Raw genomic sequence first — 468,643 nt, 5'->3', positions numbered from 1 at the left:
TAGAGATGATTCAAACATATTATACGCATTTACACATCTATATGAACTTAAAATTTTATAAAAAAATAATAATTATACATTTTTTCCTGTCTAAAAATTCTATATATTTATATCTTTATTTTTTTTAATTTGCGTTATTTAATTCAATTTAATTTCAATCATATCATAAAAAATAAATAAACAAAAGCATATTCATTTATATATTTTTTTCTCTCTATACAATCATACACAATACTGTATCCCAAAATTGTATTATTAATTCCAGAATGGAGGGACTTATATTTTATTAGAAAGACCTATATATATATATATATTATACTTTTAATGAAAAAATAAAGTAGTAATTACAATTTTAAACAAAATTTAAAAGTATACACAATATATGGTAGTAGTCAGGAAATTCAAATGGCTACTCTTATAACTACCAAAATATATAGAATATAGTTATCGATACATTTATATATCCTCATTTAATTTGAAATTTTTTTACCCATATATTCAAAGTATATACATAATTTACTAAGCATTGGAATTTTGAATTTAAAGTTTATTCAGTGTGCAAATACCATTCGGTTCGATAAAAAATGGAACTTAAAAAAATGTATATGCACAATGCAAAAGTAAAACAAAAAAAACCAAAACAAAAATATTTCTAAACTAAATAATCAAATTAAATACAATAGCGCACACGCATATGAGCATTCAAAAAAACAAAAAAAAATACCAAATTTCTCGAATAGTTTTTATATACTACGAGTGTATGTATATATAACATATTTCACAATAATTTATTCTTAATTCCACATCGGATCATTTGCATCGATAACTTCGAAATCTTCGTTTTCTTCTTCAATTATACCATCATTATTTTCAACATTTTCAAATTCCATATTAGAGTTATGTGGTGTCTCTCCTCCATTTAATGTATTATAACCATATATTAAACCTCCAGCTGCTAAACCTACTAATCCAATTATACCTGCAGCCATTGAAATTTTCTCACCTGTACCAAAACCTTCACTACTATCACCTTCACTATTTTCACCATTATTCGATCCATCTAAAACGGGAGGTACACAAGCAGGAACATTACAAGCTTCTTTTTCTTCAATTCGTATATTTTGTTCTTCACAAGTTAAACCAATATTTCCATTGATATCTGAAGAGGCTGGTATTAACTCTAATGGTTCTTTTCTTTTCCTAATTCTGAATGAGTCCAACCCACATGTTTCTGAGCAGCTTCCCCATTCATCCCATTCATTACATAAAGCATCAACACAAGGAGTATTTCCTGTTGGGCAATCTTCTTCTCTAAAAAGAGAATAATCATTACAAGCTTGCGATGTGTCAGTTTTGGGATTCTTTAATAAGTCTAATTTTCTTGTAAGGATTCTTTTATTTGGGACATGACAGGTGTAGGCATCCTTGTCTGTTTTACAATCAACCCATGTTTCCCAATCATTACATTCTCCAGAATTACATATAGGTAAATTTAAACAAGGTTCAGTTTCTATTTTATTATAATTTTCTAAACATTCATCATCATTTCCTTCATTAAAGCCAACTATATTTGTAATAAAATGCCTTATTCTCATTCCAACATTACATGGTCTATCACATTCGGACCATTCTGTCCAACTACCACATGAATTATCAGGGCAACTAGATTCTTCATCATATTCAATTTTATCTTGATAAAAATCTTCACAATTATCATTTTTTCCACTATTGGGTCTAGGAATAGTTGATGAGCTTTCAGATCTATTTTTATATAAACGGGCTCTTTGAACTCTTTTTCTGGGCCCACATGGTGCTGACCATTCACTCCAATCGTCCCAATCAAAACATTCTTCATTTTCACATTTTGGAACTGAACATACCTCTGTTTCAATTTTCTCAAAATGCTCACAATAAGAATGCTCGTCTATACTTTCTGGAAAAATTGTAAATTTTCTTTCTCTAATAGAATATCCACATGTTTTTGAGCAAGCAGACCATTCGCTCCAATTACCAATATCTTCACATATCTCTGTAGAACCACAACTTTGAATATTGCATGGTTCTATTTCAGTTTTATTAAATGTTTGGCACATTTCATTGTCTGGTGATACATTTCTGGTTCTTATTCTTATACCATCTCCACAGGAAGTACTACATTGGCTCCATTCACCAAAATCACCACAAACATCATTGCATTCATCTTTTACAGGGCATGCTCTATACTCTATGGAACCTAAATCCATACAAGAATTTCCATATTCAGTGCCACTATAGCCTTCTTCCTTTATTGTATAATATGGTCGTTTTCTTTCTCTTTTGCTAATAGCTCTATCACATGATAATTGAGGGCATGCACTCCATTCTCCCCATTCAGAACATTCTGCATCTTCGGGGTATTTATTACAAATAAATTTATTATGTATTTCTACAGAAGATAATAAATTTTCCCAAGATACTTTAACTATATTTTCACATATAGAAGATGATATTTCGCAATCTCCAAGTATTTTATATTCCTTTTCGTCAATATTATCTATTGCATATACATATAAAGTTATTTTATTTAATTTCAAAAGTTCAATTTCCTTTCTCAATTCATTTAAATCGCTATTTGATTTACCTTCAACTAACATTATAATTAATTTTTTTTTATATGCAGGTGTCTTATTAAAAGTTTTTGTTCTTATATATTTTAAATTATCTGCCAAATTTATTATATTGGAATAGGACATTTGTAATTTGTCAATTTTTTTAAGAATTCTATTTTTTTTATAACTTAATTTTCTATATAAACTCCATTGTTCTTTGCCTCTGTTTGCTTTCATTTTTACTATCGTTACATGTGATCGATTTTTGGATAAATAGTTTTCCTTAACTGTATATACCATAAATGGTTTTACATAAGTTGTCCATTGTAAATTAGTAATTCCTCTAGATTGATCTAATGCTATAACTATATCCATAGCTTTTTTACATGAAGGATTGTTATCACATACATCATCATCACATTCTTCACACAACTCATCGGTACATTGAATACTTGGTGGTAAAGGGGAACCTCCTGATTCTCCACTACCATTGCCATTACCACTAACACTACTGTTATCACATATATTTTCTCCTATAAAATTTTCAATGCTATTATCATTAATGAAACTATTATATATAAGTACATTTGAACATGTATCATTATTTATATCACATCCTCCTGCAACGAATAAAATTTCCTTAGATAAATCCACTTTTCCTATTACTAAAAGTTTAACACCTTTATCTGTATAATTTTTTGATATATTCTCAAGTCTGCTTTTTTCATATGTATCATTATTACTATCTGTAAGTAACAAAGCAATCTTTGGAGCCTTTTCTCTATTGCCATTTCCAAATGTTTGATTTAATCCTATTTCTAGAGCTTCAGATATGTTTGTTTTATCCTCAGAAAAATAATTATCCATTTGGTCTAGTACTCTTAATAATCCTGTTCTATCATATGCTATGGCATCATCGAAATCTCTATTGATACTTTTTGTTCCTAAATATATAGAAATCGATACATGGACATTTTTTTTCCCAATATTAAACATGTTAATTATATTTTTAGCATATCTTATAAGCCCGCTTCTCTTTTTATAATCTTTGCTACTTGATGGAACGGCAACAAATGTTAAATCAAAATAATCCTCACATAAACATTCATCACCTAGGCATGTAGATTCGGGCTCTTCAATTTCTGGAGTCTCTGCATTACATATTTTGTCAGCCATTAATTTTGATATATCTTGAAGATTGTCCCATTCGGTCTTCGTAGCAAGTGGACAATTTCCATCTGTTTTGTGGCAACCCGCAAGTAATCGTAAGTTGGCCATAGTAGATGCGCCAACACCAACAACTAGCAATTTTACATTTTCTTGTTTATATAACAAACTTACATCTGACAATAATTTATCTCCTGGATTAGTGTTATTTCCATCAGTAAATAGCATTGTCACTTTAGGCACATCTGATCTACTAGCTTCATGGTGTGTATAATTTGCCAAACCGTAATTTAGAGCCTCTATTATATATGTATATCCTCCTGATTTATAAGACTCTTTTAAGCCTTTTATTTGTTTCATCAAATTTTCTTTGTCATAACTTTCTTTGTCAGAAAACTTAACAAAATCTCTATTAAATTGTGCAAATAACATGATTCCAACGTGAACCTTATTCTCAGATATTTCTAAGTTGTTAAGAAATTTTTCAGTAAACGGGTAAACTTGTTTTTCCCAATTATAAGCTCCTATACTTCCTGATTCATCTAATATTACTGTTAAATCATATATATCATGACAAAAACAATCATTTCCTATGCATGGTGGAGTAGGTGCTTCTGGTTCAGGTTTGTTACTTTCTGGTGGCAATATTGATCCTGTGTCACATATTTTATCAACAAATACCTTTGATAGAGCATCTAGAGTTCCCCATTCTGTTTTAATAACAAATGGGCATGGTAAATTTTGTGCACAACCTACTAATTGTTTTAGTTTATTTTCACTAGCCATAGAAACACCTATTACTAATAATTTTACTCTTTCTGTTCTATACAATGATCCTATATTATACATGTCAATATCGGATTCACTAGAGTCATTGCCATCAGTAAACAGCATTGTTATTTTAGGTGCATTAGTTCTACCTGAGCCTTTTGTGTAATTAGATAATGCATACTTTAAAGTTTTAACAATAAATGATTCATGTCCATTTCCATAATTTGTTTTTAAACTGTCTATTTTTTTTATAAGGGTATATTTATTGTATCGTGCTTCATCGGAAAATGGAACAAGATCCAAAGCGTAATGAGAAAAAAGTAAAACTCCTACATGTACTGAATCATAGTCTATATTTAAATTGTTTATAACATCTTTTGCAAATGGAATAACTTCCATAGTCCATCTAAATTCACCTATGCTTGATGATTCGTCTAAAATTAATGTAACATCATAAAAATCTTTACAATAACAATCCTCATCATTTTGGCAAGATGCAACGTTATCTGGATTTGTAACAACGGATGATCCAGGGGTCTCGGGTGGATTTGGAATTTCTCCTGATTCTATATCACATATCTTGTCTGTAATAATGGTTGTTATACCCGTTAGCTCATTCCATTTGCATTCTATAACTTGTGAGCAATTCTTACCATACTCACAATCTGCTAATGCGTATAAATCAATTGAAGATGCTTGACCAACTCCTACTAAAATTAGCCTTACTTGTTCATGTCTATATAATATTCCCATATTGCGTTCTTCTGCTAACGTTTTAGAAGTATCATTTCCATCAGTAAAAAGTATTGTTACTTTAGGGGCATTTTGCCTACTATTTGGATGTCTTGTGAAGTTTTTTAGAGAATAATCTAATGCATCCACTATATTGGTACGTGATCCATATCTATACTTTTTATTTAGCCCTTTAACTACACTTATCAAATCATTTTTTATATATCTTGTATCTTGACTATAATCAACATCAGTTATTACTTCTTTTGAAAAACGCATAATTCCTACATGTACTTTATCTTTACTTATATTTAAATTGTTTATAAGTTTTTCTGAAAAGGGAATAACATCTTTCTTCCATTTATATAGTGTAATGCTTACTGAATCATCTAAAATTAAAGTTAAATCATAATAATCTTTGCAAAAGCAATCATCCCCATTACATGGAATTGGTTGGGATGGTTCTGGGATTATATTGGACTCAGATTCTGTATCACATATTTTATTAGTTAATTTATTTGTTATGTTATTTATAGTTTCCCATTCTGCTTTCATAGCACTTGGACAACTTGAATGATTCTCACACCCAGCTATAACTTTTAATTTACTCTCTTCTGCAGCTGAAACACCCAGAACTAACAACTTTACATGTTTTTCTTGGTATTCGGAATACATCTTATGAAATTCAGACTTAGATGCATGTATATCATTGCCATCGGTGAATAGTATTGTTACCTTTGGTGCATCATCCCTTGCATTTTTGTTCATTGAATATTTTTTCAATGAATACTTTAAAGCTTCTAAGATATAGGTGTCTCCTCCTGCACGATAATCGTCATTTAGATCATTTACTTTTTTCAAAAGTTCAGTTTTTTTGTATCGTATATCATTATCAAAAGTAATATAATCTCTATTTCTCAAGGCGAATAATAAAATTCCCACGTGAATGTCATTTTCGCCTATTTTTAAACCCTTTACAATTTGTTCTGTAAATGGGACAACATACTCTACCCAATTTGATTTTCGGATACTTCCTGATTCATCTAAAATCAAAGTTAAATCGTAATAACTTTGACAAAAACACTCATCACCTGCACATGGTGACGATTGCCTTCTTGATATATTTTTTTGAAGAAACGAATCTCTTACAACTTTTCCTCCATTAAATTCATCTTGATTTCCTTTTGTGCTTGCTATAATAAAATGCACACATAGTACTAAATAAGACAATGCTAACACAAATTTTTTGTTCATTTGTGTTTTGCTTTGTATTTAAAATAGATTATATTTCTATTTTTATATAATTTTTTTGAAGGGCCTTACATTTAAATAAATAAACGAAAAAAATATATAGGTGGTAATAATATGTAAAATGCAATATAATTAAAGAATAAAAAAATATGAACAATAAGCGGTCTCAGATAGCAAAACAAATATATATATATATATATATATATATATATTTATTTATTTATTTATTTAAAGCTATATTGAAAGGTAATAATAAAAAATCTTAAACTTATGAAATATGGAAAAAGACATACAACAAATATATATGTTTAAAACGATATTTAAAAATAATAATAAAAAATCTTAAACTTATGAAATATGGAAAAAGACATACAACAAATATATATGTTTAAAACGATATTTAAAAATAATAATAAAAAATCTTAAACTTATGAAATATGGAAAAAGACATACAACAAATATATATGTTTAAAACGATATTTAAAAATAATAATAAAAAATCTTAAACTTATGAAATATGGAAAAAGACATACAACAAATATATATGTTTAAAACGATATTTAAAAATAATAATAAAAAATCTTAAACTTATGAAATATGGAAAAAGACATACAACAAATATATATGTTTAAAACGATATTTAAAAATAATAATAAAAAATCTTAAACTTATGAAATATGTAAAAAGACATACAAAAAATATATTATGTATTTAAAAAACTGATAAAACATAAATATATGGTTGTCATTATATATAGCAAATTTATAAATATGTAGAACAACGGAAATTTAAAGAATACAACAGTTTTATAAACTTTACACAATAAAATTAAATTAAATAAAAAATTTAATTAAAAATATATAAATAAAATACAAACAATAAATTATATATAGGGAAATAAATAAAATTAAATACATAATTTATATTATGGCTAATATAAGTTTTTTAGTTAAATAGTCAGGTAGCTAAATAGCTACATAACTATATAGCTAAAATTTTGTAAATTATTTCTTACGTATTCATAATTTTCATATCGTAAAATATAATTTCATAATATTATTTTCATTGCCAAGCTAAAATGAAAATTGTTTTTTGTATTAGTAAATGTTTTATGGTATACAGCTATTAAATCACGGCTAGCTACTTTATCCTTTACAAAAAAAAATATAAAATAATTTTATTTACATATAAAGCTTATTTTACATAGCAGATTAGCTAAATTATGAATATAAAATATTATTAGCTATTTAGCAGTTATTATTTTATTATTTTTTTTTTTAAGCTATAACAGTGAGTATTATAGTTATTTAATTTAAGGGAAATATAATTACTTTAAAAAAGTGTGTATGTTTTCAAATGTTATAAAAAAAAATATAGTTGAATTATGTCCTTAATATTAAGTACCAAATTAATAATATAATACACTAATATATTTGTCTTATATAATTCAATTGGAAATGTCCTAATGGCAACATTTTTAAATGTATTCTACATTGTCATTTTTATTTATGCGCAAATGTCACAATAATAGACAATAGTGTATAAAATAAATATTATTAATATTCTCCTTTCCTATTCATTTTGAGGAAGTGGTATATATATTTATAATGGAATGGTGAAATACATTAAATACTTTTTTTATTATAAGTATAACTTTCTGGATTATTTTCCTTGGTAAAACATTTTCGTATAAATTTAATAGCACACTAGCATAAACATATTTTTTGCCCAATGTGTCCCTTTTCTATATATTTCATTATATGAAAAAATTGTTTATGAAATAATAATTTTCAATAAACATAGTTTTTCCATAAACAGTAAAAAATCAAGTGTCTATACATATAACATTGATAACTTCCTTTGATGTGAGCATACTATACTAATGTAGAGATAATAGGTAATAATAAAACAGCTATTATTTATAATAAAAGCTGCACATTGTCATGTTTACGAGGAGGAGAAAAATATGGTGTTTGCTAGTCCAATTTAACGTATTTGGGCATTAAAAATAATAAATTCATTGAACATACAGTGTCTATAATTATTAAACCTATTCAAATTTAAGAAAAAATACACATATTTTCACATAAAAGTTTATAAAAATATAATATATATAATATTTGGAAGAGAAATGAGCAATATAATAATATTTTTCCTTAATTTGATATATACTCACATACTAAATATATTTATATGTAGTTATCATTCTTTATTTGAAATAGGAAATTAATTATATGATTAAACGTTATCATCTTTTTTGATAAATGTATTAAACAAATGAAATAACCTTTAAAAAAACAAGTTGTTTATTTGGGTCTTTATAATTAAATATAATATTTTTAATATAAAATATAAGCATTATCTCAATTTTTTAAGTAATCTTTTCCCCTTTAAATTAAATTAAAAAAAAAATACATACATGTTTTGAATGAATGTATTTATGAATTATTGGATACATTTTTTAGAGCTATATTTTGATATTTTTACATATATGCACTACGATATGAAAATGTAGGAAAAATGTAAATAACATTAATATATAGGACATTAATTCAATTGTATCATGTATATATTCAAAAATATATAGTATAAATAATTAAATCCTTTAAAAAAATATACATATTTATTGTATTTGCTATATATGTATTACACAGGGAAATGAATAAGTGTATATTTTGCTTTTATTTAAATTTAAAAATAAAAATATTCTTATTTGCATATTTATTACATTGTTGTTTCCATAATATTGACTTTTTCTATCAAATTTAGTTTTCATAGTACGATTATATTCATTATTACAAAATTTTATGTATATATTGATGGACCCCATTCCATATATAACTTTAGTGTATTAGGTTTTTATACATAAAAAAAAATACAAAGTATATCGCTGATACATGCTAATTTTTTCACGAAATATGCATACTATATATAAACAAGTGTTTACTTTATCTATAAATTAATGGATAACATAAACAAAGAAATTATTATTTTTTGTATATAAAATTAAAATTTATCGTACTTTCCATTTTTATTTCTCTATAAAATAATTCTTATATTTTGACAGTTTTTTTGCAATATTTTCCCCATAAAAAACATTATATATGTATTTTTTTTGCATTATAATTGGGTGATAATATATATATTCATCAGGGCATTAACTGAATTTTGTTATGCATGCCTTTATATTTACCCATAAAAAAATAATTTAAGCGCATAACAAATTGTAATGTTTTACCTTAATAGCATTAAAGTGATAATGTATAAACGAAAATCATCATAAATAATTTTTCACATTGAAAATTTTTATTTTAATTGATATAGAGGAAAAATTAAGATTGCCAAAATGTAAGAATTTGACAAATTTTTAATAGCAATTATTCAAGAAAAATATTTTATATTTATTCTACAGATTATATAATTTATTTATATATAGTAATGATATATGACTGTATGCATATTTTCAATTATATAGAGATTAACAAAACGAAAAAAAGGTACTAATTTATTTATATTTATGTGAGGTATATTATTTTTTGCCTTTATTGTTTCTTCCAAATACAAAAATATAAACCCTAATTAGCGAATATAATATAATATTTATATTATACCTATTAATATTTCCTAAAAATTGTGTAATATAAAAAAATAAAGAAAAATATAAGTTTAAATAAAATGAAGTACCTAACTTTTAATAAGAGTAGCAAAGATGCATTTGATTTAAATGAAAAAATTGAAGCAACGAAGATTGATTTATCAAATCCCTTATTGTTACAATATAATTGGGTAATATGGGAACAAGTTTCTGATAATAAAATTAAACAAAGTAATAATTATAAGGATTATACAAGACCATTAGCAAAATTTAATAGCGTTCAAAAATTTTGGCAATTATGGAATAGATTACCACAGCCAAGTGATTTACTTGCACAAAGAAGTATGACCAGATTCTCAGATGATGGAATATTTCGTATTGTGGATGCTCTTATGATTTTTAGAGATAATATTCAACCAATGTGGGAAGATCCAGCCAATGCTGGAGGGGGACATTTTGAATATAAGATATTACCAAAAGATTTTCCATATAGTCAAATAGATGAATTTTGGAATAATCTTGTTCTTGCAATTATTGGTTGTAGTTTAAAACATTATGACTTAATAACAGGAATTAGGTTAGTGGATAAATTAAGTACCACCCGCTATGGTTATATAAGAATAGAAATATGGTATACCACAATAACAGACGAAAATGTTAGAAATCATTTAAGAAAAGACCTTGAAGAACACATGTGTAATCGTATAGATGGTTCTCATGTTTATCCCCCAAGAGTTAAAAGTCTTAGTCACGTACATAAGTAAACTTGTTGATAATGGTATGGTAAATTGAAAAAGGTGGTACTTAAATTTATATATAGCGTACCCTTTAAACATATATTTAGGATATTTTTTTCAAAAATTTTAATACATGCTTAAATCACATCCAGAATACGAATTACCCTTAATTCATTTATAACCCATATTATTTGTTTCTATGGGTATTTATATTTTTTTTTTTAGATTAATATGATAATATATTTTTAATAAATAACAAGGTTTATTTATTGCTTTTTTTTATACTAAACTTAAATATTCATTTATAAGAAAATGATTTAATAAAGTCCACATACGTATATATATGTGTAATTACTCAAAAAATATTAGTACCTTTTTCGTTATTTCAAACTAAATGGGTATTCCTTTTTTTCATAATTTGCATATCATACATGCGTATTCTCATATATATATATATATGTGCGTATATGTTTTTCATTCCCTTTTTTTTAATAAACTGTTTATATTTAAAATTTAATTAAATTTGATATAGCGCATGCTAGTAATCGCTTTGCGGTTTTATCGCTAATTTAAAAAGTTTCAACCCAAAAAGTATGTATACATAAAATAAACAAAATGGTGGGTTTAAATCTCCCTTTAAGCCAAATACTACAATTTTATAATTTTTTCTACACTTTTTTATTCAAACTTAAGTTCACATTTCTTTATTACTCGTTTATATAACTAAATAATATATTATATATTTGCTAATGTTTTTTGTTATATTTTCTCAGTGTTCACCATTTTAAGGTAATATTCAAAAAATATAGAAGAGTCTAAAAAAAAATGTGTGTAATTATTAAAGGATTCTGCTAAAATGACAGATAAAATATGTTTGCATAATACATCACGACTATCACATAATACTTTTTCTTTAAAATAAAAACATGAACAGGAGTTTTTTAATACTATATATTTTTTGTTATTTCCTGAAACTATGAAAAAATTTATTCGTGTCTTTTTCTTTTTGAGTTTGCTTAAATTTTTTGTTGTTTTTTTTCTAATAATATTATAAGCTCCATCACTAAAACAAGAGTCAGTTTTTTTAGAATATCTTTCCCTATTTATTTTTACGGAATGTTGGTATGAATAATATTCTCTATTTTGGTATTTTCCTTTTATTAGTGTATACTTTTTTATTTTTGATTTTAAGCATAATCTTAAACTTTTTTCAGCATGTGATGGAAAAAGTGAGAGCAATTCATTTAGTAGCAATATATCTACGAACGAAATCGAATAAAAAAATAATTTTTTTTTATATATAATAATTGAAAGTATAGGTGTGTAAATATAAGCAGGAGAAATATATAACAAATTAAAAAAAATGGAAGAACGAAAAAAAATTACATTTATTTTTATCTTTGCAGGCTTTTAATGACAATATCATGGAGTTTACAATATTCGATCGAATATCCATGTTGTGCTTTTTAATTTTTGAAATTTTTTAACAAGTTTTATATTTTTACATAGTTTAAAATTGTAAAAAAAAAAAATAATTAAAAAATCAAATACGCTAGCTTACAAAATACATCATTATATATAATATGATACATATAGAGTTTCTTTTTTTAAATTTATTACCTATATTATTTTTTATCCTTAATTAAAGATACAAAATTATGCAAAGATATAAAAATAAACATTACAAAATAATAGAGTATATTGTGTGCACAATTAAGAATAATATTTTTTTCCTTTTTGATATTTTGGCGAATTAAAATGTGATACATTATAATGTTTAAAACGTGACATATATTATATTATGCAATAATTTGTAAGAACATATAATATAAGAAACATATATGAAGAAAGAAAGCAAAAAGAAAAACTATACATTTTATACTAAATAATAAAACACTTCGAAAATAATTATATAGATTAAATCAATTAAGTAGAAAAATAATACCAGCCCATTATTGTATGAATAGTACATACTATTATTTAGTCATAATCTTATTACATACGGAAGGAGTATATAAACATTCTAAGGTTTATAGTGGAAAAAATACTAAAAACATATATATTCACATAAACACAAATTCAAGTATATGTATACAATGTGTTGTATCTTGGATAATCGGCCCTATCGTTTATGCTGAATAAAAGGCTAAAGGATGTCATTATAAAATTTTATAAAAAATCTACAAATGTAAATAAAAATAAGCTGATAAATTTTGTATGATAAGGACAATAAATCAGTCAATAATTTTGTTTGTGTATAATTTTTAAAAATGTGTGCAACCTGCATAATAATATACATATATATTTTAAAACATATTTGAAAATAAAATTTTATATTTGATCCTTCATTTTTTAGAATAAATTTCCAATATAATATGAAAATACATATAGGAATATTTAAAATAATAAATATTTTTATAATAGCACCAAATATATATGATAATATATATGAAAAAATTGGTAAAATACATTTATATAAAATTTTTAAAACAATAATCATATATTTTAATAATCTTTTTGTAGATTTAAATGGACTTTCATATATATTATAGCATTTCCTAGTAACAACTGCATAGCTTTGGATATTTTTAGATAATGATAATAATATGAATACTATCAAAATTATAAATAGTTTATACACCTTTATGTTTATATTTATTTCAGACATAATAAATTTTATAAATATATTATTTTCTATTTCATAACTTGATAACTCTTTTTTTGTATTTATTAAAACATATTTTTTTATTAATCGAGACATACTATTTCTTAAATATATGTTTTCCTCTTCGTTTATTTCTTCATTATCTTTTAGTAAACAAACTGATAGACAATTACTATTTTCTTCCAAACTTTGCATTTCATCATCATAAAATTTGTTAGTTTCAAAGTTAGATTCACTATTTTCATTATCATATACATTTATCAAATTATTTTTATATTTATCCATTTTAATAATATCACTTTTATTATCAAATTTACAGTTAGATAAAATATTAGGCTGTGTGTAACTAGTACATTTTTCTAAAACCTCACTTTTCATATCTTTATTTATTTTTAAAGAATTACTTGTATAATTTTTTTTTATCATGATACATGTGTCTATTTGTTTAGTATCATTATCGTTTTTTATTTTATGTTTATTATTAAATTTGTCTAAATTAAGCATAATTGTATTTGCTTTTTTTTCTTGTTTTTCTTCTGCAATGTTATTAATATTATAATTATTTCCTTTGAAATATTTTGCTTTTATATAGGAACAACGATTATTTAGAATAAAATTGTTACCATACAAATTAGTGTCATATGTGATAGAAGAATTTGTATTATATGAACAATGTGTAAATTGGTTTGATTCCTTTGTCAATTTATTTTTATTTTTTATATTATTAAGAAAGTGTGTTGAATGTTTTTTTTGAGTATTACTATTATCAAATATATCCAATTCAGGTAAATAATTATATTTTGGGTTAATACATGTCTCCCCTATATTTATATTTTCTAGAGTATTAACATCGTTAATATTTTTAATTTTGTCATATTTTTCATTATAAGAATTTGGAGATTTTTTCACATTTTGGAAAATATAATAACTATCCATTTTTTCATAATTCTATTGTTTTGCCATTTAGTTTTTTTAAGTGAAAGCATGCGTTATTCTCAATATTTAATCACGGCATAACACTATTTTATCGAACCAAAAATGAAGTGAAAAATAAAATATAACAAAATTAAGATACTAAACCATAAAAATTGAAATTTATATTTTATTGACTTTTTAAAAGTAAAAAATAAAACACGGTATTAACTATTATTCTACGGACAATTAAAATTAGTAAAAAAAATCAAGATGCAAATATATACACAATGTAAATGTTTACGTCTTTTCGTTGAAATGTATTTTATAATGTTCATACTTTCTTTATTATTACATTTTTTACAAAAAAAATATATATGAAAATTAATTTTTATATTGAAAATTATACATTTTATTTTTATTTTAATTCTAAATATATAATGGAATTAGAAGATACTAACTATGCGATATGTATGTGTGGTATATATTTTTTCGGTAATATAAACATTCCATGAAATATAGTAATATGGTTGCGAAAAAAAAATAATAAGTGAAATTAAACAATATCCTCCTGAACCAAAACATAAAATTCTAAAAAAAATTGTAGCAATTATTATAAATAAAATTATAACAAAATTAACGATCACACATATATTGTTTACATATTTTTTATTTCTATCTTAAAGAAATATCAAACTTTGAGTAAATAAATTTTCAATAAACTATATGAAACATACATACATATATTTACATAGTTTTTTATATTTTTATTAAAATAAACCTTTTAAAAAATAAAACGTCAAATATATACAATAAGGGTAACGTCTCTTCTTTAAAAAATAAGACAACCCCACATATAATTAAAATATTGATATTTTTATTTCAAGAATATAATTTTTTTCAAAAATAATTGTCCATTCTTTTGTTTTATTTCAAACATGCATATAAAAGAACTAATATTCAAATAATTGTCTATATATTTTTTTATGATGTCCATTTCCCCTTAAATCACAAAAATATGTCTTATTTACTTAACTATTGAGAATATATCTTAAGAGTATGAAATGTAAAATTTTCATGGGAAAAGGGTAAGAAAAAATGCATATATATATATATATATATATATATTTATTTAAACGAATTTATATAATTTTTTTAATTTTCGATCCCTATTTTTAATTAATTTTATATATGTAAATTATTATACTTATTTTTTAGTATATAGTAGAGTATATATGTGGCTTATGGGGATAAGCCCACAAATATGTTCCCCATAATATGTTTAATGAGTCGAGTAAACAAAAATTGTTTTCAAATTATATGAGTTAAGCAAACATTCATATGTTTAAGTGTTAATTCGAAAAAAACTTAACAAAGTTTATAATATTCAAAAAATAAATACTAATAGCGAAAAATATGTTTAATTTTATTCATTCGAAAAAGCAAATAATTTTAATAAGTACAAAATATGCATTACATATAATTTTATAACAAATTTACCAAATACTGTTAGTAACCAAAAATATTAGTAAACATTCTCATATAACTTTTGAATTTTTTAAGTTCAATAATAAGCATGCATAATGATCATATAAATTTGGTAATAATTTAACTTTTTTTTCATTCTTTGTATTTTCAAATATATAATTAGTTTTAAAACACGTGTTCCCTTCTTTTTGTTTTGTGAAGTCTATATGTGTTTTTCTATTTCTGTTATTTAAATATTTTTCAATTATATTTATTGCATTTTTATTCCTTTCATTTATTTTTTCAAATTTACTATTTATATATATTTCACAATTTATTATTTTTTTGATATATCTTACATTTTTTATATCAAACTCTTCTTTTGTGGTTTTGTATGAACTTGGCAACATATTTTTTAAAGAAGTAAAGCTTTTTGTAAAATTATTACAATTAATCGTATTTTGTGTCATATTTTTTTTATCACTAATCAGTGTATCATTATTATTTTTTATATTATTTATTAATATGTCTTCCCCTTTATATTCAGAACTTGGATATTCATTTTCATCATTTTCCATATTATCATGTGTAATTCCTTTTTCATAATTTTCAACATTATCTATAACTTCTTTTTTGTCTTTGTTTTTTAATTTATTTATAAAATTATTATCTGGCTTTACTTCAATTTTATTATATAATTTTCTTTCATCATCTTTTATCATATCACTTTTTTGTTCACAAACTAACTTACAAGTATTAATGTTTCTTTTATTGATTAAATTATTTTCATTTAATTCGTTTTTATTGAGTATATATTTTTTTTTATTTATCTTATTGTTTGTATCTTTTAAATATTCCTCTCTTTCTAATTGTGTACATTTTCTTTCCAAAAATTCATCAGCATTGAAATTGTTAAAAAATATTTCCTGTTCATCTGTTTTGTTTTCTATATATTTTTTCCAATTTGTATTTTCATTTTTTATTTTATTATATATACAATCTACATTTGTTTTCAAATTTATGTTAACAATTTGATTGCTTTCATTACTTGTATATTCTCCATTTCCTTTTACACCCATTTCTATATATTTTTGTCTACTATTACTTGTATTTGTTGACTTTTTTTTATTTTTAGGGTGTTTTACAGTTTTTCCATTTTTATTTTGTAACGTATTTTCATTGAAGAGAGAAGTTATACTTCTTTTTAATTCATTATGATGGATTGTATTATCAATTATTTCTTTTTCAAGACAAAACTTTAATTTATAGTTTTTTTTTTTTATATTGTTTAAACCTATTAAAGTTGTTTTAATTTTTTCCTTTATCTCGTTAATTTCTCTATTTTGAATTATATTTTTATCAGAAAAGGTGTTATCTTTTACAAAATAGTTTTCTTTGCATTTTGACCGTTTAATTAAGGTTTCATAAAAGTTTATATTGTTACTAAGAAAATGAAAATTTTTATCTTTATTTTTTTTTACATGGTTTTTATTTATCCGATGATTATTAGTGCTCATTCTTCTTATTATGCTCAAATTTATATTTTTTTGATTAAACACATTTTTATTTATACTATCTTTTAAGTTATTTATTTCAAAAACTTCATTACTCTTTTTAAACAAACTAATTCTACTAATGTGTTTTTCATTTTTATTACTATTCATATCTACATTTATTGCGTTAGTAGAATTTCGAGCTTTTAAATTATTTCCATTTCCATAAATGTGTGTTACTTCAAGCTTATGCATGTTGCTAAATTCATTTTGGTTGTACGCATGTAATCCCTGCAAAAAATGAAAAATAGTGAATTCAAATTTCTATTTTCTGCATATGCATACATAGATAAAAATTATTAATAAAAAGTACCTGTTTATCCATAAGGGGGAGTGTTATATTGGCTTCCCTCATCATATCAATATTTCCATGATTGTTTGTACTATTACTCAAATATTTTTCATATTTATTGAAAATATAATTAATATTTTTTAAGCATAATTTTTTTTTTAAATATATTTCTTTCATAGCGTATCTAACTTTATTAGTTCTAATGTTATTTCTTTCAAGAAGCAACTTTAGACAATTTTTCAATTTTCTATTATTTTTTACAAAATTTAACTTCTTTTTTATTAACATTTTGTAGATATTTTTTTCTAAATAAATCATTGTATTTTTATTGTTGTTATCTTTCCCAATAATGAATTTGTCAAAACACTGAATATAGATATTTAATTTACCATTTATTACGATTTTATTTGTTATTAAAATACATTTCATAGTGTTGTTTTTATATTTTTTCGAAACGTATTTCAATAAGAAGTTTTTAATAAATTGTTTTTTTATAAATCCATTTTTCTCTATCTTTTTATGCAAAGTTTCATAAAATATATCATGCAATATTACAGTTTTCATATTTTTTTCGTTCTTTAATATTTGAGTTGTTTTGTTTTCATAATTATAGAAATCTTCTAATATTGAATATACGTTTAAATTCCCTTCACTGAGAGCTTTCTTTTTGCTTTTATATGAGCTTGATTTTTCATTATATCTTATATTTGTTATATCATTTAAATACTTCTTCAAACTATTGATATGCTTTAGTTTTTTTTCCATTGAAAGTGTATTTTTTAAATTTCTTTGTTTACTGAAATTTAATTCTTCAGCAGACATTTCTTTATCTTTTAAAAAATTAAATACTTCATTTTCTTCATGTGAATTTGAAATATCAGATGTTTCGATTTTGTTAATTAAATCGAGTTTTATATTCTTAAAGCTATCAAAGTTTAATGTATTTTTTAATAGATAATACATTATGGAATATAATGAACTTTACACTAAACGATATGTGCATACATATATCTACATGGAAGTTTTTTAGACACAACAAAATATTGGTATTGCATATATATATAATATTTTATAGTTATAACTTTGTGAAGTATTTAAATACCAAAAAGTATCCTTAAATGTTATTTTTCTTTAATTAACAAATAGTAAATGATTTTTTTCTAATAATTATTGTCAATTGTTTCTTTTATTATAATTTTGTACCTTTTAAATAATATACTATACCCCTAAAAAGTTATAAAGAAAAACAATTTCGAATATTACTAAAAAATATTTCAAATATTTTTATCATTGTATCATTTTTTATATTTTTTTAGTATTCAAAAAAATAAAAATGATAGTTAATCTTAAATATATTTGTCATAGCTATATTATTTAAATATTTTATTAATTTTTTTTAACAATATCAAAATACTCAAAAGGGTGCACTTCAAGTATTTTATTAAGAAAGTTGCAGAATAAATTTATTCAGTTATTACCTTTAACACATTTAAAAGAAAAAATATTTACACAAATAAATCATACCAAAATATATATTAAAAATATAATTTTCTTTTATATATTCAAGAAATGTAAATATAAATATGTATGTCAATCAGACTAAAAGATATACTAAAATATATTATGATATTTTACTAATTTATCATCTAATACGAAGCATACAAAAAATACATATATATATATATTTCATTTTAAATTATATAAATATGTAACTTTAAAAAACTCAATATATGACACTTGGTGGCAATATTAAATAAAAAAATTGTTTATAAATTTGGACAAAAAAGCGGAATCAGTTCTCAATATTATTAATTCAAAATGTATTTTCAGTACAACTTTATATAAATCTATTAAACGAATTTAATATAATAATAATTAGAATTATTACTATATTCAAGATATATAAATGAATACAATAATGTATAAATTGTGCAATTGTATATAAAGATAATACATATAAATTTATCATTAAACGTATGATCCAAAGCACTTTTTCCCTTATAACATATAGTATCAATATTATATACATATACTTAAATTTATAATTAAAATTACAATACAAATATAACAATGTCATAACATGCAGTCTACATTTTTTATATATAAAAGTTTATACTATTGTACTCGATAGTTACGCAATCAAATGATTTTTCATCATTTCATTGAATATATTTTTAATAATTCATTTAGTTTTATATAATTCTATAATTATATTTTACCATATATAACATCATTTTATCCATATACATATATTTTAATTATATTTTCCCTGGCATTGTATCTTTACTCATCTAGGAATCAAAACATTTATTTCAGAGTATGTATTAAATATTTAATATATATAATGTAAAAAGGATTGTTTAAAGTAACCAAAAACAATCAGTAACGTACTAGACATATTTTTGTTAAACTTATTTTATATGTGATGATAACATGAAGAATGATATATGTTCATTTTTAATTAATATTTACATTTGTATAATGATAGATGAAAAATACGGTTTCTATGAAATATTAAACATTTTATATAATATTACTTTTGTCAAAAAATCATGTTTTACACCTATATATAGAATTTTTCAAACCTTATATACAATAATTTTTTATTTAATTATAAAAAAATTATTCTTTGCACCCTTTAAAGATACACATTATTGACAAAAAATATATTTAAATTTTAGTTGTATTTATTCAACTATTATAATTTAGTTTTAACTAATAACAAATTTAATGACACTTTAGTGTATTAAACTTTAAATGAATATAAGCTTATACTTTGTCTATTTTATTTCAGGCATGTCATAGTTAGCTAATAATAGAAAGAGGAAATTATAAAATGGGTACTTCAAATGATAACTTATTGAACGTATTTTATTTAAAAAAAAATAACTTATTCACAAAAATAAAATATATTATTTATATTTATGAGAATGTTATAATTTCCTGAGATAAATTCCATTTACAGTTCATAATTCACATATTCCATTGTTAATAATGTTTTTTATATAATAAAAATTCTAAGAATAATAAAAGTAATTAAAGTTTTAGTATCATCAATAACTCAAAGAAAAATTAATACTATCCCATTAAAATTTTATTTGAAATGTTAAAAGATTATTTAGTTCCTGCTTTTTATAAAACCTATATATCATAAATTTCTTTAAAGCTACAATGCACATTTCTCATATTTATTAATTTGGACTTAATTTCTTTCATTTAAAATATATGGATTCAATAACATAAATAAAAAACATGTATACTTTAGAAACACTAAAGACGCTACAACGATAATTTTAATTATTCATTTTGCTTATATATTTACACATTATACATTTTGTTTTGTAAAAGCAAAAATAGTGTTTGTAATTTCATTCTATACAAATATATGAAAAATATAATATTTGATGAATTGTCTATATTAAAAATCGAGCAAATTATTACACAAGATATGCATATCTATAATTATCTCTACATGCTTGTTTTAAACTTGTAAAACGCTTTTATTTTTTTTGTTATGAAATTTTATTTATAATTTTACATATTTTCCTATATTAAGAAATTTAGATGAAAAACAATGATATTATTTGATAAATTCGTAAAGAAAACTATGGCAAACAAATTTCAATAATTGAAAACCAAAAACTGATATTAAAGATGTCTTTATATTACATATTGACTCTTAACATGTTTGCAAAAATATTAATCCATTATTTGAAGGGTTATAATTTGTCTTGTTTATGGAAAAAAAAATCGATGTTTTATAGTTTAGTGTCTTCTTTGTTATATTCACTGATTACAAATTCGCATAATAAAAATTATAACATTAAGATAATGAAAAAAATATCAATAGGTGTATAAGTTTACAGATATGATACACATTTATTATTATAGGAAATATAGATACATTTAATTTCTATTGCGGTAATGCTAATAATTTCACCACGGATTTTTAAATTCATTGTTTTTATAGTGTAATTAGGAATAAAAATAATATATCTTGAATAATACAATTATGTGTAACTAGTAAATCTTGTAATAATACAGTTAATAAAAATAACTATATTACCAAAATAGTATTGAATAGGGGAATAATTATAAAAGATGTAAAAAAACATAAAATGGCCATGAAAAATGCATTTTATTTATTACCCTTAATTATGTTTTTATTGTAGGACTTACATGAATATAGTTGCTCCTTTAATGCTATGAATTATATTTTATTCTTTTTCATTTTATATTTCACATGAAATTATTAGTTATACATTAGAATTATATACATAAATTATTAGTTGGTGCATTAAAAATTAAACTATGGGATATCACGAAATTGTCTTTTTGTAGGTTATTTGTTTTTTATGAATGTTTTAATTTAAAAGGAATGTAGATAATAAAATATGTTTTACCACAAAATAACAAAATGTATATAATAGTAATATAATTATTTAAAAAGCAAAAAATGTGTTCGTCTATTTCTCGAGTTATATTTCATGTGAATATGATGATTTTGCAAATTCATACTATAAATTTGATAATCTTAATGCTACATAAAATTATAATATACCAAAGATGGTTAATCATAAATTTAAAGAAATTGAAGTATAATAATTCTTTGGATTCGTTTTACATATAACCATACAATAAACTATTAAGTTTTTGTGGACTATTCTATAACCATCACGACAAATTGTATCATTACATATAAATAACATTCGTTAAATATTGTTTATAAGAATAATAAAATGGTCTGCACAATGAACATAAATGAAAGACAATTACGAAAAATTATATTGATTTTACTATTTTAAAGTTCAGTATCCTAATATGCTTCAAAATATTGTAATGTTAAATACCTTATATAAGCATTTAACACGAATGCATAATTATGGGCATTTGGAATGTTTTATAAACTAGCATATAAATTTTTGACGGAATGTTAAAATACCTATTTGGTATTTATGAATAACAATACATTGTAAAATAAAATTACTAACAAAATTTGGTGTGAAATTTAATACATATTGTAATATATATTCAAAAATGTAACATAAATTATATGGATTTGTTATTTGCCTTCATTAATATAATTTCTTCAGGAATATATAAGATAAAATTGCTCAAAATTCTTTAGTCATTAAATTAAAATATTATAACAAGTACATATATTTTTTCAGGAATTTTATTTAATCTTGATAAATTATTCAAATTATAATATATTTTATTATATATTAATAACGCAAATATAATTTCTAATAAAATTATTAATTATAAACAATATTTATAAAAAATAATATCATAAATATAATAAGTTAATTTAATATTATAAAATATAGTAATAATATTTATAAAAATTAATAATATTAATATAATAATTTCAATTTAATATTAATGTTAAATAAATATAATTGTAAATTAATATAATATTATATTAATAATAATTAATTAAAAATATTAAAATTAAATTATATATATAATAATTAATATATTATACATGATAAAATATAATTTAATTATTAATATTGTTTTTACATAAGTATTAAAATATAAATTTATTTTATTAAATATATTATATTATTATTTTAATTTTAGTCAATATATTAAAATATAATAAATAATATATAATTTATATAAATAATTAAATTATTAAATAATATAATAATTAATATTAATAAATAATATAATAATTAATATTAATAAAATATATAATAAATAATTAATTCAAGTTATTAATAAAAAATTATATATAAAATAAATAAATATTTAATAAATTAATAAAATTATATTATATAATAAATAATTAATTAATATTAATAAAATATATATTAAATAAATTAATAAATTTTATAGATATTATTTAAATTAATTAATATTTATAATTTAAATAATAAATCATTATAAATATTAAATAATAACATAATTTAATTAATATAAACAACTTAAATCCATTAATATATTATATTTTTTAATTTATTTATTATAATTAAATTATTATTTACCAATTAATTATTTAATTAATTTTATTTATATTAAATAACCTATTTTGGTTTTTTATATTATCATAATTAATATTTAATCATATATATTTTTAATTGTAATTAATATTTAATTGTCTATATTTGATTTAATTATATTACTTTTATTTTTAATTGTAATTAATATTTAATTATATATTATTTTTAATTGTAATTAATATTTAATTGTCTATATTTGATTTAATTATATTACTTTTATTTTTAATTGTAATTAATATTTAATTATATATTATTTTTAATTGTCTATATTTTATTTAATTATATTATTTTTATTTATTATTATAATTTTGTTTTATATTAATTTAAATAATATATTATTATTTTTAACTTATAATATTATTATATTTTTGCATATTTATATTAATATATAACTTATATGTTTTTTATCTATTTATAATATAAATTTTATATTATTTTTAATTTATTTTTATGAAATAAGTTTTATATCCCAAATTCCTGTTTTATTTTTTGAACACACATTTTTCTATTATAATATATATTATATATAACGAATGCAAAATATAGCGAGATACACGAATGTTATGACCTGGAAGCAGTTTATGGTTTTAGAAATTGATATACTCAGAAAATTAAGAAAACTATATAAAGGTTGTTTCTTTAACAAATTTTTATATATAGTATTTTGAATTATATGATGAAAATAATGATCATTCCGTGATATTAATTTTTATTGCTAATTTGCTTAATATTTATGAATTTAGGAATGTAAAACTTTGCATCAATATTTAATGATTTTTCACTTGTATGAAATGTTTCAGCGTCTAATGTAAGAAAACTAAATTTATAGGAATTATTATAACATCATTATTCTTTTATTTCAACTCTGAATTTTAAAAATATTTAATATTGTTTTAAATAAATAATTTAAAAATAACGATACATTTACTTCATGTTTAATAATATTTGTTTGTGGAATATACAAGTTATCCCTTTGTTTTTTGCCCTTAAATGATGAATATTATAATACAAAAAACAAATATTTAATGCATATCATATGTTTTAAAAATGTCTATCATAATTCATTGAACCCATATAGATGAACTTATAGTATTAATAATATAATTATAAAAATGAAAATAAAGGCATCTCTTTATATAATAATATGGTGTAAATATTCTTTCTATTTTTTTCGATTTCATGATTAAACTATTTGAATAATTTTTTAATATGATGATCGAACATTTAATCAAACTTTGTTATTCAACAATTTTTTATCATAATGCTTTTATATAACTGGTTTCATATTGTATTTATGTTTAATTCCAGCATATTGCATTTGGATTACATATTATTCATTGTTTGGTTTGCATCTTAATATTAATTTTTCATACAGACAATACAAAATAAATTAAAATTAACACCTATAAATGTATATATCTTTGGTTATGATCATTCCTTTTATGGAGTATTTTTAATTCTAACGTTTTAAATATAATCCTTACGATTATTTCATAAATTTCCTTTAGTAAATATATCTATAAAATAAGGGAATATAATATTACAAATTTTACATATTTTTTTAGAAAAATCTATATTTAACTTAAAGCTTGTCTAAAAAATGTAAATCATATTCATATGGAATATCATTCTTAAATATTAAAATAAGACATTGGAAAAAACTTTGTCATATTCCATAATCTTATTATAAACACCTATTATAAATGTAAACTCTCGTAAAAAATATTTGTAAATATACAAAATGAATGGTATAATGAAATTAAGAAAGCAAATTAATGTTCTATATTTTGAATGCTTATTTCCTATTGATAAAAAATTATATAGTAGTGTATACGGTAGATTATATCTAATTTTCTTTGAACAAGTTATTTTTAAGGCAATATATTTTTTGTAAATTAATCAAAATATTCAGAAAATTATTATTCAAGTAATATATATTTTTCGAATAGCCAATTTTAAATGTAAATTAAGTACATAGTTACTAAAACACATACAACTGTTATACAGAGACAAATATTTTAGAAACACCTAAATTTAAAAAACGAAATTGGACAATTTTACTTTCCCTGTGAAATTATTTTATGATTCGAAACGGAATGAAATTTTTGGATGAACTATCTAATTGCTAAAAATAAAAATTGGTAGAATTAATTTTAATTTAAAATATATTGTCTTTATCATTATGAATGTACATTTGTTTTACCAATGATATTTGATTCTACTTATTCTTTATTTTGATAGTAAATATATTTTCAAATATATATCCATGAAATATACATATAATTTTTAATATGAAAAATTAAGTTTATGGTATCTATTTCCCTAAATATATATTTAAAAATAGTAAAAACATTTACATAATGAACATAGGATACATTTGTTCATTTTTTGTGAGTTAATAAACAATGTTTTATTTTAAAAATAAGCATTTATTTTGTTATAAAAAACTTCTACATGTGAAATACCTTTTCATATATATATTTGTAAAAAAATGTTTCAATTGTAATAAAAAAAAATATAATTTATTTTATTAATTTACAGAAGTTTGTTTGCATCTGTTCGTTTCATTAAAATGGACAAAAATATAAAAACATTTTTAAAATATAAGTTGTTTATGCTGTAATGTAAAAATACAATATTATTTTAATGGAACCACAAAGATAGAAACACTTATTTGTGGCTAATTTAACAATTATTATATATATATATATATATGAAAATGCTTTATTAATGTTGTTATTTCCCATTGGCAAATAAGCTTTTATAATAACAAATTTGGAAAAGCATATATATTAACGTAACATAAAACTCATAGAACTTATCGGTTTTATTATTTAAATTCCAAATATTATAAAATTATGATCTTTAGTAAATATATATAAAAAAGATATCCACAACACAAAGCTGAGGTGCGAGGAAAAACGAACCATAAAAAAATAGCCTTTTAATTTTTTTTTATGCATGAACCATAATAAAAAATATGAATTTTAAATACAATTTTTTTAATAACTAATAAGTTTATGATCAACATATATCTATATATTACATTGTTTGCAACTATGCAATATTTAAAATTTGAAGAATATCCCAACATTTTTATGTTTTAGTAATTCCTAAGTTATATGTACATTTTTTTTAATATGAACCAAATAAAAATATCGTAAAAAATATGTTAATAAAAAAATACTATCACGAATATGTAACATGCATATTGTGGAAAAATACACAATAAGCATTTAGAACAAGTATTTGAATATTTATGCAACATTTGTTTATTTTACAATTATATACCTTTTTTAATATTTTTACAAAAATCCTTGAATAAAAATATAAAAAAAAATTTTGAAGGTAATAGATAACAATATTTATATATTATAAGCATATATACACTATTTACTACATTTATATTATGACTATCTGATATAACCCAATTTGTTCACTATAAAGCGATATAAAAGTATTGCAATCTTTATATAGTTAATTTTTTTATCACATATTATGAATTTTTAATATATTTGAAATAATAAATTTTTTGTACCAAAAGTATATGTAATTTTATTTGACTACATATTTTGTAAATGTCTATAAAGAATAAAAAATATAAGAAATTCATTAATGAATTTCTTTTTATGAGTAATGTATAAATAAATATATATATGTAAGCATAAATATAAATACATATAGAAAATAAAAATCATGAATTATTTGGAAGCAAATTTAAATGAAAACATTGAAATATCCACTGATGATAATGAAACTGAAATAAATGCAGAAATTTTGAGAAATAAACATATCAACGACAATATAATTAATGAAGCGAATTCAACTGTTGATGTTTCAAATAAAATTTATTCATTTGAACAAACGAATATTAAGCAAGAAATTCAAAATGAGTTTTCTGAATTAAGCGAAGGAAAAAACGAAAATAGTGTAGACATAAATTCAAATTCCATTTGTAATCATAGGGATATATTATATTCTCCAGAAAACTGTGAGGGAAAAAATTCACAAAATTTAGAAGAAAGCGAAGCTGAATTACTTCCTTTAAAAATGGAAATAGAAAGTAATAATAACATTTGCAATCCTATTTATGATGAAAATAATGGCAATACTGTTGACAGTATAAATGATCCATCTAATAATGATAAAAACTCAAATAATGCTATGGATTGTAGCTATGACCATGAGAATAATAATACTAAACTGAATGATGATGACATATATACAACATGTAATATATGTTTAGATGTAATGGAAAAAGCAATTTTGAATGACCATTTATATGCACATATGTTAGAATCTGGTAGAGAGCCAAATAAAGAACATTTTGAGCATAGAAGAAAAAATGTTATAAACCTCGATGCATTTGCACTAAAAGATAAAAAAAATAACAATAACTTTAGTATAAAAAAAAAAAATGACATTGAATCTGCATCAAAATGCATATTTAGTCATAACCAGGAGTATAATAATAATTCAGATGAATTATTAAATAATGATATTGATGAGAATAATAAATTATCTATTATTTATAATTATAATTCAAATATTGAAGAACTAAAGAAAAATATAAATAGATCATTGGGTCGTAATAAAGGAAGTACTAATCAAATTCTAGATTCATCAAACAATAATACAATTGCTAACGATAAAAATACAAGTTCAAGAGATATAAATGAAATAGAAAAAAAAGAAACAATTATGTTCATTGCACCCGGAAATGATACCATAATTGATAACTATTTATCTCTTATAAAAGAATCATTTTCTACTATTTTTTATAATCCAGATGAGCCATCAAGTATTAAAAGTAATATTATTGACAATAATTTATATCGTGGCATAAATAAAGACAATTATAAAAATATTGTTAATAGTATATATTCCATGATGAATTGTTTAAAGACAAGTATAAATAAGATTAAAAATATACCTGATATTTGTATTAATAATATAAACAATGATATAGGGAGATATGTGAATAAGGCAATGGATTGTATAATGAAAGATATAAATAATATAACAAAGAAAAATATCTCTAATATAAATACTAATGAAACTATTGATGCTGAAGTATTAAACAAAAAATTAAATAAAATATACAAAAAACTATATAATATATATAAAAAAATTAATTATGCATTACAAAATTGTCAAAATAATTTAACTAATATTAATAATTCTTCAAGGGAGATTAACCCTTCCCCTATTGCTTGTAATGATGACATTAATGGTACCAATAACAGAAGTAATAGAAGCGATATTATTAGTAATGATAATGAAAATAACATAAACATAAATAATGATAGAAATAGAGAAGATATATTTTCAAATGAAAATATAAATAGAAATTTTATAAATTCTTCAAATGTACATCATTTTAATCATTCTGCAAATTTTTATAATCATAATTCTTTTAACGAAAGAAGAAGGGTGAATGATGTGAATTATCTATACTCAAATTTAGTACACAAATATCCTTACATTTGTGAAAATCCATTATTTTCCCATTTTGATAATAATTCAAATAATATTTGGCCTATAAGAAGAGTAACAAACACCATTACACATAATATGCAATCAAATAGCATAAATACAAACACTATCAATAATATGAACATTCCAACCATAAATAATGTAAATAATGTGAACCGTGTAAATAATACTAGTAATATAGATAGAAACACTTGGGGAAATTTAGCTAATAATTACGAACCACTCGGTATTATAGATCCTCACATGAACAATAATATATTAATAGTAGAAAGAGCACATAATAGACACAATATTAATGGTTACACAAGTAATAATACTACTAATAGACCCAATAATAATAACATAAATGATATAGAGAATTATGTCAATGGTTATAACAATGATAGAAACATAAGAACTACCTTTAACAGAAACAATATAAATGTTAGCAGGACAACGCTTGTAAATAACATTGGAACTACCAACAGAAATAACAATACAACAAATTATGTATTTAATGGAAATAATAATGTTAGGGCAGTAAATTATGTAATCGGAAACTCAAATAACCATAACATATCAAACAACACAGATAGAATGCATCATAATTATTTAGGTAGAAATATTATAGTTGAACAAGTATTAACAATAAATCATGAAGATAATGGGAATATAAATACAAATTTAAGAGTAAACAATAATATTTTATACAATGAAAGAGTGCAACATGAAAATATAAATCAAAACGCATATCATTCTACAGTGCTTAAAGAGAAAATCGATTTTTTAGTTGTTCCTTTTGATACAAAAAAAAATAAGAACAATAACTTAAAATTGTGTTCCATATGTTATGAAAATTATAAACATAATGAACCCTTAATATTCTTGCCATGCACACATAATTATCATAAAGAATGTATAATTGAATGGATTAATAAAAAATTGACTTGTCCTATTTGCAAAATTAATCTAAAATCCTTTTAAAAATAAAATGCAGTTATATACTTGAAGTAAAATCTTTTGTAATAAATGCTTTTCACATTTTTAATATAAAATTTTGTATATAATTTTTTTTACAGTATTCGATTCTATATCATTATTATTTCATAAATATAACATATGTTATTTTATTTATTATATAGTTTCCCCATTGTTTTATATGCATTCACACTATATGTGTATTCTTTATAGAATTTTTTTAATTGTAAGAACTTCCTAAAAATTTAAAGTTTAATAGTTTTTAAAAAATATACAAATACGATAAAAAGCGCTGTATTCATAAATACAAATATATATATGCAAAAATATATAAAACAAATAATACATAGCAGGATTATGTAATACTAATAAAACAAATAATTTATAAAATTATTCGACATATTTAGTTCACCAAAAAAAACGATGAAAAAAGGGAACGGCTCGGATAAGTGGTTTACTTTAAAATTTTTATATTTTTATAATTTTGATTTATATTTTTGATTGGAAACGAGAGATGTATAATAACTATACATTTTAATTCTTACATAAAATTTATTTTTTCTTCATTACATCAAAAAAATGTATGGATATATGGATAATATACGTATCGTTTTGCTATTTAATATGAACAAATATATCTTAAACAACACACATTATATTTTGTTGGATATGCTTTGAGTAATTATGTTATAAAATGGACAATATAACCAAAAAAAGCACCAAAGGTGAAAATAATAGTGCATATCCATAAATACTACATATTATTTGTCCTTTTTTTTTTTTTTTTGTCTTTTTCCTTTTTATGTTTTATAAGTTTCTTGATATGATCATATTTACTTTTGCCTTTTTTACCAAGTTTTGATGAATTATTTATATGAATGCGCTCGCGTGTGTTCCTTTGAAATATGTCATTTTTTTGAGAAAATTTATCATCGTGCTTACTATATGACTTATTATAGTCATAATATCTTTGTTCATTTTTCAATTCTTGCATTTGATTATTGGTAAAAGGTAATTTTTTTTGTTTATTTAAAAACCATTCTTTTTCGTTATTCTTTATTTTATCAAAATCTGAAATAATTTTGGCATTACTATTCTTATCATAAATACAGTTCACTCCATTAAAATTTTGATCATTATAAATATAATGTCCTTTTTTAATTAAAAAATTTTCATGCATTTTATTTCTTTTGGTTATTTCTTTTTCTTCTTCTGCAAATAAGTTTATGTGTTCATTTTGCTCAGTTGTACTTTTTTTTTCATTATTATTCAAAATGTTATCTTTCAATTGAGTAATAGTATTTTCAAATTCGTATTTATTTTTTTCTCTCTGTTTTGCTTCCTCTTCTTTTATAAGTTTGTTTTCATCATAGTTTACTTTGTATTGTACATCTTTCCTATAAACATTCCATTTTTTTTGTGGAAGGATGTTTAATCCACCATGTCCCCCCATTATGTCTGTTGGTATAAAGAAAATGAAAATCAAAATAAATAATAAAAAGGTTTTATTCGCAATTTTTATGTTCCTTTCCCATGTTATTTTATAATAATATACTTAAATTATATCAACATTCATACTTCTCTAGTATTGTTTTTTTACTATCATTTTGTTTAACATATGATTGCATTTATATTAAAATATATTTGAGTTTTGTATAAATGGTAACAATTACGCCTTTTTTTATTTTTCTTCAATGGTCACATTTATCAAAAAAAACTTTCAAAACATGTTTTTGATAATATCCACTTTTCTTTCGTTTTTTTGCTATATTATATTTTTTTATTATTTTAAGTTTTTAAATAAAAATTATTTATTCGGAACAAAAAATTTAACTTCATTTCAAAGCATAAATATTTATCCATATATATGTATAAATATGTATTTATTGGCGCATATAATGTTCCCAATTTATTATAAATGCTTCATTTGTTTAATTTTAAAATGAACTTTATTCATGATGAAATTATTATTATTACTATATATATATATTAAATATATTTATTGATTATTTATCCTAGTTTTTATCAAAAGCGCAATTTATTGGGTTACTACATACTGTATAAAACTATATAATTTCAAATATAAACATAATATATTTTAATATAAGACATTTTAATATTTATACTCCTTTATATAATAATGTTTGATGAAATATATATAAAAACTTTAGCATAACAAAATTAACTCTTCCTTATTCGATATATATTTAACGAAACAAGGAAGTATCAGTTTATGTTCATATATTTTAGGTTTAAGATTTTCAAAAGTTTTAAAAAATTGCATACACACATTCAAATGCATATATAACATATAGGATTAAAGAAATTAACTTGATTAACTTTTTAAAACTATATTGTATATTCCTATATACACATTCATAATAATATTTTGTGATATAAAATTTTCTTTATTTTTATTGTAAAAAATTGTCTATATATATATTTAATTTATGTGGAAGAGTTACATATAATTTTAAATTAAGAGTTTATTTGGATGTAAACAAATGGGCCAAAAAACATTAAAAAAATAATCAAAGTAAAATAATAATATTATTAGGAATAAATAATAATACATTAATAAAAAATTTCATATATATCACTAAATACTAAAAGGTGAAAAAAAATATGTATACATAAATATGCTTATGACATATTTCAAAGTCAAAAAAAATTAATAAATTATAAAATAAAAGTAGTACATCGAATAAAATAAGTACTAGTATATGGTATTGCTCAAAAGCACAAAATAAAAAAATCATACACATGTAGGAATTTTAATCGTCCCATTCACCATTATTTGGTGAAATTGATCTAATTATTGAAAAATCATTATATCCACAATTTTGACACGCATAATAATCTCCCATTTTAAAACCATTTGGATTAACAAATTTACAAGTTCTGCATTTTATAATAAATTTTTTATCAACCTTTGCATTAAATCTTTTTCTTTTTTTTCCTTTATTTTTTGATTTGCTCCTATTATTTTTATTTCGAAAATTAACTTTTCTATATAGGTGTAAGGATTCGTGATTAGATGAAGAAGAGTTTGTTTCACTTCCCATTCCCTTTTTATCATCATCTTGAATTGTTTTATGTAAATGGTTATCACGCTCATATGAAAAACGCTTTTCTAAAATATTTCTCAGTTCATCAGCATCAATTCTACACGTTTTTAATTTTTTCAAATAGTGTTGAAAGGAATTTTTATTATTATAAAAATCATGGCATCTCTTATGTTGGATATTTTGGTTAAATTTTATATTCATACAATTATTATCGTTTAATTCTTCATTCCCAGAATAATGCTTAGGTAAATAGTTATTATTAACATTATTTTTTATATAATTAACATTAGAGTGACAGTTATTATTTATGTTATTGTTATCAATTATGTTAGTACCATTATTAATATAATTATAATTATAATTATTATTACTATTTATATTTGTTTTATCATCATATACAACACTGTTGTGTGGTTTTAATTTCACTACTTGGGGGTAGTTTTCTTCTATTATATTTATTTCGTCCTAAAAGTCATGAATGAAAAAAAAACATTATGTATAAAATATATCATGTGTATATTATAACAAAACATGTATATAATCAACATATATTACTACCTCATTTCCATATGAAAAATTTGAATTCATTTTAAGGTCTATTTATTGATGTCATTTAAAATACGTTTGAAATTGTATATTAATTGAAATATTAAATTATATGCATGTAAATATATTTTACAATACGTTTTAAAAACAAAAACTATATTAATTATTTACATAACCACGCGCATATAATGTTATTCAATTCACATAGGTACATATACATATGTATGATATGTTTTACCCTTAAACAAAAAGTAAAATATTTTTGTTATGCAAAAAAATATATAATCTAATTTGATTTCTAAATGGTATGAATTAATTATATAAAATATATGTTTTTCATTTTAAAAGATCAATCTAATATATTTACATTAAGACTTATTTAAAAGATATACAAAGATAAATACATGCTATATATAATTGTTAATTTAATTAAAATTTATTTAAGTTTAAAACATAAACATACAATTATTATATTAGGCATTTATTAAATATGAAATAGTAATATGAATAATTTTTTTAAAAGCATAAATTCATATTAAATAATTTCTTTTAATAAATACGTAGAATATATAAGTATATGTACTTGGTGCTGGAAATATAAAATTTATTTATCAAAAAAACTTATAAAAAAACGAAGCAAAATATTATAAATATATTGTATTTTTTTAACAATAAATAAATATGTACCCATACGAAAAACGAACAATATCACATTTACGTAATGCATGTAATAACAATATAGTAATGATGAATTTGTAACATTTATATTTATATTCATATTATATATTATAAAAATTTAAACACCAGAAAAAAGAAGGTTAAAAATGTAACTTTTTTTTTACTTTGAAAACAATATAATATATTTATATAAATCATATATTTGGGGTCTGGTTATGTCGCGATTCTTGAGTTGTATTTTATTTTAAGCTTATTAACACTGCTAACAAAAATTGTTTATGGACTTAAAAATTTTTTATTGTAATAAAAATCGTTGATCAAGTAAAAATTATAATTATATATATTATTATGTACAATAATTATTTTTTATAAAAATTATAGCATCCCTTCGTTCACGCCTCCTCTCTTTCCCTTTTGATTTTTTTTTTTTTTTTTCTCTCTCTCTCTCTCTCTCTATATATATATATATATATATTTATTTATTTAAAGAGGTGGAAAAAACAACATATTTACATATTTTTATTTTCGGGCACACATACCCATATTTCATTAACTATTTTCGCACATGCTAACATATAAAAAAAAATTAACATCACTGTCCCCTTTGTGTTAAGCATATTTTATTAAACACATATTAAGAGTTTTTTTAAATAAAGACAGAGAAGTAAACGTGAATTTATGTATAAAAAATAAAACAGTATAGAAAAAATAAATTCCCAAAGAGCTTATTGATAAAATAGTCTCATTTTCTTTATAAGACCTGAATCGAGATTTTTTTTATTTCATATATATAACAATTACAAACATATATATAATACCAAATGCATGGAAAATACATTATATCATCGCTTATAAACAAAAAATATTACACATGAAAAACATCTAAAAGGATGTGTGTGTGCATAAATATAGGAACATGTTAAAGTATACTTATTATTTGATTTTAGAAATTTGTCTTTTATTTTCATCGTTCGTTAGTATACCAAAAAAGCGTTTTATATGTATATAACTATATATTTTACTATTATGAACAAAATATATAATGATATTAATATTCTTTATACGCATATATGGAAATAGAGTTTATTATAAATCTTTCTGATGTTTTTTTTTAATTTATTTAAAGTTTTTCATATTGAATTATGTTTCCTCGTATCAATAGTAAAAAAGAAGTAAAACAATATTATTATATAAAATACCACATGTTAGCTATATGAAAATTACTAAACAAATATATTATTAGTAAACATATAAAATATAATTAGTTATAAACTATGTTTTTTCTGTTAGTATTTAAGGAAATAACTATGAATTAAAACATTTTTACATTATTTAATTATACTCGTCACCTTTGTTAATACATTTTAAAATTTGTATAATCATAATATGAAATACCAAAAACATTAAAATATTTTATAAACGATTTTATTTACCTTGCAATTAACTTGATATGATTATGAAAAAAAAATACATAAACATAATTTTATTGTTTATAGACGAAAAAAATATATCTGTATTTTATAATACTATTTTAATTTATATATATTAAAATGAGACTACTTAGAATAGTATGCACTGTGATAATATATTATAATTGTGTTTAAAATATTGTATTATTTTATAGTACCCCAAAAGGCAGGAAACATAATATAGTAAATATATATTATGCATATATAATAATTTTTACTTTTTTTTTGCATACTAAATTTATAAAAAAAAATAATAAAATAAATAAAACATAATGTTATATATTATTATATTTGAATAAAATGCAACACATGCTATTACTACTATTTTATTTTTATTAAATATAGTACTTTAAATTAATAGTTCGTAATATTATTACAATTAACCATTTTTTATAAAATAACGCGCAAATAGCCTTAACATGCTGCCTTAAGGAATATTTTATTCATTTTCTGTTTTTGTTTGTTTTTTTTCTCCATACCGAAAACTATATATTATTATTTATTTTATCATTATATTTTTTACGTTGTATCTGTTAGTTTGCATTAAAATTTATCGCTTCATAATTTTAATGATGCGAAATAGGAGCATCATAGCATTTATATGAACCCTTGATCATATATACATATGTATGAAAAACAATTATAAGTTTATGTAGATATACCTCATATTTGTGAAGATTTGTTTTTATATATACATAATATTTTTTCTATGTTTCTAAAGAGACATCTATATGCATATATTACACTTCTAAATATATGTATAAAAGTTATATTTTTATAAACATCATTACCATATATATATGGTTATATAGTTATATCTGACGTATACATAGGGAGAATTCTGCAAAACGTCCACTTCTTTTAAAATGTTTAAAGAAAAATTCCCTTTATTGCACTTTAAGATTATATAATAGTCAAAATAATATAATGACTAGGGGAGACGAAAAAAAATGGATTGAGCAGTTACGCATGAACCCACCAAAGTTGCTAGATGAAGATGATTTGAGATTTGTATGTCAAAAAGTTAAGGAAATTCTAATAGAAGAGAATAATGTTCAATCTATAAGTACACCAGTAATAATATGTGGAGATATACATGGACAATTTTTTGATTTATTAGAATTATTTGATGTTGGTGGAGATATTATGACTAATGACTATATTTTTTTAGGTGATTATGTAGATAGAGGTTATAATAGCGTAGAAACATTTGAATATTTATTATTATTAAAATTATTATTTCCTAAAAATATAACATTATTACGAGGTAATCATGAAAGTAGACAAATAACTACAGTTTATGGATTCTATGATGAATGTTTTAAAAAATATGGCAATGCAAATGCTTGGAAATATTGCACAGATATTTTTGATTATTTAACACTAGCAGCTCTTGTTGATAATCAAATATTTTGTGTCCATGGAGGTTTATCTCCAGAAATTAAATTAATAGATCAACTTCGATTAATAAATCGAGTTCAAGAAATACCTCATGAAGGTGCCTTTGGCGATATTATGTGGTCAGACCCAGATGAAGTAGAAGATTGGGTAGCCAATCCAAGAGGAGCTGGGTGGTTATTTGGGCCAAAAGTCACGAAAAAATTTAATTATATTAATAATCTTGAATTAATAGCTAGAGCTCATCAACTAGCCATGGAGGGGTATCGATATATGTTTGACGATTCTACAATTATTACTGTTTGGTCAGCTCCAAACTATTGTTATAGATGTGGAAACGTTGCAGCAATTATGAGAATTGATGAAAATATGAATAGGCAAATGCTAATATTTAAGGATACTCTCGATTCAAGAAATTCAGTGAAAAATAAAGCGACCATTCCGTATTTTTTATAGCATTTATTTTTTTACTTTTAATAGTGAAAAAACGTGCGGTTTGGGTAGCATTGAAGTTTATTTATAACAACCGAGTGCTATAATTTTAAAAAATATTTAAACAGTAATATAATCAAGTTTGTTTTACTACTCATTTATGTTTCTATATTTTATGATGCGAATTTTTTTTATCATATATATGTTTTTATTTTTATCATATTTTACTTATTCGTTATTTTTTATAGTGAATAGGTACCATTTCTTGTAATTAATTACTTCTCCTATACACTTTTTTTTTGAATTTTATGAGTTTCATCTTATGCTCTTTTAATTTATTATAATATCACACTATATCTTAGTGCTTTATTTAATTATAAATTTATTTTCCCATTTTTTTCATCATGCTCTACTTTTAAATTTCCTAGGTTTGATTCTTAAAAAACAAACACAATATAAATATATAACATATATTTATATATTTATTTAATTTTTTTGATATTATTAAACAGTATGCAACAATAAGTGTTATTCCTCATCATATGAGTTAGCACTCATGCACATGTGGGAGTGAATATTATTTAAAAAAGCATTCATTTTAAAATTTTTAATATGCATATTTATCTCTAAAAATTCAACGATGTATGGACATAATTAATGTGTATTTATATCGTTACTTTTTTTATAATAAAATTTACAACATTATTAGAGATTCTTTCTTTTTCCATTTTTTATTGAAATAATTTTTTTATCCAAGACAAAAAAATTAGAAGATTTATTGTTTTATCATTTTGTCAATATTTTTGCATGTATCCTTATTACTAGTTTGCCTCGCTACTACATTTTATTAATACTATATAAATAAATATGTATATTATTTTTTTTTAACGGGCATATGGCTATTAGTGTAAATAGGATAAATATAAAAATTTACTTCTTAAAAAATATATTTTTTTAATTATGAAAAATATATATTTTTCTAAAAATTGTTTACAATTATAATAATGAAACACAGTACACGATTCAAATGTGGGGGGTTAACACATTCTTTTTAAATGAAGTATAATAAAAAAGAAAAAGGACGAAATAAAAGTTGGAAAAATATCATAAAAAAAGAGACTAGTTAAAATAGAAGATGGTTGTATCCAAATTTTTATTTTTTTTAAGCTTAATTGCTAGTGTGGGGTACTATTATTATTGTGACGCTAAAGTTTGTGTAAATGATATTTCAAGTCAGCTGTTAAAAAATATTTCGTTTAAAAATACTATAAGAAATGATAGTAAGATCAAAGGGCAAAATATATGTTATAATTTTAGGAAGGAAAAGAAAAGCATTTTGAAAAAAAAAATAAAAAAAAAATATTCATTGAATTATTCTAAAGGATGTATACAAAAAAAAAAAAAGTATAATTTATATTTTTTAAATTCATCAAAATTTACTGATATAAAAGAAAACGTTAAAGCGTGGTTTAATTTGGACTATATAGAAAATCATTATGCTTATTCCTATATAAAATCCTTTGCTCGAATACCCCCTATTACAAAAATATATTTGATAAACACCTTTATATTAAGTGTTTTAATTCATTTAAACAAAAATGTTTATAAATATATTTTATATGATTTTGATAAAATTTTTAAAAACGGGGAAATATGGAGATTAGTAACACCCTATTTTTATATAGGAAATTTATATTTACAATATATTTTAATGTTTAATTATTTAAATATATATATGTCAGCAGTTGAAATAGCACATTATAAAAACCCAGAAGATTTTTTAATTTTTCTTACATATGGTTATATATCAAATATTTTGTTTACTATAATTGCCAGTATGTACAATGAAAATGTTATGGACTTGAAAAAATATATACACAAAATAATAAATTTAATTATTACTATTCCTTCTAATAATAATAAAGACGATAAAAAATTAGTACAAAAAGAAACTTATAATCATTTAGGTTATGTTTTTTCAACATATATATTATATTATTGGAGTCGAATAAACGAAGGTTCTTTAATTAATTGTTTTGATCTATTTTTCATTAAAGCAGAATATATCCCTTTTTTTTTTGTTATACAAAACATTTTATTATATAACGAGTTTTCTTTTTTCGAAGTTGCTTCCATATTATCAAGTTATACTTTTTTTACATATGAAAAATATTTAAAATCAAATTTTTTAAGGGATTTATTCAGAGGGTTCCTTAAATCCATTCGAGTCTACCCTATGTACAATATGTACAAAGAGGAGTATGAATAAGGATATAAAAGGGGGATATACAAGAATAGGCCAAATCGAAATTGATATGAGTAATAATTATATTGGAAGGGAAAGGAATTGATATATTTATTTATAAATCTGAACATATAGACATAATAACGAGGAATATACATATATATATACATATTTTGTTTAATATATTGGGTTTTAATAAACCATTTATTTAATACCATATTTTGTACTATTACAAGGGAATGAAATATATGGAAAGAAAAAAAAATGAAGGGTAAATGCATAGTCAAATATTTTAAAAGTATAATTGAAAAAAATACACACACTACAATATATTTTCAAGTAAAAAGACAGTTTATTAATGTACCTAAATTAAAAACATTACAATGTATGGAAATTGAAAATGTGAGAAAGCATGCAGAATTGTGTCAAAAAAAAAATATAAAAACAAAATATATTTGGGATAATATATTATACACACTTGTATTGAAATTGTGTAATAACGAAATAAAAAATTATGTAGATTTTATGATTATATTAAAATTATTAAGTAAATATATTTCTTTAGAAGAAAAGGTATTAAATTTTATATGCGAAAAATTAGAGCATGAAATGTATAAACTAGCAATAAGAGAATTAAGCTTACTTTTATTAATATTAAAAAAAAATAAATATGATAATGCTTATTTTATTAATTTAATTACTAAATCAATTTTAATGAGAATGAATAAAAATATGTCTTATAAAGACTTATCTTTAATAATTTATAGTTTGTCAAAAAATATACATATAACTGAAAAAGTATATACAAATGATATGTTTAATTTAACTATTTTAAAAATTTATAATGAATTTCAAAATATAAATTTCCATTCTTTGTCATTATTTTTTTATTCTTATAGTTTATATTTTTTGAACAATACTAATTATTTAAATTCGTTTTTTTATATTATTAAAAATTTTATAAAAATTATCAAAAAAAACATTTATCACTTTAATTCAACAGATTTGATGTTTACATATATATCAACATTACACATTTATAATTCATTCATTAAAACAAATATTTCTCCAAATTGTGATGATAATAATATTTCTTTTATTACCCCCTCAAAAAATATACAACTTTCGAGCTTTAATTTGTTATGTACTAATGTAAAGAAATTACAAAATAAATCAAATAGTGAGAAGGAAAACATCAACTTACAAACTTGTTATGAAGAAAATTCAATCATAAACATTAATAAGAATTCTATAATAAACTCAAAATGTGATTTATCAAATAATCAAATAACTTCAGCTAACTGTTTAGCTAATAAAGAGCTGAAGGAAAATAAATTGAGACAAACAAATTCGGAATTAGAATCAAACAAAATAGAACTAACAAATTACGAAAAAAATGGTGAAAAAAATAAACAAACTCTAGAAGATTTAATGAAAACTATACATACAGTAATTGTAGAAAAATTAAAAAGTTTCAAAATCGAGGAAGTTATAAATATTTTATTTGCGTCCTTAAATAGAAATTTTACGATTAATAAAAAATATTTCAATGTTTTTAAGAAACGAAGAATAAATATAAATGATTACATTAATGTTTACATAAAATCTGATTATAAAGAATTTGAAACAGTTCAAGAAAAATTTGCATCAAATAAAGAAGACAAAATATCGAGTATAGGAATACATAATAACTCAGCAAATGAAACATATGATGATAATTATATATTACGAATTGTTAATCCAAATTTAGATACTGATAATTTTACTAATATAATAATAGATGAAATAATTTATCGAAATGAATGCTTAAGTATAAAGCAAATAGTTTTATTACTTTATTTGTTAAGGAAATCAAATTTGATGTTTATAAGATTTGAAAAAATAATATTAAAACGATTAGTTTGTTTAGAAAAACAATTAAATAAAAATGAAGTTATGTTTATATATCAGCACCTCTTTTTAAGGACATGCTTATTTGATGAGTTAAAAAATTACCCTATAAAAATTTCTGAGCAAGCAGAAAATAATTTCTTAATTTATGTTGATAAAAATAACGAAAAGGAAGATGAATGGAAATATGAAAACAAAAAAAATGACAATGACAATGACAAAGAAAATGAAAAATGTCTTATTAATAGTGAGCAAAATACAGAACACAAGACTTATATGATTGATGATCCGCTTTATTTAGAAAAAAAAAAAAAACGAGACAAAATAAAAATATTCGTACATAATAATTACATTTCTAAATATCCTGCTTATGCTATATGTAATGATCATTACGAAAATTGCTTAAATGAAAAAAAAAATAATATGAAATATTTTATAGATTTTATAAAATTGAAAAAAGAAATAGAAAAAAATATAATTTCAAAGGAAATCGGATTAACACATAACCAAATGGAAAAATTGAAAAAAAATTCCAACAATAATGAAATTCAGGGAGGTAGACAAACTGATGAATCTCATAGTATCATAAATAGTCATTTCAGTACTAATGTTGAAAAAACATATGATAATATTTTATCTCCAAACAAAGCAAATATTCTTAATAATAGAGAAGAAACATATAAAGGAATTTTTTTTAATTTATATTTAGATATCTATAAAATAGTTAGTATAAAGTTATTACACAATTTAAAAAATGAAAAACTATCGAACTATGATATTATTGACATATTATGCATTTATGAAAAATTAAATGTACGAGATTATAGAATTATAAAATATATGTATAATTTAAAAAAGGATATTTTATATATGCCTAATAATTATATAATAAAAATTATGAACATAATTTTAAAGTTTAATTTATATAGTATATTAAAATATTTAAATATTAATCAAATAATCGAATTTATTAATTTTAACTCGATAAATGAATGTCTTGACTTTTTACTATTAACTGGTATGTTACAATTACGTAATGACATTTGCCCAAATTCAAAAAATAATGTATTATCCTTAAATGCTAAAAATATGATTTGTTACCTTTTAAAAAATATTAATCAAGTAAAAAATTTAAATAAAATTCAAAAAATTAACCTAACAAAAGTTTATAATTTTTTGCCTTTAAAATTTTATAAATTATTTAAAAATTATGGAAATATTCCAAGTATAAATAAAATATTGAATGAGGAAAAAGAAAATAGCAATTTTTTGTCAAATAATTTATTACACACATTATGTGGAAAAATTCCAGAAAATAACTTAAAAAGCATTGTCACTTTTAATGTAGATGATATAAACTTAAAATGTGTGGGTATTGAAACGTGTAATTACTATATAGAAGGTATGAAACATATTAAAACATTAAATTATCTTAAAAAATATAGCATTTCAAAAGATTATTTAAATACGTTTAGAGATATTAAAGATGAAATATATCAAGATCTTTTATTAATGTATAATACAAATTTAGAAATATATAAAAATATTAACATTTCAAATTTTATGTTTCCATTAGCTATTAATTTACTAACTATAAATAATAATGAGCAAATAAATAAGGACGGAAATCTAATCAAATTAAAAAAAAATGATCATCATAAATATATTAACGGTATTATTGAATTAAATAAAAAAAATTTTCTTATTATTGACATTTTATATAATTATAATTTTTATTATTCACTAAATAGTAATAAAGAAAGTCAACTAAAAAAAAATAATGTATACATATCTTACTATAGTAGTCATATAAATAAAAATAATAAAAGAATACTCAATTATAAGAAATATATTATGTATAAGTTGATCAAAAAAAGAGGATACAATTATATTTCTATTGATGCTAAAACTTATGTGAAAAATAAAAAAATAAATTTCGATAATAGTTTAAATAAAAATTATATAAACAATTTAATATTCGATTTAATGAAAAGACAAAAAAACAAAAATGTTTATTCTATGCAGAGAAATAAAAACTCTTTTAAAACTCATAAAATATTATCCTTTCATTTAAAAAATCAAATAAATAAAAAAATTAATTCGATAAAAAGGGTTCGTCAATTTTCACATCCATCATTTTATATGCAAAATAAAAGGAAAAAGATGAGAAAAAGAAAAACATATATGGAAGAAAAAACTAATATAATGAATATTGTTGACGAAATAGAACAAGCTAAGACAACAGGGAAGCTACCATCAAATCATTTGTATAAGCTAAGAAACATGTTCCAGTATGCGTAATTCGTTATGCTCTGATTATTTTATGTTATTTTACTTAATTTTATTTTAATTTTTTTTGGTTACAACATTGCTAATTTGCTACCTTTCTTTTTTGTGTATCTTTGTTTGCTCAAATTATAAAAAAATGTCTATTCTTAAAGTATGAAAAACAAAAAGCCCTTAAATCAAAATAGGGAATATTTTTGTTTATAATTATATGTAAAAAATGTGCATGATAATGAAAAAGGCTCTCCTTTTTTCTCTACATTATGAATTTTTTAATTTTGCAAAAATATTGTTTATATATGAAGTAAAGAAAATAAAAATATACATTATATCCATTTTAATAATATACAAACTCTTTTTAATATAATTTATTATGGAAATGACATGATATATTTTATAATTTTTTTTTTTTGTTAATACATTTTTAATAATATCATTTGAGTTGTTACTATTTATACTGTCTATATCATTATAATCATTTTCTAAATATAATATAGTTTTTAAAAGTTTTAAATTTGTTGAACTAATTATTTCCACGCCCCTTTCTTTATGCGTTTTCATTTTTTTAATTAGCAAATGAAAATTGTCTAAAAAGTTAATATATTGTTTCTTTAATTTCGTTGAGGATAAATATATATGTTTCTTATTTTTTATATAAACTTTGCTTATTATTTTTTTTTTTTTTATTAAATTATTTTTCATTTTTTCTATATTTAATATGTAATTTAAATTGTTATTTTGTTCTAAATTTTCTTTTTCTTGTTTCAGTTGTTTAAAATCTAAATTTGGAAGAATAGAATAAAAATATTTATCTAAGTAGACATACAAATTATTTTTTTGAAATTGTAGACAAATATCATTATTTCTATCTTCATTTATATTCTTACTTTCATTGAAAATATCATTGTTGTTTTTGTTTTTAGTAAACAATTTATAATTTTTGTAATTATGCTTTTGTTTTTTTCTCCCTCTATTTCGACGACAATAATATATGCATATACTTCTTTTCCTTTTTTTATTATCATTAATTTTATGCTTATAATTTACAATTTTGTTTTGGATAGATATATTCCATTTTTTACGTAAAATAAAATATATTTTTTCAGGGTTATACATAAATGATTTTAGTAGCGTGTGAGTATGATATTCATTGAATGTTGTACAATAAGTATCATTATATTCATTTTTTAATGATTTGGAATAATTTTTTTTTTCATAATATGCATTTATGTCTGCAATATGCTTTCTTAACTTTTTATATTCTTTTTTAATTTTTTTTTTTTTCATAATTTTCTTTTTTTTTATATATCCAAAATGTGTGTAATATTCATCTTTTTCAAGTACTCGTATAAACAAGTATCTAAATATATTGTCCCTCTTTTTTTTTTTTTCCTTTTTTATTTTCCTCTTAGTGTGTAAATTTGTTTGCAAGGAAATAAGCAAATTATACTTAGATTCAAACAATTCATGAAGTAAATCAATACAAAGGTTTTCTAGCATTTTATAATAAAAAAGGAAAATTATAATTATAATGAAAAGAGAAAAATTATTAATCTCATTTTTATTTCAATCTCTATACGTATTTATGCGCATCCTTTAAAATGTCACTAAACATGAAAAGAAAAATACACCTAAGCACATTTACAAAACGAAAAAAATAATTTTCGAAAAATATCATAAATTCCCTACACAACTTTCTGCATATAAGCAGAAAAATATACGAAATAGTAACACGTAATTTCACTATTAAACTTTATTTAAACTATTTAAACAATTTAAATATTATGCATTTTTTAAAAGTAAAAAAATATTTATCTCGGAAAAAAAATATTTTAGGGAATGAAATTAGTGCTTGAGGAAAAAAGCAACAATTGATTGCTGAAAATAACTTAAAATAAAAATTGTAAATACAATGAATTGCAAATTAGAAAAATATTGAGAATAATTTTCTTTTATTTTAGTTATATGTAACATAAAAATTTGCTAAGTACCAGCATGCATATTGTTATGATACACTTATTATATTATTTAGTGATTTTGTTAAATATATAGTTACATTTTATATAGAATAGTATATACTATAGTTTGTAAAACACTGAAAAAAATGATAGCTTACTCAGAATATCTTGACGAATATACAGCAGACTTAAACACATATTTACATAAAATAAAGCATTTAATTTATAACATTAAAAGTTTGAAAATAGAAAAAAAAAAATAAAAAAGTTTAATAAGAACATACCAATCTATAGTATATAACTAAATACATAAAACCATTTTTTATTTTTATTTTTTTAATATTTTAGATAAACAGGATTATAATAAAATTCGCGAATATATTACAGAGTCTGAAAAATGTGTATAAAAATAAAAATATATTAAAATTACACCGTTATATATTCCCATCTATTTTTTAATTTATTTTTTCATGTGCTGTTTTTATTCATATATAATTATTTCAATAAATTTATATATACATATAAATTATTGATGTACTAATTTATATTCTTCATTTTGATTTTTATATTTGATTTTTATATTTTCTGTTTTCATTTTTCTATTTTATATTTTTATATTTTCTACTTTCCTGTTTTACTATTACTACCGATTTAAACCAGATAAAACAAATCACCGTCGAAACGAATAGTTTACCAAAAGGATCTCATAAAATATTTGAAGAAGTATAAACCCAATTTTATTTTATTATATAAATAAAGATAAAAAAAACAATCATAATATAAAAAAGAAGAGAAAATATACAGTTTGATATCCATTTTATTATATTTTTTCCTCTATAGATTAATAAATATAATTCAGACCTAAAAAAATATAAAAATATTTTAGAAAAAATGGATCGTGACTATTATTCTGAAGTACTGAAAATCAAAAAAACGAAAAAAAATATATTCAAAATTTTATGAAAAACCCATTTATTAGTTATAATTAAATCAACCTTTATTTTAGTTACATTTTCATGCCTATTTTTATTTCCATTCTTTATGACACTTATTTTTATTCTATATATTTACTTAGATTAACGACAGAGAATATGACTTAGCAAAAAAATATATTGAGGGAACAAATTTCCTAGATGAATCTGAAAGGTATAAAAATATATATTAGATTGTATTTTATTAACTAAAATCAAATTTTTTTTTTATGCAACAATAACATATTTTGGTCTAATTTTATTCCGTTTTTCTTTTTTTTAGGAGAGCTCAAGATGTCGAAGATATGGGTTAAGATATTAATTCGTCATTTTTACAGCCTTCTCATATATATATATTCCCACTATGTTTTATACTATATATTTATCGCCTTTTTCAATTTTCTTATAGGATATACAATAATGAGTGAATTAACCTCTCAAAGGGCTACACTTTTAAAAACTAAACGACATGTAATGCATACATCCATCCATCTATCCATCCGCGAGTTTACATGTTTCTCATTTATTATGACATGAATATTTTTCATCCATAAAATCTTTAATGACGTACACACTATATATATATTAAAATTTTTTATTATTTTTTTTTTTAGGTTGATGAAACCAGACACGAACAAAGTAGAATAAAAAGAATAATGTTGAGTATATATAATAACAAGATAATATATAAATATTTATTGATAGTAATAATAATATTGTTGGCAATAGCAAATGTTGGTGTTATCATTTACAAGATAAGGCGTTGATTATTTTCACCCCCCTTAAAACATTGATTTGTTTTTTTTATTTTTATATAGTTTTTAATTATAAAGTTAGTAGTTTAATATGTTATAAATTAACACGTAGGATATCAACCTAACGAGTTATATATATTAATAAGTTAAAAAAAATGACAAAAGTCTAATAATTAAATATATTATGTACATGCTATTATTCATACCTGGCCATTTACACCTATTTGTATATATAGAAAAATTTATGCAAAAATTTAAGTATTAATTAATTTTTTTTGTGTGTATATTTATATAATTTTATTTATTCTCAAAACTATATCATTTCGCTATAAATATATTATGAGGTTATAAATCCTCATCTATCATACCCTTTTCAATTTCAGTATGTTTATCATTATTATTTTCATTATCGTCTATTTCAGCTTGTTCATATAATAATTCATCTTCACTATTTTCATCTTCATTCCCTTTTTCTGTTTTTTCGTTTTTCCTTTTTTGCTCCTCTTCTTTTAAAAACTCTAAAACACTATCATTATATCTTAAGAAAAAAAAATTATAATTTAAATTACATAGTTATCATTTTATGTATTATAATACAAATAAATGTATCGTTATATGGGGTATACAGATTTCACAGTTCACTCATTTTTTTTTTTTTTCATTTTTTAATTCTTACTTTTCTTTCATATCCCACCAAACTTGCAAATTGGGATTTTTCTCCTTAGATAATAATAATCTATTCCATATTTTTTTTTCCTTTTTTTTTAAGGTAATTACAACCTTTCCAACAGAGGCAAAATTATATTTTGTTTCCTTCGAATATTAATGATACAAAAAAATTAAATTAAATGCATATATAATAAAATATACTACACATGATTATATACAAATTTAGATACATTATATTATGATTATTCAGTTTTATTAAAAGCATACCGAATTAATTATATCATGAAGAAGGTCAATATCAACTACATATTTTTTTTTTACTGTATTTGGGTCGTTACTATAAGCCGAAAAAAAAAACTTATTTTTTTCAGAAATTATTTGTTCATCTTTCACTTTTAGAGCACCTATAAATAAAATGTAAACAAAAAAATGAAATAAAAAAAGGAATGTACAAATGGTTTGTCGAATTAAAAAAAAAAAAAAAAAAAAAAAACCTGGTGAACTCCATCTATGCGAAAATTTTATATTTAAAAAAATATATTCTGGTGATTGGGCCCATTGAAATGACGCATTTATCCTGTTAGAAATTAATAATATATATATATATATCAAGACATTAATGAAGAAATGTATACGACTTTTTATATTTCGTTCATTCTACTATAATTTATTTTTTAAATATTTAACGTGTCTATTTTTTTAATGGAATAAGATGCTGTCAAAAGTTTATCGAGTTTCTGTTTCATTTCATTCACTACTATTTTTATATCATTGCTAAAGTCGTTTCCTTTATAAAAAAAATATATTTCCACATTTATATTATTCATATAGTTACAATTTACGCATATATATATGTGCTATATACAACAATTCTTATGAAAATAATATCATACAATAGCTTTATCTATTAATTTATTCACTGTTTTTCGCTGGTATTTTGTCATATATTTTTTCATTTTCAAAAATATCAAACCTTGTTTTATTGATTCATTAATCAAATAGTTTGTGAGTTCAAACCAGGACTTTTCTATCCCGTCTATTATTTCTCTGATAAATAGGAAGAAATTGTAAACCATTAATCAGGAATGTATTAATAAATATTACATACATATATACACACACATATATGTATTCTATGGATAAGTTTTATTTTTAAGAAATTAAAATTTTCTTTACTCTTTAGTAACAATGTAGCCTTTATGAGACTCGAAAAAGGCAATTGCTAATTGCTCGTTTTGAAAGTTTAGTTTTGATAAGACATTTTTAAACAATAAAACATAAATAGCAAAAATACAAAAAAAAAACATTTTATAATTTAAAAAAAAAAAATAAAATAAATCTTTAATAATACAGTTAGTATGAAACTATAACGGAATGAAGTCAAATTATTTTGAAAAGAATATACATTTACTAGTAATTTAAAAAATTTAAGTAATTATCAGTGTTGTATCTATTTTTTATTTTTTTGCCTTTTTACGCGATTTAATCAACTGCGTAATATTATCATAGAATATAATCCTATATATTTTTTAACTATTTAATAATCATAAAACATAAAAAAATAAAATAAAAAGTTTAAATAAAAAGTTAAAATAAAAAATTAAAATATTTGTGATGAAAAAAAATATTGCTCATATATTTTTTTTCGCTTATTTACATAAAATATTCACTCTAAAAAAATAGAATTGTATGCATGATTTACCCCTCCAAATAAATAAGTGAAATAATATATCACCAAAAAAATTTACTTATAATATATATAATGTTGAATGCTTTATAACAATTTTATATCCAATAAAAGGAAAAATTAAAAAGGATGTTTGTAAAACATTCATATCTTTTATTAGTTAACATATTTTTTTGAATGTTTGGCTATTACCATTTTATAAATTTTATTATCATTAACAATGCTGTACAATGAAACCAATTTTTTTGTTAGTATATTAGTATTTCCAAATATATACATTCGAAATATATTTTTTGTTGTATCTTATTTTTCTATATAAATCCCCAAATATAATATTTTTCATTTTATTGCTTATTTTTATGTGTAAAAAAAATTACAAAATATCCCCTTAAATACACATATAATATACATATATATATATATTATATGTGTGTATGGATAAATGAATTTACTATGACACACACAAAATATGTTTATTTAGTTCGTTAAATAATAGTCATATTTATGGAAATAAGAATTGTTTGGTTCAGTTTTAAATATATAATTTTTTTTATAAGTACAAATTTTTAAGAGTAAATAAAATTTATGGGCAACATGAAGCCACGTATTTTCTTGTTTTTGCAAGTTTGTGGCAGAAAGGTTAAGAAAATGGCATAAAAAATAAGAAAAAAAAAAAAAATGAATAAACATAACACGCATGTAGAACTATGTCATTATGTGGGCAAATGTTGTAACAAAAAAAAGTTAAATAAATGATCACTGCAATGTGCTTTAAAGTAAATAGGATAAAAAATAATAATGCTAAGTTTTGTTTTTTCTGAAATGTATTATACATACATGAAATTTGAAATATAAAGAAAAAAAAAGTGAAGCAGAAAAGTATGACAGTGAAATATAGGAAGAATAATAAAATATCCTTATTTATATAAAAAAAAATTCATTCATTTTATATTTAATGGGAATATAATTTTGCCTTGTTTTCATTTTATCCATACTTTTTTTACCCCGCCACAAAAAAAAGGAAATAAAATAATTGGAAATAAGCATATAAAATTTTATATAAAATTGAAAGTTTGCATTCACATTTTTTTTATTTCTTATAGACAATTATAATGAAATAAAAAAAAAAAAAGTGAAATGGTCAGTATTACATGACAATATTTTGAAAGGGAAAAAAAAAATAAACGCGTAAATAATGCATGAAATATATGTCTAAGTTGATAATATTAAATTACACAGAGGGGATATAAATATAATAAAAGTTGTAGAAAACGTAAGCATAAATACCCCACATATGAGTTTGAAAAAAAAGGAAATGTATCATGTTATCAAATCCAAGGGAAATCGGTAAAAAATTATGGAGTATATTATATATGAACAAAAGGAAAAAAATAATATATGCTTTTTCTATCATAGGGTCTGGATACTATTTATATAAAACAGGATGTAACAATAATGAATTTGAAAGTATACGAAATAATAGTGATATAGAAAAATTGAAAATTTTGAATATTAACAATATATGCTCTCATGTGCCATTACTTATTTTGAATATATATGATAATTATATATATAAGAATAAGATATTAAAAAAAATATATTTTAAATATAAAAAAAAATTAAATAAAAAAAATTATAATGATATTAAAAATATATTAGACCAAAACGATACAAAAATAAATTATGATTTTATTTATAATGAAAAAAGTATATTCAACAAGTTATATATATATGAATTAATTTTAGAAAAAAGTATTAAATATGCGATACTTTCGCCTCAATTAAGTATACACATCCTTAAAGAGTTATCATCTTATTTTGTAAATTTAAATACGAAATTGTATAATGAAAAAGATTTTTCTATACACACAAAAATAGGAAAAAATAAACGGCAAAACATAATAAAATCTATATTTAATTGGTTTTCAAATTATAGACATTCAGACAACAATAAAATGATATATTATTCTGGTGAAGTTAATTCCAAAAATATTAAGAAAAATAAAAAAAAGTATAGAGAAACATATGAGGATATAATAAAAACTGGAAATGTCTATGAAAAATATAATATACATAAATTTGAAGATGCTTATAAAATGGAAGAAATTAGGAATAATGGGCATGATGTAGTTACATTAAATTTTTTATATTTAATTAATAAAATATATGACAACATCAATAGGGTTTGTTTAAACACAAATACAAATATTTATGTTCATTTTTATGTAATTAACATTTTAAAATATATATGTTATAAGCATTATAAAACCATACTCAAAAATCATGCTCATTTAGAAGATTTGATAAATGGGACCAAAAAAAAAAGTGTTTATGATTATATATATACATTTTTTTTTAAAAATAATACTACAAAAAATAACGACATAAAGGATAGTAACCAAAGCCTATTCGGTTTTGAATCAGAAAATTATTTAAGTAATTTAAAAAAACAAATAAATAATAAATTGACACATTTTACAAACAATGAAAGTTGTTTTATGAATGAACATACTTTGACTGGAAAGGGTGAACAAAAAGATGAAATAAAACAAGTTATTTCAAACAATTTTGAAAAAATTGTGTTAGAAAATCCAGAACATGCTAATGAAATTAAAATTATGAATGATTTATATCTAGTTTTATATTTAAGATTACTTTTTGAAAGTTCTATAAAAATTTTAAGTATTAAAAAAAATATATCTATATTGGAAAAAAAAAAAAAATTTGATAAGGATCATCAAATAATTTATATGAACCCAGCAGATTCAATAAATAATTTGAAAACCAACTTTTTGAAACGATTTCGAAAAAATGAAAATAAAAAAATCCAAAACATTTTTTTACGTCCATATAGTGAATTTGGAATTTGGGGATTAGCAAAAAAAAATCGAAAAAATAAAGAAATTCCAAATTATGAAGAAAATATTAAAAATAATGAAACAAAAAAATTAAAAAATAAAGATAATATGAGCACTTTTTTATATTATTTATTGCAATGCAAAAATATTTTTAGTTTAGATCATAAGGCAGACAATATCAAGAATAATGATCAGTCTATAAATAATATATATACAAATGTTCCTATTAATGATCAAAATAATAAAATTACTAAAAAAAAGATATCTATGATACCATCATTTTTATTTTTTTCATCACCATCATATACCAATTGTTTCATTTCATCAGAATTGAATGGAAAAGATAGCGAAAAAACTAGCGGCTTTTATTTAAGCTCATTTTTGAAAAATACAAAAATAATCCGTTTTTTTTCAGAAACTTTAACCAAGATTGAAATACAAAAAAAAAAAATTACAAATTATTTGGGAATAAAAATTTTCAAAGTTAAAAGAAATATAAATTATTATGTTTTTAATGTGGATCAAGTATTAATAAATAAATATTATAATTTAATTCATAAAAGGAATATAAATAAAATTAATGCACATTTAAATAAATCGAAAGAAAAATATGTAGACATAAAAAAGTTTAACGATATATATACATCCATGATTAAAAATCTGCATAATATATTTTCCTTTGTCTATTTAATAGATGAAAATCCCGATGTCTATAAAATCGTGAACTTATATAGTACAAACATTTTTTATGAATATAACTATTTAAATGAAAATCAAAATATTTTTTACACAAATTGTATTAAGAGATATTTATATTATTTTAATAATAATTTATTATACAAGTTTTGTTTTACTAATAATTCGATTGCATATGATAACAAAAAATCGGAAAAAAAAAATGGAAAAAAAAAGGAAAAAAAAAGAGGAGAAAATTTTGAACAAGCCTTTTTTTATTGCAAAAATGATATTAACCTATTACTCTTTTTATACACTCAACGTATAAAAAGATGCTTCTATATTTTTTCTTATATTTATAATAAATATAATTTAAAAAAAAATTATCATTTAAATTATATTTACTATAAGTTAAATTATTTAATTTTATCCCCTACTAAAAATTACCCGCTTTTTTTTATATTAAATTTCCCTTACCTTGCATATAATAATTTGTTTACTTGTTTTTCTTTTTTATATTTTTTATGTACTTATTCATATTTATTTTTATTCTTAGTTTATCAATATTACACTTTTTCTAATCTTCATTATTTTAGAATACTTTCTGATCAGGGTATATATATTTATCTTAACACATTATATAATAATTTTAGAGATGCATAAAGAAATTTTATCAACATCCATCATATGTCACTCTTATATATATACATATGGAATTATACAGTTTGTATATTTATTTTCTTCAAATTTGTTTGCTACATTGGGGACAGTTTTCTATGGGACTTGAGTTTATTTCCTCATCTGTCAAGAAGCAAGAAATTCAAAATATGGAAAAAAATTGAGATGTATGGAAATGTAGATTTATTTGACATGTTATGAGATATCATATAATATATAAGATAAAAAGTTGGGTTACTTGTATTAAAAATATGGTAATCACAATCTGGACATTTGAAATCGTAATATTTTTCTAAAATGAAAAAAATGGAAAATTTATGTGATTTTCGCATTATATGAAATATGACAACTCAAACAATTTTTGCAAAAAATTATACAAAAAAAATATGATATTTTATTTTCTATTTTTATGAAATAAAATAAAATATAAATGTTACTTTTCTTAAAAGCGATAGTGGGGTGGTGTTCATCTACCATTTTATCTTTTTCTATATTTACATTTTTTTTAAACATTGAATTATCTACATCTGGAGATACATCAATTTTGTATCCGTATTTTAACAAATCTAAAATGGTTTTTTCATTTTTATTTATTGGATACCTTTCATTAAGAATTTCATATTGATGCATATATTTCATATATTCTATTTTTTGTATATAATACAATAATTTAACTCTCATTCGTTCATAAAACATATCGTTAGTTATATTTAAAGCTTCATCACTTTGATTTAATTGTTTTAATCTGAAATTTGTTATTTCTTCTCGAAATTTATTTTGGTTATCCCCATATAAATTTCCTTCAAAATCTTCAATTATATGTTTATTTGATTTCATCATAGTTTTCATGTTTGCTTCGTTTTCTTCTCGAATACTATTGTCAAGATTTATCGCCTCTAAAAAATGTTTAAAATTAATATCTGCTTGCTCGACAAATGTATTTTTAAGATTTTCAACACTTGAATTATTATCTCTTTTGTACTTTTCAATATAATCATCAATATTCTTTTGCATAGCTATAGTATCTTCATCTTCTTCTGTTTCGTTTATATTATTATTTTGTTCATATTTATTTATGTTTTTTTTTTTGCTTTTATTAGCCATATATTCATTATCATTAAAATAAAATAAATCCTGATCTGATTCAATATGCTCAATTATTGAATCATTAAATGATTGTAGTTTTTCGTACGTTTTTTTTAATTCTTTTAAACAATCATGATTTTCTATATCTATATATTCGTCTACTTTTCCCTGATCCGGCATTATATATACTTCATCTTTTACTGTGCCCATATTATCATATTTTTTTGTTTTTTTTTCAAATATTTTTAATAAATATTTGTAATCATAATTAAAATATATATCATCTTCTTGGATATTTAGTTTTATTTTTTTCAAAGCATCTTCTAAGTTATATTTTATGTTTTCTATTTCACAAAAAATATTGTATCGTTCGATTTTCTTCCTCACAAGATCGTTTACACATTCGTCATAAATTTGAGCTAAAAAAAGAAAAAGAAGAAAAGAAAAAAAAATATATATTTATATATATATATGCACGCACACATATCTAGATATTACAACTATTATAATGACTAATTATAACCTTTTATATTTTGTAAGATTTCTAATACTTTATGTTTACTCTTAAAAAAGTCTACTATATGCATAATTGAAAATATCTGAAATAAAAAGAAAAAAGAACATACATATTGAAAGTTGTTAAAATGCAACACATTATTTATATGAATAGAAAGATGAGAAAAATATTTACTGCTATATCGTTTTCCAAAAGAAAAGAATAAAGGGATAAGAAACGCTCTGCTGATTTTACGTCTTTAATTTGTTTGCTTACTATATCTAATACTGAAGATATCTGAAATATAAGGAAAAAATAAAATAATGTGAATGAATTGTGTAAATAAACAACGAAAAAACAATCAAATTTATTGTTATGAATATAATATTACTGTATTTCTATCTATTTTAAAGTGCTTAATAAGATACGATATCGTGTTTATAGTTTTAAAGTTAATCTTTGAACGTATTGCATGCTGAAATATTTTTTCAATGTCATCTTTTTCCAATCTTATGTCTTTTGTAGTTTTTATAAGTTCCTTAACTTTAGTGAGTTCGTTAAGATTCATCAAAATATTTTCCCAGAACTTCTAAAAAAAGAAAGTAAAAAATAAAGAAAAATATAATACCACTATATTTCTAAAGTTGATAAAAAAACAATTTTCTTGTATTTTCTTCTCATAGAACACCAAAATTGTGTAGAATAACCAAAAAAATGTACATATATATATATATATATATATGCATAGCTACTACATATTTAACCTCATTTTTTCCATGCTGTATATATTTAAAAAAAAAGAGCCCATTTTTCAATTTATCAAAGAGAAGTAATTTTTGTCGAATTCCCCTAAAAGGTATTTTTACATATATATTTTTTTTAAATCGTATATCTTTACTCTTTACACGGGAAAAATGTGATATGCTTTTTGGTGGGTTGGTAATAAAAAATATATTCTTATTTATAAGACATATAACATTTAACGCATGAAATAAAATAATATATAATAGGAAAACACTATAACTTTTGAAAGGCATCTTAAAACTTAGCAAAATTCCAAATTTTACATAAAAAATAATATAATATGTTACTTCACATAAAAGTTATTTTCATTTCGCTGTTAATCACACAAAAAAAAACAAACACAAACAAATAAATAAAATGTTTTTAAAAGGGAAAAATTAAATTAAAAAGAAATAATAATAATGATAGGTATGGAACAAAATATTCCCTTTTTGTATTCTTGCAAGTATGGCATTTTTATTCAACATTATGAAGATGTGTGCTTTTTTCTTTTATTATAACTTTATTATATTTAATTTAAATAAACTCAAGTAAATATTTATATTGAAAAATTTAAACAACTTTCATGTATAATATAGTAAAAAAAATTAAGAACCTGTATTCTCATTACATTTTATTTTGTAACTTTTTTTTTGATATAATTCTATTGCTCATTTATTTAACCACCTTAACTATTTTTCTATTCTATAATTTTTATTATTATGTTATAACAATATTTTAAGCATTGTTTTATTATTACTTTTTTTTGTGTGCGATACTTTTTTATAATTGATAAATTCATCGAGCTATTAGAATGCTTTCGCTTTACCATCTTTTTTTTTTGTTTGTTTATTGTATTTGCTCAAAATACCTTTTTTCGATTAACAAATAATGAAAATTATTTTAACTATAGCAATATTTTATATTTGCTTATGCCACAGCTTTATAGAAAATAAAAAAATAGTTGTTTCCGTTTTTTCCTACCTCGTACATAATAAAAAAAACATAAAGCGTTTCCCTCGTAAACCAAGGAAACAAATATATGCCAAAAAAAATATTATTAAATATGATGAAGGTATTACATGTGATGCATACATATACATATAAAGAGAAAGGGAAAAAGAAAAATAACATATTTTTACAGAGATAGCAAACGATATGATTTTATTTACATGTCGTACCTTAGATATAATGATTCATTTTTTACTTTTTTTAAATCAGTTGTAACACAAAAAGACATTTCAAATATAAACACGCTTGTGTTGGCTTTATTAGAATACAAAGTATAACTTTAATTTTTTCTTTTAAAAATTATTTCAGTTTTGTGATTATTGTGTGTTTTTTTATGCACATATATTATAATATCCCCATGATACACATTTATTTCTCTTTATTATATTTCTATTCGGGGACAACCTGATAATTTTTATCTACCCAAGAAATTACATAACAATTTATTAGTTCCAGAGAAATATGTCTTAAAATCTGAGGATAATGAAAGTAATTTTTTTTTTTAAACTATAAAATATAATGAGCAATAAACATTTATATCCTTAATTTTATACAGATTTAAAAAATTTTAAACTTTGGGAAAAGCTGCAAAATGTTAAAAATGAAACAAATGACAAAAAGAAAAAATACATTTACCTCGTTTTAAAAAATATAGATTTTCCATTAAGCACGATATTTAGTAAGCCGTCTTTTTATTTTTTGGCTACTTGCTTATTTTTTTGGTTGCTTGTTTATTTTCCTCCCCTTTGGTTATAAATTTTCCATTTTTATACGTTGCTTAGATGAAGAAGAAATTAACAAATTTGAAGAGGATGACGCAGAGGTTACTACAATGTCTAAATTGTCATGTAGGATGCACAAAAAACTAAAGAACCATAAATTAAACCTATGAATATATCTCACTAAAAATAAACAAATAAATTAAAATATGATGTGTATTGCTTATTGATTTGTTGCCAACAATTTTGAATATAATGACGGTCATAACTTATTGGAAATATTTTTATTAGCTGATGAAAATCTACACTATGATTTTGATGAGAGACAAGAAGTTTGGAAAGAATTGTTTTCTCCATATATCAAAAAGGAAAAGGGTTATTTAAAATATGAATAATTTTTTAAATTAATTTTTACAAATACAAATATAATAAATAAATTTTTTAAATTTCATTTTATCAAATTTTTTATAGATATAAAAAGTGAAAACATTAAAGACTTTTTATCATCATATAAGTTTATACCGAAAATAAGTGAACAGGTAATAAATTGAGGCATGCTTCATGAATTACCCTTTATATAGACACACATATAATATTCAATTATAAACGATATAGATGTATTGCTCTATTTACATATATATCAAACAATCATTCAATTTATATATAATATTTAGGGTACACTGCCAAAATATTCCAATAAAAGTACAAGAAAAAAAGGGATTTTAAAATATATATTACAAAAATTGAAAAAAAATGATATATTTTGTTCTAAATATAATTATTATTATGACAATATTTATAATAATACAAACGATGGAGAAATACATGATTATTTTAAATATGTTATGAAATTTAAAAAGACATGTGAAAGTTACGATATATTTGTCAATGCAAAAAAACAATTTTTAACGGGTATACCACATTTAATCTTATTATTATTTATACACAACTTATTAAATATTATTATAAAATTTATATGCATTTATAGTATTGTCAAACTGGTTACACACAATATTTATGCGTCAATATAAGTTTCTATTTTTCCCCTTTTTGAAGAAAACCGAAAAGAAAAAAAGTTTTTTCTATATACTCGAAAGGAAACGGAAGGAGCTCATTCATATGATTTTGACAAATGGTATCGCATACATATTATATATACATATATTTTATATCCTTTTTAAACACTTTTTGTATATTTATTAATTTTTTTTTCGGAATTTTTTAGGGCTTTTTCCGATTTTGTGGAAGCTCTAATATTCTTTAATGTAAAACATAATTTAAAGAAAAATATAATAAATGAAATGAAACATTAATAATTGCTTCGATTTTCGTTTTTTCCTTATTGTTAGGATTTGTATCTCGATTTAAATAAGGAAAATTACGAAAAATATAAAAGCGATCCAGAAAATGAGAAACTTGATATTGTCGACTTCAACAAGATTAGTCCCGGTTTTGTCGTCCCGAGTTAGTTTATTTACGTGTCTACATATGTATATATCCATTCTCTACATAATACATGAATTGTTATATTACTTCATTAAATACATTACATATACATTAACAAATTTTTCACGAAATAAAGATGATTCTGCGTGGCCAAGCGAGTGGCATGACATGCCATTGGGTAAGAACAAAAGAAGAATACACTGATATACGCGAAAAGCGTATATCCAATACTTATATATATGCATACATAGATACATACCTTTTTTATGTGAACGTATCAAGGCAAGTACATAATGCAACTAAGAATGGGCGACATCGATGGAAAGTTTCATTTCATAAGAAGGGAGATTTTGGACTATTTATTGTTTGATTTTCAGTCAGAAGAATATAAAAATAAATATATCGATTTTACTTGGAGAAAACTTTATTTCGGACTAGCATGGTTAGTGTAATTATCAATTATTTGCGTGCCTTTTTAAAATTTAAACCTTCAAAAACGTGAAAAATGTATTATTCCCATATATAAATATACATATACGCATGCATGTAAACCCTTATTCTCATTTCTTAGGTTTATCCACACACGGGGACATCCAATAGTTATTACTCCTTTTGAAAAAATTCAATTCCAAACATTTTCAATGGACTTTTGCAAACCTGAAGAAATCCAAGTTTGAAAAAATACAAATATATTTATTTAAGATGTTCATTAAGAAGTGTATATATATAACACTCTCCTTGTGCATATAATTTTATATACCCCTTATAAAATAATGAATGTTTTATTTATCATTATTTAGGGTTTGTATTTGGGATTTTTGATTGTTCAGGCGCAAGCGCATGGAAAAATGTTTTGGTATGTCGAACATTGAAATAATAAATAAATACAAATAATAATACATATCAATATATACGCACGTGGCTAATTAATGCACCTCAATTTGTCTTTTTTTACAGGAATAATTATAGAGATAGATTTGACTTCATGAAGGGTAATAAATATATACATCCATTTATATTATGTCATTATTCAGATCCTTTTAAGTCTCATCCATATTCTCATATATATATTATTTCCTCCCTCCTATTAATATGATAATGCCTACATATATCAAATTATATTTTTTCATAGGCCTTGAAATAAATATTAGAAGTGCAGATGAATTAATTTTTTAAAGTCTTTTTTCTTTTTTTGTATATATATATATAATATATATATAATATATGCTTTAAACTAACGCACACATTTTCCCTTTGAATAAAAAAATATATAATTTTTTTTAACAAAAGTAATAAGTTTATACTTTTTAAAGTAAAAGCATTGTATGAGTAAAAAAAAAAAATAGGGGAACAACGAACCCATTTATTTAATTATTTATATTCATACCACCCTTTGTTTCTCTACATTTAATGTAAATATAACTTCTTTTTCTATATGAAATAATAAATCATAAGAAAAAGATGAAAAATATTCATATAATAACTAATAAGATAGTAGAGGAAAGGGTAAAAGAATATTGCAGAAAAATAGAGGAAAACAAATTAAAAAATGTGAAGGCTACCATACAAATTGATAGAAATAAAATAAGCATAAATAATAAAAAGAAGCTATATCTCGAAAAATTGAAAAATGATGAGATTGAAAGAAATAATAAGTAAATGTAGACTATTTTTGTGAAAAAACACATTTCTTGAGCTTTTATTTATAATGTTATTTTCTTCCATATGATATTTCTGTACTTTTATGTCTTAATATTTGCCCATCACTCTTTAAATCATTTATCCATTTATTTTTGTTATTTCCTTAACATTCTAGCATATTAAAGAAGAAGCTAGAGCACATTAACAAAAGAGAAAAAAAAGACGTGAACGTGCTGAAACAAGCACCCCTACAACATCTTTCTACAAATAAAAAAAATTTCTTGTTTGAAAATATAAAGAAAGCAAAAATAAAAGTAGAAAAAAAAAAAATAAATCATGTAAATGTTAATTCTACCTTGAACGAGAACACTATTATTAAAAATGTAAGTAATATTATGAACAAATAGGAAAAATATATATTAAAATAATGCGAAATTTAGGAAATAACAAATTGATTCATATTTGCATCTACTATCTTTTTCATTATTCATATCAATAATTTTGCATGTACACACAATAAAATTATAAGTAACTAAAAAACAGCATTTATATTCACGACTTTTTATTTCTGTAGCCTAAAAAAATTGTATACAAAGGTTACATAGATGATATAAAAAAATGTTATAAGTTCTATATAGGTAATAAAATATAAATAATAACAAATCTTAGAAATATAATAGTAATATAGTATTGTAATGATAGCTAAGTTGTAATAAAAATATTAATTGTTTATGCAAAAAGCGAAAATAAAAAATTGAAATATGTAGTCATCTGCGTATGTGTGCATGCATTCATTCGCTTACATAAAATTTGATGTATTCCCTATGTTTTGTATTTCATAATTAAGAGGTAAAAGTCGACGAAGAGGGGACCCTAAATATCCTCTCTTTAAATTTAAAAAGCAAGAAAGTAAAAAAATTAACCTATGAAAAGGAGAAGCACGGCGAAATGCTAAATGTATTATCCTATAATGAATAAAATAAATGATGAGAAAAATGCGATAAATCTGTAGCGATATAAATCCACTTGTTTTGTGTGCATAATTGTGTTTATTTTTTTTATCATAATAAAACAATTATAATGTATAACTGTTCATGTGATTTTTATCTTCATAACTATATTCTAAGTAATTTTGCATGTACGTTCATAATTTAAATGTGTGAATGACTGTTTTTTTTTTTTTTTCTCAGAGCATGGAGACCTACGAAGCAATGGTGAAAAAAATAATTGCAACTGAAGAAGAGCATACAGAACAAATACAAAAAAAAAATATATATAAAAAAAAATATATTTTTAAGGAAAGAGAAAGACCTACAGGAATAAAAAATCGAGTTCTGGTAGACAACATTGAAAAGACATGCGATTTTTATATAAAAAAATATTTTAATGATGATTTTGATGATATAAATTCACCAAAAGAAATAAATAACACCAATGATACTAATACAAACCATAATAATGGTGATATAATTTTAAAAAAAAAAAAAAACTCTTTTCTTTTAATGAAAAATGAATTATTGTACAAGTCGAGAATCAACGAAGCGCAAGCTAGGTTAATATTTCAAAAAATAAAAGAAAAACTTCAACACAATCCAAAAATAAATTTTGGATTAGTAATTGACGAAGGTAACCACTCTGTAAATCGTGAAAACTTATTATTATTACATTTTGTGTTTTGCTTAATTCATTTTTTTGAACACGATAGACCCCTAAATAGTAAAGCAACGAATATCTTCATATACTCATTATATTCGGCACATTTCACATATTTTCGTTCCTTTGGTATTTTTTTCTTCTTAGGAGATGATTCTATTTATAACGAAAAATCCCAAAAAATGAGTATACAAAAAAAATATAATAAAAGTAAAAAAGATTTAAAATTAAAAACGAATTCAAAACCCAAAAATATAAAACTAAATGATACCAAAAAAATTGGTTCGAATCAATCAAAAATCAATGATGTAGATAATACAGTACTACCGGAAAAAAAAACAGACCAACATTGTGATATCGATAATTTAAACAAAGTTTCAGAGGAAGAAGCAACGCTAAAAACAAATGATGTAGAACTGAAGAATGCTCAAGAAAATATACAATCTAATCCCAATGAGGAAGAAAGCTCTAATAAAACAGTTCCATATATTTCTAATGAGGAAATAAACTCGGATCATTTTGCTTCCCATACTAGTGAAGAAATACATTCTGACCATCTTGCTCCCCATACTAGTGAAGAAATAAATTCTGACCATCTTGCTCCCCATACTAGTGAAGAAATAAATTCTGACCATCTTGCTCCCCATACTAGTGAAGAAATAAATTCTAATGAAGAAAAAGAATCAGAAATGAATGATAAAATGGATATGCATAAAGGTAATGATGAATTGAAAAAGAAAACTGACGAACCTTCACACGATGAGCAAATAGATAGCGAAACTGCAAACAACCCCATTGATATAAATCCTGTTAAGGATATATAAAATGAATTCGGATATAATTAATGGAGATGAAAGTAACAAAAAATATAGTAAATAAAATTAATAGAAAAATAAAGTTTTAATGCCCTCGAATATGTGCTGGGTCGGATATATATAAAATACCAAATTTGTTATTTCATAATTGTAAAAATAAGTTTAAAGCATGTAAACACATATATACTGGCATTTTATATTACACAAAAAAATTTTTAAAAATGAAAAAATAAGCGATATAGCTATTACACAAATTGAATGGGGTTTATTCCCATTTTTTTATTTTATTTGATAATTTGATTTTTCTTGACATTTCTATTATCGCATGTAGTTTTAAAAACAAACTGAATGTTAACATATTTTAAATCAAATTGATCTTTTAATTTTTTTTTGAAAAAAGTCAAATAATTATTTGGTATATTTTTATAAAGGTTAGTAAAAATAAGAAAAGTAATTGGATTTTGTCTAATCTGCTTGATAAATTTAAAATTACATTTTTGCTTTTTTAGCCAAGGTATTGGAAATAATTTAGTAAATTGTATAAGAAATAAATTTAAAGTCGATGTAGATATAGTTATATTATTTCTTTTATTTATATATGTAATAAGTTTAAGCAACGCATTAACATGACTATCATTATTATTATTTAAAAATAATACTGGTATATCACTAAATGTATTTGTTATGCTTTTTAGAAATTCACTTCGTTTGTTTTCATAATCTGTAACAATTAAATCTATTTTACTAACTATAAATATTATATTTTTTTTTTCTTTTAATAAATAAAACAACATTTTTTTATCATCTTTATTTAGACATATGTTATTGTCTTTTGCTTCCTTAATATATATACATATATCAGATTTACGAATATTATTATATACTCTATTTTCTTCATCATAAAATAAGTCTTCATTTCTAAATTTATGTTGTTTTTTTAAACTACATGTATCTAAAATTGTTATTTTTTGATTTTTATATAATATGCTCATATCTTCATTTACATATTTTCTTTTTTTTCCAAATAATTCATATATATCATTTTCATTTATTATATTTTTTTTTAAAACAGTTTCAATAAGTGTTGTCTTTCCGCAATTTTTTTCCCCTAAAATACACACTTTTATTTCACTTTCTTTATTTTCAGATTTATATTCTGTTGAATTGGCCGTTTTAGATATACAACCTTTTGTTCCCTCTTCTTTCGGTATATCTGTTTCGTCATTTATATTTTTTTTATCAAAAAAATTATATGAACTACATTTTGAGGGATCGTCCTTTTCCAAATAATTCACACTATATCCTGGTTGGCATAATTGCCCCTCTTCTTCTATACAATCATTAGTTACATTATTGTCATCATGGAAAATTTTGTTTTTTTCGTTTTCTTGATTTATAGAAATATTAGTTTTGCTCAGATTTATCAGACTATACAGATTTATATCCTTATCTCTGTTAATAATTTTTCTGAGCAATTCCATTCTTTTATTTTTTAATTTTTTTAATATTTTTTTTTTTTCTTTTCCATATTCACTGTTTTCTTGGATCCATTTTTCTATGTTATGCGGATCAAGCCATTTTCCTTCGTCTTTCAAGGTATTAGTTTCATTTTCTTGATTTGATCGATCAGCATTACTACTATTATTATTGTAGTCGTTGTTAGTACTTTCTTCTTTTCGAGGCTCACACATTATGTTTGCATATTTTTTTTGCAAGTCATCTCGGCTTATTGTTTTTAATTCCTTGTTCAGAATTTTTTTACTAAAATAATCATTAAATAACTGGTCGTTGGATTTTTCTTTTTTTTTTAAATCAATAAATTTATAAAAATAGTTTTTTATTTCCCCATTTAGGGTTGGCCGAAATATTCTCAAACTATCGTCGATAAATTCATGCATTTCATATTCATAAGATTGCGACGGTTCTTCATAAAAATTTGTTTTTAAACTGGTTTGTTCATTTGTAGATACTTTATTTATAATCATAGAACTGTCTGTTTCTATTTTTGTTTGCCTGACTTTTTCTTTTATTATATCAATTAAATTTGCGTTTTTATTGTAACTATCCAAAGAATATGGAAAAAAAATAATATTTGTAAAATGCTCATACATATCAAGAAAATTATACTTTATTTTGTCAGAGTATATATAATCTAAATTGTTTTGAACAATTGTGAATATATTATCATGTTGTTTATATATTTCTTTTATTATATTATGTACAAATATATCTGCTTGCCTTATTTCTGAACCTTTAACTGGAAACAAAATTAAATTACTATTTATAATTGCATTAAAATAATTTTTTATTATATTATTATTTTCAAAATTTTTATCATAATTTTTAGATTTCCATATTTCGAATTTTTTTAGCATTTTTTCATTTATTCCCAAAGTATCAACAATTAAACATTTCTTATTTTCTATTGTAATTAAATTTTCATTATTTTGGATACAATAATTTTCAATATTATTTATAACAGATTTTTTATATGTCTCATTAAGTTTTTCAAGCAAACAATTATTTAGTGTAGATTTACCACTATTGCATGCTCCTACTATATTTATTTTATAATAAATTTTTCTGAACTGTATATTTTTATAATACACATTTTTTATCAATATTGTCCTGTTAATATATTTCATATTGATCTTTTTAACTTATTATTCATCAAATTAATTGAAAAAATAATAAGATTTTTTTTTTTTCCACAATTTCATACATATTATACTTATATACTAGGCTCATCAATATAGTTCGTTTTTTTACACAAAATTCATTTGTATTTATTATTTTTCATTATTTTTGGCAAACAAAAAACTATTGCTAATTTTTCGAATTCTACAAAATGTATTTATTTTGAAATACCTTTAAATAATTTGAAATGTTAAAAAAAATATTTTCTCCATAACTCAAAGGAGTTAATAATAAAGCGGATATTTCCCTTTATGTATTCCAAAAAAAAAAAAATTATTATGCGCATATATGTAATACTTTATATTTTCCTATAACCATGTAACGAAATTGGGATTTTCGATATATTCCGATAGAAATAACATCTTTTTATTTCCTTTTCTCTTTTTTTTTTCTTTCGATTTTATACAAATTTAATGGATAAAGAAAAAGTTGTAGTAAACTTTGAGAATCTCAAAAATATTTACAATTTATTTTTATACAAAATTAAAGAATCCGCTGATTTAACAAGCCAAGGAAAATGTGAAAAACATAAACAAAACGAAGAAGTAAGAAATGATGATGGAAGTATAAAATGGAGAAACAATGAACTTTATGATGAAAATAACAATGTAAATGAAAAAGCGAGTGAAAATTCACAAAAACACAATGATAATAAAATTGAGAATTCTTTATATGAAACAGAAGCAAAAAAAGAAACAACTTGTAATGAATGTATAGATAAGCATGAAGGAAATATAATTCTATTTAGTTATATTGGGAAAAAACTATTTTTGAACAATAACTTAATTGTAAACAAAAATGAAAATTTAAAAAATTACATTATAATAAAAAAGGAAAACAGCTTATGGATGATATTCGGCAATAAAAAGAATCTCTATGCAGTAATAATAATGTCAACAAATAAAAGAAAGGGTAATAAGAAAGATAAACAAAAAAAAAATGTCCAAAAAATTGATATAAAAAATAAATATTCATATATATATTCTATTTATACTTATTGCAAAATTCGATATAATAGTGATTTGAGATATTTTATACAAATTAACTTTTTAAAATTCACTTTTAAATTTCTAAAAATCTGCACTATAAATTTTAACGAACATTTGTTATTATTATTATTAAATTATACATATTTACAGAATGATGATATAAAAAATAAATTCAAATATTTTAACAACTCAAATGTTTTATATTTCATTGTGGTTAATATTTTTGAACGTAAAAATGATCAATCTTTAATTGATGGTGTAATAAATGTGTTAAAAAGAGGAAAGAAAAAATCTAGTATTTTTCACATAATAAAAAATAAACCATATTGTGATAATATCCAATTCCTTAACTCTAAAAAATTGTCTTCTCATAATAAATTATATACAACTTGTTATTTTAGTAATAATACTGAATCAAATTTATATGAACAAAGGAAAAGTCTATATAATGAAGAAAAAATAAAAAAAAATGACAATATTCCGCTAATTAGAAAAAGTAATGAATTTTTTCAAAATATATTGTCCATTTTTTCTTTGTTAAATAAAGAAAATAAACCTCTATTAAATTTTTATAATTTAGAAAACCATACAAGGATATTTATATATAATTGTGAAAAATTAAATAGAAATATTTTTATTCATTTTTTAAAAAGTTTTCAAAATTTTTATATTTATTTCATAAATTTAAATACATTATTTGGTTTATATTTCAGTGAAACAGAAAGAAATATTGTTAACATCTTTGAAAAATGCCATAAAGTTTTGAGACGCGTTTCAAAAAATGTTTGTTTGGTTATTGATGGTATTGATATAATGGCAAAGAATGATACGAAAAATATCAAAGGAAATATTAACTCACCAATAATTAATGAAGTTACTAAAAAATATGACGATGTTAATAAAAATCGTAACAATAGATTATTAGCCACTTTATTGTTATGCCTGGATAGTGTAGACAATGATACATCTAATAAGTACAAAGCAACTAACTATAATAACAAAAATAACTTCGAAACAAGTTCAGACGATATCAAAGTAAAGTCAAAAAAAAAACAAAAAGATTGTATAGAAAACAAGAAAAATAATATATCTATGGATAATGATCACGATGATCCTAACTTTTCTTTTTCCGAATTTAGTGATAATAATGATTGCTCAGATAATACAGAAAGGGAAAGAGAGAAAAAAAAAAAAGGGAAAAAAAAAAAAAAATTATCTGAACATATATATTTTGATATTAAAAAACTAGAAAAAATTTATAAAGAAAAATATGAAGAGCTAATAAAAAAAAAAAAAAATAATAATTTAAGTGTTATTGTTATAAGTGATATGGACTTAACGAATTTTGATACTTCTTTAACAAGAGCAGGAAGATTTTTTCATTACATAAATTATCGATCATTCTGCTAATGAAATCCATTATCATTTTTTATACAAACCAATAAATATGGATGGTATGTATACACCTTCCTATTATTCCATGGGAGCATATAGAAATAGTAGTTTTATGTATTATATGTTTTTCTGTTTGACATATATGGGTAATTTTTTAATATCAACTTATTTATTCATTTATTTATTTTGTTTTGTTTTATTTTGATTATTTTGTTTATTTTTTGGGGGAGTGAACGATTATACACATATGCAATATATCCCTATGCTTTGGGTAATTTTAATAAAATATTTTTTTAAATTCACTTACTTTTTTAAAGTTATTCTATATACATACATGATAACATTCTCTTTAATTTTTATAAAATTAAATGGCTTATTACATAAACTCCCAAAAAATGTGCATTCGTACATACATGTATATGGGCAAAATATAAGTAGCGACTTAGCAACACGATAGTATAAACAGTAAAATTATGAGAATTTTTTTTTTTTAATTTATGGAAAATCAAAGTGTTGGGAATATTTTCTCTGCTCCATGATTAGAAGAAAACATAGTTTAATGTAACACATGGATATTTGTTCAACTTTTTTTTATTCTTATATATATATATATATGTATAAACACACTTCTCCCTTGTTTTTTTCTGTTTTTGAAAAAGATGCCTTTTAATTTTATCTATATTTTGTTTATTATTTTTTTTTTATTACCTCCAAACATAGAAGGTAAAAAGGTTAAAATTTCAGTATATAAAGCCTATATTTTATATTCACAAAAAACGAAGAAATATCAAATATTAACCCCACGCAATATAGCTATTAAAAATATTAAGGAAATACAGAAAGTTAAATCGTGCATTTTTATTCACGATCAAATTCAGGTATTTATAACAACAAAATCATAAGGGCACATATGGCTAGCTAATAAAATACCTGAATGAAAAGCCATCTAAAATATTAATAGCGAAATAAATATTAATCTGTATATTTAACCCCCCACACATACATATGTATATATATAACATGTTGCTTTCTTTTTATGTAGGATATATCAAACATAATAAACGAAAATAAACTATTTTTGCTTAAATACCTAGTTATCCCTTCGTCTATTAAGTATTCAAATAAAAGAATATAGTAAAAAAACATTTTTGCTTATAAAAAATGCGAAACCTATGAATAGAATGTATGAATATATAATAACACGATTGCGGTATAAACATAAATGTCATCTTTATATTTTTTATAGACTTTTTTTAAAAAATTTGCAATTTTTGAGACTGCCATTACTACATTTCATAAGGTAAACAGAAAAATAAATCATAGAGTTTTCATTTATATGGATATAATTCATATAGTATATTTTGAAACATATTTTTGTATATTTCGAAGAAAATAAAATGGTAATATATTTTTTTTTTTTTTTTCAGAATATATAAATTTATAATATATATTCGATGCCTTCTTGAATGGCTTCCTCAAGTTAATCCACATTTAAGTCCTTTTGTTTATGTCTTTACATACACAAATAATTATGTCCAATTTTTTCATGTAAAATAAGAAAAATATGAAAATATAGAAAACATATCCGAGAAATATGTGTATTTCTTAATGAATGCACATAACTAATATCTTATATTTTATTTCTAGTTTCATATTGTTTTATTCATTTCAATCCGAATTATGTTTGTTCGTTTCTTATACAGAAATCTATTCCAAACGTTTTCGGAATTGATTTGAGCGGAATTTTTTCTTGGCTTTTTCTGGAGTTAATAGAAAGTTTTTTATCCTAAAATGAATATCTTCTTGTTAAAAATAAATAAATATACACATATATCCAAAAAAAATAAAATAAATAGTATATTACAGATATAAGTAAAAACTTCATGATGTTTTGAAAATTTTTAAGAAATAATGTTTCGATCTAATTCCCATTTTTTAATGGTAACAAACCTGCGGTTTTTAGAACTGCAAAAAATGTTACTAAATAGATTTCAGATTTTTAAAAATGAAGAAATAAGAATATTAAAAAAAGATAATATGAAAACAATTTTATATGAATGGGCAAAGTTTTTAACACGAGAAAATATAGAAACAAATATAACAAATATTCCTGAACAAGTATTAGAAAATAAAATTGTGACTAAAATTATAAATGATGACATTGATTGTAAATGGCTAGTTAATAAAATCAATGTTAAAAATCAAAGTGAAAACAATATTATAAAAAATGAAGAATTAAAAAAAATTGATAATCTTCATTTTGATGAATACCCACAGTTATTTTATTATGAATATCCCCAATTCCCATATAATTATTATGACAAAAAAAAAATGACAAATTTTTATTCACTTATAAAATTCCCATATAATGATATAATTAACATTTCGAGAAAAATAAAAAATGATAAGGGGGATGAGCAAAATGGTAAGGAAAATAAACAAAATGAAGATAAAGATAGCTTAAATTCTGATAACTATGGTTGTGATAATTATATTTATGCTCCCTCAGAAATGGAAACATCGAAAGAAAACTATCGTCAAAGCTAGTGGAAGTAGCTAAATCTACCTTTGTTAAAAAGATAAAATGTTATATATATTAAAAATTAAAAGATGAAAAGTTTAAGACGAAGAAATACGTATGCGCTCATGCACACATATGGCTTATTAAAAACACAAAAAACAAACTTAATTTATTTTGACATGTATATATGAAAAAAATTATAATTTTTTTTTCTTTTTATTTTTTGAAAAAAGTAGTCAATTGTCACTGTCGAAATTTATAAGACATGGATAATGAACAAAATAATAAACAAATAGAAGGACGGGACTATAAATAAAGCATTATAATTTTTTAACTCACACATATATATAGACTTGTAATTTATCGAGTATATTAAAAGGGGCTAAGAAGGTGCAGTAGTTGGTCTACTTTCTTCCCCTTTTTAAATCTTTATTTTGCATGAATTAGGCTCCCTCTTTTTTTTCTTTTTTTTTTGTGTTATAAAACGTTTTAAAAAATAACTTATATTTTCTAAAGTATAGCAATGATTTGTCAAGTATACTTTTTATTTTTTCCATTTTTGTATTATCCGATTCCTGATCTCTTTTAGCTTGTTTTATGAAATAGCTTACATATTTTAGTGCCCTAGAAAAAAAATATGGTAATAAAAAATGTTGGAACTTAGGCTACATATGTAGGAATGCATTCCATCAATTCCATGAAAAAAAAGGAAATACCATAGCATAATATTTTATCAAAGTTTTTATTTTCATTTTGTTTTATTATTTACCTATCATTATCTTTATTTTGTTCATAATAATATGATAAAGGAATAAGATTTCGAAGATCTCCTTTATTTAATCCCATTTTATGATAATATATCGATAAGTTTTGTTTGTTTTGTTCTTTATATATTTCTCCCATTTCATATAAAGTTTTGTAATTTCCTTGTTTATATAATAAATGTAACATTTGCATAACCTTTTCAGACTTAACATAGTTTTTAAAATTATTATTTTTATATATGTATATGAAGTTGCTTTGAGCTACTTCATATCCTTCATATGCAGCCAATGCATATGTATAGAAAGATTTTAAAAATTGTTTTTCGATATAATAATTCATACCTAAAAATGTGGGAAAAAATGTGTATATTAAAATAGAACAAGAGTTATTACAAATATTAACACATTAATCCAAATAAGTCAATATAAAAGTTGATAATACCTTGTCTTATTTCATGTGTCCATGAAGTACTTTCAGCAACGAATTTGTAAGAAAGGGCTGAATTCAAGCATGATTCTTTAACACCTTTTCCAATTTCATATAATTGTGCTTCTCTAAAATATCCCTGAACATATCCTAAATCTGCTGACTGTTCATATAATTTAAATACTATTTTATATATATTATCAGAAATATGTCTTTTTTTTACTGAAATATCAAGAATTATTTCTGCGAGAAAAAAAAGAGCTTCGGCATAATCATGGTTTGCTGCTTCGATTAAATACTTTAATGATAACTTTAAATTTCGATATTCTTCAATAAAATAATAAATATATCCCAAATAACATTTTGATTCAACATCTCCTACATTCGCTGCCTATTAAAAAAAAAAAAAAATACGAATAGACATTGGGAACGATATTACTAATCATGTGATATGCAAAAGAATAGAAAAGCTGAACTTGAACTTACTTTTGAAAAATTTTCAATACTTTTTTCTATATTTTTTTCAGTTCCATAACCATACAAATATATTATTCCTAATTCCTTTAAAGCTAATATATTATGTTTTTTTGATGCTTCATTTATATATTCAAAAGCTTGAGTGAAATTTTTTTCTTCTTTATATTTTTTTCCAAGGTCATACATTGCCATAACATCTCCACCTTTAATCTGTTCTTTTAAAAATTCTAAAATATCCTCTTCATTATTTTTTAAATTACTAATTTCATTATGAATATTTATATTATCTTTATTTAACAAATCGAGATCAGACAAAGGGATGTTAATATAATCTGAGTTCATTACATTTTCAGCTATTAATTTATAATAATTTTTAGATTTTTCACAATTTTTTTTTAAATGTATACCATATAAATATCTATACCCCATTGCTAAAATGGAAGGTGTGTAATTTAATAAACACCCTTTTATTTCATATTCGATTGATTTTTTAATAAAATGGCTTTTGGTTTCACTTCTTTTTGTTTGTTCCCCTTTATTTTCTTCTATGATTTCATTATTCAACTTTCTGTTAAATTCAAAAAAATATATAAAACTTAAAAAGTGGAAAGCCCCCGGATTTTTCATTTCACTAGACATTGTTAAATAATATAAACTTAATTTTATATTTCTTTTATATGAAAAAAAATAATTTTTATATCCAAAAAAATGTATTTTTCCTAATTCATAATATGATAAGGAAGTTATTTGATCTTTTTTTTTATCCATTATTAATTTTTCAAATATTTTTATACTTTTTTGTATATTTTTTTTCCGATTTTTTGATCCATCTTTTAGTTCCATAGCTAAATCAAATAATTTTTTTCTTTCATTTTCTTCTTCATTATTATTAGAATTATCATATTCTACATTATCGGTTTCTGTCCGATTTTCTTCTATTCCATTATTATTCTTATCAACATTGTATATATTATTGTTAATTTCTGTTTTATTTTCGAAAAACATTATTTCATGTTCATATTTATTTCCATTTTCCACATCCTTCTCAACACTCAAAGGTACTAGATTTTGAGAACCTTTATCATATTCATCAATTTCAAAAAATGTGGATACATAATTTAACGTATCTTTAAGAGTCAATTTTTCTGGTAAACTTATTTCATTCTTATTATAGTTGTTTGTATTATATTCTATGATTTTTAAATTGTTTTCTTTGGATAAAAATTTAGTATTATTTTTTATAACATTATTAAAACAGTAAATTTTATTTATAACATAAACAAAAAATATTATTATAATCCAAAAATTGCTTTTCATAATTTTGTTTTATTTTTACACAAAGAATAGAATATAGTAATGACCTTGTTATTCTTTTTTTTCGTTCTTTCCGTTTTCTTTGGTTATCATCATTTAGAGAATATAGATTGAATGTGACATTTGGAATGTTTAACAAATTTTAAAACTTTGTATTTTTTTTTTGTTCTTTTTTCATAAATGAAATGTGTTTTAAAATCCCACAATATTTTATGTGTTTCATGATTCAAAATTAAAACTATAAACCATTGCTTTGTAATTTTTTTTTATTATAGCCAAAAAAAAAAACTCAATTTTATTTCATTCTTTATATTCTCAAAAAATAAATATATACAAGCATATCATATAGCACAATATATTCATTAATAAGGACCTTTTTAAATTTATATGAAATAAAAAAAAAAAAAATTTATAAAAATAGTTGAATAATATGAAATGAAAAAAGTATTCTTTATTTCATATTTTTTAATTTTTTTTTTCCTGGAAAATTAATAATACTATTTAACATCACAATTTTATATACCTTTGTATCTCAAATCAGTACTTATCCATTTACACATATTAACGAAATTGGTAAACTGAACCTTTTTGCTAAGCTTATCAATAAATATATTTATTAGCTTTGTTCTTAAATTGTTTTTTTGAAAGGAATATTTTCCATCCAATTAAGAAAAGGGAAGTTCAATGGATTTAAAATGTGAAATAGAAAATGAAATAGAGGATAACAAACACAAAAATGAAAACCAAATACATTCTTATATTATAGAAAAAGAGAAGATAACTAAGAATACTCAATCTGAATGGAGTGGTAATAAATTTCAGGATACAATTGATGAAAATAAAAATAATAAAATAAATTCAAGTGAGCAAGAATTGGAAAATTATAAAGAATCCTCTAATATTGATAATACTTCAGAAAATAAACACAACATCATAGAATATTCTGATAACACTCAAACAAATTGCATACAACATCCAAATGATATACTGGATAGTATTCAAAATGATTATCCCTCAAATGAAGAAGCTCAAATAAACCAAAACAATAAAGAGGTGAATACTTCCGAAATTGAAAAGGGAGACAAATTTGAGGATGAGAGTTTTTTTAGCAACTTTTCAGATTTTCAAAAAGCCGAAGAAAAAAATGTGCAGAAAAAAAACACACTAATAGATATATACAATGAAATGAAAAATTACGAAGAAGACTTTTTAAGCGCTTTTGAAAAATTGTATAAAAAAAATATAGAAAATATATCTTTTATGGAAAAAGAAAAGGAAAACAAAGCAGAATCCGATATTGATCTTATATCTATAGATTCCATTTCCGCATTTTTAAATGATGAAAATGTTCATAATTTTAATCCTATACCCCTTGAGCATTATATTAGCCAAAACATAAATTATTTTGTTCAAGAACAAACGAGATTAAATAAAAAAATTAAATTAAACAAAAGTTATTTTAATAATAAAAATTATTACAACACCTTTCCTTCAAACCCTAAACAAAGAATATGTAATTCAATATATATATTTTTAGCTACGTATGTGTTATTCAATATATATAAAGTGCACCCATAGTGCTCTCTTCAATTCTTATGAATCAGATAAAATGTACAACATTCCTTGTGCATATCCATACATACACATGCATATTTATTCGTTTCTTTTTCTTTCTTAGTTAAGGAATATAAAAAAACAATATGGAAATAACAAATTTAAAAAATGAAAAACTATGTAGCATCTTTCCATACACACACATGATGATAAATCAGAGCAAATACTTAAATTTATAATATATACGCATATTTTATGAAGGTTCATAGAAGTTTTATATTGATATTTACATATGAGTAAATAAACAACTAGACAAACAAACAAATATCCATTTATGTCTCCTTCACAATTTTTTTTACAAGAAATTTCATATTTTATTATATGCACATGCCATTTTTTGTTCCTCAAGTACAACATATCCACTTTTGAGCCAATGCAAATTATATAGTTATGAAAATAGTTAATCATCGTTTCTATTTCTTCATAATATACACTATTTTTATTATTATATACAATTTTTTTTCGTATAATTTGTTTTTCACACACCAAGTTGTATATAGATTTGGTGCTTGTTTTTACCGTCTTTTTTTTAATCAGAATTATAATTTAATTATATAATCACATAAATGTTATGTAAATTATTTGTATTAAAAATATAAATATAGTACAGTACTTTTTTTTCAGTATACCAAATTAATAATATCTAAGAAATATAAAAACAAGTTCCATCACTATTTCTGTGCATACATGTCATTTTCTACTGTGCTAGCGATTTCATAGGTACTTTTTATTTTACTTTTTTAATGATATATTATCACCCCACGTTTGTTGAAATAACTAGAATTGGATCGTAATGGGGGCATATTTTCTCTTTTATAATTTGTGTACACTGATTTCCCTAAAGATTTTGACACATTTATATTGATTTGTGATTTTCCACTGCTCATGAGTTTTGGATTTCTCCCAGTTTTAAAATGTTCGATATTTTTTGCAATTTTCTCGGTTCGTATATTATTTTTTTTTTCTATTTCCTTATTTTTTTCATCACTATTTAAACCCATTTCCTTATTATTGGCTTGATTGGAGTTTTCGTCATTTTCAGTAGATGTTATTTTCTCATTGCTACAAAAAAATTAAATACGACAAAAACATATTTATGAGTTTATGTTATCATACAAAAGTTCACATGCCGGTATTTCTACATATAAACATGCATTATATACATATGTAGAAATACATATTAAAGCTTATGTAATTTTTTCATATTTTTCATAATTTTATGTCTTTTACTTTGCTATCGATCCATCCAATGCAACAATATTACCATCAGAATGAATATCATAAATTTCTGCAAACAAATTATCAAAAATAGTATCTTGTGATTCATTTTTTTTTTCTTTTTTTAGTTTATACAAATTTTCTTCAATTGTATGTTTTGGCATATCACTTGAACTAGTATTTGCACGCAAAATGCCAAAGAACGATGTATTCTTAGTTCGAATTATATTATTATCAACTATAATGTTGGGAATACTTCGAGATCTTCTACCCGAATGTTTTATTCCATTTACATCGTTATCTTTAAAATTTATTGTATTTATTTTGCGCACATTATTTTCAATCGCATTACTTATTAACACATTAACTGACGACGTTGCTGATTCTGATGATGTTGCTGATTCTGATGATGCTGCTGATTCTGATGATGTTGAAGATGTGCTAGTACTGGAAATCACAGAATTACTATCATTTATAACTTTACGATTTTTTAAAATTTGTTTATCATTTATTTCTTTTTTCTGATTTTTTTTTAATTCTTCAGTAATAGCGTTTTTTTTTTCATCTAATTTCTTTATTCTCGGTTTTGGTTGTTCTGTATACGCTTTTCTGTTTGAAGATTTGGGAATATGCGTACTATAGTTTTCATCATATTTCTATTCATAAATAATATAAAAAAAAAGAGAAATATTTTATATGGATAAAAAATATATTATTTACAATAGGAAAATATTTGATGCAAATCAATATCAATGGATATGCTAAATTAAAAAAACCTTTCTATGAAGGATACACATATTTCCTCCCATATTTACATAGAATACAGCATTGACAAAAAAAAATAATAAATAGTAGTTATTTTTTCGAATGTTCTGTTATATTTATTGTTTATGTCTGAACATGTATTTCTGTCTATAATATAAAATTACAAATATATTATATACATTATTTTGGATAAAAAACCTTTGACATTGTATCGCTTATTTATATTTTTTTAAATACAATTTATTTTATAGTATTTTTTATTTTTATCATTGGTTCGCATATATATAATATATTATGTACATGTTATACTTTATTTAGTTGTTAACTTATTTATTTTTTTTTATTTTATCATATTATTTATTTTTTTTTTATTCACATCTTGTCTAGCTAGCTAGCTAGCTTAAAGGGAACCCAAAATTATAATTTTCAATTTTGGCTGTGTAAATTCATTTAAATTTTATTAACATGCCAGAATTTTTGTATTCCTTCATAAATAGCTATATATAAAAAAGGTGAAAAAAGTGACACAAAAACTGTGCACATAACTATTAGAACAAAAATACAAACATGGTAACCAATGCATTACCTGTATAAATATACAATTAAATTTTTATAAAATTTGTAATTTATATTGTTTTTTTGGTATTTTAATATATTTTATTTATATAAATATATATTAAAAATTAATATAGTTTGTCTTTTATATTATCATTAATATTTTTTTTATTTCAAGAATTTGAAAATCACAACAATGCTAATAGTACTTTTTATAGAAATGAAAAAAAACAAATATATATATATATATAAATGAATGCACGTATATTGTAATGTATTTTAAAATGATTAAATGTGAAAGCCTTTTCTATGGGTGTAAAATATATGTATCTATACATTTTTTTTCTCATATGTTATGCATGTCTGTTCATTTTTGTATCTATGATACCCATATATATGGTGTGCGCATATATTTCTCGTGATTATTGTTATAAAAAAAAATATATTATATATATATGCATATATAGGGGTGATTTTTCATTTATGCAGTATCTTTTGCTCCTTTTCTGTCTAATATTTTTTTACGATTTTTGTCGATTTTTAGTTTTGTTAATATAACGTTACTTGGATGAATACCTATGAAAGTAGATTCACCATTAACTTTTTCTCTTGTAACTCTTTCAACATATATTTTAAATCTTTTTCTATTAATTTTCACAACTTTTCCTTCCCTTCCATGGTTATGCCCTCTGCATATGAGAACTTCGTCATCTTTTCTGATTGGCAATGTACGAATCTGCGTAAATACAAAATAATAAATGTGGATATACAAGTGCTGAATAATTCATATACTACAGAAATTTTATATATAATAAAAAAAAGTTTCTTACATTATATTTTAGTCTCAATTCTTTTGATAATTTAGATGACATAATTTTCCTTCTAAGACCTGCTGGTGCAGAAAAATGAGCTTTTCTCATTTTTCGTCGGGATGATGATATTTCTAAAAATTAAGAAATAAAAAAAAAGAAATTAATACGAATTGTTAACAATGCTGATATAATACGTGTTAGTTTTGGGAATGATATTAAATATGTTTGTTCCCAAGGTTATACATACATATATATATATATATATGCATATACATAGCATTCATAAATATATATGGTCATAAGGGATTAACTATTATAGTACATAATTCATATATATTTTCTTATTTGTTTACATATTTTATATTTCAAAATATATAATATTATACAAAAATATGTAACTATTCATTTGTATCTAATAATTATATAACTTACTTGTGTTAAGCTTCATTTTTAAAAGTATTTGGAAATTTTAATATAAAATCGTTTTATTAAAAAATTTGTTAAAAAAAAGTAATTAAAATTAGTTTGTTTCCTTTTTCTTATTTTTTTTTAATTTTATTATTTTTATTTTTTATATTTTTTTTTATATGCAACTTCCGATGTATATTATTTATTTGTTATTGTTATAAGATTGGAAATAAAACATAAAAAAATAATATAATAAGCCCTATGTATTTTGTACGTTGATTTATGTAATATAACACGATAAATTCTATATATTTATTTTGTTTTTAATTGTCCCATTATATATATAGCTATATATATATAATATCCACTTTTTACTTCAACAAGAAAATATTTTATTTTTTTTTTGCCTTATAATTTAAGCAGTAATTTTATTCTTAGTAATGCTGAAATATATGTATGTAAAATATAAGAAAAAATACATAGTATTTATTATATGGGTTTTTTTATTTATACTCTTTGAAAAAATTAATATTTAAGGGAAATATTATATTATAGATAGGCATATTATATTTTTTTTATTTATTTAAAGAATTAATGCACGACATTATAAAAACAGATTTCAGGAAAAAACAAAAGCCTTGTAAATTAATATATATATTATATATACATAGCAAAACATGCATAATAATACTATGGCGTTTAACTATTCACGTAAGGTCCTATAGCTCAGTTGGTTAGAGCGTACGGCTAATAACCGTAAGGTCGGCGGTTCGAGACCGCCTGGGACCAAAAATTATGTGCTAGATTATATAAATAAATTTTTTTTTAAAATTTTTTAGGAAATTAAAAAATTATTTAGTTTTATTGCAAAATTATAATTATATTTTTGTGCATAAAAAGAAATATAAAATATTATCAATATTGTAAAAATAATAAATCCTATAAATAAAACAATACCCCTTGGCCATATATAACAATACTTTTTTAGTGTAAAAAATTTGCTTTTATAATACGCTTTGTTAATTATTTATATATTCAAAGAGTTCAGAGTTTAGCGCCAAATTATATCTTAAAACCTATTTGAAAAAAATATTATTTTTCATAAATGTTATTCCCTATTTATTTGGAAAAGCTGTACCATACATAAAAAATAAAAATAAGAAATTACAGATAATTTACAAAATATTTTCCCTCACATTTTGCAATATATATTTTACCATATATAATATACTATATAAATTTAAAACCCTTAAATCAAATATTATATATATGTTTTGTTGTCATTTTGCAAAAGTACGAGCACCGAGGATCGAACTCGGGATCTTTCGCGTGTGAGGCGAACGTCATAGCCACTAGACCATGCTCGCTTAGACGAAAATTTTGTCATTTTTTTTAATAAAACGTATATCATTTTTTTCAAAAAAAATATATCATTTATATTTATAACTATTATTTTTCACTTTCTAAACTTACATATACGAATAATATATATTTTTAAAAAAATAAATTATATTGAATACTTATGTTTCTAAACAGAATTGAGCCATGTATTACACAAATTAATTAAAATATGTTATTAAAAAAAAATAAATATAGGTTAAAATGCATATATGTAATATATATACAAAAAATAAAATCACGTTGAACGAAAAAATTATTTAAAATAAATGAAATTATAAAAATTTATGAATGATTTCAAATGTCATTATATACATGTGCATACATAGTGCATATATAACGTATGGATATGTATGCATAAAGCAAAGTAACGGGGCAATTCGTTTTATTCGAATTCAGATACACCTAAAACACTTTATTTTTAAATAAAGATATCATATATATATATACATACATGCATACATACACACACTAATAAATGCTTTTTAAGTAGCATACTAAGGTGTTTCAAATTTATGTTTTCTTCATCGTGTAGATTCGTATTATTCTATAGTTTGTGACTCAGACTTTTGATAAACAATTGATTGCAATTCTTATTCTAAATTTCTCATTCGGGAATGTTTCTGAACTGTTTTAAATACAAACCAAAGGAATAATATTATATAACATAAAATAATTCAGCAATAACATTGTGATTCTCTGTATTCTACCTCTTTGGAATTCCAGTGTGTTTTTTTCTTAATATGTAATAAGTGAAATATAAATATGAGCATGTATGAAATAATAATAATTCCAACAGTTATTTTCCCATATACTTTTCTTTTACTATATTTGATAAGCTCATGTGATTTATATGACATAAAGAATGCAATAGATGCCCACATATTAACAATACCAATTAATATGGGGAAATTATCTTCTTTGAAAACTGTAGACATATACATGTACATATGATTAGCAAAAAAACTTTGATGAAAAAAATAAATAATTAGAGACATATACCCAACAATTACACTTGTTGTTTGATAATAAATGAGGGTTAATATAAAAACAATTATTCCTAATATTAAATTAAAACTTATAAAATTGTGAATACTAATTATATCTGCTACTATACCAAATATTAATGTAATAATAAAGCTAGAAGGTAATATATATGAATATATATCTAAGGTATTTCCAAATACGCTATTTTCATATATATCAAATAGTGAAAACATAAAAAAGCAATTACTAAATGTTAAAATAAAGAATTCTATTACAATAAATATATAACATGATGATATAACTTGCTTTTTAAATATGTCAAAATTTATATTTTTTAATTTGTTTTTTTTTTTAATTTCTTTATTAATAGATTCGGAAGGATGAATAGCAATTTTGGGTGTTTTTTCTTCATTTTTTACATTTTCTCCAATTTTTTCACTTTCTTTTTGAGTTAAAGATTTTCCATATGAAACTCCATTTAAGTGTTTATTTATGGGAGTTATATAATTTTCAATATTCATATTTATTACATTAAGAACTTGAGTATTTTCAATGTCATCACTTGGTGAGTTCAAGCTTTCATATCTCGAATCTGTGAATATAGATGTGTAATTTTTTTTTTTATAATGATCACTTAAGCTACTATTGTGTGATTCACTTCCCATATTTTCACTAAAATCGTTCCCACCAATACTGGCATCAAGGTTATCGTTAATTATAGTGCTACTTCCATTTATATTATGAATGTGATGCTTTCCTTTTTTTTTGCTATTTCTGCTAGCACATATCCCAATCATATCGGGCTTTAGGACGCTCGAATTAGAATTTGCAGCCATGACATCTGTTGCAGTTGAAATGACAATATTCGTTGCAGTAATGACATTAGGGGAAATAACCGTATTTGGGGTAATAACAGCATTATGGGAAATAAGAGCTTCTGAAGAAATAACTACATTGTGATTAATATCATCATGATTTGATATAACTATCGAGGTAACATCATCTTCATTTTCATTAATATTACTTTCATTGTTTTTAATAGTATTTTCATTATTAGTATTTTGGTTATAATTATTTTTATAATCCAACAAATTTGATATAAAAAATGATGGGGCTATACATATCAATACATACATGGATATGATAAGTATAACATTATTTTCGGAATCAAACTTATTTAGTGCTATAATTAAAACATTTCCAACAAATAAACTTAAAACAGCTAAAGATGACATAGCACTAATTAATATATAATTTTTATTTCTTAAAATATTTTTTAATGCACTTAATTTACTTTTTGATGCTTCTAATTTGGATTTTATCATATTATCGTCAATAGGATATCTTTCATTGATATAATAAATAATTGGCAAATAGGAATTGTCGGAACCAATACCAAAACATATAAAGGCTAAATTAAACAATATAGATATTCTTTTAAACGCTTTTTCAGTATGCGACCCCATCCAACTTAATATAGACAGCTTCGTATAATTGTCCATATAATATTTGGAATATGATAAAGATATACTTAATAACATCCATCCTATTATTAAAAAAATAAAAGCAATCTTTGATATATACCGTTTTTTTGATAATATATTTATTAATATGCCTCCTATAAAACCTGATATAAACTGAATAATTAATCCTGTGACTAACAAAAAATGAACATAATTTTCCTGATCTATACATAAAAAAAAGTCACCCTCAGAATTTTTATTTGTACAAAGCCATTCGAACGCTCGATATTTTTTAAATAAATTTGCTATAAATATGTAGTTTTGATATACAATGGCTGTTGTTGCAATACTATACATAAAAAGGATCACTATGAGTTTACTCTTAAGTTTGCACATTTTCGTATAAATTCCGTGGTTATATATATTACTTTATTTATCTTCCTTTTCTTTTATATTTCTGTACCTGTGCTTTTATCCTCCTATAATTCCCTTATAGCCTCAGACTTATTTTATTATTATTATTATTATTGTTATGTTTTGTACATATATATACATGCAATTTTCATATATTCACTAAACGTTATCCCTATCATGTTTCTGATTTCGTTTTATGCGTCACGAAATCACACAGTATATAATTACTAATATTTGAAGCATTTATAAATATGCATTTTTTATTGATTATTTTTACATTTTCTTCAATTTTTTATATTTCTACATATTCTTCATTTCTCCCGCCCATTAATTTGTTTACTTTAAGTTAATTGTTCAATTTGTTTCCTACCTAGATGGTTTTTGCTTTATATATTTTTATTTTTACTTTATTTTATTTTTTATATACTATTTAACAATTTTTACTATTTATTTAGTTATTAACTTAATGTTATTTTTTTTTCATAAATACCATTAAGAAAATTTATTTTTCTCTAAATATATTTTATATATGCATTAATTTAATATATATATATTTTTTAATTCGACTATTTTTTGTTCCTCTTTTCCATTTGCTATTTTATTGAATCGTTTCTTGTTATTATTGATATATTTTTTTACTATATTACTAATTTGGTTTACTAATATTTTATTATTAATTTTATTGTTATACTATTTTTATTTATTTATTTATTTATTTTTTCTTCTTTTTATTTTTCCTTTTTTGTAGTTACAATATTAACAAATTATTTAATTGTTTATTTAATTTATTTGATATAATAGTCACTTTATATATATATTATAAGCAAACAAATTATATATTATATTTTTCCATTTTATACTCTTTTTTGCATTAAATGCGAATTACACTTATAATTAATACTACTAATAATAATAGTAATATAATTTTTTTAATTTTATATTATTCTTTGATTTATTATAACACGTATGGAAATCTATAACATATAATTTCATATTATACGATGGTCAGTACTTATTAAAAATTATTGTGTGCACAAATGTAATACCATTCTTCTTACGCCATCTATTTTTATTTTATAATTAGTAATAAACATATTTTAAAAGAATTACAAATAAAGAAAACAACTAAAAGAAACATTAAATATAAATATATGTATATAATGTCTGCATACAATATATTTATTGTTTTTAATATTGCAAAATTTTCCCTAATAAGAATGAAGTTTTTTAATATTATAAGTTAAGAATCCCCCTCTCCCCAAAATGGGAAATGGAAATAGTTGCATATATGCATACATTCCAATTTCCAATAAAAAAATATTAATTTCTATATTTTTATATAAAGATTAATGTGTAACAAATAATAAAACAAACCATAAAATAGTTCATTACCTTTTACTAAATGGGTTTTAAAATATTAAACCGTTTGATATATAATCAAAAGGGTTACAAAAACTGGTTGCAAGCATGCACCAGCAAGGAATTAACTAATATGTACATATTTATTTATTTAGTTAGCTAGCTAAAGCAATATATACAATAATATATATGCACTATAAATAAATCTGGATAATTGATATTTATATTTATTTTCAATTTTTCATATCCATTTTCCCCTCACAATTTTCCTTGGTTACTTATTGTTTTGCTTGCCCTTGACCAAATAATATGTAATAATAATTTCTTATTTTTTTTATTATTAGGGGAATTATCTTTGTGGGTTCCTATATAAAATATTATATAAGTAAATATTACTACACAGCTATTATTATTCCCATTTTTATTATTTTTTTAGTAAATATCCTAAGTCATTACACATGGATACTAAGTTTTTTTATCCATATTTTGCTCGCAATAATATTTCATTAAAGTTTTTTTTTTGTTTTAGCTTGCTGATATTTGTAAAAACGTAAAAAGTTCTAAACAAACTTTCAATTTTACATTTTTGGCTAGTTCCATTGCGTTATTTCCATATTTTCTTTTTAATAATTTATACACTGTTCATAATTTTCTTCTTTTTTTCTCTTTAAAAAAAATTGGATTTTTTTTCGCTTTTTTTTATCTTTAAAAAATTGCACTTGTTTTCAGTCTTTAAATGTGCACACACATAATAATGCGCAATGTATAATAAATATTTTAAGGAATACGTATTAAATAAAAATATATGAGTTACATATGCGCATATATTTTACCATATTTACATAAATTCCCAAACAAGTTTATAAACAAATAAATATCACTTAAAATATTTAATATGCGTATAATACATATGTGCATATTTTACATTTTTAAGCTAAGCGAGAATACTGCTACATTTCATAAAAAATACAAATAAAAAAAAAAAAAATACATTTTATGAATCCTGAGAATACACATAACGAAAAAAAGAAATAAAAAATATATTCGAAATAATAATTATCGTATAAAGTATACTATATATATTATACACAAAAAAAATTTAATTAAATGTTTTTTTAAAACATAATATATTATAATTGCATATACTATTAAAATGCTCATATTTTATAGATTGCATGTTTAAGTAATTAACACATTATTAGTATGATCTAGAGATAAAAGAGGACTTTTTGTAGTAAAAAAATTATTGTTCAACTTAAAATTTATTAGCATATAAAAGGAACAAAGAAAAACAAAAATTCATATTAAGACAGTAATTATTATATGCCAGTTTTCTGCATATCCATATATCGACAGTGTTGATACAACGCGTGTGAATACTTTGTCGAATTTTTATAAAATTTTATAACATTTTTCAAAAAAAAAATTAATAAAGAATTGATAACAAAATATGAAAGATTGGCATACAGGTAAAATATGAAGAAAAATATAAGAACAAAATTGCATGCTTAGACATAAGTATTTTTGTGAATACACTTTATACAATATTATTATAAGTGAAAACATATGTTTTCTGTTGTTTTATATATAAATAATATCTTTAAATTAATATAAATAAAACGAAAATATTTATTACATTGCTTTTATTTTCATGAGTTAAATAAATATGCACACACATATATTTTATTTAAATATATGTGAATGGAACAATATATATACATTCACCCCCTTTGTGTTTTTTATTATTTGAGTTGCTTACATTGCGATATTATATCTTCTCTATACAAATTTTTTTATAAAATATGCTCGTATCATTTATTTTACTTATTCGTTTGTTTGCTTATTTTCAATTTTATATTTCCCCCTTTGTTTTCCTTCATTAAAGATGGTGATAATAATGCATGCCAAGAAAATGAACAAAATAATAATGATATAGATAATAAAAGAGATAATGATTATACTTCAATCGAAGTAAATAATGTATGTATTGATGAAAATCATAAAATCGGAGAAAATGAAATTAGCAAATATTCAAATAAAACTTATAAATTGGGAAATATCATTGGGAATGGTAGTTTTGGTGTTGTTTATGAAGCAACATGTATAGATACTTCTGAAAAAGTTGCAATAAAAAAAGTATTACAAGATCCTCAATATAAAAACCGTGAATTAATGATAATGAAAAATTTAAATCATTTAAATATCATATATCTAAAAGATTATTATTATACAGAAGCTATAAAAAAAAATGAAAAAAATGTATTTTTAAATGTAGTAATGGAATATATACCACAAACTGTACATAAATATATGAAATATTATTTGAGAAATAATCAATTTTTACCAATTTTTTTAGTAAAATTATATTCTTATCAATTATGTAGAGCATTAGGATATTTACATTCGAAATTAATTTGTCATAGGGATTTAAAACCTCAAAATTTATTAATTGATCCAAAAACACATACATTAAAACTGTGCGATTTTGGTAGCGCAAAAAGTTTAATATCTGGGCAAAGGAGCGTTTCCTATATTTGTTCTCGATTTTATAGAGCACCAGAATTAATGCTTGGATCAACAAATTATACTACACATATAGATTTATGGTCATTAGGTATTAGAAAAAAATGTGTATATATCTATATTAATTATATTCGATTATTATTTATCTACTCTTATATAATATACTCGTATTCATATTATTTGTGTATTATTTGTTTTTTATTTTTAAAGGCTGTATAATAGCAGAAATGGTTCTGGGATATCCAATATTTTCAGGGCAATCTAGTGTCGATCAATTGGTTCGAATTATACAAATTTTAGGTATTATTATACAAATCCAAAGAGTTAAATTTGAATACATAAATATATCTGTATGTAAATTAATGCAATAATATTATTTCCATTATTTTACTATGAAGGTACACCAACTGAAGATCAAATGAAAGTGATGAACCCGAATTATGCAGATGTAAAATTTCCGAACGTTAAACCTAAGGATTTAAAAAAAGTTATACTTTTCATAAAACCATATATGCACACAATTTGGAATTTTCAAATTTTATAGATTTCAATATATCATATATTCTTATATTTTTCTCCCGCCCCAAATTTGTAGGTATTTCCTAAAGGAACACCTAACAATGCTATCAATTTTGTGTCTCAATTTTTGAAATACGAGCCTTTAAAAAGACTAAATGCGATAGAGGTAAAAACCAAAATAGTGAACCAACGCAAAATGGGCAAATTTATATATATGAATAAAACATGATAATCCATTTTCCCTTTTCACGTTATACACTCGGTTTTAATATATTTTTTTAAGGCATTGGCAGATCCATTTTTTGACGAAATAAGGGATCCAAATGTTAAGTAATATTTTTTTTTTGAAAGCGTACTATATTATTTTTGGATACTTGAACATTTGCGCATATATTGGATATTTTCATGGGGATTATATAAATTTTTTTTTTTTTTAAGGTTGCCAAAATATGTTGAAAAATTACCTGAACTGTTCAATTTTTCCGTGGAGGAAATAAGAGAAATGTCTGACTTGTGCAGGAAGAAAGTATTACCAAAACAAAATTATGAAGAATGCCAAGAATTAAATTCCACCGAATTAAATAGTAAACATTCAAATGGGGGTAAAGAAATAAATATAGAAGATGGTATATCAAGTGTTAACTCTTGTTTTACTATTGAAAGATAACCAGAATAATTTTGTTAGAATATAGAAAAATTTTAATTGTGTTAAAAATGTTTAAGAATTAAATAAAACAATATAAATATATTTCAATTGTAATATTCTATATATATACATCCATAATATATTTATAAAAATGAATTGTTCAGAATAAAACTATGGTATACCATAATAATTTGGCACAATTTTTTTTATAATAATAAAATAGCAATATCGATATTATTTAGTTTACAAAATTTTAATCTTTATTTCAATTGTTTAACATCAATGTGCGTATTAAATGCACGTTAACAATTCAAAATTAAAAATATACACAAGGATATAGCTATTATATGTGTACGTGTTAGGTACTTAAATTTGTATATATAATTCTTGTGTTTGTGTATTTGTTATTATTTAGCGTGCTATATATATTTTCTATGCTTTATTTGATTTTTTTTATACATATAGAAAATATATTTCCTCATAAAATTTGCAAAAAATCAATCTATTCCCAAGCCAAATTTGCATTTAGGATTATCTTTGCATTATTTTGATTTTTTTACATTTTATTTATATATATTTTCTCCTTTTTATTTTTGAATGTTAACACTTTTTTTTTTTTTTTTTAATGTCTATTTTTTTTTATTTTATTAAATCCATTTTAAATAAATCAGTAAATGCATACATATACATGTATATGTGTACATGTATATATGCATGCTATTTTATTATAACAACTATTAGAATTCATACTATTATATTGAGTAAAAATTTATGTTATTTCTCTTTAATTTTATTAATTTCCATACAATTTGTTATTATTAAATATATCCTATAATTATAATAGTTGTGTTTTATTAAATTTTTTTTTAAGGTGGATATTGTTCATAGAAGTTTTTTAGTGATAATTTTCCCAGTATCGTTGTGATGTAAAGCAACGAAATGAATAGTGGGATAACACATAAGTATGAATGTATAATATGTGAAAAAGAAAAATATTTAATAGATGTAAAACGGAGGTGTGCATTGTTTATGTAAATTTGAATCGCACTATTGCACATGCATATATGCAGATCCATATATAAACATGAAAAATAAAATTTTAAACGATTTTCTCCAATTCTGTGGCATATCCAATAATATTATTTAAAATTTCTATAGAGGGAAGTTCCTGAGTATGCTCAATTTGATTTTTAAAATATATTTTATTATCTTTTATTTCCCATATAAGATTATCCTCTCCATGCGCAGTTTTTATTTCATTATATTCTGTAATAAATTGATAAAGTTCATTTTCATCTTTTAACTTCAACAATTCACATGTATATAATAGACTAATCGAATTTGAAGAAGAAAAAATACAATCAGCTAATTTATATTTTATAGTGTTATATAAACGATCCATAAATAATGAATATAAATATAATGGTATATCGTCTTTTTTTGTTAATATATAATGAAAATATCCATCCATAATATGTTGTTCTAATTCTAATACATATTTTATATATGGATCATTTTGATCATCTATTGGTATTATTTCTAATATCATATGGAAATCCCCAATTGAATTGGATGATAATAAATGTAATAAATATATTCCTAAAATAGCATTTTGTTTAGCACTTTTTTGTAATATATTTTTAAAATCAAAATAATAAATAAATAATTGAGCCATATATATAGTAAAAGATTTTATATCATTATCCATTACTGATATTATTACTCCTTTTTCTAATATTTCTCGTGTTATATATAATTCATTTATATTTTTTTTGCATATAGGAAGTAATGGATCTGTAGATGGCAAATGTATTAATACTTGTTTTAATTTTTTTAATAGTTCTTTATATTTGAATATGTCCCCTCCTTTTGGTTCTATATCTTCTGTATATTTAAGTAATGTGATTATATCATCATTTGCTTTTTTATTCAATTCTTGTTCGCTAATATTATGATAATTACATATTAATTCTTTCAAGAGTTTTATACTTTCTGCTAGTTCGTTTCCCATTTTATTTGTATATTTTATACTTGTATTTTTTTTTTACCTTGGTTTATTTTGATATTTCTTTTATATGGGGATAATGTGTGTTATTTAGTTTTCAGTTTGTGAAATTTAAAACTGCTTTCCCCTTATTAATGTTTGCTTTTTTTGATAACACTTGTATTTTTTCTTTTATTTTTTCTTGTATTTTTTCTTATATTTTTCTTGTATTTTTTCTTATATTTTTCTTTTATTTTTTCTTTTATTTTTCTTTTATTTTTCTTATATTTTTCTTTTATTTTTCTTATATTTTTCTTTTATTTTTCTTATATTTTTCTTATATTTTTCTTATATTTTTCTTATATTTTTCTTTTATATTTACTCGAAAATCCACGATAGCAAAATAATGAGTGCACGGGAACTCGCTACTAGAATATTCCCAGGATTTATCTTAAGTTTTTAACATGCTGAAAAATGCAATATATTTTAATTTCAATTAAAGTTTATAATGTGCAAAAATAAATAATATTTAAAAAAATAGGGAAATGATGAAAAGGGGGAAATATATTCCCTCCAAATTTTTGCAAATAACGTTTTTGAAATATATGTTTGTGTACTTTTTGTATAAAATGGAAAAGACGAAACAAGAAAAATATTTTCTACACATTATTACCTAGTATTATAATAAAAAAAAATTATACAATATTTTGTAATGTACAATATGGAAAATGTTTTAATATTTATATTTAAAAATTGTGAAATATAAATATTTCTGCCTTTATCCTTTATTATATTAGTTATTTTATTTTTTTTACAAAATAAAATATAAAGTTCATTTTCGATAATGTATGTTGTAATGAAATAATATTAAAAATAAAATATTTTGCTAATAATTTTTTATAAATATTAACTACATCCAGACAAAAGATTCTTAACATTATTTCTCTATATATAATTAAATATAAGCTTACATTTTAACTATTGTATATATACATATCGAAAAAAAGACTAAAATTTTTTTATTGAAAAATATAATTATATATATTATCTGTTTCCAACTTGAATAAAATGAAAAGTGAACAAATAAATTATTGTATTCCCAAAGAAGATGAAATAAATAGTTTTTTAGACAATGTCGATACAGTTACCTTAAAAATTAAAAATTTATTAGAAGGAAAAATAAGTTTAGAAGAAATTGAAAAAGAAGAAAATAGAATAAAACTTGAAAAAAGAGCTAAAGAAATAAAATTAGAAGAAAAAAAAGAAAAAGAAAAAGAAAATTTTATAATGGGGAAAAAAGGAGGAGGTGATAAAGATAATTATTTATATTTTTGTAAATCGTGTTTAATTGAATTTAATTATAAATTAAATTTTTGTAAAAGATGTAACAATGCTGTTATAAGTAAAGAGGAAAGGAAAAAAGAATTATTTGATAAAGTTGAAAATTACAAACTTTTAAAAAATAAAAGAAATGAAAGAAGAGGAATATGGAATAAATATTTAAATTCATGTAAAAATAAAAATAATAAACAAATTACAAATTATGAAAAATGGAATTATTATGAACCAAGTACTGACACATTTGATGAAGATGAAAAAGTATTATGTTTGCCAAAACATGATTCCAATTTTCAAATTTTAGAAAAAAAAATTGATGAGGATATTAAAAAAAGAAAAGAAAATAAACAAATAGCAAATCGTATAAAATTAAATGGAAATAAATATTTTAAAGAAAAAAAATATTCACAAGCTATTGAATGTTATAATAATGTAATTGATATATGTAAAGATTATTTAGAGGCTTATAATAATTTAGCTTTATGTTATATTAAGACATATAGATATGAACAAGCCATAGAAAATTGTAATCATATTATTGATTATTATAATGTGTTTAATTCAAGTTTTTCTATAAATAAAGATATTTTATTTAAAGCATATTTTAGAAAAGGTTTTTCATTTTACAAATTATTATTATTTGACAAAGCATTAAACAATTTTAATTTGGCAATCACATTTAATAATTCTGATATTGAAATATTGGAATTAATAAATAAATGTAAGCTTATAGTTCTTGATCAAACAAAATATATTAATATTAATTCAGATCCTGAATGTGTAATTAGTTTTGGTAATATTGAAGATATATTTATAAAACTCGAAAATGTAGATATAATAAAAAATTATGAATTATTTTTAAAAGAATTAAAGAATGTTAAACAAATTATAAAAAAAAATGAACTCGAGAGATTAAAGCTTTGTTCATATATATACAAAAAGAAAAATAATGAAAAATATGTTTTAACATATAAAACAAAAAATATTTATAGAGGAATTACTTTTTTATTATATATTTCTGAATGCCTTAATAAAATCATGATTTATATAAATCAACAATTTGGAATTAATATTTTATCCAAAAATTTGATATTATATGAAGAAAAGGGATCTAAAAGTATTGATATGAATAGAAATAATAACAAAACAATAAAATACATGTCTAAAAATTTAATAAAATGTTGTAGCAAATTAATTGATATAATAATGATTGTGTTAAATAATAATTATTATTATTCTGATTTTTGTATTGAATGTATAAAACCTATTTTAACTTTTTATTTTATAAGAAATAAATTTGATAAAGTAAAATGCACATATTTTTTACATTCTATTTCAAGAAATGTTAATGCAAGGAAATATTTTGATGAGCATATTTTTCAAATTAATGATATTGCATTGGAAAATTTTTTAATTCTTATAAATAATTATATAAAAAAAGAATTAGAAATATATGATGAAGCACGAATGAAACAGTACGAATATATAAGAAATAAAATAATTGAATCGGGGAAAATATTTAAATTTGATATTAACAAGGAATATATAATTAGCCCTCAAAATTGTAAAATCTTTAGAAAAAATGAAAAACTTGAAAAAAAAATAATAAATATGTGTAAAGAAAAATATGAAATTGTAAACTTATTTGGTATTCTATCAAATTTGACACTTATTCCTAATATATTAAATATTATAGAAAAAAAGTTTGTAAACTATATATTAAATATAACTATTTATATTATCGAATTATTTTATTATTCTGAAAAAAATATTAACATATATTATTTATCTTTTTTTATTAGTATATTACAAAATAAAAAAATTCGATTATTTTTTATTAACACAATTTTTGATGATATATTATATTTTATTTCAAATTTAGAAAATATAGATATTCTTAAAAGTATATTAACTATTATATTAAATCTAACAGTGGGATGGAATGAAGAACTTGCTATTTCTACAACTAGCCAAAATAAACATATTTTAAAAAAAAAAATAAGCCAAAATAGTTTCAAAAAAATTATTATTTTAATTAATTCAGATAATAAAGATATTAGAGATACAGCTTTTTTACTTTTGTCTCGATTTTATTTATATTCGTATTTTGGTCATATTTCAATAGAAGGGGTTTACACTAACAATAAAATAAATATATTAGAAGATGAAAAATTCCAATTAAGAGGGAAATTATTAAGAAATAAAATATTAAAAGAACATGAAATAGCATTAAAACTTGATGATAATACATTGTCTATTTTTATAAATAGAATATATTCTTTATTTAAAAATAAAATATATTTAGAAAAAGCTTGCATAAACTTTGTAAGCAATTTATCAAAATATACTAATTTTATAAATATTTGTTTATTAACAAAAAATAAAAATAATAATATAGTATATACTTATTTTTATAATATTTTAGAATATATTAATTATGTATATTCTGAAAATTGGAAAAATAATAAATATAATATGGAAAAAGATATGTCTATTATTTTTAATAGTACTCTTATTTTTTTCATACAATTATTAAAATATTTTTTTATTACAAATATGTCCAATAAATATGAAGATATTATCAAAATTATAAAAAATAATGTTCCATATATAGTTACCAAAATCGATAATGTAGAAAAAAAAATAAATAAAAACATTTCTATTTTTCTTTCCTATTGTTTTCTAACCCCCGAATTAAAATCAGAAATTATGAAAGCATACTGTAATGATACAAATCAAATATATCGTACCCTAATTGGTTAGAAAAACATAAAGTAACAAATTTGTTTGTAATTGTTTTTTTTTTCGATTTTATAAAAACAAATAAATAAAATTTAAAACAATAAAATGATATATATATCAATAAGAAAAACAAAAGTTGCTTATATTCATATTTTGAATGCAAATAAATTAAGGAAAGTTAGGAAGTGAACCACGACATGTTGGGCATTCCATCTTAATACACATCCATTGTTGTAAGCATTTTTCGTGAAAAATATGATAACATGGAGTAATGCAATATTTTGTATTATTTAATATAATATTATACATACAAATAACACATTCTTGTATTCCTGCTTCAAAATTAGGATCTAAATTTTGATAATAATTATGAACATGTGGAAGTAAACTTATATTAAACAAATATCTAGGGCCATACATTCTTTGAATATACATAAATATAAGCTGTAATAATATAAAAAAAATAAGAAGAAAACAAAAAGTATTATTTGATAAACCAGCAACTTTTGAAAATATGTCTAATTGAAATATATTATATGGATATATAAAAATATATATTGGTAAAAATAGTCTACATAATGATAATAAAAAAACAAAATTTAAACTAATTGATTTGTGTTGACCTTTCCATATATCTAAACATATTTGTGGAACCCAACAGAAATATATAAATAATATTAAATAAGGAAAATACGGAAAAATATAATAAAATATTGCAATTAATAATAAAACAAAACTATAATAGTATTTATATAAAACACTTAATTGTCTTTGCATATATTCCCAATTGTTATTTGCTGAATTATGGCTATTATTAATTTTCCAAATAATTAAAATATATCGTATTTCCATAAGTGTATATAATAAAAATTTTAATATAATCATAGCCATATAAGATGTTAATAATAATTTTGAAAATAAAACCTGATATAAAAGAAGTAATGCTTCAAAAATTTCTATATACGAGTTTAAACAAATTGATATAATTGATACTTTTGATGTATTTCTCATATTTTCACTATTTTTTATTTGTTTATAAAATAATCCAAGTTCAATTAAAGATTTTAAATTAAACATCAAAATAAAATTTCGAACTTTTTTTGAAAAATATACATTATCCTCATCATATCCTTTTAAAATCATTTCAATATTGCAATCGTTTGACAATAGTAATCCATGATAATTTGCTTCTTTATTTTGATTATATTCCAAATTAGAGAATTGTGATAAATAAGATTTGTCATTATCATTATTGTTATTATTATTGTTATTATTATTGTTATTATTATTGTTATTATTATTGTTATTATTATTGTTATTATTATTGTTGATGTTGTCGTTATAATCATCTGTTAAGCGTGGCGAAATCGCCTCCATATTCTTTTTATAATACTTTCGATATTTTTCATTAATATTATTATTAAAATAAGCTTGCTCATCTATTATATATTTCTTTAAAGAATAAAAATATGATTCTTCTATTTCTCGGACATATGCTAATTGATTTATTTTTGTGTTTTGTTTTATATTTGCAGTATAATTACATATACAATTATCATCTAACTCGTTTTTACAAAATGTAGATATATTATATCCATTTCCATTAAATATATAACTTTGGCTCCCATTTATATTTACACCCACCATTCCAATATATTCGAGTTTTTTATCATCTTTTTTATTTCTTCGTTCATAAGTTAAATAATAGTTTGATCCTATTTTCTCATTTCCCTCATTTTTCATTTCTTTAATATTAACATTAGTTGGATAAAAGTGAAGAAATAAAAAAGATTTTGTAATATTTTGAAGGGCCAATTTTAAAGTAACTATTTTCCCTTCAAAAATATTATCATTTTGTTTATTCTGAGGATTTAAATTATTACCCTCAACATTTTGAATTGAGTTTTTTTTTTTTTTAATTTTATAACTACCTTTAAAATCGAAACTTTGTATTACAGCATTTTCTAAAAAATTGTTAATTACATCATCATTTGTTAAATTATTTGAAACATTTCCATTTTCAGAATTGTAATTTATCTCATTATTATTATTTGGAGCCTTATTATCAACAGCTGCTATCATAATAATAAATAATGCCATAAAAAATATGAACATACATAAAATATTACAAAATTCAGAATCTTGATTTGTTTCGTTACTATATAAAAACACATCATTTGAATCTTCTCCATCTTCCCCTTCTATTCTTTCTACACTATTATCCATTTTGTTTTATTTGAAGTTTTTCATATATATCTTAAGATTTATATAGTTTGCATTTATAGTGTGGGGGTAGGTATCTTTGCAAAATCGTTTTCCTTTCTTTTTCAATATACTCTTTAGGTTCATTTACGCATTCTAGCATAAATATAAATATATATACAAATGTATATACTATATGTATGTTATGTGCTATTATTATTTAGTCATTCATACACACATATAAATTTTTATGAATTGAGCTGGGTATATTTTCATGTTTTGGAAAATTTATATTTTTTTAATTATATACTGGATAGGTGTATATGTGCTAATATTAATTAACATGACTTTTCTTGAAAAATATTTTAAGGTTTATTTTTATCGGAATGTTATATTTATTCTATAAGCTCTTTTAACATGTTTCGTTTCACACTCTAAGTTTTTTTTTGCTATACTTTCTTTTATTTGTTTATTTTCCACGCTTTTGTTCGTTTCAGTATATACAATTTATATTTTACATTTATTTTTTTTACATTTTTCTTGGAATATTTTTACAGTTTTTACCATTTACCCACCCAAAAATAATAAAATATAAATATTCACAAAATTATTTCCCTTAATTTACGAATCCAATAAATTTTAACTAATTGATTATTATAACTATGGATATTTATTCTTATATAAATATTTGTATATAATTGTGTTTTATTTTTTTTTTTAATTCGATAAAAAATATAATAGTAGTATGCGATTCTTATAATAATTGTGCTTAAAACGGAAGTGATAAATGGAAAATAAAACATGGAAAAATGAAAAGATGGCAAAAATGAAAATATAACAAAAATAAAAACATAACATTAGTTAAAAATATTATAGCTTTCTAAGCAGAGTTTTCTGCTTTTGTCTTTTTAAAGGGACGCCTAAAACTTTTTCCAGTTTTTTTAATTCGATATCTGACGGCGTTATTTTTCCTTTTTCAACAGCATATATGTATCCCCCTAAAACAGTATATATGTGTGTAAAATATGTGAAAATATATTTTGCAATTCCTAACAAAATTAAATAAAACGAATAGTCTAATTCAAACACAATCACTTTGTTTACCTTCGTCTTGTGAATTATTCATAATTTGTTGAGAATTTTGATCGGTTTTGGGTTTTCCTGTGTAGTAAAAATTTGTTCCCCAAAAATTTCGTCGTAGGCATTTGCTTAGTGTTGCAGCGCGCAACGATTTTGAATTTCTTCAAAAAAAAAAAAAAAGTCAAATATATCATATAATATTTGAAATTACAGTATATATAAAAAATAGTCTATAATGTTTCCCTATATATTTTTCCTCATATTTTGTCATTCTTAGTAGCAACAAATATATATATATGCAATATACTATATATATACATTATTTTTATTTTATATTTTTTATACCTTGAAAATTCAATAAATCGTCCTATATGTTGAAAATTAGAAAATTTAATTCCCTTATTTAATTTTACTTGCAATCTACTCCCTATCCTTAAATGATAATGCCCCCACCACAGTCTTGTGCTTCGATTATAAAATGATTTACCTTAAAGAAAAATTAATATCAATGTATAGTTGTATTCCTTTATCTATACATTCATACAAACAAATGAATATAAAATGATGGAAAAGTAGAGCCCCTGGGGGTACAACTCTCAAAATGGTAATATTAAAAATTTATTATTTTTTTTATTTCCATTTTAGTTATATATAAATATAACATTTTTCTAATTTATTACCCATTTTTACAAGCCCAAAGTTTTGGATTACACACAAATTTTTTTTTTTTTTTTATCATAAAATAGGAAAGTGAAAAATATGTATATTTAAAAATATATGAGAAAAACAGGTTAGTATATGATATAACGTTCGGAAAAAAAATAAAAAAATATACAAAATAAAACAATAAAAAATTCAATGTATATATATAAGTAAAGGGCATATTTTGCTATTCTTAATTGGCTTTACATTCCTTTAAAAAACAACAAATCCATACATTGATAAATATACACATGTAAAAATATATAATATAAAATACAACAACTGGTTAGCTATTTATTTTGTCCAAAGAATATAAAATAATTCATAAAATTATTTTTTTGTTTTAGTGAGGAAAATGTTATATTCGTTATATAATCTACATATACACGTTCTATGTATGCAGCTTTATTTTTGCCACCCCTTTTTTATTTCCTTTTTTCTTTTTTTATTTCTTTCTTTTTTCTTTTTTTTATTTTCCTTCTTTATTCTTTCCATTTTTTGGTGGTATTTATCATGAGGATAAACTTTCAAATTTCTCTGTGACCATGGAAAGGCGATTGACAAAATAAGGATACTGTTTTTTTTTTTTTTTTCAATTTCTTATAAAATATTTTTTTGAAAATTGACAACATTTCGATTTTATTGATATATAAAATAAAAAAAAATGTTAAAACATATATATTTAAGAATAATAAACGTAGAAAAATCGCTAAAAAAAATAAATATAAATAATAAGCTCGACTCAAATTTGAAACACAGTAAATCTAAGGATAACTTATATGAACAAATTTATAAAGAAAAAAAAAACAATTTTATTGAAAGAAATATTAATAATTATTATCACATTGAAAATGAAGATGCAGTTTTAGAGAAATGTAGTGAAACCTGTGGCAATTCTAATTTACACACATCTGTAAACATATCTAATAATAGAAATAATCAAATAGAAAATATTTTAAACATGGAAAATGTGAAAAGTATACAAAATAATAATAGGGGTAAATGTGAAGAAGAAGTTTTACTAACTGAATTGGATCAAAATGTGGATTTAAAAAAAAGAAATTGTACAGATATGAACAAGTTAAACAAACAAAATAAAATGGATGAACTAAATCTCATTTTAAATTATTCAAGTATACAAGTTATAAAAAGTTTAAATGTAAAACATGATTATATAAATTGTAAAGAATATTTTATGTCACTCTCTTTAATATGCAACCAGTTAGCAATATATAATTATAGAAATCCCAATTTTTGGAATATCTTAAGCATAAAGCTAATATATATATTAAAAATAAAAAATATATATAAAACTTTTTGTATAAGATGGCTAGCTTTAATTTTAAATTCTTTTGGTAGAGTGCATTTTTTAAACAAAGCATTTATGAAATCATCCGCAATTTATATCCAAAATTATAAAGTAGAAGATATGCATAGTTTTGATATATCACAAATAGTAAACTGCTATTCTAAGTTAAATTATATTGATTATAATTTATTTAAATATTTTGAAAAAATTATTTATAATAAAATTGATGAATTAAGCTATCAATCAATTAGTAACATATGCAATGCTTATTCAAAATTAAATCCAAATGATACTAAATTATACAACATATTAATTGATAAAATAAAAAAAAATATTGATAAATTTAATGAGCAAGAATTAGCCAATATATTAAATGCATATTCCAAATTAAATATAAAATATTTTGATTTGTTTAATAAATCACTAGAATATATATTTCATAGATTTTATAATTTTAAACCTATTGAAATTGCTATGATTACAAATGCCTATTCAAAATGTAACATAAATAACAAGACATTGATTTCTTATTTATTTTCTTATATGAAAAAACATTATAATTTATTTGAACCTCCAGAATTGGCTATAATAGCAAATGCGTGTGCAAACTGGAATATAAGAGAATATAAAATATTTGATATAATTAAAAAGGGAATTATAAAAAAAGAGCATATGCTAGAAAATGGAAATGTAGCAATGTTATTACATGCATACGGGAAATTATTAATACGAGATGAATATTTTATTTTAAATATAATTAAAAAAAAAAAACATGTAATAAGTTATTTAGACTCAAGAAATTTAACATTATTTTATGTGTCTATAATTAAATTAAACATTGATATTCCCATAGAAATATATAATAATTTAAAATTAAATATTTCCAAAAAATTACACACATTTACAGATTTAGCATTAGTATCCATATGCTACTCTTCAATGTTTTATATGTATTTTGATATCAAATTAATAAGTTCAATTTTGTTTTTATTAAATAAAAGGAAAGCAAGTAGTAGATCATTTGCTCATCAAATTCATGTCTCATTATTTGTATTACAATCTATATATGATTTTTACAAATTTTCATTCAAATTCATCATATGTTTGAATGCCCTTTTAACAAGGGCTTATCATTATATTAGTCAAAAAAATTATTATGACATTAACAAGTCAGCAATACAAAAAAGAATTTATCCATTTATTCCGAAAAAAAAAAATATTACCATTCAATCTGAGGTAGCTATTGGTCCATTTGTCGTTGATTTTTTATTGCTAAGCAAGGATTTTCATCAATACCAGATTGAAAAGTGTAGATCAATTAAGTAAACACCAATTGGTAACTTTTGGAAATAATATTAAATGGCAGAAAAATAAGGAGATAGCTAAATTTTTTTTTGTCTTAATCGCGGAATGTGTGCATTTTATTCCGTGCCTTTTGGCTAGCTCATTACTGTTTTCCCCAAATAATTTTAATAATGTTCATAATTTTTAATTGTTTTATTTTATTTTGACCTTTATATTTTACCTGCATTGCTCATTTTTTTGTGTTGCATTGCTGAGAAAAATAAGCAATTATTTTATCAATTTTATTATTTCTTTTAATCAATATATTTTTAATTCATTCGGCACAGCTTTACATTTTATTTAATGTGTGTGCATTTTTTTGTTTGTTTTATGTACTATATAAATGTCGAATTAATAAAAATTATTTTTTATTACTAAAAAAAACATCACTCCACAGGGTGCGTGTATGTACACTTGTTCATGTGGATAGAATAAAACTTATTTTGTTTCAACATTTTTGAAGATCAGAAAGTTATTATATTAGGTATATATATATATATATATATATATATATATATATGTACACTGATTTTTATTTGACTCTTTTTACTACAATAAACGGGGCAATATTACAGATACGCAAACAAATACAGCATTTCAAAAAACACACCCATAATAAAACAAATGAACAACAGCATATCCTAACTTCCATGAAAAAAAAAAAAAAATACACGAGTTAAGATGAAAGAGATTTAACAAACTCTTTAATTTGTTGTTTTTCAATTTCTTGATTTTTTATGTATTCCATAATAGTAAGGGGGTCATTGAGTAGTTGATTATTTTGTTTGTCAAATATTTTAATTTTTTTTTCATCTAATAATTTTTTAATTTGACTTTCATTTAATTTTGATAAATCAGGGGTATTGTCTTCATATGTCAAAGAAATGTCATCTGATAAAAAAGTGTGCAAAAGTTTATCAAAAAATTGACATTCATTTTTATATTTTTCTTCAATATTTTCAATTTCTTGAGTGTAGTTATTCAAAGGTATTTCTGTTTTATTTAAAAATTCCTCCTTTAAATTTGAAACATATTCAACATAAACTGGATATAATGAATCATCTTTATTATACCTCCTTAAAAATGAATCAGGAATATTTTCATTTGGTAGATTTAACCAATATGCACCTCTTTCTTGTAATATTTGTGTAAATATTTGTAATAGTCTATAGTAAGTATCATTTAATTTTATATTTTTATTTTGCAAATATGAATAAAAATTTGTCAATGCATCCAATGGTTTGTACATAATTTTTGTACTATTTTCATCACAATCTTTTGGTAAATAAAATAAACAATTTACATTATCATTATTGAGCTTATATAATTTCCCACCATTATGCATTTTTAAAGTATTATTTAATCCTTCTTTTGATTGAATAGGAATAAATGGATCACATAAAAATATATAATTAGACATTAGTCTCGATAATACTAAATTTTGATAATCTTTAAAATGGTTTAATAATTTCAAATGATATTCTTCTCCTTTATGTTCGTAATCTGATGGCTGTAATTCTAATGGTACCTCTCTTTTAGCTGTAGATAATTGATAATTTTTTCTTCGTTTTTGTGCTATATCTAAAAATTGGAATCTTAAATCTTCTATATGAGTTTTCCATTTCCACCTGAACAATTCAGGAAAAAACTTGTAACTTAAACCGGTTCGCAATAAAAAGTATAGCATATTTTCAAGAAAAACTCTTCTATTAATATCATAGTATTCCCAAGATGGTAAGTTAACCATATAATCATATAGAATAGGGGTATCACTTCTTTCATTAAATTTTGTCGTTTTTTTATGCCATTCATTTTTTTCGAAATTTTTGTTTTCTTCATCTTCAGGCTCTAAACTTTTATTATTCAAATTATATGTAGCATGTTTTTCAACAAAAGCTTGCCAATACTTATCACTTTCTATCCATTCATTATTATCTAAATTATTTACCGAAGGGTTATGAAAACTTATCCATAATGTTTTGGCCCCATCTATTAAAAGTTTAGCTGATGTTTCTTCTGCTTTTTTACAATTATTTAATGCTTCTTCAAATAATTTATCCTCTTCACTTTTTTTCGATGGCGATTCTTTTTTTTCTCCTTCTTCCATAGCTTCCAATGTGTTCATTTGATTATCGTAAAAGTTTTTCATACTGCATTTTGTCAAAAAGGAGAAAAATATTATGTGCAAAGTCAGAATTTATAATACACACATGTGCATACAATAGTTATTTGGTTCATTTTTTTTTATATACCATAAAAGCAATTCCTTATTGCTTATTTTTTCATTCCATTTATTCCAGTCTATTTTTTTAATTTCTGAATTTTCTTGACTATGTACTAAGCTTTCTATCTCAGATATTTTGCCATTTAACTCTCTCCAATGGGACATATCAATATCCTTTGTTATGTATGCACTAAGATTTTGCCATTTTTTTTTAAGAGAAACCAAGGTACTGAAATTTTGGCGTTTTCTGTGAACATTTAAAAAGGGGAAAGTATAAAGAAAAACGAGTGAAATAAAGAAGGACGTATATATCCACAAATAACTTTTCGTCGACAAATACACACAAGGATAATTACTTTATGTACATAATATACTTTATTTTTTGTAACATACTTGCTCAATATTTGAATACTTTTCATTTCTTTAAAAAAATTATCGTACTCATTAAAGTTCACACATATGTATATGTATATTTATTTATGTATATCTTTATCCACGCGAATAAACTTCTCGCCTTGTAACTATTTATTATATTTTTACACGATTTATAAAAAAATATTTACGTTACAGCTATTTCAAAAATGCTATAATCTTGTGGCATTTATTACTTTCTTAAAATAACACAAGAAGGAATATCATATCACAATTGTATTTCATTTTTCCAAAAGTATATGTATATTGCTACAATTATACACTTTTGAAATTTTCATAAAATTAAAATAGGAAAATAATACTCAATTTAATATGCTTAAAGAAAAATGCATATAATACACATTTATTTGTTTTTTGTGTATTTTTTTCTTTTCTCAAATTTGTACAAATTTTATTTGTATGAATTAAAAAAATTAAATAATATATACTCCTATTTATATGATCGTCATTCCATCCATTAGAGCATATATATTATGAAACGGCAAAAAAAAAAATACCATGCATTTCCTTCTTTTGTTTAAAATACTCATTAGTTATTTTCATTTTATTATAATAAAAACCAAGAATGTTATAAAAAAAAAATTAACAGGTTAAATCATGTAAAGGTCAAAGCAAATATAATTATCCATTTTAAGTTTTTACTTAATTTTATATTAAAAAAAAGGGGGATAACAAATTATGCATATGATAGTGTGGTTAGTAAATAACAGGAACAATAATTAGTTACAAAAAATTTGCTACAATAAATGGAATAAGTACATTTATAAAAAGCTATATAAATAAATAAAAAAAATAATAATACATATTAATAAATAATAAAACACAAAAACAAATCAGTTGCTATTACTAAAATCCATAACAATTATTATTAAACTGGAAAAAGGCACACCTTTCCCATTTTCATTTTCTCTTTTTTGTATAATTGTAGTATTTTCCATAATAGCAATTTCTTTAAAAATTGTGATTGCTTTTAACTACTCCAACGAGTTTATGGTCATTGTCAAATATTGTGTAATATTTTCTAATGAAAACATTGCCTATTAAATATTATAATTTTATTTTTATTGAAAAAAATTACAATGTTCAGATTTATTAAATGAGTATAAGGAACATTAAAGGATATGAATAATATGTCTAAAAAAAATAAAAAAAAAAACATTTAAAAAAAATTTATGGCTTACCAAAAATGAAAATAGGACCTCGGGGTGGTGGAATGTCAAGGGACATCAGTCCAATTACGCCTAAAAAAATTAGACAGTAAAAAATCGTATAAATAATATTCTTATTAATCACTAAAAAAATAAAGAAATAAAATTTTACATTGAGAAGAATTATCCTCCTGAAAAAAAGTGGAAATGACAAAATGTATATATATAAAAATAAATGTATTTTAAATAAAAAAAAAAATAGTAGAAAAAATAATATAACTATTGAAATATATTTCACGTTTTTATTTTTTTTTAATTAAATTGACATAAATAAGCTAGTAATATTCAATACATTTTTTTATATGCACATTACTTCACTATTTTCTTGCAAAATATAATCGTCTGGGGTAAAATCTAGTATAACTGTTTTCCCTTCGACATTTTTTAAAACAAATGAAATAATCGGTAAACTACTTATATTAGAACAATCCTTTTCTAAATTTATGTTTTCTATTAATGGCTGCATAAGGCTCGATGGCCCAGTTATCTAAAATCAAAAAAAAAAAAAAAAAACATAAATATATGCACATATGTATGCTTATTTATGAACTGTTCATAAAAATACAAAAATAAAATTAGCATTTGTAAACATTTTTTTAAATGAATAGAAAATGTACGAAAATGTATTCTTACCAAACTGGAACCGGTATCGACTGCTGCTCTGCATTTTTTATTTGAACATATTTCGAAATTTTTGTCTGGAAGCAATATCCCTAATAGATTTATTTCCCAAAAGTCTTTTTAAAAAAATAAAATAAAATATATATGTTAAAGCGTGGACAAAATCACTTTTCAATTTACGATCGAATGGATAATACGGTGACAATTTTATTTTTTTATTACACATTGATATAACGGGAAACCATTCGATTTTTTCTCCTTCTATAGCATATTTGCTATTAGCCCTTCCAAATGTAATTGCCCCTGATCTAATGAGAAGGAATACCATTAAAAATATATAAGATAAATAAAAAAAAAATTGTAATAATAAAAATATTTATAATATTATATAGGTATATGAATGGGGGAAATTTATTTGTGTACTTTTCCAACTCCTTTGGAACATAAAATGAAAAAATATTTTGTTGTAGAAGATTCTAAAGAATTAAGGGGGAAAGGGTAAACAAATAGATAAAATCAAAAAAGTATAAACAAAATGAAGATGATGTTTTTAATTGCTATTTTTATTTGATTGTTTTCTTGCCTGCTCTTTAATTGTTTCGATTAAGGACTTAGAATATTTGGTTTGGAAGCTATTATCCGCTTTTAAAATATTCGTAGTAATTTAAAAAAATATAAAAATAAATACTATAATAAAGGAAACAAATAGAAAATGTATTAAGACTAACGGTCAGAAAATCCTAATCCAACAATTCCGTCAAACGGTAAATCTGAGAAGGGGTGCATAGATTCTGTAAAAAAATAATATACATATGTTTTTATTTTTTTAACCTATTCATGCTATATAGTTGTAATATCAAATTACATATTAATATTATAGTATTTAAAATTAACCTTCGATTATTAATCCTATACATTGTTTATTAATTTTTCTAAAACAAAACAAATAATAGTATTATTGGGAATATAATTTTTTATGAATAAATTTATTTTAATATATAAAAATTTGTAATTATATTAGTTATTTTTTTTAAAGCTTATACAATCCCTTCATATACACATCATCGTATCCATGCTCGAGAACTTAAAAAAAATAATAATTTAATAAATTATGAAGATGTTACTTCTTAACTATTGTTAGCAATTATTAAATCATTGCAAATTTTTTTTTTTTTTTTTCTTACTGCTTTTTCCTGTTCCGTACTATAGTTTGTCGTAAGGAAATAACAATTAATTATACATAAACAAATTTAGACAATTATTAAGGTAAATAAATTAATATATATTCTAAAAATATTAATTTATTAATAGAAGAGAATTACTTGAACATATGTATAGATGGACTCCTTTTTATCTAATAAGAAACAAATTGACAAAAGACATTTAAAAATAGCTACATATACTAGCTATACTTAGAAGATTCTCTTTTATATTTAATTTTTTAAAAATATTTATCATATTCATATATGTATAGCCACCAAAGTACATGCTTTTTTATGTTCATTTCCAATCTGATTACTTTTCAAGTTGCTCATAAAAGTCCGTGATTTCTTGGCATCGAATTTATTGTGTAAAGTACATCCTCCTCTAAATGTTTAAAATAAAAATATAATTTAATAAAATAATACAAGAAAAATGTAAGTTAACGAATATGTAGAGCTAATAGTAATAACATATGGGTAAGGCACAAGTAGTTTGGGAACATTTTTTTTTTCATTATTTATCTTTTTTTCGTTCATTTTTTTTTTTTTTTTTAATCTAAAACTCACTTGACACATTTCGTTGAGGGAATTGCAAAGTTACTGGATCCTGTATCAAAGACAACCTTAAAACTTTGAGGAGGATTACCAATTTCAATGTCGCCAATAAATTGACTATTGTGAAAATTAATTAAGTCTTCGTGAACATATAGTAACGAATTTGGTATTTTACTTTCTATTATTGAATGGAAATTGTTGATATTTTGAATATATCCTTTTATATCATTTTTAAATCTATTATTTAATTTTATTTCATTGAAAAGGTATTTTTTATTTTCTTCCACCAATGAAGTGTTAAAATTTTTTTTTTTTTTGTCATTTTTTAAAACAGTGGATATTCTTATCGATGAAACATGGAATATTGTGATTATATCAAAAAATAATAAAAAGGATAAATATAAAAACAGATAAGACTTAATACAAAAATTTGTCATTTTTACTCTCCTTTTTTGGTTATATATAGACAATGTTGTTATGGATATCCAAATAGCTAGTTTTATTTATGCACAAATTATTTTTTTATCGAAAAAAAAAATTATAATATGTGTGCAAATACATATATGTTATTGCATGTTCATACGCATTCTATATTTTTAGTATACTCTTTTTATAAAATATTATTTTTCAAATGAAAATTCAATATTAAGCATAACTAATTAAGTATATGTATATGTGCATATACATATGTCATTGCTGACAAAGTTAATCAGGGTGTAAACTATTTACTAATAAAACAACAATATATAAAAATAAAATAAAATTGTCTAGATATTATAACCAAATATAATGATAGAATGTTGAACCATTATAAAAGAATGATAATTACATATAATACCATATAAAACAGATATTTAAAGAATATTGCACGTTTTTAAGGGAAAATTTTATAAGACCAAAAGAGAATAAATGAAAATGGGCATGTATATACACATATGCATATATATAATATATACTCGTGTGCAAGTACAAATTACATAAAAAAACACATATTTATACATAGATTTTAATAAAAATATTAAAAAAAATTGCATATTTAATCCCTAATTATATTTTAGCAAAATAACTAGTTCCTTTTCAACTTCCGCTAATTCATTTAAATTGATGTTCTAAAGAATGTATCCCAAAAAATAATAAAATTAAAAAAATAATTACGGCATAGTAATATATGTTTGTAAATTATGTTTTTATTATTATAATTTGGATAAAGTGATCAGAAATATTAAGAGAGGAAAACTATATATGTTTGTATACGCATTAATGTGTATATCCTCTCTTTTTTATTTAACTTTTATGTACTTACCAAATTGTTATATAATTGGGCTTCAAAAAATTTTTTAACAACTGAATGGTAATTAAAACATTTATTTATGTAACTTTTTAGCACTCCTTTTCTTGCAGTATTTTCAAAGGTCCTAGAAAACTCTTTGGTGAAATATATAAAATCGTGTGTCCACTTTTCTTCTTCCTTTAAAAATTTATCTTTTATTTTAATCCTTTCTTGTGGATTCACATCACTCAAAGATTGAATTAAATTATCTGTTTTCAAAGTATATCCCAAAAAATTTTATTAAATGATATAATACATATATGAAAATATATAAATATGACATAAAAGTAGAACATATATATTTTCACATATTCACCTGATATATGAGACAAATTCTCGTACAATTCTTTGCATTTTTCTGCAAAAATGATACGTTCTTGAGTTTCCTTCTTTAAGTTATCCTTATCTGAATTAAAGCTGGAAAAAAAAAAATCAACATTTATGTATTGCTTGTGCATGAAATATACAAATTATTATGGCGTCTTCATTTTTATAGCCATTCTAATATTTTTTATTTTTTTTTGTATTTTTGGCTAGTTACCTAAAGGATAAACCTTTAATAAAGTAAAAGAATAGAATAACAATAAAGGTTATCAATATAATAATTAAAGGCTTAAGAAAAATTGTGACAAATTTTAATTCATACATAACTATAAAATTTTTATAATTGTTTTCCTCATGTTGTGGAAATATATTTTGAATTTGTATTTGTATTGTATCCCTGTGTGAAATAAGATCTAGCCAATCTTTTGTTTTTCCATTTTTAACAGACATTTCCTTTAAATTATTATTATTTATGGATATGTTATTAGAATAAGGAGGTAGATAAATATTGATGTACATTTCTTTAATATAAAAGGATTTTATTGATGGTGAAATATCGACATTATAAGCATAATAATTTTGTTTATTTTTAATTTTAAACAAATTGGATGAATGATAATATGAATTACAAAAATGTGTTTTCCACCCCCCTAAAATTGGATATCTTGGTTTTAGATCAAATTTTATAATATTTTTTTTTTTGTGTGTATCATAAAATTCATCTGCTCTAATTAAATATATTTTTCCTAATTCATCAAAATAGTTATATTCAAAAATATTGTAATTTATTTTAGATTGCATAGAATATATAATACTGGAATAATTTTTATTAGCATATTTTGTTTGGTTGTTTTCCTCTATATTTTCTTCTGAAGTATATTTGTTTTCATAATCACTTAGCAAATATCTATCAAATTTATTTATTTTTGCAGAATTATTTTTTAAAATATATTCTTCCTTTTCATATATATAACCTAGTTGAGATATCTTTATATCTTTTACAACTTTTTCAAAATATCCTAAATTATAATCCGAAGTAAAATAAAATAAAACTTTATTTCCCAATGAAAAACAATTTTCGTTATTTAAATCATTATAATTTTCTGAATTTCTTATATCATTATTTTTTGTATGAACATATTTATTTGTGTCTATCTTTTCAAACCAGTTCATATAATTTACATCATCAAATTCTTTAAGTATACAATGTTCACACATATGTATTATTATTTTTTCTTCATTTTCTACATTATATGGTAATAAAATTTGTGAAGATATATAAAATAAAACATTTTGTTTTTCATTTAAATTAATATCAATTGGAAAAGGAAAATAAGGTTGCCCTAAAATATAAGATAATTTTACTGATATTTTTTCATTTTTTTTTAATTTTTTATTTAAATATATTTCAAATATTTTTACATTAAACAATTCTATATCATAATCATTGTTAAATTTATCAATATTTATTTTGTCTATATCAATTACATTTCTTAAAACTTTATAATGCAGTTCGTTATTTTTTTCGTCTTTTATTTGAATATTAGTGGCCTAAATAAAAATGAATGAATATGTGTGTATATGTTATAAAAAAAAAAAAATACACATATTGTTATTTTCATTTTTTTCAATGAAAATGTTTTATAAAAATATTTAAAGTTTTACACAAACCTGAAAAGCTTCATGATATGGTAATAGAAAGGTAATTTTGTCAACGGGTGGTGTGCTGTTATTTTTTATAGCACCTTTTACATTTATTTCAACATAATTGTTTTTTAAATATACATTTTTATTTATATATTCATAAATTACCGTATCAAAATTTGCAACATATTCTTCTTGTATTTTATTTTTATAAGTGTTAATATATTCTATATCAAAATCTATCAATTTTTTAAATAAATACAAATACAATTCCCCTCTAACCAAAAATCCTAATAAAAATTGTAGGATAATCAAATAAACAAATTTCATTATCCTTCGCCTTTAAACACATATACACAATGTTGTGTATATATGAATTTATTAGTATTATTGTTACTGTTTACTTATTTATTTAAATATTTATTACATTCTTTTTTTGCTTATTTTTTTTATAAATATATATAATATGGATATAATTAACGTGGATTTATGGGTATTGATAATGCAAAATGACAAGAGTTATCATAAAAAAAATGAAGAAAATGTGAAATTTCAAATATAACTTCTATACCCATAAGAAGAGGGGAATATATATAAAAATAACAATATTAATAAAAATAAAATGGAGAATTTTTTTTGTTCTTTAAAAAATATAGAAATTAAACTTTTTTGTATTTTTTATTATGCTATATTATTTTTATTGGGATATTTTTTTATTTATTTTTATTTTTCTCATTATTCTTTATCTCTGGTCTATATCATCAAATTGAAAGTGGCATTCTCGTGGTTTTGAAGAATATTAAATAGAACAGTATTTCACTAACCCTTTTTTGTTTTTTTTACCTTTTTTTACCTTTTTTTTACCTTTTTTTTTATTTTTTCGTAGTTATAGTTTATTTACATTTCTCGACGCCGACAACAGTGCGCAACATAAGTATGTAAAAATCTAATTGTGTACACTTTACTACGAATTAAATGAAAATATAAAACTTCCAACATGCGTGTAATTAAATGTGTGCATTTAATATGAATTGAATTCTACACGTTTTTTAACCAAAAATGGAAAAGAAATAATATTACAAAGGGAAGCTATATATATGTATTTTTTTTCATGGAATTTTACAAATTTAATCCCTTATTAATAGATAGTAAAAGGATAATATAAAAAAAAAAACTTGACACATTTTAAATACATTTATATTTGTTAGAAAGTAATATTTTTTTTCTTTTAAAAATTTTATATATGTTAAAATATAAAATGAAAAACAACAGTAAAAAATAAAAGAAAAAAAAAATATTATATAATAGTTAGCTAAAATAGTATAGTACCCCCATCATATTATATATACCGAAATATAGTGTTAATTATTTTGCTTACTCTTCCCACTAAATTGTATTTTTTTTATATATATATTTGATCTATCTTTCCTTATTTTTATCTTACTAAAAAAAAAGGAAGTATATATTTTTTTGTATACACAGATATTTTAAGAAAAAGAATTTCGAATTAAGAGGGGAAAAAATATGTACATACATAATATATATGTCTCATAACCCGAGGGCAATAACTAACTTCCTTTTTTTTATGTATACTTTATTATTGTAACTTTCTTTTAGTATTTTTGTATATAGAAAAATACAAGTTCGAATATACTTGTTTGAAAAAATTCAGAAATACAATATATATCTTCATATTTTTAATTCATAAAATATATAACAGAACTATAAAACTAAATGATTTAAATATTGAACGTCATTTTTTGGATATTTGAAAACTAGATATAGAATGAAAAATATATACACATTATATATTTATATATTTTTTATATATTCCCCTTATGATTTTATAGCACATACATTTAAAAAAAAAAAAAAAAAGTACATTTTGTTTACAAACTGATAATTATTATTGCAGTTTTGCAATTCATTTTCTATGGATACAATTATGTTTTTTTCAATTATACATATTTTATTTCTTACTATTAATTCATTCCCCTTTTTATTATACAGTATTATATTATATAGATATAACGAGAATATATTTAAATAAAAAAAAATGTAATTTTATTTCTTGCTTTTTTTTATTAGTAATTTTTATTTTTAAATTATAAAAATTGATCATAGTAATGCGCTTGAAAAAAAATTATTATAAAATTTAAAAAATATCAAAAAAATTACAAACGTATTTTTTATTCTATATCCATTTCAATATATTTTCTAAGCCTAAATATATTTTATAACCTTTGTTAAACATAAAACAAACACTATTTTATGTAAATAATAAAAATTCATCATATTTTATATAACCTATAATTAATATATATAAATATTATTATTTTGAAATATTGTTATTCAAAATGTCATCGCGCTTAATTGATAAAATTCGAAATATGGAAGTCCCAGAAAATGGAAATAGTTCCATAAATGTTATGTTAGGAGTTATTAATATTTTTTTTTTTGGATTTGGTATGATAGCTATAGGTATATTAAATAAGGATCCTGATGATTTAATAATTGGAATATTACAATTATTTGTCCCTTTAGTTGGTTGGATATGGTCAATTTTGTGGGGTATATTAATTATTATTAAAAATTCCAAATAAATAAGTAAATAAATCAATTTTTATTTATCTCTATCCTTTAAAATGAGATATATCGTTGAAGGGAGAAATATGCAAATATACAAAAATATGTAGATCTTATGTTAATTTATTTTCAAAAAAAATCACATTTAGTATATCCAGAAGCATATTCAAGAATCCCAATGTATAATTACTAGGCATTCCCTCCATACACAATAAAAAATAAATAAAATATATATCCCCACTACCATATCTTTAAAATTACCGAAATATTTTAATTAATATCCTTACATGTTGCATATGTTATTATATATATATATATAGTTGACTATTTTTGTAGAGTAATGATTTTATTTATAAATATTTCTTATGCATTATATTTATATATATCAATGCATATTGTGAATATTATTTTTTTACAAAATAGTTTTCGTGGATCAATTTTTGTTTCATTTTTCCCCGTTTTAATAATTGTATACATTTTGAATTATATTAATATTTCTTTTAATTTTATCATTATAATTAATATATATGGCCCTTTGTTATATTTTTTTTATGTAACTATTTACTCGGAAACCTATTGAATTAACAATTAAAACAAATATAGAATGCACATACCTTTAAAGTTGTACCACATCCTTTCAAAGTTTTTATTTTAATTCAGTTACGCATTTTTAGCATACAGAAACTAAAATAATAGTAATTACTATGTCTACATATAATCACAATTATATTTATTCCTATATAACCAAATATATATCCCTAATATTTATGTGTTATTTTTTTTAATTTCATATTTTTAAATAAACCCATAAAAGTTAACGTCCATATATGTATATATATATATATATATATATATATATGCGTGCATAAATAATCCTATGACACCATAAAAAACAATTTTCGTTAGTATGCAAAATATAAATTAAAAAAAAAAAAATACCAAAGTACAAACATATACCATTTGTGTCATTTTCGTTATTTAAGAAATAACATTATCTGTAGTCATTTCAATAATTTTTTTCTTTTTCTATTTTACTTTCAGTTAATATTTTATAACTCTATTATTGAATGCCTTATGTTTTACATTGCTAAGGTGAGTTTAGTATTTCAGACAAAACATATTTGGAATAATTTTTTGTACCTCTATGTTTGATATTATAAATATATTGGGAATGTAATTTTATGAATTTGTATTATTGCATATATAATTATTTTAGTTAAAAATAATTCATAAAAAATATGAAATATAATGCATTTTATTATCTAAAATATAGCTACTCCATTGTAATAACACTGTTTAGTATTTACTACACAATTTTCTTCATGTGTATTATAAGCATTTATTGTTGTATTATCATTGTTATTTATTTCATTACTATGATTTTCATAATTAAATGGATTATCTATAAACGAACCATTTTCATTTATGGGTACATCATTATTGATATTTATCAATTCATTTAAAACTTTAGAATAATTATCACCAATATCATCTATATACCTTCTTGGTATATCGTTTCCATTTATTATTCTAGGAATATTATCATGTATTCCATAAAAAGCAACTTGAAGTATTTCAGATCTATTTGGAATATCCACCGAATTCCCCATCGAATTTTCTAAATCTTCTCCTAAAGTTGATTCTGTATATACTTCATAATTTCCGACTTTTACATACTCACTGATATCCCCAGTCAAATATGTTTCATTTTCACCATGATTGCATTTATTTATAGTTTTATTGACATTTGTACTTTGGCTAATTCCAGTTACCAAGTTATCATTCCCTATAACCCCTGTTTGATCATTTGCTATTTGCGGAACATTTTCGTCTATACATCTCTCCTGATTATTTCGTCTTAAAACTAAATTATTTAATTCCTTTGCTATTTCTTCATTTGTTGATTCATTCCCCAATTCCTTTTCTGCTTCATCCCATTGGCTCATATTATGTATTTCAAAAAATTGTTCCCATTTATTTGGATATAAAGAAAAAATATTTCTTGTATTATTATTTTGGTAACCTTCGAAAATATTTTCTTTGGGATTATTTATAATTTTGATGTTTGTTTCCTCATTCAATTCTTTATCTGATTTTTTATAAGAAGAAGTTGCATTTTCGTTGTTCCATTGTTTGGGTTTTTCTTTCCTTTGCTCTGAATGATAAATATGCTCATGATCGTATTTTCTGCTATCCCCCGTATTTTCATAGTCTTCACCAACATAGTTAGGTTCATAATTCCTCATAAATATTTCTATATTTAAAGCGCCACTACTAATATTTTCCTTATTATTGTCATTGTTACAATCCTGGTTAATATCTGGAATTAGCTTACGCATATAATCTTTCTCATTAAAATTTTTTTTTACGATTTTTTGTTTTTCATTCATTTTAATAATTTGAGAATGCTCCGAAAAGTTGTTATCTACATGTTTAGTTTCTATACCTCCAAAAATATATCGATAAGGATTGATATTTTCTTTATCTACAGACTTTAGTGCACTTGTTATATTCATTTCGTTTAAAGTTGTTCTATTCCCATTCTTGTTTATACGCATTCCATTTTTATTTAAATTTTTGTCTAACTCCTTTATATCACTACAATGAGATCCAGAGTAATTTTTCTCATCTGTTTTCTCATTTTCTATTTTTCTTCTTTTTATTTCTTCCCCCTTTTCATTTTTAAATATTTGCTCAAAATGTGAATAATAATAACCAATGTCATCATTTTCATAAACCCCATTCAAATTTAAGAAATTATCTTCTCTTTTATTTCCTCCAATATTATCATCCATACATATTTTAGTATTTCTATTGCAATGCTTATTTGAGATAATATTTCCTTGTCGATTTTCTTTTTTTTGAATTTGATAGTTTCTATTTCTTTTATCCTTATTTTCTTCACTTGTTTCACCAATACTCACAATACAATTCCCATTATCATTCCTCAACATTTCTTTATCCTTAACACGTTTTCCCGTTTTTTCCGTTTTTGCCATTCGATAATCTACAATTCCATCATTTAAAACATTTTTTTTATTCATTTTTTTTATTTTGTTTTTTAAATTTTTATTTAAGTATTGAATACATAGTTTTCTTTCTTCTAGAGAGTTTAAACTTTTGTTGCATTTTTCTTCGATATATTTTTTATCATTTTCACAACCTGTTTGGATGTTTTTTCCATTTTTTCTTTTAAGAAATGGATAGATTTGTTTTCCTTTATTTTGGCTAGTTTGTCTTTCCTGCGGATATTTCTCGAATATTTTGCTCTTCAACTTTTTGCTTTCACCATTTTTTGAATTAGTATTTCCATTTTTTTTTTTTATTACACAATTAGATTCATTATTCTCTTTTTTTAGATATTTCCATTTTTCCAACTTGCTAATTCCATCATATTTTTGTGTCCCCTTTTTCGTTGTGTCTAAATTATATTTATTGTCCAATTTTTCATTTTCTAGATTAATAAATGTACTCATCATCGTATTTTTTTTAAGATCTTTATTATATTTTATTGATCCTTCATTAAGACTGTTTAGATATTTACTTAATGTAATATTTTCATCAAAATTGTATTTTTTTTCTGTTTTTTTCTCTGTTTTTTTTTCTCCCCCATTTGTATTTAAACAGTTTAACGCATTAACAAATGTTATATCATTATAAAGCGAACCTAATATATTCTTTAATTCATTTAGAGTGCTATTTTGACCAATTTTAATACTTTCCTTGTTATTATCCATGGAATGCCTAGTATTAGAAATGCATAAATTATCATCAACCACATTGTCTATTTCTTTCGTTGTCTCACATTTCATTAGCGCATTATTATTTTTGGTAACCCAACTTAATACATTTTTTTGGTTATTTATTTCTTTACTTTCGTTATTTGTGTTTTCTTTTGTTTCATCGATTTTCTTAAAACAATCGAAAAGAGTATTTTTTTTTTTTTTTTCAGTTTCATACTTATTTCCTATTTTATTATCATTATATAAAGATGTACTAAAAGCCTTAATCTTTTTATTATATTCATTTCCGCTTTTAATCATTGAATTATTTCCGTTAAATATCTTTGCATCATCTTTTCGCCTCTCTTCCTTTGGAAATACATTTTTAGAAAACATTTTGGATAAATTATCATCAATTTGCTTTTTCAAATTTCCCGATTTTCTGAGTTTTAAATTTTTTCTATAATCTTTATTCCAATATTTAGATGATGTATTTTTTTTTGGAATGCTATTTTTACACAAACTATTTTTTTGGTTATTTTTTTTAATCTTATTTACTAAAAGTCTATGATTATTTTTCATTTCATTGGAAGTCTCTGCATCTGTTTTAAATATTTCATTTCCTTGTTTTTTTATTTGTTTCGTTTCAAACTCCCCAGTTGCACATGTACCAGATACATTTGTTAATTTTATCTTTTTATCTTTATTCAAGTTTTTTTTATTTTTAAAGTTTCTAGTGTTTCTATAACTATCTTCTGTACTCTTGGAATTTTTTAATTCATGTGTTTTATTTGATTCAGTCTTTATATTTTGTTTATTTTTTAATATCTCTGCTTGTAAATCATTATTTACATTTTTATTTTTTCTAAGAATATTATAATATTTGCTATCTTTGTCATTGGATAATACCGTTCCTATAGTTTTTCTAAAACTCGGAATGAGAGGAGCAGTATTATTTTGGTTATAATTTTTCATATTTGGTTTTTTAGAATATCTACCCCCATTGTTTTTATATATTTCATTACGCCGATCTTTCTCCAATTTATCAATATATCTATTAGTTTTTTCTATATTTTCATATTTTTGATCAAATTCTACTAATATATGTCTTTTAAACTTTTGTATTTTGTTTTCTGTTACATTATTACCTTTAGTTTTATTTTTTCCCATGCCTTTTTTATTGGAATAACTTGGTGCATTCAAAATAGAACCCACATTGTTTTTATTTTTTTGCACATTTTCGCTATCTTTCTTATTTTGAGATTTTTTATCTTTTATTACGCCGTCTGTAACATCAATGTTTTGATTTGCCACTTTAGGTTGAATTTTATTATTGCCCAAAACATTTTTATTTTTCTTCATTTTATTATCAAATATATATTTGATCAGTTTCTTAATTTTACTTTTTTCCTTTCCACCATTCGTATTGATTTTCTTTATTTCAGATATCTTCGATGTGTTTTTTTTAGCCAAATCATTTTTTTTTTTTTTCTTGATTTCTTTTGAGTATATATTTTTGGTTTCTTTTATTTTTGTCATTCCTTTTTTTCCATTATCTTCACTATAAAATATATCACCAACATTCGCTACCCTTGTTCTTTCTATATTTATTTTAGATTTATATTCAGAGTCTACTAAATTGCTTACAACGATTCTTTGCTCAGGATCTTCATTCTTACTATTGCCAAAATATATCATTTCTCTGTTTTCTAATTTATCCATATATATGTTTGTTTCCTTTTTTAATAAAGTAGTACTTTTTTCTATATCTTTGTTTGGATTTATTAAAATAAAAAAACTACTGTCTAAATTGTTGATACTTTCATTTTCCAGATTATGTTCTTCCCATTTTATTTCTTTCTCTAATTCGTTTTCTAGTTTGCAATGTATTTGATCCATAAATTTGTGGGGATTATAATTTTCTATTTCCTCTTCTTCAACTTCTATATATTCCCTTTTTTCATTATCCCGTATTAATATATGATTAATACATTCCTCAGACATCCTTGTAATGCCGATTTTGTTCAGAAAATTTTTATTATTGTTTAACACTTTAATTTTTATGTTTTCTGAAGAATTATTTTTACTATCATTTGTTGAATTACATATTTCTTCTGTTTTAGAATTGCATATATTTTTTGATTTCATTTCATTTTTCCTAACATTTTCAACATTACTTAATGTATTTATATACCCACATTTTTGCTCATTATCATTTGAAATTATTTTGTGCATGCCATCATCTTTTAGTTCATTATTCATTAAGCTAATATCACATGAATTAAATACTACATTGCAAACTGGACTGTCTGTATATTTATTACTATTGTCTTCGCATTTCATTCCAATTTTCTCATTGACAATATCAGCATCATTATTTTTTCTGTGAACAGGATCATTTAATTCAATAAGTGGAAATATATTACCATCATAACAGTTTTTATCTTTCTCACAAAATACTGCATCTACTTTTTCTTCTTTAATTTTTTCATTTGCTTGTTCAGTAGAATAATTTTTCTCATAAAAGGAAGCCAAATTATTAACGTTTATATACTCCTCACTTTCGAATATTTTTTTTATGTATTTATATTCTTCATTGTTATAGTCGTCTGTTTCCAAAGTCTCGTTATTTTCTAATACATTTGTATGTGAAACACTTGGATTGCTATATATTTTTTCAACCACGCTATTTGAATTGCTTTCGATACATGAAAGTGTAACCCAATCAAAGTTTTGAGCGCTATTACCATCGAGAATATTGCTATTGAAGGGGCGTCGATTCCAACATCGATACTTACATACAATATTATGGATACTACATATATTACTACTTCTATTGTGAACACTAAGAATATTGCTAATACGGTTAAAACTATTGCCATTATCCCGTACTTTATTTTTGCTTTCTATGAAACTTTTAGATTTTTTCATTTCTATATTGTTATAACTATTTTCTGTAGCTGTCAAACTAGCATCACTTTTTTCATTATCCATTTTTTCAGAATATATATCATTACTTAATCCTATTATGTTATCATTGTTATTATTATCTTCGGTAATTATTTTATCCATGTATGATATATTATTACATTGTATGCCGTTTGGTTCTAAATGTTTCTGCCTACTACGTGAGATAATATTTTCGTCACACTTTAATAATCTGATTTCATTATCATTGCTTTGAATATTTAATTGTAGTGTTTTATCGTGGTTTTTTCTAATTGCCGTTATGATGTTTTCACTTGAGCTTTGATATTTTACTTCGGTTTCATTTGCTACAACTTCACTTTTTTTATTCATTGATTCTACTATTGGAGTGGTCAGTACATCTCCTTCGTTATTTTCATCTTTTGGGGAAATTTCCCTCGTAGCATTTCTATATTTAACTGATTTATTCCCATTAGGCAAATTAGTAATCGAAGTGATAATAGTATTACTACCTTCCTTTATTTTTTCTGAACAAATTCTACATTTTTCTTGGGGAAAATTATTTTTGTTTCGTTTTTTTTTAAGCTCTATTAATCTGTAAATATTTCTTATGTGACTATTTAATATCTTTATTTTTGATTTTTCACTAAGATTGCTGCATTTTTTTATTAATTCTTTCGATTTTGTTAAATTATTTTTTATATGTAGAAAATTTTTCTTTCCTATCTTAGCCTGATTATCGAAGATAATATATTTCTTACATAAATCAGTTTTTCTAGTACAAATATTCCCACTATCGTTTCGATTTATAGATATCCATCTGTTGTTTAAATTTTTTTCATTATTATTATACCTCTTATTAATGGAAGATACTTTGGTGTGAAAACTGTTTATAATCAGCTGGGCCTTTTCACAATTGCTCATATTATTTCTTATATTGTTTTCTTTCATTGTGGGTGCAGTAAAACTTGGGTTTGTTTTCATAACAAAATTTTTAGTATCATCAGATGATATATGAATATTTCTTGTATGGTGTGTAGGCATCAAATAAGTGTTATTGTTATTACTAGGATGAGGAGCGTTACCTTGAATCATAGGTATCACATTTCCAGGAAAAACGGATTTATTTCCATATACAAAAGAAGGAGAAATGCTAGGGTAGAAGGTGCAACAAGAGGTCAAAAGCGTATTATTGCATTTATTTTGGATCGGAGTTCTATAATCAGGTTTCATATAAACATGCTCATAAATAAAAAATTCCATGATTGAATTTTTATCTATTTTCACATTATTTTTTTTGGCATATTGATGTATTTCTATTGAAAACTTAAATATAGATTTCTTCCCATTTTGTTCCGATCTTGTATCATTATTCAAATATAAACTAACATTATGAACTGGGTACATATTGCGTTTAAACCACGTATGACTTAGAACCTGATTAATACTATATCTTGTTTGAAAGTTTGGATCTAAACAATGAAAAATTAAATCGACTGCATCATTAGATAAATGAATTCCATTTTTATCAGTTAATAATTCTCTATAGTTTTTATGTACTAGCATGTTCCAATATATATCCTTTTCTACAGACGATCTAAATAACTCCTGTTTTGTTAGACAAAAATATAATATATACCCTACACAAAATACATCAACTTTTGTTGGATCATATTTGCATTTTGCATGTATTTCAGGTGGCCTAAATATTTTTCCAAATGTTTTTGTATACTCTTCTAATATTACTTCATTTTTGTTATTAACATTAAAATGGAGGGCTTGCCCCGGATCATTCAAAACAGGATAAATAAGGCCATTTGTTTCATTTTCAAATAAAAGCACATTTTCTAATGATATGTCCCTTAATGCCATTTCTTTTGAATGCAAAAATTTTATAGCTAATAAAATTTGATAAAATAAATATCGCGATTCTTCTTCTGAAAATGCTTTATTCCTATTTTTCATAACTTCAAATAAATCACCATGCATAGCAAAAGGCATAACCATGTATATATATGCAGCATCATCAAAAATGCTATCACATATTAATATATTACTATGCCCACTCATACTATCTCTATAATAGTACTCAGACAATGGATCCTCTTGTATTCTCTCCTTAGCCATTTCTATAAGATGCTTTGATAATATTTTTATTGCTTTTTTTGTATTGATCAATTTCTTATTAACATCTTCAATTATCTCAGACAAATAAACAGTTCCATATATAGCTGACTGAAGTACCTTCAATAATTTATATTTGGATTGTTTATGTTGTATTATTTTCCCGGCCAGTCGTGATGCTTGTTTTGCGAACTACAATATGATAATGTTAAGAAGTGTGTGTGTGTGTATTATTAATATATAAGAAAAAAAATGCATATGCATAAAAACATATAATGGTTTGTATAAATAAAACACAATGTAGCACATTTTGTATGCATGTATCTTACATGTTTCACTTTCTCTTCGTTTGATAAACTTTCAAAAGTGTCTTCATTTTTTTCAGTAATCGGCTTATACTGATAAAATATTTTTTGTTTGTTTTTAGACATAATTCCAGACGGGTTAATATCAAAATATATGCAATAGTTCTTGTTTCTTTCGGGATCTGTATTTTTTACATTAATTTGCAACTTTAAGGAAACACATATATTTTGGGGGTCAATAATTTTGTTTGATCCTAATGAGCCTAAGTTGTTCCATAACTTGGCCATATATGACTGAGCCATTACTTTATTATTATCATGGTTGCATTTACTTTTATAAATTTCCTGAACATTCAACACCAATTCGTTATTTACATTTCTGCTAATATGGGTGTCTTTATTCGGTTCGGTTTTTAGAAGAGTATGCCCTCTTGTTTGTAGCTGCATGTTTGAGGGATTGCTGCTTTTTCGGTTTTTTTCGATACTACTCTTCTGCTTTATTATTATTAATAAGTTGTATTATTACTGTTCGGATGCTCCTATTTTCCTTTTACCAGCGGTGCAGTTTGCTATTATTATGATGTGATATTGTTCTATATTCTTATTATGTTGATTTTGTATTTTATAAATTTATAATTGCCTATATATATTTATTATTTTTTTGTATTAAAAAAAAATATTATTTAGAATAGACTTATTTTTATGTCAGTGTAATTTTGATTTAAAAATGTTTATAATGCACAAATGTCTAAAAAATATTAAATATGTAAACTAATAAAAATGTGAGCATAAAATTGTAAACATTTATAGAATACGCATAATTGTGTAGAACTAATTGCAAGTCCATGCAATTGGTTTGTTGTTTAATAAAACAATTTTATTTTTTTTGTTTAATATAATTAAATATATATATGTATTTATTATATTTATATATATAAGACTAGAATTTTATGTAGTATTATTCACATGAATAAATTACTTTATATTTTTTTAGAAAGTTACTTTTTAAATGACATTAAAATACATTATAAAATTAATAAATGTGAAAACAAAATTGGGGTGTAATTAAATGAGTCATAAGTGTGTAAAATTATGTATTATTAATTGTATCTTCATAAAAATAAGATTTAACAAAATTAAAAAATATAATGTTTTATAAGATAAAATGCATATGTATAACACTATGTGTATGCATATATACATGTATTATGTATGCATTTTTTTTTAAAAATATGTACTTTTTTATGTCAATATTTTAATACTCTTTATTTCCTAAAGAAGTATTTACATTAATAACAACACCATTAAATGAAAAATCATGGATAACAATATAGCTGTTTTTTTTTTTAAAAAGGTTGTACATAATTTTTTGGGTATCCTATATGTATTTATACCCACAAAAAAAAAGCTATAATATAATAATAATTTATTACTATATGTATTTTTTTTATTTATATATTATATAATTGTTTTCTTTCTATGTATTTTACGCTATCTATATATATTTTAAGGATATGCACATCCTACATCATTGCTATAATGCATAACATAGAAAAATAATTAAATAAAATTATAAAAAGATATGTATTTTCCGGTATTTATGTAGAATGAGTCTTTTTAATAATTGCGTATTTAGGTTTGCTTGATATTTATGTATTTATAATTATTTTATAATTTTAATTAGTTTATATTTAGTTATTAATTTAGTTTATAATATATTATATTACATTATTTTTTTATATTATTTATTTTTATATATATTTTTTTAATAAGTATGTCAAAAAATATTTTTTTACATAAGAATGTAGAGAAATATTTCAATGTATTTTAATAAATTTATTAAATAAAATAGCTATAAAAATAAAAAATACCGTTTATTTTTATATGTCCATTCATATTTAATATGATGTTTTATTTTTTTTTTATTGCTTTTTAATGTTTTTTTTACTTTTTTTTTTTGTTGAAATGAGTACACAAAATAATTCATACTCTATGACATTGTCTACAAAGGTGTACACTATAATATTTTTGTATGTATGAATATGCATACATATATATAGAGATATAGCTATTTAATTACATACTAATAATCGTGTGCATGTGTGCATATGCCTTTTATTTTTAAACCTATATTATATTAGTATGAAGTATTTTTTTTTTAATTTATTTCTAGCAAAAAACAAAAAAAAACAGTGGGTATATGAAAAAATACTTGGTAGTATTAAATATTTTTTTTAGCACGCTAGAAAATTCTATAGAAATATATTAACCTTGTTATTTTTTTTAATATTTTTATATAAAAATATAAAATTCTAAATATATGTTTTTCTTTTTTAATAATATAAAATTATACAAAAAATACTATACAACATAAATGCCAAGTAAATCATACTTTATATTATTGCATAAAATGAGTATCCAATATAGGCCTCCCCATTTTCATATATATTTTTATAGGATATTTTTTCGTTCCTTTATTAATAAATGTATAAAGGCGTATATCATAATGTTTATAATTCTGTGTTGAAGAAAAATAATAAAAAAAAATTTAACATCAAAAAAAATATATATGACATATATACTTCCAACAACAAATTCTTTAACATTTTGCGTACATATTAATATATATTATTAATTAAAATACTATAGCTAATTTGTTCGAAAATCACCATAAATAATGGTTAAATTGTTTTATGGGGATACTGGTAATACTTTTATAATTATAAATCTTTTTATGCTTAAGCCAGAAATACTGGTATGTGAGTTTACCATTCACTACGAAATAGGTTATATATTCCAATTTTAAAAAACAGCATCGTTAATAGGGAGGGATATATGCAGTATTTGTATGTGAACTTTTACCTAAAAATGTATATATACATTGGTATTTAAATGAGGTATAGGTTTATCAACTTTCCAATATAGCATACTTTATTTTAAAAGTACACAACAATATATATCGCATTTTTGTTATAATACACAATAAAAACTCCATTATTTTTTAATGCTTTTTTAAAGCATATATTATAAAATATAGTACTTTGTTTTTATTTGAATAGTATACATTTAACAAACATTAATTAAAATATTTTGTATAGGATTGTTTTATTTTTAATCGAAACGTAGATCATAACGAATAAATGGCATACACTATTCTGGTATTGGGGATTTCATTTATAAAAATGAGCATTTAAGATAACCGCGCACACAATATATATGTATATATACATATTTTGCGTGTACTAATAAATATTACAATATGCCTTTATTGATATAAACATATATATTATTTTTCCATACATTTATAAATCACATTCTTAACACATATTTTTATAAAAACCTGTACACTATTTTATTTTTTTGGTGTAATATTTTTTTGTATAATTAATAAAAACTCAAATAAGCGAATTAAAAAATATTTTATGATAAGGAAAGTAAAGAGAAAAGAAAGAAGACGGGAGGAATAAATGTTCTTAAAATGTGTAATGCAAAAAATTGTATAGAGTAAGGATATATACATTGGTGGAATTTTTTGGGAGAAAAAAACAGAGGTTTAATGTATTACATAAATACATGTATATAGCTTTAAATGTCTTATCTGTAATTAAGAAAATATTTATGTTTATATAATGGGTATAAATCCACGTTGTAGCTAAGGATGGGGATTTATGTTGTGTATAAATCTTTATCCTTATTTCACCTTGCTTTTTTATACGCTTCTTTAGTTACATATTTATTTTCCCTTCCCTATTTAATAACTTTATTCTATATTATAATTTATATATTTCATTTATACTTATCTCAATATTTATTAATTTTTTATAATTTTTTTTTTCCTTTTTTGCACAGCTTGTACATATAAAATGTGAGTAAAAATATTACATATGCATAATATAGAGAAATATATATATATTATATTGTGAATGAATTATATGAAAATATAATGTAGTTTCCTCTCTTTGCATATTTATTTTCAGTTAAAATATTGTGCGTAATTTATTTCTCCCTTATATATTATTTTTGGATAATTTAAAAAAAAAATAAATGGATATTATTATATATATATTTGATATGCATAAAGGAATACGTACTAAAAATATTATTATATATACGTATACTGGGATATTTCACAAGTACATATATTTATATATATATGCGTAGGGAGTAATGGCGTTAATTTAATTTCCCTATATATAATGCAAAATATTTTTAGTATATGAAATATGTGCTTTAATATTTTGTAAAAGTATGTAAATTGTTTATACACCAGTTTTATACTATTTATAATAAATTTAATGCAAATGATATAATCACACCATTCCACACGTGCATAATTTATTATTATCAACGTTATCCAAAGTTTTAATAAAATATAAAACTTATGTGGATAATAATATTGTATTTATAATATCATAAAAAATGAATATAATAAATAATAAAAGTAAAAGGTTATTATATATATATGTAAGAAAAAATTAATTAGCTGTATAGAAATATATGCTCTATAGATTCGTAAATCGCTATATACGTATGTAGGTACATATATATATGCATGTATTAGTTTACTTATTTTATTCATTATTTTAATTTTTTTGTTATAAGTTTATGAGCGCATGAAATGTAATGGCATGTTATATATATATGTACGTTATATACGTTTATTTGTTTACATGAATTACTTATATATTTTTGGTGTATGCAATAACATTGTATAAAAAAGAGTATATATTATACTTTCATGGCAATATATATTTACTATCTTAAATGTTACATCGACAAAAATATAATAGGAAATAAATACGTATAAAAAGTATATAATTTACATATTTACACATATATATATGTGTAAATATGTAAATATATATGCGTAGGTACTAGTATATATGAATTGCCCACTTGTGTATACACGTGGGCATACAGGAGACACATACATATTTATTGTATACTTTTAATAATTTTGTTGTTATTGACTTTTTTGCATGTGTGCACGTATTTCTGTTAGGACATAGGCATATGCTTATGTGCATATATATCATATTTTTCAATTTTTTTTTTTATAACGACCTGTTTTTGTATTTGTTATATGCTTCTTCATTTTATTTTCTTGCGAATTTGCTATTCCCCTTTTACTCTACACTCGAAATATATAACGTCATTCCGCACCCTCCTTTTTTTTTTATATTTTTTAATTAATCTCTTTTTAAAGCATGGGCAGTAATAGCATAGCTATATCACAGCAAATGTATTTTAGCACACATAATGCTTTACGGATAAATGAGGAAAATGATGTAATAAGTACTTTGTTTTATGAAATAAATGGGCACCGGCATATAAGCCTATTAATATTTCCTTTTTATGATGTACAGATGTTAAAAAGATTACTTATAAAAAAACTTGATTTACCAGATATAAAAGTAAATGATATATTAATATTTTATAAAGGAATTAAATTACCAAACTATAGAATAATAAGCACTTATTTAGATAATAGTAATAGAGTAGATAATGTAAAAAAAAAAAAAAAAAAAAAAGTAAATAAATTATATTGGGCTATAAAAGATCCTAACCCCAACGCATCTATAAGAGTGATAGATAATAAAAGTTATCCTCCATTTTTTGAAAATATTCTAAATGATATTAAATTAGCCTTTAAAAAAAATATAGCTCCAAAATTAACAATGGATGGAACAGGGGGAACATATTTATTATTTAACAGTAAAAAAAAAGTTTGTTCTGTTTTTAAGCCAGCAGATGAAGAAGCGTTTTCTCCATTTAATCCACGAGGCTATGAAGGAAAAATATACCAAGAGGGTTTTAGAGCAGGTGTTTTATCGGGTGAAGGGGCAAGTAGAGAAATAGCAGCTTATATACTTGATAATACATATAATAATTTTAGTAATGTTCCATGTACAATTATGGTAGAAGCTTGTAATCCTCATTTTAATAATAAAAGTAATCTTAAATATATATATAATGAAAATACTTTAAAATGGAAATGTGGTTCCTTACAAGAATTTATCGATTCAAGAGAGAGTGTTGGAAATTATGATCATAAACAATTTAGTATTAGAGATATTCATAAAATTGGTATTTTAGATATACGAGTAATGAATTTAGATCGAAATGATGGAAATATATTAGTATCCCCATTAAAAAGTTTAAAAGATTGTTGTAATCAATTTCTTTATCGGAATAATAAAAGTTTTAGCACTAATGATGAAGATATTCTCAAACGAATAATAACAATAGATCAAAAGCCGTCGAGGTAACATATAATTTAGAATGTTTTAGAGATATTTTTTCTTAATTTTAATTTCCAAACTTACAATTGTGTATTACATATACATTTTTTTAACATTTATTTATCTTTATTTATGTAGGTATAGTTTAATCCCAATTGATCATGGTTTAATAATGCCGCATATTATGGATGTTGCAGAAATTGATTTAGTATGGTTTGACTGGCCTCAAACAAAGGTAGATAAAGCATCATAAAAAAAAAACTTCTCTTTTTGTATCCGAAATGTGTTTATATGCATAGTGCACTAATATATGATCATTGATTTTTTTTTATAAAAATCAAATTGTAAAATTTTTTTCCATTTTATACTTTCTCATATAATATAAATATATTTGTTATTTATTACAGATTCCGTTTGACAATGAAGTACTTGAAGTAATTTTCGCATTCGATCCTGATAAAGATGCTGATAAAATAAGAAACAAATTATTAATCAGAGAAGATTGTATACGAACTATGCGAGTATGTACACGGTTACTTCAAATTGGAGCTTGGATGCATCTAAATTTACACGAAATTGCCAAAATAAGTACTAGAAAAAATATCGATGAAGAATCTATACTCGAACGTTTGGTTCGAGATTCAATAATCCAGGTACGCTCAGTTTGTTCCTTTCCATTTTCCAACTTTGTGGAATGTATATGTCATGGTTTTCTTTTTTCATTTCCCCCCACAGGCATATCAAATGATGGACTATACTTCTTTAATGAGTACAAACAGATTAGGATATATTCTCGATTTGGCTGAAATAAAAATAAATAAAAAAAAAAAAAACAATAAAAATAAAACAATGGAATTAATAGATAGTAACAAAACAAAAGATGATAATTCAAATGATATTAAAAAAAATAATATTCATCAAAAAGAAGAAAACTATGAAACAAATAATAATACCACTTATGCTAAAAGTAAATCGTTAGATATAAAAAAAATAGAAAATTCATTTACCATTGTTAGTTTTAAAGATATAAAGGAAAATAAATCTTCTTCTAGTTTTACACTAATAAATAATTGTACTAGTGAAAATGTAAACAATTCATATGAAGGAAAACTAGAATCATATAATACAAATATGAATGAGCAAAAGGAAGGAGAATGTAATAGCACATATAAAACATTGATACAACATCAAAGTGATAATAAAGAAAGTGATATTAAAGAAAGTAATAATAAAGAAAATTATAATAAAGAAAATTATAATAAAGAAAGTGATAGTAAAGAAAGTAATAATAAAGAAAGTTATAATAAAGAAAGTAATAATAAATTTTTATATACAAAAATTAACAATATATCAAATAAAGAAAAGATAGGAGGATACTATTCGTTGTCTAAAGATAACAGCATAGAAATACGAACTGATAACATAAATGATCAAAATAAAGAAAAAAATATATCTGAAACCAACTCTTTTAGCAATAAAAGTGAATATACATTTGTAACGGCAACTTCTAATTCAAAGAAAGACGATGACATTCATAAAACTTCTAATGATGCCGAACAAAACAGTGATGGAAGTAAAAATTTGGGAGGATCGAGTGAAAATTGTGTAGGAAATATGGATGAAGAAAATGGTGCTAAAGTTGAGAAAAAAGTGAAAAAAAAAAAAAAAAAAAAAAAAAAAATAAAAAGTGATGAAAAAATGGAAAATTATCAATCTGATAAAAAGGAAGAACCATTTAATATTAGTGATGGTAATGCAGAAAATGATAAAATTTCAAGTCATTCACAAAATAGGGACAAAAATGAAGGTGAGCAAATTTCGCTGCTAAGAAAAAACGAAAACAAACAGGAAATCGACCAAGATAATGTAAAGCAAAATCAACAAAACTTAAATTCTTACGAAGAGGATAAGGAGGAAGAAGAAGAAGAGGAAGAGGAGGAAGAAGAAGAAGAGGAAGAGGAGGAAGAAGATGACGAAAATTATGTACGTTTTAAAAAAACAACAGGCACAATGAAAAGAATAAGTGAAAATACAGGAACCGCTTATCGAAATATTGAAATGAATAAAATAAATTCAGTTTGGATGATTAAAGATAAAAATAATAAAACTATAAACGTTAAATGGGAAAATAAAATTTTTGAAAAACTTTTTTTTGAAACTTTTGAAAATTATGTAAAAAAATATATAAATGATTATCATCCAAATTGGAGAGAATATCCATATAACGGATCAAAAATTATCACTACAAAACATTCATACTTAAATAGTGTTAAATAATAATTTTATGATTATAGATAAAGAAAGATGTGTATATTCATTCAGGTTTTTTGTTATTTCCATATGTTGTGTGTTTTGCTCGTTATATATATCTATAGACATGTACGAATTTGTGTAACGCTGTTCATTTTGATCGACAAATCATTATAACCTAAATAATGTAAATTAAAAATATTCACAAATGTTTTCTTTATCAACCGTTATGTATCATTGTATATGTGTATATATACAGTTTATGCATATTTTTAATTTTGTCACATTTTTTCTTTTTCTTTTTTTTTTTTACGTGATAATACATGGTTAATATTTAAAAATAATTCGTGTTTTTTTTATCCTTAAATGAATAAAAGGAAATTAATTATTATGTTGCTAAACTTATGTATATTCATTTGTTTCATTTCTTTAACTTTTTTCTTATGTATTTATTTTATTTTTTTTTATGTTATTTTCCACATCCTTATTAGATGATAAAAATAAAATGTTATATTTCTATATAGTTAAACAAAACAAATAGCTTTTTAAAATGTGTATCATAATTATATGTACGTATATATATATATATATATATATATATACATAGCACTAATTCATTATTAAGATAAGAAATATGAGGGATAAAATATTAAGAATAAAAAAATTCACAATTATATATTTTTAAATTTAATTACCATGATCATAATTCAGGTACAAATATGATATCAAAATCTTTGCTGGTATACAACAAAGTTTGTTTTTGTTTTTGTTCTTGTTTTCGTTTTTCATCCTGATTATTATTTTTTGCTAAAGGGGTTTTACTAGAATAAAGGGATATATTCATATCGAAAAGGTTATGAAAAAATAGAATTTCTTGATAAAAATAATAATTTAATGGGAAATTATTATTTTTATCATTAAGTTTAATGTAAATATTAAAATTATTTTTTTCTGATAATTTTTTTTTTTTTAAGTTACAAAAATAATTAAACAATTTTATGAATATGTCAAAGTGCGTATTATTTATTATACTTTTTTTTAGTAAAAAATTTTCATTCTCAAAAAAATTATAGTTAGATGACAATGGATGGAAAATATTTTCATCTATTTGTTTGAGTTTTGAAATATTAATATTTTCTTTTCTGTAAATTTGAAGGTATAACACTTCAGTAATGTGTGGAATAAAAGGATATAAAATTTTAAGCAATCCATTAAAAATATGAATTAATAAAAAATTCCCAACTTCTTTCATATATTCGTTAGTAGAATTAAACAAATAATAGTTAATATAAAACTTTGAAAAATATATCATAATAAAATTATGAATTATGTTAATAGCTTGAAACGTATCATAATATTTTAATTTATTTATAGACATGTAAATTGCATTACAATATGAAGTGTGTATTCCTATATGACCTATTTTAGGAAATTTTAATTTCTCTAAAAAATCGTATATTTGGTCATTATTATTTAATTTAAATTTTATTTTTGTTTTGTTATATAAATTATATGAACAATTGATTTTTATAAAATTAGCTATATTCCATAATTTTCTAAGAAATTTTTCACTTTTATTTATATAATTTTCTGAAAAAATAACATCTTCTGTATCCTCTTTTTGCATAAAACAAAAGGATAATCGTATTGTATCAATATTTAAATTTTTTAAATATTTATCATAATGTTTTACATTTTCATCAGTTTTGCTTATTTTTTTTCCTACATTATCTTTTAATAATCCATGGAATTTTATCGTTTTTGCTAAATTATAATCGTTTTTTTCAAGGCTGCTTTTAAACTTCTTTGGTAAAACATCTTTTATATAATTATTTTTTATTAAATAATAAAATAAAACAAAACTTCTAACAATCCATAAATGTAATATGTCTTTACCTGTATATATTAAATCGACTAAATATTTTTTTTCCATTAATAATTTATAAATATCTATTTTGCTTTGTTCTAAGCAATGTATAAAATATAAAGCTGAAGATAACCAACTATCTAATACATCTTTTTGTTTTAATTTTTCAATTTTAATAGTTTTATTTTTAAAAATAGAAGAATTCATCATATTATTATAAGCCTCTTTTACATTATTTCCATATATATAGTATTCAAAATTTGAATCACAAACATTATCATCATCTAATTTATTATTAGTTATATTTTTTTTGTTGGAATCGTCATTACATTCATATTTATATATCGGGATTTTATGTCCATATGGAATTTGTCTATTTAATATCCATTCATTACTTGTTATATTTTCAAAAAAATATTTTCTATATTTTGTAGGAAATACTACAAACTTTTTGTTAAAATTGTTTTCACAAAATATCTTACTTAACTTTTTATAATTAATATACCAATGCTCTGAAAGTATTAATTTGCATTTATGCCCCTTATAATAGGCATATATGTTTGTTTCATTTTTGTCATTTTTTTCATTTTTGTCAAAACATTGAAAGTTTTCAACATCTTTAGTGTCGTGCCTTTCCAATGAAAAAACGGGAACAAATATATTTTTTTTTTGCTCTTTTTTTTTCTCATTTTTTTGATTAGAATCATCATTTGGACAGACATAATTCCTTTTGCAATATATCATTGGAACGAGCTTTTTATTTGATGATATATAAGCATATTTATTTTCAAATTTGTCTTTATTTATCGAATAAAATAGAACAGCACTTAAGTTATGAATATCATTTTCACTTTCTAATTCCAAATAGATAACATTTTCTTCGTTTAATATCAACTTTTGGTGATTTTCTAAATATTTTACAATATTTCGTGTTTTAGGAATTAAACAAATATTTTCCAATTGAACACCTATTCCATTATCTTTATTTATTCCGTTATTTATTTCAACGGGTTCAATATTTATGTCTTCTTTGTTAACTATATAAAGTTTTATCACATATTTTTTATTGTTGTGTTCCTTTGGATTTTCATAAAATTCTATATCTTGTCGTGAAATAATAGTTTTCAAATCACTGCAGTAATATACGGGATACATTTTATTTAAAATAAGTTTATTTTTATATAAAATATAAAATGTTTTGCTAACTATATGTTTCATATTTTCATCCATAGTATTATAAAATTCGTTTTCATCAACTATAATGTTTATACTTTGTAGCCGTCTTAGGATATCCTCTTTGATTTCATTTTGCCATTTTTTCATTTCTATTACATAATCCGACTTTTTTATATAATCAACACTTCTCCTTTTTATAAAAAACTTCCAAAACATTTCATGAGCACTAAGCCCTCCATGGTCTGCACCTGAAGCGAAGTGAAATCGTGAAAAAACAAAATCATGAAAAAAATAAAATCATGAAAAACAAAGGCGACGCTCCATATACTCAATCACATAAGATATAATTACCATATATAGGAATAGCATATTTTGAAAGTATATGCTTATTAAATAAAAGTATTATATCTTGATATATAAAATTATGATAATGACCTGCATGTAATTGCCCTGAAAGATTCGGAGGGGGGTAAACTAAAATAAATGAATTGGCATAATGGAAAGTATTAAATTTTTCTTGGTATTTTTTTTTTGCATATTTTTTATATAAATAAATAAAATTAACAACTTGATTATTATATATATTTTCAAAATGACTAATTTTATATATGTCTATAAAATAGTCTACATAATAATTAGAAGTTTCTATAATATATTTTTTTGTAATATCTTGAATTATTTCAAAATTTAAAAGTACACTATCTTTTTTAAAAAAATTATATTTTATAGACAAGTTATTTTTATATAAGTAATTTTTTTTTTTATATATAATTTCATGAATAATTTTTTTCAGACTATTATATTTATTTGGCGAAGTGTTAAAAAATAGTTCGATCTTTTTTCCATTTTGCACATTTAGAAGATATACTTTTTTTGATTTATTTTTTTTTTTGAGAAAATTGTTTGAATAATTTTTTATTTTCCTATTATTAATAAAAAAGGCATTTTCATTAAACGTGATTTTATGTCTTTTACTAAATTTGGTAATATTGTTTTTATTTTTTATACAAGTTTTTTTATTCTTTTTAATTTGATAGTCTATTAAATTATCCCTTTTTAATCTGAATGGTATATGCCTTTGATAAGTAATTTCAAAATTATTATTTTCTACAAACTCTTTTATGATGCTTCTTTTATTTTTTAATACCGATAAAACCACACTTAAAAGAAAGTACAATATGAAGGATACATATAGGAATATATTTCTCATATTTTTGTTAACCTCCAAAAAAAAAGCATCCTAAATCTTACTTTATGAAAAAAAATTCCAAATTATGTATATTTAAAAATATTTATTTGTACCATATAAGTTAAATATATATTTCCCCACAAATTTATATGTGTGGAAACAATTAGCATACTAAAAGAAATTAAATATTTCTAAATTTTGGTTAAAAGTTTGTATAAAAATATCACAACTATTTATAACGTATGAATAAGTTATAAACCTTGCCTATTTTCCATTGTCATTGACACACAAAATATAAATGGTCTTAATATTATGTTCATTCTAATTGCGTTTTTATTTCTAAATTTTATATATTTAAAGAATGCATTTTCTCTCAAAAGCTATTTGAAATACTACTTTTTTTACTATATACTCTAGTTCACTTTCTTTTCTGTTACTCTAATATGTATGTCATTATAAAAATACATCTTTCTTTTTCTAAAGAAAATTAATATAATATATTCAACTTAGAGAAATAATATTTTTATGTTTTCATTATTCTGATTTGTTCCTCGAATTGTACTTTTCTTTTATGGTGGCGCCTCCTCAATATCCTTTAGAATCCCCCCCAAAAAAAAATGATAATTTTTTTTTTTTTCCAGCTTACTACATTATACAACAAAGAAAATATAATACATAAAAAAAAGATGAAAAAAAAGATGTAAAAAGGATGTAAAAAAGATGAAAAAAAAAGATGAAAAAATTATGTATACAATATTTTTACGAATGTATTATTCCTCGATATACAAAATGTAAATTACACAAATAAAATAATGCACTAATATAATTTTTTGGGGCCATAATAAACTTACCTTCACATTTGATATTATATATACTTTTTTCTATACAAAAAAGGAATGTACATATATATATTTTTATGATAATACTTTTATTTATTCACTATTTCTAAAGGAAAAAAAAAGTATCCAAAATAGCAAAGGCTCGTCACATTAATAAAAGTTATTTTGGAATTTTACTGTTTAAATGATTATAAAAGGAAACAAATAATTTCCACAATCATAAAATAATTCTCTACATTTTTTGTTGGTAATCATAAGGCATACATATCTGTGAATGTAACTTATATACACAACAAATTTCTATAATTTTTTATATTACTACTATATTATTTGACCTTTTTTCAGAATAATGCTGAAATAAAGTGAGGCAAAATCAGAAATAAGCAAATGGTGGAGTTCTGTCAATAAGGTATATAAAAAACAAAATAAAAAAAAAAATAAATAAATAAATAAATAAATAATAAAATAAATATACCCAAGAAAAATAAAACGTAGGCAATATAATGAAAGGAGGTGGATTTTATAAAGGAACGAGTAGTGAACAGACTCCATTTTTTGTTGATAAGGAAAAGAAGTTGATTGAAAAATTATCGTGGCCGGATATTTATAACTATAAAATAAATATAAATAAAATCAATTTTGATATAGTAGAAAAATGGGTACAAAAAAGATTAATCGATTTATTAGGATTTGAAGATGATATATTATGTGACTATTGCATATCTCAACTTAAGGATGAACAAAACGGAAGAGGTATGTCTTTATGGCTATTATTGGGATGGTTTATCTTTTTATTTATTTTTAAGATTTATGTGCATATAATTTATAAACACATTTATATAATACATAAATGTTAATTACACAATTAATTTGTATATTTTTTTTTATACTAATTATTATGTAAAATGTGAATTATTTTTGGTTTCTATTTTTTAGATTATGAAGAGAATCGTTACCTGGATTCAAAGAAGTTGAAAATAAATATCACTGGGTTCATAGGTAAGAAATAAAATGATAACTTTAGAAAGCTAAGTATCAAAACAATGATGAAAAAATCCCAAAATTTATATATATATATATATTTTTTTTTTTTTAGGGAATAAAAAAAGCGACATATTTATTAGAGAATTGCTAGAATTATTAATAGAAAATGAAAAAAATGAAGAAAGAATTTTAAAATCTCAACTTGAAAATAAAAAAAGCGAAATGGAATCAGCTAAAAATGAAACTGTATCTATAACAAAAAATATAAAAACTTTAAAAAATATATATAATGGAAATGATGAAAATTGTGAGAATAAAAATCAAAATATATCTATAAATTTTATAAAAGATAAAATGAAACGAGAAAACAGATATAGAAAAAATGAACGTACTATTATATCATCTAACGAAAGTGATAATATATCATATAATAAAAAAAAAAAAAAAAAAGAAAAAAAAAAATCAATCTCACTGCAATCCGATTCTTCATCATTTAGTACTTATACAAATAAAAAAAATTATAAAAGACAATTAAATAAACACAATAATAAAGACTCTGATTCTGATACAGATTCTACTCCTATTTCATCATCTGAAAGTAAATCCTCTGAATATAAAAAAAAAAAAAAAAAACGAGAAAAATATTTAAAATATGAAAAAAGTGACAACGATGATCACAGAAGAGACCATGTAGTAAGGAAAAGAAAAGGCATAAGAGAAAATGAAAGGAAAAAGGATAGTGGAAGGCATAGAAACAGACACAGAACTAGAGATCGAATCAGATGTAGAAGTAGAAATAAACATAAAGGACTAATTAGGCACAGAAGTAGAGACATAAGTAGAGATAGAAGAAGAAGGAGATACCGTTCTAAATCTAGGGAAAGCAATAAATCGAGTGAGTCGTATTATAGTGAAGAAAATTATAGATCATCATCGAGTAACAGTGACAAAAGTGATGAAATAAAAAAAGAAAGAAAATTAGACAACCATTCAAATGATTCAAATAAATCTGACTCTGATGACAGTAGTAATAATTCATACCAACCTTCTGAATCATCATCAAATTGAAAAAATAAAATAATGAAAATACTTGAATAAAAATTATGATAACATATAAGATTTAGTTATATCCCTATTATATAAATAGGAAAGTTTTAAGATTTAATATCAAAGTTAAAAAAGACGAAATATATATTTAAAATAAATTTGTTTTTAATTTTTTAGTAACTATAATAATCATTTTTTTTATTCTCCTTTAGTTCAATCAAATTTTAAGTAACAAATAAATTAAAAGAAATGAAAATCATAATGGGAAAAAAGTTATAAATGCTTTAAAAAAACTAACGTTGCAACCATTTGAAAGCATAGACAATGAAGAAAAAAATGATAGAAAAAATATATGAAGAATGAAAAAATATATAAAAAAAGATAAAATATATAAATAATTTTTGCTTTAAAAATATGCTAAATTATTTTACAATACACATAGACAACTCGTAAGGTAAAATAAATGTTCTTTTTGAAAATCGGCAAAAATTTTAAATATCTAAATCCAAGTCCTCGAAAGTTAATAAGCTTAAAATATATTTGTTCATGTTTATACTTTTTGTTTAATTCTTTGATTTTTGATTCAATTGACAAAATAATATTTTTAGTTATCAAATATCTACAAATAATACACATCATATAGTGTATAAATGCAACCAAAAATATACAAGAAAATGTAAATGCCAATGATGAATATTTCTCATATCTGTATATTGGGAATAATACCATGAAACAAACAAGCATGATAGCATATGAAAATGCTGAAATAAAGAATGCTGAAATCCTTGAGAGTAAATAAAAAAACATACAGAATTATTTTATTTAGGTCATTTGTATAAAGTATAATAAGAATAGATAAATATAGGTAGATATATCTTAATAATTATACATATGTTTGTCTCCAAATAATGCAATAAATATAAATGATGAATGAAAAGTACTATAATATAAACATAAATAAAATTATATATAATAAACAAATTGAATAGTGTGTCACCATGGAATTTTGGATCGCATTAAAACGTTTAATTCGTGGATTTCTTTGTGCATATTTTCATGTGAATATAAATATCTAGAGTCATTTGTCCAAGAGTCAAATGCATATTCATATGTTGCTAAGGATACATGCATTGGAATATCTGTATATTCACAAACTGCCAGATCAACTTCAGGCTTTGCCAAATCAGAATTAAGCATTATACTTTAATAAAGAATGTATTTTTTTTTATTAATTCCAATTTTGTCTTTTTAGTTATTGTTTAATTTTTATCTATTTATGTTCCCAATATATATATAGCGTTACTACATTTATTTATTTTTATTTTTTTAAATAACAGTAATTTAAAAAATTAGTTATGCTACTCCTTTTTTCAAAACATATTTTTCATTATTACTTAATGTTCCATCTATATATATATTATACATTTAATTTAATTTACAGCTTTATTTATTTTCATTTATTTTTATTTATTTTATTTTTAACTTACACCCAATTATATATATTGCAAAAAATTATTAACAGTCATAAAATACCTGTTATTTTTATTAACGTTCAGAATTTTTAATAAAAAAAATAGCCAAGCTATATTCATCTGATTGGATTGTTCTGAAATATTATTTTATAACGGGTAATAAAAATGGGGGAACATATTAAAGCTTAAATATATATTCCAATTTTGGTGATGGTACAACAAAAATAAAGTTTTTTATCTGCTAAAATATTATTACATATTATCAAATTCATAAGTTACTAAAATAATGTATAAAAAAATATCACAAAAAAAACATATTTATATAAATAAACATATCAATGCATTAAATTATTCAAAAGACATAAAGACGAAAATTTACATAATGCTTTATTTTTTGCATTGCTCTATAAGCTAATTAAATAGGAAATTATTAAAATGATGGAAAATACAAAAAAAAATATAAAAATATACATAAATTAATCAAGCCTTTGATAAAAATTATGAATTGCTAAGCATCACGATTCATATGTGCAATTCATACAAAAGGAATAAATATAAGCATTATTATTATGATTATTAAAAACATGTTTTTTATGAATCGATCATGCATATTTAAATGAGTTTCTTTACCCCTTTATATATGTATTACCATAAAAAATAATATATTTATATAATACATCCTAAGGATTACATACTCTATATTACAAGTTTGCTTTTAAATAATTTCTTGTATGAGGAACTCTACTATATATTTGTGACGACATAGACTTTGATCGTTCGAGCATTTTTGCATAATTATCTCTAACACTTGTATTTTCACTTTTTATGCTATTAGAACTGTTCATATAATTTCTACTAGTATTGCTGTTCAAATCGTTTATGTCTAAGGCCCTAGAATATTTATTTGTATACGTGTTTATATTTGATTCAACTGATTTATGAATATTTCTCGAAAAGTTACTCATATTATCTGTATTTAATAATTTATTTGGTGTATGTATTATATTGGAATAGTTTCTTCTATCCAAATTATTATAAGTAAGATTTTTTTCATTTAAATAAACGTCTTTCATAAAGCTGTTTCGAGAAAAGTTATCTTTTGTTTTATCTGAGAATCTCTTATTTTCAAAATTATTAACTATATTAAAAGAATTGTCATGAGTATTATTATGTTTATTTATAGAGCTCAATATAAAACTACTACTGTTATTTGTATCCGTTGTAAAACATTTTTTTGGATCACCTGTACTATATTTGTTCAAAGATATTCCACTATTATAATCGTGCATATTTTTATTAATGAATTTATTTATATTTTGAGGATCAAAGGATTTTCTATTATTTAATACCTCTTTATTTGTAGCAGTTTGATTTAATAATATAGAACTCATACGTCTTGCAGTATAATCATTATGTGTAAATGAATTTTTTAAATGCTTATTAACAATTTCTTGCTCTGCTTTATCTAAATTATCTAATACATTATTTGCTATATTATTTTTAATGTTTTTGTTAAATATATTATTACTATTCTTATTTCCATTAAATTGGTTAGTACGCAAATCATAGTTTGTGTTATATCCAGGTAGTCCACTGTTTATATCTATTTTTAATTTATTGTTATTATTATCATAATTTATATCATCTTTTTTTAAAAATATTTTATTTTCATCATATTTATCATTCATATTACCATAACCTCGAGGCATGTTAGAATTTATTTTATTCATATCTACATCATAAAAATTGTTTCTATGAATATTGTCATTATTAGTTATATTTCCGATTACCGTATTCCTTTGGTTAGGTGCTTTTGGAAATCCTTCTTCAATTTTATCATAATGTGTTTTTCTTTTTAATAAATCAATTTTTGCTCTATCCTTAAATAAATAATTTCCATCTGATTCCAAATGACTGGCATTACTAAAATACTTTCTTGTATTATAATTTCCAGTGTTTTTATTTATATCATTATAAATACTCAGATCTTCATTAATATTACCTACACTATTACAGCATGTACTACTATTTGTTTCGTCTTTATTATAGTGAAGTAAATTATTATTACAATTTTTGTTATTTATATTACTAGTATTAATGTTAATACTATTTTTGTTGACACTTAAACCATCCTTGTTAAAATTTCTATAATTATCAAAAGGTTCTCCAGTAAATGAATTTCTATTTTTTATTTTATTGTCAGCTATTAAGCTCATAAAATTTTCATATTCATTATTATCTATTTGATGACGATTATTATTATGATCAACATTTGCATCCTTTAGAATATTTAAATGTGCCTCACCAGTATTCATATTATCATTTACATTTAAAAAATTATCAGTATTGTTATTATTATATAAATCGTTATTTAACATACCATCATTTCCTTCAGAATATGTATTTTGTTTTATACTATAAAACATATCATTATCATTTAAAAAATAATTTATTTTATCCGAATTTAACGGGTCTATTTCATCATAATGTGTGTTAACATCCTTTTTTAATTTTTCATCAGAAAATTGACATAAATCATGAACTTTTCTTTCATAATTTCGAATTCCATTATTTATTTCATTCATTAACTCTAAATTTGTATTCATAAAATTTCTTTTTTCATTTAAATTATATGTATGATCATTTATTATTAAGCCATTTTGAGTATATTCATAATATAGTTGCTCTGCTAGTTCTAAAATATAGTTTCTGTTTTGGTTTTCGTTAATTAATATTTGCTCTTCAACTTGTTTCAATTGTGACAATGCTAAAATTATATCATTTGTATCAATGTCTTTGTATATATCATCATTTAAATTTTTTATTTGGCTTCCCAAAAGAGCCATAATACTATAATTATTTTTCTTAGTACTTAGTTCATGGAAATCGATATTTTCATTTTGAAATTTATGATTATCAACTAATAAATATAAGATATTGTTAATTTTGTACTTTTCGTATATTTCCCCATTGTAATAATTTAGATTGAGGAATTTCATTTTCGCACGTTGTCAAAAATGTATTATCCCTATATGTATGTGCATTCATAAAATAATTGTATAAAAAAGCATATATAATAATGCAAAATGATGTATATTTTTAATTCACGCGAAAAAGATGAAAAATCCTGATAAAACTACTAAAAAGAAAATATCTAAAAGATTATATACAAATATAACGCACATAATATATACAGCATGTAAAAAACAGAAACAAATTTCCTTAATCTCAATAAAAGAAAATAGTTAAAGTGAAAAACAAATAAAATATAAATATAACTGTTTTTTAGGAAAATTGCATGCATATGCGCAAAGTATACAAATAAATAATAAATGTTACAATATATGGTATATGAATAATATATTTATATCACGAATTTATAAATGTGTTTAATACATTTTCAGCTTTCAAATAATTTTATTTTCCCCTTGTAATATTAAAGTGCATATAATTTATTACAATTTGAAATATTCCAATAGTAAGCTATACTTTTTGTTGCATTTCATTTTATCAGGTTGAAGAAAAAATATATAATATTTTTTGCAAGTGTATTTTTCTAATTATATGAGAATGCAAATGGTATGTAAATATAAATGAATAGAAGAACACATAAAAAAATGTAAAATATACATTAATCAAATTTAAATTTTAAAAAGAAAAAAACTATATTTTTTTATCAGAGGAAATCATATTAAAAGCATATTATTTTTTAAATCTCTTAATTATTATGAAAATACAAAAAATTGTTAATTTATGTTTTACACATAATATTTATAAAAAAAAAAATAAAACAGCTAGCTAAATGAATAAAAAAAAAAGATATATAAATAAACATATATATAGCCAATTAATAATTTAAAATTCTTTTTCCTTTTTTTACGTATAAAAATAAATCATATCCATAATAGTAAATATATATACACATGAAAATACACATTTAATATGCGAGTATTTTTGTATAAAAAAAATGTCCACATACATAATTTATAAAGGATTATTTCCAAATTATATTTTTTTGTTTTTATTCCACTATTTAAATGTTTTACTATAATATTTCTTCAGTTTTTTTTTATATTTTGTTTAGTTCATATTGCTCACATTCGTCATTTGATGAGTAATAGGTGCTGGGTAGTTGCACATATTTAGGGGAATCTTTTTTCTTAAAAAAATATTTGCTATACAACTTGCGCTTACTTTTATATGCTTTGTATACAAACAATAATAATAATATAACTGCATATAACAATATAGATACAATTAAAGGCCTTTTCCCATTTTCTCTATGTACTTTACTTATTTCTATGCTTTCCTCATTAAAAGTGAGCATAAGAAATGTTATTAAAAGAAAGACAACACTTGCTGTGTCAAACAAAATAACTATATTAAGAAACATGCTCATTTTATATATATGTTATGTAATAATGCAAAATTTTCGAAATACAATTAGATATGATTAATATATATAGGTGTGTATGATGTTTCGAGAAATATCAATGAATATATATATAACACAAAATATTTTGATCAGTTTATATTTGAAAAAAGCTTATCGATATGCTCATTAAAAGCTTCTGAACGTATTGGCATATCAATATCATAAAATGGATTCTTTAATATTATATCACTATATAATTCATATACCCTTTTTAAATATTTATTCAACTCAATGTTTAAGTCATCTTTGTGAACTGCAAATATTTTTATTCCTGTCAAAGTATCATAACATTGAATTTTAAAACCATTCCCTTCAATTGTTTCGATACCTTTTTTTTCTAATAATTTAAATATATTTTTTGTATTTAATGATGAATTCACATTTATCTTTTCAGAAATTGTTGAAATACCATGTAACATAGAAGCAAGTCTTATTTCTTCATTACTATTTAATTTTATTTCTTCGCTAAAATGCTGAAAAAGAAGTTTTATATGATATTACATTCTAATAAAAAAATATAAATGTAGTTATATTATATACTTATAACATTTTTCTCAGACATTTACTCAATGGAAATGCCACAATTTACCATACATAGACTTATATATATTTCTTATGTATAGTAACATATACAATATAAATACATACCTTTTGATAAACTAAAGTACCATGTTGGTTGTTAACATAAAGAGAATACATCTTAATTTTTATATTTCAACGATCTTTCTTTAATGGTGTAAAATTTTTTGAATCATACTTATAGAAATCCTCTTAGTCATATCTCCTTTCGTTCTTCACAATTTTGCTTGCCTTTTTCCAATCCTTATATATATATATATATATTTATATATTTATTTATTTTGGGGGGATGATTATTAATTGAATTTAATACTATTTATTAAAACATGATTAGAGGTTTTCTGCATTTACACTTATTTACTATTTTTTTTTTCGAAAACACATAACAAAAAGAAATAAAAAAAATAATAAATAATATATACAATAAAAAACAAAGTATATATGATTAACAATATTTGGAAAAATGAACAAAAAAAAACTTTACAAAATTAGAATAAAATAAATTGTTTTATCACATAAAGTATGAATTATAAAAGTAAATTAATATGTATAAAAATATTATGTATTAATATAATATTAATTTTGTGTAAAAGATGATGGAAACATTGTAATAAAAAAAAAGGTAAAACTATTTAAATAAATGTTTTTGTATTTATATAAAATTGTTTGAATAAATATTTTTACATTTTTTCATTTAATAATATGTTAGTGTATATTTAATAATAGGCAATAAAAAATATATTGGGGATTTCCCAATTCTTCTATAATTTTTTTTTTTTTTAACGTTCCCATATTTTTTCCACGATAAATAAGAAACTTGTTTTTTTTTATATGTTTGTTTGTTCGTTTTTTTTACTCAAATTAAATAAAAGAGATATAAAAAATAATTAATTAAATAAGTCATGTAATTATATTTTTATTGATAATATATATAATATACATTTTTAATTCTTTAAATGTATGATATATTATTTATTATATGAAAACCCTTTTTTATATGAACAATGTATATATAAGTTCTAAGAATTTCATAAGGCTTATAATATATTAATACAAACATATATATTTTTTTTAATAGTATACAAAAAAAAAAAATGAATATCAATAGTATAATAGAGGAAGTTCAAGCTATAAAGGTTTACCCGCATATGATGTTTAATGCATCCAAACTAAGTAAGTAGAAAATATATTCATTAAAAATTTATGTATGTTGTTTGAATTATTTTTAAAGTATATATTGGTGTGGAAAAAATGAAAGAAATATATTTCAGATGGCATAAGTAGAATAAATCGAGCATATACAATAATAATGTAAAAAAAGAGTGTTCATTTTTATACACTTCACAACTATTAAAAAAAATAAATACTTTTCTATCATAATATATATCATTTCCCTAATGCTGAACATATGGATTATCAAATATATGCACACATATATATATGAGAATATGAAATATCCAATAAAATGAATGACTTACCACAACCATATCATATGTTTTTTTTTCCTAAATTTTCTTTAAATTTTTATATTTTTCACATAATTTCTGTACAAACCTGCATACTCTAAATTGGTAATTTTTTCGATTTTTTTAGAAGTACTAAGCGATTACGTCGATATAGCCTTTGAAAATAATGAATATTTTGACAATGAAGTTATGCTAACATTATTAAGATTGTTTTGTTTATATCCACATTGCTACGACAAATCTGTAATTAAGAAAATATTGGTATGTGTTTTATATAATATAAATACCGTAGATATGAATATATATTTAAGCTTAATAAATCCAAACATATATGATGATAATATAAAGGGCATTGTATATTTGCATGACTTGATTAAAGAATGCCAATTTAAAAAATTATGGAATTGTATAAATAATAAAAGCGAAGAAAATAATAATTATGATTATTCCTTTTTACAAAATTATAACAATTTTACATGCAATATTAGAAAGTATATTTTAAATTCTATAACATTAAGTTTTGAAAAAATTTCCATAAAACAAATATCTGAATATTTAAATATGGAAAATGTGGAAGAAATTGAAAAGTTTTTAAACGAAAATAAATGGACTGTTAAAAAAATTAAAAATAAAGATGGAGAAGAACAAACTATTTGTATTAATGAAAATATAGAAAATATTCAAAATAGAAAAAATATAAGTACATATTTTAATGATGACAATTTAACATCATACATTAATAAGTTGAATAGTTAATGTGAGTACACTTTGTGCATATGTTATTAATTTTTTTTTCATTTATTTTATTTTGCACGAACAAGTCATGTTTTAATTGTTATTTTACATCCATTTTCATATATTCACGCCAATCGGTGTATATATTATATAATTCCCTTATACACCATGTTTCTTAGTTTTTAAAACATAGACTCTACATTTTAATTAAATAAGTTTTTATAAATATTTCATAGTTTGTTTATGCATATAATATATGCAGTAAACAGATCAACCAAATAGGAAGTACCTATTGGGCTAGTTTAAAAGAAAAAAAAAATTTAATATATGAGAATATAATAGGGATCATATATTCGAATTATAAATTATAGCCTAAATATGTATATACAACATTCTAAGTATATTTGTTTTTTTTCTTTTTTTAGATGATTAAAAGTTAAAAGCCAAGTCACGAACCTTTTTCCCTCCTATATATTATAGATTTTATGGTTTATGAAAAAATAATAATTAAAAAGCTGTGAATAAATCAAATAAATTACCCATTTTAATAACATAACCTTATATATAACAATGTGTGGACTAAATTATGTCCATAATTATATATTAAGAATAGACAAATTATAAATTCCCTTAAATTATTTATTTAAATACCATACATTTATTAGGGATATATTTTTTTAATTAATTTGCTTTCAAAAAAAAAAGTAATTTATTTTTTTTTTCATAAAATATGATTAATATTTAAAAAAAAAATATATATCTTGATTTTTTATAATTAAGTAGTCTTAAATAAAATTGCATTGATGATTTTATTTTTTTTAGTCTATCCATTTTGAACGCTTTAGAGATACAAACTTCAAATTACGATTTTTTTATTGTAACAAAAGTTCATAAAATTTTATTTATTTTCAAAAAAAAACACACACTTTAATTATATGCAAATATTTGGGATCATAAACTTAGCCTCTTATTTTCTATACTTCACGCCAACATATATTTAAAAAGACATATGTATATATTCTTTGGTTTGTGTTTATAATGCTCTATTTTCTTTCATATCCATCCCTTTTCTTTATGAGAATCAGCATTTATTTATCTATTAATTTTCGCCTTTTATTTTTTGAGCAATTCGAGCAAATGCAACTCGAATAGAGCTTATTTTTGTTTACAATTAAAAAAAAAAATTTGGTTGTTTGAAAAATTTGATCTTTCAAAACACAAAAAATAAATACACATGAATGTATAAAAAAAATTAATAAGTATATCAAATGAGCATGTACATGATGCATTGAACTATGCCTTAATTGGGCATAAAAAAAACAAAATAAATGCCAAACTATATAGGTGATATGATATTTTTTTCTAAAGTTCATTATTGAAATATTCATCTGGAGTGTCGGCATTTTGATTGTTATGCTTATTAGTCGAATTTGAAGTATTTTCGGCTCTCTCATTATATTGGTCTATTTGTTCCTTATATAATTTTCTACTATTTTCAATGTCTTTTATATATTCATCATAATCAAAATCATCTTCACTAAATAAATCATTTTCATCATCTTCTTCAGAATTTTCTGGAAAATAATCTTGAACAAGTTCTTCATTTTCATAATTTTGATTAGTTTTTATTTCAGTATTTTCTACAACGTAATTATTTACGTAATTAAATTTTTCTTTTCGAGTTCCATTTTTTTTATTATATTTAAATTGTATTATATTTTCAATTTCCTCTTTAAAAAATTTCGATAAATTAAACAGTTTTTTGTAAGATCCATTATATTCCATTTTGGCATAAATTTTTTTGTTAATTTTTGAAATATTATTATTTTTTTCATCTTTTGGTGAATTATAATAATTCTTAATATAAAAAAAGTAATGAAAAATATTATCAAATGTGTTTTTAAAATTTTGATCTAAATAATCTATATATGAATCAGTTTTACCTTCTATTTCATCTTTATTAAAATTTACTAAATATTGAAAATATGTTTTTTTTATTTCTTCTACCGTTTTATTTAAATTTAAATTATTATAAGTAATGGGAACTAATGTATTTAAATATTTTTTATTATAATTATCAGGATGATTTGGAAAAAAACCTTCAAAATTAATTGTTAAAATATTTAATTTATTTACCCATTTTCCTAAAATCATATCATATGATTGATCATTATTATTAAGACATACACAATTTTTACAGAAATATATTTTTTTTGCAAAACTATCATTTATTAATATACCAGCATCGGATGCTAAATAATCATAAGTTTCATTATTGTTGTAAAATGTATTATATGAATATCTTTTTCCTAAAAAAATAGGGACATTGTATTTGAAGCTACTTTTTACATCATTATTATTGTTATCTTTACAATACTTTGGACTATAATTATATTTTTTCAAGTTATGTATTACATCCAGAAAATTTTGTTTTATATACTGATAAAATAGTGGTGGATTTTTATTAAAATTTTTAAGAAATTTGGGCTCGTTTTTTTTTAAAAATTGAAAAGATTTTAGATATATATCATACATATGCTTTTTTATATGCATACATTTATTTGAAGCAACATTCATAACATCAACTAAATTTTTTATATTGACAAAAGTATTATCATTTCCAATAAATAAATATTTGGGTTTTTTCAAACTTTTTATATTATTTTTTTTTTTGTCTTTTTCTACATATTCTTCATAAAAATGAAAAATAATTCGTTTCATTTTTTCACACGAACTATTATTCGATATATCATATGTGTCATATTTCAAAGTGTTGAATAATTTACTTTCTATATCAGAGATATAAAAAATTTGAATGTCTATATTTTCATTATCAAATCCACTTTTTAAAAGATCTGTATTAATTACGCTTGTTTCTTTTTGATTTTTTAATGTTTTTGTAATTTTTAAATTGTTAAAAATTTGTTTATTATTTTGTTTATTATCAAAAGTGTTTTTAATATAATTTATTCGATATTCCATATTTATATTTGTTTTTATTCCAAAAACAACATCTTTATGTGTTAAGTTATGTTCACTATGTTCTAATATTTCATCATATCTTTTATTTATATCATTAAATTTTTGTTTATATTCATCTATATTATTAAAGGATATTTCTTCAGTTTCTTTTATATAATATTTTAATTTTTCATCATTTTCAATACTAATCATATTAAACTTATCAAATCCTATAAAAGTTTCATTTTGTGAACGCCCAGAATAAGTAACACAATTAGTTATTGGATATGCTAATTGAAAATAAGACATAATTAAATATTCATTATGTGTTTCCTCTTTTTCTTTTATACTTGATTTATCATAATCTTGAAACAATGCTTTTGTTAAATAGTATTTATAAACATCAAATTCTGTATTTTCTTTATTAATTATATATATATTTTGTTTTGTATCCAAACATGTATTTTCAAAATGAGTTAATTCAACATTAATATTATCATAAATAAATTTAGATATTTCATATATATAATCTTTGTGTATAATTTGTTCATTTTTTTTGTGTATATTAATATAATTTTCATATATATTTTTTAATAGCATTATATCTAGTATTATTCCACTATTAATTGAAGGAAATAAAATTTTTTTATTTTCATTAAGATTGTGAAAAGTAAAAGATTCGTTATCATTAAATCCATATCCAACAAACATACCTTTGTATTGATTATTATAATTATTGAGATTTCTGGAAATGTTATTTTTTTTAACAAATTTATCACTACTGTCTTTTTCTTGGCTTAAAAGAGCTGATATTATATTATCTTTATATATTTCATCCATATTATTTGAAATATTATTTATTTTTTTTTTTTTTTCTAAACTTTCATTTATTTCTTCATTATATTCTTGAAGAATAGCCTTAATGTCAATATCTCCATTTTGATATGTATTTTGATTATAAATATATTTGTTAAATTTTAATAATAAATATTCTAGATTTATAGGATGTAATCTAGTATGTGAAGTTGCTAAAATAACATATTTTATTTTATTTTCATCATTAGCTTGTTCATTTTCTTTACTAACTGTTTCATATGTTTCAATTAATAATTTGAAAATATTCGAATGATTTGATTTTTCGAGATTTAATAAAGTTTTATCTAATGTATATATATTATTATATATTTCTAAATCAAATAAAAGAGTGTGAAATAAATTTTCACTAAAATCTAAATCTATTATTGGCTCATTTAAAACTAAAAACTTGGTTTTTTTTCGTAAGTTTTGAAATATATTATCCTTTATTTTGTTATTACATTTTATTACTATATTTATTACTAAAAGAGGAAGTAACCAGGTTATTATTTTCATTCTGACAACAAATTTCGCTTTCGCTTTTTTGCATGAAATAAATCACTGTGTTATTTTTAAAACTTAATGTAAAACTACAATCTGTAAAAAAAAAGAAATCACATTTGGTTTATTTTATTATTCCAATAAACGTTTGTATGTGCAAACTTAGAGCTATATGCAGTTTTATATCTTTACGCTAATAAACGTTTTACAAATATGCTAAAAATAAAATTTAGTATATGTGTGTAAATATATCATTGTACTTTGTATATATTTTTTTAATATCAACAATTTTAATCTTATTAAAAAGGACAAAATAAAATACTCATGAAAAATGTTTGTGAAAGTGTGAAAATGCTTGTGGGTATTTCTTAGGCGCTACTTCATTAACTATTACGATCAATGTTTTCCATTTTTCTGTATATGTGTAAATACTAAAATATTATTGAAATTTATTTTTTAAAATATAAAACAAATTATACACGCAAAAAAAATGTGATTTTATTTTAGTAGCAGTGTATTCGGTTTTCATTTCTCCTTATTATTTTCCAATAAAAAAAATAAACAAATAAATAATCTAAATTATTTTGGGAATGTGTATTAAATTAAAATATGGAAAAAATATTATGCATAGATTTTCCATATGCTTATTTAGTTAATAATATAAATAAAATATTTCTCATCAAAAAAAAAAAAATTTAATATTTACAAACAGGTGTTCTTTCACACAGCTCATATATCTTGATTTCATATCGAACATAATATAAAAGTTAAAAAACTATTTTAAAAAATAATGAACGAATAAACATACGGGGAATGCCTTATTAAATGTTCAACATTTCTAAGCGATATAAAATATTCGTATATCCAAACCGCCAAGAAAGAGTTAACCAAATGCGTATACGGAAAATGTAAAAAATAAAAATAAATCAGCTAAGCACGTTTAGTATATATACATTCTCGGCGCCACCAGATATTGTTAACATATTATATCTTATATAATTTAAATCGTCAACTATTCCCTTTTTTCTCCCTATAAAAAAAAAAATATATGTATATACTAGTATAATACAAATGTTTATATTTTTTTAGAAAAAAATAAAAATGAAATACAACAAATAGTGAGGTGTGTAAAGATAGGGCATACCCTTTAGTGTCTGTATATCTTTGTATTTCTTAGCGGATGCTGAAAAATAGAAAGTGTTATTAACAGGTACAGGTTTTTTATCGCATGAATATGTATTAACTATTTGTGATGAATCTTCAATTGTATTTGTATAAATAATATCATCTAATTTTGTAAGTTTTTGAAATATTTTACTAGTAGAATTAAAATTAAATGCTTTAAGTAAATCGAGAAATGCTAATAACTTGGCTAGTACTAGACCTTCAATTTTATTTTTACTTTTTATAAATTTATGTAGACAATTAAAATAAAAAAACTTATCACGATAAAACATTTCTACATTTAAATTTTGAATAGATTGAGGAAAAGATTTTAAAACTTTTATATTTTCCATAACAAATGCTTTATTATTAGGAACAATGCTATTGCTAATATTATAATTATCGTTATTTTTTTGTTTTGTCATTTTATTTTTATCATTATATTTGTTTGGTATATAAATAAATTTTTTTTTTACAATATTTATCTTATCATGGTTGTTTAAAGTATTTCGCTGTGAAGTCAAATTTGAATTCATCGAAACTTCCCCAGTTTCGTCTTCATCTTTTGATGTTTCATATTCTTGAGGGAATATTTTGTTGATTAAATTTTCATTTATATACTTACATTCTTTTTCCAAGTTTAGTGATGAATTATTATTATTATATTTTTCTTTTAATTTTTTAAAATAGCCATTAAACATATTTCCATACTTGTTAATAAAATTTTTGTTTTCAAGTGATGCTACTAAATCGATATAGCAGAAATCTTCATTTTCTGTCGTCAATATTTTGTTGTATTTTTTAATTATATATTCATGAAATGAATTTAAATTTATATTATCTATATTTTTTTTTATCGATATCCAAAAATCTGGCGATTTTATTAAATCTTGAACACTATCATAATTGTCTATAATTTTAGTAACATTTTTTAGAGAACCAAGGTCTTCATTATCATCATCATTTGTTTTAGTGTCGAGATCCGTTTCAATTCCTTTATTATTTGGTGCATTAGTTTTTTTGGGTGCATTTTCAACATCAGGTAATACTATTAATATTACATTCTGCCCTGCAATATATCCCTTCCTGTTAAGTTCCCATGCTTGTTTTCTTTCGGAAAAACCGAGATGCTCACTTGCATCTGTAACGAGAATATCTCGACCTAAATTGTACATATTATTTTCACTATTATCATCATTTTTCCCTTTTTTTAAAACATATTTTTTATACATTCCGTTGGAAAAATACCCGTTTTTTAACTGAAACTCCTTGTTATTATTATCTATAAAATTTTTGATTTTTTCTAAATATTTTTTATAGTTATTTTGATTTTTTATTAACTCATTATACTGGTATATAATAATTGTACAAGGGCTTTCACAAATTATATCATCTATATCATTTATGCTATTTAGTGTATATATATTTTTATCTTTATAAGTTTTTTTCAAAACATTTTTTTGTTTGTCCCTAAAACATAAAGGCATATTATTTGATATCACTGGTTTAGCTAGCTGTAAGTTAATTATATTATTAAAAAATAAAAATGTATTAGTTAAGGGTATTGTTATTTTTCTAATATCACAATTATTAAAATTTCTAGCATCTAAATTTAGATAATCAAGTAACGCTAAAAGATGTAATAAATAGGAACTATGTGATACAACGACTATATTAAAAGACTTTTTATTTTTTTCGTTTGTTTTTGTACATGTTTCTTCATTGTTACATTTATCGTTTATATAATCATCGATTTCAGAATTTGGAGTTGAATTTTGTTTTTCTTCATTATTTTTCATATTGGATTGGTTACTATTTCCTTTGGGGCTCTTCGAATTTCCTATTTTCACATCCAAACTCATAGAATCATTTTCGCGTTCTATAGATGCAAAATAATTAATAGCTAGGGAATGTACAAACTTTAAAAACTGTAAGCAACGGAAATATACTTGACAAGATGATTCTCTAAATCTTTCTACACTCATTATATCTTCTTCACCAAAACACATTAATTCATATTCATCAAAATTATTATCACAAAATTTTTTAACTTCAGATGTTTTTGATCTTTGATCAGTAATATAACTACCCGATATTTCTCTTATTGGTTCATAAATAACTATATTTTTTTTAAAATTGAACAAATACTTCATTGTTTGTAAACATCTTCTTAGAGGCGACGATATTATAACAAAATTGTTGTTTCGTTCAAATACTCCTTTTTTATTTTCTTTTTTATTTTCTTTGCTACTTTCTTTTCTACTTTCTTTGCTATTTTCTTTACTAGTTTGCTGTTCTTTATCACATTTTTCAATATAATCATTGTATAGTTGAATTATTTCTTTATAATATATGTCATGCATTTTATTGCACCCACTTTTACCTGTACCGTTCAGGTGATAATTCCTTACATCCTCACACATTTTTATTCCCTCTTCAGTAGCTACACTATCCAAATAGATAGGTCGTTTGTATATCAAATCTCTTGGGGTATCTAAATCTTCAACATGTTGTTTATTATGTTGTGCTTCCATATGTCTTATAAGATAAATATTTATTTCATAATTTTGTTGGAGTATTTTATTTAAATATTTTCGATTTTTTTTTAAATAATAAGAAATCTTATAATATATATTATTTATTAATTCATTAATTTTAGTAGAATTATTTTCAGTACTTTTATTTTGTTTATTTGACATATTGTTGTCACTATTTATTTTTTCAAAGTGTGTGTTAGTGTTTAAATTATTTTTATTATATTTATCTTTATAATAGTGATAATATTTTTTTTCATTTCCATTTTTTGAATTATTGTTTTTAGAGTATCGATACTCTCCATAATTATCATAAGAATATTCATATTTATTCATTCTATTTTTTATTTTATAACTAACTTCATCATTAAAATAGTAGTTACCTTCTCTATAATATCCGTAGTTTGTTTTCCCGTTATAATATGAATAATCATATTTATCTGTTTTATTATTATTATTATTATTATTCTTGCTATTTATTCTAGAACCATAGCTATTTATGTTAAAATGTTGTGACCCATGTCGTTCATATGAATAGTTCCCTTTCATCATCATTTGTTATATATCAGTTAATGAATTAAAAAAACGAAAAAAATTATAGAAAAAAAAAACAAATTATGTAATTTTCTATTTTTATTCTACCACTTTTTATAGTACAATGTATCATCAATGTATACAAATGTTTTTATGTTTTTTTTTATTTCCTCTTAAAGGCTTATTTTGTTTTATATTTTTTTTTAAATAAAAAAAATATAAGAAAAACGAAAATTGGAAAACATATATTGATATGATTTTATCACTACTTAATAAAGATTAAATTTTTACATGTGACTCAAGATTGAAAAAAATAATCTACATATAAAATATATATTATTAAAAAATACATACTATATGAAAAAGTAAAATAATATTATCATACATAAATATGGAATATATTTTTATCAAATTTCTTAATTTTTTTATTTTATTTTGGCGAGTTATCATTATTTAATCTTATGTACAGTTCTGATTTATTCATTATACAAATTTGTAATTCTATATGTATATAAATATTTTGTGAAAAAATATAATGGTACACTTTTTATAATTTGTAGAAACAGCATAAAAAAATTGTGTAAAAAAATATGAATTATATATATTTCGTCCCCTATATTTTCATATGATACTGTATATTCAATATGAACTATATGCTATGGCAAAATAATATATTATGCGCGAAAAAAAGAAAAATGGAAAAAAAATATTTTTAAATATGTGACTATAAAAATTAAATAATTATACCGTATTTCTTTAATTATCAAATTAAATTATATTATAAAATTAAGAGAACAAGTTTATATATACTCTATAATGCGTTTAAAAAGTAGATTATTATCATGTCAGACTTGGGGTAATATATATATTACCTAATTAAATATATTTATATAAAGTATATAGAAATGTATATAATGATATACATACTTAGTATAAGCCATATTTATATGCACACAAAATAAGCTAAAATAATAAAAAGTTTTCACAAATTTTATGGATATACACTATATTATGTATTATAGGGAAAATAGGGAAAAAAGATCAAAATAAAAAAAAAAAAAAAAAATTGAACTTAAAAATGTTATTCATAAAATAACCACTGTGTTAAAATTTAGCATGCACACAAAATTAAAACATATGCCAACATTCAAATTTTTATAAATAATTATATCTTGTTTTGTTTGTCTACCCTACCTATACTTTCGTTATCATAATCATTATTTTATACGTTCGTTTTAAAACAGTATAAATAAAAATTATATAAGCAATTACCATTGCAAAGTCTTAAACATAAAATATAAGGAGATATTATGTAGGCATATGTGCCTATGATTTAATTTGATCTCATAATCGATAAGATACGAATTTTATTTCTTAATTTGTTCGAGTTGTGTAATCATATAAAAATGTAATAATTGAGACGGAAACAAAATTATTTTTAAAAATAAAAAATAAAAAACATAATATAGTTATAATAAAAAAAATGTATAAACATAAAAAAGTATCGATAAAAAAATATATGACAAAATAATTAATAAAAGAAAATAATAAATTTTAATTTTACAATAATTTACAAAAAATTATTCAGGAAAATCTTAAATTTTATTTAAAAAAAAATATATGTTAATTATTAAGCCTTAAAAAAGTAATAAGAAAAAATAAAGCTTGCCTATAATTATAATTTTGGTGAAATTAATTTTTACAACATTTTAAACACTTATAATATATGTCTTAATTTCGTTTAATTTATACTAATGAAATATTTGAAATTGCATACACATATATATACATATTTTATGTAATGAGAATTATTATTATTTATCCTCTTTTTGTATTGTGGTTCCAGTTGCTTCGTCTTTATTTGGTGAAGGGATGGAAATATTTTTTTGTGAATTATGGCGTAAAGGATGAGGTTTTGTATTAATTTTAGTTGGAGATTCATTTTTGATTTTAACTTTTTGGAGTTTTTCATTAATTTTATTATTTGAATTAGATTCGTTAGTGATATTTTTAATATATAATGATGTTCTTTTTTCTTTGACAAATTCTCTGTTTTGGTAAGAATCTTTAGGAATATGATTGTTACAATGTGTTATAAAACGAAATAAAGAAAAACAATTATCATAAAAATATACATTTACAAATTTATCCTCATATATTTCAACATTTATATGATATCCTTCTAAATATGCACACATTGGATGGAAATATTTGTCACAATAATTTTCGTTTTTTTTAGATTGGTCAAATAAATTATCTTTTTTAAAATTATTCATATCACAATTATTAGATATTATTTTATTTTCATTTTTCAACTCGTCTACACTTTTTGTTTTCTGATTTTTATTTTCCCCATTCCATGCACATTTTACAACAGCTCCTTTTTTGTTACATATAAAACATACTTTTTCATAGGATTTCAAATTATTTATATCCCAAAAATTCAAATTATAAACATTCAAACAAAAAACTTTTAATATAAAAAATAAAACACAAAAAACATGAACAAAATGTTTATTTGTTGTTTTTTTTAAAGCTCCACCATTTTTTTTGCAAATATAACAACAACTATCTTCAACACTTTTTATTATTTTTTCAAAAAGAGCAATATTATTATTTCCATTTGATAAGCTTTTATTTTTAACTTCAGAATTATTATTATTATTATTATTATTTGTATTATTAAATAAATTATTTATTTTATTATTAAAATAATTAAATTCCTGGATGCTTAATATATTAGTACCATAACATGTGTTATCGATATTACTATTATTTAATCCATATTTCGAATTGGTGTTTGAATTTTTTTTATTTTTTTTATTTTTTAAATTATTTGATTTATTTGCATTAAATTCGTTTTGATACATTTTTGTCAAATATTTACTAAATTTACATTTATCACATAAAAAATCCTCGACTTTTCCTTTATGATAAATACCATAGCAATATTTATGAACATGCACAGAACAATTTGCACATTTGTACATAATATTTATGTTACTATCTTCTTTGTAAAAACATACACTACACAATACATCACTTTTTTTATCACCCTCTTTTCCTGTTTTATTATCTTTACCATTTTCTGTTCTTTTATTATGATCACTCAATTTTTCTTTGTTTTCTATGGTTTCAGATATGACATTCTCATTTCCTTTAGAATCTGATATACTTGGAGTTGAAATATTTTTAGAATCACATTCTTGTGTACGTTGCTGTTCTATGTGTTGAAAATCAGAAACAGATTTTGTGCATGTTTTTTTTATTTCATTGTTTTGACAACTTTTTTGAGAAGTGATACTACTATTACTTACTTTGCCATTCTTATCAAATTCATTAATTTGGGAATTTTTAGCATCTAATTGACTTAAAAAAAATATTTCTTGCTTTATAAAACTTTCCTTCAAACTATGTATTAAATGATTCCAATTATTTACACATAGATATTTATAGAAAACAAGATTAACATACATAGGCATATCTGATATATTAAATTCATGATTTTCTTCTATTATTTTATTAACTAGTAATAATTTATTTTTTACTACTTCTTTATTTATATTATGATATAATTTTTTCATATTTTTCATATTATCATCAATTGTATAATTGAAATTTTCCAGGTTTTTATATTCCTCGATTATTTTTTTTGGTGAAATATTTATATCTTTTTCATTATTTGGACTTTTTTTAACTTCATTTAAAAAATATTTATTATTTTTTTTTACATTTTTAGATGGGGAATTATTTTTAAATTCTTCGTTACAGATTTTGAACTTACTAGTATATGAAAATGTCGTATTAAAATGTTGATAAATATTATTACCATATTTTTCTTGATTATTTTCATAATAATTAGTAACATTATATTGATGATCAGCGTCAAAACTATATGAAACTTTCGATTTAGAATAGAACCCATTAAAATTAGTATTTTTCAAATAATTATTATCTTTATCTTCTAAAATTGACTCCCATTTAATTTTGTTCATATATTTTTTTTCGTTATTACAAAAAGATAATATATTGTTTATATCTGAAAATAATTGTTTTTTTTCTAAAGAATTTATAAAACTTTTTATATTTTTATAAAAAAATTCAGTTTGTTTTTTATTTATAACATAATTTCTAAAGCAATTTAATGCATATTTATTTAAAAGATAATCCGTTATATTTTTCTTTTCAATTTGATCGATTTTTTCATCTTTATTTCCTGTCTTTTCAATAATGCTATTGTTTTGGTTGTTATTTTCAGATTTATTTATGATAAACGATTCAAGATTTTTTCCATTTTCAATTTGATCATTTCCTAAACTTTCATTATTGTCTTTAACTTCTTGTACTTTACTATTTTGGCAATTATCGAATAAAAAAAGTTTATAAATATCATAAGTACTAAACGAATTAATACACGATGCAGAAGAATCATTGTTTATATATCGTTTATTGTTGTTTCTTTTTATGTTAATAATATTATTGTTATCATTATTATTATTAGCAGCAGTAGTAGCATTTATTTCATATTCCAAATTAGTGTATTTATCAATAACTTGCTCAATTCGTCCATTTAAGTTAATATCATCTAATAAGTTCTTTGTATCCTCATTAATTAAATCTTTTATTTGTTTTTCTTTGCTAATATATTCTCCTGTTTTATTTGAATTTGTTTCTTCACTTTTATTTATTGAGTTATTTATTTTATTTGAAAATTTATCAACATCATCTGTATTTGTAATAGTAGTTACTTTTTCACCCACATTTATAATCAAGCTTTTTTTTTTTTTTTTTTTATTTTTATCTCTTTGTTTTGATATGCATTTTTTATTATTTTGTTTATCTTTAGAATTACTATTTATGTATTTTTTTTTTAAAATATCTATTTTTTTACCCCTCAAAATATTTTCAAAATTTTTATTTCCAAACAATTCCAATAAATTATCATAATTTCCTTGAACTAATTTTATAAAATTCATGTTTGGTATTAATATATCTTTTGAATTTTTTGTATACGAATCAATATTTTTAAGATTAAAATGGTTGGAAATATTATTTAAGCTAATAAGACAATTATAAGGATTAACATTTCTTTGTGGAATTCCTCGAAAATAGAAGGAACTATTATTTGGATCAAAAATATTGAAATAAAATTTGTTTGTAATTTGCTTAAATTTATAAGATAGCATATTATCATTTTTTTTAAAATCGTCATATTCTTCATTCTGTTTCAAAATAATATTAGAATTATCTAAATCAGTATTTACATATTTTTGAGCAGACAATAATTTATATGGGTTATTACATCCATCATATATTTTAACCCCTTTTTTCGAATAAAAAAATTTATGTTTTTTTAAAAATAAATAATCATAATATGTTAACTCAAAAACCCTAGACAATTTTAAGCCTTTATTTTTTGTAATATTAAAAAATTTAAAATTTGATAAAATATTTTGCAATAATTTTTTGTTTAACATTATTTCATTTATTCTATGACTATTAATTTCTTCATCATGAATATTATTACCCTTATTTTTATAATTGTTTAGATTATTTTTTGTTGAAATTGTTTTATTTATATTGGATTGCATATTGTTTATAGCCATATTTTTTGAATTAATTTTATTTGGGCTTAATTTATTAGAACTAGTAGTATTTAATTTAATTTCAATTTCCCCTCCGGTTTTATTTTCACATTTATCTTCTGTACTAGTATTATACAAAATATTTTTCACATCATTGTTTATATTATTGCTTACTGAAAAAATAGATTTTAAAATTTTGTATGCATCTTCTTTATATGTATTTTCATGAAGTGTTTCATACATTTCTTTAAAATAATAATCAATGTTATTAAATTCATTTTTTTTTTTTACATGTTTTTTTCTATTATCACTATCAGATTCATATATTAATAAATATATATTACTTCCATTATCAAATAAACAAAAAATTATATTAAAACTTTTATTAGCATAATATTGAGTTTCTTTATTTTGTTCACAATTTTGATTTTCATTATAACCCCCCCATTCTTCCTCTATATTGTTATTTGGATTTTTTTTTTTTTCTTTTTTTTTTTCTTTTTTATTTGAATTTCCTTTTGACAAACATAATGTTGCAATTTCCTTATCTTCTCCATTTCCACTATCTTTAATTTTATCCACATTTTCAACTACATTTCCATCATTTTCATGGATTTCTTCCTTATTTTCAATTATATCTACTTTTTTATTATTCAATTCTACATTTATTTCAGTCAAAACACCTTTGCTTTGAAAATTTAATTCCTCTGAATTTCCCAATAAATCGAGAGGGTTTTTTTTCCATGTCTTTTCATCTTTCTCTGTAAAAGAGCGTTTTAATGAATTTGGATTTTTTTTGAAAAATGCATGATTTGAATAAGATTTAAGCAATTCAACCACAGTTAAAATATTTTTCGAATCTACAATTTCGTTGTTATTTTGAAATAACTCACTAATATTATATATAGTTTTGAAATTCTCTATATCAGTAATATATTTGTTACCAAAAATAAAAAATGGCAATCTATAAAATAAATAAGAATATTTATTTATGTCTACTCTTTTTTTTAACTCAGTGCAAACCGGATAATTATTATTATTATTATTATTGGTATTTCCACTTTTTATATAAGTTTTATTATTATTAATTTTTATATTTATGTTTATATTTTTAAAAGAATTAATATTTGCGATTTTGCTATTTACTTTGGCATTTTTATTTTTTTCTTTCTTTATATTTTTTAGTTTACATTTTTTTTTCATTTTATCACTAATTTTTTGATAAATGTTTAATCCATTTTCTTGTCTTAAACAATATACACCTTCGCATACATTATTTTTTATTATAATTCGAGCTTCAATATTTTCAATTATTTTATTAATATATTTTATAAATAAAGATAAATTATTTTCATTACTTTTGTCACTTTTTTCTAAATTATTTTTACTATTTGAATTAATTAACTCAAGTTCATTACCCCCAAATATTTCTCCAATTAATGTAACTTCTTCACTTGTTGATGAATTCATATCTTTTATTTGCTCATTTACTGAATGGCATGCTGCTTCATTCCCTTTTGTTAAACCTTGGTTTTCCCCATCACTTTCTTTTGCTTCTGAACATACATCAGTACTATCACATTTTGTTTTTTGCTTTTTATTTTTAAGAGATATATTTTCTTCATTTAAATTGCTAATATTCATATTTTCCTTGGATGCGTTTTTTCCAACTTCATTTGCATTTTTAAAAATATTCCAACTACTTTCAACACTATCAATTCGTCTTTTGTTTTTCTTTTGATTTTTTTCGATTTTTTCGTTTTGTTCGTTTTTTTCACTATCCGTATTCAATGCTTCTTTTATCTTGGAATCTTTAAAAGATTCACATTTGTCAAAAATATGAGAAAATTTATCTGAAAAAAAAACAGACTTAATAAATTCTGTATAATAATAATAAAATATATTCTTTACATTATTATCAGTTTTATTATTATATGTATTTAATTTTATGTCCATAACTGTTTCGATATCTTCTTCATTATTATGATTGTTACACATAATAAGTTTTATATTTTTTAATTGAACATTATTATTATATACTATTTCAACATTTTTTATATATAATCCTAATGTATTTTTTTTTTCTTTTTTATTTTTTTTCGATTTATTTGTTACTTTATCATTGTATTTATATTGATTAAGATTATTTTTTTTTATTATTTCTTCAATTGCAATTTTTTTTTTTTTTTTTATTGTTATTTTACTATTTTCATTCATTTTAACTTTCTTTTCTTTTTTCATAACCATCATTGCCCCCATCAATTTTTTCAGATTTTTCAATTTTTTCATCTTTTTCAGTTTTTCTGATTTTTCTTTTGCTTTTTTCCTTTGTCTACTATAATACAAATGCTTCTTATATTTGTAAAACTTATAATAATATTTATGATTATTATCATTATCACTATATGAAATATATCCTAAGTTAATATTTTCCCAATTCTCTTTATTATTATATTTAAGTCCTGATTTGTGTAGATGCATTGATTTATCTATTTGATTATGTTCACAAAAATCAGAAGAATAATCTGCGGAATCGAAAGCAAAAATTGAGTGAATTTGTTTATTTTCTTTCTTTACATCTAATTGGGTTCTGATTTCTGTAGAATCACCAACTTTTACATCTAACATTTCTTGCTTCCCCCTTTCGTTAAAAACATTATTTTTGTTGCTTATGGGATCAATAGGTCTTTCTAATTTATTATGTGGTAAAGGGAATGGTAATGAATGAACAGAATGTGAAGAAAGATCTGAATCAATATCAGAAATATAATCATAACTAGATGTAATGTTAGATGTTGTATCATAAACAGAAGGAGAAAATGCTGAAGACGAATATGAGCAAATTGAAAATGAAGAAGATGAAGAAACAGATGGAATTGTCGATAAATTATTAGATGAAGAAATTGAACAGTAAGATTTTGATAATAATTGTGATAATGAATTTATTGACGATTTATCCGAAATTTCAGTTTTAGAAAAAAAAGCATTTGATGAAGAAGAATAAAATAATAAAGATGATGAACATGAAATATTATCAAAATTATCATTTTCAAAATTTTGATTATTTTTATTAATAATTTCAATCGGACTAACACGATCCATATTATTTATTATACTAGGATAAATAAAATCGAGGCCTTGATTTTCATAGTTTTGTATAAATGTTGTTACTCCACCTACTTCTGGTTTTTCTCGATTTATATATTTATTATAATCAATAATAGACAAATTATTTCTAATTATATTATTACTTTTTTTTATTTTATGACATAAATGTTTTGAATTATTGCCTTTTAAATTAAGGTCTTGTTTTTCTCGATTTTTTATATTTTGGGAAGAATATACCATCATTATATTTTTTCCTAAATATATTTTATCTGGATCATTTAAAATTTGTGATTGATTAATTTTTATAGATCCAATGTTTTTATCATTATTTAAAATTCCTTCATTTATTAGCATTATTTTATTATTTGAAGAAAACATATTTTCTATTTTATCAAAATGTCTATCATGTAATGATGGAATTCCTTTTATAGTTCCAGAATTATTTGGAATAAATATATTTCCAGTCTTTTTCATGTTTATTCCAATTAAATTATTATATATTTCATTATTTTTAATTATATTAACATTTGTATTATTATATGCTATAGGTATAGTTACCCCTTTTTGTTTTTTTAGAATATTTTCATCACCATTTTCTAAAATATGTAACTTCTCATCTTTTTGATTTTTTTTAAGTTTTATATCATATGTAAAATATTCATTTATTCCATTTTTGTTAATTATATTTTTTAATTTTGATGTATCTATATTATCATTTTTTTCCACTGTTTTATTTTCGATATTGTGATTTATTTTTCCATAATTATAATTGTTTGGGTTATCTATACATTTATTTGTGTTATTTCCATCTCCATTATTTTGAGTTACTTCTACTTTTTTTCTAATTTTTCTAACATGTTTATTATTACAATCAATATATTCGTTTTTTTTAGAATCATTTTTAACATCTACAGGTTCACCTTTATTTATTAAATTCGATTCATTGCGTCGTTTTTTTGTTTTTTTTTCACAAAGATATATATCTTGACTTTCTTTGTCTACATAATTAGTAGCTTCCAAAATCCCATTACTTTCATCGTTTTGAAGAATTTCAATATTTTTTTTTAATGAGTTACACATTCTTTTTTTGTTTCCTTTTTTTTCCCCTTTTTTTGTTTCAGATTTGTTAAGTTTTTTCATTATAGTAGTAAACACTTTGAGATCTCTCTTAAAATAATTCAATTGTTTTTTTTTTTTATAAGAATTGAAAAAATTTTTAAAATAACAATATATATGAAAATATTCAAAACATGAAGGATACATACATTTTGTTTTAATTCCTGCACTTTTTTTACAAAATATACAAATTTTAGAATTGTTAATTTTTATAGATTCAATTATTTTTTCTTTGATTATTTTTATTATATTTAAATTTAAAAAATCTCGTTTATATATAAGTTTTTCAATATCTTTAAACATGTTATTATATTCACTTTGTTTAACCATGTTATCATTAAATTCACTTTTTTTAAAGTTATTTATTATATTTAACACATCTTCACAAAAATAACTTCCATCGTTTATTATAGTACAATTATTTGTATCTATACAATACATAGAATCATTGTCTTTTTTAGATTCATTTTTATCAATTAATTCTTCTTCATATATTTCTTCGTAGTTCTCTCCAATTTCTGAATTTTTTATTTCTATTTTTTTATTATTAATAATGTAACTTCCTTGATTTAATTGACAATTCTCATTATTTTCATTTTCACTATTATAACTACAAGTTTCATTTGCACTTTCTGTAGAACTTTTATCAGTAGTTATAAATACATAATTATAAGATTCTTTTATTTGTTTTTCATTTTTTAAATTATAAATATTTTGAGATGATAAATTTTTAAGATGGACGATGTTATTATGTCTACATGATATTACATTCTCATTTTTTTCATGTTTCAACCTTAAATAAGGGATTGTATTATTATTCACACTTGTCTGATATATAAAGTTTTTCTTTAAAATAAAATTATAATAAATTATATTTTTAATTTGTTTAAGAGTTAAATTATAATAATATGGATTTAACAAGAAGTTAAATGAGTGGCTATGTATTAATATATTATATTTATTTAGTAATTGTTCTTTTATTTTTTTTATTATTATTTCATTTATTGTTTTTATTCTCCCATATAGATTGACAAAATAATCTTCATTATAATAATTAAAAAAAAAATATTCAAAATAAATTTCAGCAATTGAATTATTCTTTGTTATATTATTATAATATAAACAACATATATGGAACCATTTATTATTTTTTCCTTTTTTCATTATTACATCATTGTTTGATTTGTTACATATATCACATACAATATTCACTTTCCAATAATCATTAACTTTGTTATTATATTCACCACCCAATTCACTAATATTATCAGTTTTGCACTTATTAAATTCTTTAATTTCTTTCCGAATTTCACGACGTATTTTTCGTCTCATTTTATATTGAATATAATGGATATAATTACTCTTATTATTTTTATTTTGTTTTATTATTTTTTCAGGAAACATGTTAGAAATCATTTTTTGACTTTCTTTTAATCTTTTTATTATATCTTTATTATTTCGGATTATTGAGGAATGGTTTGTGGAAAATGAATTATTATAAATTCCAAAAAAATTTAAAATATTTCTATCAAATTGGGAATCAGAATAATATACATCACTATAGCAATCACTATCAATTCCCTCACAATTTTCTTTCTCATTATAGGTAATTCTATTTGACTTGTTACAAACTGAAGGGAATTCATCTTTTTTCTTATTTTTTTTTTTTAAAAAATAGCTTTCTTTTACTTTTATCATATATTTGTTTGAATCGCATAGTTCATGATCACTCAAATATTTAGTATATAATTTTTTATGTTTTTTTATTTGTGTTTTTTTATCTTCATCATTTTGAAAATTTAAATTATTTATTTTTCCAAAGAAATTAGCTACATATACATCATCATGTCCATTGTATAATTCATCATTTTCACTATTATCCGAATCATATATTATAGGATATGAAAAATTGTATTTTTTTTTATCCCCTAAAATGGATAGGTAATTGTTTCGATTTTTATTAGTATAATAATTAGTTTCTATACAAACATCACATAGAAATCTGTCTAAATTAAAATGATCACAAAATGTCTTATAACAATGTACATGAAAATATAAAGAACATCCTTTGCATTTTTCAAGATATTCTATATTATTATTATGAAAGCAAATAGTACAAAATTTGGGATTTTTGTTATTTAAAAAATAATTTTCTAATTTTATATATTTCTTATTAATAAATGAATGCTCTTTTTTCATATATTTTTTTTTTTTTGTATGCTCTTTTTTTAGTTTATTTGCTAGTTTACAACCATCAAACTGATTAATATATATTCCATATAAATTATTTTCATTATTATTGTTTATATTTTTATTATATTGCATATCTGAGCAATTTTTATGTTTTTGTTTAATTTCATCTTTCAAAAGTAGTGAGAAAAATTCATTTTCATTTAACTTTAGTGCATTATTATTTGGTGTAAATAATTTTTTATTTTCTTTATTGTCTTCATTATTAAAGCAAACATCGTTATCTCTTTTTCTGATTTCATCTTTACTGTAGTATTTCAATATATCTAAATAGCTTTTATTATGTATAGTGCCCATGACGTCATTATTATTTACTGTTTTTTTTTTAACTATAAATTAATATTAAATTGAGTGTAGACAAAGGTTATAACTACGCCTTATGTATTTACTCACAAAAACAAAATTAATTTAATAACAAACAACAAATATGTCGATACATACATATATATATATATATATATATATGTGTGTTGTATGCATATAATACTATATTTATTTAAAATTTATAAAAACACACCCTATATAGTTGCTAATCAGGGAAAGTTAGCTCTTTACACTATTTATTTCATATTTTGTTAATTTTACTATGAATATATAACGTCTTTATACCAATTATATATTTAATTCCTACATACATATAAATATATATATATGTATACTTCAAATATATATAACTTTATATATACCCCTTTAGCCCCTGACTTAATTTTTATATTTTTTTTTTAAATTGTTTAATATACGCATTTTTTATATTCTTAATATTAATCACAACATATAAATTAAGATATAAAAAAATATATAAAAGCACAAGTTTTTTTCTATATATTTTCAAATTAAAAAAAAAACGAATTTTTACAGTAAAATTAAAAAAAAAAAAATTATTAATTTTTTTTTTGCTGTCGTTCGTTATATGCTATATATATAATGCATTATCCCTTGGTCCCTCTATGGTTTTTCTTCGTTACATATAATAAAATAAATAAATAAATAAATACATATATATATATATAGAAAATGGAAAAAGGGAATAAAAAAAAATATAAAATTAATTAAAAATAACTATTGAATGGTTTTATCAACTATATACTGTTTTATTGTTTTATTATAATTATTATTATATATATTTTTTTTAATTAACAAAATGTACATACAAGTGATGGTATAAACTCTCATGGAATTGAAATAAAAAATAATTCATATTAAGTACATATATAATATTTTATTTTATTAATATATCATGTAAGATATAATCTTATTGTAATCTAAAGATCACAAATGCAATTTTATATGCATTAAATAAGGAATATATAATATACAAAAAAAAAAATTTTTTTTCAAGTTGTATTATTATATGACCTGGTTTAATTATTAATTTAGTCATTATTCTTTGGAAAATTTATTATTTTTAAAAATTAATGCAAACATGTTCTATAGTTCAAAAATATATTAATTAAATAAAATGATGTCATGTTTTTAATATTATAGAAATATTATTATACCTCTTAAAACTTGGGGGTAGGGTCTTTTATTTATTATATTTTTCTTATAAACAAATTTCCAATACATCGAAATCAAACCATAGATTTATTATCATATATTTTTATGTGTAAATATATATATTGTTTAAGGTGTATAATAATAATACAATAAATAGGTTTTATCTTATCCTTATTTGTTTTTTTGTTTTAATTTCATATATTAGTGACTCACTATTTTATTAAATTATATTTCTCACAGTTATCATTAAATTTCTTTTAACAAAATCGAAGCTATTCATTTACCCATGATAAATGTAATAACTTAAAAAAATCTATAAATGTAATAAATTTTAAAACTAAATAAAAACATATTAAATTATAAAAACGAAAAAATAAATAAGCCTCATTAAAACAAGAGTCTACAACACTATAGGTTTACAAAAAACCAATAAATAATCATATGTTCCTGTATATTATAATTCTTTAATCAATAGTTCCATTTAATACTTTAGTTTCATCATTTCGCAAAACTCATAAAAGTCGATCTGAATTAAAAAAGGGAACAAATAAAAAATGAGCGATAAAAATGAGCAGACAAAAAAAACGCTCTCTTAATTACATGCTACCATTATTATTACCTTTCCATCATTGTTCTTGTCAACTTCTTGAATCATTTTTTTAACTTGATTAACATCTTTTTGAGTTATGCTTCCTTTCTTGTTGCCATTATAAAGTATCTAAAAGGAATTAAAAAATAAATCATATATATATCATGCATTCAGGTCGATATCTTTCGTGCAAATTTGCAAGCATGGAAAATCATTGTCATGATGTAAAAAGAAAAATAAAATAACAAAAAGGTTACATGTGCTAATTCTGCTGTTGTAATTTCCCCATCATTGTCTACATCAAATACCCTAAAGGCGCAATATATCAGTTTCTATAAAAAAACATAAAATACGATAATAATATTTCAAATATATATGCAAAATTAAGTTTGTTAAAGCACAAAAAGATCCTACCTTTGATAAATGCTTTCTGTCTAATGCTGCCGCTAAAAATTCAGTATAATCTATTCTACCACTACCATCACTATCTATTTGATCAAGTAATACATCAAAATTTTGAGGAAGCTTCAATCCACTATTTTCCAAACCTTTTTTCAATTGATTTTTTGTTATATTTCCTTTTCCATCTTCATCTAAATATAAAAATACTGTCTTTAGTTGTTGCAAATCGTAGTCATTACTTTGTTGTGCTATTATTGTCATAGCTAATTTTTGAAGTTTTAATAATAAAGCATAATTCTTAAAATTTTCCAATACATGTATATCCATTTTGACATCTAAATTAAACGATCCTTTTTTTTTTTTAAACCATGGATGTTTTAAAGCTTCACTTGCATTTATTCTTTTCCCTGAGTCGATAGTGAGACATCGCTTAATTAAATCCTTAGCCTCTTCTGAGATATTATTCCACTCTTTTCCTTTAAAATTATATTTCCCCTTTTTCACCTAAAAGGAAACATTCATATGTATGTATATATATATGCATATTACGCATTTATTCATGGATAAAAACAAAGCACATAACAAACGAAACAAAATTGTGAAACATAATAAAATGGGCACTTTTTTTTAGTCGCCTCTCTTTTCTCTGTATATATGTTTACACTCACCATGCTCAATATCTCATGGTCACTTTCCCCATAAAAAGGGGGGTAACCACAAAGAATAATATAAAACAATACACCTGCTGACCATAAATCACATTTGTAATCATAACACCCCGTTAAAACTTGAGGGGCAACATAATAAGGAGTTCCAGCTTTTGTTTTCATCTCGTAATCAATGTCATTAAAATATGCAGCTAAACCAAAGTCGATGATTTTAATTAACGATTCTGTGGATTTGTCATAAAATAAAAAATTTTCAGGCTTTATATCTCTATGACATATGTTTCTAATGTGTAAATAATTTAGTACAGAAAATATTTGCTTCATTATAAAAGAGGCATACATTTCTACAAAAGAACCTTTTTTTATTATTTTATCAAATAATTCTCCTCCTGTACATAAGTCCATTATTAAATAGATTTGTTCTTCATCTTCAAATGTTTCTAGTAATTTTATGACATTAGGATGATCTAAATTTTTCATTATATCAATTTCTTGTCTAAATCTTGGTATATTTTTTAATTTTTTTTTTGATACAACTTTAACAGCTCTTTGGATTTTTAACAGTTTATCCGTTGCTTTATATACACAGCCATATGTCCCCTTTCCTAGTGGTTCTTCTGATAAATTATAAAAATCTTCTAAATTTCCAGTAAAGCTTAAAATAAATCCTCTTCTAGAAAACTTAAAATTGTCGCTTCTTTTCGATTTTAAAAGGATGTCTTTATGTTTTGTATTTTTATTAATATGGTTTTCGTAATGTTTGGGGTCTTTTGATTTTATATCCTTTAGTTCGTTATTCTTATTTGCTATTTTACTCCCTTCAAATTTATGCTGACTTTTTATCGATTTGTTGGAACTCTTTTTCTTTTTGATTCTTTCTATATATTTCTTTGGCTTGCTCTTTATATAAGCAGTAGATATGCTTAGGTTTCTTTCTACACATAATTGATTCATTTTTACGTATTAAACTATTTCCAAAATAAAAAATAAAAGTATATATTTAAAAAGGCAAGTGGACAAATTTAAAGAAGTAAATGAACAAATTTTAAAAAATAAATGAGTATATTTAAAAAATTAAATGAATATATATATTGATAACGAAATATAAATTTATCTTATATCTACATAAGGGGACGTAGATAACCACAAAAAAATACTATTAGCAAAATAAACAAATGCATAAAAGATTAAATCGTGCTCGAAATAATATATTTGAATGTATTTGACAAATTGAAAAAATTAATTGTTTTTGTCTATTTATGCATTTTCTTTAAAAAATAGACAACCTAAACAAATTAGTTCCCTAAGCTTATATATATATATGGATATACATAGTTATGCCTATATGTATGCACACAAGAAACGTATAATATGTACCTTCATATTATAAATAAATAGGTATCATATTTTACTGTAAAAAATTGTTATTTAAAAAATAAATCATTGGTAAATCACATAGTTGAAAAAAAGTATATTCAGCAAATTAGGTTACTTCCCCTATATAAATACCGAAAATTGCTGATTATTCCTTTTTGCTTTTTTAAGGAAATTTGAAAAAATAATAAAAAAAACAAGAAAAAACACGAACAAATTTAACATTAAAAAAATATAAATGGAAAAACTTAATTACTTTCAAAGTGCAAATGAAAAAAAATATAATACAAATAAAATAAAAAAGAGAAAACAACGCCTTTACATACAACTTTCAAGCGGTCAATCATTTAAATGTCTTAATAATATTTATAAAAAAAGTATATGTAAAATAATTTAACTAGTTATTAGTACAAAGAAAATAAATTAAAAATAATTCTTATTTAAAAATATTTTCTTGTGTAATGATATTTTAATATAGACAAACCATTTATATGTTTAAAGCTTAAAAATACTTAGCTTGAAATAAAAAAAAAAATAGCTAGAATAATTATAGCTAACTTTTTATTAAAAATTATAAAAAAAAAAAATAAACAAAAATATATTACTTGTTAATAAATTAGGAAGCATCATCAAAATGCCTAATGATATTTCAAGACATTTTATTCGATATAAACACTAGTAAATAAATAAATACTACAGATATTTTTACAAAATATCTATAAATATATTATATATAAAGAATGTATTTTCATCTCTTTTTAACCACAACCACAATTGTTTAATTTAAACGATTTTTTTAGCGAAAGAAATCTACAAAAAAAAAGATATAGCATGCATATTTTTTTAAAATAACTGTTATAGGCAAATATGGTGCTTAAATATAACCAAATAAAAGCTTGCTGTTGTGTGAATTAATTTTTTTTAAGAAAAATGGGAAAAGCACTTAAAAAAAATCCGACAAAACATTTGTTATAAAAAAGGGAGAAATATTCATATATGCAAATTATTAATTATTGATATTTTAAAAGTAATATGAATTAGAAAAATGTTTTACATTAAACATAATTCAAAAACATGTTCATAATATATTTATTTGATGGCTATTCATTCATATATATGAAATAATTTTATGATAATATTAGATATTTTTAAATAGCGTTTTATAAATTTCCAAATGTATTTATCTATAAAAGGTTAGCACATGCATATACACACATGTTTTGACAAAAAAAATAGAAAGGTATTTTCTTCAGATTTATTATTTTAAGTGTAATATATTTATAAATGTATGCCAATAAATGAGGAATTATTTACTCTTCAATTTACTTTGTATATAGGAATAACAAAATTAAATAAATATCTAAGTTTACTTGCTTTCAATTATTTGTACAGTAATATTTATGCTAATATTATCCAGAAATGCATATTTTAAGGGGTAGGCCCCAAAATTTGAAAATTTTATTTTTTTGCTTTTTATTTTTTGGTACACATCGTCATTTTCTCTAATAATTCCTCTGCGAAGAAGCTGCAAAGGGATGTGAAAAATAACACGCATTTATTATACACATATATATATATATTCATTCAATTATTTATTTTATAATTGAGGTAATGTTATTACATAATCTAATAAATTATCCTGGGTAACAAGAATATTTTCGTTTTTCTTAAACTCAAAAGGAACAATTAAGTCATTTAACTTCTTTTTATAGTCCCATATAAAACTCTTGGTTATATCATCTATATATCTAAGCGTGTTTTCATTTTTTTCTTTGTCCACTAATTCATTAATGGTGCTTCTATACCCTAGTTTTTGGGGTATAATATAATTAAAAGCATGGGATAATTTTACTTTTTTTATTTCGCCTATTAGTGTTTTAAAAATTGAGCAAGACAATACATATATGTGTATGTATATATAAGATCATACATTTAAATATATATATTTACGACAATTGTATGTGATTGTAATAATATGTATGAATACACAATCCTATGAATTATTTAAAAAAAATAATGTACACACACTTTAATATTTTTTTCAATAATAAACCTTTTGTTCCTATTTCATTATCACTGCTTACGGTAATATCAATGTACTTGGACGATTTTTTTTTTTTTTTTTTCACTGCATATAATGTAGAGTTTGATTTCACTATGTTATGTGTAACATATCCCACTGTGAGTTCTCTCAGATATAATAAGTATAAAAATATAATAAGTAAAAAATGACAATGCATTTTTCTTTTTATTAAGTATATTGTTTTTATTATATATAAACAAATTATGTTTTATCATCTTATAGTTACATCATTTTCCCCTGCCCACTTTTTTATTATTCTCAATTTTTTAACTTACTCCATCGCACCATAAAAAAAAAACTCTTGATAATATTTCCATGAACTTTGAAAAATGAAAAAAAAACAGAATGAAATAAAAATTATATAAAAATAAAAAAAATATTATATTGCTAATAATAAAAACAAATGCACGTGTGCAATAAACAAAAATGAAAAAGATTGTACATTTTTTATTAAATATTAGGTAAAAATAAAAAAAGAAACGTAATATTATATGTATTGCAAGAAAATATAATCCTATATACAAAAGATGAGAATAAATTAATTTTTTTTTGAAAAGTCCTTCTTTTCCCTTTAGTTTTGTTTCCAGTTTATAATTTGTATGTTTTTGTGAATGCGACGGTTTGATAATATATTATATAGATTTAGTGAAGTTATAAGCCTTAAATATGTGTTAATTAATTTGTACAAGTTAACACATACTTGTGATATATATGAGTCCTATGTTTGAGCATAGAATATTTTTAGTTTATAGCTTGCATATTCCAAAGATTATGTATCACGATTTAAAATGCCAATTTGAATAAATATAAGATTATGCAAAAAAACAAAATAGCAATTGCATAGTAGTTATATTGACAACTATATATTTTATTTTAAATATAAAAACAAGCCACCTATCTATGAAGTATATTTTTTTGTAATAAATTGAATAGAAGAGATGGGGTTGTGTAATGATGTGATTTTATTCAGGAAAGCCAATCCTATATTTTTCTAAATATGTGATGATGAAAAAATTAATAAGGCTTCAGGTTAGAAATTTGCAAAAAAAAAAAAAAAAAACATGATAAAGTTCTAGCTAACCATTTATGAATGAGAGTTTATATATTGGATAAATTGTGTATTTAAATTTAACATAAATAAATTCAATTTTTTTGTAGCTAACTAGAGGAATACACATCCTTAGTTCCAAATTACCAGACAAATTAAAAAAAATAAAAACATATATTAACAATTATGAAAACAGTGAAAATGAATTGATAAGGAAAAAAGATTATTTGTCATTGTTAAGAAATATATATTATTCAATTCCGTCTAGAATGAATGAAAGAGAAGTATGGGAAAATTTTTTAAATAAACTTAAAATAGAAAAGTGTTACTTAAGATTGAAATCGATTATTAAGAAAAATAGTATATCCTATGATTCTTTGATATGTAGGCAAATAATATTCCTATACTATATTGGTAAGTTATTGTGTATGGCTATCGTGTTTAATCACGTATATATTAGTGATATATTGTTTCTAACTTAACTTTTTAATTGCATACTTATTTTTCATTTTCTTTGCATTTCGAATAGGATTTGATGGTGAAGTGAAGATATTACTTGACAAAATAAATAACAAACTAATAAAATGTAATGAAAATAATTTTAAAGAATGTGATAAAATTATAAATGAAGATATGAATGATGTTATAAAAATGTTATATGTATTATATAATTATCAAAAAAATTCAGAAAGTTATAAGCCCATGTTTTTGTTATTTGATAAATATATATATTATAGTAAAAAATATCCTATTAATAATATTAAGTATTTATTTTATTTTCATTTATTTTATTTAAACATGAATAATTCATTAAATAAAGTTAACAAGTGTATAGAAATATATAGACATTTATTTGAAACAGAACAATTAATGCTTTTAATTCGATATGTTAATATTTATTTGAAACATTTATATCTGCATAATGCTATTAAACATAAAGATGATATAGACAAGAAAAACAATGTGGCCATAATTGATAAAAAAAAGTATGAAAATTCAGATTTTTCAAATCGAATACAAAACCGAAATTCGAGGAATAAGATAAGTTATAAATACGAGAATAATAAAGGATATGAACAAAACAACCACAATAATAATATTTTTCTAAATAATATGCCAAACAAAATAGAAAATGAAATGAATATGTTTATCAATAATATATTTAGAATAAATAAAAACGAAAAAGAATATTTTGTATTTACCAGTTTTGACGATATAGAGGTAATAAATAATGAGGATAATACCAATTCGATTGAGAATGATAAACAGATTAGTTCCTGTTCAGAAAATAAAGAAAATGGACAGGATAATGGATCAGTTTTTATGGCAAATAAAACTGTAAATACAAAAGTGAACGAAATAGAGAAATGTGTTAAAGAGGACGTAATAAATAATTGTGATGATGTGGGAGTTTTCAAAGATTTAGGAGAATGTGACAATAAAGGTATAGATGATATTTATAATAATGGAAGTGTAATTAATAAATATATAGATAATAAAAAGATTGAAAAAAAAAAAAAAATAATAAAAGTATCTAAAAGTGAATTAATGATATATAGTAATATTCATAATTTGTGTGTAAAAGAAATATTTAAAAATATTTTATTAAATAAAGAAAAAATAAATGTAGATATAATTTTTAATAATTTTATAAGTAATTTATTTAAGGATAAATATATATATTTATTAATGGAAGAATTAAAAAATAAAATAACATATATAGACGAAGAAAATTATTTAGCATATTTAAAGCAAGTTAAATTGTTAAAACTATATGATAATCCATTATTTGTTACTGTGTCAAATGTATTTTTTAAAAAATATTTATTTGAAAAAAAATATATAAATAATTTCCATTTTGCTGATAAAATAACATATTATACTGATTTATTTTGTCATAATTATTTTCTACAAAAATATATATTAAACATATATAAATTAAATTTTATCACATTTAATACTAAAATTTTAAAAAAAATATTAGCAAAATTATTCTTTTATTTACATCAAAATAAATCTTTAATAAATGGATTTGAACAACTTATAAAAACAATAATAATTAAAATAATTAACACCGGATCTTTAAATGATATAATTATGGTTTTGTTTACTTTAAGACAATATAATTTTTGTAAATCGAATAATATAAGACTAGAAAATCGAGATATTCAGTTAAATAGCCATGACTATGATGTTATATTAACTTCTATTTTTGATTTTAAAAAAAATGAAACTATGATTAACAACTCTAATGATAAGATGTCATATTTGAAGAATAGACAACTAATTTATCAAATAATTAAAGAGGACGTTTTCGATTTTTTACATTTTCAAATATCAAAAAATAACAATACAACTAACTTAGGTAATCAAATAAATCAAGAAAATTTCAAAAGTAATGATAATAATTATTCTCACTTTTTGGAAAATGAAAAAAACAATTTTTCAAGAAATATAAATAATTTATTTAACATGTTTCATTTGGAAGATTTCCAATTAAACTTGTTCAAACAAAATTATTTAAAAATTTTTGAATATTTAAGTTATAGAACAATTATAGAAAAACATGAAATAAATAAAATGAAATATTTTGACAAATACTATGATATAAATATTATTATCATGATTGTTAAACAATTGACAAAATTATTTTATGTATTCTTATGTAACATTTTTGATGCAATACAAAAAGGTAATAACAACTTACAGATGTTTGAATGTATAAACAATTTTTTTAACGATAATCTGTATTATTATAATTTGAGCGGTAAAAAAAATATGAACAACATGTTCTATAATAATACAATATCAAATAACGAATATAACGATAAAATGAAAAATAACTCTTTAAATTTTTCAAACATAAATAAAGTTGAAAATGTAGATAGCAAAGAATGTGAAAAGGGAATAGAAATTAATGAAATAGGAAATAGGAAATATTTCAATAACAAATATATGGAAATAAAAAAGAAAACAGATACAACTTTTGAACAAAATTCATTATTAGGGGATAACGAAACTGAAATAAATAAAAACTATAATTATTCAGAAGAATATAATGCACACTATATAAATTTATTTATTGTAAAAAAAGAAATCGATCCAATAGTGTTAAAAAAATACCAAGAAAAATATATGATTGAATATAATATGATAAAAAATTTTACTGAATTGTTACTTATGATTATTCTTGATAATTTTGTATATTTTGAAATAAAAAAATATTATTTTATAAATTTTTTTTTTTTAATATTTCAAAATAAATTTATTCCGATGTCTATATATCATTACCTTTTGTTTTATCGGATTTTTAAAAACTTATTTTATAATCAAATAAATAAAAAAGAAAGACGAGAATATATTTTTTCAGAAAATTATTTTAATAAAAACAAAAATTATATAATAAATACTTGTATTACTCAAATTAAAACTATAATATTGGACCAAATAAATAATCAGATTAATGATAATAATATTATGGCTAGTCACGATGCAAATCATAATATAGATATTCCGAATCCCATAGAAGAAAAATATCACAAAAATAATTTCAACAAATATAATAATAATGCAGGTGGTTTTGGGAAAAAAAAACAAATGCTCGACATTAAAAATATAATAAACTTAATTTTGTATTCATTTAATAGTGAAGATATAGTAGACATATTTAAAAGTTGCTTTTTATTTTCCTTTAACAATTATTTTAAACATAATAAGAAAAATATTTTCATTAAATTTGTGTGTGAAAACAATTCTCTTCAAATGGCTAGTTCGAACAAAGAAAATGATGCAACTATTGTTAGTTGTAATGATTTTTTTACCATTCGCAGTTATTTATATATGAACAACAACAAAAACAACAATAATAATAATAAAAAAATGGATGAAATTGCACATTTTAACAGTTGCAATAATACTGATATTTCTGATTATAACCCATATGTAAGCATCTCCAATTACTGTTATAGTAAATATAATATTATGAACATGTTTGAATTTTACTATATTAACATAATATATGAAAAATATATAAATACACACCGTTTTGATAATAAGAAGGATTACCATTGTTACCTGAATTTTTTAACAACAAAAAAATATTTTGAACCTCATGAGATTGTTAATTTATGTACTATGGTTGAAAAAGAAAATGGGAAAGAAACTGAACAAAATATACTAATTGATAATAATAGTGAACGACAAAATATAGAAATAATTATTACCAATATTAAGAATTCATTTAGCGCATATAATAATTTAGAATTTTTTATCAGCTATTTTTTTTTCCTTATGGTATTTTCTAAAAAAGACTATTTTAATGATATTTATAAAATTCTTAATGAAGTAAATAAAAGCATTTTATTAAATAATAATGTAGATCCATTTTGGTATTTTTTATTACTTCAGATTATTTATGTTTTTAAAATTAAGAATTTGTATATATTTGATTTAATTTTATCAAAATATAAAAATGTTTCTTATTTTTATAATTACCTAATAAGCAGTATTAAAAAAAAAAATAATCAAATAGAAAATAATAATTATATAGATGCTTCGCGCAATAATACTATTAAATATAACATTATTGAATATTTAAAAAAAAAAAATATTAATTTTTTAACAAATGTTGCATTAAAAGACAGTCCATTTATATTTGATATTTACATTCCTTCTAAAAGTATATTATTTATAAATAATGAAAAATGTTTATTCTGTGATATTTTTATGCAAAATTTACAAGAAAGTATGCTTAATCAAATTAACTCCAAAATTATGATCATTGATCAAAAAAGCTACAAATGGCTAGCTAGTATTTTATAAAAAAAAATTATTATTTTGTGTTCATAATTATATTTTTTGAAATTATTCTTTTAAACTTTTTTTAAAATTAAACTCACTTTTTTAGACCTTATTAAAATTACATATTTTTTTATCGAAACCAATACAACTACAATGATAGTGTAGTGTAATTTTTTTTATTGGAAAATATGCATTTGTATACAAATGTGTGAAGAACCATTCATAAATTATAAACATTAATAATATTATTAAAATATGAAAAAATGGAAATACTAAAAAATGTTTGCATAATATAAATGCAAAATAAAAAAAATATAATTACACTTAAAAAAAATTATTCTATGCTAAATTGAAAAAAGTAAAAATAAATTAAGAAAACAATTTTGATAAAATTCATATTGTATGTTTTTCATAAATATATTATATAGGGGATGAAAGCATTACGCACTATAAGGATATATATATGTGTGTATATATAGATTTCTTAATAATATGTAAGGGCAGTGATTATTGATATTTTTTTTAATTTATTTTTTCTTTACTGTTTAATATAATTATAATTTAATTGCAGTTCTTTCATTTTTTGTTTCCAAACGGGTAAAGACTTTTCATACAAATCAATATAATCGTCATAATTCATATTTGTTAAATCGATAGGAAATATATGCAATGCTGGATTATATATATTAGTTAAATTATATTTTGATTCTTCATATAATTTACGAAAAGTATTATAATTCATATTTAAATCATTATTTATTGGATATAATTTTATTTTATCTTTTTTATCTTCAATATTCGGAATGCCTATCATTAGGTTGGAACTTGTGTCAATTATTTTTGGAGCTTGAGGAATTTTATTAAAGTTTCTATATGAAAAAAAAAATATAATAAATAATTAAAGTGTAAAATTCAATATACATATATGTGTGCATTTAAGTATATGGATATAAAACTTTTATTAAATTACAGAAATGTGGGCATTCGTTCGAATTTGGCTTCAAAAATATCGCATAGTTTCATTCCAGCCATTTGTTCAATTTCCTGAAAAAAAATTAAATGCACACATATAATTTCATATATATATATATATATGTAAATAGCTTTACAATAATTACATTACATGGTCATATAATTTGTAGGAATATATAATAATAAGACATAAATTAATATTACCTGACCATCTCTGCCTACTTTAATTAACTTATTGTCATTAAGACTATTCTTTAAGTGTGTTACTTCATGAAAAAAAACATCTACTCTATGAAGTTGAAAAAGGAAGTATCAACAATATGTAGGATATATACAAATATTATTATTCACACATGTGGGTTTATCAATTCAGGTAATATTTGTTTACATTCTAATCCATTGAATATCAAAATTCTTGCCCCGAAATATTTTATCATCATAATAAAAATATACATTACTATTTTTCGATTCACCTGGTCTATTTAAAAAAATATATATATGTATATATAAATATATGAGGGAATGACATTATTATATGCATATTTATAGAAAAATAATACTGCACATTTAATAAACAATATAAATTTATGAAAAGATAGAAAATTAAATGGTAAAAAAAAAAATTATATTACTTTGATCTCATAATAGCATAACCACAAAATTTAGAACTCTCATTGACAGAAAATACTAAAATTACATAATCATTTTCCTGAATAAAAATAAATGGAAAATAAGTAAAATATATGACAATAACAATAAATAATATTTATTACTTCATTCTATAATAATTAGTGTGTAGCTTTTAATATACAAGTTAATATATGTAGAAATACATAAAGGAGTTACACCTTAACATAGAATATATATGTATACATATTTTTTTTATAATTTATGTTTTTTTTTTTTATGAATAATATACTATAAAGGCAGTGAGAAATTTATTTTCGTTTTTTGGTGTCGTTGCCCATATATTAAAATTTAGAGAAATTGAAATATTTTTGTCTGAGGAACTTTTTATAAGAAAAAACTTTGTTTTGGGGTTTTTGTCTGGGAAATAATAAAAAATAAAAAGAAAAAATATGGTTTACTTTGGTTATATATTATGAAAAAATAATTTCTTAAAATCGTGTTTTTGTTCGTTCATATAAATATATATGCATATTTTTTTTTATCGTTTTATTTTTTAGTAATTACATATACTCCTAGCGGATTGAAATTGAGGCATAGACGAATAATTGGCGCTTTGCATTATATAAAAGAAAATATAATTTTTCAAATAGAATAAATATTAATGATTTCTTAATGCAATTAAATTAATTACCATAAATAAAAATTTTAATTATATATATTTATAATAAAAAAAATATATTGTATAAATAATCTGATAATAATAGTAAAAAAAATTAAAAAAAAAAATATCCTAACAAAATGGCTAAGAACTTAATATTTAATTATGTACAGCACATAAAAAAAATATTTCAGAGTTACTTAGCGACCACTGAATAATTATTAGAATTTATACCATTTGTCAATAAAAAAAATATAAAATAATATATATATAACAATATTATAGGGAGAAAATAGAATGAAATGTATTATTTTTTTTAACATTTTACAAATTTCCCTCTTAAATTGTTAATATATGGAAAATTAATAGATTAAGAATGTGAAACTTAGGAGTAGCATACATAAAAAAAATATATACATGCATATACATTCATACATATATGCATTATTTATGAGAAAACAATGCATATGTATAGTGCTTGTATGGTACATGTTGAGGATAAACAAAATAGGAAGTTGGCATGAAGAAATTACGTTGTAAATTAAGGAAAAATAAATATTTCTCACTAGGGTTTATTATGTAATTCTATTCATATTTTAAGATTTTTTTTTTTATTTCATGTAATTATTAAAAAAAAAAAGAAAGATTAATTTCAGATTAAAATAGTGCCATTATGGTGTTACTCTTTTGAATGTTAATAAAATAAATTGTCTAATTGATGGTATAGAAAATAAAATTTTTTAATAATAATTTTTTTTTAAAGTGAAAATAAATATAAAATGTTTTTTATTATATAATATATTTTATTGTCTCATAACAGTTGGTATATATGCTCAATACAATGAACACACTAAAAAATTGTATATTGAAAAATAATATGACCTTAAAATAAATACACATAATATGGAGAAATATATTAATGATTATACAGAAAAACATTACAAAAAATGCTATGTAGAAAGGTATAATATTAATGGAAACAATATGAAAATGGAGCAAAATTCATTTGGAAATAAAATAAAGGATGAAAAACGATCTCCCATAAAGGCTACAATTGTGACAAAAAATAATAATTATAAAAATGTGAAACTGGCAAATGCCCCCTACATCAATGTTGGAAATAGACTCGTAAAAATTACATTTACTAGTCAGAAAAAAATGCAAAAAGATTTAGAAAAAAAGAGAATGATCCATATGATAATGAATAAAAAAAAAAAAAAAAAAAAAGAATTTGAAAGAAGAAAAAAAATAATTAATAATCTGAGTGAAATTTTAGCTAAGGAAAAGGAAATGGGGAATTCATATTTTTTACCAAAAAAGTTAAAGAGAAAAAAAAAAAAAAAAATCCAAAAATATATTATTTTAGAAAAGGAAATTAAAAACTGTATATATAACGAATTAATGGAAAACCGCCACGTTGAAAAAGAACAATGCCTGGATATAATTAAAAATAGAAACAAATGGAACATAAAATGCTCTACATATATATTTCAATATTTAAAATATGAAAATATATATTACATAGGAATTAAGAAAAGGAAAAAAATAACAAAATATTATGATAGTATAATATATAAATCTAATCATAAAGATTTACAAAAAATTAATATCATAAATAAAGGGGGGGCAAATCTTGAACAAAATGAGCAACTTTATAGTAAGCAACACTTAAATTTTGTAAAACAAAAAAAATTATCTAAAAATGTTTATTATAAGAATGGTAACATCATATTAAACACATTAAATTTAGATAATATCAAAAACTATGATACAACACATGTTATAGAAAATAGTTATGAAAATCAGGAATATGTTACAAAGAATTCCCCAAAAAAATTGAATATTCCCTTAAATCACGAAGAAAATGATATTAAAGCGAAAAATAGCGAGCATAATTTTCTGGAAAATGCAAATGATAATATTTTAGACAACTCAAAAGAAAGCGGCAATACAAACTTTCAAGGGGAAGGTAATGATTTGAATAAAAAAATAATAAAAGAAAATATATTGAAAAATGAAAAAATTTTAAAATTTATTCAAGTTAGTAAAATAGAAAAAAATACATACATTAATGATTATGTTGACCATAAAATAACAGAAGAATTAAATAATATGGTTAAGGATTTTTTGAAAAAAATTTCAAAATCACATGATAAATTATTATTATTAAAAAAAAAGCGAAGATATTATTTAGGAATGAAAGAATGTTATAAGCACATATGTATAAATGAACCAAAGTTAGTTTTAGTGGCACCAAATATTGAACCAACGCTAAATAACGTGTTTGATGATATGATAAATAAAATAGTTTGCAAATGTAAAGAAAAAAATATTCCCTTAGTTTTCGCTTTAAGTAAAAATGTATTAGGTAAATGTATAGGAAAATGCCGGCAATCAATTTTATGTATAATTGACAATGATTCTTATATAAAAGAATGCAATGATATAATTAATTTGGCAAATTCTCTTAAAATATATAAATAATACTATCCTCCCACATTTTTTTTTTGTAAATTTATATGAACATATTTTAATATTTACCTGACTTGTTAATATTATTTGTTATTATATGTACATTTGGTTCACTAGTATGTAATTAATTTTTTTTTAATTATTTTAATTTATTATATTTTTGTTTACATTTTAATATATTGAACAACTGTATATACAATGTTCCTATATTTGGAATATTAATATATGCTTTAGATATAAGCACATAATAATACAACGCCACTTTCGGTTATTTGAAATGAAAATGTGATAAAGAATAGGGAAATGCCTTTTCATTTTTTTGTTTTAAAGTATATTAAAGGTATATTCACCAATTCCATTTAATTAGTAAAGTTTTTGCAATATACATATAATATATATATATATGTGCAAAATATTAACATATATTCCGTGCATAAAATTTTCCGTATTAAATTTTTTTATTAAAATTTGAAAAAAAAGAAAAATCATAGAGCAACACACACATATATGCATGTAGCATTAACTGTATATATATATATATTTTACAGATAAAAAAGATGGATAAACTTAATCCCCACAATAATATCTATTTCTAAATACTCAACAATGTTATATAAAATATATATTTATGGTGTTTAACCAAATAAGGAAAATCCTAAATCATCTTCTTCTTCCTCTTCTTCTTCTTTTTCTTCTTTCTTTTCTTCTTTTTTAGAATCTCCAGTATCACCTGCTACTGGGGCAGCGGCAGCGGCAGCGGCACCCCCTCCAACATTTTGTAATTTCTTTAATCCTTCACTTATTAATTCATGATAGCTTTTTCCTTTTAAAGAATCTAACAAATTACCTAATACTTCTTCTTCAACTTCTGCATTTACTGCACTTAATACATTCTTAATTTCCTTTTTTCCTGGGTTTTCATTTCCTCCCAAAACGCACATAAGATAAGCTGCAACGTATTTCATAGCCATTTTTATTTACTATAAAAAAAATGAGGAAAACATATATGAAATAAATAAATACATACAACGGGATATATATATATACTCATATATAATATTCGTATATATGCCACAATATATAACTACTTAAAAAATGTGGATATTGTATAAACCAAACAAATATTATTTATAATGCAAACAACATAATATATATCAAAGAGGTAATATGAATAATTCACAGTACAGGGATATATTCAAACCATTTACTATGTATATTTTTAAAATATTCGTATAATATATACTTCATACATACATTCAAAATAAAAAAAACGAATATTAAAGAGGAAAAATAATTTTTTTCAAAAAAGTATTTTATATATACAGCGAATATAATGAATGTATAAAAGTATGTTTGTTAAGAGATGTAAATTTATTTCTTACATTTTAGTTGTTAGCCTTTTTAGATAATAAATTTGGAATTTAAATGAATTTACAATTTGTTTAATTTATTAAAAAAAATTGTGTTTTAAAATATGTTTTGAATAGTGAAAATAAATTCTAAGGTTGGAAAAAAATTATTTTTTCTCTATACATAAATAATTATATTATTTTATTATAAAAAATATAAAACACAATATTTTTATTTATTTTTAAAATAAAAAAAAAAAAATGAGAAATTTTGTTCGCAATATATTTTTTTTTTTAAGTATTGTATATAAAAATATGTGTTAATATATAATTTTGTGATATCTACGTTTTTTTATTATATATATATTATTTTGGTGCTGTTATTTATTGTATCATATAATATAATAATATCTATACAAGTATACTAAATTGCTTATTTATCTTTTTAAAAATATTGAGATTCCCCTTTTCCATTATATATTTATATGTATCTTAAGCCAACTTAAAAATAATAAGTCTTAGCGTTTTTCAACTATACGAGATAAACAAAATAAAACTTGTATTATTTTGTTATTTATATGCAAAAAATAATAATATGCGAAAGGGGCTATATTATTAAACTATAATATGCTACATAAATTTTGCAGTATTCAAAGTGCAGTCAAGGAAAATAAATAGTAAAATAAATTATTTTAATTACATATATGCATATATTTTTAATATGGTTAAGTATTAAAAAGTAAGCCTTAAAATATATTATATATAAACAATTTTTTCCTATAAAATTTTATATTGCCAAAGCATTGACTTTTTCCATTTTTATGATTTTTAAAAGGCCCATAAAAAAAAAAAAAAAAAATATAGTATAGTATACCATTTTTAATATTTATATTTTTAATTTTACTAGTTTAAGGTAACAAAAAAAACCCTTGTATAAAATAAATAAGGTTTTATTCAATTTTTATTTTTATAAAGTACTATATTACAATATTTATAAATCAATATAAAAAAGTAATACATGTGTATACAACATATATATATCCTCATTTTGCATAAGCCTTATATATATAATTAATGTGTTTTATTTTTATGTACTGTTAAGGAAGGAAACAGATTAATTCGTTTTATTTGTAAGTGTAATTGTATAAAATAAATAGTGGAAAATATTTGAATAAATGGCAAACTTATATATATAATATAATTGTGCATAATTATTCTTTTTATATGTCACAAATACAATATGGGCAACATAAATAATAATAATAATAAAATGGGGCTTTCAAAGAATGGATGACCATGCATATTTGCAGAAAATAACAAAATACATGTAAACTATTTTGTAGAGAGATAAAAAAAATAAATAATTTAAATTGAAAAATATTAAACATTTTTTAAAACAATAATAAAATTATTGTAGCTACGTATATTACTAATTTTCTACGCTTTCAAAAACTCCGGCATTGTTTCCACATAAGGAATAACTATTTATATGCACTGTTAATATATATATTAGTACTAGCTAGGTGCCCACAGGAAATCCACTAATAAAATAAATAGATAAAAATGCCCGCATATAAAAAAATAAAGACTGTTAAATTTTATTAAATTGTATGCTTTGTCTATAAACTACATCCCCGTATCACATATAATCGGATATGGTGATTTCAGTTAATTCCTTGTTTTTTTTTCCTAAATTATGTGTCGTGAATAATTATGGTGTTAATGTCAATCGTGTTAGGCGGCTTTTATATCTTCAATATTTTTTGAATGCTTGTGTACGTCTAAAACATATCTACCTGATTGGTCAGGATTTACTTTGAACTGTTCATCCCATTCAATTGCCTTGCTTGTAGAGCAAGCTATAGATGGACCTTCGGGTACAAATTCTTGAGCACATTGCTCAGGAAAACATTGATAAAATATACATCGATATAAATAAGCTTCTTTAGTTTTTGGTGTATTATATGGAAAAAGGAAAGGAGCTCTAGAAAATTGAGCATCTGATACTTTTTTTTCTGCATATTCTTTTAATCCATCAATCCAATTATAACCAACACCATCGGAAAATTGTTCCTTTTGTCTGTAAAGGATATGATCAGGTAAATAACCAGAAAAAGCTCTTCTTAAAATATCTTTTTCAATTCTATTATTTGAACACATTTTTTCTTTTGGATCTATATTCATAACTAAGTCTAAAAATTCTAAATCTAAAAAGGGTACACGTGCTTCTATACCAAAAGCCATAGTAGATTTATTTGCTCGTAAAACATCATAAATATGTAAATCATGTATTTTCCTTTGTAATTCTCTATGGAATTCTTCTGCATTTGGTGCCTTATGGAAATATAAATATCCCCCAAATATTTCATCCGATCCTTCCCCACTTAAAACCATTTTAATACAACTGCTTTTTATTAACCTTGAAAGAATATACATAGGTGTAGATGCACGGATAGTTGTTATATCATATGTTTCAATGTGGTATATAACATCATGTAATGTATCAATACCCTGGTCAACAGTAAAATGAAATTCTGTATGATCTGTGTTTAAAAAATCTGAAACTTCTTTAGCTGCTTTTAAATCAGGAGAATCTTTTAATCCAATAGAAAAGCTTTTTAAAGCATTTAAATTTTTATTATTTTTTCCAACACATGCTCCGTTAATATTATTAATAGTGCCAGTTTGTATTGATTTTAAATGTCTTGAAATTATAGATGCAATTATAGATGAATCTAAACCACCAGATAATAAAACTCCAAACGGTACATCACCCATTAATCTTTTAATTACTGCATTTTCTAAAGTAATACGTATTTTTTCTAAGTCAATTTTATTATTGGGTATAGGGCTATTCAATTTCCACCAGTTTGGATTATAATATCTAACAAATTCACCTTTTCCATTATTACACATGTAATAATGGCCAGGTGGAAATGCTACATATCTAACGCAGTATATCCTTAACGCTTTAAATTCAGATGCAAACCATATTGAACCATCTGCTGCATAACCTATATAAAGTGGGCATATTCCTATAGGATCTCTAAATGCAAAAAATGTATTATATTTTTTATCACTAATAACTCCCGCAAATATACCATCTAACATACAAGGCAATTTTTCTTTATATATTTTATATAAGTTTGGAATTATAGCACAATCTGATTTACTTTTTAATGCGTCTAAAATATCTTGTTTTACTAATTTTCTTAATTCTAAATGATTATATATTTCTCCATTAATAGTTAAACATATTTCTTTTTTATCATCATATAATGGTTGTTGTCCTGATAATACATCTACAATTGATAATCTTTCATGAGTTAATACATTTGTTGTTCCATCTCCATTTTCTTCGACAACTATACCATTCCAATCTGGCCCTCGATGTCGTAATCTGAGAATAAAATCAATGGATATATATATGTGTGTCAATGGGAATGTATATAAAAAAACAAATATATTTATGGATTGACAAAGGTATAACCACTGGCATTTTATATTATCTAAATATGTGAACCGAACTTATTTTCTGCACATTATACTTGTTACAGAGAAAATGCAATTTTATCCGAATATACCAGTGTGCTGATTTGAAGGGAATAGTAGGTACATTGGTATTACATCCCTTTGATATTTTTTTATATTATTTTAACCTTTTCAAAGAGTCAACATGTACTTAGCAATGAACTGACATAAGCCCAAGACTATAACCAGATAAGTGCGCCGACATATGTGTAGATAAATTCAGATAATTGAAAATCAATGCATAAACAATTGAATCTTATATCATATACACAAAAGGCAAACATATTAAAGTATATATTTTGTTAAGAATAATAAAATATAAGAATAAGCATTTTTAATATGATAGAATATACATACAAATAAATGTTCGAAAGAATAAAAATTATATAGCTAGCATTTATATATTTTTTGTGTTTATAGGAACTAAAATTTTGGCGAAATAAGATAAAAAAAAAAATCATAATTTGAGAAATATAAATTTTTCTCCCCTTTAAACAATGACAACTCATTTGCACACATTATCGAATAAGCATCATTTTTTCGTTACTATATTATGAATAGAATAAAGGTCCAGTGGTTATATCGGCACGAAATGTAAACACATATATATATATAGCACTTTCTTTTATAATTATTTAAAAAATATATATATTACATTTTTGATAATCTTAAGGCTTTCCTTCTTAATCGATTAGTTTCAATAGATGAATGAAAAATAGCTAAAATTCCACACATTATTTTATATGCGAATACGTATTTTTTTGCAGAATTTAATATAAAAATATTTTATATTTAAAGGGAATATGTTATTATTAAATTTAATATTATATATATTTCTTATTTTACAATTTTGTTGCAAAAACAATTGTTCCTTAAAAAAAAAAATATATATATTAGGATATTTTTAAATAACAAATTTAACTTAATATATGACGAAATAGCTATATCCACCTTTTATTTATTTTTATATTTTTTATTTATTTTTTATTTTATTTTATTTTATTTTATTTTTTATTTTATTTTATTTTATTTTTTATTTTTTTTTCTATATAGGAAAAATATAGGATACTATTTACAATCGCATTTTTTAATGTGCGCATAAAATATGATATACATGAAGTGGTGTTTCAAGGTCATAGTAGGAACTGAGTGAAATATGCGTTACTAGTTTTTTTCGTTATTTATAGTTTGTAAAAATAAATACTCCTCATATATGTATTAATAATATCGTTTTTTTATTTTGTATGTATTCCTATATTTTCACAAATTAACTGGTTGGCTTGACTTTGTTTTATGTTAATATAATTTTATGAAAATAAATTATATTTTGGCTAGATTTTTTTTTTAAATATACTTTATTTTATTGTGCAATTATTTTTTATCTCTTCATAATTATTTTTTATATTTTATTTTCATAATGTATTATTATTATTCATAAATATATTTTTATATTTTACTTTCATAATGTATTATATTTTTATAATAATTTTTTGTTTTACTTTTCATAATATGTTTTTTCCATAATTATTTATGAATTTCTGAGGGAAGGTACAATTTAGGAAAAATGTTGAACAGCAAAACTCTTAAATGACAATAATACAGATTTCCCTTATTATCGAAATTCGCATTTTTAAGCATTAAAATAAACATGATAAAAATATGCTTACTATATATATATGATGGATGATGACTTAGCAAAACTTTCTTAAAATATAAATATCTCTTTGTTAAGAATTATTTTAAAATGATGATAAACTTTACCCAGCTCATCTGAATAATTTGCTATGTAGATAACTTTACATGCATCACAATCTGATTAAAATAATTCACTAAACAATAAAATACGAAATTATATATATATATATATATATATTTTTTTTTTTTTTTTTCTTAATTTATATATTTTATGTACAAAAATTGTTTATGTATAAGTGACCGACCTATGTTGTCGGCATTTTATGTATTTTTCATAGAGTTCAAATAATATATTAAATTTGAAAATAATTAAAAAATGGTTATCATTCTTTTTATTAGTATGGAAAATGCTCCCACAAGTTTACTTTTTTACCAATGTTTTATATAGGCACATATATATACATAACACTTGCTTGGTATATGGTTTATAATATATATATATATATATAATACTATATTGGAGTATAAATATTATCACAGTTTCATTGAAGTAGAAAATATGATAGAATTTATTATTATAATTTTAAATTAGTGTTTAATGTGGGAAAATATGTAATAATTAATAGTAGGTATGTATACATATGCAAAACAGTTATTATGTATTACGTATGTAAGTAGTACCATGTTAAGTTAAAACAATTAAAAACATATAAACATAAAAGTTTGCGAAATATTCGAAATGGGTGGTATTATAATGAATTATAAAAAATGTGAAAATTTTAATTTTATCATGTATATGAATATATTCAAATTATGCCTTCTATTATTTTTTTAATTTGCTAACAAAAGACGTGAGACATAAAAAAGTAAAAATAAAAAATAAAATAAACAAATGAATAATTCTTAGCAAAACGAATTTATGCTATACTAATCGATATTATACCATTCATGATCCGTGAAGTATTTTTAATTATTTAGATAGCAGCTGTTAAAAAGCGCTAAAGTTAGCCCTCAACAGGCATATCATTTCGAATGGCATTAAAAAAAATACAATGATATTGTACTTGCATCATTGAATCTATGTTTGTAGTATAATAATTGTCTATCCATTGCTCATCTACAATAGTAAACCATTTTGAGATAATAAATTTGATTTCATCCCATGCTAGCTCAATAGACATTTCATTTGGCATTTCAGCATAATGAAATAATAATGGACCAATGTTTGACCATAATGAATTTGGTTTAAGTATATTTGCAAATGTTCGAATATAAATAAAAATATTTTTAGCTGTATCTAAAAAAAAACATGTTAATATTCCATCAAATTGCTCTTTTTCATCATAATATACTTCAACTAATTCACCAGCACACATTGAAAATTCAGAATTTAATACATCTTTATTATATGTATTAACATCTGGTAAATTAATAATTTTCAAATGATCATCTCTTTTTTTTCTATTTAATGTATTAATACAATATGGTTGAATATGTAATGATTCTTTTTGATTATAATAATTTAAAATAAAATTAGATGATAAAAGCATAAAATAGGAAAATTCATTCCCTTGGCTTTTATAACCTCTTTTTGCTACTTCATATGGTAATCTACCTAACCCTGATCCTGGGCATAATATTTTGGGTATATAATTATCTGTTATTGGAAGGTATTTTTCTAAACTTTTTAAAATAGGTTCATATGCACTTTTTCTTTCATCTATACCTTCAATAGACCAGTCACGAACAAATTGCCTTAACGTGCTTCTTACTTTACTCATATTTTGTATTAATGAATATTCATCAAGAGATGGAGAATACATATTTGTAATTCTTAATCCTGGTGATATATGTTCAGATTTTTCATTATTATCACATTCTTCTTTGTTAATAGAAATAGAAATATTTTCTGATTGATTCTTAAGATTTACATCATTACTATTCGTGGTTGCATTATTTTTTTCATCGTTTAATAAAGTATTATTTTCTGATAAATTTGTTTCCTTTTTATTTATTTTGCTAGTTTCGTTTTCTTCGTGATGCTCTATATGTTCAGTATTTATAGAAATCGAATTTTCATTATATTGCACATCCTGTTTTTTTGTAAGCTCATTATTATTTTGGCTATTATCATCTGATAATAATAATTCAGATTGATTATCAAATAATTTAAGCATATCACAATCTTTTTTTTTATTCATGATTTTAGATTTTATTTCATTTAATATTGTTAATGGATCATCTTTACATAAAAGTCTTGCATCTAAATTGTTATAATTGTATATCTTATCAATGTTAGCTTTTTCTTGTTCTGTTAAATTATCTATTATTGTATTTATTATAATTTCTTCTCTTGATTTTTTCCTTATGTTATTATCGTTGGCTTGTTTTTCTATGTTTATATGACCCATGTTAAATGCACCGTTTCCGGTATTGTTCAAATTACTATGATTACAACAAATATCATCATCTATATTATTTTCTTCACAATCTTTATGAAATGTATAGGATAATAAATTAAGTATAATAGGTGTTGAAATTTGTGGTAATAATATATTTAATATAAAATAATAATTATTCAAAACAGCTAGATACATTTTATATACTTTACAATAAATCGATTCTGATAATAAATTTTTTTCTTCTTCATTTAACATACATAAATTTCTATATATTCTTAACAATTCATAAAAACAATATTTTTTATAATATAAAAAAGAAAAACAAACATTACAAAAATGTTTTTCTTCTTCATCATTTAGCATATCAATATTATTATCATCATCATAACAGTCTTTATGAGAATTACAACAATTGTTATCATTACATTCATCACAATTATTTTCCTTTACATCATTGTAATTATTTATATCTCTTGAGCATTCTCCATTCTCATCATTTTGTCTATTATAATTTATCTCCATATTAGAATTACTATTTTGCTTATTTATATGATTGTTATATATGGTTGGATCATGTTTGTTCTCATTAATATAGCCATTATCCGTGCTATCATTATTTATATAAGCAGCGTCGTTTGGTTTACTTTTCTTATGTGCCTCATTTGCATTGGGCATTTTTTTTGCACTAATTTTGGCTATATTTTTTCAAATTATTCGTGGTGCATGGATACATATGTTTATCTATTAGTTATTTAATTTTATTAACTTAATTTTTTTTATTAACAATTTTTATATTTGGGTTTTTCTTATTTTTTACAAATATTGTTGTGATAATTTTCTGCTTTCTTTTCACAACTACAACTATGGAACTACTTTTACGATTTGTTTGAAATTAATTTGTAATATATTTTAATAACTTAACGTTTGACCTATATAACCAATTAGAATATTTTGTTAAAAAAAACAATTTTATAATCTATATAGTTTGTCACCACAATAAATAAATAAATAAATAAAAGTATTGCATACATTTGTAAATAATACGGAGAATAAAAGTGACATGCAAAATGAAATAAAATTAAATAACTAATTAGGAGGAAATAATATATATATAAATTTAATAATAAAATATATTAAAAAAAATTATATATCAAATATAAATGTAAAAATTTGCAGTACTTTTATACTAATATGGGGTTAGAATGCATAATTGAAAATAAATTATTATAAAACGGATAATTATATAGTAACAGTTCTATCCTTTACTCCTACTAAAAAGTTATGTACATTTTTTTTTTGAAAATATTTTAATTATATATCTTAGGGTTAATTTATTGTATGTTATATAATATTTTTTATTTTATATTTTCCACTTTTTTCCTTTGAACAGCACACATAATATGCCCCATAATAGTATGTATGTATATTAATAAAAGCGTACATATATTTATATATATAGGGTGAAAAAATAGAATATATTTAATCTTTTATTTTAGCACATAACCAATATTCTCTTTTCTCATACTTATTTTATGATTTTTTTATTTCCCTATTTGCTTATATTTTTCGTATTTTCTTTTAATCATATAAATATAATTTATTATCCAATTAGCAAATATGTCTGTTTAGGTAATAATTATTAAAATAAAGTTAAACGACAATATATTAGTACCTCTTTAAAAATGTTTGATGGTGTATATATAATGTAGGTATATAATAATATGGGCTCCTTTTTGCAATAATTTAAAAATAAGGTCATATATATATGCAAAGGATAACGATAAGAAATTTAATATTTTTCATTCATTTTTTTGGAGTAGCATAACGTTATTGGCTACTACATTTTACATTACTCGTTCAGTTTACACAATATTTTTGTAATGAATACAACCTGAATTGGGCTGTATTTCATATTTTATATGTGATAAAATATTCATCCGATTTAATAAATATAATACAGACAATAATTAAGGTGAAAATAAACACATGTGTTTATGCAATCTTTTACATTTAATTTGAATTATAAGAAAGGGAAACCCTTTAAATATAATCAGTCTCATATGTATAATACATATGTGTAACGCTTATGTAAATATTTTATGAGCTTATAATAAGTATTTCAATCCGGCCAACTCCTCCACTAATACAATTACCAGCCCTTTCTTAATTTATAAAAAACATATTCATAAATATATGTATCGCAATTATGCTTAATATTTCGATTTCTTTTCTCCATTCCATATTTTATTTTTTTCACGAATGCGTGATTTTCACTTAATAAACACATTGCTATACTTATATATATATTTTTATTTATTGTGTGTAAATGTCTAACAATAATATTTAAAAAAAAAATAAAAAAATAATTAAAAAAATATTGCTGTGCAGGTAAAAAAAAATATTTCCAGCTAATTTATTGAAAAAAAATGAATCATAATAAATAGGCGAAAAAACTTATGAATGCATAATAAAAAAAAATATAATTATAAATAATATATGAGATAACTTTACATTTTTTAATTAATAAAATTCATAAAAATCATATATATTTTTTAAATAATAAATATAAAAAGAGATCTAAGACAATGAATTGAAAAAAATTGTACAAAAAAATTAAAAATATTTTCTTTTATTCTACTTAATAAATGGCGCGCTAATAAAAAGTATATATGTATACATATGCACACATAATTTGTTCGCATATGCTTCATATGTATTTATGTGCATACACATGTATTTATATAATTTCATGTTTATACATTTGCATACATATTATAATTATGTACTATCTACACACATATTCATATATTTATAAATGTCCATGCTCATGAGCATATTCACGTATATATTAAGGGTCCAATGAGCCACAAACTCAATAAGCTTATACATTTCATTTTGTTTCATATATACTATCTCGATAAGATATAGCCCTCATATACCATCCGTTACGTGCATACTTATGGGAAGTATTATATATGCCACCCGTAAAATAAATGAATAAATAAATATATATGTATGTATATCACAAAATTGTATGTGTTTATTTGAAATGTCGCATTTGATCCCTTTATAAATCAAGGGGGATTTTCACATAAAAGTGTACTATATATATTATAAACATAAAACATAAAAGTGTGTATATATACGCTACCTATGCGCATATACTTACACATATGAGAGAGTATTCATATTCTTTGATAGCATAAAAAAACATATTGTATAAAGAATACAAATATGATTTCTCTCATATACAAAAGAAAAGACTTATATTTCGATTAACAAACGAATATTTTATGTTTTAAACTGTATAAATATGAATGAAAACATAAAAAGTCACAATTATTTGAAAGAAAAAAATATATTAAACAAAAATCCAAGCAATTTAGTCAATGCTGACATATTAAAATTTAATACAAATATAAAAAAAAATAACAATGTAGAAAGATTTTATCATGATAAAGTAAGTGATTCTAGTAACATGTATAATAAAAATGGACGCCACATTAATAAAAGTGTTGGAGCAGAAAAAAATGTATCAGGAAATAAAACAACTAATTTAGTAAATATTAAAAATAACAATCAACGATTCTTTTCAAAAAGTGAAAATGAAAAGTGCGTAATTCGGAATATAAATATGAGAGAGGATAATTATACTACTAACATTATTAAGGGTGAAGATAATGATATTATAAATAATAGGAAAAATGCTAATATAAGCAATAATGAACGTCTTTATTTGAAAAGTAGTGATGATAAATTAACAAAAAACATAAATACATCAAGATATGAATATGAAAATATATTAGGAGATAATAATAATAATAATAATGGGAACGGCATTCGTAATGATATTGAAAAAGACAATAACGGCAACAATAATGGATACTATTCTTATAATTGTAAAAATTTGAAAAAATCTAAAGAACCTAATAATAGTTTAGACTCCTTTTATAAAAGAAAAAGAGAAATGGAAGAAGAAACTTATGACAAAAAACGAATTAATAATTCTCTTAATAAAGATTATTATTATAACACTTATACAAAAACAGATATAAATGATTCACGTATGAATATAAAAGATATTAAAATTAAGGATATATCTGAAAATATTTCAAAAATTAAGAATTTGCAAAATGATATATTGAATGTGAAAAACACAGAAAAGGCAAGAAGCATGGTCCATAATATATCTGAATCTGAAAAAAAAATGTTTAACACTATAAATCATAGTAACAATAGTACAGAAATCCTTAGTCTTCATTCATTTAATACGAATGAAAGTTGTAATTATGATAAATATGTGAAAGACATATTTAATAAAAATTATGATTATAAAAAAATAAAAAATCCTGAAAACTCATATTTGGAAGCTGGTGAAAATATTATATCTCGTTCATGCACGATAGAGAAAGAACAGATAAATAACAGTGATGATTTTATTCGGCGTAATTTTATGTACGATAATAAATTTGAGACAAAAATAAATGAAACTAAAAGTAACAAATTTGAGAAAAATATGTTAACTGATATAAAAGGTAAAAATTCCAATGAATATATTTTAAAACACAAAAAAAATTACAATGAAGAAAAAGGAAACAATTTTTGTGACAATGAATTTAAACAAAATAAATATGATTTGATTTCTTATTCTTTTAATGAACAAGAAGAATCTATGAATGATTATATTAGCAATACTGATTTTGTTAAAAATAAGAATGAGGAATTAAATAAATTGATAGACATAAATAAAAATCATCAATCTCGCGAAGATAAAAGTGAAGAACAAAATGCTACATTTACTATTTTAAATAAAGAGGATAATATTAACATGGAAACTCAGGAATATAATATTAGTCATGAAGGTAGAAAATTATTATATAATAATGTGAAAAATGTAAATGAGATCGAATTTAATGATGATATTCTAAATGATTTTAGAATGGATATTTCTAAACCTATAGATACTAAAAATACAATTAACCTATCTCAGGAGGAGTCAAATATTATTTATAAGATTAATAATAGCAACGAAGATGCGAAAAAGGATTATTTGGAATATGATTTATCTTATAATAATTGTAAAAATCAAAACAATAGGTTAAAAAAAATTGACGCTTTGAACGATATTATGAATACATATAAGCATAAATTAGTAGATAACACAAATAATGTTTTGAATAAAGGTCAAAATAAAAGTGACGAAGATGATGAAAATTTACTAAATATGAAAGGAACTGAAAGTAAAAAAGATAATGTGTTAGACCATAAAAGCATAATAAATGAGACAAATTTGATAAGTATAACATCAAGTAAAAAAAATAATAATAGCAATGTTAGCAACGTTCGAAATGTTAATTCAGATGACATCAGTAGCACATCTAGCGAAAATAAAAAGAATTTAATAAAAAAATCCAAATATAATGAATCAGTAAGTAAAAGATTGTTTTCTACTCATACATTGTCTTCTAATAATAAGTGTGTGTCGAATGCTAACTATTTAAAAAATAACATAAAGACATCAATAAAGAATAGTTTCAAAGAAACATATAAAAAGAATAATTTGGATCGTCATAAAACGATCGGATTTAACAGAACCAATACAAACTTGGATAAAATAAATAGCAATATATCACGAAATAATGGAATAACAAAAAATAGTATTCAGAAATTTCCTAGTTCTAATATGCATACAAATCTAAGTAATATTCAATCCAAGAAAAAGACTATAGATAATACAGTAAATAACAATTATAAAAATAGTGCAATTGAAAATACAAATTTAGAAGAAAATAACGAAAAAATAAAAAAAAGGCAAAAAATAGAATGTAATAAAACATATAATAATTCATTCGTGGAAAGGATGAAAAAAAAAAATCCTAACGAGTATGTAGATGGGAATAAAAATGCATTTATTCAAAAAAAGTTTCAAATTTGTAACAATATAAATTTTGAAAAAAGTAAAACAAAAATGTTCTTATCCAATAATAAAAGTATTACTAATAATGGATATAATAAAAATGGATTATCTTCTGAATTAGCAGAGAAAAAAGAAATTCTGAAAAATTCCGATAAGCTTAGCATTGCTAAGAAATATGAGCATAGCGGACATGTGGAAGTAGGAACAAAACTTGAAAGAGGACTGGGAAAAGAAATTGAAATTGGATTACAAGGGGAAATTTCTATTAATAGTAAATTGGAAGAAAAGGTGGAGGTCCCATTATACAAGCGAAATAGTGGGGGGGAAGCTTTTCGTGAAAATGTGAGGGACACAAATGAATCAAATATAAATTATAATAGCAGAAGCAATAGTAATAAAGCAAAAGCAAACGCTTTAAATAGAGAAAGAGCAAATACTAACAAGGAAATTCGTACATTACCGTCAAGTAACAGTATTCCCAAAAGTGGAAAAAATACTTTACTCGTAAAAATACAAAATACTAATAATTATATGAGGTATGGATCTAAAGTTAAAGAAATAGAAGATAATAAGTTAAAGGTGAAAAGTTTGGCAAATAATAATAAAGGAATAGATAATAAATATGCGTCTAAATGGGGTAGTAATAAAACCAGTTCTTCCTCTAATATTACTAATAATATTGTGGGTAAAAAAAATAATATGCTTGTAAAAAAGGATGAAATAAATAAAAAAAAAAAAGAAATATTCAACCAAGTTGCCAAAATTAATACCAATATAAATCCTGGTGTAGAAAATAAACAGATTAGTTTGCAGACAAAAAAACAACATAATAAAATAATAAATAAGGATCAGAGTAGTACTAAAAATTCAAACAATTACAATAATAAAAAATGCACACCTAACAGTAACATCAATCAAAGTACCAATGATACACGAAAAATAAATGAAAATAATACCAATCGAAATTGTAATAAGAAAAAAAATAATAATAATAAAGATATTATAAGCAAAGAAATGGAAAAATATAAATATTTGATGAAAAAAAACAAAATAAAAAGTAATTCGATTCCTCCTGGAAATCAGAAAGAAATAGAAAAAAATGCAAATAAATATGAATGCCGAAACAATTATAGAAGTCGAGATGACTATGGTTGTAATAATAAGTATGGAAGATTATGTAAAAATAAGCAAATTAATTATGACAATATGCTATTTTTAAAAGGTAAAAAAGGGAAATGTGAAAGCGATAATGAATACCCTTACATTGTACAGGAGGTACAGAACCAGAGTTGCTACATTAACAATAATAATGATATAAAAAATGATGATGTTTTGGAATATTTGAAAGATAAGGATGAAAACACATCTAAAAATATTAATACAAGCAATTCCCTTAATAATGGCGAGGAACAAAAAGAGTTGTCTTATTTTGAGTGGCTAGCTAAAGAACAGGAGAAGAAAGAAAATGAAATGAACAGGAACCAAAAAATAAATAAACAAGACAAATTATATCACGAAAAAACAGAGAATGAAAGGGATGAAGATAGCGCTTTAAATAAAGGGGTATTAAATAAGCATAATGATGGTGCAAATTATGATAAGATGGAAGACAACGAACATGAAGAGGAGGATAGCGAAGACGATAAAGAAAATGATACTAATGTAATGCTACAACCATTACTTGCTTTTAATTTGAAACAAAATGAAAAATCTTATGAGCAAAACGATTTTATAGTTGATAAACATCCAATAGGAAATGGAAGAACAGGATTAGTATTTAAAGCTATCATAAGAAAAGAAAATTTGCAAGTTGCATTAAAAGTAATGGCAAAAGATACAATTTTATCACTAAAAATAGAAAGGCAAGTATTAAAGGAAATAATTATACAATCAAGTTTAAAACATATAAACATTTTAGATTTAATAGCTTATTTTGAAGATAAAACACGTTTATTTTTAGTATTAGAAATAGCAAATGGTGGATCTATAAGAAATAAAATGAAACTAAAACACGATACATTCAAAGAGGAACAAGTAGCATTATATGTATACCAAATAGCAGATGCGTTGTCTTATTTACATAATTTTAATATTATACATAGAGATTTAAAACCTGATAATATATTAATTCATTATTCTGATAGTGATGTATATAGTGATGAGAATGTTAGTAAAATATACAAATATGGTATTATTAAAATAGCTGATTTTGGTTTTTCTTGTCAATTAAAAAATAAAAGACAAAAAAGAAGCACCTTTTGTGGAACTGTAGATTATATGCCTCCAGAAATTATAAACCAAATACCATATGGTTGCAATGCTGATCTTTGGTGCTTAGGAATCGTAATTTTTGAACTTCTCGTTGGGTTCCCTCCTTTCACAGACAACTCACAGGTTTGAACACTACGAAAGTCATATCTTATATTTTTTTCGTTCACCCCAGTTAAATGGGGATCATTCTTTACCTGTCTACATACGTACCTTTCTTTTATCTCTTTTTTTTTAATGCAGGAAAGAATATTTGAGCAGATTAAGGAGTTTGATTTTCACTTTCCCAAAACCGTTTCGCAAATGGCACGTGAATTAATATTGAGGGTACGAAATGAAATATGTAATTGTCATGTGTTTCCATTTATGTTATTGTTTCTTTTTTTTATTTTTCCATTTTTGTTATTGTTTTATTTGCTAATTTGTTGGCGATTCCCCTTTAATAATTTAGCTTTGCAGCCGAAGCTCCGAAGAAAGAATTTCTGCCGAGGAAGTCAAGTCACACCCTTGGATAAAACAATTCTTATAATTAATATAGATACAAAAAAACATTAATTTTTTATTATCAAATTATTTTGTGGGCAAATATATATTAAATAAATGATCATCGATATATTTTTCAGTCACAGAAATAGATAAATCGATGTGGCAGAGAAGAATCTAATATTCTTTAGAAAGGGGAATATCGCTTTTAATTTTCGAAAAAATGTAAAATTGGAGATCCTATTTTTTTGTTTGCTATTAATTTTTCTTTTTTTTGTGTTTATGGATCTAAGTATATATATATTTTAGAAATAGTGGAAAATAGTTGTAGGAAGTTTAATGACAACTTGATATTTAATTTATTCTTTTTATATGCCATTTAAAAAAATTTTGATATCATTTTTATATTTGTTTCTTAAACTTTTTAAAAATATATTACTCATTTGATTTTATTTAATATGCAATTTTTTTTCGTGTACATACATGAATTATTTAGCACTTCCAACGTCCTATAGTATTCATATTTACATAATCGAACATTAGGTTAATTACTTTATTATTATTTTGCATTTTGTTTTTTTTTTTTTATTATTTTTTGTGAATTATACAATAATTAAGTTATAAATATATTTTTTATGTTAAAACGCATGTGTAACATTTTCCCCCTTACACATATATGTACATATGTATGCGTTTTTTTTTTTTTTTTTAAACTTTTAATATAAAATGAAAATATATTACTTATTTTTTTTATTAATTTTAATACAATTAAATTTGGTTAATAACCAAGATTTAAATCAACCAACCAATGATAATCCTTTAAATCGTGATTTTGAAAAAGACATGGAAGAATTGGATTTGTCCGGATTAGAAGATGATATTGAAAGTATTTTTTTAACGAAATATATAATGTATAATATTTTGTTAATTATTTTGTTAATTATTTTGTTAAATAAAATATCTATATGATCATACAAATAATAATTTTCATCCAACAGACATAGAAGAAATAGCTTATAAGGATAGTTATACTTATGTGACTCAGATTTATATTTATGTTCGAATTGATGGTGATTATGTGAGTATATTTAATCACTTTTATGGCTGTCTTTATGTCCATTTGGTTTATATTTTTGATGTGTATATATTCATGGGTTGTTTATTCCATCCCTATTATTTCTATTGTTATTATTATTGCCACATTTACAAACCCTCTTTTCAGAGCATATACAAAAGCCATTCTAATTTAATGAAACTTGGAGAAAAATACATGACACTTCTACAAAATGCAATGCTTAATGTTCAACTTAAAAAGAATGGAATTGGAGAGTTTATATGTTATTATCAAAAAAAAGGTAGTAATAATAAAATTTGCAATTACACATGTTTATAATTATGATACTTTCGTTGGCAATGGCAATTTAAGAGAATGCTATTCCTATCAATTTTGGGGTATTTTTTTCTGAACATATTTTATTATATTATTTTTGAACATTGAATAATTTGTAGATATTACGGAAAATCTAGCCACATATTTTTTAATTCAAAAGGAGATAGATTATATACAAATAGGATTTGAAAAGCGATTCCCAGGTAGGTTATTTAGTTTGCTTTTATTTAGCTTGCTTTTTTAATTTAGTTTTTTTAATAAATCCACTTTGATTTATATAATAAAAAAAATAAATTTTCAGAAGGAAGAATTTCCCCAATAGTAGACGCCGAAAAAAGAAAAACGAGTTCTGAAAATATAAAAGATGAATTGTAAAAATATGGAATTTTTTTTATCATAATATTAATTTAAAATATATTATTCAAAATAATAAAATTTTAAATATTTGCTAATATAAATTTGCAGATAGTTTAAAAGTTTAATTCATCATGTATTTTGTGTTTATATATTTATGGATGTATGTGAAGTTTATTTTTAGTAAATATTTTATTTGGAAAAAAAAAATAATTTTAATTAAAAAAAGGGATATAAACAAATGTGTTATTTCGGGGTTACATGAATAAACTCTTCTCTTAAAATATCAAAACTTTTTATTTAATTTATGTTAATTTTTATACGATCAATATTAGAGTCATTGAACTGAAACAAAACCGAATAAAATAATGAAATCATGTTATTATTGTTGTATATTATTGTTGTATATTATTGTTTATGTGCGTATGTGCTAGCATCATAGTGCCTATTTTTATTTAGTTTAAAATTATAAACTTATGAAAATCTCACCATAAATGCAGGTATTTGCAAGTATCCACATGAACAGCATATTCCAGTCCATGACCATTTTCCAAGTTTGGTATTGCACTAAAAAAAAAAAAAAAAAAAAAGCATTTATATATATTCTTATAAACTTTCTAATGTTTGAATAAAATCAAAAAGAAACATATTTTAATTTCTAAAATAAACAATTTTTCTGAATATATTACACTAGTGTTAGGACAGTATATAATGCCTTTCATTTTATTATCTGTCATTATCCATTCCTTTTTTTCTATAAAAATGCTTGTACAGGAATCTCCATACTTTAAAAAATAAATTAAAAATGATAAAACAGTTAGAATTGTCAGGACATACATTAAGTCGATAAGCCATATATATATATATATATAGAGAGAGAGAGAAATAGAGATAAATATTTTTATAACCTTCTTTTTTATTTGATGTTTAGTTGTATCATGGTCAATTATGTCGTTATTATTGAATAAGATGCGTCTGCAAAATCTAAATTAAATTGTGAATAAAATAAATAAATAAATAAATAAACAAATAAATAAACAAATAAATATGGATGAATATTTATATTTTAAAAATCAAATTTATAATTATCCATATAGACATTACACATATCGATTTAACTCACTTGCAACTGTATTTACAGGTAGGAGCTTTGTTGTTATTTAAATTACAAAATTTTAAATCTTCAAGAAATTTATTGTTTAACTTAATTTTTTTATATATATTGTGATATTCATTACATCCCTTAAAATAAAAAAAATATATATATATATATATATAATGTCTTATTGAAAATATTAATGTTTTTCGAAGGGAATAAAAAAATATGCACACACATAAATATGTAAATTTGAATATATGGATACAAGAAAATAAATTATGAATGTAAAAAAATGGTTTATATAAAATAAAATTATAAAACATGGTGAAGTAAATAAAATTTTTTATTTTTTTATTACATCAAGATTATAGTTCATTTTTTCATATAACAAAAGTTGTCGATAAAAATTATCGTTTGGATGAGCAAATGGGTATCGACTTTTAAGTATTGAAAAATTGTGGTTAATTCCTTTTTTATTTTTTCGGGAAACATATGATAATATTATAGAGGAGCATCGAGAAATTCCGGCCATACAATGAATTAAAATATTTTTATTTTCATTAATTGTGTTATCTATAAATTCATGTGCTTTTTCTATATGGTTTAATATATTTTCGTCATATGTGTCTAATATATTTAAATACATATGTTTCATTTTATATATATTATTATATGAAATGCTAAAATTTTTTCTCATAGTTTTATTCATTTCACAAACTGTTTGAGCATTTGCTATATTATGTGTGTAAATATTTTCATTCTCATTTTCATTGTATTCCGAATTATTGTTTAGTTCCTCTTCATGTGTTTTCAAATTAATTAATTCTTTTAAGTTTGATTCACTATTTTTGAAACAATAAATACCAACATCATTTTCTATTTCAATCATTGAATTTATGTAATCTTTAATTACATTATTTTCCAATTTTTCATTTAATATTTCTTGTGGAAAAATTATATTATCACAATGTTCAAATTCTTCATTTAATATAGTTTTAGGAATATTTATTGTTTTATCATTATTGTCAATTATATTATTTAAAGATAACATATTGCTATTAAATGAATTTGTGGAGTTTATTTCTTCTGGTACTTCTCCTTTACATTTTATCAATCTGTCTTTATAAAATAATAAGTTACTTTTATCATTTTCATGATGGTTACACCATTCAATTCCATTACATTCAAAGCATGTCAATACAGCTCCTATGTTAAGATTAATTAATTTGTATACATTATTTGCATCATATATATTACTTATAAATATTTTATCAAAAACTTTTACTATCATTTTTGTTATATATTTATATCCTTATTTTTATTGGTTTAAAGTTTTAAGTTTGTGTATGATATTATATTTTACCCTACCTTTTCTTTATAACTCTTTTTTCAGGATATATATTTTTGATAATTAAAAAAATGTTAAATGTTAAAAATATATTATACATATAACTAGGATTTATATGTTTCAATTTTAAACAAATATCCAAAGCCTCAATATTAACAAAAAACAAAACAAAAAAAACAAAAACGATTAAGAAGGGATCCTAATCAAATATATAATTAATAATTAAACTGATAAATTGTTATATATAATTATTATATCCTTTGTGTATTTTTCTGAATGTATAAAAGTAGTATAGGAAAATAGGAAAAACAAAATTCGTCTATATAGGAATATTTTTTACTATATATATGAATAATAATTTTTTTTTGATTTTAATAAATGTGGCATATATTGGAGAAAATTATAAAAATAAAATAGAATAAATTTATTGTGGGTTTTCAAACTTACATTATTTTTGAAATGTCTAAGCCATATGAATTACAAGTTTACATTTTTCTTTTAACAGATTAATCACATAAAATATAATAACTGATATAATATTAAATATATATTTATTCTACACCTTTACATATTTATTGGTTTATTATTATTATTGTACTTTTAAGAAAAAATCATAAATTTATATTTACATTTTTTTATTTAATTTTTTTTTTTAACACGCATTATCTCAAGGGCTTTACTAAAAATCGTTTAAATTTTGCCTATGCTATTAATTTGTTGTTATTTTTTCCACTTTTTTATGTTATTTATTTTTATTTTTTCATTTTAACATTATTATTACTATTATTTTCTTATGTAATATTTATTTTAACTTGTTATAGTTATATGGACTTTCATTAGTTATTATAATCATAATTAATTGTTATGCATTTCTTTTCTTCTAATTTAAAAAAAAAAAATTTTAAGGATAATAAATATGGCAATGCGGATATTTTATGTATCATGAGTTTTGTTTAACAATACAATATAAAAACAATTTTTCTCATTTTTCTTATTTTTCTTATTTTTCCCATTTTTCTTATTTTTCTCATTTTTCTTATTTTTCATTTGAACTAGTTCCCCTTTTGTAGTCCAATCATAAAAAGGGCTTAAATAAAAACCAGAGAAAAAGCTTTTAAAAAAAATATAAACAATTTTTTAAAATAAATTTTAACTATTACAGTATTAAATTATTCATTTATGTATTAGCAAAGAATAAAGTAACATATTCTTAAAACTATTCAAGATCATTGTTAAATCTAACTTTTTATTTTATAATTCTGATCATATCAGTTTATATAAGAATAAAGTAGATGAATAAGTCTGTGCAAGTACATATGTAAGTATACATATATATATATATAGTAGGAATTATTTGTAAAAGTGTGAAAAACGAACATGAAAAATTAGCAGAAAAACATATATATGAATAAGTTGTATGGAAGTGTGGAAAGATATGTGAAAATATACAGACTAGTATATATAAGATAAATAAAAGGAAAAATATTGACAAATAGTGGAAAATAAAATTTGTTATTTTCTTATTCCTTTAAATAGTGGTTATATAATGGGAACTAAAAAAAATGAACCAAATAAAAAGGATACAAAAAAAAAAAACATAAAATATGAAATAAATAATACTGTAAACGATATAAAATATGTTAGAGAAATTGATCCTTTGCTAAATGAAGATGATTCTGAAAATGTGTTTCTAAATAATAATAATATAAACATAAATACTTTAAAAAATGAAATAGTTAAGAATGAATTAGATAACAATAATAATATTGATGATGTGTCACTTGGATTGATAAAAGATAAATCTATAAAAAACCGTGAAAATGAATTTCAAAAAAAAAAATATGATTATATTTTATCGCCAGAAAGAGCAGATCCCTTTGAAGAAAAATCCCCATCTCCTGGGGAAAGAACATACACAGATATTATGCTTGATATTAATAAAAAAAATATAAAAAATAAAATTTTAAATAATAATAAAAAAGAAAATAATGCTGTAAGTACATCTGATATTCATAGTCATCAAGAAGAAAAGAAAAAAATGAAATTGGGAAATGAAAATGGAGATGGAATAAAAAGTAAATGGGATTTTATAAATGAAAATCAAGATATTGTTGATTTTGGAAATATGGCAACACCTGCTCCAAATAAATGGACTGAAACTCCTTTTATTCTAAATGATGGGAATATAAAAAATAAAAAAAAAAAAATGTCAAGATGGGACAAAACAGTGGAAAATAGTAGTAATAATAATATTGGAGATAGTAAAATAATTAATTCAGATATTAATAATCTTAAAACTCCAATTATATCAGGAAATAAATATAATGAAAATATGATAATAAATACACCAATTTTGGGAACTAATGTTATGACGCCCATAACACCATATTCAGGTTCTATACAAAATAATGATTATATAAAATTTAAAATAAAAAATGAAATGGATTTTAGAAATAGACCATTAACAGATGAAGATTTAGATAATTTGTTACCTTCAGAAGGATATGAAATAGTTAAACCCCCAGAAGAATATGAAACTATTAGAAAAAATAAATTAAAAATATTATTTAAAAATATGAAAGATACAACAACAACACCTTTAATTCAAGGGAATACAAATATAATTTTAAATTCAGGACAAAGTACATTGGATATTGTTGATAATACATTTATTGACGAGAATGGGAAAAGCACATTTATGAGTCATACACCTTTTTATAATTTACCAAATGCTGATAATACTTTAAAAGAAGAAGATGAAAAAATTTTGAGAGAACAAAATAAAATAATGGAAATCACAAATCCACAACTTTTAAATGAACTAAAATATATTGAAATAAAAAATGAAGATTATATTTATTTTAATAAATTATTTCAAAATTATAATGAAGATGATTTATCACAAGATGAAATAAAAGAAAGAAAAATTATGTTATTACTTTTAAAAATAAAAAATGGTACACCTTCAATTAGAAGAAATGCATTAAGAACAATAACAGATAAAGTAAAAGAATTAGGGCCTGAAAATTTGTTTAATTTAATATTACCTATGATGATGCAAAACACTTTAGAGGATCAAGAAAGACATCTGTTAGTTAAAGTTATAGATAGAATATTATTTAAATTAGATGATTTAGTTAGACCATATGTTCATAAAATTCTAGTTGTTATAGAACCTCTACTTATAGATGAAGATTATTATGCGAGAGTTGAGGGCCGAGAAATAATTAGTAATTTAGCAAAAGCTGCAGGTTTAGCAACTATGATAGGTATTATGAGACCCGATATTGACCATCCAGATGAATATGTAAGGAATACAACTGCCCGAGCATTTGCTGTTGTTGCATCTGCATTAGGTATCCCATCTTTAATATTATTTCTAAAAGCAGTTTGTCAATCCAAAAAAAGTTGGGAAGCAAGGCATACCGGTATAAAAATTGTGCAACAAATGGCAATATTAACAGGATGTGCAATATTACCACATTTAAAACAATTGGTAAATATTATTGCACATGGATTACATGATGAACATCAAAAAATTCGAACCATAACTGCATTAGCTTTAGCTGCTTTAGCAGAAGCAGCAACGCCATATGGTATTGAAGCATTTGATCCTGTTCTTCGACCATTATGGAAAGGAATTACAGAATATCGGGGAAAATGTTTAGCATCTTTTTTAAAAGCAATAGGACTTATTATACCATTAATGGATGGATATCATGCAAATTATTATACAAAAGAAGTTATGATTATATTAATAAATGAATTTAATTCTCCAGATGAAGAAATGAAAAAAATAGTTTTAAAATGTGTTAAACAATGTATTCAAACAGAAGGCATAGAAAAAGATTATATAAATCAAGAAATTGTAAATCCATTTTTTGAACAGTTTTGGATTATAAGAAATAGTAATGATAAAAAAAATTTTAATTTGATTGTTGATACAACAGTTGAAATTGCAAATAAAATTGGGGGAGCAGTTGTTATAGCCAAAATAGTAGATGATTTAAAAGATCCATCAGAATCTTATAGAAAAATGGTTATGCAAACAATACAAAATATAATTAACAATTTAGGAGTTGATGATATAGATCAAAAATTAGAAGAACAATTAATTGATGGAATTTTATATTCTTTTCAAGAACAAACATCAGACGATTATTATGTTTTATTAAATGCATTTGATGTTATTGTAAATAAATTAAAATTACGAATGAAGCCATACTTACCACAAATTGCTGGTATAATAAGATGGAGACTTAATACTCCATTACCAAAAGTAAGACAACAAAGTGCTGAACTTATAGCTCGCATTTCTAAACTAATTAAAATATGTGATGAACAACAAATGCTTGGTCATTTAGCTTTATATCTATATGAATATTTAGGAGAAGAATATCCAGAGGTTTTAGGAAATATTTTAAAAGCCTTAAAATCTATTGTAATAGTATTAGGAGTAAATAATATGACACCTCCAATTAAAGATTTGTTACCAAGAATTACACCAATTTTAAAAAATAGACATGAAAAAGTTCAAGAAAATGTTATCGATTTAATTGGAATTATTGCAGATAAAGGAGGGGATATGGTTTCCCCAAAAGAATGGGATAGAATATGCTTTGATTTAATAGAACTTTTAAAATCAAATAAAAAATTAATTAGAAGAGCTACAATACAAACATTTGGATATATAGCACGCACTATTGGGCCGTTTGAAGTCTTAACAGTATTATTAAATAATTTAAGAGTTCAAGAAAGGCAATTAAGAGTATGTACTACAGTTGCTATAGCAATTGTTGCTGATACTTGTTTACCATATTCTGTTTTAGCAGCCCTTATGAATGAATATAAAACACAAGATCTTAATGTACAAAATGGTGTGTTAAAGGCCTTATCTTTTATGTTTGAATATATTGGAGAAATCGCAAAAGATTATGTTTATTCTGTTGTATCATTGTTAGAACATGCATTAACAGATAGAGATTTAGTTCATAGACAAATAGCTACATGGGCATGTAAGCATTTAGCTTTAGGGTGTTTTGGACTTAACCGTGAAGATGCTTTGATACATTTGTTAAATCATGTTTGGCCAAATATTTTTGAAACATCGCCACATCTAATACAAGCTGTTATAGATTCTATAGATGGTTTTAGAGTTGCTCTTGGTCCAGCTATTATATTTCAATACTTAGTGCAAGGTATTTTTCACCCTTCAAAAAAAGTTAGAGAAATTTATTGGAAAATTTATAATAATGTTTATATTGGGCATCAGGATAGCCTTGTCCCGATATATCCTCCGTTTGAAACGATTGGAGATAGTAACTTTGCTCGGGATGAATTACGTTATGTTTTATAAGAAAATAGAAACCCTTCAAATTATGAGACTAGTTAAATAATTCAATGTCATTCATTTAATATCCATACTTTTTATAAATAAAAAATTGAAGTATTAAATATATTATGATCACTGTTGGGTATAAACAAATATTTTTGGTCATTTAAATGACTGTGCCTCGTATTCCAACCCTCACATTTTTTCTATACTATTCCTAAAGCTGTCACCATTATTATTTTTTCATTATTGTTTCATCATATTTATTATATATTTTTTTAGTATGCCCATGTCATAGAAACTATCCACACAGATTATGCAAACTGTAAAACTGCAAATTCATTTTTGTGTAGTCCATTTTTTGCGTGGTAAAACACAACCTCACCATGAATATATATCCATTTATTCTTATATGCATGTTTTATGCCATTTGATAATTTTTTACACATTTATCATTATAAACTAAAACCATAATTGAAATATGGTGAAATAAAAAAGTTGCATTTTTGACTTCACTATAATGCGAGCACACACAAGACATGTATATATGTATGAACAAAATGAAAAATTGTACTAATAATGAATTAAAAAAAATATATTTGGACTTTTTTATTTTCTCCTATTTTTCCTTTCTTCTCTACATGTTTAAAAAAGATAAATCTCTTATGTTTGTCATGGTTAGTCTTGAAATTCCACTCGATGAGCTTTAAGGTTTTGAAAATTTCCTCGGTATTGATTATTCCTATTTTTTGTTAAAGGGGATAAACATTTCTTTGGTGGATCATATCCTTCTATTTTTAAGGGAGGTATTTTTACCTAATTAATGAAAAAGTAATATATGTGAACAGCTTCATTTAAGAAGTTTTGGAGATATTTTTCTTTTTATAGAAAATAAAAATAATCACAAAAATATATCGAAGTTTCAATATCCCTATCAAATATAATTGATTCAATTATATTGAGGTGAATGTTTTTACTTGGCCTTTGTCCCAAATCAAGGTTCCCTTTTTTATTGCTTTTATATATTTTTTTCGAATTGGCAATCTATTATAAAATTGCTGTAATATTGATACAGAATTTATGTGGCTCTTAAATCGTTTGGAAATTAAAAAGTTGGAGCAATTACTAAGTAGTCCATTATATTTGTAAAGTTGAAGATTTAACATAATTGAAAAGGATAAGAAAAATGGATATAAAATGGGTGTAAATAGTTTATCAGTATAATATTTCTATAGCCAAATACAAAACAAGCCCTAATAATTTACAAAACAAACCCTATATGCTTTATAAAGCTCTTTTGGCACTAAGCTTTATATTATCAATTTCAATTATTTTGATTCAACTTTTTATTTTACATTTTAATTGATACATTCAAATTAATTTCCAAATGTTACCATAGTTTATTCATTTTGTGTGCTGAAAAGTGTCATAAGTCAAATACTTTTTTTATTATACTCTTATAACAAAAAAAAAAAAAAATAGCCATAGCAAGCATATAAATCAAATAGTTTTGACCATATAACATTTTATTATGCATATGCATATAGTGTGCTTAAAGAATAAAAATTTTTAATTAAATATTTTTTATGAATATTGATGGAATCTACCAAATGGTGTTATTTATTTTTTTCATTAGCTATTTAATTTGCTTTAAACTATTCGTTATTTTGCTTGTTATATTTTTCCTATAGAATTATATAATAGACTCATAAGTTTCATCTTTTTACATTCAAAACATTATGAACCAAATAAATAGGGAAAACTGGGTATTTAAAAGCCCCATTATTTGTTTCACCATATTTATTTTTAATTTTATACTCTTTTATTACCCCAGACTTTGTTATAAATAAAAAGTTTTGTATATACCTCTAATTATATCCTATCATTTTTTAATTTCATAAAATTTATATACACACACAAAAAAAATGATTATATAAGAAAAAGTAACTTCTTTTAGCGAGGAGGGGAATTTTCTTATTCCAAAAGAGATTTATTAAAATAGTTTTATTTTATTTACAAGCCATTACGGGTTTCCATTCTATTATAGCCATTTTTAAACATTTGAGCTCTTAGTTTTAATATATGTAATTTTTTCTCAAGTGTTGTAATTTTTTTGGTATTTAACATAGCCTCATTATATAATTGCGAATATGTTTCCACCAAATGACTTCTTATTCCGTCTTCGTTATTTAACTGAGGTTTTCTTAAATGCTGTTGAAATAAATAATTTTAGTTTTTTCGAGAATATGAAAAATGTATATATCAGCATAGAAATGCATTTACTGTAATACATTGCCATGGGCAAGGATTAACCCAAGCTGCGTGATGGTTTTATCTTTATTTTCATTTTCGGGATCTTACCGTTGGAACAAGGTTATGGATCCAAAAGCGACTATCAGGGTTTTCATATTTACGATTAAATCGCGAAATAATATTTTCAGTTTTAAAATTTGCATCTTCACACTTATTTTTTAAACTCAGTAATAACGCAGAAATTTGTCCATCATGGTCATATTTATCTCTACAATCATTTATCGAGTTACGGGTATATTTACAAGGGCTATTATTGTATGAATACATTTTTTGTGTATTGGAATTAATTTCGTTATAGTAATATTCAGGGTTTATATGTTGATAAGAAGAGGAATTGGGAGCACTAAGCTCATTGATGTGTTGGATAAATGATAACCTATTTACTGGTTTATATTTTTTTCTATTTATATAAGAATATTTAATATTGTTTGATGTATCTTGTTTTTTACCATACTTTAAAATATTTAATCGATCTTCTATATCATAATGATCTAACGAAAAAACATTTGAATAATATGACAGTAAACCAGTTTTTATATCATCTATATTAACTTTGATTTCTCCTATTTCTGGATTATGTACTTTTGGAATTGTTTCTAAATTTGGGTTGTTTTGTACTGAAATATTATTATTATTATTTGTCATAATTCCTTTATTTTCATATTTGTTTTTATGTATTACTACATTACCTTCATATTCTTTATTATTATGCAAAAGCTTATTTGTGTTTCCTATGATATGATTTTTATTACTTATATAATTATAATTAGCATCCTTACCCTCTTTTATATTAATATGCGTGTTGGGGAACTCTCTTGGAATGGAATATAATCTTTTTGATTCTGGTGGTAATACTTGAATAAAATTGTTTTCATCAACATTAATTAATTTTCTTTGCATGTCTTTAACTTTTTGAGAACTGTTTAATAAGTTTCTTAACATTTCATTTTTAAAAATCAAATCATTCTCATTTGTTAATTTATTTTCATAATTTCTTCCTGTTTTATTTAAATGCCCAAAATGGGCTTCAATATTATATAATGCTTCATAAGGGAAAGTTTCCTTATTTGTATTATTCATATATTTTGAATTATAAAATTCATGAGTTTCATTATCATATGTTTCATTTTCGAAAATCGTATCATCATTAATTTTTAATTGGTTCAAATCATTTATGTTAAAATTATGTAACTTCATGGGGGGGTTATTCTTTGTACCATCACGAGGATCATTAAATACCTGCTAAAATAGAAAATTACTGAAATGTATTCCTATTTACAATTATATAAAAAGGAACTGTGTAATGCGCTTGTATATATATATATATATATATATATATATATATATATATATACAAATGGATACAATATAGTATTACCTTCATGTTTTTATTAACGTGATTTAATACATTTGCCTATTAACAAGGAGAGGGGGTGCTTGATTACAACCGCGAATTTAAAAACTTACCATATAAATTTATGGAAAAAAATACTTGAAATAGATAAGAATATGAACAAACATTAATCGATATTACAAAATGGTGATATAACAACAAATAAACAAATGCGTATTTTTTTTTACAAAAAAATTATTATATATTTATACAATTCGATAAAGCATAAATGAAAATATAATTTGTAGCAAATAAATCATAAGTTCATTTTTTTTTAGTTATTGTCTTAAGACAACAAAATGCCAAAATTGTAAAATATTTTATTTAAAGCCCAATTGTAATATTATAATAACTTTTTGTAACTAATTTTTTTTTTTTAAAATGAAATTTATATTTTAATACATTAATATACATATTAGTACATTTTATTTGTTTCAAAATTTGTGTATATCAAATTATAAATTATGTGGTTGCAAATTTTGCAAAATCACGTAGCTCGTAGAAACGTTGTTTTAGGAAACGAATAAACAACATATATAAAATAAAAAAACTTGTATTATTTTAGCTATTTTTTTTCTATATTAATATGTACATTTAAATAAAATATTTTATTAACAAAAGAAAACTATGAAAATCTAATGAAATAATTATGAACAGGCAATGTGTAATTTGTATAGGAATAAATGCAACTGGGAAAATATATATGAACGCACACACGCAAAAAAAAAATTAACAAAATAAATGGTGAATAAATATGAACAATTCATAAAATTAATAAAATTAAATAAAATAATAAAGTGAAACAAATATATTTATATCTTAAAAATTCCATATTAATTATGTTTAATAAAAATTGAAAGAACCAAATAGAGAAAGAATTCATCTTTTCATAAAATTCGAAATAATTTGGAATATCGAAAATAATAATTGAAACAAGTCGGATCATGAAATTTATTTTTTTTAATTCCATAAAATTTTCTACAAAATATATGTAGACACACACAAAAGAAAAAAGAATAAAACATTATTTTTACATAAATAAATAGTATATTTTTATGTATATTAACCATATAATGTGAACAAGTTATATAATAAAAAAAATGTAAAACAATGGGTGATACTAAAAAAAATAAAATAAAATAAAAGTGAAAGCAAAATGAATATAATTTGGATGAAATATCGAATTATATAATTTATGAAATATTATAGAAAAACTCTTTTTTTTTTTACAAATACAGGTTACACTGTTTGTAGTAGCCATGAAGGATCATATATATGTTTATGTGTTCATTTGGTTGTTTAAATCAATGATTTTTATTTTTATATGTTTTTTAAAAAATTAAAGGTTTAGAATTATATAAAATGGTAATGGTTACGCATATGAATAATTATGCGCGTATATGATGTATATAAAAACAAAGTAAAATTTAAAAGGTAGATGCTACAAAATGAAAAAGTGAAAAAAAAAAAAACGATAAAATAATATGGAAAGATATAAAATAAATCGTGATTCAAATATACATACCAATGGATACACATGATTGTTATTTGATAACTAGAGTTATCAATCCATCCCCCTTTCTTACTTCTTCATTTATCTCATGTTATATATAAAATGGCACAAACATGCATAGTCATATAATTAAGGAATTGATCAACTCCACAACTTAACAGTTTTATCCATAGAACTTGATAATAAATATGATGTTCTACTACCAAAACAGGTTTGTGTAACTATGTCTGTATGTGATGAAAGCGTGGTGATTAAATTTGCTTGATTTTTTGTTTCGAAATTAAAAATTTGTATATCATTTCCTACTGAAAGGGATAGATATTTTCCCGAATAATCAAAAGTGATGTGTTTTGGAGTGTTCTCTAATTCGATAGTTTGGAAACTTGTAGCTTTTCTTAAATCCCACAATTTTAGTGTATTATCTTTAGAAATAGATGCTAAATAATATCCATTTTCACTAAATGAAATTGATTCTATCGATTTAGTATGACCTGTTAATGATGCTTTATATTCTTGACTTTTAATATCGTATATATAAATATTCGAATCTTCTGATCCTATACCAAGCATCATTCCATCAGGATGTATTGATAAATTTTTAAAAGGACTTGGACTACTTTTGCATGTTTTAATAGTTTTCCCTGTTTCCATATCATGAAGAATCCATATGCTATCGTTTGATGAACTTATAAAATAATTTTCAAGGGGATGTAATGATAAAGAATTAATTTTATCTTTATGTTTTGTGATAATATGTGATGTTACATATTCATTTGTATCGGGATCACCTTTCCATATTCGAATAGTTTTATCATTTGATCCAGAAATGCATATAGAGTTTGATGGATGTGAAATAATTGAATTAACCTTTTTTAAATGACCTTGTAATTTTGATATAATTTTATTATTATTTAATGAGACATAATAAATATTACCATCTTTTCCTCCCGAAAAAAAATTATGATTTTTATGATCATCATCATAATTATATTTTAATTTATTTATATCTATAGATAAACAAGTTACACCTGGTATTATAGATGAATGAATATTAAACTCATTAGTACTTGTAATTTTTTTCCATTCATTTGGTGAGTTAACATTTTCTACTTTTCTTTTTTTTCTATTCATTAATAATTCTTTTGCAATATTTTGCATTTCATTTAATAAGTCTTCACTTATTCCAATTTCTAAATCATCTAATATATCATTTCCATTTTTTAATTGTAAAATTTGGTTTCGTAAATTATTTATTTCTTCTTGACAATTATTTTTTTCTTTTAATAATTTTGCAATTACTCTAGTAGCTGCATCATATTGATATAAGCAATGGCTTAATTGATTTCGAACATCATTAACATGAGTTCTTAGACTGAACATTTCAGATATCATTGAATCCCATTCTGTTTGAAAAATTGATAATAGTCCTGGTATACTTGTGGCTGTAATAGGTCTAGGTTTTACAAACTTTTCAATTTTAATTGGATATAAATCTTCTAAAGTTAGTATTTCTCCGCTTACTGGACAAATCCCATAATTTTTAATATGTTTTTCAATCAATCGTTTTTCAAAAATATATCCAGTTTTACTTACTACAGGTTCATCGGGCGTTTGCCCGCTTATTGTACACAAAATTGACATATTATTATGATTAGAGGGAATAATATATTTTCCCTGCTACTTTGGTTTTGTTATATATATATATATATATATATATATATATATATATATATATTTTAAGCAATATCTTTCAACTAATTATAATTATTTTCCTTCCTAGCGTTTAATAATATATACAAATATATGTACATGTACATGCACATTTATATGTATATATTATAGGAATATACTGATCGCTACGAATTTGGATAATTTTGGGATGTTCCTTTTTTATATCATTTATACTGTTTATATGTTTTTTGGAAAATCAGTAAATTTGAGAGACTTTAAAAAATTAAGGTTAAAATGTTACTTCACTCGAATATAATATTGTATATAATAAAACAAAATAAACCGTGAGTATATACTTTTTTTTCTGGCTTTTAGGAATATATTATTTTTATTTATATCCAATTATAGCCAAAATTCAAATGGATAATGTAATATTCCCAAAATGTAGAAAAATGTATAGAAAAAAAAAAAAAATATATATATATATGTATACTAAATCTCACCATAAAAAATAATTAAATTTTGTAATTTCCACAATTATATATATTTTTTTTTTTTTAAATACTTCAAGGAATTATTATATGTATCTAAATATAGATCAATCGGGTTGATTATACATATTTATTCCTTCCATTCGTACATTATTAATTTGTTTATTTGAATGGAATGCATATAAAATATGCTCCAGTTTTATGACTATAACTATTGCCAGTTTGAAAATATACTTATAAAAAATGTTTAGGTATTTTTAAAGATATTGTGAAGATTTAAAAAATAAATGGAATAAAAAAATTATATAACAATAGTAGTAAAATAATAATAGTAGTAAAATAACAATACGATAAGCCTTTATATCATTCTAAGCACAAAAGTTGTAATTATAATCATGTTTTAATATAAGTCATATTATTAAAGAGTTAAAAAAAAAAAAATAACGAATGAACAAATAAGGAGTGTAAAAATATTATGGAAACTGATTCAATAATAGCTAGTTAGACGAATGATATGAATTATTTAAGAATCAATGATTTGAATAAAGAACTTAAGAAAAAAAAAAATTTTCAACATGCTTTTATATTGGGGAATAAATCGATTATATATATTTTCATATATACACACGAATAAGAAAACTTAATTCCACTATATGTTTTTATTTTTTCTTAGGATATCCCAATATCATTTCAATATTTCGTAAATAATTTTCCATCCATCCAGATTTACATCGTTCTAAAATGCCTCCTGAAAAAAAAAAAGTAAAATGTGAAAATGAAAATGGTTGAATTACTAAAAAAATAAAATATCTCTAATATATTCATTAATTTCTAACCTTCATTATATTTATTAGTTTGAGGAATATTTTCATGTTTCAATTTTAGTAATGTATGATTTTCTTTTATGGGTATAAATTCCACTGTTACTTGACTATAATCTAAATCATTCCAATCTTTAAATTTCCATTTTTTAATTATTTTATTTGGTTTGTCAATTTCGACAAATTCGCCATTTATGCTTCCAGAAAAAAGTGTAAACTTCCCTCCAACTGTTAGATCCTATAATGTATATCCAAACAATGTATCAAATATGTATATTATGTGTCAAAATAAATTATATAAAACAATCAAATAATGAAAAATTTGTTAATAAAATTATTATGAAATTTTATTTTTTTTTTCATTTTTTTTTTTCGATATCATATTTCGTATGTTATTACAACTTCAGCTAAAGAACCTCTAGATAGTCTTGTTAAAGTATATGCATCGGAAAATGCATTAAATAAGACTTCTGGGGGAACATAATATTCTTCTTGGATCTCAAAACTCATTCTTTTTCTTCTTATTATATTTTTAAATTAAAAATTTTCTGAAAAATAATAAAAACAAGTATTACATATTTGGAAAAAATGCACACGCCTCATACATACATGTAGAGATTTTACATTTTAAACATAATAAATGTATCTTGACTATTCTAATTTTATTGCATATGGTACGTATAAATATAACTAAATAAGAATCTAATATACTTACCTTTTAAACATTCAAAAATAAATAAGCTTAAAGGAAATGAAAAAAAAATAAAGCAAATTCGATAGTGACTTTGCAAATAGGGAAACAAAAATATATATACTTTTATATATAATACAAATTTTTATTTTGGCCCTAAATAATAATATTATTAATTTGGTGGATTTTAAAATATAGAAAAAAAAAATTCAGTTCAACAAAATATTTATTATATGTATGCATTATAGAGCTAGTAGAATATTTGCTTTGGAGAAAATTATCCGTTTTTTTTTTTTTTTTTTTTTTAAATAGTGTGATATGGAAAAAGAAATGTATTTGATGCAAGTAAAAATTGTTAAATAGGATATTCCTTTGAGTATATATTATTATTATTTAAAATGTAACATATATATGATTATTGATATAGGAAAAAGTAATAAAACATAAATGACCAAAAGTCACACTCTTAAATTACAAAATATGATTTCAATAAATTCATAAATGTGTATACATTTGTAGATTTTGTATGACAATATAATACATTATACAATTTTTAATAAAATAAGCTAATTAAACAATCCCTATATGAGGCATACCCAAAGTTAAAACATATATAGTGCTTATTCAAATTTGTTATAAATTTTTCAAGTTTAATTAAGGCATGGCATTAAAACTAAATAAATAGTTAGTTATATATAATTGTAGCTTATTACCCCTTTTTTATGTAACAATCGCAAACAATATTTTTCCTTTATTTTTATAAACATAATAAATAGCATACCAATTTTGTTCGAAAAGAAATAATATAAAAAATGAAAAAAACTAACCAATTAAAAAAGTACAATTTTTGAATTAATTCTTTCCATTTTAAGTTATATATTACTCCAAAAAATTCGTTTTTTTTTATAATTTCCTATATATTTGATAAAAAACAATGTTAAAAAGTATAACAAATAGAAATATACCCAATAAGCAGTCATCAATAATATATTTTTCCACTAAAACATACACAACATATGCTCATTTTATTTTTTTGTTCATGAAATATATTATTATATATATAGGTGGGGGGGGCTTAGTAAAAAATTTATTTGACAAATGTGAAAACAAAGATTATTTATTATTATTTTCAAAAGAAAAGTAAAAAAATATTTCAAAAAAGTATAAACATATAATATATTCCAAACAAATATAATAAATATGACCCTTCCCTTTCATACCACACCTTTAAATAAAAAAAGTATGCAAAATATTGATAAGTTAAAATTGTTTGCCTTTAAAAAGGCTACAAAAATTGCTCTCTGCTTTTTCAAGCATCGAGACGGGAATTGGAGTAGTTTTCAACTAGCAATAATCGCGTATCCGTTAGTCGTCATTTACAGCGATAATGCCCCTCCCGCAAGGATGCTTTTTATAAGATATGATTTTGAATATGTATTTTTTTCAATATGAAAAGTGTACTTATTTAAATTATGTATTTAATTAATTTGGTCATTGAAATAAGATTAAAATATGATTATTTTTATTTTGTCCCTTTTAATAAAATTTTTTTAAATTAAAATAACAATTAGATAAAAAAATAAAAAATAGTGTATTTATTCTCTTTTCATAATAATTAAAGTAATTAAAAAAATGTTCATTCATTTAAAATTTTTTATAAATTTTTTTATCAAATATACAAAATTAAATTTCACATGAATTGTTCAGTTTTTTTTGTATATTTATCTAAGTCAGATTAATCTATAAATAAAATTTTTTTTATATAATTTATTTACTATTATTTTCCAAAAGTAAAAAACACACGTTTTTATTATTTTAAGAATACAATATGAAACAGTTTTAACTATATATGAAAATTATTATGTTCATATATTCGCAAAGAAAAAAAATATGATCTATTTTTTTCCAGTTTGTCAAATTTAATTTTATGTTTTATTATTGGTATTAAGCAAAATACTGATAATGTGTATGTGTACACACACGTATGTATATATTTGTAGTTATTTACTGAATGCCAAATAAAATGCAATATATATACAATTTACGCTTTTTCTTTTATGTTTTACTATTTTTATTATAAATTTTAAACTAGCACAATATTATTTTTATAATAATAATCAAGACTACTATTTCTGTTTATATATGGGCAATCTTTAGGGGGCTATAAGTGATGAACAAAATAGCTAATATAATTTTTCTTATTTTTTATAATTATTTATAGTTATCGGTAATTAGTGTACCCGTTTAAATTATTTTAATGAATTGTGATTTTCTATAAATTATAATTTTTTTTGGTAATATTCATTATTTTCAAGGTTGCCATTTTTAGTCGCTTAAGAAATATAGAGAAAAAAAATCGTTGTAAAAATATGTATAACTTTATTTCTCATTATATATTTTAAAATTGGTTTAGCTAAAGGAAATTAATTTTTTTTTCTCTAAAAAATGTTTTATTATTTTGATTTTTTTAGAAAATTTATTACTAAAAAATACCTTTAATTATATAAAAGTGCGTTTAAAAGAAAAAAATAAAATAGTAATAAAAAGGTGTTTTAAGAAATTTTTATAGTGTTGTCGATCTTTTTTTTGGAAATAAAAATTATATTTAAAAAAGGGTTTAACTCCATTTAAAGATGCGTTAAAGTTTGTAATATATATATATATATATATATATACTACATAATATAAGTAATTTTTTTATTTTCTATTTTTAATTTCCTAATTTTTTCGTTATTTAGGTGTATTTTTTTATAAATCCTATGTAATATTTTACATGGATGCACACATATATATATAAAATGTTCCTTATTTGTTGTACCTATAAAAATATGTAAATTTTATGAACTTAGTATTTGTAACTACTTTGTTTTTATAACTAAACTATCTATTTAGTATTTTCTTTTTTAAAGGAATTAATTTGGTTTTTTAAATATAGTGTTATTATTATTTGGAGTGAATTATATTTATTTAATTTGGCTAATAACCTTTTACGTTTGCAAATTGTTCAAAATTTTAGTTAATTTTGCACCAATTTGAAAAAACCTAATACGCACCGTTATTATGTCCTGTTCATAATTTTTTTTGGTTATAATTGCTTTATTTTTTATATTATTCTTTTTTTTTCATTGTTTTTTTTTTTTTCATTTATGATATGGCTAATAATTTAGGTGCTATTTTATGTGGAGGGGAAAACTTGTTATGTGACTTCAGTCATATATTTAGTCGAACCTGTGGGAAAAGACACAATGCTTTATCTGAAAAAGATGGTTCAATAAAATGTGAAGGAAAGTTTTCAAAGGAACATAATATTGTTAAAAATAGTAAAGATGAAATAAATATATGTGGAAAAAATAATTATGATGTTTCAGGATGTTATAATACTTGTAATGATGAAAAAGAATACATATATGACGGACAACCAACTAAATTTAGTATAAACAATATATATTTAAATTTTAAAAATAATAAAACAGAAAATGAGAAAATTTTAAATGATGTTACAAAATTGGGCAATGAAATATGTGATGAAAAAATTAATTGTATCTGTATTAAAAGTGGGGCGCGTGAACAAAATAATTGTGGAGAAAATTATTATCCTGATAAAATGAATGAATATAATAATATATTAATTGACAGAAGAAATACAAATTTAATAGGAAATAATATAAAAATCGAAAAAAAAAGTTCAAGCCATTTATATACTGAAAACACTAAAAATGTTCCATTTTTACAAGACAATAATCCAGTTCAAGAAACATATAATTTTGGAAATGTGGATAATAGTATAGCACTCAATAATTCAAATTGTTCAAAAAATAATAATATAAAAAATGATGATAATGAAAGTAACAATATAATGGAACCGCAAACTCATAACAACGATAACTTCCCCAAAACAGACATTTCTTCCATAAATAATAATGAATCCTCTTATCCTTCCTCTGAATTTATGTCGGTTGTTAGTTGCGGAAAAGTAGACGAATAAGTGTTTGGCTATATCACACAGCTTGTGAAAAAAAAATAGCTAGTTTTATGATATGTGCATATATTTATGCATGTGTGTATATATAGTTAGGTATTATGTAAAATATTCGCTTCATTCGCTTGTTTGTGATTTTACATTTTTTTTAATTTAGAAAGAATATAAATTTGCATTTCCAGCCTAAACTAATTTATTAATATAAACTATTTTAAAGAAGAACACATTCCGTGAACATTTTTATTCTCATTATTATCATAATAATTTTTTTTTTTGGAATGTTAATTATTGATTGGAAACATAAACAAAAGGGAGTATTATGCTCTCAAAAGGTGTACCATATCATAATAATATATTATAACCTTTTTGTGGCATATAGTAAATACGCAAATATTGTGCAATCAAAATGTAGTGACTGTATGCTTAAATTATATTATTATTTTATTAATTCAATAAATTTTTCTCCCATTTTGTGTAATAAATTTTAGGATAAACCTTCATAAATAATGGCTATTTAATGAAAGCAAACAGCTTTATGTACACTTTTAATGATGTACTAATGTGTATTGTTTGTTTTGTTTTTTTTTTTTGGATTTTTTTGCACTTAACATTTTACATTTTCTAAATTTTTTTCCTATTATCGTTATTTTGCGGACATATATATATATATAGGGGTGTGGAACATAAATGAATATCATGGAGTATTAAAATTTGAGATAAATAATGAGAGTATATATGTAAGAATTTTCTTTAATTTTTTTTTTGCGACGATTTTAATTTCCAGGGTTTATATGGCTTTTAAATTATTAATCTACATAAATTAAAAGGTGTAAAATAATAATATACCATTATATATAAATTTATGTAAGTATTATATGATGTGAGTTATATATCTATTCGACATTTAAAAAAAAATAGTTATCCTTGGGGAACGGTAGGGGAATAGCACCACATTTTTTGCTGTGAAATTGTACTTAAAAAAAAATAATAAATAAATAAATAAATAAATAAACGATGATATTAGTACTATTATATATTATGGGATATTACAAAAATAGTAATAAAATAAAACATCAAATAAGAAAAATTAATGGAATACTTATTTAAAAATTTGTTTTCTTTTTTTTCATGATTTTATAATTTTTTTGGCGAAAACAATTTTTCTCAAATTTAAGTAGAAAAAAAAAAATTCAAACAAATTTTTATTTTATTTTCCTAATTCATAAAAAGAAAATTGGTTTTAAGAAAAAAGAAACAATTAAAGATAATAAAAGCTAGCAAACACGCTAATAAAACATAACATGTTTATGCATACAATTTGAACGTGGAAAGTTATAAAGTTAAATATTATAGTGTTATTTTACTCTTTTAAATATTACATAAATATCATAATATAAAATATTTTTCCAAAATGAGTCATTTAATGGTATGTGTTTGTATTAATAGGAACTAATTTATGTATTCACATTTATTGTAAATATGTTTTTCATCTTTTATTCCTTTAATATGTATATATATATAAATCCACATATTATTTGGATATATTATTTCTATGTTTTCCTTTTCATAGTCCCTTCCTATTGTACTCCTAAAAGATGGAACAGATAAAGCTCAGGGGAAAAGTCAAATAATTCGAAACATCAATGCTTGTCAGGTAATTGTCGATATAGTCAAAACAACATTAGGACCAAGAGGTATGGATAAACTTATTTACACAGAAAGAAATGTAACAATAACTAATGATGGAGCTACAGTTATGAATTTATTAAATATATCTCATCCGGCTGCATCTATATTAGTAGATATTGCAAAATCTCAAGATGATGAAGTTGGAGATGGTACGACATCTGTCGTTGTGGTTGCTGGGGAATTGTTAAATGAAGCTAAAGTACTATTAAATGATGGAATTGAACCAAATATGATAATTGATGGATTTAGAAATGCATGTAATGTATCTATAAACAAATTAAATGATTTAAGTTTAAGTTTTGTAAATAAAAGTGAAGAAGAAAAAAAAAATATATTATTAAAATGCGCACAAACAGCATTAAATTCTAAATTAATATCAAATCATAAAAGTTTTTTTGCAGAGTTAGTAGTTAGTGCTGCTTATCAATTAGGGGATAATTTAGATAAATCGAATATAGGTATTAAAAAAGTAACGGGTGGATCTTGCTTAGATACACAATTAATTTATGGTGTTGCATTTAAAAAAACATTTTCATATGCAGGTTTTGAACAACAACCTAAAAAATTTAATAATCCAAAAATATTATTATTAAATGTAGAATTAGAACTAAAAGCTGAAAAAGAAAATGCAGAAGTAAGAATTGATAACCCTAATGAATATAATTCAATAGTTCAAGCTGAATGGGATATTATTTTTCAAAAATTAAATTTAATAAAAAATAGTGGAGCAAATATAGTTTTATCTAGACTTCCCATAGGAGATATAGCTACACAATTTTTTGCTGATCATGATATTTTTTGTGCAGGTAGAGTTGAAGATGCAGATTTAAAAAGAACCGCAACTGCAACTGGAGCTGTTATTCAAACATCATTATTTAATCTAAATGAATCTATATTAGGAAATTGTGGTTTATTTGAAGAGGTACAAATAGGTAATGAAAGATATAATATATTCAAAGATTGTTTGAAAACAAAAGCTGTTACTATTATATTAAGAGGTGGTGCAAAACAATTTATAGAAGAAGTTGAACGATCTATAAATGATGCAATTATGATAGTTTTAAGATGTATAGGTAATTCTGAAATAGTACCTGGTGCTGGGTCTATTGAAATGCAACTATCAAAGCATTTAAGAATATATAGTAGATCGATTTGTAATAAAGAACAAATAGTTTTATATGCTTTTGCTAAAGCATTAGAATCCATTCCAAGATATTTATCTCACAATGCTGGTTATGATTCTACAGATATATTAAACAAATTAAGAAAAAAACATTCAGAAGAAACTAACGATATCTGGTATGGAGTTGATTGTTTAGAAGGAGATATTATTAATGCATATTCTAATTGTATTTATGAAGTTACTAAAATAAAAAGAAATGTAATTTACAGTGCTACTGAAGCTGCTTGTTTGATATTATCAATTGATGAAACTATACGAAATCCAAGTAGTATGGATAAACAACCAAGAAATCCATATGCCTAAAAAAAAAGGACATTTTTTCATAATTTTTTTTAGAAATTTGTGAACTTTAGAGATAAAAGATCAGACACAATAATTTACGACAACACATATGAAGTAACATAATAAAATTAAATTATTATTAAAAAATTATTCTTTTTTTTATTTCTTCTGAAATGCATAATTCAATAATATATGTTTTACAAACACACCCATCTTAAATTAATCATTTTCTTGTTTCATGAAATTCCATAAATTTTATGTTTCAAGCTATTTTTTTACTCATATAAAAAGCTGCTTTTATTTTTCTAAAAAAATAATTCATACTTACTAAATGTAGTCTAATTAAATTAAACTAATTTATTATATTCCATTTTTGATGAAAAGTGTGAAAAAAAAAGTTAATTTTTTATAGACACATTCAAAAATGCCCATAAATATAATTTCCTATTTTTGATTTATCAAATTCCATATATTCATTGTATGTGCGCATTTTTTCTAATTAAATTTATATTAGCATCAACATATGTGCATGTGGAAATTGTATACGGACTTTTTTTTAAAGATAATTACACAGCATATTGTGCTAAGTTCGACCAAAAAAATATACATATATATATAATATGTACAATTTGAAAAAGTCATATGTATAAAACTAATGGGACGTACCCGGAAACAAAAGTGTTTAATATATTGCATTTTAAAAAAATCCTATGATTTATCATTTTAGAGTGTCATAACAAATAATGTAATAAAAATAGTTTGAAACGTATTAGGTCAATTTCTCAAAAATATAACTCATATATGTGTATATTTAATTTATAGAAAATTTGGCATTGCTTATTTAAAAGAGTGAATGTTATTAATTATCTGAATTTAAGCTCCAACTTTTTTATTTCCTATTTGACTTAGAACCCGATTAATAAAAGTTTCTGTAACTTTATCGTTTGTTTCTTCTTTTATTATTCCATTCTTTACTTGTTTAAAATTATTAAGGAGCTTATTAGAATGATCAGAAATAGTATTATTTTTTTTTTTCACGAGAGGAGGGATTTTATGAATTTTATCAAATGAAGATATAAATTTTTTAGATAAATTTTCTCTTTTTTTTTCTCCATTTTTTATATTTTTGGCAACGTTTAGATTAATTTTAATACATGAAGGTAATATCGGTTTATCTTTAATTTTTGTATTATTTTGTAATTTATTCATATTTTCATTGTTTGATACACGTCCTTTTATTTTATCATCCTCTTCTTTTATATTTTCAACAAAATTCAAATTTTCTTCATATAATTTTTTATCGATATAAATACTTTTGTTGTTAGGCTTATTAATACTCTTTTTATCTTGTTCATGCAAATAATATTTTTTTTCATTTTTTGATTCTTCACCTTGATTATAGTTAGAAACGGTTTTTACTGTATTTGTTACTCTGTGTGTAATGCTAAACTGGCTTATGCTTGTTTTATCATTATTATTATCATTATTATTATCATTATTATTATCGCTATTGTTATCATTATTAGCTCGGGTGTTCGAAATCGCTTCATGAAGTAGAATTTCCTTGGTGTTTTCATTCTTTTCATCGCAATTTACATTTTCCAATTTATTTGTCTGTATAATATCAGCACTTTTATTATTATAAAACTTGTCTATTCCATTCATTTGTATATTATTTTGTTTATTATTTTCATCATTTATCGTATTATTTTTAGAATTTTCAACCTTAAATAATTTAGGAACTTTGCTGAAAGCCTCCTTTCCATTTATGCCGATATTATTGCAAGTGACATTCCGATTTTTGCTTTTAGTATCAATACTGTCATTTAATGTGTTGTCTTTTTTATTTATTTCTTGTGAACTATCCTTATTTATATTTATCTCGTTTGAATTATCATTTTTTTTACTAATCAAATCGATTTTCTCTTTTAAAGCATCATTTTTTGTGTTGTTTATTTTTTGTAAAAATTTATTTACATGCTCTTCATTTTGAATGGTATAATTATTTTTCTGATTATAATTTTTTATAAAATCAAAATTAGTTAGCATATTAGTAGAGTTTGATTTTTCCAGGAAATTATTTTTAATTTGGTTAATACTTTTTATGCTATAATAATTTATTGTCTCATGAGCTGATTCAATGGAATCTTGTTTATTTACACTTTCTTTAATATTACAATTTTTATAATTTATTTTGATATTTTTTTTTCCAATTATATTGTCACATAATAGTGAATTAATTGATAAACTATTCATAGTACTATTACTACACGAATTTGTTTCTAAATAATTATTCAAAAGATTTGATTCTATATTTAAAGGAAGATAATGATTTTCTTCACTTATTATATTTTTCTTTATAATATTTATATTAGTATCAGGACTTCTTTCCCCCCAAACATCTAAATTATCAACTACATTTTTTAAAACAGTTCCTTTATTATCTTTATTTTCTAATATTTGTGCATATATATTTTTAAGTTTAGAATCTACATCTGTATTCTCATCACCAACAATTCCATTTGAATTTTCATAATTTTGACATTCTTCATTTGAGAAAATATCATTTATTTCGTATTCATTTATCTTTTCAAACCTTGATACATCTTCCACATCTTTTTTTATCTTTAATCGTGTGCCAGATTCATTTAGTTTCCTTTCCTCTTCTGTATTTTGACTATATAAATCAATATTTTTGAAGTTATTCCCTGTTATTTGTAAAAATTTTAAATTTGGTTTATTTATATAATTCTCTATTTCAATATTCCCATTATCACTTTCCTCTATAGGATCAATATCATTTTTTTTTTTATAATTATCATTTTCATACGATTTAAAATCTATTGAATTTTTTAAAAAGTGCAAATAAGAGTGCTCATCAATACTTGCAGAAAAATGTTTATAAATAGTATTAATATTATTTTCATTATAATTAAAAAATGCATTATTCATATTTATTTTAGGATGAAAAGATGGAATAGGTGTACTATCTTTATTCTTATTTTTAATATCAATTATTATGTCTAATAATTTTTTAATTTCTGATTCGTTTTCATTTGTTAATAACCAATACCCAACTAAATCATTTTTGCCATTATATTCAGTTAATTCTATACCATGAGGATGATTTCTTTTTTCTAAAACAGTTATGTTGGTTATATCTGAATCTGTAAAATTTTTTACACATACATTGCTGAGGCATATAATTGATTCGATATCATTAGACATGTTATTTACTGTCTCATTCTTCCTCTTATCATTATCATACAAATTTGAGTGTATAGTATTTACAATCACATTTTCTTTTTCAGTATTCGAATTAATATGATTTCCCACTTTCGGTTTGTCTTTAAGATGTCTATTATCACTAGCTTGTTCATTCTGTATATTATTTGCATATGTATGAATACATAAATATATTGATCGAATTGAAACTGTTTTTAATTCCCATTTTTGATGTAATGTATCTTTTCTCATAAAATTTTTTTGATATGTTATATCCATATTCATATATAAATAAGTAAAAGGAATTATTTTGAAATATTTTTGTTTTCTAGTTGGTGTTGAAATATGTAAATCTTCTGATTCATTATTTGGTGGTTCTATTTTTTGCTTATCATACATTCTTTTTTGTAAAAAATTTTTAAATTGAGCTGGATATACTGGAATTTCAGTATTTAAATTAAACAAACGTTGAAACTCTGTTTTTATTTTTTGAGAAATTCCATTTATCCGATTTTTGGAATTTAATATTTCTAATTTATTTTTTTCAATTAATGAAAATATATTTTCTGATTTTAGTTGTGAATGAGGAATTTCTAATTGTTTTTCAATATCTATTAAATTATTTTTTGTAAAAAACAAACACTTAAATGAATCTAATTTATCAACATAATAATCTAAGGACAATCCTGGATTTCTATTACTTAACTTAACCATATGTTGTATTTCATTATTTTTTTTTTCTAAATAATTTTGATATTTCTTTCTTTCTTCATCTAATTTTTTTAAAAAGTTTGTGCTTTTATCTTGTAATATTTTTAAATGCTCATGAAAAGTTTTTTTTTTTTTTTCAAGACAATTATTTGTAATGGTAAAACCAGCTCTTATAGACCTTTTGTTATTTTTACAAGTTATTTTACCATATTTATAGATGTTTTTTAATGAAGGTATAGTATTTTTTAATACTAATGATTTTTTTGATAATATTTCTAATTTGTTATTTAATTCTTCTTTTATTTCATTTTTTGCATCAATTAGTGTATATATCTCATGATTTTCTCTAATTAATTTATATCCAGGTTTTAACCTTTCTATTTCATTTTTATTGCTATTTTCAAATTTGTTGCTTTTTTCATCTTTTTCATCTTCACATTTGTTTATTCGAACAATACCTTTTTCTTTGTATGTTTCATTATTATTTTTTGATTTGCAACTCATTACATTTTGACTAGTTTTTATATTGGAAAAATTTACAATTGATTTAGAGTCGTTTGAATTAGATTGCTCAATATAGTTATCATTTATTTCATGAATTAGATTATTTTCAGTTTTATGAATCTTTTTTCTTTTGTCTTCTATGATATCATTGTTATTTTTGTTCATATTTTGATCTAAACTTTTCAAAGATTCCAATGACTCTTCTAATTCTTCGCACTCTGATCTGATGTTTGCATGTATAGGATCACTTAACAAGCAATCCGTGCATAAAAGTGTATATTGACATGTTTTACATGCATATTTTATATATTCAGATACATGTATTTTACATTTTTCCCTAATTTTGATCGGTGTGCTATTTTCGAGTTCAACTAGCCATTTGTCTTTTTCTTTTAATATTATATCATTATATTTATAATTATTTTCATATAAGCCACTGTTACATACATTGACAATATGATTTGGACTATTTTTGTGTAACTTAATGTTACAAATAGCACATAAAAAATTATTACAAGTTTTACAAAATAATGTAGAAATGTTTAAAAAACAATTCATACATGTTCTAAATTCCCCTATGCATGGTGCTGTGTTATTAATATTAACATGTTTAAGATAATTATTTAAATTTGTGTTTCCTTTATTTGTATAATGAAGATCATACATATTTTCCATAATATTATAACTTTTGTTTATTTCTCCTTTTCTATAAGATTGAATCATATTTTTTTCATTATTTTTTAGTGCAAAATTAAAGCTTTTTTTGTTAAGAAAACAATTCATGTTTTCTTTTTCATTTAAATTTAAGGGTATTTCTTCATTGATATCATCATTATTTCTTTCATTTGCTTTATAGGGTAAACTTGTGTATATATGATTAACTAAATTTGCCGCATCATTTCGGCTATTATTAAAGTTGTTATCTTTTTCATATTTTAGTACATTACTTTTGTTTTCATTGGGAACGATAAACAGGGGTGCTTGAATAACAATTTTTTCATTCATTTTCTGATTTTTTTATTTTATTCACATTTCTTTTTTTTTATATTTAATACTTTTCATTTTTATGTGTTCGATATATGTATTGTGTGTATGCTTTATTATTTTGTTTTGTATTACTTATGCTATTGTATTATTTAATACTTTTATTTTTTAATATATATTTTTTTATTTAAAAAATTTGAAAATTGTGTTATTAAATTTTATATAACCTTAAATGTATGAAAATGAATATTTGATAATTATGTATTAGTTGTCTAATTTTAGAAAAAAAAGTATAATTGTATTTTTGTGCGCACACATATATACTACACTTTATTCGTGTATTCTCGGAATACTTATTAATATCATTATTCAAAATAAATATGTGCGTACATATATTTTCTTTGTATTTTATGAAATTTCACAATATTTTAACGCTTTAAGTTCTCATAGAAAAAAAATAAAAAACTAAACTATAAAAATTTATAAATATTATTGCAGGTGCATGTAAAAAATATATAATATAGTATATAAAATTATGTATGCGATAGAATATTTTAAAAAGCTAACCTTTTAGGGAAATAAAAAAAATATATATAATTAAAATTATGAATTGGTCATATTAAAATCGTAAACATTTGTGTATGCATATTTTTGAATATATTTATTACTATGATTTTTGTCTGTTTTCTATCTTGTCAAAAAAAAGAATAAAGGCAACACATTGCAATATGTTCATCTATAAGTATGCATAAAGAAGAAACAAGAAAAAAAAAATATAACATTTTGTGAGTATGCTATTATTTTTTATATTTTTTGCTTTCTTTTAATGAAATTGTTTTTCATGTTTAAAATAATCTTAAACATATAATAGATGATTTCACAACCCGTTTTCATTTAAAATATTAATAAAATTTTAGGGAAATTAAAAAATATCAAATACTTTAATAGGGTAAAATTAAGAAAGTACACATAATTGGGGAATATGCGTTACATACATTGTAATTACTATTGGGATAAATTATTTCGATTGCGTATGATAATGTAATATTTTATTTATTTGTGAGAAATTATATTAAATTAATTTTTGGGGTGTGCGATTTAAAAATTATTAAAATTCATTTTACTATTAGACACAAAATGGCGTGCAATACATATATATACAGCCATGTTTGACAAAAAAAATGTTACACTTAACTGTGTATAAAAATCGGAAAACAAAGAATTGTTGTTATTTTATGAGAAAGAGTAATAGATTTTTCGGAATGTTTTAATTTCCTAGATATAAGTTTTTTTTTTCTCACAAAGATATGTAAATGTGGATATACAATTATAGGAATATAGTTTATTCCCCTTCTTGAATATTGAAGGATATAATTTTATATTCCATATTTTTGATATTAATAGCTAATGCTTTAGGTGTGATACTAAAATCTGGTAGACAAACCAAAAAAGGAAGTTTTTTTTCATTTTCTAAGTATTGCATTTCTAATTTTGAGCAATTTCCATTTACAAAAATATGTGGATAAATATTATCATCTTTAATACAAAATGGATCATTATCTATATATGGGTAGCATCCTAATGTATCTGGTGAAGTGGGAGATAATATTCTGCTTTTTGCTATCATTTTAAGGGCATCTAATTTAGTAACTTTAGAATAAGAAATAATATTATTAACTGGCTCACCAGACATACAACATATATTTACATTATCAATTGAAAACATATATGGATTTGTAACACATTGAAAAGAATCATATTTTTTGGATTTTTTAAAAAACATATTTGGAAATGGTTGTTGAGGCAAAATAGCATCACTTGGGTCTTTTTCTCCTGGCATTAAATCAACATATACTGATGAGCATAAAGATGATAAAAATGTATCAATTACATTTATATCATTTACATCACTATTTATATTTCCAAGCGAATTACCAACTATAACTAATCTGATTAAATTTTGAGATATAAATTTATCCCCATGTAATCCTAATATAAAATTTCTTAATAATGATATATTATTTATATTTGTATTTTGTTCACTTATATATAATCCTGATACAAATAATATATATTTATCATCATTACTAATGCATTTGGGAATTTCTATTTTTGGTAAATATGAATATATTAATTCTTCTACATATAACGAACCATTGCTCATACCAACACCCTTTATAATTATAGTTAATCCTGTAACATAATTATCGCTATTTATATTTCCTTCTAATTTTAATCGTGCTGTTTCATCTTCTAAAAATAAAATATCTTGATATTGTGAATAATTTATTACTGTATCAAGATAGTCAAGTTCACTAATATATTCTTTTAAAATTGATGGCCTTAAATCCATTTTTTTAAAAATGGTACCAATACAATAACATTTTTCGTTAATCTTAATATCTTTCAAATATTGTAAAACTTTAACTTGCTCATTTTCACCTCCTTTACTTTTCTGCCCATTTTCGGGTTCTTTAACTTCCTGCTTTATAATCCCCTTTGAATCATCACTTATTCCTACATTTAACTTTTCTATCGTTTTCATTAATAATTTTCGCATTATATTTATTCGTATGTTATATATCGAACTAAATTGTTGTGTGTATGTTGGATTGGTTAATATAAAATTGTTCGAGTTATTTTCATAATTATAGTGTTTTTTTTTTATTTTTTTGTATAAAGGAAATTCACATTCATCTTCAGCTTCTCTTTCTTTCTTATTATTTATTTGAGTTATTATCTTATTAACATCGTTATCAGGTATTTGTGTTTCCATTTCTGGGAAAAGAGTGTAAACAAATTATAAATTGTTACATATATTTTTATCCAAAAATAACAAAGAAACAAATATATTATACACATTCAAATAAACGAAGATATCTATATTTCTTACTATATAGTTTGGTCTTCTTTTCTTGTATAGTGGTAGTTATGAATTTGAGTTTACAATGTGGATGTGAATTTATTTTTCAATTAATATATTAAAGCTAGGAATAAAATTATAGTAAAAATATTTATGTTTTATTAAAATATTAATAGATGTATACATGTCCATGTACATAATATATGACTGATTTTAAATATATAAGGGCTCACAAAAATGTAAAATTATTTATTACATATAAAAATAGCCACAAGTATCTTAAGATACTAATGTAGCAGTTTTATGAATATTTGCATAATTAGAGGAAAAATTATTTTTTAAATTTTGTTCTTATGTGTATTTTTATTTTATTAATACATATCTTTGTACCAATGTGGAATATTTAATTGTAACGATAAATGAAGTAACATGTGTTTACACTAATTTGTAAGTTGGTTTCAAAATACAAGAATGTACATATATAGTATGATATAATTGTATTTGATACATACTTGCTGGTTCAATAGAGCTTGAAAATCTACTATTTATTATAAAAATGTAAGTATAAATTGTTTTTTTTTAATGTGAAAATTATCCTTTTGTGAAAGGAATAAAATGCCAATGCTCTTTTTTCCTCTTTTTCTCTTTTCTCTTTTTTTTTATTCGCTAAAGTTTGATTAATATAAATAAAAAATAATAATATCCTTGATAGGAAAAAAAGATGTTACCTTTTCTCATATATTATAAACTTTTAATAAAAATTGTGAAATAATAATTTTATGAATCCTATCTTTTTCCGTTTGTTTGAAAATATAAAATTAGTAAGAATTAAAAAAAAAAAAAACAATATGAATGTTAAAAAAAAAGCTTTATGAGGAATAAAAAAAAAAAATAATTCCTACACCCTTTTTATGAATGCAGAAAATAGAGAAAAAAAAAGGTGTGTCCCTATATTTAAGGAAAAAATATGTTTATATATATTTTTAATTTTGTCTAAAATATATTAAACATTTTATTTTTGAGCAATTGCTAATTTATAGTGTATATAAATAGAGACATATGTATTAAATTTTATAACCTTTTCTCAATTCTATAATAAAAAATATTACTTTTTTTTTTAATATAAAAAAATGAAAATGTAACATATAACGGTTTGATGATTAATAATATAAAAAGTATATAAAGGGAATGCATCTGTACATATACACACGTATGTAGGCATGCATATATGCGAAATATATATTTTTTTCGAAATATATCTTAGTTTAAATGCTTTATTTTTTCTATAACATTATTTTTTTTTAATTGGGTATTTTCTCTTATCCAATGAATATAAGATTTTTTTCTTTCTTTTTCAATATCATGAAATTTTTTTAATTTATTGTAAAAGGATTTAAGAATTTTACAAACGTTTGTAAATTTGATTCTGTCTTTTTTTCTTAAGCTTTCATCACCTATATTTATATTATTGTTCTATGAAAAAACTATGAATACATAATTCGCTTTTATAAAATTAATGATAAATTTTAATTCATTTAACATATGCCCCCAATATATTTTTCTTCCTTTTCTCCTTTTTCTCCTTTTTCCTTTTCTGATTTGTTCATCTTAATTACTACACACTTTTAATTCCAAATAGAATGGAAGAAAAATTTAGTAATGAGTTTGTGGCCGATGTAGAAAACATAACCAAAATAAAAGAATATTTGAATCAAGGGGATATAGGATTTGAAAATGAAGATTTAAAAAAAGAGAGAGAAAAAATAAGGAGTAATGATGTATTCATAGAATGTGTAAAGAATATATGGATGAATATTTTGAATAAAAAATTAAACGATAAATTTAGTAAAATAGAATATTTTAAAGTTATGCTAAGAATATGTAAAGTTTTAATTCCACAATTTGAAATAAAACAAGTCATCAAAATTATAAACGATGAATGGAATAATGATTCAAAAGGGAAAAAATATTTAAACTTTGATTCTTTTTTTAATACTTTTTTTGAATTAGCTGATATATGGACTCCAACTATAAATGCTCATGATTATGCATTTTTTTTAAAGTCTTTATTTTATAGAATTACATTTATTCAAATTAAAAATAAAAATGGAGAAATTACAAAAAAAAAACCTGTTATTATAATTAATTTTAAAAGAAATATAGGTGTTGGAGATAATAAAAAGTTGTCTATATTTGATAACGCAGTAAATAAAACTACATCTAGTAGTGATCCTATTCAAACTGAATCAAAGGATAATAAATTTGAAAGTAATACAGTGAGTAATATCAAAACTCTAAAAAATATAATTAATGAATCAGAGCAAATAAAAACAAATACTATTCAAAATAATAATAATACACACGAATCTTTTGAAAGCTATAACGAAGATGAAAATGAAGAATCAGCTAAAAAATTATTTGAAATCTTGTTAAATAATAAAGAAAAAGATCCGAAAATTCAAAGAAGTATATTACTCCTTGATGTCAATGAAATTTGTCCTTTAGAGCCTCTAGGGGATAATATTGATGAAGATAATAATACATATATCCAAGGAATAAGTATACTGGATGAATTATCCTCTAAAATGCCAATTACAAGAAAAATATATCATGGTTAAAATAAAAAAAAAAAAAAACTCATATTTGCATGAGGAAAACATTCATTTTTGTGAACTTGTGCATGTGCGTTTCATTTCTATAGTTTCTAATACATTTAGTTTTTGAATCTCTTTTCTGTCTTTGCAGATTTTGAAAAAAATAAGCAAAACAGAGAAAGTATTTCGAAAGATAATAGTGGTGTAAAAAAATTTAATGAATTCCAAATAAAACAAAATCAATTACATTCCAGTAACGCTAAGGTAGAATATAAAAGAAACGTTTTTAGTTCAACTATTGAAAATAATAAATTTGATTCAAAAAAAGAAGTGGATAAAAACAGAAGAAAAACAGATGGGTCGATAATAAGCATGCTTTCAAAATTAAAATTTATTGGAGGCAAAAATAAAACACAAAATAAAATTGATCAAATTAACGAAGATAAAAAATCAAAAGGTAAATATAAAGATGAGCAATGTTATGATTCAAATGTGGTAACTACAACGGAAATTGGAAAACTATCAAACGAAGGCTCACTTCTTATTGACGGAATTAATTTGGACGAATTTACAAAAGAATGCAAGATAGAGGGTTCTAATAATTATGATACTGAAGAATTTGATGAAGACGTGCCAAGTAAAATTATTAATGAGTCAGATAAAATTATTAATGAGTCAGATAAAATTAGGAATGAGTCAGCGCAACTCTTATCGAAAACTGGTAAAAATGTTTCAACATATTTAGTGGATGACTTAGAAAGGCGCACAAACTTTAGTAATGACAAAAGTGAAATTGTAGAAAGCAAAAATAAAGATAAAAAAACAGAAATATGTTATTATAGAAAAGACGATCCAAAAAACACTGAAAAAGAAAAGGTTATGGAAAATTATTCGAGTTTAAGTGGAGTAGACATGGTGAAGACAACAAACATGGATAGATCTTTGGATGCGGAAGGAGAAATAAAAGAAAGTTATAAAAGTGAATTTGAGATAAACAATATAAATAAAGAAATAAATGAATTTAATCGGGAATATAAAAATAATAAGATAAATGGGAACAATAAGGAAAGCGAAGAAATTGATTATTTAGATGAGGAATACATAAATGTACTAAAAGAAAACTTGAAAGAAAAAGATTGTATAGAAATAAAAAATGATAATATAAATAATAATAACAATGCTATAGATAATGTTAAATTAGATGATAAAAAAATGAATCGGTTATCAAATGAAAATATTTCTAACGAACATGATGATATGCTTAAAACTAAAAATTATTTAGAAAATGAGAAAAGGATATTAGAAGAATTAGAAAAAAAAGAAAAACGGAAAAAAATGAAATTATCCAAAAATAATTATAATAGTTTAGATGGACTAATTAACGATAGTAAAATAAATTTAGAAGGAAATTATAGTACAAATGATGATTCATTAAATTTTATGAGTAATAAAACGAATGCAGATAATAAACAAAATGATAATTCGTTTGAAATTAAAAATATACATCTTTATAGCGAATTGAGAAAATCCTCTAAATCTGGAGTGAATGAAATAGCTATGAAAAGTATCAAAGATTCGATAATAAATTCTGACCTTGAACGAAACAAAGATGTGATAAGCAGTTCTGAAATGGATGGTTGCGATTCTAAAGACCACAGTAAATATGAGAGAAGAGCATCGAGTTATGATAAAGAAGAACAAAAGGAAAATGAGATTAAACAGGAAAATGAGGTTAAACAGGAAAATGAGGTTAAACAGGAAAATGAGGTTAAACAGGAAAATGAGATTAAACAGGAAAATGAGGTTAAACAGGAAAATGAGGTTAAACAGGAAAATGAGGTTAAACAGGAAAATGAGGTTAAACAGGAAAATGAGGTTAAACAGGAAAATGAGATTAAACAGGAAAATGAGGTTAAACAGGAAAATGAGGTTAAACAGGAAAATGAGATTAAACAGGAAAATGAGGTTAAACAGGAAAATGAGGTTAAACAGGAAAATGAGATTAAAAGGCAAAAGGAAATGCTATTAGAAACAGTCAGAAAAAGTATATCTAATAATTGCGAATCGTATAAGAAAGATTTAAATATGTTCTTAAATAAAATTGAGCACAACGAACTCATGAAAAATGAAAAAGATGAAGAAGAAGAAGAAGAAGAAGAAGAAGACGAAGAAGAAGAAAACGAAGAAATTGAATGGGAAGGCAACAAAGAAAATTATGACAATATAATAAGAAAATACATAACTACCAAAATCCAAAATGAAAAAAATGAATATGAAACAAAAAAATTAGAAAATAAAAAAAATGATATAATTCAAAATTTAGAAATAAAAAATGTGTATGGAAAAAAAGAAGAAAACAATAATAATATAAATCAAGAGTTTATTAAAATGAACGAAATATTAAATGATGTTATTATTAAAAGTGAAATAGGATTAATAGAAAAAGAAAATGAAAATTTATTATCAGCTCAGGCTGATCAAAAAAAAGTAAAAGAATTTCAAATTGAACTTAATAAAATTTCAAATGAACTTAATGAAGAATTTCAAGATTTATTAAAAAATGAAAAAGAAGTTAAAAAAATTATATTTCAAGATGATCAAACTGATGATACTTTGTTTAATCATGAAAAAGATGTAATAGCTAGTTCCGAAGATGTCTATAAAAAAGAAGAGCAAATAGAGGAGCAAACGAATTTAGATCCCCTTTTTAAATATAAAGAAAATAATATAATTAATGATGTGGAAAACAAATATAGTATAATTAATGATGTGGAAAACAAATATAGTATAATTAATGATGTGGAAAACAAATATAATATAATTAATGATGTGGAAAACGACAATAATATTTATCCCCTAAATCATATACAAAACAAGTCAGTGCATGAAGAAGCTCAAAATATTTCGAACAGTTATATCGACATTTCAAAGAAACCGTTGAATATTGAGAGTTATGATAAAGACATTTCATTTAATGATGATACAAATGAACTTAAGTCTGATCTAGAAAATAGAACCCGTTATTATAGTTTTAATTCCAATGGTGAGAGTGAGAAAGTTGTAAATTTAAATGAAGATTCTAAATCTTTTGAAAGAATGAAAAACGAAGGAAAAAAAAATGAAAAAAATGATGAAAAACCAAAGTTTGGAAAAAATATATATAAGGGATCAGAAATAAATGAAGAATCAAATGATCATATTATTAAGGAAAGAAAGAAAATTGATGAAAATATTTCAATTTATGAGAAAATGTCAAAAAAAGAAAAATTAATAGATGATAAAGAGTTCACAGGAGACAATATAGAATGCATAAAACTATATCATAAAACAAATGATGAAAGAAATAAATTAAAATATTTATTCATAGATAATATAAATAAGATGAGAAATTTTATAAAAATAAATAAAAGAAGTAAAAAAGAAAATTTTATAATCATATCTAATGGGTCCCCCAATATATATCGTTTAATAAAAAGACTAAAGGTTGAATTTATTGAACCATCAATAATATTAAATAAAAATATAAATACAGAAAAAGAATTTTTATCTCCTTTAGGCAAATTAATTAATTTAAATCTTGAAAATGGTAGATTTATTGATTTTAAAACAATAATGGATTTAACATTAGAATATATGAATACAATGATATCAAAGAATAATGGTTATGTTTTATATTTAAATAAAAATTTTATACATTTTACAGAATATTTGTTATTAAAATTAAAAAATTTATCTAATTTAAATTATATTAACTATATTAATTTTTTAAATATGAATTTTTTAAAAAATGTATCTAATCCTACCGAAATCAATATTAGTGATTTCTTGTTAGAAGATCATAATTTAATATTTCCAAATCCCTTTGAGGATTCCTTTCCAATTTTTTGTATATTCTTAAACACTCACAAAATATCAAGGTACGAGAAAAATATATATGGAAAAATATTAGTTTATTTTCCTTATTCTCTTTCATATTTATTTATATATGTCTATTATGTGTGATGTCTTTATTTGGGGATTTTTTTGTATGATGATTCCAATTTTTTGGGGGGTAATTATTGATTTATATTTCATCGATTCATCTTATTTTCTTTTTTAGATGCAATAATATAGAATCAGAACCCGCTGAAGAAGCATTTCAACGATTGTTAACAGCTTTTAAAAATAAAAATATCAATCCTCAAAATGTAGTAAACAAAGCTGGAAAAGAAAAGGAATTAAATGTTATAAATAAAGAAGGACAAAATGAAAACTCAAACGATGAAATAAAAGAAGAATCTATAAAAGATGAAAGTAGCAATGATGAATCTGACGATGCTTCAAAAAGTTGTGAAGAAAATGATGAGATGAGTGAAAAAGAAGAAGATAAACAGAGAGACGAAAATGAAAAAGACAATAAAAGTGATGAAGATAACGAACTTGAACATGAACAAAAAAAAAAAGAGATCAATGATGAAACTCGAGGTAAAAGCCAAAATAAAATTATAGTAAATTTCTCAGAGGATTTGGAACATATCGAATCGGATGGGTATTCAGATGTGGAGTATCTAAGCATAGATAGCATCGAGAAAAATTACTTGGAAAACGAACCGGCAAATGAAGTAAAAGAGATAGAAAAGGAAGAAGAATCTATGTCAGATGCAGAATCCCAAGAAAATAGTAAAGAAGAAACAGAATCCGAAGAAAGTAGCGAGGAAGAAGTGGAAACAGAATCAGAAGGAGATGATGAAACAGAGAGAAATAAGCAGAAAGAAAATAAAATTGGAAAGGATAGTAAAGTAAATAAATGTAAAAAAAAATATGTAAAAGCATGCGAATACATCAATATGATAAACACAAATAATATATGTGATAAATATTTTAATTTGGCAAACAACAGAATAAAATATATTTACAAATGTAATGATCCTATAAAATATTATATAAATTATTATAAAGATTTAAAAAAATATTCAGAATCAATAAAATTCGAGAAAGATATTTCAACTATTGTTTCTCAGAATAGTATGGAATTAAAATGTAACGATTTTCAAGTTAAAGAAACAGACGAAATGTATGAGAAAAGAAAAAGAGAATTAGAAAAAAAATTAAAGAAAACATTTGAAACTTTGAAGATTATACACATAGATGTAATAAAAAACAGATCAATTAATAAACTATTCTATATTAATATGATTAAAAATAATTTTTCTTATTTTTTTAAAAATAATTTTTTCCCTTATAAATATCAAAAGAGGAGAACCACATTAGAAGGAAATATAGAAAAAGAAAACGAAGAAACAGAAAAAAATAATAATATTTATGTTAAAAATAGAGAAATAAATGATAAAATAAAGGATGTATTAATAATAGAATTAAAAAGAAAAACAAATTTAACAGAATTAGAATCGAAAAATATGATTAAAAGTTGTATAGAAGGGAATAAGACAGTTGTAGATATATCTGAAAATATGAAAAATAATAAAAACAAAAATTATAAAGAAGAATATGAATATTATTATAGAAATTGGAATGAATTTTACAAACTATGCCCAGTTTCATATATTGATGAAAAGAAATTTATAAAAGGAAAAAAAGGATTTGAAGTGGTTTATAAGAATAAAATATATATTTTAGAAAGTTATGAAAAAATGATTGAATTTTTAAAATTCCCTCAATTTTATTCTAATAAAAAAATAAAAGAATCAATTAATTTTAATATCGTTATTTATTTTCCAAATATTTGGATAAAAAAAAAAATTTTGAATTTCTTAAATTCTTACGAAAAAATAATACATATAGATGTAGAAGAATATTTTAAAAATATATTCAAATCAAAAAATGAAATGAGCAAAGATAATTTAGATATATATTTGTTCGAGTTTAATGATTTATTAAAAGGAAAAACAATATCAGATATGCTTATAGTTAGATATGTTTGTATACAAATGAAAAAGACAAATAATTTTAACATGTATATAATTAGAAAAATTGTTGGAAATTTGAATTATCTAAAAAATGAAATTATAGAATTATTAGAGACAAAAAATGATTTAGATTTTTGTGAAGAAGAAAATATTTTGAATAAATATTCAGGGGATGAAAAAAATTGTGCATCTACTTTGAGCACTAATTCCAATGAATCAAACAAATATCTATGTGAGAGTTTTGAAAAAAAAAAAAAATTAAAAGAAATTTCTACTATTGCAATAAAAATAAGATATTTATACAATCTTCTAATAATTAAAAAAAATGAAAAAATGGATCTACATTTAAAAAATTTATTAGATCCTATTTTTAGCTCTGAAAATCTAGAATGTATAAATGAGGGGATAGATAAATTTAGTCTACATTTAATCAAAACTTTTGAAAAGGAAAAAAACACTCAAATGTGCAATTCAGCACAGTTAGATGTAAAAAGAGAATCTATGTCAAGTATGATAGATGCAGAAGGTTCTGATAATATTTTATACAAAGACGATAATCAAACAAATGAATGTTCAACAAATTTAAGAAGCAAAGAAATAATTTCTAATAATAATTTTATTATATCTGGATTACCATTAAATACGAATATTTATAAATATTTTAAAAAAATGGAAATAAATATAGATAACATTATAGGGTTTGATATAAAGCGAAAGAAAAAAAAAGATTTTAAATGTGGATTTGAAAGACAAGTAGTAAAACAAAAAATAAAAAAAGACAGGCCAATAAATAATCTGAACAATTATGATAACATGTATTTATATAATAGAAATTATATTAAAATGTTGAATGAAATAGAAACAAAAAATTTTAATCTGAATATTTTAAATTTAGAAGAAGAATATAATAGTGTTTATGAAAATCATAAATATAGATATCTTGATCAAATTCAAAAATTAGTAAATCCATATATCCATAACTATTTAAATTATAATAATGTATTAAAAAATGATAAATTAATTGATAAAATAAATAACTGTTATATAAATATGTATTGTCCATATATTTTAAAAAAATATAATTGGTTATATAAATCTAGAAATAATATAAAATTAATGTATAATAAGAAAATACACTTTTTATCCAATCCATATCATTCTTTACTCTTTATGAAAAATATTAATTTTTATTCTAATAACTTTAATACAGTACCACCATTAAGAATATTATTTTTATCTGATTATGAATCTATTTTTGAGAAAGAAATAAATTATATTTCGTATATATTTGGTCTGAATATTATAAATATAGAAAAAGAATTTTTAATAAATTTTACATATATATGCATATATATATTAAAATATATTTATTTATTTAAATTGTCTAAATTTAATAATAAAAAGAAACTCGATTTTAACATATTGCCAATTCATATTATACCATTTGAAAAATTTGAAGAAGAAATTTATTTAAATGATGAGGATATTCAATTTTTAGAAAACAACATTAGTTATTTTGACAAAGAAATATATAAAATTCAATTAGTAGATATAAAATATGACGAATATATATTCGATATATTGTTTGATCAAATAAAACCTTATAATGTTATTATAAACATTTTAAAAATTTTGACAACAAGATTAATATTACATGAAAAACTTGAAAACTGTCTTATCACATACTTATATGATAAGAAATCCGTTTTTAGTATCACTTCAGGGGAAAAAATGAAAAATATTTTGAAATTGATTTTAATGGATATCAGAAAAAATTCATGTGGATCTAAATTAGATGTAAAAAATGAAACTAGTGATAAGAAAAATATTCCCACATCAATAAATGTTGCATATAATAAAGAAAATGATAAAATGGGGGAAGAAGCGGATAAAATCAAACTTGATCAAATTGATAGAAATAAATTAAGTAAAGATTGTGAATATGTAAACAATCAAACAAATGAGATACATTTTTCTATGGAACGTTTTTATGCCATTACAAATGCTAGCGATGGCTTTTTATCCTCAGATATGAATAGTAGTGATTCAGAAGATAGTGATTCTACATACTATTCTGATGATCCATTTCCATACAAAAAAGATGTAATAAGCATAGAAAAAAGTGAAGAAATATTTTCCAAAAAAAATGAAAATAAGATTTTAAAAAGTAAATATAAATTTTTAGAGAATAGAATTTTAAATAATTTTGAAAAAGTTTTAAAATATTCTTATCGGGTTCCTGAATATGTAATATATTTGACATGTGATTATGGAAAAAACTATAAAAAGTTGAAAACCAAAATAAAACAGTATGATAAATTTTACCAGACAAAAGAAGAGGAGTGTAAAGAAGAGGAACATGGTAAACAAATTATAAATGAAAAGTTGAATGTAAAGAAAGAAAATAAAATAAATTTAGATAAAATAAAAAGAATTTGTAAAAAAAACAAAAAAATAGTTAAATATCTTGAAAGGAATACAAACATTTGGCAAATAGATATAGGAAAGGTTCATATAAAAAATGTTAGAATATCTATCGAAAATCGATTAAAAGACATGATTAAATATAGAAATAATTTATTTCATCAATTAAATATAAAAAGGGTTGATAAAACATGGGCAAATTTTTTAAAAAATAATAATTATATTAAGTTATCAAGCTTTTATTTTTACTCTCCTGTTAATATTGATAGTATTGTTAATTTAGACACAAATTATTTACTTATATATGACTCTTTTCTATTTTATTTTAGAACTGAAAATGAATTAAATACATTTTCAAAAAATCCAATTTATTATTTAAATCAAATAAAACCATCTCCACACTTTATTCTCCCATTTATATTTATATATACAAATATACATGTTAATGATATATATGAATATTTAAAAAAAAGTAATATTAAATGTAAAATAATTAATTTACAAAATTTGTTATCTTTTGGTTATGAAATAGAAAAATATAAAAATCAAATCGACCAAAACAACATAAGTGATGAAATGATAATCGAATTAATACAATTAAGAAGAAATCAATATGATGTTTTAACCCATGGATGTATATTATATAATATTCCATTTAATAATAAACAATTGGATAGTTTTTTTATAGGGAAAGAAATTCCACATTTAATATTTTTGATACAAAATAAAAAAGTGAAAAGAGATATTGAATTAAAAAAAAAAAAATCAAATAGTTGCATATGTAATGCTAATTATAATGAGTCGAACGAAGTGTGTACACATATATGTAATTGCATAAATATAGATAATATCAAATATGATGAATTTATAAATAATATTGAAGAAAAAATTCCTAAAAAATATAATAATGTTGTTTATATAGAATATAATAATATGTGGAAAATGAAATATGAAATAGAAAACGCAATCGAAGAAAAAATAAAAAGTTATCAAAGATATAATAGATATAAATACAATAAAAAAGTTGCTTATTTTAAGGGTTTTAATATATATGAAAAAGAAAATTATGAACAGGAAATAAAATTTAACAAATATTGTATAGTTACATATAAAAAAAAAAATATTTTGGAAAAATGCAACATATATAATAATTATACTGTCTATTATAATGGTAACTACTATTTGGTTAATGCTTATGAAGATGTTTTAGATTTTGAAAAAAATCCAGAAACTTATGTAGATATAGAAGAACCATCTAAAAAGTTTGAAAAAATTGTAAATTTAGAAGAAAATATCAAAATAGAGAATGAAGGATTTTGTCTGGTTAGCTTAAAAAATGAAAATAATTTTGTTAAGGGAAATAAAAATTATTGTATAAAATATGAAAATGCATATTATTTATTTGAAAATAAAGAAAAAATGGAAACATTTGTTAACAATTCTAAGGATTATTTATATAACCAAAATATGTTTGATATTATCATTGAAAAAATTAAATGCACAAATGACATTACTACTTTGGTTTATCTTAAAACATATTTGTATGACATTATATGTCATGGACTGTACGAATTAGGAAAGTATAGACCGCTATATCCTGGTTTAACTGGAAAATTGAGTGCAATACATTTTTTAGCTTTTTTTTTTTATAAAGAAAATAAACAATTTTCAACGTCTCTACGAAGAAAATATGAACAAAAATTTAAATCATTTTTAATGGAATGTGAAATACCAATCAATATACAAAAATTAAAAAAAAAATTTGAAAATAAATCAACTCTTAAAAACCAATCAATCAAAAAAGCAACTAAGGATTGGACAAAAAGAGACATAGAGAAATACGAAAATTATATAAATTTATATGATAAAATATTATTTTCCCAAAAAAAAAAAATAAATAATTAAAAAAATTTTGTGTAACTATTTCTCTAAAATTGTACATGTGAAAAAGGTACAATTTTTTTTAAAAGTGTAGTAGAAGACTTTGAAAATATCAAAGGAAATGGATTTAGTTTTTACAAAATTCCTTCTGATTTATTTTGAGTTTTTTTTGTTTGTTCAGGTTTAATTGCCAATTTTTTATACCCTTAAACAATTATTGCAACATTTTATAATAGCACAGAACGCACATAAAAAGTTACAATAAGTAAATTTTATTTTTGAATAAATAAAAAAAAAAACTCTATAAATACATGAACAATTATGAGTGTTGTTCATGCAAAATACGAGTTTTATCTTAAATATTCTGAATAATAGCTAGCTGATTTTTTTTTTTTCAAAATTTTACATATTTTCTCCTTTGGACATTCCATATTCGGAAAATGTTCCAAATCCTTTCATGTCAAACAATATAGTCTCATTTCTTTTAAAAGATGATATTTTTTCATTTTCAAAAAGTGTGTAAAACAAATTATTCTTAATTAAATATTTGTAAGCTTCTAAACCATATAATTCAATTATATTTCCTTTAAAAAATATTATATCATAAGATCCATCATTTTTTTGAAATGCCTTTAAACAATCATCAATTGGTTTTCCATAAGTTACAATATTATTTAATGCAACAATTTGATCTCCATGGTTAAAATTTTTTTTACTAGCTTTGCTTCCTTCAATTATATAAGACACATAACAGCCTCCTATTTCATCTGGATTTTTATTTAATACAATTCCTATGTTTTTTTTAATTATTATATTAGTATAATTGTTCATATTTGTTTTTAATAAATCTACATTTTTTAATGCTGATTGAGTTAAATTGGTTAATTCTTGAGTAATTTTTTCAAAATTTTCCCCTTTTTCATCTTTATAACCTAAATATATAGCTATATCATAAAAATTTTTAGCTTGCCAAAATTTTCGAAAACTTCTATATGCATCTCCCAGGCATTTCCAAGATAATTTATATTTCGGTTCATATTTAATTGACTTTAGAGCAAAATTAAAAGCACCTTGTAAATCATTTGTATAGTATGATAACATCGAAATGTTTGAACATAAATCTGACAAAAAATATCCATAATATTTACAAGGCAACATATTATAAGCTAATTTTAAATCACGTAATGTTATTTCATAATTTTGTGTGTACATTTTTTGTGTGCATTTTTCTATAAGTTTAAGAGATGATTCTATGCTAACTTGTAAATTTTTTTTTGATATATTTGAAATATTTCTTTCTTTTTTATATTCTTCTAATTCTTTTTTAAGTATATTTTTTAAATATTTTGCATTTCCATCTTTTTCATATTCATTTCTGTTTGCTTCTTTTTCATCCTCTTTCTCTTTAAATAATGTCTCGACTTTATCATTTAATATTTTTTTCAACTTATGGGAAAATTCAATTAATTCTGTAAGCGAATGTATATTTTTTTTAAAGGCATTATTTTTTAGTTCATATGAGACGCTAACTTTTTTTTCCTTATTATCTATATGTGATTGAACGTTTAGTTCGAAATATTTAATAAAAATACTATCCATGTTAGTATGCATAAGATAATATAATTTATCTTTTACTATTTCATTTTTTTCTTTATTTATTTCAGATGAATAAACATAGACATTTATGATTTCTTTTTGTATTTCATTTGTATTTATCATTTCTTCATTTTCTATCATTGCATTTGTGATTTCGTCAGCATTATTTATTTCTGTATCAATTTTATCACTATATTCCCCAGCTCTTTCTTTTATAGGTGCCCTATAATGCGGATGATTGAAAGTTGTTTTTCCAAAATTTTGTTTAGCATCTTCATCATCATTATCATAATCTAACAATTCGTTTTCATTAAGTTCGTCAAAAATATTTTCATCATTTTCTTCAATTTCTTCGTTATTTGGAATATAAGGATCTGGTGGAAATTTTTTTTTTTTTTTTTCTAAATGATCAAATGGATATAAATAACCTGATTCAAGGATTTCCTTTTCTTTCTTACTTTTATAAAAGTGTTTATTTGCATTTCTTTTTACATTGGTGTTGGGTAAAAAATATTTATACACAAAAGCTATTTTTGTTTTCTCGTCTTTTTCAAGCAGTGAAATAATACCTCTTTTTTTAATATGTTTTAGTTTTAAGGATTGATATAAATAAAAAAACACAAAACAAAGGGAAAACAAAGTTGCAAATTTACCCATTAAAAGGGTTCTTATATATACACAATATAAGTTTTTGTGAAATTTTGTTTATTTATTGTGGGTTTTATTTTATATACATAATTAATTATGGCAAATGTTTAAAAAAAAAAAAAATTAATTGCCTTGTCATTAGGAATTTACTTGGGTGTTTTAATTCCGATAATTTGCTCACGAAAAAAATTAATAAAAGTCAAATTAAAAATATCAAACATGCCAAAAATATCAAAAAAATGTTTAAAAATGCTAAAAAATATCATATTAACATATACATGGATCGGCATAGTATGAGGCCATTCCCTGTTCGTGGATATTTCTATGTTTATACATTTTTTTTACTTTTTTTATTTCATAAAAGTTTATCCTTTTATTTATTTATGGATACATATATATTATGTATATATTTTTTTTCCCATGCAACGTTTAATTGTGGATGGATAAAACTAAGGGGAGAAAATAGCAAACTTTAAATTTATGCATTATAAAATAGTGAAAAATGAGAAAATTGAAAATATGAAATATGATAATTATATTATATAGAAATTGATATATCCTTAGTGAACCTGTTTGAAAATAAATAAAATTTGATGATATTTCAAAAATGAGAACAGCAAAATAACTTTATTTCTATATTTTATAAAAATTATTCGAAAAATGAAAATTTTAATTTTCACCATAAAATATCTGTATGTTTTTTTTTGCACACATTAATTGTATTTCTATCCTAAATGAAATAAAACAGGCATACTATAAAAGGGGTTTTATTATTATTTTACTTGATTTAATTTTATTTTACATAATTTTGTTAATGTTTTATTTGAGCATGGATAAAATTAAAAGTGTGTGTTAAAGAATATGCATTTTCGAATAAGAGAAATAAATGACTGTATTTGTCCTATTTTTAAAATGACGAAATATCATGTAAATTTGAAAGTTAAACAAAAGTATGGAGAAAAAATATTATTTTATTATTTTGTATATTTGATAAAATTACACATTTAGACTTTTAACAAAAAAAAAATGCAGACTATATATCCTCTGATTTTCTATCTTTATAATAACAAAAAAAGAAAAAAATTTATATGAAATTAAAAAAACATCTTTGCCATATCTTTTATTCAATGAATGAATATTTTTTTTTGTATATTCTAACTATTCATGTAATTTTATTATGCAAAAAAAAAAAAAATACTCAATGCATATACCATGTATATGAATGGGAAAAATATAAAATACTAAGGATGGGAAATCCTTTAAAATATTTAAAATAAAATACAAAATATAAATTTTTCTTATTTTTTGTATTTTTCTTTTTTGTTATTTTAATGTTTCATAGGACATACATTTTATAAATAACTTTTATCATCGCATTTTCAAGGTTGCGCAGGTTTATTGCGCAAATATGTAATATCTAAGATAAAAAATTTTTAATTATAAAAAATAAAATATGTGTAAGGATATATAAAAAAATATATAATATTTCTCTTTTTAATGATATGAGAAAATGTATTTTTAGTTCTAATAAAGATTAATATATAAATATATGCATGCGTGTACATACAAAATATACATAAAATATGTGTATATATTTGATATGCACATCATAAGTGTGGGGCGTATATATAGTGGTTTTACCAATATATGATATAAATTTGTTTAAAAAAAGAAAAGAGAAAAATAAAAATAATAAATAACTGTATGTATGTATTTCTTTATTTTTTTTTTAAAGAATATGCAATCATTTGTAAAATATTTTTTTCGAAAAAAAAGAAATATTTTTGTTAGCATATAATATATAGTTGTGCTTAAAATATTTCAACTTTATATTGATTAATTTGTTTATTTTGTATATTTAACCTTTTCCATATATATATATATATGATGTATAAATATAAACACAAATATATATAAATACATATTACATATAAGCTTTTTTAAATCTATATCTTTAATTATGAATAATGACCAAGGCCCCGATTTTGTAAGCTCAAACAAAAATATGTGTGCAAAAAATAAAAAAGACGAATATTTATTTATATATTTAACATTACTATGTTCTAAAAATGTAGTTATTTGCTGTATCTTATAAATATTATTGTGTAGAAAAATCAAAATCGGTCAGAATGTTCATATACTTCATATTTGTGTACCTAGAACTTATTCATTTTTTTTTTTTTTTCAGAAACTCGATCAATCGGTTACTAGCAATGGATTGTTTACCGTTATAGAACGGAAACCTCTTTCATCATTGTAATTTATAAAAAAAAAAAAAAAAATTGACATGTGTTCACTTTTTCGAATGTATAATAAGGCATTATTCATTGATAAGTCGCCTAATACACATAAATACATTATCGAATTTGCTAATTTTGTAACATATTTTCTTTGTATTTTTAGAGAAAATAACGAAGGGTTTAATGGAAATAATTATGGCGATCCACTAAGCAATTCAATAGAGGGTTTATTAAAAAAGAAGGAAACAGAAAATACCCCATATAATGATAATATTTGTGAAATATACAGATTAAATAGTTCACAATTTTTAAACGATAATTGTGAAAATACAATTAGTAGAATAAGTTATGTAGATGATGATGTATCATCATTTTATGATTCTGAAAAAGAAAATGAACTTTATTTTGACAATGATATATCTACTCTAGGATCATGTTATTCTGCCGCTAGTCCATTAAAATCAAGAAATAAAAAAGGAAGGAGTAGTTATGTAATAAATACAAGACGAAGTAGTAGTTATGATAATACATATAACTCATATAAACAAAAAGATTCTAAAAATAATGATAATGAAGAAGATGAAAATAAAAATAACAAATATCGACGAAAAAAAGATAGAGATTACATTTTAAATTATTATAACAATGATAAAAAAGATGAAAAAAAAGAAAGATATACACATGATTACAAAGAAAATGATAAGACATTTAGTGGTGAATTAATAGATTCAAAAAATAGTAATGATGAAAAAGCGATTCGAATAAATAAAAATATATATAGAATAGTTAATTTAAATAAATCAGATAGTATTGATAAAGAAAATTTTATAAAAAAAATAACAAAAATAAGAAAAAGCATGATTAAAAATACGGGATATGATAATTACAAAATCGAATCAAAATATGATGATAATAAAATAAAACGAAGACAAAGTGGAAATTATAACAACCCTGATTTAAAAGATTTAAAAGATGTAGATGAAAATGATTGTATAAAAGGTTTGTCGAAAATTTATTTTAATGATGAGTCAGGAAATTACACAAATTATAATAGATTTAGTGAAGGTTATTATTTAAAAAAATATAAAAACATTTCTCGATACAATAGTGATAAACGAGTTGGATATAAAGAATATGATATAGATCGGGAACATTTTATTTATTCTAAGAATGATAAAAATTGTGAAAATCTTGAAAATGATTCGGATCATAATTATCATAATTCAAAATATAAAGATAGACATCCATTTTACAGTTATGTACACAATAACAGTGAAGAAGAAAATGGAGAAAACAACGGTTATACTAAATATAAATATCATGAATATAATAATCGAAATAATGATGAAATTCAAATTAACAGAAATTATGATATAAATGAAAATATACAATATGATAAAAATATTAACAGAAATATGTATGGAAAAAATGTATTACCACAGAAATATGAAAAATATGGACAATATGATAAACCTGAATATTATATAGGCGCCAAAATAAAACACTACAATCAAAATAATCCAAACATAAATGGAAATGATTGTAAGGATAATTATATGTATAGAGATGAAGATAACGAATACACTTATAATGATATAAATGGTAGAAATGAAAAATGTAGATATAAAAAAGGAAATCATATTGAATCTGGAGGTGAAGAATATGGAGAAAAAGAAAATATAAATTTATTTGAAAATAAAAAAATGTATTTTAATAGAAACAGTAAGGAATATCATTATATAAATGAAATAGAAAATGATTTGTATAGATATAGAGGTCATAAAGAATATGATGAATACAAAAATAATTATTATAAAAATTATTCTAATTATAATTCAAAAAAAATGTATAATAATATGGGGTACGAATATAATGAAAATGATGAAAATAAAAATATATATGAAAGGGCAACACGAGGAAACAGATTCGATTATGACCAAAACAATCATATTGAAAATAACATTTACAATCAACCATTTCGAGCAAGTTTAAAAAACAAGGAATATAATGATAACATATATAATAATAATTACAATTATCAAAATGAATTTTATTATAATAGTAGAAATTCAGAAATGGAACACGGAAATAATTTATATAAAGACCATATATATAATTATAGATATGATGAAAAAAATGTAAATGAAAATAAAAGAGGAGATAACAATGATGATAATATTTGTAGTGACATGGAAAAAGGATATAGATATTCAAGCGATAATAAAATGAAAGACGAAAAACAAGATGCATCATTTTTTAATAATTCCTATAATTTAAATGATAAGACACAACTAAATAATATAAATACAAACAACGAATCGGATGGAATACAAAATATGAATAATGAAAATCAACAAAACAACAACCCATCGAATAATATAAATCAACAAAATGGAGATGTTATTTCTACTATCCCATTACCAGCGGTTCCATTTCCAACTTCCCCTTTGTCAACTACCCCTTTACCAACTGTTCCCATGTCTATTCCAACTATCCCTACTTCTGGATCGGTGCCATTTGCTACCATTCCAGTATCGAGTGTAGTACCGAGTGTAGTACCAGGTGCAGTATCGAGTGCAGTACCAGGTGCAGTACCGAGTGTAGTACCAGGTGCAGTACCGAGTGTAGTACCAGGTGCAGTATCGAGTGCAGTACCAGGTGCAGTATCGAGTGCAGTACCAGGTGCAGTATCGAGTGTAGTACCAGGTGCAGTATCGAGTGTAGTACCAGGTGCAGTACCGGGTGTTGTGCCGAGTGTTGTACCGGGTGCAGTAGCGATGCAAGGAATTTCATTGTCTAGTCAATTGCCGATAAACACTGGCATTTCAATACCTGGACAAATTCCTATAAACACAACAGGATCAGTTGGTATTTCAACGGAGGTTCAAAGTGGAGACCAACAATCTCAACATAGTCAGGTAAATCCTGAACAGCCAGTAAAACGAAAAAGAGGACGTCCAAAATTAAAAAAAACACCAGATGAAGTACAACAAAATGAGAATCAAAACAATATAGCATCTTATCAAATTGGAAATATAAATAATGCAAACAACAATTTAATGAATGATATGAAACATCATATGTATGTAACAACTTGCAATAATAATAATACTACTACTAATAATAATAATTTAAACCCAGTTATAAATACAGGATATAATAATCATCTTGGGCATACAATAAATAATCATTTAAATATTCCTATAGAACAACAAATACAGCAAGCCGTTATAAATCAAACACATGGTCAATTATTAAATTATCAAATAAATAATTCTGCACATCCATTAAGTGGGCAGATATCAGAATCACTAGCTCATCAATTAAGTCAACCAATTGCTACATCATTAGTTCATCCATTAGTTTCACAAATAGAGCAACATGCAAACAACCAAATAAATAACAATATGAATCAACAAGTATCGCATCCCCTTGTGCAACCTCTTAACCACCCAATGAACATGAATGTAAATCAAAAATATAATCATCATATATATGGAAATAATAACATGAACAACCCAATGAATCAAGCCATGTATATGTTACCAAATATTGTAAATAATAATAATAATAATTTAAAAAATAATAATTTTAATCATAATTTTAATCAAAATAATAATTATAATATGAATGAGGATAAAATCGGACAAATGTACAACAACAGTTTTGATAATGAAAATGGAAATAATTTAGATCCTAATATGTATTATAGAAATTTAGAACAAATTAAACAAAATAATGATAATAATTTGTATGAAGAAGAAAGGGATGAAAATGAATTCACAAAAAATAATATAAAATATGCTCGATCGGCAGTTAGCGAATCTGACGATAAACATTCTGACAAAGAAAATAAAAAGATTCACAAAAGACGTGGAAGGCCAAGAAAATCAGATGTTGAATCTCAAGACGAATATAAAAATGGAAAAAATAATTTTGTTGATGAATATAATAATAAGAGTGACAGACATAATGATAATTCACAAACCGAATCCCGAGAAGAATCTGGATATTCAACTTTTGTTGATGAAAATAATAAAACTATTTCTTATCGTAAGTTAAAATGTGAAATAAGTTACTCCATCGAATGATATAAATTTATTTGAGAGTAGTGTTCTTGTATCTATTGCCCTATTATTATTTATTTATATATATATATATTTTATATTTATTTTATTTTTATTTTTTTATTTTATTTTATTTTATATTTTTTTTTTTTTATTTTATTATTTTTTTTTTTTTAAAGGTGTGGCTTATCATCCAGCAGATGCTGTTTGGGAAAAGATTTCTGGAGTCAAGGTAGAGTCATTCATTTGCATTTTATGTAATTAATTTATTTTATGGCATGTCTTTTGTTTTATATTTCTTATTTTATGGCATATCTTTTGTTTTATATTTCTTATTTCTTCGCAGTTCGGTCCAATGATATTAACATCGCAAAGCAGAACAACAAATGTTATTTTATCCAAAAAACGATCAATTGAATTGGGAAACATTTTGCATAATCTTATAGTAAGAGTTTCTTTAAAAAAAACAAAAAAATTGAATACAAAAATGGATAAATATTATTTTAAAGATCCAACATATTTTGATGAAAATTATATTATCCCTATATTTATTTGCTTAATAGTATGGATACATATATAAAGGTGATAACGTGAGGCTAACAATAGGAAAAGAATCAAAAAACGTTCAGAGTGGATCTTCCTTTTTTTTACCTAGTTATAATGATTGTAGTATTCACAATGATGATGAGTAAATCTTTCTTTTTCATTGCCAAAGACGGCAGTCCATTGTTTGCCATGTTTTACTTTTTATTTGTTTATTCATTTTATTTGTTTTATTTATTTTATTTGTTTTATTTATTTTATTTGTTTTATTTATTTTATTTGTTTTATTTATTTTATTTGTTTTATTTGTTTTATTTGTTTTATTTATTTTATTTGTTTTATTCATTTGTTACGATGTACTTTCCTCCTTTTTGCAGAATGGGATCCGCCAAAATATTTCTATGTTTTGTCTATTTAAATTAACACATTTTTAACTTAAAAGTTAAACATTTTTTTATGGTGAAAAATACCTCAATATGTAGGTATTTAATTATATTTTGCATTATACTTTTTTTTTTATAATTATTAATAAACAATGTGTGAAAAATTAAGAGTAGAAAGTCGCTTAAATAAAAAAAGAACATTTTTTATTTTAACAAAACATGTGTATGTATATTTAAAACAAATCAAGAAAAAAAGAAAAGGGAAAAGAAACGAACTGAAGAACAGATATGGATAGCTCGCTATGGCAAATCAGTTAGCACATATTTTTGAATTGAACAATAAGAATAGAAATGTGTTATATTAGTTCGAGATTTGAGTATAGTAAAACGAATGATATATCTATCTCTAATTTTATTAACAATTTTAATTTCTATGATAAAATCAAATTTATTATGTTTAGAACAAGAAAAAGGAATTTTAATTACATCACTTTTTTCGATATCTTTAATATTAGGATCTACATTGAAAATATTATTATCTCTTTTTATATCATTTCCTAATTCGTATTCTGAATATGTTTGATCTTCATTTTCAGAATAATTATCACTATAAAAATTGCTAAATTTTTCACTATAATGATCCTGATTATTGCTAATATATTTCTGTATTGTTGTTCCATAATGTTTAGCATTTCCAGATATATGACTAGTATTTTTATTGTATGGTTCGTTATCTATATTTATATTTTTATATATTTTTTCTTCATTATATGTTAATGTATTATTTATTTCTTGGAGTTCTTGTGTTTTGTTATCATAGATGTTAACACCCCTTGATGTATCAGAAATTTCATTTTGAACACAATCGAATATAAGTATTGATATTCCCAACAATTTTGAAATAATTTTGAATTCATGAATTAAATAAAAATAATAATTTTGGTTAGAAATGTTAAAATTTTTTATTATATTTGTAAAATTATATATACCTATACAGGTAATATTATTTAGACGATTATTATTTTCAGATTTATTTTTTGTGAAATAGTTTTTTTTTAATTGTAATAAAAAAGAAATAATTTCATTAAAATTTTGAATTCTCAATATATAAAAATTATTAAAAAAATCAGATTTTTGTTCTTGGGTTTTTTTTTCATGATTTATTTTTTCTGATAGAATGTTTTTAATTACAGTTACATCAAATATGTAACTAAAATAAATATAAACAACACTATGTGTAGACATGTTATTATTTTTGGAGGGGGATATAAAATTATATAATAAGTTTATTAAAATTATGTTATTCATTTTAGCGCTATTTCCATAAAAAAAATAGATTTGAGAATTTTCTATGCCATTGTGTAGTAACCTATTCAATGAAATACAATTAGTATTTATTGTTTTTCTTATTTTTAATTGTTTTTTCATAAAATTTGAGTATATTAAAAAATATTTCTCCAATTGGTTTTGCATACAATCATAATTTTTTTTTTTTTTTTCAATATCCTCTATTTTACTAATCCAACTTTCTGTGCAATTTTTTAAAATCGTATTATTGAATTTTTTTATATTGTCTTTAACATTTTTTTCACTATTTTTGTAATGGTAACTATTTGAAGAAGAATATGATGAAAATGATATTTCAGACATATCAGAAAAATTAGTTTCCGAATTATCTGATATATCCTTATTTTCACAATAATGTTCTACATCGCTAAATGAATAAAAATCGTTTGCAAATATTTTATTTTTTATTAAACTTTTGGATTTTTCATTTTCTTCTGTATTATTTATACCTAAATCATTTATGTGATATTTAAATATTTCATCTTGTATAAGTTCTATTTCCTACAAACAAAATATAGTATATACATATATATGTGCAAGAATATCCATGAATTGAATTAGTTCAAACATGCATGTATGTATATATAAATGCTGACCTCGAATTCTAAATCTTCTAAATAATATGTACTTATTTTTTCAACTAAAAAGGGGGAAATGTATACAAAATAAAGCCAATAAAATAATGTATATATAAACAATTTTAATTAAATAGCACAAATCTATACGTAATATTAATGCATGTATTTTCCTTATTGTCACATTTATTTATGTGAAAATTTAAAATATACCTGTGTTTAAATTATTTTCATATAGTTTTTTTTTTATTTTTTGAGGGATGTTTAAGTATTCTATGTCAGGCTTATCCATCTTGGTCATCCTTTAAAAACATTAGAATGGTTATTTTCATATTCATTTTTTTTTTTTGTATTTTTTTATATTAACTCATATCTTTGAGCCTTAAAATAACTAAGTAAAATGCATTTGCTTAAAAGTAATTTGAATTACACTATTTGGTCATTACATGTGTGGAATAAATATATACACCTTTTATTCTGCATATTTTTTATTATATTTATTTAATATTTATTTTTTTATTTAAATTTTACTATAAGTCTAATGGTATATCAATATAATAAATAATAGTAAGAAGTCATTCATTTCAATGCAATTCCAATAAGGATTTTACAAAAAATTATATTTATGCATTGTAATATATATGTATAAAACAAAACACGAATAGCTATATATACTTGTATATAAAAGAGAGCAATATATTCAAAGTAATAGTATATCCTTATCATAACGCATAATAAATACGTATTACTTTAACAAATGCACACATATTGTGATATATTAATATTTTTTTTTATAGTTGGCTGCATTTAATGCATTGTATTTTCCAGCCCCCAAAAAATGTTTATTTCATTTTATTATGTATATTTTTTTTTTTTTTTTTCAGCTAGCCAATTTTGTTAAATATGTAATATTTTTTGTTATATATATAACAAAATCGTATATCTTACATAATAACGTATAATACCTTTATTATTTTAGATCTGTATTGTCAATAATATTAAAAAAAAAAGAGAAAACAATATTTAAGAATGGCATAAAATTCGCATAATATTATAGTTAGCCCTTAATGCCATAGCCATCATGCTCTTAATTTTGTAAAAAAAAAAAAATATATATATTTCGTTAGATCAAAGTTGGAACATATATATTGCCTTATAAACAAATATGCATTACACATGTCTATGCATATATAAATACTATAAATATTACCCATAATACGAAACATAACAATTTGAAAGGTCAATATGGAATTGTCAATAGATGCGTTAAAAGAAAAGGTAACTTCAAAAAATATAATAATAAACAATAAAATAACAAAGTGTAATAACCAAATGGAAATATAAAGTTGAAGTTTTTATAAAGTACGCATAATTTTTGTGCGATATTATTTTTATTGCGTAATATATGTATATGAAAAATGAAAATGTCTATCTGTAAGTTGTTTAAACTATCTTAATTCACATTATTGCTTAACACTTTTTTAGTTTATGAGCATGAACAGCGATATTGAACTTATAGAAATGAAATTGAAAGATGAAATGTGTAAAATTTATGAAGATGAAATAAATCCACTTTTAATTTTAAACGATTTTGAAAATATAAAAAATGAAATAAATAAAATAAATAAAGAATTAGACATATTGTATGAACGTAAAAAAATGAGCATAAATTATATGCATAGGCAAATGCAAAATTATAATTTTTTGTTAAATCTAGAAAATGATTTAAATATTCCTTCAAAAAATTTTAACACTTATCATAATTCAGAAATTATACTTAATAACTTTTTTTATGATAATATTAAAAATTTTTTATTAAATGTTAATTATGATAAAATTAAAGAATTAATAGGTTTAGATTATCAACAAAAGTGTATAGATAATACAGGTGTTAATTTTAATGACGAATTAAATAATACTATGTCTAATGATATCTTAAACTCTAAAAATTTTGCAACTGATTCAGGAATTTTTAACAATAATGACACACAAAATACAAAATCAAAAGACATTGAAACAAAATTGCTAAACAATAGTACTTGTGGGGATGATAATAAAAATTCCAATGATAAGGAATGTATGTTTATTCCAATTGAAGATAGTACATTTCAAGCAGTTCCTTTATTAATTCGAAGAAGGGCCAAACTTGATGATATTAATTTAATATACAAAGCTTTATATGATATAGCTATGAAAAAAGGAAGGTTATATATTAAGAAAGAACTATACCATTCATTATTCGCTTATTTATTTACATATTTGTGTGGTATTTTGTTTTATTTCGTGCATACTACACACGAACGAGATAATAATTGGACATATATTGAGCTTATCATTTAAATATTCTAATTTGTTCACTTTTTAGCTGCCTTCCTGTGGAAAAATCAGAATTGACTCAAATGAACTTGCAAGTTTTTGGGCAAACAGGTTTTTACATCAATAAAAAAATCAAAAAGATATATTCATATATGCAACATACATATTTTGATGTGTTTATTAATAAATCGTAATTTTATGCTTTTTTTATTAATAAATCGTAATTTTATGCTTTTTTTATTAATAAATCGTAATTTTATGCTTTTTTTATTAACAAATCATAATTTTATGCTTTTTTTATTAACAAATCATAATTTTATGCTTTTTTTTATGTGTAGGAGAAGCAAAAATAGCTACATTGAGATATTTAAAAATTGTTGAAGTTATTAACAAGTAATAAAATATATGATGGAAAATATTTGCTTAAATTTGTTTGTTACATACTATTTGATTCGTATTATTTTCGCATTTTAATTTGGTATAGATACTAGCAATTCGTTGGTATAATAGTTTTTTTCTATCTATTACTAATGAGTGAAATTAGTATGCATTTTATCAAATTGGTTATATAAACTTGCTTATTTGTTTATTTTTTATTGAACTTAGAACTGGTTCTGTGAAGCTATTAAATTGCGCAGGGTTAAAGAAAAAGAAGAAAAGAAAAGTCTGCCAATTTAGGTAAAAATATACAGGAAAAATAATATTGAGCCATCATATATGGATAATCATATTATATATTAAAAGAATAATATATATGGAGGAATAAATTGACTGTTTTTGTAGAAATATATTAAAGTAAATAAACTCTTATCGCATAATATATCTAATATAATTTTGTGTTTTTTATTCTATATATGGCTTATTTTTGTTTTACTATTTTTTTTAATGTTTTTTATTTTTGATATATAAGTCATATATTTCATAGCATAGTTCATAGCATATGTAGTAAACGTTTTGTTTGTTTTCTTATTTCTAATTATCGGAAATAAAATATGAATTTTTAAAAATTGAAATAATATATTTGCAGCATGTTAAGCAAATAGAAGAATGTATATAAAAAAAATGGAAAACAAATGAATATATATATGTGTGCAAGTATATGAAATTTTTTTACAAATTGGCTCTTTTAAACAAGTATAACTTATTTTGAGGGAAAATTAAAGGGTTTTCTTTTTTATTTATATTTCTTATATGTCTTCATTTAAACTTATAGAAATGATATATTTAATATTGTTTATATTTTTGATCTTAATAAAAAATAATGCGATTGAAGCAAAACAGAATTTAAAGAAACCAAACATTTTAACGTTTATAAATTTTTCAAATACAAATTTATTAGAAAAACAAAAAAAACGAATAAAAGAAAAGTTTAATACTCAAAATAATAAATGGAATTTATTAACAAATGATGAAATATTAAATAAAAATATAGGTGTAAATGAAATAAATGATGTAAAAAATTTTTCAGGAAATTTAGATAAAACCAAAGTTAATATAAACAATGTTACAAAAATATATCAAGAGGAAAAAAGTAAGGTCAGACAAAATGTGATGGAAAAAATGGTGGAAAAAATATTAAAAAAAAAAAAATATAAAAAATTGGAAAAGTTATTATGTTGTAATAATAGTATTAAAGATATGAAAAAAAATATAAAATTATATTTTTTTAAAAAAAGAATAATATATTTAACAGATGAAATAAATAAAAAAACATCAGATGAGCTTATTAAACAATTGTTATATTTAGATAATATAAATCATAATGATATAAAAATATATATCAATTCCCCTGGCGGTTCAATAAATGAGGGATTAGCAATTTTAGATATTTTTAATTATATAAAATCAGATATACAAACAATATCATTTGGTTTAGTAGCCTCAATGGCTTCTGTAATTTTAGCGAGTGGGAAAAAAGGAAAAAGAAAATCATTTCCAAATTGTCGAATTATGATACATCAACCACTTGGGAATGCATATGGCCATCCTCATGATATTGAAATACAAACAAAAGAAATCCTTTATCTTAAAAAACTTTTATATTATTATTTATCAAAATTTACAAATAAAAATGAAGAAACAATTGAAAAACATTCAGACAGGGATTATTATATGAATGCATACGAAGCAAAAGAATATGGAATTGTTGATGAAGTTGTTGAAACTAAATTAACACATCCTTATTTTATTGGCCTAATCAAGAATTGATATTTTTTTTTAATTTAAACAAAATCTTAAATATGACATTTTTATAAATATTTGATTTAAACTATATATTTGAATATAAAATAATCTTGGGTTTTATGTTTTAACTACACATTTATATGTACATATATGTGAAGATATCTATTAAATTTTTTTTGTCTTTAATTTAAACTTGGACTTAAATTAATTTGTTCTTTTTGTTTAAAAATAATAAATTTTTTTAATATTTAAAATTATTTAATCATATTACAAAGTGACCACGATTTTATTTATATAAATGTATAGACAAAAATTATATTTATTTTTTTGCATAGAAATAAAAAAAAAAAAAATTTAATCTATAGTTTATATTTTTTAAGAAAACAATTTATTAAATTAATTTTTTGAGACAATATTTTTTTTTTTTTTAAATAATTTCACAGGATTATAAAAAAAAAAGTGGCATAAATAAAACTAAGCACACACTATATAGAGAATAAAAAATATTGCAAATTTTATTTAAATCAAGAAATATTAAGAATTTAAAAATATTAATTAATAATAAATTAGGAGTTAGAAATGAATGCTCCTTCATTATATATTTATACTGTTATTATTTTTATTTTCATATATAGGATGAATTAAAATAAGGGTGAATAATCATATAAATGTAAAAAAAAAAAAAAAATTTAAGACAAAATATAAAAATGTATATTAATTGGGCATATCATTCTGTAGGCAAACCGATGGCGGTTTGCTCGCCATTTTCAATTGTATAATTCGCAATACAATCATTGTTATTTTGGATAACTCCATTGTTGCTTCCATTGTCATTTTCGTGGTTTTGTATCGAAACAGTTTGATGGAAATATGTGTCTTCTCGTGCGTATATTATTTGATGTATATCATTTATGAGTATTGAATCATTGGTTGATTGATGGCATAATAATTCTAAAAATCTTAATTTATTATAATAAAATTTTTTTTCAAAAAGAATAATTTTTTTTTCACATTGTTCTTCTTGTAATTTATTTTGTAATAATATAATTTCTTGATTTTTATTTTCTAATATATTTTTTAATTTTTTATTTTGCTCAATTAAAGAAACATCTTTTAAATTTTCTGAAATACTATTTTTATTATAATAAGAAGATATGGAACTTTGAGAAGTTAATTTGTTAAGAGCGGACAATCTATTATTAGTCTTATTTGTATCATTTACAATTGTTGATAATTTTTTTTTTGGTAAATTTATGTCCTTAGAAATATGAGAATTATTATACTTAATGGTTGTATTTGTTAAATTATTATGCTTTTCATTTTTTTTTAAATCTTTTCGACTTAAACTTCTACTATGATAATTATGAGAATGAATATTATTGTTGATTTGGTTGTTCTTTGTATTAGTATTAGATTGAATATTTGTTGAACTCCTTGAATTTGGAATTAAATTTGTAGTATTGTTATTCTCCCAAGTAATAGGTATAATATCTGTATTTGTTTTTGAGTTATTTGGAATAGTTTTATCTTTTATAAGACTTATATCAACTTTTGCCCAATCTGGCATATAGTTATTTAAAACCTTATAATCTCCTCTTTCTCCTAATATAGATATTTTCCTTCGTTCCATAGCATCATAATTAGCTATTTGTTCATTATTATAATCAACAAGCCTTTCAAAAAATGCTTTAAACCATTGTAAAAATTCTAAGTTATCTTGATATTTTCCTTTTATAAGTTTATCTATATCCATATGTTTTTTTATTCCTAATTTATTAAAAACACTTTGTATTAGCTTATAATTTACTATACATTCATATTCCATTTTTGCATTCCATTTTGCTTTATGTAAAACGGACTTATTTGGAAATAATATGTCTAGTAATTGTATATAGATTGCTCCATTTGAGCACTGTTCAATTTTTGTAATATTTAATTTTAGAAAGCTATTTACCCATTCTATCAGCTCTTTTCGACTTACAACCAATCCAGAATCCATGTTTCCAAATGATAATGTTTCTTTCCCTTCATGCATAATTTATTTTTCTCTTTTCAACCTATGTTTTACAAGCTCATTTAACACTGCTTGTATCGTTTTATGCAATTATAAAGTTTGTTGTTATTTAGCTATTTATTTTATTATACTTTATTTTTTTCTACTTTATTGTATTATATTCTACTTTATTTTATTATATTATACTTTATTTTTTTCTACTTTATTTTATTATATTTTACTTTTTAGTGGACTATTTTATGCACATCGCCATTTCTGCCCACCTGCATGTATATACACAAATTGGCGGTGCTATTAAAAAATAGTTTTAAAATTTTTTTTGTGATTTTTTTTTTTAATATTTTCGCTACAATTATTTAGACAAAATAGTAAGTTTAGCTATTTTTTTATCAATTAAAAAAAAATGTACATAAAGAGATTAATCTAGTATGTATCTGCTTGCACATTTTATGTATAGACATACGAAAAGGATCTATGTGGGAATCTTTCTAAAATTGGATATTAGACAAAAAATTATAATTTTAAAATTGTCGAAATTAATGGATAAATAAAAATATGTTTGTGTTTGTCAAATAAAAAATGGGCAAATTAGCATTCCCATGAATTCCTATTAAAATATAAAACAAGGGCATACTTATGTGTCCTTTGAATAATATAAATATTTATGTGTTTTTTTTGCACTATTTGTATAATATGTGTGTATATATTTTTTTTCTTACATACAAAAAAACGCTTAAAAAAATATAAATAAAAAAATAAAATAGTGTTATAAAAGGAATATATAATGACTAGTTTGGAATATCATAATTATTAATATGAATAAAGAGAGAATAATAATGAAAAGATATATCATATGTAGATATATAAAATATAAGTTCTTTTTATTAAGTAATAATTTAAAGTTTTTAAATTAATTTTAATGTGCATTTAAAGGATTGCTTTTTTGTCTATTCGAATTTTAATATATTTTTTTTTCCCAGTATAATGTGTAATACTTTCCTTTAGGTATTAACATAATTTTATGTAAAATGTGTTTAGCATTTGTAGATTTTGAATTTATTTATATGCATGGAAAACAATAATATGAAATTGATGCATGGTAACCTTTCCTTAAAATACCGTATTCTTTTAAATTACATTCCATTTAGGAGTCATATAATTCAATAGAATAAATATATCTGTTCATAAAAATGTAAAAATAGTAGTAAAGGGTTTTTATGTATTGCCTGGTACATGATTAAGCATCATATATCATGAAGTAAAAATTTATACTTCGTTTCTCATACACCTTATATATATATGTATGGCAATTTTGTTATTTTTTTATGTATTATTTATATTTTTAAAGGATATGATTAAATTTCATTGTGAAAATATAATAATTTCTATGAACCATCTCCTAGGCACAAAATATGTGTGCATATAATAACTGAGTATAATTATTTGTGTATATTTTTACTTTGATAACGACTTAGTACATATACTGTAAAATATATAAATATAAATTTGTCTATATATAGAGAATATTTTATTTTTTTTATCAAACTTTTAATTATTTTTTGGTAAATAGGTATATATAACGTGAGAGAGTGACCTATGGTGTACTATAAGCTATCCGTTCATATTCAAAATAAATCGTATTTCTTTAATTTTAAAAAATATGTAATAATATGGAGTAAAAAATATGAAATAGTAAACGAGGGAATATCATTGATGTGCATATAATTTATGTATGTGTACATAATAAAGCCATAAAAAAAGTTAGCTCCACATTTTATTATTTCTTCGCAAAAAATTAACTTTTTATTTTTTATTTTTAAATATATATATATATATGTTATATACACGTGTAATAAGCTATAGTTGCAAGGATAAACTTGGATGTTTCGAAAAATGTAATACTTATATACATGTGATTGGGGGATAGAATATATTTATACAAATATATTGATTTATATAAATAATTATGTATAACTTTAATAAATTATAGAATAAATATTTTAAAATAAAATTTTTTTTTTTTATATCCAAAAATGAATAAAAAAAAGTTGTTTGAGTATAATATTTATGAACAAGTAATAAAAATTAATTTACAAAAAAAAAAATATTACATATATTTATGTATAATAAATATGTAGGTATTTTATTTATTTTATAGCAAATATTTATTTTACGCATGAATATTTTTGGTTTTCTCCCCCTATATCATATGGCTTATATTCGATACAAGTATAAGCACGATATTCTTTTGAAGGCTTAATTTACTATAGGTATATTGTTTATTATGTATTTATTTATTATTGGATTATATATTATTCCCTTTTATAGTAACTTATGTGGTATATATATATAATGAGTATATTTTAGCACTATAAAAAAAATATTACTTAATATTCTCTACATTTCATTGTTGAATTTGGGAAGTATCTTTAAGGGGCTTTATTATACTACAATATATTTTATTTATAAATGGAACATTGTATGCTTTTTATATAATACAAATTATTTTATAATAAATATAAGCATAATTCTTAAGCAAAAAAATTTAAGCATATAGGTGTGGTAAATATCAAATAAGGGGGAAAAATGGGATATATATATGCAGGTCGTAAATTATGGTGATGTATTTTAGTATTAATAAAATTAAAAAAAAAACTATATATACATATAATTTAATTTTGTATATATTTATTTTCTTTCAACTAACAAATTAGCATTATAATACAATTTTTTTGATTGTTTGTTTTTTCCCGTTTTTTAAAATTCATAGATATATAATTTAAAAAAAAAAAAAATATTATTTTGAATAAACATAACAAAATAATAAAATTTTAGATAAAGAAAATATCTTTAATAAATCTTCACAAAAAGAAGAAGATACCCAAATAAATCATTTTGTTCTTAAAAATTTTATGAAAAATATATATCAAAAAAAATAAAACGATGGCAGTAAGAAATCAAAAAAATTAAAATAAAACTAAATAAATAAAACAACGCATTTAATAGATATATAAATATGTATTGCATTTTCATTGTTATATATATATATATAAAATACATATAATTACTACATATTCCCCATTTAAAGTGTATATAATATATATACGCCGCTATTCACATATATATTTGAGGGGGATAAACATACAAGCCAACATAAAATGTTATGCTTGTGCTCATGAATATGTATATATATATATAAACATGTCGTGATTGTATCATTTCATAATATATATATTTTTTTTTTACAATTAACAGGATAGGTATGAAGAAAAGGGAGAAAATGAAATAGGAAATAACATGGCCGCCCTAAAGGCCAAAAGAGCTAAAAATGCTGCAGCAGTAAAAAAAAGAATCATGAAAAAATTGAAGGAAACAAAATTGGTAAGTTACATTATGCATATGTGTCGGTTCATTTATGTTGGATGGAGTGAACTTATTATCGTGTGGTATATATGTTAATAATAATACAATGATAATGATAAGAATAATGATAATATGCTATTTATTTAACTATTTTTTATAGATAAACAAAAAAAAACGCATTGAATTAAGAGCAAGGACGTTGAAGTACGAAAAGGAATACGAAGAAGAAAGGAGGAAAATAACAGAGTTGAAAAGAGAAGCTAGAAAAAATAATTGCTTTTATAGAGAAGCTGAAAAAAAAGTAGTTTTTGTAATAAGATTAAAGGGTGTTAATAAATTGCCACCAAAAGTGAAAAGTGTGTTTCGCTTATTAAGATTATTACAAGTACATAATGGAGTATTTGTTAAGGTCAATAAAGCTACAAAAGAAATGTTAAAAATAGTTGAACCATATGTCACATATGGATATCCATCTTTATCTACTATTAGAAACTTAATATATAAAAGAGGATATATAAAGGATGGAAAAGTACGAAGGTATTCTAGAAAAAAAATCCAAAATAATGAAGACATCTCAAAACACTTAGGTAAATATAATGTACATGGTATTGAAGATATGATCTATCAAATATATACATGTGGCTCTGTTTTTAAAAAAGTAAATAATTTCTTATGGGCATTCAAACTTAAGCCACCCAAAAAAGGATTCAAAGCAAAACGCCATGGATTTAATGAACCAAGGCCTGGAGATTGGGGAAACAGAGAAGAACATATTAACGAGTTGGTTAATCGAATGATTTAAATATATCCAATAAAAAAAACAAAAAAGTATATATATCCATATAAGCAATTATATATGCCCCAAGAAAAAACTTTTTATTTCGGAATAAAATTTTTTATCTTTTTTTTTAAATTAAAGATTACAACATCGTTTTAATTTTAATGCATTTATTTTTCTTATATTTTTCTGGAAATATTTTTATAATATGAATGATTTTGTTTCATATCCTTTGCATATATATATTAGTACATGTAATGGAAATGTTCATCATTTATATATTTTTTTTATTATTTATTGTGCTTGCGTACATTTAGTTCAAACTACAATTTTGAAAACTGTATGAAATATATTGATAAAAAAAAACAAAAAGCAAACCAAGGGATAGATATGCACATCAAAATATTATGAGTATATATATGAATTCATAGGGTACAACTTTGTGGGGGTTCGAAAACTCTAAGCCAAATGCGAAAACTTAAATGCGTAAAATTTTAATTATTTTATCGCATTTATAATATATATATATTTTTTTAACCATTTAATGTGTATACAAATTTGTTACTTAATTTTTTTAGTCACAATTTTTGCTTAGAGGAGGGATCTATTTTCTTATTTCCCATAAATTAAGAAGCGGGAAATGTAACATATATAATATTATATTATTATGTACCTTTATAGGTAATAAGCTATTTGTGCACTAATGGTATTATAGGTATGCAGTGTAGCAAGCATAAAAATTGTATTGCATATTATTCATACTTACAAAATTGTATATTATATGCATTTACAAAGTTATAATACATGTTATGTATAAAGATTTTTTGAGAATAATGTTGGTACAAACCGTTTCGTAAATTATTCCAAATTGTACGCAATACATTAAGGTTTAAATATTAAATTTATTTTAAAAAGGAATAACTTGGCAAATTTTACTAATATAATGATGTGGTATTTGCAATGCGTAGAAAAAAGTAGGTATAGAAAGCGTATAAGATGATATATATACATAATATTTAGTTTAAAAAATTATATTATTATTAAGCATTTTAATATGCTTTATGTATGCATATTTATTTATATTTTTTCTGGATAATTTTTTTTCTTTTGATATTATTAAATTAAAAAGGGATTAATAATTAAAGCCCATAATATATATTTTTTGTGCGTTTAAAAAAAAAATAAAAAAAAATACTTTAACAATTTTTTGTTAATTTACCAAATATATTTGTACATACTATAATATATTTTTATTTTGTATAATTCTTTATAATAATAAAATTATTTTACTTTTTTTTCTCAAATTATTAAACTTTTAAAAAAAAATATTTACTTATTTTATTAAAAAACAAATAAAAATGGCTGACGCAGAGAGTGTTGATAACAATGTAGTAATTGAAGAAAAAGCTGTTTTTGATAATGTAACAGCAATCCAAAAGGTAATATTAATAATTTATAAATATGAATGAAAAAAATGTATGTATATCTATGTTTATACAATGGGCAAATCTTGTTATTATTGGTTATAAAAATCTGAGCAAATTTTCATTACTTAGTTTGTGTTTTAAATTTTGATATATACATAATAATATATGCATATAAATAATTTTTGTTAAAATTTTCATAAAATAAAAAATTCACATACATATATATGTAGGTCATAAAAAATGCCTTAGTGCATGATGGATTAAAAATTGGAATAAGAGAAGTAATAAAGTCTATTGAATCTAAAGAAGCTAAAGTTTGTTTTTTATCAAATGTGTGCTCAGAACCTGCCTATAAAAAATTAGTTACTGCTTTATGTGCAGAAAAACAAATCCCACTATTTATGATCGATAATGATAGTAAGGACTTAGGACAATGGTCTGGATTATTTAAAGTAGATAAAGAAGGAAATGCTAGAAAAATTATTGGAGCAAGTTCTGTTGCAATTATTGATTTTGGTGAAGAATCTGCTGAAAGGGATTTTCTCATGTCCCAAAAACCAACAGCTACAGCTGCCTGAACAATTCATGCAAAATATGTATGTACATGCGCATTATCATTATTTTTGATATAAATATATTAATAATATGCATATTTTAAAAATGTATATTATACATACATTTTTTTTCTTATTTTATAATTTTCCTTATTTTGTTTTTTACAAAATATTCTGTATATAATTATTGCACTTTTGAAAAAAGACTTACGACATTTAAAATAGTATAACAAATAAAATTGATGATAAAAGTAAAAACTTATCATATTTATGTGGCCATATAAAGGAGGATAAACATATTGATATGTATACATATTAATCGGTATATTTTAGAAACTAAAAAAGAAAGGAATAAAATAAAATTATATATAGATATATACCAATTTGGAATACATAGCCTTGTTATATATATACCTATTTTGTTAATAATCAATCTGTGTATGTAAAAAAATTTACACAATTTTTTTTTATGTTTCTACAATGAATTGAATATATACGTTATTTTTTATTATGTATAAGGTGATTCATAAATAGGCATCTCTTTAAAATGTTCCAAAAATTATGAAATAAAAATAGCATAGAAAATCATTTGCACATAGCTATAAAACACACGTTTGTGAAGAAGAATAAAAAAAAAAAATTTGAAAAAAATATATATTAGTATGTTTATATATACATTGTTCATATGCAAATGTTGCACAGCATAAGTGATGGAAATGAAAAAAAAAAAAAAAAAAAGCCTTATGATCTTGGCTTTTCTTTCTTTTCTTTAAATAAAGCTAATAAAGATACTCTTGCTACTTTAACAACTTTGAACTTAACACCAGGCAAATCACCAACTGAGTGACCACTTCTACCAAAACCTGAAACTAAAACTTCATCATTTTCGTCAATAAAATTTAAACAACCGTCTCCAGGGACAAAAGCGGTAATTTTTTTACCATTTTTTATTAATTGTACTCTAACACATTTTCTGTATGCAGAGTTTGGCTATAAAAGGAAATAATAATTTATTAATTAATATAAATATTAAAAGAATATCAAATATTATAATATATTCATAGAATATTCATTGCGTATAATTGAAGTAGTACACATTTTCTTGATTAATTGAATAATAATTACATAATATCATACAATGTGTTGTTGAAGAACTAAATTATTTTTATGCATAAATAAATCATAAAAATTAACATATTTTTTATTTCTGCAATTTTTTTATCCATTTTTTGACTCACGAGCTATTTTGTATACTTAGCTTATGAAACACAAATGGAACTATTAAATTGTATTTTTATTCTAATCATTTTATTTTTTTATTTCAAATGAGCTAGCTAATTATGTGTTTTTTTTTTATGAAAAAAAGCTAGTTTGTACATATATATTTGTGCATAAATAGTTTATTTTACCTGTTTAGCTTCGATAGCAACTTTTTCAACAACAATTCCCTTAGCGTGAGAACTTCCTCTAAATGGATTAGACTTCCATCTAGTTCCTAAATGAGATTTTTTGTATCCCTTGTCTGCCCATCTTTGTGTTCTTCTCCTTATTCGGAGTTTTCGTGCTGACCTTAATCCACTAGGTTTTCCTGTTAACAAAAAAAAAAAAAATAATAACGATGGTAAATACAAACATGATAATATGAAGCTACAATTATGTACAGGGTAGGCGTTATAACATTATGTATATATTGAGGGAAGAACGAGTTGGAGTATTTTCCGTATAAAATAGAAGGGGGAAATATATAGGGACAATTTTTTTAAATAGTTATCATTTCACAATTCTCATTTTCATTGCATTTTTTATTGCTTTCCAATAATATATATATGATGCAAAGAAAACAGTTTGTTAGTTTTCTATGAATATGCATATATATATACAAATATATAGCTGAATAAAAAATAACGCTTAGCCCCTTAAAAATCATATATATATAAGATGTTTTTGTATTTAAATTTTACCTGATCCCATGTTGGTTTAATGATATTGTTAAATTTAAATTTATATATTATTAAATTTTCATAAAATATAATTTTAGTTTGTAAATACTTAAAACAAATATGTTTTTTGTATTTTTGTTCGTTGTAATTTTTATTATAAATAAAAAAAAAAAATCGTATATTTTTTTTCAAGAAATTTATATATCTATATATTATATATATGCATTTAAAAAAATATATTAATTTTGCATATATCTACAAATTTTGTTTTTTTATTGAGGTGGGAGCATACTATATAAAAAAATATATTAAAAAAATAATACGTTCAAAAATATATACAATGTTATATTATATAATATATTTTATACATATGTAGGATAAAAATTGCCAAACATTTGATATGTACTGAGAAATACGAGCTAAAGCCAAGGGTGTTACTAAGTGGTTATATATTATATACTATATACATATATTTTTTACTTTTAAAAAAATAAAGGGTAATAAATTTATGTTTATTATACTATGCAATAATTGTGAGTTGGGTGTTGGGTAGTAATGCGTATAAAAATTAATCATAACATATTAATGCGCACATGGATTTCATATTTATTATTTTATTATTATTTTATTATTATTTCTTATTATTTTATTATTATTTTATTATTATTTCTTATTATTTTATTATTATTTTTTATATATTATATCTTTAAGTTACTTTTTATTTCCAAAAAATTTTCCCCAACGGTACCCTAATTTATTTATAGTTTTGGTGAATATACTTTTGGATGTTGAAAAAAAAATATAATAAAATAAAAGGTTATAAAAAAATAATTATAATTATATAGATAATAATAGGGGAAATAAAAAGTCTTATTATTTATATAGTATATAATTATTTTTTTTTATAATATTATATTAAGTGTAATTTTTCTCAACATACAATAGTAAATAAAAATTAACATAATATTCACGTTAAGAATGATAATAGAAATTAACTTATTGCTACCTATATTATATGACACATTATTTAGTACATTTTTTTAATGTAAAAAATAATATGTATTTATTTTTTTTTTTAATTATGTCATAAGAACAAATAAATACAGAAATCGTTTATTTATAAAATAAATGTGTTGGTAAATTATTTCAAAAAATTGTAAAAATATGTACATATATTTGCCATTTTCTTAAATTATATTGGGGGTTTTTATAATTTAACTTTTAAAAAATTTTATAAAAATATAGCTTTTATATGTTTTGAATTATTTTATAAATAGCAAGGATAGGCTTGAAAATAATACATGGTATATTATTTTTTTAATTTTGCATAAACATTATATGTATGTTTTATTACTATCCATAGGCGTACAATTAATGGGCTGTTGTATATACTCATTTGCACACACCACAGTGAGAATAAAACATATTTCTATAATAACCATTTTGTAATAACCATTTTATAGTAGTCATTTTATAATAACCATTTTTATGGTGAGGCCGTGCGTATCCATATCTTATGTCCAACAATAGGTTATACATATGGAAATACCCCAATTTTATAAAGGTTAAAAAAATGTTTTATTTTTAAACGTTGGGGTTTAGGTTGATATAATATTTTCTTAACAAATAAAAATATATAATGTTAATTTTGGCTAGTTAAAAAGTAAAAAAGTGGAAAATAAGCATTTTCCCGTTTTTTTATATGTAGTACACTACTCTTATTTTGTTACTATTGTTGTATAAATATATCATGCTAAGGGATTAAACCGTGGATGATAATATTAAAAAAATATTATTTATTTATAAATTATTTTATATTTAAAAAAAAAATATTATATAACTATAATTATAATTAAAGCGTATTTATAACTTGTCAGTATTTGTACTTTTTTTTGGGCTTTCCTATTTCTATGTGTAGAAATATTTAAGGTAATACGAGAAAATAAAAAAATAGTAAATAAGTTTATCCATTTAATAACCATGTACAACAAACAAATGTATGGAAATGGAAATATTTTTTTTTATATTCATTATAAGTTTCCTTGTAAAAAATTATTATTATTTTTTTTTTTAAATAAAAATTGTTATTCCGTTGGGTAAGCATATATATGTCAGTGGGAAAATACAATGCATATACCACATATATATATATATATACATTTTTTTTTTTTCTAAAAAATTATTAAATATATATATGAAAAAAAGAAAAGAAAAAAAAGCAAAATTAAACTTGGAATTTACACAAATCGATATGCTAATTTAAGGAGAAAAAATTAAAGAACATTGTTTATAAAAGTTTATTTAGCAAACTTTTTCTCATTTTTTTCTCAGTTTTTTCTCAATTTTTTCTCAGTTTTTTTTCAATTTTTTCTATATTTGCTATTTTTCTATTTCTATATTTCACAAATTTGAAAAAATGGTAAGTGCGAACTTATTTGCATGTACGTTTTGGTTTTTTATCGATTGAATCGTTGTATATGGATATTTCAATGCCGTGTGTAGTAGAAAAGGAAAGTATAATTGCATAAATGTTTCAGTATATTATATTCTGTATATATTTATTAATTCATTTTTTTTTTTTTTTTTTTTTTATAGATGAATACAATTGTTCCTGAAGTATTAAAGCAAGGAGCCCAAGAAGATAAGGGTGAAATTGCAAGGTTGCAAGGATTTGTTGGAGCAATTGCTGTTGGAGATTTAGTAAAAAGTACATTAGGACCTAGAGGATTAGATAAAATATTAACTCCATTAAATTTAGAAGGATCACGGAATCATCAACATACTGTAACAAATGATGGAGCTACTATATTAAAATCTGTATGGTTAGATAATCCAGTATCTAAAATACTAGTAGATGTAAGTATGCAACAAGATAATAAATGTGGAGATGGAACGACAGGTGTAGTTGTTTTAGCAGCTGAGATGTTAAGAAATGCTGAAATTTTAGTAGAAAATAAAATTCACCCTCAAATAATTTGTGATGGTTTTCGTATGGCTTTAGAAGCAGCTAGAAAATCATTAAAAGAATCTTGTTTTTGTCATGATATGCATTCAGATGTATTTAGAGAAGATTTATTAAGAATAGCTAGAACTACTTTATCATCAAAATTGTTAACTCATGAAAAAAATCATTTTGCAGAATTAGCTGTTAATGCAATTATGAGAATAAAAGATAATTTGAATTTAGATTTAATACATATAATAAAAAAAAGTGGAGGAACAATTAAAGAATCTTATTTAGAAGATGGTTTTATTTTAGAAAAAAAAATAGGAATAAATCAACCTAAAAGTTTAACAAATTGTAATGTTATGATTGCCAATACGCCTATGGATACAGATAAAGTAAAAATATATGGAACTAAAGTAAATGTACACAGTTTTGAAGATATACAAGATTTAGAAAATGAAGAAAAAATAAAAATGAAAAAAAAAGTAGAAAGTATTATTTCACATGGATGTAATGTATTTATAAATAGGCAACTAATATATAATTATCCTGAACAAATATTTAGAGAGCATAATGTCATGACTATAGAACATAGTGATTTTGATGGTATGGAAAGATTAGCAAATTGTTTAGGAGCTGAAATAGCATCAACTTTTGAAGAAGGTTTAAATATAAAACTAGGACATTGTGAAAAAATTGAGGAAATTATGATTGGTGAAGATAAGTTAATACGATTTTCAGGATGTAAAAAAAATGGTGCATGCACTATTATACTTAGAGGTGCATCTTCTCATATTTTAGAAGAAAGTGAAAGGTCTTTACATGATGCTTTAGCTGTTCTTTCGGAAACTTTAAAAGATAATCGAATTGTTTTGGGAGCTGGTTGTTCAGAAATGTTAATGAGTAATGCCGTTGACAATTTAGCACGAACTGTTGAAGGGAAAAGAAGTTTAGCAATTGAAGCTTATGCTAAAGCTTTAAGACAAATACCAACATATATATTAGATAATGGCGGTTTTGATAGTTCAGAAATAGTTAGTAAAATACGTGCGCAGCATACAAAAGGAAATAAATATGCCGGTATTGATATTAACAAAGGGGATGTAGGAAATATTATGGAATTAGGAATATATGAATCATATAATTCTAAACTTTCACAAATAACATCAGCAACTGAAGCAGTAGAAATGATTTTAAGAGTTGATGATATAATAAAATGCGCACCTAGACAAAGAAGTGGTGTTTAACACTTCAAATTTTATTTTTCATCATATCTACAGATTATGCATGTATTATATGTATAGGCAAAGATGTGGTGTATGCCATAGGCCTCTCATTTCTTTCCCAAGAAAAAATCAAAATAAAATAATCTTTACCCCAATTATACTACTACTATATATTCGTATTAAACATTATGCTTTTATGCACATCTTTTTTCGACGATTGCTTATGCATATAGAAGTAGTTATGTAAGTGAAGCATATATTAATTAACTTTATTTTTTTTTCTGAGTTATTCCTCTAGCGTTTATGGCTGTCTTTTTTTTGCACATTCCTTTATGTACCATATACAAAACTTATATACACTGCAATATATTTTAGTTCATTTTATTTCGTCTAATTTTTTTATAAAGGTTCCATGCTGACATATTTAACAAAAAAAAAAAAAATTATATAGTACTGTCTGCTGGCCTTTCCCTATTTTTCGAGGATGCATAAATATATATTTTTTTGCGGTGCATGTAAATTTGTTTATATATTCATAACTAATCGGCAAGAATACCAATCAATTAATTGAACAAATTAAAACAAGCTATTATTAAAACAAACGATTATTAAAATAAGCCATTGTTAAAACAGGCTATTATTAAAATAGGATATTATTAAAATAAGCTATTATTAAAATGGTTAGGTTTAATTAAAAACTCCCAAATTATGCAGACATGCGAAAACATATTTTGATGCACAAAAGAATAAGAAACAGCATTATAGTGCAACTTTTGCACTAAAAAAGATACCAAAAAAGTGAAAACAAAAATAGAAAGAAAACGTTGTAAAGCACTAAAAAATTTCTTCTAAGTGATTGATGTTAAATATATACAGAAAATAAGTTTGTATTCATATTAATATTTGAAATGTGGCAATGATGCCGTTTTCTTTAGTTGTAAAAATTTTATATTTTCTAACATATTTATTTTAAATATTTTTAGATAAAAACTCATTAATATAATCCTTAATAAAATATTTCCTGTTGTAGCTTAGACGGAAGCTTTTCCGTATGTGTGCTGCATCCCAAGAACTAGGAAAATAAAAAATAAAAAATTAGAAATAAAAAATTAGAAAAAATGCAGACAACTAATAGAGAAAAAATTGAATCATAATAAACAGATATATATCACTTATTTTTTATACTTATTGTCAAAATCTTTTGACATGTCATTAACTTTTTTAAAACTGTGAAATAGTCTGCTTCCACCGTATATGGTTATGAGAGCACATAAAATTGTTTGAATAGTTAGCTGTAAAAAAAGTATAATATAAAGTTAGGTTAAGAAAATATGATTAAATAGAAAATTGCTCATTTTGTTTTTATAGCTAACGGGTGTTGGAATTATAAAATCCTCGATGTTGTCCTTTCCTAGTTTGAAATTATTAAGTACTATTTAAGAAAATTAAAAAATTGTTAAAAATATTGGAATATAATATGTTATTTAGGTAATATAAAATAGTATATATTCAGTTTTGCCTATATACAAGGTATGTATGCATTTTATACATATTAACTTTTATTTAACTTACATAAATAAACATTATGGCCACAGTTCAATAGGGAAGATAACCCTATCAAGGTTATCATAACTGAAAATTGTTTTATCATTTTATTATTTTTTGTTTTCCTTTATTTGTATTTTTCCGCTTTTAAACATTTACATTCATATATTATTTATATAACTTAGATTTTTTTTTTTAAACAAATATAATTTTCGTGCATTTTTTCTTATTAAAAAGGGGCAAATAAATTAATAATGTATAGTCTGTTTTTTTCTGTGGTAATATTTTTTTAGTAAAATAACTAGTTCACAAAATTTGCATTTTATATTTGTGCTATAAATAGGAACTTTAAAAGTACTATATGCATAATTCCGCAAAAAGAAGCATACTAATTATGGTATATTATTAAAAAAATATATATATAATTTTTTAAATATGTAATTTCCCTGTTATTTAAAATAAATATTTTAAGGAAGAGGATTAAAATATATATTATATAAAATAAAATATTTTTTTTTGGGGGCATACTTTAAATTTTCTATAAAATATGTAACAGCCCTTTTCCATTTTGTTCGGTCTGCATATATGTTAAATTAGTTTATATATTTTTTGGATAATATACAAAAATACATTTAAAACATTATAATAATAAGTAATAAACTATGGATATATAATATGTGCGGATAAAAAATATGAATTCTCAATTATTACCTACTTTAGAGTATTACTGTGTGCAACATTGTTAGCTATATAATAGCTTTTCCCATTATTTTATATTTATAAAAAAAAGGAAACAATTAAAAAAAAAATAAAAAAAATATTCATAATAAGAGATTCAGATTGTCGTATAGCGAACTGCTATTTATTCTTTTGTAAATTATATCTTTTTTAACTTTCAGTACAAATGTAATATATATTTTGTATTGTTACTTATTTAAAGAAGTGGTATATTTCATGGTAATGTGAACAAGTTTATCAAAAAATGAAAAAATAACTGGACTGGTAAAATAAAACATGTGTAATATGAAAATTATTTATTTATACACGACAAATAAAACAATAAAAAAATAAAAATACACCATTTTGGAAATATGAATATTTGGTGTAGGGGTGTTGATTATATACACACACATATGCACATTGTGAGCTTACATTAAATCGTCTATTCTTCTATATCTTGGATTCATTTGGAATGTTTTTAGTAATAAATAGTGTTGATGTAAAACGATAGAATAGACAATCTAATGATTCTTATTTTCATGTATCAAAATTAAATAAAATAATCATTGAATAGTATAAAAATAAAATAAAATAGTTTTTTTTTTTTTTTTCATAACTAGCTAAAATGGATTTCCAAACAGCCAACTTTCATTATTGCTATATTTCCGTACTCTTCCCATTTTATTAATTTTTTTATTTTGTAAATTAATTCTATTATGCGGATAAAATATATCTTCGCTTGGGGTAATATTTTGCTTTATTTCGTTTGTCAAAATTTTGACATTATTTTTTATATTAACTAAAAAAATGGCAGGTAGTTGTGGCAAATCCAACATAAGGGTCAAATTTGCAAAAGATAATCCTGGGGCTGACGTCATTTTTTTTTAATAAAGCTTCTCAAAAAAAGGGTAGGAAATGCATATAAAAACTATGATAAAAATATAATTGTAAAATGCGGTCTTAAAAAATGGAATTTGTCATTCAACGTATTTATAGTTAAAATAAAAAGGTATTTGCTTAGTAATTATAAATCTTAAAATGGAAAAAAATTCAGGATATTTTTTTTAAAACGCCTTTACGATATTCCTCCAAGTGTATTATTCATATTTATTGTGTGTTTTGGCATTTTAACTGTTCATTATTTTATTTTTCACTATCTAATTTTTTATTATTTATCATTTTTATGTATCTCCCACTTTTTAACACTTTTCGAGAAAACAAATTGCAAGTGTACTAAATATTTGCAAATAGGTTAACGGGGAAAACTCAAAACAATACCCATAAAAAATAAATATTTATATATGCGCACGCATTTTGTAAATCATTTTACACTATTTTTTTTATTATATATTTTTATTTATTTTCAAAAATGTAATTATTATTTTGAGCGATATTAGGCATATTTTACATCGTTTTACATTTATGGGTATACAAATTATCAAAAAAAAATATATGAACGGCTAAATATTTAGTAAAAGTACAAAAGGGATGTATTAATACATATAGCTATAATAAAAAAGTGTATGTTGTGTCAACTAGTGGTAAGAATAAATTAATGTAATAGATATATTAATTTTAGAAATATGTGTTTTGTCATTTTATTTAAATATATCTTTATGCAAAAAAATCCGTAATAACGTAAAATTTACAATTTGCTCCCAAAAAATGCATATATAGGATATGCAAATGTTTGTATTTTGTTCATATTTTGTTCATATTTTTTTTCATTTTTCATATTTTTTTCACTTTTTTTCACATTTTTTTGTGTTAGATTTGATTTAATTTGGGCTCATTTTTCAAAAGCTGGTACAAAAGAAGTATACAGATATTTCACAACGCACCAGGTGTGATAAATCAATCCTCTATATTATTTTTCTCTGTTAACGGGAAACAAGGAACGAACTGAAAGTGTCTGGTTTAACACATGTAACATCAAATAGCAAATAAAAGATTATATATATGTATATATCTATTTATAATATACGGATATATTAAAAGGAATAGAAAAGAATGATAGCGATGCGTGGACATAATGTGTTAAAGAATTGCTTTGAAAAGCTAATTGGCAATTCTATAGGAAATAATACTACTACAAGAAGAGTATCATATTATAAAGGATGTAATTTATTTGTAGATAACTCAAGCTTTCATTATATGAATGTTGAAAAAGAAAAGTGCAGTAAAGTAAATAATCCATTTTTAATAAATTATCGAAATATAGTTAGCAATACAATTAAGAAATTAAACAAAAATAATTATATTGAAAATGGTAATAATGAAGAAGATAAATTTTTTGAAGGTGAACATATGAACAGACAGTTAGGAGGCTATGGATATCCTATGATGTTTATTGTTACTTATGATAAACCAAGTTGGCAACCATTTTGGGAAAATGATTGTGATGTTATACCCCGAGATGAGTTTGGAATACCCGCTAGTATACCTCCTGAAGTTTCAACAAATATAAAGCATACATATTATGTTCCTCCACAATTTTATATGTTTTTAAAAAAATTAGGTGATGATACTACTGAATTAAAACCGTATATGACTAAACTAATACAAGGGGAATTTACTTATGACGATTATCAAGAAATGTTTTATAAATTTGCAAAACCTTTAAAAATTTTTCGAAAAAAAATTCCAGTTCCTTATAGATCTGCCGAAGAAATAAAGCATGAAGAAAATATTAAATGGCAATCAGCTTGGTATACATATAGACAAAAAGTTTTAGCAGAATATAATGTAACAATGTGTTTAAGAGAATTTATTTTATATATGACAGTTGGATTATATTTTGCATACTTATGGCTTGATGCTTTAAGACAATATCGTCTCGATATGAAACTTTTTTATTTAGAAGCCCCTGAACACAAAATAAATTGGGTAAAACCAAGGGGCGATCTTGTATAAATAACTGGATCTACATTATTATTCAAAACATAAGCACATATGGTTTACAAAAAAAAAATATTTGTTTCGTTTTTGTTGTAAATGTAAAATATATATATTTTTTTTTGAAAAGTCGTGAAAATAGTTATTATTTTTAGTTTTTTTTTTTTCACTTTCTTTTCAATTTTCATATTATAAATATACTGGAGGCCCTTTTATTCCAGTACAGTACCAAACGATTATATTTAGCATTGCATATGCATAAATATTAATATATTTCATCTATATTTATTTTATTATTTTTTTGTAATTTCTATTCAAGTTTAGTATATAACACATCCCAACTTAACAATTATTTCAGTCTTTATTTTTTTTATCGTCATTTTAAAGAGTTAAAAAATGAGGATATAAATATAACTGTAGTTCGATTATTATGAATAGAAAAAAAAAAAAAAATAAGCGGTTTGTATTTAATAAATTTAAGTTAACTGAAATATTTTTTATTTTCATTTTTATTTTTTTTTCAAATTTTGTGAAAAATTGTCGAGTTTATAATGCATTCGTGTAAAAACATGCGTTGTAACGAAATATTTTCGTCAGTATAAATGGATTTAAAAAAATATATAAAATATAATAGAATAAAATTGATTGTTACTACAAAATAAAAACATCACATAATAGCGTGCATATATGTGTGTATATAAATGTAGCGTAACATAAAATAAGCTGTAAAAAAAAATAGTATTGATTTTAAAATACATAATATAAAGATATTATGTTATAAATATTATAATAATTTATTATTCTAAAGATAATGAATCAATATATGATTTTGCTTCTTCGATATTTTTGTTCATTTGATCCTTAGACCAATTTAATTCATCTTTTAATAAATTAGCAATTTTATGTATTACTTGATTTGAAACATTTGTATCAATAAATCCTAATCTAAATCTTCTTCCAATAACATCAGAAATAGTATTAGCAAATTCATATCTACTTGCATATACAATTTCAGCTTCTATATATGGTTTTGTTTGATCGATTTTGTTAAATAATTTTAATTCCTTAGCTAGTTCACAAACTTTTTCAGATAAATATCCATAATTTGATACTAAATAATTAGCTGTTTCATAATCGATTTCTGAATATTTATCGACAAGTTTTTTTCCTAATTTACTGCATCCAAATGTCAAATCTTCTTGGTTTAAATTTCCATTTTCATCATGACTACCAATTAACATTAAAAATTTTGTTCGACATTCATTTTTAGTTTGTATTTTATCACTATGTTTAGATAAAACATAATCAATTGTATCTTGAGCCATTTTTCTATATATTGTCCATTTTCCACCTAATATACTAATTAGTCCATTTTCATCTTCGATAATTTCATGACTTCTTGATATTTCATGTGTTGTAATTTCATTTTGATTATTATTTTCGCTATTTTTTTTTTTTTTTTGTTTTTTTGAATCATGAACTAAAGGTCGAAATCCACACCAAGCAGCTTTAATATCATTTTTTATTTCTTCTGGAGAAACATTAATATATTTAGATAATTCAGTTGCTAAAAAATCTGTATCTTTTTTATCAATTTTGGGATTATCTACTAAAGGACGCTGTTCATCTGTTGTTCCAACAATTGTGCTATTTTCCCAGGGTAATAAAAATAATACTCTACCGTCACTTGTTTTAGGTATAATCATACCATTATTTTTTGATGAATACCATTTAGGTAAAATAAAATGGCACCCTACTGAAACTTGAATCATAGGTTTACTATTTTCATCTGCCATTTTTCTAATAATATCTCCTTGGGGCCCTGTAGCATTAATAATAACTTTTGCATATATTTCAATTTCTTTGTTAGTAATTTTATCTAATGCTCTAACACCTATTATTTTTTGATTATTTTCATCCATTATAAAACTTATAACTTCCATGTGATTACATATAGTAGCTCCAATTTGTCCAGGTACATAATTATCTATAGCACTTGTTAATACTAGATTTAAATTCATTCGTGTATCGTTATGCTGCCCATCATAATATACTAAAGAGCCTTTTAATTCATCTTTATGCAACAAAGGAAATTGATCCAATGTGTTTTGTTTTTGTATATACATAGAGTTAGGTACACCCTTATCAAAATAACAAACTAAATCAGCTAATAAATCATATATTTTTATATTATATGAAAAATAAGGAACTTGCCACAATTTATATATAGGCATTAATATCGGAATAGGTCGAGACATAAACGGTGCAATCTTCATTGCATGGGCTCTTTCACCTAAAGCTTCCCAAACAAAATATAATTCGGATATATCTAATTTCTTTACTGCATTTTCTAAATATCTAATACCTCCATGTAATAATTTAGTCGATTTTGAAGAAGTTCCACTCGAAAAATCGTTTCTGTCAATTAAGGCGCATCTTATTCCTCTTGTCGCACAATCTAAAGCTAAACCTGCTCCTGTTGCTCCTCCGCCAATTATTAATATATCATACTGATTTGTTTTTAGTCTGTTTACCATTTCAGATCTATTAGCAATTGGACTATACTTATATGATACATCCTTTTCAATCATATTTTTGTGAAAGTTTACCTTAAGTAGGTAAACACCCCCAACGGATATCATACCGAGACCTCCCGCTCCAGCCAGAGCCTTCTTCAGCATTCTGCACACGAAAAAGGGGTGAAAACAAGGGGGGAAAAAGATGAAAACTAGCGAAAAAAATGAAAAACATAGCAAGAGTGAAAATTACTTGTACTAGGTGTAATTATAAAATGGGATTTTCCCAAACACGCTAGGCAATAAGTATATTATTTCGCTGCAATGAAAAAAAAACTTTATGCATTGCCTAGTGAATGTATATATTTACATGGACACTCAACTTTTAATAATTTATAATTTATTTCATTTTTTTTTAATATAATCAAAAAAATAAGTGAAGTTTACAAAAAGCGCATAAACTTACGTGAGCTATATCAGAGCAGACAGCAACTTGCAAAGTTTAATTGCCGAAACAAAGATAAATTCTGTATATTTCTGTATAAATAAAACGGAAAGGGACGAAAAAATTGTAATAAATGAAATGTAACTTTAAATAAATGAAAACAATCATTTAAAAAATTCCCAAAATAATTACATTAAATTGAAACAATGTATGTAATATAACTTTCTTTTTTTTCATTAAAATATATAATACGAAAAGAACTTGACAAAATGCTTAGTCAGCTCATATTATAACATGTACAAGTCATGACATATTATAGCATATGGATAAATCATACAACAAATAAGACCATAAAGAGTATAAAAAAAAGTTGTCAAAACAATATATTATTTGCATGTATGGAAAATATAAATAATATTATTTTACTACCTTTTATTTAAATTTTCATAAGAAAATACAATGCAAATGTCTTCGTCGCTTTGCACATATAATCTCGTTTTATTATAATATCATGGTCAAGTTCTTTATATTTACAAATAAAATAGAGTTATATGTATATTTTATTTTATTTGTTTGTTCTTATATGATAGCCTTTTTGTACACCCATTATTAATTTTTTTTTTTGTATAAAAAATGTAAAACATAAAAATGGAAAATAATATGCATATGTATATTATATATATAAGTATAAACCCGTAAATATGTAATAAATTATTTTATGCATATATTGTATGTACGTATATCCATATTTTTATATGCAATAATAATGAACAATTGTTTTTATTTATATGTATATAAAGCTATTTGATAAAAAAAATATATCTCGTATAATATGATCATTTATTTGGAAAAAATTAAAAAAATATAGATATATAATCATTACACAATTATACAAAATATATTATATATATATAATATTACGTTTTTAACGAAATTGCCAATATTTAAGTTTCTTCACACTTTAGAAATTATATAATTTTTCATTTCCTTTAGATATACCTATATTTAAAACAAGTATATACATATGTTCATACATAAAGTTTCCATTCATGCATTTTGTAAATATATATATTGTTTATGCATTATGTTCTATAACCAGAACATGCTTTATATATAGCCAATTTATATTATGCAAAGCAGTTACCCATATGGATATATAAATACCCTAAATATGAATTTACGAATTGTTTATCATATAAAAAAATAAGTACACGCACACATATATATATATATATATATATACTCTCTTTCTTATATAGATTTTCAATATTAATCTTTATTTTAAACAAAATGGGATCCACATACGAAACTATTAAAAAATTTGTACATAAAATCATCGATGAAAATAAAATTGCTGTATTCTCAAAAACGTAATAAAAAAAATATATAACTATATTTCCAGGTGTAAATTATAGTTTTGAACTGGCATACACCTATACAAAAAATTGTAATAAACATTTTATAAAAACAAAACAGGCATTAATATATAATGTATTTGTGTATGTATTTTTTTTAGTGAATGCCCATATTGCATTAAAGCAATATCCATTTTAAAAGGATATAATGTTAATATGGTAAGATCAAATTGAAACGTATAAAAATGAACTTGTTTATAAGAAAATATAGTTTTTTTCATAATTATATGTGTGCATGTATAAAAACACATAATAATTAGTTTGTGTGTATAAAATAATACCCATGAAAATTACACATTTAAAAAAAAACAATGCTTATTTATTGTTTATAACTAATAATATTTTTTATGTATGTAAATTCAGCATGTAGAGCAAATTGAGAAAAATGCTAATATGGCAGATATCCAATCATATTTCAAGGAATTAACTGGTAGGACAAACAAATAGCTAATCAAGATATTTTTTTCAAAATAAATTAAAGGGAATACATATAGCTATATATGTATATGTAAATATATATAACTTTACTTATTTCAGGAAAAAGTTCCGTACCAAGAATATTTATTAACAAGGAAATTGTCGGCGGATGTGATGACTTGGTAATAATAAAATTACAAAATATGGAAATATAATATGAACATTTTCAGAAAATATTTAATATATATATGAATATATGTGTGCAAATAAATAAAAAATTATATGATATTTTTCAGGTCAAGGAAAACGAAACCGGAAAACTTCAAGAGAGACTCAAGAACATTGGAATGCTTAACTAGTTAAACTGTAGAAAATTAAATATAATTAAAATGAAACCTCAAAATTAAAATTAGTTAATATGAACATGTAATTATGTATGCTTTATGCAATTACAAAAAATATTTTATATTATTTTTTATTCATCCCTGTTTTTATGACGTAACAAATTTTGTGTGAACTATATTAGAACGATAAATGGTTATGCAAATATGATATATTTTAAAAAAAAAAGTTATATTTTTAAAAAAACTGTATTTTACTCATTTAGAAATCCTTTAATTAAATGCCATCATAACAAAAAATATAAAATGCAAGGAAAAGGAGGTGTAGCAGATAAATGTGTATATGTATTTAAAATCAGGTAAAAGACAAAAATCATAAACATTGAATAAATGAATTAATTAATTCTGTGTAGAATGCTGATAAACTTCAAGTTGGTAAAATGGCATAAAAAATAAAAATATATAATAATAATAATGATGATAAAATGATTATAATAATAATAGGCCTAGTTATATAACTATAATTTTTGTATTGAAAATTCAAAATAGTTCTAGTGCGAAAGCACTTACTTTTGTTTCATTTTTTCAATAAAAGAATCAATTATTTCGTTCATTTTTTGGGGGATATCTGATTTTACTACATTGTTAATAGTAGAATGTTCAGGTGTATTATTATCAAAAATATAATTATATTTATATTTGTTTTGATCATCAGCAGAAAAATCCGAAATAATTTCGTTAACACTTATGTATCCTTTAGCTTCCATTTCAATTTCATTGTTTTTATTTTTTTTGGAAGCTTTCCATTCAGCACCAATTTTTAGATCATAAATAATAATTTTTTTTTTCTTTCTTAAACTTGATGAAGCTTCTCCTTCAATTTCTGCATTAAAAAATTGAAAATGAATATTATTATTTAATTCAATTGTAGAACTATTTAAAATTTTTTCCAATTCTTCTTTTGCCCATTTTGTTAAACATTTTTCTTCCCAATGATAATTATTAATATTCCATACAGATCCTTCTTTTTTTTCGTCATTTTGAATTTTATTTACATTATTGTTATTGTTTATATCTTGTTGTATTTTTACATTATCGTTATAGTTAATTTTTATGTCTTTAAGCTTTTCTTCTTCAGTTTCTTTGATTTTGAGTTCTTTGGTGGCTGAAAATTATGAACAAGCAATACAAAAAAAGAAAATAAAAAATATGGCATAAATATAATACGGAATTATTACAAACTACGTTATATTTACAAATTTTTTTTGAAATATTAAATAATAAAAAAATTTATGTATACATTTTTTATTTTTTTTTATATTACATTCATTTGTGTCATGCTTTAAAAGTTCGAGCTGGAAATCCTTCAAGGTGTTTTTGATTTTTTCTTTCCCTTCTTTCCTTAATATCTCATATGCTTTTTTCATGTCTGCATTGCTTTCATTCGCTTCCACATTTATTTCATAATCGTTGTCCTAGTATTAAAAAAAATGTATGATAAATAAATGGAAAAATATATTTATATATAAACTTTTATTAAAATTTAATGGATACATTTCACCTGAACATTCAGGTAAATATATAAATATGGTCATACCTCCAATGAACAATTGGAAAAATCTAATATTTCCACGTCCCCACCGAAGGAGTTGATATTTTCTTTTTTTCTTAAACAATTCCATTTAAATTTAATGACAAATTCGAAAGAGCTAATTTGTTTCCCCTTTCGAATTGATACAGAAGCCTGCAAATGCAAAAAATATAAATGGGGTATGTGTGTGAATTTCCAAATATAGGAGTACATAATTAGGAAATTTTTATTTTTATTTTTTATCCTCTATATTTTTATTTTATTACATTTCCTGTTATGTTGATTGTATCAAAGTATATAGACAAGTTTTCATCCTCAATTTTTAAATGAATTAATTTCGACTTTATATAAGATTCCCCCCATTTGTTGTAATTTTTTTCCTCCCTACAAATTATAAGTTTGTAAATTTAATGAATATCAAGAAATATAATTATTTTTTTATTTCTTTCTTTTGTATTACCAATGCCAGCTGTTTTTATTCCATATAGATCCTGCCATATTATATATATTTTTTTTTTTTTTAAGTTATTGAAAATTTTTAATTTTTTCAGTGTTAAATTATTTACCCAATTTTAAATAAATTATAAAACGATATTTATATAAGTTTATTTTAAAATTTACATAATAATTTATATGTGCATCGATTGTCGTATGTTTTGAGAAATTTTTATTATGTATTTTTTTTGCATATATGACAAATATTTATATTTTCTTTTTAAAAGGATTATAAATAAAAGTCGAAATTATCATTCTTTACAAAAGATAGAAACAAAAATTACAAACTAGTGAAATACGTACAACATAATATAATATTTATAGAGAAAAAAAAAAAGAGAAATTTTGTACTTGCTTTTTTATTATAGTTTATTACAAAATGGCAAAAAATTTTCAAGTCGAAATATTATTTATAAAAATTAACAATACAAATATTTAATGCCCATTTAATATAATAATTTCCAATTAAGAAAATAAAGTTAAAAAAAATTGTATTGTTGTACATAGGAACTTATCCTGAAATTTGTTGTTTTTTTCCAAAAAAATATTTATAAAATAATAGTAATTTCACACTTATTTATGTATGAGAAAAATATAATTTTAATTTTTTTAAAGTAAATAAATTAATTATTATGATAAAAACACAAATTAATATATATAGATATTACACATATATAATGTTGTATTTTTCCCAATGTGCTACCACAATAAAATAGGCATATATATATATATATATACTTTAAAATGAACAATAAAATATAATTTTAGTGCTTTTTTTTTCAATAAAAGAAGGAAATATAATCAAACATTTGCAACAACAGTCATGATATACAATTTTTTATGTAGAAACAAATATAAGTATATTTATTTCCATACAATCAATTGATATATTAAGCTTATTAATGTGTAATAAAACAATATATGTAAAAAATAATGAGTTTCAAAATTTTGTTTCATTATATTTATAGTTACTAAAAATATGCTAGTATATTTTTTTTAAACTGAGTATATGAAAAATGTTTTGTTTTCATATATGATCATGAAACAATGTATAAATGTTGTATTATAAAATTTAAGAATTTTAATATATATATTTTTGTCTTTTCTACTTAATAATATTAACTATATGGGGATATATATACCCAACTGCATAATGCTAATTTTGGGGGGGTTGTCTTATATTTTAATGGTTTTCTTTTTTTATAATTTTGAATATCGTAACTTTTCATAATAATTTGTTATTTTATTTTTTGTATGTTATTTCTAATAGCCTTTTATTTTATAATATTTTCATATTCAAAAAAATATTTAACTTATTATTATTTGGGTATAAGTATAGGGGTCAAATATTTATATAATTAATTACCTTAATGTTTTTAAATTTAATTCAAATATTTTGTTATTTAATTATATTTTTGCAAATATAAAGTTATGACATTTTTTTTTTTTGAAAATTTATTGTATTCATATACTATATCGAAATTGCAAAAAAAAATATTAGCATAAATTGTGATGAATTTAATTTCTTCAGTTTGGCGACTTTTTTTTTTTCTTTTTTTACTTATTATTAGTATGCTAAATTTTTGTGGTATTTAATATATGTAAAATTTTTTAAACAAATATATTATTATATATTAAAAGAATATATGTATATTTGTATTTTTTCTGAAATTTGATGACAATTAACAAGGATATCCAACTTATTGGCAAAACATTATATGCCACTTTTTATACATGCATGCATACATACCTATATAAAAATATAAGTACAATTTTTTTGTGATATACATATTTATTTTTTAATTTCCGTCATGTAAAAAATTAAAAGTTTAGCAAATCATTTTTTTTTTCTTTTTTATCCAATTATCGGGTATAACACCAATTTTGTTATCCCGGGTTTGTAAAAGCTAATTATGTAGTTAAGAATAACACGAAATAATAGATGAAATAATAGACGAAATAAAAAGTAGCCAACTGGATATAACGCTTTTTACAGAATGAATTTCCTACGATTGCTAACTAACGAAAAGCCAAAAAGCGATGAAGAAAATGTAAATAACATTGATGAATCTAATAAAATGGCTATTTTAAAAGATTATGTACAACCAAATGAAAATGACAAAACGGTAGATCCTGAGGAGGATCTTGATGATGATAAAGAAATAAAAACAAATGAAAATATCAATGATGATGTTGTAAAAAATGAAATTTCAAACGATAGTTCAATAGTAGATAATAATATAAAAGAAAAATGTGAATCAGAAAATGGAATAAATGATGAACAAAAGTTAATAAAATATAATATAAGCACTTTTCCTGATAATAAAAATTTAAAAAAAAATAATTATGATAAATTAATAACTGAAAATTATAAAACAAATAATAGACATATTGGAGATAAAAGAAAATTAAATAATGCATATGTAGATCATAATAATGAAGAAAAACTATCAGAAGATGATGAAGAAAAAGAATTTGAATATTATTACAAAAAAACAATTGATTTTATAAATACTGAATTTTTTGGAAAAAATGATGAACTAAAAGATATATTAAATACCCCAGAATCAGATTCAAAATCTTTATCTGAAATTGATCAAATGAATATTATTCATACTAATAATTTACCCGATAAATATATTCTTGAAAAAATGCCTTTTTGTAAATTAATTAATTTTGAAAAAAATATATCGACTGAAAGGCAAAGAGTTTTAAATTATTATAATGAAGATCGAAAACAAATTTATGAAAGTAGCATAAATAAAGAAAGACAATTTTCTCATATTTTTCAAAATACAGAAAAATATTATGATGCAAAAGAAATATTAGCATTTCTACTTCCATATCACACTTTTTATTTGGATCATATTAATATTGATGAAGATGATGAGGATATTGAATTAATAAATAATACAGAAAAAGAAATTAAAGAAATCGAGCAGTCCGTTGAAGAAATAAAACAATCTTTTGTCGCCTATGCTAATCCATCAATTGTATGAAAGCACACATTTATATCTATTTCCTTCACATATATGCTTATGCCAAATACCATTTATAATTCTATTCACAATGTGTTATTCGTTCATTCATTTATCTAGATTTATTCATTTATTTTTTATCTATATTTACTTTTGCATATTTCGCTTCCCAGATTTGGAGCCTCAGCCGAATTGTAGATAGAGCAAACCACCAATATAAGAAATGCAGAAAAATGTGAGTAGTTTATTTTCCCAACTAAGTTGAAACACGTTTTATATTCTTAAATAGTAAAGAAGAAATATCTTATCATAAGTTTAAAAAGTTATTTTTTCATACTAAATTTCTTATATATATATATATGTGTGTATAAGATATTAAATATACCAGTAAAATATTATGCATATGCAGATACTCATATGTTTAGTTATTATATATATTGTCCTTTTCAAACAGTTTGCACATATATTTACGAGAAATATTTAACGGAAAAAAATATATACTATTGATTTTGTAACACTTTTTCGGAATATTAAAAAAAAAAGATTTTGGACAATATGCAATAAATATAAAAAAGAATATTCATATTAGTATATAAATACAAAAAATATGTTTATACATATATGCAATACTATTTAATGTTTCAATTTTTTTTATGAATTATTAATAATCAATTTAATATTCTATCCATATATATATTTTTTAATAATTGCCTTAACAAATATATATAATATGTTTATATATATCCTTTTTCCTGTCATTTTGTAGAATAACAAAAAAAAAGAAAGTTAATTTTTTATTTTTTTATTATTGGTATAATATGAATTCAAGTTGTAAACATAAGAATTACAATTTTAATAAATAAAAATATTTATTATTATATTGTGATTATATTAGTATTGGGGTAATTCACACACACACATATCATCATATATTAACATATCAATGCTTGTAACTATAACATATACTACATAATATTTGACATTTAAAAAACCATCTAGCATTTTTTTAAAACCTTTTTTATGATTTTTGAAACAAATAAATGCAAATATAGAGAAATGTATAGAATTACACTTGAATGTTAATTTTGTACATATTTTTTATGTAGAACTATATTAATAAAGTTCATGAAATATACACAAAAAATTAAATTGTTTAAAATAATATTCGCTGCCCATACCCACATATATATATATATATATTCCTTACTTGACAAATGTTCAAATGTGTATAACGCGCTATATTGTTTCATCAATATGTTTATATTTATTTATGTCTCTTGAATGTATTATTATATCTTGAATTAGTCATGAAATGATCACATAAATAAATTAAAACACGTAGGCGCACATATATATATATAATATACCAATATATCATTATTTAAATATAACACAAATGAGGATACAAATGTGAATAGATATATACTACACACATTTTTTATCTACCTTGAAATTATTATTACTTTTATTTTACCGTTATTAATTTTATATATTATTTTTTTTGGTACCAAAATGATATGAACAGTGCATATTAAAGTAGTAAATTTATGACAATTTTATTATTATTATTATTATTTTTTTTTTTCCAAAAAAATAAAATATGCATTATTCAAATTATTTTTTATTACAAAAGGTGTAATGCCAGTATACATTTTATATTGTGTTTATATTTTTCCCCTTGTATTAAATTTTAACAAAATTTGCGTCATTACCTTATCAATTTTAACTTCGATTACTACCATAATTATGAGTGCTTTTAATTTTGATGAAAAACAAAAATAATTTTTTACACAAAAAAAAAAAAAAAAAATCAAGATATGTATATATGTGAAAAATATGAATTCTAAAACATTATGAAATATTAACAGAATATATATAAAATATCACATAAGTATATATAATAGTTTTAAAATTCATATTTAAGGCGAATACAAATAAAATCACGAAAACTCAACTTTCTATTTATCTCATGTAAAATGGTGAAAACAATATTTAATAGTCAAGCATTTTATAATATAAAAGCCAATGTGGCAGATTTAAAAAAGAGATATATATGTTTCCAAAGAAATTTAGTACGTGACAATATCGTTAAAAAGGAAACTCCAAAACATGAACAAAAACCTTTGGGGTCATATCCAGTTCCCCCTGAAGCCGAAATGATGTGGAGGAATAGGCATACAGCATATGGGGGGTATATTCAACAAACTATTTCACCTTTTCAACAAAAAATTGTATATCCATTTTGGCACATGGCCCTTGCTCGATGGTGGGCAAAATTTTCATCATATTTATGGTGGTGGATCTGGCCTTTTGCAATAACGCATATTATTTTATGGAAAATGTTCCGTGATGCAAAAAAATATGTAGAGCAAAAACATTGGTATTAATGCACACACTAAATACATTGAAGTCATACTCAAGTGAATATTATTTAGCAATATTCTATTTTAAAAAGGTTGTTATTTCTTAACACACAGTCATTTTCTATTGTTATTATATATATATTTTTATTCGTTTTTTTGGAGTATATATATTTTATTTATAGACTATATTTCTTCAGTTTTTTATTCATATTATGCTATTTTATTTAATTATTATTCTATTTTTTTTTGTATTATCATTTTTATGCGCTATATATAAAATAAATAAAATATCATATAAACATAAAATTAAAAATAATAAAAAAACAACTTTAAATACTGAAATAGTAATTTTTGAAATAATGTAAAGGTACATGATTTATTATATTCTCACCCTCTTAAAATATAGGAGACTAAGCATATACATGTGTACATTAGCTTTGAAGTGTAATATTAAAAGATTGCCAAAATAAATAAAACGAGTTTATTTATGAACATGCAATATTTTTTGTGCATACTAGCTATTTCTCCAATTTTGTTCATGCAGAAAAATATAATATTAAATATATGCTTATTTACATATCCTATCAATAATATAATAGCTATATTTAGAATAATAGACATATTTATATGTATAAGCACAAACAATGATGCATATAAAATTATATACGCGTAATATTCATTTATGTATTTATATGAATATGTCAGAAAAAATAAAACTTTTGGAAAAATAAATTGTCTTATCATAAAAAATTATTTGAATAAAATGTTTAAAATGAATGAAAATAGACTATTTTGATGAAAATTTTTTTTGTGTATGTTTTACACCAATATATTGTATTCAATTTTTTTTAACATATATATTTACAACTACAAAATTAAAATTTGTTTATTTCGCCTTACTAAACAAACTATGAAATTGTTAATTTGAATATTGTATAGGATGTTTATTGTGTACAAATTTTTAATACAGCTTTTAGGGAAAGAACATAATAAACTTTATGTTATTTCCAATGAATTATGATCATATTGTGATTTCAATAATGAAAATCATCTAAAATCATAATATTTTGTCTATATATATATATTTTAACTCATTATAAATTAGTTTGAGGATTCTGATATAATAAAGCTAGCTATTGCTGATTAAAAACTTACGCACGAATAAAAAGCAATACATATTTTATGTTCATATATACAATGTATGTATTGAAGAATGTAGTGCGGAATGTTCATTCCTTGGAAATTAATTGTTTGGAGAATCTTTATCTTCATTTTTTTTGGGTGGTATCAAAGGTAAAGTATTTTCATCAACATTGTACTTATGTGCATTTTCCAATAAATATTCTGCTATATGCAAACATGGATTTTTTGGTTTTGTTTTACAAATATATATTAGTGCATCAGTTAAAATTGGTAAAATGTTTTTAATTAAATAAAATCGTAAGGGCAATGATTGATTATGTATATATTGCTGCTGATATTCCATAAGTAATTGTTGTCTTTTTTTTTCAGCTTTTATTAATTCATCATTTTTATTTAATTCTTCATTAATAGTATTATCTTCATTTTTTTTTATATTCTCTTTTTCATTTAATAATTTTATTTCTTGTTCATGTAATTTATTTTTTAAAATTTCATCAGTAGAAGGTAAAAAATTATAAAATTTTTTATTTTTTTCAATATATATATATATATTTGTTAATATATCTTCAAGAATTGATTTTTCATTTATATTTATATTTAAAACTTCTATTTGATTTTCTATAAAATAATCTTCAATTGTATTTTTTTTATCAAACTCTAAATAATCATTTCTACAATTTTCTTCTATATATTTATTATAGCGCCTTTCAAAACCCTTTTCATCATTATGTCCTTTAATAATTTCATCTTTTGGTAGATTCATCATTCTAATTCTGCAAAGATCTTCTTTTGATTTTAGAATTATAACGAATTCAGGGAGTATAGGATTATTTCTTGGATCCATATTTTTGTTTTCATTATATATATATTCATTGTTTTTATTTTCCTCACTATCATTTTTGATATCGTATTTTTTATTTTTTTTTGTATTTTCGTTAATTCGATCTTCATTTGAAGAATCACCATTTTCGCTTGTTTGATCTTCATTTTCTAATTCATCTAAGCTTTCTGATGTATATGATTGACTAGATGTTTTTTTATTTATAGAGTCACTATGTTCATCTTCTTCACTTTCGTCATCTACCTTACTTTCTGTTTCTTCTTCACTTAAGCTCATTTCACTTTCTTCGCTATGCTTCGATTCATTACTATTCCTTCGTTTTTCATTTTTGTTTTTAATTTTTTTGTGTTTTTTTTTCATTGTTTCATTTTTTGAATAAGTAAGATCTTTTGAACTGTCCACTACATCTGAAACGAAATATTTTTCAAAAAACATTTTTGCCTCATAATAATTTCTAGGAAATGAATCTAAGACATACCCACGAAATTTGCATTCATTACTTTTTAATTTTTTGTAAAATATTGATGAAATATCGTTTAAGTTTAATTTGTTTGTGTTCCCAACATCATTTAAATTGTTTGTATAATATTCTGGAAACTTATAATTAGTTTTTTTGCATTCATCTAATAATGTTTGAATAGAACATATCTTTAAATTATAATGCTCACAAATTTTTTTACCAATAAATGTTTTCCCTACCCCTGGTGGACCCATGATCATTATTTTTAACGATTTAAGATTTCGATATTCGCAAAATTCTTTCGTTAAAATTGAAATATTTTTTACGAATCCATCTTGACAATGAAATTTAATACATGACTCTTCTTCCCCACGTTTGCCATTTTCGCTATTTTCTTTGTTTTCGCTATTTTTTTCGTTTTCGCTATTTTCTTCACTTTCACTATTTTCTCCAATTTGCCCACTTTCTTCATTGTCGCTACTTAACACATTAGGATTGTCTTTTTTTTTTTCGTTGATTGCATCTACTTGATTAAGATTCCAAAACCGTGTACACTGGAATCTTAAGTTTATGCATAACTTTTCAGAGTCTTTAATAAAAATAGAATCATAAGAGGATACAGATAAATAATTGTTATTAGCGGAAATATAATTTGCAACAGATTTTATAATATCTTTTTGCGTAACATATTCCTGATCAACTGCTATAAGATATTTTATTTCAGGTTTATATATAAATACATTTTTAACATATTCGCATAATCCTTTTACATGAATAACTGGAATAAAGTTATTCCCTTTGTCAATTATTTGATTATCTTTTCCAAACCATGCATTTTTGAAAATTGGGAAAAAAACATTTTCTCCATTTCCATATAATATCCCTGATGCAACGACATAAGTGTTTATATTTTTAATAGAATTTAACGATAAAACAAGTATTTCAATTGTTTTTAATTCTTTAAAACCAGACGATGGAATTCTTTTTAAATAATCCTTTTCGCTAAAAGCTTCTGGTATATATCTATATTTGTCTATATTATTTTTTTGACAGTTTTGGACCGAATTTATTTTATCATTTGTTTGTTTTGTTAAAACATTGTCGCTTTGTTCAATTTTTTCTTCAATTTTTTCCTCGATTTTTTTTTTAACAAATTTTCTTTTAGTTTTATTCCAAGTCATAATAGATGAAACGAGAATAAAAGTTACTTTTGTTTTTATTTCTTCATTTTTTAATTTTCTTATAACATATTCTATTTCTTCTATACCTGTATTGTGCATATCAAATACACATAAATTTGACGTAACTATATATTTTACCAATTTATCTTTATTGGTTTTTGATACTATTTTTTTTACATTATTATAATTATACATGTACATATCTTCTTCTTTCGCTTCATTTTGATTTATCAGTGTGCCATATATTTCACATTTTTCATTTTGTATAATATCTAATGTTTCACATAAACAGCTTCCACTATATGTATTTATATTATTGATAAAAATTTTCATATTATATTTTAGTTTTATAAATATTGATTATATAATATGGAGAGGGAATACCGATTTTTTTTTTTTTTTTTTTTCAAATATGCTTTTTTGAGACTATTTTACAAAATCAGACAGGAAAAATGTATTTTATTAAGTTTGCCTCTTTATATATATTTTTTGTTTTTTAAATGCATATATAATTTTCTATTTTTATAGAGCATATCCATATATGATAATCTTTTTATCATTACAAAACACAAATATATTGACACATTTGAAAAAGTTATTTAAAAAAATATATATCCATGATTTATCAAATTATTCCAATTATTGTCTTATAGTTAATTTAAATATTAGTGCACATAAATATTATATCTATTTTTTTTTCTCTTAATTTTAGTTATAAATAAAGTGCATTATGCTGATTTTTTTTTTTTGATAAATAACAGCAGTATATAAATATATAGAAATTTTATAATCACAATAAAAAATAAAATATAAAAAGAAGGCAAAGAGATAATGATAAAATTAACGACGAAATAATTGTCTTATTAATATAAAAAAAAATGGGATAAATAGAATTATTGAAAAAACAATGATATTTTATTTGGATCCACATTACACAGCCAATTATATTCCCTTTAGTTATGCCTTATTATTATCATTTTGTTTTAACACATTTTTGTCAATATTATTAATATTTCAAAATAAATATTTGTATATTTTCTACATTTTCTATAATTATATATATTATATTGTAAAAGTAAAGGATGTATATGTCTATGTGATCATATTTTTTGAAGAAATATTTCACAAAAATAGAAAAATAAAAACTCAATACCACAATGTTAACATTTTAAATAGTATATACTTACTATTGATATTTTGTTTTTAATTTAAGTGAAAAGACTAAGTTAATTTATTTCAATCCATTTGTTTTTCTTTTAAATTAAGAAAGTATAGTTATTTTTTAATTTTCCAATTAACAAAATATATAATTTAAGTCAAAAATAGTAAAACAAATATAAATCTATATTGTTAAAAAATTTATGAACATGCTAATATAAATATTGTATATTTTAAGAAATAAAATTATAATTTTTGGTGTTATAATATAAAATACAAGTTTATTATTATTGTTATTTTGCTGTTATTTTCACAATCAAATATTTACTGGTTTTATGCTTAACTGTTTATTTCAAACTTAATCTAAAAATATATTAATAATGTGAAGTAGATATATATATATATATTTAATTCTAAAAATAAAAGATAATGAATTTTGAGGAGCCAAAGTCAATTTTAAACACTAAGCACATAAATAATAAATACAATGAAATTATATATATATATATATTTATATAATGTACATATATATACACATACAAGGGATTAAAATGTGAATAAAACTGCATATATTTTTTTAAAAGAATAAAAGAAATTGAATAACTAAAAATATTTAAGTATTTTTTTAATAATTTTTATGATAAAAAACTGCATATTTTTTATTTAGTACTATTATTTTCTATATGGCTTTACCTCGGAATAGCGCAATAAAAGAGTAGGAAAAAAAGCACAAACATAAACAGGAAAACATAAATAGAAAAGCATAAATAGAAAAACATAAATACACAGTTTTATCATTGCAAAATTGTTGAAAAAAACAATAAATGCAAATTTAATAATTATAAGAAATATATAACGATACTATTCCTTGACAAATGTAAGAATAAAAAAATGAATTTTTATATAAACAAGTTAAAGCTTTTCATTTGTTTCTAAAAAGAACAATAACATATTTATATATGGATACTTTAATTAATATCCCGAAAAATAATCCTTTTATTTATCCAATACTGTACATGTATACATACATACATACATACATACATACATACATACATGTTTGCGATTTTATTTCTTTATGCACAGACAATAACTAAGGACTTAGAAAATTTGCATACAACCCAGTTCACATTTTTGTACCTTTTTTTTGCTATAACATATTTAGTTATTTCTTATACCAAAAAATGGGAGAAGTATTTAAAAAAAAAAAAAAAAAAAATTCAGGAATAAGGATAAAGCCATTTCATAGTGAAATAATTTATGTAATATGTTTAAATGATATAATGCTAATAATGTTTTATTTTTGTCTTTTTATTTGACAGGTAATTGTTCCAAGAAGTTTTAGATTACTAGATGAATTAGAAAAGGGCCAAAAAGGGAATGTTAGTGAAGGTGTTTCCTTTGGATTAGAAAGTGCAGATGATATAACATTATCAAACTGGTCATGTACTATATTTGGACAACCCGGAACTGTTTTTGAAAATCGTATTTATTCATTAACTGTTTTTTGCGGAGAAAATTATCCAGATGTTCCTCCAACTGTTAAATTTGACACAAAAATTGAAATGACTTGTGTTGACAGCACTGGAAATGTAAGATCAAGGCTTGAAAATGAGAAAAAAAAAATAAAGAAAAAAAAATAAAGAAAAAATAAAGAAAAAAATAAAAAAAACAAAATACAAATGAGAGGTCATTATATACTCGGCCATTTGTTCATTTTTCAGGTCATGAAAAGCCACCTCCACATTTTAAAAAACTGGAACAGAAGTTATACAATTGAAACCATATTAATTGCATTAAGACAAGAAATGCTTTCAAGTGCTAACAAACGTTTATCGCAACCAAATGAAGGGGAGTCATATTAAGGTTTCTATAAAATTAATTATTAAATAGGGAAAAGCATATATACATATTTTTCATATTTATCTGTGTTTTTTTTTAAATATATTTTTCCTTCCAAATCTAACTTATATAAGATTTTCACATTGAATATATGTAAGTGAATAATTCTTTATTTTTTTCAATTTTAAAGTTAACTTGGTAACTTTATTATAACTTTAAATATATCAAATTATGCAAAATTGGTACTAAAGTCTTATTATTAAATTGTATGAAAAAAATAAATTTGAATAATATGTAAAACCAATAAATATAGTACACTAATTAGACTGATATTTTTTTAGATTTATGTAAACTTGTGTGAATATATATAATTGCTATATTTTTGGAATAGTAAAATGAAATATATAAAGATCACAAAATATATATTTACCTTTTAGATTTAAGGAGGAATGTGTGTATTATTTGGGCTCAAAAAGGGAGAGTTTTTTTACATATATAATTGAAAATTTTAACAAAAAGATAAGATAATAAAAAAAAAGTAATAAAAAATTAATTAATATATTAGGAATAAGCATCCCTTTTAATTCGTTAAAATTCAATATAGTTTGATCTTTTTGTAGTATGTGTGTTTATTTTTGAAAAGGTTAAAACTGTGATTTGACTATACGAATTTCTTTGCCATTTATTCTTAATAATGCTATTAGTTTAACAGTTTACCATATTCATTTAAATAATCTTAATGAAAATACAAGCTAAAGGAATATATGATTTTGTAAAGATATTAATAAAATTCAAAATGAAAAAAAAATATTTTTTTTGATTTATGTATGCACACACATTATATAATTTTAATTTAAAAAACAATTTTTTTTAAATAATTTTAAAATATTTTCTTGTATTTTTAAAGGAAATAAATTGTGTTTTGTTTTTAGTAAAATAAATATTTTTCAAGTATTGGCTTATTTGGTTTCGATTATTTTAAAGAATTCATTTTGTGTATATTCATTTCTTTTTCGCATTTTAAAGTAATAATAAATATACATTTTTGAAGATAACATTCGTAAAGAATATTATATATTTTTTTTTTATCCAAAATATAAAATAAACAATTAGGAATACATGTATGTGTATATTATATGAAAAATAACTTTTTCTGAACAATGAAAAGACATATTAATGAATATAAAAAAATTTCGGATTTTATTTTTTTTTAACAAAAAATATAGTTATTTGTCAACAATCAAATTAAAAGAATTTCACTTAAATCATTGGGAAAAATATAATAATAAACTAAAAATAATGGAAAATATCCCAAATGGAAAAAAAAGACAAAATACTTATTTGGATGGGGGTAGTGATTTTGATGTAAATAAAAAAACTCGATTAGTTTTATTAAATGAAAGGGGGGTATCGGGTAGAATCCCCACAACTGCTAATATTGGAGAAATTAATAATAAGGATAATGTTTTAAAAACTTTTGACGTCTGCAATAGTTTTAATTCTGCTTTTGAAAATGATAAATCAGAGGAATTGGAAACACATCACGATAAAATAGTTGGCCTTAAAATTCCAACAATTCATGATACTATCAAAACAGAAAAAAAAGTAATTATTAAAAAGGAATGTGAAATAAAAGATGTAAACCCTAATGACAAAATTGGAGGTAGTTTAGAAAATGACAAAATTGAAGGTGGTTTAGAAAATGAAAAAATTGGAGGTGGTTTAGAAAATGACAAAAAGAATGAATTGCCTGAACAAGTCAGGAAAAATGTAAATGTAATAGTAACTTGGAATATGAATAGCATTACTGTAAGGTATAAAAATAAAGAAAAGTGGAAAAGATTTATGAAATTCGTCAACGAAATAAATGCAGATGTTTTGTGCTTTCAAGAAGTTCGGCTTCCGGCTTTAAACATTTCAAAAAATGAGTCAAAAAATGTAAATAACAAAGTATATGGAGGAAAAAAAAATGAAGGGGAAGAAAGAAATAGGGGATCTGTAAAAAATACAGATCAAAAAAGTTTGATAGATTATAAAATTGTTGAGGAAATATTAAAAAATGATTTTAAAGAATATAATGGATATTTTAGTTTAGCAAATATAAAATATAGTGGTCAATTAGTATTAGTTAAAAAATCTATAAAAGTAAAATCAGTTCGGTATAATCTTTTATTTGAAACAGATCCTAATATACATAATGATGAAGGTAGAATAATATTATTAGAATTTTCAAATTTTTATTTATTATCTACATATTCGCCTAATAATGGTTTTGACCAAACAAAATTTAAAAGAAGAAGTTTATTTGACAATCAAATGAAAGAATTTGTTTTGTTTATGAAAAATGAAAATAAAAATCTGATATGGACAGGAGATTTAAACATTGCACCTGAAGATGTTGATTTATCGCATCCTATAGAATTTAGAAAAATGAAAAAAGGAAATGTTCCTAAAGAATACATTGGACAACCTGGTTGTACAGATGCGGAAAGAGCAAATTTTAAAACAATTTTAAAAAATGGCGATTTAATCGATTCATATAGATATTTTGAAAATTATAAAATAAAAAACGATCCAACATATAAAAGAAAAACTAATATCAATGATAATATTTATACATGGCGCTGTCCATTTCTTATTGGCAAATCATGTAATAGAGCAATGCGAATCGATCATTTTATTGTTTCTAAAAATTTACTTAATCAAATTGAAAATATAGAGATACATGGATATAGTGTTTTTCACACTAATTTTTATGGATCAGATCATTGTCCAGTTATTCTAAATATGAAAAAATAAACTTTAGAACGAATATTAGACTCGTTTGCTCTATTTATTGCACTCTGGATCTAGATATCCAAATATACTAGACAAATTATATATTCACATTTTTTTTGTAATATATTTTCCGCACATACATATACGTATTACATGTTTGCATACATAAATGCATTTATATTTAAAAACTTTTTAAAAACTACGAACACTTTTTTTTCTTTTAATTTAATACATATATTATGCCATTATAAAGAAATTATTTAAAATAATTAACGCAAATATACACAATAAATTACAATTATATAACTTGCACAAATTATGTTTGTTATTATATGCTATGTGGACGTTTTTATTTTTGTATATATATTTTGAGAATATTATGTCAAATTTTTAACAATACATTTTATAAGGAACTTAAAATGATTTAGTATATTTTATAAAATAAAAAATTTAATTAAAAAAAAAAAAGTTATGTATGTGCTTTACGTATAAATAGGAAGTTACTATTTATCATAAGTTTTTGTTTTTTTTTCTTTACCATTTTATTTGTATAAAGAAATGAGAATAGTAAAAAAAAAATTAAATAAAAATATCATAACAATATAGATAGCGATAAAAAATTTATTGACTTCCCCAATCTGTTGGCATTTCCTTTTGTTTAGTCATTAAGATATTCTTTGTTTTTAAACCTATTTGGTATATATTTATAAAAATTGAATAAATCGAATTTTTTATAATTACTTTATAAATTTGTGTTTTAAAAATTTAGAATATTTTTAAACAAATTTTTTATTTTGAATTAATTATATATATATAATATATATTTCATTTTTCGCTACTATATTTTATCAAAATATTTACAAGTTTATGAGCAATATATATATGGGGATATTATCATATATTTTTGAGTACTATATGAAAATTATATGCATAAAAGAGTAATGCATATTTTTAAATTTTGTATTATTATGCGATAATAATATGTACATGAATTAAGAAAAAACGAATATTCACAAATCTTTTATTTGACTGTTTTTATTTTACTTTATATAGATGATATATAGATAAAATACAAGATATAGTGGGAAAAGGTATAATGTGTTGTTACATAATAAATAATATACTTAAAAATATATTATTACATTATAATTTTCTATATTTATGTATAATTATTTTATATTATATATTTTGCGCGCCTTATTGTTATATTTTTTTCGAGATTTAAAAAAATAAAAACCATGTTGCTTTTATAATGTGTTTATATTAAAATAAAAAAATAGGATTTTTTAAAATTTTATTGTTATATTATTTCAATTAACTATATTTATATATACATTGTTAATATTATAAAATGTGATATGTTTCATAACTGCGAATGTATACATATATATTTTTTTTTCATAAGTTTGTTATTTTACAATAACATACATTTTAAGCATTTTTTTCTTTCATTTTTGCAATAATAATGCATTTTGTGTTTTTAAAACATTCTGTATTCTTTTTATATGTTAAATTAAACTTTTGAATATTTTAAAATTTATTATTAAAAAATTATGTTATATATGTATGTATAATGCTATTCACTCCCTTTTTTTTAAGATATACAAAATTTACATATAAATGTGAAAAAAAAGGGGATAACATTTTGTAAAAACATGTTTATATTGAAAAGTTTACTGCATTTTTAAGAGATAACACACACATATACATATTTATATTTACAAATTCATTCTTTATAATGTTTTATATATCATATATAATTTGATTTTTTTCTATTTCCCCCCCCTCCCCAAAAAAGTATATAGATTTAATAACCGCAATAAAGTTGATTATTCTTTATTTTTTTTTTATTTCTGTGAGCAATATAGTTTATGAATTAAATAAGGAATAAATCGTGAAAAAATTTAAAACTCGCTTATTTAGCGATTTATTTTTATTTTATGTGTACATGTAAATTAACAGACATAAGAACTTGTATTTTTGTATTTCATTACATCTCAAATTATTATCCATAATTTGAAAAATTGTGTAATTTTCAAACACATCCTATAGACCATATGCATTAATACAAAGATATAATATAAAAAAAAAAAAAATGATAAAAAAAGGATCCGAATCGAATCGAGCTTTAAGAAAGAAATTAAACAATGATGTAACAAATATATTGTTGCTTTTCGAAAAAGTACAAGAATGGGCTGATTTAAGTAACATATTACAAAAGCTATATTTAACAATAGAAAAATATGAAGTTTTTTTAGATATATCATCAAAATTTTTGTTATTTAGAAGGTTATCACAATGTTTAAACCCAATGTTACCATCTGGAGTTCATTCAAAAGCTTTAATTATATATGGATCAATATTTAAAAAAGTTGAAAAAACTTATTTTATGGATAATATCCATATATTATGTTCAGGAATTTTTGAGTTTATGTTACATTGTACAATTAGTTTAAAGACAATATATTTTAAAAATATAAAATCAATTTTAAATTTGAGAGAAAATATTCACATGTTTACATATGCTCTTTTATTATCCCTTTTTAATGTAGTAGATAGTGATAATAACATTTTACTTTATATATATTCAATAAATAATTATATAGGGGAAAACATATTTTTTAATAATTTATGGTTATTATTATTAAGGCATTCAGAAATAAGAACAAATGTTTTAAACTTTTTAGAAACTTCATTTAGTCCACAAATTTATTTATTATCCAAAGAAAGAATAAGAACATTACTTCCTTATAAAGATGAATTAGTATTATCATCATTAATATTTTCTTTAAATGATAAAAATATATTAAATCAAAGAATTACATTAAGTTTACTTATAAATAATTTTCCTTTATATGATGTACAAGTCGATTTGAGTTTATCTCAAAATTTGAATAATGCTAGCCGAGTTGGATTTAATAAAGGAGGTCAAATTATAAATAAAAATAACATAACATCTTATAATGATAATTTGCGACAAAATGTTTCAAATATTAGAATAAAAGATGGAAATATAAATGTGAAAAGGAACATATGCTCTCAATTTTCTGAAAGCTTTTCAACAAGCCATTTTAATAATAATAATAATGATAAAATTCAAAAAAATACTTCTTTTGAAAATGGAAAAAAAAAAGAAAATATAATTAATAATGAATTCCCCAAAAGAGGCATATTTAATATTAATGAAATTGATAAAAATGAAAAAGAATATATTAATACAAAAATAGTTAATGGCAAATCTTATAAAAAAAATTTGAACAAAACATATTGTGAAGAAAATAAATATGATTCACCAAATAGTATTCTATTCAATGAAATAAGTAAAAAAATAATAATTCGAAATGTAATGTTTTTATTACACAAATCAGATATGGGATTAAATAGACGAATTTTTAAATATCTATATATGTATGAAAATAATGATGATAAGCACATAAAGGATAACATAAATTTAGAAAGTTATAAAATTTATTATGAAACTATTATAGATATTCTTGAAAATAAATTTAATGATAATCCAATAGACATATTAGAAGTTTTATTTATTTTGTTTAAAAATACAGATTATATAAATATTAATAAATATATTATGGAAAAAATATTTTTATATTTGTTAAAATTTTTCTATAAAAATAGAGACAACAGCAATATTAATGAATATTTTAAGAAAATATTAAATATCGAATTAATAAGTTTTGAAACTATTACAAATATATTTATGTGTACATTTCACTATTTAAAAAATGATGAAGAACTATTTAAGAATAATATAAATGCATATATAAAAAAATTTATTAATTTGTTAAATATTATGACATATTTTCTTGAATATATCCAAGAAATAAATAAAAAATTCTATTTTTATTTTGTATTTGTATTCAGTACAACATTACTAATATTTGTAAATTTTTTAAATAATAAATTAATTAATATGATTCAAAATCATTTATCTATGAATCTATTTAACGATTATCATCAATTTTTAAATTTCATTCGCTTAATACCTGGAAAGGACGCTGCTTTATGTTATTTTCATTTTTTTGTAATTAAATATAATAACTTTTATTTACAAAAAACTCTTTTTCTAATTATTACTGGAATATTGTTTAAAGAAATGGCTATTCATGATATAGGAGTTGTGAATTGTTTTGCAAATGAGTTATCTAATGAAAATAATCAAAACTTTGAAAATAACTTTAATTATCGATACAATGTTGATAAATCAAATAATATAATTCAATCGAGTTATGAAAATTGTCGAAGTGACATAGATAAGAATTCTAAACATGAATTATCAAATTCTATGATTAATATAAAAAATAATGCCGAAAATTTTGATAATATTAAAGAAATGAAAAGAAATAATCCTAATTGTGAATTAAATGTAAAGAATCAAAATTCAAAAATAGAGAAAAGTTTTGAATGGGATGAAAAATTAAAATATGTTTTTAAAAAATATATAAGTAAATTAAAATATAATTTAATTGATGCTATTATTAAAAATAAAGAATTTCATTTTTTTACAAATAATTATGAATATATAATATTTTTATTTTTTAATTATCATATATTAATAGAAAAAGATAAAATAAATGATAGTTGTAGTTTTTTTTTAATCAATATTTTAAAAAATTGCAATAAAGAAAATACAAATAAGTTTTATTTTTGGGCATATTTATTTTTAAATATTATTCGAATTAATTTTAACAAAATCGTTTTATTAAATTATAGGGAAATTAAAACTGAGGAAAAAAAAACATCACAAAACTCAACAAATTCAAACCAATCCAACAATATATCAATTCCAACAAATAACAATAATCCTAATCAAATTAAAGGAAAAAATAAACAAGTTAATAAAGCATATTCAAATGATAAAAACAATGGACAAATCGAAAGGGAAATATCTTTTAATTATGATAAAAATTATGAGGATGATAATTTTATTATTAATCAAATTGAAAAAAATAAAGAACGTAAATTTAGTATAAATGAGTTGGATAATATAAAAGAATATATGATATATGATTCATTTAAAAATAATGAAATGAAAAATCTTTTTGACGATTTAATAAAATATAATGGGCGAAATGGAAGTAGTAGTATATACTTTTCATCATTTCGAAATTATTTTAGTAATGTTAAATCGGGAGTTTTATTTAATAGAAATTTTGTAGCAAACATTTTAATATATTCCAACAAATTAGTAAAATATATATTTAATTATATAAAAATATTAAAACATAATAAATGTTTTATAAAATTATTCTTTGATATAAATTATATGTATAATTTTTGTCATAATCATTATTGCTTAAATATATTAAGACAATCTTTAAAAACAAAAGATTCAGATAAATTAATGCATAATACTAAAATAATTTTAGAATATATTATAAATAATAAAATAAGTGATTTTCATATTATTCATTCAAATTTTTATAATTTAACTCATAATTTATTTAAGCTTTATCAAAAAAGAAATATATTAATAAACTTTTATATAGCCAAATTTTTAAAAAGTAATAAAAAAAATATACCATATATATTTGATCACATTATTATAAGCATGTTTGAATTAATAACATGCATAGAACAAATATTTGATAAAGAAGAAGTAGAAAATTCAAAAATGGCAATTTATAAAAACAGAGATGATAATAATGAACCCATGGATAAATATGATATAAAGAATAAAAACATTTCAAGATGTAGTTTTGTGAATAATGATCATATATTTGGAAATGAATATGAAAATAGAAACCAAACAGATTATCGAAATGAAAAAATAGGCTACCAAAATAACTTTTATTATTCCAATATCGAAAATAGAGAAAAATTTGATAAAGAATCTATTCCAAATAAAATAAAAAATAGACAAAATATACCTTGTGATATTCGAAAAAATTATGAAATTGTTTTAAATAAGTTAAAATGTAGATTTGATTATTTAAATTTTTTTTTTTGTAATATTGAAAATTTTATGTTATGGTTATATCAGCATAAAATTAGTAAAAATATTTATAATTATAGAGAAAAAATTATTTTAAAAAATTATGAAGAAAATATTAATATTATTGTGTGTTGTATATGTACCGAAGGGAATATAAGTTCTTTATATTTTAGAAATTATTTAGATGTATTCTTTATATTATTTTTAAAAATACTTTATATTAATGAACGAATTCAAGATGTAAACAATTTAGATTCTAATATAAATCTTAAATCAAATAAAACCAACGAACATAATGAAATTAATTATTATTCAGATAACAATAAATTAAATAAAAAACAAAAAAAAAATAATAAAATTTTATTTAAACAAAATAAACTACTTGAATTTAAAAGAGATGTTATTGAACTTATTAATAAAATATTTAATTTAAATGAAAATAAACATTTTGAATATAACAAAATTTTGTATATATATTATAAAGAAACAATACATCACTTTTTATTTTTATTTTATTATTTTACAATTAAAAAATATTATATTTTACAAATACAACTAATTCGATTTATTAGGTATGTTTTATTTAGATATGAAAATAATGGTGAAAAGTTGGTTATTTATGGATTTTTACCATCTATTTTAACAACTGGAATTGGAAATAAAATTGTTTTAAAAGATGAAGATAAAGAATCAATAAAAATGAAAGAAAATAAATTATCAACAAAATATACAAACTATGATGAGTTTATTATAGCTAGTAATAATTATTTTGATATAATTAATGCAAATAATGAAAAAATAAAAAATGATGTATTTATATTTAGTGTTTTAAGGAAATCTATGACAATAATATTAAATACAAATGAAAAAGTAATATATAAAGAAGTTTTAAAAAGTATTATTTATTTAATAGAAAATATAATTACAGAAAGAAGTGTGAAAACATATTATTTGACTGTATTTTTTTTGGATTTATTATATATTATAAAAATCGAGGATAAAAAAAAAAAAAAAAACATTTTTTTTATAAAAAAATTTTGTCAATTTTTGTTAGAAATTTTTAAATTAATATATAAAGATGAATTACTTAGTGAAAATAAAAATGAAATTAAACAGGAATATAAATATGATTATAATAGTATTTCAATTGAAGAAATAGAAAATAGCTTAATGGAAAATAAAGTGCCTATTCAGCCTTTTTGTGTAATTTTTTCTATAAAAACTGATGACAAATATCTGAATATGCAACATATAAATATATCAACACTTTTTTCTGTTATTTTTAATCTTTATGTTTTTCTTAAAAAGCGATTAAATTATTATTACAAAAATGATAAAGATTTGATCAATTGTGACGAAAATAAAAACATTTCAATAAATAATAATAGTAGTATATATAATTATAATAATAGTAGTATATATAATTATAATAATAGTAGTATATATAATTATAATAATAGTAGTATATATAATGAAGTAAATAGTGAACATAATAATCCAGAAAATTATAACAAAGATTTAAATCACAATATATTTGACCGAGATGAAAGTATGGATAAAGGAAATGATAATTCAGTTTTTACATTTAGTTATGATATTGATCCAAAAAAATATAAATCAAATTTTCAAAATAATAAAGTATATCAAACTAATGATTTAATGAATGACGCATTAAAAGAAGAAAATTTACAATATAATTCTATGGAAAAAGAAAATATAAATTATGATAAAATAAATAATAATGTAAAAGAAAATAAGTTCTTTGATAAACACGACGATGCAAATTTTGACAAAAATATTATATATAATAATAATACAAACAAAGAAATAAATATTATTTACGATGACAATTCTGTAAATAATTTTAAGATAAAAAAAAAATTGTATGAGTATGATAATATGGAATATACATCATGGAAAGGAAAACATAATGAATACAATTATGAAAATAATAAAAATTATGAACAAAACGAAGAAGATACATACAAAACCAGAAATAATGATAAAAGAATAGACGATTGTTATTATAAAGAAGAAAAAGAAATACAATCGTATTATGATAAAAAAAACACATCAGGAAATTTTTTAATTAACGAATATGATTTATCTGTTAATGATAATCCAAAACAAGTTCAAGGTAATAAAGTTGATTTAATTTATGAAAGAAAGCATAGTAATAGTTATCAATTTTGTGAAAAAAACATTTTTAATGCATCTCAAAATGGTGTGGATAATGAAAATAGCTATACAGATAAAAACTATTTAATAAAATCAGTGCATTATAATTCGGATTGGAATAATAATAAAATGTTAGGAGATAGAGATGGAAATCGAAATTGTAATAATTTAAGTAAATATAATAATGGATATATTTCAAGTTTGAAAAAAAAAAATAAAAAAATTTCACTATTAAAAGTGTGTTTAATCAACATTATTTCTATTAGTAAAATTACATACTTTATTACAAGAAATGAATTTTTATTTATAAGCAACTTGTATTCACTATTTAAAAGAAATATTCCTAATTACAAATCTGATAATGGTAATGATAATGGTAATGATAATGTTAATGATAATGATGCAGGTGGTGTAGATAAAGAATATGATGTGGTTAATATACAAGATGATGATTGTGAAAAAAAAAAATATAAAACAAAAATTGAAGCAAGCAAATATAGTGGAAGTGAGCAAAGTAGTATTGACGGAAATGGAACATTTGATGAAGATGATATTGTAAAAAGAGATAAAAATATGTTAAAAAAATTAAAAAACATGAAAAAGCATGGAAAAAAAGAAAATAAAATTTTTTTAAAAAAATTAAATAAAAAAAAAAAAAAAAAACACATTTATGAAAATAAAAAATTATCATTATTTTTACTACTATTAACGGAATTTAATGAAGATATACTTGTAAAGATTTTAGAAGATATTGTAAATTATTATGAAAAATATAAAAATAAAATAAATATTAACACATTTATGTATTTTTTATTTAATATATATTTAAATATATGTCAATTATCTCAAAAAATTATTAATTGCTTTGTTGATATTTTATTTTTGTTAATAAAAAAAATAACATTAAATTCTCAAAATGTTATGAGTAGTATATGGTTTTTATATATTCTATTTATAATTGAAAAAAATCATGCTTATTTATTTAATGATAAATTACAGAAAAAAATAATTATTGAACAAATTAATATTGTAATTCAAATATCTCTATATAGTTATTATGCAAAAAATATAAAAAATAATTATAACATTCAATTACCATTACCCAGTTTTGTATATCCATTTAATATATATTATATTAAAAATAATTCAAACCTTGATATTAATAAATATTTCAGAAAAAAAAATGAAACATCAAAATTTATTAACTTAAATGATAATGACGAAATAAAAAAAATAATTCATAACTATAGTTCTAAATCAATTGAGAGTCATTTTAATATAAACGATTATTCAGAAATAGCAGCGATTAATTCATTAGCATTTTTGTTAATGTGTTTTTACCATGCAGTTAATGTTAAAAATGCTGAAGAAAGCCAAAATGAATTTGATAATAATTTACATAATAAAAATGAAGTTAAAAAAAATAATGGAAATAATACAATTGGAAATAATAACAATAATACCAATAATAACAATAATAATAATAATAATCTCGTATCTATTTCGAATAATACACATTCTGGCGCAAATAGACAAATAAATTCAGGAAATAATAATTTAAACAATATAAATCATAATTATTATAATAATAATTTGATAAATGGATATTCTAATAATAACAATTTTGTAGGAATTGGTGTAAAAAGTTTTATTACAGAATCAGCAATTAATTTATTTTATGAAAATTTTGGAAAGTATATATCTTTATTATATAATAATAATATACAAAACGTTTTTTATAGATATCCATTTTTTTTAATTATAAATTTTTTATTAGATTATAATTATAATTGTAGATATTATATAAAAAAAATAATATCCGATTTATATTATTGTATTTCAAATCTTGATATACGATGCACCCAAGCTTTATCAAATATTTTTAAAAAAATAAATGAAGCAAATATTGATGATTTATTATTACCACCTACTAGTAGCATATTTTCTCTCAAATTTAATATTATAAATTCTAGAATAAATTATATTAATAAATTATCATTAATTATTTTATCAGGAAGTTGGAATTTTTATTTGAATTATCTCCCAAAAATTGCAGAAAATATATCTGAATATTTAAAATATTGTACAGATTTAAAATTATATAGAGAAATTTTAATATTAATATGTTCTATAATAATACGAAATGATGAAAATGAAATTTATATAATTATACCTACTTTTATTTCTTTAATTTTACAAATATATCATGTTGAACGCATTAAATATAAAATAGCTATTGAAAATCTTAAAAATGTTGACAAAAATGATGATAATTATATTTATGATTTTAACACATATGATAATAGTGATGTATTATGTTTATTAAGAACTTTGTTAATTATTATTAACATATTAGTAAAAAGAAATGTAAACTTTATTAATTTTTATTCTTGGATTTTTTTTAAAGACATATCTATAAAAAAAAATACATTTTCAACACATAAAGATATGGGTAATTATATAACGCCAGCAGTTTATAATAAAGCAATTAATAATATGATAAAAAATCATATTTCAATTCAAAATTCACATAATATTATTGAACCTGATACAAGTTCTAGTGAATATAATATTAATAAAAGTGTTGAAACAAATGGAATAACAACAATAAATTATACAAAAGAAGGTGTTGTTATTGTTGATGAATCAATACCAAATGCTAATTCACCACAAATTGAAAAAGATATTAAACCAGATATAGATATCTCTAAAAAAAACGAAATGCCAAAAAATAGTATGAAACAAAAAAAAAAAAATAATATGATTACTATTTTTCTTAATTATACAGAAGAAAAAATTTATAATTATCATTTAATGGCAAATAACAAAAAAATCAAAAATAACAATAATACAAATAACAATTCTATAAATATTACTTCCAATGTTAATAATAATATTGGAAGTAACATTCCGAGTATGTTATCCTCACAATATACTATGAAAAAAAATTTAATAACAAACAAAAATAAAAATGATGAATCAAAGTTTGTTGCTTTTCTAGATATAATTGAACAAGTATATGGCCATCATAGTTCAGCAAAAAGACCAAGCCAAGATGATAGTATAAATGAAGAAGGTAATAATGAAAATTCACAAATTGTTACAAATAAAGATGAAAATAATTTAAGTAATTCAGATTATACAGAAGACAATGATTCTATAGAGATGGGCCACGCACTTACCAGTAGTAGTGATAATAGTAATACAAGTTGTAGTGGATATAAAGAAAAATATAAACAAAATGATGATAATGAAAAATCTATAAATATAGATGAACCATTTGACACACAAAATCTTTATTATAATAATGAAATAAAAAATAAAAGTTATTGTGATCATTATCTAAATGAATATATAGATGATGAAAAATATAAATCAATTAATGATGAAACTTCATCTAATTATAATTTAAGCACATCGTCAGGTAATTCGACAAGTAGTATTTTTTCAAATCCCTTAATAAAAAATAATACAATATTACCTGACACATCTGGTGATGAAATAATAAATAATAATATAAATTTAGATAATACTAATGCCATGGAATCTGCTTTAGATATTGAAAATATTGATAAAGATTCAAATTCTGATATATATAACCATCCTACCAAAAATTGGAATAATGCTAAATGCTTAACAAATTACGATATCCATGATATATTAAAACATACGAAAAAAAAAAAAAAAAAAATATCGATACATTCGAATACGAATATACCTTTCGTTTTAGTATACTTGGCTAAAAAAATTAAAATTAACTTTTATAAATACTCTATGAAAAAATCAAAAGATGAGACGCTTATTTTACTAAAAGAATTGAACCCTGTCGAAAACGACATCAACGATTTGTTTTTAGAAGTCAACCTTAATGCTATATATTCCGACCTTTTAATTAACTAGCCTAGTGTGGAAAAACTAACTTAAATATAATGATAAATTTAAATTAAAAAAAAGCATGTTTGCATTTTTCCACACTATGCATACGCATTCATGGGGGGGGGATCTCCATTTTATTTTCATATTTGTGTGCAATTGCACACCTTGTATATTTATTTGTTGTTATATGCATATATTATATGCATCGTTATTTAAATTTCGCTTTCATGATTTTTATGATTATAATATTTTATGAAATTTCAGCTTGTTCCTACAATTTTTTTTTTTTTTTTCTAATTTCATTATTTTTAAGCGATTAAATGTTCACATTGTAGAATATTAAACCCATAATTTTTATCCATGATGAAGATAAATACAAAATTAATTTATTATTTATTTATTTTATTTTTTTTTATTGTTTTTTAGTTGCGCATGCAAAAAATAATAAAACAGTACGAATAAATTGAAAAAACATAAAATTTAATATTTAAGCAATTTTACTATTTTAATTCATATAAACATTTGAATGCAAAATATAGGATGGTATTTTATTTATTCTGTACTACAAGAATAATACCCCCAAAAAACCTGTCTTGCTCAGGTAATAATGGGGATAAGTGTGCATTATTTTAAGGGTAAAATTATTCCTTGTTCAGAATAAAAAAACTAAAAAAAAATAAAAAGCTTATAGACAAGCATAATATTGTAATCGTTAAACAAAGGTATTAAAGAATGTAAGACTATTTTGATAAAGATTTTTATTTATGTTTGTAAAAAAGAGGAACCGATGGATCAGTACCCCCTATTTTGTGTTTATACGAGTCATAAACGTCTTTTAAATATTTTTTTTTTAAATTTTTAAAATTATATATATAATTATTATTTTCAGCAAATTCGTTAGTTTGCTGAATATAAGGTGTAACTACTGGAACCCCGCTACGAAAGTAAAAGTGCCCTATAAGAAGAAAATAATTGTTCAAAAAAAGAGAAAGAATAAATATAACCAAATAGAATATACGAGAAAAATAATAAAAGGAATTAAAAATACCTGTTTTTATTTTGAAGGCATTTTCTTTGTCCCCATTTATCAAATTTAGCATAGACTGGATTTTTTCAATATCTATAAAAACAGGGAAGTAATATAAAGTTGTGAATTTTCACGAACATTTTTTATAAGCAATTTTTGTATAGTACTCAAAATATGTACACATGTGCCCTTTCAAATATTTTTATTTGAACTATGTAGAGTTATTATTATTTTTTTTTTTACTGTTATAGTTGGTCATAATATTTTTGTGAATTTTATTTTTCATATAATTTTCATAATGAAAAGAAGTTAAATCATACATGAGTTGATTAACAAAACTTTTATTTTTTCGAAACACCTCACTTAATCTATTTTTGCTATAACACCCTTCTCTCTTAAAGATATACGCCATTTTAAATTCGTGAAAAACATGTATAATTGTATTATAGATAAAAAATGTATGAACAAAGCGGAGTAAAATATTAAAACTCCAAGACAATATTGCTAATATAGTATTTACTCATTTTGGGGGGGGTTAGGGAATGAATATTATTTTTTAAGTTAACCCTAATTACCCATTTTCAGAAAATAAAAATAAAATGAAATAAAAATAAAATGAAATGAAATAAAAATAAAATGAAATAAAAATAAAATGAAATAAAAATAAAATGAAATAAAAATAAAATGAAATAAAAATAAATATGTATAAAAAATGCAATTTTCAGTAATTTTATATGAGAAAATAAAGGTCAAAAAAAATAACGAATAAGAAAATTATTACACAACCTTTACGAGCACAAATTTTTAATGTTCCTTTGAATAAAATGCATATAATATATGTGGATATAGCATATTAATGCGTATATTCATATATTGTATAATTATAACATTATATGCATATACATGTACAGTACATATAACTTAAATTGTTTGACATTTGGTGGGGGTCTTAAATGCACTATATAGAAAAAGGGGCAAAGAATGAATATATATTGTTACCGTAACATAAACAATAAATAATGTAATAAATATTGGATAAGTAAAAATTATATAGTGCAAAGAAAATGGTTAAGTTTATGGGAAAATATAATAACATATATATTTAAATTATGTATATGCGCTCATTTATTATTCATTTTTCATTCACATTACTAATTAACTATTCTTTATTTTGATGCTGTAAAGCCCGTTATATCTTTATATTATTAGTAGTACAATATTAATGCCCTTTTTTTTAATTTCTATATTTTAATTTTTACATTTTCTTCGTTTTGTTGTCTTTATATATATAATAGTGCATCTTCTCAAATTCCTTAAATTTCCTCGCCTCTATCACTAAAAAAAAAAAAAAAAAAACAGGGGCAAAAAAAAATTAAAAATAGTTAACAGAATTCCCTATATTCCCCAATTAAGTTATTCACATATAATGTATTATATATGTATGTAAATATTATTTTATATATTATTCAATATATTATTATTTATTTCATACTTGATAAATGTCGAAGCAATATAATTTAATTAAATTAATTAAAAAAAGTAGAATATATAATGATCGTGTGCTATATATAAATACACAAAGGGATGTTATAACAGTTTTTGCCGTTTTTTTTAATTTAAAATTTTCCTATGATTTTAAAAAAATATAAAAATATATTTCCCCTAAATAAGTAATTGTGTTATATATTATTTGTTTTTTTTATGCCGATTAATAACTAATAAAAAACAGGAAAAAATTAAAATAAACACAATATATATGTACTATATAGTTATGGTGTTTATATGCTTATTTAATACCTATATATTTTTTATTTCTTAATTTACAAGCATGTATAAATTAAATTTATATTTTTCTTAATTTTTTTTCCTCAATTTTTTAAATTTCAATTTTCAATTATTGAAAAAAATATATATACATAATATTTATATATATTTATGTATGTATATATATACACTTTTCTAATATTTATTAATATAACATTATACGCTGATTTATTTTTCATGTAAAGATGGTGGGTTATGCAACTGGAAATACAGAAAATATAAACATTAATGAAAACCATGAAGGAAATGAATATTATGTAAATGGTGAAAATGGTAATGTACAAGAAAATTATGAATGCGAAAATGAAGTAAGTCAACATATGGAGAATGAATTAAATGATAATTTGCTGAATAATGATGGGCGAAATAAAAAGAAAAAAAATAAATATGAACGTGGTATATTTAAAAGTAAAAATGATAATAATAAAAATACTGACGAAAATGGAAATGTACCATATCGTTCATTTAATGATAATGAAAATAATGAAATGGATAAAAAAGAAGATGAAGATGAAAATAATTATAAATCGAAAAATAAAAATGGTGAAAATAATAATAACAAAAAGAACAAATCAGATAACCAAAAGTTTAGTGAAGTATATAACTCAATTTATGAAAATTTGAAAAAAAAAAAAAGTGGTATAAAACAAAAACATGGAAATAACAATGAAGATAGTAATATTAACAAATATGATAAAAGAAATAATTTTTATGAAATTAATTATTCATCTGATCATGCAAATTCTATAAGTAGTAGTATTGATGGAGATTCTTTTTTTAATGATGAAGTTTTGAAAAAATATATTGTTGGCCAAATATTTAATATTATTAGAACATCTTTTCAATGGGCTATAGCTCCATTTATTTTATTTTTTTTATTTGAGCATTATTCAATATTTTATGTATACAGAATAATTTCTTTTTTTATTTTATTACTATTTACTCCAATATCATTATATTTAATTAAAAAACAAAATATAAAATTCTTTTTGTTGGCAACAAATACTACAAGAACAATATTATGGGGAGTATGCATACCCATTTTATATTCTATATATAAAGATTATATAAAAAAATATTATATAGATGGATCATTTGAATTTTTATTTTGTTTATTGATAATAGTTGACAATATGTGTATAAACTTATCTAGTATTGTAGATATGGATAATAATGGAATTGATTATATTTCAAAAAAATATGATATAATAATTACTGAAAAAGCCAATAGAAAATATTTAACTCTTCATCAATTTTTTTTTGATGTATCATTCACTATATTTAATCCACTTATTGTATTTGTTATGTACTTGTTTGGTCGACTTTTTCCTCAAGAATATCATAGAGATTTATTTGTATATTTAACATCCTTATATTTTGCTTTTATATCAATTATAAGTTTAGTTGTATATGCTATTGGGCTTGAAGGGGCAGAATCATCGTCAAAAAGAGAGCATATCAATGATAATAATTATGAACTTCAAAATAGTCCAGATAATATTAAAGAAGGGAATATAAAAGACAATGAAGGAAATGAAAATGATTTTGATCAATATTATGAAAAAAATTATAGTAATAAATCCGATCAATATGCTACTAATTATACCAATACATATCCTAGTGTATATGTGCTTCAAAGCCAAGTTTATAATATTAATGATAATTATGATCCATATTCAAATAAAGAAATAATAACATTAAAAGATCAATACAAAAAACATTTTAATAATATTAAAACAAATTTTAAAAATATTTCGAATGATTGTAAATTACTATTTTATTTATCTTCTTTATCGTTTTTAAATAGTGTTGAAGATATAACGACATTGATGTTAATTCCTTTTACATCAATATTTGCATGCGAGTTCTTTTATGTTGAATCATTATTTATGAAAGTTTTAATTGCAGTTATTTTAATATCTTTGGTTAAATGTTTTGAAAATATTTCATATTATTGCAATAAAAAAAACCTTATTGCCCTAAAGGAGCCTTCTATGTAACAACACATATCACTTATTCATTTCGTTATCCTCAACTTTTTATATATTCGCATCCACATTTTTTTTTTTTTTTTTTTTTTTTTCTTTCAGGGGAATGCTTCTTTCTGGATTCTCTCTTGTTATATATTTTTTCCCTTTCCTTCTAATTCGATATTTGAACATTTACATTTTCTTAATTTTTTACACAATATGTTCTTTCCTTTATATCTTTTTTTCGACTAATTTGAAGGCAACGTAAGTTTTAAAAAAGTCTGCATGTTACCTACATCTTTGTCTTGTCCACATCATTGCATATGTTTTTTATTTTTATTTTTTATTTTTATTTTTTTATATTTTTTTTTTTAGGCTATTACTCAATTTCCAAAAGCACATAAAAGAATCTAAATATGACATATACAACTTTGCTGGAATTTTCATGTCATTTGTTAATTCAATATTTGTTATTTCTGTGATCATGTTGTTATCAATAGTAAACAATTTTGTTGCAAATTACATTTCTATATGTATATTTTTTATCATAGTATTATTTATACTTTGTAAATGTGGAAATTTTGTTTTGAAAGAAGACGATGACTCAGTGTCAACAAAACTTGTTTAAATCCATAATCACATGTATGCATGTTTATATATATAATATATATAGATGTGTATATGTAGGGTTTGTAAAGATTACTGGCAAAAAAAACATAAATTAGCTCGTTTTATGTGTATACTTGTGTGTGTATGTATAAATTGTGTATACATATATATGAACTTATGTATGCTCTGGGGTGTGTATGTTGTATATACAATATGTATATATTTTTTATACGTTTACACTTACCCATTTATTTATTTATTTATTTATTCATTTTTTAATTAAGCATACTTTATGATTTCGCTAATAAATCATTTTTATTAACATCGTTTTTCCCTTCTTTTTTTGTTATTTTTTTAATCCTTTTATTATACTTGATTTATAATTTTACTTGTCAGTAATTAATTTTTGTTGTATTAATAGAATTAAACTAAGAGTATTTATATTTTTAAAATATATGTTTATACATAAAACATTCAAACAATATTGCACATACATAACAAAAGAGAGCATGGCATTGCGTGAATATGACTTTCCAATTAAACGGATTTACGATTTTCGTTGGTTTTAAAATATTATAATATAAAAGGGTTAAATATGCCAAAATTGGCAAATGAAAAGTAAAATGATAAAAATCTAATTAATAATTTCATTTTGTCCAAAGAATGGATAAAAATTATAAGGGGTGCATCCCATTTTTGTTGTAAAGCAAATAAATCATACACATGACAAATCAACAAATGAGAAAAGTGGACAACATCGTTATAAAAGCAACTAAAAATGAAATAAACAACGAGTAATAAATGGATAAATAAGTGAATAAAAACGAAAAAAAAAAAGACTAAAATAGTAATATGAAATAACACAAGGAACAAAAAAACAAATAATAGGAGTGATAACACAAAATGAAAATAAATGAGGGAAAAAATTTATTCCAGAAAGCTAACTCATGAATATTACTTTTGTGATCTCTTGGAATTAATAAAATCAATTTCTTTGTTGGAAAAGTTGAAAGAGTTATAAATAATTGTAACGTAATCATCAATTTTTATATGTGATGGTATTTGAGATATAAAATTTGAAAGAATATTTTTTTGATACATGACATGTTCATAATTTCCATGTATTGATTCATAATTTTTTACCTGATTTGTTAATGCATTTATTTGTTCTAATAATTTTTTTTTTTCTTTTTTTTCTTCATCTATTAAAATTTCATACGTTTCTAATTTTTTCCTTATTTTTTTATATTCATTAGGGTATATTGGTATTTTGGTGTCTTCTTCATGCTTTATCTTGTTCTTATTGTTTTTTTCAGTTCCAGTTTCTAAATTTTCTCCAGTTCGATTTATGTAATCATGGTGAAATGTGTCAACGCTTTCTGCACCAACGTTACCTTGTTCGTTCATTTCACTTACTGAATTTTTATTAACAGTCAGGGCATAATTTCCATGATTTTTGTTTTCCTGATTATATATGTTCCCCTTTTCAATAATATCATCGGTACTAGATATATCATTAAGGGGATTATCCAATTTTGTTAAGTTTGAACGTAGAGCAGTAGTTTTATCGTCTTTAGGAAAAGTTAATTTTTCTATTTGATAAATTAAATCTTCAATTTTTTCTTGCAATAATTTCTCTTTATTACTATACATTTCTTTAATTTCTGCAATTTTTTTTTGATTTTCTATATCGAATAATTCTTTATATTTTTTTTCTATTTCTACTTTTTCCTTTTTACTTTGTTTTTTTAACGAAGATATAATTACATTTTGTTCTTCTGATAATTCTTTTTCCTTACAAAGTTGTTGATGTATTAGTTTATATTTTTCATTAAGATTATTTAATTCGGTTTTATAATTTTTGATGTCTTGTTCATATTTTAATATTTTATTTTTTAAATCTTGTATTTTGATATTTGTTTCACCTAAACTTTTATAATTTTCACTTGTGTCATTTATTAGTGAATTTACTTTAACTTTATATTCATTGTATTCATTTTCTATATATTTTTTTTCTTCTTCCAATTTTTTTATATTTAAAATCTGCTCATCTTTATATTCCTTTAGCTTTTTTTCAAAATTTTCCTGAACAGGGTCAGGTATTTTTATGTTTTTAAAGTTTTCTTCAAATAAATATTTTGGTATAATAAAATATTCATTATTTTTTTTAAAACATACTAATACCTCTGTATCGATTTTTAATGCTATTAATTCGTCTTGATCACTTATGTCAATGTTTGCAAAACGTCTAGCTTTTTCCATTTCTTCCTTCTTTTCATTTTCTAACATATTTATAATTTTTTCCTTTGCCTTTAATTCCATTTTTATACTTTCATTATTTTTTCTAATTTGCTCAATTTCCATTTCGATACATTCTTTCGTTTTATTTAATAATTCAAATTTTTCTCTTAATTCAGAGTTTAGTTCTTTTTCTTTTTTTATACTACTTTTAAAAACATTCACATCATTTGAATATGCTTCTTTCAAATTTTCTATTTCTAAACTTTTACTTTTTATTTCTTCAATATATTTTTTAATATCTTCTTCATTATTTTTGCATATTATTTTTAGTTCTTCTATTTCTTTTTTATTATTTAATGTATACACTTTAAATTTTGATAAAAGGTGGATTTTTTCCTTCTTCATGTTTTCTACAACATTTTGAAGGCCCTTTATTTGGCTACACAAATCGTCAATATTGTCTTGATTATCATTTTTTATTTCTTCATTTTCCCCATTTCTTTGAGATTTATTATAATCATCACAATTGTCTGTTTCCACTTTAATACTTGTATTTTCCTCTGTTGAACTCATATTAAGAATATCCATTTTTATTTGTTTATTATTTTCCTGGGAATTACAAATATTATGATCAGTTTCATCTTCTGATTCATCATTTGGAGAATTATCATCACTATTGTGTTTATCCGCATTGAGGCTTTCATCAATTATTTCATTTTTGTCAGTATTATCATTGTGTTCATCTTGTGTTTCTTCTTTCGTTGTGTCATCATAATTATATAATTCCTCATTTTTATAATTACTATTTAAATTCTCTTCACTGTTATAAATTGTTTTTTCATTATGATTTACATCTTCTTTTTGTTTATTTTTATCAACATTCTTGCTTGAAGCATTACAATCATCTGCCATTGTATTATGATGCATTGTGGGGATATCTAAATTATCTGCAAAATGATCGGAGGTGCTTTTAAATTTATAATTTGTATTATTTGTAAATTCGTTATATGGTATATCATCTATAGTATTAGGTAGGCTTTCAATGGGGAATGTCAACGGGTTGCATCCCTTTTCTATATTATTACGATATTGTTTATCGTTATAATTTAGTATATTGTTTTCTGAATTTCTATTATTATTATTATAATTAGTAAAATTTTCTTCAATTTTATTTAAATTATTTTCTTCATTATTATTGCTAAAGTCGGTAGGATTATCAAAATTATCATTTAAACTTTTTAAAATTTCATTATTTAAAAAATTATTACTTTTTTTTTTTTCATTCAGGTAGCAATTATTGTAATTATTTTCAAAACTATTTTTTTCTACATTTTCTTTTTCATTATTATTAAGTATGCAACTGTTTTTATTGCAATTTTTTTCACATATTTCATTTTCTTTGATGCAATTCATTCTTTAAGCAGTAGATAATATAGTATATATATTTATATATTTTTTTTTATTTCATGTATTGCCGTTTTATGGAAAAACCTCCCTCTAAATGCCGTTTTAAATGAATTATTTTTAAAAATGACAAAAATTCATGTGAGAAAAAAAATATATATATATATATATATATATGCATACAGGAAAGGATAATATCTGTGAAAATTTGCTTTCCTATTTTTATATATTGATTTATTTTTCAATTTTTTTATAGAAAATAATTTAAAAAAAGGAAAACATAGATATGCTCTGTATAATTAGACATGTGTTTGTATCTGCGAACTCATAAGCAAAAAATATGCATATTTGTTTGTTTATTTATTATTTTAAAATGGCACTAATATAGAAATAAAGGATAAAATTTTGTAGCATATATGTTGCTACTTCCATTATTTTATAATTTTAAAAAAAAAAAAAACGAATTGCGCCTTTCTTTTATGGTAAAAAGATATGTTAAGGTTAGTTGGTTAAACAAATGTATAAATCCATATATATATATATATATGTGCATGTGGGAAGGATATAAATTTATTTTATTTTAAAACAATATGAGCATATTTTCTTCAATTATTATTAATGATATAAAACAAGCGAATGAATAAAATTGAAAACGTGCAATAAAATTTAACTATCCAATATAAAACAACTAAATTAAAAAAGGGAAAAAATAATGGTAACAGTAATAACAATGAATAAAAATAAAATATAAATATAATCAATCGAATAATTAAAGTAAAGGCTGCGAATTAATCTGAATAATAGCAATTAATTTAGAACTATAAAAGTGTCAATAAATGCAGCAATTTTTAAATTGACTATTAATATATATATAATATCACACAAATATATTTGTCTATATATACATATTTTCAATAATGCGTCAATATGCATATATCCATTTATAAGTATTTTTAAATGAACAAACAAAATTTATTTATTTTTTACGCCATCCCATAATAATACCAGTAAAATTAAAAAAGTAAAATTAAGGGGATATAAAATATGCACACATGCATATATGGTATTGTAGAAATAATATAGCTATATATGAAATTTTTATTTAATAAAAAAATATTAACTGTTCAGGTAAAATATTTTATAACAATGTTTTCATGAATACTTTTACGGAATGATACATAAAAATATTCACAAAGAAAAAAAATTATGCAGTGTGCATGGGGAAATATAACAAAATGCATAAAAGTAATTTAAAAGCCTTAACATGACAGGTAATATTGTAAGAAAAAGATGCATTATGTTAGTGGGGATTTATTTTGGCTAATTTATTAGGTTTGCTGTTTGTGAATTTTTTAAGGCAACATTATTACCTTATTATTGTCAATATGATTATTATTTTTATATTTCTCAGATATTAGTTCAGATGATTAACAAATTGTCTTTTTTAACACTCCATTAAATATCTTTTATAATTTTAGTTACGTATTATTTAGAGATAACTGGATGTACATGTTGTCTTTTAAGCATAAACGAAAAAAATAGGAAATTCATAATTCCTAAATTTTATAAAAAAAATGTATTTTTATAGTATTTATAATTTATAAATAAAATAAAACAGTATTCATGTCTACCCTTGTATGAAAATATATTATAAATATGAAAGGTATGTATTGTATAACTTGATGAAAAACATATTTATAATCAAACATTAAAAACAAAGATATACTGAAATATAAATGAAAGATCCATTTCTCTTATATAATTATTTAGCTATATACAAATACATAGACATGGATATATAGTTAAATTTTGTCGATTTTTGTGTTTTTTAAATAATAAATTATATATTATTTTGTTCCTCACTAAATATTTGCACAATTATATAAATATATCTTCAAACTCGAAAAATAGAGAAGTAGATATATCTTATGCATAATTTGATATGCTTTATACTCTGAATTTTTGTGAAAGGCTTAAATAAATTTGCTTTAGCTTTATAAATTTTGAAAGATTATAAAGCTTTTATTTACCTTAATTTATATATTATTTTTCGCGAAAAGAATAATAATATATCTATATGTCTTATCATTAATTTTTAATCCCACTATTTCTCTTCTTTTCCGGCCTTTTAATATGTATATATTCTAAGCTTTCGATATATATTAATAGATCCAATTTAAAATGTATTGCGTTTAGTATATTTTATATCAATTTAATTTCACAAAATGATGTTATTATTTAAATATTTTACTTAAAAGGAATAACTAAACATAAACCAATAATGCACACATTATGTATGTGTATAATTATATGTATATGATAAGTGTAGACACATGTTTTTTTTTTCGGCTTGTAATTATTATGAGTTTATCTTCCCAAGTTTAAAACAGAAAAAGAAAAAAGGCACAAATCTGTGAATGTAATTTTAAAATATTTGAAAATTTAAAATGATACAAAAAATAGATTGTTTTTGTAATGAAAAAAATACAAGCTCTATGAAGGTAATAATAGAGAGCAAATTTTAGGAAATGAAGATTTGCAACATTTTAGCGGAATATATGGATATTATGTTATTCATTTTTAACTGTTTTTTTATTATATATATTTTGTTTTAATTTTACAATATAATTAACAATCTTGATGATTATAATTTTTTTTTAAATAAAAAATATCGCGTATTTATGTATTAAGAATAATGAAATAACCGAAAAAGTATTAACTTATTTTATTTTGTATTTGTTTAGAATTTGTTTAAAAAAAATGAATGAAAATATATGTAACTATCATGGAAATATTAACAATGGGATAGAAAAAAGCTTTTTAATTAACACAAAATTATGTAATGATATAAATCATGCAAATAATTTATATACATCAGACATGTTTGGTAGTAATACTAGGGATTTAGCTTACGAATATAGCAAAAGGTATTCTAACATCCATAATAATAGCAATTCTAATAGTATTATCAACCATATGTTTGATTCCTCAATTAATGAACTGGAATATAGCCAAGCAAATGGGAATCATATATTAACGAATAATTTTATATACCCAAAAAATAACACAAATGAAAATAATTTAAATTATGGGAATAACGTATTTAATACATATCGTTCCAATAATATTCCTTCCAATTATAAAAACAAATTATGTATGCAATGTACATGTTTTAATAAAAATCCTTCTGAAATAAATCTTTTCAATGATGATATAAAAAATGCACACAGTAAAAATAATTACAGCAAGCCATATGATGCTTCCTCTTTGAAGTGTACAATTTGCCCCGGTAACGCAAGTAAATGCAAGGGAAAAAAAGTGAAAAAATAACGAAAAAAATAACGAAAAAATAACGAAAAAATAACGAAAAAATAATGCATAACGAACAGCCATACTAACATAACGTGTGTAGTATTACTATTCCATATGGCGATTAAAAAAAAAAAAAAAATTTTTTTTTCATAATATAGGTACCTACTTAAATGCAAACATAGGCAATACATTAAAGAATTATGGCCCATTAAATGATGGAATAAAAAATGGGAGTATAATTCCGATTATTGCAAATGAATATTTTGCAAGCCATTTAAAACCGAATATTAGTGAAAACATTGATCATAGTTTTTTCCAAACTTATGATCAAAACATAGCACTGAATTTGAATAACACATTAAATCGAAGTGTAAGCCAACCTTCTATTCCGCGTATAAATCAAGGAGTGGAAAACATAAGATCGAATCTGAGTGTTCATTCTATGGGTAATAATAAAATAAATACTAATGATATTTATTTATATCCTAATATTTTAAATAATAATTTGAAGAATAAATTAAATAATAATATTAATCAAGTTGGAACTGATATATATACCAAAATTAATTATGATGCCTTAAATAATAATTGTAATTTTAATAATTATATAAAAGAAGGACAAAATAATCGATTTCTTGACAATTCATTATATCATTCAAATATAAATACTTGCTTATTAAATAATATGTCTGATAATAATCAAAAGAAGATTATGAATGGAAAAAGAGGGAGCGTTATTAATAGCTCCTCTCTCAATTTTCCTCAAAATAATATAATAAATTCAAACATAAATACTAATAATAATACTAATAATCGAAATATAACAAATTCCATAAATAATAACCATATTAACAAAAACACACATGTTCTTGGAAATAATCCAAATGGAGTGATCAAAATAGGAAGTGGCCATGAAATAAATAAAAATAAATCAAGAATATGTATAACTGACCCAACAATAGACATTAATATGAAATATATTAGAAATGTAAAAGAAAATATATTTCCTAATTTAGTTAGAACATATCCAGAAGGAAATATGAATATAATGACATTTGAAAATAAAACAAAACAAAATAATAATTTAACAAAAAATTTATATACATGTAATATAGTAAATAACAACACATATAAAGGAACTAACTTAACTACTGACCCAAGATATAATAATATATATAAAGAATATAATATTGGAAATAACCAAGAGGATATACAAAATATATATAATAAAAATTTGATGGAAAATATTTATAATAATAGTGAATATGAAAAACCTAATATATATAAAATGGGAAATGTAACAAATATCAATCCATTAAATTGTGGAAATATTAGTGGTTTGAATGATCATGAAAATTTTATAAATTATTATATAAACCAAGAATATGAAAATGATGATCAAAGGAATATTATAAAGAATAATTCCAATATTATTAATAAATACAACAATTTAAATAAACAAAAAATGTTAAACAAAAGAAGTAGCAATTATATAGGCCGTGCTAATGATAATAATAATAATAATTTTATTTCTGAAAATAAAAGAGATAATTTAAAAAATGTAAACAATTTTTCTATGAATATAAATAATGATTGTAAAAATAATACGAAATTAAAAAAACATAATCGAAGGGGAAGACCAAGTAGAAATAATATACTACCAAATGAGTTATCTCAAAAGTCTTCAATATTCAATGAAAAAGAAAATGAATCAAATATTAATAATAATCATAATGAAATGAAAATATATCATAATTCAAAAAGTCGTAAAAAAAGAGAATCAACAAACAAAGAAAGTTATAGAAACAGTTTTGAAAAAGAAGATGGAGAAGAAAATGGCGATTCTGGAAATATTAATAGAAAAAGTTATATAAATTATTCAAAAAAAAAAAAAAATACAAATGATCAAAATTCATGTATATCATCAAATGTGTCAATTTCATCTAATTCTTCTTTTTCTTCTGATTCGTCTTTTTTTACTAATGGACTTAATGAAAATGAAAGAAAACGAAAGAGAAATGAAAATGAATCGTTAAATAATAATTTTCATAATAAAAAAAATAAAATGATCGAAATTAAGAAAAAAAGGCCAACTGTTATAGATTTTCTAAATGAAAAATGGAATAGAAATTCTGTAACAGAAAATGTTAGAAGTTATTCGAGGGAATATGAAGAAAATGAACCTCATGAAAATAGTTTGAACACAAATTTAGAAAGTATAGATTCAGAAACAGATATTAATGATAGTGAGATTGAATCATCAGAATGTAATAGTAATGTTATAGAAAATGAAATAAAATTGGGAAATGAAAAAGAAGATAAAAGTGAGTTTTCTGTAACAGATGAAGAATTGACAGAAAATGATGAAGAACAAAATATATATAACAACAAAATTAATCATGTAAAAAAAGAAAAGACTAATAATAGTGATGATGACGATTCATTAAAAAATAGGAGTAATATTGAAAATGTAGCAAAAAATGCGGCGGAAAATGGGGAAAAAGATGTGGCAGCAAATGTTAAGGGAAAAAAACGAAAGGAAATGAATTTACAGAATTATAATAAAATAAAGAAAGAAAATTTATTATTTGAAAAAAAAGAAAAATATAAAATTGATAATAATGAAGGGGAAGGAATAAATGAAAATAAAAATGAAGGTAATAAATTTAAACAAAATGATAACAATTTTGAAAATGAATATAATGATAAAACAAATCGAAATATTAAAAATTTTAGTCAGCATCTAAGGTGTGATGAATCATCAAATGGAGAAAGTAAAGTAGATACATCTATGGATTCAGACTCATTTTATAGTTCTGTATATTTGTCAGAATATTCTTCAGGAGATATAACGAGAACGGATAGCTCAAGTCATAATGACAATACATCTAATATGGATGAAAATGTCGAAATATGCAATAGTCAAACAAATGAATGTCAAAATGACGATTCTGGTATGAATACTAGTAATAATGTATATATAGGCAAAAATGAAAATAGGGAAATCACTAATCGTATAAACGAGAAAGTGAAAAAATATGTAGATAGTAATAAGAGTATTAATAAAATTGAAAATAAAATTGATGAAAAATTTGTTAATATAAATAATATTTTTCTTCGCGTTTGCAGCATAAAAAAAATGATAGAAGAAAACATAATATATGATAATACTGAAATATTAAATGATAATCAGTGTGAAGATGTTTCAAATATATTTTGCAAAAATGTAATTGATACTATAAGATGTTATAAAAATTATTTAGAAAATGAGGTAGACAATAATTGTTGTTTAGTAAAAGATGATAATTATATTTATACAAATTTAAAAAATTTAAAATATATAAATAAAGAATTAATATTAAATAAATTAAAATTAATATTTCTTTATAAAGGAATAAATATTTATGAATGTATAATTTTGTTTTCTTATTTGTTTTATAAAAAATCAAAATATTTAGATTTTAACAAAGTATATTTATATAACACCATGAAAAAGTTATCCCCATGCTTATGGGAATTAAACAAGAAATGTAATGATATTGAAATGAAAACATTATTTTTTTTTATAAGCAAAATATTTATTTTTCATGATTATTTTATTTTTAGAATTAATATATTTTTTTTTAATTGGTTTATATTACATTTATATAAAATCAAATTGAAGAATACATCATATTTAGAAGACATAAATATATTGATAAATATAATGACTGGTTTTTTATCAAATAAAAAATTTTTAAATTACTCTATATTATTTGTAATAAATATAGTCCTTCATAAAAATAATGGAAAATCATTATATACAGGATTAAACTATCCATATGTCTGTGCATTGTATTTACACTTTTTTTCAAAGATAATATGCTTATCAAACCAACTTAGAAAATTTGTTAAATTATATGAGCGAATGCTCAAAAACACTAACTTATTTATTTCAAAATTAAAACAAGAAAATGATAATATGAAAAATACCCCCAATACAAATGCTAACAAAAAAATTCAGTTTAGTTTTATTGATGATGGAATAGATAATATGAACAAAGAAAAGACTAACAAATTATATAATGTAAGTATGAACGTTATAAGAAATAAAAGAAAATCTCAAAATATACAAAATAGTAATTCCAAAATTCAAGGAACTGAAAAAATATTTTCTCCTAGACAAGATTTAATCATTCTTTATATACTATATATGGCTAATAGTAACTATTGTATATATGTGAATATAATTAGGCATATATTTCCAAATATAATAAATTTAAAAGTAACTTATAACTTTTCAAAATTAAAAGTAAAGAGTCGATATTTTTATAAAAAAATTATTAGATCTTTAAATCATGCAAAAAAATATTTGAAACAATTAAGTAAGAGAAATAAAAGGGGGAGACGAAAAAAATGTGAAGAAGCAGATTTAAAAAAAGATGAAAAAATATTAAAAAAAAAAAAAAAAAAAAAAAATGATATAAATTATTCTCAGAAAAATCTCTATAATTCTTATGATAAATTTACAAATGAAAATTATTCTTTTATTTATATATTTATTGGATTGTTGATTGAACAAATTTCTTTTAATTTTAATGAAAATATATCCTTATATTTTCAAAATGAGAAAATACAAAATATTTATAAAAATTTATTTTTGCAATTTAAGGGTTATACAGATATTACATTTAAGTATATCAAATTTTATTCTATAAATTTGATTAAAAAATATAAAAATATTTGGTTACGAAATGTGTTTAAAATTGTTAATTTAAAGAATAATGGGACAGGATTAGATGATTATTTTTTGGAAAATCCTTTAGTAGATAATACAAGAATATGTCTTGCTCAACAAAATTGTTTTATCAATCCAAAAGATAGCAAAATAAACTATGATTTTATGTTGAAAACAGATGATCAATTTAAAAATTTTGGTGATAATTATGATAAAAATAGTGATATTGCATCTCATAGTACACTTACAAAAGATGACGATACAGAATATTTGGAACAGTGTGATGAAAATAATAATTCATGTCTTTTAAAAAAAAAAAAATCATCTCTACTTTCAAATTTTTCTAAAAAAAATAAAAAAGGCTATTATTTTATGAATAAAAGTTTTGTGAATAGCACTTTTTATATATTGTCTAAATGCTTGAAAACTTTTAAGAGAAGTAATATATTTAGTATAGTATTCGATTTATTATTTTTAAGTTTTATACATCAAATAAAAAAGGAAGAATTAGCATCTTTTCTATGTTACACATTTTCAAACGATTACGAATTAAGTGAAATCATTATAAGCATATTAATTCGACTTGATACAACTCGGTTATATTTACAAAACATTTACTTTTTGAATTATTTTTTGAAGAGAGGTGAAATTATGACACGAAATGGGTGTAGTATAGACAGCAAGTATTACAATTGCATTAATTTGAAAGATGTCGAGATAAGTTTAGCGGACATATATTCTTTTTATTTTTCTCAGTGCACCAAAGGAAGCAAAAATGAAAAGATAAAAAATGAAGTAACCAACCAAATAAACTATTTTGATAAGCGATTGTACACAAAACCATGCAAATGTATGTTTTTGTCATATTTAATATTTTTTTCTTTAATTTTTAAAAATTTTAAAATGTATTTTATGCATTTCACTAAATTTTCATACACCCTAAAAAAGAAAGAGAAATCTAAACATGAAATAAAAAATGATGACGCAAATATAAAGGAAATCACTTATACCAAAAATGAGCAAAACAATAACAATAATAAATCATTTAGTGAAGAAAACAAATATATATACATGATGATAAATAATGGAAAAATTTTAATCGACCCAATAATGTCTTATAATTACATTGATGACAGTTGTTACCATATTATATCTTCCCCATTTGACAATTGGAATATGTATGACTTGTTTACAAATCGGACTAAATATTTTAAGCTGGATAATTGTGAAATATATGATGAAAATTATGTGTGTGTAGAAAATGTAAAAATAGATAGCGATACAGAAAAAAAATATGAAATGATAAAAAAAAAAAATTGGAAAGATAGCTATTTAGAGAATGGTGAGCCAAAGACTGAAAAACTTGGTAAAAAACATGAAGCTATTAATGATTTGAATAAAAATTGGAAAGAAATAGAAAATAGAGAATTAAATCTTGAGGAAATAATGATGATTATGTACAAATATGATTTAATTGTGTGTGAACATGTTTTAGTTTCTTATTTTTCAATCGATAAAAAAAAAAAAAAAAATATGATTTGTACAGGAATTTTGAAAAAAAAAAAAAATAATAATAATAATAAAAGCTATATAGAACAGGAGCTTAGTAATGTAATAATTAATAAACATAACAAAATTGATAATTTATATTTTTTCAAAGAAGATTTGGCTTATCATATTTTACACGAATTGTATAAATACAAGTCAGGATATGGCAATATAGAAATAGGAAATATACTTTTAAAAATAAACGGAAAAATTTTTAAGGAAAATGTTGAAAATAAAATTGAGTTTAATAAAAAAAAACGTAGAAGGAAAAAAAGAAAACAAGGTATTTCAGAAGGAGAAAATAAAAATGATATAATAAATTGTAATATTGATATGGTTGAACGAGATCAACGAGAAATAATATACGAAAAATATTTACATGAAATGAATAATATAATGAAATGGAATAAAAATAATATAGAATATAATAATAAAAAAAAAAAAAACATCAATTTAAAGAGACGAAGAAATAAATACACCAATATTATTATAGATATATATCCATTAGTTTTCCTTTCATTAGTTAAGTTGTTAAATGGTGTAATAATTATAAATGATGATGTAAAAAAAAAGTCTTTTGACGTAAAAAATGAGATTTTCCCAGTTAATCTTAGTATATGTATAGATTTTAATAAAAATGAAGAAATTTTTAAAATACACGATGCTGAAATAAAAAAATATGACAAAAATGGAGAATCAAAATATCTTTTTATGAAAACATGTCTTTGCAATGAAGGCATTACAGGAACAAAGATAAACTATCAGAATGTTGTGAATAGAAAAAATAAACATAGTCAATTTGATAATGAACTGAATAGAATGATAGTAGACAGAAATGAAGGAACAACCCCAATTTACCCAAATGAAATAACTCAAAAATATTTAATTTACAAAGAAAAAGGAAAAGGAATGTATCTAAACTTAATTGTTAAACTTCTATATAAAGAAATAAAATCTGACTTTTTTCTTGTTCAAGAATATTTTGATGAAAAAATATACATTTATAGAAGTTTGCTAATTATGTTAATTTTGAAATACTTATCTTTTGGCTATGGCTTATTTTATTTAAAAAAAAAATTTCTTTTTTTTTTCATTCAAAGAGTATTTAGATTATTATGTTTTCGTTTAATGTCCCTTTTTTTATCAAATATTCATCTAAGCAAGTTGACTAGCGAAATAATTATTATTGACGAATCCCTTTTAGTTAGCTCTTATATTTCTCAGTTGAAAAAAAAAAAAAAAAATCAAATAATAAGAGAAGAAGAAAAGCAAATTAAAAAAAATAATAAAAATAATGATTTTCTGCGAAATAAGTCATATAATATGTATAAAAATTATTCAGAAAATTTTTTTTTCAATTGGAATTTTGTTGACGATGTAAAACATTTAGGAGAAGCCAATGAAGATGATGAAGATGAAGAAGATGAAGAAGAGGAAGAAGATGATGACTTGGAAAACGATTTAACAGATGAGTTGAGCAAACTTAATGGGCAAAGTGAGGAGGAAGAAATAAGTTTTGAAGGAAATAAACTTAGAGGAAATATGGAAAGGAAAAGAAATAAAGAAAATGAAGGAAAAGAGACACGGGAAAGAGATAAGAAAGATTGTAAAAATTATCAAGGATGTAATTACACATGTAACTGTAAATTGAATAAAAATAAAAAGAAAAAACATATAATATACAAACCATTTGTAGCATTTGGGAGTTTGGTAATGACAAAAAAAGAAGTGTTAGATTTAGGATTGTTAAAAAAAGATGAAATAAAAAAAAAGGAAAAAATATATATAAATAAAAGTATATTAAAAAATAAGCAAAAAATAAAAAATTCCAATTTTAATAGTGGAATAAATTTAAATATAGAAGAAAATAAAGAAAGCATAAACATGTCAATTATATCATTATTAGCTTTGATGAGCACATTAAAGAAAAATGGAAATACAAATATGATAATAAATTTTTATTTAAATTTATTGATTGAAAAATTTTTAGAAAAAAAAAAATATATACATATAGATGATAGCTATTTAATAAATAGCTATAATGTAAACTTGGTAAATCCATTGAATATTGAAATTAAGAGGTATTTTTATATATATGAAAATAATTCAATAAAAAAAAAAAAAGAATTGATAAGTAATGGATATAAGTTTTATTCATCTGCTTGTACGTTAAATACTTTTCAAATAATATTTTTCGAAGTTTTAAAAACATATTTAAGTTTTAATAATAGTAATTATCTCGGGGCATTGATATCAAAAATAGGGCGATTAAATAATATATATAGTGATAAAAATATTCATTTTAAAATTAAAATAAATAGATTGTTATGTAATAAATTACACACATTAATGTTGGAGCAGTTAATGAATATGAAGTTGAATAAAATAGTTACAACAAATAAAATATCAGTGTGTAAATTTTTTTTTATTTCTCTATTAGATGAAAATGAAAATCCAAATTTCTTTTTAAACATACCATATCAAAACAGACGAAATACATCTATAATATCAAAAGAAATGCAGATATATAATCTTCAAGTTAAATGTGATAATTTATCAGTTACAGAACAGTGGCACCATAAACAGCTAACATTGAAAAATGAAAATTATATATCACCTTGTATGGATGTAGAATTTGAGAAAAATAATAATTATTGTAAAATGAAACAAATACCATCTACATCAACTGTGGAACCAATCAGAGACAATTCTAAATCTGAGACTTTAGAGAAATATGAAAAACATGATTTTAGTATGAATAATATAATGGATAAAGATGGTACAGAAAATTATAAAACAGATTTATGCAGGATTCAAAACGAAAAGGAAATAATAAAAGGTAGTGGGGAATATAAAAGAAAAGAAAATGTGAAAAGAATATGTCTGAGTCAGTATAACAACAATAATAATAACAATAGTAGTAATGATAATACTATTCTAAATTCGAATGAAAAAGGAAGAGTTACCAATATAAGGATTGTATATAACCAAATGTGTAACATTGGTTATAAAGATGAAGGAAGCAGCATGCGAATGGTTAAGAACACACTTATATATATGAAGGAAAATGATATTAACAAATTGATTGATAGTTTTGAAAAATTAAATAAAACAATATATGAATGTAGTATATATATTTATAAAAATATATTTGTTAAAGGGAAACCTCAAGATGTAATAAATAAACAGATTTCATCTATTTATTTATGGTTTCAAAATTTTATGAATTTGTTAAAATATGAAAAATCAGTTATACATCAATTATATAATAAATATCAAGGGACTGGTATTTACATAAAAAAAAATAATATTTTAAATAGTCATGTTATAAAAATTAATTCAAATATATTAAATGAAATTGAAGAAATGAAAAAAAATATAAAACCTTACTTACCAATTATAGAAAAAAACTATTTATCAATTAAATTAAAAGACAATGATAAAAATGCGAAAAAACGTGATAACCCTATCGAATCAAATTTTAAACAAAATGAAATAGAAGAAGAATATCAAATAAATCCACCATATAATAAAAAACAAGAAAGTTATATTGAAGACTATAATGAAGACTATACTGAATTGAATTCCTTTATCGATTTTAATATGGATAAATCATCTGGTATATTATTAGAAGGGAAACAAAAAAATGATATAATTCACAGTAATAATAAAGAGTTAGAAGACGCTGTCAATTCGGGTACTTTTGGTATTCATAGATTAAATGAATATAAAGTTGATGAAGATTGGTTGACATATATCAGATCATTGATATAGTGTCGTTTGATAGAGGATTAGTTCAACATATTTAATTATAATGTTGAACAGGAGGGGTGAAATTGAAAAGTTATGAACGAAATAAAGTTTCTGGGTATGTTTCCCTCATACACAATATATATAGCTTTATATTTTGATGATATATTTTTCTGAATAGTGCATACCCTCACAATAATATTCTTTAAATAAACATTGATACATATTTATATAAATATGTATACATTTTTTTTGTAATAATAAATTAAAAGATTTTTGTGGATTCAATTTTGTGAATGAACACGTACATAATATATACATGATTGATTGAATATATCCATACACTAATAAATATGTACATATATTTATATACATGTTTAAATATTAACAATGGGTTTGATATGTACGTGTGTTTTCCGTTTGCTTAATCACACTGTGAACTCATATATTTGTTTATTTTTTTATTTATAATATTTTTTAGTTGCGCATTTTGCGCTTAAATATTAAAAAACTGCAAATAAAATTTATTTTTAAAATGGTACTAGCACAATTCCTTTAATAATATTTTTTCCATTTTATCAAATTTTTATTTTAATACTTTTTTTGTATAATGGAAATTTAAATATTTTGCTAGGAAAACAAATTAATTGTACTGAGGTATAGTTTAAGAAAAGGGTAGTATGTTATTAAAAAAATATTCAGAATATATACAAAGATAGCATATATAGTTGTGGCTTAGGAAAGGTGGGTTTGTGAATGGATATGGGTTGATCATATAACTAGGGGGAATAAAAAAGTTTGTGCTTTTTGTATATATTTATTTATTTTCTCGTTTTTTGAATTTTGATGCTTTGATTAATACCCCACAAAACGTTGAGTAAACTGATGAAATGAGATATTCCCTATTTTTTGAATTTTTTTTTGTTTTTGTTTTGACGTGTTCTTTACATATAATATGCTATAAGAGAACGAGCAGCTTAAACTTAATAACGGGTATTAAACAAATAAAAAATAAAAATATTCATAAAAGAAATCGGTTATATTCTTCGAATGAAAACCTAAAACGATTAAAATATATCAGAGAGGTTACTAATGCAAGTATCCAAGTGTGCAATAATGCATTAAAAGAGTGTAATAACGATGTTGATAAGGCTATAGAACTTGTTAGAAAAAATACAAAAAATGGGACCTTTATATCTACAAGTGTTAAAACACAAAAAGAAGGATTGATATGTTCAGAAATTATGGATGATAAAATTGTTTTAATTGAATTGTTAACAGATTCGGATTTTGTAGCTCGAAATAACAAATTTGTTACTTTCCTTAAAAATATATCAAAACTTTGTTTACATAATGAGATTATTCCATCAAATGTTGATACAAATGATTCAGTAGAAAATTATGATACATCTTTAGTCGCTATTGATAAGATCATGCAATCGCCATATACAAATTTTGATGGTGAAATTAATGGAACTGTTTCTGAAGAATTAAATTATTTGAGAAATATATTTCGTGAAGATATAAAGATTGGACGATTTTCAAAATATGTCAAACAAAATGAAAACGAATTTTTACATTTTTATATTCATAATATAGTTGATGGAAATAATGTTGGACTATCTGGCGTCATGCTAGTTATAGAAATAGACAATTTAAATGAAAACTTAAAAACAAAAGAAAAAAATATAATTAACTTTGCAAATGATTTATGTATGCATATAATATCAGCAAAGCCTGTTAGTGTCTCGATTGATAAAGTAAATAAAAATGTTGTAAAAAAAGAAATGGATATTATTCGAGATTCGTTAAAAGATTTAAATAAACCTGAAAATATTATTACAAATATGATCAATGGCAAAATGAGAAAATTTTACAACACTGTAGTATTGCTCGAGCAGGTAAGTTTAATTAGTCCCCCCAAAAAATAATAAAATTATTAGCTAGCTGGAATTTTTTTTTTTTCGTTGACTAGCTATTGTGTGTGTATATTTTTTATTTATTAATTTCGATCAAATCATTTTTTTTTTTGCTATTCATTTTTTATAGGAATATATGCTCGATGATACGAAGCGAAAAGTATCACAAGTTATTAAAGATGTTTCAAAAAATAATGATTTGACAATAAATGTAAAGCATTTTGATAATTTTATAGTCGGGGAAAAAAACATTTTAGTGAGATAAATATGTTACGCAATTTATTACAACTGCACACAACATTAGGTGTATATATATGCATTTTCATCTGTATTTTTTTCGATGTTTTAGTAAAAATTGTTTAGTTTTTTATTAATTTGTTTTATTTTAAAAATATACACTGAATTTGCTTGGCAAAGGTATTGTTATATATAAGTAGTATGCATGTAATAAGCATAATATTTTCTTAAATGTGTCTTATATTGTAAAACATCTCGTCAAAAATAATTGAATTAATTAATAAATATAAATATTTATATAAACCTTTCTGTTTTTAAGGAAAAAAAAATATGTATATATAATATGTCTTCCTTGTTCAAAGACTGAAAAATAAATATACGGCATGCTATCATATGGTTAGTGCGCCAATATGAAGCTTGGTAGGGGAAAGTATAAAGCACAAAAATGTAAACTTTTATTATGTATAAATTTTTACATTATTCTTGTTTATAATAAAAAAAAATCTATATTTGTAAATATTCGGGGGCAAAGGATAATCATTAAACAAAAGTATCTAAATATGAACGATACATTTCTTATATGTTATTTGTGGTATAAACTTGTTCAATTTTTTGCGTATAAAAAACCAATTAATGAAAGAATAAATGAATATATAATTTATATAAATATATTTTTATTCTTATTTAATATTTAAAAAAATGTAGAAAATAATTTTTTGAAATTGAAACAATACGCATTATTTTCCCTCTTCTCTTTTTATTTTGTTTTCACTGCAAATCGGAGAGAATAATTATCATATTTATATACCACATAATTTTTATATTTTTTTCTAAGCATTAATTTTTTGTAAAAAAAATAAAATAAAATTTTCATATTTTTGGAATATTTAATAATTATATTTTTCTAATAAAACATAAGGTATCAATCGTTGTAATTAACGAATAAATATGTTTGAATTTGATGAATAAACAAGTTTATATATCATAAGCATTATTTAAAAATAACATAAATAATATGGGGTTATTATTTTTGTGAAAAAATTCAAATTGGAAAGTATATTTCTGAATAAACGATTATTTGAAAATCTATATGGGTAAATTTATTGCATCCTTTAGCTTATTTATTTTTTCAAACAATCCAATTAAGATATACTAAAAACGTGAATATTTTTAGCAAAAATTACATTGTATTTATGAATGCTTCAATAGAAGTTTTGATATATGGATATGTGAACATATAGACAAGGAAAAGGAGCTATTATTGATATATCGACATTTTTCTTTTTCATATTTGTTTCCTTGAGTGATGAAAATGGATAATTTTATTAATACACAGAATGAGTGAACAAATATTTTTTGATAACTTCCCTTTAACCTTTTTGAATGAGGAAATAAATAATGAAGAGTATGAAGATATTAATGAAAAAAATTATCGAGAAAAAATAAAAAAAATAATTGAAGAATTAAAGCTATTAAAAATAGAAATAAGTGAAAAACATGGGATCAGAATCACATTGGAAGAAAAATTATCAATGTTAGAAAACGAAGAAAAAATGAAAGAAAATAATATGAAATATATTATGAACTTTAATGAAAATAATATATATGAAAGAGAAATAATAAACTATAGGAATAGTTTAGAGACTATAAAAAAGCAAATAAAAAATAGTAACTGTAAAATTAAGCTATTACTAGAAAAGGAATTCAAAGTTCGAAAAAAACTCCAAACACGATATATGAATTTGTATGATTTATTAAATAGCCGTATTCAGTATATAATCAACGATTATATGAAACATAGAAAATGTGCATGTGCAATATATGGATATAAGCAGGAAAACAAAGACAACCTTTGACTAATCTCCAAAAATTATGAAAAAAAAATGAATAAGCTATAAAACAAATATCGATAGCGACCTGAATACAACATCGCGAACAAGCTGCAGATTCTATAGAAACAATTCTATTTTTTACTTTCATTTTTTTGTTAAGAATAAGCTATTTGTAATTTATTTTATTTTTTCATTAGTTTATACATTTAATTAGTATTTCGTAAAGGCAATTTTTATTCAACACTTTGTCTTATGAAATACAAAATTTTTTAATTAACTTTACAACTTAGTTTTTTTTGTTTTAATCATGTATGTCAAACAGCTTTTGTTACACCCACAAATTAAAAATAAAACTGAAACAGAATCATGCAAAATAATAAACAAAATATAATATATATATATGAGTGAATTTTCAGCGGAATAATGTAGAATTACATGAAGAAAATAAATTATATACAAAAAGAAAATATATAGATAATTTTATTTTTTTAAAAAGACATATTTTAACATTTTGTATGTTTTTTTTAACAAATAAAAAACATATTTATGTTCACATAAGAATAAAATAAAATAATGTGAAAACAGAAATTTTAAAAAAAATATTTTTTTTTTTATAATTTTTTTGGATAAAAAGGAATAATTTTTTAAGACATAAAATAAAGTGAAATTGTTTTTTTTCATAATTTTAAAAAATATATATATATCTCTATAAATTTTATAAAAAAAAGGAAACAAATTTTTAAAATAATATTGATAATTATTTGTTTCGATATGTGTAATAACCAAATTATTTAGTATGCTATTTCGAGTTGTATAACTAAAGTGATTATTTTCGAAAATGTTTTTTTTCACACATTTTATTATGTTATTATATTTCCCAATACTACAATTATTTATATTATTGAAACTTTTATTATTTATAATATTTTGTGTAAATAATTTATCATTATTTCTTTCATTGCTATTGTAAAACGATATACTCTTTTCAGCAATACCATATTTTTTAAACATTCTATATATATATAATGAATGCTCATAAATTAAATTGATTATAGATTTAAAAAATATTGAATAATAACCTTTTGTTTGGCTAGTTATGTTTTGTCTAAATTTTTTTTTGCTCACTTTTGTTTGTTCATCTTTTTTTTGCCTACTTTTTTTTTCCCCCAGTTTTTTATGAGCATTTAAAATTGTTGTACTAATGTCTGTGTGTAAATTATATATATCAATGGACAAAATGTAGAAATTGATAGTTATCCATTTTTTTTTTTTTTTTTTTTTTTTTTTTCCTTGGTAAAAATAAAATGGCTTGTCGCCACTTAAATAAAATTTAAATACTTTATTGATTTGTTTTATAATAGTATGTCTTTTATTTTGTCTTTTTTTACCTTCAAATTTTGCCCTAAAATTTGTGTAACATTTTTTGAAAAACTTTAGTTGATTAATATAATGAATGTCTAATTTGAAAAAAAAATTGAAAATTATTTTATCTGAATTTTTATTTTTTTTTATCTCATTTTTGGCTTGGTGATAAGAACAATATATGTGTGGTTCTTCATTTATATTTGTGTAATTTTTTTTTTTTTCCCAAAATAATAGTGGCAAAATTAAATTATAAAATAACTCAAGAAATACCAAATTGCAATTGCGCATACAATATAAAACACTTCTTAATCCGGTAGCATAAAAATGTAAATACCACAATTCCCCATAATAAGCACTTAATAGTTGAATAATATTTTTTGAGAATTTTTCGTAATTTTTTAAAAACAAGCTTATTTTTTTAAACAAAAAAAGGGATGTTGAAATAATGATATTTTTGCTTATATTGTTGTCATTTTTGATTAAATAAAAGTCTAAATAAATATTTTTTACATGTATATATTCTGGACTTTTATTTGCACACTTGTGTGTATTTTCTCTTTGATCATTCTTAAATAAAAGGGCATTTTTTAATTTTTCAGTTTTGTGAGAAAATTTATTTCTACAATTAATACAAAAAGAAAAATAAAAAAGGTCAGCAATATTATAGCTTTGAATGAGTGGGTTGTCTTTTTTATCAACGCTGGGATAAAATGATAACAAATAAGTATCGTAGGATTTGAATTTTTTTTTTATTTTTGTGTCTTGATAACTAATACTTTCAGTATTTGTATAATTTGTACAATTTTTATAACCATTTATATGGTTACTTATTTTTTTTTTGCAATACAAACATCCTTTCTGAACAATAGGGAAGCTACAATTGTATACGAAGATATTTTTTCGTATTATTACAACAAAATAATTTCTTAAATAAGCAATAATATCTTGATATAAATTTTTTATGCAAAATAAAAGATAGGAATTATGAATTGCATAATAATAAATATTTTTGCACAAAATATTTTTATAATTTTTGGGGATTATTTTATTTTTTAAAAACATAGTTTCCTCAGAGGGAAAAAAATAAAAGCTGTTGTAAAAAATAAAAATGTGTGAAGCTGCCATATAATTATATGTTTTTTTCTCCAAAATTTTAAAAAACAAATTTAAATTTTTCTTTATATATTTAAAATTTTTTTTATTAAAATAAGTAAGTGTATTTTTTTCGTTCTTTTTATGTTTACACTTTTTTTCAATTATATGTTTACGGTTGTGAGAAGAGTGTTTATAGAATAGCAATGGCTTAATAATTCGCTGTCCTTTTAAGTATGTTTTTTGTTTTTTCCATATTCCTTTTTGTATTCTTCGGTAATTATTAATGTTGCCAAACGAATCGTTTTGAAAACTTTCAATTTCAGAATAATTTTTCACAATGCCTTTCTTAATCTCTTTTTTTACATTATTTGTGCATATAAAATATTGAGGTAAGAAAATGTTCATATCCTCACGTTTCCCTTCATACATGTAAGTAAGATATATATACTTCTTTATACATTTTTGTATGTATATATAAAAAAGCATATTTTTCACATTCCATAAATATTGATTACTGGGATCGATTTCTATCAATTGATTTACAAAATAATTTATTTTATCATGAAGTTTCGAATCCCCACTTTTTAAAAGAATTATAATAAATAAAAAGTATAAGTTATAATAATTGTTATTGAGTATAAGGCATATATATGCACATGTTATTGTAAAGATAATATATTTTTCATTTTTGTCTTTAGTATTATTGCTAGCATATTTATTTATATCTTTTATTTTACATTTGCATTCCCTTTTATACAACAATCTATAAAAGTTTGTTTCAGAGTATTCACTGCACATTTGAAAAGACAAAGATTTTATATTTTTATATTTATTTATTGATTTTAATATTTGAAAATATTGCGAAAGAATAGGTATATTCATTATACGCATTTGCTCATAATTACGACAAACAAACTTAAAATAAAAGAGGGTTAAATATTTTTTAAAAAATGTAGGGCAATCAATAATTTTTCTTGAAATTGTCTTAATAAATTTGCACTTATGAAATGTTTTTATCAATAAAATGTTAAATATTATATTTGATTTTTTTATATTTTTTATGTAACTTATTAATGGAATATAGTTACTAAATAAGGAATTCTTTTTTGTTCTGATAAAACTTAAAGGGACATTATTCGCTTTTGTAAATACTAAATGAGGTTTTTCATATATTTTATAATTTATTCTTTTTAAATAATCTAAGCATATTTTACTTAAAAATAATAAAGACTTTTTACATAAAACAATAATTTTTTTTTTTTTTTTTTTTTTTTTTTCTCCACACACATGATCATGTCCTATTTGTTCTTTTCCATTTTTATTTTCGTTTTCAACAACATTTGTGTTATATTGTTCATCAAATATATATACATGATGTAAATGATTGTCTACTAACTTATTTATAGAACTATATTTTATGTTTTGAAAATATCCATTATTAATATATTCATAAAAAATCTCTCCATCAGAAAATGAGGTATTTTGTTTTTGACTTTTTTTTATAATTATGTATTTTTTGTCTTGTTTTTTTTCACCACCCTTTTTCTTACATACTGACTTTTTCGTAAACAATAAAAGAAGCAAAAATAAAAATAACGGTTTGTCTTTTGTTTTGATAATTTTATTTTCGAAATGTAACAATGCTATGATATATGTTCCAAATACATGAAATAAATCATTGATTTGTTTATCAGTTTTTTTTTCAAGTTTCTTTTCAGTATTATTTTCCGACGTGTAATAATGATGAAGTATTTTCAAAAGATTGACATTCCATTTGGCTAGATAGCTATTTTTTTTTTTTTTTTTTTTTATTTCACAATATTTTTGAAAATTTGTTTTATTATTTTTTTTAGTTTTTTCCCCTAATATAATACGCGAGAAAAATGTCACTAAATGTTTGTTTTCATAATCTACAATAAAATCGAAATTTATCAAGTTTGAAAAAATTAAATTATTTAAACTTAATTCGCTACAAGAACATATCTCAATGTTATAATTATTTGAATGAGTAGAGAAAAATGTTTTAATATATCTCTTAAAAGTGTAATAAATTAAAATATTTTCGAAAACGGAATAATATTTTCCCTTATCCAACGTCAAGTGTAGATATCTTTCAAAGTCTATCATGGTTTTGTATGGATATTCTTTAAGGATGTGTTAAGTTGCTTTTCTATGAGTATTTGCACATACATATTAGTTTAGTTATTATTGTCCTTATAAAAATATGTATGTATATTATTAAATATACATATGAGGTTGGAGAAAGGGAATATTATAGAGATGGAATCAAACTATTCCATGGGAATTATTTCCAAAAAATTGCCTTTTAGCCAACATTGGTAAGGAGAATATTCAATTAAAAAATCATAAAAAAAATAAATAAAATAAAGTAAAATAAAATAGCGAAAAAATATATTAATAAAATTTCCGGCTTAAGCGCAAAAAAATCGGGAATGCAATGAGACTATCCCTAAGGGAAGTTTAAAAATTAAACAATACTTATTGTTAGAATAATTTTTAATTAATTTATATATTTTTTTTTGTTTACAAAATTAACAATAAAAAAAAAATGAATTAGAGGTATTTGAAAAAATATATTGCCCTATTCTCATATTTACCACAATTATATAAACCACTATTGAAAATACGTATGTATAAAATGGAAAAATAATTCAATATAAAACATAAAAATATAGTCTCAACAAATTATATCCATACATATATATATATATATATATATATATAAATATTATTTAAATGTGTAATATATGAAAATAATGAATGAGGTATGTAAATTAGGGAGCAAGCCAAGTATTAAATAACACATAAAAAGAATATATCTATAAATATTTTACTTGAATTTCCCCCGTTGTTTATGCTCGTTATAATCAATATTTTTTAGTATTAAAATAATATTACTAAACTTGTAATTTTTTTTGATTATTTATATTATTGTAAAAAAAAAGAAGAAATGTGAGTAAATTAAAAAGAGACAAACCAACCTTAGGAACTAATATTTGATATGTTCATAAAAGAATTAAACTGTTGAGAAATTTGTTTATTTTTTTGACCCACTAAATTTTAAATCTTCATTATCTTTTCAATTCCTCTTTCAATCTGTACATATTTATTCTCATTTTTAACTGTTTTTTATAGTATAAAAAGTATATATTGTTTCATTATGTTTCATATATATTTAAATGTCTGAAGACTTATTTTATGCAAGCATATACATAAAAGGGAATATGGAATATACTAGCATATACTCCCTGATATATTTGTTTTAATAAAATGCATTTACAAGCATCCTCAATTTTACAATTCTTTTTTATTTCTCTATTTATATATATGTGAATGTCCGTTTTAATATAAACAATATATTATAAATTGTATATTATATCCGTTGGTACAAATCGTGCATTTTGTGTCCTCATGTTGCATAAAAATAGCTAATTTCATAAACCAATTTATTATGATTGTTCATAAAAAAAAATATATTTATCTAGATTAATAACTTGGGTTTTTGCAAACTTTACCAAATGAAAAATAACTATAATTTTTATTTAAATAATTATATCATAAATTATTCTTTACATGTATAGAAATGCATATACACAAATTAGTAAATATGAGCACGCTTTTACTTTGTCCAGGTATTATGCTCTTATTTTTAGCATATATATATTTATTTATTTATTTATATTTGTGTGTATATTCCCCTACGTGACAAATATGCAAGATGGTTATATTTTGTGCAATGCTAAAATGGGGCTATATGCACATAAGAGTTGTTCTATCATGTAGTGTGCTGCCCTTAAAAGATAAAAATAATTATATTTTTTTTAATTCGAGTTTTTTTAAAATTATAATAATTTTTCACCATAGACAAATGAAAAAATGCTGAAAACATGCATATATATGTATAAACTTTTTTTAAAATATAAAAAATAATTATAATAAGTGATATTATATATATCTGTGGCTATATATATTAGCCTGTATATATGTGTGCATATATATTTCTTTTTCACCCTCAAGTTGGGTAAAAATAATTAACAAGTATAAAATTGTTGAGTAATGTTTATGCATGCATATATTTATTATTTGTTTATAATTAAAATAAAAAAGGTACCAAATATTATATGCATATTTTTATATTGACATGCATATGTGTTGGTTGTAATTGAGGAATATAAGGTTGCGTTATGGAAAATATAAATAATATAATAATTTGCATGCAGTTTTTTATCAATAAAGAGAAGATCAGGGCTTGTTGTAAGATATAATATAATTCTGCATGCACCTTTTTTTATTTCTATATCATGAGCTTATTGGAATATGTTCTGCATTAACAATATATCAACATATTTATATATATATATAAAGCTATAAATCGTTATATTTTCATTCCAAAATATGTTTTAAATTAAATAAAAAATAATTGATATACAATTAAAAAATATATAACACATATTTATATAATATTTTATTTATTTTATTTTTTCTACAATTGTATATATGTAAGCATATTTGGTTTTATATATAATATTTTGTACTTTTTCATTTATATTTTTTTCTTTTTTCGTTTTAAAATATATATTTATAACCCAAAATAACGTTTAATATATATATGTGAACAAATTATCGTAATATATATCTTAGTTTATTTTTTTTGATAACCCTCACATAAGACAATCCTTATAAAAGGAGTTAAAAAAAAACATTAACAAAAAACAAAATCTATATATACACGCATATATTTAAAATGAAGAAGTGTACCATTTTAGTTGTAGCGTCACTTTTATTAGTTAATTCTCTACTTCCAGGATATGGACAAAATAAAAGCATCCAAGCCCAAAGGAACTTAAACGAGCTATGTTACAATGAAGGAAATGATAATAAATTGTATCACGTGCTTAACTCTAAGAATGGAAAAATATACAATCGAAATACAGTCAACAGATTACTTGCCGATGCTCCCGAAGGAAAAAAAAATGAGAAAAAAAACGAAAAAATAGAGCGTAATAATAAATTGAAACAACCACCACCACCACCAAACCCAAATGACCCACCACCACCAAACCCAAATGACCCACCACCACCAAACCCAAATGACCCACCACCACCAAACCCAAATGACCCACCACCACCAAACGCAAATGACCCACCACCACCAAACGCAAATGACCCAGCACCACCAAACGCAAATGACCCAGCACCACCAAACGCAAATGACCCAGCACCACCAAACGCAAATGACCCAGCACCACCAAACGCAAATGACCCACCACCACCAAACCCAAATGACCCAGCACCACCAAACGCAAATGACCCACCACCACCAAACCCAAATGACCCAGCACCACCACAAGGAAATAACAATCCACAACCACAGCCACGGCCGCAGCCACAACCACAGCCACAGCCACAACCACAGCCACAGCCACAACCACAGCCACGACCACAGCCACAACCACAGCCAGGTGGTAATAACAATAACAAAAATAATAATAATGACGATTCTTATATCCCAAGCGCGGAAAAAATACTAGAATTTGTTAAACAGATCAGGGATAGTATCACAGAGGAATGGTCTCAATGTAACGTAACATGTGGTTCTGGTATAAGAGTTAGAAAACGAAAAGGTTCAAATAAGAAAGCAGAAGATTTGACCTTAGAAGATATTGATACTGAAATTTGTAAAATGGATAAATGTTCAAGTATATTTAATATTGTAAGCAATTCATTAGGATTTGTAATATTATTAGTATTAGTATTCTTTAATTAAATAAACATTACGCATGATTATAAATATTTATATATTATATAAATATTTTACATACATATGACGTGTGTAAACTTTATTTTTTTTATTGTGAACTTTTCCTTATTTATTACGATTATGTTTATATGTATATATATTTAATATGTAAATCAAAAGAAAAAATAAATAATAGAAGGCTTATTATATTTATAATATAAATTAAAAAATAAAATATATATGCATTACAAAATTTACTTTTTTTAGTTTATTTTTTTCGTGTTTATTATATATGTAGTTAACTTGCTATGACGATATCGAAGCTTTATTTTTGAGAATATATTTTTATGAATTAGAATATTAATAATTATTGTCATTTATTTGGGAATCTATTTTACAATATTATTTAAGGGAAATCTAAAAATATTTTATTGTTATGTAGGCTTTTGAAATATTTCTGTAAATATCCAAATTATTTATTTGTGTAAAATATTTAAATAAATATAAAAGTTGCTAAAATGAATATATGTCCAAAAGATAATTTATCTGGATGTATAAGATCTTTATAATACAAAATATACAATATTCGTTATCCTTTGTCGAAAATATTTTTTGTATTTTTTTTTTTGCTAGCTTTTTTAAAAAAAAAAATTTTAATATGAAAAAATTAAAAAAATATGAAAACCTCGGTATATATTAATTATGGAAATAATTTTTTTTTTATTATGAATTGTTCATATAAGTAGATCTCCAAAAATATAAACCAATATCTTTAAGATATGGCCCACAAAAAGGTGTACATAAATATGTATAAGCATGATATATAGTTAAAGAACTTTTATTTTATAAGTGAAACTTCACGTATTTTTAAATTATTATATGACATTATAATAGTATACAGCATTGGTTAATTCTCCTAATATATATTATATATTGTAGCGTTTTTTAAAAAAGCTAGCCATACCAAATAATAAAAATAAAAAATTATGAACAAAATATACTTTTAATATGTGTAAATAATTCAAACTAGCTATTTTGTGTCTTTTTCAATAAAAATACATAACATGTCATATTTTTTTAAAAATGATAATAAAAAACAAAATTACCATTTTTTTACCTTTAAGCAAAGTCGTAATGGGCACGAATAGTAACTTATTTCGATTCGTGAGTACTCAAAAAGCTAAATTTAGCAATTCTTCGGAAAATAATAAAGGAAAAACACATGAAAACATGATAAATAATAATGTCACTGACTTTAAGGACTTTGAAAAGACAGAAATATATCAGGTTAATACAAGCCAAAGAAAGGGCAAGCATTTCACGTTTTAAGTCCCTCCTCATGTATGCATATTATATATTAAACTTATAAATATAATTTTGCTTTATTTTTTGAATGCAGAATTTAAAAACAAAAATCAAAGATATTCTTGAGAAAGAAAAAATCGTTTTATTTATGAAAGGAACGCCTGAGCAGCCTTTGTGTGGATTTAGTGCAAGCGTAATAATTTATTAACTTTTTCATTTCACTTTCTGTTTTTAAATGCACACAATTTAGAATAAATAATAAAATTTTACATTAATTCTCTTTATTTTATATGAATATAATTATAAACAGGTAGTTCAAATACTAAACAAAGTAAATGTAAAAGATTATGTTTATATTGATGTAATGAAGAATAGGAACTTACGTGAAGCAATAAAAATATATAGCAATTGGCCATATATTCCTCATTTATATGTAAAAAATAATTTCATTGGTGGTTGTGATATCGTTTCAGATTTGTATAACAAAGGAGAATTAGAAACCATTGTCAAATAATTCATTATATTATTTGAAAAGATATTTTTTTTTGTATAATATACAAAATTTTAGAACTTATATATATATTTTTTCTCGAAATTAAAACGAATTAACAATATCTGAGCAATGCACATTAAGGCGTTATATAGCCTTTAGAATTAGTTATTTTTAGTAAAGGGGAATTATTCTATATGCCACCATTTTGTACATATATATGTATATTTCTATGTGCGAAAATGCGTAATAATATGTTTATATATTTAATATATTGGTACATATGTGGTAAACATTTTACTATATATAGGTAACATTGTTGTAAATTATATTTTTTTTTAAAAAACAGTTAAAAGTTTTGTTCAAGAATCTTAAATAATGTTTTTGTGTTATTAGTGCGGCCTATGTATATATAATACATACATAGTAACGCCAAATTGTAAATACATATTTAACGTGTAAAAATATAAAAATCGTTTATTATATATAGAATATATGTAACATTAAAAAATGTATATTTGTATATATCAGGTTTAGTATACTGCTCCTTTCTTCTTCTTGTCAGCGCCCATTTCGAATGTTTTGCATCTTTTCAAGGTTTGAAATCTCTTTTTTTTACATTTTGTACATTCCTGAAATGAAAAAAAAACAATAGATATAATATAAATTAGGGTTTTGTGAAAATAGTACCAAAGTATATAAGCGATGCAGTAACGGTAACTATATATATCTATACGGAATAGATATGGATACTATTATTTATTGTATTTCATTATATACACATTTTAATATTATAATTGCTTACCAATTTAAGTACAATCTTTTTAGTGGTTTTTGCTTTTTTTTTAAAAACTGGTTTTGTTTGACCTCCAAAACCTTTTTGTTTCATATCGTATCTTCTTCTTCCTAAAGATGCCAATCTTTCTTTTCCCTTTTTATATTGGCTAACTTTATGCATGGTATGTTTTTTGCATTTGTTACTGCAATAGGTTTTTCGTGTTTTTGGAACATTTACCATTTTTAATAAATTTTAATTACAATTAATAAGTTAATAAAATCTTAATTATAATAATTATTATTTCTATGGCTTATTTATTATAAATAATATAATAGTTTAATGTATTTTTTTTTATGTTGCTTTATTATTTATTTCTTAAAACATCAACAATAAAAATATATAAAATATTTTTATTTATATATACAAAATTGTTTATATTTTTTATTCGCTAAATTTTTGTATATTGACTGATTATTTGTATTATTATTTTATTTATCTTTTATGTTTATATTTATTTATAAAATAGGTAAGGTATTTTTAAAAAATATCCCCAGTTTTTTCAAGTATATGCAATAATAGAATTACTTGTATATAGTGGCAATATATATACGCTTTAACAGTATAAAAAAAAATAGTAAAATATAAATATACAATAATAATGATACTAAATAAACAAAAAAAGTCAATTTAAATATACTAAAAATATTGTGCTTTTATTTCCCCCTTTGGAGGCCAAAGTGGGCTTTAAATTTTTTTCCGGATCATATAAGCGCAATTTGCATATAGCAATAATATTATTATAAGGCCTATATATATATATATATATATTATTTACATAGTATTATATAAAACGGCTAAGCAAAAATCGTCGTAAAAAACATAAATATTTTTATGTTTTAAAATGCAAATAATTTATGAATATCCTTAAAAATTAAAAAATATAATATTTATATTTTTTTCCATTTATGATTTGTAACATTTAGAAAATTAGGTACAATATACATAATGATTATATATATGTAGTAGCGTGTAGGCAGTTTTGGTAATTTGTGGAATATATTATTTTTTTTATTCAACTAATAAAAAGTGATATATTTATATATAGGACAGAACAAATACATAAATTTAATTATTAAAAAGTTATTAGGAAAAAATTAATTGCATATTATGAAAATGTATATGCATATAATAATTCTCATAATGGGAAAATATAATATATATCAAAAGGATAATAAAATGAGTCTTTAAAAAGTTTTTTTTATATTGCATATATGTTAATATGGTACAAACACACAGTAAAATTAACTACAATGTAAGTTTAAATGTTTTAAGCAAATATAATGAAAAAAAAAAAAAAAGTAATACGCTAAATATGTTAGCAACATAGTGGACAAAGATACCAATTATATTGCCAAAAATTGTATATTTTGTTTTTTTTTCGATTTTATTATATATTTTTAATTACGCGTTTTACAAAAAAAAATCATTAATTTATCAAAAAAAAAGTATACAGAATTATGGAAACGTTTAAATACGTTTGCTCCTTCATTTCCCTCACAAACAAGTTTTTTAATATTTTTATAAGTATCATATGGTAGAATTATTAATTTTTTTTTATTATTTTTTGCCGAAATATAAGGATTATACATGTACATATTTAAAAGTATATTATTTACTTTTATATAATTTTTGTTTTCATACTTTTTTAATTCATTAAAATATTCATTTTTAGCATTAACATAATGATAATCGAATTGTATTTGTAAGGCTGTAGACATGTTTTTTATTTTATTAACATTATCTTTATCATATTTATAATAATTTGCTTTCTCTTGAATTGTATCATTTTTCCCTACTACCATATTTTTATTTATATCTTTTTCTATTGTTTTACCTGACTTGTTCATAATTAATGTGTTTATTGCACTAATATTTTCTTTACAATGAAAAATAGTCGAATTATTGGTAGGTGTTGATGTGGTACTATTATTGCTACTTATACTATTTATATATGATGATATAAATTGTTCAAAATTTAGTACAATGAAATTTAATTTGTTTTTTAGTATGATATTTTCTTTTTTAATTAATTTATTTTCCTTCATATATTCATTTAATATTTTATATAAAGTATTATTGTTTATTTGAAAATTTTTATTTTTTCCTAAATTCTCAATTAGTTCTGTTAAATCTTTTTCAATATGTGAGACTGGATATACATTTTGGTTTGCATAATTATGTTCTTTAAAATAATTTAAAAAAATATTACCTAAGTCATTTTGTTTATTTCTAAAGATATCTTCATTATTTACATTAACCCCTTCGGCATTATTACTCACTATTTGTTCATTTTTAAATAAGTTACTTTCATTTTTCTCACATTCTACACACGAAATATCCTCCTGATTAAAATTTCTCAGATTATTATTCTGAAAAGCCAACTGTTTTTCTCCAGTTATTTCTTTTTGTATATTTACTTCCTCAAAAAAATTTGTATCAGCATTGATTAGGAGACGCTTCAAATTGTCAGTGAGCGATTTTGGGAATTTTAAAAATGGAATAATATATAAAATAAACTTTTTTTTATTTTCCTTAGTAATATATTCATGAGTTAATTGAATAAAATTTGAAACACACATATTTAGATCTTCTGAATAAATATTAAAAAATTTATGAACAGTTAATATAATTATGATTTTATTTGCACACTTGTTAATAAAATTAGTAAAATAATCTTGTGTGTTTATATTTTTTTCAATATATTGGCTAATTAAATGAAATGTTAAATAAAAATTATGATTTATATGATTTAGAAATTCTAGATTTGTGATATATTTTTTTGATAAAAAGTAAAAATAACATAATTTATTCAACATATGTAGATAATAATTAATTTTTTGTTTTTTATAGGAAATGCTGGAAATTTTGTCATTTTTAAGATTATAACATGTATTATTATTGAAACATTCCATAAATATATTTAGCACTATATTGTACAAATTTGGCGATGTATTATTAATATCATTATGGAAAAGTTTTATAAGATTATAAATAGTTATATATTGCAAATAAATATATTTTTTGTTATATGTTTCCAAATTTGAATTTAAAATATTATAATGTTTTAAAAAGTGATTAAGGATTATATTTTTTATTTGGGAATTATTCTGAAAATATATATCATTAAATATGTATGACATGTACATAGCAACGTTTTTCTGGCTTGTGCAGGATAAAAAATCAGTACTGAAAGATTTTGACATTGTATGATAATTTGAAAACGCTAGTACGATTTCATTGCAAAATAGGTTAATATTTTTTTTAAGTGTGTTAATTACTTTTGCATTTTTTATATTTTCGTTTTGTCTTTTTATAAAATGATCATTTACAGCTATTACATTTTCCATCGAATTTTTGGATGTACATTTATTTATATTGCTTGTTAATAAATATTTAATATTGCTTATTAATGAAATAATTTTTAAAAAAATTTCTACTCTATCTTTATTTTTAGATACTAAATTTTTTAAGCTCGTATTATTGTACCTTAAGTTTTTTAACATATTAAAAGAAAAATTGAGAAAAAGTAAAAAGTTGTTTTTTTTTTCTGAACATTCATTTTTTTTAGGGGCATCAATATCAGTTCCCTTTGAATTTTCCAATTTATCAGCATATAGATTTTTCAAAAATGGCGCTTTTGTATCAATAAGTGTATCTAAATTAAGAACTTGTTTATTTTTTATATGTAGTAGTGTATTTATTGCTTCCAAGACATATATTTCATCAATCAAAACGTTTCTATGCATTACATATTTAATTTTTTTAACAATAATCGTTACTAATATTATACAATATTGTGTCCAGAATTTATTATTTTCAATATTGTAGTTTAAATGAATAAATTGATCATTCCAGTATTCCGTATCCATAGAATATGAGATAAATGCTTTTTCATTCTTTATTTCAGAAAGATAATTATTAGGATTGATTTCTCCATAATATTTGTTAATATTATTCCAAGTAAAGTTTTCTTTTTGTATATAAAAATAATTATTTTCTATTTTTTTTATAAAAGTGTTTGAAATATCTTCTTCATTTGAGCTAACCAAATATAATGAGTGCATATGAAATGGGATAATCTGATTCAATGTGTTTAATAAATTAACTGAATATGTATAATTATAATGATGTTTGTATTTATGAAAAGATTTTAGAAGTATGTTTAAAATGAAATTAATAAATTTTATATATTTATTTATTTCTATTATTAAAATATTTAGTATATCTAACAATTCTAGATATATTTTATGAAAACCTGATTTATTCATTGTTGTATTTATTTCTTTTGTTTTGAAATTTGAGAAAAATTTATCTATTTGCACACACAAATTATTTAAAATAAAACTTGTCATTTTATCAGAAAGGGAAACTGAAACGAGTCCATGGAACTCAACCCTATCGGTGCTAACATAGTTGCCTCGTATAGTATTCACATTTTTCATAACATTTGTGTGAATATGAAAAAGTGATATCAAAGCATAAATGTCTAAATTGTTAATTTGTTTAAATATCCCAATTGTTTTTTCTTTCTTAAAGTGTAGTTGTATTTCAGGTAAAATTATATTTATATATTCATTTGGGATTTGCAGATAAAATAGATATTGATTTTTATATATGCATATATTACTTTTAATTATTTGGTGGTGTTGTATAGGAATTACATTTTTATATTTTGTTAAAATGTTTTGTAAAATTGAAGTATTTGTTTTGTGAATTATTTGGAAAATATTTTTTAATTGTGAATATATAATAGGATTAACTATGACATGGTAATTATTATTTTCTTTGTTATAAAAAATGTTTTGTTTATTATTAATATGTTTTTCTTGATATTCTTTGTGATTTGTAAAAGTGAGAGTGTCAGTCCTTTCATTAATGTAATCTTTGAGGAAATTAAAATTTTTGAAATGAATTATAGCATATTTACATTTTGTGTAATATTTATTTTCTATTAAATAGTAACCTAAAATAAGGTTATGAACATATATGTTAATTATTTGTTTCCCTTTTATATTACCAATATTAACAATATTGCTGTAAAAATATTTCGAAAACTTTAGCATATTTTTGTCATTTTATTTAGTATATCCTTGTATATGCCTTTATTGTCTCTTTTTTTTTTTCTTTAATTTGAGATAATAATTTTGTTAAAATAGAAAATGAAGTTGTTTATTTCAGTTTCCAACCAAAAGGCATGATCTTAAAAAAACTAACATTATTTTTTTTGTTCGCATTTTTTATATGGGCATATGTACCCTATATTCTTAATATATAACTTAAATATATTTGAAAAAATATAATAATAAAATATGTATAAAAAATATATATTTATATATAGATAATTGATAAAAATAAGTTTTTAATTAAAAACAAACAAAAATGAGCACAAAATTATATTCATGTGTGCTCATCAAATTTAAAAAAGTAAAAAAAAAGATCTATCAAAAGGAAGCATTTCCAGTTGTTTTATTTTGTGAATATTTCGATGTGCATATTATATAACATGGGAAAGAAAAAAAGGAAAAATAAAAAAAAAAGGTGGAAAATGACAATCAAGCATAAGGATAAATTTATAAGGTATGTTAAAAATTATTTATATATTTTTTAATGCTGATTTTGTGTTATAAATTTTTTTAATAATATTACTAAAGGGATGGAATAACATGAAATTTTATTGTGCTTCATTTTGTTTGAATTTTTGTTTTTTATACTACAATTTTAGAAAGCATATAATTTATTTTTAACATTAAAAAGGAAACTATGTGCATACATATCCTCTTTATGTGTTATATTTAGATATAGTAATGTAAATAGAATGAAGAAAGGATATTTGATTTATTTTAAAATGTTTATAGTAGTTTTTTTTTTTTTTTTTTTTTTAATTTTAGCACAAACATTTGTTTATATTTAAGAGTTTTATATAAGGAAGTAAAAAAAAAACGGGATATATAAATTTTTCAATTTTTATATATGATTTCCAATTATTTAATTAATTGTGGAAATACAACATATGATTGATGATAAAAATAAAATAGACTTAAAATATTTTATAAATAAGTTTATTTATAGAAAAGTAAAGAAAGGAAAATATATTATTTAAAAATAAAATATAGAACTATATATGCAAATGTGTAAGAATTATAATTTGTCTTCGTAAAATGCACAAATAAATTTCTGTTTTATATTACATAATTTCCCTTAAATATATAAAAGAATATTTTAATTTTAGCTTTTAAGAAATAATAAATTTTTATAAGCTTTGGTTTGAATTGTTATGAAACTATATATAATATGTGTGTGCTATATTTATTCTAATTTATTTGATTTTTATCAGAAAGGTAACACGTTTTTTTAATGCATTTTTTTATTCAAGGTGTAAAATATTTCATTTCCTTATTTTAAAAATGATATTTTTTACTTAAACTGCTTAAAACTGTTGCATGTTTTATGAAAACAAGATTTATTGGATCTATTTTATCTTATGTGTTTTTGCAATATATTTATTTGCTCTAACTCGGCGAGCATTATGCTTTATTTTGTGTGGACTCGTTTGCAATGTTGAAAAATAATAGATGAAAAATAGTTGAAAAAGAGGAGGTAGTCGAAATAAAACAGCTATATTATTTATAAATAAAAAGTAAAAATATTATAATTATTTGTGCCTTTACAAAAAAATTAAACTTTGTAAATAATTCAATAAAACCTTTTTTTTCCTCTATAATATTTTTATATAATTATACAAAATTTTTTAAAGTATTAGAATTGTAAAATTTAAGAGGCCTAATGGAGTTTTAACTATACTCCTATTTAAGCAATAAGTTTTAATGTTAACATTTATTATATATTTATTTAATATATGCATTCTAAATTTATATATTATATAATTGAGTTGCTAGCCTATTTATGAAATTATATATTTATATAAAACCTGTGCAAGTTTTTTACTATGAATTGATTAAAAATTTAATACGCAAATAAAATATATTATTCATACATATATATATATGCAATATAGGCATCAAGTTTTAAAATAATAATATGGGATTTATATACTGCCCCAACAACATAACTAAAAAAAAGAAAAAAAATTACTTTTATTTATAATTATGTAGTAAAAAAAAATTCTCTATATTTAGAATTTTACTTATTTTTAGAGTGTTCACATATATATATTATTGGATATTTATGTATAACATTTTTATTTTAGTGTATAAAAATAGTTTCGTATATATATAGTAGTAGTAGTAGTAGTAGTAAAGATTATCTATTTTTTATTTATTGTTTTTATTTTATAAAATTTGTATATTTGTATAATTAGTGAATTTTACATTTCAAAAGTAATAAGCACATATAATTTTAAAAAAATTCTTTCTTTTTATACATTTTTATTAAAATAATTTTTTTAACATTGCAAAATATTTTACATTGTTTCGTAACAGTTTTGACAGAATATATAATTTTCTAAAAAAAAAATATAGTCACTATATTTTTGCTAAAATATATTTTCCCAAAGTTTTATCATATAATTTTTATGTATTCATGATATATGTGCCCAGATTTGGCAAAGCTTTTGATGTACATTAGTATATATATATATATATATATATTTTTTTTTTCTTATGCATTTCACTGGAATAGTTTGATTTCGCTTATCAATTGATGACGTTTAAAAATTGATTATATATATATATATATATGTATGTATATGTCTATGGAAATTGTTATTATTATTTTTTTTTAATAAGTTGTATAGAATGGTGGAAGAAAAAATAATTAAAATAAAGTAAAAGATATTTATTTGTATTATAGAAATAAAAAATTTATGTACATACATAAATAGATAAAGATATTATATTAGATAAGGATATTATATTAGATAAGGATATTATATTATATAAGGATATTATATTAGATAAGAATATTATATTAGATAAGAATATTATAGTAAATAAGAATATATATAGATATTTGAAAGAATGAAGAAGTTGCTATATAGAAACGACGAAGAGACAGTTGTCTATGATAATGTATTAGAAGGACTATATTCATTATATAAAACATATATTTTAGAATTAGAAAATGAATTTAATTATTACCATTTTTATAAACCACTTCTCACAAGTGGTGACTTTTTATCAAAACCTATGATATTATTATTAGGACAATATTCAACAGGAAAAACAACATTTATTAAGCATTTAATAGAAAAAGAATATTGCGGAATGAGAATAGGTCCAGAACCAACTACAGATAAATTTGTCGCAGTTATGTATAGTGAAAAAGAACAATTAATACCTGGTAATGCATTAGTTAGTGATATTACTAAACCTTTTTCACAATTAGAAAGTTTTGGTAATAGTTTTCTTTCAAAATTAGAATGTTCAAATACAAATAGTGACGTATTGAAATCTTTAACAATTATTGATACTCCCGGTGTATTAAGTGGAATAAAACAAATAAGTCGAGGGTATGATTTTGAAAAAGTTATATATTGGTTTGCACAAAGAGTTGATTTAATTTTGTTAATTTTTGATGCACATAAGTTAGATATATCTGACGAATTTCGAAGATGTATACAAGCAATAAAAGGACAAGATTCAAAAATTCGTATTATTTTAAATAAAGCTGATACTATAAATACACAACAATTAATGAGAGTATATGGATCATTGATGTGGTCATTAGGTATTGTTATAAATACACCTGAAGTAAATAGAGTTTATATAGGATCATTTTGGGATCGGAAATTAATGTATGATGAAAATAGAAGTATTTTTGAAGATGAAGCTTCTGATTTATATAAAGAGCTATCTAAAATTCCAAGAAATTCTACTATGATCAGATTAAATGATTTTATAAAACGTTGTAGAACATTAAAAGTTCATATTTATTTATTAACTCATTTAAGACAAAAATTACCATATTTTAGAAAAGATTATATAAAAGGTAGATTAATCAAATCTTTAGATAAAATATATGAAGATGTTGCAAGAGAAAATAATTTACCACTTGGTGATTTTCCACCTGTTCAATTTATGAAAGAAAAATTACATGATATTGATTGGATGAAAATACCAAAATTAGATACTAAAAAAATTGAAAAAATAAATAAAGTATTAAATGTACATATACCACAATTATTAGAAATGATTCCAAAAGAGTCTGCTACTGTTGATATGTATAAAGTTGGAATAAATGAAGGTACTATTGTTGAAAATAAATTAACACCATTTTTAGAGTTAACTTCTGGTGAAATACCATTATGGGTTAAACAAAAATATTTATTAAGTCCTATAGATACTTCAAAATATTCAGAAGATTTTTACAAACTTGGTCCAAATGATTTTGGAAAATTATCAGGAGAACAAGTCAAACCTGATTTGATTAAAAGTAAATTACCAAGTTCAGTTCTTCATAAAATATGGAATTTAGCAGATATAACAAAAGATGGATATCTTGATCTTTTCGAGTATTCGCTAGCTAGACATTTTATCGAAATGAAAGCTGAAGGATTTGACTTACCCTCCAAAGTTCCTAAAGATATGATAAATTCTCACGAGTATTAAACGAGAGTTGTCAAATGAAAATTAAATTAAATTTTTTATGTGGAAAAATATACTCGGGTCATATACTTTATGCACAAATAAGCCTTGGTAATAAACAAGGAACTATAAATTGGTTAGGATAAGGAATATGTAGATTATATATGCTACCATATTTTCCTACTTAATTTTGTATATAATATTTCCACTTATACAATATTCCCATATATATATGTTGCATTTTTTTTTATGTATATACACATTTCGCATACAATTTGACTTTTCAGTTTTTTTAAATGCATAATAGTAAATATTTGTTGAATTTTTTAAAAATTACATAATTTATGTTTTAATATTATGTGCCATAATTTTTTAATATTTTAAGCTTGCCTGAATTTTTTAACACTTTTTATACATTGGTCCGGTGCGTACATATAACACGCATATGTGTGCATTTTATATTTTTTTATATTTTGATGTTGTTCTACTTTGTTTATTTTCGATATTACATATTTAATTTTATTTTTTTGTTCTTTATGTGTAATACAACTAAATAAATTGATTTGTAAATGTAATTTTCTTTTTTTTTACTTTTAAATGAAATAAGATCAACAATCCTGAGTTATATTCCAATATATGCAATACTTTGTAAGGAAACCAGAAATTTAATATTTCCTTCCTGACATAGCAAGGCAATATGTATGCTATAAAAAGTATATGCCTTTAAGTTTTTTTTTTTTTTAAAGGTATAAAGTTTATGCATTTTAGCTATCTATTTATTTTTAATCATTATTATTTTTGTTGTACTAACAGCATTATGAAAGATTGGCTAGATCTATGTTATTGCCATTTTTTTCTTTATATATATAATTGCAATAATTTTAATAACATAGAGAATATGATTACTCGTAATGTTATAAATAATTGTACACACTTAATAAATATAAAAAAGGGAATATAACGATAATATTCTGATTGTTCATAAATTTTGGGTTTGTTTTTTTAAATTATTAAAATAAAAAAACGTAACTAGTTTATAATAACAGTAAAAATATATTAATAGTATATAGTTGTCAATGAAGCAATAAAAATGTTAAAAAAAAAATATATTGCAAGAATGCAAATATAACAAGAAAATATTTGTGTGCAAAATAAGCAAATAAGTAGATAAGCACGTGATCAAATAAAAGAGAATGTTCATTGTGAATACAATTACAGCAGCAGCTGAAATATCGGAGATTCAAAGTGAATAAAATTTGACTATTTAAGCAAAACAGGGAAAGTTGTGCATATATGCGTAATGCACACAAATAGATGGTTTCGCCGTGGCTTGTCAAAGTAAAACAACAAAAAAATTCTTGAATTTTTTATTTGGTAAGACAATTTTAATTATTCTGATAAACAAATAAGTGAGTACGACATATTGTATACATATAAAATGTGTATGTAGCTATATATGCACGTGCGTATGTTTTAAAAAACAATTTGTTGGTGTAATTTGACAAAAAAACGTTTATTCTACTCGAATTTTGTTTTTAATTTGTCTGTGTTTGTGATTCTCTATGTATTTAATTTGGTCTATTTAATTTTGCAAATTTTGTTAATTTTTTTTATTTTCTAATTTTTTTAATTGGTAATCTCTTTAATTTGTTAATTTCTTGCACAAAAATCGAAGCCAAAGTTACTCGTTTAAGACGGGTGGTACAATGTGGGAAACGATTGGATATGGTTTTTTTAGTGGAATGCTTTCCATAGGGTAACTCATTGAGTTACTAATTTTTAAACTGGCATTAGGGTTATATGGTATTTCGCTATTAAAGTTTGGTGAGGAATAATTCATGGCTGCAGGATTATGAATGAAGTTGTATTGATTGTTACTATTATCGATTGGATTTATAGATTGACATTGCCCTAAAGCATGCATGTTCATAATATTTGCATCCATAGGTATGTTATTTATATCTCTGAATGTATTACCACTATATTGATTGATAGAAGTTTTTAAATTTATGTTTGGATTGATATTAGCTTCATTTATGTTAAAAAATTCATTATTTTTATTATCGTTATGTAATAATAATTCGACTGAATTGTTTCTACTTTTCATAGTCTTTTGGTTATGATTTTTATTCCAATTGAACATAAAACATCCTTTGTTGTTTTGAGGTGTATTGCTACCATTCACAGTACTATTTTTTGATGTGTTAAAATTGTCTTCTTGATAATATAATGGCAATAAGAATGGATTGTTCATAGCATCTTTTGGTATAGGGTGTTCTATAATACGTTGGACATGAACAGGTACTGGTATTTCTTTATATCTTGCTTCAATTTTAGGACATAGAAATTCTTGAACAATTTGAATTTCGACGGGAACAGGTACATTTCTATCTACCAATTTTTCTACAGGAAAAGTTCTATAATGTGCCATGGGTACTTCGACAGGTTTTGGAATATGTCTATATTGTGGCGAAACTATATTTCTATAGATATGTTGTACATGTGGTACTTCTACAATTTTTTCCACATGAAATGGCCTATCTATAATTTGTGTATATGGAACATCTCTTTTAACAACTTCTGGAATATATTCAGGTATTTCTTCTATTTTTTCTATATTAATATTTTTTAATTCAATTTGAGGTATTTCAACTATTTTTTCTTTTATTACTTTTTTGGGTACTGGAATTATTCGTTCTTGTACCATTACCTTTGGTACTTGTATGATTTTTTCTTGGTATACATATTGTGGTACTTCAATGATTTTGTCTACTATTTTTATTTGAGGTACTTCAACAATTTTTTCTTGAAATATGGTTTTTGGGCATTTCTTTATTCTTTCATGTATAACTGGTTTAGGTACATGTATAAGTTTTTCTTGTAAAATAACATGAGGTACTTCTACTAACTTTTCTACGTATTGAATTTGTGGAACTTCTATAATTTTTTCTTCTATTTCTGGTTTCATTATTTCAATGATTTTTTCTTGAACTAACGGTTTTAACATTCTTGCATTTTCTGGGACTTTGTCTAAATAATTGTTATCGTTTCCATTATTTGATTCTTTTAAAAATATATTATCCATTATGTTATATTGTTGGTCGCCTTGAGATTTTGTTTTCCCATTTTGATCCACATATTTAGTGCCACAATTGCTAGTTTCACAAAATTTATATCCTTGATTGTTATATGTGGAACCCTCTCCACAATTGTTCTTCATTTTGTATGGAAAATTAAGAAATTTTTTTTTTGGCTAGATTTTCCCAGGCCTTAAATAAAGGATTTATTAATTTGACAAAAAGTGTGCAAAGCGTAAATATTTTTGAATGCCACAAAATAACAGTATATCAAAGGGAATATTATTGGCGGATAATTTGCGCAAGATTATAAAGAATAAATCGTACGGAAAAAGAGTTTCTGTATAAATTATATACTTTTATATTATTTATTTTATGTGAAAAATAATAAATATATACAAACAGCATAAAAGAAATAAAAAAAAATATATTATTTATAATGCTCAAGCTTAAACTAGACAAACGGACACGAAATTAAAACCCATACTATATGATAAGTTATTAAAGTCTATTAAAACATATTATAGAAAGAACAGAAAAAAAAAAAAAATATATATATCATATATTTATATATTTTTTCGTGTGAATATGTAGACAGGTTATAAAAAAACAAAAAGAAAAAAAAACACTTAAACAAACAAATTACAAGAGTCAAATTATTTTTTTTTAAAATAATTTAAATATATATTGAAGTTCAATGAAACTAAGTTAATTTATGCTTATTACGTTTATTTGTAATAAATGTACTATATAATATATGTATAGTGTGTTTATTCACATATATACACATATTTTGTTTATTAATGAGAAATATATATTTTTTTTGAGTGTATATATAAAATTAAACTTTATAAAAAAAAAACATGTCGTAATTTTGTAGAATCATGCACAAAATAATTGTGTGCATAAAAATTAGTAAAATAGGGAAATAAAATTAATATATTTTTTTTTTACCTTGCCGTTAATATTTTTTTGTGTCCGAGTTTTTATTTTTTTTATACTTAATACATATGTAATGTAGAATTTGTGTAAAATAAAAAAAAATGAGTATTTTAAGTGTATATTTGTAGTGCCAGATTTTAATTTAGGCAAGTAAATGGGTTTTAGGGTAAAACCGCATAATTATAATAATAATAATAATAGCAATAGTAGAATAAAAAATATATTAAATTAAAAATGTGTGTAAATTTTTCTAATTATGTTATAAATTATTATTTGTTTAAATATATTGTAAATATGTTGTTGCACACTGATTATTTATTTCTTTAGTATTGATTAGTATATTTCACAAATCATTAAATGAATGTATAATTTCTTTTTTCTTTTTTTGTGATAACTGACTAACACAGAAAATTAAGCATTAATTTTACAAGATAAAAAAAGGAAAAAAGAATAAAATGCATTAATGAAATAAATAAACAGTTTTGGAGGCAATATAATTCCCCCCCCCTGAATTTGTAATGTGTCAAGAGTTAGAGTTGGAAGTTATGATGTAAAACTGTAAAAGTGGTATAAAAATAAAGAATTTTAAATTGGTCTAAAATTCTTGTAATAAATTATTCTATTTTCATAAAGGTGTGGTATTTATTTTAAGGCGAAAAAAATGTATACCTTTTAGACAAAGGGTAATTAATAAAACATGATATAGAGATATTTATAATTATACGGCCATTTATTTTTAGTAGTATAAAATAATGCGTGTTTATACAATGTTATACTTTTTTGCAATTTTAAGATCAAACATATGTATGTAAAAATGCACATTAATGCATTTGGGTTTATTATTATTCCCCCTCTTATTCTTCCATTTCATAAAAAAAATGTTATACATTCATATAAAGGGATAGTTTATGAATTAATATTCTATACATTGTATTGAATAAATGGCATAATATATATAACATTAATTTTCATGATTCTATCTATTGTTAATTTTAATTGATTGAAAAAGTGATTGAAGTTTTATATAATTAGCTAGTATAGAAATATTTTAAATATGTCTACTTGGTTTGTTCAATAATTTAGTTTGATATTTGTTCGGTTATTTTTATTCGAATTAAAATAATTAAAAAGGCTTTAGAAATATTAGTAATCCCATTTCTTATTCTACAACAGAATTAATCTTTAATATGAATGATAAAAAAAAATGTTGCACACACCGAAATTTATTTGTATAAGTTTTAAGTATCCAATATAATAAAAGATAAATAAAAAAAAATAACAAATAAATAAATAATAAAATAATTCGAGATAAAGATTCTCAAAGTTGATGGTTTTAAGCGATGATAATTAAACAATGAAGACAATTTTGCGTGTGTATTTTATCTGATAATTTTAATTATATATATACATATTTTTGTAAATATTTGTTACATACATTTAGATATAAATATAAATAACATTAAAATAAAAATTGTTTATTAAGACTGGAATATCACTAAAACTATCTCTTTTATTCAAAGTAGACAACATAATTGAAATAGCTAAAGAGGATATATACACACATTTGGTTATCTAAATTATATAGTCCATTTAGTTAGAGTTTGTGATTTTCTTTATTTTTTCCCATTTAATTAAAATGTTTGATGCATGTAAAATAAATAGTAATTGCTGTCATGATGAGTTGGGAGAAGACAATAAATATACAAAGGATGAAAATAATTATATTTATGAAAAAAATACGAGAACAAATACAAAGGAATTAAAAAACATTATAGAGGGAAAACCAGATATGACAAAATCTGTGGAAATTAGCCAACACACAGAAAGAGAATATGTAAGTATATTTCAAATATAAAATAAATATGCACAGATATATGGAAATATTTGAAAAAGTAAAAAATATATATTTTTTTTTTTATTGATTTTTTAAGGTTGCTATAACAGCTTATCAACCTGTCGATACTGTAACTAAAACTGTAGAAGTGCCATTTGTTAGAACAATAGAAACGATTATTCCAAAAATAACATATGAAAGTAAGATTAGAGAAGTTCCAAAATATTATTCCAAGTTTGTTGAAAAGGTAAAACATATTTTGAAACATTGTCAATATGTATAGTAGTTTTGTTTATTTTTTTGGGTCTTTTTTTTATGTCTTTTTTTTTACTTTTTTTTAAGGTTGTGGAGGTTCCAGAGGTAAAATTTGTGGATAAAATTGTAGAAGTTCCAAGAATACAATATTTATTCAAATATGCTCCAAAGGTTGAGATTAAAGAAAATATTATAAAAAAACCAGTTATTGAAAGAAAGATTATCGAAAAGTTTGTTGAAGTTCCAGAAGTTAAGGAGATGAAACGGTTCCAGGAAGTGGAAACTGTGGAATATGTGATAAAGTTCGTAGAAAAAATAAATAAATAAATAAATAAATAAATAAAAATAAATAAAGCACACGGGAATGCATTGTATAGAAGGGGATTTGCTTTGCTGCTTGTATTTTTACAATTTATGATTTATAATTTTTTGGCATGCTTGTGTTTAGGTACGTACCCAAAGGAAGTAAAGATGAAAAGGATGGAAAAGAAAAAGTAATAGATAAAGAAAGTGAGAAAAAAAATGAAGATAATGAAATTGAGGAAAATAATGTCGAAAATGAAGGTGAAAATATTTATGAAAAATATAATAAAAAAGATACAAAACTTATTAAAAATATATCTATGGACAAAGAAATGAGTACAAATATTGGAGCAAATATGATGCTAAATCAAGAAGACATATGTGCAGGGGTGCAACAAATATACCCATATATGTTTACAAGATCAATGAATGAATCTGGAATGGGAATAAATTCAAATAGACATTCAAAATTAGATGTAGTTGATAATATAGAAATGATGAAAATAAATGAAAATTTGAATTCAATTTTACCAACTCCAAGAATTGAACAAGTGTTTAAACCAAAAATTGTTAAAAATATAGAAGTACAAAAACATGTTCCTATTTCTGTTGATGTTCCAATACCATATATGGTTCCAAAACCTATAGTTGTTAATGTAGATGTGCCTGTATTAAAGTTTAGAGATACATTTGTGCCTGTACCAGTCAGGAGAAAAATCATACCAAAAATAAAATGGATATCTGATATATACCAAGTAGATTGTATTAAAGAACGACCATATTTAAAAATACAAGATATAATTAAGCCAGTACCATGTGATATAGAAATTAAATATAAAAAGTTTATGGAAAAAGCCTGCCCTATTAATCCAAATGAGTTACCACAAGATGATGTTCATGCAATGTGGATTAGAGTTAATTCTCATTTAGCCGAACAGAAAAAAAAAGAATATGGAAATTTATATCCTTATTATAGAAGTATGTACAAAGAGATTCAAAAGGGAAAGATGGAAATACACTGTTTGGGAATATTTCCAAAGCATTATATGTACATGTATTTTTTTTTTTTTTTTTTAGCTGAGTTGAGCCATGATAATGTTGCCGAAACGACAGAGGAATACAAAAACTTGAGCGAAGGAAAATATATGAATGATAAAGAAGTTGAAAAGGAATATTTTGTGAGTTATGAAATGGATAAATTAGAATCAAAAAAAAGAGAAGATGGAAATGTAAATATTTTTGAAACAACAAAAAGTAGAAGCGATGAGGGTATAAAGAAGGCAGATGATGAAAATGAAAATGAGAAAGCGGAAAAAATCGAATCTGAAAATTCAAAAAATGTAGAAATATGGGGAAATAAAATGGATTCGAATGTAGAAGTGTGTGGAAATAAAATGGATGTGAATGTAGAAGTGTGTGGAAATAAAATGGATGTGAATGTAGAAGTGTGTGGAAATAAAATGGATGCGAATGTAGAAAATGGTATTTCTTTTATACAAGATGGAATGGTTTATAATATAGAAGGTTTTAACAATTTTATGAATGAAAGTGATATAAACCATCAAAGAACGAATTTAGAAGAGGATCCAGTTGCACATTTGTCCCAAAACCATCCACTTGTTATGACATATTTACAAAATAAATGGATATCTACAGATACATTGAGAACTCATGAACTTTATAATAACAATTTTATTAATGTAAGTGTGAATTCTAACATAAACTTACAAAATAGAAATAGCTTTTCAACAGATTTACTGCAAAATAGCGATTTTTTAAAATCAGCCCATCATATTATTTCTCCATTTAAACCTGGAAATATAAAAAATATAGAAAACTGTTATAACAGAATAATTATGCAAAATGTTCAAGAAGAAAATAATAAATATATAAAAGAGAAATATAATAAAAATAATTTTGATTCGAATTTCAATAATAAGTTTATTCATGAAAAAAATATGGATTATTCAGGAAAAAAAAAAAGTGATAATTCTGAAGACAAATGTTGTAATTATTTTTGTAATCAAGATAAATGAATTTTCAAACTTTCAAAATAAAAATATGGTATTTTAAAACTATTGAATTGGTTTATTTCTGATCGTTTGATTTATCAAATTCGATCTTTATAAACATGTTTATGTATAGTAATGAATATGTATACACATTCTTAGTGTTATAAGATTGTGAAATATATAGACTATTTAATCATATATAAATGGTTGAATTAAAATATATTTATTGTTATTAAAAAGATTTATTTTACATACTTGTATTTAAACTTGCATTTTTATGCATAAATTGTTTGAAAAAGTTGAGTATGTGTGTGCAGGTGTTTATCCATTAAGTATATTATATTTTTTTTTTTTTTGACAATTTTATATTATCATTTTTATTTGAATATATTTTCATTAATATTGAAAAGACAAAAAATATGAAATTCCAAATAATTTTATTTTGAAGAATATTATGAGAAAATTAGCAATTAGTTTGGTAAGGTGTTTTTTTTTTTTTTTTTACTTTTTTGGATTTCGGATATGTGGGATAGTCATATATAAAGGTGTGTATATACACATAAATATATAAAATGTTACAATTTTTTTTAAAAATATAATTTGTATTTACATTAATGTAGGGAAGATCTGAGATGTTGGTAAATACAAGTTGAATAAAAAGGCATAATCAATTATAAAAATATAATTAAAAAAATATGTAAACATATGTCTATTCATATAAATATATAGAATATTTTAAATACAGGGTATATATTTTTTTTGTTATGATTTGCAAAATGAATTTTTTAGAGTTTGTCTTTTTCTTATGCTATCTCTTAAGTGTCGCTTTAGTTTTGGCTAAGATAGATATCATACAATCAGGTGGGTGTGCAAAAAATGAAAATGATAATATGTATGCAAACATTTGTTTGAATTTTTCTCATTTTTTTCTCATTTTTTATGCATTTTTTTGTATTTTTTTCTCATTTTTTTATGTATTTTTGTTTCCTTTTTATGGCCTTAGATTATGGGGAAGAAAAGTGCTCATCGAGCGAAGCAAAATTGTTGGATAAAAAATTTTATGGAGAATTATGTGGAGGTGAAAACGTATTACCAATGATAGAATGGATAGATAATAATAATATGACAAAGTCTTATATTATTACATTAAGTAGTATTGATAATTCAAATATAGTTTATCATCTATTAGCATGGAATATACCTTCATATATAAATATAATAAATAAGTTTTCAATTTTTGACGAAAATAAATCTCAAGTTGGTATAAACACATTTAATAAAAAAAATTATCACGGGCCGTGTTATGCATCAACAAACACAGAGCATACAGGATGCTTGAAATTGACTTTGTATGCATTAAGTAAGTTGTGATTTTGTTCATATTGTATCCATATTTATCCACATTTTTATTAGCGTTTTTTTTCACATTTTATACACATTTTTCGATTTTATGGCTAATATAGAAAAAGAAAAAATTGAATTGTCTGACGATGCGGATTATCATGAATTGATGTCTTATCTTAGAGCAATGAGTAGAAAGGAAAATATAATAATAGATGCAATATCAATGTATTCTGTTTTTATTCCTCAAAAGATATGATTTTTTTAAAGTAAAAGGTTTATAAAATTGAAAAAAAATATGAAAAATGATAGATTTTATATAGTGGGAAATGTTGTCATTATTTATAAGTTACATCTAATATTGGATAAATAAAAAATTGTATGTCTAATTAGAAAAATAGTTTTCAATAAAACTAGAAATATTTTTAAAATATACATCATTTACTTTTGTTAACTCATTTATTTCTTGTAAACTTTTATGATTTGTATTATTAATAATTAAAGATAGATTAATATTTTCTATTTTTTGTTGTAAATTTTCTAAATTTCGTTCTAATTCTCCTTGGTAATATTCAAACATATTTTTTTTATCTAAATTATCCCAATTAGATAAATATGAAAGTGCATATGACCATTTTAATATTTGTCTATATTTAATTGTTAGAATTAAAGAGTCTTCGAAATTTTTGAATTTGTTAATATTTAAATTATTATTTTTACAGAAATTATGTAAAAAATGTAATTGTGAATTGATGGTAAATTTTTCTCCATGTTCTTGTGCATCAAATCTTGTTTTATAATGATTATATTTGTTAACTTCAAAATGCGATTTTTTTTTTTCTATTTTATCTACATTATCTTTATTAGTATCGTTTTCATTTGTGTTTTCTAAATATTTATTGCAATTATAGAACCCACCTTTATGGCTATTCCATTCTTTGAGACAAAGCCAACAAAAACTGAACCCACACATACATTTAATATTCATACATCCTGATGTTTTTTCGATTGGTTTATTACAATTTGGACACTTTTTTGTATTTGCATTAATCCATTGAATGTTTTGATCACCTTTTGTTTGTAATTGATTCCATGTTTTAATTACTGAACATCTAACTGGTCTATGAAATGGTTCTAAACATATAAAACAAAAGTTGTATCCACATTTACAAATTATATTTAAATTTTTATATTTATCAAAATTATTAGAATTTTTTGTATGTTTTATTAATAACATAGATTCTATTGTATATTCACACTCATAATTTGGGCAATTTCTTAAATTGGAACTTTTTTTAATATAAACATTTAACAACAATTGCTTATATTGTTTATACATATTTTTATCACATAAAATTTTCCAATCTTTTTTTTTTACAAAATATTTACATTCAGTATGTATGCATTTTTTATGTATTATATATTCATCAAGATCGTTTTCTATTCCTATTTTTAAATATGATATCCAGCATTTTTTTGAAAATCGATGCCCACAATTTAATGCATATGTATCGTTTATAGAGTATTCATTTAATAATATTGGACAAATAAAATTAATATTTTGATCACAATTGTTTTCAGATTGATTAAGGGTATAATTTTTATTGTGTTCATAATTTTGTGATTCTATTTTAGATGCATCTATATTTTCATATAATTCATTTTCAGATAGATGTGTCAAATTTGTATTTTTAAGAACTTTTGTAGAATCAGTAAACCAATCTTCAATTAAAGATTCAGAATTAAAGTTATAACATTTCATAATATAATATGCATAATCATATTTAACATTTAATAATGATATAATATTATTTATTTGTTCTTTGAATTTTTCTTTAATTTGTTTTTTATTATATACAATATATGAATTATTTTTCGAAAATTTTTCAAAATTTATTTTAAAATATTTTAAATATAATTGCATACCTGATTCAGATTTATCATATATTGTTTGATTATTTTTTATAATATTACATATTTTGTTATCGTCGTTAAATGATTCATTTTTATTTGTATTTTTTTTAATAATTTTTAGTTTTTTATCTGACCCGAGTTCTATTTGAATATCCAATCCATCATCGTTATTTTGTTTTGGGAGGTGTATCATTGTATATTAGCAGTTTGTTTTTATTTTACAATTAGATTGAAGAAAATGTCAATTAGTTATATGCAAATATTTTTAAAAATTTGAGCATATGTTTTGAAATTATTTAACAAGCCATCATGAGGATATATATTCTTATATTTTTCACATTTTTATTTTGTCTGCATCATTTGAAAATGTATTTATTTTTGAGTGAAATAAACTTTTGTAAATTAGACATAATAAATGGTAGTTAAATCGTTTTAAACAATAAATAGTTATTTTGTATATTTTTTAAGTTAAAAAAAAAAATATCCATTAATTTGGCATAATAAATGTTCAGTCTTTTCACCGGGGAAATTTATATTAGGCTAAACAGAATGAGTAGAAAGAAATATTTATTTTATAACTTTACAATTTCATAATTTTACGACTTTACGATTTTTTGATTTGGTGTGTGGTGAGTGTGAAAAATTTATTCTCATAAATAAAGGAGTTAAAAAAAATATTTTTATATGCATATTTAATCTTTTTAATTTTAAAACAGTTTGATAATATTTAGGAAAATTTTGATGTGCATATTTATATTGGTATAAAAAAAGGAAATAAATTTTTGTATTTTAAAAATATATTTGGATATATGTGCATATAATATATATTGCGTTTTAATTAAGAATAAATTATTAATATAAAAATTAATTTAGCAAATGTTATATGTATATATATATATATATATATGTAATAAATATAATATAGTTTTACATTTTTCCTTTTTTACATTACTATATATAGAATAATTTGAAAACACCTTCATATAATATAAGAATATATACATGTTTATATGGTAAGTTTTTTTTTTTTTTTTTTCACAGCTTTTAAAAATATATTTTTTGAATTTATTATTTAATATAAAGTGTGTTTGGAAATTAGTATTAAGTGAAAAGCCTTGATAATTTGAATTTAATCATTTAGGGAAAAAATGATGATGCAACATTGCAAACAAATTTTAAGAAAAATAAACTTTGGGAATAGGCACCGATTTATAAATACTAGTAATGTTAATTTAAAAATAGTTAAATGCAAGCTTTTTGATATTGGAGAAGGAATATCAGAAGTTGAAATAACACAATGGAATAAACAAATAGGGGATGAAGTTTCTGAAATGGAAAGTTTGCTAACTGTTCAAAGTGATAAAGCTGCTGTAGATATAACTAGTAAATATAATGGGACCCTTGTTAAAAAGTATGCAAACGATAAAGATATTATAAAAATAGGTTCTTATTTTTGTGAAATAGACACACAGGATGATGTAGGCGAAGAAGAAAACGTAGAAGAAAAAAGCAAAGCAGAAAAAAGTGAAGCAGAAAAAAGTGAAGCAGAAACTAGTTTTGAAAAAAAAGGGAAGCCAAGAAATGTTAAGGCATCTCCAGGCACGAAAAAAAAATCACAAGAATATAAATTAGATATCAATATGATTGCAAAACATTTTAATAAAAATAATATAACTATTGAGGATGTTGAATTGTATTATAAGGAAAATAAAAGTGGTGAAATAAATAATATAAATGAAAAAATGGACATTTTGGAACAAGTACAAATAAAAGGAATCAAACTTGGAATGTGTAAAAGTATGAATGATTCGTTAACCATTCCTTTATTTCATTTAAATGAAGTGTATAATGTTGAAAAAATTGTTAAAATAAGAAAAGAAATTAAAAGTAAAATAATAGAAAATGATAATGGTATAAATAATATAACAATTTCTAGTATATTGATAAAATTAATATCAAATACTTTAAAAGAATTTCCAATATTAAATTCAAAATTTAATGCAAAAACCAATACTTATGTAGTTTATAATAATCATAATATATGTGTAGCTATGGATACACCTCATGGTTTATTAGTACCAAATATAAAAAATGTAGAAAAAAAAAGTATAATAGATATACAAAAAGATTTATCAAATTTACGTAATAAGGCTATGGAAATGAAGTTATCTAAAGATGAAATTGAAAATGGGACAATAACAATAAGCAATTATGGGGCTATTGGTGGAACGTTTGCTACTCCTATTATATTTGATAATCAAGGTTGTATCATTGGTATATCAAAGATTCAAAATATGATTTCTTTAAAAAGTGGAATTGATAAAATAAACTCGTTGGATGATTTTGAAATTGCCAATAATATGAACTTAACATATGGGGCAGATCACAGATATATAGACGGGGCAACTTTAGCACAATTTTCAAAAAAATTAAAAAATGTAATTGAAAATATTGATACAATTGACCCATTTTCAATTTAATTTGTATCATTGCTTAATTATATAATTTTTTTTTTATTATTGTACATAAAAAATAATAAGGAATATATTCAAGTGCTTTATTGTTTATTCTTTTATTTTTGCTACCATTTGATAAGGCTATCTACACACACATTTATATGGTGTTTATTTTTAACTTTATTAAATACAACTTGTTTGTGCAACATTGTATTTTTTTTTAAAACTGAATTTATTTTGTAGCTCAAATAATGGGTGATCGTAGTTTTAAATTAAAAAATATTTTCGAAAAAGTTATAAATATAAAAGTAAAATTTATGAAAATTAGAAAAAAAAAAAAAATTAGGAAAATGGTTATGGCACTTTTATTATGTACATGTCAAGCAATTAACTTAAGTGAAATATCAAAAAATTATGACCATGCCTGATTTTTTTTATGCATGGAAAAAAAAATATTAAGACTTGTTTGAGGTTTAGGATGCAACATAACTAATTGTAGAATAAATCGAAAAATCGATTATTTGATTTGAATGTTTTGGGGTGTATTGTATAATTTTTTATCAAGGATTTGAAGTTGTTTATATAGTTGTCAGTTTTAATTAATTGCACTCCATCCCTAACAAGGATATTATTATTGGGTGCTATAATAATAAAAGATGGCAAATTTGTGACTTTAAATTTATTAGCTATATATAAATAATTATCAAAAGGTAAACTATAAAAATTAGTATTTTTTAAAAAATTAATATAATCTGTATATGTTTGATCAAATGGTATATATATTATTTCAAAAAAGGGAAAGTAGGTTTTAAATAAATTCAAATTATTTATAAATGATACACAATATTTACACCATGAAGCTCCAAAAAATAATCCTAAATACTTATCTTGAAAATATGATGAGTCTATTTTTTTTAATTCATTATTTTTGTAATAACACAAATTGTTCATATAATTTTTTGAGGGTGCTTCATTTTGGGTAGAATGCTCTAAAGCTTTATCAACTTTACATGCCATTTTATGAAATACCACTAAAATTAAAACATAAATATTTTATTATGAGTATATGTTTTTTTTGTTAATAATTCACCCCTTTATATATGTACTTAATGAAGATAAATTATATGGGGAATATAATATATATTTTTTTTTTCGATTATTTGAGAACTTATGGATATTATAATATAAGCTTTATTTTTTTTGTATTTTTTTAAATTAAACATAAGAATACGAAGAACTTAACAAAGCTCATCGAATAGTTGCGATATTGATATAAGTCATAAAATTTTATATTCAGGGATTAAAAAAATTGACAGTAATAAAATATACACATATATGAGACTGTATAATAAATTAAATGCGCGACGAAAATCGATGTTGAATAAGAAAATTAAATTATATTAAATTAATGGGTATGTATTTTTACGAACAAAAATGTGAAAAAATATATTGATGAATAAATATGGATAAATCAATTAAGTAACGAAAAAAATTCGAAAAACACAAATATAGTATAATCTTGTATGCACATTATAGTTTAAAAAAAATCGAAATGAACGAATAAATGAATTTCGAAAATATATTAAAAGTATACAGATATATAATAGGGTTGTAGATATGTTAATATAAATATGTGTATGCTGATAGGTATTTATTAAGCAGGTTTTTATTTTGATTATTTTTCCTCAATATTTTCTTTTTAGAATATGGTTTTAGCATTTGGCTAATTTTCTGACCATTCATAAAAAAAATGGATATGCACACATAAATTTATTATTTTGGTTAAATGTTAAACATTCTGCTGTTGTTCATACTGTTATCAATGCTGTTCAAATCGATGTTGCTTACATTTATACTATTAATTTGCTTATTATTATTGTTATTGTTGTTATATGGAGCATGTTTTTTCAATTTCGCATAATTAATGTTATTAGGTGATAAATTGCTTATTGCATGTTCATAATTATCATGATTTATTGGAATATTTTGTAGATTGTTTTTGGCATATAATGTAGTATAGTTATTTTCATTTAAGATATTATTATCAATTAATTTTGATTTATTATAATTATTTTCTTGTATATGAATTTGGCTATATGTATTGTTGCTATCACGGTTTATATTTGTGAAGTTATTTCGATTAAGTTCATATTTTAAATTTGTTTCATTATTTTTATTATAGCGATTTGAGGGATACCCCGTCAAAGGGGATATATCATCATTTGCTGTGTACATGGGTACATTGGCCATATGATTTGAGATTGGAGAAATGTCCGGTATAATTGGCAAAGCATTATTATTATTTATGTAGTTATTATAATTTCGAACTTGCTCAGGAATTTCGTTAATACTTGCATCTTTATGGGGACGATGTATATGTGTATTGTTTCCATAATGATAATCAGAAGAATTGATTTTTCCAATATGTTCATTATTAGTGGTATTAATAGAAATATGATTTTGGTTTTGTAATAAATAATTTTTTGATTGATGTTGATCTTGACTTTGATTAGGTGCCCACTCTGTGTTATCTTTTGCATGATAATTAGATGAATTAGTTTGAAAGGATTGTTTATATTTATTTGTGTAATAAAAATTATAATCGAGTTTGATTAAAAAATTATGAGCATAGTCATCAATATTATTATTTACATATTCAGTTAAAAGAAAGAAAAAATTTTTAAAATGTTTATCATAATGTTTTATTGTATTATGTATCATAGATATATATGCTTTATCTCGTAATAGTTCATTTATGAATTTTTTTTGATAATTATTTTTATCAGTTTTATTATTTGTATTAAAATTTTTTTGATTTGATAAATCTTTATTGATTGAATTATTCTGAACACGTTCAGGTCGACATCGTGTAATATCGCTAGCTGGGTCATTTTTGTTAAAACTGAATTTTAATATATGCCTTGTAAATATATGAGCAATGGAAATAATTTTTAAAATTGAATTAATAATATTTTGATTAATAATAAAAGAATATTTAAAAATATTATTTAGATAATTATTATGAATATAAATAATATCATCAAAAATAAATGTATCTTTTAATTTTTCATTCATAGACATATACTCCGATTTGATGACATCATTTTGAATATGATAAATATAACATTTGATAAAATGAATCATAGATTCTCTAGTATGTATACATAACATTAAATTATTTTTACATTCATTAGTCATATCTACATTTTTAATATACATATGATTTATCCAAACTTCGGTTAATTTATGTTCAATATATTTACAATAATTTAGTATACGAAATATTAAAGTATATTTAAATATAGTTATATTATTAAATATTAAGTTATATGGAAATACATTATGATATGATAAAATAAGTCCTTTATATATTTCTACATTTACATTTGTTTGTATATTAATTGGTGATTTTGTTCGTTCATTTATTTGTGTGCGGGAATGGAAATTATTGTCAAAATTATGATTATTTTTATTATCATTTTCATCACTATTATCACTACTATCTTCTATGTTATTATTTTTTTTTCGATGTGTATCATCATTGTCTCCAATATTATTTCGAGTAGATTTATTAAATTTACAGAATTTTTTTAAATCAATAATAAGATTGATATTATCTGTAATATTTAAAATATCAGAAACATGAATACTATAGTCTTTTCTATATTTTAAATTATCTAAAACTGATGATCTCAGTGATATATCAAAAAAATTTTTGATTTTAGTAAGTATATTATTTTTTTTATGATTATATAATTTTTCTAAATGGTCATGTGATAGTATATAAAAATATTTTAAATAATCACTAATTTGTAAAAAATAGAAAAAGAAATGATGTCTAATTTTTTCTTTTATATCGATATTTTTTATGTATAATTCGAACATTTTTTTGGATGCATATAAATGTTGATTATGTATAAGTTCTTCATAAGTTTTTTGTTCTGAATCGTATAATAAAAAACATTCTTTATTATTTGTTTGATCAATTAAAAATTGATGATTGAATTTATTTTGAATATCATAATAATTATTTTCTTTTCTAAAACGATTTTCTAATTGATTTATACCCAATCCTGTGGGATTTGTTTTTCTCTGTTTTTTATAAGTTATATATGGTTCAACTGTGGAAAATTCATCTCCAACTTTATTTTGAGGTTGTTCATATTTTATTATGTTTCCTGTATATGTGCTAATTTGATTATTTTGTTTTGATTTATTATTTGATGTGGGGTCTTCATAATTGAGAAGAAGTAACTTACCAGGTATGTATGAACAAGAAGAATCGTTATAATTATTTTCAGAATAATTTAAGTCCAAAAATAATGGTGTATTATAATTAAATAGAGTTGAACATGTAAAAAGTACGTCTATATATTTTCCAGTAATAAATATTTGATTTGCAATTGATTTTAAAAATTTTGGAACTTTGGAATTTAATATAACATATTTAGCACCCCAATAATTTGTAGACAAATCAATATATTTTTTAAAAATATATTTATAAAAATTATGATTAATATAATAAATTTTATTGTTTTGTTTATAAAATGGTGTGATATGTTTATTTTCATGAATAAAAAATTCTTTAAATGTATCTTTTACCTTACCATGGAATATATAATTTTTGATAAAATCAAATAATGGGATAGTAATATTTTTAAGTAAATATGTTAAAACTGTTTTATTAATATCATCTTTATTTAAATATTCTTGGAGTTTATAAATTAAATCTATTAAATATTTTGTATCATTAAATTTTTTTTTTATAGCTATTTTGTTAATAATTTTATTTAATAATTTGGCTATTTGCATTAACGGCAATATACATAATTTAATTTTGTATAAAGATATATCATCTGCTTTTTCTATATTAATATTAAAAAATATGTTAAAGTCTTTTACATTTTTATTAAATAAACTATTAATAGTGAAAAATAAATTTTGTTGTTCATTATTGGCAGAAAAAGACATTTTATTTTCATCAAAAAGAGATAATGCAATTTCTTCTTTTCCTTGCATATTAATTTTTGTAAAATTATAAATATTTCTTATATTTTTTTCTATTCTATTTATATGATTAATTATATGTAATGTTATATTATTTAGACAGCAGGAAAATATTTCGAATGTGGCATTACATGATTGACTTCGTTTATTTATTTCGATAAATTTTTGAATTTTTCTTATATATATTCCTAATTTAAGTATTTCCTTTACCATTTTAATATTACTATTATTATTATCTTTGGGATTATATATACTTGGATAAATGACAATTTTATATTTAGGAATAATATATACCAAGTAATTGTTTAAATCTTGAAATTTATTTTTATTTGAACTACCCATTTGAGAGTAGGTATATTTACTATTTGAAAAATCTGAAAACGCAGAGGATGGTTGATTGCTTTCATTATATTCATCACTGTCACTATATGATGAGATTGAATAGATTGATGTATTACTATGTTTTTTTTTTGATTTTTGCATTTTTTTTGTTTTTTTTTCATCATATTCTTTGATATCTTTATGGGGTTCTAAGCTATTATTATTAGTAGTAGTAATGGTATGGGGGTCGTTAAATATATTTTTATTTTTTTTTAAAGTTAATATTATGTCGGAATAATAATTTTGATGATCATATTTGTAATATTCTTTTATGTATATTAGATTTCCATAACTATTATTTAAAATATATAGTATGTCTATAATTAGTAAAGATTCTTTTATATATAAATTGTAACTATTATAATTTTCTACAATTTTTTGTGTAATATAATTGTTAAAATATATATAATCTGGATCGGATAAGTTTAGATTAGTTGTATTTTCTTTATTATATTCTAGATGTATATTATGAATATTTAATGTATGATTTGCTAATAAATAATTATTGGCCATATCTATTTTATTATAGCTTTTTAAACAAACATCATGAAAATTGAAAACAATATTTATATCTGTAGACATACAAAATAAATGATTTAAATTCATTTTTTTAATTAATACTAATTTATAAGTTTCTGATTCATCAATTATTTTATTTTTTATATCAAATACATTTTTTTCTCCATTATGTATTCCATCGTTATGTATATGTTTATTTTTTTGTGTATTATAATTGGTATCTAAATTTGAGTTATAATTTATTTTAGATGTAGAATTATTTATTTTTCGCACTCCTAATATTTCTTTTGTTTTATTATTTATTAATAAGAATCCATCATTAATATATAATCGAGTATGGCAATTTTTAATTTTTGCATAAGAGTTTGTAATATCATATAGTACATCATTTATATCAACTATATCATTTTTTTTAGAACGATTTATATATTCATTTAATAAGATATTTTTTTTTATAATAATCCATGAATTATATGTATCTAAATTAATAAATAAAGATTTTGTGAATTTAAGTTTTCTAAATATAATATCATTATTGTTTATATATTTTTCATTTTGTATATATAGATTTTGTTCGTTTTCTATATGTTTATTTGATACACTTAAGAAATACAAGTTTGAATTTATGTGTGTAAATACATTTTCATAATTATTATCTGAATCTATATCTGAATAAATTAAATTTCTTTTATTACTTTTTGAGCTTAAAATTTTTTTTTTTTTTGATTTTTTTTCAATTGTTTCCGAAAAATTCATATTTCTGGTTTCAAATATAGTACTATTATATAATGGATTTTGTTCATTTTCATTATCTTCTATTTCTTCATTATTTTCTGAACTTGAAAATACGCTATTTCTGTCATTAGATAGTTCGCTAGTTGATTTTTCTTGATTAGTTAAAACTTGATCGTGAATATGTCCATTTCGTTTTTTTGTGTATTTATGTTTTTTATTTGGCTTTTTCTGGATATTTATATGTTCATATTTTTTGTTATTATAAATTATGTATATAATATCATTGTTATATATACAAGTATTATTAGAGTTAACATTTTTAGTATTTATAATTAAAAAAATATTTCTATTATTTTCATATTTATAAGGGTATGGATATTCTAGACTGCTTTCTTTATTTATTTCATTTTTGTTTTCGTCATTTATTTTTATATTTTCAAAGCCATATATTTTATCATATCTGCATGTGTCCATAAAATATTTTTTTTTAATATTAATATAGCATTTTGAATAATTGTTGAATAAGCATAAACATGTTCGAAATTTAGTATTAATTATATTTATTCTGTCTGCATTTTCTTTTTCCACTTTTTTTTTTATTTTTATAAAATCCATTTTAGGTATTATATGTGTGTATTTTGTTAATTTGTTTTTAAACTTTTATATTTTTCTCCAAATTCTCACATATTCAGCTTATTTTCTTTATCTTAATGGGTATGCCTTTATAACTATTTGAATTATAAGAAAAAAAAAACAGTATATATGTTTGTATACTTTTTAGTAAATATATTTTATATATGTATATATAATGAAGCATATATGTCTAATTATATATAAAATAAATGAATTATCTATAAATGGAAAAAAAAATATTTACTAGAATAAAATTTTTTTTTTTTTATCATTCCCTAGGTATCACACATTTATTTTGCTTATGAGTTTTAGGGAGCGTCACAAATTTTGATTTAAAAAAAAATTTTAATTAATCACATTCCCTTTTCAATTAATTGGTATTATTATACTATTGGATATTTATTTTTTTTTCTGTTATTTTTGAGAAAAATATTCTCAAAGTTTGAATTCATAAAAAAAAATATATTATGAAGTATAAAAATACACATTAATATGTGCATACATATATGTGTAAGTTGTATTTATAAAAAAAATATATATATTAGATATTTTTGTGAAAGAACTTCAAAGCTACAATTTTAAACGTTTTGACGATTTTATAAATTTTGAAAAAGTATAATATTATAAAAATGGAATAATATTACAAATAAATTAACGGTAAATATTTGCACACTTTTTAATGCTTAAAAAAAATAATATAATGATATACCTTTAATTCAATTACTTAAAATTTATATTTATTTTTGTTTATTATTATTAGTTTTTTTTAATATAAAAAATAAAATGCTTATAATTATGCATATATTTTTTTATATGTATATTATATAAGTTTTCTCCGTTTTGTTCTTTAATTATGCATTTAAAAAAGCAATTTAATTGTTAAAATAAATGATAATAATAAATACAAATAAAATGAATCAATGTCTTTTTAACATAAATACAAATTACTATGTAGTATGCATTATATTGTTTGTGTGTGTATACTTATGTAATAATAAATATTTTGTATATATAAAAGTCTTTACATAAAATTGAAATCGCAAAAAATTGTTAATTTCTATATTTTAAAAATATAAAAAAAGGGAATATATAAAAAGGGCTTGTAGTTATATTATTTTTTTTTACTCGGTACGGTATTAAAACGAATATTACAAAATTGAATTTTATAATTAACAAAAATATATAATTAAACATAAAGAAAATCGAAAAAGAGAAAGAAAAACAAAAAAAAAAATCAAATGTATGTACAGTTATAGAATAGTACATTATAGTAGTAATATATATATGTAAATATTTAATGTATATAATGTAAAAAAGTTATTAAATTTGGGGTAGGTCTGATACTTTGAATAATTCCAAGTGAAATGAAAAGTGAAAAATGTGTATATATTAAATATTATAATTTTTGAATAATCATTTTAAAAAATTCACAAAACAGTGGTACTTTTGATGTTAGGCTAACTCTTTCTATTTTTCATTTGCTATTTTTCGTTAGTTATTTTTCAGTTTTGTTTTATGGTTTGACTAATATTTAAAATGATAATAGAGTTTGTAATCAGATTAGGGAATCCCTTATACGCTATCTGGAACTAGCGCATAATAAATACCATTTTCCTGAAAAAAACAGAAAATGTATGAAATATGAAAAATTATTAAAAAACTATAAATATATATGACTGTGCATGTATTATGTACACATATATTTAAGTGCACAAAAATAAAAATTATCATTACTATTTTTCTATTATATTTTAAATAAGGCTCATCATAATTTAATGTCCAAAAATTGTATATATTTCTGTTAAAATTAGGGGGGAAAAAATATATGTATTCTATAATTTATGAGAAATAAAATGGATGAGCTTTTTGAATTTAAACATTTTTTGTTTTTTTTATTTAATCTAACTTTATGATTTTTTTGAAATTTAAATTTTGGAATTCCCAACATTCTAATTCGGTATTATATTTGTCTGTTATGTGATTAGGTCTAAAAAAAAAACAGTAAAATAAAATATGTATTTCTTTATTGAATTAGGCATATTAAATGTGGAGCATTAATATATAGGGGTGCAATATAATTTTTTTTGTAAATACCTTTTGAAGTGCTCATAAAAAGTTACATTTGTTAATATAGTTTTTGTGTTACGCGCAAATAAGTAAGTTATAAATGCAAATAGAGTTATATTAATAAAATTGCATAATATAACTAGTAAAGCGAATGCCTGAAGTGAAAATAATAAAAAAATATAATATTATGAATAAAATTGTGAAAAGAACGCAAATAGGATTCATAATAATTATATATACTTACATAATTTATGGTAGTATGGAATAATTTGAAATATAGAAATACATAATAATAGTTGAATAATAATAAAATAAAGGCGGAAAGTATGAACATGTAAAAAGATCGTTGATTGTTTATTCCTGCAAAGAAATAATATATAAATCAGAATATGTATATGTATAAGTATAAAAATATGATCAATATTTATGAGAGCGCACGATTGAAAAATTAAAAGCGAATTTAATGTGCTTATATAAACATTAAGATGAATATATATACTTATAAATTACCTATACAATTGTCTACCCACACACAGTGATGATCCTGATGACTAAAAGGGGAAAGTAACAAAAAATATGAATGAGCAATAAAATTTGACAAAAATTGTGATAAAAATATTAACAAAGTTCAAAATGTAAAAGCAATAAAAAAATGAATAAAACATTGATATATATATAGATATTTAAATATATTATTTTAATTTTTTTTGTTTTTATACACAACGCAATGGAAGCAATCTGCGCAATGATGAACTCTCGGTGGCTTAATGATGTTGCATGTAACACACACATTCTGTAAAAAAAAAAAAAAATAATAAAAATATGAGCAAGGAATTAGTTAAGGGGAAATATAAAGCTCAATATAAATATATGTGTGTGAATTACCCTCGGGTTTTGGTTATATAATATGGCATTCCTGTAATTAACATCCAATGAATTGATTCTTTCTTGGGACACTTGAGGGTATAAAGACAATTTACTATATCTTAAATTTATGATTTGGTCATTATATTCTAATATTTCATTTTCATTTGCATCATGCATTGGATTTAATATATTATTTGTTTGTAGTAATTTTTTATTTATTTGAAATATTTCTCTTTCGATATTATTTAATTTATATTCTGCTTGGTTTTTAAAATCGGTAGCATAGATGCAATTTGAATTATTTTTATTTCTATTAGTTAAAAATTTATTTTCTTTATAAAACCCAGGATTTTTAAAATATAAGATACACCATAAAAGTTGTTGAAATAACCATAATGATATCCATATAACTGATTTATTATGATGTTTTTGTATTTCTAAAAATGATTGTGCTATATTAATATAAACAAATAAATTTAATAAGGCAAAAAACCAAAAATAAAAAGCATAAATAGTTTTACATATTTTTAATCCTTTACAAATTTTATTTTGTATTAGCCATTTTTTAAGTAATATATATACTAAAAAATATCTATTGTTAATACATAATTGAAAAACATTTGTATTATTATTTTCAAAAGTAGAATAATAAACTAGATTTAAACATCCATAATCACATAGTAATCTTAATATATCTATGTCAGTATAACGAACAGCCATATGCAAAATAGTATTTCCATAAAAATCGACATGATTTATATTAACATTTTTACTTAGCAACCATTGTAAAATACTTATATTATTTTTTTTTACTCCTAAGAATAGAGCAGTTTGCCCATATTCATTTTGTTCTTCTAAACTAATTCCATTTAAATATAAAAATTCTAAAATATGTAAAGCTTCTAATATTTTATCTTCGTTAAATTCAGATATAGCTGTTAGGAATGGACTCATTTGCCTTCGATTTTTATGAAAAAGTATAGAACTACCATAATGTTTGATTAATAATAATACAATTTCATAGTTACTATTTTTGATTGCATAATAAATAGCTGTGTCACTATTTACCAAATCTTCTTTTTCTATATCACAATTTAGAGCAATTAATTTTTGTACTAATTCTGTAAAACCAGAATAACATGCCCAGTGCATAATATTTATTACATTGAGCATTTCAATATCATTGTTTAAAATATATGGTTGTATTAATATTTGAAATTTTATAAAATCGTGATTTTTAGCACATTTTATTATTTCATATTGCTTATCGAGAATATTCCCATCTATACTTTCGTTATCATCTTTCATTTTGTATATTTCTGAGATTCCAAAAAAAAAAAATATTAATAATATAGATAAATAAATATGTAGAATATGCCAAGGGCAATGTCATATATTTAGAGAAAAATACATGAACAAGCAAGAAGACAATTTTAGATCCTCAATTGAGGTATTTATTATGTGATATAGTATAAAAATTATATATGGATATATATCCTTTTCTTTTTTTTATTAAATAAAAAATAATAAGATATTATTGTAATGACAAATGGAATAGAATGATGGTACTTTAGTGAAGAAAAGAAACATATCTTTATTCTTATACTATACTTTTTTATAAAAATATATTGATATATTTATATATGTTGTATACCTTTGAATAATCAATTTCGGTGGGGGTTATAAATAGTTTTATCACTTTTAATATGCTTTTAAAACATATTCATAAAATATATGAAATGGGTATAATTGAAGGTTGAATTTAAATCCCAAGTGTAAAATAATTGATATGCTGATTAATTTTTATTCCTATTTTTTTTTTTTCTTTTTCTTTCAAGTTTTGTTAAATAGGTGTATAAAAAAATATAAATTAGTTTTGTACATGTGGAAATATGACCTAAATTTAAAATGTGTAAATAAATATTTATACACATATATTATGAATATATAATTTATTTTAAGAATAAATTAATTTGTATATTTTTAATATATTGAGAGGAAATAAATAAATTAATAAACCCATTACTGTTTTGTAATTTTTGTGCAGTTATTTTAATTTTAATTTTTTTGAAAGGAATATTCTTCTATTAAGCTTTTTGAATGTAACTCTTTAGATTTTTTATTTTATGATTTTTGAATTAGGGATAAAAAATATGTGTGTTATGGAAAATAAGAAAATAAAATAGTGAAAATAATTTTAATATTTTAGAATAAAAAAAATTAAGGGAAATATTTTAATGAGTATATATAAGACTTGTAAAATACATAATTTTTTTTTTAATGTTACTTTTTAAAACATATTTTTAATATATTATAAGAAATAGTGATAAAAAGGAGGAAATATGTAAGAGTTATTGTATGCTTTAGACATATATGCATAATATATTTTTTTATTTCATTGTTTTTTTTTTTCAAAATTTATAAAAAAATTAAAAATAGAAATATGACGATATTATTAAAATAGTGAAAAAAAAAAGTATTATTGGAGTTATTTATAAAAGGAAGACAAAAAAACTAAAGTTTGTGATTAAATTATTTATGAAGATTATATTTATTTTAATAATTAGTTTTTTTTTTTTTTTAATTTATGCTTTATTATAGATCGGCAAAAATATAATATTAAGAGTTAATAATGTTGTGGAATTAAATAAGTATAAACAAACTTATGTGCATAAATTAATAATTAACATAAGTTATATTAAAAAATTATAATATAAAAAAAATAAAGTTTAATAATAAATAGGATGCTCTTTTTTCAACACTATGGTTATTGTAGTAAATTTATATATTCTATGAGATTAAAATATAAAGAAAGAAAATATAGTTACGATATTTATAATATATATATTTCATTTTATACTATACTTTATAAGGATATATAATTATTATTATGTTTAAACAATGGTTATGATATAAACTAAATTCTATTACATTATGAGTTTTTGATCATATGTTTTTATAAGAAATAATATAACAAAATAGTAAAAAAAGAAATATTATTATTTATCAATTTTGCAATATTCCTTCAATTATCAACCTTTGGTGAATTGAAATAAGTTAAAAAAAAAAAATCCACAATTGACATATTCTCATATTTATTTGTTTGATATGTAATATATTTTGCTTTATATCCAATATATTATATTTTTTATTTTATATTCACTTTAAATGTAAAATATGGTGAATTAATAAATTATTATAATGCTGTTGATAAAAAATATTATAGCAATTTTGGAAGTATGACATATTGTATATACATGCACATATAATATATATTTTTATAGTTAAATAAATAAGATTATAAAATAAGATATGTCACATTGAGTTTAGGAAAAATATATATTAAATTAAAATTTGAAAAGGCGAAATGAAATAAAATACAAAATGTAAAATATTATTTATGAATGTATTTATTTCATTATTTATATTTTGATGTGATATATGTATACTGCTTTGATTAGTTATACAAAATAAATTCGGGCATGAAAAAAAGTTCGATTTTATAAGAAAAAGGAGAATCATACCATTTATAAGTTTAATTTTAGAAAAAAAATATTTGATTTGTTTAGATTTTTTCTTAACCCTGATTAAAGAGTAATAATATGTTTGCCTATAAATATATATGTCGTGTTTTAAATCATTTTATTAACTTTGTTTATTTTATTAACTTTGTGCATTTTATTAATTTTGTGCATTTTATTAATTTTGCTTATTTTATTAATTTTGCTTATTTTATTAATTTTGTTTATTTTATTAATTTTGTTTATTTTATTAACTTTTTGAATTATTCAGTGGACATATATAATGACAATTATGGAAATGATGAAGAAGATTATATGGGAGATGAATTTGGGCAAGGAGTTGATAGTGATGAAGGGGAAAATTATGAAAATGATATAGACATAATTGCAGATAATCAAATTAAAAAAGAAAAATATGATTATGAAAATTGTGAAGGAAATGAAGAAAATATAAGAATAACAAGTCCATATTTAACTAAATATGAAAAAGCTAGAATAATTGGAACAAGAGCTTTACAAATAAGTTTAAATGCACCATTAACTATACCAATTGAAACACAAAATGATAAATCAAATGGAAAAAGTGATTACGATAATTATTTAAATAATGACCCATTAGTAATAGCAGAAAGGGAATTATATAATAAGTCTATTCCTTTTATTTTGCGACGATATTTACCAAATGGAAGTTATGAAGATTGGAGATTGGATGAACTTATAATAGATTAATTTTTTTTTTTGCGTTAAAATTTATTATTTCTAAACTATTTTATTTTATTTTGTTTTGTTTTTCTTACAATTTTATAAGGTTACTACAAATTTTGTTATCCACAAAATGTATTAATTTGATATTTTTTTATTAAAAATGGGGAAAATAATGAAATTATTTTTTTTTTTTTTTCAATTTAAATGGTCTACATATTAAGACAGAACATTTTATCATATTTATAAAATGCATATCCAGATAATGAAATAGGGATAGTTCATTATGACAGTAAAGTTTAAGGATTGTACATACACTTGAATTTTATATCATTGTTTTATTATATCATTATTTTGTTATATCACTATTTTATTATATCATTATTATATTTTTTATTTTTCCATTTTTTGACTTGTCTTTCTAATAATTTATAATTATTTTTACATTTTAAGAATGCAAAACCTATAAACATAAATAAAAATGTTTATAAACAAAAAAAGATATTACATTAAGATATATACACATTTAGCCTCAACATTTAATATTAAATAAATAGCAATACATATATACAGAGTTATATGGAAAGTATAATATGAATTAAAATTTGTTTGAAAAAAAAAAAACTATTTAAATATGTATACATAGAGTATCATCATTATAATATAATTGGATATTGTTTTAAACGTTATTTGCAAGGATATATTTGAAAGAATATAAAAATGAATAAAACATAAAATATTTATAAAAATTTGAAAAGGTTAAGATTATAATGGTAGATATAATATATGCACGGGAATGTGTGCAAATTCAAAAACTAAAAAAAGGTATAAATATTTTTTGGAAATAAAAAAGCAAATTATTAAAAAGAAAGATATATATGAATATAAATACAATATATATTAGTACATGGTGTATAGTAATAAAATATTATCAACTACTGTCGCTGGCATCCATATATTTTTCATAGTATGTTAGACTATTCATTTTCCAGTATTGAAAAGAATTATACTAAAAAAAAATAACAAAATAAAAAAAAAAATATATATTTATTTAAAAATAATTCACACAGATATGTACATATCCATTTTGATAAATTATGAACACAATTTATATTTACACCAAACATTCGAGTTATATGATAATGTTGTCATTTTATTGAATGTTTGAATGTGTGTATATATTAAATGTATTTTCTTAATCATAAAAAGGAAAAGAATAAAATAAAAAATGATGGTAGTTAGGCAAGTATAGAAACTCAAACTTAATAGGATTATGAGGAAATGCAAATATTTCATAGTTATAATAGTTAAAAATAAAGATTATAATAATGATAGAAATGTAAATATATTTTTGTGATTAATAAAAGAGTGTATACATATATCTATTATAGTCATATTGATGTGAAATAATGTGGATAGATAAATTTCACCGGGGAAAAAACAAAAATAAGATCAAATATTTTGATTATATTACATTCGAAATAAGATATTCAAGAAAATAAGGAACAATAAAATAAATAAAATTTTATAAGGTCCTTTCCATTCTTACTTGATCATCATCTTCTCTTTTGGTATCACATTTAATACTCGGAAACATGTATTCGGTTATTTCGCTCATAGTTTCATATCTATTAATTGAAAGTGTGTAAAAAAAATGAGGTTACAAAAGTGAGGTTACAAAAGTGAGGTTACAATTTTTTTTTTTTTTTTTATGATATTTTCTTACGTTTTAGCATAAGTTGAATTAACATGATGTACAATTCCATGATTGTCAATTATAAAAACCTTTGCCTCTGGTACTCCAACAGATATATATGCTCTATGATCCTGAAAAAATGAAAAAAAAAAAATTTGATAAATATATAAAATAATGAAATAAGAAAGGATTGTTTTATTAAATATTCTAGAATATGTGATAAATCATATTTATTATAAAATATATTAATTTAAAAAAAATATATTTTTTTTTAATGTTTAAAATTATTACACTTTCTGTATTTCCAAATGCAGCATAAAATGGATTATGATTTAAAGGGAATAAATTTCGAATATCTCGTAGTGCAGCAATTTTAAAAATGTAAGGTTTTTTATCAATAACTTCTCTTTTAAAAGATGGGAAAAGTCTATCAGGACTTAGAATTAAAGGGCCATCAGGAAGTTTATTATCATTTCTTTTAAATCTGAATAAGTACTCCCTTGTTGAATCGGCTTGCCCAATAGCTCGAGCAGTTAAATATAAAATATGATAACCATTATTATTTATTTTATTAAATAACTGAAAAACACCATCATGGGACCAATCTTTTCCAACAATTGGCATTATATGCCCTAAAACATTAGATCGAGTTATAGTTCCATCAACATCTGAAATAACAATTTTAGCATTTTTTTTCCAAAGATAGATCGTTCCATTAATACTTTTGGTTCCTTGTAAAGATGAAGTTACTAAAAATGTAATAGTATTTGCTCCTTCTTTTAAATTTAAGGATTGAAGTTGTTCAGATGTTGGTCGTAATGATTTTCTATAACGAATTTTTGTTTTATCATCTTTATGTCTAACACTTCGTTTAGAGCCATCATTCTTGCTATATATAGATTCCTGGACACTTCTTTTAATATTGCTTTTATTAAAGCTTAAAAAATTACTGTTATGTGAAATACTTGAATTTCGTAAATTGATAGTATTATGAGGATTAGGTATAATGTTTAATCCCGAATTTTTATTTTTTCTATTATTTTCATGATTATTATTTTGAAATTGAAATGGAGAAGTAACATGTGTTGTGTTTTTTTCAAGAGCAATACTATTTGTATTATTTTCTGAATTAGAAATGTTTTTTTTTTTATGTGTTAGATTATTATTTGAAATATTTTGTTTTTGAGTTTTTGAGTTTTTACCTTTAAGTTGATTATTATTTTCAACATTAGAAACACCAAACCAGTTTCTCCAACTTTTGTCTTTCATTTCAATTAAATTTAGAGAACTATTTAATAATTTTTCAACAGCAATAATAGAAAGTGGTTGATTAAAAACAACCCATGATGCTAATAATGGCAAAGCAACCCTTGATGGATAATAAGGATCTTTTTTATCAAATCTAAAAACAAGAGACGGATGGTACCACAAATTAGAATTTCTATCAATTTGATCATATGTAACAATATTAGCTTCAAAAATATTTTTATTATGAATTTCAATATTATATTCATTATGTTCATTATCTATGTTTTGATTTAATAACAAATGACCACATAAACTGCATTCTATTCGATTTTGTATATCATCATCAAATCCATTTTCTTGTGTATCATCAATTGATTGATCATAATAATTATTTCCATAATTTGATTTGACTTCTTCATCTATATAACTGTCTGAAATGGCTCCATAATCATTACTTTGTGTTTTTTCTCTATTATTTTGTGACATTTTTCTGTCTTTTTTTTTTATAACTTTAGATTCGAACATGTTTTTTGTTGATTCTGTTATTTTGTTTGGCGATTCTGTTGGTTTTTTGGCCAAACCTTTTGAATAAGGATTAAGATTTGATTCTCTTTTTTCTCCATTACGTTTTGTATTATAATTTGCAGATAAAGGTCGTGTCGATTTTGATTGACTATTTCGTTGTATTTCCAAATTGTTTGGAGTATTATTTTGAATGGTGTTAATTGAGTTATTATTTTGAACGCTTTTAATTGAATTATTTTTTTTTTTGTCTATATTATTATTTTTATTTGCAGTAGTAAATGCATCCTTTATTATATTTTTACTTTTTGAATCTTTTGTAATAAAATTGATATTTTTTTCTTTAGTTTGATTAATATTTTCTTTATTTATACATGCTAATGAATATTTTTTAATATCACTATTATGATCGTTTGTTTTTTTAACATAACATTCACTGAAATTTCTTTTTCTAACAATAATATTATTAGGAATTGATAAAAGATGTTCATTTTTGAATTCTTTATTTTTATTATTATCTGTGCTAAACTTATTGTTAGAGGCAACACTTCTATTTTTTTTTTTTTTTTTATTAGACGATAACACAATACTACCATTATTTGAAGTTTGATTTTGAACTTTTAAATGGGGTAATCTTCCCCATGACCAAGACCATTCCGAATTAATATTTTTATCATCATATTCATTTTCTATTTTATTTGAATTTTTATTTTTAATTGTTTGATATGTTTTAAGATTATATAATATATCATCAGCATCTTCATTTTGGATTGTTTCTTCATTATTACTAATAATTGATTTTTTTTTTTTTTCACTAATTTCTTGAGATATTGTTTGTATTTCTTTTATAGATAAATTATAATTTTTATCATAATATTTTATATCAGTTTTTGTTTCATTTTTTTTTTTGTTTGATTTTGTATTATCATTTGTATATGCAGATTTACTATTTCTACGATTTCGTGTAGAGGTTCGATTTATTCTTTCATTATCACTATTAATATTTCTTTCTAAAATAGTTCGTGATTTTGTTTTTGAAAATTCACCATCATGGCTATATTTATCAGTAGTCTGTGTATTTTTATTTTCACCGACATTTTCATAAAATTCATATTCTTCTTTGTCACTTTTAAAATTATTAATTGATGATTCATATATACTACAACTATCAATATTATGTTCAAACAAAATATCATCATATTCATATCTGGGCGATGATAAAGGCGACGTTTCTAATTCTTCCTCTACATCTTCATAAGTTTTTTCAACAAAATAAGCTTCCCCTGCGCTTCCTAATTTCATATGAAGATTTGTAGTTTTTCCATTAACTAATATATTAACTATTTTCTCTTTTGATCTTAATAGTTTAGTTTTTCCAAATCTTACATGGAATGGTGTTGATTTATATATTAAGCTTATTTTTTTATCATTTTTTATTTCAGATTCTATTTCTGATTCGATACATATAATATCAATACAACCACTTAATGTGGCTTGGTTAAAATCAAGAGCGTTTGAAACACTACTAACTATTTTTCCCCACCTAAAAAAAGAAATATACATATATTATGAAAATAATTGTAATTGGAAAAAAGTGCAAGTATTTATGTTAAAAATTGTTGAATATATAAGATATTTGTAAAAATAAATATAAACATGGTAATAATATTTCTTTTTTTGTACTAATGCATAGATATATATGGATAGAAATTATTTAAGATATGTATATAGAAAGTTTGGGAAAAAAAAAGGAAGGTAGTGTAGTATAGTATATATATGTTGGGTATATAAAGTTATATAAACGTATAATAGAAAGTTTGATTATTTTAGTACATATATAAGAAAATTGTTAATGGGTTAATAACTTTATATTTGGTTATTTTATAATTAATATATAGCAAAAAAACATTGTATATAAATGGAAATGCGATGTTATATTTGATCATAATTTTTTATTTTCCTACATTTTTTCCTTGGTTTTTTAATTCTCACATAACAGGGTGAATTGGAATAAATATAATGTAATATGTTGTTTTTAAAGTTTTAGGAAATAAATATGGTTGTGGTTGTACATATATAAATATATGAGGATATGATGGATAGTTATATTTGACGAAAAGTGTTTTTCTTAATGTTTGGTGGTTTTATATTATATTCTGTTCTAGGCTTGTTTATTTTATAAAGTTGGATATTGTGTTATTATTCGATTTATTTATTTTTCCCGGTTTTTATTGTTTCTTAATTTTAGTATTTGAATTCATTTTCCCACATAGATAACGAATAATTGCCATTTTATTTCATTCGCTGTATTTTAATATATTTTATAATTTTTATACTATAATAGATATTGATAAGTGTGGAGTTAAAATTACAAATTATTCAATATATATTTTATTAGTAATAAATACAAAAATAAAAAATAAAATGAAAAAAGGTTAATAATAACCATATATATAGTGTGTGAAAATAAATTTACTAAAATAAATGACGTAGCTATAAATTAATAGAGATTATGTTTATATATATTAGTAATAAAAAAAAAGAAAAATAAATGCGAAATGATAATAATCGGCATGTACTTATCACTTTATACTATAATATATATATGTAATGGGATAAAAATGTTATATTTAATTATTATACAAATGGATAAAATAATTATATGTATATAATATATATATTATATATGGGATATAATATTTAAAAGGCGAAAAGATTAAATCAAATATATATGAAAATAAAAATAATTATGTGTATAACGCATATAATTGTACAAGTTCAGGTACGAGGATAAAATTATTATGAGTGGAATATATATATATATATATATTCAATATAAATAAATAGAAAAATATTTAGCAATTTAAAAAAAATAAAAATAATAAAACATACTTATCTAAATTGAGAGTTTTAAAATAAATAAAAACGAAATATATATAAAAAAATATTAATTTCATATATATGAAATTAAATATGAACAAAATATAATGAGAGATATATATGTAAATGACCAGGTATATTATGTGTAAAGATATAGTATATTTGAATAAATTATACGAGTTCAAATATGTTTATCCATTTTTTTTGTATATATGCTTTTATTTTTCTTTTATAAAACATATTAACCATTATGACCAAGTCTATTTATTTACGATCAATATTTATCATCCATTATTTTTGCAGTTTTGGTGTGTTTCTTTTTATTAATTTGGGATTTCAATTTATTTGAACTATGGTATATAAAAGGTTTTACCTATAGGTTGTTGGCTCTTTATAGTTTAGGAAAAATAATGCATATCTTATGAGATATATTATAAAAATAGAAAAAAAAAGGAAATTATCCTATAGAATTAAAGTATGTGGATATATATATATCCAGGAATATATTTATGTGAAATTTATGAATGGTCAGAATATCTACCTTTGTAGAGTTATATTAATAATTATAGATTATTTATTTACAAATAAATAAAATAATATTTTTATATATTTAATTTCTTTTTATCATTGGATATGGTAATTTGGTTAAATCGAGGTTATGATGCTTTCACGGAAGGAATGAATTTTATATTATGTCCTTATCTATATAAATATTTTTTATTATATTTTTTAAGATAAAAAATCGTAATTTATTAATACTAAGGCTTGACAGAATAAATAAAGTTTATTTTTTTTATTTTAATTTATTTTTTAGTATGATATATATATATCAAAGACATTATAATAAAAAAAAATAAAAAATAAAATAAATTAAATTAAATTAAATAATATTAAAAGTTGTAAGAACTGGTATAAATCGTCTATAAAAAATCGATAAATATAACTTGGCGCTTAAATTTATATTAAGGAAATAAGGATAATGTATATATTATTGGCGTAGTTAAAATATGAGAATAATATTTTCCTAGAATTTTTTGTTCACATATACATAAAGATAAATAATGGGCTTAGTGTGATTGGAGGGATAAAATATGTAGTGATATTGTGGAAATAAGGTTTATGGAATATTATATATTTGTTTACATTATTTATAGTATATATTTTTTTTTATTAAGAAAATTATTTCCTATTTTTTGAATATTGATTTGTTATAATATAAATGATATAGTCATTTATTTTCCCTATTTAAACTAATATCATTTATAATCATACTTATATATATGAAAAAAAAAAAGTGAAAAAAAATAATTTGGCTAGCTTGTTAATGCAGAAAAGAGGATTGAAATGGGAAATAAAATAAAATATGTATATATGAAAAAGTATATACACAAATAAAATTTGTACATACATGTATGTATATATATGTACAGTGTATATATGTGGAAATGTAATTAAAAATGCCTTATACGAAAGGTTATGATAAATGTCTTTATAATTTTGAAGAAAATTTAAAAAAAACATATGACAGAATTAAAAAGATAAAGAAAAATGAAGAAAGTATATATGAACATACAAAGTTAGAAGATAGTGAAATAAAAGAAAAGATAATATATTTGTTAGGTTTAAATTATGGAGAATATATATTGTTAAGGGGAAATTTTCGTTTTAGGCTTATAAAAGGGTTAGTTTATTTTAATGGTGAAATAGTAAAGCCATCTATAGAATATAAAAATGTACACATACCCGATTTCAACCCAATGATTAAACTAATAGCCTTAAATGATATGAATGTAAAATGTGAAGACGGAATGTTTAAAATATTTTTTCATGACAATAACAAGTATGAGAATAAAAATGAAAGAAATAATTATATCTGCAATGAAAATATTCATAATATGGAAAATGTAGAAAAATGCAATGAATATGATCCTTATATTAGTAAGGATATAATACAAGATAATGGTGAAAAAGAATTATTAAATGATATAAATAAAATTGAAGGATTAAAAGAGGATATAATTAAAAATAATAATAATAAAGAATCTGAACATTTTGATATATGTATGAAAGGGAATGAAAATATTCCTGAATGTTCAGAAAATATTTTAGAAAATTATTTATTTTGTTTAAATATGCTAGAAGATGGTAACATAAAAAAAGAGGAATTTGATGAATATTTAAAAATAAAAAAAACAGGAATGATAAATAATTTTGCAAGTAATTGTATGATGGATACAATAAATTTGTATTTAGAAAATTTTCCTATAATTATTGCATTTGAAAAAAAAAAAAACTTTTGGTATAATTTATATAATAATGATCCTAAAAAAATTATAAATATAACTAATAGTGGAAAAAATAATAGTATATATATTAATAGTTATCAAATGTCTTACATAGTCAAAGAGTTTATGATCTATATACACAATAAAAAAAAATATAAAATCAATGATATTTTAAAAAAAATCGAGGAAGAAAGTATATCTAGAAAATTGTCAACTTCATTTGATGTTTTCGAAAATAAAAAGGAAGGTATAGTACATTCAAATTGTAAAGAAAATGAATTAAATTTGCGTTCATACAAAAAGTCGAAAGTAGAAAATGTGGAGAATGGAAATAGTTCAATAGAAGAAAAAAAGACAAATTATAAGGCAAATGAAAATTGTAAAAATGATGAAAATGGTAAAAATGATTTGGAAGTAAGTAATAAATTAAAAGCACAAGATTATTTAAAAAAATTAAAAAAAGAAAATATTTTTGAAGAAAATTTTGAAAATAATAAAAATGAACAATCAATATTTGATGCGATTTCCAGTATAATTATAATGGGTGATAAAGGAAAAGGAAAAAGTTATTTTGTTACAAATTTTATAAATAATTTGTTAAATTACAACAAAAATGGGATACTATTATTAGACATTGATGTTGGGCAACCAATTATAGGAATAAGTGGATTTATATCTTTGTATAAAATAAAAAGTCCTTTGGATATTTATAATTTTTTTTATCCTAAAAAATATAAATGTGTTAAAAAAATATTTTTTGGAAGTTGTTCAATTATGGATAACCCCAATTTGTTTATTAAATGTTTGGAGGAAATATATGATTATTTGTTTGATGTATATTTGAAAAAAAATGTCGAAAAAATTAAAAAATTAAATATTTCAAATGAAATAAATATAGGACAATTTCTATATCCATTAGTTGTTAATACATTTGGATGGATAAAAGATATAGGATTATTTTTGCTAAATTTAAATATTTTATTAAGCAAAGCTGATTTTATTATTCAAATAGATTCATTAAAAGTAGAAAAAAAAATGAAACAATTATTTAGCAAGAAAGAATTTTATGAATACATGTTTAACGATTTTTTAATTACACATAATGATAAAAATATGGTAGATGTGAAGGATCAAGAAATACATTATGAAAAGATACAAAAAAAAGCAAAAAATAAATATGTTATTTTTAATTTGAATAATAAACATGTTAATTTAATTGCAAAAGAACATTCTATATTTAATACAATTATTAAATATAATTATGGATTAAATGAATCTGATTTATTGTTTTATGACGTTTCTATGTCTTTTAAAAAAGAAGAAAAAGTCGAAACAGAAAAGAAAGATAATAAACATTATGTTAATAAGCAGCCTTACAAAAAAAAAATGTATAACATAAGTAATAATGATGATGATGATAATAATACGAAGAAGAAGAAGAAGAATGGTTTTACAAAATTTAGTGAAAATAATAAAAACATTACAACATCACATATTGAAAAAGGAGAATGGAATGGCATAGTTAGACAATATAATGATTATGGAATTAATGGACAAAATAAAAAAGTGACTAAAGATTTTCGTGATTATTGGAAAAATTATTGTTATAAGCCTTTATTAGATTATATAGATAATAGTATTATATACAAAAATGATCATGGAAAAAAACACACTAAATATCGTAATTATTTTTATAAACGATATCAAAGTATCATTAATCCTATGATCAATAAATATACAAAGAATGAATCTATAAATTATAAAAGTGAAATAAATAATTTAAAAAATTTTGAAAAAATATATTATGATAATTTTTCTAATTATGATAAAAATCAAATAGGTGTTCAATCTACAGAAAACTCCCCATTTTTGGTGAATAAAAATAAAATGGATTTTGAAAATAAAAAAGATAATTATGCAAATAATGAAAGTATAAAAAATTATGATGATTATATTAAAAAGATTGAAAATTTGTTTGAAAAAAAATGTATACGAATAATAAATTTTGTAAGTTATAAAAAAAATAATTATTATGAAAATTTAAATAAACCTATTTTACAAAATAAAAATATTCCTATACTTCCAAAGAATTTAAGAGCATATCGTTTTTTTTGCTTTTTATTTTTCAAATTTAAAAAAATAATATTTTATATGCATAGTTTTTCATTATATGATGGGATAAATGATTTTTTTATGAAGCATGAACATAAAGTAGCGGAATATGTATTTCAAATAATTGTTAAAAATGAAGGAATAGGAAGTGATATATTTCTAAATGACCAAAATACACAAAATTATAGTTATATGGAAATATTTAATAATAGTTCTATGGAAAAAGAAGAAATAAAATATGATACATTTTTTAAAGACAATGTAAATGAGATGAATAAAAATTTTTATCAAATAAATGAATATAAAGATGAAAATAATTTGAAAGAAAATGATTATATAAATGCTAAAGAAAAATTATATGATGATGATAAAAATGAAGATATAGAAATTGAGAGTAGTTATTGGAATGATACTATTTATAAAAAAAAATTTTTATTTAATTGTGTTGCATTTGATTTGAAAAATATAAAATTAAGTAATATAGGATTTAATAAAAATAGTAATGATATATATGAAGAAGGCAATTTTCTGACTTATAAATATTTTTTTAATAACATTATATGTTTATGCAATGATAATATAGAAAATAATATATCATCTAATAGGAGTGATGAAAAAAATTCAAAAAACAATAAAAAATTGAATTATAACATTACTCGTATAGATATAGGCGCAAACTTTGAAAATATAAATTCGGTTATTAAAAAAACCGAATTAGAAAAAAATAATGTTAAACTAGTTGGTGTATCAGAGCATTTTACACATATATTAACAGGATATATTAAATTAATATATAATATGAAGCTTATAATTTATTTACCGTATTGGTTTAAAGATTTTGATGTTCTTAAAAATGTTAACACATTTGTTTCTGGAATGAATCTTATCCCTTATAACATAAATGATATGATTAATAATTATCCTTATTATGTAGATATAGTAACTGCAAAAGAGGATGAAATATTTAAATTTTTGAAAGAAGAAAAATATAAGGAAATAGAACAAGGGAATACATCGAATTGAAAAAGTGAGATAATAACTATATCATTTATGAATATTAGAAACATATTTTCTAAGTTTAACATTGTTTTCATTTAAATAAAGAAAATATGAGAAATGAGTGTGACATGTGCAAAGAATTATATTAAAATATGCATATAATAAAATAGGCAAAATAATTTGAATTTGTTTTGGAAATTATATTTTTCTATTAATTAAGCTAAAGTCTGAACATAAGGACTTGGGGCTAAATATATTATGTATTTTTGTGCATTTTTTTTAATTATATTTTTACAATTTTTAATTTGAATTTAATTTTTAATCTTAATAAGTAATTTTATTGTTAAAATGATTTTTGACCAATTCTTAAGCTCATAAAAAAAAATATTATGTATATGTATATATATACAATTGAATTTTAAATAACATTTAAAATATCGTTATTTTAAAAATAGGAAAAAATGGGATAATTATTAATATATATAATATTGGATATGCATTAAAAAATAAAATAGAAATATAAAATTTTTGAAATAATAAAGGTTTTCATTTTATAGCATGAAATGTTCATAATATGGTATATACACATGCATATATTCATGAATTTATAATATTTTTGGGGATATTCAATAATTTACAATTTAAACATCGCGGAAAAATATTTTAATAAAATTCACGTTCAGCCATTATGAAATCATAAAGAATATTTTGCATAAAATTGGAAAAACTCTTCAGAGTATTTTGCAAAATTTTAAACAATTTATAAATATTTAAAATTTGCTAATTTTTTTATTTAGCTTGGCCATATAGATAGAACGGCCAAGCACAGGGAAGTTTTACCGCAAAAGTTGGAAATAGTTGAACGGGCTGAAGTGCATTTATCTATTTATAACCTTCACAATGCCAACAATACAGTTGGTTTGCTGTAAGTTGCAATCACAAGATCTAGCGCTGACTAATATTGGATTTATAAATAGTGGGGTGTATAATAATTTAAAGAAAAAGATAAAAGGTAATGAATTATATGGAGAAATTGGAAATTTAGTTTTAATATTAAAAGGAAATGATTATATTGAAGATGATGAAATAGCACTAAATACATGCCAAAGAGAATTTTCTAGAATTCAATTAAAAGAAAGAATAGAGATAAATATAATTGATAAAGAAAATAAAAAAGATATTATAAATTTTATACCTATTGATAGTATAGATGTTGAAGTAAATGTTTTTATTAAACCAGATCGTCAAATTGAATTAGAAGATGAAGTAGTAGAAAATATTTTCAAAAAACATTTTATAAATCATATATTAACAAAAGGACAAATATTAGCATTAAAATGTAATGATATATTATTAAGATGTGTAATTAAAGATATAAAAACAGCTGAATTAGATGAAATAAAAAAATTAAATAAGAATACTTCTACAATTGGTTCATATTTTAAGTTGGGTGGTGATAGTTATCATCGAGCCCAAGATAATATGTACAAAGGAAGTTTAAATGAACGAGGAATTCTTTTTGAGAATACAGAATGTATTTTTACTAGTATAAATGATGGTAAATTATTTATAGAATCAAAAAAAGTTTTAAAAAAAAATATTATAAAAAATAATTTTAACTTTGAAGAATTAGGTATAGGGGCGCTAGATGAAGAATTTAAAACAATATTTAGAAGAACATTTGCAAGTAGGATATATCCAAATTATATAATCAAACAATTAGGAATAAAACATGTAAAGGGTATGATATTATATGGCCCTCCCGGGACAGGTAAAACACTAATAGCTAGACAAATAGGTAAAACACTAAATGCGAGGGATCCTAAAATTATTAATGGACCTGAAATATTAAATAAATATGTAGGTCAATCCGAAGAAAATATTCGTAATTTATTTAAAGATGCAGAATTAGAATATAAACAATCTGGAGAAAATTCATTATTACATATTATTATATTAGATGAAATAGATGCAATTTGTCGACAAAGAGGTAGTGGCGCATCTAGTGGGTCAGGGGTAAATGATAGCATAGTCAATCAATTATTATCAAAAATAGATGGAGTAAACAGTTTAAATAATATATTATTAATCGGGATGACAAATAGAATAGATTTAATAGATGAAGCATTGTTAAGACCAGGTCGATTTGAATTACATATTGAAATATCATTACCAAATAAAGAAGGTAGAATTCAAATATTAAATATTCATACAAAAAATATGAGACAAAATAATAAATTAAATAAGGATGTTAATATAGAAGAATTAGCTGAAAAAACTCCAAATTTTTCTGGTGCAGAAATTGAAGGATTAGTAAGAAATACAGTATCATATGCATTTGAGAGACATATAAATTTTAATGATTTAACTAAACCAGTAAATGCTGATGATATTATGATATCAAAAAATGATTTTTTAAATGCATTAAAGGAAACAAAACCAGCATTTGGAGCTGAAGAAGATATTATAGATAATTTATTATCGAATGGGATAATAAATTATGGTAGTCAATATGAAAATATTGAAAATACATGTAAATTATTAATTAAGCAAGTAATTGATAATTCAAATACAAATTTAATGAGTGTATTATTACATGGGGAAAGTGGGTCAGGAAAAACTACTATAGCAGCTTATATGGCTAAATGTGCAAATTTTCATTTTACAAAATTTATAACTCCTGAAAATTTAATAGGTTATTCAGAAAGCGGAAGAATAAATTATATAAATAAAATTTTTGAAGATGCATATAAAACACCATTATCTTTGGTTATATTAGATAACATTGAAAGACTAATTGATTATACTAGGGTTGGTCCGCGATTTAGTAACTCTATTTTACAAGCAATCATGGTTTTAATAAAAAAGAAACCCAAAAAAGTGAATCAGAAAATATTAATAATATGTACTACTTCAGAGTATCAATTTATGAGAGATGTTGGATTAGTTAAAAATTTTTTTGTAAATATACAAGTGCCAATGTTAAACTCAAGTATTGATATAAAAAATGTATTACAAAATAGGAATAAAAATAATAAAGATTTTCCAGAAAATGAAATATCAAAAATAACAGAATCCAATATTATTAAAAGTATATCTATTAAGAATTTGCTAATGATTAAAGACATGGCTTCAGAAGCTGCCTCAGATTGCAACTCAATTATTACTAGTGAAATTTTTTTGAAAGCATTTAATGATTGTGGTATTTTTTTTGAAGAGGACTCATACTATTAAGTTTTTGTAAAATATTCAATGTTAGGTTCTATGTGTATAGAGATTTAAGACATTTTATGTTAGTTCCTCATTAAACTGGATTAATGTTAGACATATATATTTTAAAATAAAACCCGTTGAGTAAAATGATGTAGTTATATCCGGGGTTCCGTTTTTGTATGATCAATGTGCAGGTGCATATATGTAGAGTGGATGAATAATACACTTATGAAAATCTATAAATTTATATTTTATTTTATTTTGTTTTATTGCTTATGGTGCAGATTTTATACGAACAAAAATGATGCATATTGTGTACATATATAGTAAGAGTTGTAAATTAACTAATTAAAAAAAAAATAATAATAATAAATATAGATAAAGGTGTGTAAAATGATATAAGATAGTCGAGCATATAGGGAAAGGAAATAGTACATTTATTAAATAGTGTTATGTTGATAAATATTTTGAAGGTTTGATTTGTATGTAGTAATATCGATATTACATATGAGTAGTGTTATATATAAATAATACTTTTTTAATTTTGGTGTTTATACTAAATTTGAAGAATGAATAACAATAAGATAAGTTAAAAGTTGCTAAAAAAAATTGTGGAATAAAAAAAGATTAGGAAATAAATATTGCATATGTATGTGTGCGAATAAGATATTTTATCAAACAAATTATTGTGTGGAAAATATTTTTTTATGATTAAAAATTATAAGTTATTGTAAAAGCGTGCTAAAACAATAAGGTAAAGAAATTAAGATATTCTTTGAACTAATTAATTTTTTATAAATAGATTAAGATATGTTTGTATTGTGGTTATAAAATTGTATTTGTGTACGTATTTGTTATGTATGTATTATGCCATAATATGTTTAATTCGTTTATAAAATTTTGTGTTTTTTTTGATTTAAAGGAAATATGTTCGAACAAAATAAGTGTGTCAAAAATATTTGTGAAAAAATAATGGAATAATTTTCTCAAAAAAAATATAATATGAATAATAAAAATAATAGTATAAGAAATAAAAAATAGCTTAGTAAAAAAAATATGGCGAAGTAAAATACCAAGCCCCCCCCCCCAAAAAATAAATGCAATGTAATTAAATTTTGCTTATAAATATGAATGACAAAAATAAGGGCGATTATTTAATGGGAAAAAAAATGTATAGTATTTTCAATATATGCAAAAAATATGCGTGTGATTTTGTGCTTATAAATGGTACTTATATGTACTCATATTTGTATATGAAATTATCCATATAAATTATTGTTATATTTATCGCTACTAATCTATTATTTTTTATGTGTTTTTTCCTTCACACTTTTTTTAATATTATTTTCATAATTTTTATTCTATAATCATATATTTTTTTATTCCATTTGGATAAATAAAATTATAATAGAATAGTAATATATAGTGTATAGATATAATAATATATATTTAAACTCATAAAAAATGTAAATTAATAATAGATAGTGATATATATTATATTTATCATGTATATATCTTTTATGAGAGTATTTAGCATTCCAATGTAAAGAGTTTACACTGTTAATTATATTTTTGCATACATAAAAATAATATATGTGAAAAGTTATATATTTAAAGAGCACATAAATTTACATATAATTTTGTATATTATTATTATTTTATATTTAGGAAAAGCTATTGTAATTTTTAATTTTCATTTTTCTATGTTTCTTTTATTATTTTTTTAATATTGTACAGATTATAAACCTTTTGTATATATGTATATATATATATATATATATATATTATATACACCCATATAATATTATGAAATAAATTTATGTAAACAAGTATTTTCATATTATGTGTAGTATAATAATTGGATATATGCGTGTATGTGTGAATTTATGTATATATATTATGTTTGTATTTTGTGTATTAAACATATTGCAAGTTTAAATTAAATATATTAAAATAAGTAAATTAAGAGTACGTTTTATATTAAAATAGTATATTCTTTTGATATATTATTAAATAAAACGGTTAGTAAAATATAAGTTATATGCCTTGTACCATGTTAAATATACTAAGTTTTTGTAACATATTTTTTTATTTCATTTTTGTTATATTAACTTTTATTTTTCTTTATTTATTTTATTAATTTTAGCTTTATTTATTATTTCTTTTGTATAGTATCAACACACTATAAAATACATGTATATGCATTGCTTATGTTAAAAAAAAAAACGATAAAGTTACATGAAATAAGCAAAAGCAACTAATTGAATGCATATATGTATAATGTGTGAATTTGAGAAGAGTGAATGTACCATTTTAATAATATATTTATGATATGGAGATTTAGTTTTTATAATTACAAAAAATAAGGGCAAAAATAATAAATGTAAAAAGTAAATATTAATAGAATTGCAATAGCAAATTTGAATTAAGTAATAATACATATATATACAAGGAATTAAAATTTTTCCCCTTTAAATTTATATGAGTTTTAAAATCGAGTACAATTGCGTACACACATATAGCTATGCAAATTATAATTATTCAGAAGCCAAATAAAATAATACAAAAATCGAAAAATTACGAAAAAAAATAAAATCGGAACAAGACGATTTGGTATTGTGTTATTTTTTTTTTTATAAATATTTGGGAAAAATGGAAAATGAACAATTCAATCCTTTGTCATTATTAGACAAGAACCAGCCATTTGATGCTGATAAGTTGAAATTGCTGGATAATATTGTTGAAGCTCTTTTAGACACAAAAGATAAAAACAGAAGGGATTTTGCTCAAAATTTATTAAATCAATTTAAGATGTTAGACAATTCGTGGAGGTCTGTGTCAGTTATATTAGATCATAGTGAAAATGTGAATACAAAATTTTATGGTTTACAAATATTAGAAGAATGCATAAATAATAAATGGAATATTCTACCAGAAGAAGAAAGAGAGGGAATGAAAAATTTTATTGCTTGTTATACAATTACAATGTCAACAGAAGGTACAACAGTTGGAATTGACAGACATTTATTAAATAAATTAGATGAAACATTAATACAAATTGTTAAAAAGGAATGGCCAGATTCTTGGTCAAGTTTTATACCAGATATTGTAAATTCAGCAAAATTAAATCAGAATGTTTGTGAGAATAATATGAAATTACTAAACATGTTAAGTGAAGAAGTGTTTGAATTTGGTAATGAAACTTTAGTACAAAAAAAAAAAGAAAAGTTACGAAACGAATATGCAAGTCAATTTCAAAAGGTATATGATTTATGTTTATATATATTAGAAGCTAATATATGTAATAAAAGAAGTACAAATAGTTCTTTGATTAAACAAACGTTAATTTGTTTATCTAACTTTTTTAAATGGATACCTTTAACATATATATTTGAAAAATATAAATTTAACGATAATGATGTTCAAATAATAGATTTATTATTTGATCATTTTTGGGATGATATATCATATAAAATAGAATGTGTAAAATGTATACAAGAAATAGTTATGCTAAAGATTGATGAAAAAAATTTATTATATTTTGAAAATGTATTTACAAATTTATGGAGCAAATTAGTAAGTAAAATAAAATATTTACCTAATGTGAATGAAATGAAAAATATTCCCCCTGAATTTAAAATATTTTGGGAACAATATTATTTACAAATATCTATTTGTTTAACAAGTTTTTTAAAAAATTATAGAGAAACTATAATTGAAAAAAATAATAACACTAATGATATTAATGCTGTTTTTAAATTTTTGCATATGTTATCAAATAGTAATATGGATGAAGTTTTTTTAATAATAGTTGATTATTATAATATTTTTACTGAACAGTTAATAAGAGAGTTAATAGGAAAATTAGAAGAAGAAAATAGTATAAAAAACAAATGTGTGAATTCAAATAATAATATGCAAACAGATTTAAAAAATGGTATGAATAATAATTTAGGATTTAATATAGGATTAGAAACAGGTGTTTTAAATAATCGAAAGGTTTATAGTTTTGCTACAATGCACAATATAGGAATTGGAAATAGCAATGTGGGTAATGAAAATAGTATTATAAATATAAATGAATATTCATCTATTTTAGATAAAATAGATTTGACACAATCTGATATTAAAAAAATATGTCCAAGAATAAAATTATATGAATTTATATTAAATGATATTCGAAGGACTATTATTGAAAAGATGGCTAAACCACAAGAAATATACATTTCCTATGATAATGAAACGGGAGAAGTAGTAAGGGATTTTGAACCTGACACAACTGAAATATCTTTATATAACACAATGAAAACGACATTGGTATATTTAACTTATTTAGGATCTGAAAAAACAATAGAATTAATTGTAGAACTTTTAAATAAAGAATCTGAAAAATCTTTAAAAAATACAAATAAGAATGAACAATGGAATAGTACAAAAACAAACAGAATTAGTTATGCTGTTGGATCTATATCAATGTGCATGACTCTAAAAAAAGAACAAGACTTTTTAATGTATATTTTGCGAATTTATTTACATATGATAGAAGTTAAAAATGGCGAAGAAAATAGAGCTATACTTGCTTCATGTGTTATGTATATAGTTAGTCAATATCATCGTTTTCTAAAGCTACATTGGAGATTTTTAAAAACTGTTATGAAAAAATTATTTGAATTTGCAGAGAATGAAAAAGTACAAGATATGGCAGCAGAAACGATATTAAAAATATGTAAACAATGTAAAAATGTAATTGCAAAAAACAATAATAGTACAGATAGTAATGGTAATCATATTGAATCTTTTTTTAGTATTTTTATAAAATTTCACAATAATATAATGCACAAATTACCTGAAAAATTGAATTTATTATTATATGAAGCTATTGCACATGTTATTTCATGCTTTCCTTATGAAGAAAAACAAGAAAGTATAAAAATTCTTATGAGCAAATTAATGTCTTTATGGAACGATTTGATATATTCAAATAATAATTTAAAAAATATAAATACATTAAATAATGGTGGGAATAATAATGGTGGTAATGGGAATATCATGGATGCAGATTTTAAGAATTTAGAACATTTATGTAATTATGAAAATTCAAAATTAATTATAACATTTGTAAGGGTTAATTGTCGTTTGGCATATGCATTGTCTTACTTTTATTATGAACAATTAAATTTAGTTTTTTTTGATTTTTTAAAAATATATCAATTATATAGTAAGTATATTAATATGGAAGTTGAAACGAATGGTACGAAACGAATAAAACATGCACAATTTAGAAATTTATTTTTAATGAAAAGGGAATTTTTACATTTAATAGAAACAACTATTGAAAGAAGCTGTTATAATATTCAGGAACTAGAAGAAGCTTTATTAAAAAGAGAACAAAAAAAAATGAAAAATGAAATTGATGAATCTATGGATATACATTTACCAACTGTTGAAGAAGCTAAACAAATAAATTTCCAAATGACTAGTAATATATTAAATGTTTTATTAGAAACAATTTTAGTTGATTATAGAGACAGTAATCCTCACATTAAAGATGCTGAAGTATTTTCTTTGTTATCGACTGTTTTTAAAAAAATCGAAAATGTTACATGTCCTATTTTACCAACGGTATTAAATTATGTATTATTACCAACTATAGATATGATAAAAAATGATTTTTCTTCATATCCTGAGCACAGAGAAAAATTTTATAATTTTTTAGATGCATGTGTTAGGCATTGTTTTGATTATTTATTTACGTTAGATTCAGAAATATTTAATACATTTATACAATCTTTATTATGGGCCATAAAACATGAGCATCCATCAGTTGCAGATCATGGGTTAAAAATTACGCATCAATTTCTTCATAATGTGATTGTAAAAAAAAAAGAATATTTAGATGAATTTTGTAAAGCTTTTTATTATATTATATTAAACGAAGTATTCAAAACATTAACAGATTCTTTTCACAAATCTGGTTTTCATTATCAAACTATTATATTAATGAATCTATTAAGATTATTAGAATTCGAGGTTATAAATATTCCAGAGGCAGAAATTACTAAGCCACATATAATAAAGCATGTTCAAACTTTTTTAACTCAATCTTTTGAAAATCTGAATCAAAAGCAAATTGAAACTTTTTCAGTGGACATGTTTAATTTTTGTGTTGAATCTCCTTCCACCTTCAGATCCTTTGTACGCGATTTGCTAATATCGTTGAAGGTTGGGTGATTAAATGGAATTTCATTTATCATGTTGCACATTTAGTTGATAATCCCTTTCGTGTTCGTTTCATTCCCCCTTCTCATTTTTATTCCATTTTGTTTTTTATCAGGAATTTTCTACAAACCAAGACGAACTGTATGAAGCTGACAGACAAGAGGCTTTACAGAGGGCAAAAATGGCAGAGGACAACAAACTGATAAAGGTATTCAAAAGATACACTTCACATTTATGCTAAGCGAATATAACATATATATATTTTATTTTTGGCTAGCTCATTTCGCATTTATATAGTATCACCCTCCAATATGTATATATAAGAGTCACAAATGTATTTTTTTTTTTTTTTTTTTTTTTAAATTAGTTGAGAGGATTAATGAAAGAAGACGTACCGTCATTTTCGGCCATTGATGTTGATGATGAATGTATAAATGTAGAATGAACATAATTATACTTAAAAAGTTTTTTCATCATGATTTTGTTATTATTGCCTTGTGCGTCATAATATATATATTTTTCATACTTTTTCATATTTTTTTCATTATTATATATACTATTTTTTAAAAATTATTTTGGTTAATTTTTTAAAATTTATATTAATACAATTTTTTTTAATATATACATTTTATTTATTTTTTTAAAAGTCTTATATGATTAAAATGGTAAACATATATGCATATGCGTGTAATGGTGAAACATACACATATTAGTGAGGATATGTGTAAATGCTTACATGCATAAATGGTATTTATGTGAAATATAAATATATACATATTTACTCATTTCGTATGCATATAACGACTTGCTAATTTATACAATAGTGCTAACCACCTTGTATTATTTTATTAACGGTTAATATTTTATTATATTTTTAGCATAAACTTTATATGAACAAATTATATATCCATTATATTTACAATATGCTTATTTTATACATCTCACGATTTTTCCAATTTAAATAATTTTAAAATTAAAAAAAAATTTAATCAATATATTTCTCTCTATATATAAGGGGAAAAGAAATAAATTTTTTATTATGATGGTGTATTTTCCCATTTTTTTAAGATCTTTACTATTTTAATATTTTTTTTTAAGTTCATATGTTTTAAGAGATGATTGAAGACAGCATAAATACAGTTGATGGTTAAGATATTGAAAAACCTATTTTTCATAAAGCCATTTTTATATTTTTTATTAATCGTTTTTTTTTTTTTACTGAAATATTTGTAAAAAAATATATGTGGTGTTTTTTTAGTATATTTAAACCTTTTTTTCAATATGTATATTTTTGAAATAGATAAAAAAAAGTATAGGCAAGACTTTAAAAAATAATGAATATAGGATGAAATAAATGAAAATATAAATATGCAACGAATATGGATATAATTGATGGCATTCTTAAAATATATACATATATATATTGTAAATAAATACTTGTATATATTTGAATGCTTACTTTAAAAGGGGTACCTATTTAAACTGTTTATATATTTTTTCCCATATTAATCTTATAAAGAATGAAGAAAAAAATAAATGTCATATTTTTGAAATTTATAAGTAAGACAATCAAAATTTTATATTTATTTGTCTAAAATAGTGCTAAAATAATACAAATGTTTATAAAAAATTGATATGTGCATGCTATATATAATATGTGCATGTATACAAATAGTGTATATGTGATTTGAAGCTGCATAAAATAGCGAATTTTAGGTCTTTTATAAAAATGCTCTATTTTTGTTTTCCCCTTAACAGTTTTATTTAATATTTATAAAATATTATAATGTTATGCTTATTTTTTTTTTTACATTTTTGGCAACTTCAATTTTTTAACTTTTAAAGTGCAAATAAAATATCAATGAACTATAGCATATATATGGATAATTTTTTTAATTCCATTTTTATCTATTGTATATGTATATCGTATTTTTTTTACTATTGTTTTGATTATTTAAATTTATTAAATCAAATTATTGCATGAATATTAATTTGACAAATGAAATAAAATGCATTATATTTATATTGTTATTTTTTTTTATTTGATGCTTTCCCTATTAATATTAAATGTAAATTGATATATATAGTTCCTATGTACAAATATTCGTATATTGCTTGCATATAAATAAAATTTATGCAAATTAAAAATTATAATTTTTTTTATAAAATTGCTGATTTCGTTTTGTTTTTTTTATTATATATTACCTATTTTATTTGTTTGTTTTTCTGCTTTTTTAATGGCAAAATAATATTTATTATGATTATTTTTATTTAACTATATATACTTTTCAAGAATTAACTCTTTTCATATTAAGCATGTTTTTAGGGTTATAAAAGGAAAAATATTATTATAGTATATATAAGCTTTACATTGATAAAATTTGTTATTATATATTAAATGCGCAAAATATTGTTATATGGATATTAATAGTTGTAGATGAATAGCAAATAAATAAATAAACACATGCATACCTGGGAAGAAAATAAATATTTTTGTATGGATATCAAAACAGTATATTTTGTTTTATATACATTTCGGTGATTAAAACATGAATTGATTTTTCATCTTCTTGGTGGTCTCTTATAGTTGGATATTCTACAAAAATAATTATATTATGTATATGTTTTAAAATTATAAAACTTATTACGATATCTTGTGCAAACATATATGAATTTGCAATATTATATCCCCGATACTATTAATTCGGAAATAATCTATATTTACATATGTACATATATATATATATATATATATATATATATATATATATATATATATATATATATATATATATGCAAATGCTAATAAAAATAAAAAGAATAACAAATGAAGAGATATGAACGAAAAAATTATGAATATACTATTTGTTTCAGGTTAATAAAGTATTATTTTAAAAATAAATGAGTGAAGGGAACAGCATAAGTTATACTTGAATTTTATTTAAGTTTATTTCAGTTATTATATATATTTAATAAAATTTAAATAATTTATAAAGAAATTTAAAAAAAGACACCTAAATTACAATTTTTAATTTTTTAAAATATGTATTTTTGGATATTTCATGTAAAAATTTAAATACAACAACCCCTCACACCATCACCATATCCTTATCCCGAAAGAGCAATATAAAAATATATTATACTTAAGTTTTTTTATATATTTCGAAGTTAATTCTTGTTTTAGGTTATGTAAAAGCGTGTGCAAATGTTATAACGGGGTAAATCAGCATTCTTAATTATATATATATATATATATATGCACATGCATGGTAAAAAGCATATTTTATACCTTTTTAGTTATTTAATCCATAATTATTTGAATAATTATACAAGAATAAGAGAAATACAAAATTCGGAAAACAAAAAAGAGGCGATAGGGTATAAATATGTGTTGATATATTTATAGATTTTTTTAACCCGTGAATGTGTATCAGTATACCAATCTGTATACATAAAAATTGCATATACATATGTGCATACTATTTTGATCCCTCAATATCATCTAAGGGTATTTGTGTCCGTAATTTCGCACATAAAACAGGGGATATAACTTGAGTAAGCCCAAAGGGATAATATTTAAATTTCCCTGGAATGTGTGTAAAATAAATATAGGAATAATATTAGCAATTTTGAGAATTGTATATGTAATAAATAAGGAAAATTCTGTATTCTCCAGAAAAATAAAAGGTAATTGATTTTATTATTCGAATAAAAAAGTATATTTAAGCAGGATTAATGTGATAATATATATAACATTTGAAACGCAATATTTTATAAAAAATATTTTAATTTTGTAGTATATAAAAATTATATAAAGATTTTCTAACTAGCCACTATAATTAATGTATATGATTGATATATTCGGTCATAATTATACATTTATCGAAAAAGATAAAAAAATAAAATAGAAAAAAAGAGAAATCGTAACAATTTAAATCATTTATATGGATATATAGACACGTATTAATGTTAGCACGTGTATATGTTGGGTTCATTGCATTTTGTACATAAATATAAACAAAAAATAGTTTGAAAATGAAAAAATATCCATTAATAAATCACCCCCCAAATCAAAAAAGTTTAAAGGATCAAAATCAAATAGGTTCAGGGAATAATAGCAATGGGAAATTTCGTGATACTAAGCAGTATAATAATATTGGAAACAATAATATGAATAAAATGAATATGAGTAAAATACATATGAACAATAGTATGTATAATAATAATAATAGTAGGGAGAATAACATGAGTACTATTAATGGGAATAGTGTAAATAGCGGAAATACTATGAATAGTATAAAAAATAATAACAATTCACTAGGGCTATATATTGACAATCCTCAGAATGCATTTATTTTTGATGAAAATGATTTAAAAACATTATTTTCATATTATAAAGGTGCAAAAACCATAAGAATATTAAACGATAAAGCAGCAGCTCAAATAACATTTAACGACCCCAATATGATACAACAAGTAAGAAAAGATATTAACGGCTTAACAATTAACGATATCGGTACTATTAGGTGCATTATACTTAATGAAGGGAAAGTAATTGAACAATTTCTTCCATTTTCTGCTAATGATCCAGCTAATGCTCATAATAAATCAAATAATGGAAACCAGGATAATGAAAATACAGTTAATATGCTGAAAAAGCTAGCTAATTTATTACAAAACAATGGAGGAAAAAATCATGATGACAATAATAGTGGAAATATTAATACTGGAAACAGTGGAGGATCAAGTGATATTTCACGAGCTAATAGAAATGGGGGTATAGTGGACAATCCACAAAATGGAAGAAATAAAAATAATGAAAATATAAATAATATGTTTACAAAAAATCAAGTTAAAAATAAGATATCAAATCATTCTAATTATAACAATATAAATCCTAATTTTAGTCAAAATAATAATATAAAAAATGAACATAATGATAATCCTTATGCTACTAAAAGATTAAGTAGATTTGAATTAATTGATATATTTGGGTACCCAACAGAATTTGATGTTATGAAAAAAATATTAGGATTGAATAATTGCAATATATCATATGTAAATGAAAATACAAATAATAAATTGTCGATAGAAATAAAAGGAAAAGCATTAAATGAAGCTCCAATTGTTGAAAGGATGCATATATCAGTTATAGGAGATGATTTGGTTTTATATAAAAAAGGGATTGAATTATTAGTACAATTATTAAATTCTATATTTCAAGAATTTTGTATTTTTTGTAATGAAAATAATTATCAAATACCAGAAAATTTATCCTTTAAAAGACATGAATATATGTACAAATCTGATGGCTCTACAAAATATGTAGGTTTTAAAGATACATGGAATGCTGGTAAGGATAATTATATAAATGATTATTCCTTTAAGAAAAATAAAAATTTATCAAAAAATGAAAAGGAAAAGAGAAATCACAACTCATTTGGTGGGTATTTTAACTGAACAAGGAAAACAAAAAAAATATTTTATGTTATAAAAGGACGATTGATTTTATTTCCATGTATTTTATATATTATATATTATACTGTCATCTAAAGTTGTGGGAAATTCCATATAGAATTCTTATAATAAGAATACAAAAGAAAGGAGTATTAAAAAATGTTTTCATTATAATATTGTTTTAGCATTATAGTTTGTACTAATAGGAATATTTCATGTATATATTTATGCGAAATTATGGAGGTACCTAATATTTCTGCGTTATAATATTTGACTGTTTTAATATATAATGTTGAAAATTTTTTATAAAGAGTGAAAATATTATTTATTAAGAAAACATAAATTTATATGTATCGGATTATGTAACTTGAATAACATGTTTGCATATATCTGTACATAATTCGTATTCTCATATTTGTAGATTTTTTAATTGTGTACTTGTGTTTTATCTGTATTTTTAATAAAGTTTACCTAATTTAGAATGAGCGATATATGCTATTATACGTTCATTTTTACTTTTTTTGAGTAATATAATTATTTTCATCCTACATTTTTTATTCGATATTTTGCTGTATGCACACATATATGCATCATGTGTGTGTGCTTTCATTCAATTTTATTTATTTATTTATTTTTAAATACACATTTCGATATAGGATTATATATCCATTCAAAAAAAAAACTTAAAATTTTTTAAAATTTATCTGTTATAATAATAAATTAGGGAATTATTTATAACCATATATGTTTGATAAATGGTATATGAGACACACATGTAAATATGTTCCTTTTGTAAAAAAAAAAAATAAATTTCATAAAATTTTGATATTTTTTAATACAACCTGTTTTATAGAGTTTTGTTAAAAAGTTATAGATATAAAGGGATAACCAAAATATGTGCTAATTTCACATTTTTAAGAAATATACACAATGAAAACTATCATTTTATTGAAAAAAATAAATGATTAGTTGAAAAGGTTGAAGATAATTGCTGTTGTTATTATGCTCATTCTTATTACATCCACTATATGCTGTTATAGCCCTCTCCTTCTTCTTCTTCTTCTTATTATTATTATATATTATTTGATTAATTTTCAAATAGTATATCCCTCGAAATAATGTTATAAAAAATAAACTTATATTCTTCAAATAAATGTATACTCAACTTATTGTTGTTATAATATAACAAAAAATATCATATATACTTTGTGCAATATGCATAATGCTACGAGTATATTAAATATAAACTAAGTGATGAAAGTAAATTTATAAATATACAATATATACATATTTATAATTTTTTTTGAAGTTTAATTATTTTAATTTTTTTTTTTCAATCCTTTAATTTTTTAAAATATGATTAACTTTTATATGTTAAACTGAGTATAAGAAAATATACTTTTGCGAAGAAAAAATAGGGATAAATATAAGGTTTATGTGTAAAATAAATTAAAATATATGAATTTTTATTAGTATGATAGTATGATGAAAATATGAAAGACCCTTTAGAATATCTTGAGCACATAAACTTCAACACAAACAAGTTTCCTCAGTACAATCATGTAAGTGATAAAATTGGATGAACTTAGAAATATCTTGTATACAAATATTTGAAAATTTGTGATTTTGTTTTTGGTACATTTTCATCCTATGTTATATTTTGTATCAAGCCATATTAATATTAAAATTTTTTAAATAAAAAAATTTAGCTAGTAGAAAGTTGTCCTTCTGAAAATGAGAAAGAAAAAATTATACGAATTTGTCGATGTTGGCAATCAGCAAAATTTCCATATTGTGATGATACACATAAGGTTAGATAAAGTTGCCAAAATTTTGTTCAATAGTTATAATTATATATATATATATATATATATATATATATATATATGGATGAGTATAAAAATGTGAATATATGGAATGATGGAATAATATATTGTATTAAAATATGCAATTCTCTATTAGCCAAATTGTAGATATTTTATGTTTGTGCATATATTTTGTGAAAAATATTTCGATAATTTTCTTAATATGTGCAGGTTTTCATAGAAAATGGAGATAATGTGGGGCCGTTCGTTGCTAAGCTCGTTAGTTATAAATTAAGTGAAGATGAAAGATTAAAACGGAAAAAATATAATGAAAAATACATTAAGATAGATAAAAAAATAAGAACAGATCAATACTCCGCTTTAAACAATAAATTAAACTATACCTACTTCATGAATTTTAACACATATGCATTTAATAATAATAAATTTAAAAAATCAATGTTATTTTCATTTGCTATATTAACATCAGCTTTATTATATGATCAAAAAGAGAAGTTAAAGTGTTTTTTGCAAATTAATAAAAAGTTAATTAAGGATATAGAAATTAAAAGAGATCATGTTAAAATATGAAAAAGAAATCCTAATATGCATATAGGAAAATTATTATGATATATATATTTTTTGTGTGAATTTTGTTTTGTCTCAATATTATTAAAATGTAAGTTATTTAAATTTTGAATATATTTTTAAAAATATATGTGTATCATTCTACCGTTTACTTGTTTTGGCTTATTATTTTATTTATTTATACAATTTAATTTGCTCATTTCGTTTTAATAATTAAATACACATGCATATATGTAAGAATGGAAAGTATCCTTCACAAATTTATAGACTTAAAATGTGTATAGTACATAAAAATACATTATATTATATTAAAAAAATTAAAATATGAATATATTAAAAATAAATATATATTAAAGTTGTGTTAATATCAATCAAATTGTAAGTATTAAAAAAATGGGAAATAAATTGTGTAAAATATTTTGAATATACAAATTTTTGAGAAAATAAATGGGACATGTAGTGATATAACATTGTTAACATGTTTAATAAATAGTATAAAAAACATTAAGGAAAAAAGTATTATTTGCGCAGGCATGTAAAAATAAGTGCATATGTACACACATACATGTGACATATATAATTTTGTAAGTATAACCTTTTCTATATGAAAATAAAATAACAAATAAGAAATAACTAAAGTACAAATTGTATTTTCTTAATAAAGAAAAAAAACAAAAAATTAAAGAAGGAATGATGAAATAAATAATGTGAATTATTTTTCTTCTTATCTTTACGAAAAAATAAAAATGCGATTTTGTTTATATAAAGTAAATGCATACATAGAGCTATATTTATGTCCAATAAAAATATAAAGTATGAGTATGTGTCATTTTATTTGAGAAATGGTCTATTGTTTTGTTAAAAAACGCAAATGAATAGGATAGGGATATATACGGCAATTATCTATATGCGATATAGGTATATATAGCTATTTTTTTGAGAATGGATTTATTTTCTTTTATTTTTCTATGAATTGTATAGCGATAAAATATTTGTTAACACTAAAATTCGTTGAGCTTTTTCGAATATTCACTGTTTTTGTCTTCTTGTAATTTTGTTCGTAACCCTTGTTCAATAATTTTTCCATTTTTTAAAACATAAATATAATCACAATGCTTAATTGTGGTTATTTTGTGTGAAATATTAATAATAGTGGAATTAGGCAAATATTTTTTTATGTTTGCAAAAATATTTAATTCATTTGTTGAATCTAATGCACTAAAAGCTTCATTTAAAATTAATATTTTTGGATTTTTTATTATAGCTCTAGCTAATGAAATTTTTTGTTTTTGTCCTCCTGATAAATTATGGGAATTAATATTATGGAAATATTTATTTTTATATGAATTTATTAAACTATCTAAACACACAATTTTGGATACTTTTATTATTTCTTTATATAATTTGGTAATAAAATGTGTTTTATATTTTTTATATATATTAATTTTTTTAATTTTTTTATTTTTATGATCAAATAAAGCTGTATTAATTTGATCTCCACACATAAGACATGTTTTTATATTTACTTTTTCTAATAACAAATTATCTTGTATAATTTGATCAGACATGTGTGTAACTATGTTTTGGTTAGTTGTAGTTTCGTTAATTTTAATTTTATCTTTATTTAGAAGAATGTCGTTATCGCTTTGAAATAAATGCAAACAATTTTTTATATTGTTTTTATCAAGTTCTATATTATAATAGGAGTAGGCTAAATTATTATTAATATTATTTTTTTTTTCTTTAAAATTGTATGAATAAAGAATATTATAAATTATGCTATCACTAAATAAATAAGTATCTTCTTCAACTATTGACATTTTTTTTGTTAATATATATTTTGAAACATTTTCAATATTCTCATTATCTATAAGAATATTACCATAAGTTTTGGTGTATAATTTTGAGCATAATTTTGTCAATGCATTTTTTCCTGAATTATTATAGCTTAATATTCCATATGTATACATATTATTAAAATGTAGATTAATATTTGACAAAATTTTATTTTTGGGATATTTTTCAATATAAAAATCAACATTTTTAAAGGTAAGACTACTTCCTTTTTTATTGTCACCATTTATATTATTTATCATTAATTTTTCATTTATATTTTTATAATTTTCATCAATATATCTTAATATTTCAATTTCTTTTATAGCATTTTGCATAATATATGATAATATATTATTAAAGTTTTTTTTTTTTAGTTTTTTTTTGGTTTTCAATTTTATCAAATTTTCTTCATTAATGGATATACCACATTGCGATGAGATTGATCTATTATCTGTTTGATCTACTTGCTTTGCTTGGTATAAATTATTTTGTTTGTTTATTTCATTCGAATTCAGAGTAATATCTTTATCTATTTCTCTATTATATGATATATCGGAAATATGACATTTATTATTAATACAATAACCATTTGTCTCACTAGACGTACCATGTATATTTAAGTCACATATTATTGGATCATTTATGACATCATCAAGATTTATATCTTCAGTATTCGAAGAATCAGATTCAACGATATTTTCATTAGAAGTATTGTTATTATATTCATCAAGAAGTATAGATGTATTATTGTTATTAATTGTATCGTGTGTAGTAGAAGTATTTTTTATTTTTTTTTTTTCTAAAAGATTTATAGGTTTTTTTTTTTGTTTTTTATAATAAAACTTTGAATAATTATAAAATAGAAAAGTTAGAAGGGTTATGAATATTGTGTTATTTGTTATATTGCTCATTTTGAGTATACTTTTTTTATCTGCATTTTTTAATTGGCTAAATTTACTAATATTATCAAACATAAATAAATATTCATCACTTACAAAATGATTTCTTTTTTCATATAATTTTACAATGAGTGATATAATATTTTTTTTATATTTTGTTTTTAAAAAGTTTGTGAATTTTTTATCTAATTTATACTTTATTATAAGTTCATGATCATTTTTGATAAAACTATGTATTTCTTGAATATTTATATCGAATTTATTTTTTTTAATTTTATTTGTTGAATTTTCAGGAATAATTCCATTGTCTTTATTTGTGTTGTTACCCGTATAACCAGTTTTATTAATAATTTGGAATGGTTCGTGTATAACTTCCTTATTTGGTTGAATTCCTTCCAATTCAGCTTTATCGTCCATTATGTACTTGGATAAATTATTATAATTTCTTTCAAAGAGTTTAATATAATTAGGTTTTATAATATTAGTAACATAGTTTGTATTTTTTTGAATAGCTTTCATTTTTTTTAAAATAGAATAATTGAAAATAAAATTTTTTAAATTTGTGAAATTAAAAAAGTTAATATATGAATTTTTAAAATAAATAGATTTATTTTGATTATCTTGGAAAGTATCTTTTTCAATTAGTTTAATTACATCTTCAGCATTTCCTATTAATTCTTGAACCCGCGAATATTGTTGTTCAATAGTAGACGATTGAGATATAATTTTTTGTATATATATAACAGATGAAATAATTTGTCTAATATCGTTATGGGTATTATTGTTCTGAATAATTTGCTTAATAACAATAAGTGTACTAACAAAGGTAATGATGTCAATTGTTCGAATTATAAATTTTTCTAAAATATAAAAAAATCCGAGTTTCAATCTGGTATTGCAAATATCATTAATAGAGTTATTAAACGTATTTATTTCTTCATTATGTGTATTATATGTATTTATTAGTGAGAAGTTATTGATGGCTTGCTCAATGATGTTATTTGATTGAGCAAGGTTATTACTCTCTTCTTTTGCTATGGCTCGAAATATTCTTGAAAATAAAATTGAGATATTATAAATACAGAAAACGATACATAAAGGGATAAACACAAGTTTAACATTAATTTTGTATAGAAAGTAAAAGGATAACAACATTTTTATAACATTCCGTAACAACACTATTATATTAGTAGTAAATATATCAATTAATTCAGAAGAATCTATATTCAATCGGCTTAACAATGCTCCTGTTCCTTTTTTTTTAAAATAATTAATATTTTTGTGCAATAATACTCTAAATAAGTGATTTTGTAATTTGTTTGTACTTATATAAGCACATAGATTAAATGTATAAGATTTGAAGGATGAAAATAATAAACTAAAAATCGATACTAATATATATTCACATAACGGTTTATTAATTTTATGATTGGAAAATAAAAAAACTGATTTAAAAGGTGTGTCATTTATTTTTCCAATTATTTCACCACTTTTACTCATTATATGTGAAATTGCTTTTGATAAAAAAATTGGGATATAAGAATCCATAACAGAAGATATAATAGTCAATAAAAACCCCAAACAAAATATATATTTACTTTTTTTTATTATTTTAAAAAGTTTGGTCATATCATTTAATAGGCTATTTTTGAATTTATTTTTTTCTATAATTTTGGAATATACGTCTGACAGTGAATTTTTTTGGTTGTATAATTTCGTATGGCTTTTAATGTTTTTAGAGGAAAAAGGGGAAAGATATATATTGTTATTATTTCCCCAATTAAATATTTTTTTTTGGTTAGCATTTTTCATAAATTTGGAAATAATCCTGTTGGCACTATTATTATGGTCCCTTTTTTGCAAACAGTTTTGTGGTATTAAAAAATTTAGTGTATGCCTATTGTTAGTTTTGTTTACTTTTTCTGAAGTATTTTTATTGTGCCATTTTATCGAACAGTATATATTTTGGTGTATTCCACTGTGTATAATATCATGCCTATTTTTATTTAAGGCGTTTATTACATTGTAATTTTGATAAAGTAGTATATAGAAAAGCAATAATCTAACAAATTGATATCCCAGCAGTTTCATGTTTCTAAATCACCCTTTTTCTTTCTCTATATAATTACATATTAAGATCGCATATTATGTCTTCTTTTTTCTATGAAATAATAAATACTTTTTTTCTTTGGATGTATGTTGTATTTCGCAAATTAGTATGTTAAGTTTTCTTTTAGTTTTTTTATCAGCTTTTAGTTTTGCAAAATTTAGTAACTTAGATATATTGACTAATTTTGATATATATTTTTTTTTGTTTCTCTTTGTTTTCCTTTTCTATTTCAGTAACATGGCGTATTCATCATTATCTATTTTTATCCATCACCCTACTTTCATCAGCTTTAAATTATATATTTATATTCATTACACCTTTTTTCATACATTTTTATACTTATATAAATTATATGAGCCTTATTATAAAATATTTTACTGTAATAAGTATTTTTTTCCTTTGAATATTTCAGCTCTTTATTTTTATAATATTCTGTGTTATATACTTTTTAAAGTAAATTAAGTTCATTCCTTGGGCATTTTGTTTTTTTGTTCTTTTTCTCCTTTAGTTTATTTTCATAAAATTAATAAAAATTTATGATCTAATAAACAAAATATATCCCATAATACGATAAGCAACTATATACTAAACATAAATAAATAAAAATATATTACATATGTGAGATATATTTTAAATGACAATGTAATAATATTGTGCATGTATGTAATATACTGTATTTTTTATAGGTAAAATAATGAATAAATAATTAAATGTGCATATTCGCTCTTTTTGGAAATTCGATTATTTTAACTACGTGCTATATATAATAAATTTATAAATGATATGAAGTGTAAAAAGGGAATGTGGTGTGGAAAAGCAAAACAACATAGAAGTTATTAATTAAAAATAAAAGAAATAAACTTATTAAATATTTATAAACATGAAAAAAATATGTACCAATAATATAATAAATATCCTCCACATAATGCAAGCATAGTTGCACATATATAGATATGTTTATGAACGTTCATACACTTACACAATAATAATTTTGTTAATATAAAAAAACTTGTATTATAATTTGATATATAAAATGCAAACTGATAAAATGTGTGAATGCAAGTATTAGCAGGTTTGTTCAATTTGTATATATCATATCATTTATTAATATAATTTATACTATCATAAAGTATCATTAATAATAAAGATACAAGACTATAACGAAAATGATGCGGATTTGTGTGTGTAAATAAATTATAGTCTTTAAGGCTTTTCGTTTTTTTGAGATATTTATAATTATAGTACAATGTATTGAAATAATTTTAATGAAATATATTTTCAATTGTTTTATTAGTTTATTTTTTATCTTTTATTTTGATGTTATATATATATATATACTATGGCATATATCTGTTATTTTAGTTAATATACAACTATAAAGGATGCATATGCCTATGGAAAAAGGTAAAGCCATAATATTGAGAAGAATATAGAAAATTAAGGTAATTATTATCTCTATTCTCCATATTAACTATAGGAATTTTTTGATTTTGAAAAATTTTAGGATTTAAGTCCTTTTTAATTTTCCATTTATATATAATTTTTAGCAATAGCCTATTTATTATTTTATATTTAGTGTACTTTCGGTGTTTTTAATTAAAAAAAAATAAAAAAAATAAAATAATAAGTGGTGAAATAAAACGAAATATATAATGATAATAATAACAAATTTGTCGTGTAAAAACAACGCATACATGTTGATTTAATTATAATAACCTTAATTTATAAGGTTTCGATAAATAAGAAATATATATGGGATTAATGCTCGAATAAAAAAAGGTAAATGTAATGGAAAAAAAATAATTATAAAGCTTTTAGGGAAAAATGCTTTATCATCGATTGTCTACATATTTTTATACCTAAAAAATGCTAATTAAACAGTTTTATTTAAATGAATAATATGTATCCTTTCTATAAGTGTATATGCTGTATGCTACTGAAAAAAAATTATATTGAGTATATTTTACACCTTTTTTTATTTTTAAATAAATAAGCATTTATATAAATGCACAATACATATGCGTATTATGCAGGTGTTTATAAATACATGTGTCCTTATGTCTATTACATTTTTAATTGATAACAAATTGCCTGAATAATGATTGTTATCTTAAAAATAATAATTATTATATCATAAAATAGTAAAAAATATCCTAATATAGGGGTAAATATAAATCTTCATAATCTTCAAAAATATGTTTTAATATAAAAAATGGTACTAATAATATTCTACATTCTGGGGATATAAAAATGAAAAATATAGAAAGGACATACATAAAAACAAATATGCATTTTTTGAATATTTCCTATATATATGATTGTTTTGTGTATTGATATTTAATTGGTAGAAAATAGTATGAATGCTTTACTTCTTTTTTTTACGTAAAAGCAAACGATTTTTTTTTGTTAACAACTTTGCAGTTTATTTGATTTTCCTTATCGTCTTCGTACTTTTCATGGATATATTTTTTGTGGGCTGATAAATGGCCTTGTGCATTTTTAGTTTCTATATGCGTTTTTTCGATTTGTTCAAATTTATCAAACTTTTTATTAGGATTTATATTTATTAATTCTCCCAAATTTTGAGGATTATAATTTTGCTCTAATTCAATTAATTTATTTTTTGTATTATCAATATTTTTTTCATTGAGTTTAAATGTGGTTTGCTCTTTTAATTGTGCATTTGTGTTTTCTCTATTTTTTATAGCTTCGTAATTTTTACATTTATTTAATTCATTATTCTGCATTGCATTTACTAGTTTATTTTTATGGTGATTTTTTACTTTCTTTAAATATGATTCTATATTATTTTTGTTTTCATAAATATTGTTATTTTTATCATAATAATCATTAAAATTTATTTTGTTATGGGATTGAGTACTATTATCATTCTCATTAGTATATTGACTCCTTTCATATTCTTCGTCGTCATCTTCTTCTTCATCTTCATCCTCTTCTTCATCCTTATCATCCATATCGCTTCCATGTTCGTGTTTGAAATCATTTCGTTTTTCATAGTTTTGGATATATTTATATCCAGGATTGTTATCATAATAACTTATATCATCATCATATTTTTTGTGTGGAATTTCACTGTATACTACACTTGATTTTTTTTTATAATTCCTTGGTATATTCATATCATATTTAGGATTGCTTTTGAAGAAATGATTATTAGGAGCATTATTATTGTCATAGTTATTTACATCATTAATAAAGTTATATTGGTGATTCATTGGTATGTTTGTTGGAATATTTTTTGAATAAAACATATAATCCCTTTTATTAGTTGGTGAGTTATGCATATAATGTTCTTTAGCTATTTGCTTATTAAAATTTCCAGAATAAAGATTTGAAGGGTCATTATAACCCCTATTATTGTATTTATTGTGATATTCATATTGTCTTTCATATTCCTTATCGTGGATTCCCATGCCATCGATATACTCATCTATATGATTATTATGTGAATGATATTTTTGATATGGATGTTGCATTTCATGCTGATTTTCATAACTATCATCAGAACCTTCATCAAATTGCTGTATTAAAGTATTTGCATGTATATTATCAAAATTTGAATATTTATCATGATTTTGTGATAAATATTTTGTGTTATTATTATCGTTGTTATTAATTTTATCTTGATAAATATCATAATGTGTTTGATTTTTGAAATTTACAGTATTAATAGAGTAAGATCTATTATTAGTATTTGTCTGTTCATCATCTTCTAAATCTACCATATTAAGCCATGGGTGTTGTAACATAGTGTATGCTGACGGTCTTGTTTGAGGATCTATTGAAAGCATAGGTAATAGAAAACTACATAATGGATTTATTTCTTTTTCTGGTAAACCATATTTATATTTTAATATTTTATATAATCCATATCTTTTTATATTTTTAATATTTTTTAGTTTATACGTGTTTTTATTAAAATATTTGTGTGAGTTATATCCTGAATCTATCATCGATTTTGGTATATTTCCTAAAACCTCGATTATAAAACTTAAATGTTCTTCGTTTTTATCATATATATCTGATTTTTGTGGATTAAATAAGAAGTCTCCAGTTACTAATTCAAATACCATACAAGCAAATGACCATATATCTGCCGTTTCGTTAAAACCACTTTTTAATATAACTTCTGGAGCTCTATATTGTCGTGTTTGTATTTCTGCATATCTTGATTCATCAATCCATAAACTATTACCTAAATCACAAATTTTATAACAAGATTTTTCATGATAATATACAGTAGGATCATAAGGCCTAATACAATAATCACCTTCTTCTGTTTTAATATAAACAACTTTATTAGTATTTTTATTATTTCCCAATGATTGATTTTCATTTGGGACTTCAGAATATATATTTTTTTTTTTATTTGATTCATGTAATTTCATTGCTTCTGGATGTATTAGATGATTAAACATACCACAATAAATAGGAAACTTGTTAGCATCTTTATCTACATATATTTCGGATTTTTCAGAATATGTATCGTTAGTATTTTCGTTATTATCATTACAGCTATTGTTACTGGCCTCCAAAGAGCTATCATTTCTTAAATAATCTATTGGCAATCTACGCAATAATTGCGGTGATTTATCATATCCAAATTTTTCTGGATTATTTAAAAAGTAATTGTTATAATGATACGGTTTTCTTGTCAGCGTTTCTTGTATAGCATGTATGTTATAATAGGTAGTAAGTAAAGATGGGTCTGAATTGGAAGGTTTAAGTCTATGTTTAACATATGGTGGCTCGTTGATTTTTTTTTTTTTTTTTTTTATATTAAGGTTGTTATTATTGTCATCAATTTTGTTTTTTTCATTATCTTCTATTATGGAGCATTTTGTGTTTTCTTTTGTTTCTTCTTTTGATAGATCTGATAATTTATTTTCATTTATTGAAAAATTATCCATATTTGCATTAACAAATGATAATTTTTTTCCCACTGTGTTAGAAATAATTTGTTTTGAATCCATTTTGGTTTCATCTTTACATAATTTCATATCACTATTTTCATTTAAGTTTTGATTATTACAATCACCAGATATGGTACTATTGTCTTTGTTTGTATTTATATTAACTTTCGGATTTGCGTTCATGCTATTATTAGGGGTCATTTTAGTAGAAATTTGTATTTGCTCTAATGAAATATCATCAGTTTTTATACATTCTATATTTCTAAAATTTTCGTTATCTTCCTTTTTAAATTGTCTATTATCTTCAGCGTGACTCAAATTATTAATTTTTGCTTCGTTATTTGTTTGTTGGTTTTTTTCTGTATTATTAGCTTCATTCATTTTTAATCTTTCTTTTTTAAACATTTTTTTTTTCTTTCTTTTTAATTTTTTTTTTTCATTTTTAGTTAATTTATTCCAGTCAACATTATCAAATTCATTTTGTTCCTTTACTGCGGTTGCATTAGATTCTGTATCATCTTGTTCTGTTTCACCTTGCTTTGTTTCATCAATTTGTGGTTCTACTTTATCAAAATCCTTTTCGGTGTTTATATTATTTTCTTGTTCTGGACGAGATGGCGAAGTGCAATGGTTTTTAGTAACATTTTTTATATTTGTATCATCATTATTATTTGCTAATTTAGATTTAGTATAATCTCTAGGCTTTGGTATATTCGTAAGTGTAGAAACAACTACATTTTCTGGCTTTATATCACTATGTATAATTTTGCAAACATCGTGTAAATATTGTAACCCTATTAACACGTGAGTAGCAATTTTTCTAACTAAATTAATTGGTATACCTTTATAATCATAATGCTTAATTAAAGATAATAAATTGGGACCCATATATTCAAACACCATACATACATGTGTGCCATTTGGTCCCTTATGCTCAAAACTGTCAATAAACGAAACAACACCTTTTGTCATATTATAATGAAATAATCTTTCTCTTTGTTGTTCTTTAAATTCAACCCATGAAGAATCAAAAGAATTTATTTTGACCGTTTTTAAATAATTTATTTCACATTTAGCAGATTCTGTATATGTTTCTGAACCTTTTTGAATTTTTATAGCAACAAATTTTAATGGTTTACTTTTTAAATCGGTTGCAATCCAAACTGTAGAAAAATGACCCCATCCTAATTTTCCTTCAATTCTGTAACGATCATTATATATTTCATTTATTTCAACTGGATGATAACCTCCTGGGCAATACTCATCACTTCCTTCATCATCACTTTCAGTATATTGCAATTTTCCAGATGTAGCATCCTGGTTACTACTATTATTTGATGCAGAGATCGAATCGCTATAACTCATTGTTTCAATGATATTATTGTAAAGGTATATGTGTTTATGTGGAGGGTATTCTATTTGTTTTTGAATATTTGTTTATTTGGTGGTGCTTTTTCTTTGGTTTTGTTTTTTTTTAAATTAATTATTTGCCTTTGATCTCATTTATTTGAAACAAATAAATAATTAAATGTATATATATATAAACAAATATACATGCATAAATATATTTTTTCCTATTTATATATGTATCATGCAGTATGTTTCTTTCGCTCATTTTATATTTCAAAGCATACTAAAATTTTATATATTCATTATATATTTTTTTTTCTTATTAAAAAAAATAAATGAAGCAATATTTTCGTATATGAATTTCTATTATATATTGGTATAAATAAGTGTAATATCTTGTGAATTTTACAAATTATAGGAATAATTATTGCATTATTTATCAAAAAAATCTAGCATGCATTCCTACGAAGATATAGATATGTGCATATAATACGTGTGCTTATTTATGGAATATACATGCATTATAAAGAAGCAATTTGAACACACCAACTATTTGATCGAAATAAGAACAAAGGTAGCGATAAACGAATAAATAAAAAAATAAAATAACAATAAATATAAAAATGAAAAAGTTAAAAATAGGTATTTAAACCATTTTATTATTATGACGATTATATGCATAATTACAAAATATAAAAAAAAATACACACTTATGGTCACTTCTTTTATCACTATATATTTTTTTCTAATGCAGTTCTGTCACTAAGCCTCGAATGAAATAAACATATTTATAATATATTTATTCGTAAATGAAATTAAATGAATTTAATACACACATTACCAAAAAATATAAAATGGAAAAAATAATAAATCTATGGTAAGAAGAAGCAAAAAAAATAGAAAAGGAAAAATGCTATATTTTTCTCTATTTATCCATGACAAAATATAAAATAAATTATTACTAATGTAAAAAATGGAAATATAGTATATATATTCAGTGATTTCGTTAGTAAATTAAAGGGCTATGTTACACTAAATGTAATAAGCATAACAATACAAATATATTAAATTAACGCATTAAGTGCTACAACTAAAATAAATATATGTATATAATGTATATTGTTAATATATTTATAATATAAAATTTGGTTTAATTTTTTCCAAATTCTGATATTGATGAATATGGGGTGTTCTTAAAATTTGGGGTTATACTGTTAACACAAATAATGAATACAACAATTCGTCTTATTGGTGTCCTAGTATCATTTAAAACACAACATAAAACAATTATGTTTTGTTGTTCTTTTATTAATTTATTGTTTATTTTGTAAATTAGCAAATAATATGTATAATATATGTCATTTTTAATTTGTATTATTCATATAAATATATATATTTCACTTATGTATATATATGTTCATAACTATATATGCAATCATGTACAAAATGTTTGTTATTACAATACTACTGATTAGATTGTAGGTTATATATTCTAATGAAAAAAACAGTAAAATGCAACTTTCTCTTTATCTATCCATTTGACATAATCTTAAGAAAATTCATTTTTTTGATCTTCATTAAATTAAGCCAAATTATGAATGTTGCATAAGGTATTCATAAAAATGTTATTATTAGAGTGAATGTAATATGTAGGTTTTTGATCCTCTTTTAATTTTTTTTTATTATATTTACTTTTATATGTTTACAAAAAATGCAATGAAATTGATTATATAAAGGAATGTTTTATGTAATAAAAATGGGCATAAAAAAGTATGTATTCTCATGTAAGCTTATAAACACTTAGTTTTTTTACTTATATTTTATTTATGTTAATTTTCATTTTCACAATTTACTAAAATATTTATATAATTATCACAAGAATATTTTATGTATTTTCATGTATAGAAAAATTAAATTAAGCATTGTTTTATATTAACAAAAATAATGTATAAAATAATTTTCACGTAAAGAATGTACGTAAAATATATGTAAGAAATTAAAAAAACGAAAAAAACGTATATTAAATATATATGCGAATTTTACATGTATAAATAAAAATAAAAAATAAGCAATATCACAAATTGGCTTTTTTATTATTATTTTAATACTATTATTTTTAACAAAATTTTTTTTTTTTTTTAATGATGATAAACATTATTTTATATAGAAATTCTGAGTAATAAAGTAAAAGAAATATGAGGATATTATATAAGGATGCACATAATAATTTTATGTGTTTTTCTTTTTACATAGCTAGCGTATAGTTTATTTAACTACTCTTAGCAATCTACTTACATTAAAAATACACATATTTAAAAGAACAAAAAAAATAGATTAAGAAGTACATCATTAAAGTTTTAATTCCCTTGTTATATATCCAGCCGTCCTATAGAGGAGGGGTAGTCATATATATATATATATTTTTATGAATTTAAAGTATTAATTTCCTTTTTATAACTTGTATTTTAAAAGATTTTCCGTTTTTTATTGTTCACAATGTAGCTAGCTATTTAAAAAATTATACGTTTTGGCTATTTTGTGTATGGTATATGAAAAAAAATACATAAGAATAGAACATACGACTCTATTTGTAATTTAATTTAAAAAAAAATTATTAATTAATCACTGTATTATTGCAAAATTCTTGTATAATATTATTTTGTTTATTTTATTAATAACAACGTTTCTTACATGATATACACACGATAATTAGATATACATCGCTTATACCAAATTGCATGAATATATAAATATTGAAGGAAATGTGTATATATTATTATATAATCCGTATTTGTTTACTAATCCATTTACTAAAAATGCGAAAAGGGATGCATAAAATTTATGTCTTTTAACTATGCACCTATCATGTATATAAAAAAGAAACCTAAAGTTTTCATATTTCCATAAAACACCTTTGATACAAATTTTTTCACTTGTATATGGGCATAATTGCATTTAATAACTCATAATTTTTTATGATATGAATAATTATTTTCCTTGCCTAAATAATGGAAAGCTAAAAAGGTATGTATATTATTTGATGGAAAATTAGCTCAACGTATTCATATATGTGTATGGTTGAAATTGTTATGAAGAAATATATAACTCCTTACGAATAGGGGTATCTTTCTTAAATTAAAATATATCACTTTTTTCCCCTCGTTTTTAAATACAAATTAAGTATATAATAACAACACCAATTTTGCAATAATATAGCATGACATAAATGTTATAATTATTTATTTGTATTTGCTTTCATTAAGTTTTATATAGCTGTTATTAAATGATATCATAATACATGTATATGGCATAAAAATAACTTTACGAATAAAATGGAAATTTATAACGTAATTATGCTTAGATACGTTTTACTTGGATAGTTGTTTTTCTGATTTTGTGCTTCTTTAGCATTTGTGGGATATTCATTTATATATATCATTTTTAAAATATACGATGTGATTAATTTGTAAACAAAAATATGATAATAATTGTTATATAAGGAAAAATGAGTATATATTTATTACAACTTTATGTGTTAATATAATATATACCTTCGTTCCATTAATTTCCTTTGTTTTTTATAGAATAATTTATATATATATTTTTTCATTGCAATAATGGTTATTTTATCATTCGCACTGCTTATTTTATTATATATATTTTTTAGAAATATTACTGTAATAATTATTAAAATATAATGATTTTTTTTTATATGCCCCTTATATTTTATTATGGAACATTTTTTAATGTAATAAATAATTTATTTTATTTTTCCTTTTAAACATGGAATATATATATTTTATGTAAATATATAATAAATACGTATACATCATATATAATTTACATGTATGCATATTTAAGTACATACAATACTATATGTTATGAATTTCTTCGGAATGATTAGAATGTTTTAATGTATATTTTTTATAAATGCAAATAAAAAAATAACTTTTTATATAGCAACAAGCTTGGATGTATATAAATATCATATATATATCATAAAATAATCTTTAATTAAAATATCCATTATTATATAGATGACGTATAAATATAAATATATAAGCATATATACATATATATGTATAAATATGCGTTTAGACCCCAATTAAATCTTTTAATTCGAGTAAAAGCGTTAAAGTAACAATATAATTCCTAGCAACACAAAAACAAATGAAAAGATTTTTTGGATTAGAAAAAAGTAAGGGAAACGATGATGATAAAATAAATGAAGTTGAAAAGAATGAAGAAAAAGAACATGAAGATGAAAATAGTGAAAAAGAAGAATATGAAAATGAAACAGAATATGGTGGCGAAGAAGATTTAAAAAAACACATTTGCTTATCGAAAAATATGTTCATGGGGAATGATATATTGACACCATTTAATTATAATTTATTAGCATATGACCAAAACATAAACAATAGAATAATTATAAATGATGAAGATGATGATTATGAGAATAGTAACAAAATAAAAGATTTAAAATCGATATCTGCTTTAGCTATTCCAGATGAAGAAAACACTAAATCTTATGAAAACAGATATAAAGAAAATGAATTAAAAGCACGAAGAAGTAATTTAAGGGAAAATGTTTTAAAGAAATTAACTTCTATAAAAATGAACATAAATATAAGAGAAATGGATGAATATTCATCTGTAAAAAAGTTATATATAAAAAAAATGGAAACAAGTGATATACAAAAAGGAAATGAAAAAAATATGAAAAAAAAAAAAAAAAAAAAAAGTTCAATAATAAATAGTATTATAAATGATGACCCAATAACACACGAAGATATTTCTTTAAATGTGAATGATATGAATACAAATGCGTTATCTAATTATAAAAGTGAAAACGGAAATATTATGGATGATAAAAATACTAAAAATAGTAGTATATTTCCTTTTAATAATAATCAGCACAAAAATGAAATATTTAATGAGCCTATTATAAAAAAATCAGACGAATCGATATTAAGTAGTAATGCACTAAGTAATATTAAAACTTTAGATATATATAAAAAAATAAAAAAACCTAAATGGCACTATCCATATAAATTATATAGAGTTATATTAGGTCATTCGGGGTGGGTAAATTGCGTTGATGTTGATATAAGTAATGAGTGGTTTGCAACGGGAGCTAATGATCGATTAATTAAAATATGGGACTTAGCTACCTGTAAACTAAAATTAACCTTAACGGGGCATATAAATAGTGTAAGAGATATAAAAATTTCTAAAAGAAACCCATATTTATTTAGTTGTGGTGAAGATAACAGAGTTAAATGTTGGGACTTGGAATATAACAAAGTGATAAGAGATTATCATGGTCATTTATCTGGCGTATATTGTTTATCTTTGCACCCATCATTAGATATATTAATGAGCGGAGGAAGAGATGCAGTAGTTAGAGTATGGGATATAAGAACAAAAAATTCAATTTTTGTATTATCAGGGCATACAGGAACAATTATGTCCTTATCTTCGCAATCTGTTGAACCTCAAGTTATATCAGGTTCTCAAGATAAAATGATAAGATTATGGGATTTAAATAATGGCAAATGCAGAATAGCATTAACGCATCATAAAAAAAGTATTAGATCTTTATCCATACATCCTTTTGAATATAGTTTTTGTAGTTGTGCTCCAGATAATGTTAAAGTATGGTGTGGAGCAGATGCCGAATTTGACAGAAATATTACAGGTTTTAATTCAATAGTAAATTGTAGTTTAATTAAGCAAGATTCTTACTTTAGTGATTCTTCAATTTTAATATTAGGTAGTAATAATGGTCAGCTTCATTTTTATGATTGGTCAAGTGGATATAAATATGATACATTGTCAAATAAAGTTGTACCTGGAACAGTTGATTGTGAAAATTCCACTTTATCAATGGCTTTTGATAAAAGTGAGACCCGGTTAATAACAACGCATGGCGATAAATCCATAAAGGTAATATATAAGAGAATGTAGATTAATAAATATTCGCATGTTTATATAAGTAGTACGAAACGCATAATAATATTTGCATGGTTATTTTAATATGTTCGATTTATATATTTTCTAATACCTCATTCATTCAATTTTTTTTTTTAGATTTGGAAAGAAAATGAAGATGCGACACCAGAAAACTTTCCGATTAAATGGAATCCTTATGATAACTTTAAATTTTAATTAAACTAATGTGATGTATAAAAACTATGTACTTTTGAACAACATTTACAGTTAGCATAGATCTTTGTGCGGATATATATATATTCTTACCGATTATTTTTAATTTGACAATTTTCCCTATTTTTAAAGAATTATAATTTTATTTTGAAAAAAAGGAAAGAAGCATATGTACAATATATTTTAGATAACATTAAATTTGTGGCCTTTTAAGTGTAGTAGGATTCTCTTTTATAATTTGTTTACCTTTGGAATGCGCTGGGAGTTATATATTATTCATTTGTAATATAAATAAATATATATGAGTAATTATGTTTATTATCGCAGCGTAAATTTTTGTGGTGAACAAAATAAAAATTACTCGACTTAATTTTTGGAATATGCACACTATATTATAAAAAATATATTTATATGGAACTGCGTAAATTTTTTTTGTAACATTAATTTATTTTTTTTGTATAAAAAATCATACGCACATATAAATATATGTAGATACTTTGTTCTCATTGTTTGTAAATAACGCCTGAATATATAAGAAAAAACACTACTTTAATTAAAAATTTATAAAAAAAATTATTAAAAATATTATTTTTTCTGAAGAAATTTGGTATAATTTATATGAATATCTATGATTATGTACATTTTATGATTATTTGTCATTATTTTTCTTTAATTTATTTACAATTTTAGTGGTTTGTGCTGTTATCATTTATATGATTTTTATGTTGTTTTCAAAAATTGCGATGAAAGAAGAAACAAATCTAAAATAAATCAAATTAAATAAAAATCTGCTAAAACAAGCATAATTAGAGAAACTGCAAATAACATTTTCTAAGAATGGATAAATAATTGAAAGATTTTGAATGGAAATATGGGTGACCTTATATGTTTTTTTTATGGAGGTACATTTATATATAACGCTAGATTTTACAAAAGGAATATAAAACATATGATGAGAAAAACATAAGCTTAAGGAGTATACATTAAATGGGGAAGAAATAAAAAAGGGATGCCTTTTATCTATATTTTATATGAAATAAAGAATTACATAATAATGTATAGGAATGTTTAATAGGGAATATTTGTTTATGAAGTATATATACAGATTTACTTACGAATACATACATATGTACCCGTATATTTGTTAATCTGGCTTTTTCAAAAATGTTAAAGATTGTAAGAAGGGGAATTTATTATTCACATGAAAAAAAAAAGTACTATACAAATAGGCTGTATAAGAAGGTGTGTAACAGTTGCTTAAGTTTAAACATAAATAACATGGACAAATGCATATATTGCAACAATATATTAAATGATAATGATATTAGATTAATAAAAAATAATATTTATACAGACATAATTAATGTTAGAAAAAATTTTAAGATATTCGATGAAAAAAATACTAAGGCAAATTATTATGAGCCATTATTAAATAACGTACAAATTGATGATAAATATGTGCATATAAAAAATGGTAAAATAAACAACAGTAATAAGTTATATGTGTATTATAATTGTTATGATTATATTATATTAAATAACCCATATAGCAATTCATGTTTGAATCTTACTATTTTATTTAAAGGGATTATGTATGATGTTAAAAATTTAAAAAGAAAAGATTTAAGCTGTTTGTTACATTTGTATAATTATGCTTATTTCATTATGGACATATTTTTATACTTCCTTGTTATTAGTAAAGGGAAAGGTGTTCATTATAAATATATGTGTAACAAATATAGAGATTGTGATCAAGATTATAATGAAGAAATTGTAAGCATTTTGCTTGAATTAAATAAAATTATTAAAGAGAGAAAAAAAAACATAGGAATAAACTCTATTAATAGTGATAATAAACATATGGAAAATATAAATGAAGCAAATATTATAGATAAGTTAAATGAAAATTATATTAATATATATACAAATATATTGAAAGATACAGAAAACAAATCTATATTAAATACATTTTTCAAAAAGTTAGAAGATACTAATATTAAAAATAAAATACAAGCTTTAAAAAAATATATGTATATGGGCTCACCTTACCCATCTCCTATAAATCATTTTTCTATTCAAATTTTATTCCCTCCTTTTTCAAATTATAATTTTTTTACATTTCCTTTTTATTTTCCAATACAAAAAATTATATATGATTTGTACTTATATGGGCATGTAAAAAATTATAACCATTCAGAAGTAATTAAGAATATTTACAGTAACAAGTTGATTAAAGAAATTAAAGAAGACGACTTACGCACAAAGAAAATAATTAATTTTTGACACTTTCCATTTATACCCATATATTTCCATATGTGTATTTGCACAAATATATATGCATTCTATTGTTGTTTTTCGTTTTTTTTTTGTGAAATATTAATTTTTTAATACTTCCCATTTAATATATTACAGCATTTTGTTTACTAATATTATGTAAATACTGAAAATTTGAAATATATTTTACAGAGATTAGTTTTCTGTATAATACATTATACATATGTGTATATATATAATCACAAATGTAAAAATAATAAATAAAATTATATATATTTGCCGATTAATCGAAGGTTTATATATGCATTTATTTCGTCGTATTTAATATTGAATTGTTTTTAGAAGTTTATTAATGTTATTATAATAGCTTAACATAATTTTAAATAAAAAATTGGTTATATAGCACTAGAAAAGGTGCGTAAATATTTAATCTCTATTACAAAATAACTATTTATATACTTTTAAAAATTATACTAATACTGAATTTCTTAGTTATTTATATTTTCACAATAATATTAAATTTGGGCCACAATTTATTAAAACAAGATATGATAGCATTTCAGTTCTACATGAAGACATAAATATAAGGAAATATATTTTAATTTCACTATAAAACTACTCATATTTTTATAATAAAGTTATACGAAATATTATTAAGAATAATGATATGTGCATATATTGTATTATATATAGTATGACAAAGTATGCATTAATAAGCCCTAATTTAGAGAAATTATTTAATTACCATAAACAGAAATATAAAATTCCTTTAGAATTAATATTGTTTTATTATTCTATATTAATTTAAATAATAAGAATATGTTTAACTAAAGACATCAGGTATACATATAACTTAAACAACTATAACATATATTTTGTGAAGTATATATAAAAGTAGAATAATGTTGGTTAACATACTGACTAAATATAATTTCATTATAATGAATGTTCATCTAGTATATACAATGTTTTAATAAAAACATATTCTTAATATTTCAAATCCTATATTACCTATAAATTGCATTAAGTTTTATTTTAATAAAATTTTCATTAGTACATATTGTATTAAATTTGTTTAAAGTTCTTAGTGCAATATATTTAGTAATTTGAGGGTATTTCTTCCGATAAATTTGAGAATTCTGGAAATTATCAATTTAAATATAGAAGTTTTTCAATGGATATTGCTATAATTGAAGCTTAGGAAAAAGAAATTGCAATACAGGTCTTGATATACTAACGGTAGGTGTCTATGGTTATTTAATATATTATCACGTATCAAATTAATTTTCAAATCTATGCATATGAAAATGTGAATGTTTTTGTACACATTATTATGTGGTTAATTATAAATTAAACCAAAAGCTAAACACATAATTTTCTAATATAAATGAATTTTATAATAAACATATAAAAAATGGTACGGAATATAAAACTTATAAGGGTCTTATAAATCAAAAAAATGTATTCGATATATATATTGGTGTTAAGCATATGCCTAAAATTTATGATACATTTAAAATATTATGCAATCTATATCATAATGTTATGAAAAATGATATTGGTGATAAGTTTCTAGAAAATACTAATAAATTTGTTGAAAAATATAAAGAATATTTTCGTGATAACTCGAATAATACTAAAAATATCTCATATAGTTGTATATTATCTATACTTTCAAATGATTATAGTAACATTGGAAAATGATGTCCTTCCTTTAATAGTTTACCAGCAAATCTGCCACCCATTTTATCGGAAAAACCGAAACAAAATTATGTTATAAACTCTAAAATTTCACAACAAAATGGATTATATAATGAAACAGAACCGCCAAATTCTGATATTATGTCAAAATATAGAGCGACACAATTAAGTCCATTACTAGTAAATAAATTAATTACAATTGTAACTATACTTTTGCAATAGCAATATTTTTAGGAATTTTGTATAAGGAAAAAACAAAGCAATTATAAAATATAATATTTTAAAAACTATTTATTGATTAGATAATATACAAAATTCTGATTTTATTTTCTAAGATTTTTATATTAGTATTCATTATTGGGGTTTCGAAAACACTTCCAAAGACAAAATTTAAGAGAGGAAAAAAGAAAGATAAAATAAATTATTAATAAATGATTTAGAGAATGATTATTGATATAATTAATGATTTATATGCTTGATAATAACTATTTTAATACAAATGAGTGGTTGTATAAGAATAACGAAAATAAGAGAAATAGTAACAAACAAATACTAATTTATATATTTTTGCATATAAAAGGATTATCAATATTAATATGAAAAGGTAGAATAAAGAAATAATTTTCATAAATTATAATGCTTATATTTATGGAACTCACCGAAATGAATATATACATCATTATATTAAAAAGATTTAAATAAATTATACATAAAGTAAATAGTATTAAAAAACGTGGTTATGGCAATAATTTAAAATATAAATCATATGTGACAGCTAATTTATTTTATTAACAATGTATTACAACATTAAAATGACAACAAACATTATAGGAATGTGCATTTATTCCATGGAAAGTATGACGCCTAATTTCAGAATATTTAGTATTTTTGTTGAGTGAATTATTTCAGTTAATAAATCTTCAGAATTAGGGGTATTAATAATAATGTGTGAACAAAAAACAAAAATGTATAAATATACAAAAGAAAATATTATAGTTTTTGTGTGGATGAATATGATATATTATAAATATTTACATTTATATAAATGTTAAAATAGGATAACGAAATAACAAAATAAATTGGGGAATAAAATTATTAAGTTATTAAAATTTTTAAATTTCTTACAGAGTGGGCATAGGTAATATCAACGTAATCAGTTTTTTTTTTTGAATTATACATCCATATAAATTAACAAACATTTTTATCAATTTTCCATTTCTAATATCCTTTTTTGAATAAATTTTGGGTTTGAATGAGTTTGCACTTTCTACAATAGTGTTTGTATATTTTTTTTTATCGACAATGTTATAGTCATCTATATTAGATGATGTATAGACAATTAAAGTTGTGTCATCTGATACCTAAAAATGAATCAAAAATGTATATGTTTTGCACAAATTGCGCTATATAATGTGAAAATGTTCACTGTTAAAGGGATGAGCGAAAAAAATGTTTCCTTACTTGAACTTTTTTGGCTAAAGCATAATAATATCCATGGAACGATAAAGGGGTATTTATATAACGGTTTTGGACCATTATTAAATTCGGAGAGTATTCATGTGTAACTTTTTCTAAAAAAAAATTATATTTTTACATATATGTAAATTAGCATATTACGAAAATTAACGACTAACATATAAAAAACAGTATTATAGAATATTGGAAATAATAAAAGATGAAATATTGGATATTGGGAATCGTATATTAAATTGATTGATTATTTGATTAATACCTTTAACAATTTGATCACCAAAATATTTGGCATTTGAATTCCATATCATGCTTATTATATAATTATATTAATGAACAGGGAAAACGCATATATATATGTAATAATTATTTTTTAATTTTAACTTAATTTTATGACTTAAAAATGCTTCTTTGTTAATTCATATCTTGTCTGGGTATTTGATTTTATAATTAAATTTAAAAATTAATGTATTTCCATGTTTCTTATAATAAGCAATTGAATCCTTACTGTATTTATGATATAATTTGTAATAATCCGTACTTGTAGCATGGTTTTGTAATAACAGTTCAGCTTCATTCATAACCTTTTCTGCTATTTCAATTTCTTCAGGGTATACACATGAGTTGAAGGATTGTTCTTCAATTGTTCCTTCTGAATAATCATTGAGAAAAATCGACCTTCTTTTAATTTGCAAAGAAAAAATATAAATGAATTTATAGACTGATGTTTTTACTATTCAATCTTATGTAGATATACATTTCCATAAATACGAATTATATTTGATGTGAATATATATACTGTCATATTTTCTTACATATTAGGGGTCGATCAAATCTTCGTAAAGCTTTAATATCTGAATTGCCTCAGCTGCAAAAGCTTTATTGCTCATATATACGGATGATATTAAAAGAGAAAAAATGATTTTAATAAACAAAATATTAATAAATTTATTTATATTTTTTTTAGATTAAAAACTATAAACCAGGAATTCGAAAAGTTTTGTAAATAAAATTAAAATCAAACAAATTTTCGAAAAAACAATAAAAATAAAACTTATTTAAAAAATATATATTTAAACGTCAAATTTGCATAACTATATTATATTTATAAGTTCAAAATATTTTATATTTAATTAGTTTGGTTGAAGTATTGGATACCCAAAGCTTTCATAAATAAAACGAGTATGCATAATATTATGGATTTGGGGTTATCAAATGTTATAATAAATAAAAATAAACAAATTTAATTATGTAATATCTTTAATGTTGCATTATTAATATACAAGTTTTTTGAGTTGTATAGCTCATTCAACTAAAACATACTTTAAAATAAAATTTATAAAATATGCCATTATGTATGGAATTATATATGATACCTTGCACATGTTACAAAGTTGTATAATTTTAGCTACCACCAACCCCGGCAATTTAAAATATAAAGAAAATGATATAAGAAATATATTTAGTTTAATGAATATTTTTTAATATATATGATTTGAATATAATTATACATATAATATGCTGGCAATTATATAAAAACTATAGCTTTGTTATTTCTTTCTATTTGTTTTGAACGTAAAACATATTTTATATTTAGAAAGATATATAATATAAAATAAAAAACTTAAAATACAAAAAATATCTTTATTTTTTAGTTGCAATTGCATCGGTGTCAAGGTGTTTATGGTTCTACTTCTGGGTCCAAGTTTATTTAATTGGTTCATATTTAATAATATTTGGTTGTTTGAAAGTCTATTAAATAAACAAATAAATATATCTATATATAATATAGTGATGTCGTGAGATCCTTATGAAGTATTTTAAATAACCATAAACACATTGCTTTTTTAGAAGACATGGATAATACATTTATGCTAAAAGTTTCAAAGAGTTATTCTATATAAATAATAAAAGAAAGAATTGGAGATGCTAATAATATTATTTTTTCGAGGTTTATGTGTCTCGTTTGATTTAATTTTGAAACACTTATTAGTTTAAAATCTTCTCAAATAGTATACATAAATAAAAATTCGTTTAAATATATGAAATATCCCCCCGAATTTTAGCCTATAGATGATGTCTATATTTGTAAACACAAAAAGGGTGATAATAATTAAATGAAAGGAATATCATAAATAAAAGATATTCATAAGTTATAACAGTTCTATTTGTAGTATTCACAAAATTAATACGTATAGATACATTCTAATATTAAAAGATCAAATAATATACAAAAAAACATTCTTAAAACAAAAGAACATTTTATTATGATAATTTAAACTAATCATTATGCATGGAAATAAATCGTTTTATTAACATAAATTCTATAATATTACGATGCTGAAAAATATATGTTTATTTATGAGGGAGTCAACATAAAGTTTTTCTAATCAAGCGCTTTAGGGGACTGGTAACATGGAAACCAACCTAAGAAAAAAACATAAATGGATGAATATATAAAATGTTTAAATATTTTGCAAATTATAAAATATATTATAAATATCTACATTTATTTAAAACAATATTTTTTTAAAAATTGTTGAAATAAATTGTCATGTTATTAAAATTTGTATATCGATTACAGATTCGACATAGATGATATCAGAATTGCTGTCTTTTTTTTCAATGAGATATCCAGCTATGTTAACAAACGTTTTTTTTAATTTTCCTTTTCTAATATCATCTTCAGAATCAATGTCAGTTTTGAATAAGTTTTCACTGTTTACTATTTCGTTTTTATATTTTTCTTTGGAAGGGTTGTAACCATTTATATCTGTTGAAGCCATGACTAATACAGTTTTCTTTTTTAATACCTACAAAATTAATAAAATTGTATTGCATAAATTATTGTGAATAATATGAAAAATACGATTTATAACGAAATATAAGAGGAAATTTTTCCTTACTTCAAAATTTGCAGCTAAAGCATAAAAATATTTATGATCGGACTCAAAGAAATTTTTGTAACGATGTTGTATCATTACTAAATTTGGATTGTACACACGGACAACTTTTAAAAAAAATAATAATTTTGCATTATGTAAATTAAAATATTATGAATTTGAAGATATGAGAAACAATAGATAGTATCATATAACAATGGCAATAATAAATCACGAACTGCCGAATAAATAATAACAATAATATGTTAATTTGACTATTTGTTTATGTTTTGAATACTTTTAGCAGAGCCCTTATTTATAAAAACGACATTATATGGATCCCATAGCTCGTTTATTATTTCATTATACTAATGGAAACAAAGAAAAATATACGTATATATATTATAATCATTTTTTTATTTTAATTTGGTTTATAACTTTAATATTGTTCGTTAATTGATAACTTATCGGAATCATTAATTTTAAATTTAATTTTTAGAACATCTGTAAGGTTTTTATGTCTTTTTTTATAAAAAAATGTACTACCATAAGGATTTACTCCATATAATTCATAATTATCTTTACTTGTAGCATGATATACTAATTGTGATACAGCTTCTTTCATAACTTCACCTGCTTCTACAGTTTCTTCTGGATCGGTACATAATATGTGCTTATTTTTTTCATATATTTCTTCTGAACTAGCATTGATCAAAATGAGCATATTTTTATATATATAAAAACAAAGGTATTGTATTTATATTACAACATTGTTGCACAGACGTAAAATTAACATTTTCATAACGAAATATGTAAATATAGATATTATATATATTGTTGTATTGTCTTACGTAAGGTAATGACGTGTTTATTTGGATGTTGCATTTTCTCCTGGAGCAGGTTCAGTTGCAAGGGTTTTATTATTCACATATAGGGAGATGATTAAAAGAAATAAAACAATTTGAATATAAAAATTATTCATTTTTGAAGTTTACAAACAAAATATTAAAATATATATTAGTATTTTTTTAGTTAAAAATTAACAACTCTAAAAATAAGCACAAGTATAATTAAAATAGAAGCTAATAATTTTCTCCAATAAAGTATAAAAACTATTATTTAAATGATCAAATGCACGCTTTTATCAGATTTATAAGTTTAATATATTTTATATTTAAATAATTAAACCACAAGACGACGTCAAAAACAAAAGCTTTGATAAATAATGAATATAAAATGCTATTATTCATAATTTCATTAATATTATAATATCTAAAAATAAATAACTTTAATTATATTATATAAGTAACATTTTTAATATATAGAATTATGGATACACAAGTATTATATTTTTATAATTAAGCTCAATTTAAAATTTATAAAATTTTCCATTATATATGAAATTACATATATATTTATATATAATAGAAAAAAAACAATGTTGCTTTTACCTAATAGAAAATCAACCATTTAAAATAAAAATATAAAAGTAAGAAAATAATATAAAAACATATATTTGTTTTGATATAAGTTTGATAACATGCAATTTTAATGTAATTATATATACTTATATTAATAAATAAACGACCATAATAATATAAATATTATATTAATAATTATATTAAAATATTGTTTTCCTATTATTTTCCATTTGTTTTACAAAATTTCTTTGATAATTCACAGTTTTTAATATAAAGCATGCCTATTATATTTTTAAATATTAAAATAATTAATTTAATCTGAGAAATTTAGTTAATTTTATATATTACTAATACTATAATAACAATATTTTTTACTTCACAATAATAATAGTATGATAAAATTTATAGTATGAGAATCAAGCAGTCTATTATTTGTTTATTACTTTTAATAAAAACTTTACTAAATAGCATTTTCTAGGAAAATTGTTAATTTTAAAAAGTTATTTATTGTTAGTAATATTGACGACCATCTTTTTTTATAAATAAATACAAATTATAAATTCCCTTTTAATAGTAAAACATATAATATGTAAAATTAAAAAAAATACAAATAAATAAAACATAAAAATAAAATAATGAAACATAAAGTTGTAAAATCAAGAAATATATACATATGCATACATAAAATTAATTTAGTTTTTAATTATAATATTCTTAATTCCGAAATGTTCATGTTTTATTGGTCATAGTTTTGTTCACTGATTCTACGTTTTGAGTTAGGGTTCGAGGACATTGCAATTAAATTTTTTATAATTTGATAATGTTTTTGGTCTTTGAATACTAATTAAATATATTTATCATTCCGTATGTTTAATCTTGAGACTATGTCTAAATATGCAAAAAAAAAAGGGGATATATCCATTAATATGAAAGGGGCCCCATAGCATTTTTTCATAAGTTGTAGTATATTAAAATGAATGTTGATATAGATTTAATATGATTAAAATAAAATGTCTATATTGCATATATTAATATAGATATTGGCTATATATGAAGTCGTATTATGCAATATCATAATCATCCATTATATAAAACTTGTTAATCAGGGGGGTATATTAAATTGTACATAACACAATATAAAATATATTTCTTTATTTGATGGAAATTTTATTTAGTAAAACTTATTATTTGTATCATATTTATTTTATTTTAATTATATTGCGCCAATTGAACTGTAATAATAGCATTATATATGTAGCTGTAAATAATAATAAAATTCATTTTGAATATTCATATGCATTACAATATATGTTCGGACTAATATGTGTGTTTTTAAGATTAATTAAACACATTCTCAATGCATAATAGATAATAATAAAATATAGATTCATAATATATCGATCAAGATTCGATAACACAACATTATCTATAAAATATTATTATGCTTCTAACATTTTTAGTAATACATAAAAAATACACTATAAATATATATATAATAAATTTATAAATTATAAATATATATAATACTTACTTTTTTCATTTAAATACTTAGCATTTATGTTAATGTTCTAATTTACATTGATATAAATAGTTTTATATACATAAGTTTATTTACTATAAAGGTATAATATTAGATTAATCACTATTCATTTTTAAACATTATAGTTTTTAATCATAAATAAATTATATTTTTAAATAGTTAAAAAATAAAATATAAGTATATAATAAAATTTAATGTTATTGTTTGTTCTAATAATTATAAATAATATGGTAGATTGAATAGCGTTATTGTTCTAATATATATAATATTGTATCAATGATTAAAACTGGAATATGTTAAATTTGTGAAACATATATAATTATATATTAATCCAAAGTATATAGAAAAGGTATGTAATAATTAATTTAATTTGAACTAATAATATTTTTATTAGGTTATTATATATATAAAAACTCTAAATCTATAATTTAAGTATATTGTTACTACGAAATAATATATATATCCTAAAAGGTTATACTATAAAACAACGAAACAATGAAAATTACTAATTGATTTAAATTATTTCCCTTGAGTGCATTAACTATTTCATTGTACTATACATTGGTATAACAGTAACAGTAATAATAGAAACAACAATAGATAAACGTATTAAATACGACCAAATATATTATGTTAATTTGATACACTACGTGGGTATAAATTCATTATATATATTATTAAACTTGTAATAAGAATAGAATTGTATGCACAAAACATCAAATGAAATATTATAACATTTATTTAAGTAAGCTTTAATGTGATAATATTAGAATTAACACTACCAAGCAAAATAATATTAATAATTCTATAGTTTTTCATCATAGAACTAAATATAGTTTATTATAAAATATAAAAGCAAACTATATATTTAGAAAAGTAATAATTCTAAGTTATTTTTAATGTATACGCTAATTGAACGTTTTAGTGGTAGAAAATATAAGGCATAATTAAACTATGTAGAACAGGTAAATTTTATGACTACAGCCTTGTCTTAAAAAAGCATACTTCCCTTATCTCTCCTCTCAAAGTGCAATATACCAACCTAATACACATATATTTCTATTATATTTTATAATTTGCATCAATACTTATTTATGTGTTATATATTTAATATTTACTAAGTATTATTTTTAAAATAATACGCATTAAAATACTTATTTAAGCTTATAAATAGCATAATAAATACGGTTTCAGTGCAATTATCGTTTTAAACCGTGGAAAAGATGTGCAAAATATATTATCAAATTACCCAATAAGGTATGTTTCTAAATTGAATTATATAGGAATAAAAATAAGGTTACTGGATTTATTAAAATTAATTATGAATTTATTTATATTAAATAAAAATAATATTAAAATTATGTATATGCAATTAAAAAAGGGAACAATGAAAATTATTTTGTAAATTTTATAATTTTAGAAAAAACTATATTATAAGAAACATGTATATAAATATTTAATATATTTTTAAAAATAACTATTTATACACTTTTAAGGATTATAGTAATAATATAATTTTTTATTTTTTAGATTTATACAATATATTAGTTTTGGGGAATCATTTATTAAAACAAAAGATATGACTTCGTTCATTTTCTATATTAAAGCATATGCATAAGATGATATATTTTTAATTTATTACAATGTTACTTAAATTTTTATAATAATTCTCATATGAATGTTATTAAGGATAACAATTTATGCATAATTGTATTATATATACATATGATAATAAATGTTTAAACAACCCCCAAAATAATGTAATTTATCTAATTGCCATAAACAAAAATATAATATTCTTTTAGTAATAATATTATATTATTATTACATATTAATTTTAAATTGAAATTAATAATAATAAAAATACTTTTATCTACAGATAATTGCTGTATATAGGGTTAAATAATTGTATTACCTATTTTAATATATATTTATATAAATAATATGATACCCCCTTAACCTAGAGATTATAAATTATATTCCATCATAATGAATGATGATCTAGTATATACATTTTTTTATATTATATTTCCTATAAACTTCATTAAGTTTTATTTTAATATAATTTTCTTAATACATATTTTTATCTTTTTTTTAAATGATTTCTTAGTGTTTAAAATTTAGTGTTTTGAGGAATTATATACCCGACAAATTAACCGATACTGCAAAACTTAAGTTTGATGATAATTCGGATTTTATGCAATACTGCCCTGAGAATGATTCAAAAAAAAATGAATGCAATAATAATCTCGATATAATTACGGCTGGATTTTTATGGTTACTTGAACACTGCTATTCTATATCCAATGATAGAAGCTATAATGAAAATAATACTAATCCATCTTTTTTTCTATATATGAATTCATGGTTAAGTTACAAATTAAAGCAAATCATAGACAAAAATTTCACCAAAATAAACGATTTTTATAATGAACATGTAAAAAATAGTGATAAATATAATAGATTTATAACTGATGCCTATAGAATTTCAGATCTTGAGGAATTCATAGATAAACAAAATGATTTTCTGAATATTAATATTGAAGATATGTCTAAATTTTATGATGCATTTAAATTATTATGTAATATGCATGATAAAGTTGCAAGGAATCAAACAGGCGATATACTGTTAAATAATGCTACTAGTTTTGTTGAGAAATATACAGAACTAAACAATAGATATAATAATGGTGCTCCACATAATAAAATATTTTATGTTTTATCAGATGATTATAATAATTTAAAAAATACATGTAAAGAAGCTAAAGATAGCAATTTTCCACCCCTTCCAGAGATAAAAACACAGCAAATTACTATAAAAAATCCTGAACAAAACTCTGCACAAACATCTGAAGTTACATCATCAAATTCGTCGATAGGAAACAAATTATTTACAGTTTTATCGATATTTGGTGCAATAGCATTTTTTTTAGGAATTTCTTATAAGGTAAATAATAAGAAATTTAAAAATAATGTTCACTATATATATGCAAACATTAACAAACAAATCGTATGTTTCTTAACGTTTTATATTAGTATTCATTATTTGGATTTCGGAAACAAACTCAAAAACAATGTTTAAGAGAAAAAATAAAAAATATACAGAAGAGAATGAATTATTAATATATGATTCAAATAGAGTGACTATTTAAGGAATATTAATAATGATTCTATATGTTAAGAAAGTGTTTATTTGAAAATGTGGAGTTTTTGCATAATTTTTATATAGTTTTTATTCTGTGAGTCAGGGTTAGGTACTATATTGTATTTAATTTTGAATAATTTGATAATATTTATTAGTTTAATGAATTGTTTTAAATATATATAGGAAATAAGTTATTAAAAATATGTATAGGATAAGTTGTAGTTTTTAATATTTATATTAAGTGTAAATATGTAAGAAAAAGTTAGGATGAATATTACTCTGAAAAGAAACGAATAAAGAAATATATTTTGATAAATTATAAGAATTTCATTTCGTGTTAATATAACTTAATGTTAAATGTGTTGAAATATGCACTTTTTGTATTTTATTGCTAATTTGTGGTTAATGGTTTATGGGGCAATCGATCGAATATTGGGATCGATATAGAAAGATGACTCCACAATATCGATTTGGTTCTATAAGAGAAAGCTGATTTAAATAATTACAATATATAATATGAGAAACTGGTGGAGAATGAAAAGAGATAGAAAAACGTGAAAAGGGTTATAAATTGAAGAAATTGTAAAGTCGTAAATTGAGTTGATGAGAAAATGGGATTATTAAAGATATCGAAAGTTATGTAGGTCGATCCTGTACCATTTATTTATTTATTTATTTTATTTTTTTATTTTTTTTTATAAAAAAGAACAATTATTTATAATTATAAATTTAATTAACTTTTTTTTTCGAAGTTACACATTTAATATTAACTTATATTTTATTAGTTAATGCTTTGTTTCGATTTGAATTTAATTATATATATATCAATTATGAAAGAATTAATTATTGTATGAAGAATATAAAATTAAACCCAAATCGAAACATAATTTATCTAAGACAATACATTTTATAATAGTTAAAATGAACATATATATAAATACGTTTTATAATATATTTCGTTATTAAATTTCCTAGTAACTCCTAAAAGTTATATATATAATTATGTTATTATTATAAAAGCTATAGATATAAATGAACAAAGTGCTGTATCAATAACTAGGCACTGTAATATTTTTATAATATGTCAACATAATATAGATATTATATAAAAGTATATTTATTGAGCTTACATGTTCTAATAATATTTTTTGTTATTATACATATATAAATTAATAAATATGTATTACAAATATTTCGTTTTATGAAGGAGAATATATATGTTTTAAAATATTTTATTCTAAAACGATGAAGTAAGGAAACCTTTTACATATATTTAAAATATTTTTATTGCGTGTAATAATATGTTTTTTGTAATACACAATGGTGTATGAGTAAGAATACTAATATATTAATATGCTACTAAATAATAACAAATACATTATGCTTATTTAATTCGATTACATGGATATACAGTAGTATATATATTATTAAACGGGTGGAAAAATCTAAATTGTGGGCATACAAAATCATATGAAATATAATAACATTTATTTAAGTATGCTTTAATGTGGTGATATTAGTATTAACACTATCAAGCAATATATTAATAATTATATTAATAATTATATGCTTTTCCTTAAAATGACCATTTTCCTATTATTAAATATATTCTTGTTCGAAAATATCCAATATATAATATTTTCTTAGGTCATTATCAGAAATTTACACAAAAAAAGGCATACTCATGATATATTACTTTCCAAATGAATTTATAATTAACTAATGCATGAATAAATTATAAAATTAAGAAAATAATTAGTTTAAAGTAAAATGTATGAACACAATTTAATTTACTTTATTATATATATTATAAGTTTTCTTATTTGTTAATAGTTAAAAGAATAAAAATATGCAAACTATTATTATAAATCGAATTTACACGCTGTGGTTTATTTAAGTTTATAATTACCTCGATTAATGTGTATTATTGTTTTTTTAAATTGTGTAAAGATGCATAAAATGCACACTCGAAATTATTCATTAAATGTATTTGTGTATAAAGGAATATTAGGTAAAACAAAGTTATTGCACATTATGAAAAATGATTTTAATTAATATGGATAAATTAAAAAAATATAAAAATTATGTGTAATATATTTAGAAAAATAATTAATACTAAGTTAATATTTAATTATTATAATTTAAATAAAAATGTGTATTAAATTTACTAGAACTAATACTAAAAGATATAATATTCCTTACAAAATAATAACGAATGTCAATAAATTATATTGAATAATAGATATAATACATTCTTATTTTTTTATATATTTACGGTTATATAATTTTGGAACCACTTTATTAAAACTAATATATAATACATCTTTATTCCCATATATAAACATACAAATACAATGCTATATATTATAATGTAAAAATGGATTTAATTTATGATTATTCTGATATTACATAGAATTGTGTAATGTAGTTATATTAAATTTTAATAGAAATAGTGATATTGTGCGTATGATCAACGATTTTTAAAAAAGTCAAAAATTATAAGGTTTATCTAAATTATCATAAAAATAAATATATGTTATTCCCCATGTACTACTGTATTATATACTAATTTAAAATTAATAATATGATTAACTACAAACAACTTTATATAGAAAGGAATATAATTGTATAACTTATTTTGGTATAGTATATAAGTTTTATATAAAAATGATATGATGTCATTTAGCATGCATATTAAAAACAAAATTCGATTACAATGCCTAAGGAAACGGTAAATACATTATTTTTAAATAAAAATGTTTTCTTTAGACTGCATACATTATATTTCCTATATATTATTATTAAACTTTATTTTAATAAATTTTATAAAAATTTTCTTAGTGTACGATATTTCAAAATGCTAATAATCTTTTTAATGAAGGAAAACTTGATTTTGATACAATAAATTTGAAAAATGGACCTTACATTCAGTATTGCCCTTATCATAGAGAATCAAAAAAATATGAATGTAAGAACATTTATGATGGACTGAACGCTTTGTGTATGCATTTATTTACTGAATTATACAAAATTCCTGGAGAGGTAATGAAATTTAAAAGTAACAATAAGCAATATGTTGGATACATTATGATGTGGCTAAGTTATAGATTATCTCAGATAACCGATTATAATGATTCAACTTTATTCCATTTTTATGAAAATTATTTAAAGAACGCGTTTATAAATTATGAGCATATGGATAAAATAACAAAAAACAAGTATTTGAAGGATGCTAGCATTGAATATATGAGTCAATTATATAATTTATTTAATGAAATATGTAATCTCACTTTGAAATATTCAAGAAATCCTACCGACACTAATCAAATTATTGTAAGTTATAACAAAATTTATAATATTCATAAAAATATTTATAATGACATTAAAGAATGTGATTCATATCTTTATTTATTAAATACTTTAAAAACAGAATATGAAAAATTTAAAAAAAATATTACTAAGAATGGAAGACGTGATTTGATTAGTGGTCAACTATATGCTAGTGTTAAAAATCTTATTCCTACAAGGGAACTAGGTAAATACTATAAATCTGGATTTGGGTTCGAAGAATGTATAAGAGCAAATTCAAAGGTTAAGAAACAATTCCCCGATCCTGCTCCAAATGCTCCAAAAGATCAAAAGCCTAAACCATCATCTAAACAAAATCAACCATCTAAACCGCGCACAACAATTACAAAACCTGTACAAAATGGTATTTCACGACCCTCACCAGCATCATTTTCAAAACCTTCAGGAGTGCCATCACCGCCACCGCCGTTGCCTTCATACCAACCAAAAGATAATGAACCTGAAACACCACCAGCACCACGTGTTTTACCAATAATTTCATTATCTTCACAAACAAGTACTGAATTACAAAAAACTGCAACAGAAGAATCAAATCACAAGATTGGACAAGAATCTTCTAAAATTAAACCAAATGTTTCAGACAATAGTGAAAGGCATGCAGGAGGTACAATTGTTGATAAAGGAAGTTCAAGTAGTGGAAGCATAAAGCATGGTGGTGAATCAAGTGATCAGGGTTCAGGGAAGGGACTTAGAGATTCTCCAAGCATAATTACCAATGAAACTGGTACACATACAGATAAAAAGATTGTAGTAGACGGTAATAAAGCCGAAGGAAACTCTAAAGTAAATGAACAAAAAGATTCAATGGGTAACACAGGAAGTAAAAAGAGCCCCTCAGGCAATACAATCGATTCAAACAATCATCTCTCAACTTCAGGTACCAATCAAGGAGATTCAAATGATGAATTGGTTGATGGGCCAAAAGGTTCAACTGTTAGGGAAGGGGATACAGGTAACAGGTCATTAAATACAGGTGGTGGACAAAATGAAAAAAATATATCAGGAGGAGAACCGGATGGTGGTCAAGGAAGTCGTGGAGGTTCAGAAGGATCAGAGGATTCGGGAGGTGGATCAAGTAGTGAACCAGGTGTCACAGATAATGTTCCAGAAGAAAAAGAAACTAAAAGTACATCAGGGACGTTTTTTAATATTAGACCAGACATTTTTAAGATCACATTAAAAGGCATGGACCAATTAAATAATACTTTCAAGTTTTTTAGAACATATAAGGAAAAAATTATAAATATCTCTAATGAAATCCATGGTGTATATAATACAACTTTAGATATTATAAAAAATAGTTTCGATAAATCTATTAATGTTTTTAATAAAATTATTGAGAATATAAGTTTTGACTCTAAAAAAATAGAAATAACTGATGATTCAGGTGATAAAAAACATGGATCAGATGGAACAGGGGATAAATCACCCACATCTGATGACTCACCACCGATTCAAGGAGATTCTACTCAAAGAAATCCAACACAAGAAAATTCGAATCAAATTTCACTAACACCAAGTTCAAATGAACAAACTAGGGAAACGAAATCGTCTCAGGACACACCTGAAAACAAAAATTATAAAAGCAGTCGCGAAGAACCTCAAAAACCAGTGCCAGCACCAGTGATTAAACTAAAAAATTCAGTAACCGAAGTAAAAGAAAATGGAACAACAGGAATAGATGTTAATATACTCAAAAAATACAAACCAATTGGAATTTTAATTATAGCTCTTTTAGCTCCCATTACTTTATTAATTGTATACAAGGTAAATAAAATAAAATTATGATGTATACACTTTTTAAAATATTTTTCCACGAAAATATTATATATGTTTCATAATTTTATGTTAGTATTTTTCATTTGGATGGAGAAAGGAATTGAAGAGAAAACAAAACATGAAAAAGGTTATAAAATTGTTTGGTGGAAATAAAACGACAAAAAAAGTTATAAACTCAACTAATGGGAAAAAACAAATGCAAATAATTATAAATTCATCTGAACACAAAAAACAGACTAAAAAATCTATAAATTACGTTTATAGGGGAAAATCTCCATTATTAAATATATACAACCATGTACAGGTTAACCCTGCACCATTTATTAATTTATTTTTTTTATTAATATTTTTTGTTTATAAAAGAAAAAAAAATTCTTTGGAATGATAAATTTAATTAATGTCTTATATTTTTTATAAAATAAGCAAAGTTCAGATGTTTATGGCACTGACTTTAAAATTCAATATAAATATAAAAATGATAAATAAGTAAATTCAGTTATTACTATTATTATTGTTATAGTTAAATAAACTCATAAGTATAATCAAAAAATATATTTATGTATAATATTATAATATAAATATATGTATTTTAATAATCTATATAAAACTATGCTGTTTAACCGATTCGTTTTGTTTCCATTATAATAGTTTTCTATAATTATAATAATAACGCTAATTACTAATATAATGAATGACTAAAAAGATATATTTTATAAATCCAGTTATTATTGAAAGAATTCATAATAGTTTTTTTAAAAAATATAATAATTTTCCCCTAAATCCTTTTTATATGAACATATAATTGTTTTTTATGCATATTCAGTAAAAAAAATATAAAAGTAGATATTTCCTATAATTAACAGTTATATTATTGAAACAAAAAATCAATAACATATAATAATCCATTATAAAGGTATCAATGTTATATTCTTGTTAAAGATCCAATTTGGGGTATGTGATTTTATATTACAAAAACTGGATAAATAGAGAAAAAGTTAAAGGCAAAATTAGTCTTAAATATCTTTTTATTATTCTATATTGGCATATATTATATTATCAGTGTTTAATGAATCATTATTTTTTTAATTTAAAATAGTATTGTTTTATCATAGAATTAATAAAATATAGAATGTTAATAAATTAAATGAATACATATACATTGATAACTATAGCAGTAGAATATATAATATAAAAATGAATTATGTAAAACATTTAACAAATATTTATCTAAATTTATATATTAAAAGAGCAAATATACCTTATATTTATCCTCTTAAAGTGGAATATAGAAACCTAATTAAACATAGTTTTATATTATACTTTAAAATGTGCACAATAGTTATTTATGTGTTAATATTTAATATTTGCTAAGTATGATTTTAAAAACTATTTACATTCAAAGGCTTATTTAAGCTTATAAATACGGATTCAGTGCTAATTGTTGTTTTAAAGAATGGGAAAGATGGCAAAATATATTATAAAATTATCCAATATGGTATATTTCTAAATTGAGGTATATAGAAATAAAAGTAAAGTCATAAGATTCATTAAAATGGATTATGAATTTATCTACGTTCATTAAAAACAATATAAATTTATGTAATTTTCATAGAGATGTAAATAACATAACTCAATTCGAAAATACTATAATTTTAATAAAACGGTGGTATATAGTATTAGAAACAAGGGTGTAAATATTTTAAAAAATGGCTATTTAAATACTTTTAAAATTATAGTAATAATGTGTTTCTTAATTGTTTCTATTTTTGCAGTATTTAAGTTATAGAAAAAGTTCTACTAAAAAAGTAGATGTTATAGATTCTCTATTTCAAAAATAAATACAAGGAAATATACTTTATTATAAAAATGGATATACTTTTATAATGAATTTAAAATTATATCAGATTTTAGTAAGAATAGACTTTTTTGTATAAAATGCATAATATCTATATTTAATCAAAAATGTATTATACAACCCTCTATTTAAGGTAATTTATATAAGCATTATAAATAGGAATATAACGTTTCTTTATTAATAATATTTTATTATTCTATATTAATTTAATTATTGAAAAACATATAATATATTTAAACACAGGCAGTTGTTATATATAGGATTAATGTATTTGTGCCACACATTTGGTGCAATGCATATAAAAACAGCATGATTCTACCCAATTTACAAATCAAAGATAAAACCTCATCACAATGAATAAAGCTGTGATATATGAATTTTTTAATAATAATAATTTTCTTTACATTTTTGATATTGTATTATATATATCATTAGACTTTGTTTTGTAAGAGTTTCATTAACATATATTTTTATTATACTGTTTTAAATGTTTTCTTAGTGTAAAAAGTTCCAGATTGTAAGGGGTTGGATTCCCGATGAATTGAACAATAACGGAACGTGTTAATTTAATGAAGTTTCTAAATATAAAACCTATTGTAATGATAATCATTGTGATATTGCTCCTGATTACTACAATTCTGGATGTTTATTTGTGTTTAATGAACTCTTTGGGAGTTCTTCTTTGCTTTCGAATAATAATAAAATGGATATCCCCATTACATTATAATATGATTAAGTTATATGTTAAGCTGAAAAACACAAGAAAAAACGAGCAATATAAATTATTTTTATGATAAATATGTAAATAAAAATAATGAGTATATTAAGAGTAAAATTGATGTTAATGATTATAATATTTATATGGGTTTTATAAATCAAAAAATTAATTTTTTGAATATGGATATGAGCATTATATCTAAATTTTACGATGCATTAAAATTATTATGTGAAATGCAAACTAAAATTGATGCAAACTCAGATTTCAAGAACTTTTTAGAAAAAGCTAAAGAGTTTGTTGAAAAATATAAAGATCTTAATGATGATTATAACAATAATATAGGCAGTTCATATGATCAAATATTGTCTACTTTATCAACGGATTATATCAATTTAAAAAATAAATGTAATAAATTTCCACCCATTCCACGTTATCCACGATGGTCAGTAACAAAAAATACACTAATTACAGTTTTATCGATAATTTCTACAATACCATTTTTCTTGGGAATTTATTATAAGGTAAATAATAAGGAATTAAAAAATTATGTTCATTATATACATGCAAACGTTGACAAAAAAATAATTAGTTTACCGTTTTATATTAGCATTCGTTATTTGAATTTCAGAAACAATCTCAAAAACATTTAAGAAAAAAACTAAAAAAATAAAGAAAATGGATCATTAATATGATTCGAAGAATAGTGTTATTTCAGGAATAATAGTAATGATTTATATATTTTAAGAAACTGTCTATTGGGAAGTAATTTTTGCATAATTTTTATATAGTTTTTATGTTGTGAACTAGGGTTGTGTTAGTGGGACCCATGTTCAGGTTGGGTTACGTATTAATATTGTATTTAATTTTGAGTAATTATATAATGTTTATTGGTCTGTAAATGCTAATCAAATATATTTGCAATCCTCACACCTTTAATCTCTAGCTGAAGTCCAAATATACAACAAAAGTGGTATTGCCATTGATATGAAAAGAGACCCATCATATTTTTTCTTAAGTTATAACATATATGATTGAGTGGTCATCCCAATTTTATATGATTAAAATAAAATCTCTATATTGTATATATTAATATATATATTGATTATATATGAATTTATATTATGATATATCATAATTCCTATTATATAAATTTTGGTAATATATGGTTACATCGACTTATGCATAACAATATTTTTCTTTATTTGATGAAGCATTTTATTTAGTAAAACTTATGATTTGTATCATATTTATTTTGATTCAAATAGTATTTTTATAACAGAACAGTATAATAATTTTATATATCAGAGTATAATTCGATTCATTTGGAACAATTGCTTACATTATAATATACCTTCAGGTTAATGATTATATTTTTAATGTTAGTTAAACACACTACTAATATATAATTGATAATCATAAAATATAGATGCATGATATATAGATCGAGATTCGACAATGCAACGTTATCTATAAAAGATGCTTTATCCATCTAACATAATTAATAATACAATAAAAATATGCATATTAATAATAAATTAAAAGGTAGATATATGTATAGTATCCTTTTAATTTTCTATTATATATAGCATCATTTTATCTTAATTTTTTAAATTCAAATAAAATAAATAGTTCTTTGTGCATTAATTTATTTACTATAAAGGTATAATATTAAATTAATCACTATTAATTTATAAGATTTATGGTTTTGAAGTATATATAAATTAGAAATATATTATATTTAAAACAGTTAAAAAATAAAATACAAGTATATTAATAAAATTTCATATCATATTTGGTTCTAATAATTATAAATAACATGATAAATATGACTAGAGTTATTATTATATATCTATACATATAAGCTAGTAAAATGTTTTAATAATAACTAATATTGGAATATCGTTTTATTGTGGAAACTTTATATAATTAAATATTAATATTATCGGAAAGGCAAATAATAATTAATTTAATTTGAACTAACAATATTTTTACTAGGTTATCATATATAAATTAATAAATATGTATTATAAATATATCGTTTTACGAGATAGTATATATGCTCTAAAATGGTATACTTTAAACAATGTAACACGAAAATATTATACTTTGATTCAAAATATTTATATGAATCGAGTTAATTATTCCGTTGCACTATACAGTGATATATTAGCAAAATCATAATAGTAATAATAATAGATAAAGTATTAAATACGAAGAAATCATTAAATTAATTTGATTCGAATACATTGATATATATTGTTAAACTTGTAATAAGATTAAAATTATATGCACAAAACATCAAATGAAATATTATAATACCTATTTAAGTAAGCTTTAATTCGACAATATTAGAATTAACGCTACCAAGAAAAATAATATTAATAATTATATAATTTCCTTAAAATGGAGTTTTCCAATATAGAACCAAATATAGTTTATTATAAAATATTAAATCAAACTATATATTTAGGAAATTAATAATTCTAATTTATTTTTAATGATTAATTTTAATATACACATGAATTGAAAGTTTTAATGGTAGAAAATATAAAACATAATTAAAATATGTAGAATAAATAAATATTATATGGCTACAGCTTTGTCTTAAAAAATAATACTTCCCTTATCTCTCTCCTCTCAGAGTGCAATGAACAACCTAATTACGTATAGTTTTTTATTATACTTTAAAATTTGCATCAATAGTTATTTATGTATTATATATTTAATATTTACTAAGTATTATTTAAAAAAAAAATTATATTTAAAGGCTTATTTAAACTTATAAATATCTTAATAAATACGGGTTCAGTGTTAATTGTCGTTTTAAACTGATGGGAAGATGCGCAACATATATTATAAAATTATCCAATAAAGAATACTTTTAAATCGAAATATGTAGGAATAAAAACAAAGTTATCGGACTTATTAAAATAAATTATGAATTTATCTATATTAAATAAAAACAATATTAAAATTATATAATTTGGATATATAATGGAGCATGCAACTTAATTTGAAAATGCTATGATTTTAATAAAACATTGGTATATATATTAGAAGCAAGTTTATAAAAATTTAATATATTTAAAAAAATGACTATTTATATATTTTTAAGGATTATAATAACTTTCTTAATTTTTTGATTTATGCATTATTTAAGTTTTAGGTTGTTTATGCTCTATATTAAAACATATGTTTAAGTATATATTTTTTAAATTCATTATAAAATTCCTTAATATTTTATAATAAAATTAATTATGTAGGATACTATTAGTAATATTGACTTTATGCATAAATTGCATTATATATACATATGATTAAATATTTATTAAACCAACCACAATTTAAGGAAATTTAGGAAATGTCAATAACAGTAAATATAATATTTCTTTATTAATATTATTGTATTATTATTCCATATTAATTTTAAATTATTATTAAATTTTTCAATGGGTTTAATACGATAAATGTGATATAGGAGGCTCATTTACAGTATATATATTTTATATAAAAACAATATGATATCAATCTATATATTAAGAACAAAATTATATTACAATGGACGAGAAAGGAATGGTAAATAATTTTATTTTAAAATAAAACATGGCTATCCTTTATTTTATTTTGTTTGATTTGCCTACAAATTACATTAAATTTTATTCAATAAATTTTGTATTAATACATATTTTTATTAATTTATATATACTTTTTCTCAGTGTGAGCTATTTCTTGAAGCTGATAAATTTTTTAATGGTAAATATGTCATATTGAATAAAATTAACAGATCCTCATCATACAAACAATATTGCCCCAATAATAGAGCATGTTCAAGTAACAGGGAAGGTGTTGGTGCTTTGGGCGGGCATTTATTTACGGAGTTACAAAATAATGAAAACAAGTATTCCGAACAGTTTATGATGTGGTTATCTCATAAATTATTTAATATAGTCAAAGACATAAACAATGGCAAAGCTAATAAAATGACTTTAAGTTCGGCTTATGACGAATATTTAAAGAAGTATATGGGTAATTTTATATTTTGGGATCTTTTATATAATCAAAGGGATTTGAAAGATGCTAATCTTAGGTATATGAGTGAATTGTATACTTTACTTAATTATATATGTAATACAATTGCATATTATAAAACGAATAAAGAAAAACATGGGAATCTTCGTCAGAATTCTGTAAATTGTCTTAATCAATATAGAAGCCTTTACAATGCTTTTTATGGAAATGATTTATATCTGAATCTATTGGAAAAATTAAAAAAAATATATGATGACTTTAGAGATTCTGCTATTAAGAATGATACTGATAAAAAATATAATATAAAAAATCATCTTCTAGAACTTACACCAATAAATAAAAAATATTCACATTCTACGAACAATTTTAAAACATTTGATTCCAATGGTCCAGGGCGTATACCAAAAAATAAAGATAATACCCCAAGTGTTCAAGATAAAGCAGTAAAAGATACAAAAACCACACCAAAGATTAAAGGTCAAGGAGGGGAGCAAAGTGATCAAAAGAGTCCCCCTAGAAATACAGGTAATAATTTAAAAGTTTCGGAGGCTAAATCTCAACAGAATCAAAACATTCAATTGCCAAAACTTGAAGAACCTTCATTAAAAGGTGATATCCAATCCTTAGATCTTGCCAATAATCATACAGGTACTCAAAAAGCTCCAAGTGGTCAAACAAATCCAAGCAACGAGTCAGAAACTAATCAAGGTAGAATAGATATATACCAAAACACAAAAGATATTCACGATGTTTTTGATTTGTCAACTTTAAAAGAATATGGGAATTTAATTAAAACCTATATTGAAGAATACAGAGAATCTGTTACTAATTCACTTGATGATATTCGAAAAAAATTATACGATAATGTATTGCCTATTTTAAATGATGCTTATAGTACTTATGCAGATTATTATGAAAATTTTGATATAATGGAATACATTAAAGAAGGATTGCAAGCAAATGAAAGACACCAAACTGAAACATTAGAGGACAACCCAACAAGTAACGAACTAGAACCTAGCCCTACTTTATCAGATAGCAAAACACCAGCTGTCGAAAAACCAGAACCAAAGAATACCCAAACACAAATATTAGGTGATCAAGGAAATGGCCATTCACAAGGGTCATTTTCTACACCAGAAATAGACGCAACAAGTAGTGAACAAGAACATATTTCAGATAATTCCTCTGAGGAACAATTTCAATCATCAGACGATTCTATCAATATAATGCCTCATCTGGAAATTGAAGCAAGATCCATTAAATTCGATGTACAAAAAGACATATCTGAAATAGGATTTCCAGGAAATTTATTTAAAGAATACAAATTAGTTGTATATTCAGTTATAGTTATTGCAACACTTGTTATTTTAGCAGTTATGTATAAGGTAATAGAAAGAAAATTATTAAATAGAAAATTAAAAAATATGTATTACTACATATTTTTTGTATGCATAAAAAACAAATAACTATATATTTTTACTATTTTTATGTTAGTATTCCTCATTTGGGTGGAGAAAAAAGTTGAAGAAAAAAAAAAATATGAAAAAGATTAAAAAATTGTGTAATGAAAATGATACTGAAAGGAAGTTGCAAATACATTAATCGAAAATAATCAATGGAATAATTATAAATTGAGTTAATAAGAAAATGGTATTATTAAGTATATAGAAACATATAGAGGAAGATTATAGGGTTCAGGGTTTAGGGTTCAGGGTTTAGGGTTCAGGGTTTAGGGTTTAGGGTTTAGGGTTCAGGGTTTAGGTTTAGGGTTCAGGGTTCAGGGTTCAGGGTTTAGGGTTCAGGGTTTAGGGTTCAGGGTTCAGGGTTCAGGGTTCAGGGTTCAGGGTTTAGGGTTCAGGGTTTAGGGTTCAGGGTTTAGGGTTTCAGGGTTCAGGGTTCAGGGTTCAGGGTTTAGGGTTCAG

The 468,643-nt window shown here is 21.9% G+C and overlaps 126 protein-coding genes, 5 non-coding genes and 4 pseudogenes across 131 annotated transcripts, besides 4 other annotated features; 66 read left to right on the top strand and 69 right to left on the bottom strand.

Annotated features, from left to right (window-relative positions):
* Positions 1-794: 794 nt before the first annotated feature.
* On the bottom strand, positions 795-6,512 carry PBANKA_0412900 (circumsporozoite- and TRAP-related protein; the record flags this gene model as incomplete). Its single annotated transcript, XM_034568172.1, has 1 exon — positions 795-6,512. One exon carries the CDS (start codon positions 6,510-6,512, stop codon positions 795-797), a length of 5,718 nt encoding a protein of 1,905 aa, XP_034420188.1.
* A 3,672-nt stretch (positions 6,513-10,184) lies between these two features.
* On the top strand, positions 10,185-10,868 carry PBANKA_0412800 (eukaryotic translation initiation factor 4E, putative; the record flags this gene model as incomplete). The annotated part of the gene is made up of 1 exon (XM_034568170.1): positions 10,185-10,868. One exon carries the CDS (start codon positions 10,185-10,187, stop codon positions 10,866-10,868), a length of 684 nt encoding a protein of 227 aa, XP_034420187.1.
* Positions 10,869-11,600: 732 nt separating this feature from the next.
* Positions 11,601-12,297, bottom strand: PBANKA_0412700 (zinc finger protein, putative; the record flags this gene model as incomplete). Its single annotated transcript, XM_034568169.1, has 2 exons — positions 11,601-12,100; positions 12,228-12,297. 2 exons carry the CDS (start codon positions 12,295-12,297, stop codon positions 11,601-11,603), a joined length of 570 nt encoding a protein of 189 aa, XP_034420186.1.
* Positions 12,298-12,987: 690 nt separating this feature from the next.
* Positions 12,988-14,442, bottom strand: PBANKA_0412600 (conserved Plasmodium protein, unknown function; the record flags this gene model as incomplete). Its single annotated transcript, XM_034568168.1, has 1 exon — positions 12,988-14,442. One exon carries the CDS (start codon positions 14,440-14,442, stop codon positions 12,988-12,990), a length of 1,455 nt encoding a protein of 484 aa, XP_034420185.1.
* Positions 14,443-15,956: 1,514 nt separating this feature from the next.
* On the bottom strand, positions 15,957-18,693 carry PBANKA_0412500 (conserved Plasmodium protein, unknown function; the record flags this gene model as incomplete). The annotated part of the gene is made up of 2 exons (XM_034568167.1): positions 15,957-17,669; positions 17,752-18,693. The coding sequence occupies 2 exons, from the start codon at positions 18,691-18,693 to the stop codon at positions 15,957-15,959; spliced, it is 2,655 nt and encodes an 884-aa protein (XP_034420184.1).
* An 8,741-nt stretch (positions 18,694-27,434) lies between these two features.
* Positions 27,435-30,197, top strand: PBANKA_0412400 (RING finger protein RNF1, putative; the record flags this gene model as incomplete). Its single annotated transcript, XM_034568166.1, has 1 exon — positions 27,435-30,197. One exon carries the CDS (start codon positions 27,435-27,437, stop codon positions 30,195-30,197), a length of 2,763 nt encoding a protein of 920 aa, XP_034420183.1.
* Positions 30,198-30,945: 748 nt separating this feature from the next.
* Positions 30,946-31,644, bottom strand: PBANKA_0412300 (conserved protein, unknown function; the record flags this gene model as incomplete). The annotated part of the gene is made up of 1 exon (XM_034568165.1): positions 30,946-31,644. One exon carries the CDS (start codon positions 31,642-31,644, stop codon positions 30,946-30,948), a length of 699 nt encoding a protein of 232 aa, XP_034420182.1.
* A 1,321-nt stretch (positions 31,645-32,965) lies between these two features.
* PBANKA_0412200 (conserved Plasmodium protein, unknown function) lies at positions 32,966-33,847 on the bottom strand (the record flags this gene model as incomplete). The annotated part of the gene is made up of 2 exons (XM_034568164.1): positions 32,966-33,724; positions 33,818-33,847. 2 exons carry the CDS (start codon positions 33,845-33,847, stop codon positions 32,966-32,968), a joined length of 789 nt encoding a protein of 262 aa, XP_034420181.1.
* A 3,032-nt stretch (positions 33,848-36,879) lies between these two features.
* Positions 36,880-37,806, top strand: PBANKA_0412100 (serine/threonine protein phosphatase 6; the record flags this gene model as incomplete). Its single annotated transcript, XM_034568163.1, has 1 exon — positions 36,880-37,806. The coding sequence occupies one exon, from the start codon at positions 36,880-36,882 to the stop codon at positions 37,804-37,806; it is 927 nt and encodes a 308-aa protein (XP_034420180.1).
* A 1,111-nt stretch (positions 37,807-38,917) lies between these two features.
* On the top strand, positions 38,918-40,051 carry PBANKA_0412000 (DER1-like protein, putative; the record flags this gene model as incomplete). The annotated part of the gene is made up of 1 exon (XM_034568162.1): positions 38,918-40,051. One exon carries the CDS (start codon positions 38,918-38,920, stop codon positions 40,049-40,051), a length of 1,134 nt encoding a protein of 377 aa, XP_034420179.1.
* A 240-nt stretch (positions 40,052-40,291) lies between these two features.
* On the top strand, positions 40,292-44,218 carry PBANKA_0411950 (conserved Plasmodium protein, unknown function; the record flags this gene model as incomplete). Its single annotated transcript, XM_034568161.1, has 1 exon — positions 40,292-44,218. One exon carries the CDS (start codon positions 40,292-40,294, stop codon positions 44,216-44,218), a length of 3,927 nt encoding a protein of 1,308 aa, XP_034420178.1.
* A 246-nt stretch (positions 44,219-44,464) lies between these two features.
* On the bottom strand, positions 44,465-45,703 carry PBANKA_0411900 (conserved Plasmodium protein, unknown function; the record flags this gene model as incomplete). Its single annotated transcript, XM_034568159.1, has 1 exon — positions 44,465-45,703. One exon carries the CDS (start codon positions 45,701-45,703, stop codon positions 44,465-44,467), a length of 1,239 nt encoding a protein of 412 aa, XP_034420177.1.
* Positions 45,704-46,307: 604 nt separating this feature from the next.
* On the top strand, positions 46,308-47,899 carry PBANKA_0411800 (vesicle transport v-SNARE protein, putative; the record flags this gene model as incomplete). Its single annotated transcript, XM_034568158.1, has 8 exons — positions 46,308-46,398; positions 46,510-46,562; positions 46,822-46,884; positions 47,002-47,076; positions 47,237-47,307; positions 47,416-47,441; positions 47,542-47,603; positions 47,747-47,899. 8 exons carry the CDS (start codon positions 46,308-46,310, stop codon positions 47,897-47,899), a joined length of 594 nt encoding a protein of 197 aa, XP_034420176.1.
* A 333-nt stretch (positions 47,900-48,232) lies between these two features.
* On the bottom strand, positions 48,233-49,863 carry PBANKA_0411700 (HSP20-like chaperone, putative; the record flags this gene model as incomplete). Its single annotated transcript, XM_034568157.1, has 7 exons — positions 48,233-48,425; positions 48,564-48,700; positions 48,824-48,960; positions 49,051-49,133; positions 49,244-49,343; positions 49,530-49,603; positions 49,733-49,863. The coding sequence occupies 7 exons, from the start codon at positions 49,861-49,863 to the stop codon at positions 48,233-48,235; spliced, it is 855 nt and encodes a 284-aa protein (XP_034420175.1).
* Positions 49,864-51,565: 1,702 nt separating this feature from the next.
* Positions 51,566-54,439, top strand: PBANKA_0411600 (conserved Plasmodium protein, unknown function; the record flags this gene model as incomplete). The annotated part of the gene is made up of 1 exon (XM_034568156.1): positions 51,566-54,439. The coding sequence occupies one exon, from the start codon at positions 51,566-51,568 to the stop codon at positions 54,437-54,439; it is 2,874 nt and encodes a 957-aa protein (XP_034420174.1).
* Positions 54,440-54,518: 79 nt separating this feature from the next.
* PBANKA_0411500 (conserved Plasmodium protein, unknown function) lies at positions 54,519-57,073 on the bottom strand (the record flags this gene model as incomplete). The annotated part of the gene is made up of 7 exons (XM_034568155.1): positions 54,519-54,577; positions 54,693-54,746; positions 54,892-55,959; positions 56,064-56,139; positions 56,232-56,333; positions 56,428-56,625; positions 56,801-57,073. The coding sequence occupies 7 exons, from the start codon at positions 57,071-57,073 to the stop codon at positions 54,519-54,521; spliced, it is 1,830 nt and encodes a 609-aa protein (XP_034420173.1).
* A 637-nt stretch (positions 57,074-57,710) lies between these two features.
* On the top strand, positions 57,711-61,171 carry PBANKA_0411400 (conserved Plasmodium protein, unknown function; the record flags this gene model as incomplete). Its single annotated transcript, XM_034568154.1, has 17 exons — positions 57,711-57,894; positions 58,041-58,102; positions 58,259-58,319; positions 58,387-58,509; positions 58,613-58,678; positions 58,841-58,924; positions 59,021-59,088; positions 59,224-59,461; positions 59,606-59,684; positions 59,775-59,814; positions 59,899-60,013; positions 60,132-60,173; positions 60,278-60,437; positions 60,567-60,666; positions 60,796-60,851; positions 60,953-60,987; positions 61,128-61,171. 17 exons carry the CDS (start codon positions 57,711-57,713, stop codon positions 61,169-61,171), a joined length of 1,557 nt encoding a protein of 518 aa, XP_034420172.1.
* A 285-nt stretch (positions 61,172-61,456) lies between these two features.
* PBANKA_0411300 (conserved Plasmodium protein, unknown function) lies at positions 61,457-64,113 on the top strand (the record flags this gene model as incomplete). Its single annotated transcript, XM_034568153.1, has 6 exons — positions 61,457-61,650; positions 61,812-62,019; positions 62,211-62,274; positions 62,484-62,593; positions 62,827-63,262; positions 63,437-64,113. The coding sequence occupies 6 exons, from the start codon at positions 61,457-61,459 to the stop codon at positions 64,111-64,113; spliced, it is 1,689 nt and encodes a 562-aa protein (XP_034420171.1).
* Positions 64,114-64,388: 275 nt separating this feature from the next.
* On the bottom strand, positions 64,389-66,749 carry PBANKA_0411200 (Ras-like G protein, putative; the record flags this gene model as incomplete). The annotated part of the gene is made up of 1 exon (XM_034568152.1): positions 64,389-66,749. One exon carries the CDS (start codon positions 66,747-66,749, stop codon positions 64,389-64,391), a length of 2,361 nt encoding a protein of 786 aa, XP_034420170.1.
* Positions 66,750-67,214: 465 nt separating this feature from the next.
* On the top strand, positions 67,215-69,200 carry PBANKA_0411100 (conserved Plasmodium protein, unknown function; the record flags this gene model as incomplete). Its single annotated transcript, XM_034568151.1, has 1 exon — positions 67,215-69,200. One exon carries the CDS (start codon positions 67,215-67,217, stop codon positions 69,198-69,200), a length of 1,986 nt encoding a protein of 661 aa, XP_034420169.1.
* Positions 69,201-69,844: 644 nt separating this feature from the next.
* On the top strand, positions 69,845-70,975 carry PBANKA_0411000 (YGGT family protein, putative; the record flags this gene model as incomplete). The annotated part of the gene is made up of 5 exons (XM_034568150.1): positions 69,845-70,063; positions 70,228-70,298; positions 70,432-70,485; positions 70,613-70,733; positions 70,889-70,975. The coding sequence occupies 5 exons, from the start codon at positions 69,845-69,847 to the stop codon at positions 70,973-70,975; spliced, it is 552 nt and encodes a 183-aa protein (XP_034420168.1).
* A 121-nt stretch (positions 70,976-71,096) lies between these two features.
* Positions 71,097-71,732, top strand: PBANKA_0410900 (conserved protein, unknown function; the record flags this gene model as incomplete). Its single annotated transcript, XM_034568148.1, has 1 exon — positions 71,097-71,732. One exon carries the CDS (start codon positions 71,097-71,099, stop codon positions 71,730-71,732), a length of 636 nt encoding a protein of 211 aa, XP_034420167.1.
* A 417-nt stretch (positions 71,733-72,149) lies between these two features.
* On the bottom strand, positions 72,150-74,691 carry PBANKA_0410800 (ubiquitin-protein ligase, putative; the record flags this gene model as incomplete). The annotated part of the gene is made up of 4 exons (XM_034568147.1): positions 72,150-72,330; positions 72,476-72,812; positions 72,913-73,288; positions 73,384-74,691. 4 exons carry the CDS (start codon positions 74,689-74,691, stop codon positions 72,150-72,152), a joined length of 2,202 nt encoding a protein of 733 aa, XP_034420166.1.
* A 681-nt stretch (positions 74,692-75,372) lies between these two features.
* On the top strand, positions 75,373-76,398 carry PBANKA_0410700 (conserved Plasmodium protein, unknown function; the record flags this gene model as incomplete). Its single annotated transcript, XM_034568146.1, has 2 exons — positions 75,373-76,201; positions 76,367-76,398. The coding sequence occupies 2 exons, from the start codon at positions 75,373-75,375 to the stop codon at positions 76,396-76,398; spliced, it is 861 nt and encodes a 286-aa protein (XP_034420165.1).
* A 644-nt stretch (positions 76,399-77,042) lies between these two features.
* PBANKA_0410650 (conserved Plasmodium protein, unknown function) lies at positions 77,043-78,329 on the bottom strand (the record flags this gene model as incomplete). Its single annotated transcript, XM_034568145.1, has 3 exons — positions 77,043-77,364; positions 77,533-78,176; positions 78,297-78,329. 3 exons carry the CDS (start codon positions 78,327-78,329, stop codon positions 77,043-77,045), a joined length of 999 nt encoding a protein of 332 aa, XP_034420164.1.
* Positions 78,330-79,321: 992 nt separating this feature from the next.
* PBANKA_0410600 (60S ribosomal protein L26, putative) lies at positions 79,322-80,100 on the bottom strand (the record flags this gene model as incomplete). The annotated part of the gene is made up of 3 exons (XM_034568144.1): positions 79,322-79,576; positions 79,671-79,783; positions 80,085-80,100. 3 exons carry the CDS (start codon positions 80,098-80,100, stop codon positions 79,322-79,324), a joined length of 384 nt encoding a protein of 127 aa, XP_034420163.1.
* Positions 80,101-80,775: 675 nt separating this feature from the next.
* PBANKA_0410561 lies at positions 80,776-80,849 on the top strand. The gene has a single exon. It is a non-coding gene; the product is annotated as a tRNA-Ile (tRNA).
* Positions 80,850-81,354: 505 nt separating this feature from the next.
* Positions 81,355-81,427, bottom strand: PBANKA_0410541. The gene has a single exon. It is a non-coding gene; the product is annotated as a tRNA-Val (tRNA).
* Positions 81,428-82,135: 708 nt separating this feature from the next.
* On the bottom strand, positions 82,136-84,304 carry PBANKA_0410500 (apicomplexan amino acid transporter ApiAT10, putative; the record flags this gene model as incomplete). The annotated part of the gene is made up of 1 exon (XM_034568143.1): positions 82,136-84,304. The coding sequence occupies one exon, from the start codon at positions 84,302-84,304 to the stop codon at positions 82,136-82,138; it is 2,169 nt and encodes a 722-aa protein (XP_034420162.1).
* Positions 84,305-87,131: 2,827 nt separating this feature from the next.
* On the top strand, positions 87,132-89,390 carry PBANKA_0410400 (glycogen synthase kinase 3, putative; the record flags this gene model as incomplete). Its single annotated transcript, XM_034568142.1, has 7 exons — positions 87,132-87,150; positions 87,567-88,295; positions 88,415-88,504; positions 88,603-88,691; positions 88,800-88,889; positions 89,007-89,053; positions 89,162-89,390. The coding sequence occupies 7 exons, from the start codon at positions 87,132-87,134 to the stop codon at positions 89,388-89,390; spliced, it is 1,293 nt and encodes a 430-aa protein (XP_034420161.1).
* A 1,078-nt stretch (positions 89,391-90,468) lies between these two features.
* Positions 90,469-91,380, bottom strand: PBANKA_0410300 (26S proteasome regulatory subunit RPN12, putative; the record flags this gene model as incomplete). The annotated part of the gene is made up of 1 exon (XM_034568141.1): positions 90,469-91,380. The coding sequence occupies one exon, from the start codon at positions 91,378-91,380 to the stop codon at positions 90,469-90,471; it is 912 nt and encodes a 303-aa protein (XP_034420160.1).
* A 1,041-nt stretch (positions 91,381-92,421) lies between these two features.
* PBANKA_0410200 (tetratricopeptide repeat protein, putative) lies at positions 92,422-95,454 on the top strand (the record flags this gene model as incomplete). Its single annotated transcript, XM_034568140.1, has 1 exon — positions 92,422-95,454. One exon carries the CDS (start codon positions 92,422-92,424, stop codon positions 95,452-95,454), a length of 3,033 nt encoding a protein of 1,010 aa, XP_034420159.1.
* A 147-nt stretch (positions 95,455-95,601) lies between these two features.
* On the bottom strand, positions 95,602-97,659 carry PBANKA_0410100 (E3 ubiquitin-protein ligase, putative; the record flags this gene model as incomplete). Its single annotated transcript, XM_034568139.1, has 1 exon — positions 95,602-97,659. The coding sequence occupies one exon, from the start codon at positions 97,657-97,659 to the stop codon at positions 95,602-95,604; it is 2,058 nt and encodes a 685-aa protein (XP_034420158.1).
* Positions 97,660-98,505: 846 nt separating this feature from the next.
* PBANKA_0410000 (conserved protein, unknown function) lies at positions 98,506-99,399 on the bottom strand (the record flags this gene model as incomplete). Its single annotated transcript, XM_034568137.1, has 4 exons — positions 98,506-98,633; positions 98,740-98,876; positions 99,061-99,202; positions 99,396-99,399. The coding sequence occupies 4 exons, from the start codon at positions 99,397-99,399 to the stop codon at positions 98,506-98,508; spliced, it is 411 nt and encodes a 136-aa protein (XP_034420157.1).
* Positions 99,400-100,081: 682 nt separating this feature from the next.
* PBANKA_0409900 (heptatricopeptide repeat-containing protein, putative) lies at positions 100,082-102,052 on the top strand (the record flags this gene model as incomplete). Its single annotated transcript, XM_034568136.1, has 1 exon — positions 100,082-102,052. One exon carries the CDS (start codon positions 100,082-100,084, stop codon positions 102,050-102,052), a length of 1,971 nt encoding a protein of 656 aa, XP_034420156.1.
* Positions 102,053-102,746: 694 nt separating this feature from the next.
* On the bottom strand, positions 102,747-104,713 carry PBANKA_0409800 (ATP synthase F0 subunit d-like protein, putative; the record flags this gene model as incomplete). The annotated part of the gene is made up of 3 exons (XM_034568135.1): positions 102,747-104,220; positions 104,323-104,541; positions 104,688-104,713. 3 exons carry the CDS (start codon positions 104,711-104,713, stop codon positions 102,747-102,749), a joined length of 1,719 nt encoding a protein of 572 aa, XP_034420155.1.
* A 964-nt stretch (positions 104,714-105,677) lies between these two features.
* On the bottom strand, positions 105,678-108,749 carry PBANKA_0409700 (aspartyl protease; the record flags this gene model as incomplete). Its single annotated transcript, XM_034568134.1, has 15 exons — positions 105,678-105,763; positions 105,908-105,967; positions 106,047-106,065; positions 106,248-106,421; positions 106,568-106,671; positions 106,778-106,863; positions 106,979-107,031; positions 107,139-107,197; positions 107,284-107,346; positions 107,450-107,487; positions 107,599-107,638; positions 107,740-107,758; positions 107,878-107,909; positions 108,075-108,142; positions 108,325-108,749. The coding sequence occupies 15 exons, from the start codon at positions 108,747-108,749 to the stop codon at positions 105,678-105,680; spliced, it is 1,326 nt and encodes a 441-aa protein (XP_034420154.1).
* Positions 108,750-109,355: 606 nt separating this feature from the next.
* Positions 109,356-111,940, bottom strand: PBANKA_0409600 (dolichyl-diphosphooligosaccharide--protein glycosyltransferase subunit OST1, putative; the record flags this gene model as incomplete). The annotated part of the gene is made up of 5 exons (XM_034568133.1): positions 109,356-109,421; positions 109,616-109,851; positions 109,959-110,059; positions 110,184-111,517; positions 111,638-111,940. 5 exons carry the CDS (start codon positions 111,938-111,940, stop codon positions 109,356-109,358), a joined length of 2,040 nt encoding a protein of 679 aa, XP_034420153.1.
* Positions 111,941-113,967: 2,027 nt separating this feature from the next.
* On the top strand, positions 113,968-114,213 carry PBANKA_0409500 (conserved protein, unknown function; the record flags this gene model as incomplete). Its single annotated transcript, XM_034568132.1, has 1 exon — positions 113,968-114,213. The coding sequence occupies one exon, from the start codon at positions 113,968-113,970 to the stop codon at positions 114,211-114,213; it is 246 nt and encodes an 81-aa protein (XP_034420152.1).
* A 1,245-nt stretch (positions 114,214-115,458) lies between these two features.
* PBANKA_0409400 (kinase-related protein PKRP) lies at positions 115,459-123,722 on the bottom strand (the record flags this gene model as incomplete). The annotated part of the gene is made up of 2 exons (XM_034568131.1): positions 115,459-123,162; positions 123,300-123,722. 2 exons carry the CDS (start codon positions 123,720-123,722, stop codon positions 115,459-115,461), a joined length of 8,127 nt encoding a protein of 2,708 aa, XP_034420151.1.
* Positions 123,723-128,482: 4,760 nt separating this feature from the next.
* Positions 128,483-131,794, top strand: PBANKA_0409300 (phosphatidylinositol 3- and 4-kinase, putative; the record flags this gene model as incomplete). The annotated part of the gene is made up of 4 exons (XM_034568130.1): positions 128,483-129,540; positions 129,656-129,752; positions 129,925-130,170; positions 130,253-131,794. 4 exons carry the CDS (start codon positions 128,483-128,485, stop codon positions 131,792-131,794), a joined length of 2,943 nt encoding a protein of 980 aa, XP_034420150.1.
* Positions 131,795-132,467: 673 nt separating this feature from the next.
* PBANKA_0409200 (valine--tRNA ligase, putative) lies at positions 132,468-136,020 on the bottom strand (the record flags this gene model as incomplete). The annotated part of the gene is made up of 2 exons (XM_034568129.1): positions 132,468-135,058; positions 135,162-136,020. 2 exons carry the CDS (start codon positions 136,018-136,020, stop codon positions 132,468-132,470), a joined length of 3,450 nt encoding a protein of 1,149 aa, XP_034420149.1.
* Positions 136,021-137,341: 1,321 nt separating this feature from the next.
* PBANKA_0409100 (pre-mRNA splicing factor, putative) lies at positions 137,342-138,890 on the top strand (the record flags this gene model as incomplete). The annotated part of the gene is made up of 3 exons (XM_034568128.1): positions 137,342-137,591; positions 137,775-137,837; positions 137,935-138,890. The coding sequence occupies 3 exons, from the start codon at positions 137,342-137,344 to the stop codon at positions 138,888-138,890; spliced, it is 1,269 nt and encodes a 422-aa protein (XP_034420148.1).
* Positions 138,891-139,286: 396 nt separating this feature from the next.
* PBANKA_0409000 (conserved Plasmodium protein, unknown function) lies at positions 139,287-140,066 on the bottom strand (the record flags this gene model as incomplete). Its single annotated transcript, XM_034568126.1, has 2 exons — positions 139,287-139,653; positions 139,867-140,066. 2 exons carry the CDS (start codon positions 140,064-140,066, stop codon positions 139,287-139,289), a joined length of 567 nt encoding a protein of 188 aa, XP_034420147.1.
* A 976-nt stretch (positions 140,067-141,042) lies between these two features.
* On the bottom strand, positions 141,043-143,340 carry PBANKA_0408900 (conserved Plasmodium protein, unknown function; the record flags this gene model as incomplete). The annotated part of the gene is made up of 1 exon (XM_034568125.1): positions 141,043-143,340. One exon carries the CDS (start codon positions 143,338-143,340, stop codon positions 141,043-141,045), a length of 2,298 nt encoding a protein of 765 aa, XP_034420146.1.
* Positions 143,341-144,410: 1,070 nt separating this feature from the next.
* On the bottom strand, positions 144,411-144,740 carry PBANKA_0408800 (conserved Plasmodium protein, unknown function; the record flags this gene model as incomplete). The annotated part of the gene is made up of 1 exon (XM_034568124.1): positions 144,411-144,740. The coding sequence occupies one exon, from the start codon at positions 144,738-144,740 to the stop codon at positions 144,411-144,413; it is 330 nt and encodes a 109-aa protein (XP_034420145.1).
* Positions 144,741-144,865: 125 nt separating this feature from the next.
* PBANKA_0408700 (trafficking protein particle complex subunit 4, putative) lies at positions 144,866-145,475 on the bottom strand (the record flags this gene model as incomplete). The annotated part of the gene is made up of 2 exons (XM_034568123.1): positions 144,866-145,249; positions 145,425-145,475. The coding sequence occupies 2 exons, from the start codon at positions 145,473-145,475 to the stop codon at positions 144,866-144,868; spliced, it is 435 nt and encodes a 144-aa protein (XP_034420144.1).
* A 974-nt stretch (positions 145,476-146,449) lies between these two features.
* Positions 146,450-147,577, top strand: PBANKA_0408600 (eukaryotic translation initiation factor 3 subunit K, putative; the record flags this gene model as incomplete). Its single annotated transcript, XM_034568122.1, has 2 exons — positions 146,450-146,528; positions 146,949-147,577. The coding sequence occupies 2 exons, from the start codon at positions 146,450-146,452 to the stop codon at positions 147,575-147,577; spliced, it is 708 nt and encodes a 235-aa protein (XP_034420143.1).
* A 1,341-nt stretch (positions 147,578-148,918) lies between these two features.
* PBANKA_0408500 (parasite-infected erythrocyte surface protein) lies at positions 148,919-151,888 on the bottom strand (the record flags this gene model as incomplete). Its single annotated transcript, XM_034568121.1, has 1 exon — positions 148,919-151,888. The coding sequence occupies one exon, from the start codon at positions 151,886-151,888 to the stop codon at positions 148,919-148,921; it is 2,970 nt and encodes a 989-aa protein (XP_034420142.1).
* Positions 151,889-152,799: 911 nt separating this feature from the next.
* PBANKA_0408400 (phosphoglycerate mutase, putative) lies at positions 152,800-156,123 on the bottom strand (the record flags this gene model as incomplete). The annotated part of the gene is made up of 2 exons (XM_034568120.1): positions 152,800-152,903; positions 153,018-156,123. 2 exons carry the CDS (start codon positions 156,121-156,123, stop codon positions 152,800-152,802), a joined length of 3,210 nt encoding a protein of 1,069 aa, XP_034420141.1.
* A 1,796-nt stretch (positions 156,124-157,919) lies between these two features.
* On the bottom strand, positions 157,920-168,461 carry PBANKA_0408300 (phd finger protein, putative; the record flags this gene model as incomplete). The annotated part of the gene is made up of 1 exon (XM_034568119.1): positions 157,920-168,461. The coding sequence occupies one exon, from the start codon at positions 168,459-168,461 to the stop codon at positions 157,920-157,922; it is 10,542 nt and encodes a 3,513-aa protein (XP_034420140.1).
* A 1,681-nt stretch (positions 168,462-170,142) lies between these two features.
* PBANKA_0408200 (calcium-dependent protein kinase 3) lies at positions 170,143-172,274 on the bottom strand (the record flags this gene model as incomplete). The annotated part of the gene is made up of 5 exons (XM_034568118.1): positions 170,143-170,187; positions 170,281-170,379; positions 170,508-170,582; positions 170,665-171,156; positions 171,321-172,274. The coding sequence occupies 5 exons, from the start codon at positions 172,272-172,274 to the stop codon at positions 170,143-170,145; spliced, it is 1,665 nt and encodes a 554-aa protein (XP_034420139.1).
* Positions 172,275-174,060: 1,786 nt separating this feature from the next.
* Positions 174,061-174,934, bottom strand: PBANKA_0408100 (50S ribosomal protein L9, apicoplast, putative; the record flags this gene model as incomplete). The annotated part of the gene is made up of 3 exons (XM_034568117.1): positions 174,061-174,219; positions 174,316-174,560; positions 174,748-174,934. The coding sequence occupies 3 exons, from the start codon at positions 174,932-174,934 to the stop codon at positions 174,061-174,063; spliced, it is 591 nt and encodes a 196-aa protein (XP_034420138.1).
* Positions 174,935-175,779: 845 nt separating this feature from the next.
* Positions 175,780-180,646, top strand: PBANKA_0408000 (conserved Plasmodium protein, unknown function; the record flags this gene model as incomplete). Its single annotated transcript, XM_034568115.1, has 3 exons — positions 175,780-175,806; positions 175,936-176,239; positions 176,355-180,646. The coding sequence occupies 3 exons, from the start codon at positions 175,780-175,782 to the stop codon at positions 180,644-180,646; spliced, it is 4,623 nt and encodes a 1,540-aa protein (XP_034420137.1).
* A 517-nt stretch (positions 180,647-181,163) lies between these two features.
* On the bottom strand, positions 181,164-182,846 carry PBANKA_0407900 (YTH domain-containing protein, putative; the record flags this gene model as incomplete). The annotated part of the gene is made up of 7 exons (XM_034568114.1): positions 181,164-181,494; positions 181,596-181,669; positions 181,802-181,886; positions 181,986-182,075; positions 182,230-182,306; positions 182,517-182,644; positions 182,792-182,846. The coding sequence occupies 7 exons, from the start codon at positions 182,844-182,846 to the stop codon at positions 181,164-181,166; spliced, it is 840 nt and encodes a 279-aa protein (XP_034420136.1).
* Positions 182,847-183,788: 942 nt separating this feature from the next.
* Positions 183,789-185,369, top strand: PBANKA_0407800 (SECIS-binding protein 2, putative; the record flags this gene model as incomplete). The annotated part of the gene is made up of 1 exon (XM_034568113.1): positions 183,789-185,369. One exon carries the CDS (start codon positions 183,789-183,791, stop codon positions 185,367-185,369), a length of 1,581 nt encoding a protein of 526 aa, XP_034420135.1.
* A 623-nt stretch (positions 185,370-185,992) lies between these two features.
* Positions 185,993-186,328, bottom strand: PBANKA_0407700 (60S acidic ribosomal protein P2, putative; the record flags this gene model as incomplete). The annotated part of the gene is made up of 1 exon (XM_034568112.1): positions 185,993-186,328. One exon carries the CDS (start codon positions 186,326-186,328, stop codon positions 185,993-185,995), a length of 336 nt encoding a protein of 111 aa, XP_034420134.1.
* A 2,112-nt stretch (positions 186,329-188,440) lies between these two features.
* On the bottom strand, positions 188,441-190,972 carry PBANKA_0407600 (asparagine synthetase [glutamine-hydrolyzing]; the record flags this gene model as incomplete). The annotated part of the gene is made up of 2 exons (XM_034568111.1): positions 188,441-190,106; positions 190,893-190,972. 2 exons carry the CDS (start codon positions 190,970-190,972, stop codon positions 188,441-188,443), a joined length of 1,746 nt encoding a protein of 581 aa, XP_034420133.1.
* A 1,002-nt stretch (positions 190,973-191,974) lies between these two features.
* On the top strand, positions 191,975-192,059 carry PBANKA_0407550. Its single transcript, XR_002688163.1, has one exon. It is a non-coding gene; the product is annotated as a small nucleolar RNA Me18S-Um1356 (small nucleolar RNA).
* Positions 192,060-192,876: 817 nt separating this feature from the next.
* On the bottom strand, positions 192,877-194,949 carry PBANKA_0407500 (N2227-like protein, putative; the record flags this gene model as incomplete). Its single annotated transcript, XM_034568110.1, has 1 exon — positions 192,877-194,949. The coding sequence occupies one exon, from the start codon at positions 194,947-194,949 to the stop codon at positions 192,877-192,879; it is 2,073 nt and encodes a 690-aa protein (XP_034420132.1).
* Positions 194,950-197,587: 2,638 nt separating this feature from the next.
* On the top strand, positions 197,588-202,988 carry PBANKA_0407400 (serine/threonine protein kinase, putative; the record flags this gene model as incomplete). Its single annotated transcript, XM_034568109.1, has 3 exons — positions 197,588-202,585; positions 202,703-202,786; positions 202,911-202,988. 3 exons carry the CDS (start codon positions 197,588-197,590, stop codon positions 202,986-202,988), a joined length of 5,160 nt encoding a protein of 1,719 aa, XP_034420131.1.
* Positions 202,989-203,668: 680 nt separating this feature from the next.
* PBANKA_0407300 (conserved Plasmodium protein, unknown function) lies at positions 203,669-204,707 on the top strand (the record flags this gene model as incomplete). The annotated part of the gene is made up of 5 exons (XM_034568108.1): positions 203,669-203,828; positions 203,941-204,020; positions 204,165-204,297; positions 204,452-204,535; positions 204,634-204,707. The coding sequence occupies 5 exons, from the start codon at positions 203,669-203,671 to the stop codon at positions 204,705-204,707; spliced, it is 531 nt and encodes a 176-aa protein (XP_034420130.1).
* A 279-nt stretch (positions 204,708-204,986) lies between these two features.
* Positions 204,987-207,076, bottom strand: PBANKA_0407200 (dual specificity protein phosphatase; the record flags this gene model as incomplete). Its single annotated transcript, XM_034568107.1, has 6 exons — positions 204,987-205,031; positions 205,176-205,253; positions 205,376-205,471; positions 205,595-205,670; positions 205,810-205,928; positions 206,144-207,076. 6 exons carry the CDS (start codon positions 207,074-207,076, stop codon positions 204,987-204,989), a joined length of 1,347 nt encoding a protein of 448 aa, XP_034420129.1.
* Positions 207,077-208,679: 1,603 nt separating this feature from the next.
* On the top strand, positions 208,680-212,489 carry PBANKA_0407100 (splicing factor 3B subunit 1, putative; the record flags this gene model as incomplete). The annotated part of the gene is made up of 1 exon (XM_034568106.1): positions 208,680-212,489. One exon carries the CDS (start codon positions 208,680-208,682, stop codon positions 212,487-212,489), a length of 3,810 nt encoding a protein of 1,269 aa, XP_034420128.1.
* A 654-nt stretch (positions 212,490-213,143) lies between these two features.
* On the bottom strand, positions 213,144-213,631 carry PBANKA_0407000 (conserved protein, unknown function; the record flags this gene model as incomplete). The annotated part of the gene is made up of 2 exons (XM_034568104.1): positions 213,144-213,281; positions 213,443-213,631. 2 exons carry the CDS (start codon positions 213,629-213,631, stop codon positions 213,144-213,146), a joined length of 327 nt encoding a protein of 108 aa, XP_034420127.1.
* An 847-nt stretch (positions 213,632-214,478) lies between these two features.
* Positions 214,479-216,162, bottom strand: PBANKA_0406900 (conserved protein, unknown function; the record flags this gene model as incomplete). Its single annotated transcript, XM_034568103.1, has 3 exons — positions 214,479-214,676; positions 214,827-216,020; positions 216,157-216,162. 3 exons carry the CDS (start codon positions 216,160-216,162, stop codon positions 214,479-214,481), a joined length of 1,398 nt encoding a protein of 465 aa, XP_034420126.1.
* A 1,663-nt stretch (positions 216,163-217,825) lies between these two features.
* PBANKA_0406800 (pre-mRNA-processing factor 19, putative) lies at positions 217,826-219,325 on the bottom strand (the record flags this gene model as incomplete). The annotated part of the gene is made up of 1 exon (XM_034568102.1): positions 217,826-219,325. One exon carries the CDS (start codon positions 219,323-219,325, stop codon positions 217,826-217,828), a length of 1,500 nt encoding a protein of 499 aa, XP_034420125.1.
* A 1,180-nt stretch (positions 219,326-220,505) lies between these two features.
* PBANKA_0406700 (activator of Hsp90 ATPase, putative) lies at positions 220,506-221,177 on the bottom strand (the record flags this gene model as incomplete). Its single annotated transcript, XM_034568101.1, has 3 exons — positions 220,506-220,594; positions 220,683-220,905; positions 221,067-221,177. The coding sequence occupies 3 exons, from the start codon at positions 221,175-221,177 to the stop codon at positions 220,506-220,508; spliced, it is 423 nt and encodes a 140-aa protein (XP_034420124.1).
* A 1,455-nt stretch (positions 221,178-222,632) lies between these two features.
* PBANKA_0406650 lies at positions 222,633-222,764 on the bottom strand. Its single transcript, XR_002688162.1, has one exon. It is a non-coding gene; the product is annotated as a U4 spliceosomal RNA (small nuclear RNA).
* A 1,745-nt stretch (positions 222,765-224,509) lies between these two features.
* Positions 224,510-225,343, top strand: PBANKA_0406600 (conserved Plasmodium protein, unknown function; the record flags this gene model as incomplete). The annotated part of the gene is made up of 1 exon (XM_034568100.1): positions 224,510-225,343. One exon carries the CDS (start codon positions 224,510-224,512, stop codon positions 225,341-225,343), a length of 834 nt encoding a protein of 277 aa, XP_034420123.1.
* Positions 225,344-226,748: 1,405 nt separating this feature from the next.
* PBANKA_0406500 (T-complex protein 1 subunit eta, putative) lies at positions 226,749-228,512 on the top strand (the record flags this gene model as incomplete). Its single annotated transcript, XM_034568099.1, has 2 exons — positions 226,749-226,763; positions 226,908-228,512. The coding sequence occupies 2 exons, from the start codon at positions 226,749-226,751 to the stop codon at positions 228,510-228,512; spliced, it is 1,620 nt and encodes a 539-aa protein (XP_034420122.1).
* An 852-nt stretch (positions 228,513-229,364) lies between these two features.
* Positions 229,365-233,936, bottom strand: PBANKA_0406400 (zinc finger protein, putative; the record flags this gene model as incomplete). The annotated part of the gene is made up of 1 exon (XM_034568098.1): positions 229,365-233,936. The coding sequence occupies one exon, from the start codon at positions 233,934-233,936 to the stop codon at positions 229,365-229,367; it is 4,572 nt and encodes a 1,523-aa protein (XP_034420121.1).
* A 1,321-nt stretch (positions 233,937-235,257) lies between these two features.
* On the bottom strand, positions 235,258-236,691 carry PBANKA_0406300 (DNA polymerase delta small subunit, putative; the record flags this gene model as incomplete). The annotated part of the gene is made up of 1 exon (XM_034568097.1): positions 235,258-236,691. The coding sequence occupies one exon, from the start codon at positions 236,689-236,691 to the stop codon at positions 235,258-235,260; it is 1,434 nt and encodes a 477-aa protein (XP_034420120.1).
* Positions 236,692-238,418: 1,727 nt separating this feature from the next.
* Positions 238,419-249,607, top strand: PBANKA_0406200 (conserved Plasmodium protein, unknown function; the record flags this gene model as incomplete). The annotated part of the gene is made up of 3 exons (XM_034568096.1): positions 238,419-239,391; positions 239,524-243,289; positions 243,472-249,607. The coding sequence occupies 3 exons, from the start codon at positions 238,419-238,421 to the stop codon at positions 249,605-249,607; spliced, it is 10,875 nt and encodes a 3,624-aa protein (XP_034420119.1).
* Positions 249,608-249,985: 378 nt separating this feature from the next.
* Positions 249,986-251,836, bottom strand: PBANKA_0406100 (conserved Plasmodium protein, unknown function; the record flags this gene model as incomplete). The annotated part of the gene is made up of 1 exon (XM_034568095.1): positions 249,986-251,836. One exon carries the CDS (start codon positions 251,834-251,836, stop codon positions 249,986-249,988), a length of 1,851 nt encoding a protein of 616 aa, XP_034420118.1.
* A 1,951-nt stretch (positions 251,837-253,787) lies between these two features.
* On the top strand, positions 253,788-259,100 carry PBANKA_0406000 (conserved Plasmodium protein, unknown function; the record flags this gene model as incomplete). The annotated part of the gene is made up of 7 exons (XM_034568093.1): positions 253,788-253,814; positions 254,016-254,083; positions 254,231-258,120; positions 258,314-258,366; positions 258,481-258,579; positions 258,698-258,822; positions 259,055-259,100. The coding sequence occupies 7 exons, from the start codon at positions 253,788-253,790 to the stop codon at positions 259,098-259,100; spliced, it is 4,308 nt and encodes a 1,435-aa protein (XP_034420117.1).
* Positions 259,101-259,360: 260 nt separating this feature from the next.
* Positions 259,361-261,274, bottom strand: PBANKA_0405900 (conserved Plasmodium protein, unknown function; the record flags this gene model as incomplete). Its single annotated transcript, XM_034568092.1, has 3 exons — positions 259,361-260,908; positions 261,004-261,047; positions 261,196-261,274. 3 exons carry the CDS (start codon positions 261,272-261,274, stop codon positions 259,361-259,363), a joined length of 1,671 nt encoding a protein of 556 aa, XP_034420116.1.
* Positions 261,275-262,227: 953 nt separating this feature from the next.
* On the top strand, positions 262,228-263,980 carry PBANKA_0405800 (spindle and kinetochore-associated protein 2, putative; the record flags this gene model as incomplete). The annotated part of the gene is made up of 5 exons (XM_034568091.1): positions 262,228-262,260; positions 262,468-263,186; positions 263,348-263,409; positions 263,637-263,691; positions 263,905-263,980. 5 exons carry the CDS (start codon positions 262,228-262,230, stop codon positions 263,978-263,980), a joined length of 945 nt encoding a protein of 314 aa, XP_034420115.1.
* A 533-nt stretch (positions 263,981-264,513) lies between these two features.
* Positions 264,514-265,506, top strand: PBANKA_0405700 (ATP-dependent Clp protease proteolytic subunit, putative; the record flags this gene model as incomplete). The annotated part of the gene is made up of 1 exon (XM_034568090.1): positions 264,514-265,506. One exon carries the CDS (start codon positions 264,514-264,516, stop codon positions 265,504-265,506), a length of 993 nt encoding a protein of 330 aa, XP_034420114.1.
* A 703-nt stretch (positions 265,507-266,209) lies between these two features.
* On the bottom strand, positions 266,210-267,517 carry PBANKA_0405600 (microtubule-associated protein RP/EB family, putative; the record flags this gene model as incomplete). The annotated part of the gene is made up of 1 exon (XM_034568089.1): positions 266,210-267,517. The coding sequence occupies one exon, from the start codon at positions 267,515-267,517 to the stop codon at positions 266,210-266,212; it is 1,308 nt and encodes a 435-aa protein (XP_034420113.1).
* Positions 267,518-270,439: 2,922 nt separating this feature from the next.
* Positions 270,440-271,661, top strand: PBANKA_0405500 (60S ribosomal protein L7, putative; the record flags this gene model as incomplete). Its single annotated transcript, XM_034568088.1, has 3 exons — positions 270,440-270,445; positions 270,752-270,877; positions 271,020-271,661. 3 exons carry the CDS (start codon positions 270,440-270,442, stop codon positions 271,659-271,661), a joined length of 774 nt encoding a protein of 257 aa, XP_034420112.1.
* Positions 271,662-272,995: 1,334 nt separating this feature from the next.
* Positions 272,996-273,642, top strand: PBANKA_0405400 (40S ribosomal protein S12, putative; the record flags this gene model as incomplete). Its single annotated transcript, XM_034568087.1, has 2 exons — positions 272,996-273,076; positions 273,295-273,642. 2 exons carry the CDS (start codon positions 272,996-272,998, stop codon positions 273,640-273,642), a joined length of 429 nt encoding a protein of 142 aa, XP_034420111.1.
* A 717-nt stretch (positions 273,643-274,359) lies between these two features.
* On the bottom strand, positions 274,360-275,589 carry PBANKA_0405300 (40S ribosomal protein S23, putative; the record flags this gene model as incomplete). The annotated part of the gene is made up of 3 exons (XM_034568086.1): positions 274,360-274,608; positions 275,028-275,206; positions 275,580-275,589. The coding sequence occupies 3 exons, from the start codon at positions 275,587-275,589 to the stop codon at positions 274,360-274,362; spliced, it is 438 nt and encodes a 145-aa protein (XP_034420110.1).
* On the bottom strand, positions 274,759-274,898 carry PBANKA_0405310. The gene has a single exon (XR_002688161.1). It is a non-coding gene; the product is annotated as a small nucleolar RNA snoR03 (small nucleolar RNA).
* A 2,385-nt stretch (positions 275,590-277,974) lies between the features above and the next one.
* On the top strand, positions 277,975-279,752 carry PBANKA_0405200 (T-complex protein 1 subunit beta, putative; the record flags this gene model as incomplete). The annotated part of the gene is made up of 2 exons (XM_034568085.1): positions 277,975-277,977; positions 278,154-279,752. The coding sequence occupies 2 exons, from the start codon at positions 277,975-277,977 to the stop codon at positions 279,750-279,752; spliced, it is 1,602 nt and encodes a 533-aa protein (XP_034420109.1).
* A 948-nt stretch (positions 279,753-280,700) lies between these two features.
* PBANKA_0405100 (ER membrane protein complex subunit 5, putative) lies at positions 280,701-281,382 on the bottom strand (the record flags this gene model as incomplete). The annotated part of the gene is made up of 4 exons (XM_034568084.1): positions 280,701-280,803; positions 280,917-281,023; positions 281,105-281,163; positions 281,304-281,382. The coding sequence occupies 4 exons, from the start codon at positions 281,380-281,382 to the stop codon at positions 280,701-280,703; spliced, it is 348 nt and encodes a 115-aa protein (XP_034420108.1).
* Positions 281,383-282,616: 1,234 nt separating this feature from the next.
* On the bottom strand, positions 282,617-282,874 carry PBANKA_0405000 (ATP synthase-associated protein, putative; the record flags this gene model as incomplete). The annotated part of the gene is made up of 1 exon (XM_034568082.1): positions 282,617-282,874. One exon carries the CDS (start codon positions 282,872-282,874, stop codon positions 282,617-282,619), a length of 258 nt encoding a protein of 85 aa, XP_034420107.1.
* A 1,132-nt stretch (positions 282,875-284,006) lies between these two features.
* On the top strand, positions 284,007-284,909 carry PBANKA_0404900 (cytochrome c oxidase subunit ApiCOX35, putative; the record flags this gene model as incomplete). The annotated part of the gene is made up of 1 exon (XM_034568081.1): positions 284,007-284,909. One exon carries the CDS (start codon positions 284,007-284,009, stop codon positions 284,907-284,909), a length of 903 nt encoding a protein of 300 aa, XP_034420106.1.
* Positions 284,910-285,688: 779 nt separating this feature from the next.
* Positions 285,689-287,572, bottom strand: PBANKA_0404800 (FAD-dependent glycerol-3-phosphate dehydrogenase, putative; the record flags this gene model as incomplete). The annotated part of the gene is made up of 1 exon (XM_034568080.1): positions 285,689-287,572. The coding sequence occupies one exon, from the start codon at positions 287,570-287,572 to the stop codon at positions 285,689-285,691; it is 1,884 nt and encodes a 627-aa protein (XP_034420105.1).
* Positions 287,573-289,142: 1,570 nt separating this feature from the next.
* On the top strand, positions 289,143-290,043 carry PBANKA_0404700 (glutaredoxin 1, putative; the record flags this gene model as incomplete). The annotated part of the gene is made up of 5 exons (XM_034568079.1): positions 289,143-289,222; positions 289,369-289,426; positions 289,631-289,697; positions 289,805-289,866; positions 289,981-290,043. The coding sequence occupies 5 exons, from the start codon at positions 289,143-289,145 to the stop codon at positions 290,041-290,043; spliced, it is 330 nt and encodes a 109-aa protein (XP_034420104.1).
* A 548-nt stretch (positions 290,044-290,591) lies between these two features.
* PBANKA_0404600 (activator of Hsp90 ATPase, putative) lies at positions 290,592-292,114 on the bottom strand (the record flags this gene model as incomplete). Its single annotated transcript, XM_034568078.1, has 5 exons — positions 290,592-291,190; positions 291,350-291,500; positions 291,623-291,769; positions 291,883-292,000; positions 292,077-292,114. 5 exons carry the CDS (start codon positions 292,112-292,114, stop codon positions 290,592-290,594), a joined length of 1,053 nt encoding a protein of 350 aa, XP_034420103.1.
* A 1,994-nt stretch (positions 292,115-294,108) lies between these two features.
* PBANKA_0404500 (conserved Plasmodium protein, unknown function) lies at positions 294,109-295,328 on the top strand (the record flags this gene model as incomplete). The annotated part of the gene is made up of 2 exons (XM_034568077.1): positions 294,109-295,104; positions 295,263-295,328. 2 exons carry the CDS (start codon positions 294,109-294,111, stop codon positions 295,326-295,328), a joined length of 1,062 nt encoding a protein of 353 aa, XP_034420102.1.
* Positions 295,329-297,065: 1,737 nt separating this feature from the next.
* Positions 297,066-297,476, top strand: PBANKA_0404400 (conserved protein, unknown function; the record flags this gene model as incomplete). Its single annotated transcript, XM_034568076.1, has 1 exon — positions 297,066-297,476. One exon carries the CDS (start codon positions 297,066-297,068, stop codon positions 297,474-297,476), a length of 411 nt encoding a protein of 136 aa, XP_034420101.1.
* Positions 297,477-298,695: 1,219 nt separating this feature from the next.
* On the bottom strand, positions 298,696-301,410 carry PBANKA_0404300 (P-loop containing nucleoside triphosphate hydrolase, putative; the record flags this gene model as incomplete). The annotated part of the gene is made up of 1 exon (XM_034568075.1): positions 298,696-301,410. The coding sequence occupies one exon, from the start codon at positions 301,408-301,410 to the stop codon at positions 298,696-298,698; it is 2,715 nt and encodes a 904-aa protein (XP_034420100.1).
* Positions 301,411-303,419: 2,009 nt separating this feature from the next.
* Positions 303,420-304,100, top strand: PBANKA_0404200 (ubiquitin-conjugating enzyme E2, putative; the record flags this gene model as incomplete). Its single annotated transcript, XM_034568074.1, has 3 exons — positions 303,420-303,428; positions 303,558-303,827; positions 303,960-304,100. 3 exons carry the CDS (start codon positions 303,420-303,422, stop codon positions 304,098-304,100), a joined length of 420 nt encoding a protein of 139 aa, XP_034420099.1.
* Positions 304,101-305,253: 1,153 nt separating this feature from the next.
* Positions 305,254-306,876, top strand: PBANKA_0404100 (DNA-(apurinic or apyrimidinic site) lyase, putative; the record flags this gene model as incomplete). The annotated part of the gene is made up of 1 exon (XM_034568073.1): positions 305,254-306,876. The coding sequence occupies one exon, from the start codon at positions 305,254-305,256 to the stop codon at positions 306,874-306,876; it is 1,623 nt and encodes a 540-aa protein (XP_034420098.1).
* A 2,074-nt stretch (positions 306,877-308,950) lies between these two features.
* Positions 308,951-318,886, top strand: PBANKA_0404000 (conserved Plasmodium protein, unknown function; the record flags this gene model as incomplete). The annotated part of the gene is made up of 1 exon (XM_034568070.1): positions 308,951-318,886. One exon carries the CDS (start codon positions 308,951-308,953, stop codon positions 318,884-318,886), a length of 9,936 nt encoding a protein of 3,311 aa, XP_034420097.1.
* A 734-nt stretch (positions 318,887-319,620) lies between these two features.
* Positions 319,621-320,301, bottom strand: PBANKA_0403900 (conserved protein, unknown function; the record flags this gene model as incomplete). The annotated part of the gene is made up of 3 exons (XM_034568069.1): positions 319,621-319,817; positions 319,911-319,982; positions 320,133-320,301. The coding sequence occupies 3 exons, from the start codon at positions 320,299-320,301 to the stop codon at positions 319,621-319,623; spliced, it is 438 nt and encodes a 145-aa protein (XP_034420096.1).
* Positions 320,302-321,898: 1,597 nt separating this feature from the next.
* On the top strand, positions 321,899-324,311 carry PBANKA_0403800 (conserved Plasmodium membrane protein, unknown function; the record flags this gene model as incomplete). Its single annotated transcript, XM_034568068.1, has 3 exons — positions 321,899-323,709; positions 323,804-323,947; positions 324,059-324,311. 3 exons carry the CDS (start codon positions 321,899-321,901, stop codon positions 324,309-324,311), a joined length of 2,208 nt encoding a protein of 735 aa, XP_034420095.1.
* Positions 324,312-325,246: 935 nt separating this feature from the next.
* Positions 325,247-327,946, bottom strand: PBANKA_0403700 (conserved Plasmodium protein, unknown function; the record flags this gene model as incomplete). Its single annotated transcript, XM_034568067.1, has 1 exon — positions 325,247-327,946. One exon carries the CDS (start codon positions 327,944-327,946, stop codon positions 325,247-325,249), a length of 2,700 nt encoding a protein of 899 aa, XP_034420094.1.
* A 2,751-nt stretch (positions 327,947-330,697) lies between these two features.
* On the top strand, positions 330,698-341,288 carry PBANKA_0403600 (conserved Plasmodium protein, unknown function; the record flags this gene model as incomplete). The annotated part of the gene is made up of 2 exons (XM_034568066.1): positions 330,698-331,235; positions 331,408-341,288. 2 exons carry the CDS (start codon positions 330,698-330,700, stop codon positions 341,286-341,288), a joined length of 10,419 nt encoding a protein of 3,472 aa, XP_034420093.1.
* An 866-nt stretch (positions 341,289-342,154) lies between these two features.
* On the top strand, positions 342,155-343,448 carry PBANKA_0403500 (elongation factor (EF-TS), putative; the record flags this gene model as incomplete). The annotated part of the gene is made up of 2 exons (XM_034568065.1): positions 342,155-343,165; positions 343,314-343,448. The coding sequence occupies 2 exons, from the start codon at positions 342,155-342,157 to the stop codon at positions 343,446-343,448; spliced, it is 1,146 nt and encodes a 381-aa protein (XP_034420092.1).
* A 1,309-nt stretch (positions 343,449-344,757) lies between these two features.
* Positions 344,758-345,276, top strand: PBANKA_0403400 (conserved protein, unknown function; the record flags this gene model as incomplete). Its single annotated transcript, XM_034568064.1, has 1 exon — positions 344,758-345,276. One exon carries the CDS (start codon positions 344,758-344,760, stop codon positions 345,274-345,276), a length of 519 nt encoding a protein of 172 aa, XP_034420091.1.
* Positions 345,277-345,732: 456 nt separating this feature from the next.
* On the bottom strand, positions 345,733-349,839 carry PBANKA_0403300 (conserved Plasmodium membrane protein, unknown function; the record flags this gene model as incomplete). Its single annotated transcript, XM_034568063.1, has 1 exon — positions 345,733-349,839. One exon carries the CDS (start codon positions 349,837-349,839, stop codon positions 345,733-345,735), a length of 4,107 nt encoding a protein of 1,368 aa, XP_034420090.1.
* A 2,638-nt stretch (positions 349,840-352,477) lies between these two features.
* On the top strand, positions 352,478-353,500 carry PBANKA_0403200 (circumsporozoite (CS) protein; the record flags this gene model as incomplete). Its single annotated transcript, XM_034568062.1, has 1 exon — positions 352,478-353,500. The coding sequence occupies one exon, from the start codon at positions 352,478-352,480 to the stop codon at positions 353,498-353,500; it is 1,023 nt and encodes a 340-aa protein (XP_034420089.1).
* A 1,056-nt stretch (positions 353,501-354,556) lies between these two features.
* Positions 354,557-355,292, top strand: PBANKA_0403100 (1-cys-glutaredoxin-like protein-1, putative; the record flags this gene model as incomplete). Its single annotated transcript, XM_034568061.1, has 3 exons — positions 354,557-354,760; positions 354,873-354,971; positions 355,089-355,292. The coding sequence occupies 3 exons, from the start codon at positions 354,557-354,559 to the stop codon at positions 355,290-355,292; spliced, it is 507 nt and encodes a 168-aa protein (XP_034420088.1).
* A 509-nt stretch (positions 355,293-355,801) lies between these two features.
* Positions 355,802-356,286, bottom strand: PBANKA_0403000 (60S ribosomal protein L44, putative; the record flags this gene model as incomplete). The annotated part of the gene is made up of 2 exons (XM_034568051.1): positions 355,802-355,900; positions 356,074-356,286. 2 exons carry the CDS (start codon positions 356,284-356,286, stop codon positions 355,802-355,804), a joined length of 312 nt encoding a protein of 103 aa, XP_034420087.1.
* Positions 356,287-357,503: 1,217 nt separating this feature from the next.
* Positions 357,504-361,169, bottom strand: PBANKA_0402900 (conserved Plasmodium protein, unknown function; the record flags this gene model as incomplete). The annotated part of the gene is made up of 1 exon (XM_034568040.1): positions 357,504-361,169. One exon carries the CDS (start codon positions 361,167-361,169, stop codon positions 357,504-357,506), a length of 3,666 nt encoding a protein of 1,221 aa, XP_034420086.1.
* A 2,913-nt stretch (positions 361,170-364,082) lies between these two features.
* PBANKA_0402800 (EH domain-containing protein, putative) lies at positions 364,083-365,672 on the top strand (the record flags this gene model as incomplete). Its single annotated transcript, XM_034568029.1, has 1 exon — positions 364,083-365,672. One exon carries the CDS (start codon positions 364,083-364,085, stop codon positions 365,670-365,672), a length of 1,590 nt encoding a protein of 529 aa, XP_034420085.1.
* Positions 365,673-367,329: 1,657 nt separating this feature from the next.
* On the bottom strand, positions 367,330-368,868 carry PBANKA_0402700 (inner membrane complex protein 1e; the record flags this gene model as incomplete). Its single annotated transcript, XM_034568018.1, has 1 exon — positions 367,330-368,868. The coding sequence occupies one exon, from the start codon at positions 368,866-368,868 to the stop codon at positions 367,330-367,332; it is 1,539 nt and encodes a 512-aa protein (XP_034420084.1).
* A 2,435-nt stretch (positions 368,869-371,303) lies between these two features.
* PBANKA_0402600 (inner membrane complex protein 1a) lies at positions 371,304-374,095 on the top strand (the record flags this gene model as incomplete). Its single annotated transcript, XM_034568007.1, has 5 exons — positions 371,304-371,501; positions 371,599-371,748; positions 371,844-372,058; positions 372,205-373,037; positions 373,137-374,095. 5 exons carry the CDS (start codon positions 371,304-371,306, stop codon positions 374,093-374,095), a joined length of 2,355 nt encoding a protein of 784 aa, XP_034420083.1.
* Positions 374,096-374,847: 752 nt separating this feature from the next.
* PBANKA_0402500 (phosphatidylethanolamine-binding protein, putative) lies at positions 374,848-375,671 on the top strand (the record flags this gene model as incomplete). The annotated part of the gene is made up of 3 exons (XM_034567996.1): positions 374,848-374,932; positions 375,075-375,431; positions 375,535-375,671. The coding sequence occupies 3 exons, from the start codon at positions 374,848-374,850 to the stop codon at positions 375,669-375,671; spliced, it is 579 nt and encodes a 192-aa protein (XP_034420082.1).
* A 126-nt stretch (positions 375,672-375,797) lies between these two features.
* On the bottom strand, positions 375,798-377,519 carry PBANKA_0402400 (IBR domain protein, putative; the record flags this gene model as incomplete). The annotated part of the gene is made up of 1 exon (XM_034567985.1): positions 375,798-377,519. One exon carries the CDS (start codon positions 377,517-377,519, stop codon positions 375,798-375,800), a length of 1,722 nt encoding a protein of 573 aa, XP_034420081.1.
* Positions 377,520-378,474: 955 nt separating this feature from the next.
* On the top strand, positions 378,475-379,806 carry PBANKA_0402300 (lipoamide acyltransferase component of branched-chain alpha-keto acid dehydrogenase complex, putative; the record flags this gene model as incomplete). The annotated part of the gene is made up of 1 exon (XM_034567974.1): positions 378,475-379,806. The coding sequence occupies one exon, from the start codon at positions 378,475-378,477 to the stop codon at positions 379,804-379,806; it is 1,332 nt and encodes a 443-aa protein (XP_034420080.1).
* A 465-nt stretch (positions 379,807-380,271) lies between these two features.
* PBANKA_0402200 (plasmoredoxin) lies at positions 380,272-380,799 on the bottom strand (the record flags this gene model as incomplete). Its single annotated transcript, XM_034567963.1, has 1 exon — positions 380,272-380,799. The coding sequence occupies one exon, from the start codon at positions 380,797-380,799 to the stop codon at positions 380,272-380,274; it is 528 nt and encodes a 175-aa protein (XP_034420079.1).
* A 765-nt stretch (positions 380,800-381,564) lies between these two features.
* On the bottom strand, positions 381,565-387,039 carry PBANKA_0402100 (spindle pole body protein, putative; the record flags this gene model as incomplete). Its single annotated transcript, XM_034567952.1, has 1 exon — positions 381,565-387,039. The coding sequence occupies one exon, from the start codon at positions 387,037-387,039 to the stop codon at positions 381,565-381,567; it is 5,475 nt and encodes a 1,824-aa protein (XP_034420078.1).
* Positions 387,040-388,629: 1,590 nt separating this feature from the next.
* Positions 388,630-391,299, bottom strand: PBANKA_0402000 (palmitoyltransferase DHHC1, putative; the record flags this gene model as incomplete). The annotated part of the gene is made up of 8 exons (XM_034567940.1): positions 388,630-388,671; positions 388,792-388,855; positions 388,964-389,044; positions 389,152-389,279; positions 389,369-389,484; positions 389,635-389,675; positions 389,844-389,917; positions 390,010-391,299. 8 exons carry the CDS (start codon positions 391,297-391,299, stop codon positions 388,630-388,632), a joined length of 1,836 nt encoding a protein of 611 aa, XP_034420077.1.
* Positions 391,300-393,584: 2,285 nt separating this feature from the next.
* On the top strand, positions 393,585-394,241 carry PBANKA_0401900 (DNA-directed RNA polymerases I, II, and III subunit RPABC2, putative; the record flags this gene model as incomplete). Its single annotated transcript, XM_034567929.1, has 2 exons — position 393,585; positions 393,784-394,241. Coding segments are annotated over 2 exons (459 nt in total).
* A 904-nt stretch (positions 394,242-395,145) lies between these two features.
* Positions 395,146-399,646, bottom strand: PBANKA_0401800 (HAD superfamily protein, putative; the record flags this gene model as incomplete). The annotated part of the gene is made up of 5 exons (XM_034567918.1): positions 395,146-395,223; positions 395,764-395,842; positions 395,941-396,041; positions 396,202-399,223; positions 399,645-399,646. Coding segments are annotated over 5 exons (3,282 nt in total).
* Positions 399,647-402,017: 2,371 nt separating this feature from the next.
* PBANKA_0401700 (CLP1 P-loop domain-containing protein, putative) lies at positions 402,018-405,980 on the top strand (the record flags this gene model as incomplete). The annotated part of the gene is made up of 1 exon (XM_034567907.1): positions 402,018-405,980. One exon carries the CDS (start codon positions 402,018-402,020, stop codon positions 405,978-405,980), a length of 3,963 nt encoding a protein of 1,320 aa, XP_034420074.1.
* An 876-nt stretch (positions 405,981-406,856) lies between these two features.
* Positions 406,857-409,190, top strand: PBANKA_0401600 (N-ethylmaleimide-sensitive fusion protein, putative; the record flags this gene model as incomplete). Its single annotated transcript, XM_034567896.1, has 1 exon — positions 406,857-409,190. The coding sequence occupies one exon, from the start codon at positions 406,857-406,859 to the stop codon at positions 409,188-409,190; it is 2,334 nt and encodes a 777-aa protein (XP_034420073.1).
* A 2,631-nt stretch (positions 409,191-411,821) lies between these two features.
* Positions 411,822-415,833, top strand: PBANKA_0401500 (exportin-1, putative; the record flags this gene model as incomplete). The annotated part of the gene is made up of 3 exons (XM_034567885.1): positions 411,822-415,391; positions 415,504-415,596; positions 415,756-415,833. The coding sequence occupies 3 exons, from the start codon at positions 411,822-411,824 to the stop codon at positions 415,831-415,833; spliced, it is 3,741 nt and encodes a 1,246-aa protein (XP_034420072.1).
* Positions 415,834-419,423: 3,590 nt separating this feature from the next.
* Positions 419,424-420,848, top strand: PBANKA_0401400 (RNA-binding protein, putative; the record flags this gene model as incomplete). Its single annotated transcript, XM_034567874.1, has 1 exon — positions 419,424-420,848. One exon carries the CDS (start codon positions 419,424-419,426, stop codon positions 420,846-420,848), a length of 1,425 nt encoding a protein of 474 aa, XP_034420071.1.
* Positions 420,849-422,338: 1,490 nt separating this feature from the next.
* PBANKA_0401300 (CDGSH iron-sulfur domain-containing protein, putative) lies at positions 422,339-423,241 on the top strand (the record flags this gene model as incomplete). Its single annotated transcript, XM_034567863.1, has 3 exons — positions 422,339-422,407; positions 422,555-422,656; positions 422,882-423,241. The coding sequence occupies 3 exons, from the start codon at positions 422,339-422,341 to the stop codon at positions 423,239-423,241; spliced, it is 531 nt and encodes a 176-aa protein (XP_034420070.1).
* Positions 423,242-424,239: 998 nt separating this feature from the next.
* Positions 424,240-428,064, bottom strand: PBANKA_0401200 (ABC transporter B family member 4, putative; the record flags this gene model as incomplete). Its single annotated transcript, XM_034567852.1, has 1 exon — positions 424,240-428,064. One exon carries the CDS (start codon positions 428,062-428,064, stop codon positions 424,240-424,242), a length of 3,825 nt encoding a protein of 1,274 aa, XP_034420069.1.
* Positions 428,065-430,461: 2,397 nt separating this feature from the next.
* PBANKA_0401100 (serine/threonine protein kinase, putative) lies at positions 430,462-434,382 on the bottom strand (the record flags this gene model as incomplete). Its single annotated transcript, XM_034567841.1, has 1 exon — positions 430,462-434,382. One exon carries the CDS (start codon positions 434,380-434,382, stop codon positions 430,462-430,464), a length of 3,921 nt encoding a protein of 1,306 aa, XP_034420068.1.
* Positions 434,383-438,537: 4,155 nt separating this feature from the next.
* Positions 438,538-440,538, top strand: PBANKA_0401000 (pre-mRNA-splicing factor PRP46, putative; the record flags this gene model as incomplete). The annotated part of the gene is made up of 2 exons (XM_034567829.1): positions 438,538-440,316; positions 440,461-440,538. 2 exons carry the CDS (start codon positions 438,538-438,540, stop codon positions 440,536-440,538), a joined length of 1,857 nt encoding a protein of 618 aa, XP_034420067.1.
* Positions 440,539-441,699: 1,161 nt separating this feature from the next.
* PBANKA_0400900 (conserved protein, unknown function) lies at positions 441,700-442,818 on the top strand (the record flags this gene model as incomplete). Its single annotated transcript, XM_034567818.1, has 1 exon — positions 441,700-442,818. One exon carries the CDS (start codon positions 441,700-441,702, stop codon positions 442,816-442,818), a length of 1,119 nt encoding a protein of 372 aa, XP_034420066.1.
* A 1,079-nt stretch (positions 442,819-443,897) lies between these two features.
* PBANKA_0400850 lies at positions 443,898-444,930 on the top strand (annotated as a pseudogene).
* Positions 443,898-444,930: a sequence feature (PIR protein, pseudogene;~BIR protein, pseudogene).
* A 421-nt stretch (positions 444,931-445,351) lies between these two features.
* PBANKA_0400800 lies at positions 445,352-446,745 on the bottom strand (annotated as a pseudogene).
* Positions 445,352-446,745: a sequence feature (fam-a protein, pseudogene).
* A 1,605-nt stretch (positions 446,746-448,350) lies between these two features.
* On the bottom strand, positions 448,351-449,844 carry PBANKA_0400700 (annotated as a pseudogene).
* Positions 448,351-449,844: a sequence feature (fam-a protein, pseudogene).
* A 3,968-nt stretch (positions 449,845-453,812) lies between these two features.
* PBANKA_0400600 (BIR protein) lies at positions 453,813-454,946 on the top strand (the record flags this gene model as incomplete). Its single annotated transcript, XM_034567807.1, has 3 exons — positions 453,813-453,827; positions 453,934-454,770; positions 454,860-454,946. The coding sequence occupies 3 exons, from the start codon at positions 453,813-453,815 to the stop codon at positions 454,944-454,946; spliced, it is 939 nt and encodes a 312-aa protein (XP_034420065.1).
* A 2,738-nt stretch (positions 454,947-457,684) lies between these two features.
* PBANKA_0400500 (BIR protein) lies at positions 457,685-460,501 on the top strand (the record flags this gene model as incomplete). Its single annotated transcript, XM_034567796.1, has 3 exons — positions 457,685-457,699; positions 457,810-460,104; positions 460,190-460,501. 3 exons carry the CDS (start codon positions 457,685-457,687, stop codon positions 460,499-460,501), a joined length of 2,622 nt encoding a protein of 873 aa, XP_034420064.1.
* Positions 460,502-462,324: 1,823 nt separating this feature from the next.
* On the top strand, positions 462,325-463,359 carry PBANKA_0400200 (annotated as a pseudogene).
* Positions 462,325-463,359: a sequence feature (BIR protein, pseudogene;~PIR protein, pseudogene).
* A 2,888-nt stretch (positions 463,360-466,247) lies between these two features.
* PBANKA_0400100 (BIR protein) lies at positions 466,248-468,323 on the top strand (the record flags this gene model as incomplete). The annotated part of the gene is made up of 3 exons (XM_034567785.1): positions 466,248-466,265; positions 466,406-468,106; positions 468,216-468,323. The coding sequence occupies 3 exons, from the start codon at positions 466,248-466,250 to the stop codon at positions 468,321-468,323; spliced, it is 1,827 nt and encodes a 608-aa protein (XP_034420063.1).
* Between the last annotated feature and the right edge of the window lie 320 nt (positions 468,324-468,643).

This window comes from Plasmodium berghei (genome assembly GCF_900002375.2).
Source record: "Plasmodium berghei ANKA genome assembly, chromosome: 4".
In the NCBI taxonomy this organism is placed as follows: Eukaryota; Apicomplexa; class Aconoidasida; order Haemosporida; family Plasmodiidae; genus Plasmodium; species Plasmodium berghei.
The sequence above is the reverse complement of the archived record's forward strand: the minus strand, read 5'-3'. Positions and strand labels throughout refer to the sequence as shown.